The sequence below is a fragment of the Phascolarctos cinereus genome, unplaced genomic scaffold (assembly GCF_003287225.1).
Source record: "Phascolarctos cinereus isolate Bilbo 61053 unplaced genomic scaffold, phaCin_HiC Scaffold_5;HRSCAF=322, whole genome shotgun sequence".
In the NCBI taxonomy this organism is placed as follows: domain Eukaryota; kingdom Metazoa; phylum Chordata; class Mammalia; order Diprotodontia; family Phascolarctidae; genus Phascolarctos; species Phascolarctos cinereus.
The window spans coordinates 145,217,692-145,791,840 of NW_027555958.1; the positions used below are offsets into that span (position 1 = coordinate 145,217,692).

Below are 574,149 nucleotides of genomic sequence, written 5' to 3' on the forward strand. Positions count from 1 at the left end.
TCTCACCAATTTAATGATCCAAGACAATTCTGAAGGACTTATGATGAAAAATGCTCTCTGCCTACAGAAAAAGAACTGATGGAGTCTGGATGCAGATCGAAGCATACTTTAGTTTTTGTTTCATTTTTTTGTGTCAGCATTTCTTTCACAACACACCTAATAAGGAAAAAAGAATAAAATATGAGGCACAGTTCTCAGCTGAGAGAGAAGGAGAGAAAACCAAGGGAGATTTGCATGTAAGTCTCTTTAATTCTCTAAATCTAAATTTCCTTCCTCTGTAAAATGGAAATAAATGTAATAGCACCACCTTCTTTATAGGTTGGAAAGAAAAGATTTCTATGAGATATCAATATCCTCAAAAAAATGTTAAATATGGAAATTATCAGAGGGACCATATTTTTGAGGCAATTAGGGTTAAGTAACCTGTCCAGGTTCACACAGCTAGTAAATGTCTGAGGCCTGATTTGAACTCAGGTCCTCCTGACTCCAGGACTGGGGTCCTAACCACCATACCACCTAGCTGCTCCAGGATCATCTGTGTTTTTTTTTCAAACCTCTCATAAATATATAAGCAGAATATAAATCTGGGCTATTATTTTATTTTTAGATAGACCAATGGTTACATTTATATAGGAAATCTTTGATGAAGATATGCTCAATTTATAATCTAAGAAAATGGTCTAGGGACACCAAAAAGTTAAATGGCTTACCCAGGATCATATAGACAGTAGGTAACAGAGACATGACTAGAACACAGGTCTTTTTGACTCTAGGGTCAGCTCTCAAACCACTATTCCATGTTGGCTTTCATGTATTTGTACTTAGTAGTTTAGGGGGACAGAGATAAAAACCAAGCTACATTTCCATAATGAAACAAAAACCCATCAAACTTCACGTAGGCTTAGAAAAGTCAGGTTTATAAACAGTGGTCTGAGCATGACTGGTCACATAATGACACTGCTGAGTGAACACTCCAGTTCAATCTCCTTTTAGCTCTTTTATTATACAATATGAAAGCACGAATAAGTTATAGAACATACAACTTTGTATATACCTGGACCCCTTGATAAATACAGCTAAAGACTTAGTGAGACATTCCTGGCCAGGTCAATATAAATGACTTAATTAGGCAATGCTGGAAACTTCCAAGCAATATTTTATTCTCCAAAGTCTACAGGCATTTAAATGTGCATTCCCCAAAATGACGTATAATGAAAATAATTTGTATTAAAATATATAGTCACAGTCCTGCAAAATAATCATTCTGAAAAACCTGGAAAGACCTATATGAACTGATGCTGAGTGAAGTGAGCAGAACCAGGAGAACATTGTATACAGTAACAGCAACTGTATACAATGACCAACTTTGATAGACTTAATTCTTCTCAGTATTGCAATAATTTAAGACAATGGGAAATGCTATCCACATCCAGAGAAAGAACTATGGAGTCTGAATACAGATTGAAGCATACTATTTTCTTTTCCTTTTTCTGTTTCTTCTTTCTCATGGTTTTCCCCTTTGGTCCTGATTCTTCTTTACACCATGAGCAATGCGGAAATATGCTCAATGATTGTACATGTATAGTCTATTCAGATTCATGCCAGCTTAGGGAGGGGAGTGGAGGGATGGGGGGGAAATTTAGAACTCAAAATCTTATAAAAGTGAAAACTAAAAACAAACAAATAAATAAATAATGTGCAAAACAAAAATAATCATTCTGATTAAGTGAAAATTCCAGATACTTAGATTTGGAAATCTAAGACATATTATACATTCTCCTGTCTTAGTAAATGAAAAATATGGAATATAGCTTCACTTTTCATGATGACTTCAAATCATCTTTACAGAGTGTTGTGTTGAAAGTCAGAAAGACTTTGGGTTCGAATCTCACTGGTGATACTAGCTGTGTTATCACGAACATGTCAGTCCACCTTTTTGAGTATCAGTTACCCTCACCTGTAAAATGAGGATGATGATAACTATAATACCTACTTCACAGGATTGCTCTGAGTTTCAAAAATGTGATTAAAGTACTTTGCCAACTTTAAAGTGCTATAGAAATATTGGTTTTTATTACCACCATGACGGTAATCTTATGAATATCCCTTATTGTCCTATACTCTATACATGAATGGCTTCAGAGGTTGTTGAGATTCATTGAAGTTAGCTTACCTTTTCAGAAAACTCTACCAGACTGTTGGGCTTCTCTATCTATCCTTCTTAAGGTCTTCTTCCTAGTGACCACTTCTGGCTTCTTCAATTGGTTTTCAGATGTTTGTCAGTCTGATTTTATTTTCTCTCCCTCTCCCTGCTCCCACTTTTAATCTCCTGTCTGTAGCTTCTGCTGCTCATTTCAAGACTCTTGCATTTTACTCTAAGAACAAAAGTATGCCAGAGAAACCTGTATCTCTATAGATCTGTGCTATATGCATAACAGACATTCCAGAAATATTTGTCAAATCAAGGAAATCACATTTATATAGTGTTTAAAACAGCACAATATGCTTTCTTCATAGCCCCATGAGATTCATGATCACAGTATTTCCCTTTTATAGTTGAAGCTACTGAGGCTCACAGAATGACTTGTCCTGGATCACACAGCTAGTAAGTCTTGTTGCTGAGATTTGAACCTACATATCCAGAATCCAAGTCCAGTGCTTTTTCTAATACACTGTGCTGTGAAGATTACTAAAAGGACATCTGTGCAGTAGTAAGAGTCAACTGGAGAAAAGAAGGCAGATATTTGCTATGGATCTCATCAGCATGGTTTCATATTTTATTCTAGAGATATGCTGGTTGAGAACAATAGAGAAGAGAGACTGGACACCAAGCTTCAGGTTTTGTTCTGCTTCTTATATGGTAGTATTGTGTGGATAGGTTTCAGGGCAGAAGAGATGGTAGAAGCCATCAAGCATAGCCCCCTTTTTTTACAGATGAGGAAACTAAGGGAAGGTTTAGTGACTTGCCTAGTATCCAAAGTTAAACTTATACTCCAGTTTTCCTGGTTCTAAACCCAGCACTGGGCCAAGTAATACACACAGATGTCTATTTATTCATCTGTTTGCTAAATGGTTCCTTCCCTATTATCTATACTTCCACTAGACCAGATGTATACAAAATCAGTCTGACTTTAGAACAACTACAATAGACACTGTAGCTTCTCTATAGAGAGCTTAAAGAAAATGACTATGAGGGTGAACAGAGGACAGGTTACCAAGTAACAAGTAGGCAGTGTAAACAGTGCAACATAGAAAGAGGCTTTTGTGAAACACAAAACATAGGCAGATCAACCTTCCGTGAGGGGACTGGAGTAAGTGGGGCTAATTTTGTCCACATTGGTGTTTCTTAAAGCTAGAAGACAACTTATAAGTCATAGAGTGCAATCCTCTTATTTTATATATGGGGAAACCAAGGTCTGGACAGGTGAGGTGATGAGCCCAGGGTCATGCAGTAAGTAACAAAGTGGGGATTTGAACACAAATTGTACAAGCTTTGATTTTAGTCAGAGCCCTAATGATAGAACCTAGAGAAATACATGCATTCACTACTGAATATGATGTAGAAGGGGCTGGACAAGATGGCTTCTGGAGACTCTTCTATACTCAAAAAAGGCATAAAATGCAGTTTTGTGACAGTCATTTTCTTGTGATTCAAAGCACTTTATTTTATTTCCAGTCTTGTACTTATTCCAAAAGTCTGAGACTGGCACTACCTATCTATCTATCTATCTATCTATCTATCTATCTATCTATCTATCTATCTATCTATCTTGTCTATCTATCTATCCATCCATCTATCTATCTATCTTTCTATCTATGTCTCTATTTATGTCTATAGATAGATAAATATAGATATAGAAACAAAAATAAAATATGGCATATAGCATTCCTCATTAGGAACTCCTTATATCAATGACATCACAAGTCCAGACCAAATATATAAATTGTGTATATTTATACTGTATTAGATCTGAAGTTAAATTCTGATGTAACCCTACTTCTCTTGAAACTGATGATTCTACTTTCAAACCCCTATGATTTTGGAGTGACTACCTGTTATAAATCACAGAGAGACTCAGCAGGAAAAGGTAATAAACTTTAACATTTTATCCAGTACTCAAAACATTTGTATTATGTGTTGTGTCTCTCTTTGACCTATAGTGATTGGGCTAGTCTTTCCAAAACCACAGGGGTTTGCAGACAGACTCTGCAATCAGAAAGCACCAATGTTACCTCAGAATTAAATTCAGCTCTTACATTTTAGGCCCTCCTTCTTCACAGACAGAAACTAGAAAGGAATACTCCAGATTAGTTATACTCAAGTTTGAAGAATTGAGGGAAATTCATGAAAGGTAGTAAATCTACCCAGGCATACTTAGGAGGTAAACCAACCAAATTATCCATAGGAAGTACTCCTTCAATGATTTTTTAATGGGCAGGTGAAGAGTGTGATGCACTTGACCAGAAAAGTAGTTTTTATGATAGAATATAACAAAATGACATACTGTATTTCCCTCTATTTTTATAGATAGAAACTAAGGATAGATAGTTTTGTTGACTCAGAGGTATTTAACAGAAGTATCCCATGGAAGAAAACTCAGGCCTCCCTCACTCCTCAGTCTCAAATGAAAGATGAATCAGCACATACTATTCCTTTCCCAAGTTTGTGTAATCCAGTGTTGACTAACCTTGATCACACACATATATTGTTCATGCAGCACCCAAGATATGCATCCTAGTGAATCTTTTGTTTTCCTCTCTTTTTCCCCTTTAACATGGTGATAATCAGAACAAATTGATTTTGTTTCTCAGATTGCTAAAATCCTCCCAACACTTTCCTCAACACCGGTGTTGAATAAATCATTGTAATGTTCCCCTGAAGTGAATTGAAAATTAATTTACACAGCCAAGATGATCCTCCTAATAACAGGGTACATGGAATGGGGAAATTGGAAATCATTACCCAGCAAACATTATCTGCATTATTTTTGTGGCTGCTTTAGATTGCATTGTAATAGAAAATTAGGAGACCGGCTGTGAAGAAGTTTAAGAGGGTCCCCTGAAGAGCTTCTACTTCAAAATTGATTCTTTAAGAAAGCATTAAAAAGCTATTGGAATTGATTGCCTGCTAATATAAAGGAAAAACTCTTTGCCACCATTTGAGTTTAAAAAAGAGCATCTTCATTCATGCATGTTATTAAAACTACTGGCCTGAAAGCCCCTGTAGAAAGATAAAGGATATGGATGGGATATTAAAACAGCAATCTTTACCTTATCTGGGATTTAAAGTTAATATGTTGCTTTTATTAATTTAGCAGGAGCCATTAGTTAGGATGTCAAAGATGGGATTTACAATTAAAATGCTATAGAATGGAGGTATCTTTAATAAACAGTGGACCAGGAATTCTTCATTAATCTTCCAAGCATGAGGCACACCCCTGAAAAAAATAAATCCTGAATTTACAGTTTTTTTATTGCTAAGTTTGCTGTGCTGTGGCAATAAAAGTCATAACTGATAACATCCATGATTAGCTCTTGTAGCTTCCCTCGAAATGGGGTAATGGCCAATCAGATCTCAGCAGTTGGCCAAATAGGAAATAGCATTCACTGTATTTAGGGGGAGTCTATTGACCTTTGAAAGATTCCAGAGTACCTGATGCAATTGGCCATTGCTTGAAACATGATGTTATAAACACACGCACATGCACAAATACCACAAATGGAATATTGTTTCTTGAAATGAAAATATTTATTTTATAGCTTCTTGATTTTAACTCATTTGTTAGAAAATTGCCTATTCTCTTCTAATCCATGACAACTGACAACATTTAACTTCAAGGAATAATGATCATGAAAACTCTTTCTTAAACAATATGTGTGTATATTCATCACCCTTCTCACTGAACACATTAGATCAAAATTTAGTTGAACATCACTTATGCAGTGGAAATGCATCACTTACTTGCCTTCTGTCTCTTTCCTCATAGATTATGAGTCTTCAGAAGTGGACCCTGTAGAATGAACATTTCAAATGTCTTTGGTTAAAAATCAAGTTTTATAGGTATACTATGGTGCTTTGATGCATTCATCATTCCATTAGTATGGCATCCCCTCTGTACTCTTCATTCTGTATGATTGTTCCAATTTTCAAATTAATCTTCGATCATACTTTTCTCTTATTCTGTTTTATACAAGTGATAATAACTATCACTAGGCTGCCCATAAAATAACCTATCACTCAGGCAGCACAGCTGTCTCTCATTCTCCCTTCATTGCTCATTCACTTCCTTTCCTGCTCCTCAATGATGTCTCTTGTACCTCTTCTCACGGGCAAATCATCAGCCACTATTTATTTTTTGTCTTTGTATCTCTAGTGCCTAGTACAGTACCTTTCACACAGTAAATGATAAAATGTTATCATCTGCAAGACTGGGATAAAAATATGGATAGAACTTGCCACACAAGGTTGTGATTGATAATTAAGATAATGTATATAAAGGTCTTAGTAAAACACAAGGAGATATATAAATTTCAAAAGGTATTGTTCATGGTGGCAACATCACAATCACTGTGAAAATATATTCATTAAAGAAATGGGTTGTTGCAACAGTGATTACTTTGAAATCATTAAAAACACTACTGAGTTTACCAAATGTGATCCAGATTGATCTCTAACCACTCAATTCAGTCATATACAGTATAATGTTCAGTTCACTCATGATATGATATATGGTTGAAAAAATAATTATATAGACACATTTGCATTCTAGGACTACATTTGAGGTTTTCCATGACACTGCCATTAACTTTCTTGCCTTATAAATAAATGAAAGCATTTAGGCAAGTGAAGTATTTTACATATTTCTGGATCTTGAGGGCCATAGATGGACTTGTCATACTGGGTTGTGCATTACGGTATTCCAGAATCAATTTACATTTTCACATTATAGTACTACCATAAGTTTCCAATATATAAATATGCAAAATACATATAAGAAAAGCAAAAAAAGTGTTGAACTTGAAAATTGGACTAATTACTGTTTCAATGTATATTTCTTATACTCTACCACTTTCCCATATATATTTAAACATTTTTCTCATGCTTAGCCCCTTCAGAAAGCTAAAATTATCATCCACTTAGAAACCTTTTTTTTTTGCAAGTCTTTTTGATTTCTCATGAAACAAAAACTTTTGTCAAAAGGTTCAGCATAAATTTTAAACATCAGTTTCTGTGGTTTCCAAATGAGCTAAAAATCATTAAGTCTCATAAGTTGAGCCCAAGTTGAAGGCAGGGGCCTTTTTATACACCAATAACATGAATAATGAAACTTTCATTATATGGACAAGCAAACCATCTATGTGCAATAAATTTTCACTTTTGACGTTTATGAGAGACAGATAGACACAGAAACAGAGAGACAGAGAGAGAAGGAGAGAAGGAAAGGTCAGAAACTTTCACAAAGAGAATTCTGTTTTGATTAGAAAATTATAAATTTTTTAAAAAGCAGAGGAAAGAGGATTCTATTCTAAAGCTCATTTATTTTCATTTCTCTGAATTCCTTTTGTAAAGGGCAATGAACAAGACAGCATATATTGACAGAAAGTAAGGGAAACCTGTATAGCATATAGTAACCACAGCAATGCATGCCTCTTTAATTATCTCCCCTTTCATACCTCAGGCTTCTGGACTGTTGCAGAATTTTTATTCTATTTTCATCGGTATTGTTGCTAATATGCACCATCACCACAATATGACCCATAAGGAGCTCTGAGGAAAGACAGGCAGGCAGACAGAGACAGAGAGACAAAGAAAGAGAAGCAAACACATTTGTGTGACCCACACCCTACAAATCAACAGGCTGATGTACTGTCAGCCCACAGTTATGTCATTATGTAGATACTACTGTGCAGGAATACAAAGATGGTAACAGTCGTCCATATGGAACTGTAACTTGAGTGAGTTTTCTACTTTCTTTTAAGAAAATAAATAAATCTCTAGCTATTTAGAAAACAAGGGCTTTCTGTTCCAACCAGGATGCTGGCACCAGTAATGACCTTGGTTGTTATAAATAGCCAATGAATGAATGAATGAATGAATGAATGAATGAATGAATGAATGAATGAAGAATTTCTCATGTGCAAAACTATGCTAAGTAGTCTGGGGATATAAATAGAACAGTAAAAGTAAAACAATCTTTGCTTTCAAGGAACTGACATTCCGATGGGGAAGGCAACTCATACGGAAAGTTTTAGCTACAAGATAGAAAAGTCCATTAGACCTTAACGTACAACAGCAAAGAGGATGGCAATGCTTCTTCTTTAATGTCATTTCCATTGATAAAAGTCATATCAGTTTCTGATGCTGAACCATTTGACAATGCCAAAGATTTTCATGACCATCCCCTCCCTTCCCCAGGTCTTCCATAAATGTAGCTGTAGCACCTGCAGAAACAGTTGACAAGTTGCATCTCTACAGGGGTTGCTTCCTGAGATGATGTCTGTGCACAGTGGGCTAGAATTATTGCTGTTCCCAAGGTTCCTGATTCAGTGTCTTGGGTCTTCTACATGCCAGTCTGAGGGGTAATAATGGCCAAGGTGGTGGTGTTGGTTTGACATGTCTGGCACATGCTGTTTGCCGTTTGTCTTCCAGGGTGCCCTGTTGCCTAAGCTAGGTTGACTTGCCTGTGCTGTGACCAGCAGTCTGTTGGCAATTGGTATGGATGGCCAACTTATTCTCCAAAGGTAATACCCCCCTGGAGGATGGCAGTGAAGGCTGGGCTGACAGTAAAAGCAGTCATTTGGTTGGGGGAGGAGGGGAAGAGGAGTGCTACTAAGTCCAGGGCTTTGGCACTTATCTGCCTGTTGGTCAGTAGTTGTTGCTGGTAGCGATGGCAAAGGTTATCTCCACACACAAAGAATTCTCATCTTAATGATGGGTGGAGGGATGGCGCTGAGCTCTGGGCTGTTTCCATCAGGAACTGAGAGGGCGTAGTAGTCAAGGTGATGGTAGTGGTTTCACTTGGCTTAAATATGCTGCCTCTTATCTCTCCCTCAAGTTTCCATGCTGCTTTAACCAGGCTGATTTCCCTGATATGGAAAAGGCAGTCCAAAAGAAAGAGAAAATGGAGTAGGGAAAGAGGTTATGAGGACAAAAAAGAACATAAAAGCAATGGGCCCATAATACCATTCGCTGAGCATTAATAATAAAAAATGCACACTTGATATTAAGAAGCAGAGTGGCATAGTGGATAGAGCACTGGCTTGGAATCAGCCAACATGCATTTATTAAACACCCATTGTCTGCCAGATACTATAATAAGCCTTTGGGATGAGGCAAAATCAGAACCTGCCTTCAAGGGACATACATTCTAATAAGGGGGACAACATGTAAATAACCAACACGATATATACAGAATAGATGGAAAGTAATCTGACAGGGAAAGGCACGGGTAGCTGGAGAGACCTAGAAAACCCTCTTGCAGAAGGTTGGAAGGAAACCAGGGAAACTGAGAGGCGAAAGTGAGAGAACAAAGTCTTCCAGGCATGGGATAGGATTGGTATAAAAGCATAGGCAGAGATGGAGTATTATTTTTTTAAGGCAATTGGGGTTAAGTTACTTGCCCAGGGTCACACAGCTAGTAAGTGTCAAGTCTTTGGTCTAAGGTCAAATTTGAACTCAGGTCCTCGTGGTTTCAGGGCTGGTGCTCTATCCACTGCACCACCTAGCCACCCCTAAGGAATATTATTTTTGAGGAACTTCAAGTAGGCCAGTGCTAACAGTTTTGGAATGTATAAAGGGCAGTAAAATGTAAGAATATCAGAAAGGTAGAGAGGAAGGAGCCAGATTATGAAGTGTGTTAAATGCCAGCATACTTTGCTTTCAATCCAGGAAGAACCAGGTTTGAATTTTGCTTCAGAAACTCAGTGCTACCATCGTCACCACCAGCTAGCTATTTAGCTAACTAGTATTTATTTTAGTTCTTTAAGGACTGCAAAATTCTTTAGGAGCATTATCTCATTTTATCACCTCAGCAGTGCTGGGAAGTACATTATTTTCTTTTTACAGATGAGGAAATTGAGGCAGATACAGGTTAAGTGACTTACTGAGTCACCTAACTATGTAGGGTTTGAGGTTGGATTTGAATTCAGGTCTTTCTGACTCCACATCCAATGCTCTATCTGTTGCAACACCTAGTTGGCACTAATTATATGACCTTGGGAAAGACGTTTAACTTCTTATGACCTGAGTTTCTTTATATATGAAATTTGGGGGTTGGACTTGATACCTTAAACACATTCCAGTTTGAAATCTATCACCCTCTAATTTTTTTATGGGATTATAGAATAGCAATCCCTTGTTTTCATTTGTTCCTTCTATCATTTTTCTCCCTTTTAGTCATTATGGGTTATCACTGATGCTATTGTTGTTTTTCCTTAGAAAGAAAAAAAAACCTAAAAAGTACACATATGGCTCTGATGGTTGGAATGTCAACAAACAGGAGAATGGCATTTCCTTGATGAAATTAAGTAGTAAACAACCATGAAACTATGACCAGGGGGCTCCAAATGTCATGTACTGAAAGACCACAGGAAAAAAAGATGTGAGTGAGATCATGCGTGTATCAAGTATCCCCCTGAGGGAAATAATCCCCATTCTCAAAGGGAATAAGGGATTAGCTGAGAAAGAACACTATCTACAACCCTAAATTAGCAGAGCTTTCCTTCTATCTTAGCTCATTTTCTTTTTAATGAATCCAAATTGCACCCCTCTCCCAATTTTCCATGGTTATTAACAATCAAACCAATATTATGGAATGTATTCAAGATGCATCTCGTAGACACAAAGGTCATAAGAAGATGGGGATGGAGAAGGTAGAAAGAGTATTTCTAGCATTCATATTATTCCATCGATATCTGTAGCTTTTAAAGGCATCTGAACAGAGGTAAAAAATAACTTAGTTATTTGAATGATCTTCTGGCTATTGTTTCCTGTTTCAGTACTACTTAATCTTTGACTTCCATTGAATGCTTGTTGGCTGACTGATGGATTAAAATCCTACTCCATTGTCTCTTATTGGAACAGAAGAGACTCTGGGTTCTCGAAGGCAATGGCAATGTAGACCAAGCTCTGAAAAATATTAATAATTTTTGAATGCTCCAGATATGGCCCCAACAATGGGCTGTCAGCTACACCCTAAGTTTAGAAAAACAGCACTAGGCAGCTTACCACCAAGTAGTCTTTGTTTCCACAAGTGACTCATTCCAGCTAGGTTCGAGGATTCTTGATCTTTGTGGTTTGGATCCCTTTGGTGCTCCAACAAAGCCTACAGACCCTTTCTCAGAGTGATGCTTTGAAATGGGAAAAAAAACAACTTCTTGAATTATAAAGAAAACTAATTACATTGAAGTAGTTATAAAAATTGTTTGAAGTCCATAGACCGCAGGTTAAGAACCCCTGATATAAAGAAAGGTTAACATGTATATCAGTGAGGGGAATATTCATACAGATGAAATGTTGAATACAAAAAGGGGAGAAGCACTTAAAAATAAATTTCACCTACTTTTTTGCCTACTTGTTAACATAAGTATTGAGGCAATGTGGCATATTGGGAAGAGTAGTAGGTAAATATGGACACGTAGGCTAGGGACTTGACTCAATCTTTTAGTACTTTTGTGACAATTGGAAAGTCATTTATCTTCTCCAAGCCTCGGTTTCTTCATCTATAAAATGAAGATTGTAAGGCCCTTATTATCTCTCTCCCAAGATTACCACAAGGATCATGTATGGTAGGTAAAGAACTCTGTTATTGTAATATGATATATAAAGGCCGTTATTATTATTCCTTTGTTGTTTATTGCCATTGGTTTCAAATTCTGTTAAATATTTGGCCTAACAGCTGTGTTTCTTCCTTAGGGAAAACCCATCTAAATTCTGTACACAGAAAACCACATGAGAGAGAAGCAAATGCTGATGGGATGGAAAACTGTTCAGCCTTATCACACAAAAGGCAAAGTCTCATGTTCTTACATGCATTTATAATAGGGACTGAAGAGGTTCAACATGTTCACAAGTCCCTTTTTTAAAAGCACTTTGAGTATATTTCTTGAAGTTTAATCAGATATCTTCAAATAAAAATTACTACATTTACACTTCTCCCTCAATTAGATCTTTTTTGGAGAGGGAGGATGAGAGGAAATCACATAGAATAAGTAATCAATGAATGAAAATACGAATGAATGAGGTAGTGAGAGTGAATGAAAAAATGCTTAGAAACTTTGTCTTGTCGGAGAATATTTTTTTTAACAAATCAGTGTACCATTCCTAAAAATTAGTTGATGAGCCCTTAAAATTTATAAATGACTGCTCTCCACTGGCCCTGGAGAGGCCATTCTGACAGTCCAGTCGTACAGATTAGTCACTAATTATTGGGGGGGGGGAAGAGTATTTGACTTGCAACTTTTAAAATGATTGGAGGGGAGACAAATAGTAAATGGAGAAATTGATTGAGAAAGCAATTGTAATAGTTAAGATCAGAAATCAACAATGGAACAGTGACCACTCACAACCATATCCCCAAGTTTGAGGGTGTGGAGGGAAAACATGGTGATTGACACATGTTGTCCAGATTTCTTTTATCGCTTTTTCTACTTATTGGACTCTGAAAGTGTTCCTCAACCTTTTCTTGCTAAACCTATCGATTCATGGCATCAAGAATGTCAAGTTTCCCTTCTTAGTAATATGGCCTTAATGAAAGGTTGGCCCCAGAAAGCATTGTCATGTGGAAGTTTACATGAGAGTCACAAAGTCTTACTGCTTCTACCTCTACAGTGTCTCTCTCTTAATTCCCTTTCTTACTTACATGAACTTTACCCCACTTCAATACCTCACCGCCTGTAATCTTACCTCTCTTCATGCAGTCTGGTTTTCTACCTCTTAATTCAATTGAAACTGCTATCTCCAAAGTTACTAATGATCTCTTAATTGACAAATCTAATAGCCTTTTTTCAATCTTCATTTTTCTTGACTCTTCTGCAGCCTTTGACACTGTGGATCACCCTATTCTCATTGATATTCTCTTCTCTCTAGGTTTTCATGTTTCTGTCTTCTTGTTCTATCTGGCAGCTCCTTCTCAGTTTCCTTCATTGTATTTTCTTCTTTTTTTTTTTGGCGGGGGTGGGGGGGGGAGGCAATGGGAGTTAAGTGACCTGCTGAGAGTCACACAGCTACTGAGACCTTCATTGTATTTTCATCCACGCACTATGCCCACTAATGATTGCCTCCCAATGATCTGGCCTTGGTCCTCTTCTCTTCTCCCTCTACACCATTTCTTTTGGTGATGTCGTCAGCTCTTATATATGAATTATCTATGCAGATCATTTTCATATTGATTTATCTAGCCTTGACCTCTGTCCTGAGCTCCAGTTTCAGGATGATGATCTCCAGCTACCTATTGTATATCTCAAATTGGAGGTCCTCTAGACATCTTAAATTCAACATGTCAAAAACTGAACTCATTATCATTTCCCCCACACCTCTCCCCTCTTCCCAACTTCTTTATTACCCTTGAGTGAATCAAAAATTTCCCATTCTCCCAAGCTCACAACCTATATATCATCCTTAACTCCTCATTATCTCTAACCCACCAAATCTAATCTTTTCCCAAGGCCTATCAATTCTGCCTTTGCAACAACTCTTGTATATTCCCCATTCTCTCCTCTAACATTGCCAGTAACTGGTGCAGGACTTCACTGCTTCACACCCAGATTATCACAATATCTTCTTTGTTGGTTGGTCTCCCTGCCTCAAATTTCTACCTACTCCGGTCTTTCCATTCAGCTATCAAACTGATCTTCCTAAAGTTCAGGGCTGGCCCTATCTTCACCATCCTCTCCCCCATTCCTGCCCCCACCCCAGCTCACTTAATAAATTCTACCAATACCAGAATTGATTGTAAAATCCCCTATTTTGTTTTTAAAGCCCTTCAGAATTTGGCCTCTTCCTATTTTTTTTCCAGTCTTCTTATACCTTACCCTCCTCCACCTTTCCCTTTACATAAATATAAATTGCAAGCCAATGACATTGGTCTCCTTAATGTTCTTTGCTCATTAGACTGTGATTTCCTTTAGGACCTGGGCTGTGCCTTTCTTTGCATCCCCAGAGATTAGCACAGTGACTGGTAAATAGTAGGCTCTTAATAAATGGGTTTTTAAAAATCATTTAAAATCATTTGTACATCTTTATTGTCTGGTCCCTATGTCTGATGCTCTCCTTAACTCCAGCTCTTCACTCCCCTGGCTTTCTTTAAGTCTCAGCTAAAATTTTACCTTCTGTAAGAAGCTTTTCCCACTCTTCTTTAACACCAGTTCTTTCCCCTTGAAATTATCTCCTATTTATCTTGTTTTGCATAATTGCTTGCATGTTGTCTCTTCTGATTAAATTGTGAACTCCTTGAGGACAAGGGTTGTTTTTGCCATTCTTTGTATCCCCAATACTTAGCAGAGTGTCTGGTATACAGTAGATGCTTAATAAATGCTCACTAATTTGAAGACTCCCAATTAATATTGTAATATCTTCCTAATTGCTCTCCTTGGTTCAAATCTGTTCCTTCTCCAATGCATCTTCTTAAAAGCTATCAAAGTTATCATCCCAAAGCACAGGTCTGATCATTTCATTTCACTGTTCTATAAACAACCATGGCTCCCTATGTGCACATTTAAAGCAATGCTAAGAAATTTAAATCAACTTTATGCTGTGGCCTGAAGAATCATTTTTCCCTCCAATTTTATTCTTTTTTTTTTAATTGAGACATGTTCCCATCCCTATTGCATCTTTTCCATTCTCCTGATTTTTTTAATGATCATTATGAGCACATAAGTGATCTCAACTTCCAATTCTTCTATTATTCTTGGATTTAATTTATCCAGACTGCTTCCAATTAAAGCTGACTCTCTACACTTACAACTTTAAAAAAAAATCTTAAGCAGGATATATCAACAGAACATCCCTATTCCCCTACCCTGCCCTGTACAGAAGGAAAGAACTTGTTTGGACTTTGAAACAAACAATAAATATGCTTAGTTCCAGCTCCAATTTTTTTTCCCTAAATTTACCCAAGGCTTCATAATAAAAATAGCAATAGTAGTTAATTCACTGTTTTTGTGTTTTCTATTTGAATGACTTTAAAATGGGTAAGAGTTTACAAAATATACAGCTCATTGTAATGCTGTGTTGTGTGAGCTCTAAAAATAAAATAAAGTTCCCCATTAAATTCATGGTATTGATTAACACAGTATTGCCTTAAGTCATCCTGGTTCTTTCAACCATCTGTTCACTCACATTGTTATGAGAATATTGCATCTTATCCGCCTAGGTTAATATCACAGTATAAGAGTATTGAGACTTGAGAAAAGTAGAGTCCTAGGTATATTTCAGCAATGATCTACAGAAATAGTCAATATGCCACTAGAAACCTTTCTCTGATTTGGATTAACCTTTCCTAAGTCACGAAACATATTTAAAATAACTAATTATAAAATAATCTCCGCTCTCTTTTGCCATTGCACTGCTACTCCCTGCCTATGGTGCCTTCTCTCCTCATCCCAACATCTTGACTCTCTCACTTCCTCCTAAGGCTCAACCCAAGTGCTGCCTCTTACAATAGGCCTTTCCTGACTCCTCTGTTCTTAGCATTCCCCAGCTTTCCCTCCCAAAAAGATGTATTTGTTTTCATATATTTCATATTAACATATCTGTGCACATTTTGTTTTCCCCTGGTAAAATACAAACTCAGATAAAAATCAGAGTCTGCTTTGTTTTTTTTTCTTCTGTATCTCTAGTGCTTTACATCACGTCTGGCACATTTGTTATTGTTGTTCATTTGTTTTAGTCATGTTCAACTCTTCCTGACCCAGTTTGGGGTTTTCTTGGCAAAGATACTGGAGTGGTTTGACATTTCTTCTTCAGCTCATTTCACAGATGAGGAAACAGAGGCAAACAGAGTTAAGTGACTTGTCCAGGGTCACATAGCTAGCACATAGTAGGATCTTGATGTTTCTCCAATTAATTTTTCTTAACCTCTAGTACAACTTTATTTTGATAATCTGAAAATATATAGATTATACTTAACAGGAGATTAGTTTCTATAACATGCAAATCAGACTTTAAACTCTGGCATGAGGATGATTGACAGATTCTGGAAAGCATCAATCTAGTTCTTACACAGCAATTAATTTATAACAGATAACCACTTAAATGAGGCCTAAATCCACAATAAACTGTGAGCAATGTAAATATTATTCATCACTCTAGATTTGAGAAAAGAAGCTTGCCAATTTTAGAAAATACATCCAGATGAAAATTTTCTTATGACCAAAAGTGAAAAAGAAAAGAGTCAGTGGGATAGTGTGATCTCTCAAGAACTGCAGGATGGATTTTGCCTTCACATTCCATTCGAATATTCTCACAGCTTGACTAGCTTGATGGAAGTAGGGTAAAACTGACAGAAACTCTTGCTTCTCTCTTTCCTACCCACATTTTGAACACATAAACAACAAACTGCAATTTTCTTGTTGGCTACATAAAAAATCAACACATTTATCTCTGCATATCTTGGCATATATAGAACTACTTAGCTTTGTAATTTCAAAGCTAACCACTATACCCATATAATTAAAATAATAACAACATATTGCCTCTTGCTGGCTCTTAATGCCTATCTCATTCGGGCTCTTTATTCTCCCAGTTATCACAAGGAGCAGCTGTGGTCATACACAGGATACACCTGGCAGCTGGAAGGATCCAGATGCCAAGCTCTGGTTCAGAAAAAAAAAATCCCACCACTCTATTGGCATTTCTTCCCTAAGCCAGAGAGTGTTTGGAGTGGAGACTGAAGGGAAAGAATTAAGGGAGGTAAGCCAAACCTCCATTTGAATTTTCCCTGTAACAAATGTCACAGGTGAAATGTATTTAGAGCTTGAAGTGAATTCCTTGATTGATGGATTATTCCCTGGCATTAGTAAATAAATACTTTGGTAGCTAACACTTTTCTGCTCAAAGGGGAAGTCTTGGCTCAAGTTTCCATCTTCCTTCTTGAAATGGAGATTGGCAAATACCTATCTCCAATCCTTACTGCAAGGAAGAGATAGGGACATGACATTTAGACCAAGGGAAGAGAACAATGAGAAACACCATAAGACAGGAGGTAAGAGAGAATATACCAGGTTTTGTGTTTATTTTATTGAAAACCAAAATCTTAACTTTTAAAGCTGCGATAAGCAACTCAGGCTGAAATACTAAAGGGAGTTTGAAACTTTTATGCTGTAGATCTATGACAAGCTCTTCATTTATAGTTTGTATAAAATTATATGTAGTGTGTGATTAACTAAATGAAAACAGTATAAACTGCCTGGGTACAGCTCAAATTGTTTGTTTATGTAGACATTCTCCCACTGACTTAGCAAATTCCTATGACCTAATTGCCTAAGCAGGCAATTGCTTTTGTTTTTGTCCCTCTCTTTAGAGAGGAAGCCTGGCATAGTAATAAATAAATAAACAAATGAATAAATAAAACCCAGAGAATTCGATCAATAATGCTTCAAGATCTATAACACCATTTCCTAGACATCCTCAACCATACCATCCTCACTTGATTTCACTTTGTGCCATCATCTTCATTTCTTCCCCAATAGGAAAATTAGTCTCTACTGTAGCACAGGAAGTAGCTCTAATACCAGCACTCTCTTAGTTTGGGTCTAATGTTGGGACCAAATGAGGTACTCACAAGTGAAGGAACAATTAACAAAAGGAGGCTTATTTTTCCCTAACAGCAAGGAGATAGTGGAACTTAGCTTTTCTGGTACCCCTTTCCTCCATATGGAAATGTATTTGGTCATGAGGATAGAATATGGTGAAGGGTGTGGTGACTCATGTGGTCTTCAGAAATCCACCAAGATGGAGAGACCCCAACTTCTGATGACTAGCACATTTTTTATGTCCTTAGGTGACCAGGAAGCTGCTTCAAGTAAGGCAAGGCCAATCAGGTCCCAGAGACAGTATCATCTCCTTTTAGGGAAAGTAATAGAGGTGGGTCCTAGGCCTACTTTATGTTGTAGATGGAGGGAAAGAAACTATAAGGGAAACAAGAGTTAATCAGACCCTGGAACTACTTTGTTTAGGGAAATTTAGGTAGGGAATGGGGAGAATCAAGGTATAGATAAAAGAAATAAGGGAATTAACAGCAGGTAGAATTTTACACTGGAATCAGAGAGTAGGAGGAGAAAGCCAGAGAATTCAGGTAGTGTTCGATAATCCTGTAACCACTAGCAAGGGAAAAAACTGTGCCTGCTTTTCAGAACTAATAGTCTAAATATATTTGTCTAGCATTTTTCCTTTGACTGAAATCAAAATCATTTGGAAGATTTTCTACAGAGGGGAACCTAGGATAAGCGAGGGGTTTTTTGTTTGTTTTTAGGACCAACTGATTTAATTGATGCAGACATATCTACCTAATGCTTAGAGGGAAAAAATCATGTTACGGGGAGGAGGGGTAGGTTAACCCATGTTGTGGTTGAACCCTGGTAGATATTAATCCTATAACAGAAAGCTTTGGCCTTATCTTGCTGAACTCCAAGCCTCCACAGCACAACTTCAGCATTTCCATCTATTTGTCATCGTTGTTGTTGTTCAATCATTTCAGTCATGTCTGACTCTTCATCACCCCATTTGGGGTTTCTTGGCAAAGAGTGGTTTGCCAGTTCCTTCTCCAGCTCATTTTAAAATAAAATAAAAACCACTTGTAAATTATCTAAACCTGGGCCTAAGGAAAATAAAGTATTTATCTTGTCATAACTTGGTCTCAGAAGGAGCTGTTGGGTTATCATACAGCTTAAACCCTACCCTTACTACTTTGGATCATTATACTAACTTGTTGGTTAGTTAATTAACTTGTTGGTTGTTGGTCAACTCCTTTTTTTTCCTGTGCCTCAGATTCCAACTACCAGAATCATAGAATTATAGGGCTAGAAAGTACATTAAAGTTCTCTAATACAATTTTTCCACCCAGGGCAGGAATTCCCATAACATCACCCCTAACTGAAGGTCTTCCTCCTTCTGATTGAATATTTCTTACAGTTCCCAGAGGTAACCATTACATGTTTTGGACAGCTCTAAATGTTATAAAAAATTTTCTGGACACCAAAGGGAGCCCTCTCTCTATGAAATTTCAACCCAGTGGTCTTAGTTCTGACTTTGAAGCCAGTTAAAACAAGTCTAATCTCTCTTCCATAGGACAATTCTTTAAATTCTTCAGGAGAGCTATCCTAAGCCCCTTTAGTTGGTTCTTCTCCAGACTAAACATCCCTAGTTCCTTTAAGAAATCTTTGTATGACTTGGACTCTTCTCCATGAACCATCCATGGACCATGGTGGTCAACTTCTAGACATGTTGTGGCTTTTTCTTCTTTATATTACAACAAAGGTTTCCTGAAATTTCCATCCATTCGTTGAACCTAAGTTTAACCTTTAGAGCTATCAAGAAAAAAATCTACTTTGCCTTCAAAATGACAATGATTCAAATATTTGAAGGCAGCTGTCATGCCTGTCTCACAAGGTAGTCCATTCAATTTTTGGAACAACCCAAGTCATCTTTTCTCTAAGCTGAAACTTATATATATATATATATATATATATATATATATATATATTATATATATATATATATATATATATATATATATACACACACACACACATATATATACACATACATATATATACAAATATATGCATATATATACATATATAACACCTATATATACATACACACATACACATATACACGCGCACACACACACACACACACACACACATATATATATATATAATGTAGTTTCTATTCCCCACTTGAGGACATGGTCCAATCTGTTAGTTTTGTTGTGAAAATATACTACCAGGTATTAACTGAACATCATACTCAGCTATAGTTTGGTTAATGCAGAGTACAGTGAGGTTGTTACCTTTCTTAACCCAGGCACTATATGTCTTTTAATGCACCATCCTATTTCCTCCCCTTCCTCCCCCTATCCTCTTTCTTCTTCATACTGGGTTCATTGTCAGCTAACTGTCCTACTTCTTTTTGACACACGCAAAATACAGTAATTGATGACAGGCTTCCTTATTTTGTATTTGCATAACTGATAATTGTGAACCTAAGTTTGGGACTTTGCTTATGCCATTTAAATTTCACCCCATTTTGGCCCATTGCTTCAGCCTGTTGTGATAATTCTGAATCTCAATGCTGTCACCAAATATATTAGCTCCTCCTGTCAGTTTTGTGCAATCTGAAAATCTGATAAGCATGCCATGACATGTCTTCATCCAAAACTTTGATAAAAATATTGATCAGGACAAGACCAAGGATAAATCCCTGAGCTACTTTGCTTGTGATCTCCCTTCAGGTTGACATTGATCTGTTAATTAACATACTTTGAGTACCATCTAATCATTCTATCACCCAGTCCATATTTCTATAACTTGCCCCCAAGAAAACCATAAGAAACTATAAAAAAAACTTTGCTGAAATCAAAATGCACTGTGTCCCCTCTTCCAGCAGGAAAGCAACCCTATAAAAATAAATTAATTTGCTTTACCACAATATGTTGTTAGTGAACCCTGGTTCATGTGCTCAGCTTTCTCTTATGTAACTATTCATATAAGAGAATTAATTCTTTTTAATTGTTAAATAAGCTATTTTAGAATGTTGCTGTGAACTGACGTCCAGATTTCCAGACTGTAAATTCTAGAATTTACTTATCAACCCCCTTTTTTCTCAAAAAGTAAGATGACATTTGCTGTTTTTCAGACTTCTGGCAATTCTTCCATTTTCTGTACTTTTTCAAAGATTAATGATTGTGGCCTGGGATCAAATCTTCAATTAAGAAGACTTAAAGAAAAAAGGGTGATCTTTTACTATCTCCTCACCTGTGAATCTCACCACTGTAAATGTGACCTTAGCCACAATGTGGCTCAAAGGCATTAGCTGATCAATTGTAGGAGTGTTCATTCTGAGAACTGAATTACACCTGGAAATCTCTCCAAAGCACTATCCACAGTGTGTGAATTAAGATTGTTGTTTTTTGTCCTCCATTCTTGAAGAGGACTAATGACATCAGGAGGGCGATGTCTTGACTTGCAAGTGAATTGGATTTAAGTGAGGCAGGGTTGTGCAAAGTCATCAGCCTCACTCTTTCCTCCAGAGTCATCAGAGTCCAGTGGTAAGACATAGGTTAGGATAACTAGAGTGACCAGATGCAGTGGGAGACCTCGGCCTTTAGAAGCTAATGTCTTTCCCAGGCCTCAGTAAGGGTAGGTAAGAACAGAGGCAAAAGATGGCCTAGTTTGCCTACTCCAAGGAAAAATAAATCAAATTGGGAGGAAAAGACCCTCAGTATTCCTGGCCAGAACAGAAACAATTGCTATTTACACTTGCTCTGAGCCATCAAAATCCAAACAATGACCAAGTGAGGTTTGGGCTAGGACCTATTACTGACCAATTGGAGAGAGCCAGAGTGATTTTGGTTTAAGACACAGGCAAAAGTAGCTCCATTTGGATCCCAGTGAACTTTATCAAAACCTAGCTTTCCAGAACTCTATTTCAAGAAATCATAAATGAGACTACATGGGACAAAAAGTTAATTATTCCAGTTTTTTTTAAGTGATAGAATAAATAAGGAAGGAAGAGGGGGAAAAATCTAGCTCCCAAACCCCAAGATATCTTAAGAAGCTTCAGCAATCAAAATTTGTATTCCTTTGGGCAGAACACCCAGATGTAAAGGAATGATTCCCCATGTGAACAGAAAGAGGGAAAGAAGGAATGAACAAGTATTGCTCAACTGGAACTGGCAAGCTGGGTCCTCCGTGGGCAGCTACTACTACTCACAAATTGTTGTTTGTCCTTCGTTTCTTACAGAGAGCTCATTGATGGCTTTTTCAATTTATTTTTCTAAGATAGGTTTATTTAAGCATTCTATTTCACCGTCTGCTAATCTGGATAATACATATTTTAGTAAATATTCATCCATTCCACTTTGCCAGTTTTACTACAATATAATTGGGCAAAATCCTAATTGCTATTTGGTGGTGCATTAATGCTTTTCATTTTTAACACTGGTGATTTGGTTTTCTTTTTTTGAATCATATTTGCCAATGGTTTATCTATTCTTTTGTCTTTTCATAAAAACAGTTCATAGTTTTATTTCTTTGGTCAATGTTTAAAAAAAACCTTCAATTTTATTAACCTCTCCTTTGATTTTCAGAACATCCATTTTGTTATTTAATTGAGAATTTTTAATTTGTTCCTTTGTCAAGGGGTTTTTTAAAATTGTATTCACATTCATTGTTCTGCTTTTTCTTTTACTGTTGTATGCATTTAGAGATATAATTTTTTTTGTGAGGTAATTGGAGTTAAGTGACTTGTCCCAAGTCACACAACTAGTAAGTGTTATATGCCTGAGGCTGGATTTGAAGTCAGGTTCTCCTGACTCCAGGGTCGGTGCTCTATACACTGTACTATCTAGCTGCCCCTGTGATAAAAATTTTCACCTAAGTCCTGCTTTGTCTGCATCCCATAAAATTTTTTAACATTGTCTCATTTTATCATCCTCTTTAATGAAATTAATGATTATTTTCGTGATTTGTTCTTTGACCCTCTCATTCAAAATTTGATTATTCAGTTTCTAATTAATTTTTAATCTATGTTTCCATAATTTTTTAATGAATGTGATTTTATTACATTATGGTCTGAGAAGAGCGCATTTCATATTTCTGATTTTCTGCATTTGTTTGTGAGGTTTTTAATTAATGGTAAATTTTTGTGATGGTGCCATATACAGCTCTTAAAAAGGTATACTCTTCTATTCTCATTCAGTTTTCTCCAGATGTCTATCAAAGCTAACTTTTCTGAGATCCTATGCATTTCCTTAACATCTTTCTTATTTATTTTATGGTTTGATTTACCTTTCTTTGAGAGGAAAAACCTGAGGATTCCCACTGGTATAGTTTTACTATTCTGCCTGTAATTCATTTAATTATCTTTTTAAAATTTGGGTGCTATGCCATTTGGTGGATATATATGTTTAGTATTGATATTGGGTCATTGTCCATGGTTCCTTTTAGCAAGAAGTGGTTTTCTTGCTTATCCTTTTTAATTAGGTCTCTTTTTGCTTTTGTTTTGTCTGTGATCATGATTGTTACTCCTGCCTCAGCTGAAACAAAACAGATTCTGCTCCATCCCCTTATGTTAACTTTATGTCTTTCTCTATTTCAAGTGTGTTTCTTGTAAACAACATATTGTTGGATTTTGGTTTCCAACCTATTCTGCTCTCTGCTTCCATTTTATGGGTGAATTCATCCCATTCCCATTCACAACTATGATTACTAACTGTCCCTTTCCCTCCATTCTATTTTTTTTTCTATTTTGCTTTTGGTGAGGCAATTGGAGTTAAGTGACTTGCCCAGGGTCACATAGCCAGTAAGTGTCAAGTGTCTGAGGCCAGATTTGAACTTAGGTCCTCCTGACTCCAAGGCCAAAGCTCTATTCACTGTGCCACCTAGCTGCCCCCCTCCATCCTATTTTCTTCTGTTTCCTTTTCTCCCTTCTTTTTTATCCTGTCCCTCCTCTAAAATCAGTTTTGATTATGACCATACCTTCTTTTATCCACTTTCCCTTTTGTAATTGCCTCTTCCTCTTGTCCTCTTCCCTCCTCCCCTACATCCTTATTGGATAAGACAGATTTCTATTACCAACCAAATATGTGTGTGTTCCCACTTTGAAGCAATTTAGATGTGAGTGAGGTTCACCAATTGCCTGTACTCCTCCCTCCCTCCCCTCATTTTCCCCTCAACTATACAAATCTCTTTTTTGTGCATCTCTTTTATTTGAGATAGTTTTCCCCATTCTTCCTCTCCCTTCCCACTTCTTCCAGGGCATACATCTTTTTTTTCCATATCCATTTTTTTTTACATCATCCCAACATAATTAACTCACTCTCATGCCCTCTTTCTATGTATAATCCTTCTAACTGCTCTAATTATAGAGTTCTTAGAAGTTACATGTTTTATCTTCCCATATAGAGAAGTAAACAATTTAACCTTATTGAATCCCTTATGATTTCTTTTTCATGGTTACTTTTTATACTTCTATTGTGTCCTGTGTTTGAAAGTCAAATTTTCTATTTAGCTCTGGTCTTCTCATCAAGAATATTTGTATATCCTCTATTTTATTAAATACCTATTTTTTTCCCTTGGAGGTTTATTCTAAGTCTTCCAGGGTAGGTTATTCTTGTTTGTAATTTTAGATTTTTTGGTTTCAGGAATGTCATAGACCAAGCCCTTCTTTCCTCCAAGGTGGTGGCTCCTAAATCTTGTGTGAGTCTCACTGTGGCTCCATGATATTTTAATGGTTTCTTTCTGGCTGATGCAAGTATTTTCTCTTTGACCCAGGAGTTCTGGAATTTGTCTATAATATTCCTGGGAGTTTTCATTTTGGGATCTCTGTCAGGCAGTGACCAATGGATTCTTTCAATTTCTATTTTACCCTCTGGTTCTAGGATATTGAGGCAGTTTTCCTCGATAATTTATTGAGATACAATGGTTAGGCTCTTTAATCATTACTTTTGGGTAGTCCAATAATTAATAAAACATCTCTCCTCAATCTATTTTCCAGGTCAGTTATTTGTTCAATGAGAGATATCATATTTTCTTCTACTTTTTTCATTCTCTTTATATTGTTTTATTGTTTCTTAAAGTCTCATAGAATCATTAGCTTCTACTTGCCTAATTCTAATTGTTAAGGAATTATTTTCTTTGGTGAATTTTTGTACTTGTTTTTTGATTTGGCCAGTTCTGCTTTCTAAGATGTCATTTTCTTTAGTATTTTGGGCACCACTTTTACCAAGCTGTTAATTAGCTTTCATAATTTTCTTCCTTTGCTCTCATTTCTTTGCCTAATTTTCCTCTATTACTCTTATTTGGTTTTTAAAATATTTTTTAGCTCTTTTAGGGATTCTTGTAGGGCTTCTGTTCAGTTCACTTTTTTTTCCCTTTAAAGTTTTGCTTGTAGCTATTTTGACTTCATTGTCATCTTCTGAGTTTATATCTTGATCTTCCCTTTCACCATGTTAGATTTTTATGGTCAGGTTTTTTTTCCCTCATTTTTTCCACTCTAGTTTTTGATTTTGAACTTTACACTGCAATAAAATTCTGCTCCTGGTGTAGGGGTAGAGGGGCACTGTCTTAAGTTCCAGGTTTTTTTTTTATACTGCTATTTTCAGAGCTAGTTCTAGGGGTATAGCAGTTTTCAATGCTTCTAAGGTGGTGTGATTTGAGGAGAGGTGTGGTTCCTGCTCTCCTAGTCTGCATTTTGGTGCAGGAAAGGGCCCCGATCTCTTGGAATTGCAATTGATACTACTCCTCAGGGCCCATGCTCTTTTGGGGTAGCAAGCAATGCTGTTCCTCAGGGTCCCTGAACCCTTGCAACTAAATGTGATATTGCTCTTCAGGGCCCTCATTCCCACTTGACCAAAGGTGTTCTTCTTTGCCTTTGAACTATGACACAGAAGTGGGGATAGGCAAAGTATTTGCTAAATAGTGTTTGGTCCTATATCCAGTATTAGCACAAGGCTCCCCTGTAATCTCTTTCTGACCAGTTGCCAAGTCCCTTTACTGTTTCTGGCTTAAGAGCTCCTGAAGCTGCTATTGCTTCTGTTGCCACAACCTTGTGCCACCTCTGGTATTTTATCCATGTGGGCTCCAGGCCAGTCTCCAAGCCCTTGTCACAGATCTCTCTTTCCAACCTCCTAACTTGTCTTGGGCTGGAATAAGGACTCACTCAGCACTCCAGAATTTGAGTTGAGGCATTATTTCAAAGTTCTTTGGAGAGGAATGATGGGAGAGTTAGCTAAGTGCCTCCTCTATTCTGCTATTTTGCCTCTGTCCTATCCTCTCCTTTCTACTCATAGGGCCTAGACTTCCCGGGGGCAGAGCCAGAATGGCAGAGTAAAAGTAGTGACTTACTTGAGCTCTCCCCCAAACCCATCCAGATACTCATAAAAAATGGCTCTAAACAAATTCTAAAGTGGCATAATCCACAAAAAGACAGAGTGAAACAAATTTCCAGCCCTAGATATCCTGGATGGTTGATCGGAAATGTATATCATGCTGGGCTGGGAAAGGAGTGCAGTTGGGTATGAGTATGCAGGCCACAGCAAACCTGGAGCAGGCCTCAGAGGACTGAATCACAGGCAGCTGTGGCACTTTCCAGACCCCTCAACTCACAAACACCAAAGACAATGTAGGTCAGTGGTAAAAGTCTGTTTCTGCGGTGAGAGAGAAACTAGGTCTCAGACTCAGTTCCCTCGTGAAGCCCGGCCTTGGGGTGGTGGTTGTCTCCCGAGCTTCCAGCCCACAGACTGAGGGGGAATCAAGTGGCTGATCAGAGGGGAATTGCATGGTTCTCTGTGCCAGTGCTGAGGCAGGAATCTCTTGCTTTGCCCATGCTTGGATCTGGGTCACAGTTCTGAGGGGCTGTCCTGGGGCAAGGAAGAGGGCTGGTGTGGTGGAGCTTGTAGTGGTTGTGGAGAGGAAATCTTCCTCACAATTCCAAGACAAGTGGTCACTCATAGACCAGAGCACAGGCTAGGAAAGGAATAAACACCTCGCCCCTTAACATACCACCTTGGAAGAACTGAAAATTTACAGGTCCCTAGAAGTATCTCTGAAAACAGCTTTACAAACCCCTGAAGTTTGGGACAGTACATTCTCCACATTGGAAGCAGACCTCTACCTTAATAAAGAGTTTATAACTCAAGTAATTGGCTGGGATCATGAGCAAACCTCACAAGAAGTATCAGACCATAGAATCTTTTTTTGGTAACCAAGAAGATCAAAACATACAATCAGAAGAAGACAACAAAGTCAAAGCTCCTACATCCAAAACCTCCAAGAAAAATATGAATCAGTCCCAGGCCTTGGAAGAGCTCAAAAGGATTTTGAGAAGCAAGTAAGAGAAGTAGAGGAAAAACTGGGAAGAGAAATAAGAGTGATGCAAGAAAATCATGAAAAACAAGTCAACAACTAGCTAAAGGAGACCCAAAAAAATACCGAAGAAAATAACACCTTAAAAAATAGCCTAACCCAATTGGCAAAAGAGGTCCAAAAAGTCAATGAGGAGAAGAATGCCCTAAAAAGCAAAATTGGGCAAATGGAAAAGGAAGTCCAAAAGTTTACTGAAGAAAATATTTCCTTAAAAATTAGAATAGAGCAATTGGAAGCTAGTGACTTTATGAGAAATCAAGACACTGTAAAACAAATCCAAAAGAATGAAAAAATAGAAGACAATGTGAAATATCTCATTGGAAAAACAACTGACCTGGAAAAGAGATAATTTAAAAATTATTGGACTATCTGAAAGCCATGATCCAAAATAGAGCCTAAGACATCATCTTTCAAGAAATTATCAAGGAAAACTGCCCTGATATTTTTGAACCAGAGGGCAAAATAGAAATTGAAAAAATCTACTCATAGGGCCTAGCCCCTAGTTCAGGACCTCTTCATCCCTCACCCGTTCTATTAAAGAAACCTGCTAGCTGGTTATCCTGCCTTCTTTGTTCTGCTTCCTTCTCCAGTCCATGTACCATATATTGCTATATAAATCTGGCTATGTCATTACTTGGCTCAACCAGATTCATTAGTTTCTTCTGGGAATAGGGGAAGGGGAAATGGTAGTGGTTTCACTGGCACAAAACTATACGCACCTAAGACCCCACGCCACTTCATCCAAAAAGTCCTTCAAGACTCCATCAGTTGTTAGTACTTTTCCATATGCATTACATTACTTTACATTTATTTTGCATGTAGTTTGCATTCATTTATCTCAGATAAATCCCACAAACATTGACTGAACATATTCTATGTTTCTGGCACTAGACTAAGAGCTGGGGATACAAAGAAAGGTAAAAGATAGTCTACTCTCAAGGATCTCTCAGTCTAATAGGGTAGACAACATGCAAACTGTGTACAAACAAGAGATGTACAAGATAAATTGAAAATAATGAACAGAGAGAAGCAACTAGCATTAAAAGGAATCAGTAAAGGCTTCTTGTAGAAGGTGGGATCTTATTTGGGACTTGAAGGAAGGCAGAAGAGCCAGAGACAGACATCAAGAGGGAGAGAATTCCAGGTTTGGGCAACAGCTAATGAAAATGGCCAGAGTTGAAAGAGGGAGTATCTCGTTGAAGGAACAGCAAGAAGGCCAGTGTCACTGGATTACAGAGTATGTAGGGGAAGAAGGTATTCAGGTATAAGAAGACTGAAAAGTTAAGAGGGATCTATGGTATAAAAGGCTTTGAATGCCTAACAGAGGATGTTGTATTTGTTAATGGAGGTGATAGAGAGCCACTAGAATTTATGGAATAGGGGGGTCTTATCAGACATATATTTTAGGAAGTTTAAAAAATCATGGGGCATTCAGTTTGAGATGTCTAATATGCAGCTGGAAATAGGAGCCTGGAGATCAGGAGAAAAGTTACAATTGGCAGGGGCAGCTTGGTGGCTCAGTGATTAGAGCACTGGCCCTGGAGTCAGAAGTACCTGAGTTCAAATCTGGCCTCAGACACATAATACTCCCTAACTGTGTGACTCTGGGCAAGTCACTTGACCCCAATTGCCTCACAAAAAAAAAAAAGTTAGGGTTGGATAAGGAGATCTGAGAATTATCTGCATATAGATAATAATATAAAATACATTACAGTCTCAGATAATATTACAGTAATCCTTTCTGTCGACTTCTGATCTTCTTTCCTAAATTTGATTATGCTCATCACTCCTTTCTGTGTGCATAATTCTAATCCATAAGTTCAAGATCTGATTTAGAAGTGCAGAAAGTGACCACCGGAGAAACTTTAGGTTTATAAAGTGAAATGAAATACACAGCAGATGTACATAGGATCAGGTATCAACCAGAAGTCCTGTATTAACAATGGTTGTTTTTTCACTTCAGACCTTGAGCCAGCAGTCCAGTCATGGATCGTTCTAGACTCCATATCCCTTATTACTAGGGAACTGACAAGCCCTGTCAGGGAGCAACACGGAATGTTTCACAGGTATCAGGATCATCACTCAAGTGCAGAATGAATTGCTTTCCTTGTTGATTATTCTTCATACAGTGTTACTGTACAAAGATGTAGTAAATCTTTAAAGTACGCTCAAGCTTGATTCTCATGCTCTCAGATTAGCTCCTTCTTAGACACTGTGTCTAACAGGTATCATGATCCCTAGGCCATCAGAAAATATGGGTTTCTTTCACTCTCTGCTCTGTAGTCAGATGGATATCTACCTAAATCAATAGGTTATTTGAAATAACAGGATAGAGCTATAGATACAGCTATAGAAACTAATTGTAGAACAGGATCTAAGTTTGAAAAATGAACATACGTAGAACATATATGTAAGATGAATGAAAACTATCTATTGCTACAAAATAAGGTGCAAGAAAAAAGAATAAATCTTCCATCATTTCAGAGAAAGATTCTCTTATCAATTCCTGACCAGTTACGGGTATCAATAAGACTAACCCTGGCCTAAATGCATGACTTAACTAACTTTGCGATCATAAAGTCTTAATACATTAAAGTCTACTTTACAGACCACAGATTCCTTTATTTTTAATAACTCAGAAATGGCTTGGCCCTTTCTCCCAGGTGTCCCATAACCTTTATATCACCAACTAGTTCTTTCTTGAAAACAATAATGTCAAGCAGAGCAATTTCCTTCTTTCATTCCTCATCCTGCCAAAAATTCAAAATAGGATGTCAGGGTAAATGAAAATGCCCAAATTTGCCCCAGTGCCAATCTTGTGATCTATGTCACCCATAATGATTTCTGTCAATCCCATGGCTTCAATTATCACCTCTAAGTATGACTCCCAAACCCTTCTCCCCCACTTAGATGTAGGCCTTCTAAGGATACCAAGTTATTCCTTTTCTCTTATTTTATGTGTGTGTGTGTGTGTGTGTGTGTGTGTATATATAATTTTTTTTAAATGTCCTTCAAAGATTCCCATCATAACAAGTTTTATAACACCTATTAAAACATTTGCCTCTTTGGGTTAAAATTTTGAATTTACTTTGTTAATTATCCATTGGTATATGGACCTGAACAACTAACTCCACTACTGTTTATCTTCATTTTTCTCTGTATTGATGGGTTTTTGATTGTTGTTTGCACAAAATTTCAAGTTTTTCAAAGTTCCCTGTGTCACCATTTCATTTAACAGGATCATAGGATTTATAACTTGAAGGGATTTCATTTCCAAACTCTATGCAGTAGTACCTTTCTTTCTTCTTTTCTCCCTTTCCCTCCTCACTAGAGTTTTGCTTTTGAACACTGCCTCCCTCAATCTGCCCCCCATTCTACCTGCCCCCTCCCTTTTCTTTCCCTTTTCCCTTACTACTTCTTCCCTCCTTTCTATCCCCTCTTCCCTTTCTTTCCCCTTTCCCCTCCTACTGCCTATATGGCAAGTTAAATTTCTATACCTAACTGATTACATTATTCTTTCCTTGAGCCAAATCTGATGAGGGTAAAGTTCAAACAATGCTCATCTCCCTCCCTTCTTTCCCTCTACTGTAATATGTCTTTGTGCCTCTTCATGTGATACAATTTACCCTTTTCTGCCTCCTCCTTTCCTCTTCTTCCATCACAATTCATTTTTGCCACTTCATTAGGTTTTTTATTATCACATCAAAGTCAACTTAAACCCACCCCCTCTGTCTATGTATATCCCTTCTAAATGTCATAATGAAGACACAGTTTTCAAGAATCATAACCTATGTAGGGACATATACAGTTTACCCTTATTGAATGATGTGTTTTTCCCCTTTCCTGTTTACCTTTTTATGCCTCTCTTGAGTCTTGTATTTGAAGATCAAATTTTCTGTTGAGCTCTGCTCTTTTCATCAGGAAAGTCTGGAAGTCCCATATTTCATTGAATGTCCATCTCCTCCGCTAAAAGATTATGCTCAATTTCACTGGCTAGTTGATCGTTGGTCAGAATCCAAGCTCCTTTGCCTTACAGAATATCATATCCCAAGCTCTCTGATCTTTTAATGTAGAAGCTGCAAGGTCCTACATAATCCTGACTGTGGTTCCACGATATTTGAATTGTTTCTTTTGGCTGCTTGCAGGATTCTCTCCTTGACCTAATAATTCTGGAATTTGGCTACAATATTCCTTGGCAGATTCTTTAGATGACTATTTTACTCTCTGGTTCTAGGGCCTCAGGGTAGTTTTCCTTGATGTTCTCTTGAAAGATGCTCTTTTTTTTCCCGTCGTGGCTTTCAGGCAGACCAGTACTTCTTAAGTAATCTCTCCTGGATCTATTTTTCCAGGTCAGTTGTTTTTTCAATGAGATATTTTACATTTTCTTCCATTTTTTCATTCTTTTGATTTTGTTTTATTGATTCTTGATATTTCATGATGTCATTAGCTTCCAGTTGCTCAATTCTAATTTTTAATGAATTGGTTTCTTCAGTTAGCCTTTGCACCTCCTTTTCCATTTGGCCCAATTCACTTTTTAGGGAGTTCTTCTCTTCAGTGAGATTTTTGTGCTTTCTTTTCCATTCGGCCAATTCTACTTTTTAAGGAGATGTTTTCTTCAGTGTACTTTTTTTCCCATTCTGCCAACTATATTTTTAAAGGAATTGTTCAATTTTTCTTATTTGACTTTTAAAATCCTTCTTAAGCTCTTCCAAGAAGGCTTTTTGGGCTTGAGGCCAGTTCATATTCCCCTCTGAGGTTCCAGATGTGGGTATATTGACAATGCTGTCCTCTCCTGAATTTGTGTTTTGATCTTCTCTGTCACCAAGATACTTTTCTATGGTCATTGTTTTTCTGTGTTGCTTTTTGAACATGTTGTTTGCCTTTTTTCTGGCTTTTAAAGTTGATCTCTGCTTCTGGGGCACAGGGGGCACTGTCTCAGGCTTCTTGTGCTTGGGGCTAGGGGCCTGGTTACTGGCGTGCTGAGGTGAGGCTTGCCATTGGTTTGCTGGCACACCTCCCTTCCTATACTGGTCCCCTCAGCTTCAGCAAGAGGGACCTTTCCTGTTAATCCCCCTAGTCTCATGAGCTAAAAGACTGCTGTACCTCATCTTTCTGCTGACTCCACTATTTTAGGATTTTTCCTGGGGCAGTATTCTCTGGAGGCCGCTTACTCCGTCTTGGCTCCTGGAAGTCAAAATAGATGACTTCCAAACATTCAGTCTGTGGGTTAATAGCTCCAGGAGCAGCCACTGCTGCTACCACCACCACTGCTGCTGCCAATTCAGTCACTCCCAAGGCTTGCACCTGGTTTGCTGAGACTGGGGCTATTTTGGCAAGCCCTACAGCCTTGCGCTACACTGTGCTTCTTTCTCATCCAGTTTCGACAGACCCCTGCTGCTGACCTTCTAAGTTGTCTCTGGTGTCCATGGGCTGAGAAGGCTGGAAACAGTCACTGCTGCTAGTGATTCAGTCCTGTGAGGTCTCTCTGGCTTTGCTTGGGCCCAGGACTGTGCTACACCCTGTGCAGCTGGACGCTCTTCTCTCAGGCTGGTGCAACAGACCTTTCCTTTCAACCTTCCCGATTGTCTTGGGCTGGAAATCTGCCTCATTCTCTTTGTGGGTTCTGCCACTTTAGAATTTGTTCAGAGTCACTTTTTAGAGGTATTTTAAGGGGTTTGAGGGACAGCTTAGGCACATCCCTGCTTGCATCCCGCCATCTTGGCTCCACCACCAGCAATGCCTTTCTTTTTTAAAGAAGTGTCAACTACTCTTGTCATAAAACTGTATTTTTATGTAGTTTTTCAAATTAAGATTTACACATTACCATTTAAACACTCAATAAAAATACTAAACCTATTTAAATAATGTAAAGATATGACTGATTAAAATCCCTTATAATTTTATATTTATAACTTATAATAACATTATTACTATAATAGGTGAGCTTGCTTTTCAGGGCAAAATTAATAATATTGTTCATGGTTGTTTTATTTCCACTAATCACCATAGATATTTTTTTTCTTTAAAACATCTATAGCAAAAACCTGATTTAATATAAATAAGATGTTACAAATAGTGGTAAAATTTTCATTATTTTATTTGATAAACCAGAGAACTCTATATCCCTACCACACTCAAAACGTGAGAAGATGTTTTAGATTCAAATACTTGCTTCCATGTATTATCCCAAGATAAATCTTTTAATCCTGCTAAAATGGAGTAAAAGTAAATGTATTGTGCTTGTCCCTCACAACTGGGATCTTTATACAACCATTTTTGAAATATTTAGAAATATTTTAGAAATATCACTTATGTAGTATTGCCAAATGGTTAACTAGAGCTTTACTTTTCCATTTCAATTTTGGGTATTTTTAAAATTGAGAAGCATCAAATATTTTATAATGTCAGCATCTTTATCTCTTCTCTATGAAAGCAAAAATTTATTATTTCTATATTAGAATGGGAACTCGATGATCCTGCTTTGATTTAGAGAATTCAGGTTTTCAAAAATGTCCATCACATCTACAAGTTTCAGAAGGACATTTTATAATAAATTTGCTTCATCTTTATTTTTATCATGATGACAAAAGTTAATCCTTTCTTTTCAGCTCAAACACCCTTTGAAGTGTTCTGGGATGAGAAAGCTTTCGTGTTTCACAATAATTATAAAAGGACCCTATCTATGTTCTGGGCCAAGGAGACTTCATTTTAATGGAGGATTTATTTTTTGTGTGTGTGTTTTGTTGTTTTTGATAAAGTCTATTATAACATAAACAATCTTAAAACAAGTTGGAAACATTTTTCTTGATATAAGTGAGATACGTAAGGTGTCCATATTGCACCAGGGGCCACATTTTCAGTTATGCATGTAGAGCTGAATTGCCCCTGACATTGATTGAGTCTTATCATTACGAAGTCCAATAAATTATCTCACATTATTTAATTTTTATTAAAAACTGCCAATTATATTAAAAATTCCTTTGAATGTGTCAGATGGAAATCTCTACTATAATATAGGAGGGAATGGTATTTTAAAAAAATCAAAAATGAGAAGAAAAGGACTAACCTGCTGTCACAAAAAAGGCACGTACATACTTGAATGGAAACCATTGAATATAAGGATAGAGAAAAAAGTTTTGGGGTGAAGAGAGGATGTGGGAGCCTTCAGCATAAGGGTTATAGTTAAAGATATGAGGTAAAAGAAAATGCATATGCATGACACAGATCATGTAACTTCCAACGGGCAAGTTCAAACAATATTAGCTACCTAGACGTTCTGCTAAAAGCTAAGGATTGAATACATCACTGAGCAAAGATTGCTACTCTGTTTGGTAAACCTCAGTAGCTTCTAATTTTCTCTAGGATTAAATACAAACCCTTCTTCTCAACATTTAAAACCTGACTCAACGTAGTTTTCCAGTGTCATTATACATCGCTTCCTCCTCCATGCTCTATAATTCAGCCAAATGAGCCTTCTTTCTATTTCTCACACATGACATTACATTTCCCTTTGTGCCTTTGCACTGGCTATCCTTTATGCCTAGAATTCACTTCCTCCTTGACTCTGTGTCATAGAAACCTAGTCTTCATGACATAGCTCAACACTGTTTTCTGCAGGAAATATTTCCTTATCCCTCCCAACTGCTGATGTCCTTCCTCACCACCTGTACCTAACTTTGTTGTTGTTCAGTTGTTTCAGTTATATCCAACTCTTTGCAACCCCATTTGGGGTTTGCTTGGCAACGATACTGAAGTGGTTTGCCTTTTCCTTCCCCAGCTCATTTGATAGATGAGGAAACTGAGCTAAGCAGGGTTAAGTCACTTGTCCAGGGTCACACAGCTAGTTAAGTGTCGGAGCCTGGATTTGACCTCAGGTTTTCCTGATTCCATGCCTGGCACTCTATGTACTGCACCACCTAGCTGCCCCTTTGTATCTCTGTTTTAGTTATTCCTTTTATATTTATTCTTGTGAGAGATGATCTCTCAGAAGTGAAGCCTCCTCAAAGGGTCATTAGTTCTCGTTAATGGTTCTGGTATTGCTGCTTTTGAGTGGTACATGTGTACCAACACTAAGTGAAGACCTCTCAGAATGCAAGACCCCCTCCCCTAGCCTTCTCCCTCTCCTACTCTTGGATAGTGTTAGCAGAAATTCCTGAGACATGGGAGCATCCTGTCTATCTCGTCCTCTAGCTGGTTGTATGACCTTGGGTAAAAGACTGCTGAAACTGTGAGGCCCTGAAAAGGGGAATGTGCTAACATAATTTCTGTACCTCTTTGTTCTCTCTGTTACTGGGGTAGTTTTTACATGAATAGATTGTATACCTGAGGCTCAGTCAATGAGCCAATGGGAAGGGGGTTAGGGTGGGCTGCTATGTTGGGGTCTATGTAGTCTTGCCTTGAACAAAGAGCACTCAGAACTCAGAGCATGAGGGTGCACTTTCTTGAGAAAGTCAATGAAGAGATTTCTCCTTTTGCAAACTTTTGTCAAGACTCTGGTTTTTTAAACTGAGTGAAACAATGTAAACAATGTGAGATCTCTCAGATGCACTGAGTGTAGCAATTTCTTAGACTGTTACAAACTCAAGGTTGGTAAAGCTAGCCTCACTAGGCCTAAGTTTCAGGTTCCTAGAAAACCATGATTTGTACTGTATTAGGTACATCAGCATTAGGTAATGGGTAATTACTAAAAAGGATAAAATAACTAGGATTGATAATATTATAATGAGATTCCTTGTTTCTGGGGTAGATTTTTGCATTTTAGATTGTAAGGCTGAAATTCCTGTCCAATGGGAATTCAAAGCCAGTGGTGGGTGGGTATCTCTGTGTTAGGGCTATATAACCTTTGTCCTGGCCTTTATGCCCCGCCTCACTTTGCTCGGACTGCCGGATGAAGCAGACGCCCACTTCTCGCAAGAACGTAATAAATCTTTCACTTTATACCTCGAAAATCTGTGAGTGTTATTTTTGGGTAACTGTAGCACACATTCTCTATATGCCTATATGAGTACTTTTGTTGCCACCATTTTAATGTAGAATACTCAAAAGAAGAGACCATTTCTTTTTTTTTTATTTCCAACATCTACCTTGGTGCACTTAGTAAATGCTTGTTCATTTATTAATTTATAATGCACATTTATGAGTCTTTTGTGTTTTAAGCATCTTCTGTGGTGAGGACAATAAGCAATTGCCCTTTACCTGATACTTATTTTGTACATTAAGTACTTTTCTAAAAGAGACTCTGTTACATTTTGGGGAGACTCCTTGGACTTAAGTCATAACATTTCAGAGATTTTCTCCTAGAGTTCTGCTTCAGTGTGAAGAGGCAGGGTCTCAGAGGAAAACGAGAATCATAACTTCCTTCCTTGAGATTTCAGTGCATAAGGAGCAGGGCTATAAGGCAAGGAAGAAGCAGGTATGTCCTGACTCAGAACATGCTTGAGAGCCCTGGGTCCAAGTGATCATCATCCCTATAGCAATGACAATACTTTGAGAACTGTGCTAACAGAGCCCTGGCAGATGTGAGATTATCTGATGAGCTCTCCAATAACTTCTGCAGGAGAAAAGAGGGTGCTTCAGCATGAAGGTGAGTGAATGGGTCCATGTCAGCTGAAAATGTAGTACAGAAAGAGAGTAGATGTCAAGTTAATGGACTAGATAAAAACATTAATTCATCATTTTTGTTTTTAATTAGACAAAAAAGTTCCTTAGGACACATTAATGAGACCTCACTTTTAGGCTATTTATTTCTTTTTTAACTAGAAGCTGCTTTGATTCATATCATTTATTTCACTTAATTACTGAAAATGAGGAAATGAAGTTCAATTGTCTTTTTAGACCATCAGAATCCTACCTCTTTGCCTGCTCAGTTGTTTTGCTGCTGTGAGCTGGCACTCTAGCAAAAGATCAAAGTTCTCACTGACCTTGAGAACACTGTAGTTCCAATTGACTGATCTCATTTAGCAAAAGGAAACCATATGCATACCCATATTAACCATTCTTAGCCCACATCAGGGGTGATTGCTCCTTTGGCACCATTTTTCACGTTGCACTGAGGAAATTGGCCAGAACCTTCCCACACTGAGCCAGCGTGGATTGACAAGAAGGTGGCAGCATTAGCTTAATCAGTAATTCCATATTTCTGCATTTTTTAATATATCCTTGTAAGACTATATTCTGTTAAAATTCCAAACAGATACATTCACACACATTGAACTTAGAGACTAAAAGAAGGCCAAAGCAAAAATCATCTGAAATAATTCTTAAAGAAATTTCACATACCAGAATCTAGAAGAGCCAGGACATAGTAGGTAGTCTATAATTGCCTGCAGAATGAATGGTAAAGTATTAATGAAATGGCAGTGACCTGCCATTATGAATTTACATTTTTCTACCTGCTCCAAATAAAATTTAAGTGCTCTATCGAAAAGTATTATTAACTTTCATTGCCATATGGGTAAAATATATATATTTAAAAGACTGGTTAGTAAAATATATAATAACACTCCACAGCCTAAAGGAACTAGATTGAGTAGAATGAGGCACCATATGGATATGCAAAAACTCCAGTGAATAGCTAAATGAAAGGAGTGGTCAGACACAAGTAAACTATCTTGCTATATTAACTGACACCCTGTGATTCTTCTTAAAAGTCTTCCACAGTTCAGCCATCTATGGGCAATAATCATAGGCAACTTTTGAATGAATGGGGTAGAATAACCTCTTTCTCATTCACTTGTCTTTAGCCATTATAGGAATGGTTCCCTAATAGATTACAGATTAAGGGGATGGCTTCTGTTCATTGAGAATAGCTAACATCTGGGTAGCGATTTAAGGTTTTCAAAGCTATCTTCATATATTATTTCATTTGATCCTCATGACAACACTGTGAGGCAGATAGATAGCCAGTATGTCCATTTGATAGATGAGGAAATGTAGGCTGAGAAAGGGCAAGTGATTTATCCAGAATCACACAGCTGGTAAGTGTCCAAATTAAAAATTGAACTTGGGACTTGCTGACTCCAGGCCCAACAATCTATTTGCTATCCTTCCCAGCTGTCTGATTAATTGGCAAAAAGCTGATAACTTCCTCTCTAAAGCTATCTTCCATATGTTTTAAATTTGTCTTATATGTCACTTAGTAGCTGTGTGATACTGTCTGCCTCAATTTTCACATCTGCAAAGTGGGAATAATGATAGTACCTGCCTCACAAGCTTGTTGTGAGGATCAAATGAGATATTTGTAAAGTGCTTAACACAATACCTGCCACATGGTAAGTGCTATTTGCTGTTTATTCCCCATTCCTTTGCATGTACTTATTTATGTATGTTGCCCCATCTTTTATTAGAATGTAAGTTCCTCTAGGGTAGAGACAATATTTCTTATGTGTATGTCCAGCTGTGAGTACGATGCTTGGCACATAGCACACACTTGATGCATGCCTAGTGACTGATTAATGTAGCCTGACCAGCTTGATCAAAAATGCAATTGCCAGTTAGTTTTGTGGAATGGATTGAAGAAATGGTTTTCTGTTCATTAGTGGGACAGTACTCTTTCAATTCAAAACTGACTTCTTCCTTAGAAAGCAAATGTATCACATTCAGTGACTTTCAGAGCTAACAGAACTTGGGGAAAGGAGATTCAGAGCCATCTTTGATGTCAGCAAAGAATACAGCTAGGACAATGTAACCCAATTTGATGAATATTAGTAGAGAGGGCTTTAAAACCCGGATCATCTTTGTTCTCTTTTTTTCCCCTCTTGATTTTGTGCTCTTTTCCGTCAGGGTGGATGTGGGGATAGATCTCCTTTCTGTCCTGTCTCTCTCCTTACCTTAAGGATAAAGCAGTTGAAAGCATAGTTATTCCTCAAGTCAACAAATATCTATTAAGTTCATACTAAGTGCCAAGCACTGTGCTAAGTTCTGAGAATACAAACAAAAGCAGAAATGTCATGCCTGCCCGCAATGAAGTTACATTCTAATTAGGGGAGCCAATACATAAAAAGTTGAAAACTAGGGGGGAAGGAAAATGGTGAGGGGTGTCCGTGTAGATAGAAAAAGGCTGTGTAGTCAGGACTCCAGTCTAGGGGGGAATGAATGCAAATATGTTCTGGGCATCCTTTTTAAAATGGAAGTTTGGGGAGGAACTAGCTAATTAGAGGAAGAGATGGAAGGGGCAAAACATACTTCCAGTTTGAGAAGTCCACAGGTAAAGTTAACATCTAGGTGAAAAGGTTTCTGTGGCATGCATGGTAGAGAAAATCTGGAGAGCAGGAATACAGACTGGAGTGGAGGAAAGACATAAACCATTTGGTAGGCAAAGATGGCTTTAGCACTACTCTTTTGCCAAGAAGTGGAGGAAGTATTGAGGTCCAATGGAACTAATAAATTATTATATTGCTATTATCTTTCTAGGTGTGCTGTGTTTTATGTAACCAGCAGGTATAACTATAAAACGTGGTTTGGCTGGACATATTTTTCAATATTTTTCATATTTCATATTTCACATTTGCATATTTCTCCCTTCTAACAAGAAGTAGGAGCTGATTCTTTCCAGACCATTTTTTTCCCTCCTGCTGGGTGGCATTGGAATGTGATCTTTCCTTGGTCTATATCTCCTTTCATCTTGTCCCTCCTCAATGGTAGGAAGTTTATGGAGTCATACATGGTTCCAGTTACAATGAATAAATGGCCCAGTTTTAGCTTATGGGTATACATTTCTAGTTCTCTCTCTCTCTCTCTCTCTCTCTCTCTCTCTCTCTCTCTCTCTCTCTCTCTCTCTCTCTCTCTCTCTCTCTCTCTCTCTCTCTCTCTCTCTCTCTCTCTCTCTGGCGTTCTCTCTTTAGCGCTCTCTCTCTCTTTAGCACTCTCTCTCCATCTCTCTATTATTACAAGAATCTCTTCAAAATTATTAATAAAATTATAACCATAAGATCATCTCACAGAGCTTGTAAAAGTTCTAAATTGGGGGGGGGGGAACCTAACATTTGGACTCATGGAGATCCTAACTTATTTGAATTCTAGGTGTTTTGAGCTAGACACTCCATTTGCCTTCCCCCAGCAAATGCTCAAAATACAGATATGTGTCACAGAGCAGGTTTCACAGGTTTCATATCCAGGAGAAATACTTTTAAGGCTCTGAATTAGATAAGAAGTTACAGACATACTTAAAGAAATGGGAAAGTTGGAGAAAATGCCTGCCAGTTGTAAGTGGGTATTGAAGGAGAGAGGAAGAAGTTAGTTGAAACACTTCAATAGTTCCTTCAGTCAATCTGAGAAAAGCAATTCAGTTACCTCTCCTCCAGTGATTTATCTAGATGGAGGCACTTTGACTAGGTCTGTGCAACTGCTTCAACCCCATATCCTGTAACAGCCTTCAAAAAGTTAATACTTGCTTTGTCTGTCAAAAATCTCCTCTTTAGGCCTCTCTTCAACTCCAAAAGCAAAAGCCACAAACTCGAATTCTTCACACTGTTGCTACTTTAGGTTATCTGTCTCCTCAAAGCTTTAGTGTTCATTCTTGGGATTGCAATCTAAAAAATTTCATTTAACCCCCCAAAATATCAACTGCTATCATTCATTTCTCCATATATTAGAGGCCACTCAGGTTATACATTTTTGGATCGTTGTTAAGGATACTATGTGCATTACATAGGGATCATTTTTGGTGGAATTATATGTTTCACTGAGCTAGGAATTGGAATGTCTTTGGTATTTCATACAATTAATGTCTCATTTTATATTGGATATGTGTGTTCATTATTGGATAATTTCACTAATTGTTCATGTGCCTGGTAATTCCTAATAGATATCTTTTTTGTTGAGAAAATTTTATCTATATTGTATGGGGTTCAACTTCTAGATATTCTAATTACTATTCTTGAAGATCCTGAGAACAGTGGCTCCCAACAGATTTGGGGTACAAACTACAAGAAGGCAGGCAATCTCAGAATGATAAGAACTCTTTCCAAATATATAGAGTAGAGATAGAGCAACATATATATATATATATATACACATACATATATGTGTGTATCTGTATGTATGTGTATCTGTATATACATATGTATATGATACATATACATTTGTGTACATATATGTGTGTATATGTATAATATATATGTGTATATATACATATATATTATACATATACACACATATATTTGTGTATATGTATTATATATACATATGTATATGTTTTGTGTGTGTGTATATATATATATATATATGAGGCACCAGCTTGTATGTCTACAAGGTCCAATAAATAGTAAATCAGAGTTTAACAATTCAGGTGATAGCCAAATGAGGTATACTTGATTATCTTTGCTGTGGAAAGCTGAGAGGAGGCACCTCAACAATTATTTCCAAAAATGTATACAATGCATCTTTCCTGTTCTATAACATCACTGCTAGAATACCTGCCAATAGAGAAGATCTGATAGCAAAGGACTGCAAGGCAGGTAGTGCAAGATGGAGAATTTGATAGAAAGTGAAAGGATTATGATGCTTCTGATACCCAGGATTAGATGAGTCAGTAAAGTATGGAGCTGAGGGAGAAAGATGATTATCAACTTGCCTCATGGGAAAAGATCATGATATATTAGATTGAAAAGCGAGATCATAATATTCCTGCCCTGTGAGAACTACAATAAACTTCCCCCTGAGTGATAAGATTTGTTAGAAAATAATCATTTCATTTGAGGAAAGAAATAATTGTTTTATAGACAAGAGAGAAAAAGCCCATGATGCCTAGCCAAATATTATAACCAATAGTATGTACTGAATCTAGATAGACAAGTTGTAAAGGTTTTGAGTAGAGGACTGATCCTGTCTCTTGAGGATCTGTTGCATCTCCCTCCCTCTTTCTCCCCCCACCCCCGCTTCCAGTACTCTCCAGGGAGGCTGGACCCAGAGAATTGCTAGGTTGCTATCGCAGCAGCAAATCCCCGATGTAAAGGCTTGATTTTCTACATGTATAAATGTGGGCTCTGGAGAGATTTGCCTGGGAGTCTTATCTCCCACCTGCAGAGAGAAGAATTGGGCTTAGCATGTTTTAAGAAAAACAAATCAGGAATAGGACTTCTTCCTTAGAAATAGAATTTCATCCTTAAGTTTTGAATGTGTTTGCTTGATTGTTTTTACTAAATGAATAATGTGTATAGGTTTACTAATGAGCATATGGTTAAGTAATTTAAGGAAACGTTGTTCACTCGTGTCTGACTTTCTGTGACCCCACTTGGGGCTTTCTTGGCAAAGATACTGGAGTGGTTTGCCATTTCCTTCTCCAGCTTTACATATGAGGAGACTCAGGTAAATGGAGTTAAGTGACTTGCCCAGGGTCACACAGCCAGTTGTCTGAGGCCAGATTTGAACTTGGGAAGAGATGAGTCTTCCTGCCTCCAGGTCCAGCCCTCTGTCCATTGGGCCACCTAGCTGTCCCTTTAAAGAAGTTCCCAGTGGGTAGAGCCTTTTTAGCTGTATAAACAAATACATTGGAGAATACTACAAAATAAAGACATACTTTGAAATTAGGTGATAAGAGTTCTGGACCAAGTCAAAGGATCTGGGTTCAAATTGTAGCACAACTTTACTACTTATTCCTGGTATGACCTTAAGTAAGTCACTTCACTTCTTGTCTCACCTCAGTTTCCTCCTTCATAAAATGAAATAGTCCAAATGATTTCTAAGATCCCTTCCAGCTTGTCCTATTACAGTATATGATGTGATAAAATTTTACCTGTAATATTTATTAGGTGTGTGACCTCAGGTGAGTCACAATTTCTTGTACCTCAGTTTTCTCATTAGTAAAGTGGGATTAATAATACCTGTTGTTTAGAGGCTCAGTTGAAAGGATATCAGTTAAGTGCTTTGCAACCTTTAAAGGGCTATATAAATAACAGTGTTATAGTTGTTTCTATATCCTAAAGAGGCAGTGATAAACTAGGAAATCATACAACCATCATCATCATCATCACTAACATTTATATAGCACTTACTATTTGCCAGGCACTGTGCCAAGTGCTTTACAATCATTATCTCATTTGATCCTCATAAAAACTCTGGGAGGTAGGTGCTATTATTACCCCCTCCTTTATTATTACAGATGAGGAAACTGAGGAAAACATAGGTGAAATGACTTGCCAATGGTCACACAGCCAGAAAGTGTATGAGGTCACATTTGAACTCCGGTCTTCTTGAGTCTAAGCCCAGGGCTCTATCTGCTGCACCACTTAGTTACCTCAAGCATGAAAGCTTATGATCCCTTACAGCCAAAGGAATTCATTGATTTTTCATCCATGTTAACTAGCTCAACTTAAGACCAATTTCTAAACACGGGTGAGTTACGTTCTCATCATAGTATACAAAAATAAATAAATAAAAGGCTTCCATGCTTCTTAGAGTCTTCATAAGGAATGAAAGATGGGGATTAGATGATGCCATATTTCTGCATCCAAAGCTGGATGTTACAGGCTACACTCTTTTCTGTTGAAATAAAAATACTGTAACTTAGGTGGCATGCCACTGGTGAAAACAGCTCACCATATGCCTTTGATTTCACTGAGAGACATGCCATCTGCTGCCATGCTCAGCAATACTTTCTTTCAAAAATCAGAAAAAGAATGGCAAAAGATAGAGATAAGACCTAAGGAAATGTTCCAGTCATGTGTGGGCTCAGAAGTGATCTATGCTCCTAAACAGACTGCCTGAAGGCAGATTGTCAATGCTTGGAAAGATGAGCAAAATTCTCCCTTCCTCCAAGATAGATATCTTTCAACCAAGATAGGTGAGCTGAGGAGAGTGTGTCTTATGAATCTTGCCTATTTAGAAAGGTTTGAAATGAATCCATTGATGAGAGGAAAAGCTTAAAGTCCTGGGACAATGTATATTTTTAAATGGGGTTTAGTAAAAGTAAGCTACTCTGATTAAAAGTGGTAAAATTGCATAGCAAATTCATTCCTTTGTGCAATGAATTAACCTTGGGAAAATTCCATTTTGAGGGGCAGGGAGAAAAGGGTATGAAGGAAAGGAAAACAAGCAAGAGGTGTGTGCGGGAGGATATGTTACCTTAGGGAGAAATTTCTAAAATGACTCTCGGGGCTTGTGTAGCTAAAGCAGGTGGTAGAAAATGCCCCTCTGTGTATTAGCTACTCATAATGAAAAATAGTGTGATAAATCCAATCTGATGAATCCAAAGAATGGAGGTAATCTTTTATAGGAGTTTGAAAACGGAAATCTTAATCAAACACATGTAGCCAAGCTCCCAGTCATTCTTTGGAGAAATTGGGAATGAAGAATTATGAGGTGTCAATTTTAATGGCGGTAATTTTACAAGTGATTGTGATTTACAAGTAAATTTACAAGTGTTTGTTTAAAAGACAGAAAGAATCGATTCCTATGGGCTAATTTTTGGCTCAGAGAATGCCATATGATCAAGGCAATTGGATGTTTACCAAACTCCCACTGGGTCAAAATGTATGTTTCTAACCTAAAAACTTGGCTAAGGGAGGGAAGTGCAAATCTACATCACTGAGACCTACAGTCAAGGTTGACAAGGAGTCCTTTACCTAGCTGCTTTATTAAATAATGATATTGCTTAGAATTACAGCTCTATTCCTTTTTTTAAAACAGACTATAATGGTGCTGGATTTTGAAACAGATGACCTTGGTTCAAGTTCCAGCTATGCCACTTACTACCTGCATGACCTTAGATAAGTCCCCATCTGTAAAATAAAAGAATTGGACTAGATGAATTTTGAGGTTCTTTACAATGGTAACTCTATGATATTATATTATGAAACTAAATATTTAGAGCTCTCAAAACATGCATTGTTATAGCCAAAATGTTTATTTGAAAACTATGTTTCCTAGTTATCTAGTGAACAGAGGAAAAAATAGCAGATTATTATTTTTTATTTCAAAATAATTCATTATAAATTTCCATGGCAGGCAGAGAATAGTACCCTACCATACATCCATTTATGATTCATAACGATGAATTGTGAGACAGTATAGAAGTGGATAATATGGAAGCAGAAACTTTCTTCTCCAGCAAAAAGGAAAAAAAAAAGCAAAACAGGAAGAGTTGAGTTCAAGTATTGCCTCTAAGACTAGACAGATAAATATTTATATGTATGCGTGCATGTATGTGTATATATTAGCCCTCAGGGCCTGAGATAAAATTCTGAAAGATTTCAAGTTGTAGACAAGCCACTGATCTGTATTGTGGAAGAGAGTTTCCACACTAGTGGTATTCTGATTCAATACAATTCTGGATCTTAACCAAAAGAATGGGAGAGAGGAGTTAACTATATGATACTAAGTGACATGTAATGTTGAACTAAAGTTCAAATGCACAGCAAACAATAGATTGCAGTAACATTCTCACTGGACCAGTGATTTTGTTCCTCCTCACTTCTGAAAGCAATTGTCAATGTTATAGGATACAGGAAAGATATTTTAAACAAGGTCAAGGCAGGGAGAAAATGAAAGTGAACTTGTGAAGGCAATGCCACAAGTGAGGAAGGAAACAAATGAATCACAGAAGTAGAATTGGAGTAAGCATCCATTACAATGGAAGAATGGGTCAACATTTCTACCCACAGCAAGGGTAAACTTTAACCAGTAATACATAAGCAATGAAATCACAGGATCAGTTCCTATCGCAAATGAAAGAAATGAGAGGGAGAAGAGAGACAATAAACACAATAGATCAGGGGTCAGCAAAAATACAGCCTGCTGCCTGATTTTTGCACAGCCAATGAGCTAGCTTTGAATGGAATATAAAAAAACCATTCTTAGCTTGTGTGCCATACAAAAACAAGCACTGTTCTAGATTTGACTCATGGGCCATAGCTTGCTGACCCCTGCAATAGGCCACTGTTGATCTTAGACGGGCCTCAGTAACGCTGCTTATGCAGACTGGCAAAAAGCAAGAGGATTAAAGGACTGTCAGGTAGGATCTGTGTGTTAGGTAAGAATTACAACTATAGCTGATGTGTTTGGTGGTATTTTAGAATCATAGGATTTAAGGTTATTAGGGCCCAGTCCAAATTTCTTGTTTTGTCTATATGGAAGCAAAGGCATAAAGAGATTAAGGTACTTCACCAAAGTTACATAGGTGGTACATAATAGATTCAGAATTCAAACTCAGATCTTATGACTCTTTATGCAGAATTTTTACCACCTCACCACAATTTGTACATGTGTGTTTCTGTGTTATTCTAGAAATCCTTCTCTTGGAGAAAGGTGTTTCCCATCTGTTCCTCTCACTCATTAATAATAGTTGTGTCTCCTAAGTTGCCTCTACTTCTGGCATCATAGACAGTACCCTGTGATGTATATCTGTTCATTTGAGCTGAGCAGAGGATTCAGCCTTGATCAATGCCTTCTGAGTTTACTCTTTTCTTGGAAGGTAAAGATAGGGACTAATATATGGCAGAAGACTACATTTCTTGCTTCCTAATAATCCTAATTTTTTTTAGACTTAAGGTCAATCCAAGGTGCCCACAGATGTATATCCATTAACCAGATGCATGCTGGTTCTGAAAAAAAAAATTATAAGATTATAACAGATAGTCATAGTATGATAATTGGTGGCCTGTATTTCAAATAATATGCCAAAATAATCAACAAGTATTCACTCGTGTCTTTTTTAAGTGCTCTGGTATATAACACAAGTGCAACATACAGTCCCAGCCCACATACAAAAATCTAATGTACCCTTCGGATATGATTTTGGAGATGCTAGAAAGTTGCTACAGCACTCCTCCCCCCAAAAAAATTCCCCCATTGGATAGTTTATGGATAAATATTCACCACAAGTTTTTTTATTTGATGTTTTGACATCTGTTGCAATATAAATACCCCTAGGATATGTAAAACTTTTTGTTCAAATCAATATAATAGAGACACAGTAAATATGAGAGGCTGTGTGGCATGGTGGGATTATCACTGGACTTTGAATGAGTTAGAAGGCCTGAGTTTAAATTCAGGTTCTGACATTTAACCCGGTCAAGTAATTTTGCACCTGATGCTTCCATTTGCTCATCTGTAAGTTAGGGACAATAATAATTTTATTACCTACCCTGCATAGCCAAAGCCAAGCAGTATTTTGGTAGACTTAAAGTGCTAAAGCAAAATTTTTACTGCTACCACTAAAAACTCCTTTAACAAACTGTATCTATCTAATCAAGAAAAGTTTACTAAGTATCTACTGTGGGCCAGGTGTGAAATAGATGCTGGAAATGCAAAGTTAAAAAAAAGAAAAGAAAAAAAAAAGAAACAAATCCTGCCCCTAAGGTGCTTGTATTCTACCAGGAAAGACAACATGTGTGTGCATGTGTGAATGTGCATATGCACATACATGTATCAAATGTCTGTTATATGTATATATGTACATGTATAATAAATGCAAAGGTGTTAAATATTGAGCAGGAAGAGAGGGCACTAACAGCCTGGAAAGGATCAAAAAAGGCTTCCGGTAGGTAGATCTTGAAAGAATTGAGGATTCTATAAAGCAGAGGAGAATGGATGCTTAATGCAAGGGGAAGATGGACTGCCATGAGAGAGAATGAAAGAGAAAGCTAGTTTAGATGGACCATAGAGTCTTGGGAAAGTAGTATTGTATAATGACTGGGATGATAGATAGGGGTCAGGCTGTGAAGGACTTTGTAGACCAAAGACATAGATTTTATTTTTTTTGTTTTGTTTTTGTTAGTTTTTGGGTTTTGTTTGTTTGTTTGTTTCTTGGTTAGGCAATGGGGTTAAGTGGCTTGCCCAGGGTCACACAGCTAGTAAGTGTTATGTGTCTGAGGTTGGATTTGAACTTGGGTCCTCCTGAATCCAGAGCCAATGCTCTATCCACTGCACCACCTAACTGCCCCTCAAAGAGACAGATTTTAGATGATTCTAGTGGCAAACCAGACGTGAAGGATGTACTGGAGTGAGGTGAAAATTGAATCAGGGAAACTTGTCAGGAGGCTAGGCAAAAAGGCAAGGGACTGAATTAAGGTAGTCCTATATGAAAAGAGAGAAAGGGTCAGATGGAAGAGATTTTGAGGAAAAAGAAATGACAAGATTTGGCAACTGTATATAACAGCAGTTGGGATTTAAGGAAAGCACAAAATTTGCTAATAGGATGGTAGAAGAATGGTAACTTTGAAAAAATAGGGAAATGTGCAGAGAGGTGGGTTTGAAGGGAGAGATGTTAAGTTCTATTCGAGGCATGCTGAGTTTGAGATTATTCAAAGATACAGTGAGCAATGTTTAATAGGCATTTGATGCAGGACAGCAGCTCAGGCAAGAGATTGGAGCTGGATATATAGATCTTACAATCATCATTATAGAGTTACTCAATATATGAACTGATTATTTCATCAAGAGAGTATAGAGAAAAAAAGACAGAGAAATCACTTCTGACTGGAAGTATATGGAGAGATCATGAAAAGGGTAGCATTTCAAGTAGGCCTTCCAAGAAATTTCAACTAGCAAAGATACAGACAGAGAAATTCTAACATAGGAAATGATGTGAGCCAAGACATGGAGGCATTTGTAGAGCTGTCATAGAGTCAGGGAAGGGGTACAGGAGAGTTGTTTTAATTTGGCTAGAGCATAAATTATTATTACATGGAGGTGAATAAGTAAAGCTCAAGAAAGAAAGGCTGCTGTCATATTGTGGGGGCTTGAATGCTAAGCTAAGGCATCTGGACTTTATCTTACAAGTAGTGTTGAGTCATTTAAGGACTTTGAAAAGAAAAGCTGGAGAATCAAGCCTGGGCTTATCTAATCAGGTGCTTTAAGTATACTTTAGCATGAAGGAATAAAGTTTTGCTAGGGAGATGAAGCAATGAAGAGCATGCTGGGAACCTAAGGGAACTGCTGTCACTACTTCAAAACTTTGCCTATTCCAAGCACTGTTAAGAAAATCACAATTCTTTTTGAGGAGAGGAATACACACACATGTGTCTATGTACGCATATGCATGTGTGTATATATGCATATATACATTTATATATATTCACGTGTATACATAAAACAATGAAAATAGTGAACTAGATAGCATTGAATGAGGAGAGGTCAGTCATTAAAGAGCACAGATAAAACTTGAGTTTAAATCTTAGCCCTGACACATTTACCAGATGGGAAACTTTACAGACAAATTATTATACCTCTCTCAAACTCACTTCAGATAATGGAACTAATAATATGCAAACTGCCTATATTAGAGGAATGCTATGAAGAAAGTACTCAGTACAATATGAGTAAATTTCTATAAAATAGAGAGGACAGTTTTAAAGCAATAAGATCTAGGTTCAAGACTTGATATACACATACACACACACACACACACGCGCACACACACACACACACACACACACACACACACACACACACACACACTCTGCCAGTTTGGACTAGTGCCTAAACCTCATAGGCACCACAGCAGGTCTCTAAGATTACAATTTACAAATTCATTGTTTCAGTTTCATAGTGGCATACACATAGAAAGTGCTTAATAAATAATTGTTGATTGATTTGTGCTCTCTCTCTTCCTCTGTTGTATGCATGTACTGTGTGTGTATGTGTGTGTGTATGCATGTAATATGACATCCCAAAGTCTTACAACAGTTTTAAGCCTTAATATTTTATTAAGATAACATTGCTGTTCAGTCATTTTAGTCATGTTCAACTCTTGATGATCCCATTTGGAGTTTCCTTGGTAATCTTCCTCCAGTTCATTTTACTGAGATGAGATACTGAGGCAAACAGGGTTAAGTGACTTGCCTAGAGTCACACAGCTAAGAAGTGTCTGAGGCCAGATTTGAACTCATAGTCTTCCTAACTCTAGACCCAGCACTCTATCCAGTACATCACCTAACTGCCTTAAGGCAACATATATAGCATATCATTAGATACTGATATGTTAAAGTAATTGACTGTATGATAGACGTAGACTATAAGAATATGTCATATGGTGATAATAGATTAAATATCTTGAAAATTGCCTATTCAGGTCCTACTTGTGGATTACTAAAGTTTATTCTAAATAAGTTCATATAACAAGAAACAGACACAAACTTGATCATGTTCTCTCCAGTACTTTCCATTTATCTACCACCCTTGCACCAGGAGAACTAAGTTTTAATTAAAATCATCTGTGGGACAGCTCTACACCAATGTGTCAGAGCTTCTTCATTCTGCTCTCATCTTTTACCCTTCCATGTGGTAATGGTTTGTTTTTTCCTCTTCCTTTTGCTCTTTGGCATGTGAAAGAAAAGGAATAAGAGAAAGTAGAAAGTCATGAGAATTCAATTAGTAAATCCTTTCATATTAATGTAAATTTCAAATTTTGATCAATCAGCATTTCTAGGTGGGATTGAATTTCTTTTCTTTTTTTTTTGTTTCAGTTCCACTAACAGAATGTGCATTGTACTTTAGGTTGGGTCAGTGAACCACAAGGAATATTAAGAAAGAAGGAGGAAAAAAAAAGAAACACTGAGAGGGACTGATATCAGCCACGTAGCTTCCATACATTCATGAGCTTATCTCCTCTAATGTAACCACCAACCTAATTCAAGATTTTCACCCCTTGGCTGGGCTATTGCTCTAGCCTCCTAATTATTCTTCCTGCTTCTAGTTTCTCCCTCCTCCAATTCACCCCACAAAGCTGTCAGTTTGATAAAACACAGATCTGACAGATTCTCAATTCAAAAATCATCAGTGGTTCCTTATTCAGGTTTGAGAAAACCAACCTATGCCACCTCTCCCCATCCATTATCCTTTCCCCTTAACCCAGGCTATTTTACTGCTACCGGGGCTTAGATGGGATGGAAGTCAATTCCATTCCTTCTGATGAGATGGAGGACCTATAGGTTTTACTATCTGATTTGCTGCTGTTTCTAAGTTCTTCCAGTATTTACCATCTGCCCTGATTCTGTGACCTGCAATCCTCCAGTGCAATCAACTGTACTATTTATATAACCTAAGGAACTCTGGCCTTTGCTTTCAATCCCACCTCTAAAGTCTTAGGACCATAAGTCTTTCCAACAGTCCCAAAGTCAGACTTTCCTGTATGTGTTTTCTTCTACAATTAGAATATAACTACTTAGAGAATAAGGGCTTTCCTTTGCTATTTGTATTCACACAGGTTAGCATAGTAGTAAATGCTTGAAAATCTTTTTGCGTTCATTCATTCAGGATAAAATACAAAATCATTTACCTGGCACTGAAAGTTCTCTCTAAGCGTTATCTCACGGAGCTATATCTCACTAACCTTTCCAATCCATTTCAGATTACTTCTCCTCACACAGCTCTGTTCCAGCAAAATTGGCCTCCTACTTGTTCCCCATACATGGCATTCTACCACCTGTCTATATAGGAGCAGTGTTTTGGGGCTAGAATGCACTCTCTCTCCATCTCTGCCTCTTAGAATCTCCAGTTTCAATCAAAATGCAGTTCAGGTGACCCCTACTACACAAGGTCTTCTCTTTCCTGAAATTACCTTATACGTATTTTGTGTTTAAGTATATGTGCCCACGGAGGCTGTATGTATCCACAAGGGTCTATATAGATGTAGTTCAATGGGATGTATGAATAAATATCTCTAAAGTTTCTTTGCTCACCCTTCTATAAAATGCATTGATTCCTGCCAGGAGGAGAGCAGAAGGTTGGGGCCACAAGACTATCTGCTCTGCTCTTCAAGTTGGGGGGTGGGGTTTGCAGTAACTAGGTTAGGATTATATCAGTCTTTCTCTCTAGCATTATTAGTGTTGGGGAAATTATCCTCAAATTCAAACCACTATCCTGATTACTATCCCTTTACCTATTTACATAAAGGCTTGACTTCCCACCAAGTGCCAGTTACAAAAAGATACATAGTGAATGGGAAATAAACTCATTTATCCAAACTGATTGTAAACAGAAATCAGAGAAGTTACGCATGCAGATGAAAACATGCCAGACAATATACATAGTGAATTAGCTCCCTCACTAAAAGGGAGGTATGGTAGCTCAACCATAAGAGTCCCAGATCTCAACCTAGGGAAAATTGCCCCAAGTCTCCAACACAGTAAGCTGGAAATAAAGACATGATCAAAGCACCAGCTCCTCTACCTTTCACCTTCTTCCCAGAGCTTTTCTCTTCCTTTCTTGCAAAGAATCTGGAAGTGAATGCATCTTCTCTGGAAACTGGAAGACAACGATCTATCTTCTCCCAACCTCTTGTCAACTCTGCCCCGATCCAGGCATTTTTATGATTTTTTTTGAACACTTGTTTTGTACCAGAGATAAGATGCTTATGCAAATGAACTTGTACCCTGGCTTACAATTAAAATCACATATGTGTGTATATCTTATATACCACTAACATAACACAAGCTCGAAATAAGAATGTCTTGGTTTTATCTTTGTATTTCTAATGCGTAGCACAGTGTCAGATATGCAGTCGATGTTTCTTAAGTGTACACGGACTTGAATTGAAATACGGAAGAGCAAAAGAGTGGAGAGAATTTAGTAAAGTGGTGAGTGAAGAAGGCATCCTTAGAGTTGAGGGTATTTACTATTACAATTCTAAACAGTTAAGGAAGTATCCATAGAGAAGGTGATATAGAAAGAGATTAGGTATTTTGAGACGGATAATGGTTGCAAAAGAGGGTATTTTGGTTTGAGGAAAAGACTCCAAGGAGGGTGATATTGGAAGGATCCATGGAAAGAAATATAGTGGTGCTCCTAATCCATCAAATTCGTAGAGTGCCTAGGCACAGATCTGGATTAGATTCATGGATCAGAGGTTGACTGTGATGTGCAAGATGCCCACCCCAATATGATATAAACTTTAAGATGAAAAAGAGAAACAAAGTAGCAGCTGGGGCAAACTCACAGTTGCAGTTTCCCCCAAGCCCTATCCTCATCACCCCAGTACTCCACTGTCAAAGTTAGATTTGTGAGACTCAGGTGGCACTCTGTGTACCTCTGGGGCATTTGACTAGTGCCCTATTTTAGTCCTAGGGGTTTCAAAGATTGAGCAGGGTAAAGAATACACTGGAACAAAGCTCATTGTGGCCATGGTGCAGCAAGCCTTTGTTTCAGGCTAGCCATGCAGCTGCAACCATGACCATTGATGTTTTCAAATTACCCTTGAATCCTGTTGGGTGTTAACTCCCTATATCCAATTGATAAATTATAATAAAAATTCCAGGTTAATTTTCCCTATCTTGCTGTCATGCTAACTTTAGGAGATTGAAGAGAGGGGGAAATGCCTTGGGATAGGTTAGATGTGGGGAGTGGATAAAACATATAGCCATTGTTACATATAATTAATTTTGTCTCCCTTGACAATGTATTTACTAAGATAACTTAGCTGGGAATGTGTTTAAATTATGACCCAGGTAAATGAAGAAGGTAACAAGAAGGGGTGGAAAAAGAAATGATGTGGCCAAGTAAGTGAAAGCAGAGCTGGAAATTAAATGAAGGGTGCACCTAGATAAGGGACTGGCATATAAAAGTAACATAGCCATGGAAGCAGAATGATGAAAGATCTCTAAACTATACAAGGACCTATACGCTCCAGAGTCCTGACCATGATACGACCCATATTATTGCACTCATGATAGTAGCAACATAGTCTATCAACCAACTCCTGAAAGGAAAAAAAAAATGAAAATTTGAATTAGCAGGAGATTAGAGTTATAGAATTATGATTGATTAAGGTTATGATACTTTTTTATTTTGTTTTGTCTTGGTAGCAACAGGTGTCAGGTATTTTTTTTTTTTTAGAAATTAGGTTATTCAATGGGTAGACAGACCTGATTAGTTTCCAAAGAGTTGAAAGGAGAGATTCTGGACAGCATAATGACACTGGATCTGGAGTCAGGAAGATCTGTGTTCAAATCCAGTCTTAGACCCTCACTAAGTATGTGACCCCTAGGCAAGTCATTTTATCTCTGTTTGCCCCTGTTTCCTCAGCTACAATATAGGGATAACAACAGCACCAACCTCAAAGGGTTGTTGTGAGCATCAAATGAGATACTTACAAGCACTTAGCATAGTGCCTGGCATGTGGTAGGAGCTATATAAATGATTTCTCCCTTCCTTCACTATATGAAGGTAATATGAGGGACATGAGACATGGAAGAAGGGAAAATAAATGAAGGTAATTTAAAGGAGTCATTAAGACTAGAGAGTTACCTGAGATAATAAGGGGTTAAGTGGCTCAGTTGAAAGACCAACTATGTAGGGGCAGCTAGGTGGCAAAGTGGATTGAGCACCGGCCCTAGATTCAGGAGGACCTGAGTTTAAATCCGGCCTCAGACACATAACACTTACTAGCTGTGTGACCCTGGGCAAGTCACTTAACCCCATTGCCTAGGCCCCCCCAAAAAAAATAAAAATAAAAATGGAAGACCGGCTATGTGTCTCAAATGTCACTTGAATCTAGGGTTTTCTAACCAGACAATCTCTACTACCATAAGCTGAAGATCTGCATTTTTAAAGGCAGTTTCTTTACTGCATAATTCCCTACATTGATGAAATGATACATTCACATTATAAAACAAAAGCTAAAGACTAATGTTGCCTTCCTCACAATTTTGCCTTTGGGTGGTAATGTATGAACTTATTTTGTTTTGTTTTTACTAAATGTGTGTACATCTATAGCAGTGGATAAATTGGAGATTTCTGATGGGTTGAGTGAGTGAATGAATAAAAAGATATTGTGTTCACTATGTGCCAACCACTGAGCTAATCACTGGGGACATACATAGTAAAAATAGAGATCTTCCTTGAAGAGCTTCCATTCTAATGGAAAAGATAGAAAATAAGGGAAGTGATGACAAAGGAGGGGTATTTGGCAATGTGGAGGTAAAAACGGGCATATTCATGCCCTCATGGATGATTGCATGGACTGTGAAGCTGAAGAATAGCTTGGCATCTAGGTATGACTATGACCTGTTATCAGGGGTTTTAAGCATAATGTTCTAGAATATCACAGAAGACAAAATGAACTATTTAAATTACATGAAAGTACCTTTTCTTTGCACAAACAAAACCAATGCAGCTAAAATTAGAAGGAAAATGAAAGAAGAAAATATTTTTAGCAAGTTTCTCTGATAATAATCTCTTTTCTAATGGTGAATTCAGTACAAAACTTAATTGCAAAGCTTAATAATTATAAATGTGGACATACATTTATTCAATCAAGAATCAAATTTCAGTCTAAGTCATTGCACACACACATTGAAACAGAAAAGATAAGTCATGAAAAACTGCCAAGCAGCTTCTTTGCCATAAGAAACATTTTGCAAAGCCAGTCTTCTTTTTGCACCATTGCTTAAATCTTCTCAGCTGAGGCCCTGACAGCTAATAAACAACATTTTAACCTTGCTATTTGCTTTGCCTTCCCTTACTCCTCTAAAAACTATATCAAGAATGTTTATTGGAGAACCAGAGCCACCACCATAACCACTCTCTTTTCTGTGCATTAGAAAGCATTTCATAAGCTTAATAATTCTGTTTGAATATTTTGTCTTTGTATTCTAATCTGTGTGTTATTTCAGGATTAGCTTTGTACATGCTTTTTTAGTTCTTTCTGGGAGGCATTGGGTTTTATGCTCCCCCAATATCATAATAAATAATTTCCTTCACCATTGTATATATTTGGGAAGCAAAATTCACTGTATGTTAGTATTAAAATGCCCATGTCTGGGGGGTAAAATAGGATTGCCTAAAACTGATCAGGATAGTGGGAATCAAATGCAAGAAAGAGAACGTGAAGGGAGGGAGTACTTGTGCGCAGAGTTCAAGGTAATGGCACCTGCTGCCCTCTGCTTCTAGTCAATTTTTCTAGAAAGTTCCCTAATTAGCTCATTTCCAATACATAAATTTGTAAGAATAAGAACCATTTCTCAGTTGATAAATGGCCAAAGAATATGAACAAGCAGTTTTCTAAAGAAGAAATCAGAAGAAAGAAGAAATAGCTAAATGAAAAAAAAATGCCCCAAATCACTAAGAATTGGAGAAATAAAAGTTAAAATAATACTGTGATTCTATTCCATACCAATCAGATTGGCAAAATAGACCAGAAAAAGGAGGATGGCATATGTTGGTGTGGCTGCAGGAAAAGGGACATATTAATGTACTGTTGATGGACCTGTCATTTGACCTAGCCATTCTAGAAAGCAATTTGGAACTATGCTTAAAAAGCTACTGATACTATTCTGATCTAGTAATGCCATTACTCAGCTTATAACCCTCCACCATTAGAAGAAGAAGAAGAAGAAGAAGAAGAAGAAGAAGAAGAAGAAGAAGAAGAAGAAGAAGAAGAAGAAGAAGAAGAAGAAGAAGAAGAAGAAGAAGAAGAAGAAGAAGAAGAAGAAGAAGAAGAAGAAGAAGAAGAAGAAATACTTATTACAACTCTTTTTTCATGGTGGGAAATAATTGAAAACTTAGTGTGAGCCTATTAGTAGGGGAATGGCTGAACAAATTATCGTGTATGAGCATGATGGAATCCTTTTTCTCTAACGAAATAAAGAGCGCTATTTCAAATAGGAAATTTGTATGAACTGATGCAGAGTGAAGTCAGCAGAACCAGGAGAACAATTTATACAATTAGCAACTTTGAAACTATGCAAAGACAACCTGAAAGATGCAAAAATTCTGATTAATAAAATGACTGACCATTACTCCAGAGGAACCATGATGAACCATGCTACCCACCTCCTAACAGAGAAGTAGGGTACAGATTGAAACAAATTTTTTTTTTACAAAGCCGATGTGGAAATGTGTTTTACTCAACTATGCAAATCTGCTAGATGGGATCTGTCTTTCTTTTTGTTTCCCTATTGGAAGAGTGAGATTAAATAGATTTTTGTTCATTAAAATTTAAAATACAATGATAATCAAAAATTATCAAAATTCTAAATGACAATTTTGAGTAAATGTAATATTTGACCTCTTGATTCGAAAGCATCTAACCATAGAATGTGAGTACTAGCCTGAACGCTCAGGAGATCCATGATCAAACTCAAGCTCCATCTGTCACTAAAGACATGATAAAGGGGAAATCATTTATATGAGCCACCATTTCTTTACGCATAAAATGAGAGGGTTAGACTAGATGAGTGCTGATCTCTTGTGCCCAAGTCAGGAAAAAGGGCCAATAGCAAAATCCTTTTGGTTTTTAATGTACATTTTTTTCTTTCAGTTATAGGAAGTTTTTTTTTCTTTTTCTTTCTTTCTTTTTTTTGTTGCTGTTGTTGTTTTTAATTAGGTGCTTATTCAATCTTTCCATTTGCCAGCCCAGGAATTTCCAGGGCAATATTGTTCTTGTTTAATGATTATATTTAAAGATATATTTGGCGAAATGCCTAGAGACCCTTGGGTGCTGGGTGCCATATAAACACAATTAATTAGTAATTCTTGTGCCAAGATCTCATCAGTGGCACCAAGGGGTTAGGTGCCAAAAGAAAGCAGAAGGTGGAGAGAATTTCACCAATTACAAACTCATTCCAGTCTTTTAACATGCTATAACTCAAAAGTAAAAGAATAATATGTTTCTTAGTATTACCCAGTAGTAGTTCCTTGTAAATTTTATAGCACTGTATACTTTTGCAAAATAATTCCATGTATATTAAATATGTTACTTCTTATAATGATTTCTTTAGGTTATTAATATGGTGTGATAGCTCCCATTTTACATATGAGGAAACTGAGACCCATAAAAGCTGAATGAATTAGTTGTCTAAAGTCAGTCAATAGCGGAAACAAACTAGTTCTCTTGAATCCTAGCCATTTGTTTTCTCCTCTAGAGTACACTGCTTATGTAAGAATGAATGAGAACTCTGCCCACCTACCATTCATCTTCTATCATGAATAAATTGCATCTGCTTTGAACTCACAAACACTTGGATGAAATTCAAACTCACTTTACCCATTTTCAAATTGATACAAATGTCTAAAGACAATGATGATGCATTGTATTTTTATACCCAAGGACTCAAACACAGGTTTTTCCATTCTTAACCTTCCCAGAATTCTGTTACCATCTATATGACAAAGGTCTGATACCCAGCTTTATTATATCCTGTACTCCAACTACCTCTTTCCAAGTTATGCCAATTTTTGAAAAAATGCATTTTGTAGCTCATCTATGTTGGTCAATTTTTTCTTTTCTTAAGATTTCAGAATGTTGGCCTGAAGCAAATGCATTATGAATGCATGACACATGTAATTTTTTGAATGCCACGAACATCCAAGGATGGTCCAAAATCAACATAAGCCTTTTGAGTACAGAGGTCTACCTTGGGATCTGTACATTAGCAGATCTATTTGTACAAACACATGTTGTCAGCCAGCTCCTTATCAGCTGTACTGCAGGAAAGGTTGTGGAGAGGGAGTTATTCCATGATGTGCAATCACTTGCATTCAGAAAATGGACTTTAATTGAGCAATTTTTCAGATGGTTGAAATTGAATTGGTATTTCCCTGTGCTAAGAACACTCATTTTTGCCTAAATTATTTCCCCTCTTTTGGAGGGACCATGATCTAAGAAGAAATTCGTGTGCCCTGAGAATTACGGGTATTTAGGGTTTAGGGAAATCCCACAAAATATCCATCCAGGCTCCTAGGTCTTCATTTACCTCACTTGGTAGTAATGAATGCATTTGGATATAAAAGGAAAAATATGCCCTTCATACTAATTTAGGCTTTATGGAGACTTTTATCCCCAAAAAATACTGTAATAGAAGGTAAGTAGTAAAATTCATGTCTTCTTCAGAATGTTTCCCCAAAAGCATTTGTTGCCTGGAGAAGCAAATATTAGGGAAAACAAGAGAATAATAAGAGATGAATAATATCACATTTTGCTTTCCCTGACCCCCAAGCCCATTCCCCTGCCCATCCTAAAGTTTCCTCCACTGTGCACAGAGACTTAAAGGACTGATTCCAACAGTCCTGTCAAAAGTAGAGAGTATGGAGATTTAGTCATTGCATCTTAATTATGGCTGACTCTTTCTCTCTTGTTCAGCACCAACTTATTTCAAGAGAGGGAGGAGATAAATGTACGACCCATAAGTCTGACATCTCCTATCTGCTACTTTAGATTTGGGGTTTGATTTAGCATCTCTATCAGAGACTTTGAGAAAACTAAGTCCTTTATCTTCTTTAAATAAATTCATTCCTTGACGCACAATTTACCTTTTTGGCAGTTTTATGATTCAGAACAATGACTTTTTTAAAGTTATGCAATATTCAGGCTTTTGTCCACCCACCCACCTCCTCACATTTATGAGCAAAAGCATTTCAGTTAGTAATCTGGACAGGGAGAGAAGTTGCTCGTAGCATTTAGACAAGCAACACAAACTATCATTTCTTATTAGAAATGATGGGGAAGGGGAGAGCAAAATATCTGACATGCAATATAAGAAAAATAAGTGGTGTTTGAGTATCCTTTTACTATAATAGGATGACCTATGTGGCACTCATATTTGCTGTAGATTCATTATACTTTCCATCTAGTCATCCATTAATGTATAGAACACTTATCACCATAGTTCCCAATGTACAAATCTTGATGCACTTTTCAAAATAGTGTTGACCAGCATGCAACAGGAGACAGTAGACAGTCACTAATGGAAAAGAAGTCCCATAGCACTTTTGCTATCTGGCTGCTTCTGGCTATGATCCATTAAAATTCAGTTGATGGCAAGGAGAGGAGTCAGGAGAACACATGGGAGTCTAGCAGATGGTGTTCAGTAGGATCAGTCCCCTGGGTAAAGGTGCTCTGAACTGAAAAGGCTATATGAGAATTTGTTTATATATCCCACAATGTTGGCTCCCTAAGTTTATCCCAAGAGTATGACATTGTTGGGAGAGAAGGCGAGAGATGGGAAAAAGATCATGGAATAAGCATGTGGCTGAAGTGGCAGCATGGTAAATTGGATAGAGTCCTGGAGCTAGCATCAGGAAGCCCCGTGTTCAAATTTTGCCCCAGACATTTGTTAGCTAGGTCACCCTAAGCATGTCACTGAACCACTCTGAGCCTCAGTTCTCTTATCTAAAAATGGAGATAGAAAGAGCAGCAGCCAACCTACCCATTTTCTTTTGCTTTGTTTTGATGAAAATTAAATGAGCTAACATAAAAGGCTTTGCAAATCTTAAGACACTATACCTATGTGATCTATTAGGTGAAGCATTATTATAGAATAGAATGCATGGATATCACAACTGGAGTAAGAATTACAGAATGTATAAGTACAAGAGACAAAGTATATAAGGAAGCAAAGAATGTTCTAGAGTGAAAAGTGCTTTCCCGGGATAAAAGGATCAATCAAAATAGAATGACTCTCATAGTATGGAAACTTCTGCTAGATATAGGATTTATCCTTGAAAGGACTGGAAGAGTACATATTTATCTTCTCTTCCCTCCTCTTTGACACAATACTTTATTTCACACATCCTGAGTTATTTGAAATCCTGGGGGTAGTTTTGTTTCTTTGAGACTTTTCACAGTGTTCATATTCAGCTGATTTAAAGGTCCATGAGTTAACGAGATTCACATAGCTTGTATGTGGCAGAGATAGAATGTGGACGCCAAAGTTAGCTGTATCCATTCTGTCATATTGCCTCTCACCTAATAAGAATGCTGTAATGATTACAGAACTGTGAAGTCCACTTTGATGTCACATCGTGACATGGCATGGCTCTGGGTTTTCAATGAATGTGCTAGTATAGGCATACCTCAAAGATATTGTAGATTCAGTTCCAGACCACTGCAATAAAGCCAATTATCTCAGTAAGGTGTCACACATTTTTTTTTTGTTTCCCAGGGCATATAAAAGTTATATTTGCACTGTACTGTAGTCTAATAAGTGTGCAAATATGTTATGGCTAAAGAAATGTACATACCATATTTAAAAAATACTTTATTGCTAAAAAAAAACCATTAACCATCATCTAAGCTTTCAATAAGACATAAACCTTTTGTTGGTGGAGGGTCTTGCCTCTATGTTGATGGTTGCTGACTGATAAGTGTGGTGGTTGTTGAAGGTTGGGTGGCCATGACAATTTCTCAAAATAATACAGAAATTAAGTTGGCCACATCAATTGACTCTTCATTTCACTTGAACATTTAGAGGCCACCAGAAGGTTATTAATTGACCTAATTTTAATATTGTTTTGTCCCAGAAAATAGGGAGGCCCAGAGATAGGGAGAGAGATGGGGAATGGCTGGATGGTGGAGAGAGTCAGAACCCACACAACATTATTGGTTAAGTTTGCCATCTTATATGGGCAGAGTTTGTGGTGCCCCAAAATAATTACAATAGTAACATCAAAGATGATTGATTCCAGGTCACATAATAATTAAGAAGTTTGAAATATTGCAAGAATTACCAAAAAGTGACACAGAGACATAATGTTAGCACATGCTGTTGGAAAACGGCACCAAGAGACATGCTCGACCCAAGGTTGCTATAAACCTTGAATTTGGAGAAAGAAAGAAAAAGAAAAGAAGGAACAAGGGCAATATCCACAAAGTACAATAAAGTGAATAACAACAAAATGAGGTAGCCTGTAGAGTGAAAGTTCTGGCAGCTCTACCAAGCTGGAAAGACTTCTAGTCCAGCCCATGGGATATACTACTACATGCTGTTCAAAAATCATCTTCACTAAGTTGAGATTCATTGTCAATTTGGCTGTAAAATAGTGAAATTTCATTGACAACAGAACACTATCTATTAAGGTATAAAGCAGGTTGAAATCTGCTGTGATGGAAGGGGTAGTTATACTGCTGAAATTACAGAACCTTAAAGTGTTGAGGTAAGAATCCTAGAAATGGGAATGTAGGTGAGATGATGCAGATTTCCTTTACCATTAGAGATCTGCCGTTAAGTTGAAACAGGAATTCTATCTTTTCATGGACCTTTAATGGACCCCCTTTGCCAGTTCAGTGAAGCCTACGCACCCTTTCTCAGAATAAGGATTTTAGTTTTATTTATTAATTTGTTTGTTTGTTTGTTTGTTTTTTAGGCAATTGAGGTTAAGTGACTTGCCCAGGGTCACACAGCTAGTAAGTGTCAAGTGTTTGGTCAGAGTCTGGATTTGAACTCAGGTCCTCCTGACTTCAAGGGCGGTGCTCTATCTACTGTGCCACCTAGCTGCCCCTCCCCTCAGAATAAGGTTTTTAAATACATAAAATAAAAGACATAAGATTATAAAGTAAATCAATTATATTGGAATACAGTTAATATTTTTAAAATAACAAATTTATAGATCAGAAGTTAAGAACTCTTGCTTTATAGAAGGAAAAAGAAAACAGCAAAGAAATAGACAATATGTTGTAATAGGAACTTTGATATAACGTCATTCAGTATACATTTATTGTCTGCTTTGTGTCAGTCACTGTGCTAATTACACTAATAAAAAATTAAATAAGATTTATTGGAGAATTCCACATGGGACAAACTTTAAAATATGTTGACCCATCCTTAATCTACAAATCTGTAACTTTTCAATTGAGTTTATTTTCTCAAACTTTCTACTCTGATATCCTTTATTTACTTCTTTGGTCTCTTAGCTATGCTATGGGAAAACATCCTCCCAAACTAGCAGCAAGAAGTATTCTCTGTGTTTCATTCAGTGCTTAGGTCCTGGGAACTCTCATACAACAAGACATATATGCATTGGTCCCTTCAGAATCTGTTTACCCTTTCTTCTTTTTCAATCTATGATAGATCTTCTTTGCCATACCTTTTCATCCTATACTCCCAAGGTCTCTTCCAATTATGGTATATATGTCATACTCCTTTCATGGCTGCTTCCCCTTGGCTAATTTGCTTTCTAGTTCTGAATCTGTACCAACACAGCAATAATCCCCTACTTTTCCATAACTGGTCAAGCTAAATTAATAGATATGCCCGACTGCCAGAAGATATTGGTTATCTTTTTCTCATCCTCAACTGAGGTCCAAGTATTCTCCCTCCTGTAATCTTTGTTGCCATTCTTCAGCTGCCTTCTTCCATTCCTGGAGCCCACTTCTCCCATAGGTGAGTTCTTCTCATAACCTCTATAATTTGAGGAAGAGCTAAAACCAGCCAAACTTCACTCTCCAGATTTTGCTACCCTCCCCCAGCATGGGTATCACCACTCCAATATTCAGCTCCTTTTTTAGGTGCTTCTTTTAGCATAACAATGTAAGCTCCTTCAGGCAAAGACTATTGTTCTTTTTGTTTATAGTTGTATCTCCAGTATTTATCACAGTGCCTGGCACATAGTAAGTATTTGTTGATTTGATTTGACTTGATTTTTTTTTCCCATCCAAGTTTATGGATCCCCCTGAAATTTATCATGGACCTCTTGGTAGTCTGTAAACCACAAGTGAAGGAAGGGAGGGAGGGAGAAAGGAAAGAATGGAGGGAGAAAGGAAGGAACAAAGGAAGGAAGGAAAGACTTTTAAGTGCCTAATATGCACTAAGCACTAAGATATATATATATATATCTCATTTGATGTTCATAACCACTTGGAGGGAGGTGCTATTATTATCCCTATTTTACTATTGAGGAAACTGAGGCAAACAAAGGTTAAGTGAATTGCCCAGGGTCAAACAGCCAATAAGTGCATAAGGATAGATTTGAATTCATGCCTTCTCTGACTACAGGTCCTAGATTCTATCCACTATAACCCTACTTAGCTGCCTATCCCTCCTTGCCTTCTTTGACTCGTACGCTGGGCTGGATCCCAACCACTGTAGTCACAAATATCTTTGGTGAGGATATGTCTCTTTCTGTCACGTACTAATCTTGCCCATGTTTCAGATCACTTCAGCAGAGGATGAGGGGAACAAAGAGAGAATCAACTTCAGCTGCATGCTGGCCTCCTTTCCTTCAGACTTGGTGAAGTATCAGACACCCCCTAGTGCCTTGCCCCAGTTTCCTCAAATCTTGAATGCTCTGGCTGACTGGTGTTGCAGCATTCTGCCTCACCAAGGCAGAGTAGAATTCCATTTTCCTATACTTGTTCAACATGCTACTGAGTCTTTTCTCTCCTGTCAGTCTTTAGTTTTTTCACCACAAACACTTTAAATGGTTTAAATCTCTGAGCTGGATCTCTCAGTGGCTTAAATCACCAACTTCTCATACTTATGAAGCAAAAATTCACCAGATCTCCCCCAGTGAAATCACTGGTCCTTTTTTATCCATCCCTTGGTTTCCAGTTATATGATTTTTTCACTTTTTGTGTTTTACCTTGTCTAAAAACAGTTGCATACAAATGAGCTGAGGGAACACAATGCCCTACAGCTCTACCCATTAATCTGTTCTCAAAAGTCTTCCATCTCAATCTGTGTCTTTGAAAACTATGCTAATTCATACTCATATTTTATCAGTTTTTAGGATATAAAGGCTCTTTCTCCATACCTTTAAACTACCAAATCATTTGTATACAAATGAGAAATTGCCTACATCTTTTACATGTTTTTTTTAAAATGCCACAGTTCATATTCAGTCCCAGAGTATTCCAATCTCTTCTGCCAACTACTTTTCTTTACACATATTTTAACAGTTTTCATTAAATGAAAGAGTTCCTCTCCCACCACTCTCAATCATTTCAGGCATCAAACTGTTCACATGTGAAAGATGTGACACCTTGATGGCACACAGTAAGTGCTTAATTAATGCTTGTTTACTAACTTACATACTTTACCAAATTGTCTAACTCTTTTTCTTCAAGCAGAAATACTTTTTTTCTGACCTTTTTTATCACTAACCCCTAACATTTGAAAGTAAAGTACCTTAAAGAGGTAGGATTTTGTATATACTTTAGGTCAATTATGGAAGACACCTTGGTGAGGAGTCTTTCAGGTGTTTACTGAACCAAATACATACATATATATATATATGTGTGTGTGTGTGTGTGTGTGTGTGTGTGTGTGTGTGTATAATTGTCAGCAAATAAAAATAAAGTAATAATATTTCCCTATATCTTTTCAGGTAATTTTATAATTGTAATATCATGATCTTCTGTAGAATATCACTTGGGAAAGCCTGTCTGTTCCCTTCAAACAGTCTCATAAAAGATACTTCCAGTGCATGTAAAATCTTAGACAGATAAGAAAGTAGACCTGTCATGTTGGCAATTTAACTATTGTTCCCTTGCATAATTTTTGTAACAAGGTCTGGTTTGTTTGTTTATTATTTATTATGCCTTTAATATCTTCCTTTTCTTCCAATAACTTAAAATATTCCTCTTAGTACTCTCAAAATTGTGTTACCACCAGCACAGATATATATCCCATATATCTTATCTAGATTTGATGCTTTTTCTCATCCTTTTTTCTTCTTTGTTGTCATTTCCACTTCAAGAAGAGTATGTAGGTCTCTGAGATTAGAGTCGAAATATGGTGCTTCCACTGTCCTTAATGGCAAAAAAGTTTCTTACAAAACTCTTTACAGATATCTTTTGTCATTCATTTTTTTCCCATCCTCTTCCAGTTTCATCCCTGAATGACCTCAGGGTGACTTTATTTGAGTGGATCTTTTGTTAAGTTTTCTTTAAACTGGTTTTTCATTCTACTACTTCTTGTGGTTTTGTGTTGCTCATAATCTTCCACCATCTTTCTCTATAAGGTTTTACAAATTAAATTATATCCTAGACTGGTTATTACCTTTGCTATATCTCTCTGCTTCACAAATAAATCAAATGTTTGCTTACTGGGAGATTTTTTAGGCTTTTTGGTCTTCTTATTGTGGCAGTGGTTAAGCATACAATCATCAAACTTCTACATGAAATTATTTTAATTAATGCCATTTTAATTTCTTCCATTTATTTTCCACTTTTGGCATCAATGTCTTACTTCACTGGGTCAGACTAGAGCTGGTTAATTAAATTCTACATCTTTTTCTTATTGTGATTCTTTTTCTAGAAGCATAATTTTTATCTTTGCTCTAACAAGTTCATAAACTAACTACATAAAGATAGTTGTTTCAGCAATGATTCCCACACTATTACTGAGTAATTTCCTTCCTATTAAGATACAATTAAATTCCTTTTTTGTGATGTTGTTCAATCCTTACTGTATACAAGCCCTGGAAATTCTCTTCCATAAGAAAGTACTCACGATGTGTAGCATGAGAGTATTATATAATCTATGAGTTTATGGTTCTATCATTCCTTTCTCTTGAGTCATATTTTTGATATATTCACACTCACTTATTCAATTCAGTAAACATATCCTTGTATATTCATGTAATGTGCTAGGAAACTGGAAATATGAAGACAAAAAGTAAATATTACCTCCCCTCACAGAGCTTACATTCTACTGTAGATGGTCTATGCCCACTTTTTCCTTGAAATCATTAAGCATCAAGATGTGCTTATTTAATTTGGAGGGGCTTATCAAATTTTAATATCACTTATATATTTCTTCATTCTCTATAGCAGTTGCTAGCGTACGCTACAATCATCTTCAAGGTGGTCTTTTGGCAAATGTATACCATGCATAGTGTAATATGAGATGACTAAATATCATATGATATGATTTTTCCTTTGTGTGCACAATAAAATCAAGTCCACTATTTCTATATTTGTTTTTCTAAGGAGAACCTCTGATTCATCATTATATTCAGATGAATATCCATTTTCTCTTCTGGTTCTCTTTAGCACAATTCTCATAAATGGTATAATTCATTGTCTTTGGTACTATATCTACTTATGGCCACTGGACAAGACATATTTAGAGTACCACTGGTTAAGTTAATGTTTTTGGCAGGCTAAGAACTATTATTCTTAGCATATTATGCACCACTATATGCACTTTCTGCCATTTTTCCACTATCACTGAAGAAGTAAAATGGGCTGCACTGGACCAAGAAGCATTCATAGTTTTCTTTTTTTCATCAGTTATATGGCCAAGGAATTCATCACCTAGAAGCAATCTTACTGGCCATTATGCTAGTAAAATAATTCTAACTAAAGTGTCATGGACTGATAACAGTATAGTATGTCCCAAAGGATATTGGTAGTAACAGACAAAAACAGTAGTCATTGTCTTTTTTTTCCTAACAGGAGGGGAGAAGAATAAAGAGAAAGGTAATTTCAGTGCTCCCTATCTGAGCATATTTCCCTTCTAAATATGTCTACACCATGTAATCCAAATAAACTGCTTTCTAAGAGGCACTCTAAAGTTTAAAAACAAAGGATAACATTTTAACCAATAATATTTAAACTGAACGTTTAATCATGAACTATGATTTAACCATGATGAAAGCAATATTATCTCATGGTTATTCTTATTCTTGGCAGTGGATACCATTCAAATTTTAGGTATTTGCAAAAAATAAATAAATAAACTCCAGATTTAAACCTATGCAAATTTTATTGAGGCATCAATTAATTGGGAATATATAAATATGAAACCAGCAACCCTTACATATTAATGGATTTAAATCTGACTTCTAATACTACCCATATGATGTAACTTTAGACTAGTTTCTTCACCTCCCTTGACTTCTATTTCTTGAATTATAAAACAGGGCAGGGGGAGAACTGAAAGATCTGAGCTTCTGTCCAGCTCCAAATCTCCATCAAGTTATTTTAGGTGGACCTGAGAACATACTCCCCTGCTAGACACATTGATTTTTCAACTTGCAAAGGTCAAATACTTTTGGGGGGTGAAATAAATCTTCAAATCTCTCATAATAATGCTCCACTATATCTTTTCTTCCTGTCCATGTATTGTGGTTTTTGTAGATATCAAACAACATAGAGGAAAATGTATTCTCTGAATTTGTGCATAAATTATGACTAGTTTCTTTTTTTTTAAACTAAAGTAAATTATTACCTTTTCAATTGTAGAAAAATTAGAGTGGAATGAATCTAGAAAATGAAAGGATTGAGATGTTGCTTGATTCAATGTTTAGATCCCAGAAATGATTAAGAAAAATTAATACATTCAGAAGCAAAGTGTGACCATCTTCTGTTTCTTGTTATCATGGAAGAAGAGTCCTGATTTAGCAAATCATCTCCTATAAGACTCTCCAAGCTCCTTTCATTCATTTATATCTCCCATATCAACTGAGAAAAAGGCATTTAGATTTTGTCTCATTGGCATTTTTGTGGGGGCAAAATGATACAACTGCTTGAAACTAAGATCAAGGGTGTTGCCTTCAGAGATGTCAGAATGATTGTTGCCTCAGCAAAAGCACTTCTTAAATAGCTTTGAATTCTTCAAACTTGCTTTAAGCTAATATAATAGAAACATATTTGTAACTTGACTAAATAGAGTTAAAGGTCACAAGGTCATGAAATGATCATTATTGTTTTTTGGTTTTGTTTTGTGTATATATACAGGGAAGACCTTCCATTGATTACAATCATGAGGTCTTCAGGTTGAAAGGGACCTTAGAGGTCATCTAGATAACAGGTTTTGTAATTCAATCTTATGTTTACAATTGAATGTCCCTTGTAGTCCTGTTATTTCTTTACCAAAAATGAGTGTGTTGTGTGCTACTAGAAAATGAGATACTGGAAAGTATGTCAATAGAGTAGAAAGTATTAGTATCAATAGGTGGAAATTATTACAATAGGATGATTGTTTGGGGGAAAGGTGAGGTGGTAAGTAGGTTAAATGGTTGGGTTTTAGTTACTTAACACTCAAAAAAAATCATATGGTATTTGGGTGTCAAATTCATGTTTCCAGCAGCTGTTGAAAAGATGATTGCAGCATAGCACTCAAAATACAGAGGTTGGCAGCCTGAAATGCTTAATAAGGAGTAAGTGATAGAGGATTTTTCTTTGATTCTTTCCTCCTGTCCTAAGAATAGAATAAATATCTGAGAGAGAATGAAAGCTAACATTATGCATTTTCGGTCCTTCACTGAAAACTTTTGAATAATGAGATATTTGCATCTATAATCAGGGGTCTAAGTAAGTGGGGGTTTTTTGGGGGGAGGGGGATGGTGTGTGGGAAGAAAGGCTCGATTTGAAGTCAGAAAACCTTGTTGGATTCCAGACTCTGATGCCATCTGTGTGAACTTGCACAACTCATTCCATCCGTGTAGGTTTCAAATTCCTCATCAGTAAAATGAGAAGGGGTTATGGGAACATAGATTTAAAATAAGAAGGGCTATCAATCAATCAATTCACTCACAAATGAGTTTTTATTGATATTTTCTATTCCTTACATCACCATAGTTAGATTAAATATCCCTTTCTTTCCTCCTCCCAAAGATCCATCCCATATGACAAACAGTATTTTTTAGAGAGGAAAACAAAATCAACAAAGCTCATTGACACATTGTGAAAGTCCACAAACATGTGTAATGTGTAATACCTGTGGACCTCCCACCTCCATGAAGGGGTAGATTGGGGTTGTCTTCTCATATCTTTTCACTGAAGCCCTGCTTGATCTTTATAATTTTGTTGTATTTACTTTTATTTTTTGTTCTCTAGTTGTTCTTTCTGCTTAACTTGTAGTTACTTTGTACGTTGTTTTCTTAACTATGTTCATTTGTCTTTACATCAGTTCATATAAATCCTTCAATACTTCTCTGTATTCATCAGACAAATAATTTCCTACAGTAACATTCCATTACATTCCTGTACTGCAATTTGCTTAGCCACTCCCCAGTTGATGGGCATCAACTCTGCTTCCAATTCTTAGCTATCACAAAAATGCTACTATAAATATTTGGAGCACATGGGAGCTCTTTTCTTTCTGATGGCTTCTTTGGGGTATAAGCCTATTAATAGAGTCTCAGCCTCAAACAGTATGGACATTTTAGTCATGAAGTTTCTATAATTCCAAATTTCTTTCCAAAATGGTTTAACCATTTCACACCAATTAATACTAGTGTCACTATCTTTTCACAACTGCTCCAACATTAATTGTTGCCAATTTGCAGAGTGTGGGTAAAACTTCAGGGTTGTTTTATTTGCCTTTCTTTTTTTATAAGTGATTTGGAGCATTTTCTCATGTTGTTGTGAATACTTTGCAGTTCTTTGCAGAATTGTTTGTTTATATCCTTTGACTATCTATTGGGCAATGACTATTAATAACATGTGTATGTGTTGTCGTTGTTGTTTAGTTATCTTGGAAACTAAACCTTTAACAGTGAAACTTGATATAAAGATTTTCCCCCCTTGGCCACTTCCTTTCTAATCCAAGGTCCATTAATTTTGCATATATGGAAACATTTCTGTTTCAAAAACATAGTTAGCTATTTTATCTTTGGTAATTGTCTTTATCTTATTTGATCAAAGATACCTCTCCTAGCCATAGTTGTGAGAGAGATATGATCTATTTCTCTTCTGATATTTTATAGTATGATCTTTAATATTAAAGATATGTATCCATTTAGATTATATGGTGGAATATTATATAGTGTTGGCCTAATTTCTGACAGACTGCTTATACTTTTCCCAACAGCTTTTTTTTTTAATCAAATAATGAGTTTTTTTCTAGGTAATTTATGTTTTTTTATTTTGTCAAACATGGGGTCATTTAATTCTATTGTTTCTGAATATCCCTTGTCTAGTCTGTTCCATTGATCTCTCTATCTCTATTCTTTAACCAATAGTAGATGGTTTTGATGATGATACTTTATAAAATATTTTGAGGTCTAGAAGTGCTATCCTTTCTTTGTCCCTACTTCTTTTCATCATTTCATTTGATATTCTGAATCTTTTGTTTTTCCAAATGAATATTGTTATTATTTTATCATGTTTTATAAAATGTCCCCTTTCTGATTTTATTGGTATAACATTAAATGTATAAATTAATTTTGGTAATGTCCTTTTTATTATATTGGCACAGTCTAGCCATGAGCATTGAATATTCCTCCAGTTATTTAGGTTATTCTTTGTTTCTTTAAGGAGAACTTCGTAATCAACTCTATGCTAGCTAGTCTTTTGTGTGCTTTGGTAAATCAATTCTAATAATGGAATAGAATTTCACTTTGTAGTATTGCTTCTTATGTTTTGTTATATAGAAATTCCATTGAATTTTGAGGATATATTTTGTAGCTTACAACTTAAGTTATTAATAATCTTGGCATTGTTTACTAGGATTTTCCTAGTAAAACATCTTATTATCAAACAGGGATAGTTCTATCTTTGCTTTACCTATCTTTATTTCTTTAATTTCTTTGTTTTTTCTTATTGGTGTTGCCTGGTATTCCCAGAATTATATCAAGCAATAGTAAGGGGAATGGGCATGCTTGTTTCACTCTCATATTTATAAGAAAAGGTTCCAATATATCCCCATTGCATATGATGCTTGATTTTGGTTTTATATAGATGATTTTTATGATATTAAACAAAGGACCCTCTATACCTATATTTTGTAGGGTTCTTAGAATAAAAGACTGGTCTACTTTGTCAAAGGCTTTTTTGGCATCGAGATTATCAGGTGACTTTGGATATTTTACTTTTAAATATGATTACATTGATTTTTTTCTGATGTTGAATGATCCTTAAATCCTTGGAATAAATCCTACTTGGTTATAATAAATAATTTCTTGGATAAATCACTACAGTCCATTTCTGAGAAGGATTTTCTAATTTTTGAGTCACTGTTATTGATATTGGTATATAGCTTCTTTGCTGTGTTTTATATTTCTCTGGTTTAGGTATTAGGACTATCATTGTCTCATAGAAGAATTCTGGTAGGTGCTTTCTTTCTCAATTTTTGAGAAATATTTATGAAATGTAAGTACTAATTTTTCTTTAAAATTTTGATAAAAATTCTCCCATAAATCTATCAAGATGAGTTCACCCATACACACTTTTGGTACTTCATGTATAACTAAATCTATTTCCTTTTCTGAGGTTTGGTTATTTAAAATTTTTACTTAGGACATATATACATACACATACACACATACATATATAAATTCTATATTCTTGAAGGTATCCCTCTGTTTCTTTTATGTTCTCAGTTTTGTTGGCATATAACAATGTATAATATGTTCTGAATTTTCCGTTTATTTCTTCTGGTTTTGCTGTGATTTCTCCTTGCTCTTTTACTATTTTATTAATTTGATTTTCTGGTTTCTTTCTTTTAATTAGATTAGCTAAAAGTTTATAAATTTTATTAATCTTTTCAAAGAATCAGCTTTTACTTTGATCATTTCCATGAGATTTTTATTTCCAGTTTATCTATTTCCCCTATAATTTGTAATATCTACTCTTTTGTAATTATTTTATTTTTTTTAATTTTGAGGTTTTTATTTTTTTTAATTCACATTCAATTCACTAATTCTTTTTTTTCCCACATTGTTAATGTATGTTTGTATGGATATGATTTTCCCCAATTACTGCTTTAGCTACACCTAAGACATTTTGGTATGTTTTTTTCTATCATTATTATTTTCTCTTAATAGCTATTCATTGTTTCTATGACTTGTTCTTTGATCCACTTATTATTTAAGATTTCAATCTTACCTCCATTTGGGCTTATTTTTTGTGGTCCCCAAACCAATTACCATTTTTAGAGTGTTATGATCTATAATGGGTTATTAACTATCTCTGCCTTTTTTACATTTGTTTGCAAAATCTCCAGTTTGCAAAATGCCCCAGTACATAGTGAATTTTTGTACAAGTTCAAGATGTTGCTGAGAAATATGTATATTCTTTTGCTGTCCTATTTAGAAAATATTCTAAGTCTTTTAATTCTAGTTTCTCCAGTAACTTGTTTATCTTTCTATTAGCCATATCTGAAACTGTGAAAGTGATATTGGTCTCCTGTCACTATTGTGACAGGAAATAATGTTTCCTTTATGAATTTGAATGCTAAAGCATTTGGAAAGTATAACTGTATTACTGACAGTGTTTTTTTGGCTACAGTTATTTCTTAGGCACTTACTAAAAATTGAATCCTCTGTCCATAAGGAGCTTAACATTGTAATAGGAGAGATAGCATATATCAAACTGGTATATGCAAGATACATACACAGCCAGGGTGTCAGGGTAATATAGTCCATTCCCATGTGAAGAAACAGATTTCTTATTTAACCGTGATTTTAAGTTGCTAAGCTGTACCATTTATCCAGGTGCCCTTGCTCAGAGTCTCACAGTCTATGCCATGAGAAAAGCATTTCACTAAATGATCTCAAATGTCATCCTAAGATCCTCCATACTAAGAGCCTGAGTTCTAAGAGTTGGATATAGTATGAGCTTTATATCTTTGTTGGTTTTATAAGTGTGTCACCTTTCATGAATAAATTGAACATTAAGCCAGGCCACCACAACAAAACACAAAAGGAAATTGAAGCAATAATCTGAATAATTAAATGAAAGCAGAAGCTTTGCTGGAATCATTCAGATAATTGTTTCAATTCTCCACTTGGTTTGACTATGCTGACCTGGCTGAAATTGTCCCCTCATCTGCTGCATTTAACCTATAGAGGAGCCTAGATGGATATTGACAAACATTAATTTTGCATTAGAGAATGGTCTTAGTAAATGACATAATTTTCTAGATGAAGGTGATAACCTCCTGAGAACGGATTTTGGAGGGAGAGGGGTAGGGAATAGAAGAGTAGATGCTGTTAGGGGTTTTTTTAAGTCTTCCTAAAATATGTAGGTTACTATATTGTTAACAGCAGTTGTTTTAGAACTAAAGAGACTACAAATGAATACTGAATACTCTAGCCACCTATTACTTCCTTCTGCAATTAGGAGCAAATAGCCAGCCATTCCTAGGGGAGTAGTTTACATTGTGTGGTACAATGTTAGTCAGTAATCCAAAATCTCTGAGGTAACCCTTTGGAGTTGTGGTTTGAGATATGCAATGGTGGTGAGGGAGCAGCAACAGAAAGAAAAAGATTATGAGCATATTCAACTCATAGAGCAAGAGTCTGTCAGTTCCTAGGATTGACCTGCTTCCCCAATTTCTTCCTTTCAAACTATTCTAAAATCATGGCCACTGTTTAAGTGATCAACAATTAGCAGTACTCTATGGGGAATCCAAAGATTTTTCTTGGTCAGTTTCACATAGATTATGATTAAGTGAGGCACTTTGCATTTAAATATTTGACAGAATTTATCTGTCTCAGGCTAACTCCAGGGTACAGTCAAGTTCCCATTCTGGGAAACTCGCTGAGTAAAAGAGGATATATTATCAGCTCTCGGTATAACTAAGAATTAGGAGTCATGGTGTTCACCATACTGGAAACAGGGTACAAACATGGCTTTGGAACTGAGTATCAAAGGAAACAAGACAAGCTGAATAGAAAGATCTGTGGGACTTCTGCCTTCTCATCAAGATTATATAGTTTAGCTACCAGACTTAAGAGACACAATCAAGACAGAATACTATGCATTGGAATGTGTGCTAACAGCTTTTCCAAAGCAGCCCAGGGAAAACATATATGCACATATCCCAGGACAAAGAAATACTGGATGGAAGTCAGCAGACCCTGATGCTGTAAAACCTAATGATTTGGCTAATTCTACAAAAAACATTGCTTCCCCATGGACAAAAACAAACAAACAAAAAACATCAAGAATGTATAAACAGTCTAAATACTTTATTATACACTTTAGTCCCATTCAAAATGGACCGAATCCCTCTCCCTAAAAACAAAGTCATATGTAATGTGGGCACTCAAAAAACATTGCTCATTTATTGAGTGATTTGCATTATTAGACACCCTTCTGGACATACAGGTGTCACGAGCCTCTCTTTGGGAGGAGAGAGTCAAAGTAGTCACCAACAGCCAGCTTTAGGCTATAGTGAATGTCACCCTATCTTCAGAGTCCGTACAGTCCAAGGAATCAATCAATTGATGCAATACTATTACAGGATGTTGCTTCAGCCATACTAAGGAGGAATTATTTAACCACCCAAACCTCTTTCCAAACTTAAAATAAATATATCAGTACTCTGGCTGCTGTTAGACAAATCTATGTTATTTTATCATTATGTGAGGCACATACATTTACAATTTTCTTATACTTACTACAGTCCTTGGGTGATATCACTCAAATGACATAGCAAATTACTGCTTACTAGAGGCAATCAGTGGATAGTCAATAAATTTCTTGTGGAGTTGTTTCCAGTTGTGTCTGATTCTTTGTGACCCCATTTGAGGTTTTCTTGGCAAGGATACCGGAGTGGTTTGCCATTTCCTTCTCTAGTTCACTTTACAGATAAGCATATGGAGGCAAACAGGGATAAGTGACTTGCCCAGAATGACACAGCTAGTAAGTGTCTAAGGCTAGCTTTGAATTCACAAAGATGAGTCTTCTGATTCCAAGCACTTAATCCTATCCACTGTGTCACATAGCTGCCTAGTCAATAAATAATGACTAGCTAAATAAAAGCTATAACTCTTACTTTTGATTTTTTCCTCTCTCTTTAGTTGTTCTCAAAATGTTATGCAAGGACCACTATTAAGTAGACTCCTCCAGGGGATCCTTTCAACAGCAGTTTCTATTTTTTTCTACCATGAATAAATCATTGACTTATGATTCTTTCATAGAGCTATAATCATCTCACAGGTATTAAATCTTATTGTACTAAATAAAGAATAAACCCCATCACATTGCTCTCATCCAAAGATATACTATTGTTCTAGTTAATTTTACTGAGAGATGTATTTGTTTGCTTGTTTTCTTCCTCCACAGTCCTCCACTGTTTTATTTTAGTATGGAGAGGACGTTGGTTCTCAAAGATACTACCAGTAGGATACAGTTGGCGATGGGTCTTACTAACTTAGGAAAGTTTCAAGTATGGGACTACAAAATAACCGTATGTCACAAGAGAATATTCCTAGGTAAATCTGGAGAAGCTCACCAGCAGTGGGTTGTCCTTATCAGATGATTTTGTTTGTTTGTCTCTGTTTTTCCGCAAGGGAGGGATGGGGCATAAGGGTAACTCATTAATCCATCCACCAAGGCACGAAGGAGTTATTACCTACGTGGGCAGATGGGATGACCACAATAATGAAATTACAGTCCTTTGAAGTCTTCAAATGTTGAAATAGTAATCTGGGGCTGCAACAGTTTAAAACCAAGAATTATGGTGAAGGGATCTTTTGCCTCTTAAGCCTAGACTGAAAATACTTTGAGAATCACTGAACTCTCCCATTTCCTAAATCTCGTTTTCAAAAAGTGTTCTATTCTCTCAGAAAATTCTCATTTGTCCCACAGTAAGTGAGCATTGCTAATTAGGAATTTCTTCTTTGCAATCCTCTTGGCAGTCTTGATGATTCTTTAGGTGCTGTTTAAACCATGGAAGAAAAAGTTTGACAAGTTTAATTCAAACTGCAGGAGCCTTTGATGGTACTCCCTCTACTTCCTCTACAGAGAGAAGTTTGCCAATATCCCAAGTCTCAGCAGCCCAGTACTTAATAACTTGAATCACCATTTCCCTCTTCTTTCTGTGCTCTGAGTAGTGCTTGCTTAGTACGCTGTGAAAAACCACGCAAATGGATTTCTGAAGCTAGCTGTCCTCACAAAGAGACAGTATTATGGGATTAGAGATGTTGAGCAATGAGTTGCCATCTGCCCATTTCCTAAACAGTGTACTCTGATCCCAAGTGGGCCTTTCATTAAACTCAATCCAGAATTCTATTGCCTTAGATCTAACTATTTTCATCAGCCTGTGAGCAAAAGAAGAAGGCCCCTCCCCACCACCAACATCACAGCTCCCTCCCCTTTTATTTTTTAAATTTCTGAAGTGCATTTTGAAGCCTTGTATCAGACCTATCTTCTTGCAAAACCATTAAGCCAGTTACCCTGCAGCTCAGCTCAGAACGCTCTTTCTTAGTAAAACTGATTGCACAGTACCACCATGACAATAGCACTGCCTGGTTGCACAGTTCCAGTTAAAGGTCAATTAGTGCCTCAGCTATAAATTCTTTTTCTTTGGAAAAAAAAGATAACTTGACTATTTTAAATTTCACTATGATGAAATCTGGCCCAAAATGCCAGTTCAGATGCTTTTTTTCTTCTCAAGTAATAAAACAGCTATTTTCAGATGCAAAGCCTCTATAGTAAATTTACTTAGGACCGATACTGTTCTTCTTCCTTAATTTCTCCTCAGACATCTAAAACTACAAAAATATGGAATAGAAAAGTAGATGTGGAACATAATAGGCAATGCTCAGGAAGCCAATCCTCAAATATGAGGTGTCCTGCAATTTGTTGACCTAAGAGCCCTCCTTTTTATGCAGGAATAATTTCGTGTTTTGGTTTTCTTTGGTTTGTCTTTTTGCAATAAGACAATCCAGTCTGCAGTTGAATAGTAAACATGTTCTCTGCTAGGTGCCAATTGGGAATCACAATGGGAAATAACTGATCTATGTGACATTAACTTTAAAAAAAAACTGTCCTATAGCCAACCTTGAGACTCAAGTAAAACTATTTTGTGACTGATTTATACATGGCTGCCTATCATGACTTGCAGATTGTGTCCAAGCCAGTCCATTAACGAATTATCAATTTCATTTTTGTAAGTACCATAACTTCTCCCATCCTAACTACTGGAGGATCAAGGGTCCTTGAAATGGCTGCCTGTTATTTTCTGCAAATGATTCAGGTACAGAATGTCTACAGACAAGAGGTCCAAAAGCTGAGGGAAAAGGTCCGTCCACCACCAGGAGAAAAGCATGATCTGAAGGAGTTTTCATTAAAAGTTGACATTTATTGTCAAAAATTGATCATTCTGTGATAGCGCATTGATGAAATATGAAAGCAGCAGACTTTGATGTGATATAATTCTTCTTCATTCCAATAAAACATCTTTCTATGAATGGCTTTTCATTAGATTTCACTAGGGTTACTTAAAACCAGCATTTATATTCTGTCTGCATCAGAAACTGGTCCATCAAAGATGGGCCTGGAAAAGTGAAAGACTCTAGGAAGAATTTGGTGAGATGAGAAATTTGAATGCAAATAGTTTTTTGCTCACCCTCATCCTGCCTCAGATGTTCAAATAAGCATTCACTTGTATCTGGGTTACACATATAAAGACAAAACAATTTCCTACCCCTGCTCTAATTCAATTATATGTGATTTTACACCACATGAAATACAGTCACAGTTGAACTACCCCAGGAAGTGATCAGGTATTTATTCACCCAGTGGCCTATAAGATAGACAACCTATTCTTTTTATTCTTATTGATAGTTGAGGAGAGAAGAGAGGTGGGAAAGAAGCCTAGAAACCATGCTAAATGGTATGGTATGCCTTCTTTGGAAATAGTCTGACTCTGGTGTAAATATTGACAAATGGGGAAATTGAGGCATAGTGATTAAACAACCTGTCTTACCTACAACCCCTTTGGGTAAGTTCTGAGATCTGTTTACTATCCTGGACTGTACTCTGACTAATTCTGAGAAAGGAAAGGTAATTTTGGATAGATTCAGACTGGGATACCTTTAACGTTTGTTTTTACTGTATATTCCTCTTAATGTCTGTTTTAGTCATTGTAAATGTTCAAATACCTTATTCATTCATACCTTCAATGAGTAGTTTAAATGTATCAGGAGCCTACATTATACTAGCAATGGGACTGGGCTGTACAGGGGAACAGTTAATAATGGTATTTAAAATCTATTTTCAAAGACTATATGTGATTGGGGTGGGGTATATTTTGCATGTCTGTATAACAGAAAATAATATAAAGACATAGAAGTAAGTATCCAATTTGGTACAGGCTTATTAAAAGTATTTAGGGAATTTAATTTGTTCAGTTACAAAGCTTAAACTTCTATTTCAACTTCAAATGATCCTTCATTTCATACTTGTGGGGAACTCCTTCACTGGCACAGTTAATGTCCCCTTGGTTGTTTAATACATGTTTCCATGAGTTGGTGTGACCAAAAATAAATGACTGGGGGGAATGGAGAACTATGTTGAAAAACATACCTAAGCTGATGAATGAGTCCAAATTTAAAAAAATAAACAATTTTTCCAGCTTGGAAAGACCTAACAGATTTTCCTAGAGCACCCAAAGTCACCTCCAAGACTTGATGAATAATCAAAATAGAATGCCACTAGAGAAATGGGGTCTATAGGGACCTTCACTTAGGCAAGAGGGTTAGGATTACAGGAAATGGTTTATTTTTCTTTTTGAAAAAAAGGAAAGAAAGAAAATTATAAGCAAAGAATTGCATTGCTGCAGAATTATACAGAGTTTCTTAAAATCATAAGAATTTGATCATTTCTTACATAATAAATAACAAAATTTCTACAATATTCTTTACCCTCTCTCCAAAAATTGGGAGGAGAAAAAAAGAAAGAACAAAAGGGTGAGGGGAAGAAACATGAAGAAGAGAGAAAGAAAGAAGGTGAAAAGAAAAGGAAAGAGCAAATTAAGGTGTTCTGATACCTATTAACTTTTTTTCTAAATCAAATCATATAAACATCACTGTTAATAGGAGCATCTTTAAAGAAAAAGGTGTCAAAGCAAAGGAGAATATAGACTATGATAAAATAGGAACAAAGAGATGAGAGGACTGTTTATTAATCTATTGAGCTCTAAGCAAGCATTGAAAAAAAATGACCATGTACAAGTTGATGATTAAAACAGTATATATGGCACATGTTTTCAGCCTGATATGATTTTCCTTTTTACTTGGTTACAATCAGAGTTTCATGTTAAAGGTCAAATCTACCTTTCCTTTGAGTTCATCAGTAAATATTTGCCCATGGAGAGATTACAGAACTAGCAGCCTTGTAATAGTAAGGGCTTTTTTCTCTTTGTGTACAATTCTCATATTACAAAGTAGAGAAATCCAGAGTTCAAATGGCTATCTAAACATGCTTAAGTTTATTGCTATTATTCCTGACATGAAGAACAATGTTTTTTAAGGTTGAAGAAATGACTTGTTGAATTATAACCTATATTCTGGTAGCAAAAGAGTAAATTCTGAGTTTACCAATGTTAATTTGATTTATGTTATTATGTTAATTGATATACACAGATATTGTCAGTGTTGGAAAGCTCCACCCATTTTCCCACGAGTAATTCAGAAAAATCAAAATAGGTAGAGAGAGCCAAAGGTTGATAGTGAAGAAATAAATAGAAAAAAGTTTTTTTCCATTAAGATCATAAAAATCTTACAGTTGTTTTGAAAATTAAAAATTTCAGATATCAGAGAATCTTTGCTGTCTCATAGGTAAACTTAAATACAACATTTTTACATATTTTGATGAAAAATTATGCACATTTATACCTTAAGCCTCTTTTGATGCAGTCATTTCTGTAATGTTTACACAAATAAACAGCTATTGAAAAAATTTTAAGCAATTACTGATGTTTACATTATGAAAAAAATAGTTACCACAGACCATGCCAGCAAATGAAAAATTTCAAATGGTGAAGGTAAAAACAGTGAAATAAATTTTTATGTCCTTGGGGAAGGAAAGAAGGGAAAGAATGGGGAAATAAAGAGGTTGTAATATTTACTTTCTGTTTTGTTTTAAACAGATAGATTTTGTGTTTCCTTGCTGTAAAGGTCTTTGCTATGCCCATAAAAAAGAAACAAGAAAACTATTCAAATATATTGCAAGGCAGCACTCTGTAGTGGCTGCAGTTCAGGAGTTGGAAACCGGAAGGTGTCAAGGACAAATTCTGCCTCTCCTACTAACTGTGCAATCCTAGAAAAGCCCTTTCTTGTCATCCTCAGTTGCTTCACTTGTAAAATAGGGATGATAATAGCTATAGCACTCAATTTACTGGGCTGATTTAAGGATTAAGGGAGCATAATCACCTTGCAAAGCTTAAAAATGCCATATAAATACGCGTTTTTTCTTTTTTTCAACCTTGATCTCCCTAAACTCATTCAAGTCAGACATGCAGTACCCACTCATGAGCCTAATTCCACTACAAATCAACTCACCAATCAACTCTGACCTGTTTTGTTTCTGACCTGGGTGGTTTTGCTCCTCTTTAGGCAGACTAAGGCCACTAATTCCTGGAGTTTCACTATATTGGGGCCACACTAAGTGTGGACACCTAATTGACTTTAGCCCTGTTGTTCGGTCTTTTTTCAGTTATGCCCAACTCTTTGTGACCCCATTTGGGGTTTTCTTGGAAAAGATAGTGGAGTGCTTTGCCATTTCCTTCTCTAGTTCATATTACAGATGAGGAAACTGAGGCTAACAGGTTAAGTGATTTGTCCAGGGTCACATAGCTAGTAAGTGCCTGAAGCCAGATTTGAATTCAAGATGAGTCCACATGTCTCCAGGCCCAGAACTGTATCCACTGCACCACCCAGCTGCCTGACCTTAGTCCTACTGCAGCTCAGAACTCCCAAACTCACCAATCTCAGCCTCAGCATCCCAGGTAGCAGGCATTATAGATGTGTGTGCTATTCTTTGATTTTCAAGAGTTCCTACTGTAGATAGGTATCCTGGTGAAGTTGATGATGTCTGACTTAGAGTTAGGAACACATGAGATAAAGTCCTACTTCTGACACATCCTGGCTGTGGCACCTTGTGCCTCCAGGCAATTCTCTTAAGACTTTAAGTTGCAGAGGAATTGAAAATCTCCTTGGGTAGAGGGCATTTCCTCAAAAAAAAAAAGTTCCCCTAAATTGTAAAATCTCAGACCCAGGCCCAAATAAAAAGAATTGCTAATATAAAGTACCTAGGAAAGTTATAGAAAAATGCACCTTGAGTCTCCATTAAGGCTTTCTGTTCTTTCTCCTTGCAGTGATTTAATGAGCTCAGACTAAGTGTTGCTTTAAGGCAACTCAGCTGGGTTTATTTTCCCCACTCTCTGTTAACTCACATCATAAGCAAGGTCCTTGGAGCTCCTGGGCCTTGTTTTTCATTTGTTGTCTGCCTCCCAGGTGTGAGGTTAATATACCCAGGAAACCTCATATCTGTCAATCATAAGAGGCACTCATATTCTCAGCCTTCTGTGGTCTATATCATGGCCCCTGCAGGTGGGTGAGCAATAGAAATTAATCAGGCAGGTGTTCTAGAGACAAACAATTTGGGTGATGAGGGAATTACAAATGGGCCACAGTTCTTCTGGATCAGAAGCAAGTCTAGGCTTAATTTCTGGATTGGTATGAGAGAAAGAGAGTTGGGAGTTATAGGGCTAGTGGAGGCAAGATCAACACAGTAGGGAAGGAAGCAATTAAATTCGGGGGAGGGGAGACAATGCAATCTCCAGGTAGAGGACCTTGCTGAGCAAACTGTGCAGCAGGAGCAGCTGGGTGAGCTAATTAAGCAAAGTAGTCATTCATTGTTGAGTTGTTTGTCCAAGTCTAGTAAAGTCCTTACCCAGTGCAGGTAATGGCTAAAATTCCACAAAAGAGAAAAAAAAATTTCTACGATCTAAATGAAATGGAGCTTACAAGTAAATACTGGGGGTAATTCAGGATACCAAGTTTGCTCTTACTCCACTTGCTGGATAATTCAAATAAATGTGGGATTTTCATTTGAGTCATCAGAAAAATCAACTTAATTTTCTCTTTTGTTTCATCATGGGAAATCTAGGCTTTTTAAAAATTGACTTTCTTATATGACAACTACTTGCTTTGGTGCAAAAATCTTGCACCCTCAAACAATGTTTATAACTAAGAAATACATGCTATAATCACTCAGAATCAAAGTTGGAAAGGGCCTTGGGGGTCAAAGGTATTGCAGTTTCTCCCAGAAGATCATGCATGGATTTTTTTTAAATGTGATTTGAATAACTTCTGTTCACTATATAAATATCTTATATCAGGGTAAATGTTGAATTTACTTTAGAATTTGAATTCTGTGTATGTTCTTTTCTTTATCCCACTCAGAAGACTGACTCGTGCTTGTGTTAGAAATACACAATTTCAAATGGAACAGGGAAAAAATAGCATGGGGTAAAACAATTAGAAACCCAAGGCACATCAAATGGAGGATATATATCTGTGCTTCCCAGAATTCTTTAGTCCTTTCAAGGCATATTATTAAAATCTGGTTCCAAAATAAGACTACGTCCCTGTCTATGGTACAATAACATACATCTTTAAGCCAAACCATAGCAACAGGTGAAGCTCTCAAGCCAGCTGGCTTCAAAAGGGCTTAGCATCTCAGATGATCACTGAGCTGAAGCATTTAGCACATGTCTGCATTTCTTGAGCAGCAAATGTATCTTCCAACTCATTCTATTACAAGACATTGCAAAATACTATTTTAAGCATTAGTAATCTTTTTGTTACTCTTCACATTCAAATTTTGAAGAAATGATTTTCAGAGTCAATGTGTGTTTGAAGTGAGAGACCATGCCTTTAGTGAGAAGTGAGAAGTCTGTTACAGTAAACAACATTTTTGTGTGTTGGCAACATGATAATTGTCTAATGAATGCGTGCCTATTGACATTCCAAATACAAATAAATTTGCCAGAAATTAGTAGTGGTGGTGGTGGTGGTGGTGGTGGTGGTGGTGGTAGTAGTAGTAATAGTGATAGTAGTAGTGGTAGTAGAAGTAATTAATAGTAATAGTAAATAGTAACTAATAATAATAGTAATTACTAGTAGTAATATTGGTAGTATTTGTATCTTGTACCTGCAAACATACTTTGTATCAATACCAATTGTTTGGGGATGTTTCTTTCTATAAGAAATTGGAGTAGAGCATGGTAGCTCAAGAACCAAGCAGTATTGGGGCAGCTAAGTGGCACAGTAGATAGAGCTCTGTTCTTGGAGTCATGAGGACCCAAGTCCAAATCCAAGCTCAGATACTTGACACTTACTAGCTGTGTGACCTTGGGTAAGTCATTCAACCTCAACTGCCAAAGCAAAAAAAAAAAAAGGATCAAAGGGTCAGATCTCTGGAATTTTTATACAGGCTCTGATAAAAAGGAAAAGGCTCAGAGCAGAAAACTTTGCTTTAATTCTGTTTCTGACTCATACTGCCTATATGAACTCAGGCAAGTCACTTCCCTTCAAAGGTAAAATAAGGAGTTTGAACAAGATGGACTTCTAAAGTCCTTTCCATATCTAAATACATGATTATCTAATAATCTGTATCTTTTGTGTTTAATTCCTTATTACTCTGAGTCAGCAGAGTGACTCAGAAAATCATTATTTTTCCTACATCACTGATGAGGAAAATTACTAGATGCTAATTTACTATACCTGGAATTAATCTGAGTGATATAAAGTTTGTATAGAAATGAATGGAGATCACTAGAAATGGACTACATATCTAGTATAGATTGAAAATATTTATTTAAAGAAAGGATATAGCTATGACAAAAACCACTGGCTAAAATGAAACTCTGAAAAGCAGTGATTTTTGTAAAATTTTCAACAATTTTTACAAATTGTTCTGTTTAGTATTAGAATGTTACCTAGGACCTTAAAAAGTCAGATGACATTCATAAGTCATACTGTCAAATATGTGTTAGAGGCAGTGCTTCAACCCAGATTGTTCTGATTTCAAGATCAGCGCTATGCCTTTCAAAATAAGAACAAAATTTAGAGAAAATAATTCTGTTCTCTCTCTCATTATAAAGAACAAAATAGGTGATACTGCTACTATCCAACTTTGCCATCCGAAAAAGTCCCAAGGATGTATTGAATCACAAGAAACTAATTAGTTGCAACTTAGACTTATGAAAGGCATAGAGAAATTACTAACATATTTGTTACAGTTCTCTACTTGAAGTGTGTGTGTATGTGTGCTTGTGAACATGCGAGTGGGTGTATTTTGCTTTCCTATGTAAGTTCTAGAGGCAGATAAGTGGCACACTGGATGGCAGGAAGACCTGAGTTAAAATCTGGCCTCAGATACTGAGTAGCTATGTGACCCTGTAAGTCACTTAACCCTCTTTGCCTCAATTTCTTCATCTATAAAATGAGCCAGAGAAAGAAATGGAAAACTACTCCCATATCTTTGCCAAGAAAATCTCAAATGGGATCACAAAGAGTCAGACACTAATGAAAATGTTTAAACAACAATAATCTAGATCCTAAGCTTCTTGAGGGCAGGGGCTAAATCTAAAACACACACACACACACACACACACACACAATCTCACACACACATGCACACACACAGCACACTACTTTGTATTTCCCTGTGGCACCTCATTCAAAATAAAGCACATAGTAGGTGATTGATAAATACTACTTGAAGGAATTAGGGGATATTTTTTTTTAATTATGGTTGGAAAAGGCCAGAAACATACCAATTATATTGAGGTCAGAAAAATACAAATCATATTGAGGCCTTATATCTATAAAGTTAACAGATACAGCCACAATGAGCAATGAAATTTGCTATAGGCTATAACTATTGCCCTTTACCAATACAGAGAGTCATAAGATCACAGATTTAAAACCAGAAGGTAACTCAGAGATCATCTGCCCTCAAGGAATTTATATTCTGAAGGGAAAAGGCAACACACAAATACATATTGACAAAGAAATTTTAGGACTGGGGGTAAGAACTAGCATCTGATGAGGTCAAAAGAGGTCTCCCTTATATGGCATTGAGCTAAGCCTTAAAAGAGCTGGTCAAAGAATATGAGAAGGTAGTTTTTAGATAAGGAAATCACAACAATTTATAATCACATAAAAATGCTCTAAATTATTATTGATTAGAGAAATGCAAATTAAAACAACCTTGAGATGTCATTTTATATCTATCAAATTGGTTTAAGTGATTGAAAAGGAAAGCAACAAATGCTGGAGGGGATGTGGAAAAATTGGACCACTAATTCATGTGGAATTGTAAACTGATCCATTTTGGAGAGCAATCTGGAATTATGCCCAAAGAGTGGTTAAACTACCTATACCCTTTGACCCAGTAAATACCACTACCAAGTCTATTTCCAAAGATGATTAGGGAAAAAGGAAAAGAACCTCTGTGTTCTAAAGGGTTTGTAGCAGCTCTCTTTGTAGCAGCAAAGAACTGGACATTTCAGGGATGCCCATCAACTGGAGAATGGCCAAACAAGTTGTGAGATATGATTGTGATGGAATACTACTGTGCTATAAGAAATGATGAGCTCAATGATCTTAGAAAACATGAATAGACTTACATGAAATAATGAAGGCAAAATGGGAAGAACCAGAAGAATATTATATATGGTAACAGCAATATTGTTTTAAGAACAACTTTGAGCAACTAAACAGTTTTGACAATTATGAATACCCAAATTAACTACAAAGAACCTATGAAGGAATATGCTATCTGCATACAGAAAGACTGCTATATAGAAGTATGTATAGAATGATTGCACATACACATATATATATATATATATTTAATATGAGCATGTATATATATGCATACACACACACACACACACACACACACACACATTTGTGTTTAATGGTAGCCATCTCTAGGACAAAGGGAGAGGAAAGAAAAAAGGAGAAGGGGAAAAAAGCTTTATTAACATATTTAAATGGAATAGTAAGTTGTACATAATAGATTTTCAACTACGTGTGCAATCCTCTTTTTTTCTTATGCTATGTTACAGAAATGCTTGTTTTATTCCACAAATTAAGAATAAACAAATACAATTTATTTTTTTTAATTCTTTTTAAAAAGAAAGATGTTAGACATTCTGGAGGGAGGTTGAAAGAAGATTCTAAGAAGTGAGGAGGGAGTTCATTCCAGGCATGTTGTATTTCAGCCTTTGCAAAGTTATAGAGAAGGGATATTGAATGTCATATATGGGGAAGTAGGCCAGTTTGATTAGAATTTAAGATGAATGGATTGATGTACAGTAAATCTAGAAAATTAGGATGGAGGCAGATTATGAAGAGTTTTAAATTCCAAACAGAGCATCTTTTATTTTATCCTAGAAAGGACTTTACGTAAGGTCCCAGTGTTGGTGGGACCTTAAGTAAAGGAGCATGGATTCAAATGCAAGTCCTTTGATTCTGAAACCAATATGTTTTCTATTACACTGGTTCCTGTACCCATGTGCTCCCTCTTGGGAATACAGGAGGAACCATCATTCTGTGATGAAAGCCCAACCATAAGGATTTCAAGCCACAAAGAAGAGTGGGAAACCTGCAGCCTCAAGGCAACATTTGGCCTTCTAGGTCCTTGGGTGTGACCTTTTGACTGAGTCCAAGTTTTACAGAACAAATACTTTTATTAAGAGGATTTATTCTGTGAAGTTCAGTCATTTCTAATGTTCCCTTTAAGAGGCACATATTGATAATGACAGTTCAATATCACAGTGGAGGTATGCTCTCCACACAGAGAGACTCATGGATCCTGTACACACCAACACACGTGCGTGCGTGCGCACACACACACACACATTGTATTTCCCAACTTCAAAGTCTTGACCATGGTTCCAGATTCTTGGCCATTTTGTTTCCAGATTTCTAGTTAGTGGGTGAGGAAGGAGGATGGATGACTAGGAGACCCCAGTCAATATCAGGGTTGTTTTCTTCAAATAATTGTACTGCCATAGGGATTTGAGAGGTCTAGAAGATAACATGCATGTGCATTTTACATGCAAATCTAACACAGGATACATATAGATGTTTCTAGGGAGATATTGATTTGCCTTCAATTTTTTAAAAATTATCATCATCATCAACAATCATCATCATTACCTGACCCTATGTCTCCTTATCTCACTCAGTCTGGACATTCAGCAGCCACTCATGAATCTCATTCCACAAGTGATTGGCAAGGGTTCTTTGACCTGCTTCAATGCCAACCTGGGCCAGTTGGCCTTCCTAAGGAATCCTGGTGCCCCCACCCACTCCTAAGGGCTTACCATCATAGTGGAGGACTTGAAGTAGATACAATATTCACTCAATGAACCACAACTCAGAAGTTTTAAACTCTAGAGATCCACTGACCTCAGTCTCCCTGTTATCAAAGTGGCAGCTAGGTGCTGTGGTAGGATAGAATGTTGGGCCTAGAGTCAGGGAAACCTGAGTTCAAATCCAGCCTCAGACACTTACTAGTTATATGGCCCCAGGCAAGTCACTTAACCACTGTCTTCCTTAGTTTGGGGAATATGAAGTGTTCAAGAGGACTAGCACCTCTGGCATAAGGGCTTGCCAAGCACTTTTCAGGGCTGTTCATGTAGCTGCTTAGGTGTCCCAACTCTCCCTGTGACTCCAAGAAGCTGTAGCATGTGCAGCAGTCACATCTTGGTAAAACTGTCTTGGCAGATGAGCTAAACCAGTTTGAGGGTAACCAACAAGCCTCAAACCCATAGGTGAGTTGGGGGCAAGGGAGGTGTCTACCTCAAACATGTGAAGGCTTCCCCCACCAGAATGGGAAGATGAGAATAATGTGTTCAATGGCCATGAAGGCAGCTGAAGTAGGTGTTGTGGGTCACTTAGAGCTTGGTAAGACATCAGAGATGACATGGTCATCCACTGCATCCCAGGCCATCACCAGTCATTTTGGCTTTTGTCTTACCAGTGGACTTTAATGACTCAGGAAGAGAGAGTGAGGCTGAGGACTTTGTGTAATTTTGTCTCACTTGAATCCAATTCATGCACAAGTCAAGACTTCACCTGTAATGCCATTGATCCTCTGAAAACAAAGGAAAAAACAACAAGACACCTGTTAACAAGGATTTCAGGAATGTACCAGTATACCTGGACCAAAAAAATTGTAAAAATAGAGTTCTGGGTGTGGAGTCAGAAAGAGCTGGATATACTAGATGTGTGGCCATAAGTTATGTGTTCCAAGCAACTCCTTAATATTAGCTACTAAGTTATTGTTGTCCATCCTTCATTTCAAAGAGAACTAATGGCATCACAAGGTGATGTCTTCTTGACTTGCAAATGAATTAGATATGTGAGGCAAAGTTTCACAATGTTGTTGGCCTCACTGCCTCTTCCAGAGTCATCAAAGTCCAGTGGCAAGACAAAAGTCAGAATGACTGCCAGTGGCCTGGAATGTGGTGGGTGACTTTGGCATCTTTGATATCTGACCAAGTTCTAACCACTCTACAGTGCCTGCTTCAGCTGCCTTCATGGTGGAAGAAATTGTTCTCATCCACCCATTCTGGCAGAGTAAGTCATTACATACTTGGGGCAGATAACCCCCTAACTCGCCTAAAAGTCTGAGGCTTGTCAGTTATCCTCAACTAGATTTAACCTGTCTGCCAAGACAGTATTACTGGGGTGTGACTGCTGCATATGCTACAGCTTCTTGGAGCCACAGGTGAGAGTTAGGTAAAATGTGGGCACCAAAGGTACATGAGCAGCCCAGAAAAGGGCTTGGCAAGCCCTCACATCAGAGATGCTAGTCATCTCTGAATAACCCATGCACTCCACTAGGTTATAGACATATTGGTGAAGTGACCCCACATTGGTAAATACCAATTATGCCCACTTTGAACATTCCTCAACTATATAAAAAGATTAATGATTTTGTCTTATGGGGAAATTACCAATGTGGTAATTCACTAATATGTCTTCACTCTACGTCTATAACTTAGTGAAGAGTGACCCCACATTGGTAATTTTCCCATGCAGACAAAATCACTAATCTTTTATATATATGAGGAATGTTCAAAGTGGGCATAACTAGTACTGTCTCTCTATTAGTATAAATCCAACAGATTAATTTTTAAAAATTTAAATATCTGAATTATATGTTCAAAACATTAGAAAGCCCACAAACTATTTCATTTGCAAAATACAAGTAAAACCTGGTAACCTTTTGTGACAGGCAGTGTGGAGAAGCTAATAGGATTATAGTAAGGTAATCTTTCTATCAACTGGCCTTTCCTTATGGCTATGCCCAGTCTCCCAATTCAGTTCTGTTACCTCCCAATTGCCCCTGGCCACTTCCCACCCTTAATCTTCTCTAGACTCCATTCTCCCTTGGCCACCAGGGTCTCTTCTGGGGTTCTGTTCACCCCAGCTTACTGGCCACTCCCAACCAGATTCTCCTTAGACCCCTCCTCCAGTCACTCCAAACTATTTGGCCACTCCTCGATCCCTCCCACAGTGTTTCTGTATATAAGGTCCATCTTGTCTCTATCAAAGTGCTCAAATTCTTAAAATCTAGCCAAAGGCTCAGGTTCTTATAATCTAGCCAGTAGCTCACTAATGTTCAGATTCCTTAAAAGTCTGGCCAATATGGTGGATGTTCTACTAAACCTTGTCTTTGGCTGGAAAAAAAAAAAAGAAGAGCCTCAGAATCAAGAAGAACTGGGTTCAAGTTCTGCTTCTGACTAGCTGGGTGAACCTGAAGAAGTCACTTGACTTCTTGGCAGACTAGGCAACTCTTAAAATTATAATTTGCAGAGAAGGTGCTGATTGACATCGGTGGAGCTCTCTGTACCAGTAAATTCAGAGGTTTAATTTTAAAAAATTCAAACCTTGATACAGCAAAAATTTGATAGTTGGTCATTGAAAAGGCATGAACTAGTGGGTGCAAGCACATTTAATTTCCCCTAAAATGACTTTTTTTGCACAAAACAAAAATGACATTACCAACTGTTTTCAATGATATCAAAGGAAGATGCCCTTAAAATATAATGCACATCATAGGTACTCACCAAATATTTGTTGAAAGAAAAATCTTTTTGAATGTATGAATGATAGTTGGATTAACGTTAAATTGAAGTGTTTGGGTTGAGAGTTCCATGATCATGCTTGAGTTTGCTTAGGCAAGTCAATATAATATACTTTAATTTGAGCAGAAGCATCCAAATGCTTCAATCCTGCAAAATTAACTCCAATACCCATTTCAAGGAACACTGTTAAGGTTCACTGGAAAGGAAGACTAAGTAAATTCCATCCAATATTGAAACTGCATTCACTTTATGCATATTTGTTCTTTCAATGAATCATCTAGGATATATGGGAAAGTTTATAGGGTATGTGGTGAATAAGAGACAGCAAACTGACTGTGCTTATCCAGTTTGGATGTATCAGTGACCCCATTAGTAATGCATGTGACAAATGAGAGACATGTTGTAAAATTGAGGCAATTCAGGTCACAGTGGCAGAAACTAAATTTTAGATCCTCCCTCCTTTTTAATGCATATTCTTTAGGCTTCTCAGGAAGTCCTTAGGATCTGCAACTGCAGTAGCAGCAGCAGCAGTGGTGGTGGTGGTATGACTGCAATCATTAGGGTCTCAGACTTGCAATTAAAAGTTAAGTGAAAGTTTCTGTTTATTTTGCAGCAATGTTCTGAAATATTTATAAAGGACCCTAAGTCTGACTTGCTTTGAGGAAATATAGGTGGATTAATAATTGATGTGGCTGCTTTGCAGAAAATTAAAGGTTGGAAGCACGTGTTTAAAAATTAAATCATCCATGGCCAGGACAGCAGATGTCAGTTAGTTAAAATCTTTCAAAAAAAATTCAAAGTACATTTGGTGTTTTCCTAGCCTAGATTCAACTGAAATCCTAATAAATCATTTCATCTGTGCAGATTTTAAAACTCAAAGCTAGTCAAGGACTTAGGCAATAGAGGGAGATAAACTTCAGTCCTAAAACTTAATGCTTTAAGGGTTTGGTGATTGTTGCAATTGTAACAGAAAGTCAACACTCTCTATTCTCTGCACGCTAGGGACAGGGAGTAGGGAACTCAATCCTAAAGAACTCCTAATTGCATTTGGGCATTTTAATATTAATTTATATTGATAGAAAATCCCCATTGCTCATTAGCCTTTGGGCACATTTGCAAATCTGCTGATAAACAGACTATTGCTGCCATTACTGAATCAGTAAGGCATGGAAAAAGGCATTGTCTCTCACACCCTAATTCTTTTGAATATTTAAAATTAATAAAATTGAAGCCAAGAAATAGATTTTGAAAATTCTCATCCAAAGGTTTGTTACTGTTTGCCAAGGGTAATTCCAGCAGCTTGGGTCAGGAATAGCATATATCTCATGCTGGCAGTAGGCTTTTGCACAAGATTTACAGTACTTGAAGTCCTGCCTGGAAGTATTATCTAGGGGGCAACCTTCTGATAGAAGTTCAGCAAATTTATTTCTGTCTGGAGAACGGAAGTGAGTTTTACGTGAATATTACTAAACTATACTGGAGGCAGAGGAGTAGATCAAATAACCTCTAGAGGTCCTCATTAAAAAGTTTAATTTCTGGCCTCAAAATGGACAAAAGTTTAAAAAGTGAGCCCATTCAACAGTGGGCTAGGTATGTCCAGAGAATTTTCTAAGGCACTGTTTTGATGTATACTTCTTATGTGAATAGATAATGCAGGCCTAAGCAAGGGTATTGGCAGTAAAAGTTAAATGAGCCACCAAAAGGTCAGCAAAAGTAGATAGGCCGCTATACTAGTCAGGTCCAGGACTTCAAAAAACAGAGGCTAAGCCTCACACTCAACTGATCTAACTACAAGGTTCACTAATAATACACACACTAATTTGGTAAACATACTCATACAAGAAGGGTAAAATATGAACCCACCCAGGGATGTGCTGATAAATGTTTAACAATTGGCTTCCAAAGGGGAAAAAAGTAAAGTATACGGAGCACACTTTTAAGTTTAATCTTGATTATTCCAATTTCTCTATTAGTTTCTTAAGTCTAGACAACCAACAAAACAATAAGTCAAATTCAGATGTTAAGCATTTGATAATTCCTAAGTTTAAATGGTTACACAGAAAATTTAATAATGTGATATGAGCCAGGTCCAGCACACCACTGTATATACCATAGGTATCAAACACACAGCTGTAGGCTCCATTGTGGCTGGAGTATGTATGACCTGAACCAGATTAAAATATAATTGGAAAATATTTAACCAAATAAATAAAAATACAATAAAACATAAATATTAGTAAGTGGTTTATTAAGTCAATATGCTGCCATAGAGGCAGCCTCCGTTTCTATTTGAATTTGACACAACTACTGTACACCCTACTTTATTTTCATCTTAAGTCTCCGTTTGAACCTTGTTTCAGATATTGAAGCCACACACACAATGTCTCTATCAATGCTACAAACTAGTTCTGAATACCGACGGTGTTAGGTGCTAAATGGTTTTATATAAAGAAGAAGCTGGGGGAAAAAATGCACCAATGTAAAGTAAGAAGACCTCAGATAATTTGAATGCACTAAGATGTTGGCACAATTAATTACTTTGGAGTCAAGGGTGACAGTCTTATTTATTCATCTAGCACTTTAGCTGTCTCCTTCTGTATGTCCCTACTGCTTCTCTGGGTGAATATGCCTGATCTAATTTATCTTTACCAGAGACAGATGTGAGAAACTAGGAGGTAGAATTGGCAACATATTGGATGTGGAGAATTAAGAGAGTTACGAATCAAGGATAACTCTAAGATTATGAACCCAAATAACTGGAGAATGGTAGTCTCTGAAATAGTAATTTTTTTTTAATTGGAGAAAGAACAAATAGATATAAGAAGTAAAAATGAGTCTCATTTTGGACCCCATGAATTTGAGATACCACTAGGACCTTTAGGTGGGAAGGTATAGCAAGCAGTTGATGACCTCCAACACTACATAAAGAGGGCAATTAGGGCTGCATTTTTAGATTCAGGATATAGGGGTTAAGCCATTCGTGTAGATGTGTTATTAAAACCATGAGACAAATGAGATCACCAAGAGTAGAAAGGAGAGAAGAGAGAATAGGACAGAGGGATCTATGCTTAACAGCTAAGATAAGTATCATGATTATTCTATAATTCTCTAGTGAATATATTTTTATTCTATTCTATTATTCTATAATTCTCTAGCTAAAAACCTAAATTGAACATGCTTTCTTCCTAATGTCTCTAGAGCTAACATTTTGTTTTGTTTCTCAGAAAGCAAGAGTTAATTGACTCCTTATAATTCCTTTTGCCTTTATAAATTTAACTTTAGACAGAAAATTCTCTGTCCCCATGTCTGACAGAGCTGGCTAGGACTCCATAGGCCCCAGGTAGGTGTTGGAGTCTCCTGCTACCCACTGCAGGGGCATTTAACAGTCAAAGAAAAGATTCCTCAGCTGCCCTAATACTAGGATACTAGGATTTTGGAACCTTTAAATGCCCCCTTGATCATGGGACAGATATCACACAGATTTAACGGCCAATGGAGAATTTGGTACACCTGTGACAAAAATTCATATCTTGAATTTTTGTATAATATTTTTAGTTAAAATATCAAAACTCTGAGTAAGATAAGCACCTTCATTATTCTTTTCTCTCCTTCTCCTCCAAAAACTCAAAAATATGTAGTTCTGCTTCTGAAGCTAAACCCATTGCCTGCAAACAGTGCCTACTTAATCCCTTGTTTATATATACATATATATGTGTATGTGTGTACATATGTATATGTGTGTATGTCTGTATGTATATATATATGTGTGTGCACACACACTATATATTATATATGTATTTATATCTATACACACACACACACACACACATACACATACACATCTTATGAGTAACTTCAAAAGAAAAATAAAAAATGTTATTCCTGAATTAACTTGACCCTTCTAAATACTTTCCTCCAATGGAATATAAACTCCTTAAGGGAAGGAATTGTTTTGGTTTTGTCTTTCTATCCCCAGTACCTAGTACCTTGTCTGAAATATGTTAGGAACTTATTAAATGCTTTTTGAATTGAATTGAGAGGCAATGTAATATGGTTCCGATCTTTGAATCAGAAGGACCTAATTTAACATCTAGCTCTGACATGTACTAGTTGTTTGAATCTGAGCATTATTGCACTTCACTGTGCCTCAGTTTCTTCATCTGTAAAATTGGAATTAGGATAATCCTTTCATTACCTATAGGTAATAGGTAATGAATGAAAGGATTATCCTAATTCCAATTTTCAGCAAGTCATCTCTCAGCCCCAGTTCTTCATCTGTAAAATAAGATGGTTGGACTAAATGGTCTCTAAAGTACCATCCAGCTCTGAATCTATGATCTTATGAAAAATGCTTTGTAAATCTTTAAGTGTTATATAGAAATATGAATATTATTAAAATAATAAATCATGACAATAGTTATCTTTTGAACAAGGTCATGAATTTCTGTTCTCTTTGATCTAAGTCCTAAAATGATTTTATGCAACATCCTCGCATTTTGTTCCAGATTTGAGCAATATATCACAGGAAAAATAAGAGAGATTCTTCCAAAGCATGGAGAAAAGTGGAATGAGATTGTTCATCTAACTTGCAGGTAATTACATCAGCTAACTCCCTATATATCCCTATGGAATTTATGGTATGGAGAGCAGCTGGTCACCATTCCCAGTGAGGATAGGACAAGGGAAAATAGGTGTAAATTTCACTAGGACCAATTTAGAGTCGACATTAGGAAGAATAAGTAAATGTTTGAGAATTAAACTTGCTGAAGACCTTACTGACATCTACACAGTTGAAAGATCAAAATTCATTCCCAAGTAAGTACAAGAAATATCTTCTGAAGGGATGTGTTGCTGTTGTTATTGTCATCATCGTTGTTGTTGTTATTGTTAAGGACAGATTAGACGATCTTTCTGGAGTTATTTAGGCACATGACTGCCTAGAAATAATTGAAATTAGATGATCTTGATTACTCACTGGTGGGGTAAAACAAAGCTGAAAATTGCTCCCTTCACGTAAAGGAATAATGTAACAATAACCAGAATAGACTAGAAATTGATACATTGCATGTATTTTGAGTTTTTTGAAAAATATATTGATGTTTGTTGATTTCTTTCCTCTTTCTTTTTTTTTTGTATTTGAAAATACTCTTGTTAAATGGGGTGGTTTTTATACAAGTGGAGATTTTGGCAATATGTAAAATAAAATATATTAAAATTTTTAACAAGAAAGTAAATTATTTTCCTAAACATTTGGTAGAGGTAGAGATTGATTTCATTAGTGGCTGATGTCATTTGACATTCTTTAGATACATATTTCTGGCATTTGTACCTTTTTACCCACTAATGCTTTTCCTTTCATGTTAATTTTTCATATCTCAATGTGATAGTATTGCTCATTGTGGCCAAAATATGAATCTAATGTACCATACGTCTGCTTTTCTAAGATCCACGAGATATGAGCCATTTTCTCTCGCCTCTTTAGACACAAAGTGCACTTTGTTAATCTGCTTTAGTAATTTGGTGATGGTAATGGTCTATATAGTACTGTCATAAGTATTATAAAGAATATTTTTAAAAATTAACAGTTACTTCTTGTGTGACTTTGGGCAGGTCAGCAGCTGTCTGGGCCTCAGTTTCCTCATCTGCAAAATGAGAGGGTTGGAGGAGATGATCTCTAACCTCTTTCTTAGTCTGAATCCTGTGATCCTCTGTAGTAATATAAAATCCATAGAACATCAGGCCTACAGATGACCTTAATAATCGTCTGCTACATGCCCCTCATTTTGCAGTTAATAGCTCATATTTCCATAGTACTTTGTTTCGTAAAGCACTTTCCTCATAATAACCCAATAAAGATTATTGCTCTATCATCTGAGTTCATGGCACATAGTAGGTCCTCAATAAATACTTGTCAATTGATTAAAAGGAAATTTAAGTAGTATTATACCCATTTTATAGGTGACAAAACTAAAGCTGAAATAGGTGAAGAGACTTTTCCCAAGGTCACAAGGAGGTTAGTGATATAATGAAGACTAATAAAACTTACCTCTTAAGACACCTTGTCCATAGATCTTTCCAGTATACTGCAGACATTCCACAATAACAAAGGACTGTAGGTATTAGTGCCTGTGGTAAAGCATGGGTTTAAACTAAACATTACCTTGTCAATGCATGTCCATGGCTCTGTATCAAAACAAAAGCAAGGCTCAGGGACCTTTTGTTTCTTTGAGAAGCATTCAAGATTTCCAACTTTGACATTATTCAGAATTCATAAACAGCTGGTTTGCATTAAAGGGAAAAAAACTGTCTTTACATGCCATTTTTTCTAAGTGGTTACTGCTGTCTGAATTGATAGCTTGTATCTAATCTGAAAAAAAAATGGTCTCCTTTACATCTTAGTACATTTGTGTCTCATTACCCAGGTAACGTTCTATTTCATCATCTAATGTAACATGATATGACTATGAAAACCTGAGGAAAGAAATCATTTGTCATAAAAGGCACCTACTTTTAATGTAGGTATCTCCTATACCAAATGCATCCAATAGTGCCACAGCCAAAGTCAACATCTATTGGGGAGAGCTCTTTCCTAGAGTTGATAGCTTACTCTAACAAAATAATAATAATTCTGAACAGCTTGGCACATCACTTTCCACTCCAAAAGTATGACATATGATGTTTTATAGCTTCCAATTTGCTTGGAAAGTCTGTGGGGTTTTTTTTGCATATCATCTTTTTCTGCCTTGTTTATATACTTCACCACCTACATGGATTCACACAAAAACATCATAGGATTCCTTTTTCTTTTCTTTTTTTGTCCCTAATTAAGGCAAACTGTATACAGTCCTCAATAACAGTCATGGGGGGGAAAGACACTACTAAACTTAGTACTTTCTGAGTTGTCAAAGATTAAGAGAGGAGTTCTGGTGGGGAGGGGCAGCTTCACTCCCTTCAGTCTTTAGACCTGATAATTGAACATTCCTAGCCCCAAGTGACAGAATGCCCATGAATTGCCAAGAACAAAATAAACCTCTGACTTACATAGCCCTGCATGGTGCAATAGAAGTTGAGGGAGGATGTTGATCACTACATTTAGAAATATCTTTATACAGTTATGAAACATAAGATGGAAAGACTATAAATCTGTTTTCTGACGCTTTCAAAATCTCCCAAAAAAGTTCGGTGTTATTTTTATAATTTTTTACCTTATCATGAGATCAAGGAGAAGAGTTTCATTATTAATGTGTCTAATAATATGATGAACCATTTCCTTGCCTTCATCACTGTTTTCTTTGTTATTAGTATTGCTGTTTTCATTATTTAATTTGTCAAGATCAATTTAGAGTAGAAATGAGGGAGACTAAGTATCCTTTCCAATAAGAAACAATGAATATGAGGAATTCAGAGAAGCTTGTGAAAACTTCTAAGAACTGATATAGTGATGTAACAAGAACCAGAAAAATAACATAAGCAATGACTTTTGATCCATTAATGAATGTGTCATTAGTACAGGAAACTCCTTGTGAGGAAGCTCCCTCTACTAAGGCAAAATACAACTAGTTGACTAAGGACACAATACGTGCCAATATGTACAAGAGATGGGACTGGAACTCAGGTCTTCCTGACTTCAAGATCTCTCCTACTGGCATTATTGCAAACCATTTTTCATATGATAACAGAAAAAAATAATAATAAAATGAGGTCTAATGCCACCGGATCGCATAATTATATGGATTGTTTGGCAATAACGAATAGATGAGAAATACACCTCCCTTCATTGAAGAGGGCAGGGAATATGGATGTTGAATATTGACAATATGTTGGTTTTACTGAGCATTTTTTGTGTTACAAGGGAAGACTCACTGAGTAGGGGAGAAATAAGACATGGGAGGAGAGGGATGTGAAGTAAATGTTATCAAAAAATTTTAATAGCTTAGAAAAGATTAAGTAACCTTTCGCATTGGGAGCAGTAACTTTGTTGATTAGTAATAATAGTGTTTGGAAGAAAACAATATCAAAATATGTTGATGTAACCAATGTGTGATTAACAAAATAAGAGAAGTAACTTTGAATCTTAACTTGTTCAATGCCTAAGAGCAGCAGGTCATAGGGAACTATTTCTGCCTGGTGGTCCCTATAAATGATTAAAATGGTGTTCCACTTCCTAAATTAAATATCATCCTCTCCATTACTGGGTTATATGTAGTGGGAAAGTGATTTCCATATGGTAGATGGCAAAAAATAGATAGAGAGATAGATAAATGAATAAATAACAGCAGCATAAAGTCTAGTGGAGCTTTAATAGAAAAGTTGCTCCATCCTTTTAATTAAGTATAATTGATATGTTAAAGAGTGACCTAAAATAACATATAATGTCTAATCAATGAACTGGGAAATCATTAGTCTCAATAATTTGGAGCAGAGTAGGGAAAGGTAACCACAGGAAGAATAATAGATGTTTTGAGGCTTTCTTTTGCAGGTCTTACCTTAGATGATTTTTAAAAGAATCATTTTAATAAGTATTCCTCTTTGCCTGAATCCTCTGCTCCATTAATTTTTTCTTTGTGGCCAGGGCCAAAAAATCTAATGAGAAGTACTAGACCTCCTAAGGAACTACTTGTGGTTTAGGACCTACGGTGGAGATGTGGGAGGTGGGGGAAGGATGTTATGTGTATTTTTTCATCTACTTATGATCTTGTAGTATCTATGATAGCAAGGTGACCATTAGGATACCTGGGGGCCCATTAAGCTATAGGTAGTCTGATATGAGCAGTACCTAAATGACAGAATAATGGAAACACATATATAATAAATATACATTCAAAAAAGAAGGTTTTTTTAATTTTATTTTAAGTATGCTGTACAAGAAACCATGCAAAATCGTGCTGAATTTGAAAGATAGTGATAACTAATACTAAGGGAGAACTCAATCAAAAGTTTAATTCTATTCGCTTTTCAAAATTCATTTTTCATGACAGATTTTTTTCCATCCTACTGCTTCCTTTGAACACTTGGATATGAACTAATGCTTGTAGAATATTTAAAATAACTTCTTTATTGATATGCTTCTTCATTGATTTGTTAAAAAAGAAAACATAGTTTCAGTTGAAAAGTGTCAGCTTCTATAAAACAGCAATTTTTCTGCTTATAAAAATGACCTTTTCCATGTGGTAGCAGTTATGACAACATGCAGTAAATAGACAATATTTTAGTACCTAAGTAAGTAAAGACCTTTCTGGGCTGTCAGGTTCACTCTACACTACCTTACTAAATTATTACCAGAGAATAAGTTTATGGTGCTGTTGCAGGAGAGTTGAACAGTACTCCAAATCATTTCATTTTGAGACACTGAGTATGTAATATATCCCCGTGTCGTGCTGTTTCATGGTCTAGGTCTCTCTAAATGAAAGAACTCACTAAGTTTTGCCTCATTTTAAACACTAGCATTTCATTCAAGCCAATTTGCAGATTTAAGTTTGCAAAAATCCCAAAGAAAACCTACTCCAGCTCCCTCTTGTTACGGATAAATGAACTTTATAAAGCTCAGAAAGGTAAAACACCTTAGGCAGTATAATCCTTAATGTCTCTTTAATCTTAAATGTCTATGAAAAGTGATACACTGGAAAGAGTGCCAATGTTGGAGTCAGAAGACATGCATTCAAATCCTCATTGTGATATTTGCTAGTTTTGTATTTGGGGCAAGTATCTTAACCTTTCTGGGCCTCACTTTCTTTATCTGTAAAATTAACAAGTCCATCTGAATTATGTTAAAGTGTCTCCTAGTTCTAAATCTATGCGCCTATGATTGTAGATAAGGTCATAAAATATGATCATAAAATATTACACACAAACACACACATGCATGCATAACTACATGTACTTAAATTAGAAAATAGAATAAGCTCCATTATGATTGGAAGTAGCTTTGTTAAGTTACTCCATAAGCATTAGAACATTTTCTTTCTCTGGCATAGCTCACTCTCTAATTCAGCATTCCATTTGGGAGCAGAAGAACCCTTCATTATTTTACTTTGGGACTCGTCAAAGAGATGAAAGATTTATTTTTAGATGGTGTTAAATCTACAAGAGACTATAAAAAATCTTTCATACCCAAAATACCCTAGCCAAAGGAGGGAAGGGGGAAAAACATCTGTAAGTTAGAAAGAACAGTCTGCAATCAAAAACGTGGCAGACTTTCCATTAGTCCATGCTATGTGAAGAACAGTTGGCAAGGTTGCAGTTCTTTCTTACGATGGTAGAAATACAATTAACTGATGGAGAATGTTAAAACAAAGTCTCCTTTTTTGCTTCAAAAGGTCAGGGGTTGGGGGGGAGAGGGAGGGCATCTGATATCCTTTCAGTCATCTAAAACCTATAAGGAATGAAAATAGATCTCTTAGATTTAGAGTCTTCCCCCAAGAGATTAGTGGTCAAACGAGAGGAACAATTTTTAAGATAAATGCACAATTTCAACAACCATATTTTTTTAATTCCCCAAACTACTACTAATAAAAGGAAATACAAATTAAAACAGCTCTGAGATTTCAACCCACACCTGCATAATTGCAAAAGATGAGAATAGTCAATGTTAGGGGAACTGTGGCAATATCTAATATATTGTTGGAGCTGCGAATTCGTCCATCTTATATCATTTCACTTGCGCAATTTTTTTTTTTGGTAATTTGCAGCAACCCTGTTGGTGTCTATCAGGCATCTCTCCCTTGCTCATTTGGTATACTTCAAATTCACTTCTTTGGAGAGCTGTATTCATACAATATCACTAGAAGAATATTGACATCAAAAATATGAACATTGTTTTGGAGATGGGCTTGGGTTTATTAAAAGAGCTTTCTGGTTTCCCCAAGGAAACCCTATATGCCCTCTTCCTAGTACATTCTAGGCTAAGACCATCATACATTCACATTTAGCTATAGATATATAAATTGAGATTATAAATATAGATATAAATATAGATATAGTATATTATAAATATCATATCTAGGATATATAGTTTATATATGATGCTGTAAATGGATGATTATATAAATAGAAATATATCTGATATAATCAGTGAGTCACTGTAAATCAATTATATACATATAAATACAAATGATAAAGGTAGAAATTGATAGATTATGCATTCCAAATGCATATCATAATTTGTACAGTAGGCATTCTTCATCCATTTAGTTTTTCTGTGTAGTTAGTCCAAACCATTTTGGTGGATTATTGCCATCATTTAAAAGGCTCTCTAATATTTGGAGACTTAATGCAGTCAGCACCAAATTATCTGCATGTAGGAGAGTCTAGAGAACTTCACTATCTATAAGAAATCACTGTTCTATTTAGATGGTACTTTGGACAGTCTTCTTGACAGTGGCAAATCCTTTTGATGAGCATATGTCTCCCCATTTTATACTTTTGTTGTTGTTGTTCAGTTGTTTTTTAGTCCTGTCTGACTCTGTGTGTCCACATTTGGGGTTTTCTTGGTAAAGATACTAGGGTGGTTGGCCATTTCCTTCTCCAGCTCATTTTAGAGATGAGGAAATAAGGCAAACAGGGTTAAGTGGCTTGCCCAGGATCATACAGTTAGTAAGTGTCTGAAACCACATTTGAACTTAGGAAGATGACTCTTCCTGATTCCGGACCTGGCATTCTATCCACTATGACATCTAGCTACCTCTTTTTATATTTACTTTGACATCAATCCAAGGCTAATTGAGCAAAATTATCTCTCTTATGTCCTATCAAAGAATATCATATCATTCTAACATACCTAGGAAAGACACTTTATTGAAACAAAGCCTTTGAGGTGATATAGTAATAAACAAAGAATAAACACAGTAGGATCTAGTATTTTCTACATATTATAGTAAATTGTTTGTAAATATGTGGTCTACTAGGGAACATTTCTCATAAAAGCTTGCCTGTTCCTTTCTAATAACATCTTCAAGTTTTCTCTGGATATATGGGCATATGAAATTCAGCATGACATAATACACATACTTGTATATGTGTGTGTGTTATATGAAAGTTGAACTATAAGTTTATACTTATTGAGGTTCTCTTGGTCACATCTTTTTAGTAACAGAATGGTATGAGGGTTTTTTCCCCTATCCTTTTGGTGTTTTCCTTTCATTCAATTGAGAATTAATCTCAATGCCTGAAAAATTGTGTCACTTCCAGCATGGAGCTCTTCTGCAAGCACTTGGACTAGTAAGGCTTCTTTTCCTGTATTTCCTTTTTTTCAGTAACATTTTTACTTCCTCTGTAATCCCATTTTGTACTGCATCTAAATGTAGTTGTTCCGCTGCCTTTGATTGTGAAAGGAGTTTCTTATATTTTTTATAGATATTTCCTATAGTTTGTTGGTTGTCCTAGTTCTACTTTTGTATGCTAATGCCCTTGGAAATGACTTTGCTTAGTGGGTCTCCCACTAATCTCTGAATTTATGTTTCTTTCAATTATTTCTCACTATTTCATGAAGTGATAATTCTCAAAAGCTGAAGACTTTTGTACTCTAAACCAATGTTGCTTTTGAATGCCAGCTCTCTCCACTTGGCAAACACACCAGGTTTTTGCTGACTAAAGTGGTTTGTAGTCTCTTTTGATTTCTTTGTTGTGGCAATTGATTTATATTGGTTATACTTCTACACAAAATTGTTATAACGTGTAAAAGTTCTTTCTTCCATGTTTCCCATTTTTAGGCATAAACTATGTAATTAGGTCAGAATTGTTTTGATTCTATATATCTTTTTTTACTTCAACCAGAGACAAGGTTTATTAAAAATCCACCATATTGGCTAGACTCTTAAAGAATCTGAACAGTTGTGAGTTATTGGCTAGGTTCTTAAGGAATCTGAACTGATTCTATACATCTTTTAGAAAAATTATTTTCATATGGTTCCATATAAATTTTGATCTCAACCTGAAATATCAGTGTTATGAATAATAAAAATAGCTAATAAAAGCCAGTTTTTATATAGCACTTCAAAGTTTGCAAAGCACTTTATGTATATTAATTCATTTGAATGTATACAGATGGTTGATTTAGGAATAATTCCTGTATCTCTAATGAGCTGTTGCTTGCCTATTAACATTTAGCAAATTTCATTTCTTATTGGTTCATGGTGTTCCATATGTCCACTGCCTTTCAATTATTTTCTCAAAGAAAGTATTCATAATATACAGAAATTGGGATTCTGTGTATTCTACAAGTCTTTGGCCTCCTTCCTTATTCCTGAACATATTTTATAGCATTTTTTCCACTCTCACCTAGCATGCTGACCTTTTTATTGAAAACTTCCAATTACCAAAGTATTTTTTCATTTTAATTTTGATAGTTTCATTGAGTTCTACATAGAATTTCTCTGCCTCTTCATCCTCTGCAACAGATGTTTCCACATAAGCTCCAATTATTATCATGAATGTCATTTTCAAAATCCTTATCCTGAACACTGTAATGCAAGGTGATTAAATGCCACTTGAAATCATATTTGTTGTTGCTTTTGGGCACAAGACAAAAACCAATTATATCAATTACTTTATTTATTTCTCCAAAGAGAACCTATCCTGCTTACTACAACTTCTTTTTGTCTTTTGGTGTCATCCGTAGTAAAAATGTCAAGATTAAAATAATTTACTTCTTCATTAGTAGGTCTCTATTTGGTCATTGGTTAAGGATCTCACAGCTGAAATATCAGCAGCTAAGTTTGCATTTATCAAAGGTCCAGTCTAAAACCTACATCTTAGTAGCCATTGTCTTCTCTATCACTCTGTCACTCTCACTGTAGTGGAAGACAGCTACAAAGCACTGATGGACATTTCATATTTTTGGTTTCACAGGTTGCCCTTGGCCAGCCTATGAACTTAGTTAGGCTAGTCCATGGGAAAATACAGAATGTTTTAGGATACATACTAAATGCATTTCCCGGGGCAGCTAGGTGGCACAGTGGATAGAGTACCAGCCCTGGAGTCAGGAGGACCTGAGTTCAAATGCAGCCTCAGACACATAACACTTACAAGCCTAGCTATGTGACCCTGGGCAAGTCACTTAACCCCATTGCCTAGCCAAAAAATGTAAAAAAAAAAAGCAAACAAACAAAAAGCTAAATGCATTTCCATTATGGTAGAACTCAACAATAAATAATGGAGAAAAATTGGCAAGACAACTCTTCCATATCAAACATCTTTAAAGTGGTGTGTGTGGAAACCATAGGTCACAGATAGCCAGTCTTTTTAATGCCCCCTCAGCTTCAGGTCAGCAAAATTTTTTTAAAAATTGAAACACAATGTTCTACTCTAATGCCTCAATATGTCTTTGATATGATCCTGGGTTTTTGAAGTCCATGTCAACAGAACAAATTCTGGAAGGGTCTACTATTAAAATCTTCTCTCCCCTATTAGACTGTGATCTCATTGAGACCAGGGACTATCTTCTGCCTTTCTTTGTATTCCAAGCACTTATCACAATGCTTGTCAGATCTATGTTGGGCCAATATATTATGCAAAAACTCATCCTTTCTTCCTTTTGAGAACCAGGAGTTCTCCAAGTGCAAGGTTTAATTAGTTCTTAGCTTCAATGGGTAAAATAATCTGCTGAATGAGGTATTCACTATTGACCTTGCATGTTCCTTATTAGTGTTAAGAGGTACTTGCAATCCCTTCCTGAATAATGGCTGTCAGTTTAAACTGGTCATTTCATCATATAGACAACATTATGTAGTATATAAAGTGCCATACTTAGCATAATAAAGACCTGGGATCAAATTCCACATCTGACATTTATTATCTATATGACATTGGACAAGTCACTTGTTCTCTAGGTACCTCAGTCACCTACCTAGGACTTATATAATGTCCTAAAAGTCTGTCATAACCAAGGTGGCTACCTATACTCTGAAGTTACAGATATTTAAAAAAAAAATTTACTGAAGCTCACCTTTATTTAAATGATACTGAGGGGCAATTAGGTGGCAGAGAGCTCTAGCCCTGGAGTCCAAAGGGCCCAAGTTCAAATTTGGCCTCAGATGCTTGACACTCACGAGCTGTGTGATCCTGGGCAAAGCACTTAACCACAAATGTGAAAGAAAAGAAAAAAAGAAAAGAAAAGAAAGAAAGAAAAAAGAAAGAAAGAAAGAAAGAAAGAAAGAAAGAAAGAAAGAAAGAAAGAAAGAAAGAAAGAAAGAAAGAAAGAAAGAAAGAAAGAAAGAAAGACAAAAGATACTAACACTCATTTATAAAGAGCTTATAGTTTCATGGGAAAGATAAGGCTAACAACAGTAAACTACATAACCATACCAGAGAGATTATAATGATATGATAGATATCTGTTCCTGACCTTACTTACAGAAGCAATTCCATCCATCACTGATATCCCTAGAAGCAATTCCAGACAATATGGACATAGAGAACTTGATGAAGGTAAGAATTGAGAAGTAGGATAGATAGCATTTGTACAGTAAACCTTCCAGGTAAAGGAATAAGCATCATGTGTCCCTGAGGCAATGAGACCAGTATGACTGGAGGAAAAGCAAATTAGAAAGTAATAGGAAATATTTTGATGGAGCCAGATTATGAAATGCCTTGAAAGTAAAATCCAAGAGTTTAATTCTGATGAAGAGGCAATGTTGAATCATCAATGGTTTTTGAGCACATGATGAAAAAATGGTATTTAATTTACTATGACGTTGTTAGCAAGGCACAGTACAGAGGGCAGAGTTTGAAGAGGGTGAGGCCAGCTAGTAGATTGTTCAGTCAACATAAAAATATTTATTTAGCATCTACTATGCTCTAAGCATTGCTAGATATAGGGAATATAAAAGCAAAAGCAAAAGCACTCTCTGCTCTTAAGGACTTTACATTCTACTGGAATTGTTGCAGTAATCCAAGTGTGAGGTTATAATGACTTGCTCTAGAATGTCAATGATAGTGGAGCTGGGAATGAAAAGAATGGTGAGGAGATGCATTTGGGAAGGGGGTGGGAAATGACCTGATCAAGGAGAAAGTAGAAAGGCAAAGAACTTTAGGAAAGTATTACTGTCTTGTTTTTTGAGACTTCTTAACTATGATATTTCTTTACTGAAATAAAAACATGACAGAATAAGCTAGATTATTATGTGTACTGGTTTGGGAGTCATCAGACAAGGACTTGTAGCTCTGCCATTAAATATCCATGTGATCTCAGGTAGTCCTGGATCTCAGTTTCCTCATCTATAGAATAAATGATGAGGTCTAGAAGTTTTCTAACACCCCTTCCAGCTATAAACTTCTGGTCTATAGGCCCTAACTGGACATACATTAAATTTCTCATACAACATTTAGAATATAGAAATAAAATAAATTCAGCAGAATGTTCACTATTTTTAAAAAAATCATTTTGTTTTTGCTGTTTCTCCTCCTTAGAAACGTATTTCATTAATGAGCAAGTTACACCCACAAAAAGAAAAACAAATTTGTTGTAAGTGACCACAAAAAGTCTCCTCACCAAGAATATGACCTATTGCCTCACTAATGGAGCAACCTCTTTGGGACTTGCAAGGGTTGGCATTTATAATGAGACTAATTAGATTGTGAAAATGCTCTGCTGCCTGTTCAGCATACAGTCTAAAGTCCCAAAAAAGAATACAAGCCATCTCTTTTCTCAGCTTTCAAAGACATCCTGGTCTAAAAGGTGACAGTGCATCCTTCCATGCTAGAAAAGCAAAGTCAGAATAATAACTTACTTTTTAAAAGTGAGTTTAGGTAGCTTTTGCCTAAGGTCACATGCCTAGTGAGTATCTGAATGAAGATTTGACCTGAGTTTTCCCAACCCCAAATCCAATATCCATAACTACTACATCATGATAAGTTTGACCTTTTTTTTCTTTTTGGAGAGGGGGAAAGTATAATGAGCACTTGCAACATTTATTCTTTTGAATCATATGCAGCATTTGCTGCTCTAAAAAAGTCCAAATAGGATGCATGTGTGTTTTTTTGAAGATGTATTTCATTGCCCTTTCTGTGTGATACTGGGAGAAAGTGAACAAGGTAAAAACTTGCATTTATGAAGTATATTTTATTAAAGGGATTAAAAAGTACTTTACATGTATCATCGTGTTTGTTTTTATGACATTTTTGTTAACAATAGGTTTGGTTTGTTGTTTTGTTTTGTTTTTTTTTGCAGGAGTTAGGATAACAAAATTCTTGAGTACTGTTGTCCCTGTTTTGCATACTAACCCAGTTGGTGGGATCTCAACATTTTTTCACCTCAGTTCACTGAAAGACATTCTTTGACATGAGGAATTGTGGAACATTGAATATTGAAGTTGGCAATATAAGGGATGTGGTAGAAAAAAAACTATCCTGGGCGAGAGGGGTTAGAATACTATTTCTCTCCCTAACTGCACTAACCAGGAGGCAATGAACAGAAGTATGGGCCCCTGCAGCAAGACAGTAATGGGCAGTGGGAAGAGGTGGGGCTCAGCAGAAATAGATGTCAATGGACAGGGATGTGGACTCCAGTGCAAGTGCAAAGCAAATCAGCTCTCAGCAGCAATGGCAGTCCAATGACAGAAGAGTAGGCCCTGGTAGGTATAGTGGCAAAAATTAAGCCCACTGTGGCCCACTGCTTACTGTAATGTAAGTATTACATCAAATTATAGAGACTTACCTATCCATACTAGTGACAGTATAATACCCAGTGATCATTGTACAATCCTGAAGGGGAAGAGGGGATGGAAAGCCACGAGGTGACAATGTTGGAAGAGAACTTGCCATAAAATGTCCAAAAGAGGGAGCTAGCTGAAGGTATCTACCCAACAACCACTGAAGGGGGCAGTACCTCAAAGGATTCTCAAGGGGCAAAGATTTTCTTTTGGAAAATCAGAAGTCCCTTGGGGCTCTCAGAGAGAGAAGGTCCTGGGTGGTGGTCCAGGGAACACCGAGGGGGTGGTGGTACAGGGAAATTCTCCCTAACTTGTGATAAGGACCCATTTATGGTCACCTTTTTCACCTTGAGCGACCCACTATGAACTTCAAAGATTTGACATCACCCATTACATGAACCTGATCATTTGGACCCAAAGACTTGGTCATTTCTGGGATTCCCTAAGATTCAGTCATTCATTTGATAGACTGTTAAATTGTTTGATATTTATTTGGTTTGCACATATTACTATTGCAAGTGGGGTTTTTTTTGTTTGTTTGTTTTTTGTTTTTTCCTTTAGTGCTACCTTTGTCAGACTTCTTGAATACCAGGGGTCATGTTGACTAGTAGCAGCCTTAAAGTCAGTTAAATTGTGAAAAGTCTCCTAGAAGACCTAAAGGACCTTACGCCAAGGGGTGGAGTGTAGTAGGAGTAATATCGTAACCTCCTGCTAGTTAGGTTAGCTTTCCTTTAAAAGATATGAAACATTCCTTGAGAGTTGGTTGGTTCAAGGAAGCGAGGGCTCATTCTGTGCATATTACTTCCTCATTGGATAGGTACAAAGAATCCATGGCAAGCTGGAGGATCTCTCAAATGCTTGGTGGTAAATCACAACAGGAGCCTCACTCAACTGAGTCAACTCAAAGAGTTTTCAATAGATATCCCTCAATGACTAAGTAAATCTTTTTGTTTACTGTTGAATGACCTAAGAGTATTTCATTTTGTTCCAATATTGGAATAAATACGTACAAATTAGCAAACATTAGTTATGCATTTGAAAGGGCAGACTGTGGGGGTTGTAATAACATTTCACTTTTTTCTTCTCTTCTCATGTTATTCATTATCTTTAAATATATGAACATTCTAAGCTATTAACCTTCCCACTGACTCCTTTCCGTTTCTTTTTTTTTTTGGTTGTTTGTAAATGTGTTATGTTGATACTTTCTGTCTTTACATCACAGTTGTTTCAAATCACCAACCACAAAATGAACCTTGCTTTGTGTCAAAGAAAAACAATTAGAGCATGAACATCCAAAACACTATCAGTATTTTATGACGGTTGTCTGTTCTAGCAGTCCACTACCTCTTTGCCAGAACAGGGTAGATTTCATTTTCAGCAGTTTTTCCATTACTTAAAATTTGACTTCCTTTTAGTAAATGCTCCTTTCAATTATAACTGAACATTGCAAATGTTCACTCGAAAATGATCCTTTCTCTAACTGGGTCACAAGAAAACAGATGTCATAAATGTTTAGCCTATAAGTGGCAACACTTATACTCTTAGCTTTTTGGCTCAGTCCTTTAATTTCACTAGGGAGCAATTATCATTATTATTATTATTTATTTATGAATGCAACTATACTGTTACAGAGAAGAAATAATAATTCAGATTTATATAGCACTTTGAGGTTTACAAAATATTTTCATCACAATCACTCTGTGAGGTAGTCAGCACATCTATTTTTCTGTGTTTTCCAGATCAGGAAACTGCTAAATGATTCACTCCACAGTCACATAGCAACTAAGTGTTAGAGTCAGGATTTCAAACCTCTTTTTCTACCTTAAGACTAGTGTTCTTTGCATAATACTCTAAAGATTAATATCTAATGGGAAATTCCAAATATAAAGAAAAATCAATAAGCCTACACAAAGCGTCTTCATTGGGAGGCATGGTACTAGCTCCTAAGGATCCAGACAAAAATGGAATCCCTTTGATTCAATGTCTCACATTATATTGGGGGAGCCAAGAGTCTCGGTCTCTCTCTGTGTCTCTCTCTCTGTGTCTCTCTGTCTCTATTTCTGTCTCTCCATATATATAAATATATATATATATATATATATATAATACACATATATTGCACATATGTATGTATACACATACACACACTGTACACCACATTGTGTATCACATATTTTAAGAAGGAGGCACCAAAAACTGGGGGATCAGGAAAGGTGGCACTTGAGTGGAGGTTTGAAGGAAATTAAGCATTCTCAGAGGCAGAGACAATGAGAAAAGAGTGCATTCCATGCAAGGCAAACAGCTTATACAAAAGAGATGGAAAGTTACATGGGAGGAACCACAAGAAGTCAGTTTGGTTGCATTGGACAGAGTAATGAAAGGGAAGTAATGGGGCTCAAAAGGCAAGCTGGATGCAGTTTGTGAAAGGTTTCAGTGCTAAACTGAGTGGCTTGCATTTAATCCTAGAAGTGATAGGAGTTGATTAAGTAGGGAAAATGAGTGTGGTCATCTAGTAACTTTGGCAGCTGTGTGGAGTGGCGAGGGGAGAGTCAGAGAAAGCAATTAGGAGGGCATTACAGAAAACTAGGTAAAACTTCCTAAAGAGTAACTCCACTTATGAAAGACCTTCATGAGACCCTAGTATTCTACAGAAAAGAGTTTGGAAAGGCTCCTAGGTTACATTGATATGGCTCCTGATGAAGCAGGTTGGGCTTTTGTTTCCATTATCCTAAGTAGAACCAAAGAAAACATTGAGTGTTATATCTCAGCATTACATCTTAATTCATGTACTCAGTATCTCTGTGTAAGTTAATTCCTTTGTAACTACAAAGACAAATATTGATTCTGAGACAAAAACTGGGAATCATTTGTGAATTACTGCCAAGGAGCTAAGGTTTTAAACAGAGGTTAATTTGGAAGAATCCAGCTGAATTCATGAAGTTATTCCAAGGTAGAGCATTCTGCATATTTTCTTTTCCCTATGATTATGTTGTCTTTCCATAGACTCTATATATCCATAGCTGCAAAGAATGAAAACATACCTAGAAATTTTTATTTATGTACTGAGTTTTTTTGCACTTTGGAGATAATAACTATATAGGGAACCATAATAGAAAGAATTAAGGAAGATGAGCTTACTGAATATTTACCATGCTATTCCAATTGGGAAGCATTATCATAAGAAAGATTCACTCTAGCCTTTCAATGCCATTTTATATTTTCTCATCTGGGTTATCCATTCTTTTAAAACAAACTGAAAAATGTCTTACTGTAAGGAGAATAAGACAAGGTCAAAACTGTGGGCATCTCATTTTTTCAACATCTTTGAATTTTAAGTTTTCAAGAATTATCCATTCATTTCTGCCATTTTTATTTACTTGTGAATTTTATATTTCTTGTTCTCAGCTTTTCTAACTCCACAGATTTAGATATTTCAAGAACTTACTCAGTTTGGAAGGAACAATCCTTGACATCATGTCAATGTACCACCCGAATGGTATTTATACTTTGTAGCCAGAAATATTACAATGAAATTGTCTCCACTTGTGATCTGCTATTATAGAGAGTTCTGAAGCCCTGACAACTCATGACATTATGATATACTCCTGTTACATGGTTAAGGCAGACAGAGAGCGCAGAGTTCTCAGCAGAGCATAAGTAAAGATTTATAGACATGGAGAAAGAACACTTTGCCTGCTCCCTTCTTTAAATAATTATGACTTTCCATGAATCTCTTTCTAAATCAACTGCAGAATGACAAATATCTGGGCAAAGAAAAGGCCACAAAAATATCACTTACAGTAAGCAGCAGTGAGGATTTCAGAATCCTGCTATTGAAACCTCTGTTGAACATTCTGTATATGATTCATTGCAGAGAAGGCCCTGCACCTCTTCATATATTGTATATTTTTCCTATTATCATTCAGAAAAACACTCCCTCTTCTGTCAAGTTCTTTCCTCTTCCCAATAAATGGAGTGAAGGAAATGTTCTTCTGAGTTTAGCATTGAACAAGTTATTAGAATAATATCATCATGTGTTATAACATAGTTATACTATTAGGGTAAGATTTGCAAGTCGCAAACAAAAATGTCTAACACTAGTCCTCTGAAAGGAAATTCTAAAACATTGCAGGGAAGAAGGAGGAGGGAAGATTGCTTATTTCCTGTGGGAGGGTTGTTCCACTTAGCTGAGATTGTTTGAAGAAAGGGAGTACTTTAAAACAATAAATGAATAAATTACCTCTTTTAACTTTGTGCTGTATACTAAATAAAAAATGGACCTTATCCCTGACCTCCCCTCCCCTCCCCAGACCTGTGATTATATCAGCAAAGCAAATTCCTCTACCAGCACAAACTGACACCTTCTCTATAGCTAACAGTCTTAGAGAGTGGTCTAGTACCAAAGGCAGGCAGGACTCTGAAGGATGTCACTATCTGCTAAGTTAACACTGTGTCATCACTGACCTTATTATTGAAACAGATAATGTTGATGTATACATAGGCAGCAAGGCAGCAAAGTAGATACAGTGTTACATTTGAAGTCAGGAAGATCTGGGTTCAAATGCTACCTCAGATACTTACTAGCTTGATGACCTTGGGAAAAATTATTTGATTTTTCTGTGCCTCAGTTTCCTGAGGCATAGAGGTGCTATATATGTATGTGTGCATATATATATATATATACATATATATATATATGCATGCATGCATGCATATATACACACATACATACACATACATATATGTATGTATATGTATATATATGATATAATTCTATAAAATGAAGATAATAGTAACGTCTGCCTCACTGGGTTGTTGTGAACACCAGGTGAGATAACCCATGTAAAGCACTTTGTATACCTTAAAGGGCTATATAAATGATAATTATTCTTATGGACAAGTTCTTTCTAGTACTACTTTTTCCATTTACTCCCTCCCCCCAATTTTTTTTTAGGCAATTGGGATTAAGTGACTTGCCTAGGGTCACACAGGTAGTAAGTATCAAATGTTTGGTCTGAGGCTGGATTTGAACTCAGGTTCTCCTGACTTCAGGGCCAGTGCTGTATCCACTTCACCACCTAACTGCCCCATCCCCCGAATTTTTTAAGCATACTTTTCTTACCCAAAAGACTTTCTCAGCCACTGGGAAAAAAATATCAAAACAGTAGACAGGCTCTTTAAAAGGAGATGAAATCTAGTCACTATATTCTATAAAAAATAGGGCAGCTTTATAGGCTCTCTTTCTGTGTGTATGTTATTTTATCTTACTCTGAGGCATCAGTTGTGCTATCATGTGAGGCAAAATTCCAGATTTCATGGGCCAACAATAAATTGGATCTTGGATACCAGCAGCCATGTGCAGTTCACCTGTCTTTAACCCAAAGACTGTAGAGATCAGTGCTGGATCAGTAACAAAGATTGCTTGATTCCTGTACAGTAAAATCTCTCTATGATAGTTGCAGTCCCAAACACATAAAAATGTGTTATCCCAATTATGGGGTAACAGAAGGGGCCTCCCAGGGGGCAATTCTCTTCCTTACACTACCATTCTTAATGAGCACTAAAAGGGGGGTGGATAAGGGGGTCCAAGCAGGATATGTGTAACCATCTACTGTGTCTTCTGTTTAAACTGTTTCCCTTTTGTTATCCATTATAGGGACATATAAACATTGTACCATCTCTCTTATTTTAATTTTTAAAAAAAGAGGTGAGAAATTCATAGCATTGCTTTCTCCAAATTCCATCCTCTGGCTTCTATCAAGAATTCTAGAGCATTTACTAAATGCTAGCTGTGTGTAAGACATTATCCTTAGCACTAGTGATACAAAAAAATGAAAATTGGAATGTCCTCCATCCAAAAAAAACTTGTTGTCTAATACACAAATGTACACAAATATATGCAGAAAAAAGGAATGAAATAAGGCAGAAAAAGATGGAGCAAAAGAGTAATCCAGACATGTTTTAAAATGTAGATCGCTTACAGCTGGGACTGGGAGTATTATCAGTTCACTCTACAGATGAAATATGACACAGAATATGGATAGAGGAGATGATGCAAATTTTCAGATAGGTTGTAGGGAAAATTTTAAATGATGACTAAATTATGATATCATCAAGTTATATAATCTTAACAATAGAAAAGGCTTTCAAGGTCATCTTGCCCAATCTCTTGATTTTATATATGAGGAATGATAAGGACAAATAGAAGCTTATCCAAGGTCACATAGCTAGCAAGTGTAAAAATCAGGAATGGAATCTCCTTACCTTGACTCCTAGCCATGTGTTTCCTTAAATGTATGCTCTCAACTTGGGAAAACATTTAAAATTGGGAAAATGTTGTGATTTGGTGAGAAAATGGAATAGAATAGACTGTTCAGTTACTTCTCTGAACTTATTCATCCGGACCTATTTCCTAATTCACAAAGTGTACGTAATATTACTTATAGCAGTTGATGTAAGTTCCTAGAAAGGAGGTACTGATAAACTGATTGAGAGGTATGGGTAACAATACAGGAATTTAAAGAAATAGGAGAAGTAAAATTACAGAACTGAAAAGTACAAACTGAACCCCCCAAATCTCCTACATGTGAATTGATGTATTTTGTAGGACAAAAATCATAGAGTAGGAGGGCACATAAATGGGAAGAGTAGAGGTAGAAGATAGAAGGGAAAGTGTGATGTTATCTTGTCTAGTTCACAGATGAACAACAAAGAGTTAATAACTCCTACAGCCTTTCAGTAATAAGAAGGGCTGCAGGAAAATGAAAAGCCACAGAAAGGATGGACTGAAACCAGGAAAATCAAAATGTATCATCCCAACAGTGTGGGGTGCCATTTTGATGGAGGAAGCACTTTGATGGAAGAAGAAATCTATGCTGGCAATAAGAGATGGGGACTTTATAATGGGTTCAATGTGGGGCCATTTGGCACACTGGGAGATTACCTTCTTTGAGAAGGTAGATTGCTTCAACGGACAACCACCTGCATCAGGAGAAAAAAAAAAGACATCCAAGCTTGCAGAAAAAGCTGGTACCTGGATTGTGGGTAGGGAATAAGGGCAGACAGAGGGTGAAAGGCAATAACGTGGAATCAGAGATGAAATTTCATGGGCAGTAGGATGGAGACTGATCTTGGAAAAGGCACGAAGTTATTTAGTAGACAAGATAATTTGTACCATGACAAGGTGCTTTATACATATTACTTATTTCATGAATTAATGCTTTTAAAAATTAGGCACAAAAGAAAAGGACAATGAGAGGAAGATCTATACAGCAATTATGCAGAAATTGGGTAGGAAAATCTAATTGGTTAGAAAAAATTGTGAGCCATAATGCAGAACCACCAAAACCTGGGACACCAGAAGTTTTAGACCCATGAGGAATATACAGAGATTAAAGAAAGAATAAATAAAGATGTAGCCCAAAAATTAGAAAATAGGTTAGAAGAGAGAGGAAGGAAAAATTAAGAATACAAAGCAAAGAAATTCTTAGGAAAAAGGTACATTCAAAACTAATAAACAAAATAAGTTGAGAGGGAGAAAAAGAACGATGTTGAACAAATCACTTAACTGAAGGGGAAAAGAAGGAAAGAAAATGAAAGAAATAGATAATTAAATAAGAGAAAAGAAAAAAAATCAATAATATAAGTAAAATCCCAAAACCAGAGGGAAAAAATTTTGAAAATGGAGGGGGGGGGGTGGAGGGAAGAGAACCTGTGGAAATAATTACATCAAAATAGTTTAAGCAAAATTCATCATGAGGACAAAGCATTTACTTTATTTTGTGTAATTCAATTTTATTTTATTTTTAGTTTACATATTTCTGTCTCTTTCCCTGCCCTCTCTGCCACCCATTGAGAAGGCAAGAAATACATAGCTCATTACAAACATGAAGGCAGGTGAAACAAATTTACGCATGTGCCATGACCCCCGCACCCTCAAAAAAAGGGAAAATAAAATATGCTTCATTCTGCATTCTGAGTATATCAGTTCTCTCTTTGGAGGTGGATAGAATTTTTTCATCGTGATTTGAATTATGGTGGGTCATTTTTCTTTAGTTTTGTCTTTCATGGTTAATTATCTTTACAATATTGCAGATACTGTGTAAATTGTTCTAATTCTGCCTACTTCATTTTGCCTCAGTTGATATAAATCTTCCAGGTTTTCCTGAAGCCATCACTTTTACCATTTCTTCTTTTATTTTTCCTTTTTTTTCTTTCTTTCTTTTTTTTTTGGCAGTTGGGATTAAGTGACTTGCCCAGGGTCACACAGCTAGTCATTGTCAAGTGTTTAGTCTGAGGCTGGATTTGAACTCAGGTCCTCCTAACTCCACAGCTGGTACTCTATCTACTGTGCCACCTAGCTGCCTCCTCCCTTTTACCATTTCTTACTACTCAATAGTATTTCATCATATTTATACAACATTAATTATTCGTGTATTCCCCAATTGGTGGGTATACTCTCAGTTTTTAATTCTTTGCCACCACAGAAAGAGCTACCATAAATACTTTTTGTATGTATATGCCTTTTCCTCTTTCTTTGATCTCTTTCAGAGTATAAATCTAGTAGTGGTATTGCTGGGCTAAAGTGTACACAGAGTTTACTAAGAAAGCACTTACTTTAAAGAAAAGCAATCTTCTTTAAAAAAAACAATACTGGAGATATGAATAGGAGGAAAAAATAAAATGTATTTCCATAATGTTAAGTGTAAATGAATGAAACAATCCAATATAATAGAAAACAGTGGCTGGATGAACAAGAAAACAAAAATGTACAATTTTTTGTTTACAAGAAATACATGCAAAAGCAGACATACACATAATCAAAGTGAGAAACTAGAAAAAAATTTACTATGAATCAGCTACATCTAAAAAAGCAGGAGTTGCAATCATGTTACCAGACTAAGAAAAAAAATTCTGCTATACATATCCAGAGAAAGAACTATGGAGTCTGAATGCAGATCAAAGCATACTATTTTCTTTTTTGTTTTGTTTTGTTTGTTTTGCCTTTCTTACGGCCTTTCCTTTTTTATTCTGATTCTTCTTTCACAACATGATTAATGTGGAAATATGTTTAATATGATTGTACATGTATAGCCTATATCAGATTGCTTGTCATCTTGGGGAACAGGGAGGAAAAGGAGGGAGGGAGAAAAAAAATTTCGAACTCAAAAATCTTACAAAAGTGAATTTATCTTTAAATGCAATTGGAAAAAATAAAATACTATTAAGTGGGGGGAAATTTTCATAATATCAACGTGAGAAATAGATGATCACCCAAAATGAATAGAATGAGGACAGGAATAGTGACTGAACATATGATTTCTTTAGAATAGGGAAAGCTGAGGTGAGGAATCCACTATTCCAATCTCCCTTGCTTGTAAATATCAATATTTTATTTAATATCAACATTAATATTACATTCACCAGATAGTAAAGCAAGTAACCTATAAAGGAAAAAAATAACTGATCTTAAAAAAAGATAGCAAGATCATAATACAATCAGATGGATTTGGAATTAGTTAAATGGCTTGACTCAAAATTGTTAAAGATGGAATGCAAGGGGTAAGATACTTCAGAAGACAATCCCAGAGATTTCTGCTTGGTCCTGTTAACATTGACTTAAAGACATTTGTTTTGGCCTGGGCTTAACAGATCAGTCTTCTGATAGTTTATGTTTAATATTGGAATGAAATGAGAGACCTATAAGTCATTTAACATTTAAGAAAAGAGGATTTACTTAGTCTTAGAAGAAGACTATTCAACAAGGATATAGCTTGAGGACTCCCTAAACTGAATCAGCTGAAAGTAGCTCTCTTCCCAGAGTTGCCTATCCCAAAATATCAAAATGTGCCTGGAGATTTTCTTGACTGTTTTTTACTCAGGAGACCAGGGAGTGATGTCAACAGTCACAGAGCAAATCAAGCCTTAAGGATGTTTTAATACCTTTTAAGGGAAAATTAGCCTAATTTGCATGTGGGCATGGATTAGAATTTTGTCCTAACACACTCTACCCCACGGTGGCAAGGTCTTTAACGTCTTCTGAAGGACCTTGCACCATGTAAATGACATTAGAGCTGTTACTGGTCAGCTATGACCTCTGCTATTCAAGAAACCTGATATAGGCAATTCTTAAGGAGGTAAAGAAAAACAGACTCATAGAAAGAAAAAAAAAGCTCTTTGAAGAAATGACCAAATAAAGAACAAATAAAGAACTTTGCCCAGTGAGAGGCCTCTGAGATTTTGCCACCTTAATCTATGAGTGCTGGGTAGATACTTTCACCACTAGCCCCTTTTGCCAAAAATCAAGCCACCTCCAACAAATGCTGCCCTTTGGTCCTTTAAGCCCTCTCTGAGGAATTACACAGCAACTGCTAAATTTTGTTCTAGCTGCAAAGTAGAGGGGACTATTAGGTTAATATTATAGTAAGTAAAGAGCTGCAATAGGCCATCATTTTACCACTGTGCATACTAGTTCCCACTCTTCTGCCAATGGGCTGCTGCTGCTACTGTGCTGTCTTTTGCCTCTGAGGCCACATCTCTGTCCACTGTCTTCCAGCCACTGTCAGTGAGGCCCACAATATTGCCCACACTCTTAGAGTTAACTGCTACCCACTCTGTACCAGAGGCTGAATTGGCACCACCACCTGTGCCAATACAAAACAACCACTGCTACTGAGGTCTGAGCTGTGCCGCCTTTTGCTGAGACCAGCATTGTTGCCTATGCTAGGGACTGACTCTGCTCCCATTTTGGGATGGAATGTTGCTAGTAGACCTGTACTGCAAGTCCTGGTCCTGGCTCCATCCCCCTTTACTAGCCCTGACACTGCCCCTTTATGTAGACTATTTCTGAGGGCCTTCACTGTGTCTGTCCTCTTGATAGTCAAGAGCTCTTTGCATTTTATCTACTGACTCCTAATATGGAGCTGGGTGTTCATGAGGTCAGGAACTGCTACAAGAAATAGCTCAAACAACTCCAAAGCATTCTGATCCATTGTGTGAGGCCTCCCGGTGAGTTCCCCTACTTGTCAGTGGTCATCCTCCCCAGTGCAGGAATTCCTCCTGCTGCCAGTCAGTCTCCAGTGAGAGACCCACAAACTACTAAAATTTTGAGCCCACCAGCCTGCCACTAAGACTAGGAGTGCCCCACTCAAAATGACCCACCTACACTCAAGAAGAAAAAATAATCAGAGCAAACATACACACATGCAAGTAAATCTAGAGATTATTCTAGGCTGGTACATGAGCTCTGTTTGCCATATGTAAGCATGTACATAGTAGTCATTTCTGTTTGTGGGGAGGGAGATTGCCTGGGCCCTGAATTCTGCAAGGACCTCCTCAGAGGAAGTTCGGGGACAAGAATTCACAGTTCACAGTTTGGGAGCAAGAGTCCCCAGTGACTTGCACTCCCCAACAACTTGCACCAAAAAATCACAAGAAAATCTAGGTGGCACAATTTAAATTAGTCTCATAAATACAATTTTTTTTAAATCTACTATAATTCTTTTAGCACAGCTGTTAGACAATTGTAAAATGCCTTGGTCTTTCACTGCTGGGACCTCTTATTTCACTTCTTACCTGGCTGGCTATATGAATATATAGATATATCCATTAAATGGTAAACTCCTTGAGGGCAGAGATTATCTTGACCCTTTTAGTATCTCCAGTGCTCCGCATAGTTCCTGGGCACAGCACTTCATAGGTACTTAATTTATGTTTATTGATTGACTATGGAACTGAAGAAGGCTTTTTCAACTGTATTATCATTTCCAAAAACCCTTCAAATCCAAACTGTTCTTTCCCCTTTCACATGCAAATATGACTTCCTTAAAACTGAGAGAGGGCTTTTTTCTTTTCTTTTTTTTTTCAGTAAATCTCCTCTAAGAAAACCAGCCCATGTTGGCCATTAGCAATACAAAGGCAACCAGCCCAATCAAGGGCAAAACACATCTCATGGTTTTTTTGTATTTGTTCTTTTATAGTGAGGAGAAAATCAAATTCAATCCCCCCAAATTAAATCCCTTCAGCCTGCTTTGAAGGTAAACTGAATTCTGAGGAAATACCATTAGGCTTAATTTTCCAGTTTGGAAGGTCCAGGGACCGCAGCTAAAAGACAGCTTACTACAATTATCTCTTAAGGTACAGTTCTTAAGGACAGAGAACCAATTCACATCATTCTCTCCTTGATGAGTAGTCACAGGCTGTTTATCTTCTGATCTTCCCAGAGTCAGAAGTACTTCAATAAGTAACCGCCATCTTTTGAGGCATCAACAAAAGCATCACTAAAAGGATGAAAGTCAATCTGGGCTCACCTTCATTTACACTGCCCATTCCCCAAACCAACAAGATCTTTCTTTTCCAATTCTACATAATTGCATCAGTTTTTCTGTGCTAGGTCTAGCTAAGGTCAGTCTCCTGGTAATTTATATTCAATATTTAAAGGAAATAAGGCATTTGCAGGTCAATCAATCAACCTTGATTAAGACCTATTATGTGCCAGTCACTGGGCCATTCAACATTTAAGAAAGGAAGATTTACTTAGCCATAGAGGAAAATATTCAACAATATATATGTTGAAGACACCATGAATTAATTCAGCTAAGTGAAACCCCAATGTCTGAGTTGCCCATTGCTTGCCACCACCCAAACATTGAAGAATTCCTGGAGCTCCTCGTGGCTGTTCTGTATTCAGAAAATGATGTCAACAGCTTGAGCCTTTAATCTCCAGAGCCAATCAAGTAATGAGGATGTTTTCAATACATTTTAAGGAAGAACTAACTTAAATTTCATGGGATCATAGGTTAAGATATTGTTTCTACCACAGTATCAATGGCATGATCATAAAGTTTGCAAATGAAACAAAGCCAACCAAGTTAACATGCTATATGATTGAGTTAGGATCCAAAAGAATCCTGACAGACTAAATCATTGAGTTGAATCTAGTATTATGAATTTTAACATGGATAAATGTAAAGCCTTATGCTAGGGTATGAAAATCAACTTCATGAGTATAAAATGAGAAAGATATTATTAGACAGCAGTGGATCTTGAAAGATCTGGTGATCTTTCAATCTGAGCTCAATATGAGCCAGCAGTGTAATGTGGCAGACAAAAAAGTTAACACAAACTAAGACTGCATTATAAGGGGTGTGGCTTCCAGGGGAAAAAAAAAGTAGTGATCCCACTGTGTGCTGCCCTTGTTATACCTGATTTGGAGTATTCTGTTTAGCTCAGGACATCATGCTTTAAGAAGGACATCAGTAAGCTAGAGAATGTCCAGAGCAGGACAACCAGGATGGCGAAGAGCCTTAATTCTATGCTACATGAAGTTCATTTGAAGGAACTGCAAATGTTTTGCCAAAAGAAAAGACTGAGGTTGGGAGATGAAGGAGTAATACGTTAGTTGTCTTCAAATATTTGGATAACCATAATATGGGAGAGGGGAAGGTTGGGGGTTTTTTTTTGGTGTTTTTTGTTTTTATTTTGGTTTTGGGTTTTTTTCCTGTTTAGTTACAAAGGATAGAACCAGGAGAATGGGTAAAAGGTGCAAAGAAGCTAGTTCAGGCTTAATGTCAGGAAAAATTTCCCAACTCTAATTAATTGTCCAAAGGTAAAATGGGCTTCCTTGAGAGGTTGTGAGATCCCCTTCCTTGAAGGTCTTTACTCACAAACCAAGCAACCATTTTGGGCATACATTAGAATGTGGGTTCTTTTCAAATAATGGTTGAACTAAATGGCTGCCAGGGTAATTTCTACCTATCAGATTTTGTAATTCTACGACTGGCCACTTTTTTGTATTTGTATTGCCAGTCCTCAGCACAGTATTTGACACAGAAAACAAAACTTATTTTCTTTCATTCACGAGCTTATTGTAAAGCTCAAATTAGATAAATTATGAGGTACTATGTAAACCTTTAAATCTTATATAAAAATCAAGTATTCATCATAATTGTGAGTTGCTGTGGTTGAAAACATTGGACACTAATGTTGAACTTAGACAAAAATAGCTCTTAAAATCTAACAGATACTATCCCTTGGCCCATACTCAAAGACATTTTCACATAGTATGACCTGCCAGACCTAATTCTCTACTCTGCCACAAAAAGGTATTATGGAGAACTTCATTGGGATCCTTCTATAACTGTCATTTTTTTTTAATTTGAAGAGTTCTTTATGAGGGAGAAAGACATCAATGGGACTTTAGGAATATTGAGATATTATCATTAACTTCTATATGGCAGTCAGAATGTACAAAAGTGTCACAAGAATTACTGTCCATTACATAAGACCAAAATGTCCCCTTCCATTCCTCAGAGGAGAGGTGTGATGTAAATAATATGGTTCTCACTCATGTCTTTCCCTTGTGGTTTATTCTGCCTGTTGCACACACATGATGTTTTTGATAAATGCTTTCCTGTTTATGATGTGTTCTCATTCTCTCTCTCTCTCTCTCTCTCTCTCTCTCTCTCTCTCTCTCTCTCTCTCTCTCTCTCTCTCTTTCTCTCTCTCCCCCTCTCATCAACAAGTTCTAGGGTAATTTTATCCAATATTCAGAGCTTGAGAATGAGTTCATAAGCAAGTGTCACTGAAATGTGAATATTCCACAAGATGTTCCTCTGTCTTACCAGGGAGCCCTCTCTGCTAGAAACCAATTTATTTCAAATAATCATGGACTTGGATAGCTGCTTTGCTGACACAGTTCACAGCCCACTCACACTTCAGTACAAAATTTCATGAGTTCTATGGCCAAATAGAAAAGAAAAATCACCTGGTGTCCAAACCTATGGTGCAGAGTCTCTTCAAACTTAGCTAAGCTAGTCCTATAAAAAGATATACATGCCACTTATATTCCTAAAGCACAGGTCTGAGAAATGCTTAATAAATTCCAGTGGCTCCTTTTTGCCTCTAGGTCAGGACTTCTTAGCCTATGGTCTACACATCCCCAAGAAGTCCATGGATAGGTTTGTAAACAAATAGGAAAAAAAATACATCTGTTTCAATATAATTAGCTTCCTTTGTAATCCTAGTATTTTATTTTATGCATTTAAAAAGTTTATTTTTCTGAGAAGGAATCCAAGTTGCTTCACCAGTTTGTCATGGGTCCATTACAGAAAAATGATTAAAAAGCCCTACTCTGTGATCAAATCAAAACTTCTCCTTTGTCATTTAAAACCTGTCACAATCTGGCCTTATCCTATACTTCCAGCCTTACTGTACATTACTTACCTTCATACATTCTTTGGTCCAGACATACGTGCCCTCCTATTATTCCTCATGCATGCTATTTCATTCCAACTCCATATCTGTCCTCCTTGTTTCTGTTACTTTGCCCTCTGAAATAGCTGGACACCAGAGACCAGGCCTGAGAAGCCTGAGAGGACCTAAGCCATTGAGCTCATCTTCTGACCTTATTTCTTCTTTCTGCCCTGTTGCTCGATGTATCTCCCCATTCCTGCAATCTTTCATCTTTTGCTCTGAGAATTATCATCAAATCAACACTACCATTGCCTCTGGAAAGTTTATATCAATCAAATCCCCTATTGTTTCACTCACCATCCCTGTGACTTCCCAGTCCAAAATGCACTTCCCATCAACCCCTTACATGTATTGTCTCCCCATTAGAAAGTAAGCTCTTCAATAGCAAAGACTGTCTGGAATTTGTATTTGTATGCTTAATGCTTAATAGAGTGCTCAGTCCATAGTGATTACTTAATATATTCTTGTTGATTGATTAATTTTGAGCTTGTGCTCAATACCTTTCCAGTTTCATAGAACTTTCCAGGATTTGAATCTTATTGGCATATGTTTGATAACCCAAAATCATCTCTATACCATAATGTAGCATCATGTAGAACTATAGTGAAGATGGTTTAGATACTAGAATTTAACTATGACACTAGAAACAACCTTCTATTCACAAACTATTTTTCACTTGAAAAATTAACACGCATTTACACACATAATGTAATTTTGTTGATAGTATAAGTGCGTGCTTTCTGTATCTGCTGTGCTCAGCAATTTCGGTCCCTAAAAATTAACCATGTTATAGGATTATAAGATCAACGTTTTTGGCTGGAAGGGATGATAAAAATCATCAAGTCATTTTAAAGGGTTTTATTTTGTTCTTCATTTTTATTTTTTTTACAGATGAAATAATGTATAGAGAGGTTAAAAGGGTCACACAAGTAGAAAGCGTCTGTGGTAGGATTTGAACCCAAGTTTTCTTGATTCCCCATCCAGTGCCTTATCAAATGAAATGGGAATCAGCTGTGATTGTTATTAACATCATTATTAGGTGGTTGAATCATAGGTTTTAAGCTAGAAAGCACTTGAAAGTTCGTATATCTGATCATTCCAACCTTCACATTTTATAATAGAAGCTGAGAGAGATCCATTCACACAAGTAGTAAGTAACTGAGCCAAGTTTCACGTCAAGCCCGGCTTCCAAATTCATTGTTCTTCCCACTATACCTGAGTAGAATTTGAAAAAAAAAAATTGAAAAAAACCTACTAATCAAAACCAATATGGTTTTGCTCAAGCCCCCGAAATATCATTGCCATCAACATATAGAAGAAATAATTCATTTATGACGCCAAAATAGTGATATAAGCAGGAATGAGTTGTGTGTATGTGTAAAAACTCTAGGATCAGTAATGCTAGGAAAGGGTTAAAAGTGAGAACAGCGGTGGCCAGTATACCCTTAAAAAGAAATTGTTTAGTTGGTTGTTATCTTTTAATCTCCAAGAGGACCAAAATGACATTACTATGTTACATTCAAGTTACAGTGTGTCCAGCTGTGGCTGATCAGACCAATACTAGCTCAGAATGTGCTACCACAGATTGGACCCAAATAGTGCATGTGAACATTTGGGATGGATTCTCTAAATTTGCGCATCTCATGTTTCTTTTTAGCTACTTCAGTTTTCATTTGCTCTTAGAGCACAGCCCTTTCTTTGATGTGGGTAAACCATGCTGGGCCAATGTCTCTATAAAGGTGAAGGAAATAGAATGTCTTTTGACAATCACAGCGGGTTCTCTCTCTTAGTCATTCCTGGTAAGAGTCTTGCCAGAATCTTCTTTAATAAGCTGATCCTTCACTGGAGGATGCTCATCTACCAGGAGCCAGTGTGGCTTCAGAAAGAATTGAGGAACAGTCAACATGGTTTTCCTACCTGACAACTCCACAAGAAATGCCAGGAGCAAAACAGAGGTCTGTATACAACATTCATCGATCTGACCAAGGCCTTTGATACTGTCAGTCTTGGGAGTTTATGGAAAATTATGTCAAAATTTGATTGCCTGGAGAAACTCATCAGTATTGTACATCAATTTAAAAAGAAGTAGGATGGAGGTAGAGAATGCTGTTGTGAGTCATTTGGGTACTATTGAATTAGAAAATTATTTTATTATCTCTTAAGGGTTAAAGACTAACAGATTTTCCCTAATCCTACAGTAGAAGTAAACATGGATGATTTAGCTGAAGAGGACTAAGAACTAAGAAAGACAATAGTGTGCATAAACCTGGAATCAGAGAAGGCTGTGAAAGAATGGTATGCATTCACTTCCAGAGGTCCTCTGATTCAAAAAGCTGCCATAAGACAAGATATGACTAAGAGCTAGTGTATAGTAGTGGCTTGAGTCTGGAGAAGAGGAGCTGGCTAGTAAAGTCCCACACCTACAAGGGAAACAAGAGTGGACAGCATCTCATTCAACTGACACACCTCCATCTCCAGGCCTGGTTAAACTTTAATGAGGAGCCCCTGGTCCCCTTGGGAATCGAAGTCTAGTTTAGAAAACACTTGACATCCCTGTACTTCCATTTCTCCATCTTCAAGATGAGAGTCATGATACCTCATGGGAACGTGAATATTTGTAAAGTGGCTTGAGACTCTCTGATGAAAGCTACTATATAAAATAAAGCAGAAGTGATATGATCTAACTTCCTTGCAACTTCCTGTAACCTTCATTGTTTCTTAAAAATCAGCTATCTGGGGTTGACCTTGCTTAGCTTGCAATATGGCATTAGTTCAGCCCTTTTATTAATAATTTACTCCTTTCTCATTTACATTCTGTTATGTTTGTTTTCTTAAGGAAGCAAAAGTATTGATTTTAATTCCCACACTATGAAACAAATTATTTCTGACCTCTGTATTTACAGAAAATACACACTTAGGTTGAAACTGTTGTTGAACGATAAAATAAAGGATTTAACCCACCACTGAATCATGACTAATAAGAAGATGATTTCCCACCTTCATTCTAAATGCCTACATTTCCATTTCCTAAAATGGAAAATTGATCTAAAGGAAAACTAATTTATTTTAGTGGGATGATCTAGGTATTGGGATATGATTGTAGGGGAAAGTAGAGTCTGTTTTAAGAAGAATCCTGTATATTCTTGTCTTAATTGAATTTAAAAAGAATGAAAAATCAACGCTGTGTTTTTCAGGTTTTATAAAGGACCATGCAGATCTAATGTAATATGATGCTATGACAAACTAAAATGAACAAGCCTCTCTGAGAGCATTTTTTTTCTTGCCTAGGAGAGGTGAGTTTTCCTTGTAAGCCTCTATCTGTAAGTGTCTGTACAGTGACATGTATGTCCTGAAACATGCAAAATCTTTCTCCTCGGTTACTTCTCCTGGAAAATTAGCTAGTGGAAATAGATACAAAGGAATGATGTTAATGGAAATTATTATTTTGACATATTTATATAATGAGATTCTTTTTCAAAATTTACAATATCCTAACAGTTATCCAATTGCTATCCTGAGGAAACTTCCTAGAGCTGATTTTAACTTTTATCTCACCCAAGCACTATCCTTTATGTGTTTTTACATGATTTATTCCATTATTATTTTCTTCCAAGGACAAAGTTTTTAAATTTTAAGAATTTTGATACTCTTTAATGTGTTTTACTTACCTGTAGGAGGAGATATGAGCCTTGAAAAAGTAAGAGTACAGTATCAAATCCTTTTTTTTTCTGCCTGTATCTCCATCAAAACCATAGATAAATAATTCATTAGTCATAAAGAGGTCACTTGATAAACATTTATAACTCTCTATTAACTGTTAGGCATTATTGTTACAGATGAAATAACCACCATTGCCTGTTTACTGACACATTGATTATTCATATCTTTCTCTAATCTTTTATTAATTAATCAAAGTAGTATTTCTTAAACACCTACAGTGCCAGGCACTGCTAGTCCTTAGACATAAATACAAAGGTAAAACTATCCCTTGCCTTCAAGTAGCTTGTATTCTACTTGAGGAATACAACATTTTTTGGATAAGTAAATATAGGATATGTACAAAGTCATTTTTTGAAATTTACTTAGTTCTTAGAAATTGTACCAAAAAATTTTGCCTTTTTTATACTATTGCATACTCTAATTTCTTAATTTGCTAGACAACTATTAGCTCCCTGAGAGTATATAGTGTCATACCTCTTTTTGTTGGCCCACAGAACCCACTAAATAATAACTGTATCTGTATAATGCTATGTAATATAATATACAGTCCTAACATGGTCTAGTAGTCCAATAAAATTTTACTGAATGGCATTATTTATCAGAAAACTAAAAATTAGATTTTACCTTCAATGCATAGATTAACACAGATTATCCACGTTGTCCCGAGTTTGAGAGGCTTATTTCAGAAGTTAGAGCAGTGATTAGTCTTTTCTGTTCATTCTAAAAAAAAATAGCAGCATATGCTCTCTAAATGGATAGTTATGTGACAAGTGATCATATTGCCCCACTAAGAAGAAAAAGCAAAGACTAATTCATGACATAAATATTCAATATGGCTTTATTAAAGAACATCCTGGGCCATCTCCAGTTTTATCCTGATCTATATTTTGCCACTGAATACAGATGGCTCTGGAGGAGAAAGTCAGACTGGTGACTTTGCACAGTTCTCCCTCACTGTAATCCAATTCACTTGCTAGTCATGGCATCATCTCCCGGATGTCATAGGCCTCTTAGTATAGCTGGTCAGGTCCCAGTGTGGCATAGAAGCATGTTAGAATATGAATGCCTCCTAGGCCTGTGATGGGTCTTCTTATCTCAGCTCCCATGTCTATGGAGGGCAGGCAGCAACACATCTTTAGTAAGCAGTTTATCTTCAACAAAGTAAAACTTCAGTGGAATTCAACTTAAAACTTGCCCACTTACTTATATAGCAAAAAAGCTTCACTTAAGGTATATTATCAGAAAATCCTTGTCTTTGATGTGATTTTGAAGATTTAGGGAATAATGATCCAACACAATATCTGTGCCTGAACTCATGAATAGTCTGCAAATTCATGTTTGATCTTTTAGGTAAGCTGGGTTTCACAGCGGATAGACTCTACTCTTTGAGTCAAGATCTGAATTCAACTCTGTCTGCAGACATTTATTAGCTGTGTGACCCTGAGCAAGTCATTTAACTTTTGTCTTCCTCAGTTTCCTCAAGTGCAAAATGGGAATGATAATAGCACCTACTTTCCAGGGCTGTTGTAAGGTTCAAGTGAGATAATATTTGTAAAGCACTTAGCACAGTACTTGGAATATTATAGGTGCATAGTTAATACTTGTTATCTTCTTCACTTCTTTTAGGCAATTTAGCCATGGCATATAATCAACCCTCTCAGTAGCTTAGACATAACTAACTGCTGTATAGATAGTTCCATACTAAAGAATTCCTGAAAATTAAACTAAGAATGACAATTTACAAACCTTGGAGGAAAGCTCCTCTTTTGGGGTGGGTGACCTGATCTGTCAAGGTGCTAATTATTATCCTGACACTGACCTTGCAAAAGGCTACAGTTATGAGGAGGGGGAGGAGAAACTGCACAGTTTGAGCAGTAAGTTTTCTTGTAAACATTTCAGATAGGTTGATAACTGTGAAAGAAAATTGCTAATCCAACATGTAAACAAAAAGTTATAATACATAATATGAAGCAAGAATGTTTCATCTTGTTAGGAAGGAAATCTTCCCAAATAAAGGTCTCTTTGTTTTTTCATTATATAATAAACAATAAATGAATTCAATCCCATACAGTTGCTTAGGCCATCACTTAACTGTGAGCATAAATCAATAATCATCGGTACCTTGATGGTACCAATGGGCTATAACTGTGACACAAAACATTGATCAAGAGAAACTCCACCTGTCACACCATTTCTCACCTATTTTCTTAAAAGCCCACGACAATACCACAAGGAACCATAGTGAAAGGGAAACCTGCTTTTTACCCTTTCCACACTCTATACTTGGAAAGAGCTTTTAATTTCAGGAATATGGCTATAAACTTTAAATATGTGTTTCTTTCTTTCCTTTAGTTTCTTCATTTCAGATCCATGCAGGGAACTATTAGAAAGTGTACACAGGGGAGATCAACCTTCTAGGCCAATATCTGCTGTGCCTTGACACTGGCTCCCTGGTCCCAATTACTACCACTATAAAAAGCATAACTTGAACCATGGTCGGAGGACTGCAATGCCTCAACAACTGTAAAGCAGAAATCAGATTCCAGCAAACAAGATAGCACCAGGAGTTGTCAATTTCTTGGCATTGTTGTCTAATGTGTGATTTCACAGTTAAGAGTCTCTTCCAGTTGGTCATTAATACAGGCTTTGTGAGGTCTAATTAGTTTCCTTATTCAAGTCTGAGCAATTTGTACCATATGGCATACAAATACCCATAACCTTGACAAATTAAATTTTCAGAGACAGGGCATTGACCAAAATAGATTTAAATATTATGATAGTTATTCTTTTGAAAAATTTCATTTCATGGCTGTGAATGGGAAAAAAATCAATACATAGTTAAAATAAATAGTGTCATTAATACACAGGCCTAACAAATTGTGTTTTCTTCCTACTCAAGCTCTTGACAAGAAGATAGCCCTTTTTGCATTATCAATGTTAATTTTTTTTTACTTCCTAGAGGTGAAACTATACAAAGAATTATGTCATAATCAATCAAGTAAGATAAGAAAAATATATTGTCTGGGCTATGAAGGAAAATCGTTTATGTGCTTATGATCCACCTCCATTTAGACTTACTGATATATAATAGATATCAAGTACTTCTAAATGGTTGCCTGGTGTTAATAATTACATTTGGGGGCTACACTTTATCAAATTGATGCTCTACATAAGAATTTTACTACCCAAAAGACAGCATTATAACTGACACTTCTCTTCCATCCAAAGGCATTCTATTAAATATACCACATTCAAAGTTTCAGCTCTTCTTGAAATTATGTTGAGGACATTTGGGGGGAGGGGGTGGGAAAGTGTTTTACATATAATTAGGATTTTAATAGTCACCCTTTCATAGGGAGACAGGAAAAGAGTAGGTGTTTCTTAGGATATGAAGAGGTATATTTCTTTGGGATATCTTTAATCTCTTATTCCTCATTCCGTCTGTGTGTTTACAGCAGCATCCAGCCTGTGACGCAAGGTCAGGACAGGTGTACAATCCTTTTTCTCCTCTGCTGTACATTACATTCACACCACATGCCTCCTCCAGATTTTGTATAATTAAACTTGCTACTTTTGACACTCAAGCAGAACCATTCAAAAAGTAATGGTAACTGTTGTGTGGATGGAAGAGGCCTATTTGTCACCATTCATTATGTCGATTCAGCCATGATAAATTAACATAAAGGAAGCATTCGCCATATTTTTTACTCTGATTCCACTTTAGCTGTACGGTAAGCACGTTGAAAGGCTGTACTCTTTAGGGAAATGGTGTGCATAATGTGGGAATACTTAAAAGCACTTTGCAGTCTGGAGCCAGAATGGCAATGATCTGACTCATCTCGATGTCAAGTTTGTTTGGCATTTGGCTAATATGTAATTTTGTTTTGACATGAATCCGTGCAAAGTTACACCTGTTAAACTAAATATTTGAACTGTACATGAAAACATTTTTTTGATTCTGAAACATGATCTTAAAGCTTTTTTCGAAAGTGCTTTGATTAAACAGAAAATGAATTTTAGATGCTGGCATCAAATATTTCCAATTATTCTTCATTGATGAGATTGACTATGCTGACACGTCCATGTCTTGCTTACAGTATAATCAAAACTATTCCAATGTAGACAAGTTTATATAGAATAAAGTGAAGCAGAAAGTTAGCATTTATTTGCCAAAATTAATCAGTTTAGAGAATTTGAGAAAATTCTGACCCAAATATTCTAAAATGTATCAATGATCTATTTCCTAATCTGAATTATTCAAATAATTACCTCAAATTTCTGTGATACTCACATATATTATCTGCCATTGTCCTTTGACAAGTCTAGCTAACATTTATTGGGGAAATGCAAAGATTGTAATTCTAACTTGTGAGTTTTTCAGGAAAATCTTGATAATGCTGTAAGGAAGTAGTTACTTCTTTCCATAGTAATTTATTGGTAAGGGCTTTTTAAAAGTAGAAATGCTATACAAATGGGAGTTGTGATTATTGTTATTATTACTTATGAAAAATATTATGAATGAAGAGGTGCTCTGCTTAAAGAAAATGTTAAATTCAGTGGCTTTTCAGTCCAGTTAGCTCACAATTCCAAACTCCATACATCACACAGCTTATGAAACTAATAATTGGGCTCAACTTTATTCCACAGTTGGTAATGTTAAGGGAGGGTTCTTTATCACAAAAACATCATCATATTATTCTGTTTTACTTGAGCGTGGCTTATCTCCCTTTGAACTGGGAATAGGATCATAGATTAGAGCTAGACAGACTCTTAGAGGTCATCTAGTCCAACGATTTCCATTTCGCAGGTGAGCGCCTGACAGCGTGCAAGTAACTTACATGAATTCACACATACAGTGTTGGGGGATCAAACCCAGGTCTTCTGATTCCAAATCCAGTTCATTTTCCACACTGCCAATATTTCTTCCTTTGATAGTCTATTGCAATTCTATCATTGGAGGGACATCTCCATTTTAAATTCCCTTCATGTAAATAAAGCAAGAACTTATTTCATGATGAACAGATAAATGTTTTATATGCATGGAGACTGATTTAAAGCTAACAGAACAATTTGGATAATCCTTTAATCAGGACTAGGGTGAGATATTGGCTTGTGTAAGTAAGAAAGGGGAGGGGACCCGGTTCTAAGTCTGCATTATAAATGACAGTAACTTTAATTGTTTATAACTTTTATCTGTACAGCTCAGAGTAAGCAAATTTAAAAGTAGCTTGAATTATTTTTTTTCACATAGGAGAGGGGGAATAAAGAAGGAGTAAAGAGAGAGAGAGGGGAAGGGAGAGGCAGACGGGGTACTATATTCACAGTTGTTTGGCAAGTTCACAAATGGTGAAAGGAATGAGTTCAGAAAGGGTAATCATGGTGTACGAGATGACGAAAACCTTTTCCCCTGACAGCTGCTCAATTCCCTCCTGCAGAGATGATTTTTTAAAATGTGCCCTTTTGCACTAAATTGACCTTTTCCCTGAATAGGTCAGCCAGGTGCAGAGCCACCAGATGTGGCCTTCTACAGGCTTATAAGCCTCAGGAGATTGTTTATCTGGTTTATTAGATAGGGCTCAACATAAATAGAAAAAATATGGAACCATATTTTATTTATGGACTTATCCTATTTTACATTTTTACCCCAATATGAAAAGTATTCTTCAACACAAAAGTCATGTATCATGGCATGATACTGAAATTCAAACTTCTTTGCTATTACTTTTTTTGTCTAACTAAAATGTTCAATATTTGATATGTATTATGGACAAGAAGTCCAAATTCATTAAAATATACATATTTGTATTAGATACCTTATTCTTTTCTTTTTGCTATTTCCCCAGATTTTCAACTGCATTTTTTCCAATATCAAAAACAAAAAAGAAATTTTAATTATTCAAGTGGAAACTAGAAAAGGTAATCAACAAAGTTCAAAATATTTTTTTAAATCACTGAAATATTTGATGTACTGTAGGGTCATACCTGGAGAAAAAGTCCATTAGATACATCTGATTCCTATTCTTTCTTCAGGACTCCTTCCAGGCTTCAGTCTACTGATTAGAGGCTTTGTGCCCTTATGTCACCTTCTTTACTTCCCACTCAGTGCTGGGCAAACTGCCCCCCCCCGGCACACAATGAGTTTACCCATCTAAATACCTCATCCTCCTCTAGGGCCCCCATGTGTCCTGAAGTTAATCTGATAAACTGATCCCTGCTAATGTGCTTGAGGGTCTGCTCCTAGGTAACATATGGGCAATTGAACCTTCTGGGGATAGAGTCGTAGGCTTTATTGTCTGACCTATTAATGACTTTATTGGTGAGGATTTCAGTCTACTGTAGCCTTCTGAGTAGGATAGTGGAGGAATGGAAGGTTCAGCTCTACAAATTTCACCAGAATGATGCCTATGATTATGTCTACTTATGGCATCCGTCTTCCTAAGCAACACTGGAGAGTACATTAAAAGTGATGAGAATAACATATGTACCTATCAGCTACTCACTGTAAAGGACAAATTGTGTAAGAGTCCTTTTGTCCCTCAACACAAGAGTCCCCCACTGGATGAAGCTAATCCCAGAAATATGGTACATTTCAAGGAATGTAGACTCTGAAGGGCACTTTCATTTGGAGGAAACAAGAATTGTACATACTACATTAAAAAATTACTAAAGCAGAGCCACCTCTCAGGTGAAACATAATAGCTATTTAATAGCACAGCGAATCATTAAGTGACATAGTGGATGGCAGGTAGATCAGAAAAAAATAGCTCATTAAAAACACAACTAATGACCTAAGTTAGGACTTGGTTCATTTGCTACCATGTGGGGAAAATGGACATACTAGTTCTAATAAGCTCAGCAAAAGACCTGATATCAGAAGCTTCTATCCTTCCCACTAACCATTTTTTTTTTACCTTTTGCAATCTTTTCTACAAATTACCAGCTGTGTGACCTTGAGAAGGTTATTTAAACTCTCTATACCTCGCTTTCTTCATCTTAGACTATATGATCTTTAAGGTACTTTGCAGTTTTAAATCCTATTAGAACTTCATATACCATTTAGTCATGCCTTAATAGAAAGGTTTAACAATTCAGTATATCTTAGAATTCCCTTGGCAGAGTTGTGTCTAAATATAGGAAGAGGTCATTACAAATATACAACTTTCTTAAGAAAACCTAGGACAAATCATAAATTGACTAATTTCTCATTGCCTAGAAGAGTACATAGATCTGGGCTGGCAAAAATCAGTGAGTAGGGGAAAAATAAAACAGCCCTAAAGCAATTTTGTGTCCTTCTGCAAGTGGCAGCTCATATGGATCACCCATGTAACTCATTTGTACCATAGCAAAACTTTCTATTCTATACCACATGATATTTTTATAGTTGGAAATGAAGTTTTTTCTATTCCTTAGAATGTTCTTACTTCACTATAACCTCCACCCTTTTAAATCATTATAAGCCAAATGTCTCATTTATGCAGGGCAAATGTTTTCATTCCCTACCTCATTCTCATACTCTTATGTTCAATGTCCCAAAAAATGTTTCCAGAATGTTTATAGACCCTTTCCTCTGGTTTGAGGGTTTCTGCGCCACAGGGTATATATGCACATTATCTCCTGTAAGGCCAAAAGAGCTGATAATTGGCAGCACCCCTCTATTCTTCTAGTCCTGCTTTTAATCTAACTTCCTTAACCATCATGCCAGGAAGTAACTTCCACTGGAAATGATTCCTGGAAACTGCTTCTGTAGATGCTGCAGACACAGATACTGAAGACCCCAAAATAGAAAGTTCTCACGACCAAAGTCCTTGGCACCATCAAGTAGTTCAATATCAAAACTGATATGTTTTGTATCAATGGAAATGATGTAAAAGAGTCATGACTACCTTCTTTGCAGCTGCTTCCTATGGACTATCAGATCTTTCCATCTGACTTACAGATGAAAAACTTTATATGTGTTATGTCCCCCATCGGTAGATGAGCTGCTAGAGAGAAGAAACTCTCATTTTTCTATTTCTATGCCCAGTATTTAGTACAGGTTTTTTAACATAGTAAGCACTTCATAAAAGCTATTTCATTCATTCATTCATTCATTCATTCATTCATTCATTTAACTCATTCTTGAAATGATCTCATCTTCAGTGTCTTGTAGCCCAGAACCCCAGCTATGGGTTCACATGGATTGTATCCAGTCCTAGGGAGCTTCCCACAAATCACCTTTTTGGCTCATGTTCCAACCTTAGGTTTCCCTGGGGATCTATTAATATGGCTCATTTTCCCCCCTCCCAGGGTCTTTCCTAGAAATGGACATAAGAACATAACTTGTGTCTGAGCTACTGAAGACATCACTAAAAAGGACTCCTAGGTCTTAGGAAAGCACTAAAGTTAACAATACACATTGGCTATAGGGCAAGCTTTATTTTACACCTCAGAAAATACATAGTCCTCAGAAGAGTACAAAAATAGTCAAGAACCATTCTACTTCCCTCTCTAGTGGTGTCTCCCCAGCTCAGGGAGACATATATAGTCCATCAAAATTTGTAATGCCATAATGTTACTCTGTAGTTGATACTCCTCTGTCAGAGAAATGCACTTGTGGTTAATACAATAACCTCCCTCATCCTCTGGTGAACTCTTTCCACTAATGACCTATACCAGGGGTGGGGAACCTATGGCCTTAAGGCCACATGTGGCCTTGGCCCGTCCTTTTGACTGAGTCCAAGTTTTACAGAACAAATCTTTTTATTAAGGGGATTTGTTATGTGAAGTTTGGATTCAGTCAAAGGACTGCACTTGGGGACCTAGACAGCCACATGTGGTCTCAAGGCTGCAGGTTCCCCACCCCTGAGTGCTGTACCATCTTCAAAAGCTGTGGTGCTAAACTTGAAGTCTTGCACTTTAAGAAAGGAATTTTGCATTTGGGGTTGCTACATCATCAAACCCCTTTCCCATGGGACCTATATAGTCCACACAATTCACAGTAATAGTGTAAGGAAAGGTCTCTATATGCTCTTCAACCTGATGGCACTGCCTCTTTGCTGCTTCTTGAGCTCTGGGGCCACATGCTCAGTCCTGACCTTTCCAGGAGTCAGGATATGGGAATTTGCAATCGTCCCATAAAATCCCCACCTTTTACCCCTCACTTAGGACTATGTGTTCCTCCTCCTGGGCAGTACTTAAATTCCCTGACATTGTGTCTCCATAGATACAATCTCTAGGGCTGCTTCATCTACTGCACCTACATACCCGAGACTTCTGGGGCTCAGAAGTTCTATCACTATCTCTCTACAGGTGTTATCTCTAAGACAGGTGTGCAGGATTCATCACCACTACCACCTTACCAGGGACTCTATCCTCCTCTCTGGGAGTGTGTTCTCAGCACAGGTCCAAGCTGGTTCTTTAATCTTCCTGGCATAAGTGTTGCTGAAGTCCATGAGTACTACTCAATTCTGAATGACAATGATTCAATCAAATTGTTTTTAAAATCTAGGAGTCAAAAAATTATCTTCAACACAATATTTTTTAAAATGTCCACAGATTTCATAGTGAAATGTCTTTAAAGACAGAACAAAAGCCTAATCCTTCAACTTTATCAAAATGACCAAGATATTCATTTATACACCATCATCAAACATCTTAATGCAGATTTCTGTACTTTTAGCAGAACATGACTTCATTTCACTCCTGGGCAGATACTACAATCATATTTGATGAAATTAGATTCTAAAATATAGTAAATATATCCCAAAATTCTTAAATATTATCCACCTAATAATTTTTTTTCTGGTTCAGAAGAGAGGAGAGTCACTATCAACTTTACTTTTCTAATAAAACTATGTCTTAGTAGACTGTGGAGTTATTTGGTGCTATGCCAAATGTTGGGGCAGCTGGATAGTGCGCTAGACCTGGAGTCAGGAGGACCTGAATTAAAATCCAGCCTCAGACACTCACTAGCTGTGTGACCCTGGGCAAGTCACTTAACCCTGTTTGCCTCAATTTCCTCATCTGGAAAATGAGCTAGAGAAGGAAATGGCAAATCACTCTAGTATCTTTGCCAAGAAAACTCAAATGGGGTCACAAAGAGTTGGACATGACTGAAACAACTGAATAACAACAATTCTAAATGTTCACATATTGCTTTAGTTTTGAGCTTTTACAACTTCACTTATCCTTAGTTCATTGCTTTGCCTCCTGTGTATATCATCCCTTCTCCTAATTTTTAATTTGTTGCCTCTGGATAGTACATAATCAATCTTGTAGAACTATATGTAATCATCTTTTTTTAAATTTTACCATCTTATGAAAATTCTTATTTTATTCCATAACATTTTTTTTTTATTTTTAAAAAAGAACAATGTGCAAAATAAGGAAGAATAGTCTTAATAACAATGGCAAAGTAGCGGGAAGAAATACAACGAGTTCTCTATCTTAAACTCCTCCAAACAGGTCTAGAAAATGTACCAGACCACATTCTGATGAGGGAATCCAAGAAAAAAATCACAATGAGTCATTCGTCCAACTAGGTCAGCATAGAGAGACAGACAGAGAGGCATGTAAATGGGCATGGGATGGGGGTGGTAAAAGAAGTGGCAAGGATCTAACCAGAAATGCACCATGGGAAGCATTTCAGAGCCCAGGTACTATGTGCAAGTATAAGAAGAGGTCCCAGATCTATCCTGGGAACAACTTCATACAGCGTATAGGAAGAGGTGCCAATTTGCCACTTTGCCACAGTCTAATCAGGTCTGGGTAACAGATTCAGGATGGACTGAGGAAGGGACCTGCATCCAGGAGCAGCATTCCAAGGTAAAGAGTGGTTATAGGTCCTAGACTGTGTACCAAGCAAGTTCAGAAGCAAGGCAGCAACAGTATGATTCAGACTTCCAGTTTCTAGCCCAGTCTGAGACTCCCAGGCCGCAGGGAGGCCTATAGTTCTGTCAATGAACCAGCACAGCTTTCGAGCTGATTGAAAATGATCAAGTCCAGCAGCAGTGTGCTGTTGTTGTTTTTGTTGTTGTTGTTCAGTTGTGCAGTTATTTCAGTCATGTCTGACTCTTTGTGACACGATTTAGGGTTTTCTTGGCAAAGACACTAGAGTAGTTTGCCATTTTCTTCTCCAGACCATTTTACAGATGAGGAAATGAGGCCAACAGGGTTAAGTGACTTGCCCAGGATCCCACAGCTAGTAAGTATCTGAGGTCAGATTTGAATTCAGAAGATGAATCTTCCTGACCTTAGGCCCAGCACTCTATCCACTATTCCACCTAACTGCTGTTATTGTTACTCAGACCCAAACCCAGGTCAGGAACTTATAGAACTCAGACCAGAGAACTGTAGTGATCAGTCTTTGCCTTGGATCAGATCACTTTGGATCTACTGAAAGCATAAAGGTCCCTCCACGATGTAACTTGTCCCTTAAAGCCTGAGATCACACAACATTTAATGTCCCCAAGAAAGCAGTGGAAAGACCAGACCAAACATTACATTCTAGAAGCATATAGAGGTTTCTGGAAGAATAAGTAAACAAGCAAGCAAACAAAAAGAATCTCATTATCAAAATATATTAAGGTAACAGATATGCTTAAAACAAAAACCCTAAAGAAGAGAATGACTTCAGAATACCTAAAAGCAAAGCCTCAACGTAAAATATAGTTTGGACACAAGTTCAACTAGAGTTCCTGGAAAAGATAAAGAAAATGTTTAAATACAAGAAATTTTTTTTTAATAAATGAAATGAGAGCACTAGAGGAAAAATATTGAAAAGAAATGAGAGGTGTGGAAGAAAGAATTAGAAAAAGAATTTGTAGAATGGTGCAAAAGGTAGAGAAACCTTTCCCAAGCCACTTACTCCCTGCCGGATGGACAAAAGGGAAGTCATTGACTCCACAAAAAATGAGAAATACTGAAACAAAATGAAAAGACTGAAAAAAAGATAAAAGAAAATCTGAGTCATCTGATAGCAAAAACAAATAACTTGAAAATAGATCAAGGAAAAAAAGTTAAGAATCTTTGAAATACCGAAAGGCTATAACCAAAAACAAAAAAAGCCTAGGCATTATATTTCAAGAAATCTTAAAAAAAAAATAAAACTGCCCAAATCTCTTAGAACCAGAGAGCAAAATAGAAATAGAATTCCCTAGTTTCCTCTTAAAAAAAAACAACAAAAAAAACCCTAAAATGAAAACTCCCAGGATACCAAAATCTAAAACATTCAAATGGAAAGAAAAATACTTCAAGCAACCAGAATGAATCAAAGTACTAATGAACCATAGTCAGGATTACACGTTATTTAACAGCTATCTGTCAAAGAGAAGAGAGATTAGAATACGATATTTCATAAGGCAAAGGTCAAGAGTGACTTACCCGTCTCTTTGCAGCTTCCGCCGACCACGGGGATCTCCCGCTGCAACTAGCACAAGCACCGCAAGACCCGCGACAAGCGCAAGCCCTACCACCAGAAGAGCAAGTATGAACTGGGCTGCCCACCAGCCTGCTCGCCAACACCAAGATCGGCCCCCGCCACATCCACACCTTGCGAGTCCTAGGAGGCAACAAAAAGTACCGGGTGCTGAGGCTGGACGTGGGCAAGTTCTCCTGGGGCTCCGAGTGCTGTACGCGAAAAACAAGGATTATTTATGGGGTCTATAATGCATCCAACAACGAGCTGTTATGGATGCTGGTGAAGAATTGCATCGTGCTCATCGACAGCACCCAGTACCGCCAGTGGTATGAGTCTCACTATGCCCTGCCCTTGGGCCGGAAGAAGGGAGCAAAGCAGACCTGAGGAGGAAGAAATTTTAAATAGAAAGCAGTCAAAGAAGATCCAGAAGAAATATGAGGAACAGAAGAAGAATGCCAAGATCAGCTCACTTCTAGAGAACAGTTGAAAAGACCGAAGTTATGTAGTGACTTTGAAGTTCATAGGTAGGAGTTAAAGAGAAACATAAAAAGCCAAACATAAATGAATATTGAGAAAGGACTAAACAAGGGTAAACTGATAATATTCTAATTTGGAACCCTATCATCATCTGGGAAAATGGAGGGAGGCTAATTAGATAGAAGGCCTAGAAAAAGTTCTGTTATGTTTTCATGATCTTAAAATAAGTATGAAAATGGAGGAAATGAGTAATATGTTAGAGAGGTGTAGGGAAAGAAAGGTTAGGGGAAATTATCTCACATAATTGGAGAGCACAAGTAGATATCTATACAAACAAGGAGGAAGGGTTAAGGAGAGCAACTGACATTTGAACCTCATTTCCATCTGAACTGGTCAAAGGAGGGAAGAATATGTACATTCATTTGGGTACAAAAATACATTTCATTCAACAGGGAAATAGAAGGGAAAAGGATAAAATGGAAAAGGAGAAACTGGAGGATTTGGTGACTTCAAGTCACTTAGCCCAGATAAGTTAAATTTCAAGTGTTGGAAGAACAAATGAATAGGATATTTGTTGAAGCACAATCAGAGATATTTGAAAATTCATGGGGAACAAGAGGAATGCCACAGAAGTGAAGGAGACCAAAGGCTCTTATCTCCCTCCCTAAAGAAAAAAAAAAAGGAAGACAATGGAAGAAAATATTTACAAACTGTAGGCCACTGAGATTGACTTCAATTCCTAGTAAAATTTCAGAATGTCATTTTGGAAGCACATGTGAGGAGGGGCAATTTGTAATTAGGGCTTCAGGGCTACAAATATCCTCATGTAATTCCTAGGGAACTTGGTCTCAAAGTCTTTGTCACATGCTGTTCCATTTGGATGCTACCAGATGCTGCTCTAATTGATGCTACATCAATATTTGTTCTAGTCCCTACTGTCTCTAACTTGAGTTATCAGCTGATGATGGCCTAGGGTACAATTGTAGAAGTTTTTAAAGAACCAGAACTAGGCCTAGTGGTTGTCTTTGTTCATCTCATGAGCCTGATCTTTGCTCTGGAAAACTCTAGCCAACTCAACCCTATTGCTTCATGATCTTGATGATGATTACAAGATCATGACCAATGGTGTCATCTCCTTTTCCTTTAAGTACCCTATTCCCCATTTACCCACAATCACTGAGAAAGGCAGTTTCATAGTCTTTACCAATCCTCAGTGATTCCTAGCCTTTACATACGCAAATGACATAAGGAATCAATGTTCTAAGCCCTTTATAAAAATGAGAACAAGCCATTCAAGGTGATCAGCTAAGGTCTGAATTTTATTCAGGAGAATAATCATGATCCATTGTTATAAATTCCTTGACCTGTCATTGAAAGCCATCCAAAATCTGGCCACTCCTTTATATTTATAGCTTGATCTCTCAAATTACTTTCCAATATAATTAGACTAGTCTATGATCTCCAAATGTGCCCTGGGCTTTCCTGCTTCTATACTATACCTTTGTTTCTGCTGTTCTGGTAGCTTGCTTTTCACAGTTCTTATTGTTTTTCGTACTTCTGTAGCATTTGACAGTTTCGAACACCCTCTTATCCTATATACACCTCCAACCTCAGCTTTTTGATTCCATTTTCTTCTCAGTCGCCTCAGACCTATTTGACTTCTCCTTCCAAGTATTCTTTCTTATAGTATTATAGATGCTTTGCTAATTAGTATGCATGTCCAAAGCATCTCTATCATCGACCCACTTTATTTTTCTCTTTACAATCATTTCATTAGCTCTAATATTCAATGATTTCTATGTGGTGTTGTTGTTCTTCAGTTGTTTTAGTTGTGACCGACTCTTCATGAAACCTTTTGGGTGTTTTCTTGGCAGAGATATTGGAGTAGTTTGCCATTTCCTTCTCTGGCTCATTTTACAGATGAGGAAACTGAGGAAATCAGGGTTAAGTGACTTGCCCAGGGTTGCATAGCTAGTAAGTGTCTAAAATCAGATTTGAACTCAGGTCTTCCTGACTTCAGGCCCAGCACCCTATCCGCTGCATCACCTAACTGCCCTTATGATTTTCATGGAGATGAATCCAAAATTGATAATCAAGTACTTGTATGACCACCATCAGAGCTGTCAGGGTACTCCAGAGGGTTGGAGTGTCTTCTCAAATGCTTTTTGTTCAAGTGTTTATTCTGGTATATTTTCTCCAATATCAACTGCCAACAATTAGTATCCCAATTTATTTAATCAATTAACATCAAATAGCTTTTACAAAAGGGTATGTATTCAGAAGATATAGCAAGAAGAGAAGTACAAACATTAGCCCACAGCATTTGGAGACACACTCTCCCCTATGCCATTTCAGTCTTTGGGGAGCATGGGCTTCAAATGAAAGCTGCTGTTATATATGTTACAATCAACAAGTTCACTTTCAAATTTTGTATATCAGCGAGATAAGTTGATGTCCTCATGGCCTCAGGTACTGCTGGGCTTGGATCCTGCTCCTTAGGACTACACTGGTACCTTAACTTAAAACAAACTCTGATCTTAACTTCCATCATTGTAACTGTGTTGATTTGCTCTCCCACCTTTTAGAAGCTCACAAGGACAAAGCCATGTCCAATACTCCACCTAAAAGCAGGGGTAAAAATAACACACACATAAAGAGGCAAAAATCAGAGGCTCATATATGTGGCCATTAGTGGGCTTAGATGGGTAGGTTAAGACTTAAGGCTTCTCCTCCCCACCTAGAGGCATACAGAAGTATGCCTGCCCTCAATCACAGCCAAGCAAGAAAAATCTAAAAACAAAACAAACAAACAAAAAAGACTTTGTCAAGTAGTGCCTTTTGAATGTATTCTCAATTCCAGTTCAGTTGCTCCTCTTCTTAATACCATAAGCATACCAGAAGCAATGGGAATTGATTCAATCAAGCATGATGCAAATGCTCATAAAAGCTGAGACTGGCCAGACCCCACACATACCCCTTATGTGTAAACTCACATAAGTATATATTGTCTTTCTCATTAGAATATAAATTCCTTAAGAATGCAGACTATTTATCACTCTCTTCTTTTTATACCCATCCTCTCACAGAATTTCATAAGTAGTAAATATTAATAACTTGTTAATGATTGATTGGTTTGATAAAAGGACAGTCAGGAAAGGTGGTTATCTCTAAATCCATGGAAGGAGAATATATCCAGTGTAGTAGATTGATTGCTCAACAGTGTCAAATACTGTAAAGAAGTCAATTAGAATAAAAACTGGGGTGGGGGTGGGGGGAAAGGTCACTGAATTTTATGATTAGAAAGTCTTTGGAAAGATAGCAAATTATCAGGAAAAGGAAAGATTTACCTCACAACTCATCCATATGGATCTAGAAGATACACCAGACCAAGTTTTGATTAGAAAATTAAAGAAAATTAAAGAAAAAAATCACAGTGATCCATGTTTCCAGTCTAGGTAAGCCAAGGGAAGACAGTGAAATCAGTTGACACTGGGGGGTGGTGTGTAGCCAGGAATGGATTTGCTGAGCACTCCAGTGCAGGGAGAGGCTGCAGGGTAAGGGGGCAAGAAAAGGTGCCAAATCCAACATAGAGGGGCACAAACTTGTTCAGGGTTTATGAATAAGTACCAACTGGCATCTCTGTTGCACATTCTCCAGTTCTGGGTCACAGATTCAGGGTAAACTAAGGAGAAGAATTGTACCTAAGGGTAGCATTCCAGAGTAAGGAGTGATCATATGCCCTAAACTATGCACCAGGCAATGAACACATTCAGAACCAAGCAGCTCTGATCTCAGGAGACCTCAGGAAGGACTCATTTCTAGCCCACAATCCATCCTGAAGCCTGCAACAGAATAAACAGCATTAGAATACAAGACCAAAGGAGAGACTGCAGTTTTCTCACTCTGAACTGTCAGAAATTTCTCGGTGATTGGTAGTGGTTGATAGGAGCAGTGTTCTAATAGAACTCTAAATAAAGGAAAGGCAACAGATATTTTGCTCCAGATCAGGAGCTTTCAGATCTCAGACCAAGAGGGTAGTGATAAAATTTTGCTCTAAATCAAACTATTTTAGAAGCATTGAAAGTTGTCAAGTCCTCAACATGAACTGTCCTGGAGACCTTGGAATAACACAATACTCAATACACAGCAGCTCAAACTTAGTGGACATAAGTTCAGCCAAAACATTTCCTCTAGAGGTACTCAGAGCTGGATCTAACAAAGTCCAAAGTCAGAAAATATTCTGGAAGAATGAGCAAACAAAAGAAGAACTCCACCATAAAAACAGGGACAAAGATGCTGAAGACACAAATTCAAAGGAAGGAAATCACTTCAAAATCTCTACAAAGCCTCAATGAAAAACGCAACGACACTGATAACTAGAATGGACCAAACAGAAGATAATGTCTCCATGAGACAACAAGACATATTAAAAGCAAAGTGAGGAGACTGAAAACTAGAAGAATACTTAAACTATATCATAGTAAATACAAATGATCTGAAAACAGATAGAGGATAAAAATGTAAGAATCATTGGACTACCTGAAAGTCATGATGAAAAAAGAGATTGGACATCATATTTCAAAAAATCATTAAAGTACACTGTGAAGATCTCTTAAAACCAAAGAACTAGTTAAAAGAAAAAAATCTCCTGGTCATCTTCTGAAAGAAATCACAAAATTAAAGCTTCTAAGAATATTATATCCAAAATTCAGAGCTTAGGGATATATGTCAGAAAGAAGGAATTTAAGTGCCAAAGAACTGAAGTCATGATCACACACAATCACCAGTCATGTCAACAACATTTAGAAGTATCTCATATATACTAGATATTGTGGTTAAACACTGTGACTATAAAGAAAGGCAAAAGACAATCTCTTCTCCCAAAAAGCTCATGGTCTAGTGGGAGAGACAACATGCAAACAACTATGTACAGACAAGTTTTATACGATATAAATTTATTATATAAATAATCAACAAAGGGAGGGTAAAATAACCATCAGAGGGAGGGCATTAGAACTAAGGGAGATTGGAAAAGGCTTCTTGAAGAAGAAAGTATTTTAGTTGAGACTTGAAGGAAGCTGGTAAATCACTATAAAGGAGTAGAGAGCTTAGAATATGTCATTCCAAAAGATTAAGAATATAGGCTTACAACCAAGAATAACTTACCCAGCAAAACTGAATACAATCATTCACGAGGAAAAAAAATGGATCTTTTACAAAACAGTTATTCTATTCCAAACATTTCTGATAAAAAACAAAAACAAAACAGAACAGCATAGAAACTTTGAAATGCAAACACAACAGTCTAAAGAAACATAAAAAGATAACCATGAGTTTAGCTATTAAGCATAGGAGAATAAACAAAGATAAGGAGTTTACATGAAAAAACCAGAGAAAGGATACATGTGTTCTCTCTAAATCATATCATTATCAGGAGTCATAAAAGGACTCTTTACAGAGTAGCCTAGGAGTCATTCTATTATGTTCTCACCATCTTAAAAGGAGAATATAAAGAAAGGGAAAGAGGAATACACTGAGAGAAGGGGAGAAAGGAAAGGAAGCATGAGAAAATTATCTCACATAATCAAGGTACTCTAGTAGAAATCTATTCAAATAAAGATTAGGATATGGGGGGAGTAAGTGAAATTTGAATCTAGTCTCTTCTGAATTGGTCAAAGGAAGGAAGAATATAAATAACATGGAATCAGAAATACATCTTATTTGGGAGCAACGAGGTGGCGCAGTGGATAGAGCACTGGCCCTGGAGTCAAGAGGACCCGAGTTTAAATTTGACCTCAGACATGGGACACTAATTGTATGACCTTAGGCAAGTCGCTTAACCACAATTGTCTCACCCACAAAAAAAAAAGTTTTTATTCAACAGAGAAACAGGAGGGAAGGGGAAAAGGGGAAAAAAGGAATAAGAGGAAGAATAGATTAAGGAAGGAAGTATTGAAACAAATTGTAAGGATGCACAAAAATATTTATAGGAGCTCTTTTTGCAGTGGTGAAGAATTGGTAACTGAGGGTTATCCATCAATTGAGGAATGGCTGAATAAGTTATGGTATATAAATGTAATGTAATACTATTGTGACATAAGAAATTATGGAGGGGATGGTTTTGGAGAAAGTTGGGAAAACTGATATTAACTTATAAAGAATGAAGCAGGCAGTACCAAGAGAAAAAATTATATAGTGACAATATAATGAAGACTAAAAAACTTTGAGAGTTAGTCATTCTGATCAATACAAGGACCAACCATGATTCCAGAGGACTCATGACAAAACCTATTTCACATCCCCTGATAATAGAGATGATGGACTCAGAGTACAGATTGAGACATATTCTTTGAATATAATCAATGTGGAAATTCGTCTTGCTTTACTATATATGGTTGTTACAGGGAATTCTGTTTTTATTTCTTTCTCATTTGGGACAGAAAGAGGAGAGAAGGAAAGGAGGTGAATTTTTATTGATTAAAAAATTAATTTTAAAAATGTCATTGATCCTTTGAAAAATTAGTTTCATTATAGTGATGGAGACAAGAGTAAGATCTCAAGGATTTAAGAAAATGAATCATAAAGAAGTGGTGGCTTACTTGTATTATGAAGCTATTTCCTGAGATTTCACAGTGAAGGAGAGCAAAAAAAGGAGTGATAACTATGAGTTAGTGGGTCAATGAATGCTATTCTTTAGTTGTGTGTGGGACAAGTGAAAGTTTCTCATGTGAGATGTAAGCTATGCTCCAAAATGTAGTGAGGCTTCAGCATGAGCTGGGCCTAAGTTTCACTTCATTTTTGGGAAATGGGGGCTGTGAACCAGCTGCCCACCCTCTCCCTTGTTTTGTAACCACCCCCTCTGTTGTTTTGTGCCTTAACTTTACCATATAAGGCAATCCTCTATCTCCCAAGCTAGTTTTGAGTAAAATGTATCTCTTGGGTTCTAAATATAGACTGTGAGGTCTCTTGCCTCAGCCAATGAGGATAAAGAGATTGAGACAAATAGGTGGGGAGAGGGGCTGTTTGAAGTGGTTTGTCTAAGACTACATATGCTGCTTGCTGTTGTTTGTGCTTCACCTCTCTACACCGGTCTGACCTGGGTAGGAGACGCCCAACTCTCTCACCAGACTTGCTAGAATAAACCCTTCTGTTTTCTGCCTGGAGATGCCTCTGAGTTTTTATCTGAGTAAGTGGTCTTAAAATCCCACTCAATCATCTTCATGCTGTGTCTCCTCTGTAGCAACCCCCTCTCAAGCTCCCACACTAGATTGGTCCTAATTGGTTGAGTTCTCCATTAGCATGGCAGTTCCAGATTTACCATACTGACCAAAGTTCTCTGGCTATCTTCATTCAATGCCATAACTCATCATGCACTTTTCACCTCTAGCTCTTAAAATATTAAACAATTCCTGAAAAGTACATTCAGCCATTGTTCTATGGTAGTGTTTGCTATCCCACTGACTTCCCAGACTGAATCACCCCTTCCTGGCCATCCTGCTGCTATATATGTTGTCCTTCTTTATTAAAATCTATTTTCCTTGAGGTCAAGGACTGACTTGACTTTTATATTTGTATCCTTAGTGTTCAATACAGTAACTGGCAAATAATAATGTGCTTTTTATTCATTCATTCATTCATCCATGCCATTCTCTTTCTTTTTAAAATTTACTATTTATTTATTTATTTTTGACATTCATTTCTTTTTTAACTTTAATTCCAAACTCTTTGCCTCCCACCCCTCCCCTACCCACTGAGAAGGCAAGAAAAATTATATCCATTATATATGTAAAATTATGCAAAACATATTTCCATATTAGCCATATCACAGAAAGAGGAAGGAAGGAAGGAAGGAAAGAAGGAAAGAAGGAAGGAAGGAAGGAAGGAAGGAAGGAAGGAAGGAAGGAAGGAAGGAAGGAAGGAAGGAAGGAAGAGAAAGAAAATAATATTTCAATTTGCATTCAGTTTCAGAGTTCATCAGTTGTCTCTTTGGAGGTGGTTAGCATTTTTTCATCATGAGTCCTTTGGAATTGTCTTAGATCATTGTATTGATCAGAGTAGCCAAGTCTTTCACAGTTTCATCATTACAACACTGCTGTTACTGTGCACAGTAATTTGGTTCTTCTCAATTCACTTTTCATCAGTTCATATAGCTCTTGCCACAATTTTTCTGAAACCACCCCCTCTTCATTTCTTATAGCACAATAATATTCTATCACAATCATATGCCACAATTTGTTCATCCATTTCCCAATTGATGAGCATCCCCTTGATTTCTAATTCTTTGCCACCACAAAAACAGTTGTGATAAATTTTTTGTATATTTAGGTCCTTTTTCTTTTTGGTATTGCTGGGTCAAAGGGTAAACAAAGTTTAATAGCCTTTGTGCATAGTTCCAAATTGTTTTCCAAAATGGTTGGACCAATTCACCACTCAACCAATAATTTATTAGTGTACTTATTTTTCATCATCCTCTCCAGCATTTATCATTTCTGTTAGGTGTAAGTTGGTACCTCAGATTTTTAATTTGCATTTCTCTAATCAACAGTAATTTAGAGCGTTTTATATGACTATAGACAGTTTTGATTTCTTCTTCTGAAAACTACATGTTCATATGCTTTGACCATTTATCAATTGATTAATGACACCTTATTTTTTATAAATTTGACTCAGTTCTGTATATGTGTGTGTTTGTATAGATACACACATACACACACATTATGTGTATATACAAACACCTTCATGTATATAATATATATATATATATATATATATTATATATATATATATATGTCTGTGTGTGTGTATGTGTGTATATTCATATGTATGCGTGTGTATGAGGGAAATGAGGACTTTATCAGATAAACTTGCTATAATTTTTTTTATATTACTTCGTTGTCTATGGTACATTTTAGCAAAATGTAGTTTAATTAGGTCTGTTTTTATTTTTACTTTGTCTGAGATCATGATTGCTACCCCTACTTTTTTTTTTACTTCAGTTGAAGTATAATAGATTCGGCTCCAGCCCTTTATTTGAACTCTGTATGTATCTTTCTGTTTTCAAGTGTGTCTCTTGTAAACAACATGTTACTGAATTCTGATTTCTATTCTATTCTACCTGTTTCTGTTTTATGAGTGAACTCATTCCATTCACATTCATAATTATGATTATTATGTATTTCCCTTCATCTCATTTTCTTCTGTTTATCCTTCTGACTACCGCCTCTCTTTTATCATCCTTCCCCCCACCCTTATCTCTGATCCCATTCCCCTCCTATTTCCCTGCTGGGCAAGATAGATTTCTATACCCAGATGAATGTGTATGTATGTGTATTCTTCCCCTTTCAATCCAGTTCCTATGAGAGTGAAATTCAAGCATTGTCCACCACCCCACCATTTTCCCCTCCAGTATAAAAGCTTTTCCTTGCACATCTCTTTTGTGTGAGAAAATTTCCCCTATTCTACCTTTCTCTTCCCCTTTCTCCCAGTACATCCCTCTTTCCTACCCCTTTATTTTTTAGATCATCCCAATATAATGATTTACAATCATGCCCTTATCTATGTGGACTCCTTCTAAATTTGTAACAATGATAAAGTTTTTCAGAGTTACATGTAGTATCTTTCCATACAGGAATGTAAAGTTTAATTCTATTGAATCCCTTATAATTACCCATTCATGTTTATGTTTTTATGCTTCTCTTGAGTCTCATGTTTGTCAAATTTTGTATTCAGCTCTGGTCTTTTCAGCAGAAATGCTTGAAAGTTCTCTATTTCATTAAATATCCATTTTTCCCTGAAAGGATTATATTCAGTTTTGTTGGGTAAGTTATTCTTGGTTGTAGTCCTAGTTCCTTTGCCCTCTGAAATCTAATATTCTAAGCCCTCTACTCCTTTAATGTGAAAGTGGCTAAATCTTATGTGATCCTTACTGTGACACCATGATATTTTAATTGTTTCTTTCTGGATGTTTGCAATATTTTATCCTTGGCCTGGAAGCTCTGGAATTTGGCTATAATATTCTTTGGAGTTTTCATTTTGAATCTCTTTTAGGAGTTGATTGGTGAATTCTGTCAATTTCTATTTTACCTTCTGGATCTCAGATATTGGGGCAGTTTTACTTCGTAATTTCTTTTATATTTCCTTTATAATTTCTAGGGTCTTTTTCATTATGGCTTTCAATAATTCTTAAATTATTTCTCTTTGATCTATTTTCCATTTCAATTGTTTTTCCAATGAGATATTTCACATTTTATTCTATGTTTTCATTATTTTAACTTTGTTTTATTGTTCCTTGATGTCTCATGGAGTTATTAGCTTCCACTTGCCCAATTCTAATTTTTAAGGAATTCTTTTTTCAGTGAATTTTTGTACCTGCATTTCCATTTAGCCTACTCTGCTTTTAAGGAGTTATTTTCTTCTATGAGTTTTTGTGCCTCTTTTACCCTTAAAGCAATTCTTTAAGGTATTATGTTCTTCAGTATTTTCTATGCCTTTTTAACACAGCTGTTAATTCATTTTTAACAATTTTCTTGCATCATTCTTATTTCTTTACCCAGTTTTTTTTTTCTCTACCACTTTTATCCCTTTAACTCTTCCAGGAATTTTTATTGGGTTTTAGTCCAATGAGCATTTTGCTTTGGGACTTTGCTTGTGGCTTTTATCACATTATTGTCTTCTTCTGAGTTTGTGTTTTGGTCTTCCCTGGCACTGTAGTAACTTTCTATGGTCAAGTTCTATTTTGTTGTTGCTGCTGTTTGCTCATTTTTCTGGCTCATTTCTTGACTTTGAACTTCATGTCAAAGTTACGCTTTGCTCACCTTAGAGTGGGAAGGCTCTGTCTTAAGGTTTAGCACTGCTATTTTCAGAGCTAGTTCTGGGGTGTCTGCAAGTTTTCTGTACTTCCAAGCCCATATGATCTGGAGAAAGGTGTGGTTACTTTTCTTCCTGTGTGAGCTCTAGTCTTTACCTAGGAAGGGCCCCTCCTCCCCTGAAGCCACAAGTGCTGATATTCTTCTTGGCCCTGGAGCTTTGAACTGGTCCCCTGCTCTCCTGAAGTCACAAGTGCTAGCACTCTTCTCTGCCTTGGAACTGCAGTCCAGAAGTGTGTATGGACAATAATTACCAATTAGTGCCAGATGCACCCAGCATCTGGGTCCCCTGGAATCTCTTTCTGGACAGTTGTCAGAACCCCCCCCCCGACATCTCTGAGCTTTAGACCACCCAAAGCTGCTTCTGCCACTGTTGCAGCCGCTTCCAAAATCACCTCTGGTGCTGCTGTGGTGCTCCAGGTCAGCTTCCCAACCTGGTTTCAAAGACCTTTCCTGACAACCTCCTAAATTGCTTTAGGCTAGAGAAATGTGGCACTCTGACTTTGCATTGGCTCTGCCCCTCCAAAATTTGATTTTAAAGTTGTTTGGAGGGGAATATTGGAAGAATTCAGCTGGATTGCTACCTACACTCTCCTGTCTTAGAATGCCTTGGCATGGAATTACTCCATGCATTCTCAATAAAATAGTAGACTAAGTCATGTTCTGCAAATATATCAAAGGTAATATAGAGGGAGTGAGTTTGAGGGCTTAAGAAGAGAGAAAAGTTTTGGAACAAACACTGACAGAAATGAGCTAAAAAAATGGAAGAGGCAGCTACAGAGTTGTCACATGGCTATGAAGAGCCACATAAGGGCCATCAATTTAGTGATGCCATCAGTTTAGTGATTCAAGTTCATAATTTTAATGTTCCCCCTTGACTCCTCAATCTCTCTCACCCCACATATCCAGTCTGTGGCAAATCTTGCCATTTGTACTGCCACAATATCTCTTCCATTTAACTCCTCTCTATTCACACAGCCACCACTTTAGTTTACACCCTTATCACCTCTCATAAGTTGCTGACACTGCCTCCTAATTGGTCTCTCAGATTCATCTGTCCTCACTTCACTCTGTCTTCCACTCAGCTCCCAAAGTTATTTTTTCTTTAAGTGCAGATCTGGCCAAGCCACTCCCCTACTCAATAAACCTCAGTGTCTCTCTGTTGCTCCAGGTAAAATATAAATTCTGCTTAGCTATTAAAGCCTTTCACAACCTTGACCTCAACCTATCTTTCCATCCCCACTGTACATTACTTCCCCTCCCACATGCTGCAATCTAACCAAACTGACCTCTGCATTCCTCACACAAAGCACTCAGTCTCCTGTCTCTGTGTTTTTTCACTGGCCACCAACTTCCCATTCTTGGAATGTATCCTCTCCTTACCTCTACTGTTAGAATCCCTTTCTTTGGTCAAGTCAGAACTCAAATGTTTTTCCTCATTCACCTGCTAGTGCCCTCCTACTATGACTACTTTGCAGTTAACTATTTTATATTTATATGTACTCATTCTCTTTATATTTATTCAGCATATATGTACATATATGTATGTATGTATATACACACGTGTGTGTTTTTTTAATTTTCCCATTGGCTCTTGTGAATGAACTAAATCAATGAACCTGTACCTATTTTCTAAGTTACACTAAAAAAAAAAAATAAGGATTCTTTTGACAAATTGGGTTGGCTAGTGATTTTCTGTTGTATTTGTTTTTCTTTAGCATATGTACTGAATGTTCCCATAATGAGATTCAGAATTTGCTCTTTCTTATCTCTCTACCTTTGTATGGAGAATAAACGTGTTAAAAACGAAACCTGTAAGAACATCCAGCATGTTCTAAAATATCCCAATTCTGGGAGCTGACAGAAAATCCTACTCTCAGAATTATCCTATATCATTGATTGAAGGAATTGGGGACAAAAGACTGGATTGGGGGAAGGGAACATGGAAGCTGTTTTCAAGTATTTGACAATTGATCATGTGCAACAGGGTTTGTCTTATCCTGGTTGGTCCCATAGGCAGAAGTAGTAACAATGGATAGATGATGCAAAGAGGCATATTTAGGAATGAGGTAAGGAAAGATGTCTTACCAATTAGTGCATATCCAAAAGCAGAATAAATGGCTTTAGAAGGGAACCTCTCACTGGAATTCTTTGTACAGGGCTTAGATTTGTTATATATATTTGTTGGATATGTCGTAGGAGAAATTCTTATGTATGTGTGTATGTATATGTATGTACATATGCATATATGCACATATACATACATATATACATATAAATATGTATATATACATATATGTATATGTGTGTATAATATATACATACATATACACACATATGTGTGTGTGTGTATATATATATATATACATATATATATATACATATATATATATATATATATATATATACATATATGTATATATATATATATATATATACACATATGTAAAGTTTGAACAAGATAGCCACTTCTATTCCTTCCAATGAGGGCATTCTATGATTCTGATACTACTCCTAGGCAAGGAAAATGGAGCAATACCTTGCACATGGTAAGTACATCACTGGGTCAGTGAAGCCCACAGAAAGGTAATACAGGGGTGATTAATCCAAGAATTAACACAACCAAGACCATATTGCTTTCCACCAGCTACATTTCAGAGGATTCTTTTAACCTTCAGTTTATGGAGGAATCACAGGCTATTGTCAATTCCCCAGCAATTGATTCTCCAACCAAACATCAACTTGATAGTAGGGAGGATATACAAGAAACTGGGCTCACCTTTCCATTTCTAATCCCCAATAATTTTCTAGGCACAAGAGGGGGGGAAAGAACCCAATTAAAAAACAGTATAAATAAACATTTAAAATAAGATTTACTGGTTAAAAGGACTGATAATTGAAGTAATCCATCTTTTATAAATCACTGTTATGCCTTTGTGGATTATTTTTTTTCCATGAGAAAATGAACAGCAACATTTGTTCAGAAAAAGCAAAATGTGTTCTTTCCTTCCTTATTGCTTTTATTGTTCAAGGCTTCTTTTAGACTATAATGTGGCATTGTGTATTTGAGTTGGAGGGAAAAATCACTTGTCTTTCAAACATAAGAATGTGATTGTATACTATTGTTGCCAACAATGAGCTAAAGAGGTTAATGGATCACATATCTGGCAAACAGCCACTCTGCCTCCTGCTCAATATATTAAACAATACACATTCTGTTGTTGTGGCTGAGCTCACTATTCTGTTTGAATAGTTGGTAAATAACTTTGGTTATATTTTTAAGTTTTTCCAGAAACCCCAACAGCTTTATTTTGTCATTTACTATTGAATATTTAATCCTAAAAACTTGGGGACTGAGAAGTTAGGGATACGCTATAATTGAGTGGGGATAGGTGGGTTATGACAAGGGTTGAGTGACATTTGCATAGCACACTAAACAATTTATTCCTTTATAATATGTTGAAGATGTTTCATTTTCAAAGTGTGTCTGTTTTGGTTTATTACCTTGTTTTCTTGAAATTACCGCTAAGGAAAAAAGAGAGGGTGAGAGAGGCCAGACTAGTGAAAGAGAAGACCTGCAAGTCTTTCTAGTGCTGGCCCTAAAAAGGCTCTAATAAAACCCTAGTTTAACAATCCAACCCTTCCTGATGCCAAGGTCGATTCCCCTTTGCATTGTTTGACAACCCTTTAAAAAAAAAAAGATAAAGCAATAGAGCGATTCCCACCCTAAAGGATTCTGTCCATATTGCAATTGTACTATGGAAAGTTAGCTAAAGACCATTAATGCCTCATTCTGTAGCCTGCAGTAGATGTTGCGGGGGTTTTATTTTATTTTATTTTTAAGCAGAATCACCCAAAGAGGCAGCTTTACAAATGATACACTGCTAATTTTGTTTTCAGAGAAACTTTGGTTGGGGGTCAACAGTGGTGGCTGTGGGCTGCCCGCAGCGGTAGGAGGCTTAGAGATGGGGGAGGGAGACAAGCAATAGAAGAGTCTCCGTGGATCTGTTGCAATCATTTAAATCTGTCAACGAGTAATTAAATAACACACCACCACATCATTTCTCTGAGGAAACAAGGTGGAGTTAAAGGGGATGAAGAGAGACCAACTGAATTGGAAACGTGAACAAATCTCTCCGATTAGGCATTTTGGAAGGTTTAGGAGAAGACAGATCCTTCCTGGGGCGGGGGGGGACAGGTTGCTTCCCCACAGGGTCTGCAGTGATCGTCCGCTACCCAGACAGCGACTGCAGCAGCCGAGGAGCGCTCGGCGTTAGCCCGTTCTCTGCTACGACAGTCCGCTACTCCGATGATGCCCTGTACTTGCAGCTTTGCTTCTGGCTCCTTTCCCCCTAAAGAGAATGGAGTGACCTCAGCTCCTCCGTGATCAGGTCCCATCGGACCTCTAGCTTTCCAGGGCCGCTGCTGCTTCGATTTCCGCACCTCTTCATCCCAGCCCAGTAACCTCCATGCCCCTAAAGAGTCCTGCATTGCCCTCACTCAGGTCTCCCCACTCGTTGCTTGCCCTCGGCTCCCCGGAGCCTGGAAGGCAGCGCCCAGGGTGGAGGACGCGATGTAGCTCCGCAGCCTCAGGACCTCTGTCGCGGCTGCCACCTCCTCCTGGTAAATTCTCCTCCTCCTTCTCCTCCTCCTCCCAGAGCCCTGCCCTCCCCCTGCAGCAAGCTGCTTTTTCGGTGTCTTGGTGTGCCTGTGCCTCTCTACTGGAGACACCTGCGCTTCCCAGCCCCTCTCCTCCTCCTCCTGCTTCTCCTCCGCCCTTTTTTGCTATTGCTGAGCCACTGCCTTTGGAGGCTAGGAGTGGGAGCAGCCGGAGGAGGGAGAGGAGGAGGGCTGGGGGCGGGGTGGGTGGGGAAAGGCTTAGGGAGGGGTGTGGACAGCAGCCACTCTGCAGCTGGCCGCCTGGGATCCCGCTTCCCTCGTGTGTCCCTCCGAGTGATGGAGGGGAAGAGACTCGCTTAGACACGCACGCAGCTGGGCGCCTCTCCGGGAGGCGGTGGTGGTGGCGGCGGCCGCAGCTGCTCTGCTTGCGAGAGGGAGCGGGCGGCGCCTGATGCAGCTCAGCTCTGGCTGCGCCGCGGGGAGCGCCCCGTAAGATTTAAGCTCGCTGAGTGGCTCTTGGGCGCCGGCTACAAGCGGGAAGAGAACCACCCAGAAGCTGCTTTGACTGTTGCTCTTTTTCAGAGAGGGTTGGGGCGAGCTCTGGGAGGGCGCTTCTTCAACTGTCACTGCGGAACAGGGTCTCATCCCCTCCTAGTGCAGGCAGGGTCTGGGGACCGCGCAGGGTGCATATGCGGAGAGGAGGATGCGTACCTTCTCTCGCGCTCAGCCACAAGGCATTGGGAGAGCTGGGACTGGGGCTCCGGAGCCAGACTGTGCCGCTTCCTAGCTGCGGGAACGCGCCCTGCTGCACCTGGCCTCTGCCTCTCTGGGAAGTGCAGGAAACGCGTCCTAAACTCCACTACTTCTTTCCTCCTCCCCCTCCTCCCACCCTTCACTCCTCCCTCCTTCCCGCCTCCCTCCCTCCCTAATATTTCTCTGCCTGCGTGTCTCTCCCTGCTTATACATACACACATCACCACTCGGTCACTCACTCACTCTCTCAGTCTCGCGCTCTGATGAGCTGAATTCCCAACCTCAGAAACAAGCCATCCAACTTAGGAGCCTGGCTACAAAAGCCACATATTTGCCCTCCACCCAGACCGCCACGAGCATTAGTGATCCCTTCGCCCGCCCGTCCGCCTGCCCGCCTCCACCTCGGCTCTCCTCCAGCAGCAGTGGCTCAGGATGCCCGGTAAGTGAGTCAGGCTGAGACCACTAAGTCTCTGCCAAGCAGTAGCTAGATAGAGTAGGTCGACTAGTTACACCATTCATCATCCCTTTTAAATTGGGGGAAGGGACAGCAAGGAGGGAGTAGTGGGAGAAAAAAAAAATCCCGCCAGCTGAACCGGTCTTGCGACCCCGGGACCGCTTTCTGGGGTCTAGTTTCCCGGGGGCGCTGCCCAGGAGAGGACTTTTAGGCAGGTTTCTCTGGGGCTCGAGTAACACAAGTGTAAGGAAGAAGGGCGTTGCGCTGGGTACAGAGGGTACTGTTGGTTCGGTTTGGGGTTGTTTGGGGAGAGGTTTGCTGGGAGACTGATGGAAAGGCATGTTACCCCAAACACAGTTGGGGGGGGACTTAGTGGTTTGACACCTATCTGAGTTGTTTGCGCTGAATATGATTGAAGAGGAGTTTCGACTTCTGTTCTTTAGGGATGAAGTGAATTCCCAGCTTTGAGGTAGAGGACAGGCAGAGGGCAAGAAAAGGAGGCAAGTGTCTTCACCCCATACACACCCAATCGCTGCCCACAACCTCCACTCTCTCCTAGAGATTGGATTCATGGTTGAAGCAATACCATTGCATTTTATACTGCCTGTGATCATGAAGGCTTTGGGTTGAGTTGGTTGAAAAAAGCGCCAGGGTTCTGGCTCCTGTGACCTGGGGGAGCAGACTGGCTTAGGGTTTGCAGTAGGAGATGTAGGAAAGGGGACCCCGAGTCTTGGCTGTGTTTGTCTTTACCTGAGGATTCTCATTGAAACTTACCAGCTTGGCGGGCAAGTGCTTCTCCGTCAACTCTGGAGCCACCTGACCCTCGTTGTCCCTACACTCTGGCTGCTCCTTCTCTCTCCAGGTCAGCGAGACATCTGCTGTTCAATGCAGGGTGCTCCACTACCCTTGCGAGCCTTTACTCACTCCCACTTTTAAGCATAATGATAATAATAATAATAATAATAACAATGCCAATTTCTCCGTAGAAAATATTGATCCCTTAAGGGGAGCTTTAATATTTGTAAAGTGCTTTAAATCAAATTACATCAAGAATACATTTAATTGCGCTGTAACTCTTCTCTGATTTATGTGAACTCTGTTAAGTAAATATCAGAGGAAGGGACAAGGTGGGGGCAGGGACTATAAGGCAGGAGCCCGGTAGATTCCTTTTAGTGAAGGTTGTCCTTTCTAAACTACTCTACTTGATTTGTTGGCAGTAATCTAAAGCTAGTGCTTGCCGTTGATTCTGAAATGGTTTTGCTCAGCAGTTTCAGTTTTTTTCAGGGCTTTAGGGGCATCACTGAAAAATGTTACCCAAGTTACAAATTAGTCCACGTATGATTCCTTTTGAAAAGAAGAGAAGATGAGAAGACATTACTGATATTGGATAGCAAAAGGTTTTTTCCCCTATATTAAAAAGGTCTTTTAATAGATATCAACTACCTATTTGCCAAATTCCATTTTAATCATCTAAATACTTCTTCCATATGACTCTCATCAAAGTAGAAAATGTCCCAAACTTAGTCTCCCTTCCTTCAATTGTTCCAAGATGCCCCATGTTTCAACTAATTATGGATGACCAGAGGAATCATTTGATGCTTTTGCCTTATGAAGTTGTTATTTGGTTGACTGTTCAAGGTACCAGAAGATATTGTCAAGGAATCAAAGAGTAGAATGAGTAGGAGGTTGTTGGCAGAACTTTAAGGCAAGTTAGCCTTCAGAGCCTTAAAAGAGAAAGAAAACTCTCTACTGGTAACTTTCAAGTTACTTTTGGTCAATTTTACGAACTCTTTTTCAATGTGTACACGAATGAAACATAATGTTGCTTATTAATAATTTAAAGGAATATTGTCAAATAGGCTACTAAGCAGATTTTATGGAAAATTATGAGGGTTAGAGTAAATGGAGGTTCACAGCATGAGCTCAGATTACAGTTTTTTCTAGGTCAAGTATGACCTCAGTACTTACATTTCATATTTAAAGTCTACTACCTTTGATTTCTTCATCCAGAACGATCTGTTTATAGTGTATTAGTATGTGTGAATCAGAGTCATGGTTGCTTACAAGCCTACTTAGATACTTTTGAATGAACTACCTTATTGCTCCCTGAATTTTTGTTCATTACATGATTTTTTTTAAAAGCCTCTACTATATACAAAGCACTATTCAGGATGCTGTGAGGGATACATTAAAGGTTTGAAAAGGGGGAGTCTTTTTTTTTAATAAACCTTTAGCCCTTTCCTTACTAAAAGATGGCTGAAGATAGTTACTAAGGTTATAATACAAAAACTACTTTGAGTGGGGAAAAAAACCTCAAACATTTGCCTTACTATTAAACAGTATCTTGCACTTAGTAGGTGATTAAATGTTGATTAAATGAATCCAAATAATTCATGACATCTACTATTCAATTTTGCTTTCAGTATGAAATACACTTTATCATTCTAAACTTATTGTGCTATATGTGATCCAGTGTTAGAAAAGTAATATTTCTTGTTTGAAATTCATGCCTGTGCTCATTTTTATGATTCACATAAATTAAAATTAAATTATTTATTAAATTCTATTTAATATTAAAATATTTAACAATAAACATTTATGTACTAACAGCTTAAGTTGGTACCTGTAAGCCCCATTCTGAATTGTCACTGGGCCAAACGTGTCAATTGTTCTCATTTATGAATAAATTTCCATTCCAACTGTATTGAAAATGAAGCTCTAAAGTTGAAAAAATTACTCCTTAACTTTTCTCATCTCTCTGCAACTTCAGAATGTGCATGTTTATGTAAGATTTTAAAGGTTATGCAATTTTATGCTAAAGAGTAATCTGATTTAATAGGTATTGTTTAGTATTTGTTAGAGAAGGAAGTACTGCCTTATAAAGGAAATCTAACTGAAGTCTTTGGAGTCTTTCTCAATATCATGGCTGGCAGGATTGGCTCTATTCTAAGAACATCATTCATAAATAAGATTATTCCTCAGGGTAACATGAAAGTAAGTAGCACCTGCAGAATAGTTTCTTAGTTATTAGTATATATTGGGAACTGGGGGGAGCGGAAGGTTGGGGTGATGGTTTAAGACAATTATTCTTCAATTACTCCTTGGGCATAAATTATAAGTAACAACACTAATACTGAACCCACTGAAGTAATAATACAGTTATGAATATGCCACTGGCTTATTTTTCTAGTGCAGAATCTTTTATTATTTGGTTTCTTCACAATACTTTGTTCTGGAAACTTCTAAAATTAAAATGATCATAGTTTCATTAGGGGTAGTATGATTTAGTATGAATGGAATTTTCTTCAAACTGTTATTATTTTTGCTGTTGCTGGCTGCTGCTGTTAATTTTAAGGAAAGATAAGTAGTTTCAGAGGAGAGATCCTTTAAATTAAAAGTTGCAAGAAAAGCATTCATATAAATCAAGCTTATCCTAACTCATGGCCAGCCTTGTTAAGGGGGTGGGGGGAGGCTTAAAAGTTTATTTTAATGATTTGCTAATTTGTGACAAACTGTAATTTCCAGATTATAATGCCACTATAGATAGCAAAAGTGCAATCACTCTTAATCAGAAATCTAGTACACAAATCTTTGTGGACAAATTTTGCTGACTCTTATTCTCATCATTGCCTTGTTAAGATCAATCTTTGTTTCTATGGATTATGATGATATCTTAACCTTTAGGGCAGAAGCTCAATAAAAACAAGTTATTAAGAACCACATTTGGAAATCACTGATCTAAGGACAAAGAGATTTCAGAGTAGATAAAGCTCATCAAAAAGGTTGTATTGTAAATTGTAGGCTCCAGAGGATATAAAATTGCCTGGATTTCTATATAATGTACAAGCAGAAGTTCAACAGGACAAAGGAAGTCTGTAAGTCCAATTTGCAGTTTCAATTGAAGGGTTGTTTAGCAATATTACTGTTGTTTAACATTTGGTAACATGTGTCGATTTTTCCATTATCTATAAAAGGGCTCTAAACAAAGGAAAGTCAGAAGCACAGGATGGCAGTGCTAGAAGATACTTTAGAGATAACCTAGTTCAGAGGAGTCAAATGTGGACCTGTGTGCTGCTGCAACATTCCAGAAGGCAAAGAACCAGATTAAAATGTAATTGGGAAATATTAAGCAAAATAAATACAAATTATAATAAAATGTAGATAATGTTAATATATGGTTTTCTAAGTCAATATGCATCCTTCAAGGATCTTTATGTATAGCTGAATTTGGATTTGTGTGTGTGTGGTTTTTTTTTATATAGCTTAGTTTTAACCCACCCCTGTGTATGAGGAGTTCAGGGCGCACTAGCACCCCTGGTGTGAGGGCTTGCTGAGCCTTTTTCAGGCCTACTCATCCACCTTTGCTGTCCACCTCTTATTCAATTCTCACCTGTGGCTCCAAGAAACGGTAGCATGGGCAGCATCCATCACACCTGAGTAAAATCATCTCAGCATAAGGCCTAAAACAGGTTGAGGGTAGCCAACAGACCTTAAACTCATGAGTGAATTAGTGGGATTTCTACCCCAAGCATGTGAAGACTTTTGGCAGAATAAGCTGCCAAGAGCAATTTGTTTCAACAGCCACAAAGGTGGCTCAATCAGGTACTATGGAGATTGATCAGATGTGGAAGATGCCAAGGTCATCCACTGTACCTTGGCCTGTCACTAATTGTCTTGACTTTTGTCTTGCCTCTGTGATACTGAGAGAGATAGTGAGGATGCTGACTTTGTGCAACTCTACCTTAGTTAAATCTAACTCATCACTCAATTGGTGATGTCATTGGTCTTCTTTGAACAACAAATTGCCCCCCCCATTTCTATTAGAGTTGAACACCACTGAATTCTAGTCCAATTCATTTCACAAAGAAAGAAACTGAGACTGAAGTGAAGGGACTTTTGCCTGTGGCAAGATAGTAGAAAAGCTAAGGAGAATTGAATTAAACGTTTTTTTTTTTGAGTGCCTACTATATGGCAGATACTGTGCTGGGTGCTGAGGCAATAAAGAAAAAAAAATCATAGTCCGTGCCCCCATGGAGCTTACTTTATACTGGGGAAGGAGTGGTGATAAAGACAATCTGCAACAGATAAGATATGCAAAGTTTATATAAAGTACTTTTATTATTTATTTATTTATTTTGCAAGAAGAGTATGTTAACAACTAAGGGAAGACTGGAAAAGGTCTTCTCTGTGAGGTAGTATAAGAGTTGTGTTTTGCTTTGATAGACTTATCTCTTCTTAGCAATACAAGGGTCTAAGACATCTCCAAAAGGCTCATGATGGAAAGTGCTATCCACATCCAGAGAAAGAACTATGGAGTCTGAATGCAGATCAGAGCATACTATTTGCTTTTTTTTTCTGTTTTGTTTTGTTTCTTCTTTCTTGTGGGTCCTCTTATTGGTTGAAATTCTTCTTTACAATATAACTAATGTGAAAATATGTTTAATAGGAATGTATACATAAAGCCTGTATCATATTGCACGCTGTCTTGAGGAAGAAGGTGGGGAGGGAAGGGGAGAAAATTTAAAACTCAAAGACTTATGGAAGTGAATGTTGACAACTAAAACTAAATTAATTAATTTTTTTTAAAAGAGTTATGTTTTGAGGGAAGCTAGGGAATCCTGCTAGAATCTGTATTACCCAGCTCCCAGGCTAGTGTTTATTCCATTGTGTCAAAGGATAGTTTGCAATGACCAGAGTTTGAAAACAGGATGTTTTAAGAATTTGTACTAATGATCTAGTGTCCACAAGTTGATCTGATTTCAGTTTAAACTCTTTATAAATATAATTTCATCCAGTATTATAGTAATGGAAATCAAACCTCTTTTATGGTATGTCTCTGGTACTGGTTACATCTTAAAAAATGTATTTACTTTTTGTGAACATTTGGCTACTTTTAAAGGTGATTATTTGGATTGTTGTGTGTATTTTAAAAGTATTAATTGAGCTAATCTTTCAAAGGGCTTAAATATTGTGAGGGAGATGAGGAGGCGATGTGCTGACTTTTAATTGTGGGAGCTGAGGTGGCCAATCTTTAGCCTATAATGAGATTTTTACAGACAAGTGATAATGAAGGAGTGACACTATGTTACCGAGAGAATGAGTAGAAGGCAGTAGCCCTATAACTTAATGTAATCTTTAATGGACTACACTGTAGATAGTTTCCTAGGATTCAGCTTTAAGTTTTAACTTCAAGGATTGGTGCCACTTAGTAATTGTTTAATAGTCTAGAGGACCTTAAAGTAGCTCAAATGAATATGGAATATTTTACATTCCCAATAATATCCTCATAATACATACTTATTCTACTGGGTCATAACGTATCTTTCTATAATAAAAAGGTACTTGCTGAGAAAATTTGACTGCTGTGTCACAAATTAAAATGACACATTTACCCTCACCTGACTTTAAATGGTAGTATGTATTTTCCTAAACATTTCCACTGAAAGTGAGAAAAGCTCAAATTGCCATGGAATGGTATAGCTTTAAGGTTTAGCTTATTATCAAATGAACATATTCCTTTAATTCATGGTCATATCACTATATGGTTAAATACTGCAATACTTTATGAGTTAGAGGGCCTAGACATAGATTAGGGCTGGGGAGAGGAGAGAGATTGGATGAAATGATGAAAAAAAAATTAAATTTAGAAGTTGGTAGCAAGAAGACTGTCTCTAATTGTGGCTTTTATTTTTTAAAAAAAATCATATGAAGAAATAATTAACATTAAGTAACTGAATCTTTTAAATACTAATGAGAAAATACAACTGTGCCATCATAAATATTAACAATCCTGCTATATGAGCACAGTTTGGGTATCTATTTAGGTACATGTTAGAATGTCACTGTAGTGCTTTTTGCTGCAATTTTAAATGACTTCAACTAACTAATTCAAGCCAATTAGAAGTTCCCAATAATTCTGTATGTGCCTCATCATGAGGTAACTAGTTCTAGTTGCTCAAGAAATATTAAACAGAAAGGGAAAACTGTGCCATGAATGTTTAATCAGAACTGTTAGTTCTACAATTATAAAGTTGATTTATTGGAAACTTTTATAGCTATAAGGGGGGGAAATTCTTTTTTAAAATTTCTTCCAGATTTTAACTTGGTAAAACTAGAAACTGGTGTTATATTTAAATCTTTACCCTAAACATTAGAATGTATTAGATCTTCTATATGTGTAACTAAGAACAGATCCATAAAAGGTGTGAACTATATTCTTACCTGATATCTGATCATATCCTCAATTTAAATCTTATTGTAGTGACCTTGGGGTGCTCAAAGGAAACGTCAGCAGATTACAAGTGCTTGTAGCATCTAACAAACTATAAAGACTGAATATAGGCCCAGTGATGGAGCATACATCTGTTATGTGATAACTAGCATATATACATTTGGAGAGACTAGCTGCAGAGTGCTGAATGTTTTGGCCGTAGCAACTCTTGAAGACCATCTGCTAAGTTAGAAAGGAGTTCCAGTCCACATCAATAGAGGGAGTACCCGCACTGATGAAATGGCATCCATGTGAAGTAGCATATTATATTGAAGAGAGATCAAATATTTACTAGCTCTGTGACCCTGGAAAAGTCACTTAACCTTTCAAATTCCTTAACTGTTAAAGAAAAAAATGGGTTGGTAATAACAGCACAGTGTTGTTGTGAGGATCAAATAATATTTTGCAAACTTTACAGTGAGCTACTATGATTAATATGTTGATTGAAAGTTCTTTTCCCAGATGGAATTTGGAGAAAGATCTGAAAATAAGCAAAAAGTTTGTATTTTACCTTTAACTTTAGATGAGTTTATGACAATCATTTTGACTACTTTTTTCTAATATTTTAATCTTTTCATGTAAAATAGAAGAAAGTTGCCTAATTTGAATGTCTTCTAACTAGAAAATCAAATTCACTGGACTCAAAGGTAATTTCATTTATATGTTTGTGTTTGATTGATTTTTTTTTAAATTTCAAACCCCACATAGCAGGTTCTGGCTTTTAAGCCAGAAGTTCATGTTTCATGTGGAATTTCATGTTTCTAAGGCTCCCATCCCCAAATGAGTCAACGTATAAAATAATATGTAGCCAAATTATTTTCACCACTTTTGAAAGAACAGCTCTTGTGTTTTTATACATGGTTTTCTAAGCTTCAGGGAGTTGGTCATTGTACTTTCATGTTCCCTTTTTTGCTACCTGTGGTAATAACCTCTTGTCATGAGAAAAATACTTCTAATACAGAAGTGAAAGTACAATTTGTTTGGCAGTTTATTACAAAGTTAAATATTGATTGAATTGAATTTATAAGTTGAAGAAAGACCAGCAATAACTTTTAACTGAGTTGCTGATCCTTTTTTTAAAGTGGGGTATGATGAAGTTTAATCAGTCTCGAATATGAATTATTAGTGTACTCTATTCAGTCATTTTGATTTTAATAGAATTTTCTCATTTAATGGAATCTTATCCAGTGCTCTGAGTTTTCGCCTCTGAGATGCCCAAGTTGTCCTGTTTTCTTAGAGCTGAATGAAATATGTACAATATGACAATAGGCTCTCAAAGAAAATTGTTATTCCCAGGAATGCTTTAGATCATAAATCTTGGCTTTCATCTAGTTTAGGTAATTCATTTTCCAGATGTGGAAACTGAGGCTTAAATGACTCACACAAGAATACATAGGTAGTAATTATCAGAATCTATAATTTGGACATGCCCAGGGTCTCTGACTCTTCTGACACTAGAGCCTGTGCTTTTAGAACTACTGAGGCCAATTTCTACTTCAGAGAAACAGAAACATTGAATGCAAAAGAAATGCAATGTTCCCATTGACCCTTGAAACCACTTATGCCTCCCTTTTGATTTTTTCATAGACTTTTTCTAGCTAGGATTCCTCTGAAAGAATGTTCTTCTTCCCCTAAATCTTGATTAGATCAGGAGGCAGTCTGAGTACCTAGAACCAATATCTAGTTTCTTGATTTGTTCTCCCTCAAATGAGGAATGTAGTCAGGGACCTCAGTAACCATGAATCTATAATTGTGAGTCTGTACAGTTGAGTGTAGATAAGTCAATGGTTGGCCTAGACCTCTGGTTTCATGTCTTGGACCACTTCAGGTCTTGGATTAAAGGAGTGCTCCTTATTCTCTTCACCTCTTGGCAGCAGAGTAGAGGACATGAAAATTATAGTATTACAAACTTCCTTTAACTAAGCCCATCCAACAAGTATCTATTAAGGACCTACTCTTTGTATGTTCAGTGCCAAGGATTCAACAATAAAAATGAAAAAGTCATTGTCCTCAAGGAGTTTACATAAGCAAATAAGTACACATGTGATGACCTGAGAAAGAGTGAACAAGTAGCAATGAGTAAGCAGATCAGGAAGGAGATAAAATATGTTCTTCGTCTAGGAAGAACGTAGGGATTCTAAGAGGCAGAGGTGAAGATAGAGTTGATTCTACCTTTAGGGAACAGCCTGTGCAAATGCATAAAGGAGAATTGAATACCAGGTTTGGTATTCAATATAACAAACCAATAACAGATAGGTAGGTCAGTTTGGCTGGAATATAGTGTATGAAGGAGAGCAATGTCTACTAAACCTAGAAAAATTAGATTTCATATCAGATTATGAATGACTTTAAATACCAAGTGGGCAGCTAGGTGGCAAAGTGGATAGAGTGTTGGGCCTGAAGTCGGAAGATGTGTTCAAATCCAGCCTCAGATACTAACTATCTATGTTACCCTGGGCAAGTCAGTTAACCCTGTTTGCCCCAGTTCCTCATCTGTAAAATGAGCTGGAGAAGGAAATGGGAAACCATTTTTTTTTGCCAAGAAAGCTTCAAATGTGGTTGTGAAGCATTAGACTGAAATGACTGAACAACAACAACAAAATGCCAAGGGAAAAAGTTGATCTATTATCCTTAAAATTATAGTCATTGAGCTTCCTTGAGTAGGGAAGTATATGGGCAGACTTAAAAAAAAAAAAGATTGTTTCTGCAGCTCTGTAGAGGATGGGTTGGAGAATGGTGAAACTAGAGATTAGGAATCCAGTCTCTTGTATCCCATGAGAGAGGTGATAAAAGTCTGGACAAGGGTGTTCATTATTTGAATGGTTAGAGGGGCATGAGTGTAAGAAATATTATGGAGGAAAAAATGACAAGACTTGGTAACTGGTTGGATGTGTGGAATGTGTGAGAATGAGGAGTCAAGGTTACTCCAAGATTACAAAGCTTGAAAGGATGACCGATCCTTAAGAGGATTAGGAAAGGTTAGAGGAGGATTTGAGGTAGAGGGGAGAGGGAGAGGGCTTAAGTGGAGATAATAGTTTCTTCTTTGGACCCGTTGAGTTTGAGATGCATTTGGGACATCCAGATAGAAATGTCAAATAAGCAGTTTTTGAAGCAGAATTGGAGCTCTGGAGCTTGAGAGAGAGTAGGACTGAATATATAGACCTGTATTGGGATGATAATTAAACTCATGGGTGTTGATGACATCATGTAGAGAGGTAGAAAGCAAAAAGAAGAGGACTAAGGACAGAGCTCTGGGGAACACCCATGCTTAGAGATGAGACAAGGATGATGATCCAGCAAAGAAGACTAAGGAGACAGGTAGGAGAAGACTCAGGGAAGAAAGTCTCCAAGAGGAGAGTGTGGTCAACGGTATCAGATATCACAAAAAGGTCATTAAGTGCTTTCTCTGCTTTTCTTCCCACTCAACCATCCACTTTCCTGAATTATTTTTAATCACCTGCCCTTACCTCTTCTCCTTCCTTCATCTTCCTCCTTTTCCTCTCTCTCCGCTCCTTTTCTCCTTCTTTCTATAGGCCTATTGCTAGGGATAGATGGAATACATGATTAAGGCTAAGATATGCATGTAGGTTAAGTGGCTTGCTCAGGGTTACACAGATACTAAGTGTCTGAGGCCATATTTGAACTCAGGAAGATGGGTCTTCCTGACTACAAGCCTGGCACTATATCCACTGTGCGACCTCGCTGTCGCTGAAGAGCAACATGTGTGGAGGTTTCATTTACACATGTAGAATAACTACCCAGGAAAAATGAGGCAGAAAGCAATATGAATTTAGTCCACCATAAAACTGTTCAATTAATATGATTTAATCTAATTATTCCTATTAAAGACTGAAATGATTATAAAAATTACTACCTCCAACTTCAAAGAACATAAACAAATCTAAAAAGACAAGGATAGTATCTAATATATACAAAATATGCAGATTGGAAATGCCTCAATGTTTCTAGAAACTAAAATACTCATGGACCACTAGAATTAATACTTCAGCAATTGAAGACAAATTTTCTCTGTGTGGAGGCCAGATATGTTTTTAAGGAGGAATATTCACCTAATTTTCAAAAATTATTGATTCCGATTCATGACCTTGAAACAAAGATACATTTATTATAAGCAAGATAATTTTATTAAAGCATTCATGGAATTGACCCTTAAATAACAATATTTTTGCTGTTAATGCTATATTGAATCTGATTTTTTTAAAATTTCAAACACATTGTGTGATAGGTTTTACTAAATGTTATTGGCTGCTTATCCTTTTAATTGGGACACCTGTCTTTTTCAGTTGACTAAGGAGGGGTGGGAACTAATTAAACATCATAATGTATTATTCATTGTTTCTTCTTCAAAGTACTTTAGAGGAATTAACTAACATTCTCTGTTAAAGTATACATTTCTATTTCCATTTCATAAATAATAAACTAAAAATAAGCCAGAAATAATCAAAGCCAGAGTCAATTTTTGCTACCTCCAGTCCCACTCTTCATTGAATTTCTTATATTTCACAGGCATTTGACTATATAATTTGTTCTTTGGACTTCAGATAAGCCCTAAAAAGTTAGTTTACCATGTTTACATCTTATTCCACATGAGTCTCAATAGCTTCACCTTCCTTTCTCTAACATTAGTACCCCTGCAGTTTCCTGATTTCTCATTTTTAAATTAAGTTTCCACTGGTACTTACTGTGTTTCTATTCATCCCTAGTCCATCGCTATTCTAGGCTTATATATGACATCTTGATTTTTCACTTTATATAATCTGTTCAATGAGGAACCCCTTGTCTCTTGTAACTCATGTTTCTTGAGATGCTAAGCATTTGAAAATTCCGTGAATAAGCATATTTAATAGAAAGAGCATGGAATGTATTGTACATTGACTTGCTTTGCAAAGAGTCACTGTTCTTTTCACTATGATGATTTGAAAAGAGAGAGAATCTTGATGTAGTTAATCCCCCCCCACTATACCTTTTTTTACCTTCATAAAAAACAAGGAGGAAAAAGGATGCATTAACTAGTATTGTTCTTTTTCCTCAAACTTATTTACAAGGCAAGATTAAGAAACACGAGCTCTATTTTCAAAATTATTGTGCATTTGAAAAATGCTTTTCAGTCATGCACTAGTAAATCATTAATTCTATTTAACAGGCATAGTATTCAAAAGAGTAGCTGCCAAATTTGTTGGGTCTTCTAACAAGATAATTAATTATCAGGTAATAGGAGGACCGTTGGAGTGTTGGATGTAAAACAGATGGTGGAGGAAGAAGGATGAGGCAGTCAGAATGTTCTTAGGGGTGTGATAAGTCTTTTTTAGCCAGTGCAATGAAAAACCACTGGTATGCCCAATCTCCCATGCTTTCCATAGCTGGTCACTGCCTCTTAGCTTTTCAGTCGATCTTAAGTACGCTGGGTTCCACCTCACTAAGCCTATCCTCCTGCTCCTGTTCTTGCTCCTGCTCCTCCTCCTCTTCCTCTTCATTTTCTTACTGCTGCTACCTACTCTTTCATTTCAGTTGTTAAGTGAAGTAAGGAAAAGGAAGTCTCATCAGACACTAACAGTACCGTCAGCACCTGGGGCAGGAAAAGTTGTCTTTTCCTTGAAGAGGATTCAACTAGTTATACTCTTAATTCTTAACATTGCTTTTAGTCACACAGATGCATATAAAACTGTTAAAAGCATTGGCACTCATTTCAGAGACAGCTAAATGTAATGAACTGTTATAAGAAAAAATGAACAATTTCATTTTTAAATTTGAGAAACTGGATTGAGATCCAAAATCTCTGGGAAGGAAACCTTGATGGAGCATTAACAAAAGAGTCAAAAAAGCCCCCTGGCTTGTGCTCTCGTGCGCTCTCTCTCTCTCTCTCTCTCTCTCTCTCTCTCTCTCTCTCTCTCTCTCTCTCTCTCTCGCTCGCTCTCGCTCTCTCTCGCTCTCTCTCTCGCTCTCGCTCTCGCTCACTCACACACACACACACACACACACACACACACACACACACACACACACGATCTCCCAGCCCTCACCTCCCACATACACACATCAATACTCTGAATCGATATACAAAACGTTTTCAAGCAACTTGGAGGTTAAACTACGAACTCTACATTGGAGAGTATAGTGAACTCCACCATTGATGGTTTGAAGGAACTTTTTAAGGAAACATTAGATTTCTGGTTTCATAAAAAGAAAATTATCTTAATTTTTAAAATGCAAGATACTTTTTGCTTTGCACACTTAATGAGCTATAGCTTTCAGTGAGAAATGATATAAAAATTAAATTTACATCACTCCTATACTAGGAAAAAGCACACTGGCTCAGTCTGGATATGGTGACTGCTGAACAGTGAACTTACCTGTTTGTCATCAAATCTGATGAGTTCTTACTCTAGGACAGTAAGTAGTCACCTTGTCTATCCCACCCTCTCAGTATCAGACCCATCTTTTCTCATTTAAAGTAGTGTTCCCTAAAATAGATTATACTGACAAGTGGTAATTACTGACAGCTGCATCTAATTAGCGAAGAAGATTCCTGCTCATGACAATAAAGTATTATTACATGTTTAGCATTAACACTGGCAGTAACAGAGGTGACTTTGATAACAGAAAATCACAAGTGTAAAACCTGTGTTTCTACAAATACACTTTAATAGGAATTGGACTTGTTTTTCTGGAACATCTATGGTTTTCCACGAAGGAAAAAATGGTTACTGCCAGAATGTTTTTCAGGGAAGCCCTAACTCAGAAAAATTAAAGTGCTGTAGTTATTCAATTTAAACAATTGCTTTAATATTAGGTGTATGTGGGTGTGCACATGCACATGAGTGCATGTATCCAAAAGAGTACCACAAAAGATTTGCATGTGAGGAAGCAGGTTATCAGATTAGCATCTCATTGTTAAATAAAAATGCAATTTTAAGTTGCATTAAATATTCTAATACTACTTTCTCCCTCCTTACTTTCTTATTAACTTTTACAATGCTATCTTGTCTAATAGACATCAAAGTCTGTCTCAGTGGAATATCATTTCCTTTTCTGCCTTTTAAATTGTTTCATGGTAAAGCATGAGCCACAGCCTCTACCCTCTCCATTGGAGTTCTTCAAAAGCTCTATCTCCACTTTTGGCAAGACTTGGAGTGAAAGTTCTAGTTAACGGCCTCATTCCAAATATATTAATTTCATTTGGCTAACTACAGCACTGGCCTATCATTTTTCAAGTCAAAAAGATGCTATTGTGTTTTTTCTTACTCCCCCAAAAATATACATTCCTACTTGCTCTGAATACCTGCCACAATCCACTAGATATTAGCTGTGTTTCTTTTTACTTTCAGGTTATTGTAACATTTTATTTTACTATTTATATTATAAGTAACTGAATCCTTTTGTCTTCTATGTATTTGCCAAATTTGGTTCAACTAAGCAAACGTGTACAGAGCATATATTACATATAAGGCACTATTCGAATCAGATAGGTAAATGGTGGAAGCAGGCACCCCTCCCTTTTGTCTCCTCAGCCTTCCTCCCCCCTTCTCATGTTAGCTGCTGCCTTCTATGCCTGTGTTCTCTTAAGCTACTAGGCAATCCCAGCTAAGCAGGTAATCCTCTAAGGGTAAAATATGTCACTGTGTGACAAGCCACTGAATATCTTCCTCTCACCCCCTTCAAACCACAGTGTATAGGCTAACTGTGCCTATTCTTCTGGCAACTTTTAATGTGAAAATATAATAATGATGATGATAATAATAGCTAGCATTTATATAACATTTTAAGTTTTACAAAGCATTTTACAAATATTGTCTCATTTGAACCCCACAACAACCCTGGGAGGTAAGTGCTATTATTATCCCCATTTGACAAATGAGGAAACTGAGGCAGATGGGTTAAGTGACTTGCCCAGGGTCATGGATGTAGTATTTGGGACCAGATTTGAACTCGTCTTCTTGACTCCAGGACCAACACTTTATCCACTTGTCAACTTTGCTTGTTTCAGCCAGTGGAAGATATCACCTGAGGAATACAAATAAATAAAATGTATTGGGGGCAAAAAATGATTTTCCCATTAAGTTTTTTTCTTCCATTGCTAACTAAAAATCAAATAACAAAACATGTAGGCAAAAACTTGAGACTAACATAGATCAGTAAATCTGATACTAAAACATCAGAAGTCTTGTTTATGTTAAATTTTATGATTCCACACAATGATATTTGCTAATGGTCTAAAGTGACTGTATTATAGACAGGGGGAGGGGGTATTGTTCTCCAGAACTTCCTTATTAGACAAATTTTAGTTTGGCTGATCTTCATATTTGTTCTCTTAATGATCTAGAAGACATTTGTTTTGCAAATATGTGAAAATAAACTCAGTGTAATATAATGCCATCCTGTAGCTTGCTCTATCCCTAAATGTCAACTTCTCAGTAACCATGGTAACATGGGCACGAGGATAACATGTATAAGGAAATTCAAAGTCAGTCCTCTAACTTCCTCCCCTCCTCCCTCAAGTACCATTCAGCAAATCTCATTGATTCATACAATATAAAATCTTAGAGAATATCCAGTTCAACCCTTTCATTTTACAGATAAGGACATAGTACCTGCTAAACTTCTTTCCTTTTACTTTTTTTCTTCTGTGGTAGACTTTCCCCTCTTCTACTCCACTTCTAGTGGACACACTAAAGAATAGTGAAATACCCAAGAGTGGAGAGTCATAAAGATGGAGAAGCCACAAAGAGGAGGTCACAAAATGAAGAATTGTCACTGGCAAAATATTTATTGAGCACTCACTGTATAAATGACATCAAACTGTGTACTGAAGATTTACTAAATGTGGGACAGATGATCTCAGTCCTCGAGGTACATTCGTTTAAATAGGGAGCTTATAAGAACAAGTTAACTGTTACAAAAGAACCTTTAAAGTTATGCTAATAAAAATATTCATAGGAATAATTGTAGGAATTCTTAGCTTAGTATTTGGTCTCAACCATATAACAATTGTTTTGCTTTTAGTGATTTGCCAACTTTACAGCCTGGTTTTTAAAAGTCTACATTAACAACTATTCTGATGCCCTACTGATTATGTTAAGATTCAACATATGTATATATAGATTTATATTTTTATGTGTTTTGAGACCCAATCAGGAATAGAAGAATCTACTACCCTTCCTAGCAAAAAAAAAAATTTAGTCTCATCACTTAAAAGGCCAGCTATCAGGTGATAAATGTGTTCAGCCATAATAACTCATGAAAATCACTTAACTAAGGCATAGCAGATTTGCAGTCTCCATTGAAAATAACATAATGATCTTCCTCTCCTCTCCAGGTTTTGTGTGAGGCTCAATTACCATCATTTCCTTCCTCCATAAATGAAGGAACCATAATTGCATCTTTGTGGGGATCTCCTAACAAGAGAATTCTTTCTACCAATGACTTTTTCCCCAATGCAGATCACAGATCTTTTCTGATTTAGTATATAGGTCCTTAGGAGATGCCTGAATCAGATGGAGATTTGGTCATTTACCCGGGTCATACAGTTAGGAAGAGTCAGAAACAAGTTTTGAATCTAAGTCTACCTCATTCTAAGGCCAGGAGCCTATCTGCTATGTCACATTGGTTCTTCTTTGCTACTGTAAAAGATTTAAATTTAAGTTTTCTGGGGTCCAGATAACACTCTAATTTGATATCTATGCATTTTGGGATAACATGTTGGACCACAGGCACATGTTAAACACAGTGGAACAGCAATTCCCTTGTATTGCTCTACTAAAGGTACCAAGATATAGTTTAAGTTTTCTTGATGGATTTGAAACCATTTTAAAGTAAAAGCGCTACAGAATGTGGGCATATTTGCTGAGTGAAGTCTGTAGTTCAGAAACATTAGTCTTATATATATCAAATTAAAAATTTGTAATATGTTTGACAGATAAATATTAGTGAAAGAACATGAAGTGTACTGAATCTAGCATTATATGAGAGATGCATACATTGAATCAGGACACAAAGATAACACTCAGAATTGATGGGCCAAATATAAGATTAAAATGCATAGAAATAAAGGTAAAATCTTATACTCCAGAAGTCAGTTTTTGAACTTAAGTAAAGATTCAAGAGTCGTGGCTAGACAGAGGTTCATCTGAAAAAATGATCTGGGAGTTGTAGTGGACTTCAATTTCAATAGGAGTTTAAATATATATATATGGTACAGCATCCAAGAAGACTTAAACACTGAGCACAATCCTGAAGACTAAGGAAATAATATTCCTGCTAAATTCTGCCATGGTCAGACCCATCTAGACTGGTATGTTCAGTTCTGGTTGCCACATTTTATGAATGACATTGACCAACTAGGATTTTTCCAAGTGTGGACAACTATATAGCATGTTTTTAAGACTCTGGTGATGGCATATTCATACATTTAGTTCTGGAAAGGACCTTAGAGATCATTAGCTAAATACACTTATTTTACAGTTAAGGAAACTGAGGTAAAGAGAGTTTTAACCGTTTGCCCAAAGTCACACATTAAGTAATTATAGATGTTTTGATGTGTTGTTCAACAATGCTGGAATAGCCTTCAAAGTTGCTGATACACTACCTTTTCATATTCAAGCCAAAATGAAAGTACAAACCAATGTTTTTGGCACTAGACATTTTTATTGAGTTATTTCTATTGACCCAAAGGATATTCAAAGACATGTAATATGTGGAGCTATTGAACTGCTACCAAAAAAGATAAAAGAGTAAATGGAAATGTGACAGCTATCAATAGATATTTGAAAGAAATCTGGGTGGAAGAGGAATCAGACTTACTCTTCTTGATCCTGAAGAAAAGAACTGGGACCACTGGATGAAAGGAACATAGAGGGAACTCTCTCAGTTTACTATATGAGAATTTTTATAATAATTAGAAATAATTATTATTTAGAAAATAAGATGGACTGCTTGAGGAGCTAATGAGAGACAGAATGCTCCAGTGGATAGAATGGTGGATTTGCAGTCTGAACAAAATGTCTTCAAATCCTACCTCAGACACTTATTACTGTGTGAGTATGGACAAGTTACTTAAAACTCTTTGCCTCAGTTTTCTTATCTATAAATAAGGGTGTTCAACTGAGGTTTCTAAGGTCCTTTCCAGCTGTATATCTATGAATATACAATCACTATTGGTCTAGAACTACTTGGCAGCGCTGTTGTAAAGGAATTCCTTTTTTTCAGTTAGGAGTTAGATAAGGTGATCTCTGAAGTCCTTTTATAATACAAGGAACATACACACGATACATAGTTATGGACAAGTGGTATCATAGTGCAAAATGCTTGCTTTTCTTAGAACAATACTGCTGTAGATCTCTCACAGATTAAATGGTTTCACCATTTTGCAGCCATAAATGTCAAACTCTCTAGCCTTCGTCAAAAAGTATATGATGGAGATTGGGCCTTGGTTAGTGTCTTGGGGCTCCTGGGTCACAGCATGGTGGTGAGGGGAACAAGGAAATCAGTTTCACCAGCATGTACAATCTATGCAAATAGATCTTGAGTGACATGATCCTCACCTCTCAGGCTAGGAGGCCATGAAGAAATTCCTCTTTTCCACTAGCTGGAAATTAGTGATATGCAAAGGCCTTATGAGATTTTCCTAAGGAGTGGTATGAGTAATCAACAATGTTGAAAGAGCCTTGAAATTTGCTGATACAACTCCTTTTCTAATTCAAGCTAAGATGACAGTACAAACCAATACTTTTGGCACTGGAGATATTTCAACTGAGTTATTTCCTCTAGTAAAAACCTCAAGATATATGGCGAATATGTCTAGCACAGTGACTTTACATGCTCTTAAAAGTTGCACCCCAGAACAAAATCAGAAGTTTCTAAGTGACTTGATCAAAAGGTAGGAGCTGTTGTGGCTCATGAGAATGTAACTGCCAGAAAAATATACAAAATTCAGATCATTGAAATGGAGTAAATTTTCTTTCTTTAAGTTTGCAATGACTTGCTTCCTTTTTGTTGAACAGGTAGGGAACAATGATTGTGGAATATTGCCCTAATTTTCTGGGATCAGATATAGTTAATATTTTGGTTTTATCTAACTTTTTTTAAACATTATTTTATAGGAAAGCTGAGTTGGGCTGAGAAATCAAGATGGTGAGTGGGATATGATGGTGATGATGATGATGGTGATAATAAAAACAATAAGACTTTCTATTTTTTCCTTTCATTTTATTTTACGTTTCAATGTCAGGCTGTCCTTCACATACAAGCAAAATATTAATTGTCCCTATTGATTTGGTCATATTGTAGGCTTTTCAAATAGGATAATATCCCGGATGCAAAAGCCCTAACTTTACTAAAATATTCCTATTCTTATTTGGTGTGAAATATTATTGTTAACATCATTTGAAAGCCAGAGCAATTGATCTGTGGGTTGGAAAGCAGAAGTTGCTGCCAGTAAATCTAACATCAGAGTCAGCATCTTTCCCCCTTTCAGGTTGCCTTTAGGTAACTTATAAAAACAAGAGAGAGGCCTGACTTCTGGGCTAGTGTTAGGCTGGTCCAATATAGGAACTGAGTGTTTTGAAAGACCGTTGCTGCTCTCAGGAGGTTGGTTACTTGAGGCATTTTAACCTTACTAGTCTTTATTTGTGTTCTCCTGTTGTGTGTTTCTGGGGAAGGTCTCATTCAATGAGTTGTAAGCTACTTGAGGTCCTGGCCACGTCAGACACCAAAGAGCTGTACGTTAATGATTATGTGATGTCACAAGGTCAGAGACCTGGTGCTGTGTTCCTGATAACACCTTCTGAGTTCTCTATGCCCTCACAGTACCTGTGTCAGAGGTCATGGAGCCCTGACACTCAGAATGTTTCAGCCTCTTAGCAAGATTAATTTCTTCTGTAACAAGTGAAAAAAGCCTCAAGAGAGAGAGAAAGAATTGTTGATGGAAAGATGAAGCCACGCATAAAGACTTTTCTCCAGTGTTCTTCCAGCCACTGACATAGAAGTGGCTTCTAGTTATACCTATCTTTTCAAAAGCAAAATATTTTCAGAAGTGATTGTATTTTTTAAAGTGAATTACCATCAATATCATCAACTGGGACTTTATAAAAAAATACATTATGATTGCAACATTGCTTTTGAAACAATAAGAGCTAATTTAGAACTTGGAATCATCTTCTTTAAATAATGTCAATTCCACAGTTGAATAGATGCATATAATAACTTGAAGCACAGAACAAGAAGGAAAACAGAAAGACCATCTGTCTCTTTCAAACTTGATTAGGAAAGGTCATACAGGAGATATTTTTAGTATGATCTTAAAATTAAGGTTAAACTGCTCAAATTCCAGTTTACTACAAACAGATATATTCATTTTCTAAGTTAGGAAAAAGCAAAGTGGGAACATACATTTTCTAAAAGGAATATGCCACTCCTTGAGAACCACATTTATTCTTCTGGAATAAATGAAGTCTACTTTCAAAAGTATAAGTCTTTTCATTTTGCTGACACTGATGATCATGCTTCGCAACCTGGTTAAAAAAAACCCTGCCATTGATAGCATTAAATACTGCTAACAAGAATCAAACATGTTATTGGGGAAATGTCTACAAACTTGATTAGGCACTATGAAAATGCATAAAATTATGTTACATCAATCTAGAATAACAAGGAAATAGAGTGTGAAGGTTGGAACAAAGGAAAACTTAACTATGTGAAGAAAGTTATATTTCATGAATTACTCTGAATGATTTGCTTACCAATCCATGAATTATGAAATTAATTTAGCAGTACTACTAGGACAGCAATTTTCATCATTAGAAGGAATATTTATACTGGTTAATATTAATAAAAATACTAAGAATGATAACTGACATGTATCTAGCATGTTAAAATTCTCACAGTATTTCATGTACATTATCCCATTTATTTAGTTCACACAAATACACTACAACAAATTCCACAATATGGTTATTCATTCAACAAACATTAATTATGTAGTGTGGGCAGAGAGGGACAGCTAGTTATGTAGTGAATAGAATGCCAAGCCTGGAGTCAGGAAGACTCATCTTCCTGAGTTCAAATGTGGCCTTACACACTTACTAGCAGTTTGAAACTGGTCAAGTCACTTAACCCTGTTTGCCTCATTTTTCTCAGCTGTAAAATGTGCTGGAGAAGGAGATGGCAAACCACTCCAGTGTCTTTGTCAAGAAAACCCCAAGAAGAGTCAGACATGACTAAAATGACTGAACAATAGCAAGTGGGCAGAGAATTGTTTCTAGGTGCTTGAGGAGATACAACTATTAGAAAGATAAGTTCCTTGCCCTCATGGGCCAAAAATCTAGTAAGGATACAAGTTATGTAAATATATAACCTTTATACGAAATACTAAACAAGTGTACTGGATTGTTGAGTAAATAGCTACTATCAATTTTGGATCCTTGATCTTGAGCTGTAAGAGACCTTAGAGATTATCTAGTCTAACTCTTGCATTTTAGAGATGAAGAAAGTGATGCTTGAAAGGACAAATGACTTTTCCAAGATCACACAGTAAGTAGGAGAGCTGGGATTTGAACTTCAGTTCTTTGGCTACAAATTCAGCATTCTTTCCAATTCATCATGCTGCCTTCCAGTAGAATATGATATTGTTGTTCACTATGTCCCTGTGAACTTGGTAATGCAAAGATTAATCTTAGATATGAGATAATCCTAATCCGAGACAATTCTAAATAAAAAAAAAAAACTAAAACTATAAATATAAGTGACTGCTCCAAGGTTATTTAGTAAATGATAAAAATAGGATTTAAAATTCATGTCTTCACATTTCCAAAACCAGTTGCGCTTTTCACTATGCCATATCACTGTACAGTGGGAAAAGGGGGGGGGGTGGAACCACTAACCTTTCCAATGTCTCATTGTAGGAAAAGGGTGTGTACCAAATAAACACAAGCCCAATTATTCCACAGATTAGTTTAACTCCAGTAACATGTTCATAATATAATAGGATATTTCTATTATATCTAATTGAAATATAGGGTATATATTTAATATTATACTACAGTTTTGAAATGGCTGAATAATCATTAATTCAAAATATATGAATTGAATTCCTTTTATGTGCAGAGAATCATTGAGGGAACAGTGATGAGTTATCCATGGTCTCAAATCTAATGAGCCTAATAGGGGATTTAAACATTAAAGAGTCAAGTAAATATACTACAAAAAAGCAATCAATGAGGGTAATAACAATGAATGTATATAGGGTGTTAGAGTACTTCAGAGTATAGAGGGATAAAACATTTTTGGGTGATGTGATCCAGGGAAGCTTCATAAAAGAAGACATATATCACTGGTTGCTGAAAGATCAGTAGCATTCCCCAAGGCAGAGGAGTGGTAAGAATGTTTCAGGTCAAGGCAATGGAATGAACAAAACATCAGAGGAAAATGTAACCTGTGTGCAGAGAATAGCTAGGATTCTAGTTTGTTAAGATTATATGCTCACATGTTAAAAAGTTGCAGAAAAGAGGTTTCCCATGGTCGGTGTCCTTCATTCTTGAAAAGGACCAAAATGACATCACTATGCTGGAGTCAAGGTGCAGTGTATCCAATTATGGCTGATCAGACCAATATTGAGCTCAGAATGTTCTACCACTGGTTGGGCACAAACAATCCATATGACCATTTGGAATGGAGATGTCTCTAAATTTACATATCTCAGTGTTTCTTCTGAGCTGCTACAATTCAGCTTCACTCATAGAGTGCAGCACCTTCTTTGATGCAGGGACACCATGCTGGGTAGTCCTTTGCCAGTATCTCCCATGTCACACAATATATCCCAAACTTCTTCAGAGAGACCTTGAGAATGTTCTCATATCACTTCTTCTGACCATCATGTGAGTGCCTTCCTTGTGTGAGTTCTCCATAAAATAGTCTTTTGGGTAAACATACATTTGGCATTAGAACAGATTAACCATATTATGTTAACATGTAAGAAGATTGAAAAAGAGCCTGAGAACAGGCTAAAGACAAGAATTTTAATCAGTAATATTAGTAATGAATGAATGAAAAAGATTTATTTAGCACTTACATGATAACCATTCTGTTGTGTGCTAGGGATACCAATACAAAAGCAAGTAATCCCTACCTTCCAATAGAGAAAGAAAACATATATAAGGAATGGGTAGTAAAGGAGGAATATTGGGGTTTGGACAGAGTGTTGGAGTCAGTTCAAACACTGTAAAATCTTCAGCATGAATATGTAAGCCTGAGAAATTGGCAAATTCCATAAATCAAGGGCTTGTCTTATTGATTTGTTGATTATTGACTGTAGACTTGGGACAGTACTGGATAAAATGTTTATAATGCAGATTAAACTTTTATTTAAGAAAAGTCAGTTTACCAGCATACTCTTGGTTACAGGAATGGTTAATGGAGCTGTAAGATAGTAGATTGACATACCCTTTCAAGAAATGTCATTTCGAATTTGATTATGGTTCTGAAATTGGGAAGTTCTAGAAGAGGATGGGAGGAGAGCTGGTGAGAAGATGGCTTGGGAGATAAGTTAAGCATAACTGAGGCTAATCAGATACAGTGGGCCAAATGAGGCACTCACCACTCAGACCAGTGGGTTCCTGGGCAGGAGTTCTGGACTTAAAAGTCTTATGTCCTCTGGGCACACACTGATCTGACAATCAAAATGGTTGATGAGAAGCTAATGCTAAGGGCATTTATGTAAAACTTTGAAGTCTGTAGAGTACCATTTGTGTGTGTGTGTGTTTATGTACTGGGTACATATATATATATACACATACACACACACACACACACGTGTACGTATATATATATGTGTGTATATATACACATACATACATATATAGTGTATATATGTGTGTGTGTGTATATATATGTATGTATATGTGTATATATATATATATATATATATATATATATAAATAGGCACTATTGTTATTATCACTGTTTTACAGCTAACAAAACTGAGATTCAGAGAAGTATAGTGTCAACTCATTGGCAACTCAACTAGTAAGTATAATAAAGGATAAAATGAAACCATGTCTCTCCTGACTCCAAGTATAGTTCTGTGGTCACTACACCATGCTGCCTCTCTTGATAATGAAGAATCATCAAAGGTTTGGGTTTTCTTTTTTTTTTTTTGGTGTTTTTCCTATTCATTATTTAAAAAATGTGAAAGTAAAAAGTAAAATGCAAGGGTCTTACCTTGTCAGAAGGTAATTGTCTAATTGGGATATTAGACTGTGAGCTTCTTGAGGGCAAGAACCATTTTTTCCCTTTGTATCCCCAGTGTTTAAACACAGTATCTGAAAAATAGCAAGTACTTAATAAATGATTACTGACTGACTAATATTGTCTTCATGTGTATAGGTCTTACCTTCATCAGACACATATTACTTGATGAAGGTAGATAATAAGTGCATGTGAATCCAAAGGAGAGAGAGATCAATATGGCCTAGGAGGATCAGTTTGATCTAATCTTTACAAAATTGATAGATAAGAGAAAAAAAAGTGGATTGTAGATAAGTTGAAATGTTATGAGCAAAAGAGAGGATGCAGAAAAGCACAATTTCTGTGGAGGAAGGGAGTGGAGGGTGAAGCTAGACTATGGCTGACATGGAAGATTTCTATAGGTAATAGTGAAAGTTAAAGACTAGAAAAAAAGAATCAATTTGTAGGATGCTTTGAATGCCAGACTAATGGATTTTATCTCATATACAAGAGAAAACAGTCAAAATATTTTAATCAATTCAATAAACATTTATTAAACACCTCTTACACTTAAACACTATGTTAGGTTCTGGGGATAGAAAGACAAAAATATTACACCTGCTGCCCTCAAGAGTTGACATTCTACTGCAGGAATATTTATATATAAATTAAGTTTATATATACATATATATATATATATACACACACACATATATATAACATATATAATATATACATATTATATATAAATTAATTAAGTACAGAGTATATACAAAACAATACCAGTATTTGATGAAGGAGAGAGCTCTGACCACTGGGGAAATCACAGTGGTTTCCTATGCTGTGCTTTGAAGGAAGCTAGGAACTCCCTGGCTCAGAAAGGTGGAAAGGATATGTTCTCAGACATGGGAAAAAGAATGGCACCAGGAGATAAAATATGATGTACTGGAAACAGCTATCAAGCCTGTTTATAACAAAGAGTATATGGAGAGGAGTAATATGTATAACAGTTTAAAAGTATGTGAAAGCCACATTTTTCTAGTCTTTAAATGTGAGGCTGAAGAGTATGTTTTATCCCAGATGCAAGAGGACCTCACTGAGATTTTTTAGTAAAGGAGTAATAACAGAGAGGGTAAGACTGAAAGCAAGGAGACCAATTAGGAGAATATTGAAATAATCCAAGTCATAGGTAGTGAGGATCTAATGTAGGATAGAGGCTATGATCAGGGGATAGGTGCAACTGATGTTGTAATAGTAGAAATGGCAAGATTTGGCCATTGGTTGGATAATTGGGAGTAGGGAGAGAGATGAGTTAGAGATGGTTCCAAGGTTGTGAAAATAGGTGACCTTAACAGAGATGGGGAAGTTAGAGAGAGGAATGAGCTTTGGGAGAAATATAATGAGTTCTGGACATGCTGTTTTGGACAGACTGACTTTGAGATGCCTATATGACCTTCAGTTAAGCTTGTTTATGAGAAACATTTAATGAAGAAGAAATAATGTTTGATAAGATTTAGTGACTGGTTATGGTAGCCAAAGAAGAAGAAAGAGTTCATTCCTTTATATTCTTAATGCAACTACCTTAGTTTAGATCATTATTAGCTTTCCCTTGATGCGTTACAATAACACTAACTGGTGACCCTGGCCCCATTCCCTCTCTCATCCGATTTATCATGCACACTGCAGCCAGATTGCTCTTTCTCAAGAAGGCTTTGAGATCTTTCTCAAGAGCAATAACTCCACTAAAAATAAATAAAAATAAGTTAATGGCATTCCAATGTTAACTGAACCAAGTCCAGATACTCCAGTCTTGTGTAAAACCTTCATGAAGGGACCTCAACTTCTCCTTCTAGCCTAATCTTTAAATATTTTCATACTATTTCACCGACTCAACTAAATTGAACTACTCACAGTTCTCCCATACACCCTACATTTTTTCATCTTTGATCATCCCATTGATTACATTTATGCATGGAATGTCCTACTGTTGCATCTGTACCTGTTGAAACTCTTAGAATACTGAAAGGTCCACTAAAATGTCATTTCTTTCACAAATTTTTCCCTGATCCTTCCTCTCCTAATAAATATGATCTCTTCCTCATCTGATTTTTTTTAAATGTATGTTAGCATTATTATCAGAAAAAATAATCAACATCTTGGCCAGAGGTAATAAGTGGCAAATTCAGCACTAATGCTGGGGAAACTGAAGAGTGTGTTTCCATTAAAACAGTTGTTGCAACATGTGTCAGGAATATTTAAGGATGAGGAAGAGTTATTGCCAATTGCTGGAAGATTTAATTTTACTGGAAAATTTTTCTTTCTTTAGATTGTTTAGAAGAATGAGAATCCAACCCAGCTGAGCCCCTGGAATTTGGGGAAAAGGTATATGGTGTAGGGCTCCTGAAAGGATTCCTGTCAATGGTACATTTCTATTTTTCTACTTAATACTGAGTGAATGAGAATCTATTTGAGAATAAGTGAAGCGTCAAGGAGGAGAATGTGTTATTTTTGTGTGTCCCTTCCTCTGGGATCCTGTGTCTTGTGACATTTGTTGGGGGTCAATTTTCTGATAAGAATAGACTATGATGATTTGGTCATTAAGCAACAGCCCCAGCTGTTTTCTGATATGACAACTATCTGAAGCATATGCCATCACCTTCAGGGTGTACTCAAAAGCCAGAATGAAACAATATTTAGTTTGTACATTTCTTATGTACTCACATGATCATACATTATGATCATTTGTGTTAATCTTGTCTATTAGACAAAATCCCTTAAGAACATAGATTCTTCTAATCTTTCCAATATTTTTATGCTGACTTTGTATCAGTACCATACTTTCCACATAGCAGATAGTCAAGAAATATTTGGTTAATGAATGAATGATGTGAATGTAAAGAAAGAAGAATTCATGTAGAACAGCAGAAAGACAACTTTTGAATCAGAGGACTTGAGTTCAAATCCTACCTCTATCACTTTCTCCCTTTGTGTCTTTAAATGTCATTTAACCTTGAGTGTAACTTCAGTTTCCTCATCTTCAAAATTAGAGAGATGGCAAGTACTTAGATAACTGTGTAAAATTTATAAAAATACAAGTCATTCCCCAATTGATAAGTGATCGGCAGATATGAACAGACAGTCTTTAAATGAAGAAATCAAAATTATGTATAGTCATATAAAAAAGGCCCTAAATCACCACTGATTAGAGAAACACAAGTTAAAACAACCCTGAGAGACCACCTCATGCCTATCAGATCATGTAATAGGAAAGAAAAGGAAAATTATGTATGTTGCAGGGTATGTAGGAAAATTGGGACACTAATGCACTATTGTTGGAGTTGTAAATTGATCCAGCCATTCTGGAGAATAATTTGAAACTATGTCAAAAAGGCTATAAAAGTGTGCATACCTTTTGATCCAGCAATATCACTACTGGATCTGTATCCCAAAGAGATTTTTTTAAAAGAGGGAGAGGAAGGACCTATTTGTACAAAAATATTTATAGCAGCTCTTTTTGTGGTGGCAAAAAGATTCTAAATTGAGGGGATCCGTTGAGGATAGCTGAACAAGTTATGGTATATACTGTAATGGAGTATTATTATGCTATAAGAAATGAAGCAGGAAGATTTCAGAAAAGTGTGGTAAGACTTACATGAATTGATACAAAGTGATGTAAGCAGAACCAGTAGAACAGTGTACACAGTAATAGCAACACTGTATGATGATCAACTGTGAATGACTTAGCTGTTCTCAGTAATAAAATGATCCAAAGCAATTCCAAAGGTCTGATGATGAAAAATGTTATCCACATCCAGAAAAAGAATAGGAGTTTGAATGCAGATCAAAAGCATACTATTTTTCACTTTATTTTTCTCAGGGATTTTTTGCTTTTTTTTTTTTTTAAGTCTGTCTTCTTTCACAAGACAAAGTAAAAATATGTTTTGCATGGTTACACATGTTTAGCCTATATGACATTTATTGCCATCTCTGGGGGAGTAAGGGAAGAGAGGGAGAGAGAAATTTGGAACTCAAAATTTAAAAAAAAAGTGAATGTTAAAATTGTTTTCATATGTAATTGGGAAAAATAAAATATTATTGAAAAAGGAAAAAATGAGAAAGATGGGCTAGATGGTCTTAAAAATCTTTTTCAAATCTAAATCTATGATCCTATTATAGTAAATGAAGGAAGATATTCTCTATTCAATACAATCAATATATTTGATTAATTTTGAAAAAGAAAATTAGAAAATTAGAAAATTAATACTTATATTTTCTGTGTAGATATATTAACAGTTATGTTGGTTCTCCACTGTAAATTAGTTATTATTTACATTGGTGATTATGGTCAATTAAATTAATTATCCTATAACTGAGTAATGGTTTAAAGTTTCTAGTTTACAACATAATATCACTGTGTTGTACTTCTGAAATTTGTCATTTATTCTCTTTTATAAGCTGTTTAGTAATCAATGTCATCTATATTTCATGTCTGACATACTTATCGTGTGCATTGTTAGATTACATTATATATCAATACATTCACAATCATGCGTATGTGCATGTGCGCATGTGTAACCCTATGCATTTGTTATTGTTGTTGTTATTGTACCAGACTTGTGATTTCATTGGTATAGGAAAGTCCTAGTGTGGAAATTTCTTTCACTGATGCAGACCAATAAGTTGTCATTGCTATTAACTTTCTATTTTTTGAAAGCACTGCTTTTATATCAGTCTTGATGAAGTTCACTCTTGAACTTGAAACAAGTGCCTGCAGGGATGTTGCATACAGATTATTAGTAAATTTTAGCATCTCATGTACCACAAGGGGAAATTTGTTTTCAATGTATAAATATATTAATTTATAGATTTAATGTATAATATATAAATATATAATTTATGTATTTCAATATAATTCATATAAATTTATAATATATAATTGTAACAAGTTGCTATTATTTCATCTTACTTTTTCCTTTATGGTGGGAAACCTTTTCATACACTGGGCCTAAATATGAATCTTTGGTTTTCAAGAAAGTTTTAGATGAGTATGTACAACCTTGGTTAATAATAGTCATCTCTGAGTTTTGGCCAGACACGTATATGTATTGTATAGCTATAATAATATACGTATAATTATAAATAGTATCATCATAATACTATTGGGATATTTTATGTGTTCATAAGAGTTAGAAGGTGTCAGAATACCTGGTATAACATGGTCATTTAGGATAATTAGATGCATCATTAGCCATATCTGGATATATTCTGCATACTTTTTCTGATCTGGGTATTTTATACATAGCACATTAAAAGAATGAATATACCTACAAAATTACCCAACTCTCACTAATAATAGTAATAGGATTATAGGATTTAGAGCCAGAAGGGCCCTTGGAGATCATCTAATCAGTCTTTCCCTCTTTTTTTTTTAAATGAGTAAAGGACAGACTCTATTTTGCCTCACAGAAAATGCAGAAGACCCAAGGGATTCAGGAGAGCTATGAATAGACACTAAAAACACATAAAGCATTCACAGTGGTTCCTAAGCTTCCCTTGGAAGGCAAATGCATTTGGGGCTTCTAAACGCAACACAAGTGTGCCCTGCTGCCCTCTGGTCTCTCATCTGAACAAGGAAAGTCAAAGAGGAGTCCAGAAAGTGAACACTCTCATTTCACAGATGAAGGAACTGAGACTCAGAGTGTTTACATGACTTGCTCAAGGTCACACAAGTGTTAAGTGGCAGAGCAGAGATTTAAACCCATGTCTTCTGCCTCTAAATCTAATACTCTTTCAACGGCACTACTTAGCCTTTCTCCACAGCAGCAGCAATGATATAATGTAGGTAAAGCTTTTCAGTTTACAAAATGCTTTCCAAAAGACTGTCTCGGTTGATCTTCAGTAATATTCCCATGAGTCAGATAGAACAGAGGATTTGTATATTAACCAAGGTCATGCAGCTAGTAAATAATGGTCAGGATTTAAACTCTTACTCCTGACTCAGTTCTTTTCACTATACCCTATTCATTTGGAAACATAAAGCCTTCTGTTTTCTGAATATGCATACAGAATTTTTCTTGGGGAGTGGATACTTTGTAAACATTTTGCAGATGTTAACATTAGTTTCGAAGTCTAGTAACACTTCATATATTATAGATGTGTATATGTTATTTGGACAGCGCAAGTCAAATGGGAAGTAGATTGCTTATTTAGCAGCCCTCCATTTTCTTTCAAAGGGAAGCTTATGAACCACTGTTGTGTGTGTGTGTGTATGTGTGTGCATGCATACACATATTTAAACAATAAAGTGCTCCACAAGAAGGAATTCTTTGAATATAGCAGGGCATGGACAGACACATACCCAGAGGATTTGGAAAAGCCTTCTCTGGGTCTACTGTCTCCAGGACAAAGTGTGAAATTTTCTGTACAAGGTAAACTCTGATCAGAATTTGTGTGAATTTGTCTTGTCATGAGTAGTTATTACCTTTTGTGGTCTGATGAAATTACTCCTCATGGTTGAAAGAGTTCACTACTTGAGTTCGCCCTAGGGCTGGACTTTTAAAAGGACAGCACTCACTGGGAAGGAAGTGAGACTAAGGGGAATATCTGCTACCACTACCTTAGAGAGAAGAAATATTCATAAGGGCAGGGAAATAAAGACCCTGAGGCACCACTCTTAAAGAAAGCAACAGAACCAAAGACCCAGACTGGACCCACAGACCAGAAATAAAGATACTCAGCTAAAAGGAGGAAATATAAAGCATAAAACCAAAATGAACTGGATTCCCTAGAGAGAGGTGTGTATTGTCTTGTAACAATTGGAAGAGAAGAGGAACTGAATTTTCCAGGAGGAGTAACATTAATCTATCTCTTTGTTGAATCTTGAGTTATATGGACTGTATAGGTCCCTGGAGAAAGACGAACCATAGAAGACAAGATTAATCTTGGTTTTGTTATGAGCTTCAGTTTAGCTCCTTTGAGTTTTCTGCATTATCTTGTCCTGAGTGTTGTTGTTTCCTAAGTCCCTAAGTCATTAGAGCTCAAGGCATTTTTCCATTTCTCTGCTCTCTCCTCTCTCTCATGTCTCTCTCTCTCTCTCTCTCTCTCTCTCTCTCTCTCCTTCTCTCTCTTCTTCTCACCCCCTCTGTTTCTCCACCCCCTCTCTCTCTTTCCCTCTCTCTCCCTCTTTCTTTCTTTCTTTCTGGTGGATAGCTAAAAATCAGTCAATAATCTTAAGTTCCCATGAGGCAACCCTGGATAAACCCATGAGCCAGAATTAGTCATAGTTACTCATAGAGAAACCTCCAGGAACTTATTCCAAGTGATGTCAGGCAGAGTTACCCTTCTGAACCACAGGTACTGAAAAATTGCCAAGTAGTAAAACTGTTTATTTTAATTATATTTCATAAAAGTCTTTCTAAAATTGTGTGTACTTTGCTGTCATATCAAACAGATTATGCTAAACATAATTTAATTTTTCCTTGCTGTCCTGCTTAAGATTCTTCTCCACTTCTTGATCATGGTATGAAAGCAATTCTGACTTCTCAAAGGTTTCTGGACTTCTCTGACTTCTCTGGAGGTTTCACAAAATGAGACAATTTAGTAAAACTAACAATCCAGTGACCTCATCTGAAAGTGTAGGCAACATTTAACGTCTGTAGCTCCTTCTCTACCTCTCTGTTAAAAAATAAATTAAGAGAAACCTAGTTCCTCTCTCTCCCACTCTTCCACCCCATTAAGGAAAAAAAGAAAAAAAAATCTTGTACTAAAGATGAATAATCAAGCAAAACAAGTTCCATCAGTGACTAAATTATGTGCCCTAAATCTGTCACTTTTCTGTCATGAATAGAATATTTTATCATCTATCCTTTGGAATCATGAATGGTCAATCTATTAGTGATAGTCCTGTAGCTTTCAGAATTCTCTGTTTTTAGCATTATTGCTAATGTAGAAATTGTTCTTGCATTTCTATTCATTTAATTCTTCATTTACATATACAAATCCTCAAAATTGTTCATATTTATAATATTAATGTTACAACATAAATCATTCTTTGGGTTCTGCTTGCTTCACTCTATATCAGTTCATATGTTTCCCTTTAGTATTTTATTAATTTAATGGAGATTGAACCAAATTTCACATTAAGTGAGGGACTAATGAAGTCATTCTTTTTTTTTTTCAAGAGGCAGATGTAATTTAAATATCCAAATATATTATGTACTGCAAAGTTGTTGCAAAAAGGCACTATATTTTGTGGCTATACCTGTTGATCAAAATGGTTGTTAAGAATCCCTTCTGGAATAACTTTCACAGCCAGCTTGAACCATGCAAAAAAAAATTTTTTTTATAATTGTTTCTGACAAGTCACACTTGATCTCATACCACATTCACTTAAGTTGTGTCTGAGAGACTTTTGACTCTTTCTAAAAGTCTATTCCATCTTTGAAAGATGAAGATTTGTTGTAATAAAAGTACCATTGTCAATGGGAAACTGATGGGGATCTTATGGAGTGGAGTAGAAAGATAGGCAATGGTATGTTGAAATGCAGTCCAAATAAAAGTGATACATCCTGGAAGCATGACAACTGGAAGCAGGGAGAGATCTGGGTAGGTGTGTGGTCAATATCCAGGAAATCAAATGGTAAGTAGAAGAAATGTGTGAAAACAGAATTAAAGTAATTTGCTAGAGACATGCAGATAGGCCACACTAGAAGAATCTGATATGGGGAGCTATTATTCAAGGCAAATAGCATAAATCTCTATTTCATAGTAAAAAACAATAAAAGAAAGGCAGGCATAGACTCTGGAAGAACCTAAGGATGAGTTTACTTATTAGGGCAGGCACTAAAAGAAAGACAAAAACCCAGGTGCTAGGATCAGTTTTAAATGACTCAAATCTCAATGAACAAAATTGCTAGGACCTAGATGAAGTTCTAGCAAAAACAAAGGAGGATACTCATAGCAAAGATGACTTGAAACTAAATCATCTGAACTATAGACTTTAAGAGCTCCATATATCATGCCTGCCTAGAAGCCAAGCTGTTCCTGGAGCCTGTGATAGGACACGGTTTTCAACCTGTAGGTGTTAATTAAGGGACTGCAGATTGAGAAGTGTCAGTTCAGGGATCCAAGTTCATTATATAATAAAATGCCTTTGAAAGCAGTTCCAAAAGAATAGTTCCAAAAGTGTGAATAATGGCAACATAACTTGGAACGAGATGAATATGTTCATGGGATTAACATTTATTTGCATATATTGATTCTAGAACTTTATTTTTAAAGAAATCTGTCACATTACTTAATAGTTATATTTCAGTCACTTAAGCTAAAGATTCATTCATTTCAACAAGTGATTATGGAATGTCTCTGTGTTTAACACTTAAGTTTTATAATTAACCTATAACCACATCAACCATTACTGTTAGTGATTGTCTCCCCTTCAGAAGCCTTTTATTTTAAAATATATAATATTTTCTGACTCTTTTCTATATGTAAAAATTTAAGAGTGGGTTTGATATTCTTTCTCTTTCTTCTTTATTCTTCTGAAAAAGATGTTAGACTTGAATAAGTTGGAGGCAAAATGACTTTACTAACATCCTATACTGATCAGAAGTCTTAAAGAACTTTTCCAACTTAAGGAAACATTAAAAGTTTTGAGATAATTATTTAGACTATGTTTTAGAAGGAACAAACAATAGGGAAATTATAGAGCATTTTGTAATTAAACATAAATGTCAGCACTCATTCAGAATGGAAACCATAATAAATCTTAATTAACATGTAGTCAAACGATACAGTGATGGAGTAAAAAGATAAGAAGTAGGTCAAGAAAGATAAGCGTATAGACATCAATGCAAAAATAAATCATAGAGAAAACCATGGATCTCCCAAATGATGGGGGTGCCCAACTCTTTAGCTATAGTCAGTTAGCATTTATTAAGTACCTCCTATGTGCCAGGCATTATGCTAAGCAGTGGAGAGACAAAAAAAGGCAAAAAACAGTTCTTGCCCTCAAGGCGTCTGCAATCTAATGGGGGGGGGAAACACGCAAACAACTATTTACAAATAAGATACATACAGGATAAATTGAAGGTAATGTCTGAGAAAATGTACTAAAATTAAGGGTGATGGGGAAAACTTTCTTGAATAATGTAGGACTTGAGCTGAGACGTAAAGTAAACAAGGCAAGTTGAGAGGCAAATGATGAAGGAGAACATTCCAGAGTTAAGAGATAACTTAAGACTTCTCCAATATCAGATCTAATATTTTTGGTAATTTCACTAAAATCATTTACAGCATACTCAGGATATGAAGGAATTTGGGAATGTGATTATTAAGCCGCTGTCATTAATTTTTAAAGCTGATGGAGAATTTGAAAAATATCCATTGGACAAGAGCAAATATCTTGATTAAAAAAAAAAGGAAGAACAAAGGAGTTTGCAAACTATAGACTATTTCACTTTAAAATGATTTAACTCCCCCCAAAAAACAGAGTAATCTTAATGAATTAGTATGGCCTTGTCAAGAGCAAACCATGCCAAAGTAATCTGATTTCCATTTTCTACAGGTTTGCAAGATTGGTTAATCAAGAACTGCTGTAGTCAGTTAATAAACATTTAATAAGGGCCTACTATATACCAAGTACTGTGCTAAGTACTGGGGATACAAAGAAAGGCAAAAGACATTGCCTCTTCTCAAGTGGTTCACAGTCTAATGGGAGAGAGCATTACAAACAAATATATAATATATATATATATATATATATATGTACATATATACACATATGTATGTGATGAATTGAAAATAATTAGTAAAGATAAGGCATTAGAACTAAACAAGATCACAAAGTGCTTCCTGTAGTAGATGGAATTTTAGCTGGGACTTGAAGGAAGTCAGTAAGTAGAGGAAGAAGAAAATTCCACTCATGGAGGGTAGCCAGTGGAAATGCCTGGAGTTGGGAGATGGAGTGAATTGTTTAAAGAATATCCAGGGAGTTAGTGCCACTGACTAACAGAATTTGCATGTGAGAGGTAGATGGGGGAGAAGTACAAAGGAAACTAGACAGGTAAGGGGACAAGTTATTAAGGACTTTAAAAGCCAAATAGGATTTTATGTTCAATCCTATAGGTGATATAGAGTTTGTTGAGTAGGGAGTAACATAATTAGACCTGTGTTTTAGAAAGATGACTGCTAAGAGGAGGATAGACTGGAGTACAAAGACTCTTATGACTGGGAGACCAATTAGCAGGCTATTACAATAGCCCAGGTATACCAGGGTGGTGGCACTATCAGAGAAGAGAAAGAGGCATATTCAAGAGATATTGCAAATGTAAAATTTACAGGCCTTGACAATAGATTGCATATGGGGGTGAGAGAGTCAGGAGTTGAGGATGACACCAAGGTTTCAAGCCTAGGAGAGTGGGAGGTTGGTGGGTAATACTTTAGCAAGAAGGAAGTTAGGAAGGGGGTGGGGTTGGAGGAAAAGAAAATACGTTCAGCTTTTTACATGAGTTGAAGATATCTGTAGGACGTCCAGTTCAAGATGTAGATAAGAGAGTGGAGGCTAACAGATGGATAAGGAGATACAGATTACCTACATTTAAGTAAAACATTTAGTAACAGCTCTCATTTTTCTTATACAAAAGATACAAAGATGTGAGTTAAATGACAGCACAATTAGGCAGAGTTGTAACTAGCTGAATGTTGTGATTTCCACTTGAATCAAGGTTTCCAGTGGTGTGTTCCAGAGATCTGTCATTGGCCTTGTAGTTTTAACATTTTTATCAATGAATTACAGAACAAATAGTACATATCAAATTTGCAGATAAAGCAAAACTGAGAGAGAGAGAGAGAGAGAGAGAGAGAGAGAGAGAGAGAGAGAGAGAGAGAGAGAAACTAGTATGCTGGGTGACAGTCACAATTCAAAAATAGCTTGACAGACTAGGACACTGGTTCTAGTCAAATTAGATGAAATTTAATAGAGATAAATGTAAAATCTTATACTTGCAAAGTCAATTTTGATTTTTATTCCAAGTGCAAGAGGGGAAAAACATGACCAGACAGCAGTTTATCTGAAAAGAATCTGAGTATTTTATGGACTACAAGGTCAGGATATATCAATAATGCAATATGGCAACCAAAAAAGCTAATGCAGTCCTATGCTGTTGAGAAGCATGGTGCTTCAGAGTGGGAGGTGATAATCTGCTAAACTCTGCCATGGTCAGACCACTTCTAGAGTATTATTTTCAGTCTTGGGCACATCATTTTAGAGACGATATTAATAAAATGGAGAGCCTACAAGGAAGAGCAACCAGGATGGTGAAGGACCTCAAGAACAGAATATATAATTAAGAGAACTAGAACTTTTTTCAAGCAGTTAAAGTACTTTTACATTGAAGAAAAATTAAGACTCATATTACATGTCCCAAAGACCAAAATTAGGAGCACTGCTTTGAAATAAGAATGGAAAAATTCAACTTAATGTAAAGAAAAAATATTTCCTAACAATTAGTGCTATTCAAAATAGTAGTCAACTCCTCTCCTTACTGAAGGTCTTCAACAGGAATCTGGGTGACCTCCAGAGGGTATTTTAAAGAGTATTCTTGATCAGGAACTGGTTGGACTAGAAGCCCTTTGAGATCCCTTCAATCTCTAAAAATCTATGATTCTAAATGACTTTTCAATGGATTTTTCAAAGAGATTGGATTAAGTATTTGAGACATAGAAAGCTAAATGTGAGAGGTAACAGACTATTTTTTTTAAACCTGGAATGGTGATATGGCTAGTTATAGCTAGAAGAAAGAGGTCCTCATCTCTAATAGCAAAGGATAAGAGGTATGAAACAGAAAACAGTTATGTATAGTGTCTCAGGGGAGGCTCAGGTCGTTGGCCTATATACAATCAAAGAATTGGCTAGTTTTTTTTCAAGTTTCATAATCAAGACAAAACAGTTGTTTTTAGTCACAGAGAGAACTGTGTTGTTATTGAACCTCAGATGAATGAGAGAGAGAGAGAGAGAGAGAGAGAGAGAGAGAGAAAGTCCAAGAGAGTCCTTCCAAGATGAGGATTCAGGATTGAGTTTAAACAATTGCCAAGTTTCTTGAAAATAACTTATTTTTGGCCCGTGTATGCTCAGGCTTCTCTCTTAATTGATGTTTCTTTATGTTACAAACCATGACCAAATTTAAGAAAGCATTAGCATACTTCTCATTTTTGGCTCAGAGACGATCCAAAACTAGAAAGTTATTTAAAAATCAGAATTAATGTACCCTGGCAGACCAATGTGGGGAAATCTAGTGGCAGTCTGCAACACTGTAGTCATATACACATATATTATGTATATGTGTTATATATAATATATGTAGTATGTATATGCATGTGTAAATATACCTATGTATATACACATACATGCAAACATGTACAGATATACACATTGTATTCACATGTATATGTACATGTAGATGCACATACATGAACCAATATGTATACATACACTTGTATATGTACTAATAGTGCAAAATTCTATCTAATTTGCGTGGAAAGAAGCACTTAATCGTGTATTCAGATCAAATGGTTTCATTTGTATATGCATGGTGGCTAAACATACATGTTTAGTTGTTTGAACAACTCTCAACAATCTCAACATTTTAATTGGAATTAACAGTAAGGAATCCATATAGTTTATAGCTGAATCAGTTTTTCTCTTTGTATCTAGATTTTGGTATCATATATATTTCTCAGACTTTAAAATTTCAGAATCCCTGTTGTAGGGTTAATAAATATGAGTTCCTTGTCATATTGAATGCAGCATATTTCAAATGTAATGTCATCTGCTTACAAAATTCAAACTAACCTGTCTATAAATGAGGGAAAATATCACCACAAAAGTTGAAAGAAGAATTGGTCTTTTTCATGTTGAGTATGAATATACACACGCATACTCACATATGCACACATGCATATATGTTAGTATTTACATATGAATATAAACATTAATATACATGAATATATTATCATTCACTTAGGTTTTAATGCTTGAGTTTAAACTCTATGGGGAAATGTGTTTTGTACTGAAACTATGTATTTAACATTAATCTAGGTGCTGAAGGATTAGTTATTTTGAAGCATAGGCTAAATGTGTTAAGTTTAATATTGTAAATAAAACCATTTGTAAACATGAGCACCAAGTTAAAATTTTAACACGACAAATTCTAAAAGTTTTATCTCTCTAAAAAATTCCTTATCAGTTTTTACTCTAAAATAATAGAGTTGATTATAAGCCTTTAAAAAAAAAGCATGTTTGCAAGGAATTTGCTATTTTTATTGAGTTAGCATTGTTCCATTAAAATCAACTAATGATTCATTTATATGCCCTCTCTCTCTGTGTAATATGGACATATCCTTTTGGGTTTTCACTTGTGTCATTCATCGTACAGCTTTTTTTTAAAAAAAAGTTAATAACGTAGAGAATAAGAGAGGCTAGAGGTGAGGAGGTGATTTATTTTCTTATGTAATCAAAACTCACAAATACATTGAGTTGTCATGACACAGCAGTGGCTGTGGACATGTTAATCTAGCACAATTTGACCCTTTCCTAACAGTATTTAACCCACCTACAACCCACAGCAGCAGTGTCATTTAGAATTTTCAGGTCAGCTAATAATGTCATAATCTAGCACCTGTAAGGTAAATTACTGCTACTTTGAGAACCTTTGTTTAGCTCCTTCATTTACCATTTTACCACAAATACCTTGGAAGATATGATTGTGCTCCTTATCTCTTTCCAAACCGCCACAGCTCCTCCCCTCCTCCCCCAAAAAGAAAAAAAAATCATCAGTTTGATTTCAATGGTCATCTAATATGTGACAAAATAAACAATGCTGGATGAGTTCCGGGCTCACCGAATAGTTAATGCCATTCCTCCTCCAACAGATGGCCAGTGTAGTGTGTGCTTTTTATGAGTCTGTAGTTCTGTTCGGATTACTGCATCGTTGGCTCATTGCAACTAGTAGTGTGATACTTTGAACAGTCATTTCCAATAGCAGATGACAAAATGGTATGTTTTATTACAAATAATTATCTGTGTACAAGTAAACTAGTGAATTTCTTTAATTACTTGAGAAAAAGAAGTAATTTATTGAGTATAGGTTGCTTGTTCACTGATGGATGAATTTATTTTCTATTACAATAAGTTTAATAATTGTTGATAGAAGAAGTCACATGTCTGCTTCTATTTATCTTAATGGCACTGCAACATTATATTGCAGCATGAATGAAAAGATGGTATGTTTTCTAAGCCTTGGCAGCCTGCAGTGACCTTCAGGAGAAATGAAATGCTCTGTTGGCTAGGGAAACAATCGAGCTGAAACCAGTGAGGCGCGGGAAACTCTGAGATAGACTTTCCAAATTAAAAGCTGTTAGCAACAGATCAAACCAGTAAGGGAAGAAAAGAACATTTCTTTGCAAGGTGATTTTATGTAAAGATTAAAATAGGGAAAAGAGAAGAATGTTCAGATAAGAGAAAATCTGTATTGTGTGTCTTAAAGGAGGAAAGATACCTAGTATATCCTGTGCAGAAATACACTGTGCTAAGTATACAACCTGTTGAAAAACCCAGCAATAAATATAGGCCATAGACCTTTTAATGCACTAAGGCATCAAGTGAATTAGCAGTGGCTATAATTTTTATAATCAAAATGTTTTCCATGCAACTTTAAGTTGCATAATATATCAGTCAAGAGCACTTACATATTTGATATTTGAACTGGCCTTTTGACATTTTTATTATAATATTTGAACACTAAATCTGCTCCCTAAATCAGCACATTGTGAAGTATTATGATCACTTGCAAATGCTTTTTATATGAATGCCAAAAATGACCTTGTCAAAAGATCTAATGGAAATAAGAGTTCTAGACAAAACTAGTACTCTTAAGTACCTAGGGAATGACTGGATAATGAGGATGGTGGGAAAGGCAATTGATATCTTTGTTGTTGTTCGGTTGTTTTCAGTCGTGTCTGACTCTTTGTGACCCCATTTGGCATTTTCTTGGCAAAGATAATGGAGTAGTTTGCCATTTCCTTCTCTGGCTCATTTTACAGATGAGGAAACTGAGGCAAGCAGGGTTAAGTGAGTTGCTCAGAATCATATAGCTAGTAAGTATCTGAGGTCAGATTTGAACTCAAGGAAGATGAGTCTTCCTGATTCCAAGCCCTATTCTAAGTTCTATTCACTGTACCACTTAGCTGCTCCTATTGTTATCATTAGGATAAAGCAATCACAAAAGGAAAAGTGACAGATGTTGAGGGAAAGAAGGCCATTTTCTGATACTTAAGTGTGTAGTTGCATATAAATATGACCACCTGTCAAGATTGTGGTAGAGAAGATCTTTTTTTTTTCATTTATGAGTTTAACAGTTTGGCTCTCAGGTCCTTTCTAAATTTAAGATTCTATGATTCTGTGCTCATAAATGTCAGCTATAGTATTTTTAAAAGGATGGTCTGACTCAATCTGGTATACCCTGTTAGTTCAGCTTCAATGGTGGAAAGAAATGAGGCACTTGTAGGTCATTCAGTAATTAACAAGAGGAGATTTTCTTAGCCGTAGCATAAAAAAAAGACATTCACAGCATTTGGGTTAGGTAGATGTGACACCTCTACCATACTTCACCTTTATATAGAAATATGTCAAGTCATCAGGGTAGGGTATGGTGACTTGTATCCACTTGTGGGAACATCCACCAAGTTTGAAGGGCCCTGACATCACCTGGTTGGACCTTTAGGTGATCAGGAAGCCAAATCAATACATTGAGAGGTGAAGCTTAAGTCTTAGTCTTCTGGGCCCGTCAAATCTCAGGGACAGTTTTGTTACTTTTCAAAGAAAAAGTATCCTTAAGTGCATAGGGGAACAGATTAGGATATTGCTCCCACCACAAAATGTATTGACTAATATCATAATTTGAATAGCTATGGGATATAATATATACTTTTTTCATCCATGAAAAATTAAAGGGAGCAAATATTAACCTGAACTACATTAAAATGGCTATCTTAGGACCACACTCTAATAATACATATGTGGTCAATCCAATATTGAAGTCAGAAAATATAATATTGTTTTAAGATTAGTTTTGCTTGCTTTCATAAAAATGGTCCCATTCACAATGTTTTTCGTAATTTAGAGTAACATAAAATGAAGACCCTACCTCTTTAAGTGTTCATATTTTTAAAAAATTAGACTTCCAGTCCATTAACCTGCAGCTTTCAGAAAGACTACATTGAAACATTTTCCCAAGAAACTCCTTTATTCCTTCTTCATTATTGTTAGGGACTTCCATGATGTGCCTTCCTAATCTTAAATCTAAATATTTAATGTGCTCAACATGAACAAATAATAAAACTTTAAGATTATAAGGTACTAATTTACCTTATACATAAGAAAAAGAAATGTTACTGGAGAGATAAGAACTTAAAAGACTAGCCTAAGGATTTTCATATTGTTCTTTTGAAATACAGAATGCAAAGAAATAATGGAACATGTATAAAAATAAAATTGCATCAAACATTTCATATCATGCCTAGGAAACTGAATGATTAGGGTGCACATGTATTGATATACTTTAGTCTTAAACATTTATTTCTATACCAAGCCATAATACTTCCATCTATAGAATAATTAAAACAGTTATGTCTAACCTGTTATTTTCTATTTACTTAATTTTTCTATTTACTTTAAGAAATTCATGTATTTCTCTTCCTTGAAATTTTGATGACCATAAAGCCTAAAGGGAACTATTGATATTTTTGATAAGATGATTATAGATTTGACATTATTCATTATTTTTCCAATGTTTATTGGTATCCTCAAAGAGTTCAGCTAGGTACTTCAGTGAAAAATCTATCTGGGAAGAGGTAGCTAGCATTGGTGGCTTCTTATAACAATTGCATAATGAGGATTTCCCTTTCGGGGATAAAAAGTTATGATTTTTCACAGGTATTTCATTTGTAGTAATTTTAACACTATGGTTTTAATCCATTTATGTTTAATTTAATAAGCTGTTATTATGTTGTAGCTTTGTTTTAAAAATAATTATTTGTCATGAGTAACTTTTACTAGGGAGTAGCATTTGTCATGAGTAGCTTTTATTGAGACTTAATGAAAGTCTCAGTTACCTTTGAGGTTATGATAAGGAATATTTCTTGAAACAAAGATATTTTTGAAGTCTGTCCTTTTAAAAAGTAACTGTATTTGAAATCTATTATTGTATGAGCACATACATAGAGGTATAACTAGTAAAAGAGCTAATACCGGAGAAGCAGTCATCTTTCCTGTGATGATTTACAGTCTCCATGCCTCAGTTATTTCATGGCCTCCATGTACCACTGTGTGATGTAGCTCCACTCTCCAGAGGCTTATTGCCTCTGAAAGTGACCCCCTTTCTTAAATAACTGTAATCACAACCCTCTTCTCCCCCAGCTCAACTAATTTTGACCCAGGTGTGTGTGGGGGGGAGGGGAGGAAGGGAGGATGGAATATATAGATATAGATTGAAATATGGATATAGACACATACACACATGAACATATGTATGTGTAGGGGATATTTAGTTTGGGTATGCATGCATGTCTGTATGCATATATGGTTACACATACATGTATGTGTATTACATATACGCACGCATGTGTGCATATATGTATAAATATATGTATGTGAATGTGTATGTAAATATAAAGTAATGTTTATTTAGTAAAATATAACATTTATAGATAGATATAAAGTAAAAGGGATCCAAACTAAATTTATAGACCTTTTATCTCTTATCCATTTTTGCCTTCTGAAACAGACTTGTGATTTCATCAGTTTAGGGAAGTCTTTATGTGACAACTCTCCATCAGTGAAGATCTGCAAGTCTGTAATTTACTTAGATTTTAAGGAATTACTTGGGATACTTCAAGATTAAATGATGTGATCAAAGTCAAATAGAAGCTATGTGTCAGAGGCAGGTGTTAAAATAATGTCACTCCAACTCCAAGGCTAGCCCTGTAGCCACTAGGCCATGCTGTCTCTCTCTCCCTACAGAATTGTATTAGCCTGCCAATATTCTGTCACATATCAGCATTTCCTGACTTTTAATCTATTAGCTAGCTCTTTACACTCAACAAATATTTATTAAGCACTTATAAAAACATAAAACATGATCCCTGCCCTCATGGAGCTTAAAGTCTAGTTTAAGTTAAAGAGAAAATAAAGGTATACAAATGAAAAGCTAAATAGTAATATTCAGATTCTTAGTTTGATGACTTCATAAATAGTGCTGAATACTAATTGTTACTATTTTGTAACAATTGTTATTAACAATTTGTAAAAATTGCTATTGTTATCTCCAAATTATACTAGCTATAACTGTTACTAACTCCAAAATAATTATAATTGAGTTTGGAAACAGATTTATAACATCCTAACCTAAGACAGGTAAGTGGCTCAGTGAAGTAAGCACTGGGCCTGGAGTCAGGACAACGTGAGTTCAAATATGCTTGTGACCCTGGGCAAGTCACTTAACCTCTGTTAGTCTTAATTCACTGGAGAAGGAAATGGTAAGCAAAACCAGTATCTGGACCAAGAAAAACCCATGTGCAGCACAGTCTATAGGGTCATGAAGAGTCAGACGCAACTGAATAACAATCTAAGGTAGCCAAAATTTTGAAATATATCTCTATCTGTCTAGCTATCTATTTCTCTCTCTCTCTCTGTCTCTCTGTCTCTCTCTCTCTCTCTCTCTCTCTCTCTCTCTCTCTCTCTCGCTATCTGTCTCTATCTTTCACATTCTATTAAATAAATTTTTAATAATTCAAGCTAATTCTTATGTGTGAATCTATGAACATCAACCCAGAGACCTTGGTGAAAGGCATAATCAAATATATAAATAAACATGGAAAGTTGCTGTTTTTTAAGTATCTAAGAGGCAGCATGGAGTAATTATTAGAGAGAGAGAGAGAGAGAGAGAGAGAGAGAGAGAGAGAGAGAGAGAGAGAGAGAGAGAGAGAGAGAGGTATCCTTGGAGCCAAGAACACTTATGTTCAAGTACCACCTCTGATACATACTGAATATATGATCTAGTCAAGTGGGTTTACCTTTCAGTATTCTGAGCAACACTATAAGTTGCAGGGAAGATGCCGTCATGCATTAATAAATGAAATTTCCTTACCTGGGAGTGTCCTTATATCAGTGAAGTCTCAAGTCTGATTCCTATCTCCTGCCTAATATTTATGAAATAGAAATTAGAAAATAGCAATGAGGGAAGTTGCCTTGTGCAAACGAAATATTCTTTTCAACATATGAGAGAATTTTGTCCCAAAGACAAATATTGTGTATTTATTTTTCAGGATTGTGGGCTATTTTTGTTATTGTTGTTGTTTTACTCATTTTATATACTTTTAAATATCTTCCATGAAATCCTGCTTGGAAGCCTTATAGTATTGAGGGGACTATGACTTCTCAAAAGCTATATCAGTAAAGAGTCAATTCTGTTCAAGGCTGCTGGGAATCAAGAAGAATCTTAGTTGACCATGGGCAGCATGTTTGATGTTCTAAAAAAGGCTCATCTTGGTATCCAAGTTTAGGGAGGCTCATCCCCACATCTTTGTCCACTGTATCTACCGCAAAGCAGTTATGAGGATATACTTTAATAGAGGGAATGCTCATACCAACAGAATCACCTATTTTTAAATTATTAAGCTATTTAAAAATGTAAAATATTTAAAGATTTTTAACATGAAGTTCAATCTAAAGGCTATGTAATATTTTAAAATAGGCAGGTTGCTGTGTTACATTATTAAGTAATATTTTTGACAGATTATTGCCAAACATTCAATCTGGGTTCTGAATTTTAATAGCATAGAAAACTAACAATTTCTGCATTATCAAATATATTGCAATCTTGAATTATTTTAAGCACACTGTGCTCAATAATAGCTAAAAGTACTTTGTGCTTTTTCTATATATTTATCATGAAATCAAATCTATTTTCTGTTTCCTAGAAAATGCAATGGTTTTAATTCTTGGGTGAAGGAAAGGGCAGAAGTATGTGTGCAGGAAGCCTCTGTTCAAACTTACTTGGAGAAAGTTTTACCCTGATTATTATATAAAACTTTATTCCAGATGTCTGGCAATCAAGAATATCAATGTTTATTTCAAGTGTACCTCCATGACTGTTCGCAGAGTATGGTGGAAGACTTACCCTTATGGCCTTTCCCTCTAAACTACTTCTCAACTCTAGATCTTTGATCCTATGGGAAAGGGTACATGACCTTGGATTGGGTAGTCCATTCCTCCCCTACTTGACCCAAGATCATGTATCTTTTATCGTAGGGTCATAAATCTAAATCTGGAAGGGGATCTCTTGGTCATCTAGGCCAAACTTCTAACTTTACAGAAAAGAAACTGAGACCTAAGTGAGTTTAAAATAATTTGTTAAGGACATTCAGATAGTAAGTGACAGAGCTTTTCCTTGGTTGTCCCAATCATAGTGTCTCCCCTCTAAAATTATCTCCAACCTATCTCCCATATAGCTTGTTTGCACATAGTTTTTAAACGGTTTCTTTCTTTTTATCCCCAGCAATGCCTGGCACATAGTAAGAACTTAATAAGTATTTGCTGGCTTGTCTTGAATGCCTAGAAATATTAAAAAGAATGGCAATACAAACAAAAAAATATGTAATGCACAATGAGGGGACTCTTCTCCCTCAAGATGCTTAAGTACATATATAGTAGAATTTGATCTAGCTGGTGTCGGATTTGGCCTCCTCCCTGTTAACCTTAATTTGGTATCTTGAATGATTGATACTTTCATTAGTTTAGGGGACTCCCTTCACTGCTACAGACCTAATCATAAGATCATAGGACTTAGATGGGAATTTAGAGTCATCTATTCCAACCTCCTAATTGTACAGATTAAGAAATTGAGGCCCAATGATTATCCTAGGTCATCTGAACTGTTATAAGTTATCATGGCCAGAAAATACTTATTAAGTTCTTACTATGTGCCAGGCATTGCTGGGGATAAAAACACCCTTTACTTTTTGGATAACCTCATAGTGATGGGTCATCCTGTACTTCAGTGGGTTGGCCCACAATCAGTAGAATTCCTTGAGTTTGTGCTGAGCTGGCATAATTTTCAAGAATTCAGGGTCACCTCCATGACATGATGAGGCATCAGAGTAGGTATGCTTTTACTTGATTCTAGGAAATTAATGAAGAAGTACTTATTAAGTTCCTACTATGTGTTCAACATAATGGTGAGGATACAAATACTAAAATGAGACAGCTCAAGCCTGTGAGGAGTTTGCCTTACAATAGGGAAAAGGCAATCCCTACAATAGAATGCTATCCAGTGTTCTAAAGCTGAGTGGATTAACTTGGAGGGAGTGGCCTTGGACAACTTGAGGTTCCTCTCTAGAGGGTCATTGTTGCTGGTGGAGCAAAAAGGAACAGTGTGAAGTTATCCACAACTGCATTACAGAGAGCATATGTTCTGGCTGTATAGAGGAACAATGGGTGATTTACCAAACAAGGTTATACATTATTCTGTGATTTTTTATGGTGAAACTTGGTTATCTTAATACATGAGTCTACTTCTTATCTTATTAATATGGGTATTCCTTCTAGTGGTACGTATTGCAATCTATAAACTGTTCTTCCACAAAACCTCTGCAGAAATTTCACCCAATCAGTCAAGAATGTGCCAGAAATTGTGGTAGGCACCCATTTGTATACACATGTGCCTACATGTGCATACACACATGCATGTGTGTGCATACTCACATATGTACATATGTGTTTATGTGCGTGTGTATACCTGCATAAACATATTAGATAATTTGTTAAGTACTTACCATGTGACAGTCACTGTGCTAAGTGCTGGTAATAACAAATGCAAGCAAGACAGCCCCTTCCCTCAAGGAAGTTATGTTCCAGTGGTATAAGATAACATATAAAGAAGTGTTGGAAAGGGGGAGAGGGACAATAAGGTGTGTAGTGTATGATCATGGTGATAAGGAATTGGGAAGTAATATGAAAACCTGGGAAAGACAAGGCAAATCTCATCTTTCAAAATAAAGCATACAAAGAATCAAACAATCCTTACTCTTGAGAAATTTGCATTATAACATAAAAGACATGTATGTATATAAATATGTATAGTATAAATATAAGGTAAATAAAACACACACATATATATATACTTGTATAGTCATTAAATATAATGTAAGTTGACAGGGAAGGCACCAATAGTTTGGAAGAACATTAAAGGCTTCAGACATAAGATGGTACTTGAGCCATGTCTTAATGGATGATGGGGTGTCTGAAGGAAAGATGAGGAGAGAGATTATTCTTAATGCACTGGCAATCTTTCTGTAGGTGTTCAGGGACCTTTTTACATTGAGCACCTGAGTTATCCATATGTTATCCCTTGCTCCCTCTGAATCAGGAAGAAGCTTGGGCTTGTTAAAAAGTATTGAACAATTTCCATTCCTTCTTCTTGTTCAATTTTTATCCATTCACAGTGCTTGTCCAGACATAGATAATTCGCACATAAATACACACATGCATATACATATACATGTACATATACATATATACACACAATGTACATAATGAACTTGTCATCCAACTAGGTGTTGTAATCTGGGAAAAAAAAAAAGAAAAGGAGGAATTTTTTCATCCACCTAGTTTTTTCTATAGGTATTGTTGGGCCAATCTTTTAAATGCCTAGCAGTGAAGAGGTTTAATGATATTATTATCCAAAAATTTATCTGTTCTATTTAGACCTTGTGTATTATTTCTTGACAGTATCAACCACCTTTGGTGAACATACAACTCTTTGTTTTATGTGTTACTTGATAGTAATGATCAGAGGTTCTTTAAATAGAATTGTCTCTATTCTTGAATCTGTCAAGGAATCTGTTCCATTCTAAGCATTTTCGTGAGAGACTGATGCCTCATTAGTAGAGAACCTTTAAAGTCATATCTTATCTACTATGCTATACACCTTTTTAATCAACAAATAATTAACATAGTGTGATCTTATATAAATATGTGGACCCTTGTAGAAGACTGAAAAAACCTAGTTGTTCCTTTATCATTTTTTTAATCAAATATAACTGCAAAATGGATGCAGAGCAGTCTCATAAAGATTTTATAAAGATCAGAAAGTAGGTATATCAGTCCGTAGTTATTAATAACCCCAAAGCCACTGAGAGAATATCAATATCATCCATAATATTTTCTATTCCTTGGGCATCTTCCTATCACTAAGGGATTTTGTAAATAAATACATTAATCCATCAAGATCATGTCACCTCCATCACATTTATGATAAATGTCATTGCAAAATTATATTTGTGAGTACAACCATATATTGGGTATACCCCCACAATAAACATATACAATAAAATTAACTGAACAGTGATCCATGTTCCAAAGAACATGAAAAGCATGTAACAACATGGGCTTATAATACTCTTTTATTCATTTATTCATGTTTTATTTAAACACACTTTACAAACCTATCACAATTCTTTCTGAATACTAATTGAAACTGTTCTACTTCATGTTAAGTCTATGAATACTGTAGTTGTATTTCAAATAAATTGTTTTAAAATTCACTCCTAATATTGTTTCTTCACATCCATCACATGCATATTCCTTTTCTTACTGGAATTTTAGCTGTAGTTAGCTTGATGGTAGGAGTTAGCTAATTAATTTAGAGTTTGATTTTGTCACGTTGACAGTACATAATCGAATGTACTTAAAACACAGATTGTTCTATTTGAGAATAATATAGGGACTAGTAAATTAGGGTGCCTATCGTTAAGAGTGAATTCAAATTCATCTCACATTGTTATTAATTAAAATGGTAGTTTCTGCAATTTTCTCCATTATGTTGGTATCAATATTTTATTATCTGTTTAAAGGAAAGCAAGTCACCTCTCACAAGTAAATGCCAATTTCATCTCCTTTTTAAATTTAAATGTAAATTCTTTGTACCTTTTACCTTTACATAGAGATAGCAAGTCAAAGTAGAATTCGGTTATGTTATGCATTGCTTAACAAAAGTCTTCAAAGCTTAAAATATTTTTATCACTATTGTAAAAATATTTGATACTTAATATCAGAAAATTCATATTTCAGCTCTATTTTGGCATTATATTTCATTACTCCTATAAAATTCTTCATTTTATGTAGCTTTTTAGAAGTCTTTTTTTCTTTTACTGAATAGGAGTTATTCTGGTTGTTGTGAAATCCTATGTATTCTTTATAAAGTAGGTTCCAATTAAGAAAGAATGCGAGCACTTGTTAAATACAGCATTACACATTGAAGAATCTGGGTTGCGTAGTGACTAGAGCAATGCAACTGCAGTCAATTCTTGCCTTAGATACTTTAGCTGTGTGACCCTGAGTCCCTAGGACATAGTAGGTTTTAATAAATGTTTATCAATTAACAAGCTCTGTCTGCCTTAGTTTCCTCATCTGTAAAATGGGGATGATTATGATAGCATCTACCATCCAGGGTTTTTGTGCAGATAAAATGAGATCATGTTATTAGTAAAGCATTTTGCACACCTGAAAGCACTATATTTAAAATATAGACTTCTCTCATATTTGTTATAAAAGAAATATCTGTAATAACTACTTATATTTACATAGCACTTTAGAAAAGTGATTTTTCTCATGTCAATATTGATACTTTGTCATATGAAACTATTATTATTCCTATAACATAGATGAGAAAATTGATGCTGAGAAAACAAGGGACTTGCCCGAAGGCACATTACTACTAAGTGACAGCAGAACTGAGACTTAAACCCAGATCTGCTGACCATCCTTTCCTCTGTATCTCTTTTCTTCTCTATGTAGTATTAAGCCATTAAAATATAATTTTGTGATAAACAGAAAGTTCTTAATTGGATCTGTGAACCATGAGTTTATCATTTAAAATTTAGTGATAATCTTCATGACTATAAACTCAAGAAATTGCTGTTCTCTCAGGAGCTTCTCCAATAGCAAATTTATTTCTAATCCCTGTCAATATAGTAAAATGGAAAGAGCACTAGTTGGGGAGTTGGGATCCCTGGGTTCTGACCTTGGACAAATTACTTCACTGTTCTAGGATTCATTTTCTTTGTGAGTAAAATTGGAAGATTGAACCAGATGGTCACTGTGGTCTCTATATTTAACATTGTTTGCCTGTTAATCCAAAATCACATGTTCCCTAAAATGCAACTCTTGGATCATGGGGTCACCTGTGAATGTTCTAGAGCCCAGTGTCTCCTGCTTGCTTGTATAAGCAAGTTCTTTTCACTGCAAGGCATCTTGTTTTTCCCTGCTGGGTCTCCTTATGTTGCTGTCACTTCCTCTCCTGAGATCCCTAACATACTAGGGTGGGGATGTGAAAGAAATGTCATGATGGGTCTAGGGAAACATTATTATAATGAGAAGCAGTTCAATCATGTGGGAAGAAGGAGTTCATTGATGTTCAGTGCTTCTCTTAGTGATTTAGCAAAGTGCAGATAGGGTTAACCTTTTTTCCCTTCTCGAAATGTATTAGACACATGGGGTTCCTGGATTGCCAAGTGCTTAATACTCTTTCATTTAACTTAAGTGCAGAAATAGCATCTCTCTAATAAAGCTATTTTTATAGCATCCACACCTGCAGCTGGTAGAGCCATTCCTTTTCACATTTAGGTCTTTTTTCCCAACTTGGATTTTAAAATGAATTGAGATTTTTTTAGTTTATAATCACATTGATGAGCAAAAACTTGTAGCTATAATATAAAATATATTTCAAAATAGTCCATTGAAGAATTATAGATGTAAAATTGGGCACTAAAATAATCTAATGAGTTTCAGAAATGTGGTGACATAAAAATGAACTTGAGTTGTAGTTTAGCATGCTATTAATGTCTAGGCAGAAATTGTATATTCCCTCCATAATTTTTGTGACCAAATATGTCTGTGCTTTTGGATCATTCATATGTCATGTGATACACAAACACACACACACATACACATACAGATAAATGTATACATATACATATATATTCATCATTGTGTTGTCTTTCAACTAAAAAACAGGAAAATGTCAAAGTAAACTTTTATTAAAAATTTATAAAAGGATTACTCAAAATATTGAGTGATATCTTTTTATTATTTATAAATCATAATCTTTCAAAGATCACTAAATTTCCTGGTTAAAAAAATGTAATAGAATTGAGGTGCATTCTTTGGAGTATTCCGTAACCATTAGGCTAAAAAGACTTAAGCAAACTCCTAATAAAGATGTAATGGTTCCTCTTTAGCCACTAGAGGGAGCTTTTATTTTGTAGAAAGGTACAGTGGAGAGCTATTATTAAGAATTTACACGGCAAAAAAAATGAGCTGTGAACATTGGTTCTGTTATTAACCACATGCTAAATTTCCAAAAAAAAAAAGAATCACAAATTTATGGATAACTTACTTTTCTTCCAACCCTTTAAAATGGTTTAATTCTACTATAGCTTTTTATATTATATTTATATTATTATATAACTTTTTATATTCCTAGAATATTTATGAAAAATGTTTATGTTAAGATAGATTTCTTGAATGATGACCATACATTGGGTATTGTAAAGAAAATATATTCTTCTGCTACTGCTGTATGTTTTCTTGTAGATGATTATTGTTGGAATAGTCTTCTTTTTAATTTGCTTTCGAACAATTGTTACTCTTAGTAAATAAAGTGCCTGTTTGTCAGTTATATCTATGACTTTTTATACTTCTCCCAAATATACCTGTATTACTTTCAGGCAAATGGCTGTACATATGGAAGCAGAGACTAAAGCTTAACTAATTTATTCTTCCTCTTCTCTTTTGTGAGGTTCACAGAGAATGACACTGCAAGAATGACCAGGCATTTCTGTGTTTTCATGCTATTTTCTGCAAAGAAATCAATATTTTATAATAAATGTTATTCTTCTGTCTTGTCTTCTTGCAACTTTGATGTAGAGGACAATATACCCTAACTATTGAGGGAGAAAGATGCATGTGTTCAATAGCTACAGCTGCTGAACTCTTTTTGCAATGGTCACATAAACAACTGGATATGCAGTTCTTACACACGAACATGAATCACAGGCAAGCATTGTCATGGAAAAACTAAAGTTTGGTGCCCCTGAATTCAGCATATCTTTGTAGTCCATTTTTTCCAGTGTGCCACATAGGTCAATTGTCTATCTGTCTTTGCAGTAGTCATTTTGTGAGATTTATGGGTGTGATGAACTCTGATTAGGATAGGGGGAAATAAGACTCACACATGAAAAGATTCATCTTCATCTGAGTGTATCCTTTTCCAGGATGCTATTCCCAATTTGTTCTTCTCTTAAACCAACAGGAAGCCCTGTGGGAATTGACCTGTTCAGGGTTCTCATGTTGTGGATAAGAATCTAGGAATAATACTCATCAATCATCCTATTTATATTGTATCAACAAAAACATCCTTAAATATCCTTAAAGACCTCTGGTGACAGGTACAAAATCTATGTGTCTTTCAGTGAAATGTGATAGGGATCAAATCTGTTAGAAATCCGTGTGTATGTAGAAACTGGAGTCAACAGCTAAGGGTCAAGATTGGGGCTTAGCCATTTGTATATTTGTGGCTACACTTCCTACAGTACACTGAGGTCACTATTTACGGCACCACTGATCTCATTAACTATGCAAAGGCCAACTAACCTTCCTGTTTCTGAATGTAATTGAGAAGTGGGATACATTTGAAAAGCAAAATTGAGTCAAAATCAAATTAAATTAGTTAAATGATTTTTTTTCAATGCTGATTTAGGGCATCAAAACCTAGCTCAAGAGCTCATTGATAAAAAGAACACACAAACAAGATAGGAAGAGAGTATATATCTTGGCCAAGTTCAAGTTCTCTTATCTCTTCACTCATGCCTAGGGTACAGTTTCATACATACTTTTGAACTATGACCTATGGGACAGAAAATGAATGCTAGATCATTCCCCCCCACACTCTCCTCTAAATTCATCATAGGTATTTCCATGGATATTCCATATGTATTCAAGAAAAAAAAGAAATTATTTGTGCTCACAGAGAAACTACCTAACTATAATTTATTGATATTAAAACTAAGTACATTGTGACACAGAGTTATGTCTATACCATGGCCAGCTGGATTCTTTCTCTCCTAATTTAGAGGTATGTGGCACATCGTATAGAGTCTTGGATGACCTGTGGTCAAATCTTATCTCTGATATTTGTTAGTTGTGTGACTTAGTTTCCTCATCCATAAAAATGAGGATAATATATGTATTACTTTCCTTAACACATTTTTGTATGGCTGAAATGGGATAATACATATTAAGTGCTTTGAAAATTTTGAAGGACAATGGATATGTCAGTAGTAATTGCTATTATCCAAAATGGATCACAGTAATCATGAGACCTTTCAAAAACTTCAATTCAAGAAGAAGTTTTAAAGTTCCTGTCATGTAATAGCAACTGTGCTAAATAATGGAGCTAGAAAGAACGTTCATTAATCCCTGCTCTCAAAGAACTTGCATTCCATTGGAGGGGAAACAAAATGTACACATATAATAAGCAAATACAAAATATATATGAAGTAAATGCAAGGTAATTGTAGACAGGAGAGGAGGGATCAGGACAGACCTTGTAGAAGATGGCAAATAAGCTAAGGTGTAAAGAGATTGCAAGAAGTGGTAGTGAGGAAGAAGAGCATCCCAGACATGGGAGCCACCTCTGCAAAGTTTCAGTGGTGGGAAATGAAATGTCAGGTACAGAAAATAGCAGGTTGACCAGTTTGGCTGAATCGTGTTTCAGAAGGAGGAGTGGTTTTGTGTCAGTCTGGAAAGGTAGGTTGGAAACAGTGAAATAGAAGAGTTTTCATCTTATTCTACTTGAGTTATTAAAGCTTTGTGTACAGTGAAGTGTCATAAAATCTCCCAGCATGGTAGATATGAATATATCTAGATAGATGGAAAGAAATTAGATATATGTATGTGTATGTGGGTATAATCACATATAATCATGAGGATTATAGAAAAACATCTACATGATGGTTGGTGAAATTCTTGGCACTCAGTGGTCATGACTGAATTCATCAGTCACTTTAGCCTAGTCTTACCATGCTGCCTCAGCTAGGAAACAAAGAGTGTTACCACAAGAGTTCTAAGGGAAAATAGGGGACATTATCATTCAGTTATAAGCTATTAGTTGATCTTGGTACTTGAGACAGCCCCAAGAAGACAGAATATTTCTTTCTCACAGTGATACTCAGAAATACTCGAGTTTCCTGAGATATTTATTAAGATAGAAAAATATTCCCCAGTCATTTTCTAGATGTGGCAGGTTCTGGATACCAAGTCACACATATCTTAATAATAGAATCATAGATTTAGAGTTAAAAAAGGCCTCAGAGGTGTTCTTCTCCAACCCCTTTGTTTTACTGGTGAGGAACTGAAGCCAAGGGAGTTTATGTGACTTACCTAAATTCACACAGTGGATAGCAAAGTTAGGATATGAATCCAGCTTGTGTGATTCTATTTGAGGATTGTTTTATAATAGTTGGTAAATGATTTAGAGCCAATTAAGTGCTTGGAACTTGTTTTGACAAAAAATAGAAATTAATTAGAAAATTCACTCCGTGATCAACAATATCAAGCAGTGTTTCATTTGTCCTGCCTTCATCCAGTCATCTTAAAAACCTAATTTTCCATGACTTGCAGCACCATGATGTTGTTCATGTGTACTGACATGTGACCCTGAATCTATTTTATCTTGTATTATAGTAGATGAAATATTTCTATTTTGGTCAGCTAGAGTTGAATAGTGCTTTTGGAGTATGTCAGTTGATTAGCCTCTGGAGGGTTCTTGCATGCTCTAGGGCTCTTTGTCGTCTGTCTCAACATAAAGAATAGATCATCTTGCAGAGCTCCAAACACTTTGCAGATCTTGTATCCATAGCTCTTCTTTGAGAGATTACAGTGGAAGTCACCATGACTTTCATTTATTTTAGATGCAGAAATTGTAGCATGGAGAGAATAAAGGTCTTATGGAGTGAGTCATTGGTAGTCCTGGGAATGAAACCAAGGTCTTTTGACATTGTAGCATAGTTATTGCATGGTACTACTCTCAGTTAACCAGGGGCTGGTTTATCTATTTCACGAATTTTCTAGGCCCCTTATTTTCTTTTCATTATTTTTTCTATTGTATAATAGTTTTCTTTTTTTAAATATTGCTCATTAGTGCCTCTAAAAGAAAATGATCAGGGCTAAAAAAAAAAGAGGTAACAAGTTAAGTCAGTCAATTTTGCTTCTTTTTAAAAGATTTTTAAAAAGGAATTATAGAAAATGTGATAACTAGGTAGCTACAGTGTAATCTTTTGCATGATTATTTATTGTATATTATCCCTGCTCTACTACATACATCCTTGTTACCCCAGGCAAATCACTTAAATTTTCTGAGTCTGTTTCATCATCTAGTGATACCCTTGGTAAAACACAGTTTTGAAATAGGGTTGATCATCTTTATGCCCTTATGTCACTTGGCATTTTAATCTTCATGTTGACTTGGGGGTAGTTTGGTATAGAGAGTAGAGAGTTGGCCTCTGGGCTGGGAAGAATGAGGTTCCTATCTCACTTTAGTCATTACAAGCTGTGTGACTCTGGGCAAGACACTTAATCTCTCTGTTCTCAATAACTTCCAAAGTCCCTGTGAGTTCTAAATCTATGATCCTTTCATGCTATGACATGGATTTTTTTAAAAAAATCCAGTGTAGTCTATGTAAAGAGAGACTGTATTGAAAATTTTAATAATTCATACAACTGTGGAAGGTGCTGGGATTGCAAGGAACAAAACAAAATAGTTCCTGCCCTCTCAAGGTGCCTACATTCTACAAGAATTTTGCTCTGCAGAAATATTGCCTTAGTGCTTACCAATCATGAAAATTTAGTCTGTTTATATATCCCAGGGAGAAGGGAATAGAGTCAGATTTTATGGCAGTGTTATTTTCAGAAATTAGTATTTCTATTCCAGGTCATGTGACTAGGGACTAATGTGGATAGGGAGCAGAGGCAAACCCTAGAAACTGACTTTTCCAATCTGTGTATGTATATATATATATATATATATATATATATATATATATATACACACACACACACACACACACACACACACACACACATATATATGTATATATATATATATATACACAAAACATCCAGTAGACCATCCATTGTTCTATTGGACAGATTTCCAAACACCCATTGATTTAAGATTTTTTTAAAGTTACTTTTGATTGTTTTGAATAGTAGACTGAAGGCAGTAATATTTTCCTTGTAAATGTTGGTTTTAGATGTCTGCTGGGTATGTATAATAGGAAAAGAAAATGGGCTACTTATATGATAAAGGCAAGGAATGACAAACTGACAATCAGAGTACTCCACTAGTGTCCTCATAATGTCAGGGAAAAGCAAGGAAGTCTTCCAGCATATTGGGTAGAAGCCCAGAGGCAAAGTTATGGGAAGACAAGGACAATAAGGCAGGGGTTGTAGGGGATGAGCAGACATCTGTAACACTGGAGGGAACTTCCAAATGTGTGAGATCTCAGATCCATTTGAATTTGGGGTATTGATTCCGGTATTCAAAGGGACTGTATGTATATTCATTGCAGTTTCTTTTGAGTTACTATATGTTAAGTAAATAAATAGAATTTATATGTGGTAAATTAGGAAAAAACTTGAGCTTTCAATGTTTTATTCTCTGTTTCTGAGTGCCTCTGTTCCTGATTATTACTTCAGCATTTTGATGAAAATGTAACCTAGGTTATGAAAATTCTACATATACATGTCTGCATATGTATACGTACATGTATGTATATGAACTGTGGAACATCATCATTTATACACTTTCAATTTTTTATTAAGAATTTTTATACTATAGTAATAAACAACCTACTGTTGGTATGGCAATTGCTTCCACTCAATCAGTGTCATTCAATTTGTTTGATCCAAGTGTTTAAAATAACCCATTAATTAATCAAGGATTTCTCAATCACTTTCAAATGCTCTAAACATTAATATTTTATATAAAGTCATCAGAGTAAGAAAACACCAGCAGCATCCAAAGTAAAGATTTGCTGTATTCCATGAAATTCCTTGCAGAAGGAGGATAATAAATCAGACAATTTAATATCGAGGTTCATAAAAAAAGATGCTCTAGCTACTACTCCCATAGTAATGTGCTAGAAGTCTATAGCATTTATTTTCTGTATCACTAATTTTGTCACTTAATTTTGTCATTGATACTTAACTATTTCTTGTTCTAATGTAGATGAAAGAATTTTAAAGTCAGGGGAGATGAAATTTATAGCCCTGGATCTCTACTTCCTGGATGTCTGATCTTTAGGAAGATATTTAACCTCTGTGAACCACCATTTTCTCATATATATGTATGAGAAAATATGTACGTAGATGTATGTGTGTATATGCATATATATGCAACTATATGTGTATATATATGTATGTATGTGTGTATATATATATGTATGTGTGTGTGTGTGTGTGTATATATATATATATATATATATATATTCATATTCCCCAAAGGACTATAAATGATAGGAATTTCCAAAAATATTAAAATGTTCATTACTTATATTTTTAAAATATTTATTTTTTTAAATTAAAATCCAATGTAACAACTGTCTTGTGTTATAGATTGCTCTAGTTAGTTTTCATACTCTGGAAGAATTTCATCATCTTCTGCTCAGTGACTTAAAGAATTGCATTTGTAATCCTAGCCTTAAGATAATCCAAAAAAAAAAGCCCACCAGATTCTGATACATGTGACCCCAGAAGAAAAAAGTCTAATGGAAATAGATCAGGTGACATGGGTGGCCAAGCAAGAGGACTTCCTCTACCAATCTATCAGTATGAGAAAGTGTCATCCAGAAATAGTTGTTCACCCAATGTATAATGACAGGGTACCCTATCTTGTTAAAATTAAAAATTTATCATTCAAAATCCACAAAACTAAATAAGTGAAAAATATAAATAATTAAATTTTAAAATAATATTTTATACCACTTATAGGTCTGGTGTTATGAAAGCTAAAAACTGCACCAAGATTTTTGGGGACAATCTATCTATCTAGATACATATAGAGATAGAGAAAGATACGTACATACATACATACATATACATATATACACATGCATGTGCATGCACAAGACAGAGGCAGAGACATATAGAGAGAGTGAGAGTATAAGTTTGGGTTAGCCCTTAGGGTGGGGAGCATGCTTTTCATGAAGCCAAGATTCTACCACTCTGTTGCATATACCTTCTCCCCCTGACTCTGCTTCCTCCTTCTCTCATTGATGAGTTTCTCCTAGAATCTCTATTTTGAAGAACAGACCTAAACTTTACTTTCTAAACTTTGCCACCATGGTTCAACTGCCTTTTTTCCTCCCATCCTATTGCCTCCTTCTCTCACTTTAGAGATTCTTTTTATATGTTGTCTTCCCCCATTAGAATGTAAGTTCCTTGAAGCAGGGACCGTCTTTCTTTTTGCTTATCCCTATCACTAAGTACAGTGTCTTGCACATAGTAAGCAATTTAAAATAAATGCTTCTTGACATGACTTAACTTTGATCATTTATTAACTGGGGAGCAGACTCATAGAATGCTAGAGATGAGAGGGACTACAGAGAACTAGATAATTTAGAATGAACAAATTAACATGCTATAGTATTTCTCTCCTTTAGTAGAAGCAGCAAGCTTTTATTAAATATTATAGTAGCTGCTGAGGATACAAAGAATTAAACAATTCCTAATAACAAGAAGTACTATAGCATCTAGTCAGTACAGTACTATGAAATTTGTTTACCAGGCTAACCATGAGTAGAAGAGTAGGATGTATACCTCAGTGAGTACAAGTTATAATAAATAATTAGGTCTGTGACATGTGCATCCTGGACACACTACTGGTAAGTTAGTTGATATAAGTATAGTTGACACTGAGTCGTATTTACTGTGAGTTCAGTGGAGTGTGAAAGCCTTCCATGAAGTAGGGGGAGGGGAGAAATGTTAAAGTAGTTTATGAACAGTAAAATGATCTACTGTTATCCATGCATGTGTGTGTAAATAATCAAGTCATAAGCCTCCATTAAGTCATCATGTGATTATTAGAAGCCTTAATGACTAGACAGATCAGCTGTATGTTCTACTAAAGGTGATAGAAACAAGACCAAGTTTTCCACTGATATATCTCACTGGAATAAGTTATCCTGCTTTCAAGCATCACCAATAGGTGATGGTGTGGGCTGCACTACTCAGTTCTGTTCAGACAATGTCTGAAGGATCATGTTGAGTTCTGGGAACCCGCATTTGAGGAAAGATATGGATTAGTGAGACAGCATCTAGAAGAGTGCTTTAAATTTATACCATTTGGGTCTTGGTTGAAGAGAGTGGTGATATTTATCCTGGAGAACAGATGGCTTATGGGAGATATAATAGCTTCATTTCAACAAGCTTTTATGAAGTCTCAACTATTTGCCAAGCCCTGTGTTGGGATTACAAAATACAGACTCTTTCACCCTCCTACCTGAACACTACCCCCCCCAAAAAAGAGAGAAAGAAACAATCCCTACTCCCTAGAAACCTACATTCTACTGGAGAAAAATAATTTACACACAGATAAGTAAATGTAAAATATTTACAAAGTAAATGTGAATGTAATTCCCTAGAAGGAAGGGGGAACAAACAATTATAGGAAACTGAAGGAAATCAGAAGAGATCTCCTGTGCTTTCTCAAAAAGTAGAGGATTCACATCATTAGTTTTCAGGCAAAGGCTAAATGGCCACTTGTCATGTAAGAGATAGGACTTGAGTTGAGCCTTGAAGGAAGCTAGGAATTCATACAGGCAAGATGGCATGATGCTAGCTTATGCAAAGGAGTGGAGGTTCAGAGAGACAGGAGATGAAATGTAATAAATATGGAATAACAAGAATGCCAACTTGTCTGGATGGTAAAATGTGTGAAGGAGATTTTAATGTGAAAGGTGGGCTGAAGTCAGACTGTAAAGAGTTTTAAATGCCTGAGGAGTTTGTATTTTGTCCTGCAGGTGTAGGGAACCAATGAAACCTCTTGAATCAAGTGATCAATGGAACAATATAGTCAGACCCGTGCCTTAGTAATATGGACAGGGCAGCTGAGTGGAGACTACATTGCAGAAAAAGAGGCAGGAAGACCATTTAGGAGGCTTCTATAATAGTCCATACAAAAGCCTGAACTAGGGTAGAAGCAATGTGAATGGAGAGAAAGGCACAGGAAAGATGTCGTAGAAATAGATTTGATAGGATTTGGCAAATTATTAAGTTTGAGAGGGATAAAAAGTATATCTGAGTAACTGGAAGGATGATGATATCCACAATAAGAAAATGGAAATTAGGTAAAGTGATGGGTTTTGTTTGGGGCATGTTGAGTGTGATATGCCAATGAGGCATGCAGGATGCACAGGAGGGAGATGAAGAAAGGATGTGTAGGTTTGAGAAACATCTTCAAATGATCATTGAACCCATGAGGGCCCATCAGGTGCCTGGGGATAGTTGTGAGAAAAGAAATGTGAGGACAAAGTCCTGAGTTCCACCCACACATAGGGAAGACAACATAGATAGTTACCTGGCAAATGAGACTGAGTAGTGAGACAAAAATGCAGAGCCAGGAGAGAAATGTGTTATAAAACCTAAGGAGGAAATCATATCTAGGAAGTGGAGGAGGTAGCCAATGCACAACATTGCATAGATTAAAAAGACTCAGAAAATTAGATAGGAATAAAAAAATAGATTCATTTATAAACTTGGAGAGAGCCATTTCAGTCATATAGTGGAGTCGGAAGTTATACTTCAAGGAGTTAAGAAGTAATTGATTGGAAGAAGAGAAGGCTCTAAGTGCCTATCCTATGGAAGACCAATTAGACTTGTTCCACACTCCGGGTCCAAAAGAACTAGAAACAGTAGGTTAAAAAAGAAGCATATTTAGGTTTGATGTAAGGCAATTCATTGAAAATTAGAGTTGTCCAAAAGTAAAATAGGCTGCCACAGAAGATAGTGGCTTATTCCTCACTGGATGTCTACAAGTAAAGGTTGGATGGATGACCACTTGTTAGGTATGATATGAAAAGGATTCCTGTTCATTTATGGGTTAAACTAAATGCCTTCATGCATTTCCTTCTTACTCTGAAATTCTATGTTAGCAAATTACATAATAGTAGAATAAACTTGATCAAATTAGTAGAGTGAATACAGTACTCATTCTTACAAATATATACAGCATCTACTTTTAGCCTATTTCCCTTCCTCCTAAAACACACATTTAACCTTATGTAGATGAATATTTTCTACTTATTAGCCAATAAGATGATGACCCTTAGTTGAACAGAATTATCTCTATTGAATAGTGTGTCAGCAGAAGAAAAACCTTTCCTTTTGGTTTAATAATATCATTTAATTTATCTTGAAAGTTTTTCCCCCCAAGAGTAAATACTGTTCTCATTTATCATGTAGATTTGAAGGAGAAAATTTTAGGAAGAAGGTTCTTAATGTTTTCTTTTCTCACTGCTTTATTAATTATGTGACCATGGCTCTTAGCATATAAATATTTATTCATGGGATTAAGCTTCTCTAACCAACAAGAGAACTATAATCCCTTAGCATACAGACACATTAACCCTAAGGTACCAGGTTGGTACTAAAGGAAAAAAAACCACAAGAATAAACTGAGAGCCTTAAAGAGACATTTGCTTTTAGTGAAAAGCTTCAGAAAAGTAGTATTATCAAATATCTTACACAATATCATGAAAGTTCAATAACAGAGTAATGTGATGTATTGCATCAAAATCATCTTGCAGTTATTATTCTTTCAACAAATGGAAATAACGCTTCAGTAGCTTAATCAGTTAAAAAATATGTATCTTCAAAATCTTCAGAGACTCATCAAATCTTGAAACTGAAAAGGTTACTGGAGGTCATTTACTCCAATCTCCCCCCAAAGGCAGCAATCATCTCTCCAACCTCCCTGTTAGAATGTCATCTAGCCTCTACTTAAACAATTGCAAAGATAGGGAGCTCAGTACTTTATGACACACTGTATTTCATTGTTAAGTAGTTCTAATTAGCCAAAGGTTCTCTATATTGAACTGAAATCTGTATTCCTGTAACTTTCATGCCCTCATTTTGCTTTCTGGGGCCAGAAGAAATAATTTTCAATGCTTTTCCAAATATTAAAAGTTATTTCTATCCTTTGACCTTGTAAATGCCCATTTCTTCAACCATTCCTCAAGTGCTGAGATTTTTAGACATTTTGATATCCTACTTGTCTTCCATAGGACACTTCATTTTGTCAGGGTGCTTCTTAAAAAAACAAAACAAGACAAAACGAAATGGAATGTTCAGAACTGGACCCAAGACTCCAAATGTAATCTGTTTAGTATTGTATGGTGTTTGCTACCTTCCTTGATCTGAGCACTGGATTTCTATTAATGTAACCTAAGACTGCCTTAGGGTTAATGCTGTCGTTGTTTTAAGCATCCATACCGTAGATTAATTCATATTTAAGTATTAGTCAACTCAAATCCTCACTTTTGTTTATAGCATAACCTACTGTTAAGTCAGATCTTAACAATCCCACTATGTATAATAATTTTTGAGTCTAAATGAGAGTCTTTACTTTTATCCCTACTAAGGATCATCTTACATGTTCTTTCTATCATTCCAACTTCTTGAGAGCTTTTTGAGGCTTTGTTTTTATTATTCCATGTATTAGCTATCCCTTGCAGCTGTGTGTCATGTGGAAATGTTGTAAGCATAGTTTCTACATCTTCCTCCAAGTTAGGAATAAAAACCATTGAATGTCACAGAACCCTGGTCTGTGCTTCCAGTTGAATGTCATGAAGCCCCAGTATAAACCACATACAAATCTTCCTCCTGGTTGAAATCTATCAATTACCACTTTTTTGGGCGTGAATGGTCAATCAATTATAAACTTCCATTTCGTTTTGTCTTGTTTTGTTTTTTTAAGAAGCACCCTGACAAAATGAAGTGTCCTATGGAAGACAAGTAGGATATCAAAATGTCTAAAAATCTCAGCACTTGAGGAATGGTTGAAGAAATGGGCATTTACAAGGTCAAAGGATAGAAATAACTTTTAATATTTGGAAAAGCATTGAAAATTATTTCTTCTGGCCCCAGAAAGCAAAATGAGGGCATGAAAGTTACAGGAATACAGATTTCAGTTCAATATAGAGAACCTTTGGCTAAGTTTTTCAAATGGATATAATGAAAATTTATCCAATTTCATGTTAACATCAGGATATACTATGAATCCAACATTCCCCTAATCTATGAGTCTAGTAGAATAGGAATAGATTTTGAACCTCTGAATTCATTGAATAAGGAACTCCCAGGAAAGGAAATCCCTCTTATAATGCAGATCAGGAATTTCTTTACAACTTACTTAGTCTTAGAGAGTTGTGCTAGAGTACTCATGAAATTAAATGACTTGCACCTTGTTACCTTGTCAATATGTGCCAGAGGTTAACTTAAGTCTTCCTAGCTTCAAAGTCATTTTCCTATCCATCACACCATGCTACCACTCTTGTAACTCTAGCCAGAGAAAATAAAATTAGCTTTATTTGGCATGACATGGCTTGTTTTTAATTCTCTTAATTATATTTATTGTTAATATCAAACAGAATAAATGCTTAGTATGATTACACAACATATTCCTAAATTTAGCCTTTTCCATGATAGTATACATCTCCTAAGATACTCAATAAGGGGTATTTCTTAGGTAAAAATAATGATAGTAATTAATAATAATAATCATTGACATTTGTATAGTGCTTTAAGATTTGCAAAGCACTCTTACATATATCATCCCATTTAATCCCTTCAGCAATGCTGGCTATTAAGTATAGAGATAAGTTTTCCAATTTTCCAGGACAGAAAACTGAGTCTTAAATGAGGTTAAATGACTTACTTAGAATCAAAGAGGGCAGCTAGGCAGTGCAGTAGATAGAACACTGGGCTAGGAATCAGGGAGACTCATCTTCATTAGTTCAAATCCAGCCTCACACACTTACTAGCTCTGTGACCCTGGGCAAGTCACTTAACCCTGTTTGACTCTATTTGTTATCTGTAAAATCAGCTAGAGAAGGAAATGGCAAACTACTCCAATATCTTTGCCAAGAAAACCCCAAATGGTGTCTCAGAGAGTTAGACCCAGCTGAAAAATAACAACAAAAAGGATCAAAGAGCTAATGAGCTAACAAGTATGAAAAGTGGCATTTAAACTCTCAAACTCTGGTCTTGCCGACTGTAGTTTTATTACTATAATCACTACAATGACCTGTGAATGAATTTAAATAGCAATAAAACAACTGTTCTTCATTTGTCACAATGAAACAAACCAGCTTCCGGTATTGGTAGTTAGCTAGTAGTTCCTATGGCAGTTAACCCATTTGGTAGCTGGTTAGTGAATGTGCCACATAACTGTAAGAGATTAGACTAGACCCACCTATTTTGGAATATTTTTTTCTATGTTGTTGAAAAATCCCTAGGCACTAGAAGGAAATGATCTCTGTTCTAACTCCCCTAGAGGGTGAGCTGAGAGTGAGGTTCCCAAACACAAGGAAAAAGAAGTAGGTGTATGGCTGCAGCCTCCATATAATCAGGAGGGAAAAGTAGGAAAATATTAAGAGTAATGACAAGAATCCTTTATGAAATTCTCTCTCTTTCTCTCTTCTCTCCCTCCCTCCCTCCCTCCCTCTCTCTCTCTCTCTCTCTCTCTCTCTCTCTCTCTCTCTCTCTCTCTCACACTCACACACACACACACACACACACACACACACACACACACACACACACACACTTCACAGCAGCTTCATCTGTGACATTTTATCCAGAGGCAAATGACTTTTCATTTTAAAAAGAACAAACATATGCCTCCTGTTTTAAAAATCTTCTCCTTCATATTCTCTTTTGCTCAAAGGCTTTGACAGTACCAGAAGGAAGAAAGAGCACTTAGTAATTACAAATAGTTACTTTGGAAATAAAAATGCATTCCCAATGAGCTTACATGACAAAAGGAAGATTTAGCAGCAACAGATATATACCATCTGGTATTCCAGTCTCCTTGAGGAAAATATAATGTGTGTAGTAGTATGAATTCTCCTAGGAATGCACTGGGTGAGAAACAGAGCCATAGAAGCCCACAACCTTGAAGAAAATACGATCTCTTTCATCATTACATCTTCTTGTGTGATGTCTTCCATTTAGAATAGTCTCCAATGTTAAAGTGATCTTGGATAGAAATGCATCATTTGTTAAAGGAGCTTCAGAATAGAACTTCATTCAGTCAATGTTTTCACAATGGTATCTTTAAAAAGCTTCCCATCCACCCTTTAAACCTAATCAACTGCTAATTATTCCAGAGCTCCCAAAAAAGAACAATGGTTTGAACTATTTGTCTTCTTAAGCTTGCCGTACTGAATGCAATAGTCATTCTCTTTGGTACAGTGCACATTTTAAAAGCTGATTCATGCTGAGTTTAATGTGGCTTTCAAAAGACTGCTTTTGGCATGTTAATTAGATTCTAAAAATGTAACTCCAATAGAGTTTAAAAAAAACTTCATATTCAGTTTATATGTTTAACTTAATCATTTCAAAACTGTACATAAATAGGAAACTTCCGCAAAACCCCATGTAAAATGAAGTGGGGCATTCCATCAACTCTTGAGAATAGCAGTTGCTAATATAACCCAAAGCTTCTATAGCCTTCTTCTGCTCCAAAGAACTTACATGATTGTGACTAGTTAAAGAGATTGGTTGTTTGTTATTGTCACTTAAAAAGACATCCATGCTACCCTGAAGTGTTATCTAGTTTTGCACCAGTTTCAAGTTTAGCAAGTGTAATTTTAAAGTTTTTGTAAAATAGGCCTTTCAAAGGGCTTTGTGTGGCAAAACTGATCCTATTGATTTTTCTCTAGCACTAAAGCAATGATGTGGACTTGGTGACCAGAACCATGAGAATGGTTGACACAATAACAACAGCATTGTAAAGACAAATAGCTTTAAAATCTTAAGAACCCTGAACAATGACCACTGACCAGGATTCAAGAGGATTGATGATGAAACATGCTCTCCACACCTCCTGACAGAGACGTGATAGACTCTGGGTTCATAATGAGACATCTATAGTTTTGGACATGACCAATGTGGGAATTTGTTTTCCTTGACTATGCACATTTGTTACAAGAGTTTTGTTCTTCTTTCTTCTTTTTTTTCTTTTTCCAATGGGAGTAGAAAGAGGATGGGAGGTAGAGAAAATAGATCTTTGAATAGATCTTGAAAAATAAAATAAGATCTTAAAAAAGAGAAAAATAATGGACTTGGATTCATAGAGCATATTTTTATAAGAAGTTTAGAGGACTTTGTTCATATGGAAAAGATTCGTAACAAGTAATAGTATCCTGGGTTGGTATATGATAAAACTAAGACACGAGTTGTGATTTACAATTTGGTGAAGTGGAAAGAGGGGCAGATAAGTGGCACAATGGATAGAGCACTGGGCTCAGAATCAGGAAGACTCATTTTCCCGAGTTCAAACCTGGCCTCAGACACTTACTAGCTGAGTGACCCTGAGCAAGTGGCTTAACCCTGTTTGCCTCAGTTTCCTCATCTGTCAAATGAGCTGGAGAAGGAAATGGCAAACCACTCCAGTATCTTTGTCAAGAAAACCCCAAAAATGGGGTCATGAAGAGTCAGACACAACTGAAAGGAATGAGCCACAACAAAAACTGGAAAGATCACTGGCTTTGGAGTCAGAGGGTCAGGGTACAAATCCTACTTCTGATACTTAATGAAATCTTGACAGGCATTTGACCTCTATGGACCTCAGTTTTCTGGTCTAGAAAATGAAAGCGTTGAATTAGATGGCCTCTAAGTTCTATTCCATCTACTCGGTGATTTTATAGATTCTGCACAAGGTCTCAGCATTTCCAGGTGTAAATCAGCTGTCAGAAATAGTTTCTATCTTGTTTGGAAGGGGAGGGGTAGACAGAAGGAATCGGGTGAGAGAAAAGAAATCAGTGAAATAAATAGGCATTTGCCCACTATCTGTGATTTCTCAAAATAGCATGAGGCAATTAGGTGAAAGACTAAGTTTAGAAATCTTACTTCGGTTCTTCTAGTACATAGAGAAATGTGTTCAAGTTTCTTGGTTTTACTGACTTTTACTCTATTTTCTCTTGCATTTGAAGCTGTTTTAACACTTTTTTCTGCCCAAGGAACAGTTTATAAATAGCCCTGATTAGTATCCAGTTTTTCTAAACTCATGAATGAATCATCTCTAAGGAGGATATTTCATTAGTGAAAAATTTGTGATTTTCACATTGGATCGTAAATTCTGATTTGTTGTTTCAAATATATTTAAAGGCTGGACTGTGATATATGAAATATCATTGTGCTAACAGAAATAATGAATTTGAGAAAGGAAATAACTGAGTGAATAAAAAGTATTTATTAAGGGCTTATTATGTGCCAAGCACTATGCTAGGTGCTAGTAATACAAATATAAAAACAGGACTGCTTCTGCTTTTGACGAGCTAACCTTCTAAAGGAGGAGATGATATATAGGGCACTGGTGGCCAAGGAAGGGAGATCTGGACTAAGTGACCAAGATGGTGAGTAGAGCTATAAGACAGTCCATTGATGCACCCTTTCCAGAGAGAATGGCAGTGCTGATTTGATTTTAGCTCTCAAAGCAAGAGATGGAAAAGGGATGGGAGGGAGAGGATGCTTTTAGAGCAGAGTGAATGAAGATGAGGACTCATGGTTCTAAGGTGTACAGAGCCCAGTGACTTAGTTCCTTTTAAGCATGTCTCTGGTGGTAGAATTTAGAAGTTTAAACCGTGTTTATTATAAATATCTCATTTAACCCTCGCAACAACCCTCAGAGGTATCCCTATTTTACATTTGAGGAAACTGAGGCAGAGATTGTAACTTGCTGGGGGTCACACAGCTACTAAATGTCTGAAGCTTGATTTGAACTCAACTTCCTGACTTCCTGACTCCTGCATCACCTACTTACCCAAGAGATCAATCCTTAAAGTAAATAAAAGAAGAAAATATAGCATAATATTTTGGGGAAGATCTTAGACATTATTACTAAAGGAAAAAGAGAATAATTGAGAAAACAAAAATAACTGACAACCCATATACTCAATTTCCAAACTATACAAAAATTTTATGAGAATAATCTACAAACCCACTGAAGGCATCCTTGATATAGACATTAGAAGGAAAAAGACAAGCTCTCAAAATCACTAACCCACAATAGATGACCACATAGTTTCCTAGAATATAAAGAAACTACAAAATCCCACTGAAGTTATTGTTTATAGACTATAAAAAATTAAGTTCAGTAAGGCAAAATGCCTTAAACATATCAGGCAATTAATAATTGTTGAGTTCCTGAATTATAAGCTAATGAAACCTAGTAAATTATTTCAACCCAATATCAAAAAGCTTGTGATCAAGGTGAATTAAGTTCTATCCTTCTTAATTTTCTTACATCTCTCTTTTCCTTTCCATTCCTGTTATACCTCATAGTTCAGATCTTCATCATGTCATTCTTGGATTATTGCTGTATACTTCTCATGGAGCTCCTTCCCTCAAGTCTCTTCTTCTAATCTGTCATGTCAAATTAATCTTCCTAAATCAGTGTTAATTATGTCATGGCTCTACAATAACCTATAGATTAAAGTTAAAATTCTTTAGCCTAACATTCAAGGCCCTTTACAGACTGACCCCCGACCTGTCCTTTCAAACTAATCTATCCAGAAGCTCAAGTCCTCAAGATAGGCTGGCTTCACCACCCTCTTACCCCAGTCATGACTTCTTGCTCCTGCCTGAGTTACTCCCACAACTCAACATCCTTTCCCTATCCCCCTACCCCAACTTTATTGCATAATCCAGTTTCTGCTAAGATTGCACTAAGCAATATAGTTGGGATGAATTTAAACCAGAGCTAAGTCTTTTCAAAATTGTCCCTCAAAGCTTGAAGATACTGAAAGGAACATGTAGATGCCAAGAAAATTCCAATTTATTAAATTAATTACGGTAATTTCTTCTGATTTCTTTCCCATTTGAACCAAAAGCTCCTTTTCTGATCTCCAGAATTATATGATTTCCTTCCCCCCTCAAAACAGAACTGTTTTTAAGCCCAACATAGCAATAGCCCAGAACTACCCTTTCATTTCCTTTCCTCTTCTTCCTTCAGTTCTTTTTTGGATAACTTTAACTGCTTCAGAAAGCGTGAGGCCAAAGCTAGACCACAACACTTAGGTTTCAACTACCTGTCTTCAACTACCCTAACCTCTTATTTCATGGATTTCTATTCATGGAAGAGACCCTGCTCAAACAATACTCTTCCATGAAATTTTCCCTGGCCATTGTATCCTACAGTGATTTTTCGTTTCTCTAAATCTCCCTGTGCCTCTCATTTGATAATTATCACACACTAGTATTTTTTTTTCATTTTTAATATTTGTGCACCTTACTTAACCATCCAGATTGTAAACTCTGAGAGCAGAAACTGTTATACCTCTTTTTTTCCCTAATGAAGTCTGGCAGATTGCCTCTTAACAAGTAAGCTCAACTAATAATTTTGAGTAAGTGAATTAAGTCAGTAATACTTATTTCAATACTACTAGAGGGGGGGGAAGAATCAGCATCTATTAAGCACCTACTGTGTTCTAGGCACCATGTTAAGCACTTTATAAACATCTCATTTGATATCAGTGAAACAGATATTCACTGAAACGGATTATAATCCCCTCCACAACTAATAAATACTGTCTTTATGAAATACCTTGACAGAAATAATTTAACATGAAGAAGCAAACCCATAATCCATTGATGGGTCTGTACTTGTAGCTTTTCCAGTGTGGTACGACATGCCAGAGGTTACATTCCTCTGCCATGAATTTAAGAACCCAGGGATATATCCATGACCTGATGAGATATCAGAACAGGATTTCAGTAAAGATATATCCTGTTATCATTAAATAAAATCACCCGGGTGGATAGTGGCTTGAATTTGGAATATTAGAGGCCTACACTGAAGAATTTCTTTTGAAAAGCTTTCATTCTACCTGTTTATTCCAACAGAAAGGAGAAGTTCATATAATATTCCTTTCAAGATTAAATGTAATCTGTTAATAATATTACCATCATTAACAAGCAAAGATCTCTATATCCTAGTTAGATCTTCTTTGAGAATGAAGTGGGCTTTAAGTTCTGTGTAGACATGCTAACTTCTCAAGTTTCTTATATTGTTATTCTTTTTTATTTCTATTACTAATAATTATCTGGATGCATTGAAACATATTTGAATGACTGCCTCACCCCCATCCCTTGATTCTCCTTCTCCCTTATTTTGCTTCCCATTTTTTGGATTTTATAATTTTTTCTTTTCTTCAGTAAACCATTTTCAGCCATTATGAGATTCCCCAACACTTATAATGAAAATAGCAATTTCTATTTTAGTATTCATATTCAGAAGTGCATTTTTAGAATGCTGGAATGATGCAAGGAAAGGGGAAATTGCTCATTTAATAAACACATCCATGTGAATACAACAGAATTCTAAGAAATTCTAGGGTATCCATGGTCTGGAGCTGGAGTACCCACTCTTTTTTGTGTGAATGAGTTCCTTTCTCTGAAGCCTTGGTGTTGCTAGGTATGGAGAAGATACGTGTCATGATTACAGATGAATCAGACAGCAGTTGGAGGCATCACTGTTCTTTTCCAGGAATCCAAGAAGGGAATGTGAAGACACCAAAAAACATAGAAATCTAGGCAATTACTAACCTGGTTAGAGAATCACTGATTTAGCTCATATTGTTAACTTTAGATCCAAATTATTCAGATAATCTATAAAAAATAAAAGAAATGGTATCCTGGTATATGAGGAATAGTAAATATCTCTTCCTTTTATTGTTAAAAAGTCTAGAAATTCATTTTTTAAAAGTCTTTTTCAAAATCATCTCATTTCCAAAATTTGCATCATCTTTTGAAATAAGTTGAATTCCCATATCTAGCACAAGTGACAATTCATTTGGGATCTCCATGAGTTCCAGATGTCATCAATGTCTATATTTGACATCACCTCCCATTCCTGTTTATTGTGACAAAGTAAATATGAAAAGTGGTGACATTGGGTTGATCTGATTTGCATCATGGGTATCAATATTTTATTGGACACGTAGTTTTTATGCGACAAAATAAATATGCAAACTGATGACATTGAATTGATTCTCTGATTTACATTTTAGGCAGAATGTGCAGTGAGAAGACAAGTCCCTGAAAAGCAGTTTAGTGATCTGATAATTGCACTTGGTTACATTTATAGTGATCATAGAATGTAAGAATAGGAAGGCCCCTTGGAGAATGTACTATTGAAGTTCCTCATTGTAGAAAGAGGGAAACTCTAGAGAGAGTATACCATTTACCATATGTTGTTAATGGAAAAAAGAACTATTTCAACTTAATTTGCCACTGGAACTCCCCATTGCATGATATTATTAGGCAAACCATTTAAGTGATTGAAATGAATTAATATAGACATTTATAATTTGCAGTAGGTATGGCTGTAAAATTAAGCATGTCTCAATGAGCTACATATGAAACTGTCTCAATGCTTTATAGTCATTGTATATATATGTTTAAAAATAATACCTTCACATATTGCTAGTCTCAATAGGAAATAATTTCAAGGACTATTCCCTCTAATATTTCAAGTAGGAGAAGATGAGGAACTGGGTAGAGGAGAATATTTCATGTTACTGTACTGTATCACACAATTAGGTACTTTATGGGGGGTTTTATGTTTCCTGCTAAGAGAGCCAGGATTGGACCTTCTCAGAAATAGGCTATTGGACTGTTCAGATCATTGGTCTGTTCTGTTATGGTAATTTCAATGTGTCTAACATGTATGGCGTGAGTTTGAGTTGAAAGACTGTCAGAAAATGGATTGCATTTTTAGCTTTACTTTCTTGAATCCTACCATCTCACATACAGCTATGAAAGATCCTTTTGACTCTTAAGAGAAGACGCACTTTTAAAAACTTAATAATAATAGAGGAGCCATCAGGGTTTTTGAAGCCCCTTGGAACCTAACAGAGACAGTGCAACTCTTAATTACACTTAACATCTCTTAAACATCTTTTGATTTTTTTAAGCTTTTTATTCTGAACTCTATAGGTGAGCAAGGATTGAGGTTTTGGTTATACGTTCAGGGATAAATTTTGACTGGACCCATGATTTTATTGGCATAGGGAACACCAGGTGAGCAAATTGCCCAACTAATGCACATTGGCACCTGCTTAGAGAGCTGACCTTTGACTCTGAAAAGTGTACATTCAAATTCTGCATCTGACTTTGGACAAGACACTAAACCCTGAAGTGCTCCAGGTGACTACGTGTTACAGAGCAGTTACTCATCTACATTAGCGTATATTTTGGTACTCCTATATATATATATAATATATATATATATATATATATATTATATATATATATACATATATATATATATGCATATATATATATATACATATATATATATACATATATATATGTATATATATATATATTTGAAAAATATGTGATTCAAATTTACAAGAAAAAGAGTCTTTTACTCTTTATTAATAACAGCTAGTATTTATTTTGTCATTCAGTCATTTTTCAATTGTGTTTGACTCTTTGTGACCCCATTTGGGGTTATCTTGGCAAAGATACTGGAGTGGTTTATCATTTCCTTCTCCAACTCATTTGAGAGATGAGGAAACTGAGGCCAACAAGGTTAAGTGAGTTGCCCAGGTTCCCACATCTAGTAAGTGCCTGAGGCCAGATTTGAACTCAGGAAGATGAGTCTTCCTGACCCCAAGGCTGGCACTCCATTCACTGTGCCACTGTGCCACCTAGCATTTATATAGCACTTACTATATTCCAGGCACCATGATAAGCACTTTATAATTATTATCTTACTTGTTTCTCACAACAACCCCAACCTCTTTTCTGGATGCAACTTGATTATTGTATCCAAATATATATATATATATATTTATCTCATATTTAAGCAACCACAATTTACCAATAGGACAAATCAATACTTAATTATGAACAGTAACATTACCTTTTTCTTTTTTCTTTAAGAGGCAGTCTAGGTTAAGTGACTTGCCCAGGGTCATACAGCTAGTGTCTGAGGTCAAATTTGAACTCGATTTCTCCTGACTCTAGGGCTAGTGTTCCATCCACTGCACCACCTAGCTGCCCCAGTAACATTACCTTTTGATACATTATCTTGGAAGAAAGCCATTCTATTCAAATATATACATTTTTGAGTGGAAATCTATGATGTCTTCTACAAATTTTATTGAAGGACAAAATTCTCCTTTTTTGAATACTAATGAATAATGAGATATGCTGGTTTTCTTTCTTTTACTCTTTTTAAAAAAAGTTTTATTGATGTGTTTTGGTTTTATGTTACAAAACCATACAGATAATTCCCATTTCATGAGAGTATTCTTGTAATAAAATTAACCTGTTAAGTAAAAATAATAATAGTGACCTTATTTTTAAAGAGCATGCAACATTTCACTTCTATAGTACTTCTTCCACCTCTATTTAAAGGAAAAAAAAATTAACAGAAATCTGTTTTCTCTTCCTCCCATCCCCCACACTATTTAAAAAAAAACAATTTCTTGTAACACATATATGTATATGCAAAATAAATTCCCTCAATTCAAAGGAATATACAAAAATATATGTCTCATTCTGTATCCTAAATATGTCTTTGTTGTAATGACATTTATTGATTGACTGATCAAATAATGTTTCATCATCTATCCTTTGGAAACATGAAAAGTCATTATATTGATCATTGTTCTTACAGCTTTTAGAGTTTTCTTAATAGTATTATATAAATTGTTCTCTGAGTTTTGCTTATTTCATTCTTCATTAGTTTATAAACATTCCAAAAATTGTTAAATTTATAATGTTGATGTTAAAGTAAAAGTTGTTCTACTGGTTCTATTTACTTCACTCTGCATCAGTTTATGTCATACCATGTCTTTTTGGAATCATCTATTTCCTCACATCTTACAGCAAATAGTACTTCATCATCTTCGTATATTACAACTTATTCAGCCATTCTTCAACTGATGGGCATTCCCTTAGTGTTCACTGTTTTTTTGCCACCACAGAAAGAACTGATAAATATATTTATATAGTTTTGTACAGAAAAGACCTTTCCCTCTTTCTTTGATCTCTTTTGAGCCTACTCCTGGAAGTGGTATAGTGGGGCCAAAGAGCACACACTGGTTAGTAACTTTTTGCATATAATTCCAAATTGCCTTCCATAATGTTTGTGTTTAGTCTAGTTCGCAGTAAATCAGTGTGCCTGTTACCCTATAGGCTTTTTAACTTTTCTCATTTTTGTTTTTATAATTGTTGTCACTTTGATAGGTATGAGGTAAAATCTAAGAAATGCTTTAATTTACATATATCAGTAGTTATTTGCAACATTTTTCATATGGCAATAGAAGGCCTAGTTTTCTTCCCTTGAGAACTATCTGTTCATATTCTTAGACCATTTGTTAAATACCAATAAAATCCAACAAGAAGAAATAGAAATTCCATTTAAAATTACTACGGAATAAATAAAATACTTGGGAGTCTACCTTCCAAGATACATTCAAGAACTAAAAAGAATTAAACTCCAAACAACTGTTTACAGAAATAAAGACACATATAAATAATTGCAAAAATATTAATCACTTGTGGGTAGGATGAACCAATATGATAAAATGACAGTACTACCTAAATTAACTCACTCAGTGTCATACCAATCAGATTACCAAAGGATTACCTCATAAACTAGAAAAACAACAAAATTCATTTGGAGGGGGAAAAAAGTCAAGAATCTCAAGAGAAATAAGGAAAACAAGTGTGAATGAAAAGAGTCTAAGTGCTAGATCTCAAAGTGTATTATATGTGATTATTGAAACAATTTGGTGCTGCTTCAAAAATAAGTGTCAATAAATGGAACAGATTAGGTATACAACATACAGAAGCAAGTGTCTTGAATATTCTATTATTGGTAAGCATAAAGTCCCAAACTTCTGGGATAGATTCATTATTTGACAAAAACAACTGGAAATATTGGACAGCAGTATGGAAAAAAATTAAATTTAGACCCTTACCTCATACCTTAGGCAAAGATAAGCTCCAAATGGGTATATGACCTAGATATAAAAGTTCATATCATAAACAAATTAGAGAAATATAGGAAAAAAATCCTATTAGTCTAGAGATAGGAGAAAAGTTTATGACTAAACAAGATATAAAGGTCACTGAAGATAAACTGTTCATTTTGATTATATAAATTTCTTTTAAAAATAAATTATTTCCACATAAACATAATAAAGCTAAGATTAACGGGGCAAAAATAAACTGGGAAAAAAATTTGCAGCCAGTTTTCTCTAATAAAGGTCCCAATTCCAAGATATATAAGGAAACAATTCAAATATTTAAGAAAAAGAGCTTTTACTCTTTATGAATAATAAATAGTATTTATATGTGCCAGGCACTGAGGTTAGCACTTTTATACTTCTTGTCTCATTTGAGATAATCCTTGCAGCAACCCTGGGAGATCAGTGCTCTTGTTATCTCCATTTTACAGATAAGGAAACTGAGACGAAGGGAGGTGAAGTAAATTGTTCAGGGTCACACAGCTGATCAGATTTGAACTCAGGCCTGCCTGGCTCCAGGGCCAGGTGCTCTAAGCTGCCCCAATCATGAGTAATTATAAGGAAGTGATAGAGCCACTTGGCTCAGCACTCCTTGGGACTATGTAGTTTCTTCTTCCTCCCTACCCCTTCCACCCTCAGATTTCTGCCTTCTTTCTATTTCTTACCCTGAGAATTGTGTTCAGATCGGTACAATCATACACATATGCATTGACCCAGACATTCTGGTGTCATTTTGGTCCTCTTTGAATGTGAAGGACAACAATTACCATTGCTTTTCAAAAGAATTGTCAATTGGTTCCCCAACTGATAAATGGTCAAAGGATATGAACAAGCAGTTTTCAGAGGAAGAAATTAAAGCTATATGTAGTTCTATGAAAAAATACTCTAAATCACTGTTGATTAGAGAAATGCAAATCAAAACAACTCTTAGGTATCATATCATACCTATCAGATTGGCTAACATGACAAAACAGGAAAATGATAAATGTTGGAGAAGATGTGGGAAATTTTGAACACTAATGCATTGTTGGTGGAGTTGTGAACTGATCCAACCATTCTGGAGCGCAATATGGAACTATGCCAAAAGGGCTATAAAATTGTACATACCCTTTGGTCCAGAAATACCACTTTAGGTTCTGTATCCCAAAGAGATCATAAAAATGGGAAAAAGACCAACATGTACAAAAATATTTATAGCAGCTCTTTCTGTGGTGGCAAAGAATTGGAACTTGAGGCAATATCTGTCAATTGGGGAATGGCTGAACAAGTTGTGGTATATAAACGTAATAGAATATTATTGTGCTATAAGAAATGATGAGCATGAGTACAGAAAAATCTGGCAAGACTTATGTGAACTGATGCTGAGTGAAATGAGCAGAACCAAGAGAACATTGTACACAGTAACAGCCACATTGTGGGATGACTAACTTTGACAGACTTAGCTCTTCTCAGCAGTGCAAGGATCTAAGACAATTCCAAAAGACTCACAATGGGAAAATGCTATCCACATCCAGAGAAAGAACTTAGGAGTCTAAATACAGGTGAAAATGTACCTGTTTGCTCTCCTTTTCTTTTGTTGTTTTATTTCTTCTTTCTTATGGTTCCTCCCATTAGTTCTAATTCTTCTTTACATCATCACTAATGTGAAAATATGTTTAGTGTGAACATATAAGTAGAGCCTATATCAGATCACATGCTGTCTTGGGTAGGGGGAGAAAATTTAAAACTCAAAATCTTATGGAAGTGATTGTTGAAAACTAAAAATAAATTAATTAATTATAGAAAAAGAATTGTCAATTCACTATCCTCTCTCACCCTCTTTATAACTTGCTAGACCATAACTCTCTTCTCTAGACTCCATTCGCCTATGTGTATCATCTCCATATAAAAGACATGTTTAGCCCCATCAAAATGTAGGTTACTTGGAAGCAAGAAGTGTCTTGCTTTTGTATTTTTATCCCCAGCATTGGCATGTAGTGATTAAAAAATACTTTTCATTCTTTCATTCACTAATTCTTTTCCAATTCTCTCATTTTACAAATGAAGAAACTCGGGCTCAGGGCAGTTTAATAATTTCACCAATGTCACAAAGCCCCTTAGAAGCCCAATCAAGCCTAGAAACCAAATCTCCAGACCCAATTCTTTAACCTATAGAAAACTTGTTGGGGGAAGAATTATTTTACAATTGTATCCTGAAAAGGAGAAAGAAAATTTATTTTTATGAAAAGAGAACTATAAAAAAATTTCTAGCTAGGACTCCCAAACCTCCTACTTTTAACAGTAACAATTCAATAAGTGTTTCCATTTTTAGACCTCAAAAATACTCAAAAATGAAATGGATTCTCAGAGAATATTTTAGTAGGATAGAGAAAGGGAGATTTAAAATGTTAGAGTTGAAAATTCCTTCTAGTTTTTTAGTTTTATATATATATATATATATATATATATATATATATATATATATATATACATATAAAACCAGAATAATTAATCCCTTCAAAGAAAAATCTAGATTTCCACAGAGATTCAGTTTATAAGAATAGGTCATTGGAGCTATACAAGTATTTGTGTCTCCACAATACAAATTTGACTTCCTATAATTAGATGTGTTCACCCAGCCTGAGAAGTACCCTTTATTCAAATTGATTAGTTAAGAACTCTCCATCAGTCAACTCACCAACCCCATTCCCATGTTATGTGTAAAAATATTTCCTATTTCTTTCATTTTTATTTTCTGAGCATCCCAACTCAATTTCCAATTAAATGTCAGGGAACAGGGCATATACTTCTCAGACGTCCCAACACATTATTTAGAAGATTTGTATAGTCGGTCTTTTTAGGACATTTCAGTGAATTTAGCTTCCTTTCTCCTATTATCCCCCTTCTGAAGCAGATAATTAACTTATAGGAAAGGTTTTTAGAAGGCAAGAGAACTTAACTGTGGGTATTATAAATCTTGTTTTTGAGTTAAAATGGAGAAAATTATGAGAGAGCTGTTAGTAAACAGGTCCATAACACAAAGGTGGCATTCTATGGTGTGTGATCTTGATGGTAAGACATTATGAATATCTGAAGGAGACACACTAATAAAAAGACAATTTGACAATAAGGGGAAATGAGAAAATTTCCATTTCAGATACATGCTTAAAAATTCAAGGCCTGAAATTTTGGGTGTAAACATAATAGGTCATTAAGCTGCATTCATATAGATTGCAATTCTTAGTAAAGAGAATGCAGAAAGAATTTTCCTGATTTCTCCTCATTTATACTTTGGATTTGAGAAATATTCTTTTAAAAAAAAAACCCTCACTCTACTGAGATTCTAGTGACCAGAATACCCAGAACAGTCTTTGCAGAAAGAGGCCTTTAAAAAATGAGTTTGAGTAGAGGAACCCATAGAGATTGCATTGCATTTGCGTGACTTCACCTGAAGAGACTGTAACAAGTCAGCTGTGCCATGTTTCATCAGTGGCAAAAAGTCTAGAGAAAAATAGTTTGCTCCAGGAATGAGCTCCTTGCTTGTCACACAGAAGGATGGGAGTGGGAGGGTAGGAATAGGGAGGGAGAGAAGAAAAGAGACAAGACAAGGGTGGTGAGACACCAGGTCCAGGTGCGCTCCAGCCAGCCAAGCAAAACAGATACAGACAGTTTATTAACATGGGCTTGAATAATTCAAACTTCCAAACCACAGGAAGAGGCTTTCCGGTGGGAGAAAAAGTCCCCGTAATTAAAGCTGCTATGCTACACAGAAGCAGCTGTATCCTCTGACAGACTGAGAAAATTGGACATGGCCTAACAGCCCTCCAGAACAATGATGCTAGAGCGGATGGAGCCTTGTTTGAGAAGTGGTGGGTTTACATTGGTGTTCTCCAATTATAAAGTCAATTCTCCAGATACCAGCTCCTTTTACATATTAATGGTCTAACCTTTGGCATATGGCAGAAAGATGGGATTCAACTAAGAGACTGGTTATATGAAGAAGAGAAAACTTGGAGATTCTAGTGACTGGATAATTACATTTTGAAAGATTATCTTTTATAATAAAAGTATTGTTTTCCTGGTAATTTCTACGTTTATATACAAGCCTGCTTAGCAAGTTAGTCTTTTTTTTTTTTGGCCATATCACAGCTTCAGGTACTTGAGGCAGCTAGGCAGCACAATGAATAGAGTGGTGAAGCTGGAATCAGGAAGACCTGAGTTCAAATTCAGTTTCTGACACTTCAAAGGTATAAACCTAGGTAAATCACTTAACTTCCATCTGCCTCAATTTCCTGATCTGCAAATGGGATTATAAAAGCATCCAGGGTAGTTGTTAGGATCAAATGAGATAGTACTTGTAAAGTGCTTTGCAAACCTTAAAGCTAATATTTTAAGAAATGAGATTGTTCTTCTTATTATTCTTCTTCTTATTATTTTAAAACTTAACCCTGAAAGAAAGAAGAGCATTTCTATGTTTGCAGCTGACACTGTTAATGTTAAAATTTCTCCAAATATGCCTTTCTCTGCTCACCACTTAAAGTGTTCAGAAAGCTCATTTCATTTTAATGTATTCTAATGCCACAACTCTTCGGCACCTTCTCTTGTGAATGATGGGGGTTTTTTTCCTCTCTGCTGCATTTCCTTCATATTATTTCCTGCCATCCCCCAGTTTCATTGGAGGGAGGCTAATTGGAAAGCTTGTTTTCTAGGCTTTTATTCCAGCAAAGTGGCATATCTGTAACCAACAATTCAGTGTATCACTAGAGGCTTTGCTAGACAGAGAGGAACTGAAACGTATTGTTGAGGTCCCCCTTGGGCATTTCACATCACGCCTAGTCTGAGGAAGGTGGAAGGAACACAATGGAATCAGCAGTAACTCTTACTTCTCTTGCTTCTTGCCTTCTGCAGTGTTAAAAGTTTACCTGTCTCCAGTGGTTTCTATTACTTTCTAACCCCACCCCTCAACATCAGAGCAAATTTGAGCTGTTTTTCAAATCATGACAAGGGATGGAAAAATCAGGATGGGAAAAAAAAAATCTGTCTTTCAGAAAGGAAAAAAAGAAGTTTATTGTGTTCACCATTTTGAAAGCTGGCTAGGCAACCGTCATGTCCTTTCAAAGAAACTATTTGCCACTTTGATGACATATTTTAAAAAAATCATCAGGGCCAAGGGTATGATATAAAGCTGTCTAGAACCTATCAGGCTGAGCAGTGAGATCCAAAGTTGCAGTGCAATACTTCTTTAAAGCACAAATTTAGGATTTGTTTCCAAGTGGGTCAGGCCACTGGACTTCAAGTCAGGAAAATCTAAGCTCAAACCCAGATTCTTCCTGGCCATGTGCCCCTGGACAAGTTGCTTAAACTCTGTTTGCCCCAGTTCCTTATCTATAAACTAGAAATAATAATAGCACCTACCTGCCAGGGTGGCTGTGAGGACAAAATGAGATAATGTTTGTAAAGAACTTTGTAAACCTTAAGGTGCTGTATATATGTTCGCTATTATTATTGTTATTATTATTCACATTTAATAACTGTATAAATAGGAATACATTGTTTAATCCCTTTAAGCATTAGTTTCTCCCAGGGGGAAAAAATGGGGATCTCACTTCTACCACCTATCTAGCTGCATTGGTATTAGGAAAATGCATTATGAATCTTAAAGCAATGTTAAATGTGACCTATTACAATGCTATGGTATTTCCGTTGAACAAATAATAGAGTGCTTGCTCCTTGTCTGGCATAAATGATAAAAGATTCCTTAAGAATTGAAGTGAGAAATTAATGTATGTTCGAAAGCAGCACTGGGGTGAAGGCATAACAGCATGATGTAGTGGAAAGAGTGCCAAGGGCTGGCAGAGTAGATAGAGGGCCAGGCCTGAATTTAGGAATTCTTCCTGAGTTCAAAACCAGCCTCACACACTTACTAGTTATGTGGTCCTGGGCAAGTCACTTAACCCTGTGGCAAAACACTATAGTATCTTTGCCAGGAAAACCCCCTATTAGGATCAAGAGTCAGACATGACTGAAACAACCTAACTGAACAGTGAAAGTGGAAAGAATACCAAGAAGCTGAGACTGTGAATAAAAATTCTGGCGCTTTCTCTTAGTACCTGTGTGACCCTGAACAACACATTTCATTTCTCTAACCCTCAGTTTCTTCATCTACAAAAAGGAAAGATTTGAATTAGGATAATCTCTGATGTTCTTTCTGTCTCTAAGATCCTATCAGATCTTGTATTGAATGTTCAAATGTGTATTAATACTACTATTCTGAGCATGATTAGAAGCTTATTGATTTTATATTATATTAGAACCTTGTTTTATGATTCCTAAAGCCTTGGTCAACCCTGTGACATGCCATCAATTGGTTTTAATCCTTTATTGAGGAATAAGACAAATAATTTGATTTTGCATAGTGTTGTTCCCCCCCCCCAACTGGAATGTAGGCATTTAGCTTCCTTCTAGGATGAACTCAGGTTCTACCTCTTCTAATTTGAAGCAGTTACTTGGCAGAGTAAGTGGGTGCTAGACCTCTTGTCAGGAAGTCCTGTGTACAAAGTGGATTTCAGACACTCATTGAAGTAATCTTTTCCATGCTTTCTAATCCAGAACTCTTACGGTTTCAAATAAATGCTTGTCTAAGCACATGAACATATCCCAAGCCCCTTTTTGAGAAAAAAATTTGTGTCCCTATGTATAGGCATCCCCAAAGCCCACCTCCATTGGGACATGAATCCACAATTCCAGCTCCTTTGTCTAATTCATGTCCAAAAACAGTTTCAAGTGTTCCTACTAATCCATAGTTGAAGCATATAGATCCTTCCTTAGTCAGATCTGAAGAATATTGGCATTTTCTGAGAGATTTCAGCCACAAAATGACTGTAATCCAGTACCTACAAAAGACTTGCTTGATACATCTGATTTTTAATATGTAAAAATAAAAGAAACAAAAAGTAATGCTGCAGTGTGTTAGAGGGGTGACAGTGTAATAGACATGTTGCCTGGATATTCTCCAAAATTCTAGAAGTGTTATTCCCCCACCCATTGTATTTCTTCATCAGATAAATCATACCTAGCCCATATTAGTTTATCTCTCCACAGGAACTACGTCCCTGAATTGAGCATTAATGCTAAGGCCATAGCTTTTGTAGAGCTGATAGTAAAGAGCTCTATTTAAGCAAATTTATATAAAATCATAGGAAAAATATTACCCATTATATTGCACAATGGCTCTTAGTTAAGTCAGTCAATCAACAGATATTTATTATATGTCCAACTCCATGTCAGACACTGTGCTAAACACTGGGAATAGTCCCTTTTCACAAGGAACTCGCAGTCTAACGGGGAACACTAGATACAAACAACTATGCATAAACGAGCTATATACAGGATAAATTGGAAACAATCTCTGGAGGGAAGACACTAGAATTAAGAGTGTCAACATCTCACAGAGTTTGTTCTAAGAAAGACAAACTATTAGGTGGTGTGTCCATATTTTTATTTCTCTCAATCTGTCTTGACATGTATTTCATGAGAGTTACAGTCCAGGACTGGTTCAGTTTGGGATTTGGGAGGGGGCTGGGGGGGAGCTCTGAGTCTATAAATCATTTTTCAAAAGAAGGACCAAGAAAGGCTTCCTTCAGAAGGCCGGAGAAGTCAGGAGCTGGAGATGAGGAAAGAGAGCATTCCAGGCATGAGAGACAGCCATTGAAAATCCTCAGAGTCTGGAGATGGAGTATGTAACATTTATATAGTTCTTATTATGTAACAAGAACCGTGCTAAGCACTTTACAATTATTATCTCATTTGAGTTTCACAACAACCTTGGAAGATAGGGGCTGGCTATTATTATCTCCATTTTACAGATGAGGAAACTGAGGCAAACAGGTTAAGAGACTTGCTCAGGGTCACATACTAGTAAGTGACTGAGGCTAAATTTGAACTCAGGTCTCCCTGACTCCAGGCATAGTTTTCTATCCACTGTGCCAGTTAGGAAGAAGGGATTATCTTTGGGGGAAGACTTAGGAATGTTTGTTGCCAATAAAGAAGCACCTAGTAGAAAAGATAGATTGAAGCTAAGGGAAAGAGATACTGTATAAAATGTGCTATTTTGTTTGTTCCAAACCAACAGCACCTAAGAAGATATCACATTTCTGTATCTGTATTTCAACTTATTTGTATTTGATGTAAACATTAAAAAATTGACATAAAAAAAGATAAGTGAGAGAATAGAGATGATATAAGGGGCAAACTACTGGAGGAGATGGGATAGAATTGGATCATTTGAATAGATGAGTAGATCTGAGAATCTTCAGCATAGAAATGATAATTAAGTCCATGGAAGTTCATGAATCACCAAGTAAAATAGTGTAGAAAAGAGAAGACGGAATCCTGTGGGACACCTACTTTTAGCCAGCATAACCTAGATAAAGATCCAGCAAACGAGACTGGGAAGTGGTCAGACAGGTACGAAAAGAACGAAGAACAGTAGTGTCATGAAAACTTAGAAAAGAGGAGAGAAGAAGAGGGTGATCAACATGATAAAAAGCTGCAAAGAGTCCAAGAAGAATGAGGATTGAGAAAATGTTGTTCAATTTGGCAATTTAAGAGACCATTAGTAACTTTAGAGATAGAGCAGTTTCAGTTGAATGATGAGGTCGAAAGCCAAATTGTAGAGTGAAGAGGAGTGAGAGGAAAGGAAGTAGTGCTACATATGAAAGATGTCCTATCAAAAAGTGTAAGCCTGAAGGAGGAGAGGCCCGGGATGATAGCTAGCTGGAATGGATGGATCACTTGTGCACACAGAGGTTTCCTCTAGGATTCAGTATTAAGGTGAAAAAGAGTTTTTTCTTTCCAAATGAACATAAGCACTTTCTCTTATTGGACCATGAGGATTATGTAATCCTGTTATGTTTTCCTTTTTATTTTCACAACCAGAAAGTTCAGAGCTAAATTCAGTGCAAAATTCCAGTAAATACATTACAGGTGCCTATTAACATCTTTCTTTTTATACTTTTTAGTGAGTTTTTGTTTTGTTTTTATTTTTAATTGTCCTATTTTATGTGAGAAATAACTTTGTAAGTGGCCTTAAAACTTTTTTTATGTGGTAGATAGGTAAAATTGCCAGATGGCTACAAAGTCAAGAATATGGCTGAGACAGAAAAGAGAGTAAAAGAATCTTGTTAGCAGTCAAAATAGGCACCAAAAGTCATTGCGCCATAAGCACTTTCTACTCTCAGGAGCTTTCAGGCCTTCCTTCAAAATCTGTGTGTTGTTATGTTACACATAGGGATAGGGGCAAGGACTGGACTTGTGATTTCATTAAAGGAAGTGAGGAAACTCCATCTACCAATGCAGATTAGCATCTATAGCACTGGGATAGTTGATGACTTACCCAGGGTCACCTCGCCAGTGTAAATCAGAGGTGGTAACTTCCTGACCTCAAGGCCAATTCTTTTATCCACTTTGCTAGGATGTCTCTTGACTCATTCAAGATTTTAGTACGTATCTAAGGCGGAATGCAAATTCAAGTTTTCTTGACTCCAAATTTGTTAAAATGAAAAAAAAAGTGTGATTAAAGGATAGACTTTATCTTTAAAAAAAAATCCACCTATCCACAGTCCCTGAGGATTTTGGTTAAATGAAATACTGTTTCAGCTTTAGGTTGTTGGGAATTAGATGTCTGTAGGCTGATTTGCCTATCTAACCATAATTCTTTACATTATTTCTATGAGAAATATATTCCACTGTGCTCAATGAGAAGAGAGTGAGTGGGAATTGCCGTATTTTTTCTTCTTTTGCTGGAGCTTTAGAGTTAGTGAGAGAAGAGAATGCCGTGGCTCAATAAATCCTTCTAATTCTATCTGTAGGGGTAGCCTTCTTTTTTTTTAATATGTATGGTACATCTTGTAAGTAAAGTGATACTTGCTGATGACTCAATAGGTCTGTTTTTTCCTCCAGTAGGTTTAGATAAAATATGTTGCAAATACAATGGAATGCCTACATGTCTTTATTGAGTATTTTCAACAACTTTCAATTGTAGGTATTATTTAATCATTTGTATTTTTATCCCGAGTGCCTAGTATAGTGCCTGGAACATAATAGGTGCCAGATAAATGTGTGTTGATTGATTAATTGACAATGATAGCAATGGATATTTTAAGGAATATAGATGCTGTTGATTGCTTAGGGCTCAGAGGCAGCATGGCATGGTTGTTAATTTAATGGAGCTGAAGGCAGGAAAACTTGAATTTGCATACCATCTTAGAAACATGCTAAAATCTTAAGGAGTCATTACCTCTCTGATCCTCAATTTCCTCAAATATAAAAGCGGGAGAGAATAAACATTGATTAAGTGCTTACTATGTACCAGGCATTGTGCTAAGTACTTCACAAATATCTCATTTGATCAGGGATAAAATGGAGTTCATGATAGCACCTACTGCCTAGGGTCACATGAAGATCAAGTGAAATAATGTATATAAAGTGTCTTGCAAACCATAAACTATTATATAAAGGTGAGCCATTATCATTATTGATCCCCTTGAGGAATATCCCACTTCCTAGAGCATAAAGGAGCTGAACCACAGCATGACTCTGACGCTTTGTAACTTGTCTTCCATTCACTTCTGCACTTTTAGACCCAAGTTGCTCTCAGTTCAAACGATGCAGCACACCGGCTAGTTTGTAAAACATCATTTCAGCTACAGTTTAATGAACAATTTATGTCAGGTGAACAGTTGGTTGTCCTTCATTGTAGTCCATACAAAACAATCCTGAGGGCAACCTTTGAACCTAGAGTCAATGCCAAATATTATCATGTGCAAAGATAGGGTTCAAGCGCCCACATTGAATGAGAGAATGACTTATTAGGATGTGGAGTGAGGAGCCTGCTGATACAGCATCTAGCTAAAGCCCTGATTCTTGAGTTTCAAGCCTGGCCTCCTTATCGAAAAGGGAAAAACATGAAGCAGGTCAGAATAGGAAAAGCTCTGAAAATAGAATAAAACAGGAGAACTTTTTAGGCTCCAATCAGAACATAGCAGATTCTCAGAGTAGAGGGCATCACTGCCTAATGTTTAGAACATCTTTTAAATCTCACTTCAGTTTGAATCTGGGGCAGCTCCTTTCCACATTGTCATTGCGCACTCTACATTTAGAAACTTGGATAATTTCCAACGGAAGCACAGATTTCACCTATTTTTCCCTAAACAGAATGAACAGGTTAGAGTTAGAGCTGCAATTATGCTTTCGTTGCAGGACCCCATAGAGCAATTTTCTGTGGCTTCTTGGATTTTTCTGTTCCACATTATTGGGTTAAGAACAAGCATGGCTTATGTTGTACTTCCTGAAGCAGCACTTTCATATTTTCACTTTATCACATGTAGATTCTTGCTTCCAATTGTGCTGACAGGAAAGGAATGTTAACAGCTTCATAAACTACAACATTTTTACGCGCAAACTAATACCACTAAAGAGTAACAAAGATGTTGGCTTGTTTTCTTTTCCCCAAAGAAAAGAGTGCTGGTCCAAAATATGCCTGTGGTCTTAACACTTCTAATTAGTTTTGAATACTTTTAATTGTTAAAAGAGAATGTCTGTTGCTTCTTAAGATTGTATTCTGCTAATTAGAACTCCTATTCTGTGGGGCTGTTTTGTTTTTTATACTTCCTCTAAAATGAATCAACGTGCTGAAGCAGCCACTGAGTAACCAGACTTATTTTGGAACCTTTAAGCTCAATATCAGGGGTAGGGAATATGAGGCCTTGCAGCCACATGTGGCCTTCTAAGTCCTGGAGTGTGACCTTTTGAGTGAGTCCAGGTTTTACAGAACAAATCCTTTTAGAAAGGGAATTTGTTCTGTGAAATTTGGATTCAGTCAAAGGGCCACATTTTAGGACCCAGAGGGCCACATGTGACCTTGAGGCCACAGGTTCCCACCCTGCATCTGTATAAACATGAGTTATTGGAATAATACTTCATTCCTTCCCAAGCTCTAGCAATTTGAATTGTTTTTTTTCCCCTGAGTTGCTGACTCTTTCCCTTTCTCTTCCTCATCCCTGCAGTCTGTCATTCAATCATTTCATTCAAACATTTCAATCTAGATTTCAAAGGGAATCCTTTTAAGGTGTGTATTTTTGTGTGTATGTGTATGTGTGTGTGTATAATTTCACGCAAGACAAAGTTTAAAATTTTCCCAGTCTTTGTCTCTTATATGCAATATCTCTTAGAAGTCCATATTTAATTTCATATCTGCCTACTCACCCTCCCTAAAAGTGTCATTTTGGGCAAGACTCACTGCACTCATTGCTCAGAATTGCACTGAACACAGCATTAGTATGTCAGATATTGACCACAGAGTTTCAACAACTAAAACTTCAGGGATTTAACTTAAGCATCTCTATTCTCACCTGCATTAAGAAGGGTTCACAGGTGTGAAATGGGCAAAACATCTGCAAATTACCTGCCTCATGCCATGGTTATGAGAAAAGCCTTTTGCAGACCGTAGAACACTATATGAATGTAATTATTATTCTTGGCTTGAAGGATACGAAAGTGTTGAATTTTCAAATTAATGTGTAAAAAGCTTGGCATTTTTTCTAAATAACTGAAATCATCACAACTTCCACACCTGAAAATTTTTCTTCTTCATTTTTGGGAGGATTGGTTTTTTGTTTTTTTCTTTTTTTAGACCAGTGACTTTGTGGAATTGTTGAACTTGAAAGTAGAATTCCATATAAAATGTAATCTAAACCAGAAAAATTATCAATAATGACAAGGAAAAGAATAATGCTTTAAATTGCCTGCATTCAAATTCACAAAGTATGAGAATTGAACAGCAAGAGTTCCTATTGATTTTGACATTTATTTTTTATTGCAGCATGGTGTTCATTTATGGAGCTATATAAATCTCATAAGAATAATTGCATAGCACGGTGTAATCCTGCTACCTTGCCCCTTTTAGGTTTCTTCTCTCATGACTTAGCATGAGTGTCAGAAAGCAGATGGCAGTCATTGGTGGCTGTCAGGCCATTGTTTCTCCCAGTAACCTGCCACCCTCCCAACTCACCGCTACTTGGCATTCACCGAAGGTAGGTAAAGGGACCCATGCAAGTCTATCATTACTGAGGAACAAAAGGGTCAATTTTCATGTTCCAGGAATTTTTTAGGTATTTAAAATACCAGATATGAAACAAAATGCTATTGGACCATTTCAGTTCTGATATACACCTTTTAATCTTGGCAAAATCGCTTGGGAATGTACTATGGGATTCAGCCTCTGAAACAAAAACTTTATTTTTTTTAAATTAAATCCACACATATCATCATAATTTTTATTGAAGTCAATTAAATTTCCACATGTGTGTTCAAGCATAGAACAGTTCATAATGTATTTCCTTATCAGCAACTATTTCCTGCTTTCCTCTTCCTTAGAAGCCTAGGAATCATTTTTGGAACAACAAGCATCTCATCCCAGAAACATATCTGTTTATTGAACACTTAGGAGTGATTAAATTACAACAACAAACAAGAGGAGGACTGTATTTTACACAGCTTTCTTATTTGAATAGTCATTTTAGCTGCTCTTAGCAGTTGTAAGAAGGAAAGGATGGTTAATTCATGGTGTTTTTTTCTGTTTGTAGAGTTTTTTAGTAGTAGTTTTTGTATCAACCAAACCCAGTCATCTTCACTTTGCTTATCATGGCCAAGAAATCTTCAGTAAAGGAAAATCTGTAAAAAGAATCCCTCTAGCAGGTGGAGAAAAACTCCTAATCAGGGACCATATGATGGAGTGTCAGGTGAGCAAGATTATAGATAGATCCTACATCACTGACCACAAAGTTCAGAGAAGTACCCAGTAAATTTTCAATTTTTTTTTCATTTGGGCATCTTTGTTACAGAAAGTTTGCTATATATTGTTAGGCATTTCCCTGATATGATGGTCCTTGGAGGAGGGGCCTGTTTCATTTTGTTTTGTTTGTTTTGTGTTTTGTGTCCTCAGCCAGTTTGTGGCACATAATAGGTATTTAATAAATGAATTGTTGATTCCTCAACTGCTATTATCTTAGTGCCTCCTAAGTCTATAAGCCTTGCACAGACTATCCCCTATGCCTGGAACCTGTGGCCTCCTTACCTGTCCTGCTGAGATTTCTCTTGCTCCCTTCAGAACTCAGCTTCAGTGGCATTTTCTATATGAGGCCTTTGCTAGTACCCTTAATTTCTAATGTCTTCCCCCTCCAAATTTCTTTGTATATGTCTTAAATCTATGCCTATTCTGTAAATATCTTATTATAAGACATACACATATTACATTGTATGGGTGTTTTCTCCCAACAAAATGTATGCTTCTTGAGGGCAACATTGTTTTATTTGTGTCTTTGCATCAGCTGTGCTTGACACTAAATAAGATTGTTTGCTCAATGAATGAGAGTCTAAGCTTAGTACATTGCCTGTGACCTGGAAGAAAGTCAAATTGGGGGAGTGAAGACTGAGAGTTGCAGTAGTTTCCTTCATATCAAGTATAGCATTCGTGTTGTCTTTTAGCCCAGGAGTGGGAAACCTGCAGCCTCAAGGCCACTGTGGCCCTGTAGGGTCCTCAAGTGGGGCCCTTTGACTGAATCAAAACTTCAAGAACAAACCCCCTTAATAAAACAATTTGTTCAGTAATACTTGGACTCAGTCACAAGGCCACACCCAAGGACCTAGAAGGCCACATGTGACCTCGAGGCCACAGGTTGCCCACCCCTGTTTTAGCCTCAAAAATTCATGATTTGTCCAAATGTAGTCAAAGAATCACATTTTACAACAAGATGCAAGAGGGAATGAGAGTGAATGGCTTTCACTTGACTTATTTCTCTCTCAAGTAGTAAGAAATAGAGAGAAGCCAAGAGTCTATTGGAGGTAAACTAAAAGGGAGAAGATCAAGGAGAGGGAAGTGAACAACTGTATATACTTGGGAAGCAGGGCCTTTTGTGTCCATTAGAACCTGATCTTCATTCTAGAAACGGCATTGCACTTTATGAAATTTGGGCTGTCAAAGGGAAGGAAACAAGAGAAAATGCATTGTTGATGTCAGCTGGCAACTTTTCCAGCAACTTGGGAGAGTGTTTCTTCTTTCCTTTTGGAGGTCTAGTTGTGTAATAGCAAGCAAGCCATGAGGACAGTTCTATCCCCACATAAAAATAGAAGTTACCTATTGGCTTTGATGATTACTCAGCTTTTTTTGAAGTTGACATTTTAACATTCATGGATAATAACCTCCACATTTTAGGACAAAGTGCTAATGACATTAGTATTTTTAGCCTAGTTTTCATTTTCTTTAATTGAAAGATAGTATGTTTTATTGGAAAAACAACTGGATTTGAAGTCAGATGACTTGATTTCAAATTCTGCCCCTGCCAGTAACTAGCTGTATGATATGGGGTAAATCAATTTTCTTCTTGGAACCTTAGTTTACATGTCTATAAATGAAAGGTTCAACTTGATGATCTCTGAGGTCCCTCTTAGCACATTCTGTTATTCTTATATGATTCCATGATTCTTTAACTAAGTGTGAATAAAGATGTCTGAAGTACTCCATTAGGAACTCAAGAAGACTTTTTAAAATATGGAATAAGTGTTGAGCAATGAGAAGCAGCAATTGTTGCTGACCCTCAGTTGTCTAGCTTTAATAGCATTCCATTCTCATCTGTATGACTAAAAGTAACTATATCAGGAATCAATAAATAGTCTAGTAATAAGCAGAGCTTCTATATGACTATGCTTTATGACCACAGAGACTTCTTCAGATATCCTTGCATCTAGGCACCATGATTGTTGTAGTCCTTGCTACTGGTGAGGGGAGGTGGGAGGCACAGTGCTAAAGCTGGTAGATTGCATGAATTCAGGAGTTCAGCTCTTCAGGAGGCCTTAAGCCATTGGGATCACCTCACTGAGTCCAGCACCAACATGGTGAGTCCTTGGGATCTGAGGTCCTCCAGACTGCCTAAAGAGGGGCAAAACAGCCCAAGCTAGAAACAGAACAGGTCAAAGCTTCTGTGTTGAACATCAATGGGGTCAGTCTATGAATAGCCACTGCACATCTGTCCTAGGAAAAAGAGGGAGAAGCAGTCTCAAACATAAAAAAATGAAAATATCTGCATAATAAAACTGACAACTCAGAAGGTACCAAAAGCTTATGAACTCAAGGAAAATGAAATTACCACATTATCTCATAGTAGCCCCTAGAATACATATAATTCCCCTGGAATTATAGCTAAGTCTTGATTCTAGTAACGATCTGAAAAGAGAGACAGAGCCCTTGAATTTTTTTAACTTATGTATTTTATGTGGTCAGCATTCTTGTTGCAGTAACACTGGACTATTAATCAACCAACATTTATTATAGATGCATATTATGTGTTAGACATTATGCTAGGAGAGATAAGAGAAAACAAGCATTTATTAAGCACCTAGAATGTTCCATGTGCTTTACAAATATTATCCCATTTGATCCTCACAACAACCCTGTGAAGTAGGTACTATTATTCCCATTTTACAGTTGAGGAAACTGAGACCGGCAGAGGTTAATTTATTTGCCCAGGGTCACATAGTGTCTGAGACCAGATTTGAACCCAAGTCTTCCGGACTCCCCTCTATCTACTACTATCTAATTACCAAGTGCTGGGAATACAAAGACGTGTGTATGTATTTATATATGTATGTATATATGTATATACACACATATACATGTATGTATATGTATGTATATATGTATATACACACATATACATGTATGTATGCATTCTGTTGAAGACCACATCAAAGCCATCCCTACTGCATTAAGGAAGGAGATTGAAAAAGACTCTTCCTCTTTTTCATTTTTTTAAATGCAATTGGGGTTAAGTGACTTGCCCAGGGTCACACAGCTAGTAAGTGTCAAGTGTTTGGTCTGAGGCTGGATTTGAACTCAGTTCTCTAGGGCTGGTGCTCTATCCACCACGCCACCTGGCTGCCCGAGGATTCTTTCTCTTGCCCAATCTAGAAGTCAAATACCTGGTCCTTTAAAGATCTGTCAGGTTCTGTCTCACAGGTTGAATTATCCAAGTGAAATTGAGCTGGCTCTAATTTAAAAGAACTCATTTACCCAAGCTTGTCATCAGAGAAATACAGTTATCCCTCTTTGTCATCCACGGTTCTATGCTATGATCAGAGCTTTATTCTGCTATGCTTGTGAAAACCTGCCTAACATCCCGGGCCTACCAAGTATTCTGAACTGTCTAGTATCTTGTCTCTACCATGTATCATGAATAGTCCTGTGGTCTTTCTTGCCTATAATGGGTGGGGGCTGGGAGACTGTCTCTATCGCTCATTTTTACATCTTGTCTCTTGTTTAATCTTCCCTCTCCCAAACTGGCCCTACCCTATATCTGAGCTCTTCAATAAACATGAATCAGAACAAGCCCTCAGTGGCTATTTTCATATCAAACTATATCCCAGTAACATTTGAGTCCTGCTGAAATGTCCTGCCTACCCACTAATTCAGCATAAGCATAGACAGAGCAATGCCTTGATTAGAGTAACCAATGCATCAAATGAGTTAACATTTGTAAAGTGCTTCGTAAATCTTACAGCACTATACAAATGTTATTATTATTATTATTCACATGAATTAGACATATCTCTGAAGTAAAATTCAAGCCTAGTAAGGAAAATCCAAACACATTTTCATTTACTAATGCTTCTAATTAAGGCAGACCTTATTAAATAATTTTCTTGGCAATTTGTAAATATAATTAAAATACTTGGGTTTTATTTTGTCTTCACCTGTTTTGGAAGTTAGGGTCTTTAGCTATGACGCAAAACAATTATCTAGTATTAAAATAAAAATTATAGTAATGTCGATTCTTTATCCTTAATGCTCCCCAATATTTAGCTCTATATCAACAAGCTTTTAAAATAGAGGGGGTTTTCCCAGGAAGTGAATATTTGTTATAAGTTAAACCATGTTCAACCTGGACCAGAAGATCTACAGGGTACCTAGAAGGAGTCAATTTTTTTGTTAATGTCACTTCAGAGGGAAGGACTAAAGTTACAGGAAAGCAGGTTCTGACTCAGCTCATTCTGTCCAAAAATGGAGTGGGCTGCCTTGTGAGATATTGAGGCCCTCATCACTAGATGTGTTTAAGAAGGAACCATTATAAAAAGGATTCTTGTACTGAGTAAAAAATTTGATTAAATGACCTCTAAGCTTCTCTGATAAGCAGCCACAATATAACCTCACATAATATGGTACTTCGTTATTTGTCTAGGTTCATAGATTCTTAGAATCCTACAATGTTAGTGTTCAATGGAACCTTAAGTTAGCTATATCATTTTGTAGAAAAGGATGTCCTGCTGCCTCCCCTATAACTGAGTTACTTTAAATAAAAGTCAAACCCATTTTCTGAGTTAGCCTCCAAGTAAGGAAACCCCATGCTATTATTTTGAATGTCATTGATTTTCTGATAAGAATTCTTTTTGTTGTTGTTGTCTGATATCAGCACATTGATTTAAATTGTTCTAAAATTGATTTTTTATAATATAGTCTTAAATTTTATTTTCTTTTTAAAATCTAACAAAGTAGTAGCTCAAAGGGCTCAACATGGGAATATTTTTAAATGTTTTTACTTTTATCAATGAAATTAAAATCAACAGAATCATTAGACTTTCAAATAATGGTGTGGGTAGAACTGTTTCCATCTATAACAGACTCTAATTAAATTACTGATGTTATCATTGTAACAGGATTCACATTAACAAAACTGGCAAACTCAGATTCATTTAGTTGCGTTAGTGAAGCCTGTCTTACATCTTCTGACTTACTAAGGCAGAGCATCAGAAACAAAATCATTATTTGAAATCTTCCTGATGTCATCCACAGAGCTTCCTGGTGCCAGGTAACTGGTGCTACCTTCCAATTCATGATTTGATTACAGTTGAAAACAGATCGAGATCTGGCTGGACAGGAGCCAGTATTTCAACTTGAAGCCTTTGTTTGGGTGTGACCACCAAGGTTCTCAAGCAGTTTTCTCATCTACAAAATTATGGTTTTGGACTGGATGATCTCCATTCCAATTCAGTATTCTGCATTTGCAGTAGTCCGTAGTCACTGGCCGGTAGTCAGCTAGCTAAACACAGCTGATGAATAGCATAGTTCAAGAACAAAAGCAAAACTTCTCTGCATGGCTAAGTTTTTATCTTAAAAGATCATTGGAATGGAGCTGCAGTAAAGGACTGCCCACAGCTTGCTTCTCTAAAAAGTGTTCTATTAGGTATTATGGTTATTTACTCCTACTAAGATATCCACCTTTGTTCCTCTATCACGTGAATATGATGTTGGAGATCTTGTCTGTTGTGGGAATGAACATGTTTTGTTCCTTTTCAGCTCCATCAGTGGGCACTCTATACCTAATGGGTGTTTTACAAATTCAGTTGTTCTTGTTCAGTCATTTGGTTTCAGTTATGTCCAATTCTTTGTGACCCCATTTGGAGTTTTCTTGGCAAAGATACTGGAGTGGTTTGCCATTTCTTCTCCAATTCATTTAACAGATGAGGAGATTGATCACATAGCTAGTGTATGGCCAGATTTGAACCCGGGGAAATGAGGGTTCCTGACTCCAGGCCTGGCATTCTATCCACCATCTAGCTGCCCCCTTTTATAAGTTAAACTTATCCAAATTGGGATCAATAAATGACAAATATTCTGGACCAAGGAAGACTGAGACCCACAGAATAGACAGACCACATGGGTGGAACTGGTAAACCAAAAATATATCAGCAATAGACTAGAAGGAAATCCATATCATAGGTTGGAGAACTAGGAAAATGAATAGCCAGCAATATAAGCTGATCTAAGCAGATATAGTTGACATGGGCGGGGGTGTTCAATGATGATTAGTAAAAGGATGGCTTAGAATACACAGATAAATCACCGTGAATGGTACTGAGCAGAGATTCAAGCAGGTCAGTAGTAGTCCAGTAGAGTTTAGGGACTCAACCACAAAGGCTAGGGTTTGTGGCAAGATTTCAAGTGGCAAAAATACAAAACGAAGGCCTAGTCCTAGAGTGTTTGAAATACCAAACAGGGACAAATAGGGGATTGGTGGATAAAGATCACTTATTTCAGGTGTTACCATTGTACCTTAGTTCTGATTTTCCTACTTGATTCTGAGATGCCTGACAGATTTAACCTTCATATTTATCTTATTTAGGCATAGAGTTGGTTCTAGGGCCTGAGGCCAAACCAAGGTTGTAGATAGAATTAAGGACCACTCCCCTATCTAAATGATTTTGTGAGTAATCAGCAAAACCAGTTCTCCTAGGACCAATTATTCTGGAGGAAATGGTGATGTAGGAAATTGTCCAATAGGATTTTCCTGAGCCCACAACTTTAGGATTTATCTACTCTCTTTCTCCCTCCCATACAATTTTGCTTCATATTGTGCTCTCATCAACTTGTGATCTGCTCGCTGGATCAGCAGAACATTTATCACAGATGTAGGAAAGAGGAAGTGGACAGGCTTACACTCAAGGGTGGGCTCAAGACAGTTTCAATAGTTTATGAATGCCAACTGCTAAATTTTCAGTGTATCTGTACCTTGGAAATGTGCAAATGCCAAATCAAAGCTTGATTTGTTGATTTTTTTGGTTGTCTATATTTAAGAGATTGATAGAGAAAATGTTAATACTGTAGATTAAACTTAAAAGAGTGTCATGCATACATTTTTTCCCAGAAAACCAGTTGTTAAACATTTACCAGCACACGCCTGCCTATATCAAAATTGTGAAATGCAGTTTGCTCACTACCTTTCCATTTCTAATCTGTTCAATCTACTATTCCTCCACTCCTTAGAACTCCTTATCATAGAATCCATCAGAGTCAGGCAATGCTACATGAGTCTCACTTTTTCCTTTCCTTCCAACCATCAAAGCTTATCCTTTCTGTGTCCCATTGATGTAGAACATTGTCTACTACTAGGAGCTCAGAATGTACTAGATTGAGCTAATATTCAATCCCTTCCATATAACATTAGAGTTCTATCAAATGTCGTCAGTAACTATAATCCCCAAAAGTAGACAATCATGGAAAATTCAAGAGCCAAGAACAATTGGGGAGATATATTTGGTTAAGGCTTATTTTCTGATATATGTATTTCTTATAGGAAATCCAATTTAAGATGTGCAAGAGGCAATTAGTAATACAAGGCGGAAGCTTAGTAGAGAGACTTGGACTGGAAATATAGTACTTGGAATCCTCTGCACCCCACATGCCTGGAATGTACTCCTTCCTTACTTCTGTATTTTAAAATTTTTACTTCTTTCAAGACTCAGCTCAAGCATTAACTTTTATATGAAGTCCTTACTTATCCCCCAAACTGCTAGTTCCATACCACTCAAATTTATGTTTTGTTCATTTTGTAAAAATTCTGTATCTAGTAATATATGTACATATTGTCTCCTCTGATAGAATATAGACTCCTTCAAGATAGTATTTCTTGTTTTTGTATTCCTGGTGCCTAGCACAGTGCTTGGCACATAATAAACTTTTAATAAATATTTGTTGGTTGATAATAAATGGCAGAACCTTCACAATACTGTTAGCTGACCAGTTCATTAATTTATAATGTCTATTATTTCTACCTCAACAATTAGTTTCATTGCAACCATTCCTCTCAGATCCTCAGGAATTTAAACTACTTTGAATAGATTAGGTTTTATAAAAGTTTTATTGTTGATGATTTTTATACCACAGATATTTCTTTGATATGCAATGTCCCAGAACCCTCCCTTGTGAAAAAGAAAAGCAGTCAAGCCAAATTAGCTGACACAGTTATTAGATTCATATATGGCAATTTGTCTATCTATTCCCAACTTGTTGTCTTTACCTTGTTTCAAGTTTTTGCTATTATTTCATAAGAGTTCTACTAGGAATATTTTGGTGAGAATTGGACCTTGTTAGGTTATGTGCAAAATAAAAGGATTATTGAATTTTATAATATAATTCCAGATGTTTTATAGGACTATTGGATTAATTTACAGCTCTATCAAAAAGTAAATTGGTCTGTCTATATTATTACAACCCATTACTATTTGACTATTTCCATCTTTTACCATTTTTGCCAAATAGATTGGTATGAACTGAAAGCTCAGAACTGTTTAATTTGTGTTTAGGCTCTTAAGACCATAGATCTAGAACTAGAAGAGCCTCAGAAGCCATTTCATACAAACCCCTCATTTTATGGATGAAATAATATTTGTAAAGAACTTTGCAAATATTAAAGTGCTATGTAAATGCTAGCTATTATTATATGAGAAAATAAGGTTTTAAAAATTAGGTGACTTGTGCAAGATCACTCTTGTAAGCAGTGGAGTTAGAATTTGAACCCAGATCCTCACCTTACAACCAGTACTCTTTCCACTGCCTTATTGTTATTAAATCTGAAGCTTATTTTCATATGATTCTTGATACCTTTCTACTTTTGATAACTATTTCATATATGCATATGCATATGGGTATATATTTATCTATCTAGTTAGCTATCTATAGAATGACTCTTAGGGTTATGTATTTGTTTCAATTCTGTATACATATTGAGTATCAGACTTTTCATAGATATCTGGTACAAAGGTTTTCCTCCATTCGAAAATGTCTCATACTAGCTCCAATGATTGTGTCCAAGCAAAATTACTTTTCAATTTTAGATCATCAAAATTGCTTTTATCTGCTATGATCTTTTCTATTCTTTGTCAGGTTAAGAATTTTCTTGCTAGCCATAATTGTGGAGGGCACATCTTTCTATATTACTATAATACTTGATGAATTGCCACCTAATATTTCAGTTGCTCATCTAATTGGATATTACAATGGTATATGAGTCTGTTCTGAACTTATTTTCTGAAAAATTTCTTTTCATTTCTTCTAACAGTTCTTCTTGAGTAGAAAATCCTTCTGAAAATAGTTTGTTTTCTTTGGTTTTCAAACACTGGACTGTTTGCTTCTGGGTCTTATTTGTCTCCACTGATTTTCTATTTTATAAATTCCCAGGAGTTTTGATGATTACTGCCATATAGTATAGTTGGAGATTAAGTGATGCTGAGTCCCATTCATTCCTACTTTTGTCACCATTATTTCCATTAAGATCACAGCATTACACGTTTAGAGTTGCAAAGGATTATAGAGACTATCTGACCCCACCCCACAATTTTCCAGATGAACTAATATCCCCAGAAGTGGAGTGACATAGCCAAATTTACTTAGAAAGTATCCAGTATTCAAACGTAGGTCCTCCAATATCAAAATCCAGCACTTTTCCCAGTATTCCATGGTTCTTCCCCTGCTGCATTTCCTACATAAAGTCTTTTGCCTCTGATTCTTTGTCAGTTCTGAGATAGGGTTAACAGGATATGCATATGAGATAGGGCTGCACTATGGGACCACAATAAGCTAAGGGACAATGTGCCAAATTGTGAATCCCCACATTTGGGGTGAGAGAGGGTAGAGATGGAAAGAGGATTAAAATCAAAATTATATGTCAGGGTCTTTGGAGTCTGATAGTTCCCTTTCAGAGCCATCTCCCTGCATCACTGGCCATGACCAACTCTTTTTAAAGTTTTAAAAAACCTTTAATCCAGTAACTTTGTAAGAAAGACCTTATACCAGGTTGGTTTATTTTTGCTTCTTGATCTCCACTTGTATGTAAAAATACTAACACAATTATAAGATCATACGATTTCAAGCTAGATTGGATCTTGGAGAATGAATCCCAACCTTTAGTTTTACTGAGGCAGAAATTAAGGAAGCCCACAGAAGTTAAATGACCTGACTTGCTTGAAATCACCCTGATAATGTGTGGCAGAGCCATAATTTGAACCTTCTGACTACAAATTCCAGTGATCCTAATACTTTACTGAACTCCCTGTAATTGTTGCCTAGCCAAGTGATAAAAGTATGGCTCTAGCTAGTACATATCCTTTCAGGCCAAATTGTTTTGGTATGCAGTTACCAATAATTGAGATCCTGTGACAAGACCCACATGTATGTGGGTAGTGATGATGATAGCATTTATATAGTGCCTGCTATGGTTCAAGTACTGTGTTAAGTGTTTTACACAAATATTATCTCCATTGATTCTCACAATAACCCTAGGATGTAAGTGCAATTATTTTTTTTTACCATTTTGTAGTTAAGGAAACTGAGGCAAACAGAGGTTAAATGACTTTCCTAAGGTCACACAGCTTCTCTGAGGCAGCATTTGAACTCAGGTCTTCCTGGCTCCAAGTCCATGCAATACACTGTTGCACTATCTGCCACATATGTAACACATGCTAGCATTTTCTGAGCACTTGAGGAAATCAAGTGATTTTGGGTCTTAAAAGACCAAGAATAAAAAAGAGCAAGCAGAGATATTGATCTCATTTAGAGCTTGGAGCTGTGATACTTCCCCTACATTTATAAGCTACTACATTAACTACAAGAAAAGTGAGTGAACACACTAGTCCTAATTTGCATAAGTTTTGTTGTCTTCTCCCAGGTCCAGCCATTTGTACTCTCTGTTAGCATACGGAGAATCCTTTTGCTCATTTAAACTGTTTCTTGTCATTTGTCTAATTTGGAATCTTGCTTACTTTCCCTTAGTAAATACATACCACACGGATACCGTATGCCATGCTTTGCCAGTCATCTACTTTATTTCTACTTCATATGTTTCATATTTTTTGTTCCTTTTGATCAATAGAAATTGTAGCAGAGGTTTTCTGAGGAAACAGCTTTTATTTGTCACCCTGCTGTAAATATCTCCTTTCTGGTTATTCTCGGCTAGCAGTGAATGCATTGACTTTTATAAAGTATTCCACATGACTGTATAACACAGGTATTGATAAATTGCTCTTCTAGAAACTGTATAATTTCAAGCATTGGATAGGTTCAAATAAATTAGTGTGCTTCTGGAAAAGAAAGCCAATCACTGCAGTTGAAAATGAAAAACCATGCTAATAGGCATTCACTGTTTCACACATCCCCTCATGGACCATCTCAACTTTTAACTAATTCATGCAGGATGTGTGAAGCACTGTGAATGCCTATTAGCATTCATTTTCATTTTCAGATGACACTTCAAAATGAAGTGTCATGATGCCAGTGTCCCTAGATCACCTAGTGGTCCCCTACCACCCCCACCCCTTGTATTCTTTTTCTGAAACAAAAGCCAGGAGCAGCTCAGATGCCTATGATTCAGATACTCTACACTGGATAGAATCTGATCTTCCAGCCTTTCTTTACTGCTCGCTCCATAGTGGCATATGGTACATAAGGAGGATCCGCCACTAAATCACAAGCCCCTTTTTTCTGCAAAGAGCTGTAAGTAGCCATTTCTGCACCTTGGGGATGTTTGTGGGGGGGAAGGGAGAAGGGAAAATATGAGGAATCAGGGGGTGATTGTATCAGCTCACCTGAAGTGCTACTGAAGAAGGAAGTTGCCTGGGAAGAGACTGACTTTGCTGGAGACAAAGCAAGCAAGGAAGGAAGCCAAAGTAATCTACTACTTAAATTGAGCAAGTCATCACCCACCTCTATGTTTTTGCATAGGTTATCTCTTCTGCCTAGAATGTATTTTTTTTCTCACTTCAGCTTCTTATAACCCCTGGCAGCTGTGAAGGATCGTCTCAGGTACTAACTCCTCCTATAGAAAACCTCTCTTCATCATCAAAGTTTTTCTTCTCTTTCTTCCCTTAAATTTCTTGAATTTTATCTATGTTACATTTTGGATCCTTCTTATACAATTTGATTTTTTTTAAATTATAAACACATATTATGTGCTAAGTGCAGAGATGCAATGACTAAAACAAAATGGTCCCTGTCTTCAAGGATCTTATATTCCACTGAGAAAATATAGTACACAAGTAAGTAAATATGAAGTTTATACAAAATAGCCTTGGAGTCAGGAAGAAAGACCTGAGTTCAAATTTTGCCAAGCCATATGTTTTAGAACACTGATTTTCAGCTTGTGTTCCATATCATTTGTGTTCTGTGAGGGTCACTAAATCCATATTATTTCCCTCTTTAGTGGGTTTTTTTTTATTTCTTTTTGTGGCATAACCTCTTACCTGGTCATCCATGTTTAAAGCTGGGATGTTATCTTTGACTCTTCCCTCTCTTTTATCTATTGAATGTAGCCAGTAGATAAGCCCTGTTGATTCACCCTCTGTAACATCTCTTCTCTCTTTTCCCTCTCCTCCTTCCTCCCACTCTCCCTCTACCTTTTCCTCTCTCTCTTCCTCCCTTTCTCCCTCTCCCCCCACACCCAACTGTGACTATACATACCCTCATTGATGTTAGGCTTGTTATTATAATAGCCCTGTTAACTAGAGGTTTTTAACTTACACCTGGATATTGTGGAGCAAATTTCTGTTCAGGTCAGGGTTGGATTAAACCTCTGGAGATCATTCTGACTTTGTGATTCAATCATTTCTATAACATTTTTACTCTCTCCCACATCTAATAAATACCTCACAGTATTACCAAGGTAGCAAGTATTTTCTGGCCTCATTCTCCCAAAACAAGACCAGCTATATCTCCCCCTGAGATGTCTGTTCTCTAATGTCATCTGCTTGAGCCTCCAGAGTATGCATAGAGTGTTCTGCTGAGGCGGTTTCCCATATGGAAGAAGCTGGAGAGCTTACTTCAGGGAGAGACATGAGGGTATGCTGTGAAAGTACATTGCTGAGATTTGGAGTAAATGCAACTGTCTGGAACGTGCGTAATTGTGTCCCTACTGCTAAATACATGGTGAACAGAAACCTCTTTGATTGGCTGCAGCTGAGAAGGTTGGACTATGGGGATTTTAAAAATACTAATGGGCCTCCCACCCTTCTTTTGAATGATTTCTTTCTGCTTATGGCACCCAGAGAGAGGAGGGGGAAAAAAAGCTATGAGGGGAGAGACCTCAGGCCCTCCCTATCCAAGGCTGACATTTCTCCCCACGAATATGGACCTTTGTCCTTTGCCTTGTTATTTCATTTTAGGTGGACAGTAGAAACAGAGGAGACTGGAGATTATGAGCTTCAAGAAGTCAGAATGAGCCACTGAGGAGGTCTGAAAGTCAAATCCATGGTGGGTCTTGCCACCATCCAGTACAACTTTGAGACTTTAAGGAATAGCCCTCAAGACCCAGCTAGCATTAGCAGAAACAAGGACTCATATAGTAGCAATGCCACATTTAGACATGAACTTGGTGGAACCAGTACTATATAAAAACTGTGTTTAATCTATGCCCACTCTTCCCAGGGACTGAGGTAGTAAAGAGCCGAGTGTGCCCACAGTGTTAGGAAGAATGTTTGTACTTCTTTCTATATCTTCATAAAATCTAATTGATGATAACTAGTTAAATGGAACTGGGATATTAGTCACTGCTGTGCATCTAAAGAATATAGAATCCTTATCTAATCGTCTAGCCCAGGAGCTGATAATCTTTTTGTGTGATGGACCTCCTTGGCAGTCTGGTGAAATCTATGGACCCTTTTTCAAAATAATATCTAAAATTCATAAAGTAAAACATGTAGGATTATAAAAGAAACCAATTATATTGAAATAAAGGTGTCAAAATGTTTTAAACTTTAGTTCAAAAAAATTCCTGGTTTAGAAGCAGCAAGAAATAATTGGAATGAAAGTTGGGTTGGTCCTATATATGTTGGTTCTAGTAATACCCTTTCCACAAATATGCTGCTGGGCAAGTCATTTTACTTTTCTGGGCCTCAGTTTTTTCAGCTCTAAAATGGAGATAATAATATTTATCATTCTTAATTTACATGTATTCATTGGGAGAATAAAATGAAATAATGGTTATTTAGTGCTTTGTAATCTTTAAAGCAATAAATATGAGCCATCATGATAAAGGTTATCTCTAAAGACTCTTCTGGTTATGTAATTATATTGTCCCATCAATCAATCAACAAGTATTTATTAAATGATTGTGTTTCAGGAACTATGTAAGGTACTGGAGATAGAAATATTTCCATACAGCTATACATAGGCACTTGATGACTACTGGTATCTACAGTCATGTGATATCTTTAGGTTAGTTTCCAGAGAAAAATGGGTCATATTTATTATGTGCTACTTTTTTTCCTATTGCATGAGCTACAAATATATTTTTGTATCCATTCACAAGTGTTCAGTTTTTAAAATGTTGGCTTAACGTATAAATGATCCAACTAAGCAGATTTATTTTATTAGGGAAGAAACTCTGACTCAGAACTAGAAACAGCATTAATTTTTAAGAAATTCTTGAGGAATATAAACAAATATAGATCCTAATAAATATTAACGCTTTTTGCTCCATGACCTGTCATATTGCTCACATGAGACACTGAAATTATTCATTAGACCACATACTTTAATAGGTATTATAAACAATTTTCAACTTGATAGGTTTGCAGTTATTTCTTGCAGTCCTTTTATGACATCATGTTATAATCATAAATGGAAACTAGAACAATCATATTTTCAAAATATTAAAACTGTTCTTTTTTCTAGTAGTAGTAATAATATAAACAATAACATCTCCGTTCAAGGCCCTCTCTGATCATCTGATTTGGGGTATGGAGATTTTATCAGGCCCTGGGAAGTAGTGATAATAGAACCCAACCTCTGAAAGGTCCTTCCAACCTGGACAATCTTTGAGTGTATGATGAAGGACTATATGTTAGCTAACAGAGCCTACCTACGGGACTGACCAACGCCGGGTGATGATTTCTTTTAATCACTGCTCCTTACCAAGAATGTCTGATAAGGTACAGAGAGGCTGACATCTGTACTGATTTTGCCACACTAATTTTCTCCTGTCTCTTTGAAATAAGCATACTAATTCAACTTAATAATTGTGCTTATGTACATATACCCGTAGAACTTAGGAAGGTAGAGACCCAAGAAATTATCTAGTAATATTAGTTTCCTTTGCATTGAGGAAAATGGGCCCAAAGAGGAGAGAAGAAGCAACCTGGCATCATCACATTTAATCCTCAGAACAACCTTATGTGTGATATAGAAAAAAAAAAACATGCATTTTTGTCCCCATTTTACAGATGAGGACACAGAGTTCAGAATTATTAACTGATTTTCCCCAAATTACAACTAGTTAGTGCTAGATTTATTCCCAGATTCATAAGACCATAAATTTCAAGATTCAAGAGACATTAACTGCCATGTGGTTGAAAACTCTCATTTCATATAATAGGAAGTTTGAGGTCTAAAAAGATTTAATGAATTGCCTAAGATCACACAGGCAGTAAATGCCAAATCCTGTAATTGAACACAGGTCCTCAGACTCTGAATCCAAAGCGCTTTTTATACCATTCTAAAACTCTAAATGTGGTGGCCTTTCTACTACATGGCAGTGTTTTCTAAATAAACACATCATTCTCCTTGTCACCAGCAGATTCGAGTTAAAGTTGTTTTGAATTTCAATTTCATTTTGAGATGCTATGAGGAGAAGTACATATGAATTGATGCACTAAATTGTATTTCTGGCCTTTGCATGCATTTTTATGCTTTCTGTCAACAATGTCTAAAAGTCTTGGTGATGCATACAAAAATGAACATCTTTTTCCATTTTTAACAGCTTAAGTATATAAAGAGTTGATAACCATAAAACTGTCTCTACATAAAGTCAACAAAATGAGGTGCTATTTAGAACAGAGAATTCTTTTTCCCTTATATAAATGATTACATATATTTTCTGTGTCTACCTTGCGTAAGGTTTTGTTCTACGAAAAATCAGAAAAAAATAATACCACATCTCTATTCACAAGAAGTTTATAGTCCATAAAGAGAGAGAAAACATATACTTGCAAAATTCTAATAATAGCAGGTAGTAAATGGGACATTTTTAGACATGTGAGATAACTGATTTTGTGGGTCATTAACATATCTATTAATCAATATATATTTATTCAGCATCTGCTATGTGCCAGAAAGACAAAACACTAGGACAGATAACTAATCTATTGAGTTCGACAAAATCCAAAAAGATACTGATAATGGTCTGTATCTAGATCTAATTTAGAGATAAATGTAAAATTTCATAACTGGGTTCAAAAATTCAACACTACAAGTGTAAGATGGGGGAGATATGACCATACAAAAATTAGTCTGAAAAACATCTGGAGTTGGGAAGGTGGGTTTCATGGGCTACAGATTCAGTATAGATCAACAGTTTGTGGTATGGAAACTCATTAAAGCTGATCAGTCATAGGCTGTAATAAAAAGAGAGCCACAGTATCTAGAGTAAGGGAGGTGATAATGCTATTTTTTCTCCTACTCTAGTCAGATCACATCTAGAGTATTTCACTTATTTCCAAGCATCACATTTTATGAAGAGTATTGATAAACTGGAGAGGATATAGAGGTAGATGAAAAGAATAATGAAGGTCCTCGAGATCAGTTTAAATAAATATTAGTTAAGGAAATTAGGATATTTTGTTTGGAAAAGAGAAAACCCATGAGAAGTGGCATGATGATTTTTTAAGGGTTAAAAGGACTGCCATGTGGAAGAGGGATTAAAGAACTAGGAGCAATTACCAGGAGTTACAAATTTGTCTTGATTTAAGGGAAAGTGTCCTAATGACTAGAACAATCTAAAAATAATAGAAAGGGATGATTTGGAAGTCATGGGGTGTCACAATCTAAGCAAAGACTGGATGACCACTTGTTGGGAACATAGTAAAGGGGAGTCTTCTTAAGTTGGAAAAATGGCAATTATAAGGTCCCTTCCAATGATGTGATTCTGCATATGCTATTGAAATTAAGAAGAGGAGCATAAGATTATAGCTAGAGCTGGAAAAGACCTTAAAAGGCATCTAGACTATCCCCAACTTCTGTAGATAAGGAAACTGAGGCATAGAGTGGTTGTGACATACCCAAGGGCAGTCACAGGGTGTCCCAAAAGTCTTCATACAATTTTAAGCTGTTAATTACACGGAAACTCTGGGGATATCCAGTAGATATCCTGACCGTAGGTCCTCTGACTCCAAGTCTGATGCCCTTTATGTTACATCTTACATATATTGGAGAGGCAGGAGAATGAATGACAGGTAGAAAGACCAATACACCAATTAAAAATATACAGAAGTATAATATATGGACCTCATTTTCTGCAACTGATATTTCTATGGCATGGACCTTCACCATCCTTTTCCTTTGCCTCTATGTGGTCTCCAGTTTACCATTGCCTTTCCTAAAATGTGATGCCTGTGGTGGAGTAGAATACTCTGGATGTGTTCTGACTAGAATAGAATAAAGTAGCACTATCATCTCCCTTTTCTGGATATCATATGAGCAATATCTAAAATATCATCTGGGATTTTAAGACTAAGTACCCTAAGAAAAATTGAGGAGAGAAAGAATTCTTTCAGCTAGTAAGGAGGAATCAGGGTAGGCTTCAGGAAGTTCACCTGAGGTGAACCTTTGAAGACAAGGCTGCTGAAAGCTTAAGATGAAAAAATACATTCCAGGAGTGAGAGACAGCTAGGTCAAATGCACAGAGGTGAGAGATATTATATTAAGTTCAGATTAGTAGATGTTTCCCAATTTGGTTAGGATATAAGGAATATTTTTAAAAAGAATATAGGGAATAGAACAGAACATAATGTAAAGCAACACTGAGAAGCTAAGCTATACCTAGATTGTAGAAGACCTTAAATACTAGACTGAGAAATTTATATTTTCATCTTAGAGACAACAGGGAATCACTGAAATTGTTTAAGCAAGTGAATGTGACAGCTGGCTGGTATAGTGACTGGAGTGCTGGGCCTGGAATCAGGAAGAATCAAGTGCAAATCTGATTTCAGGCACTAGCTAGCTGTGTGACCATGGGCAAGTCACTTAACAGCTCTCCATCTCAGTTTCCTCATCTGTAAAATGTCATTAATAATACCAACTCCCCAAAGTTGTTGTGAGAGAATAAAATGAGACAGTATTTATAAAAGGTAAGAAAAAGGAGAGATCAATGTCTGCATCCCAATTTGCATCCCAACTTTCTAACTGAGCCACTTTTATTTATGTGTCAGAATAGAATTTCCCCAATTGAAAAGGATGAATGCACACACACAAAAGTAACAAATCTATGCATGAAAATTTTCAGATTAGTATTGATCTATTTTCAGCATTACTTATAGTTGTGTTTGATTCTCTGTACATAGTTAATGGAGTTTAGCTTAATCAGGATGCAAGCTTCATGAAAGCTCCCACCCCCCAGAGAGAAAAGCTCTTTGTAGAAAGGAGTAATGACCGGCATACCTGAGGAAAAGCAAAGATTTAACTTAGGTACTCCCTCACACGCTGTTTGCCACTTGAACTAATTATTTCTAATAACATTGAATGCATGATTGAGTAAAGTAATAGACATTTGTTGATACAGTAAAAGTACAAGTAATAGATTGTTGATAGACTAGTAGAAACATGCAAGAGGCTTCCCACAGCGTCTAAAAGTTTAATTATTGATTAGCGGTATGCTTAGAGAATAGCAAGAAAGTCATAGAAATGTAGCAGGGGATTTCTAAAATTTGATGTTCAGGCAAAGATATCCCTCTTGAAGTAGGAGGAACAAAATAACAAGGAAAATTACAAGGAAATGACTTCACATGTTTCACTGTTTAAATGGGAAAGTCTTGGCAGGACTCTGTTGAAAAGCAGGATAAAACTCCCGCTGCTATCAGCAGGGATCACTCTAAGCATCACAGATGTCCTCATATATTATGTCTAAGAGAAACAGCAAAAAGGAGGCAAACATTGAATAAACACTGACACCCAAGTCAAGCTTCAAAGCCAGCAAACTTGACTGTCTGCTAATAGAGTACAAGTTCTATTTACATTATTGTAATTTACATTGTCTTACAATTATACCTTTTATCCCCCAGATCCATTAAATTCCTTATGCTGCCAATGTCCTGTGATCTTGCAATAACTCATATCTCCATTAGTTGGTGAGAAACAGGCTTGGAAAAGCAGTTTTCTCTGTGCACTGTATAATTTAATTCATTTCAGCAAAAATGTATTAGATACTGTGTGTAAGACATTATGTTAGGAGCTGGGGCTACAAAGGCAAAAAAGCAACTGCTTCTTCCTTCAAGGAGTTTATAATTAAATTGTTGTTGTTCAGTTGTTTCAGTAGTGTCTGACTCTTCATGACCCCATTTGGGGTTTTTGTGGAAAAGATATTGGAGTGGTTTGCCATTGCCTTCTCCAATAGATTAAGGTAAACAGAGGTTAAGTGACTTGCTCAGGGTTACACAGGCTGGATTTAAACTCAGGTCTTCCTGACTCCAGGCCCAGTGCTCTATGAACTGAGTCATCTAGCTGCCTCTATTTGCCTGGCACATAGTAGGTGCTTAATAAATGTTTGTTTTCTTATTTCCTTTTCCACATCTCCAAATCATGCATTCTCAGTTTAATTCAGTTTACTATTTAAGTGCTTAGAAGTGCCAGGTGCTATGTTAGGCACCATGGATACAAAGATAATAATCATAATAATCCTTGCCCTCAAGTAACTTAAATTCTATCAGCAGGGGTGGGGGAAGGTGGGGAGAATGCAAGAATCATAAACGCGGATAGATGAATCCACAGTGTATACAAAGTAATTTCCAGTGCAGTAATGGGACACCTGAACATGAAGGGGAGGAGGAAAAGACTCATGTAGAAGGTGGTCCTTGAACTGAGCTCCAAAGGAAGGGAGAAATTCTAGGCGATGGAAGCAAAGGAACATGGCGGACAACCTGTGCAAAGCGATGAGAGATGGGTTGTTACAGCAGCAGTGAGCCAGTTTGACTGGAACACAGTGAAGGAGAGTAAAGTTCAATAAATCTGAAAAGGTAGGTTGGGGCCAGATCTGAAGGGCTTTAAATGCCAAACAGAAGAATTTGCATTTTATCCTAGAGGCAACTGGAGCTTCTTAGGTAAGAAGTGACATAATCAGACTTGTACTTTAGGAATATCAATTTTGTAACCATATGGAACATGAATTGAGGAGGGAGGGAGAGACAGAGAGATAAGGTAGAAGAAAAGAAAAAGGAATGATGAGGGGAGTGGAGAAGGAAATCTTATAGGAGGCTATTGCAATACTACATATATTGGGAAATGGGAAAAAACAAATTGTGGTTATGTCAATGTGATGAACTATGATTATGTCATAAGAAATAATACATGTGAAGATTTTAGAGAAGCATAAAAAGACATATATACAGAAAGAGAATGAAATGGAGTCAAGAAAACAGTATATAAAATGACCACAAATGGAAAAAAAAACAACAAAAAAGAGTAACTGAATACGGCATAATTACAGTCACCAAAACTTTACCCAGGAGAAGAATTGAAAATGATTTCTATCTTTGCAGTGGTGGGACACTATGGGACACAATATTGTTCGTACTGTGAGACTTAATTGTCATGTTGGTTGGTTTTGAGGAATTACTTCTTTTTTCTTCTCTTTTTAAAAGTCCTTGGTTATATTTAATGATTTGCTGGGTCAAGGAATATGGATGGATATATATGGAAATGAAGGTGATATAAAAACATTGTAAGGAAGATATTAATTGCATTAGTCCAATGATGTCCTTACTAAGGTGTGATGGCTGTGTGAACAGAGAGAAACAGATATGAAAGCTATTTGGAGGCAAAATGTAGAAGAATTGGCAACTAATTGGATACAAAGAGTGAGAGAAAGTGAAAAGTCAAGGACAGCCCTTGACATTGAAAATCTGAGGTGGCAAACTTAGGTGACTGGAAGGATGTTTTTAACAAAAAATAAGAAAGTGAGGAAGAAAGGAAAGAAGGTAGTGGAATCTGTTTTCTACAATCTAAACATCCTCAATTTTTCAAATAATTGTTGCATCCCATATTTCCCATCTTTTTCCCATCCTAGTCATCTTTTGAAAAGATTAACATATCCATTCATTTCCTAAAATATGATCCCCCAGAAATGAGCAAATTATTTCAATTGTGCCTTTCAGTGTAACCTAGGATAGTATTAGCATTTTGGATTACCACGTCACACTGTTGAATATTAGGCATTAAAACCCTCAAATATGTTTCCATAGGACTTTTCTCCTCACATCGCATCCATCTTTATTTGTAAATTTTTGATGGAAAATTTTACATTTATCTCTGTTGAATTTTATCTTATCCTATTTGGCCTGTTGTTCTAGGTTATCAGTGTCTTTTTTTGGATCTGGGCTTTGTTGTCCACATGTTTGTTTCATGTCATTTGCAACTCTAACAAGTGATATGTCCCTGCATTCAAGTCAGTGATTAAACCATTGAACAGTTACCCTCTTAGCATATTCTTAGGAAATATATGACTCCAACCTAGCAATCCTAGACAAGGGATTTGACCATAAATTAGGTGACTCTCATTTTAAAATTATTTACCATAGGTCACATTTCAAAGGCTAACTCTGTGTACATTCGATTTATGTAATTGTTGGAAGATTCAATAAATATTGAATTTTTTATTACTGTTAAAATGCTCAGGCTAAAAAAAGTCTTTTAAATTGACAAATTTCTGTTGTTAAAAATGTCTGTTGAATTGACAGTTTTCTCTGGGTTGATAAGACATAGTCATATAATTTTAAAATATATCATGCCTGACAAGTTTCAAAGTGTGATCAAATATTGAGGCAGCTACATAGCTCAGTGGATAGACGGCTGGGTTGAGCATTAGGAAGATCTGAGTTCAGATGTGGCCACAGACAACTACTAGAGCTAGTATAACCCTGGGCAAATCACTAAACCTCTCTTTGCCTCAGTTTTCCCAACTGTAAAATGGGAATGATAACAGCATGAACCTCTCCAGGTTGTGATAAGGATCAAATGACATAATATTTGTAATATATAGCACATAGTAGGTGCTATATAAATGCTTATTCCCTACTCTCCCCTTCATGTTCCATCAGACCCAACTAACAAGTGTATAAAATGGAAGTGAGGCAAGTATGACATAAATGATAGGAGTAATGCAATGAAAAACAGCATGGATTGAGGAAGTAATATGAACACTATATAGACATCCTTACACATCAAGAAACTTAACTGTTAGTTTTGAGTTTGGGTTCATTTGGTTTTTTTTTTTAAGCTATTGGGCTTTGCGTATAACAGAGTGAGAATTTGAAGAGTAAGAAGTATTACGTAGGAAAATCCATGTGCGTTTGAAATAGTTTATATCAACTATCATTTCCATTGATCATAATAAAGAAAATGCAACCAAGGAAGAAGCATAGTAAAAATTATGAGTCTATGATTTCTGGTAGTTTGTCTAACAAAAAGGCTTTTTGAATGGGGAAACTCTGGAGCTTATTCAGAACTTGTTTCTGGGGCAATAAAGATTTTTAAAAGGCGAGCTGGCAGAGATGTTTCTCATGTTCCCTCTTGTTTTACAACTTAATCATGGCCCATATTTTGTTATACATGTCTATACCTGTAATAATCTTCCTTAGCACCTAGCAGAGGACTCTGCACATAGTGGGTACTAAACAAATGTTTATTTAATTACAGAATTAAATTACATTTAAATGCCAGGGACCATACTAAGCACTGCACATACAAAGAAAGGAGAGGAGCTAAGTGGGAAATGATGATATAGTTTCAAAACTTCCTTTCCTGTGGATTCTAGATGGACATGGTTCTCATGACATCTAGCTTTCTGCCCTTGGGTCTACACCTTGACTCAAGACTTGGTATCCCTAAATCCAGGATCCCACACCCCCACCTGTCTCCAGGGACCCTTAGTTCACCCCTGACAGAAATATGGTGAGAGGTGGAAATGAGGATGTTAGACCTCACTCAAACCCTGTTTGACTCCTCTCTCCTATTTTCCTCTCCCTACTATAAGAGAAGAGGTTATCTCTATGCAATCTTCAGCTTCTGATGTCCAAACCTATCCTCAGGGACCTCACCTTTCCGCCTTATGTTTCTTTTCCTGCCCTACAGTTAGACTGGAACTGGAAGGACTGGCTGGTCCTGATTGAAATATCATCCCTAACTCCCTGTGGTCCTTCCTCCAGCTCCTCTGCCAGTGTCCCCCGTGGTTCTTCCCTGACAACTTCTTTCTCGGCACAGAAGTTATAAGCAGGTGTTGGGAGGATGGGTCAGGGACATCTCCATTTCCAAGGTAGTGACTTCATGTCCTGTCCCAGACCATGGAGGAAGCTGGCCAATAAACTCAACCACATTCAAAGAACTTGGGTTCAGATCTTGGCTCTCCTATTTGCTGATTACTTGAGTGACCTTTTTCAATCAATCAATCATATAGCATTTACTAAGTACCTACTATGGGCCACCACTGTGTTAAGATGCTGGAGATACAACTCCAGAAAATGGGAAAATCTCTCTCTTTTCAATAAACTTCCTTTCTTGGGGCCTTAGTTTCTTTGTCTGTAAAATGAGACAGCCTAGTCAGGGGTGGGGAACCTGCAGCCTCAAGGCCACATGTGGCCCCCTAGGTCCTCAAGTGCAGTCCTTTGACTGAATCCAAACTTCACAGAACAAATTGTTCTGTTTCCCACCCCTGATGGGTCTCTCGAGATGATCCTTCCTAGCTTTAAGCCCTCCAGTCTTAAGAATTGCTGTTCCTGCAGAATTCAGTCTGTCTTTTCAATTACTGCAAACGATGCAAATATCTCCTCATCCTTCCACTCCCCCTAAATAATTAAAGGCTGTTCAGTGCCTAAATGAGTCTAAATTTGCTTAGGAGGGAAAAGTTGTCTTTCAGTTCTAAGAGGGCAGGAAGGAAAGCAAGACCGTGAGGTTTCCTTTTTTGTTTCTTTTCCACTAAAGTGCAGAATACATTTATTACTTAGATGCCCTAGAAAGCACCTTGACTTAGGTATCTGAATTTAGGATTTTGTCCATTATATCATGAGCTTAGTAAAGTTGCTGCTGAAACCTTACTGATAAACTTTCACCTTAAGGACTATATGTAGCCTTTTGGCAAATAAACTTCTAGGTCTTTTATCAGAAGGCCTTCTCTGCATTTTCTCAAATCTAGTCTGGACACCACACATGACCAGCAGTTCTTTCTGTCCTACCTACTTAAAGGTTACATCTGTGGTTGATGCATTTGCTGCTGCTACATACACAGACCTCCTTGTGACCCTGCCTCTTAAATTCCCTTTGCCTCATGCTTTGGCTCAAATAAGAGCCATCCCAACTCTGACGGTGACATATCAGGCTGATATGTCTGTCCTTTATGTTACCCAGCAATCTATAGCTGCCTGTGCTGTCATGCTTCAGAGTGACCCTGTAGACTCTTTCATTTTGTCCTTCCCACTTGGTATTGTCCCATTTCAGCTCTCCAAATTATGTTAGCATAACTAGCCTGGTTTACCATACTTCACATATGCACAGTCCTACAGAGATTTATTGGACATGGACTTGCCTAATACTACAACATATTGGTGAGAATCATGACAAAGCTTGTTTCATAGCTATCAGTTCAACAAATCTGTATTTTGTTATATGCTAGAAATGTATATGCCAGGAGGAAAAGAGGAAAGAAGGAAGGAAAGAAGAAAGGAAGGAAGGAAGGAGGGGGGAAAGAGTGAGAAAAAAGAGAAGGAAAGTCTTTGGCTCTCAAAGAACTTATTCTTCTGGAATTAGGGAGTGGGGGGAAATACAACTTCTAAACAAATGCAAGGGAATTTGTAGAGGGTAAGGTCACTAACAACCAGAGGGATCACCTAGGGTTTCAAAAAGGGAGGTGAAGAAAGGCAAAGATTCCGAGAGGTGGCAATAAAGAAGAAGTGCATTCCGGGCATAGGGGACAGTTTTTGCAAATAAAAAGAAATGAGAAACAAATGTCAAGTTTAGCTAAAGTTAAAAGTAGTCCATTTTAATCAAAATAGAGTGCACAAAAAGGAGTAGTATGAGATAAGACCAGGAGCTAATTTGTAGAGGGCTTTAAATGGCAAACTAAGGAGTCTGTATTGAATGAAGTTCCTGCTTACACTGGGAAATGAGATGTGCAAACCTGTGTTTTAGGAAAATTATTTTGGCAGCTCTGTGAAGGAGACAAAATGAGAGCAAGGAGATAAATTATTTTACAGAAATAGGAAATTAGAAGACAGGTTTGGGGGAAAAATGTGAGTCCTTATTTAAATATGCTGACTTTGAGATGCTGATGTGATTTACAAGTAGAAAGGACTCACCAGTTAGTAAGGAAAGACCATAATAGAAAAGACACATTAGGCCTGAATAGGTAGATCTGGGAGTCGTCTGCGTCCAAATTATAATTTAGCTTTTGTGAGCTAAACCACCAAGAGAGCATGTTGAGTGATGCGATAAGTCCAGGACTGAGTGTCAAGGTACTCTAGGGGTCTGAGATAGCTGATAAACTAGGAAAAGAAACTGAAAATAAGCAGTCAGGTAGGGGGGGAGTCAAGGGAGACAGTGGTGTTAGATAAGTCAAGGTGAGTGAGGTTTTTCATGAGAAGAAAGGGTTAAGATCAATGGTGTCAAAATCTGCAGAGAGGTCAAGAAAACAGTGCCATCAGATTTATCAATTAAGAGATAATTTGAGAAGATACTTCAAATAAAATGACCCGGTAAATGAGAAGCCTCATTGCAAAAGCTGAAAAGCAAGAGGTTAGTGAAGAATTGGATGAAGCAAGAGTATCCACTCTTTAGGAACTTGGACTTGAAAGAGATGAGAGATGTTTAACAACAATTTGAAGGGATGGCAGGATTAAATGAAAGATTTTTTTTAAGTTGAAGATATGTTTGTATATTGGGATAGGACCAAGCAGAAATGGTTGGGGGAAGCAGTGAATCAAAGATTGGATAGACAGAGAGAAGGAGGGAATAAATATTTGGGCAAGTTCCAGAGGAGACAAAATTGTATGGAATCATTGACACAAGAAATGTTTTTAGCCTTGTCAAGGACAAGAGCATGTCTCCTTTGGAGATGGGAGCAAAGGAAAGAGGATGGTCATGGAAGATATAGGAGCTTTGAAGTATGGAGGGCAGCAATGAGGGAGCTCACAACAGATGACTTTGATTTTCTCAGCTCATTAAAGAAACAGGATAGGTTATCTGCAGAAAGAGAGAAGATTGGAGGAGAGAATTCTGGTAGTTTAACTAGGGAGCCAATCAGAAGAAAACAAGATTTTTCTATGCAATAGTAGTAAAAAGCCCCATTGAGATTAAATAACTTGAATTTATGATAGATCCATTGATTGTATGACTTCCTCCAGTAGCATTCAAGAGTAAAGAAGCAGGTAGGAAGCAATAAATAAGGAATTAGAATAATCTGGGCAAGAGAGGAAGACATCTTGAGGAAAATTTGTAAACTAGAAACAACCAACTCTTCCCTTTGTCTATCTCCTCCTTCTCCTAGCTCCCTTCCCACCTCTGAATTCCTAAGAGTCACTAGAGCTTCATACAATAGTGCAGTCTTTTCTAGGTAAGTTGAAGTTTTTACTGGCCCACCATATAGTTAAGGTTGAGGAACTTTGCTCCTGTGTAACATTTAAGTTTCTATCTTGATGTCACCATAATCTAGTAATCTTCTACCTAAAGGACTTGTTGGCCTCAGTCTACTTTTCTACTCTATGTTCAATCTCTGCATCCACAAGCAGCATGTTCCCTGAAAAGGAAGAGCTACCAATGGAAATCTTAGTGCTGGAGTTTCTTACTGATACCATGCTTCTCTGGGATGTCTATGTTAAGCCATCAATGAGATCTGGATGCCACCTGGTGATTGATTGGTTGTATTACTAGTATAAAAAAAATAGTATCATATGAAATGATAATCTGTCCTTTAGTAATTTGAATGTTTTTCACATTTCATTGATTAATAATACTGTTTTGATCCTAAGTGTGCTTATCCTATCTATCTATCTATCTATCTATCTATCTATCTATCTATCTATCTATCTATCTACTGCATCTATTATAGATAGATACTAGACTAGACTAGTTGACTTGAATTTTGTTGCTGCTGTTCTGTTTTTAAGTCTTGCTTTTCCCTCCAACTTCAACATAATATCTATAGTATGTCTCAGAAATTGAGCCTTCACCACTCCGACTCTTAACAGATGCATCTAAAAGTTAGCAAAAATGTACCCAGCCTGTAATAAAATCAGCTGTTTGTGGGCCTAGAATCATCTCTGTGGATTGGTAACTGACTCAGTGTCAGGTTGGAGGAAACTCTTTTGTCCATTAACTGCAGTTGCTAAGGTGATTTAGTTTAATCTTTATATGTGAAAAATTCTATGTTCTATATCAAAGTTTCTGCATTTGAATTCAGATTCATTTATAATTACCTGTGATTTATATCTTATGTAACACTCATTATACTTGGTTAGAAAAGGTGGGAAATATTTTCAGGTTTTTCAACTCCTTGGAAATATTTCTCTAGATTTGAGCATTTCTGCTTTCACCATGCACTGAAATCCCCCATGGTCAGTTTCTAGGACAAATTTGTCAAGTTCATCATAAGAATCTCATTTTCTCCTTTGGGTAATTGCTGTCATGATTACATGGAAATTTATTTTGGAAGAAGGGTGTGGAGGGTGATCCATCAGAAGGCTTCTGGACATTTTTTGGAAGCTTAAAAGCAAATAGCTGTTTGACTGCAAAACTTATAGATGAAATTGAACTTCAAAAGAACGAAAGACTTTAGCAGAGGATAGTCAACCTCATTTCCATGATCCATCCATCAAAAAGTTTGATTTTTGAGTTAGTATCAACTTCAGATCTGGACAGCAGACATATGAGAGCCATTTTCCTTTCTGCTGACCTCATCATCTCATGGGTTGCTAATGTTACCTCTAGAATAGTTTCTTCCCTTGTATTGATTTTCTATTGATTTTATATCCCAATACAAAACCCCAAAGACATGCTAATCCTGGGAGAGTTCTAAAAGGTACTTTTTTTTTAGCCTCTTTCTTTTTTAGTGGGATCACTGCACCCCTAAATAAAGTTAACAGATCTAGATCAATGCAATGTTAACATACCAGGGAAGCATTTCCTAAATAAATTTCTAGATTGTGGCCTTGGTTTCTTCATGTGCAAAATGAGAATAATAATACTTTTTAGTATGTATTTTGCAGGATTGTTGTGAGGAACAATAGAAATAATAGGTGTAGGGCATTTTGTAAACCTTAAAGTGCTATGTAAGTATTTGCCACCAGGGCAGGGCAAGATAAGAGTGTAGCCAATTCCAGACATTTATTATAGCCAAAACAATTAAGTGAGACTGTGTATTGATTCATCTCATTGTATAGCCAAGGAAATACTGTCCTTGAAGATGGGTAGAGCTTCATGCCTAGAGTCTAGAATTTTTATTCTCTTTCTCTCCACTTACAAGACCATAGAGGACTCCCACACATCATCCAAGTTGTTCCACTTGGCTCTGCTATCCTTAATCATTGTCCCTATTTTATATTTCTTACCCAGACCTTTTTTTCTTGACTTGTTACTGTCATCATTCCTTCTTTCCCCTAACTCTTTTCCTTTTGCTCCATACTTTCATCCACTCAAAGTCAGACTTACATCTTGTCTCATCATAATTAACTAATCTGATGGATTCATTTATACTGATAAGGAACAGTGGATGTACTTGAAGTGAGAAAAAACATTGGTTCAAATCCTGCCTCAAACAATTATTAGCTATGTGACCCCAGATAAGTTAGCTAACTTTTCAGCCTGTTTCCTCATCTGTAAAAAAAAAAAAAAAGTTAGACTCCCTGAACTCTGAGGTCCTTTCAGCTCTAAATGTAAGATTCTATTTGCTAATGGAAGAGGGTAATAAGGACTCCTCAGGACCCACCATATAATTTCTAAGTCACAAATGAATTGTAACAAGGAACTTTTGGAGACAATATGGCAATACAGTGGCTAGAGCAATGGATGTGGACTCTGAAAGACTTGGGCAAGTCCCTTTGCTTCTTTGTGACTCAATTTCCTCAAATATAAAATGGGTACAGTGATAATAGCACTTACCTTCTAGGGTTATTGAGAGAATAATATGAGATAATATTAGTAAAGGGCTTTCCAAACTTTAAAGCACTGGATAAATTCTAGCTATTATGAATAAGTGATAATTATTTGGCCTTCCTGAACTGGAATAAATTGAATGGAATAATGAAATTGCCTAAAACAGTATAGATGAGTCTATTGTTCAGTCCCACTGGCATCAGTTAAAAAAATATGTTAAAACACAACCTCATCCTGGTGTGAAGGCAATAATGTCACCATGGAATCATCATGCCTGAAGATCTCAAACTCTTGAAGGTTTTACCAAGCAGGAAAACTTCAAGTCAGGCTAGGGGATAGCAACTCTGTGACTCTCATCTGCTAACCAGCCTAGATAAATTGTGACAAGCTCATTAAAAAATGCTTGATTACCAAGGAATGACTGACTTTATTTTAGCCACCAAAATTCATGGAATTGTCCTCTAACAATAAGGAAACTATATTGGTGGAGCAAGGGCTCATGCTGACAAAAATCACACTTCTTTTCAAGTATTAAAGTGAATAAAATGTGGTGCAACTCTTCAGAAAGGTAAATTCTAACAATGTTATCCCCAAATGACTCTTCTCTCAAGAAGATTACTATCCCCTGGCCTAAGAGAAGGTTTTGGTTTTTCTGTTCTCATCTGTCCCAATAATACTCACCAGAGAAGATCTTAAAAAAAAAAAAGACAGCAATTATTGTCCTATTGAAGTTAGGTATAAAAGATACTGGCAAGAATGGGAAGATAAGGTATTTTCTTTGTGGTATAAAATAATTCTGATGTTTTAAAAGAAATCTTTTAAAGAACTGAAAACAATTTTCTTTAAAAAGCCATGAATCACCTCAAAACTTATTTTTAAACCCCATGTTGCTCATTGTATATGCTTTCTGGGGTGATTCATTGCTCTGACTTTGCTGCCCATTGATATCAAAACCACTTTGTGTAAATGTTTCTCTGTCCCATTGTTCCTCTGGCAACATGGAAAGTCCTCATGATGGCACCTGTAATAATGTACCCATGAACTGGAATATCCTTAACTTCTCTCCCTGGTGCACTCAATATATACCATCAAGCTGCAAATGTTTTAGGATTGTTTATGAACCTTCTAGGTCCCTTCATACAGGGATAAGACAAAGGGATTCTTAAGCTTTAAAATGCTGTTTTCACTAGAGGATACTGCAAACTGCAATTGTGTTTGTGTTTCCCTTCTAGTTCCTTTGGAAAATGACTATAATTACATCAAGCAGAGAGTCCAGATTATATGCACAATGAGCTTTTTACATTTCAAATTACAAAAACACATTTTTGTCTCTACTCTAGTTTTCCTTCATGTGTTTAAGTTAGAGTGGCAGCTCCAGCCTTCATTCTGTGGTATGAAGGAACATTTAAAATCTATCATTCCCTATAAAGCTCTATACAGTTCATTTGTGCCTAATTATTTTGGTATAAACAGTTGTTGTGAGGTTTGTGGTCATTTGAAAATTTTTGTGCAGGAGGTTAAAAATAAGCCCACCTTAACAGCAATAATAAATGAAATTAATAACTAATATTTACATAGCATTTTATGATTTACAAAAAGCACTTTCCTCCTCACAGCCCTGTGAGACAGGAAGACTAGTCATATGAACCCTCCCCCCAAAAAAGGTTAGTTCAATATGAATTAGTTAATGTAAAGATACCTTTGAGAAAGATGGCCCTGCTCAAGATATCAGAAGCCTGTTTTTGGTTAAGTCTAGTCAGAGGTTTTAGAGTAATAATTGCTAGTAGCTAAAATGCATATAGTGATTTAAGGTTTGATATTTACAACAATCTTGTGAGTAGGTGCTATTATTGCCTGTATTTTTACATATGAGGAAACTTAGGCTGAGAAAGTTTAAGTGACTTAGTCAGGGATATACCTCTCTGTCTAGTAACTAATTAAGGCAGCATTTAAACTTGGGTCTTCTGGACCTCAAGTTCAGTGCCACATCCTTTGTGCATGCCTTGTAACACCTAGAGAAACTAGACACAAAAAAAATTTTCTTCCTCAGTGACAAAGGAAACTTAAGAGAGAAAAGGCTATGCTCAGGTTAAAGAGGCAGAGAAGAAACTAGGAAGTGATAAAAAGACAAATCTGTTAATAGCAAAAGGACTTAAATATTTTAGGAAACCCCACAAAGCTGAGTTTGGTGAATAAAATATAAATGTCAAACCATCTCATATTTGGGGATGAATGGTAGGCCTTCTAGTCCAGCCTTTTCACTTTCCAGATAAAGACTGAGTCCTAAGGTATAATTAGCTTGCCCAAGCTTATGTAGACACGTAAGTGGCACAGCTAGATTTTCAACCTGGATCCTCTAGGGGTTCTCTTTCCTGTGCACTATACTTCTTATCTATATATAATACAGACCTCGAGATTTATTCCACCTGCAGCTTTGTGCCATAATGATAATGTTTACATGACCCAGTACAGAATGAAGTTTCTAGAGAAAATAAAGGCCCTTATCCCAAGATCTCAGACTTTAAATGAATAACCCCCTTGGGTAATAATGATGGTAAGTTTCCAAGAAGTTTGGTTGGAAAAAGTTGGGTTAATTTTATCACTCGGCTATTTTTATACATTCTACATAAACTTTATTTCAAAATGTACATTAACATTTTCAATTAGTTTTAAATGGTCATAAACTATTCTCTTCCATTGGGAAGATCTGTCTAACCATTCAGAGATAGGTATGACTATGTGTAAAGGAACAGATTTATATACATAATACAAAAAGTATGTGTGTTTATATATACATTAAAGGGAAGGGTAAATCTTGACTTATTATTTCATTAGTAAAGAAATAGCAAAGTGGAATCTCCCTCCATTAATGCAGGGCATATTCTTCAAGTTAACTTCTCTGTACTGTTAGGTGCTATATGCTAAAGGAATGCAAATCAACTATTATTCTAAGTGAAACGTAACTAAAATGGAAAAATCAGATACATAAAGTCCTAATCATAAATTCTAAAAGTAAATGTGTATAATTTTTTGATTTTCCACTCTTTTGGTTTCATCATAGTTCCCTCTGAGCCCCTTAGCATGAATAAGTAAGAGCTGACTATATAGGCTGTATATTATTAACTGATTGTATTAACTGATTAACTTATTAACTGATTGTATTAAAGTTGGTTTGTAAGTGGAACATGAGATGCATTTCCCAGAGAAGTAATGCTATAAATGCTGGTTGCATTTTGAGGCCAACCCACAGAATTCTATTTAGCCTACAATGTGGCTGACAATATTATAAAATACATCAAACAAGGTTGTGAATGGAAAAAGCACTTTGCAAAATGTAATGCAAAGTATTTTGGAAAACTTAAAGTCCTATATTAAATTCAGTCAGCAGTAGCATTAACAGTAGCAGTAGCAGTAGCACTAGTAGTTGTAGCAGTAGCACTAGTAGTAGTAGTAGCAGCAGCAGTACTAGTAGCAGCAGTAGCAGCAGTAGTAGTAGCAGTAGCAGCAGTAGTAGTAGCAATAGTAGCAGTAACAGCAGCAGGAGCAGCTGCAGCAGTAGTAGCAGTAGTAGTGGTAAAGTAAATAATAATGAAAGCCTTGATTTCCAAGTCCAATGCAACAAGTATTTATTATACATCTACTATGTATCAAAGAAAGTGCTAGCTACTAGGGATACAAAAACAAAATAAACAAAAAACAGTTTCTGCCTTCAAGGACCTTATACTCTACCAAAGTCCTCAGAACCTGAGCCCTAAACCTTAGAACTCTACCCCTAACCCTGAAGAGGTCAGCAAGTGGAATGGGAAGAGGATATCAGTCAGAAACAGAGGAAGGCCTAGACAGTCTTTCTGGTTCAGGAGGTCAGACCGTCAATAATGTCAGGAAAAGTTCTAATCACAAAGAATACTAAATAATATTGAGCATTTCAAGCTCAAGGTTTGAAGCATAAACACAAGATACTGTTAGTGAGTAACCTGCATATAATAAAACCACTGATTTGCACTTATTCTAGGGATATCCCTTTCTTTCTTAAGTGATTTAAAATCTGCACTTCAGTGATTTAAAATGTACACTTATATGCACATCATTTGGATAAGGGAGAAGAAGGAGGTCACTAAAACTGTTGTCCCAAGAGCCCTCTCTACTTTCTCCTTTGTTCTCCAAAGGACAAGATTACATGTCCTGGGTGGTCTGGACAGTACTTAGAGGTGGCAGCTGAGGTTCTAACAAACAGCAGTGGATGGAGTGTTGGTTTTTTTTTTTTTTGTATAGGGCTACCATCTGTCTGTCACTCCTCAATACTTGTTCTGCTATTGACTGCCTAGCCCTTCTTCCTGCTGCAGTATGCCAAGTTTCTTGCTAGTATGGGATGGGAACAATGCTTTGAGGAATAGTTGCAAGGAGAGACTATATGCATGCCTTCAAGAGACAGTAGAAGATAAAGGGACCTGGTGTGTCATGGTCCACAGGGTCAAGAAAAGTCAGACATGACTGAACAACAACAAAAGTTCAACTGCAAGAGACATCTTTTTAATATGCTAGAATAACTGAAATAAGCTTTCTAGTCTATTGCCTCATAGATTCCCATGAGAATTTCTGATCTTTGCTGCGGTTGAGATCCTTAATGTATGGACCTTTGGCTTCGTCTGTATTTTTTTCCTTCAGGTCTTTCAGCATTCCAAAGAAAAACTAATGAAAAGAATGAAAAAAATCAGCATGTATAGGCTAAATTTTTTTTTTGATCTAGAAAAGTCTCTCAGAAGCTTGTTTTTCCCTGGACTTTACCTTCATGCAAAATCCAAATCCAAAATCCAAAATCAGCCAAGATGTTCCATGATTGGATTAGAGGTCACAAAATGGATCCCTGATAATTATGATGGGCAAAGTAAAACTTTGAGAGCCTGTGTTCTGTACACTGGCAGTATGCTATTTAGTTCATCTGCAGAAAAGATGAAATTCATTATATATAGCAACCTACAGACTCTTTTCCATTTCAATAAAACAACTAGGATTGGTGACCTATCACTCCATGAGAAGTCTTGTCTGTTTTACCTTCAATATGTTTTCCAGTGTCTTCCATAAGATTTTCTGAGGCATTTTCTTCTTTTGGTTAAATGCATATGAGGTCTATACTTTTTATCTTCAGAAAATAAGATAGAGTCATTCATTCAGTTAACAAATATTTGAGCATCAACTCTGCCAGGAGTTAGATTGTTGCTTTAATTCTTATTTTGTAGCAGTGATCAAATTCTAAATCCCTTGGCCGCTCCTATAATTACAATCTGTTGGCATTTATTGTGGCACAGGGGGTAGAACACACAAAAAGCAAATCTAGTTCCTTCTCTGTGGGAGTTTACATTATGAGGAAAATTGGACAACTTAAATGATCATTCTGTCTCTTTTTCAGTCTTCCCTCTTCTGACTTTGTTAATACTTCATCTGGTGTTAAAATGATTTTGTGGTTGTGCATATATCAAATAAGAAATTATGGGATCAGAGGCTTAGAGCTGAAAAGTACCTCAGAGGTCATCTAGACAAACTCAGTTATCTTACAGATGAGGAAACTGAGGCAAACAGGGTTAATTGACTTGCCCACAGTCACTCAGCTAATAAGTGTTTGAGGCGGGATTTGAACTTGGGAAGATCAGTCTTCCTGACTCCAGGCCTGGAGTCTCTATCCACTTTGCTCCTAGATGACCTATTCAGGAAACATATCTTTCACTGGAAGTTAGTGGGTATCTCTCTGGGGGACAGGGGTCATGCTTTTTAACCTTCCTGTTAAGCAAACTTAAAGGAAAATTTAATGAGTTAAGGTAACAAGGTAATTTATTGATTTCTTACATTTTCCAGAATAATTTACCTTCTTGCCTTCCTCCTTTCCTCAAAAGTAATATAGAGCCTTTGATTATTGTGAGTAGTTTTTGAAGTACTTTCAGATAGCTCATTTTTGCACAAATCAAAAAGTTATCATCTTAAATCATGGTGCAAGTGCCTTTGTGATAGGCGTTTTAAATGTAGGTACAGAGAGTATGTTGAACTCAGCTGGAAAAAACTAGTCAAACATTCTGAGATAAACATGCTGATAACATTGGCCTGCAATTGTCAGTGTTTAAGATGTAGGCGCTTAAACATTTTCCTCATCTTTCATGTTGATCTTCTGTGTATGTATGTGTGCATGAGAGTGTATATCTGTTGAGCCCATCACCATCTAAAATATTTCAATCCAGCCAAAAATTGCTTTAACAATTGTTATATGGCATATGTTTTTACATGTGAGAAGTTTTTTTTTATTTTAATCTAAATGTGCTGTGCCTATATCTGGAGATATTTCTTATCTATTTTGCTTGTGTCAGAAATAAATGAAAATGGTATCGATAAAGACCAGTGAGAGAACTCTATTTTGAGGTCACACAAACATCGTCATGTAGTAAGCTTTCACTCTGTGCAGAGCATTGTGGGGAGATTGGGCATGGAAAAAGGGAGAAGGTAAAAGATGCAGCTTTTGCTTTTCAAAAAGTTCAAAACTCTAAAGGGAGAAAAACAAAAACAAGTCTAACTTTTAGCCACCTTCCTCCACTTTCTCAGCTGAGAATGCTGAATCAGACTATACTGCCAAAAAAAAAATAAGGCCAATCCCTAAGAGCTCTTTTTTTCCCTCTCCTCCTTGTCTGCCAGCTTTCTGATGACTTCTACCACACTCCTGTCCCATACAAAAGGAGTAGGCCTTTTCTTTGCCAAGGTGAATCCCATTCTGTCCTTTCTTCTCCAGCAGATGATCCCTTCTATTAATTTCACTCTGTCATTAATCTTCACTATCTCCTTACCTTTTGGCTGCTTCCCTACTGCCTAGAACTACACCTGGGTCTCCTCTATCCAAAAAATAACCCCAAAAGTTTTGAATAATCTTATCACCCTCACTAGCTGTCATAGCCTTTCTCTCCTCCCCTTCATGGCTAAATTCCTTGAAAAAGCCTGAATTTCCTCTCCTCTTACTGTCTTCTAACCCTCATCATCATTCAATGAAACAATAGTCTCTTAATTGCCAAATCTAATGGCCTTTCTCAGTCTTCATCCTTCTTGAAATGTCTTCAGCCTTTGACATTTGCTTACCATCTCCTCTATATTCTCTTCTGTGTAGGTTTTCTTTACACATTTATCTCCTGGTTCTCCTCCTACCTATATCACTACTTTTTCAGTGTCCTTTGCTTGACTTACTCTAGCTCATGCACACTAACTCAAGGATCTATCCTGGATCCTCTTCTCTATTTATAGTATCTCGCTTGGTGATCTCATCAGATGCTACAGGCTCAATTACAATCTTTCTGCAGCTGATTCTTAGGTCTATTTATCTAGCTCTAACTTCTCTCCTAAACATAACCAACAACCTCTTGAATATTTTGAATTGGATACCCTATAGACATCTCAAACTCAACATTTCCAAAACAGAGTTCATTGTATTTCTGTCCAAACTCTTAGCCTCTTTCTAACTATGTCTGTCAAGAATGTCACCATCCATCCAGTCACCTCGGTTCTCCCCCTCGGTGTCATTCTCTACTCCTTACTCATACTAACTGTACACATCCAATCTCTTGACAAATCTTTTTTGCCTCTGACTTTAAAAACATCTCTTAAAAACATCCTTCCTTTTCTCTACTCACACAGCTGCCACCTTGGTACAGGTACTCATCACCTCATGCCTGGTGGTGGTATTCTGGTTAATCTCTCTGGCTCAAGTCTCTCCTCTTTAATCCATCCTACCCTCAGCTGCCAAAGTGATTTTCTTAAATCACACATCTATGTCAATCCCTTTATTCATTAAACTTTGGTGATTCTATAATTATCTCCACAATCAAATATAAAATCTTATATTTGGCCTTTAAAGCCATTTGCAACTTGATGCCTTCCTATCTTTCCTGTCTTCTCATACCTTGTTTTTCTCCTTGTATTGCATGATTAGCAACAGTGTCCTTGCTCTTCCTCACACACAATTCTCCCTCTCTGACTCTGTGCCTTTTCACTGGATGTCTGTCCCCCTAGAGAGCTTTTCCTCCTCATCTCTGCCTCCGACCATCCTCGTCTTCCTCCAGGATTCAGTTCAAATCTCACCTTCTATCCCATTGCTAGTCCCTTATCTCTTTAATAGACTTTTTTTTTGCCTTTTTTCTCCCTGTTATTATAATGTAAACTGAGGTTATGGGCCATGTTTTCTTTCCTTTCACTTATTATGAAAATTTCCTCTTTATTTTTAGTGTTATATATTATGAGGAAAATAATGAATATGTTATATGTTACAAGGAAAGGGCAACTGGGTAGCATGGTGAATAAAGCACCAGGCCTAGAGTCAGGAAGACCTGAGTTTAAATACAGCTTCAGATACCTAATAGCTGTGTAACCCTGGGCAAGTCACTTAAGCTTTGTATGCATCATATTCTTCATCTTTAAGGATTGAATGAGATAATATTTGTAAAGTGCTTAACATAGTGCCTGCCCTTTAGTTTGTAGTATATAAATATTAGCTATTATTATTATTATTAATTATTTCTGCAAAGAAAGGAGATTCACATTAGACAAATTTCTTGTTTTACATGAAAAGTGATTGATTACAAAATATGAATCATTACTTTCTTAAAATATCTTCAGTTATCATGGAGAATAAAAGTAATATAGTCTACTCTCTGATTTTTTAAGACAACTGTGCTCATTTTCAAAGTGCATACCATATAGGAGATTTTTTCACAAGCCTCGCCCCCAACACATTCATTACTCTGATAGAGTCAAACTATGTATATAGTCAACCAAGAATTCTGTAAAAGCCCAGAGGAAATTACCTCCTACAAATGCCTAAGGCACTTTGCAGCCAGTTTTCAAAAAACAGTACGATGGGCTGCTCAAAAAAAGCTACTGTTATAAAATATGTATTGGCTTCACCCACAGTGGCCAGTTTCCCTTGCTTCCCATTCTAGCTACTTTTGCTTCTTTCTACAGATTGCTAGACTGAGGGAGCCATAAGCATGTTGCCTACAGAAAATATGTTCGGATAATACAATGATCCATTTCTTTTTTACAAAAACAGGCTAATAACAGTATTTTGAATTATGAATTTCAAATGTTACTAGAAAGAACAGTATACTGACTGAGAGTCATCAGGTCTCAGTGGAAGTCATTAGATCTAGGTACCACTTATTAACTATGTGATGTTGTTAAAATCTCCTAAAAAAAGAAACTTTCACAAAAGCCTAGGAAGACTTGTAGGAATTGATGCAGATGGGGTGTAAGCAGAACCACCTTATGCTATTACATCAACATTGTAAATAATAATAATAATGATAAGCCAATTTGAGAGACTTAAAAACTCTGATTAGTGCAATGATCAATCATGAGGACCAGTGATGAAGCATGCAACATACCTTCTGACAGAGAGGTAGGTGATGGACTATGCAGAATGAGACACAATTTTAGAAATGGTAAATATCAGAGTTTGTTTTGCTTGAGTGTTTGTTATAAGGCTTTTCCTTTTCTTTCTTTTTCCTTTAATGAGGCATACAAAGAAGAAAAAATGTTCTTGGTAACATGTTAAATAAATGAAATGTACATTTTTAAAAGAGAAATGAGTTCCTTATACTTTCTGGACATTAGTTTCTTCATTTGTAAAATGGGAGTAATAATACTCCTCTAATGTCACCTATAGGGTGGTTGTAAGAATCAAATAAGAAAAGACGTATAAAAAAATCTTCATACAGAGTGAAGTGCTAAAACTCTCCATAACAGTAAAATATTAGTATTTATTTATAGCCTTTCATTTGCATATTAATAGCCTCATTATTTAATTTATTTTCGTTTCTAGCACATACTTAATGGCAGTGTAGTATAGTAGTGAAAGCACTAATCTTGTAATCATAACAACTGCACTTAAGTCCAATACTTAGTGTATTGGTTGTGTAACCCAGGAAAAGTTCCTTAATTTCTCCATTTTCTGATCTGAAAAGTTGATGTGATTATATTTATAAAAACTGCCTCCTGGCGTTATAAAAACAACACTTTTTAAATCTTACAATGCTTTACCATCATCATCATCATCATTAATTAGTCACAGGCTATCCTAAGGGAACCATTTTTCTGAGTAATGTTATACAATATTGGGCTTCACTACCATGTCTTACTTTGCATCTTGAGAGTAGCCTTTGTTATATTTATGAAAATCCCCAGCAGCTAAAAATGGATTCATGCTAACTTTTATTATTTCCAATTTCAAAGACTATCTATTTTAAGTGGCTTTAATTGTTCAGCTTAATATTTCTTGAACCAATATTTGTATTTTTCTAAGGACATTTAGAAACAATGAACACTTATGTGGTAGTAATGAAAAAGACATGTACAACACACCAAATGTCAAGTATGGAGTTCATGGATCCTTATATATAAATTTAATCATATGATACCATCACTCAAAGTATTCCAGTGACTTTCTGTTGTCTTCCCAGTAAAGTTCAACTTTCTTTTCCTGGCATTCAAGACCCTCTACAACCTGGCACCACCCTACCTACCTTCCCAGTCTTATTTATTTTAGACCACATCTACATATTCTATCTCTCCTACATAGCCCCTACTCTTTGGATTGTGTACCTTTGCTCACACCATACTCAGGACATAGAATATCTTCATCCCTCAAATTTATACTTTTTAAATTGCCTCTCCAACTTTAATATCAAATTCAAATGTCACATGCTCCAAGAGGCCTTCCCTGGTCCCCCAATCAACAACAGTCTAATACCCTCACTCCTTATGCCTCCCTAGAACTTGACCCAGTTCCAAAGTATATATGTCTTGAGGACCAGAGGACAGGACTTTGCTTAAATTATTTGTAGAGGACCTGTTTCTGGGTCAGGATTACATACCTTGGAGTACACTTACTACAGCCCTGTAATCTGTCAAATCAGGCCTTGACATAAATTTTAAATAACATTACTAGAGATAAGAAACAGTCTAGCATAATAATTCACAGTATGCCAAAAGACAGAAGTGATTAATTGCTAAATTAATGGTACAAATGCTTAAAAGACACAAGAGATTGTAGGCTGGAATTGGGCTGCAAACACTTTAAAGAAGAGGGCTGTCAGCTGTATGTTAGAAGATGGATAGGCATTAGGAAGAGAGGAGAGTAAGCCACTGCCATGAACAAAAACAGAGACAGAAAAATAGAAGATATATTCAGGTAACAGTGAGTAAACACACTGTTCTAAAGTAGGTGGTTTGTGAGTATGGAGAGATCAGGTTGGAAAACTAACCTGAACCCAGACTTGGTGAGAGCTTTGAATACTCAGCCAAAGGGCTTGGACTTCATCCTATAGACAATGAAAAGCCATCAAATGATAAGCAGAGGAACTGATGTAATGAAAGTGATATTTGGGGCAGGTAGGTGGCATAGTGGATAGAGCATTGGCCCTGGATTCAGGAGGACCTGAATTCAAATCTGGCCTCAAACACTAGCTGTGTGACCCCTGACAAGTCACTTAATCCCGACTGCCTCTTTAAACAAAAAAAAAAAAAACACTTTTTTAAAAAAAAGAAAGTGACATTTTGGGAAGAAGAATTATGTAGGATGTATTAGAAGGGGCAAAACTAAAGTCAGGTTGATCATAGGATCTAGAATATAAGATCTCAAAGCAAGCAGTTTAGTATAGGAGGTATAAATTTGGAAGATATCATCTAGTCTATTCCTCTCATTTTATAAAAGAGATAATGGAGGTCCAGATCAATGACTTTAACTTGCCTAAGGTCATACAACTTTTAAAGTGGTAGAACAAGAATTCAAGAAATTCCAAACCCAAACCCAGTGCTTTCTCCACTATGCTATCATGCTTCAATAAGTTAGGGAAGCTTTCGCAGTGATCCAGGCATGAGTTGACAAAGTGCCTAGACTAGAATGGTGGCAGTGTAAAAAGGGAGAGGCAGATATAAAAGAGATTTAGAAGCAAGAATCAAAGGGACTTAATGGGGGGAAATTATGCTAAGTATTGGAATCTTATAAATTTCCAATCAGACTATTCTTCTGTGATTTTTGGTACCATAATGGTTTAGAGGCAGTAATGAATAGAGTCCTGGGTTTGCAACCAGGAAGATCTCGGTCCAAATGCCTCCTGTGACACTAATTTTTTGGGCAAGTCACAAACCTTCCATGTTCTTCAGGCAAATAACTAACATATGTCATATGTATGTCATAAGTTATGGTCTGGCTTGGTGGAAAGACATGCTAAACTTAAACTCACCACTGATGGAGGGAGTTCCTTTTCCTTACACTGATAAAACATTTTATCCTTCATCTATAGTATCTTAGCAGTGGCAAAAAGTGAATACACCACCCTTTTCCTGCTATAACATAGGAATGCTAATTAACAACCTTGCTCCAAGTAGTCATTATCATTGCTATTACCTAAGGTCCGTTTAGCCACTTTTATTTCACATACCATTCTCTTTCAATATTGATATGCATATCCACTTGGGAACAATTCTTAGCATCATACATGAAGAGCTGGATGGAAATTTAGAGGTCATCTAGTCCAACTCCCTTGTTTTACTAATGGGGAAATTGAGACCCAGAAGGGCTAAATGACTTGCCCATGGTTATTCAGTAAGTAAAAGAATCCAATTTCAATCTTAAGTCTTATTAGTACAAGTTTAGTGCTGCTTTCACTGCTTCGGATAGCAGCCCCCACTCAGGGTAAAGAGGAGCCTATAAACCACCTACTTCAATTACCAACTCTTCGACTTTGATTGGCCTTGACTTTACTAGCCAAGGGTACATTAGAGTTAGAGTACTTGTCCTGATTAATATAGACCTAAATTTCATTTTACATAAATTCAAATTATACAAATTTGACTTTAGTAAAAGAATAATGAAAGAAATCCACATTCCAAAAAAAAAAACAGACAAACCAACCAACCTATGTTAACTTTGCTATGCAGTATTGTGCAGCCTCCAGTCCTGCTCCTCAGTTTGGTACTTTGCAGCCTTCTACCACCCCACTAGCACCACAAAAAAAAAACCCTAAAAATATCTTCCAAGTGAAAGCAGAAAGATTGCCACTGTGGACTGATTGGGTACTGGGCTTGAGACCTCCATAATGGAAAGAGCAGACCTTTGCCCCGCTCAGCCCGCCCACCCTCATGTCTGGACCCTGTGTGTCTGTCTGTGTTCAGGTACCATGTGTCTGCACTCCCCCCCAGCTCCCATCTTCTTCCTCTCTGTTCCAGCCAGGTCCCCACATGACTGGCCCCAGCCTCCCACATAATCCTCCTTCTGCTACAAATCTTGTATTCATTGTAATCTATGTGTTTCCCCAAATATGATGAGTAGCCAGATACTTGACTATTAGAAAAAAAATTATTTTCCTCATCAGGCACTGTACTATCTCCTACATAGCTCATTCAGCAAAGACGCTAACATCGTTCTGTCTCAGTGTAAGAAAAGAAGATGGATTTCAAAGGAAGTTACTCCTGTTTGTGTATAATTATTGTAATAAATACTTCTGAAGTGGAAGAAAATACAGTTGCTATATAAATACAGAAGAACTGAAGAAAATATTACAGTTCATATGCTTTAGTTTTTCTTAATTGGTATGGTATAGCACTATCTCCTGTGACTGAAAAGTAAATTTTAAAATTCTAAATATTAGCTGTCTTGATAAGAAGCACTACACCAAAATATAGCAGTGGGATGTCATAAATGACATTTGTGATCACACAACTGATGACATACTTAGAGATAAATAGGAAAAAAAAGTGTACTAAAGCATTGTGACTTCAGTCCAGACCCTCTTTAAGTCAGCTTGTCAATGCAATTTTGACTTAACTGTTAACTAATGAAACGTTAGAGGTGAAATGTTAAACGGCAACTGTGATAAACCAAAAAAAAATGGACAAACCAACTTTAAATTCAGTCAATGAACTTCTCCAAAGTAGGTTCCATCCAGATTTCAGGTGACTAATGACTTAGGTTTTTGTTCCTGTTTTTGTTTCAGACTCAACGAGTTGCTGGTTGCCCCAGCAGTGATGCCTCTGTTACTCAGCTGCATTCCTGGAGTCACTTCAGTAGTCTCCTAGGCAAATCTTGAAGCCTTTGGAATTAAAGACAGGATATAAGAAATCCATTCTTCTTTGCATGTTCCCACGATATAGATGTGCAGGATTTTCCGAATGATCATACGGACACAAAGGTTAGTGAATTATGTAAATAACTCATTCTCTAAAGCGCTAAACTTCATTACAGTGAATACTTAGTGTATATTAATGAAGTAGTCCCAAAGAGGAGAGGGTTATTGAATAGTGATCTTTAGCATCATAGAAGAAAATGGCCCCATTTGTGCATTTCCATAGAATGGTGAAAGAAAGATTAGCCTCCTAATAAAGTGATTTCTATCTGTCCACTAAGTTGAGGATACAACTGAATAAGGTAAAAAGTGCTTTGATTGGTGTTAAGGCTAGTCCCTGTATCTATTTTACTGAACTAGACCCCTCTGGGTGGGGCCAACCTATAGGCTTCCCTTTTAGACTATTAATGTGGCCATCTAATTCCCAAATAATTTTATCTCCTATTCGGTTAGATTATTGAGTCTTATCCAAAGAACCCCCAGCTGATTATCCTGACTGTATCATCCCCTCACTAGTCTACCCTACAGGGTGATTTTGTTTATTTAGACATTTAACGTAATTAGATCTACTTCTGAAAGCAACTGTGGTCTACATTGCTCTGGTTGGCTAGGAGTGAACAAATGCATTTTAGACAATCTAACTTTTGCCCCTTTGTTTGAAAACTCAGTGCTGAGAGGATGGATTGTTAGTATGTGTAGTCTTCTCTTCACAGAAAAGGACTTATAAAGTGTGTGATATGCTTAGAAACATGCTATGATTCCATTCATTGAGGACAGTAAAGGCCATTTCTGCATACACCGTATTTGACTACCAATTGATTTTGTGTAAAGTGTCATGAGTAGAAGTGTTCTTTTTTTCACTGTAGTCTAAATATGAACGGACTCATAAGTAATAATTAAGTTGGACCTGAGACTTGCAGTAATATCCTCCTTGTTGAATGTGATATTTGTTGTTATGGCAAATGGTCTCATCAAGACCCTTTGATTGAGTCATAGCCTTGTAGACATTATCTTCCTCTCAATTTACGTATGCATCTCTATACATTTTATAATATATCTTGATTATACAGAATTAGAGGTCAGAAACTAATCTTCTCCAAAAGGGAATTGATATCCCTAAAGCACAAATTTGTAGTAGTAAATAACATTTATAAAGTGCTTTAAGGTCTGCAAAGCACTTCACAAATATTCTCTCATTTTATCATCACAACAACCCTGAGATGTAGGTGATATTATTATCCCTGTTTTACAAATGAGGAAACTAAGGCAGTGAGAAGTTAAATGACTTGCCTAGAGTCTAACATTTGCTGATAAGTATCTGAGGCTGGATTTGAACTTGGGTCTTGATGATTCCAAGTCTGATAATCCATCTACTGAGCAACTTAGGTGCACTTTTACAAATAGTTACACCATTATGAATGGAGGGGGGAAATTGAATGCATCCCTGTTAGCAAAATGATAAAATATATTTTACATATGTCTTTTTAGCAGTTAAAATGAATGATGATGTAGCAGTCAATTAACAATGAAGATCATTTCTTCTCTGCATTTGTTGTCAGAAATATATACCAGCTCTGATTACAAAGTGTTTTCAGGCAAAACAGTATGGTATGGTAAACTCTGAGCAGTTTTTCACTTACAGGTTTATTTTGACTTTTAAAATCCCGAACAAGTCTGGGTTGCAATACTAAATGCGATTCTGCTGTATTTTTCAATGTCAGGGCTGTTTTTTGTCTTTTACTTTTCCTTCTCCAGAAAAGCAGATAGAATAGAGGTTGGGACAACATCCTCCCATAAACAATGTTCATTATCATCAGTGTCTTTTTTTTTTCAGACTGTCTTCTTAATATATAGTTACCTAGAGAAAACTTACTAAGTAATTTGAGTGAATTTGATATGCTATAGACTCCTTGACTACCTAGTAAGTAAAATCTGTGGAAATGTAAAAATGAGTCCTTTTTTAAAAAACAAAATTGATCACAATTTTTAAAAAGACATATATATATGGGCGTTTGGGCACTAATCTTGAAACATATTTCAACCTTTGAAATTTCCATATGTAGATAGAGAAAACTCTTCTTGAACATGGATCTATAAGTATGAGGTGCTAAACATGAATCAGTTTAAATTTAACTTAATATTTATTTAATTTAGAATATACAGAATTTCAGAAGCTGTTTGGAAGAAGGGTTATGGAAGATGTAAGATTGCTTCTTTCTAGGAATTTATAATCTAGATTAAATACAGTTGACATATAGAGAATATATATATATATATATATATATATATATATATATATATATATATATATATATATATATATATATATATGTCAAAGTCCAGTTCAAATATACAGAAGAAAGGGCATAGATCATATGTGCATATCCACAGTGTGAAGGAAAGACATGCATTGCTGTCAGGTAAACTCAACCTATCTCGGAAAGAATTTGAAAACTAAGAAAGTAAGGTCAGCTCTTGGGCAAGGCTATTTTTGCTGTGGTTGTACACTGAAGAATATATTCCATTGGAGGCCATAACTATATTTTTTGGCATATTTGTATTCTTAGGATTTCTCTATGGATAAAAATACTTAAAGGAGGATAATAATCTCTGTCTGGCTACTCTTTATAAAAGTTATAGTCAGTGAAGTGGAAAGTTCATTTTCTTGTATCTTGAGAATGTTGGAAAATTGGATAAAGAATTGAGTTTGTCATCTTTTCTTGAATGCTAAGTTGAAGCCTGAGGAAAGAAATTATCATTTCTAAGTAAACGTTACCTGAGAGGAATTTTCTAATTCTTTCATCCAAAAGCTAATGAAAAGATTCATATTGCATCTACTTCTCTGAATATTTTTGGAAGTTGCATATTCTCTCTCTCTCTCTCTCTCTCTCTCTCTCTCTCTCTCTCTCTCTCTCTCTCTCACTCTCTCTCTCTCTCTCTCCCTCTCTCTCTCTCTCTCTCTCTCTCTCTCTCCCTCTCTCCCCCTTCCCTCCTCCTCCCTCAATATTACACACACACACACACACACACACACACACACACATACACATTATATATGTGTATATATATATATATTTTATCAGATATATGGTTGGTATCTTTGTGAATAGAAGCTGTCATTGAAAATGTACTATAACTTTCATTGAGAGAACAAATGAAACACTGTGTGAACTGAACTGTTAGTCAAAAAGAGTAAATATTGCCTCCCCATTTGTTTAGAAGTACCTTGGAATCTTTCTAATGACACTGAGCTGGAGGGAAGTCTGGCATAGTGGAAGGGGCATTGAATTTAGAATCCAAAGACTTCAGTTCAAATATCAGCTCTGGCACTTACTATTCATTGGATCATAAGCAAGAACCTTACCTCTCTGGGACTTAGTTTCCTCATCTGTAAAATGATGAGATTTAACTACGTGACTTCTACACTATCTTCCTGCCCTAAAACTGTGATCATATAACTTAATCTCTTTCCACATCTGTAAAATAAGGAGGATTAGAGTAGTTCATCTATAAGGTCCCTTTCCAACTTTAAATCCTTTAATCCTAGAATTATTAAAAGAAGGTAAATTATGCTCAGTGCATTATGCTTAAGAATTATATCACACATTTTTAGATTTTAATTTTTTTTAATAAAGCTAAATAGGAATCACAAAGATTCTATAGATATAGATTGGTCCCTGAGTTCAGATCTGTCCTTACTGGCTATGTGCTCCTGGGCAAGTCATTTAACCCTGTTTGCCTCAGTTTCCTCATCTGTAAAATAAGCTAGAGAAGGAAATAGTAAACCACTCCAGCATTTAGTGGACAAATACCTCACAAGACAGGACCAAATGAGGCAATACTTGTAAAGCACTTAGCACGGTGTCTACATGTGGTGGATTGTTGTTGTTCAGTTGTTTAAGTCATATACAACTCTTTGTGACCCCATTTGGGGTTTTCTTGGCAAAGATACTGGAGTGGTTTGCCATAATTATATTATACTGACATATTATGTTTATTTTGAGATATATTTCTTAAAAGTCATTTGTTATGCATTATAATAAAGGACTGAAATCACAAAGTCTTCCTTTTCATTAATCAAAGATAATTTTAAATTATTATGGTCAGTTACTTGGAAAGAATCTTGTGCTAGCTGATTCCAATGCAGTATCAAGAATTCTCCAACTCTAATTGTTTATTTCATTTAAAGGATAATTTCACATGTTTGGTTACATTAGTGTTAATTTGCTTTTGTTCTTTCAAATCTCTAGTGGAACATACGGTTAGTCTCACCATTATTACTACCAGCTGTGGTTGGCCTGTGATTTTGTTCATTCTGTCTAAATTCCAAAGCAATTAGCTCTTTAGTTTAATGACAATATTTGTTAATGGGTTTTGGGGGCCAAATTCTGCTGTTGGATAGTGGGTGGTGAGTCTAAAGATAGACTATGGCCCTTATGTGCCAAAGTATAATCTGTGAAATTTGAACTTTAAAAAAATATATTTTTTTTCTAATTTCTTGTTGGAAAATGTGAAATTATTCTGCCTTTTGTGGAAGTTTCTTCACTGTTTTAAAACCCAATGAAGAAGATTATCAATTTTTAAGATAACTAGGTTCCTTAAAGGTTCTTTGATATAAATATTCTGAATTATATTCATTAGGATAAAAAAATTCATAGATGAAATATATGGAATTAAATAGTCCCTACCTGACCAGTGTTGTGTGTTTGTTGCTGTCTAATTTTGTTATGAATCTTAACTAGAAATCTACTTAATACAATGAATCATTTACAACCCCTTGATTTTTAATTGTTTCATTCTACTAAAAGAACATTGGACCTTATATAGTAGAAATAGTCATGGATTTGCAATTAAAAGACTTGGTTTATAATTTTAATTGTGACACCAAACACCTGTGTGGCTGTCAGCAAGTTACCTAAAGTAATTTCTCATAACTTGAGTTTCTTTATCTCTGGCGTGACAGGTTTGAGCTTGAACTGGGCGATGGCTAACATTTACTAGATCTAAAATTTCTGTGACCATGACAGACTTTGAAAGAATCAGGGCTTTTAATAATCAAGATGCTAAACACCATAAAGATAATGACAAGTTAAGGAGAATAAACCAAAAATAGGTCCATTGAAAGGTGTTTAAAGTTTTAAGAACTTTACTTTGATGATTGGGCATTGTAGCCTAGAGAAGAGAAAATGAAGAGTGGCCTTGATAATTGTCTTCAAGGGGTGATGTTTGAAGGTTTGAAGAGAGAATAGACTTGTTCTTTGTTACTTTGGAGATAAAATAGGGACTAGTGGAGATGTGTAATAGATGTTGGTACAATATCATCATAGTAATAGCTTACACTTCTATAACATCACAATTTACAAAAACATTCCTTATGACAACCATGTGATTTAACTCATATAAATATTTTCCCTATGCTTACTCAGCTAAAAAGGAGCAGAGACAGGCCTCAAACCCAGTTCTAATTCCAAGTATACAGATTTATCCACTATACCACACTGTCTCCCTTAAAGGAACTTTCAATTACAATTGTCCAATGGGAAATAGGGTACCTTGGAGAGGCATTGTGTTCTCCAGGAGGTACTTCATATCTAAAAGGGTATGATGGTACCAGTGTTAGACAGTGTTACAGAGCAGAAGTATAAGGTATATAGTGAGAAGACCTGGGCTTAAATCCTGGGTCAACCATTTAACCACCTAATCTTTCTGAACCGCAATTTCCCCATATATAAAATATATTTAATGGTACTTGAATTACCTTTCTTACAAGATTGTTTCAATGAAAGCACTTTGTAAACTACAAAGCACTATAGGACAGATGACATGCTTTATTATAAGTATTATTATGATACATGATAATAATGAGATAGTAGATATCAATAAATATGTGTGTATGCTGTCTTGTTTAGTAACTTGATTTGAACATGTTTTGGTTCCTCAGACTGAAGCATGATGCTTCTGCAGAGCAGGGACAGACTTTAGGTACTGAGCTTTTCAATTCCAAAAGATCTGACCATTTCATTGTATGTGTGAAACTTTTGCCTTGTGCATTGAAACACCTCCTCTCAGCTAATTATGTGTTGTTATTGCTTTCATTCATTTCTACAGATCATTAAAAAAGCTACTTTGCTTCATCAATATTTCTCATGGTGGGTCCATGGGCACTGATGAGAAGTTACTTCCTCTACCTTGTGGCTAGATGAATCACTAATCCCTCTAAAATTTGGGAGCTTTGAGACAAATGACTGAACTTCAGGTCCCTTATCTACTTGGAATACTTTGAGATAATGAGATCTTTTTATTGATGGCTTGAAGATGAACTCACTGCTTTATCAGACTCTGTTATCAACCTAGCCAAAAATATGGGACCACATCTGCAGATAAGATAATATGCCCATTGAGGTCAATTATGCTGGGGATGATTTAGGCACATGGAAAAAGTATTGGGCTAGTCCACTGGCAGATAGTATTCTCATTTTTTTTTCTGAATCTACCAAGTTATCATTCCAAGTTCTTTTATTGAGTAAAATACATGTGAGCTATTGTGGGGATACAAAGCCTTTGTAAAATACTTTCTTGTCCCTCCACAATCTTACAGTCTAGATGGGATTCGGTTTTCTTTGTGATTGAATTGGTGAACTAACGCTTACCTTTCCATCAGACTCAGTGATTGACTATCACACAGGTGGACTGTAATTACTTCAAATTGCTTTAAGAAAATAAACTTGGGAATTTTTTTACTCTGTTTCTACAGTGTTGGGGTTTTTTTTAATCCTCATCTTCCAGTTTTTACAAAGTAAGACACTCAACAAGTTTAATTCATTTTAAAGATAAAGTAGTTTTCTAGTAGGTAAATGGGGAACCACCTACTATGAAATAATTGGTTTCCGAATTGGTTGGGGACTGGACTTGGTGTAGGGAGCATCCAGTGAAGAATTTCTAGCAGTACAAATGAGCACATTTTCTGCAACTCATAGTCTGAGAGAGTTGCCTAGGGCACTAAGAAGTCATATAGTGAGTATGTGCAAGAAACTAGACTTGAACCCATGTCTTTCTGGCTCTGAGCCTTGCTTTATCATTAAATAATTAAGTACATAAAAATTATAACCAAATCAATTTTTTCCTTCATTGTCATTAAGAGGTGAATAAAAAGCTGCTTCTATTTGAAAGAGGGGTAGATGAAGTATGTAGAAGTAGCATTCACTGAACCAGACATTTTATTCAGGAAAGTGATTTAAAGGAAGGTAGATCTTTCTCCTCCCCCAAAACAGGTATTTTAAACAGCAGGATGTAATTTCAGACTATTTGCAGTCAAGAGGTTTCTGCCGAGCAAAAATGCTCATTCAATTTAGGAATGCAGATTATAATAATTTTCCTATCTTCCTCACAGCAGGTTTTCTGCCATCATTTTGCAGACTCATAACTTCTGATATGATATAACTAGGTGATTTTGGTTCCAGGTGACAAGTACTTCAAGCACATTCATATTAGTTCAAATTAGTTATGATGCAAAATTGCTTAGTTTTACCCAGTGAAATGAAAGACAGTTGAGTTGCTTTACTAATGTAGGGCATGTTTGTAATATATGCAAAGCAGTTAGTGATGACAAACTTCACAGAATGAAAAATGAGGGAAAGAAAGCTTGATTTCTGGCTGAAAATTGTCAAGAGACTCATATATGTATGCATATGACTCCTACTGAAAATAAAAAAAGAAAAGCATCCAAAAAAGTTGACCTTTAGACTGTTAACTATACGCGTTTTGGCTGATAATGATACATGTTTAAAAACACATATGCATATGTACTCATGCATATTATATATATATATATATATATATATATATATATATATACATATATATATATACATATATATATGAAGGGTGTGTGAATATATACATGTATATGCATGTATGTGTATAGATCAATAGACAGACAGACAGCAAAGAGACAGAATTCCATACTGGCTAAAGAACTAGCCTAGGAGCCAGGAAGAACTGAGTTCAAGGCCCACCTCTGATTCATAGGATTGGGTCACATAAACTGGATAAATCACCTCTAAAACAGAAGCATCAAATCAGTGCTGCCAACAAAATTCCAATGTGGGCTGAACCATATAAAAATGTAATTAGGAAATGTTTAACAAAATAAATAAAAATATAATACAGCATAGATGATGTTAGTTTGTGGTTTTCTGGGTCCATATATCTCCTGTAGGATCCATTTTTTTTTGCATTTGACACCACTGCTCTAAGACCATGAATTTGCTGAACCACTGTAGATCTGCATTCATAGAGATAGTTTCTTCAGCTAGACAGGGGATTTTCTATAATATAATTTCTATGAATAATTTCTATAATATAAATCTGCACAGATTCAGACAAAAAGAAAAAAAAAGAAAGTGCTAACTTTTATAGCGGCAGCAATATAAATGTTTTAAATGATGTTAAGTTCTTGTTTCCCTGTCACTCCTACTCTCTTTCTATTAGACCCTGACTGACAAAATGCGGGGTGTGATGCTTTTATGTTGTTTAGAGAATCAAGATCTTCAAGATCTTTCATTCCATTGTAAGAGATTGTCTATCTTCTGTGACTGGATTAATACCATCTTTGGGGGGCTGTATCTATAAAGTTCAACCCATAAAGCACTGCTTTGAGGTCAGTCTGTAAGTTATTGACCTCATTTTATAGATAAAGGAAACCAGAGCTGGAAGACTTAACTGAATTGCCCCAAACCACAGAGGGGAAGACATTGTCTGAACTACCCTCAGATTACCAACTGTTCTGATACCCATTTCCAGGTTCAGAGCCACTAATCCAATTCACTTTTGCTAGAAGTCTACTTCTTATAAGATTAGGGTTATATATGTGCAGTGAGAACAAGTGCATTTTTATCTTGTCTAATAAGCACTGTCAAACCTGATGGATGGAATTTTGTAAGAGGGAGCCTAAGTATCCAACTGAGCCCAATGTCCAAAAGAAATACTTGTACCAATTTATTTTTTCCACTAGGTGCAATAATTGTAACCCAAGCATCAAAACCCAAACCTCGCCTAATTGTGTCATGCATTCTGGAGCAATTTGTTCAGACACCTTAGGCAGAATTGTTTCTAGATCCAATGACATTGTCAAATAATATGAATGAGGGTTGGGATCCAAATGGAGATATTATTACAGGGATACTCTAGTGACAGGAATGATAGCTCCCTCAGTGAGAGCCCAGTACAATGTGAATTTGAAAAGTGATTTCCAGCTATGAGTCTAATTATTTGATATCTTTCCCATGTGCTCCTCTAAAAATATACATCTATGTTTATATTATATAGCATTAGAATTCTTTAGAGTATTTTATTGGAGATTTTCAAAGGACATAGTGTAGAATTTTCAAAGGCAGCAAATGTTTTTCTCCTATTTTTTCACCTTTGTCCTCTTCATATTTTTTTTTTCACGTATGTCCTCTAGGCTTCATGGACAATTACGCTTATGCTAGTATCTTATATTTTTTTTTTGTAAGGCAATTGGTGTTAAGTGACTTTCCCAGGGTCACACAGCAAGTGAGTGTTATATGTCTGTGGCCGAATTTGAACTCGGGTCTTCTTGAATCTAGGGCCAGTGTTCTATTCACTGTGTCACCCAGCTGCCCCTGCAATCCCATAGCAATGTATCTTATAGTCTCTTTTTGTAATTCATGTAATAAGAGGTGCTCTGGCATCATAGAGATCAAGCTTCAGAGTCCAGAAGACAAGAGTTCAAGTCCCGTTTCTGACACATACTGCCTATGTGACTCTGGTCAAATCACTTAATCCCCTAGTTCCCAGATAACTACCTAAGACTATAAATTGCAGCTCCTCATTGACAAGTGCTTCATAAGGAATTCCCACACTGATGAAATAAAAAATATAACAAAAATTAGTTAACAGATAGGTATTATATAGAAAAGCTCTAAATGATTATATGAAGAAAGATGCAATAATTTTTAAAATTTTAATTGTCAATGTAGCAATGTTTGCAAATAAACTAGGGTTGAAAAAAACTTTCTTGCCCTAGAAACTTTGGGTATAGTTTTTGTTTAGTTCTAAGTATGAGAAATGAACTAATAAATTAGACTCTTACTAATTGGCATTAAATTTGTGTATTTTTAATACCACTGCAAAAATTATTCACATGTAGAAAGTATATTCAGTGACAATTCTAGGAACTTTTAACTGTCAGTATCCAAGAAACGCTTCCATTTAAAATTAATGAGTTTTGCGACTCTAGCAGGATAAGCAAATTAGTGATAAATGTAAGTAGCTAAATTTTTTTTTCTTTTGACTCAATGTACAGTTACATAACACCACTATTAAGGGTGCTGTTGTTTTTGCTCAGTTATTTAAGTTGTGTCTGACCCCATTTGAGGTCTTCTTGGTAAAGATACTGGAGTGGTTTGCCATTTCCTTCTCTAGCTCGTTTTACAGATAAGGAAGCTGAGGCAGTAAATGTCTGAGGTCAGATTTGAACTCAGGCCTGACTCCAGACTTAGTGCTCTATCCATTGTGCTACCTAGCTGCCCTACTATGAAGGGTACTCATGATATTTATCTCCTTAAAATACATGAAAATTTTAGGGGCTGCTAAGTGGCCAGTGGATAGAGCACCGGCCCTGGATTCAGGACCTGAGTTCAAATCTGACCTCAGACACATAACACTTACTAGCTGTGTGAGCTTGGGCAAGTCACTTAACCCCATTGCCTAAACGGAAAAAAAAAAAACCATGAAAATTTAATTTACATAGTGATGTTGTAAAAATAATTAAAGTGGCATTATCTTCCTGAATCCTCAAATTTACTAAGAAATTACAGAGAATAAAATGAGAACTCAAAAACTTTGGTGGGAAAGATGGTAAAACTAAATGAAAAATAGTTTTTCCAGCAAATTATATTGGAGTGGAACAATGTTATGCAAAAAAAAAAAAAAAAGGAAAATGAAGTTTGAGTGGGCCTAGAGAATTTGAAATGATGCCCTATGTATAGAAATTTGTTCCCCATATACAGGTCATAGATGTTTGTAAAATAAGTGGACTAATGAAATAAGTGTTTCATTAAAGTTCATGCATTTTCTAGAACTGTTTTTATTTTCATATACTGATACTATGCCTTAAAACATTTTCTTCTCATTTTTTTCTTTTCAAATGTAATTCTTAAATTTTCTAGTTCTTTGACATATCTCTATATCATGGCATTAGAGTTAGGGTTTCCCATTTCATAAAGGCAAGTTATTATATGTAATTTAGGCTGTATTTTGATACTTGAATGGATCCATGATCTGACATTTGAAATCCTTTGACTGATACAGATTTCAACCTTACATCTTCTTGGACTTTTCTCTATATTATCTTATTAATTCTGCACAGAGGATTAACTAAATTAACTGGACTCCTTTCTTTGTCTTTCTCCCTCATCTTCTGTCTCCCTCTGACTTTGTCATATGAATAGTATATTATATAACATAACATCTAACATATACATATATACATATATATTAATCAGGGGAACAAACATGTCATGAAGACTGTCGTTTTGCATTATTACCTAACCATTCTACTTCCTTTTCTCATGATGCATTAAAAAATGCAATCATACATGAGGATTTCAGCAAGATATTGGATAAAATATTTTATGTTCTCCATATGGACAATATAGAAAGATGTAGATAGAATGATGATGCAATTGAATGGATTTACAATGAGTTGAATGACTGGCCTCTAACAATAATAATTAATGGATTGATGTCAGCCTCAAAAGGTATCTCCAGTAGAGTGCTATAGAGTTCTATTTTGGTTGGTGCTGTTTTGTTCATTATTTTTCATGAATGACTTGAATGAAGTAAAAGATGTTATACTTATCAAATTGGAAAATGAAATTAAGTTGGAATGGATAGCTAATACACTGGAGCACCCAATCAAAATATTTTTTTTATAAAAAGTTCTTAACAGGCTAGAATAAGGAAATAAAACCAATAGGATGAAATTTAATAGGCTTATGTGTAAATCTTACACTTGGAATAGAAATTTTAATTTCGCAAGTACAAGATGAGGATGTGATATCTTGACAACAGTCTATATGAAAAATATTGGATTATTTTAGAAGATTGCAGACTGCAAAAAAACAAAGATGAGTCAATAAGTGTGAAATGGCCGCACAAAAAAAAAAAGACTAATGCAATCTCAAGCTCCTCTAATAAAAATAGAATGACAAGACCAAGTAAGGTTATATTTTCAATATTAACCTGCTTCTTCCACATCTTGACTACAGTATTCAGTTCTAGGTACCACATTTTGGGAGGTACCTTGATAACCTCAAGCATATCTAAAGAAATGCCACCAGGATGATGAAAGTATTAAAGATTTCACATATAAAGATGAGTTTAAGGAAGCAAAGGTGTTTAACCTAAGGAAAAGACTCAAGAGGGACATGACAGTTGTTTTAACATATTTGAAGAAATCCAACTTAGTTTACTTGGTCCCAGTGGCAGAACTGAGATTATAGGCAAATAGTTAAGAGAAGTTTTCATTTTACGATGGAAATTATTCTGACAATTGGAGCTCCCTAAATGTGGAAAGAAGAAACTAGGTGATGCAAAGGATGGAGTGCTGGACTTGGAGTCAGGAAGACTTATCCTCCTGAATTCAAATCTGCCACTTAGTAGATGGGTGATCCTGGGCAAGTCACTTAACCCTGTTTGTCTCAGTTTCCTTATCTATAAAATAAGCTGGAGAAGGAAATGGTGAATCACCGGTGTCTTTGCCAAGAAATTCCCAAATGGGATCATAAAGAATTGGACATGACTAAAGAATGACTAAATAGCAACAATAATGTCTACTGTATCTTCTCTATCTCTAAAGCCCTTCAAGACGAGGCTGGTGAACATTTTTCATTGATTTTGCAAAAGGAAATCCTGCTTAAATTGAAATAAAAGACCACCTGTATTATTCTAACTGTGAGATTTTATTATTTTATACTTTTTCATAAAGTCTTTTATAACACTTCAATAATTTTTAAAAATTCTAAATATCAACCATATTTATATGACACTGTTCATGCCTTCATGGAGTCAAATGGGAAAATAAGACATAATATATAACAATAACTGATTAGTTATTAATAGTAAAGAGGTAAAAAATTAAAGTGTTTTTTGAGGTCCCTGGATGAAAATTGCTGACTATGGGAACATAGAAGGCTTACATTTGAGCTGGGATTTAAGAGGTAGAAATAAAGCAGGCAAAGAGAGGAGGAAGGAAAACCACAGACACATAGAAAGCAAGAACAAAGGCATAAATATGGGAAAGTGAAAGACAGTGGGGGAGAGAAAGAGTGCAATTTAGCTGGAATTCATAAAAAGAAGAAAAAGATAACAGTGTCAATAAATACATGGCAGCTTTGTTAAAGAAAAAAAAATACCCTGTAAACTACACTTTTATGCAATGTTTGAGAAATGGCTGGATAACATAGGACATATCTATATAATTGTTATTGTGTCATTAGAAGTGTCACGTATGAATAATTTTAAAATTAAAAAAACACAAAATGATTCAGAAGGAAGAAAATAGAATTGCTACAATATACATGCTACCTGTTGTTATAAAAGAAGAACAAAAATAAAACCTAAAAAAATAATGCACAGGAAAAAGAAGATCTCAAGGAGTCACAGAAGAAAATAAAATGTTGGGGGTGGTTTTGTTGTTCTTAAAGTTAAGTAGTGCTTTTAAAAACAAATAGTAAGCTTTTAGTTTTATGAACTGCTTATAGGATACACAGAGTTTAATGACTGTATAAGAAAGGTGAGAAATAAAAGAGAGTCAAAGTTAACACCAAGTAGTCAACTATGGGAGATTGAATAAATGGTCTTTCTGTTAACAAAAAATAGTAAAATCCAAAAGAGTAGCAGGTTTGTAGAGAAAGATAATATGCTTGCCTTGTGATATATTGACATGAGATAGGGATGTGGAGATGTCCTGAAGGCAGAAGGAGAGCCTTGTAGATATAGATTCAGGAATCATATGCATAGAGTTAATATTTGAGCTGAAAAGGCAATGTAATAGAGTAAAAAGAGTATCCGATTTGCAATCAGAGTGAAAGCTCTGCTCTGATACTTATTACCTGTGTAACTTTATGTAAATCACTATATTTCCTTAATTTCAAGGTATATAGAATGTTGAGTTGAACTAGATGACCCTCTCCTATGAAGGAAATTCAATGTGATTTCCAAAGCAGCTGGAGAGGGAAAAGAGTAGGGAGATGGAGAGGCCATCTAGTCCAATCCCCTCATTTTACAGAAAAGAAAATTGAATTATCCCTCCTTTCCCTCTCCCATCCATGAGATGGTATGCCCAGGATGATTAAATGACTTAACCAAAATCACCCAGCAAGTAAACATCAGAGGAAAGATTTGAACCCAAACCCTCTTAATCCAGAACCCTTAATTCTTTCTGCTGTACATGTTATTTTTTGACTTGCATTTTATCTTAATTAGCTCATAAATGAGTTGTTTTTGGGGGAATCAAAGGAGATATTGGGCCAGATTCTGACTGTAGCTGTGACTCTGAGTTGCAAAGAGTAATTTAGTCTCAATCATTTATCCCTGGAAAAAGTTAAAAGTACTTGTTCCTTTCATTATCTACATATTATATCAATGTAAAAAAATGAGAGCAATATGATAGGAAGAATGTCTTGATAGTGTCACAAAATATAATTTCCAAGATTATATAAATATAGAGTTGGAAGGGACCTCAAAGGTAATACATTATATCTCCCTCTTTCTTCAAATGAGAAAATGGAGAACAAAGAAAGGTAAAGGAATTTAACCAAGGTTACACAAATCTGAGATTCAAACCCAGGCTTTCTGATTCCTAAGCTAACACTCTTTCCATCATACCACATTGCTTCTTACAAGTTAGAGTAGATGGCTATGTGTCTCTACATTTATTGTGAAAGAGGATTTGGACTTCAGCATTTTTGCTCAGTTTCATTTATGCAGTCACTCTTTCAAGTAGTCATTAAACAGCATTCATTGTATGGCCTGAAGAATTTTTTTTAAAAAGTAAATATTTAATGAACACCTACTATGCATTAGGCAGTATAAGGGGTACAAAGGATCATAAGACTACTTTACCTTCGAAGAACTTTCGATTTAAGAGATAAGGAACAAAAAAGGGAAAGTATAAGGATAATATGAGATTAAATATGATTTCTATATGGACAATATAAATTTTCCTTCAGATAATTCATATGTAAATTTCAGTGTGCATTCAGGCTTAGGAAACCATTGTTTTCAAATATATGTGTGTATATGTGTATCTATATATAGATAGATAAATTATAGACACACACATGTGTATATGTATATATATGCACATATACATACATACATGTATCTAATTTGATTCATGTTTGGACCACAGGTTGTTCTTCCTAACAATTGTAACCCTGAACAGCAAGGTAGCTTCATTAGTCCCTAACAGGAATCATACCCAAGCCTTCCACTGTGTCTAATCATAGGAGAGACTCTCCTGTCACCGTAACATCAATCTTCTAAATCCCAAATCATTTGAAAGTGCTCATAAGTTGATGCTCACTAGGAAGCTGCCATCTTATCCTTCAAGCTTCAGACCCCCCTGAAAGCCTCATTAGCCTTTAAAGCCAAGTTTTCTTCCATTCATAAGAAAAGCATATTTTTCATGACTGAAATGTTGTGTTTTGTTTTAGTTTGGGGAGAAAAAAAATATTTTCATGTGGTTTTTGTTTTGTAGTACTGACTTAAAACCTCAGAGAATTTAGAGAAGTTCTAGGAGTATTTCAATAACTTGGGGAAGCAGAAGGACAAGAATCAGTTTCACCTGATTTTTAAAAAATAACTACTCTTGGTTCACGGCAATTAATCACCTAATAACAACTTCAAGATCATATTTTGCAGCACTTTTTTAAAATATTTTTTTAAATCAGCAACATTGCTTTATTTTCAAAAGGAAAATCTTATATTAAACTATTAGTGGTAGATTTTTCATAGCCAATGCTAACAGTGTCCTACATCTTCACTTCTGTTAATAGTAAGACTTACATTTGTGTACTGTTTTAATTGCAAAGTACTTTATAAATATACATTTCTTTTTAAAATTTTTTTTTAAAATTAACAAATCTATTTTCTCTCCCATCCTAGCTACTGTGATGGAAAAAAATAACAAAGAAGCAAATTCCTTGCTACATATAAATAATTAAGCAAAACAAATTTTCTCATTAGCAGTGTCCAAATATATATATATATATATATATATATATATATATATATATATATATATATATACATATATGTATATATATATATACATATATGTATATATATATGTATATAATGTATATTACATGTATATATATGTACGTATGTATATGATTCTTCTCCCCTGAATCCATCACTTCTTTATCAGGAGATGTATAGTATGCTTCATTATTGATCTGCTGGAATCATGCATGATCATTGATTGTTCATTTGTATAATATTGCTGTTTCTGAATATATTTTATTTCCCCCTAATTATATACAAAAACTATTTTAACATTTATTGTTTTTTTTAAGTTTTGAGTTCCGAATTCTATCCCTCCTTCTCCTCTCCCATCCATGAGATGGTAAACAATCTGATAAAGGTTATACATGTATAATCATGTAAAATATATGATATTGGTGTTATTGTATAAATTGTTCTGCTGCTTCTCATTTCATTCCGGATTAGTTCACACAAATCTTCCCAGATGTCTTTGAAATTATCCATTTCCTCATTTCTGACAGCAGCTAGGCAGCACAATGGATAGGGTGCCAGGACTAGAGAATCTGGCCTCAGACACTTACTAGCTGTGTGACCCTGGGCAAGTCACTTTACCCTGTTTGCCTCAGTTTCTTCAGCTGTAAAATGACCTGGAGAAGGAAATAGCAAACCACTCTAGCATCTCTGCCAAGAAAACCCCAAATGGGGTCATGAAGAGTCAGACACAACTGAAAACAACTCATTTCTTATAGCACAAGAGTATTCCATTGCATTCAGATACCACAATTTGTTTAATCATTCCCCTTAGTTTCCAGTTTTTTGCTATCCCAAAATGAGCTACTATAGCTTATGCTATTCCCCTCCCCCAAGTAGAATGTAACTTCCTAGAAGGCAGAGATTTTTTTTTGTCTTTTTATCTCAACCACCTTATACATAGTAAATAGACATCAAATTGGATAGAATTGAACCATGTATAGTAGATACTTACATTCCTATGTGAGTGCTACTTATTCTCTGAGCCAAGTCTATAATACATATGTCAATATCTCAATTTTACAGATGAGGTTCAGAGAATATGTAACACTCACAATTATATAGGTCTATAAAGTTTTTGAAAGTGCTGAACCTACTGTCCCACAGAAATATGTAGCAGAGCTAGGTCTTCTGACTCTAGCTCCAGTGATCTTTCCACTATCTCACACTGCCTCTCTGGTACTCTTCCCCCAAAGTAAAATCAGTTCTATTGTAGACATGATGAATGCTGCAAACCTGAAGTCTGGTTACAAGGAATAATAAAAAGTGAACTAACTTGATGGCTGGTCTATCCAACTCTATCAGGGTAGTTTTGCACGGACAGGGTTGGTAACATCTTATTTTGTGTTGAATTTGGACTCACCCATAATATAGTTCCAATGAAATAACTGTTTGAAAGCCATTATGTTTCATAGTAGGGTGAGAGTTTTCAAGATAAACTGTTCAGTTAATGAGGAAAATAGTCTATTCATAGGGGTGCATATGTGACTCCAAATTGGTGAGAAGTTGGAGAAAGTGAGTCATACTGTTTTGAGATATGTCAGCTGCCTATGGACTGTCCATAATCATGAGAAGTCAGGTTTCTAAGTATTAGCTGCACCCATTTAAAAAATATCTCTCTTGCCTTAAACCTTCCCTCTTGCAAAACACTTTTCTGCTTTCTGTAATTCTGAAATTCCTTACTCATTCTTTTTCAACTCAGAAGCCTAGAGGAAAATTTTAAGGAACACAGAATTTCCACCTTTTTTAAGAGATAAAGTAGTAATAGCTTTTGCAGTTTGAGGGACAGCAGAGGATTTTAGGATGACTCTTATACACCTGTGTGGGTAATTGCATTAAGTCCACCATTTGGGCAGTGTCGATAAAGCCATCCATGAAAACTGATTGACTCTCATTTGAAATCCTTTTCTGACAAGTATTTGCAGACAAGTGAAACAGGGGATATAGGATGCTTGTATTAGTCTGTTTTTGTTTTTTAACTTGGGTAAAAATGCCTTTCTAACCAGGCTTAGCAGCATTGTTTGAATGCCTCCCTGTTGCATCACTGGATGCTTGCTCACAAACATTTTGAGCTCACAAAGTGCAAATAAAAATTGACAGGCTACCATCATAATGGAAGGTGCATGCCTGGTTTTATTTCTGCATTGTTGTGTTGGGCTTTGCCAGACATTGTGAGGAGATGAGACCATTGCAATTTAACAAGTCACTTGGCTGCATGCATGATTTGATTTACTCCAGGGTCTTGCCAGTGCATTCAGCTTTATTTGTTAACCTAGCAGAACATTATTTATTAATGAGTTCTTCATGCTTTATTAAGCCTAATGTCAAAACACCTCTGTGGGACTCTAGGCATGTTTTCTCTTTGTGCTAAGACCTTCCAAAGAAAATGAAAAATTATGCAGCAAGGCTCCAGCAAAAACCCAATAGATATCAATTCCATTACTCTTGATCTTGGCAGATGATATTTCTGAATTTGGGGGAAAGAGCTGAATCTGATCCTGTGCTAAGCTGAAATTAAAGAATCTGCACTCACAAATGCAGGTAATTAGGACACCTTTGAAACTCAGCAACACTTTTGTGGCTACAAAAGCTGAGTGGAATACTCAGTAGGGAGAAGCTAACAAGTTCAGCAGGAGAGGAAAAAAATATAGATTTTTGCATTCACAGCACTACAGAGGGATAGGAAACTTCTGTGAATGTTAAAATTAGCATAAAAATAGAAACAGAGAGAGAAATAAATGAATTAGAAAATGAGGATGTCAGCATCCCCCAAAACTACCTACTTTATGGTAAAACTGCCCTGGAATTTGCTCCTCCTGAAAGAAAGTGCAAAGAACACTGGATTTGATATCAAAGAACCAAGGCTTAAATCTCTACTCTGTCACCTATTATCCGTGTGACCTTCAGTTAGTCATTTTAACCACTTTTAACCACTTTTGGTCTTAATTTCTTCATTTGTAAGATGTTGGGGGAGTGGGTGTTGGGCAGTGTGACTCTATGACATCTAATATCCCTTCTGGCTCCAAATCTTTGATTCCATCAACTTCTTTACCTTCAAAAATTATGTTCAGCCTTTGAAGCCCAGTTTAAGGTTCTCTGCTTCATAAATATCTCTCCCTCCTCTTGATTCTTGTAACAAGTGAGAATTCACAAAGTTCATTTCTCCAATAGTCCAGAGAGGGTCAGTCTTGTCTCCCCAACTAGATTTTAAGTTTCTCGGCGCATGTTTCTTTTGTATTTCCTTGTACAGGTGTATTGTGGATAGTACCAAGCAGAATGGCCCACACAAAAATAAAGATACAATAAATGTTTACAGACTGACTGATTCACTTTGTTACTTATTAGCAGTCTTTGATGAATTTAACTTCCCTGAGCCTCAGTTTGCTTATCTGTAATGAGGATAATGAAATTTGCTATCTTTCTTCCAGGATTGTTGTGAGAATCAAAGGAAATAATGCACTACAATGTTTCATAACTATGCAGGGCCATATGTAAATCGTATATCATTGTTATTATTTTGATATATCCAAAAGTAGCAAATATTAATGGCCTACTAACAAATACTCTTCTAGAGTTTTGGGTTTGTAGGGTTTTTTTTTTTAGTATTTTGCTTCATAGTTTTAATAGCCACAATAGTCTCATTAAAGTATGCAATGGTGAATGAAGTCAGGTTCATATCCAAACTGTCTGTAATAAGCAACTTATTGAAATTGCACATAATTTGTCCTCAGATCTTGACTGAATGAATGAAACAGCACTCAGACTCAACGTGTTCAAAATGTAACTCATTAAAATAACCCAGGAACCTATTGTTATCCCTACCATCCCATGTCTAATCTCTTGCTGTTTCTGCTTCTGTGATATTTATATCTATCCCTTTCTCTCCATTCACATAACCTCTACTCTTATTCATGACCTCGTTACCTCTCATCTACACTATTACAATAGAATCCTAACTGCTCTCCTTGCTTCCAATCTCTGCCTTCTCTAATCCATCCCTGCCTCCATACTTGCAAATTGATCATCCTAAAATACAATTCTGATCATGTCACTATCCCACTTAAAAACTTTCTGTGGCTATCTATTGCCGCTAGAGGAAAAGAGAAACTCCTAAGCCTGGCATTTAAAACCTCTATAATCTGGCTGTCACCTACCTTCTTTCCCAGTTTTATTTTATTTCTCTTTGTAAATTTTATATTCCAGTCAAACTGCTCCATTTATTGTCCTCCATGCATGACATTCCATTCCCTACCTCCATATCTTTATATAGGTGTTCCCTCAAATCTTAAAAAGACTCTTTCCTTACCTCCACCTCTAAGGGTCATTAGCTTCCTTCAAAGTGCAACTCAGAGGCTAGTGCCAACATAAGGCCAGTCCTGGCCGACAGTTATTCATGACCTCTCATTGTTTAAATTACTATGTGTCATTTTTATACTTCATATTTGCTTATGTATGCATTATCTCTTCATAGAATGTCAATTCCTTGAAGACATGGGCTGTTTCATTTTTAGTTTTGTATACCCTGTATTATCATGATAATTTACATACAGTAGACACTTATTGAACGTTAGGATTTAATGAACAGCCTAGAGTATGAAGCTGGTTATTGTAGCAGTCCTCTCACTCTTTGATCCTTAAGAATGAAATATTGTGAAAATTCCATATTGTTACTTCTCCCAAGGGATGATCAAAGTCCCTGCCACTGTCACCATTTAGACCCTTCCCTTTAGCTACATGTTGGGAATTTCTTGTTGAGGAAAATAGCAATTCTGTTGTGGAATTCACAAAATGCCTGTTTTTGGCATAAGCATCAAGTTGCTCTGCAGGGCCTATGGAGATATATAAACATGTGAGAGAGGACTTTGTGGGGAGGAGTGTTTCCCTTCTATGACAGCACTCCCTAAACAAAAATAGGCTGATACTCTCAAGTACAGTTCATAAGCAGTGCCAGGATCAGACAGCAATGTGAATCAATCTTTTATAATACCTGACAAGTTTGGGTCAAATTCTGAATTAGCCCAACAACACAGAGACATATTCTTGCCCAAAAGTTTAGCTAGCTAGCACACACACACACACACAGACACACACACACACACACACCCCTTTCTAAGATCCTAAATTCATGGAAAGAAACCTTGGGCATCTGTATAAACACACATGAAGAGTGGAGAAGGGAGGAAAGTAATAAGTATAAGTATACAGCACCTACTATATATAGTTAGGTGACATAGTGGCCAGAGTGCTAGGCCTGAAGTCAGGAAGACCAGAGTCCAAATCTGGCCTCAGACACTTACTAGCTATGTGACCCTGAGGAAGTCATTTAACCCTGTTTGTCTCAGTTTCCTCATCTGTAAAATGAGCTGGAGAAGGAAATGGCAAACTACTGCAGTATTTTTGCCAAGAAAACCCCAACTGGTGTCACAAAGAGTCAGATACCACTGAGCAACTAACCCACAAATCTCTTCATTTAAGGGGTAGCTAGGTGGCACAGTGGAAAGAGTGCCAGGCCTGAAGTCAGGAAGACCAGAGTTCAAATCTGGCCTCAGGCACTTACTAGCTATGTGACTTAACACTATTTGCCTCAATTTCTTTATCTGTAAAATAAGCTGGAGAAGGAAATGGTAAACCACTCTGCTATTGCGGCCAAGGAAACCCCAAATGGGGTCACAAAGAGTGGGACATAACTGAAATGACTTAATACAAACTTCTTGACTGCAGGCCCAGTGTTCTATCCCCACACCACCTAATCGCCACAAAGTCTGGAAACAGAAATTCAGAACTGTGATCTGTACTGCAGGATGCAGAGGGGGTATGTGATTAGAAGCATTTGGTCCCAAGTCTTCTTCATCATGCATGCCTGCTTACTGACTTCCCATGTCTTTTGGCCACCATGGGATTATGTTTCTGTAGGGAGGCAGTATAATATGGTATCACTGACAGCCACAGTACATTGGATTTGAAATAAGAGGACAAGGATCTGAATCTTACTTTCTACCTACGTGATCTTGGGCAAATCAATTTACTTCTCTGTATGTCACTTTCTTTGTATTTCAAATTAAGGGGTTGGATTAAAGATCACTATGGACCCTTCAAGCTCTAAATCCTATGCATTAACCTAAAAGTATGAATACCCCATCACCAGCATAATTGTCCTGTTGTAAATATGGCAGGCATGGCTTTTGTCTTGTACTCTTGTTCTGCCCCAGTGTGGATCCTGTGGTGCAATACAGAAGTCAAAGTAAAGTCAAGTCCTCTCTTCTAAAGCCCATGAAGAAGAAAAAGAAAGAAGCTACTTTCTCATTTATTCCTAAAGGACACTGCAAATAAGTAGTGTCTTCTAGAGCTCAAAGGAGAAAACACATCTTGAACTTTTTTTGCTTGTATTCATTATATGTAATTTTTTCTCTTATGTGCTGCCATGTTATAAATAATTCCTATGTGATCCAGGAACTGGTTAATTAAAGCTGACTTTTAAAATATTGACTCCTAAAGGAATAAGATCAAACAGTTGTCTAACTTGACAGATGATTGAATTCTTTATTTTATGGAATTTGAATTTGTTTTATACCTTGCATTCGTGAAACCCAATTAGTTCATAAAAAAAACTTATGGTTTTTAATGTCAGAAATTACGAAAGAGGAAAATATATTTCAGTGGAGGAGGGAGAATGTGGTGTATGTTTTGCTAGGTTTGCATTTCTTTCATGAAATGACTTTTTATTTCTGATTTTATTATTTTCAAATCTCTTCTGCCTCCTAGAAATCAGGGTCTCACAACAGGTACTTTCTAAACCTAGATCTGGGTTGATCAGAAATGATTTGAGCTTAATTGGGTGCAAGTCGTGTTCTTTATGAATCCGTCAAACAATCCATTTACCATCTGGAAAATAATTGCAGCATCAGTTTAACTTTTACAATAAAACCATTTAATGAGTGTTCTAATAGCCATTATTTGTGCATATCAGTTAATGTCAATATTAGCTGGCGTTCAAGTAGCTTCTACTTCTAGCGACTAGGCACTGAATGTTGTCTTGTCCATCTTTTTCTCAGAAAACCAGACTGGAGAGCAGATGCTGTAATGGCCTAAAGTATGCAAAAAATCCCATAAGACATTGATTGTGATCACAGATTTTTAATGTAATTTTTTGCTCATGTAATTGAGGTCCAAGACAGTAGAATGTTTTTGCGTTCAAATTATGCAGTGAGAATGCGGAATATACCTAGAGGGGTATGCAGATGAATGGAGCTACAAAATCACTTCTGCTCATATGGAATTTTTATTTCCTAATTTCAGTTTGTAATTACTATCAGTAATGAATATTTTATCTTAGGCTTTTATCAACCTCTCCATTGTCTTCCATCTGGTTCATTCATACCCTAATATGCACCCCGACTTTGGATGAAGTATAAGTTTTATTATCTTGACTTTTGAAAGAAAAATTAAAGAATATGAACAGATTAAAGCTAAGGACCACTTAGGTGTGATGTAAAAAAAAGTAAATACATGGAGTAAATGCTTTATGATACAGTTTAAGACTTTTCTTTCTGTACTTTCTATAGATCATGATTAATTTCAAAATAGACGAATGCAAATGCTATTTCTCTTCTTACCACATCCAAGATATTTTAAATTACACTTTCTCCACTTGGAGTAATAATTGTTGTTTGCAACAAAATAACAATAAATATTAATATGCCAATATATAGCAAAAGGAATTCACAGAAAATTGTGCAGTGATAGGGAAGCAGCTTGGTGCCACTAATTATTCAGTGACTCAACAGACCTAGATTTGAGTCCCAGTTCCAACACTGACTACTTATATGACCTTGGTAGAGATATTTAACTTCTCTGGAACCCTCTTTGTCCTCATCTGTAAAATAAGGAAGTTGGAATAGATGACTTCTAAGGTCTCCTTCCAATGACAGATCAAAGATATGTAACATTTTTCATCTTTTCCCCTCTCAGATTTTTCCTGTGAGTTGGTTGCAAAGAATAGCCTGAAAGTGAAAGCTGAACATTTAGTCAAGTGTCATTTAATCTGGAACTAATCCAGTTGGAGAGAAGAAAGATTTAATTTTCAAACTGAAAGAATATTGGTAGGAAGAGAAGAGAGGAAAAATATCTCAAAACTATATTGAAAGAAAATGATATATCAAAGATTGCCAAGGTAAAGGTTTATCAAATTATAAAGCAGCAAGCAAAATATATGTATAGAAAGGATAAAGTCAAAATGTTACTTGGAGAATTACATAATCATATCTTCTTGGTGTCCACATACCTTCATCTTAGTGATTACAGACTTGTGAGATTTTTCACATGTATGTTCTGCCTCTACATCTCTCGTGACTTTGGCTACCTGTTGTAATTTGATTTTAGCATCAGTGGTGAAAAATTTGATTTTTTAAAAGTTACTACAATTATTGCCTCTTCATAGATTTTTAATGCCTGCCCTTTCCATTTCAATTTTCTTATGTCATAGCCTTCATCACTTAGAAATATTTCCAAATATCTATTATAATGGGTTTAATAATAACAGCTAACATTTGTGTAATTTTAAGGTTCACAAAGTTCTTTATATATATATCACTTCATTTGATGGATATTCTGAGAACCTTAAAAGAAAGTAAGGGATGATATTTCTACTCTCCAAAGGTTTACATATATATATATATATATATATATATATATGTCAGTTATGTTTGGGAAATTAAGATGCATAATTTTTGAGTCACATTACAGCATGGTCTGGACAATCCCATGAAGTCCCAGGAGTTTTGTGTTTTCTAGCCACTTGTTTTTGGTTTAAAGCTTTGTGAGCACCATTGTTACAATCCTCAATGGACCCTATTTGGCTGAACTAATGCAACTCTTTGTGCTTTTCTATTTCTAATGAAGTGCTTTGAGACCCTGTGGCAGAGGAAGCATCACTTGTGTTTTAATACCAACTGGTACCTTTGGCCAAGATGGAAAAGTACTTTGTTCATATTTATTACCTGTCCTCCCAGTCCTGTTATTTTGGTGTTAGGAAGCCTCTTGCCTCACTCAAGTTTCTTTATTCACTTGTCTTTATTAAGAAAATATTAGGAGAGCAATAATATTCTGGATTGGGGAAATGTGTGTGTGAGGTTTGAGCCACTAAATTTTAAGGGCACTCTGTGGTACAAAGGTTTGAGGCCATAGAAAGAAAATAACAAAAAAACTGATACAGATAGGTTCAGGTGGAAGTTTTAAATATGATTTATATGGCTTAGAGAAGTTTTAAATGTGATTTAGTAGGTATCAGAATAAATTGTAGCATCTTGCCAAACCGTGAGGAAAATGAAAAGTGAATAGCAATAAATAAATTCATTGGAAACAATTGGATGCCGTGTTATTTATCCTTCAACTGCTATACAGGAAAATTTCCTATCAATTGCAGCATCTAACCCAAAGTAATTCAATGACTGGATAGTATCTAATATATCTTAAAATGCCTCTTTTGTAAAGGTACAGCAATTTTCTAAAATCTAATTAGTTGGGAGGTCAAGCTGGACTTCAGTTCCTCATTGTTGGCTGCTTCAGAATTGATGATATCTTTGGTTAAGTATTTTTCTATGTATCACTATTGTTGGATAGAGTGCCTGCATTGGAGTCAGGAAGACTCATCTTCCTGATTTCAAATCTGGCCTCAGATACTTACTAGCTGTGTGATTCTGGGCAAGTGACTTAACCTTGTTTGCCTCAGTTTCCTCATCTGTAAAATGATAGGGAGAAGGAAATGGCAAGCCACTCCAGTATCTTTTACCAAGCAAACACCAAATTGGGTCACAAAGAGTAGGACACAGCTAACTGACAAAACAAATCACTGTTACTCTGTGCTTTTTTAGAAGTGCCCTATGGATGTTTAATATAAGCTTAATATTTGACAAAATACTAAAATGTTAGTAATTTGCAGAGATATATGAATAGTGACTGGTAGGCCTTGGATTAAGGAAGGTCTCATTCAAGTGTTATCTCTAACACATGCTAGCTGTTTCAAACTTGGCAGAGTTATTTACCCTCTCAGTGCCTCCAAGATCTCTTTAAGATTGTAAATTATTAACAAGTTGTTGGTCTATAAGAGTAATAACCTTATATTGATGAAATCCCAGATCAGGATCAAAACCAAATGTGTGTGTTTTTTAATAGAGCTTTAAAGTTTTCAAATGACTTTCACATACATTATTTCATTTGAACTTCACGGAGTCCAGTTGGGTCAAGGCAGGTATTATTATTCCTGTTTTATAGAAAAGTGAGATGGTGGTCCATTTTGGCAGGAGGTGATCACCATTTTTCAATAGAGCAATGGTTTCATTTCTGCCAGAGGCCTAAATTATATTAAATGTTTATGACTGACCAATGTTTTGACCAAAATAATATTGTTCCTCCAATAGCCAGCTTCTCTAATTAATTAGTGAGATGAATGATAGTTTGCAAAATTTCTATGCTTTTTTGTTGAGAAATGTTCTTGGAAAAAAATTTTAGATCTTCCCTAGGTCATGCAATTTACCTGAATTGTTCCTCATACTACAATCTAAAAAATTGAATGTCACCAGACAGATAGAAAAGTTTACCCATAAATTACCTGCTTAAAGACCAAATCCTTTTAGCTATTTTTAATTCCAGTCCTTGACCCAGTTGTTGTCATTATATACCTAATAATCGTGCTCCTGTGTGGTAGATTGTTCGCAGCTTTGCTTGTAAAGTAAACATCTACCATTGGAGTTATTTTCATTCTCCTTTATCAAAATAATTTGTGAGAATTAGAAGGCTAGAAAAGCCCTCCTGAAGTCTGGTTCACCCTGCTGCCTCCAGGCAGATTTCATTCTAAACTTTCCCAAATAAATGCCAATTCTAGTTCTAGAACTCTCCAGGGAAGAGATTTCATGACCTCCTTCAGTCACCTATATCTAATTTTAACAATCTGATCCACTGATTGTTTTCTATATCTCGAATTTAAACCTCAGCTACTGTTCACTAGCTATTTCTTCTTGTCCTGTTCTCTCAGAGGTAAGGAAGAATAATTAGTCTTCAATTCTGTGTAATAATGCCTTTAAACATGTGAGGACCACTAAAAATCATTTCCAAGTCTTTTTTTTTCCCCTTTCAGAATGGTAAATAATCTTAATTTCATTAAAACTACTGATGTCTTGTTTTCTAACTTTTTGTATTCTTCATATTCTCATTTCATCCTCTTCTTTAACCTCTCTGCAACATTCAAAACTAGACCACCCCCTCTTTCTTAATGCTTTTTTCATTCCTTGGCTTGCTAGATTCTTGATATTATCATTACCTTTCCACTCATCTCCCCAACTCCATGCTCTTCCACTTGCTATCCCCCTTGCATGTAATGATCTCTCTTCTCACATCTGCCTCTTAACTTCCTTCAAGATTTAGTTCAAATCCCACATTCTGAAAGATGTTTCCTGCCCTTTATCCCATCCTATCTTCCCCTAACTAGTGCCTTCCTTCTGAGATTTACCTCCAATTTATCCTCTATATATCTTGTGCATACATAGTTATTTATACTCTATCTCCCCCATTAGCATGTGAGCTCCTTGAGAATAAAGACTATTTTTGCATTTTTTGTATGCCCAGTGCTTAGCATAATGCCTTGAACATAATAAGTACTTAATGAGTCATTCTTAAATTGACTATCCTTTGGATCACTCCTCTTTATCTTTTCATGGTCCCACACTTTCCTTCTATTCCTTAAATGTAAGTATACCTGCAAGTCTCTTTTCTAAGATCTCTTATTTCTATGTGTTGTTTTTCAGTCTTGTCCCACTTTTTTTAACCTCTTTCAGGTTTAATTGGCATAGATACCAGAATTGGTTTGCCATTTGCCTTTCCCCTTCGTTTTACAGATGAGGAAGCTGAGGCAAACAAGATTAAGTGATTTTCTAAGGATCTCACAGCTAATACGCATTTGAGACCAGATTTGAATTCAGGAAGAAGAGTTTTCTAGACTCCAGGCCTGCTACTCTATCTGCTGCCCCATCTACCTGCCCAGTCCACTATCTCTTGATGGCCTGATCCATTTAATCTATAATCCCAAATGGCAACTGGCTCCTAAATTCATATCTGTATCCCTCTACCACTCTTTATAGTTCCAGTCTTATATTTCCAATTTTCCAATGTATGTTTCCACTTAAATGGCTCATCAGTGCCACTAAGTCAAGATGTCTAAAACTTAATTAATCATTTACCATAGTGGAGACAGCTGAATTAGGGTCAGGAAGATCCGAATTCAAATTCTGCCTCAATTACTAGTTGTGACTTTGGTTGAGTCATTTAATTTATCTCTGCCTCACATTCCTTATCTATGAGATAAGAGGGATGGACTATAGGGCCTCTAAATCTGTGATCCTATTATCTTAAACCTGTCCCTTTTCCTAACTTCTCTAATTCTTTTATTAGTACAACAATCTTCCCAGTCACCTAGTCAATAACCGGAGTCATCATTGATTCCTCTCACTATAAACTTCCTTCAACATACACTGTATATCAATAATTAAGTCTTGTTATTTCAACCTCCAGAATATATTTTTGTCTGGCCTCTTCTCTCCAATAAAACTACAACTACCCCTCCATCTTTTCTATACTATTGTAATAACATTTTAAACAGTCTTTTCCCCTCTGTTTCTTCTCTCTAATCAATTCTCGACACCCCTGCATGAATAATATTGCTAAAACACCAGTGCATCACTTCTCTATTGAAAATCTTTGAATATATTCCCTATTGTATATTGAATAAAGTATAAACTCCTGGTTCTGGCATTCAAAGATTTCCACAGTAGATGGCCTCTCACAATCCCAGGCCCTGAATGGAATCCCACCCAACACATCTCCATCTGCTAAAGTCCTTCTTTTCTTTTATGACCTAACTCATATCTCTTCTTCCATTGCTGAATTCTTAGCTGAAACTAGCCCTCAATAAGTAAAAATTATCTCTCCCTGCCTCCTATAATTTCGTGAAGCATTTTGCCTGGACATCTCCCTAGCACTCATCTCTAACTAGTACCTCAGTTGTTCATGTATTTCTTTCTCCCCCATCAAAGTGATAGTTCTTTATGAGCAGGGTCTATGTCATACCTGTCTTCACAGTCATAGAATTTATCATGGTGTCTTATGTGTAGCAGGTGATTAGTAAGAGTTCATTGAATTAAAATGAAAACATGAACCTTCAAATGATATTAGGTAGGAGATCAATTTTAGGACTCTGGTAAATCGGGACCCTTCCTCTGTACCCTTGGCTGCTATACTCCTGATTAATTAGTCATTTGCCTTCCTAGGTTGAGTAGTTACTGTTACTTTTTTGTTGTTTAGTTTTATAGTGAGAGATAGAAATAGACTCATAATTGCCTTGATATAGAGAACTTCCAGATAAGGAAACTCTCTCTACAAGGTCAGGGCACCTTCTCTGCTACTTATTGTCTTAGACCTCATAGAGTAGCCCTAGTACCCTTGAGAGGGTAAGTGACTTGCACAGTGTCACACAACCAACTAATGTCAGTGGTAAAACTAAGTCCTCCTTTGTCTTTGAGGCCAGTTTTTTATTCACTATTCTACATAGTTTCTCAACTTAGTAATTAATGATATTTAATTATACCAGGACATTTATGATATTCCAATTTAAGGCTTTTTGCTATGGATGGGTTATTTTATATTCCTAGTATTATATAATTTTGCAATGATGGCATCATTGTTTTGTGGCAAGAATCTCTATTTCCCATAATTCTTCAAATCTGATGCTCCTGGTTTTTCCCTAGGTCTAGGTACTTGATAGAGATAAATCTGGAATACACCTGTGAAATTTGCCACTGTGTAAAAGGTCAGCAGGTGGAAGCTCCCTGATTTGGGTTGATGTATTCCTTCCAGGTTCTCTGCCAGCTTGTCATGTACCTGATAGCAGATCAACAGTGGCACTCATTTATAGGTGTGTTAAGTTTTTCACAGATACATATAACTGAAAGAAGCAAACATGGATTTCTGTCTACTCCTTAATGTCTAATGTACATGAAATATAACCATCAAATTAATAGACCATACTTTGGTTGATCTCTAATTTCTACATATTACAATATGATATTCAAAATAGAGCAATGTTTAAAATAATATGCACTATCATACCTTCATATTTCAATATTGATTTTCTCTAACCCAAGTGGCTGCCCACGACTTTTTCACAGCTGGATTGTTTTTCTAGCTTATTCCTGCCTACTCATCAGAGGGAAGGTGCTTATTTCCTCCTAATTTCTAGTCTTCTAGTTTCCTCAGCTGAAATTGACTATAAATTTTTAAAAATTTCTCTTTTAGAGAAGACTGTACTTTCCCTGCTGTTCTGAATTCTCACTCCCTTCATATTACCTTTGCCTCTGAGCTAGAAGTGTATAACTCTTTGAAAAACAGTGACTTTGCATTTCAATTTTACTTGCCACCCCCCAAAAAATCTATAAATGGCTACTTTCAAGACTATTATAAATACTTTTCTTTAGAACTGACATCTATAGTTTTCTGTCCTTATATCTGTACCCTTCCCCCAACCTGACACTGTGCCATGAGTAACTCCAACGAGTTCCATGGCCACCAGTTGACTGTCCACTAAAGCAAGGGGCTCTGTTTTGTATGTTCTTCTGGTATACAGAGTAAATGGTCTTATTTCACCATACTGTATTTTAATAATGACTTAAAGATTTAGGTACGAGTTCAGTCGTCTCTTTTTAATAATTTGTTACATTTATAATCATTACTATGTGGTTCAAAAGAAGCTAGTCAGTAATAAAATGAACCCCATTGTGTTTGAGCACAAAATGTTATGGTTGTTTCTTTGCGGGGAAAAAAATCTCTCAACATAGGCAATGCAATCCCTTCAATCCCTTTGTGCTTCTATGTTTTCCCATGTCTCACATTTACTATATTTAATGTTGTTAGACCACCATTAAGTCTGGACCAAGAGCATTTGTCAACAATAGATGTCATTTTCTGTTTGGCCTCATCTGCAGTTTGAGGTTATTCATGATGACCCTCTACTTAAAGGGCAGCAATAAAGTGACCTTCTCCATCCCAGAACCTATTCAAACAACTAATATACATGGTGAATGGAAATAAGGACAGATGGTAGTATCAGCAACAAAGAAGCTGCTTGTCAGGATGGAAGACTGGTATTCAGTCCTTGTGGAGTATATCAGACCAGAGAAGCTATCTAAATGATTAGAAAGGTATAATTGGAAAAATTCATAGACAGTAGCTGATTAAAATGAACAGAGATTTTTTATTAATGTTACATATTTCCTTATGAGGTGGTAAAGTTTCATCAGTTCATACTACAGAGTTTTTGTGGCTTTTTGGAGGTAGGTAGGTGCATATGATAGTGTTTACAGAAAGGACTTAGGCATAAAGCAAGGAGATTCAAGAAAATGATGTTGGCCAGAAGCAACTGCAAGAGTTATCCTGTTGCTAAATTTTTATTTGTGGCAGGTTTGGCCATTATGATCATAGAAAGTTATAAGGGACCTTAGAGATCATGGTCAAAGTCCTTCATTTTATGGACGAGGAGACTGAGGCCCAGGGAGCTCTGCGCAGTGCTTTGCTGAAGCTCATGTATCTAATAAGAGGCAAAATCAAGATTCAAACCCATGTCCTCTCACTCCAAATCCAATATTTTTTCCAATGAACTAAACTAATCCCTTTAAAGTATAATATGGTTTGTCATTACTCTCTCCCCAATATACTTGATTAACAGCCAAAGGTAACTAATTAGTAGTAAAAAGGAGAAGCAACCTATTTAACTTCTAAAGGAATTTATGCAAAAGTGTATTAATTAGACTCTAGCTTACTCTTTAATCAGGGAGGGAAAACAACATTGCAGAAGGCAATTTTTTATATTTTTAGAACTTGTATTTTGTATTGTATTTAACAGCATCTAAATATAATCCTTTACATTCAGAAATATTGTCTCTATAAAATAAGTGAGGAAGAATTATCATAGAAATATAACCAAATGTAGCATGGAAAGGGCTTTAAATCCTAACTTGATACAAGTTTTTCATATTTTTTTTTCAAAATTAAATGAAACTTCCAAAAACAGTAGCTTATATGCTTCATATTCATATATACATTCATGGTTTTAAAGTGCATATAACATGTATACTTATATTTGTACATATTTAATTTGCATAATAGTTTACTTGTTTATATACAGTGTGCTGCCTTGAAACATAAATGACATTGCCCATAAACATTCTTATACAATAGGAACAAATCTTTATTGAATTGACAAATTTCATAAGGCAATAATTATAGCTATAGTAAAGATTACAACTGAGTCTAAAGGCAGGGAAAATCACAGCGATTCAAAGAAGGGTCAGGTTGCACAATATTTTTCAAAGGAGGAAAGTCTTTCAATAATTTCACTTCATTCCAGCTAGAATACTTGTAATTGCTCTAGCCTGGTATGTGTAGTGGCTAAGTCGATCACGGTCTTTCCAAATCCAAGTCAAGGTTGTGATGACATTCACCTACCCTTCCAGAAGATTCCCTCTTTTGTTCTCCATTGAGCTTCCATCTCAATGTTCTGAGGCATGTGACAGCTTAAAACAAGTGAGGTAGATATAACGATTGTGGTATTAAAGAATGAGTACATGCAGAGCTGAGGGCTTCCTTTTTTGTGAGACACCTCCTGATGTTGGAATCCATTTAAGAAGTCCCAGAAACATGGTGGGAGGCCAGGAAGACATTTTTAGACTCTCTTTGAAGTTCCTGTAAAATATATTATGTTCTTTAATATTCTTTTTGAAACAGGAAAATATGAATGAATATTTAACATTATTCTTGCATGAAATCATTGCTAACATTTCTGTAGCAATTTGTAGTTTGCAAAATATTTTCATTATAACAGATAAGCAAGGCAGGTGATGACAATATTAATAATATTTCATTACCAGACTTAGAAAGCAAGACGAGAGTTTAGAGGTCATCTATTCCAACCCACCCCCCCACTTTACAGACAAGGAAACTAAGGCTCTGACAGAGCAAGAGATTTACTCAAAGTCCCACTCAGAACTTTAAAAAAAAAAAAAAGACCTGTTATTTCATGACTGTAGGTATTTTCTCCCCTGACACAGCTCATGCTTTAACAGATGGTCTTTGAGACTTGCTGGTCATCAGACAACAAGCATGCACAATCTGTTCATTTCATTGTTGGCTTGGGAGCCTGTGTTATGCTGGCATAGCCTTCAATAATAGTAAAAGCTGACCTTGTGTAGCACTTTAATATTTAAAAAATGTTTTATATGCATTATTGCATTTGATTATAATAATATTTCTTTAAGATATGTACTATCTTTTCTATTTCCCAATCAGGAAAATAGGAATGAACCAGTGGTATATTGTAAAAATAAATTTTAAAGCTAGGTGTGAACGCACTATACAAACATAACACATTATTAGTATTATTTTTATCATAGCATTCCCAGATCTGCTATTGGATAATACTATATTTGTCTTACCAACAGACTAAGTAGTTATAATGATTCATTTTAAAAACCATTCTTTTACAAAAGTAAAAATTGTTTATTTCTTGTTGGAATGGTTTTCCATCAGGCACCAGCATTTTGAAATTTTTAGATTTCATTCAGTTGCCCTCCCGAGGTGCCATAAATCTGTTGGAGCCCACTTGACAAAATTAAGAGAAAGCAGGATACAGTTTTTTTTCTACTTCTAAAAAACTGTAAAACAGAAAGGAACATTAGGAACTTCTTTATATGCTGGTATTTCCTCCAACAAAGGGCAGACAAGAAAGGGACAGTGGAAGAGGAGTGATTAAGAATCTCAGAGGACTCTGCAAAGCCTGGGGCATCAGTGACTTTGGAAAATTGACTTAGCAGGCCAAGTGCAAGGAACAGATGGAAAAAACTGGAGAAAGCCTGGCTTATTCTCATTTTACAGAGTGGTAAAGAGGTTTTGCTACCACCCCATCATTCAGTAATTCTGTGCTTCAGCAGTCAAAGCTTGAATATCCTATTCTGGAGATGGTGTAAACATTTATATTTTGAGGCAAGCACTGGTCTACAGGATAAATATCTAACTCTCATTTTGGAATCATATAAATATACATGTCCACCTCTTAATTGTCCCTGGTCATAGAAGGCATAGTATTGAGAATATTGGCTTTGGTGTTAGAGGACCTGGGTTAAAATTATGGATCTTCTACTTACCACCTTTCTGACCTATAGCAAGTCTCTGAAACAATCTGTGTCTCCATTTCCTCTTCAGTAATTTGAGAGTATTGAACTAGGTTACTTTTAAGGTTCCTTCTGGCATTAAATCTCATGATTTTACATATAATAAAACTGAGACTCAATAAACTCAGTGACTTGTCTGCAGTTAGTTTTTAAGTGTTAAAGGAGTGATTTGGTTGCCTGCATTGATGGCCCATCTGAGACATCCAAGAAGTTCTTGAGGGACAGCTGTGTCCTTATAACACTTTTCATTGTATCTGCTGATTCTTTATCTTTCAGTCCCAACCCTTACTACATGGCCATCAGTCATTGCAACAGGGCAGGTGTCTAGTTAGTTAGTCTCTGCTTTTGGAAGAGCACTGAGTTTACTATAGCAAACTAGGGTGCTTATTTGGGAATAAAAGTATCTGCCCATATGCTTGGGTGAAGGAATATCAGCTCTGTGTCACAGTGGATGGAATGCTAGGCCTGAGTCAGAAAGACTTGAATACAAATCTTGCCTCAAATACTTACTAATTGTGTGACCTGGATAAGTCACTTAACCTTTCTTTGCTTCAGTTTCCTCAACTGCAAAATAGAGATAATAATTATACCTACCTACCAAATTGTTGTAAGGATCAGATGAGATAACATTGGTGAAGTACTTAGCACAGAGCCCTGCATATAGTAAGTGTTTAACAAATCCTTCCTTCCTTCCCTTCCTTCCTTCCTTCTTCCTTTGCTTCCTCCCTTCCTATCTTCCTTCCTTCCTCCCTTCCTTCCTTCCTTCCTTTCTTCCTTCCTTCCTTCCTTCCTTCCTTCCTTCCATCCTTCCTTCCTTCCTTCCTTCCTTCCTTCCTTCCTTCCTTCCTTCCTTCCTTCCTTCCTTCCTTCCTTCCTTCCTTCTTCAGCATGGCTCAGATATGGAATAATGAACACAGTATTCGACTTAGGGACTAAAAAACCTGGGTTCAAATCTTAACTCTGATACTTAACCAATTGAATGATCTCTTAACTTCTCGGTACTCATTTCTGTAAAATGTTAGTCTGTAAATCTGTAAAATGGTGAGAATAATACCTGGAGTGCCTATCTCATTTGGGATGTAATGAGGTTTGAATGAGATACTTGTAAAGCACTCTGAAAGCTTTAAATTTCAAAGTATATAATTACAATCTTTATTAGAAAATATGAACAGTTCCTTCAATATTATATTTTTTATTTGAACATGTTTATTTTACCTCCAAGGTACTAAAGCAAAAGTCATCATGGAAATGCATTGATAGGGGAAATAAAGCAGTTACAGAGGTTAAATTCATTAGGTAGATCAAGTATCTTTTAAATCTCTACTAGGTGCAAGACTATGAGGATACAGAGACAACCATGTTATTATTTCTGCCCTCAAGAAACAACTACAATGGACCCAGAGTGATGCTGGGTGCACTAGTTATATGAGAGAATAGTTCTGTTTCCTTCCAGATCAGGTAAAGAGCTAAAACATTCCAATGGTCAGTCTTCCTGATGGACAACTGGTACATTTTAACAAAAACACGTTCTGATTGGGCACATTCTGTAGCATGCAGCAAATACTGTAGCCAACATGTATTCCAAACATTTCTAAGGTCAAACCATCAGAAGCTGATGACATCAACTACAGTAAAATGTGAGCTTTAAGCCTTGAGTAACCATCAACATCCCTGGTTCTATTAAGAATGTAGTAAAAGAATCACTCTATTTATTTGTACTAAATAGAAGTGAAAACTATTGTTCAAAATTAGTGATAAAGATGAACATAAGCTATTATCACACAGATTTATTTATACCCTGAATTTAATTTTAGCTACTGAAAATAGAATAGTAGGCACATGCGTAACTGGGGAGGAGTGCCTGGGACTTTACCCTAGACTATAAAAAATTAGAAGTCTCCCCCCAGTAAATTCTCATTTCTGCTCTATCAGCAATGTAGAAACAATTGAAATTAGGATATGGTTAGCAAAAATAATTAGTTAACATAAGAAATGATGAGAGTACTTCATCTCAGAGATTGAGTTTGGAGGTGGGGGGGAGAAGGTGAATCCCAGCTGAGCCTCTCCCTAACTCTCATTCCTAGTGGTAGCTTCTTTTGCCTTGATTTTACAATATTCTAGGGCCTCTGTAGCACCCCCCCCCAAACTTGATATGTCTTTAAAAATGAATTTGAATCCTGTCCCAATGTGCTTTTCAAAGGTTGTCCCAGGTATCAAAATTTCTAGTTATAGCTCTGACAATGACATTCAAACAAAATTTGTCACTTCATAGGTAGGGTATAAAGTGTTAAACCTATTCCTTTACATCAGCATTGCAAAGGGGTTCTAGTTGATTGAATAAAGCATTCTTGTTTAACAAAAAGCTTTATGACATTAAAGGCTATTTATAACCCTTGCCCTACAAAGGCCAGAAGGCATATGAAAGATGTAAGACGTGTAAGACACAAGCCTAACATAAGACATAGCCTAACACAAGTATTCAGGACAGCCCATATATAACTGTCATGGTTTATCTTTTGATTTGGTCCAGGAGTACTTTGATTCAGAAGGCTTTGATATGGCTAAAGAAAAAGCAGACAGGACAACTCATCCTGTATAGCTCAAAACTAACATCCTTCAATAACAAATTTCCTTTTTCATAGTCTCCCTCTCTTTTGTAATTTTTTTAAAATTTAATTTATTTTTAGTTTTCAATAATCACTTCCATACTCTTTTGAGTTTTTAAATTTTTCTCCCCCTCCCCCTCCCTCTCTCCTTCCTATCCCAAGAAGGCATGCAATCTGATATAGTCTCTACATATACATTCCTATTAAACATATTTTCACATTAATCATGTTTTAAGGAAGAATTAGAATCAATAGGAGGAACCACAAGAAAGAGGAAAGAATTTTAAAAAGAGCAAATAGTATGCTTCAATCTGCATTTGAATGCCATAGTTTTTTCTCTGGATGTAGATAGCATTTTCCATCATGAGACCTTTGGAGAAGTCTTTGATCCTTGTGTTGCTGAGAAGGGCAAAGTCGATCAAAGTTAGTCATTGCACAATGTGGCTGTACTGTGTACAACATTCTACTGGTTCTGCTCACTTTATTCAGCTTCAGTCCATACAAGTCTTTCCAGATTTTTCTGAAGTCTATCTGCTCATCACTTTTTATAGCACAATAGTATTCCATTACATTCATATACCACAACTTGTTCAGCCATTCCCCAGTTGATGGGCATCCCCTCAACTTCCAATTCTTTGCCACCGCAGAAAGAGCTGCTATAAATATTTTTGTACGTGTGTATCCTTTTCCCATTTTTATGATCTCTTTGGGATACAGCCCTAGAAGTGCTATTGCAGTCTCCCTCTCTTAAAAGTAACTAAATGAGTCCAGAGCAATTCACTCTACTGCCTATCCACCCACTATATGTGTCTCATTTCCTACCTCCTATGATTTGTCTTTGCTTGATGTTTCACAATGCATGTTAAAGTATGTGGATTTCTATTGAATGAATAATGTGACTGAGTTTTTTTTCTGTCTGTATACCATGTTCTTGATGGTATTTATCATTACCAGACTCAACTTTGATTAGTAAATGGATATGTACTCACTAATATGCCATTTTTCAAATTAAAAAAAAAAACTTTTCCCCAATTGATAGGCATCCCAGTAATTTCCATTTCTTTGCCACCCAATGAGATACTTGCTTCTCAGGCAGCATGTAGTAATGTGAGTTATCCCTTTGTTGTTTTGAAAATATGCTTTTTGTTTCTTTCAATAATTCAATTATATACAATACCGAATTTGAAGAGCAAAGGAAAAAGCTGTCATCTTCTTGTCCACCATTGTGTGCTTGAAACAAACCCCACCACTCCCCAAACGACTAAATCTGTGTGTTTGGGTGAAAGTGACAATGAAGATGAAGTGGTTAAACACCCTCCATAAGCAATGCCAATAGGAAGCTGGAGTGGCTCCAGAGCTTTAGTATATTTAAAAGAAATGTGAATGCTTTTGAGGCTCTGCTTATGTATCTTTGAATACACAGAGTGTGCCTTTTTGCAGAAAGCACTTTTCTTTTCTCATTTCACTCTGTGTTCATAGAATATTGTACACAGGTGTCATGGAGAGAAATTGTTTTACAGAGCCTATTCCTTTGAAGGTACATTTTGAAGTTTCAAAATACTGGTCAATAAGCATTACCTGCCAAATAGTATTCCTACTTAAAGGAATTTTCCCTTTAAAACTAGATCCTTTCTTGTAGGACTAAGTACTGTGTTATTAAGACAAATTTTGAGCTGAATGTTTGCTCTTCTTAGGCATTGTATGACTTAAGTCTGAAAGGAACATCCAAGATTCTCTAAACCAATCCCTTCTGTTTTTAGAGGAGAAAACTAAGACCGCAAAGGTAAAGCTACTTGCCCAGGGTCACTTAAGTATTAAAGAGCAAAGTTCAGATTCAAATCCAGGTTCTCTGATGCCAGTTACAATGTTTGTTCAATACTTGTTCTACAGCATACTAGCTTTCATCCTTCCCAAATTAAATTAAGACTGTGAATTATGAGGAAAAGCACCACAATGAATCACTATCACCTGGAAAGGGAGGGAGACTTAAGTTAGAAGGCTGTTCTTCCACGTGGGAGAACTAGGATTGAGTTCTACTCCTGACATCCTAGCTGTATGATCACGGGCTTAACCTTCTGAAAATAGAGTTGCAGAGGAGTTGTTCATCTTCATAAGTAGGTAAAGTTTACATAACAGGAATTCCCCATGCTGATGAACTCATAAGCTCAGGCTGAAAACAGAAGAGTACATAATCTTCTTTGCAAAAGTTACTTACAAATGTGTACTTCCATAGTGGTTATGGATATTGTCATTAAAATGCATCAAAATTAAAATCTTAGGGTCCCTAAGAATCAGAGAGAGAGAGAGGTAGATAGATAAGTAGATATAGATATATGCACATGCATATATGCATATATATACACACACATATGCATATGTATATATATATGATTCCTCACTAGAATGAATTTTTCCATTTTATTTTCATTCACTAGATTTTTTCATGCACTAGAATTTAAGAATGACTTTGAGCAAATAAGGTATTTTGTCTATTATAAGTACCTAAATTAACTATAAAGGATGAAGAAAGATACTATCTACATTCAGAGAAAGAACTGATAAGTAGATGTATAGAATAATTTTACATATACATATACATATGTATAATTTTACATATACATATATAATTTTACATATACATACATATATATATATACATACATATATATCTATACCTATTTGTGTCTAATGGTAGCCATGGTGGGGGAAGGAGGGAAGGAAAAAAAAGAAAAAATTTACATGATAATGTGTACTTGAAAGGAATAGCAAATTGTTCATGGTTTTGCAGTTTCACGTGTAATTATTTTTATTATTGTACTGTGTTATGGAAATACTTGTTTTATTCCTCAAATTAAAAGTAAAATTCTTCACCAAAATGTCCAGATTATCTTCTTTATGACAGTTACTGAGTTGACAAGCATTTATTAAGTACTGATTATGTGCAAGGCATTGTGCCAAGTGCTAGGGATACAAAGAAAGGTAAAAAGGATACCTGCCCTCAAGCAGCATACATTCTAATGGGGGAAACAACATGTAAATAACTAGATACATACAAGACACATAGGGAATAGATTGAAATTCATATCAAAGACTTTAGCAACTGGGTCAAGGTGGACTTTGAACTGAGTCTTGAAAGAAGTCACAGAAAGTAAGAGACAGAGATGAGGGGACAGAACTCAAAGACATGTTGGATAGCCAGTTCAAAGGCATAGATTTGGGAGGTGGAATATCCTGTTCGAGGAACTAGAAGTAGGCCTGTGTTTCTTGGATTGTAGACTTCATGGAGGAGAATAAGGAGACTGAAAAGGTAGAAAGGGACCAAGTTATAAAAAGCTTTAAATATCAAATAGAAGACTTTATATTTGATCCTGAAGGTCTTAGGAAGCTACTGGAGTTTACTGAAAAACTTGATTGAAGGTTATATAATCAGACTTATACTTCAGAAAAATCACTTTGACAGCTGAATGAAGAATGAATTGAAGCTGCAGAAGACAAGGTAGGAAGACCAAAAAGAAGACTATTGCGAAAACTCAGCTAGGAGATGATAAGAGCCTGAACTAATTTCCTGGCTATAGAAGTAGAGAAAAGCTGTTGTATACATGAGTTGTGATGAGAAAAGAAATTATAAGATTTGGCAAGAGGGTGGGTATTTGGGATATATGGAATGAGGTTGTAAGCCTGTGTGAATGGTAGTACCCTTGACAGTAACAGGGAAATTGGACAGAGTGGGGATGATTGGAAAGGGGAAAGATAACGTGTTCTGCTTGAGACATACTGGATTTGAAATGCCCATCCAATCCAAGATGTCCAAGAGGCAGTTACAAGCTGTAGGTCAGAAGAGAAGCTAGGACTAGATTATAGAAATCTGGATATCATATACAGAGATGATAATTGGATCCATGAGAATCGATGAGATCATCAAATGAGATAATTTGCAGTGAGAAGAGAATGGTGCCCAGGACAATGTTTTAGGGGACACTTATGGTTAATAGGTATGACTTGCATGAAGATCCAGCAAAGGAGACTAAGAAGTGGTCAGCCAACTAGAAGAACCAGGAGAGAGCAGTGACACAAAGCCCTAAGGAGAGGAAGTATCTAGGAGAAGAGAGTGAAGAGCAGTGTCAGACATTGCAAAGAGGTCAAAGAGAAAAGGAATGAAAAACAATGTAATTCAAGTTCCAAGGGTAACTCAATGTTTCATGTAAAGAGGAGAGAAGATAAAATATTATAAGAAAAGCCTGGCCAGCTCAGAGAAAACAGACATGATCATTTACTAGTGTTGTTCAATACACTAGCTAGTAAGCATGGTTTAGATTATTAAATGTATGTATTGGGTTTTGCATGAAACATGCAAATGTCTTCTTCCTCTGGACTTGCTCATTCACCCCAGCCTTCCCCCAAACTGGTATATGAGTGGATGGTCACCCAACACAACTCACAGTCAGGGTCCAATGGGAAACCCTAGCATGGGGGAGCTATATATCTACCACTAGTGACTATAGCTCCTGAGTTCTCACTGCTATTCTCTGCTAAACCAATCAGAAAAGATGATATCATTAACTCTTAATCATGAAACTTTCATTAGACAAAATGAAAAGCAGAAATAATCATGATATAACCATATAAATCATAAAGCTGGGTCATACTCTCTCACCAATGCATACAGCATCTATGGAGAAAAGTGGGCATAAACTTATGGAAGCCTATTAGGGAGGCACATGAATAGGGAAATTCATGTGCCTAGGACAAAAGCTCATGACTCTGAATAACTTTGGCCTTCTTAGGAAATAGCCTGCACCAAAAGTCACCTACTAGGTGAAATCATTTCTCTACTTGCTATTCTACCCAAATCTTCTTGGGCTGTAAAGCAGTATTATGTTCTTTTAGTAAAACCTGGGATCTGCTTTCTTTGGTGGGTCTCTCACCCTATCTATTTTTCTTTAAAGGACTTCTGTCTCAGAGGTTCTCAGTGAGAACTGTCATTCTTTCAATAAAGAAAATGCCCAAATAAGAAAAGAAAACTAGCTTACAAAATACATTTACATGTATATATGTATATATATATATATATATATATATATAATATATATAAAATGTAATACGTATATATATATATATATTTATGCCTGCAGTATATTAGACTAGATATTGACTTATGTGAATTTACAGTCTTTTATGTTGTAAAATGGTAAATTTTTTTCTTTGAATATTTTTAAACTTCTTGATTTGATTTTATCTGTTTCTCTGATTAGTCTGACTCTGGAAGGCAAAAAAAACATATTGTCTTTTTTTTTAATTATTCTTGCCACCCTCCTCCCCAACACGCGTGTATCAAATATCTATCATAATTTTTAGTGCACAATCAATGTTCAATCTATGTTGTTAAATGACATTTCCTTCCAAGTCTCTGACTGGGTCCCCTAATCTAATGAGTTCTTCTAATTTCCAAAGGGACTGATCAATAAATATTTATTAAGCATTGTGTACCTAGTAGTATAGATGCTTTATGACCTTTCTTTGACAAAAGAAATAGAACCCTCTTTTGTACACATTCTAGCTTACCAATATGGGGGAAGTGAAGAGACAGAAGGAGAAATAAGAAAAAGGAGGAAAAGGAGAAGGAAAAGAGGAGGAAGAAAGGGAGGAAGAAGAGCAGAAGGATGATGATGATGATGATGATGATGATGATGATGATGATGGAGATTGAAATCTGGGACCAAGACTAGTACTTGGTTTAAAATAACAAAAGCTGTGAAGAATGCTGCTGAGCTTTATGCCAAATTCAGTTGCTGCATGTGATTCCCCATACATTCTATCAGGTATAATGATAAAAGTATAAAACACAACCACATGAGGGAAAAGAAAAGTCTCCTTTTCCTTTTTGTTCTACTTTTACTGAGGCAGCCGAATGGACTGCAAATGTTGGACTTGAAAGTCACAAAATCGAGGTTCAAACCCTGATTCTGCTTTTCATTTAACCTAAGTCTATTTCCTCTTCTGCAAAATGAGAATAATAATATTTGACCAACTTAACTGGTTGTGAGGTCAATAAATAATAAATTTTGAAGTGATGCTTGTGAGCTGTTAGCATTTATTTCTAGTTACTAAATATATTGGGGAAAATCTATCACAAAGCCTGAGAATAGCAAGAATTCGTGGATCATAGATTTCAAACTGGCATGGACCTTAGAGGTCATTAGTTCAGCCTCATCATTTTACAGCTGACAGAATTGAGTCCCATTGAGGCTTCAAGTGACTTGTCCAGTGTCAGACTTGGACTTCAAACCTCTAACACTAAATATGGTGCTCTTTCCCTTATACTGTATTGCCCTTTGAGTAGTAGTTTTCTTTTTTCCTTTAAGCCTCCAATTCCAACAGATATTGTTTGTAGAACTCTAAGGTATGGAGATGAAGGAAAAACATTTGGAGAATTAATTTAAACTAGTATCTTTTTCTTTCCATCCTCAACATTGTCTTCTTCCAATAATTCACCAATTTCTAAAGCCGTTCAGAGGAGATATATTCTGTGGTTGATTAGAAAGCACAAGTATAATAGCAAAGTAATATGATGATACTTTTAAATGTTCTGTATATAAACAAATGAACCATTATGCTCAGTATACAGGTAAAATTCCTGCAAACTCTACAGGGCATCCAAATTATTCAAAAATGATTGAATTTTATTAAAATAAACATCATTCTAGAGACTAACTTTTCAGAGATGAAATAGCTTTTCTTCAGTGAATAAGCAAATAAAAAGACAGGTTCTAAACCCAACTGGAGAAAGAGGGAGGTGCCATGCATATACATTTGCAGAGTTTTTTTCTGTATTGAATAGATTTGGTGGTTGATTTCAGAGTTTTGTTTACAATATTAATTATATTGAGAGATTTTAGTGTAACAGAATGTCTCAAAGCCCTCAGCATTTTAGGTTAGTTGCATCTGCATACAGAAAAGCCTACAGTGATTAACTGCATAGCAGGAGTAATGATCTTGCTCCCTGGGTTTTGTGGGTGTTTGTGCCCTTCTTTTGCCCATTCATGTAGATGAACAAAAAGGAGATACTCAGAATTTGAAAAATTATGGAACTCCAGATCCCTAGGACTATTTGGCAATTATTGGGCAAATAAACATTCCCTGGCTTATCGACTAGACTTTAGAAATAAGAATTTGGGAAGCATATGGAGGGCTCATCAGAAGTGAGAACAGACCAAAAATAGGGAACTGAAATAATGATTGATCCTAATGGCATCAGCTAGCTGGAGCTACTTCTGTTTGTTATTTGATCTAGAGCAGTGCTTTTCAAGCTTTTTAGTCTCCAGGCCTCTTTAAAACTCTTGAAAATTATTGACAGCCCAGCAAAAAAAGCTTTTTTTTAAAAAACATGGGTTATGAGATAACCTCACCTTGAGAACTAATAATAGCCTGGAGAGTTTGGACCCTGGGGGAAATAATCATCTCTTGCTGGGTGAATGAAGGGCCTCAGTAGCCTGGATTGAGGATATGACAGGAAAAGGCTTTCTGTCAGTCCCAGGGCAAAAGTTTTTCTGCCTGTTCTAAAAAAGCTAAGAGGAAAAGTCTACATATAGGCTAGAACTAAGACAACATGGAAGTACTCACTATTCCAGGTGACTACACATCTGACCAAGTATTGTCTAATAAAGCTGAAGTCCAGGGGGCAGCTAGGTGGTGCAGTGAATAAAGCACCGGCCCTGGCTTCAGAAGGAACTGAGTTCAAATCTGGCCTCAGACACATAACACTTACTAGCTGTATGACCCTGTGCAAGTCCTTTAACCCCATTGCCTAGCTAAAAAAAAAAATTAAGTCCAGCAGCAGCAAGAGCAATTTGATGACATCAGCAGCATTGCAGTATTGGAGGCATGAGTTGTACCTCCACACATATGCCTCACTCACAAATGATCCCTATATCCATGAACTTTCTTTTCTCCGTATGTGTTCCTAGTGCATGTCCACTTTTCCCAATGATGTATGTATGTGTGAGAGCTTTCACCCCTAGGCATAGGGGAAAAACAATTTGTTGCTTCTTTTCTTATTCATTAAAAGCCTTTGATTTGAAGTAATTGTGTTCTGTGGCTTACTATTGAGTGTAAACACATTAGTGGAAATTCAGGAGATATCATTTTAGGGGATTTGGATCCTTGGACCTGGGGCACCTATTCCCTGGGGAAACATACCCTTGTCACTTGCGGAATGCCCCAAGAGTTGCAATAATTTTTAGGACTAAGTGCTTTGGACATATTATCTCATTTGATCTTCATAACAATCCATTGAGGCAAGTAGTACAACTATTGTTAACCCCATTTTGCAGGTGAAAAAACTGAGGCTTAAATTAACTTGCTTGAGGTCATACAGGTAATAAGTGGAAGAGCTAAATGTAAAACTCAGGTCTTCTCATTCCAAATCCAGTGGTGGGAAAATTAATGAGAAAAACTAGTGGGTAATTGCTACTTGGTGAAAGTACAAAAGAAGTGTAAAAACCTTGGTTATAATTTAAATCTACATGAGAATGACATATTTCCAACTAGGACTAGAGAAAGCATTTCTTTTCTCAAAAATAGTGATGGTTACCTGAAGCTAGATAAAAAGTTTTTTCCTGGGTATCAGAGAAATAAAATTGGTCATATAGAACCCTCGATGCAATGTTATTCATTTTAATTTTATTTTCTGTATAACTAAAAAGTTTATTTACACTCTTATGACTTCCTTTTTTATTCCTACTTGTCATTAAATGTCATACAGACATTTAATAAATGTTATTGATTGTACCTTACCCATGGGATATGGCCCTGTAGGAGTTATACCCATAAGTAGGTAAAATATATGATGCCTCGTGTGGACAAAGTGAAAGCCATTTCGTTACTTTGAGGAGGCTAATTTTAGGGAATTATCTATTTACTCCTAATTAAAGGAGGGCAAAACCCATGATCTTTTGGTGACTTATAAAGGACACAAATAGATTTTTAATTATTGTGCATTAATTATTATTTTCAGAAGTATTCTCCTAGATCATACACATCACATAAAATTATAAGGAAGCTTAGAGGTCATCTAGTTTATCTCCCTTGTTTTATATATGTGCAAACTAAAGTCCAGCTACTCTTAAGTTCTGTGACCAAAGCTATGTAGGATGTAAGGGGCTAAATTAGGATTTGAACTCTGATCCTCTGTGTGATATAGTGGAAAGAATATTGGGTATGGTGTCAGAGTTTATGAGTTCAAGTCCCAGCTCTATCACTTACTAGTTATGTGACATTGGCTAAACATTTAATCTCTCTGAGCCTCAGCTTCCTCATTGTTAAAAAAAAAAGGGGGGGTGGGAGAAGGGAGAGAGAAAGAGAAAGAAAGATTCAATCAGATGACCTCTAAAGCCCCTTCCAGTTCTAAACCTATGATGCAATGATCCAACTTTAACTTTCATGTGAAAGTCCTTTTGTCAAGGCCCACAGTAAAACCACATGTCATTCCTGCATTATTTGCTAGATGATAGATACTTGAAGTTAGTATTTCAGGTCATTCAAGATTGTTTCAGCTGATCTTATAAAAAACATTATCTTGAAAGTTTCAGAGAATTCAGATTTCCTGCAATCAAAGTAAAAAACCCTTTAAGAAAAACAATGAGCTATTGCTGAGGAAGTGTATTCTAAAATCTACTTGGATTTAAAATGTGTTTGCATAGAACACAAATCTCTTCTAGGAACAAACAAGTATTATTCTTAAAGTTGCATTCACTTGTTGGCTTGTGAAATAGACACAGGACAGCAACAGAAATGAGCTCGTTCAACTCATTGTGTCCTACTAAAATATCTCCAGGCAGCTAGGGAGTGCAGTGGATAGAGTGTCAGGCCTGGCATCAGGAAGACCTGTGGTCAAGTTTGACCTCAGCCGCTAGCTGTGCAGTCCTGGGCAAGTCACTTAATCCTGTTTGCTTCAGTTTCCTCATCTGTAAAATGAGTTAGAGACAGCAAAGGCTCCAGTATCACTGCCAAGGAAACCCTGAAAAAGGTCTGAAGAGTCAGACAGTAGTTAACAACAACAACAAATATTTCATCATGAAGATGTAAAGTAGGAAACATCTTGACAAAAAGATTAAGGAATAGTGAACGCTGAATGAAGGTAAACAAATAAAGGCCAGGTTCCTCATCTGTTAAATAAATGGAGAGGGAAATGGCAAACGACTCCAATATCTTTGGCAAAACAAAACAAAAATGGGGTCACAAAGAATCAGATACAATGGAAATAACTCGACAACAACAAAGTTGCCCAGAGACATGGCATGCCATATTTGCCCAAAGTCACATAAGTAACAAGTGGTCGATGGCATTAGGATTCAAACCCTAGTCCTCTGACTGTGCTCTTGACCTCATATCATGCTGCCTCTTAAATGGATTAAGAAAATTCTAAGAAAGGTATTCTTTGGGGTTCTGAGTTTGAATATGGAAAAGAAATAATCCTAGATAGTTAGTTCCCTGGCTTCTGGTGGTGATAATTCAGCTCTCCATAGCTGCCCTCCAGATGTGTGGTTAAACTTAAGTTCTCTTCAAAATGATATCGATTACTTCTGCCCCTGATTAGCTTTTACTGATACTCATAAGAATCCACATCCTCAGTCCCTATTTACCAAGCTCATGAACAACTCAAATGAGAGACTGATGTCTGTTTTATAACCTCTGATAGCCTCAAATGTATTCATAAAGTTATCATTGAATTTGATATGAGCCCCCCGAAAAAATGCTTGCCTGTATAGCACTGAATAGTATGTGAATATTGTTGTAAAGGAAGAACAGAATGGGGGCAGGGCAAATCTCATTCAAAATTCACTTCATTGAACATTCATTGTCACCATTTCAAAATGTCAGTATGCATTGATTTCCTTTAAGGTAATTTTTGAAACCAGATATTGAAATTGCTTACCTTTACTGACCTACTCCATAGCATTGGTTCTTCCTACATGGACAAGATTATGAACCCCAGATTTATACATTGGCCTTATCTGAATTACTTTCTCAAAGTGATATCCTGTAAAGCGAGTTTGATCTTGAGGTTAATGTTTCAGTAGTTAATTTACAAGTGCAACAAACAGGTTTTAGTGGCTTCCTGAAAACATGAGATTCCTTGAGAGCTGATTAGAAAAAGATTTGATTTCTCTACTGGCACTGATTTGTAAGTCAAGCAATGCTAAACCTGAAAATACCATCTTTCTCCACAGATCTGGTAATGTGTTAGAAAAATATTTTATTGATGAGCTCTGGTTTTCTTATCTTACTGGTTCATCTTCATCTTCTCTGCATTTTCCAAGCAGGAGCTGATATAATTCAGAAATGTGGGGAACTCAACAAGAAAGAGAAAAAAGAAAATAAAATTTGAACTAGGTAATGTTGCTTTGGAAGGGACACTTCCTGAAAGTTTGATTCATTGCATTGTAGTAAGTTGCTAAAACATTGTCTCCTTTTTTGTGTGTGTCTATGAAAAGAATACAAGCTGTACGAAGGTATTAGAAAATGACACTGTTAAAAAGGTCTTTCATGGGAGAATACTCTGGATAAAAATGTTCTTGAAAAATATAACTAAAAGAACTATTCTACATTCCAAAGCAAATGCATCAAAATACAACATGCTTGGATCTATAGCCTATCAATCATAAGAGCCAGTTCCTTCCATTTCCTGTTATTACTCTTTGCTTATAAAAAGCCTTTCTCTAATTATTATTCTATTTTAAACCGTGATTTGATATAAAAATAATTGAAATAATTCTAATCCTCTTCGAGATGAATGTTACTTTTTCTTCTTGTTTCTACACAGTAGGTACTTAATAAATATCTGTTTAATTATAAATCTACATTTAATTGACTTGAATTATAATTCAGCTTGCTTTGCTTGACCCTACAGGGAAAAACTGGGATGAATGGATGAAAGCAATAAAGGACGATTTAGGCTCAATAGATGGAAAAATCTTCCATAGTGAATTGTACAAAAATAGACTGGTCTTACTGGGGAACTAATGAGTTTCTCATCTTTGAGGCTAAGAGACCACTTTGGGATTCATGTATCAGGGATTCATGTTTTAGGTATGAATTGGATCAGATGATCTCAGAAGTTTCTTCACTATTAGGCCCAGCCGCAGAAACAGTGTAAACATGTGAAGTAACAATCCCCTTATCTGTTATGAGCACTTGTTGCTGTTGGCCACATTGCTGGGCACATTTCAATGGTGAGTCCTGAAATTAAATTATTTAAATTAAATTAAAATATCAAACACCTTTTTTCAGGAATTGCCATTCTCCTTGCTGTTATTGTTTTCCAGTCATTTAAAAAATTTTGCTTAAGGGAAGGAAATAGAGGAATAGACAATAGTTTAAATGTCCTTAGATTAATTCATAAAATCATGTTTTATTCCTTTTGCTCATTGCATACCTGCTCTTGTTGCCTGAATAGTAATTTTTAGTCCTGATTATTTGGGTTCAAATCCAAATGGTTGAAACTTCTAATACCACAGTTAAAAAAATTGGGCATCATTTAAATGCTTAATGGGAAATCAGTCAGTAATTTGTTATGGGTCACCTTTTCAATATGCTTTAGTTTTCTCCTCTCTAAGCAGAGGGAATTCCTCTATCTGTTAACTCTATTCCTTGCAGGGAGTATGCCTAGGTCAGCCTTGATGGTGACATTATCATAATTTTTTTAGGACATCAAATAACACTGCTAGGAAAGGCAGGAAAAGATGAGAACAGGGACTGTCTTTAGCCTTTCTCTTATCCTTAGCCCTTGGGATATTGCCTAGCACACAGTAAGTGCTTAATAAATGTTTGAGTGACAGACAAATATAATACTCTATAATGATACACAGTACTGCTTCATTACTTCATAGAGCTTAATTTCATCCATGTAATCACCTACTTTATCAATGACGATAACATTATCATTAGATAACTCCTCTCATTATTATGTTATAGTCTTTCTGAACTGTGATGGCTAGTAGGGGGATGGGGACAAGGAAGTATCACCTAGTGGCCAGCCTTTTGGAGATGATAAAGAGAGAGGTTCTGAAAATTTCGACTCTATGTGAATTCTGGACCCAAGGTGAAAATCATATTACTCTGATTTTTCTCTTTTGGAATCATCTTGAGGGAAGGAGGGCATGAGCAAAATGTAAGATGCCAGTAGGTAAAATGAGGAAGCAATACGAACCTATGCCACAAGCAACAAGGATCTGAAAATTGGACCATGTTGCTAAAAATCTAGACTCTATAATGTTTCAGAAACTATATGCTTCAATTTTTTGACAGCTCCATGATCTCACTGTTGTGGTTCTACTTCAGGTAGAACAGGTCACAACCTACCCATACCTCAGTGTGTGTTATTCTAATTTGTGCCCTCCCAATAAATGCTCCAAAGAGAATCTAGCCAACACATCAGCTTCCCTCTATGTATTTTATTATATTGTAGATATCAGGGCAGCACTCATACCCTTACCCTTCACTACATTGTCATATCACCTTCTTTACCAAACAGACATTTTCTGAGTGATTTATCTCATGCTACATTTTGCATACAACTTATCAGTGGTTATATGCTATAGTCTACTTAATGTCCACTATGTGCTTCTCCATTGCCATTTGTGTCACTCACAAATTGATTATTTGAAGATTATCTTGTACCATGGTATATAGCAATATAGCAATACTGGGTAGTTATTGATATTAAAAATAATGGATATTTATATCAGGGGATTCTTGGGATCATTAAAAGTGCTACTTTATTTCCCAAATACAATCCAGCCTGCTCTCTTTCTTTTATCAATTTTGTGCCTAACTCATTGTCAATCTGCAATTCTTGCCCAAGACATGTATTCTAACAGAATAACTCCATGGGCTGTCTTTCCAGCTCCATGTTACAATCTAGACCAGGGGTAAGGACATGTGGTCCTCTAGGTCCTCAAGTGTGGCCCTTTGACTAAATCTAAATTTGTTATTTGGATTCAAAGGGCCACATTTGAGGACCTAGAGGGCCACATGTGGCCCCCAGGCCACAAGTTCCTCACCCCTGGACTAGACAATAGACATTTCTTGTCCACTTGATTTCTTGTAAACAAATTATTAGTCCTGCTCTTACTGAGGAAACCCTATGTTATTGTAGGACTTGAACTAGCACAGTGGCATGTGCAAAACAGGAAATTTGGAAGACCTTACCACATATAGCAAGAATTCTTAGCCTAGGGTTAAATTTGTTGCTTTTTTTTTAAAAAGTGTATTTTGATAACAATTTGAATATGATTGTTTTCCTTCATAATCTTATGAATTTTATTTTGTGTATTTAAAAACATTATTCTGAGAAACAGTCCATAGGTCCACCAGGCTGTCAAAGAAGTCAATAACATAAAAAAGGTTAAGAATCTCTTATCTATTAGGAATCCATCTCTGATTTGGATTCTGCACTGGAAAACTGCCATTATAGTGGCAAACACCTTGGTGAGTTTATATCTCTCCACTTCATGACTCACTTGATAATGAGAGTCACTAAAAATAAGTATCTATCTCTTGCTGCATCTAACAAGAAGTCTTATATGATCTTAACATGTGCATAGGAAACTCTTTCTTAGAGCAAAACCTTTAAACTTAGTTTAGAGGTACTAATTTAAATGTTTTTCATGATTAAGATGTAAGAGGGTTTTATATTCTCTGCAACTTTCTGCCACTTATTTGACTGTGAAGTTGCAATCTTCTATAGGGAATCATTTACGAAAGTATACCTATTCCTTCCTCATATTTTTATTGAAGACATTCTCCATCACTAAGTATGTGGGTCATTCTCGTGATTTTGTATTTATAAAAGAATAGCAATATTGGTCAGTCATTGCTGATGCCATCTTTTCCTTTTGGAGTAATAATTCTGCCAATGATTTTTCCCCAATGATTTCATAGCTTTTCCTTCTTTGCAGTATCTTAAAAATTGATACCACGTGCTTTTGTAATCATGGTGCCACAAGCATGAATCTCTTGAGTGGATAATAGGCCTATTCTAGATAACACCTTCATCGCCTTATATTCCATTTCCTTATGTAATACAATGGGTACTAAGATGATTGTCAAAAATCCAGTGTTTCTACTGCATATGAGAACAGAATACAAACTGATTTGACTTTCCATCTGTTATTCTGTCTGTATCACAAATTATCACCTCTGAGTGCAGTAGGAGAGGCTAGGAGGGAATGACAGTTATGAAGCGATCTAACCAATGTTCATAATCATGCTACCAACATAGGCTCATAGCATCATACGTAATGTATATGGTACTAGCATAGACCCTCACACATTCTCTGAGATGGCTCATTCATCTCAATCTGCCCTTAATTTGGCAGGCCTAGATTTCTCAGGAAAGGATCATCCTGATGTAGCTTCTTTCAAACTCTCTCAAGGCCAAGGGAACAACAATTTTTGAAGAAATGCATTCTCTCTACTCACTACTACATATCTTGAACCCCTACCAGTTTGTTTCTATTTACACAAACCTGGCCACTTTCAGTGATATCACATTATGTCTTAAACATAACCATTTGCTTAATGTAACAACAATGATATCACAGTTACTCATATAAGGTAAAAAGAGGGAAATGAATGTGTCATACTCAATACATAAAGCTGGATTATACTTTTCAACCAATGTTCTCATTTTCTGTGGGGAAGATTTGACACACAATTAAAGAAATCTGGCAGAGATACACAATTAAAAAAAAAACCATGTGGAATTGTAAACTTCATCATCCTCTTTTTCTCTAAGGAATTGTCCATAAATTTTCTTGATAAATGTAGCTTCTTTGTTATGGAACAAGTGTTCCTTCTACTAAGCTGTAGTGGTCCATTCTGTGCTTAACTAACAGCTCAGTAGACATAGCATTTCCAATTAGTCAATGTATTGGGTGACTTCTTTCAAACTTTTTTCTCCACTCAGATGTATATACTTCTCAACACGAACTACCATATTCATCATTTTCAGGTTTAAGTTTAGCTCATGCCTTTAGCTAAAGTAGCATTATACCCTTTTAGGAAAAGGTAATAAAGTTTATTCGTAAAATTGGCAAAAGACTTTCCACCTCTACTCTTTTGCAGGATTCTTCTTCTCTTTTTCCACCTCTCAGGAACAACATGTGACAATGCAGAAAAATATCCCCTATGTTTTCTTGTCAAGAAATCACTATAGAGAGCAGAATATGTTCTTTGTATGCCATTTTCTTCTCAACAGAAAATCATGATGTAGAGAGCATATTGTTTCTACTCCTTCGTTTCAGCAGCAAGTGGCGATAGAGAACACTCCAGGCTTTCATTGGCCAACCAGTCAGTCTGGCAGCAAATGACAGTGTGCAGAAGGAGTTAAAGTCTGTCTTTTTACAAAATTCTGAAATTGGTTCTATCATCTCTCATATTTCTTGGTTCAGATTCTGGGTCTTCTCTGTGAATGCCTCACCTCCCTTAAGCTTATGGTCAGTAACCAAATTCTCGTCTAACATCAAGTAAATTACATTTGTCCCATAACATAATCAAAGAACAATTTGGTATACATGTTTCCCAATTTATCAACCTAAAATTTATCCAGTTTTTCATATGTAAATCACTGAAGTATATTGTGTTCTCCATTCACTCCAGTATTTAACATATTATCTCATTCAAATAAGCAATTACTATCTCACAACTCTAAGTCAGCAGAGTTTTTGTAATTGCTTCTCCTAGAACTCTGAGCAGACCTGTGCCCCAGAAAATTAAGCCCTCAAGACAGACATAACTAAGAAACTGCAGATTTATACCTTGAGGAAAGTGAAATGTAAATGGTCATTTCCTTACAATTAGATCATAGGTTTAGAGCTGGAATGAAGCATGGAGGCCATTGAGTCCAAACACCTCATTTTACAGATAAGGAAACTGAGGAAATAAGTTTAACTGATTTGCAATTGGTCACATAGCAAGTAATTTTTTGAGATGGGATTTGAACCCAGATCTTCCAGATTCCAAGTCTAGAACCCTCTCCAAAACACCACGTTACTAGGGAATATGGACCATTATTGCCAAAGGTAGAGTTTTTCTTTTTTGTTATTATTGTTGTTATTGTTGGTGCTATTAGAGCTACCACATAATTAATCAGCACATCTTCAGTCATTATAGTGATATAGAAAGAATGTGTATAGTTCATCATCTTTCCATATTTTGGAAATAACTAGGATGGCAACTATGCAAATACAATACCATACATGTTTTTGATTGTCAGAATAATAATTGCGTACATTCATGTAGCACTTTATAATATAAAGTGATTTCCTCAGAACAACTCTTAAATGTAGATAGCAGTATTCCCTTTTCATTGTTGAGGAAATTAAGGTTAAGAAAGATTAAATGATTTGCCCAAAGTGTTAGAACTAGTAAAAGTCAAAGCTAGGACTGTAACCCAAGTGTTCTAATTCTAAACTCTACTGTCCTGATGTAGAACATTCATTGATGCAGCCTGTCTCTGATAAATGTACTCCTAGATACAGTGTAGAAGCCACCATTATTCTTCATGCTTTTTAAAGTCCTCTCAGGATTTGACCAGCCACACACAGAGATAAAATGGTTCTGAGATATTTCCGTGTCTCTGTTGGGTCTCTTTGTCATGATCACTGACTACACTTATTGGTTGGAGCAAAAGTTATAGTCAGAACATATTGGAGTGCCATTGTGCTTTGGGCCTGTTGGCATAGTGATAATAATCCAAATTCTATAATTTGCTAAACTGACCTGTAAGAGAAGGTTCATCATACCAACTGATGAATGCTTGTGGTTTAAGCTTTGAGAACAACAGAAGTTCTATGAAGTATATTGATGTCTAATTCGATCTGCAAAACTTAGAAGCCAGCTTTAAGCATGTATGTCCTTTATTGAATAGAAAATGAAAAAACGTAACAGAAATGCAGGGAAATGACTGTGTCCCATCAGTATAATCTTCAATGCTGTTGCATTCAAAACATGCAGTAGCCAACAGAAACAGCTCATCTATATAAAGTCTCTAGTTAACAACAAAAAAAGGAATGTATCCATTTATTTTTAAGATTGCTAACTTCATACAATATTTGTGTGCTGTTTTATAAATTAGTAGATTAGAAAATGTTTGTGACAGTAAGGTTGAACAAAAGCTAATTATTGTCTTGCAATTAAACCTAAACAAACAGTCAACATAACCATTTTAATTAAATACCAAGCTCAGGCAGCTAATCAGTAAGAGTGAATTAGCTAGAATGAGATTTATCATGCTGAGCCCACTGGCACCCCATTTGTAATGAGCCCTTTCCTTCTCTAAAATGAAAGGTTAAGAGTAGCTCGCCACGGTGGCAGCTAGTAAAAGATAACCCTTTCTCAGGTCACGATTGCCAATTTGTTATGGAGGCAGAGCAGGAAAGCTGTTCTTGCCTGTCTTTGGTTCTACGGATTTACTTATTGCTAATCCATTTCAAACTTATGCTTTAGATCTGTGAGCACTAAAAAGGAAATCTCACTGACTGTGGGATTATTTGCTGCCCCAACCAAAACAGATTTTCTGAAAGTTGTGATGATTTTATACAACATTGCATGTTTCTTATCTTCCAGCTGGTATCCCTAGTGACATGACTTTCTCAATGCTGACATTTATTTTAAAATTATCTACCCAGAAGTATTGCAGTTTTGAGTTCTGTGTCCTTCAGTGTGCCTCCTTTTTTCTCTCTCAGACTATTTAAAAAAAAAGAGAGAGAGAATGAGCAAAGAAACTCTAAGAGATTTTTTTTTGGTTAACTGTAAGAAATAGCCCTTGAGTTATTTATACTTTATAGACTCTGCAGATGCATAATGCAAGCTTTACAATTATAAGGATCACTAGACTTCTTAAAAAATGATATCATAGACCTAATTCTTCTAGTGCAGTGAAATTCATCATATCTTGACATTTGACAGAATAACAAGGCGGAATGTTACAATAACAATAATTGTGAGTTTGTTTGTTTTACTCTGAAGTGTTGGCTATTTTTTACTGTCCTTTAAAAAGGTATCAGGCATTGCTATGAGGAAAAAAATGCATTTGAATTTAAATTTAATCTACTCAACTATCTGTTTCTTCTCAAATTATACTAGCTCTATTAAATTTACTGTTTCCATCATAGATAATTCCAACATAGCATTTAGAATTGGAAAGGAAATTAAATATATCATAATAATGCAACAGACCCCTTTGTATGAGTAGGGTTGAATTTGAGTGCCCATTTCTGTTTTGTTTTGTTTTTTGCTTAATATCAGTGAAAATTTAAGTAGAATGATATTTTTCTTGCTAATCCCATGATATATTCAGTCTATATAATCTTCAGATATCAGAGACCAGAGAAGATGAATTCTTCAGCTCCAAATAAGCAAATTGGTCATTCTCTCTGTTCTCTAAACCTTAGTTTATCCACCTGTAATATAAAATGTCTACCTCACAGGAGCGTGTAAATAAATGAATTAGTCCTGAGAGATGGGATTCAAATAAACTCTAAGTATTGTAAAGGTCACAAAGACAAAGAACATATCTTTCAGTTCTGTTTATTCCCCCTTAATAGTGCAGCTCACTGAAGAAACATTCAAATATTTTTTTTGTTGTGAATCACTGATTCAACAACTTTTTTTTTTTTGAGGATCTGCTATATACAAACAACTCTATAAAGAGCTATGAGGATGAATAAAATTCTGGTCTTTGCCTTCAGGGACTATTAGGAGAGATGACATGTTCACAGATTACCATAATAAAAGTTGGAATGTGAAAATATAATAAGAGAAGTCCATAGTTCTAGGGGAATTCAAAGGAGAAAGAATTCTCTTCTGTTGAGGAGATTCAGAGTTTCATTGAATAGATTACATTTGATCTGGGAACTGAGGGATGGATTGGAGTTAGACAGGTAGACCTGAGGAGGAAAGATAGTATTCCAAGTACAGGAAATAGTATGAACAAAGCACAAAGACATGAAAAGCATAGGCAACAGTGGTGAGTCGTTCAGCTTAAAAGGAACTTATGATTCATGAAAGATAGCAGTGAGAGATGAGGCTGGAAATACAGTATAGAAATCTTTGAATGCCAATAGGAGTTTGGATTTTATCAAAGAAGCAATGGAGAACCATATGACAACAACAATAACAACGTGATTGAGCTTTCCCTGTATTATTATCTCATTTGACCTCTATAACCCTGGGAGGTACAGCTATAATTATCATCATTTTGCAGTTGAGGAAATAGAAGATTGAAAATGCAATGTGCCTCTCTTCACACAGCCAATAAATGTTAGATGCAGGGCAAATCTAGTGTTCTTTCACTATATTCTTTTTTTTTTTTGGTGAGATAATAGGGGTTAAGTGACTTACCCCTGGTAAGTGTCAAATGTCTGAGGCTGGATTTGAACTCAGGTCCTCCTGACTCCAAAGCCAGAGCTCTATCCATTGCGCCACCTAGCTGCCCCCTTTCGCTATATTCTTCACTATGCTGTTTTGTTTTTGTTTTTTGTTTTTTGTTTTTGTTTTTTGAGCAAGTGGGTTGTGTGGTTAAGAATGCTCTTAAGAATATTATGTCCACAAGCAGTGGTATATAGAATAGATAGGAAGAAGGCAGGTGGAGACTAGAAATAAGGAGAAAGTTGTTGCTATTGTCTAAATAAGAGGTAATGAGGCCCTAACCAAGGTGGTGGCCCTAGGAATAATAAAGAAAGAGAGAAACAGGAGAGAGACTCAACAAATAGAAATGAGAGGATTTAGTGACTAACCAAATGGGAAACATGAAGAAAAGGAGAGGTTTAAGCACTCTGGTTTTGAGCCTGTGTGATCAGTAGTAGTGGTGATATGCATAGAAACAGAAAAAATTAGATCCAATCCCAACCCCAAATTCAGAACCAAGTTAGTACCCTGGAATATGATTAAGAGGAAGCATGAAAGAGCCTTGACTTAATAATTTGGAAGTTGAGATTTAATTGTGAATGTGATAAGAATTTAGGAAAGTTATTTCACCTCTCTGTGCCTTGGTTTCCCTGCCTGTCAAAAGAAGGTAACATTACTTGCCCTACCTAAATCACAACATTGATATAAGGATCAGATAAGGTAACATTACTTGCCCTATCTAAATCACAACATTGATATAAGGATCAGATAAGATTACATGTATATATGAAAGCATTTTACAATTATAAGGTATAGGTATAATGTATGGTCCAGGTATGAACTAAATGGGACCTTCCCCCCAAGACTACAGAATGCTATGATCCATTCATTCAGTAAATGCTTATTAAGCTCTTACTCTGTGTCAGGTACTGTGCTTAGTGCTATAAAGGGGGGAAAGTATCTGTCCTTTAGGAGCTCATATTCTAACTGGGGAGATTATATATAAGTAAATAGGTAAATACAGGATATAAGAAGAATACGGAATGTAATCTCAAGGGGAATAAACTGGGGGCTGGGGAGCTAGACTGGGAAAGACTTCCTGTAGATAGTGGGACCTGTGATTATGGTTGTGGTTTGTCTGTCCTTTGTTCTCCAAGAAGACCAGTGGGATCTGAGTTGTGTCTTGAAGGAAGACTGGGAAACTAGAGGCAAAGGTGGAAAGGAAGAACGATCCGGAGGAGGGAGATAAGAGATGAGAAATAGCGTTTTGTTCAGGAAACAGCAAATAGACCAATATAACTGTATCACTGAGCGTATGGAGGGGAATAAAGTGTAAGAAGAGTGGAAAGGTTAAAAGGGTCCAGGTTGTGAAAAGCTTTAAGTGCCAAACAGAGGAGTTTTTTATTTGCTTCTGGAAGTAAAAGAAGCCATTGGAATTTGACTTGGTGAGAGGGGAGGAGGAGGAAGAGTCAGAACATAGTCATACCTACACTTAAGGAAAATCACTTTGACGACTTGAAGGAAGATTAATTGGAATGAGAAAGAAACATAAAAGCAGGGAAACTAATGAGAAAGTTATTATAATAGTCCATGCAAGGGCTGACAAGGGCCTATATAAGGGTAGTGGTTTTATGAATGGAGAGAAGTAAGCATACAAACAATATTGTAAAGGTAGAAATGACAAGATTTGGCAGTGGGTTGGATATATGGCATGAGTGCAAGTGAGGAGTAGAGAATGACATCAAGCTTGTGAACTTCAGTAACTGCAAAAATGGTGGTCCCGGGACAATGATGGGAAGTTAAGAATAGGGAATGATTTGGGGGGAATTTTTGTTTTGGAGATGTTGTGTCTGTGAGTCATACAGTTCTTGAACCATTCTTATAGTTCAAGATATTAAAAATAAAAGCAGTTGGTGATGCATTACTCTAGCCCAGGGAAAAGACTAGGTCTAGATATATAGATCAGGGAGTGTTCTGACAGGGTTGATAATTGAATCCATAAGAGCTGATGAAATCATTAGTAGTATAGAGGGAAAAGAGGTGAACCTAGGACAGAACCTTAGAGGGTATACATATTGGATTGTGACACAGATAAAGAACAAGCAAAGGAAATGCCATGGAACCCCAAAGAGGACAGAGTACCCAAGAGAAATGGGTGATCAACAATGCCAAATGCTACGGAAAGGGCCAGAAGTATAAGGATTGAGAAAAAGTTCACTTGATTTGGTAATTAAGAGATCATTGCTAACTTTGAAGAGTACAGGTTCAATTGAAAGATGAGTATGGAAACCATATTGTAGAAGGATTAGAAGACAGAAAAATAAGAAATGGGAATTGGAGAAATGATTAATAGGGTTTAGACTAGAAGGCCCATGTGGGCCACCATTAGATTTCTTTTTTTTTTCATTGTGGCTAGGCAATGGGGTTATGTGACTTGCCCAGGGTCACACAGCTAGTAAGTGTCTGGTGCCAGATTTGAACTCAGGTCCCTCTGACTCTAGGGCCAGTGCTCTATCTATTGTGCCACCTAGCTGCCCCTACTGATTGTAGAAATAAAAAAAGGAAAAGACCAAAAATGCCCTGCCCAAGAATCTAAGATGCCCAGGGCCTACAAAGGATACCTCCCTCCCATGGTAACTATGGGTTTTCTAATCTGATGTCCAGATGTTCAAACTCTACCCCAAACCCTAGTTAACTATGCAAACCAGGGAGCCCTTATAGTGCAATACTGCCAAGTAATATTATCAGATTGTCAGTCTTTCCTGTAGCATTTGAAATGTACATTCAGAAGTTAGATTTCCCTTAGAGTGTGGTTATTTTTCAAATTACTTATCTGGTGTGCTGAAACAGGGCTATATTTTACTAAAAAGTTATCTAGTTCCAAGTAACATAGTCTAAAAATTTAGGTGGGATCTATTCTTCTTTACAAAAAGAAAAATACAGATAAATAATAAACAAACAAACAAACAAAATATTTTCTTTAACATTCCAGCACCTAGCCTAGTGCCATATACCTCTCAGCAGTTAACATTAATGTTAATAATGGCTGCTGAGTGAAGAAATTTGCAATACAGTCTTTAAAGGAAGAAGCACCATCGTAAGTTCACTGAATGTCATGGATGACATCAAATTGTTATCTTATAGATTTTAAGGAAAATAAATGTATTTGATTAGTTATTAAGTATGTGTTTTACTTATTATGGAAATAGAAACCGCCTTGTCCTATAGAACTGAGGTGCCTCCAGTTTCTCAGCAAGTTTAATTGCATTCCTTCTAGGTGTGGAAAATAAGTCATTAATCTGAACAGCACAGGGCATAATGGATTCATTTAGAGGTAAGTGAATGTGCTCCTGTGATAAATCACGGAAAAACATATGGCCAGATTTCAGAGAAAATTGTTAACCTAGAACAGTATGGCACAGGGGCAGCTTGATGGCTCAGTGGATACAGCACCAGCCGTGGATTTAGGAAGACCTGAGTTCAAATGTGTCCATAGACACTTAATACTTACTAGCTGTGTGACCCTGGACAAGTCACTTCACTCTCTTGCCTCTCAAAGAAAAAAAAAGTATGGGCAGCCTAGAAAGCAACACAGTGTGGCACAATAGAAAGCATGGTAGACTTCAAGTCTTCAAGTTAAAGACCTGCATTCAAATCCTTCCCCCTATTTAGCTGTGTGACTATGGATAAATTCTTATAATTCTTCTGAGCCCTCATCATCTCATCTGTAAAGTGAAAAAAATCTTATTTGAATAATGCCTCGTAGGGTTTTTGAGAAGAACTCCATATAAATGAGAATTGCTATTTTTCTTAACTAAAATTAGGATCTAGAAACCCATTGAAGGAAAATACAAGGCACATCTTTCATTAAGCCTTTAAATCAAGGTGAAAAAGAGCACTCTACTTCCACTCTACTTCTCTTGCTTAATTTCACCTGGCCTAAGGAAAATATATCTAAACATGGAGACCAAAGAGCGTGATATTTTTAATTCTTCTTAATTGCATCTTAGTCATGTAGACCATCATCATCATTATACAAATGTGTTGATGATGGAGTGGGTGGTGGAATAATGCTTACATTAACATAGTAGCAATTGATTCATTTTTGAATCTCAGACCTGGTCTTTAGTTCTTGTCTTTTATTTGTCTGTGACCCTTGACCAACTATTCCCTTTCTTCCATACTCTACCTCCTGGGGTCATTGGATCAATGCTGTAGGAGAAGGGAGATTTTCTACCCGATAGTGGTAATGCATTCATGAGCCTCAGTAAACTACAAGATAGTGTCTCTGAAAAAGGGTTAGGAATAATTACTGAATCTGTGACTTTTTACTGAGAGAGGGAACTACTTTGCCAATGCAGGTGAGTACCTTCTCTGCAATTTACAGATTTAGAGAGCTACCTATAGCAATAGTATGGAGCTCAATTATAAATCGATCTGAGCCACTTGTTGACCTAGAAAACCACTAATTAATATTATATTTTTATTTACTTTCTTAAACATGTACCAATTACATTTTAAACTGGTTAGGGCTATACTCAAGAGGGTTTGGGTTTGTTTGTTTGGTTGGTTTTTTATTTTGGCTAGGCAATGGGGTTAAGTGACTTGCCCAGGGTCACACAGCTAATAAGTGTTATGTGTCTGAGATCGGATTTGAACTCAAGTCCTCCTGACTTCAGGGCCAGTGCTCTGTCCACTGTGCCACCTAGCTGCCCCTATACTCAAGAGTTTTCCAGGGTGAGTTTAAGCTGGTCCAAAGCATTAAAAGGTTAAGTCAGTTGCTCACACAAGCCAAAATGCATCAGAGTTGTGCCCTGAACCAAGTCTTCTTAGATTTAAAGCCAGCTCTCTCTCCACTCTTTCATGATGAGCAGGCCTTGTTCATAATGAAAGTGAGAGAATAAGAGAAAAAGAAAAGTATCTGGGACAAACTCATAGAAAACATCAACATCACTGCATTCATTTGCATGATAAGAGAAATTCAGAAACCCTTTAATTTTGTTGACCGTGTATTCTTTTTTCTGCCCACAATTTGTTGTTAGAATAATTTCTGGTTTACTTGAAAAATATAGAATTTTGGTTAGGAAAAGGCTTTTAGGAAAATTTCTCTTCATTTGTCTCTAAGTACTGTGTGTTCTATTTGTGTCTATATTCACAATTAGATAAAATTTCTCTATAACATATCTCATTAATTCATCTCATGTTTATGGGTCTAAAATTTCACCAAGAAATTCAAAATTAAAGATTCTTTTTAATATAAAAATCCTGATGTGAATATTGAAATTGACATTGAATCAGCACTAAAAGTTAAATAACTAAATAAGTGTTAGGTCAACAGATTTCATCTATTAAAAGATGACTGTCTCATCAGAAAAAAAGTTAGACAAACCAGTTTCAGCTTAACCTTTCCATTTTCGATAAGGACATTGTGGATTGGGTTGTTTATTCAGCAACAACAAAAATATTTTTATTCATCAAATGAAGGTTTTGTTGTTAGCTTTAATAATGATATCTTAAAGACACCATAACTTCAAAATTACTATGGGGTGCTTCTGGGAAGCTGGAGGTTCAAGTATTGAGATCCCATAAACCAGTGAAGGCAGTTGCTGGCACTGTAACAACCAGAGGAGGTATCTCTTCTGATAAGGAGCAGGCTACTGGCTTGGAAAGAAAAGCAGTGATGGCTGCAGAGAATGAATTGGATTTATACAATGTACTATCCCCAAATGCAGCTGCAGGGACTAAGGAAGAACTCAACCTGCCTTCCATTACTAAGAGGAGAATAGCGGGTTGTATCTAGCACAACAATGAAGCATTTGTTTCTGACTTCACAACAGCTAGATAGAGCATTGTCCTAACTGTGGAACCCATTATAAGCTGGTACCCCACCAGTTGAATCATGGAGCCGCTGAGTTGCCTTATTTGGGATATGCTGTAATGTTTTCTTCCCTTCCCAATGGGAATTAGCTATTGCCCTGGCTCTCCCATTTAAAACATAATAATAATGAGAGCTTATATTCATATGGCACTTCACAGTTTTCCACAATATTCAGTTAGTGTTACTACACATAAAAGAATGAATCTAGGCACTGAGGGAGATACAAAAATGAATAAAAATAGGCCTGACCTCAAAGAATTTACAATCTAACAGGAAAGATATAGTACATGTACATAAATAACAATAATACAAAATAGTACAGACAATTGTCTTTTATGTAAATTTCAATCTGTAAATTTTACTTCATATGAAAAATTCTGAAAGAAATCCACATTCAAAAAAAAAAATCTGTTAGTACTGTGGTCCCTCTGTCTCTTTCCACTCCTGCTCCTGGGCTCCATCCTCTGAGGCCTTCTACCCCCACCACCCACCAAAAAATCAAAACTAAAGTAAACTTAAAAACTAAAAGACCCTCCAAGTGAAAGCAGAACAGACACTTGACTTGAGACCTGCTACACCTGCATGGGAAAGGAAACCTTTGCCCCACTCTGCCCAACCACCCTGTGTCTAGCTCAGTCTCTGCTGCTGTGTTCTGTCCATACTCAGGTACCACATGTCTGTAGCTGGCTCCCCGAATGTCATCCATGTCTGTGTCTGTATCCAGCCCCCAAGTAGCTGACCCTAATCCATGTATTCTTCATCCTGCTCTCTCTTCTCTTTCCCTGACCCCCTTATCTTTGGCTCCCTCTCTGCCTCCCTTTCTCCCTTCCCCACTCCCCCGAAGCAAATTCACATTGTGTAAAAAGTCACTTTACTAGAGGTCTACCAAAGGGTCTACTTTCATAAAGCAAGAATTGTCTTGTATATGGGAAGTCCAGAAAAGAGGTAGAAACAGAAAGCTATGAGCATTCAGGCAAGGCAAGGAAAATCAGTTCTACCTGGGGCAATCAAGGAAACTGGAATGGGTGACATTTGAGACAGACCCTATGAGGTACATTATCCCTGTTGGATAGGTGACAAAATTGAAATTCGTAAAGGTTAAGTACTTGCCTAAGATCACCCAGGTAATTGCAGTATTAATGTTTGAAACTAGATCTTTTTACTTAATCTTGTGCTATTAGCCCAATACCACGCTGTCTAAGTGTACGGCATTATACAAGGCAGCATTCTGAAGAACAGCAGGAAATTGAACACAGTCCCTTACCTCAAAAAGTTTTCAGTCTAGTTAGGAAAAAGTTCTGGCTGATCTCAGCAACCTGGAAAGTCTTTGAGAACAGTTCCAATGATGAATGGGCTACATATCTGTACTATAAGAACCAAACTGGTTAAATTTCTTCAACAGTAATAATAATAATAACAACTAGCATTTGTATAAGCAGCTACCATGTGCCAGACACTGTACTAAGTGTTTTACAAATATTATCTCATTTGATTCTCACAACAACTCTGCAAGATATACTGAAAAATACTAACATATTGGATAATATTTGATGATCATGACTTATACACTGAAGTATTGAAACATACATTCATGAAGGACATGTCCATACCAGCATAATCACAGAATTTTTTAAGTATTTTGGTAAATGAGATATCAAAGCAATATATAAAGGCCAAATGAGTGGTACAGATAATTAATTCATGAAAGGGAGAGATCATTGTGGATTAGAGTAGTCAAGGAAGACTTCATGGGGGAGAGAATTAATCTAAGCTTTGAAGAGCGAATAAATGTTAAATGAGCAGAAAAGATGAGAAAGGGTGTTCTAAATAGGAGGAAATAGTGTGAGGTAACATAAAAAGCAGGAATGTCTGATGCCTTTCTTGGGGCATGAGTTTGTGTAGGAGAAATAATGGGATAAAAGTTGAAAACAGGACCAAACCATAAATGTGTCAGACTAGATTTTAGATTAAAGAGAGTCATTGAAAGGTTTTCCATTGGGCCAAGGGTGGGGAACCTGCTGTCTTGAGGCCAATGTGGCCTTCTATGTCCTTGGGTGCAACCTTTTCACTGAATCCAAGTTTTCAGAACAAATCCTTTACAGAACAAATTCCCAACAAAGGGAAGACTTGAATGCAAAAGGTACTGTAAACAAGAAAGGACAGTACCATCATTGAATCATGTGTTAAAAATAGGATATATTAAAGTTTCTTCATAACTACTTAATTCAGATTTTAATTGGTTTTTTTTTTAATTTTTAGGCAATTGGGGTTAAGTGACTTGCTCAGGGTCACACAGCTAGTAAGTGTCAAGTGTTTGGTCTGAAGCTGGATTTGAACTCAGGTCCTCCTGACTTCAGGGCCAGTACTCTATCCACTGCACCACCTAATTGCCCCCGATATTAATTTTTAAACTATTGTATTTTCTAAATCACACTGGATTTCTCCTTTCTTACATATATGATGTTTTTTTGGTGTATTATACTGTTATATTCAAGGAAGCTTTTGTTTTCACACCCTTCATATTTCTCTTAGCAAAAATGCATAAGGAAACTTTGCATTCAAGAGATCGTAAATTCTAATTATGAAAATGGCTAACAGAATAGACAGTGTTAGTACTCTGTCACCACAGTAATAAGTTTAATAGTGATAATAATAGTTTATAGCTACATGATGTCCATATAGTCAGGCGAAAAATTAAATTCAAACTACTAAGGATTTTTTTCTCTTCAAGATTCAAGTTGCCGGTTTAATTGTTTTGTTGGCATTTTTTCTCAACTAATTGTTTAGGGTTTTTTTTTTCTTGTTTTGTTGGCATTTTTTCTCAAGCTAATTGTTTGGGTTTTTTTTCTTGTTTTTACTGTATCAATCAAATACGTCCAATAGTCATTTTGACACCAGGTAAACACTGCTGACCAATTATAATATCTATAGTTTATTAGAATCCTATCTCCCAGAATTAATGCATTTGTTTTCATGCTTCTGTGAGGTAGATCTTTTACTTTACAAATGGATAAACTAGGGCATAGAGAAAGTGACCAACTTACTCATTTGGAGCTGAAGACTCTATCTCATTGATCTTTGAGGTTTGCAAATCATATAGACCAAATATACAACTGGATTAACAAAAAGGTATTATCCTACTAAAATTTTTGCTGATCTTCAGCAAAAACACAAATGATTACTCAAATACAACCCCATGTATGCAAAAAGTTCATTGCATTAGTATGATATATTACAATATTTTCAGAATGCAAGTGTCATTTTAGTATTACTTAGATGCTGTTCTTAATGTAGTAAGTAAAACATACTTCAGCATCTAGTATTTATTCATTCTCTATTTAGCGTTGTTAAAAAATATTTATGATATGGTACAGAGTACAACTTATTGTTATCCATTTTCCCTGTGTTTGATATAAAAGCTTTCTTCAGCTCTGTGGTATATAGGAATACTGTCAAAGTTTGATGGTAATTTATATTGTCAGTCCATTAAGTTGATTTTATGGCAGCCAACACAACTATTGTCCATTTATGGGCAGCCTGAGGACTGCTCCAGGGCCTTGTGAAGGCCATTCGATACCTGCCCTCTTATATAGCTGACCTTGAGGGGACTTGAAGTTTGGAAATTTATGGCAAAGACCATCTAGGAAGACCTATTTGCAAGATTCACTGTCATTTAGTGCTAAATGATCATTCCTGACTCCAGAGACAATCTGAAGTACTGACAGGACAATCCCATAAAAAATATTGCCTACCCACCCAGGTGTCCTTTCCAATTATCTGGAGTAGAAATTAATACTTTTAAAAGCTGCTAGTTTTTGAAAGGTTATTGCAATTTATTCCAGTGGTTTCTTTTGCACGTTATGATGAATCGGTTTATTACGCCATTATTTTCCATGTCAGCTCTTTAGAAGATTGAACCATAATGTTGAAACATTAGCATGAATGGCAAACATACTATTTTACAGCCGAGTAATATATTTCTTCTAGAAAAGTGTGCTCAGTTTTTAATAACAGGTAATTTTATGTTTATGCTCCCTAATGCTGTTGTCAGAGATTATTTATTTCTGTTTAGTAGGGACTGGAGAACCTTCTTTCAAAATGTTAATGATGTTTGGACAGATTTTTAGAGCCATAGTAAGAATTTATTGCTTAAAAGTACAATATATAAATTGTAAGTGTTTTCTTCTGAAAGCAGGTATTTCCTAAGGTTTTCTCAATACCAACTTGAAATATAGAATAATTCCTGAGAGAGAAAAAAAAACTACAGTCACTCTATTTTCCCTTAGCAACAGGGGAAAAGTATTTTATATTTTTTCCTCTAATCTCAAGATTGTACAAGTTTTCCTTTAAAAAAAGTGTTATATGAATAAGTGCTATTGATTTGAGTTCCTAAAATCATCTTTCCATTGTATCACATCATGATTATGGTGCTACTGAAGACCATACTTTGGGCCAAATCTCACTTGTAAAAAACCTGAATGTGGCATACAATTGCCTTCATTTTTTAGTGTATACCTATTATACACACATGCATACACATGTATGTATACATATAAACATACATAAACATATGTATACATACATGTGTGTTCTTGTCCAAGATATCTTATTTTGTGCAGAGAGTTAATATACATAGACGGAGTAGAATTTTTCTTTTCAATGACAATATGTTCTTGCTGGCTATATCTAGTTTAATAATGGCAAATAGGAAGTTCAACAGAGTACCAAATCCATGCATAAATATTTGTTCCATTTCGTGACAAAGAAATTATTCAGCAAATAAAATTGGGGTATATTCATCCTTTTATTCTACCAATCAGCCTTCTCATTGCCCTATTGTAATCATTTTTATCTCTACTTTTTTAGAAGACACACCTCTACAAAGTTCTAAATCTTAATTAGCAAATGTCTTATTTGTTAGGTTAGCAAATTAAGTATATTTTAGTAGCCCAAGATATTAAATGTTTTTGGTTTTTCCCATTTAAAGAATTATCTCACTAAGCAAACGTTTTTAGAATGGAGATATTTATTCCAGTCAAGGTGGTTGAGGCAAATTTTATTCAAATCATTAAGCACTTACTGTATTCTCAGAACTACACTAAATGCTAGGGATTCAAAATAAAGTAAAAACACAGTCATGATGTCCAGAAGCTAACATTCTAATGGGGGAAAAACATTCAAATAGCAATGCATATAGGATATATACAGTGTAAATAGAGGTAATCTTGGAAGAAAGAGACTAGCAGCCCAGGGGAGATCAGGACAGGTCTGCTATGGAAGGGAGAACTTGAATTGAGTCTTGAAAGAAGCCAGGGAAGCAACAAGTTGGAGATGGGAGAGAAAGGAGGGGGAACAGGGGACAACCAGTGAAAAGGCACAGAGTTGAAAGATAAATTCATGTGCTAGGAATAAAATGTAAGAAGACAGAAAATATAAGAAAGAATAAGGTGGTAAAAAGGCTTTAAAAGCCAAATAGATATTTTATCTTGGAGGTAATAGGTAGTCACTGGAGTTCATTGAGTAGGAAGGTCAGACCTGCATTTTAGGAAGATCACTTTGGCAAAGAAGTGGAAAATGACTGGAGTAGGGAGAAATATGAGAAAGGTAGACCAATTAGAATGCTATTATAATAGTCCACAAGAAATGATGAAGGGCTATATAAGGTGGGGTGGCTGTGTAAATGGAGAGATGGGGATATTTATATGAGAGATGTTGTGAAGGTTAAAATGATAAGATTTGTCAAGAAACTGGATGTGTGGGGTGAGTGAAAGTAAAGAGTCAAAGATGACACCAAGTTTGTGGTCCTGGTTACTGGGTAAACAGTGATGACCTTGAAAGTAATAGGGAAGTTGGGAAAGGGGGAAGATTTGGAGGGAAAGCTGATGAGTTCTGTTTTGGACGTGTTAAATTTGAAAGGTAGAGGGGGATCCTAATTGAGATATCCAAAAGGCAGTTGGAGATACAGGCCTGGAGCTTACAAGAGAGATTAGGGCAAAATAGATCCATCTGGGAAATCTGTATAGTCATAATAATTGAACCCACATAGGTTGACAAGATCACAAAGTAAGATAGTTTAGAGAGATAGGAAAAGAGAGACCATGACACATAGAGCATTTAAGGACACCTGTCATCACTAGTGGTGTGACCTAAATGAAGATCTGGCAAAGGAGAGCAGGGAGCAGCCAGACAGGTAAAAGAAGAGCCAGAGAAACCAGTTTCCTGGAACTGATTGGTCAACAATGTCAAATGCTGCCAAAAGATGGAAGATCAGAATCAAGATAAGGTCATTAGTTTTGGCAATTCAAAGATCATTGGTAATTTTGGTGAAAACAGTTGAATGGTGAGTTTGAAGAACAGACTGTATAAAGGGTACAGAAATGAATGAGAAGGAAGTAGAAGCACCAAGTTTATCCAGGAAGAGAAAGGAGGGAGAGAAATATAGGAAGATATAGATCAAGGATGGTTTGAGTGAGTGAGCATTTTTTAAGGATAGGGGAGACACAGGCATGTTTGTAGACAGCACAGAAGAATCCAGTAGATAGGTAGAGATTGATGGGATCAATAGGGATGATAGTGAGGCAAACTGATAGAGATGATGGAAGGAGATGGGATCAAGTGTTTACATAGAAAGATTGGCTTTGACAAGGAGAAGGGCCAACTGATCATGTGAGACAGGGATGAAAGAGGACATGGAGAGAGAAGAGATTTAGGTTGTAGGTTTTGTTGTCTGCTTTTCAAGAGGTAGAAGAGATTGGTAAATGCAAGGCTTTGAGGCTTCAAATGAGCTTACAGGGGCTGACTAATGGGCTTATACCTAAATAGAAAGTAGATTTAGGCAAATCAGCCTGAAGGAATTTATAAAAAGGGATAAGGTTGGACCTGAAAAGCGTTCAACAGAAACAGGTAAGCAGGATCCAACTTGTAAAGCTTGGGCAAGTCTTTAATCTCCATAGGATTTACTTTAAGTGATGGTGAAGAGCAAAAGGAAGAGGAGTATTGTCATGAATAATTCTAAATGGTGGATAATCCAAAAGTCACTTACATTTTGCTTTTGCGTACTGTTCCATATTTGCATTTGAATTTAGAAATTGAATTTGGGAATTCTCAGAATTTCAAACACAATCATGAACCATATTATGAAGATCAGACTCGGTGCTCTAGAATGCTCCCTGGTTTCCCCTATACTGTCCCCCTGATTATTTCTCTCCATTCCATGTTAATCAATCACAGCATCACTTTTTAAATTTAGGTTATTTCATTTTTAATTTATGAAATAAAGCAAGCATTTACATAACACAGTAGAATAAAAAAAGGTGATTGCTCATGAAACTGTAAATCTATTGTGTACAACTTGCTATTCCTTTTAAATGTATAATAAAATTATCATGTAAATTTCTTTTTTCTTCCCTTTACCTCCACCCCACCCTAGAGATAGCTACCATTGGATACAAATATGTATATATGTGTAAATTCATTCTATACATACTTCTATTTGTCAGTTCTTTCTCTGGAAGCAGATAGCATTTTTTTTTCATGTGTCCTTTGTAGTTAATTTGAGTATTTGACTGAGTCTCTCAAAGTTGTTCTTAAAATAATATTACTATCACTACTCAGCCCACTGAAAAGAAACCATCACATATAAAGTTGACCTCTCTATTAACAGTTTGAGGTTTACTTTTTCTGGGACATAGCAGAGACCTAGAATTATTCATCTCTGAATCCCTCACAAGTACTACAAAAAAGTTTGTTGGAAGAATGAATAATTGTTTACGGTTTAACAGGGTTTTCCTTCCTGCTCCGGCTGAATCAAAACAAGCAAAGAGATCCTATTCCCACCAACAGGTCAACAAAGTTAAATTGTGCATAAAAGTTGATTGTCTACAAAAGTGAAGTTTCCTGTGGATAAACAGCACTAAGCCACTGGCAGATCATTGAAAGTGTTTTAGATGACTATTATCATATTGCTGAATAGTACATTAAATAAATTATTGCATTGTAGAGTGTTACAGTAAGTTCTGTTATGCATTTGGTTACAATTATTGTTCAATCATTTTTCAGTTTTGTCTGACTTTTCGTGACCCCATTTGGGGTTTTCTCGGCAAAGATACTGTAGTGGTTTGTCATTTCCTTCTCCAGCTCATTTTACAGATGAGAAAACTGAGGCGAACGAGGTTAAGTGACTTGCCCCAAATCACACAGCTAGTGCCTGAGGTCAGATTTGAACTCAGAAAGATGAGTCTTCTTCCTCTTTTTTTTTTTTTGGCTAGGCATTGGGGTTGAGTAATTTGCCCAGGGTCACACAGCTAGTGAGTATTAAGTGTTTGAGGCTGGATTTGCACTCAGGTTCTCCTGATTCCAAGGCCAGAGCTCTATTCACTGCACCAACTAGCTGCCCCTAGATGAGTCTTCTTACTCCAGGCCTGACACTCTATCCACTGCACCACCTAGCTGCCCCTGGGCAGCAGTTACAAATAGATAATTTAGATAGTACCTCTAACATTGTTTCCTGTCTTCTTAATTGACTACATTTGCCCTGGAATCTTAATTTTTAAGAGCAAAAATATGCAGACTGTGCACTAATCCAAGTGTTCATCAGCCTTAGAGAGACAGCCTTGTATAGTGTTCAAAGCATTGGACTTGGAGTCAGTAACAATAATTGTAACGATGATGATGATGATAGCTAGCTTTTATACAATGCTTTAAAGTTTGCAAAGCATTTTATACATTATCTCATTTTATCCTTACAGGTATGGAGGTAGGAACTGCTGTTATCCCCATTTTACAGATGAGGAAACTGAGGTTCAAAGAAGTTAAGTGACTTCTACAATGTCATATAGTTTAGTAAGTGTCTGAGGCAGGATTTGAACTCAGGTCTTCTTGACTCCAAGTCTAGCATTCTATCTATACCACTTAGCCACCATTAAAGGGTAATAAGTGGTTATTGAGTAAAAGTAGCAAAGAGATAGTCTCAGTGAGGTAGTGGGAGCAAGATACGTGCCAAGTTCTCCTCCTGGTCTTCTATATATCAGGGCATGTGAGCAAAGGACACTTTGGAAAGGGTGCACAGTGGCCACAGTATGATAGAGGAGACATGGTTATTATCATCATGAAGTTAGCATCTGCCTCAGAAACCTAGGATTTGAGTGAGTCATGGACAAATCATTTCACTTCTCTAGGCCTCAGTTTCCTCATCTGTAAAATAAGAGAGTTGGATTAGGTGATCCTTTCTAGCTCTAAATCAATAATCCTTTATCTCAGCCTAGCCAGTAGAGGCAGTTCCAATTGCAAACAAGGGCAGGGAAATACAGATATTCCCTAGAGAAAGTCCTAATAGGTTACTCTCTCTTTAGAGAGTGTTAATAATATTTCCACTCCTTATTAGCATACCTTTAAGAAAGCCCAAACAGAAGAACATGCATCCTTCTATCAGTGTGTGTATGTATGTGGGAATTAAGATATGTAAAGAGGATGGGCTCTACTGGAGATCTCAGTGAAGTTGTGAGTTAGGAGATGTTAAAAATCACAAGACTTAATGACAGTTCTATCTTTTCCTTTTCTGTTATTGGAAATTAATTTTCTGCCAGTCTTTTTTTCCAGAGGGTGCCTAGCTGTTTTTAACAGTATCACACACCTAGCACAAAAGCAGTGCTTGTTAATATCCAGTGCTGGAATGCATATTCTAGCTGGTTGTCTTAGTTTCTTGTGAAAGCCTTATTTCTACTTGAATTTACAAATGTAGGCTGTCTATAATCCCTTTTTGTAATTCAGTTCAGTTCATTTTGACAAACATTTATCTTAAATGCCTGCACTATGCTACATGCTAAGGAATATACAGAGTAAAATGAAAGTCCCTGCCTTCAAAAAGCATACATTCTATAGGGTGGGGTAGGGGGAGTGACATATAAATAGATGTAAATACAAAACATAAGAATAAGGATTAGACCTGTGATTCATTGATATATACTCCCTTATGAGCAAATTCCCTCTACCGATAAAATTTACAAACTTCTCTGCAACTTATGGTCTTTGATGCTTAATAAATGGTTGTTTTCCTGGAGAGTTGCCTAGAGGAGTGAGAATTCAAGGGATTTACCTTGGTTCACATGTCAGGCAGAACTTGAAGATAGGTCTTCCTGGCTCCAAGGCTAGCTCAGTCATGCAGGCTGCCTCATGTATAGGAGGTGGAAGCATTAATGATTAAGGGAATCAGGGAGGGTCTTGTGTCTGAGTTTCCAATAGGTTGAAGTGAGGAAAGAGAGCCTCCCATGCAAGATATGGAATTGGTAGATGGACTGCCATGTCTAGGGAACATCACCTTGGCTGGGTTAGTTGGAATATAGAGTGCGTGAGAGGATGTACTAGGTTGAACAGGTACAAGGCATGAGGTGCCAAGCAGAGAAGCTTAAATTTTATCCTGGGAGTGATAAGGAGCCACTGAAGCTTCTTAGCTAAAGGTGTTTAAGTCCTGGGCTTTTTAGCAGTAGCAGTCACGTGGAGGGTAGGTAGATTCAAGGGGAAGAAAAATTACAAGACTTTTGCAATATTCTATATAAGAAGTGATGGGAAGGGCATGAACGAGGCTGGTCACTGTGTAAATGTAGAGAAGGGGGACAGATGTGAGAAATATGGAGAACTGGCAAAACTTGGCAATTGAGTGGTACAGTAAGTTCTGTGGTTAGCAGGTTAGGAGAGATTTTGACATCTCAGAGGAGGTTTGAGTAACATTTTAATGGCTTTAGAATTTTTATTTTTTAAAAGGTATTTTCATAGAACATCTTATATGACACTTTAGAGCATGGAACTACTCAGACCAGGATATTGTTTTGGTCCTTCTATTGTCCATTGAGCCTCGGCTTACTTTGTGTCACAACCAAACACAATCTACCCTAACGGGGCCATCCTTTGCATAAATGAAAGCCATTGGCTACATGAGGGATTAATAAGGAAACATAGATGGATCAGTGAAAATTAATCACTAGTTTTCTGACTACCCTTTTAAGTTGTAAGCAAATATGTAGCTGTGTACACTATATCTATACATCTATCTATAGATAAACAGATGCAAATACAAAATGAAAACTCCCCGTCCCCTCCTTAATACATATAGATTTATGTATGCATGTATATTCTTTAAAGGGAACTTATGAGGACCCTCACTACCACTAAGGTCTTGATGGAGACACTGAATAAAATAGACCAGTGGGAGGTGGGAAAATTTGTTTTTTCCTCTTCTCTTTCTTCATCTGTAGTCCTAGCTATCCTTTGAAGCCTAATGTCACATCATTCTCAAAGCCTTCTGTCATTGCCTCCAGTCAGTAAAAACTTCCTCTGTATGCTCTTACAGGAATTGGTTTTTTTATCTTTTTAATGTACTTAACATATAATATTATGGTTTACAGCTGTCTTTGTTGACATCTCATCCTCCTATTTAACTGCATATTCCAGGAGGGCAAGAACAGTGTCTTATCTGGACTTTCTATCTGCTCATGTCTGATTCTTTGCTGTGAGCTCTGCAGGCTCTTGATGAATATTTTCTTCATTCTTTCTTCCACTCCTAGCCTTCTTGAACACACAAACATCTGTCTACAGCACTAAAGTTGTTGCTATTATGGAGCGTTGTACTTAGAGCTTTATCATGATCTCTCTCACTCCCTCTCTCTCCTCTCTCTCTCTCTCTCTCTCTCTCTCTCTCTCTCTCTCTCCTCTCTCTCTCTCTCTCTCTCTCTCTCTCTCTCTCCCCCTCTCATCCTCCCTCCCTCCCTCTCTGTCTCTGTCTCTGTCTCTGAATTTCTTCCACTTCCAACTCAACTTACCCCATGGCAAAGGCAGAGGGCTGCTACTGTTATTCTATTCAGGCCCATAAAGGATCATTTTTCCCTTTTACAGCGAACAAAGATGGCAAAAAAGCAGAAAAGGGAAAGAAAGAAAAAGCCAAGGAGAGCTAAAAAAATTGACTTGCTTGCCAGTTTGCTTTGGACCTCTTCATTTATATTTAGTTCTGAATAGACAAATGAAAGCTATACATGGGCAAATTGCTTTTGTTAACTGATGCACATACTTATGCCCATCTTAGCAAGACCCTTAGAGAATGGATGGTATATCGTAGAAAGAACAATGATCTTGGGTTGATGGGACCAGGATTCAGATACGACTTTGAGTAACTGAGTCCCATCTCTGACATTCCGTAGAATGTATGACCTTGGGCAAGTCATTTAACTGCTCTAAGTCTGTTTGCTCAGCTGTAAATTAAATAATACTTTGACTATCAGCCTACAAGGCTGTTGTGAAGACCGTAATTTGTAAGCCACAAATTTCTATGCAGATGTGAATTATTAGCATTATTACCCATCACCATGACTGGAAAGACTATTCATAAAACATATCCTATAGATGTCATCATATGTCAGTTTTGTCACTCTCAAAAAGCAAGCACTAGTTGACTATTGTCTGGATGTGAGAAATATTGTGGGAGCAGTTGGTCTCCTCCTTCTCTCCTGTCCTCACTTTGGTCACAAGGCAGAATTACAATAAAAACAAAGTTTTGTTTTTTTAATGCTCTCCTAGATCTTCTTATGTGCCTCACTTTTCTCTTGTGACTCCCTCTCACCTGATGCTAAGATCTACATGCCCTGTCATAGACCACACCTGCAGATAAATACCATGACCCTCACAAACAGTCCTGTCCCAGATCACACTTCTCTGCCCTTACATGCTAAAGAACAAATCTCAGAAATTTGGTATCCCATAGCTAAAAAGCTGTCAACCCATATCATACAAAAAAGCAAAACAAATTCTATTCATGTGTTTACATTGCTTAACAAAAAGTAGCATATTGTACAAAAGAGGACACGTTGGCTATAAAAAGAAGCCAAAAGGAAAGTGAATGAGAAACTGTGGGTAGGTGAGAAAATAAAGATTAAAAATAGAAAAGAATGAGTAAGTTGGCAGAAGAAAAAAATACTTTAGAACAGTAATCTCAAACTCAAATTACATGTTTGTTTTAAGTTGATTTCAACGATCTATTTGCATATTATTGTTCTAGTTTTTACTTCTTTCCATAAACACTTGCTTATGCAATTATATATTTGTCTGAATAAAGGATGATAGCTAGCACTTCTATAATGCTTTAAGATTTGCAAAATGCTTTTACGTATATTGTCATTGATCCTTGCCACAACGTTATGAAAAAGGTTCTAAAGATCATCTCCCCGTTTTACGGATGAGGAAAGTAAAGCTCACAGAAAACCTAATGAAAGTTAGTCATTGTTAGAAGTGGGATCCAAAACCCAGGTCTTTTCTGAGTCTAAGCAAAGGGACTCTCAATAGGACTTGGGAGGACTGCAAGCTGCCCAAAACTATGAATTCCAAGTTTGAAATAAGGAGAAAAAGAAGAGAATAGGTAGAGAAATAGGGGAAATGGAGACGCAATGTGCAAAGTGAAATAGGATTCCATTTTAATAGAATTTTAAATTTGGCAAGGGATCATCTATTCCAACTTTTTCTCATTTTAAAAAGAATGAAACTGGGGCTTAAAAACATTTCTTGACAAAGAGCACTCAGCTAGTGAAACTGGAACTAAAATGTTAGGCTTCTAACTTCCATATGAAAAATCCCAACCTATGACCTTCAAAATCCTCAGGAAAAAAATCAATTTTCGTTTCTAATTTTTGTGCCATGGTCCATAATATAGGATGAAGATATGCGGAAACATGAAATAAATTTGTTCAATTGAAAATTTGAAAATCTTCACTGCTTTAAAAAATGTTGTTCTTCCCTTTTAACCCAGGTAACTAAGTGATTGGACTTATCTGCCTGCAAATTCACATATAAATGGATTTCAGTGAAGGAGGTCCAGAAAGTTTCAAAAAATACTTGAGTTTAGATTAAGGAAGTAAGAAATGTAGATGTGCCTGTGGAAGGGAAAGAAAGTGATAGTAAATGTATTCTCATAGAAATATGTACTGTGTGGATGTTTAATGAGAAAAAAAACATGATTGTATTTTGAAAATTGTTTCTTTTTTGTGTGTTCAACAGAAAATTAAAATTGATTTTTTTTAAGTTAAGGAACTCAAAGGTTAAAAATTACTATCCTACTATTAACTCACAGTAGCCAGACTATAGAAGGACATAGCTTAATATATTGAATTGCAAAGAAATGAGCTTATTGATACTAGAATAAAATCTTATCCTGTGCTATTTTAATTTACAGCTTGAAAGGTAAGCGAACAGTCTTTGTCATTTTATATAATTTGATTGCAATCCTTTGTCCAAGTTGGCTTGGAATGCATTGGAATACATTGAGCAAATGGCTACCCATCTATTTATTGGCCTGAAGTGAATGATATTGCTGGTTCATTTCGGCAACTGAAATCCTGTCTACGAGAAAACTAATCAGCAAGATGGCTAGTTACATTTATGAGTGTTTCTTTTAGAGGCACTTGGTTACAATTCCACAGATGGTCGCTTCCCTCCATTAGTTTCCCAGCCAAGCTTCTCTGTTTCCTATTGTACTTAGCAGAATTACTATTGCAGCAACACAATTATTGCCAATACAGGGCAACACACAGTGGGACTAAAATAAAGCTGTGTCCTTATAATTTAATCCCAGCCCATCTTCCCTTTTCCTGGACCAGTGAGCAAACAGCTGCTGAGTTCTGCTCCATAATGAGAACATCTGAAAAATGGGCATCAAAGATTCCCGTTTATCACACACTAAAGCGGGAACTACAACAACAGTGCAGCAAACTCTCAGAAGCAGGCTCTAAATGCTGTGGGGTACTTAACCTGGAGTCTGTAACCTGTTTGTTTGTTTAAATAATTTAACAATTATATTTCAATATAATTGATTTCCTTGGTAATTCTATCCATTTAATTTTATGCATTTTAAAATATTATTCTGAAAAGGGTTTGATAGCCTTACCAGACACAAAGAGGTCCAGAATACAAATAAAATTAAGGCTCCTTGGTCCAATCCCATTCCTCTAAGCACGACAACATGCCCTCCAAAACCTTGGTATAACATGGCTAATTTGTAAGGCACAATTACTATCCCAATGTCAGAATTAAAGCACTATTATACTGTAGGAATTAGCCTAGGAAGGAGTACCCGCTTAAAATCTGAGTGAAATCACCACTGACCACAAGACCTCTCCTTTGCAGATACCCCCCCCAGGCTGAAAAATGACAAAACATCAAGGACAAAAATATACTTCCAGGTCACTTTGGTGAATCGCTATCTGTAAGAGCTCACACACTATAACACAATTTTGATGATACCCAAAAAAGAAGATGAATGACAAAAATTCTGTATCTGTAGCTCTGAAAATCACACATGTATTTTTATGTTTATGTGATGAATGAACAAATACAATCAAGAATGGTGGCTTATCAAGGGGCAGCTAGGTGGCACAGTGGATAGAGCACTGGCCCTGAAGTCAGAAGGACCCGAGTTCAAATCTGGCCTCAGACCAAACACTTGATGCTTACTAGCTATGTGACCCTGGGCAAGTCACTTAACCCCAATTGTCTAAAAAGAAAAAAAAGAATAATGGCCTATCTCTTTCAGAAGAGTGTTAGTTGCATTTATAGAAGGTTTTAGAGGGAGCATAGAATGGTGAAAAGAGTGCTGGATTTGGAATCAGAAGAATTACATTGTAATAGAAAAAACAATCCTAAATCTTATTCCCTGTGTGAACTGGAACTAATCATTTAACCTCTCTGGGTCTCAGTTCCCTCATATGTACCATTATAATATCCAAGGCAGCTAGGTGGTGTAGAAGAGCACTGAGCCTGGAGTCAGGAAGACCTGAGTGCAAATCCAGCCTCAGACATACTAGTTATCTGACCCTGGGCAAGTCATTGAACTTCTGTCTGCCTCAGTTTCCTCAACTATAAAATGGGACTAATAATAGCACCTAACTCACAGGGTTGTTGTGATGACCAAATATTTGTAAAGCACTTAGCAAGCACAATGTTTGGTATGTAGTTAATTAACACTTTAATAAATGCTTGTTTCCCTTCTCCTTCACAGTTCTAGAGATCAAAGTAACCTTAGAAATCATCTAGTCAAATCGCCTCATTTTAGAGATAAGAAAATGAAACCAGGGAAGTGAAGTGACTTGTCTAAGGTCACACAGATGGGTGTGGATCAGAAGCAGTATTTGAATGCAGGTCCTCTGATTTCAGACTCATTGCTTTTTTGGTCTGTACCACTCTGCACCCTTGTGATGCTGTGATGATGATAACCCTTTTGAATCACCTCTTCAATCCCATCTCTCTCACAAAGCATTTCCTGAATAACAGAAATGTAGGTAGTGATTTCTCTCCAGCTTCTCATGTCTGGGAAGTTCCCATGTCAGTTACGGTTTACCCTACATTCTCACGTGCACAATTGTCTGTACATTTTTGCTTTTATATATTTGTTGAATAAATACTATTACATTTTCATAGCCTTTTCTGTATTTACATCAAATGTTGCTTGCTTTGGTTATTAATGTTCACAGTACAGAGCTCTCTATCTGAGTTACCTTGTTCTGTGTTCAGGAAGTACTTTCAAGAATGGTGTTTGATAGCGATATGAGTATATCAATGCTTAATCAATTTCCTTTATCAGTTTTATTCACTCTCACCTTAATTAATTCTCCATTATTGGTAGTACTGTCTACCTACTCAGATAATCATGCTGCTCTTACCTGTTTAAATAATATACTCCATACCAATATAAGTCAACTTCCTTGAGGACAGAGATTATTTTTAATTTTGTCTTTATGACCCTAATTCACAGTGCTTGCTCCGCTTGTTAAAGTTGTTGTTCAGTCACATCCAAATCTTCATGACCTCATTTAGCAAGGATACTGGTTTGCCATTTCCTTCTCCAGTTCATTTTACAGATGAGGAAACTAAGATAGAGTTAAGTGACTTGCCCAGGGTCACACAGCTAATAAGTGTCTGAGGTCAGATTTGAACTTAGGTCTTACTAATTCCAGGCCTGGCACTCTATCCACTGCACCACCTAAATTGCTTGTTGTGTAATACTTTCTGTTAGGAGAAGAATGGCTTGTTCTGGACACTATAATCCATGGTTTGGTAGTATTAAATACAATAGGATTTTAATGATTAAAAATACCTTTACAACAAATTCCCCAAGATCATCCAAATTCTTTAGTCTAAGGGGAATTTTGGCTAAATGAATAAATAGGTTGCTGAAAATTTTATCCCCTCAATGAAGGACCTGAAGATGAAATAGATTCAATCAATGAGAAATACCTTGGATCCATTGGAGAAAGGAGGGAAATATTGATAAAGCACATTTGAGCATCAGTTCTGTGTAAAACACTGTTTAATGTCATTTGCACACTATCCTGAGCTCTTCCTTCCCCATATACCCAAATATTTTTTTTTTCTGAGTACATTTGTTCTCAATGGAAGTTTAGGTGGTTAAGATGTTTCATACAGAATATCACCATATAAGTGAAAGGAATGGAGGGATCCTTGCAGCCTGATGGCATGACAAAAGGCTAAACAACTCAGCTTTCTTCTTGACCAAAATGCAAAAATAAAATGTCAACAGTTCATTTCCTTGAGGTGTTAAATGAACAGAGGCCAGAGGAAGCACATGACAAATCTATTCCTCCTAAAGAATTCAATTTAACCAAATCAAATAAATGTTGTTGTTAGGGAGCTATCTTCTGGGATGTGAAATTCGTATATGAAATGTGAAATGTTATAGTATAATTTTACTTGGGGGAAAAAAATTGCCCCGGGTGCTGGTGTGAAATGCTTTATATGAGACATAATCTTGTTGTCCCCTCATGAGGTCTTTCTCTGGCATCAATAATGTCTCTATAACGTTTCGATTCAACAAGGACTACTTTTTTTATTTTAAAAATATCTATCTTTTGTTTTTACATCATATTAATTTCTAAATATATCTCTCTCCCCTTTTATCCAGGGAGCCTTTATTTTGTAACAAAGAGAAAAAAACAGGACAGGGGTTTAGAGGAAAGTAGTTTAGCAAAACAACACAATCCACTGAGGCTAATAATATATGCAATATTCATATCCATAGTTCCTCCACTTTTTCAGTGAAAGGAGAAAGATATATTTTCTAATCTGTCCTCTAGAACAATACATGTATAAGTTTAAAGTATTATATTTATATGCCATTAGAAAGTATTCAGCTCTATTATACTTTCATTTTAACAAACATTTACTTATAACCATTATACTTAATAACTATTATACTTAGTGGCACAATACTAGGAGAGAAGGAAGGAAGGAAGGAAGGCAGGAAAAGAGAAAGAACGAAATCCCTTCTCTCAAAAAGTTTACATTCTGCTTCATTGTTGGTGAAGTGAAGATCTACACAAAGATTCTGGAAGTAAACAAAAAAAAACCAGCAGAAAAACTCTATATACAATGATTGTAACAATTTAAATGGAAAAATCAACAACCACAAGAAAGTATAAACACTGAGCTTGGCCCCAGAGATTAGATATGATGAAATATTCCCCCACCATTTTGGCAAAGTAGAACAACTTAGGTGTGGAGCATCATATATAATCCAGATTTTTTTTCAATGTGTTGCATAAGTTGGCTATTTTTTTCTTTCTCTTTTTAAAAAAACTCTTTGTTTCAAAGAGTGCCCCTCTGGAAAGGGGAAAGGCTAGAGGAGTTGGAAAATGCATGCAATGTAAAAACATGAGACAAAAATCTGTTAAAAAATAAAAGGTCTGGAGGACAGACAATGGAGTTGCTAGAGAGAAATGCAAATGAGAGAGGAGCCAAACACACAGTAAATATTGGTTGGGGGACCCTGAAACACACACATAAATATATACACAACACACAGTCCTCTTAACTCCTAACCCCAACCTCTTGGGAACCTCTCAGCACCAGAGATGGCAGCTGCAGTTATCAGCATGCCAAATGCATTCCTGAACCAAATTGAGGAGTTCTTGGACCATGTCAGTTCTTGAAGCAAATTCAAGCTGAAAACAATACACAGCAAGGAATGGAACCCCAATATGGATGGTCAAACTTGACCCTTCACTTTCAACAGAACATGTTTTTGAGTGCCTACTGTGTGCCAGGCACTCTACTAGGCTCTGGGGATTCAAATACAAAAACAAAACTGTCCCTGTCCACAAAAGATTTATACTCTGTTGGTAGGATACAACATATTCACAGATGCATAAATATAAGTTACATCACGTATATTTATGGTTCAGTACTGGAGCAAGCTCAAACCAGCTTATGAGCACCAATTGTTAAATGTTTAGTATGAGTATTTACACCGCAGAAATCAGCAAGTGCTACAAATTAGAGCTCAATTTATCACTTTGTTTTGTTTATATTAGGAAAGCATTGGAGAAAAGGTCAAAAGGCAGCTAGGTGGCACAGTGGATAGAGCCCTGGAGTCAGGAGGACCTGAGTTCAAATCTGGCATCATTAGCTGTGTGACCCTGGGCAAGTCACTTAACCTCATTGCCTAGCCCAAAAAAAGGAATGTTATAGTGGAAATTAAACTTTAAAATGTTTCACGTATAATTTTTTTTGGAGAGCCAGTTGTTAACCATTTGCTAGAACACCCCTAAGTATATATATAAAATGATTTGGAGATGAAAATAACACCTGGAAGAATTGGAAAGCCATCTTATAGGACATTGCACTGACACTGAGACTTCAAGGGGAAAAAAATTCAAAGAAATGGAATAGAGAAAGCATTTCACTCATGGGGGACAGACTATACAAATGCATAAAAGTGAGAGATGGATTGTCACATATTGTTGTTGTTTAGTTGTGCCCGACTCTTTGTGACTCCATTTGGGTTTTCTTTGCAAAGATACTGTAGTGGTTTGCCATTTCCTTCTCCAGTAGATTAAGGCAAACAGAGGTTAAGTGACTTGCCCAGAGTCACACAGCTAGTAAGTGTCTGAGGCTAGATTTGAACTCAGATCTTCTTGACTCCAGGGCCAGTACTCTAGCTGCCTCTCTTGTCACATATGGGGACCAGCAAATCATCTGGTATGGCTGGAAAACAAATTCCATGAGGAGAGTTGATCAGGGGAGCAACATAGTCAGACTTGGACTTTAGGAATATCAGTTTGGCAGCTTTGTGCATGATGGATTGGAGAGAGGCGAGGCTTATGTGGGAAGATAAATTACTGTAGTCATCCAGATAAGAAGCAGTGGCTTGACCTAGAGTATTGGGAGAGAAGGGGGTAGATGAGAGAGATGCTGTATATGGAGAATCAACAAGACTTAACACCTGATTGGATATCGGGGTGAGGGTAGAGAGCCGTGAATGACTTCTAGGTTGGAAATTTGGGTGACTGAAAAGATTGTGGTAGTCTCAACAGATTGTGCAAGTCTGGGGAATGGAGTGGATACTCTTTTGATCCTAAATTATTTTCTTTTTCAGGGGGTGCCTAACAAGTGTAGTACTATGAGTCCATAGGACTTTATAGGGATCTCGAAAAGAGATCACCAAAAAGATGGATTATTTAACTCAGGCAACCTGAATGTTTGTCTTTTTTATTCTACTGAGGGAGCCTTAAGCAAGCTAGTACTCTGAGCGTGGACGTAACTGTATGGGCACTGAGAAGATGGGGCTCATGGAAGGGAATAGCACCCTGAGAATTTTCCCATTGCCGTTAACCCTAAAGTAGCACTATAAATCTGGAAAAATTTTAGGTCCCTTATGAAACTCTCTTATTGGCTTATGGGCCCAGGTATGAATCTATGTCTTCTACCAAATGTAATAAAGCTTGTCTTGTAGTCTACTTCTTGGTATTTTGAATGTTTGTTTGGATTTTATTTTAGGCAATTGGGGTTAAGTGACTTACCCAGGGTCACACAGCTAGTAAGTGTCAAGTGTTTGGTCTGAGGCCAGATTTGAACTCAGGTCCTCCTGACTTCAGGGCTGGTGCTGTATCCACTGCACCACCTAGCTACCCCTCATATTGAATGTTTGTATGGGAATTCCAGGCCCCCTTTCCTTTTTGTTGAAAAGACAAATTAAATTTCCATGTTTTTAGGCAAAGGCCTCCCGGAGTAGAGGTTGATCCAGAGACCCCAAAGACTGAACTTAATCCATGTAAACCCTTTATTTCTGGGCCATGGGTTTTCTTTTTCACTATTATCACATTATTATTATTGAAAAATTATTCATTCCTCTGAACATTTTTTTGAAAAAACATTCCTCAAAATTCTATTTGACTAAGAAATTTTAAATTATCTTCATCCATACTTACAAATGTTATGTACCCTCTCCTCACCTACTACCCATTCTCAATTCCCCAGAACATAAAGTAAATTAAATGCAAATGTCAGGCTATATCAAACACATTCAGAGTTTCCTATTTATAACACTGGTTTCCAAGAAAACAGAATGAAAAAGGCTGAGAAAGCATTTGACCCAGTGGAACCAAATCCTGCTTCATCCCATCCAACCATCTACCAGAATTCCTGGGCCTAGCCATTGTAGGCATCTTGCCATCTGCCCTGCTTATGTGCATAGACTGCCCTGCCTTCTTTGCTCTTGGAGGTGAATCATTATACTGTTCAAATGAAGACATAGGCATCAAAGTGATTTCTTTAGTACTTTGACAGCTCCAGCATACTCAGAGTTTAGCATCTTCCTTTGCAGTTAAAATATATAGTTCAGGACTTATAATTTAGCTCTCAGACATTAAACTCCCAGCAAAGCATAAAACAAGTTTGAGTCTCAAAGTATAGGTCTACTGTACCCATTTAACATATTTATTTCTTCTTGTATGGAGCTCTCTTTTATCCCTTGAAATGCTGAGCCTTAAATACATGCAGCCATTGTAAATATTGCATGAAATTTTGAGAGCTGAAAAATAACTTCCTCGGTGCTAAGGATATGATAAGTAGAGCCACTTTATTGACATGATAAAATCTTAGTAGTTATATATGTTGGATTTTTCTCATCCATCCATGTCAGTATTGCCAGCATTTGGTTCTGTATATAAATGTGAAGCCCAGGTCTGACTGTCTGTGCTTTACTTGCTGGGAATCTGTAAGCTTTGTCCACTGCTTAGATACTTTTTGTTGGTAACCGTAATCTCTAAGAGACTAAGAGAACATTGATTTATGAAAGGACCTGTGGTCGCTTGACAGAACTGTGCTAGAGCCAGCTCAAACCAGCTAATTGTTAAATTTTCAGTGTGAGCATTTACACTGCAGAATTCAGCAAACACTATAAATCAGGCCTTAGTTTATTATTTTGTTGATTGTTTAGACTTAAGAAAGTAATGAAAAAAATGTTAATGATACAGATTAAATTTAAAAGTGTGTTGTGCATACATCTTTCTCCAGAAAGCCAGTTGTTCAACATTCACCAGCATACCCTTACCTTCCTCTCTGAAACATGAGCTGTACTTCTGAAGTTCAAAATAAGCAATCTCTGACTACTATTCATCATTGTGTTTGCATAAGTCTTTACTTCCTCTCTGCTGAGCTAGATGATTTTAAGCTACTTAAAACTGCTCAAAGACTTTTGGGACAGCCTGCATAATCTACCTACCTCCACTTTCCCCATTTCTGTTCACTATAGAGGTACTATGAAAGGCAGCATTACTTGGAGGATCAAGAGCTGACCTTAAAGTAAGGAAGACATGGGGCAACTAGATAACACAGTGGATAGAGCACTGGCCCTGAATCAGGAGGACCTGTTTCAGATAGTTACTAGCTTGTGACCCTGAGCAAATCACTTAACCCCAATTGCCTCCAAAGAAATTAAATTTAAAAGTATATTTTTTAAAAAGTAAGGAAGACTTCAGTTCAGGTCTTGTCTCTGACATATACTTCCCATGTGACCCTGGGAAAATCAACCTCTCAGTATTCTGGGCAACTTTGTAAGTATCAGAGAAGGTACTGACCTGCATGGAGTTCCCTTAAACAATGATATTATAGATCTAGTCCTTGTCTCTTTCTCCTACTGCAGAAACCTCTAATATCATTTCCTTTAAGAAATTATTACGGCACTTTGAATAGAATGGAAATGTGAACTTCTTTTTTTAAAAGCCATAATAGCCACAAGAATTCATAAAAAAAAAACCTAAGGAATTGTGATAATACTGAATTCTGATCATACTAGGTTAAAAATAGAATTCCTAATAAGAAAAACAATTTCAAGATGAGCTAGTTATATCATGTACACAATTAAGTGTCTTTTTTTAAAAAAAAAAACCTATAGTTTCTTTATTAATTAGTGATTACTTATTATTCCTACCTCTTTCAATAGCCTGCTATCGTTTGTAACCTATTAGAGCTTGGATACACTATGCAAAGGTCTGCCGCTGATAAATAAATGTGCCAAGAATTGGGGTGAGGTTCCTGTTTTTGCCTTACCATAAAATCATACAATCATAGAATTTCAGAATTGGAAGGGAACTTAGAGATCAATTTTATAGATTAAGAAAACTGAAGCCCAGAGAGGTTAAGGGATTTGCCCAAAATCACAGAAATGGTAACTGACAAAGCCAGGAGCAGAACCAAGAATAGCTGAGTTCTTTCCAGTATACCATGGTGACTTTCATGTTATTTTTGAAGAGCAGGTAGTTATTAAAGAAATACCTAAGAATCTGAGTGTGTCATTTGTGATAGCTAGTCCCATTTTCACAGCGGCCACAATCTTTATTGCCTGTGGGACCTTGAGCAAGTCATTTCTGCTTTATGGGTATCAGTTTCCTCTTACGTCAAATGAGAATTGGATTGAACTAAATGATCTTTAAGATTCCTTCTAGCACAGTATCTTATGATTGATAATTGCTCTCTATGGAATGGATTTTGATTAACTCAGAAACTTTATCTCTTTAATACTACATAATATTGGGTGGTTTGTTTGTTTTTTCAACCACGTGGGGCAGGTGAGTGATGGACATGTAACGAAAAGGTTTGGTAACTGAGTCAAGAATAACAGTGCACTCTGTGGACCATGAATTCAGATCCTGACCTTTCCACTTACTTGGTCACATGACCTTAGATAAATTCACTTTGTTTCTCTGGCCTTTAAATAAGGAGTCTAGACTAAATGACCTCAGAGGTCTCTTCTATAGCTAAATCCATGATTCAGGGAATAAACTGCCTCTCTAATATTTTGTAGCCCTTCTTTCTAGATACTAAATGTCTTTATGTATCCCTTTGATTTTCCTGATGTGGTAAGCCTCTGGATTCATTCTCCCAGAATGAGGCTAGTTACGTCTCCCCCTCAAAGTTCTAGGAGTACCTCCTGAGAGGTACCCCTTCTCTAATGTTATCAGTTCAAACCCCCATTCCAGCACATTCCCTACATAAACTATTAGTCACCAATGGTCAATGCCCATGCTACAATTACTTTTAACCAGTTAACTTCCATTAACTTTTACAAAGCAATATTTACTCCAGAAACAAAATAATGATAAAAATACAAATATTTCTTCCTTCCAAAATGTGATGCCCATTTTCCCTATACCATCTTGGTCTCTGAGGAAGGAGTATAGACTCCAACTTCAAAAAATTTCTACATAACATTCACCGCATCAAGTTCAATTAAAAATGCAGCACAGCAGACCAATTAATGAGCCACATCTTGGCTTTTGCTACAATGGTTTAAGGAGGTCTCTTGCAATTTTACTTCTTGCTACTTGAATTTCAGCAAATCCTAGAATAGACTCCAACTCCCAGACTTCTGGAGGTTCACTTTCTTAACCTTTCAAAGTTCATAAGGTTGTAATCATCTGCACCTAGAAGAAGGAAAGAATAGACATAACAGAGAAAAAAGCAACAACAGAGCCCTGTGCTTACAGGCTGCATACCCTAATAGGAGAGATAAAGGCCTAAGGTCTCTCTCCCCACCAAAGGCTCAGTCTTGCCTCCATCCCTAAATACTAGACATGAGGACCAAATTTCCCTTTGGCTAATTAGAGCCTTTTGAGTGAGCCTTAGCTCCAGCTCCACAACCAATAAAAAAGACATCTCTTCACCACATGGACCAGACCCAGTTACCACAGAATGTCTGCCTATGCATGGTAAAAAGTGGTCTCAAAGGCCACTCTCCCATTTCCCTGGAATGAGCTACCTTTCTTGGTATCCACCATTACAATACTCTTTATCTTATCTTTGTCTTACTCCAAGTGGTTCTAAACTGTCTTTTAAATGGGATATGCATAATGTATAATCAAAGGGAGAGGCAACATGGTATAGTGGAAAGCCACTGTCCTATGAATCAGAAAGGCCTCAGTTCAAGTGCTACATCTCATACATAGTGGCTTCACTGATGGTTCAGTGACCTCCAGGATCCCTTCAAGCTCCAACATTCTATGCTTCTCTATTAGCACATATATTACTTTATCAGCTTACATAACTGACACTGTGAAAGTCCCTGGGCCTGATCCAGAGGGAATGAGATGGGAACAAGGGAGAAGAGAGATAATTACAGCAGCTGAAAAACTTAAATGGGCAGGGGGTTGCAATGTGCACAGACAGGAAGACTTCTAAATGAAGTAGGAGTCCTGTGTCTACAGCAGAATATGCTTTTCAGTCTGTGGGTGGGCAAGGGGAGGTCAGGCAGGGTTCTCAGAACATCACAGGACACAAGGGAAGGTAATAGAGGTGAAAAGACGGTGTGGGGGATGTTAAGGAAGAGAAACTTCATATGTTTCACAGTTTCATCTGTAGTGTTTGTTTCTTTGTCAAACCACCAAACCCAGATACATAACTTGATATCTTATCCATATTGGATCCCTGCATCCAGTTCCCTGCATGACTTTAGTTGCTATTTTCAGAATCTGTAGCTATTTAGAAGTCAGGCTTTTTACCGTATGGGCTAGCCAAGACTTCCCACTTGCACTGGGGGCCCGCAAAGCTGAAGACTGTCTGCTATTGCTGCTCTTGAGTCCTAGCATTCCACATAGAGGCCAAACTGTGAAAGAAATGTGTAATATTTATGTGACCACTAGTAAACCTTTGAATACTATTGCAATTTGGACATTTAGCCTCCTACTGGCATGAGCCTAGACTTTGGATGGCTCTTTTAGTTCATTAACTTTTCTCCCTAGCTATTCTCTCTCTCTCTCAGTAAAAAGAACAGGAACTGAAGTTTGTCAGACTGTAATCTGATTGCATTTTGCTGTCACTTTTCAGGGCTCAATAAGAATCTCTAACTGACACGCTTCCAGGCTTTAATTGTAAGCGAATATGTTATGATGCCTGACACTGCTCTAAATGCTTTTGGAGCATTAGCGTTCAACATTTAGGGGTAGGACTAAATATTCCTACTTAAATGATGAAGATGATCCTGCAGTTCGTATCTCTGAACCTACAGAACTGACAAGCTCTGAGACTGCAAACAAGACCTTCTATCATGCTAAAAGTAAGGGATTTGTTAGTTATTCACATGTGTTCATTGTGTTTCCATTAAAACATACATTTTAAAAAATTTTAATTACAAAAATTGGACATTAAAAAGTGTACTTTGTAAGTGAAATATCATTATCATCTTTTATAAATCACAATGAAAATAATCATTTAGCACAAAAAAGAAAATATATATAAAAATCATGAGTTCACAGCAAACTGTCTTCAGATGTCTTTGATTTTATAAGTTTTAGATTATGTAAAATGCAAAAAAATAATAAATAGAAATAGCTTTTCAAATCATTAATCTTAAGCAATACAGAGAGAAATTAAGGCACAAGTAGAAAAGAGATATTGATAAGCATTTCCTTGCTGCATTGTTTTGATAAATATTTCCTCATCAGCTATTTTCCATGATTCCTATAGCGATGCATAGATGAATGGCCCACATTTTAGAACAGAAAAAAAAGAGAGGCTATTTTCTTTTCTTCAGGAACCTCCTGAATCAGCAAAAGAGACCAAAACCAGAGCCTGAGTCTCCTATGTCCTTGGTATAGATCCTATGAGAATTTGGGGGGAAAAAACATATATGTTAAATATAGTAGAAAGATCTCAGCGTTCTGAACAGTGGTTTTGGTCCTAGCTCTGACATATTTGTGACCTTGGGCAAATCACTTCATATATCTAAGCTATAATTTCTTCTTCTGTGAAATGAGGAAATTGGATCAAATGATCTTTAAAGCAACTTATAGTCTTGACATTCTGTGACTCTGTATTGCAAATTATGCTCTGGACTAAGCCAGTTGAGGTGAAAGACCATAAGAGAACACACAAAAAGTGAATAATATGGGAAGGATTAAAAAGATTGGAGATGCAGGTAAAGTAAAAGATCATTACAAATTGATGTTTTTTAAGAGAGAAGTAGAACCTTGGACATAACCCTTGGAGAAGGGCTTATTCTTAATGATAGGCTAAGGATGGTATATTAAAACAGAAATAAAATTATCATTCTTCTTGGGTTCCACAAATAACATTCAAAATAATTAATAGCAACATTTTGAAACATATGGTTATGACTGAGAATATAAGTTGAGCATGTATTATATATTGCAAGGATTTTTTAAGTTCAAAGACCTGTACAGAAGTTAAATTCACAGAGTTGCATGCATGGGAAGCAATTTACATGTGGAAAAAAAATTTCCCACTGTTTAAACTCCTCAGACTTACAGTAAAGATAAGAAAACTAAAATTCTGACCTATCATAATTCATAAGACTGAAAGTAACAATTTAATGTCTCTTATTGTTTCTCATAGGTTGTATTACTATATGTAAGAAAGAACCACGTCTTACTAGTAAAAGGAAGAATTTCCTAAGAATCAGATCTTCCCAAAAATGGAATTGGCTTGATAGATCTTGGTCATAGTAGCAACTATTTCAAACAAGAACTTTGAAGGATGGTGTAGAGAAATGTCCTATAAGAAAAGCTGTTAAATATGAGTCAGTTTTCAGAGATGGGAGAGGGTAGAACTGCCTGCTCTCCATCACTAGAATTTTTTAAGGAGTGAATGCATGATCAGTATCCTCTCAGGAATCCTGTATTGAGGATTTTTGTCTTATATGGAAAATGGGACTAAAGCATATATATAAAGTCCCTTTCAATTTGAAGGTCTATGATTTGGTAGTTTTAATTCTGATAAGGTTGATATGTGTCCCCTTGTGACTTATTTCCCAAGGTTACAGCAATAAAAAAATCTAATCTCATGTCTTGTCATTGCGTGGAGGTGACCCTGGGATCAAAGGCTTTAGCAGAGGACTGTAATCTTTAGTAGTTCCTTACAAGCTGGAAAAATTTCAAGTATGGTCCTAACAGCAGACTTTATGTCTACATTCCAAAGACCATTGTTGCTAAACTAAGATAGGCTAATCATCGCAAGGTTACCCACTAGGTGACCAGAGGGATTCATGAAGTTTGTTTGTGATATCTGTGGGGAGAGTACTAACAATGATAAAATTATCAGTCCTCTAAAGTGTTTAAGCATTGTTTAAGTTTGCTAACTTTTTCATTAAAAAAGTAAATTAATAAATTTTGCAAACATTTATATTTAAATATTATAAGAACAGGTCTTACCACATCCTGTTGGCTTACTTGCAAATTGGATACTTCTTAGTATTCCCTGATCATCTCCAAGAGAATAGCCAGAAATCTCTGGGTCATTAAAAGCTCTTTGTAATTCTCCACATGTGATATGGCCTTCTGTCTTTTTGTTTGTTTGTTTGTTTGTTCTTAGGCAATTAGGGTTAAGTGACTTGCCCAGATTCACTCAGCTAGTTCGTGTCAAGCGTTTGGTCCAAGGCCGGATTTGAACTCAGGTCCTCCTGACTTCAGAGGCAGTGCTCTATCCACTGTGCCACCTAACTGCCCCAAAGCATATACTTGCCCTTCTTTTTTCCTCCTCTAATTCTAGATCCAGTTCATTGTCCATTGGCAGTACCTATATATACATTTATGTGATGATAGATCCAGCGAGCATCCAACTGCATTTCTTAATCTCATTGATATATATTTTTCATCTATGTTGTTTTTCTAGAGTGATTGGTGAAGCTGAACAGTTTTAAATGACTATGGATTTCATTGAGAAGACTTTGAAGTATTTTGAGGCTTGACAGAAGTACAGTAGTATAATGTAATCTATGAATATGAAAAGAGATATTTCAGGAGAGCCCTTAAGTTTCTACCAAGCCAATTTTTTTTAAATAAACAAACAATAGGCACAGTAGGATCTTCCATGTACTTTTAAGTAAGTTGTGTGACCATTAAGATGGAATCTGCTATAAAAAAAATAATGAAAGCTTAATTATTCCCTTTTTGCATTATCATCACAGGTATCTTTGATGTATACAGACACCATTTTACTAAAAGTCTTAGAAATTAAAAAATATATATTTAAGTTGATAGTTGCTAATGAACTTTCAGTCACTTGTTTTAAAAGTACCATCATGATCTTTCTATTCTTTTAGAATCTTCATTTCTTTGAAATTTCTTGATATTTCCACCAGCGTACCTTTAAAATCTTGTTACCTCTTATACCAGTCCTTTTTTTGTATGTATTTGATCAGGTCCAGATGCCCTACTCATTTATCTTCTTAACTTCAATTGCCACTTCCTCACAAACATAACATCCCTTCTTTAGGGACCTCCCCCAGAAGTGAGGAAGTGAAATAGTCCAATTAAAGTGGTTCAGCTCTAGGACCTAATTAGAATGGATCACTTTCACATCTCTTTGTTGTCCTTCCAGTGTCATCTATCAATACTTTCAAGGTGACTCTGACTTAGCTGAGTTTCATGACAAGTTTTCTATAGGCTCACTTTCTCCTCAATTCATTTTTTCAGGTCTTATGAAAATATCACTTCTGGCTTATACTCTCAGTTGATGGTCCCTGTAACTGTCATTTGTTTCTGCTTGGCAAAGAGATACAGTACTTCCTTGGTTAAGACAATTTCTGTTCTCCTGTATCTTCTTTGCAGTGTCAACTCTTTTATATCATTTAAAAATCTGTAAAACTTTTGATAGTCAATTATTTTTTTGTATTTCACATTTTTGGAGTTGACAATTTATGTAGATAGATTAGATTACAGCTGCTGTAACGATGCATGTATTTTCTTCTCAACTTTATAATTTCTTCTCAATTTGATATTGATTATGACCCTTGCTTTTAATTAGTTGATCTGACTGCACTGATGGTGATTCTGAAATGTCTGTTATATCAGTAACTAGTCATTCCTATATTATCATGGTATATTTAATATGTATTTTATGAAGATTTCAGTGGTTGCCATGTCTATTGCTTTAACTCATTCTCTATAATATATGACATGTGGTTGAATAAACTATCATTGTCTTTATATTAGTTTGTTTGCTTAAACTCCTTATAAGCACTATGAAGTATCCACCACAATGATATTTCTTCTTGCCTATAAAGGCATAGTGAACCTAACTCCTTAAAGTCTTAAAGGCTTTTCATTCTTCAAGAGCTTAGTATGAAAATCTAAACCTACTTTAGAACAGGTGAAGTGATTATCAATCAATAATTCACCTGCAGAGAACTGTTGTTGTTGTTGATGATGATGATGATGATGATGATGATGATGATGATCAGATCACTTTCCAAAATAGCTAAGGCAATTTGATCCAAGATAGATAGTAAAGGAAGAAGAAAGTAGAGATGGTACACTGACAAGAACAGAGTTTTGAAAGAATAGGAGGCAGGGCACCAAAGAAAAACTTGGCCAATGATCAAAACTTTTCCAGGTCTGACCCCGCATGGGACCTCAGCTAATGCAATTCCATTGTATGTGATTTGATCCTATAAACTAGAGCAGGATCAAATCTTATAGGTCACTGAGTCCAATGACGTTATTTTGCAGATGAAGAGATTGAGAGCCCAGAAGGCTGATTTGTACAAATTTCCTTAAATAGTAAATAACAGAGCAAAGAATCAAATCTTAAATCCTGTGGCTCTAAACTCAGCACTCCAAATTCAGCACTCCTGTCATTATTTTGTCATTTAGCTGTTTTGGTCTGGTGTCCAACTCTTCATCACTCCATCTGGGGTTTTCTTGGCAAAGATACTGGAGTGGTTTGCCATTTCCTTCTCCAGCTCATTTTACAGAAGAGGAACTGAAGCAAACAGGATTAAGTGACTTGCCCAGGATCACACTTCTAGTGCCTGAGGCCAGATTTGAACTCAGAAAGATAAGTTTTCCTGACTGCAGGCCCAGCCCTCTATGCACTGTGCCACCTAGCTGTTCCACTTTTTCACTGTACTACACTGCTACTAGTAAAATATGGAATGGAAAACTTGGCATGGCCTTTGGGTCCATAAAAATCCGTTCCTCCCTCAATCCTAGAGTTCTTTGATTGTACAACAAGTATACCTGGCCTTCTTTTCCTCTCGGTATACCCAGGGAGTGTTTTTAAAATGTTGTTTCTTATTGGAATGCCCAGAGGTACTGATGATATTAATCTTGGTGAGGATAGAACAAGAATATGAGATTCCTGCTGCTCTTTGATTAAACCCACTTAGATAGAATTTTACCTCAAGAGCTTTGTTGTTTTAATGGCCTCCTATAGGTATGTTCCTGAGAGGTCTCTGTGGGCTTTGTTTCATGGCCTGATGTAATATTCTCTGTCAGCTTCTTTTCTGTATATATTTACTCTGTCAGCTTCCTTTATATATGTTTTGTACTTCAAAAGGCTGACTACATAATTTCCCTATTTCTTCATCTATAGAGTCAAACAATGTCAAATACTCCTCCTGCGTGCTAATGAGGTGTGAGCAACTATGACCTGTCAACCTTGTGCACCAATCTGCTATATTTTAGAAGCTGTATAATCATTTCTTTCTTTCCTTCACCCATACTCTGGGAATTGATTAATCAGAACGAGTTCAATTTGTGGCCCAATTTTTTTTCTGGCTTGCTGTATTAGTGATTTAAATTGGAGAATGATGTATGAGGAACCTTTATTGGAATAAGTTGGTCCTGAATTCCCAATGGCTTTCCTCTTGCCTTTGATGTGGGTGATATTGGAAATAAAGGGCTGTTTGATCTCCCTGAGTGTTTAATAACTTTCAAAAAAAAAAGTAAGGGTTTAAAACTGGTTTGCCTAAATGCAGTCATTCTTTTGTTGAACCAAATTCATACTGTTTCCTATCTTTAGACCTGTTTTTCAATACAATAATACCACTGGGTTTGGGGGCAGTTTTCCTCCAAAGCCCACAAACATTTTGGATGACTTTTAGAATGCACTTGAATTTTACTTGTCGGCAAGGGAATTGCTCCTGGGGAAAAAAAAATATAAAAATTGCCAAACTGTATGCATTTTTCTCAGTTCAAAGAGGGCACAATAGATTTGCTCTTAACAAGGGATGCCAGAAAAATTAAGAAATAGCTTGTATTTGGTAACCTTGCAACTCTAGCAGTGTGTGTGTATGTGTGTGTGTGTGTGTGTGTGTTCCAGATGAGAATACGATCATTTGATTTATTCAGTGGGTTCCATTTTCCATGTTTTAGCTGGACTTCACATCTGCCAAAGAAAAATCAATTTAGTTTTCCACAGAATGGGCTTAATGTTCGTCTGAGCTATATAAGCTTATCCTAACCGCCTAGCTTGAGAAACCTCCTGCAAGATTTAGTGGCCACAGCAACAAATTGTTCTACCCACATGGCTCTGATCAGCCCTGGAGTCTCAATTGGAATTCCACACAATGAAATATACCATCTGACTTGCTCATTTTGTGGAATCTTTCTTTTTGTTAACACTCTTGAGTCTTTTGCCTAAGATAAATATCCCACATGACTCAAACAATATAAATGTGAAAATCAATAGGTGGCTGTTAACAATGTACCCCTTTCCTCTGGAAGAGCAGAGACGTTTCAATTACATTGTCTCAGATGTATCAAGAAATATGGATAATAAGGTAGTTAAACCTCAGGATTTTTTGGATTTTTCTTTTTCATCATCACAGTTCATCACCTGAGACCAGATGGTTAAATAAAGGACTATGTTTACTTACTGTTCTGACATAGATTTGCTCACTAGCCCATCATGACATAATATATAGATACTGATATAGATACACATGTATGTATATGCGTATATATATTTGTGTATACATATGTGTGTATATATATATTGTGTGTGTGTGTGTGTGTGTAATCTGTGTCTGTGTATGGAGGAGGATGACAGGAGGAGAGCCTCTGGAGAGCCTGCTATTTTACCAAATAATGTTTGGTGTTACTATTTAGCACAACAAGTTCTGCAGATCATAGTCTGAGCCTGCAATCAATACAACATTCTCTCATCAGATTGTGTAAAAGTTGCCAGTTCAATAGCAAAAGAATTATATTGTGAAGAAAAAATAATAATAATCAAACTCAGATTCTTTGACTCAAAGTTCAGCATTCTTTCTTGTTGCCTTATTGCCTCCATGTTGCCTCAGTGGTTCAACACAGTTTGACATAGCTGACAGAACTCTATGATCAGACACTGTTGAGATAACCACACACCAAATTCATAAACTTTTGAAAGACTTCAGGACATTGAACAAAACAAAGTGTATAACCACACATTTATACAGACTCTGTCAGATTTGGAAAATTGTCTTCCATTTATCACTCATTCTTAATTTATAATATCAGGGGTTGGCAAACTATAGCCTGCAGACAAAATCCAGTTGGATTTAACCCGCAGGCCAATAATAGAACAAGAGGGAATTGACTGATGGAAACAGTCTTTGCCACCATACATATATGGATGAAGATTCCTTTGACTGCTGAGATGGTGGCAGGGGAAGAAATCTAGGGGAAAAAATTATGGGAGAATAAAGGAATTGTTGCTCAGTATGTAAGCAGAAAGGGTAAGAAAATTGTCAATGGTTCCCATCTCTTTTCAGAATCTTATCAGTGTTCAGCATCTATATTGAGACAGGTTGGAAATTGTTGAAGTATCTTAGTTTGACTCTGCATTCATCAGAATTTTGCTGTGACTCCTGAGTTTAGGAATACCTTCACAGTATGTCTCCACATGGTCTTATATTTTATCTTGCTACTTTGCTAGCCTGGAACTAGCCTTTCTTGTTTTCACCCTAAGCAGTTACAGAAGACCTTACGAATTTTCTCGACTTTCTGGCTCACCAGCTGCCTCTTTGCAACTGGCTTTTCCTTTGTTTTCTTCTTTTTTCAAATCCATGCTACTTAATGGAATCCCTCGCACCTACACAGGGCCCCAGTGGTGTTTGAGGTCCTAGAACTTTTCCTAATCAGTGGCTCCCTTTTGTCCTCCTTGTGGAGACTTGATGATGCCCCACAACAGAGACCGATCAAGGGCAAAGTAATTTCAGGACATTAATATCATAAATTTAGGTCCAAAATGAACTTTGTAGCCACATTATCCAACCTCCTAGTTGTACAGTTTCTCATTTTACAGATGAAGAAACTGAGACACAAAGAGATACGCTTACAACTACTCTCAGCGTAACTACTGGTATTTGAACCCAGGTCTTCTGACTCTAAATCCAGTGCTGTTTTCCCTATAGCACCTTGCTAGAAAGAAATAGAGACTTTTCACTTCCACTAATGCCTGACTGTCTCTGAAATCAACACATAAATCTTTCTTTAGGTATTTAAAGGGTTCCACTACATGATAACAGGCTGGGGTTTAAAATAACAGAGTGAACACTTACAGAAGTCTTGAAAATTAATGCATCACTGTGGAAAGAGCACTGGATTGAGAAAGTCAGACATCCTAAGTTTGATCTCCAAGCTTGCTACTTTTTTTTTATTAGCTACATAAACTTCGACAAGTCATTTAGCCTTTCTAAGCCTCACTTCCTTTCATTGTAAAGTGATTATACTAATACTCCTACATACCTTAGGGTTGTTCTGAGGTTCAAATGAAATATTTTTTTAATTGTAAGGTAATGTAAACGTAAGTTGTTGTTGTCATTGTTAGTTAATGAAATGTAAGGTCTGTGGCGGTATCAGGATTTTTACTCTTTCTTAGTTCCTCTTTCATTATTGACTTGAAGCCCTTCTTGTCTATCTTGATCCAAGAGGAACCCTTCCTACAGCTTGCAGTCCTTTTTCTCTGTTAGGTCTGAGTTCTCTTAAAATTGCCTACTGCCCTTACAGTTTAATTGAATGAACATTTATAAGCGAATCCTTAACTTTCTTCAAAGTCCTTAGCTCAAGCAGGGCTTCCTACAGAAGGCCTAACATGATCCCCCAAGTTGCTAGAACCTTTCCATCCCCCTGTCGAGAAATTATTTTGTCTTTTCTTTGTGTGTGTGTGTGTGTGTGTGTGTGTGTGTGTGTGTGTGTGTGTGTTTCCTCCAATAGAATGGAAGCTCCTCAAAGCCAGAGACTGTTGTGGTTTTTGTCTCTGTGTTTCCAACTCCTGGCTTCCTGTAACATAGTGGGTGCTTTATAAATTCTTGCTGAATTGAATTCAGTTGAATCAAACTAAAGTGAAGATGCTGGGCTTGGGTAGGGAGACAAGACAGAAAAGAAAGCTATCCCTCCACACAAGGAGTTCACATTTGCCCTTCCATGCAGGGGAGGGGGAGAGAAGTGGAATCAAAATCTCCTCCAAGTCCATACTTCATATTCTTCAGTCAGGAAGGATTCATTTATCTCTCCTAAGGACTTCTAAGTATCAGCCTCCTTGGTAATCATCCCCATGCCTCAAGTAAAACAGTCATTTTTTCCACAGAGTACGATTGAGATAGGCCCAGTGAATAACTTTGTGGAAATGCACGGTAGTTAGATGCTGCCTTTTCCATGGTCAGAAGCAAAGTATTTACTTTTATAATTATAATAATTATAGTTAGCATTTATATAGTGCCTACCATGTTCCAGGTACTATTCTAAGTTCTTTACAGATATCTCATTTGATCCTCAAGTAACTCTAAAAGGTAAATGCTATTATTACCTTCACTTCACAGTTGAGGATACTGAGGCAGACAGAGGTTAAGTGACTTGCCCAAGGTCACACCACTAGCAAGTATCAGAAGTCAGATTTGAAATCAAGCTATTCTGACTCCAGGTCTGGAACTCTCTTCATTGCACCACCTTGCTGCCTATAAATCAGTTTTTTGCTTGGTCAGGCATGTTAAATGCCACTAAAATTCCTGTAAGTAGCAATGCTACATTTCACAGGTTCATCCCTCTTCTTTGTAGCCTTTCATTTTAGCTGTCTTTACATATTTGAAATGGTTTATGTATTTCTGTTGTTCATGTTAATTTTATCATGTTTTCAATTTGTGTAAATTAGTACCTAGGAGAAATAGGTATTATAGTTTGAAATATCCAAACAGTGTGTATTTCCGCATGCTCCTCATAAGTGCTTTCACAGCCATGATATGATAGAAAGGTTACACTGAATTTAGAGTCAAAATCAATCAATAATCATTTGTTAAGTGTTAAGTATGCCAGATACTATTCTAGGTGTTGGGGATACATATACAAATGTGAGGTAGTCCTTCATCTCAATAACCTTACATTCTACTGAAGTAGTTTACATTCTATAGCACCTTAGCTTTGAATATTGGATCTCTTAGGAACTAGCTGGATGGTCTTGGATAAGTCACCTTATAAACATCTCTGAACATTAGTTTTCTCATCTGGGAAATGAGGATGATCACACTTATATCACCTACCTCTTGTGGTTCTTTCCAGGAAGCTGCTTTATATATTATAAAGTATTACAAATGGAAATGGAGTATAGGTATTTCATCCAAAGACAAGCCTACCTAAATTCAGAAGAGGTCATCACCAGAAAGCTCATCACCATGTGATAATTTGGGGGAAGGGAAGATCACAGCAGTACAGTGTAATAATAGAACACTGGTTTTGGAATCACATGACGTAGGTCCAAATTCAATCTCTGCTGCTGAATTATTTGTGTGACTTTGTGCGAGTCACTTAGGATTACAGATTTAGAGCTATAAAGAACTTTTTAGAAGTCATCTAACACAAATTTTAATTTTACCAATGAGAAAACTGAGGTCCCAAGAGGTTAAAGGATTTACCCATGATCACAGAGCTACTGAACATCCAAGGTAAGATTTGACCTCGGGTTGTTTGACTCAAAGTACAACATTCTTTCCACTATAACATGTTGTCTCAATGGCTCAACCCAGTTTGGTGTGGCTGACAGGACTCTAGGATCAGACACTTTTGAGGTACCCACACACCAAATTCATAAACTTTTGAAAGATTTCAGGACACTGAATAAAACAAAGTGTATAACCACACATTTATACAGTCTCTATCAGATTTGGAAAATCATCTTCCATTTATCATTCATTCATAGTTTATAATATTAGAGGTTGGCAAACTACAGCCTGCAGACAAAATCTAGTCCACTGTTTTTGTATGGTCCACAAGCTAGGTCCATTCTTAGCTTGCAGACTCTTCTAAAAGTGGTGGTGGATTACATTTGATTCACAGGTCATAGTTTGCTGACCCCTGATTTATTCCTGTCCACTACTCCATGACTCCAAAGATCCAGTTTTGTTTCGATCAGGTGTTCCTGTCAACTTAGCCTTTAAATCGAGTATCAGAGGTAGCTGTTTCTTCTTGGAGGTGATGGTATTTAGGGATCATTAGTTGTAGTAGACTTATAATTCCCTGCTTTTTAAAAATCATACTAGAGCCTACAGAATATGGAAAAGAACTGATGAAACTCTTTTGTTCTTTCCTAAGAACTTCCTCAAAGCCACAGTCTCTGACCTGGGCAACAATTAGATCCAGGAATCTGGGACTGGAAATCCTGGAACAACAAGCATGCTCTTTTTATTGGTGTAAGACTCACACTGAGGATGAAATCACAGGTCCTTGAAGTATAATTTTTGTCAATAATTGTAATTATTTAATTGTTCTTTAAAAAGAGGAAACCACGAGCAGCTAGGTAGCACAGTGGATACAGCACCAGCCCTGGATTCAGGAGGACATGAGTTCAAATCCGGCCTCAGACACATAACACTTACTAGCTGTGTGACCCTGGGCAAGTCACTTAACCCCACTGCCTAGCTAAAAAAAAAAGAGGAAAATATGATGTCAGTGACTCATAGAACAAAAAGATTTCAGAATTAATCACTCACCTGTTACCATTATTCTTTCAGATTGAGCTAAATCTATTAAATTTTTAAAGTCCTCCAAGGAAGATGATGCTTTTATATATTTAAGTAACTGGTTTTTTTAAAAACCTATTTTATGAAATATAGCATTTGAAAATAGTTCATTCATTGGAAATAGCAAGAAAATATGAATTTAATAGAAAATGGAACACTCACATTTAAGATTGGTTTCCATCCACCAATTATTTCACATCTTTCTTTTTCTTCTGATTGCTTACTGGCTTAGATCAGACTTGTTTTGCCAAAAAAAAAAAAGTACAAAACACAATTATTCTGTTTCTCAGCTCCAAGGTCAACCTATTTGTCAAACTTGATTTAAGAATGAATGTAATCTATTGGCATTCTTGTAATGTATCTTTCTCCTAAAAGAGAGAAAAGCTTCAAGTATGTTGAATGGATACACTGTGGCAAATTTATGGAAGGACTTGGATAAGAGTTAGCAACAGCTAGGGATGGATGGGGTGCAATCTGAGCCACTGGAAAGAGTCCTCATATCAGTGAAATCACAGATCCATGTGATTGTAGCACCTCCTCTTGGCTGACTTTCCTAGTTTTTTACACTAACAGGTTGAATCCCCAGAGGGTAGCTGCCTAAGGATTCTAAGGGTAACCCTGAGGGGCCAGATGTCTAGAACTGTAGCTTCTGAGGCTCTTTTTATTATGTTCCCCATTATTAATCAAGCAGTAGAACTTTACTAGCTTTTTAGAAAATGGATTTACTGAAAAGGTACAAGAAGAAAATTAGTTATGGAAATAGTTCCCTCCCCCATAGCAGGGCACATGCTTCTTTTGCACATACTTGAGAGCCCTAACTGGGCCATTGACAGTTTCATTGACTCTTATCTTGCCAAGATGACTTCTCTGATGACTCTGGAGGAGAGAGTGAGGCTGATGACTTTGCACAGCTCTGCCTCACTTAAACCCAAGTCACTTGAAAGTCAAAATATCCCCCTCATGATGTCATTGGTCCTCTTTGAGAATGAAGGACAAATTACAACAACAACAACAACAACAACAACAACAACAACAAAGAACCCTTTCACAGATAAGGAGAGAGTGGACTCAAACTAAAAATAAAAGGTTTGTCAGGTATACATGTTGAGAATGCATAGGGCAGAGGGCTACCTTGAACTCATGAGTGCCCTCGTGGAGTCATCCAGAACATCCCAATGACTGGATCTCTCTTCTGGGCTCTTGATGATTAGTCCCCATAGCTAGCACTTTTCTCCATCACCAAGGTGACAATCCCTGAAGCTGCTGCTGTCTGTGACTGATAGTCTTTCCATATGCATCTGCATATTAGTATTATTGACATGCAGATGCTTCCTCTGTCATTTGCCACTGCTGCTGCCTTTTGTGGACTCTGCTGTCAACTGCTCTGATGACTTTTCAAAACTCTGGAAGTTCACAGGAACATAATCTGGTCAATTTTATTAATGAATACACAATATTCAATAAGATCAGGGAAAAGCAAACAAAAAAAAGAAACAAGGATTGACTACAGCTATCATGGTGGCCAGCTGGGAGATGGGGCAGCCATCCTTTCTCCCACCTGGCATCTGAAACCAGTTCTTGCTTCACTTATTGCCAGAAAACAAAAGAGTAAGAGATGGGCCAATTGTCCTTTTTGTATGCAAATTTAGTTCAGGTTCAGCACCTCCTGAGTCTTTGGTTCTCCTGGCTTCACAGTCAATTAAGAGACTTTTCATCATAATACTGTATCAATCACTGGTTAGAAACTAGTTCCCCAAAGGACCACAGGTTGGATTAGAACCATGAAGGGAACAGTGGCATGTGCTTTGTATAATCTGCTAGCAATGGCAAATCAGAACATGCTTTAAGGCCTGGGAACTCATCATCCAGTCTGCCCCACTCCTCCAATTATACAAGTATTTGAGATCTAATAATAGCTATATTACCAACCACCAAATGTTTCCTTATATCATTTACTAAAAATGACTTCTGAATTAAGTATCTTTCATATGTTTCTATAGAAGTTATTTCTGTCAACAAGATTTCATCAGCATTCATGTACAATAAATTTTTCTTGGATGTAGGAGGTAGTCTGAAAGGAGCGGAGCATACATTTGGTAGGATTCTTGGGAGCTATGTTGACATTTCATTGTATAATCTGTGTGAGTCATGAAGAATACTATTGAATAGATTCGGGTGAGGAATGTCATGTTCTGTGCTGGATATCAGGAACTTAGGACACTGTTACGTGCTGTACTAATTACTGGGCAGAACAGCCATACAGAAAGAATAATAGAATTGGAATAAGAAACCCCAGGTAATTTAAAACAACTAGCTTCAGATTAATAAGCCTAAAGTACATTAGTAGCTGAACACTTTTTGTTTCTTTTCAAATCTACATTAATATTTGGCTGTAAGTTCCCAGGTAATCAATTCGACACCGAAGGGTGCAGTTTTTCTTTTGGAAAACTAAAATTAATTTGATTATTTGGCTTGCAAATGGCAAGGCATGATTCCTATGCCAAATTTGTCCTTAATTACTGGTGTGTGTTAGTGACTTCTGAAGCAAGAAGATGCTTGACTCTTGCAAGTCAAATAAGGAAGTAAGAAGAATTAAACTTGTATGGAGAAGAAAAATACTGTCCTTGACTATGAGATTGCAAAAATCCTAGTCAGAGGATGCATGTAACTGTAGGGAGGATCTGGCCTTTTGTACTAGTAGCAACCCCTCTCAATATGTCAAATTTGTTTTTAATTTTAAAATTTTCTACATTTTCTAGCTAACAAGGCACTTCTACACTTTTTGTGTGGTTTGGTTCTTAAATTTTTAGTTCTCAAAATCTACAAACTGTTCATGGCCTCTAAGTTTCCACAGTAGTCCTCTACATAGTTTGATTATATGGTGATCTAAAATGCAAGTCATGGGGCAGCCAGGTGGTGAAGTGGATAGAGCACTGGCCCTGGAGTCAGGGGGACCTGAGTTCATAGCCAGCCTTAGACACACAATATTCACTAGCTGTGTGACTCTGGGCAAGTCACATAACCCCAATTGCCTCACCAAAAACAAAATAAAATAAAATGCAAGTCAGGCATTGATGTTATTTTTAAAGTAAATTGTATTTTTTATGTTATTTTAAAAATAATTTTCAGTGTCTATATGCATTAAGAAGCACATACATGAAAAATGTTGTGGTAGTCGTTTTAACATGCAGCCATCTCTTCTTGAGCTACCCCTACCAACTCTCACTTGCAGATTGAGACACCTAGCACCTGCCCTATGCGACCAGCTCCTAGAATGACAGCTTATGAACTCTGCCTTCCACTCTCATGAGTTTACCTCCAACTGACACAATTCATTCAAAATAAGAACTTTTACTGAAATGTCATAGCACAAACAATAAAGACATTGCCCCATGAACTTTGGGTGCACTATCCCACAAAAACACTGTGCCTACAGTGAAAAGTGGGCATATGCATAAAATATACTAGTAAAGAAACACTCAGAGAACACAGGGCCAAAGTGACTTATACATTTTATGTTCTTTCTTTTCTTATGGTGTTTCATCCTGTTCCCTCAATCTTGAGTGATCAGTCAATCAATCAATATTTATTAAGGAGCTACTATGTTCTAATCTAGGCACTATGCTAAGTGTTGAGGGTACAAATAAAGGTAAAAGAAGGTCCCTACCCTCAAGGGGCCCACAATTTAATAGAGCACATCATCTATATTAGCATTTAGCTGAGTTCCCTAGGTCTGTTCCTCTCTGCAGCTCAACTCACAACAGCCAGTGCTAACAATTTCTCCCCAGCTTAGATTTTTCTAAACCTGGCCTTCACTAAATGCTGCATCTCCTACTCAGAAAATTGCTCCATTGTATTGAGAATGAGAGGAAAGAGAAAATCCCTCTCGCCCATCCCCCTCTTTTCTTCTGTCAGAGTTCACTTAGAGCTGCCTAAGGCTTTGTCTGACTCTTTACAGAATATCCTGCTTTTTGTAAGATTATCAAGGACATAGAAGTCTGATTACCACTAGATTATGGAAATATCACTAATTATCACTCAGAGGACCTAGGTTCACATCCCTCCTCTGCCTCATACTACCTTGCATAAAGTACAATCTTGCCTAAGCCAATTAATGTCTCTAGCCCTCAGTTTATTCATCTGCAAAATGTGGAAATTAGAGGAGATGGCCTCAAAGATTTTCTTCCAGCTCTAAAATTTATCATCCTAAAATACTTCATCTATGATCCTTCAGTTAGCCCTACACTATAATTGCACTAAGAAGTTAATTTAAGTACTACTTCACTCGTCTTCAAAGAGTAATAATAAAGGCGTAATAAAGTGTGAGACTTCTTTACACTTCTTTTAACACCTTTATCATTTGTTGTTTCTGTTACCTTCTTTATATTCTATAATTTCATCAAGCGTAAACTTGATTTGTTTTGTATTTAGTGAAGGAGAGTGAACAAGGGACCCCTCTCACTCTTCCCCACTACAGATACATAAAATGATTAGCATAGTCAGAGTTGTAAGAAATTTTGGAGATCATGTAGTCCAATCTCCCAACAAATATAGGAATCCCCTCGACATCTCTCGAAGATGGTCACTTAGTCTGTTCTTCCACACTCTCAGTGACCTCCTGGTCACTACTTCAGATCACTTTCTGATACTTAGACTCTAATTTGTTAATGTTTGTCTTAAAGATATCACTGTGGTCTGCCCACTGTTAAGTACACTAGGTATATTACCTCTTTTGTTTTGAACACTGTACTTTTATTAATGCAGCCTTAAAGAGAGTATGTTAACCTTTTTAAGGAAGACACATCATCATATTATTCTATATTGAGCTTGTTGTCAACTAAATTACACGTCTTTTTCACATGAACTACGTATTGTCAATATAAGTTTCTCCTCTCCTAAACTTGGACAATTGATTTTTTAATCCAAATGCAAAACCTTTCATTTGTCTCTGATAAATGAAATGGAATGCTACTACTTTGCAATTAAAGAAATGTGAGGTCATAGCAACAAATTATTACTATTAATAATAATATTACTATTATTGATACTAATAATAACAAATCCTTCTAATTTGAGCCCATCATTCCTACTAGTGTGGAAATCTTCAAGAATTGTAATTCTATCATCAAGTGTATGATAAATTCCTTCTGTATTTTTGGTCTACAAACATAATAAGCTTATCTTTTCTGTTGTTCATTGATGGAGATGTTGACCAAGATAACATCAAGTACTTGAGTCTTGTTGATAAACCACCAGCAATCGTTCTTTTCAGGTTAACATCAGTCTGTCAATGAATATTCTTTTGGATATGATTTTTCAACCAGCTCTGAATCTATGTAACTCTGCTATGTCCACAGCTTCTATGCATTTTCTCCAAATAAATAATGAGAACCTTAGAAAACTCTAGATACATTGCATCTATGATACTCTCTGAGCTATCTTTAGTCATCCTGATGAACACCTGACCACTAGACCCAGATGGCTCTGGTGGAGAAAGTGAGGCTGGTGACCTTGCAAAGCCTTCCCTCACTCAAAACAAAATCAATTGCAAGTTAAGCCATCATCTTCCTAATGCCATGGCCTTTTTTGAGAACGAAGGACAAACATAACAACAACTCTCAGGTTTAATAGTGATTATTAGTAATCTAGTAATCCTATTTAAAAAGGAATTAAGATAAGCCTGGCATGTTTTCCTTTTAAAGAACCTTTACTGGCTCATAATGATCTCTTTCTTTTCTAAGAGTTTGTAAGCACCCATTTAATATTCTATTTTTAGAATTTTGCTGGGCATTCTACTGCTAGTTTTCTATTCTACAATCTCTAGAATCTGTCTTCTTTAGCTTTTAAAAAAAATAAGCTATCACCAATTTTCTGTTATCTCTTCTCCTCAAATATTATTGATAGTAGTTCTCCAAGTATATTTTTTTCCAAATAAATTCTTTCAGTACCCTAGCATGTAATTCATCTGCACACAAAGACTTGAACTCATTTAAAACACCGTATTGTCTGTTATCTAGGGGCAACTAGGTATCACAGTGTATAGAGTGCCAGGCCTGGAGGCAGGAAGACTCATCTTCATGAAATCAAATCTGGCCTCACACACTTACCAGATGTGACCCCGGTCAAGTCACTTAACCCCATTTTGCCTCAATTTCCTCATCGGAGCTGGAAAAGAAAATAGCAAACAACTCCATTATCTTTGTCAAGAAAACCCCAAATGAGATCATGAAGAGTCAGACACAACTGGAAATAACTGAACAACAATAATTTGCTATCTTGAGTTTCAATTCCCTTCAACAATGTTTGTCTTGCCCTTTCTTTCTTCCTTCTTCATGGAGAAAATCAGAACAAAATCAAAAGCAAATAGAATTCCTCTCTCGGAATTTTTTGCATAAATTAGAAAGAAAACATGGAGGCCCCATCTCAGCTGCTTGACCTTGGAAAGTCCACTTACTCAGTAGAAGCCTCATGATCTTCCTTTGTAAAATAGGGATAATCCTTTGTAAAATGGAAGTACTGCTATGACTACCACTATTCTTTAACCATAAAGCAAATGGCGGCTGTCCTAAAAGTCTTAATGAAGCTTTAAACTTTAATAGCTTCCTGCCACTCATTTCTATTTTCCTTGTGTATGTGTTTGTCCTTTTATCTTTTGTATTTTTTGCCATTTTTCAAATGTTTTTCAAACCCAGTGATTTTTTAGATGCTCCCCAACCTTTTTTTCCAACAAACTCTGTTGTGATTATATAGTGAGAATTTTGTTATTGCCTCCTCCCCTTACACACATGCACAAACATACACACACACACACACATACCTTTTCCCTTTTTTATAAGTGGTGTCCACAGATTTGTACTTTTTTCTCTAAACTTCTTGAAAACAGCTTTTCAAGTATATGATATGTGTTTGATTCTGTCCAGGATTATTTTTTCCCAAGGTTCTTGTCATTTCCATTTCACTGAACAGCTCTTCTTTGCTGATCAAAATTAAGTCCAAAGTAACAGTTCCCTGCATTGCTTCCTCTACCTCCTGAGACATGGCCTCAGCAAAGCAAGTCAAAAATGTTTCAGTTGCTCAGCTTTTAGCAGAATATGAATCCAAACTAAAGTCCATGTTGGTGAAATTCCCCCATTGTAGCTCTATCTCTCTTCCTGTTGGTAATTCATTTTAGAAAAACTTTTATCACAATCTTCTGCTTAGTCAAGAGGTCTGTGATGTACTCCTATACTCCAACAGTACTTTCTATTCCAATCAGTCTTTCATGCTTAAAGTCATGGATTTACAAGTAAGTGTATCTCACCAGCCTTTTGTCAGATCTTCTTCTTTTAGATAGGCGAAGTTTTTTGTAAGAGACTAAGTCTCCCCAGGATAGCAGTACAGTGGCCACTCATGAGGCCAGAAATGCACCCTACTTTTGACTCACATGATGCTTATACCTCAGGTATTTTTCATAAGAACTTTTGGGAAGACATTCTTCCTCTATGCTATACTAGTGCAGTTGGTATCCAGAGTAAATCCAAGTGTCCAAAGTAAGTCCAAAATTAAATTATCTCTATCAAATTTTGTCATTTAACTACCAGCATTTTACATAGGAAGATCTAAACCAGCAAGAATTTTACTCGTTTCTTTTGTTGATTGCTACACGAGTTTGACCTCATGGAAGCACCTCTAGCTTTTGCTACATTGCAGAGTGGTAAATCTGATCATGACAAAGATGACCCATGACAAAATGAGAAACAGATTACTACAAGCAGGCCTTCCAAATGTTAATAGTGGCCTTAACTCATTTTACAAACTGGGGCAAATCACTTAGTTTCTGACTGTCCTGATTTTCAGATCCAATGAGAGCACTAACATACTGTTTAGGTTTCTTGGGAGGCAAAATTTATAAAAGGTGTTGTAAAGGTATTTGTATTTGGGCTCCAAAAATCATGTGGAAATATTTGATAGATTACAAATTCTGTGTGTTGCCTGTTACATCCTATCAAGATAAATTTTTTGAGCAACTGAGGTAATTTCAAATGAAAGAAGAAAATAATGCATGAAAATATATTTCTATAACCCTCAGTTGTCTAGTATCAGTGATGTAACTTGTGGATTATCTAGGTCTTTTCCTCTTTCCTTCTTCCTTTTAAGTATTTTACTATTTGTTATGGTATTTTATGAAAGGAAGTGACATCCAAATGTATCCTTTTTTGGTACTTGCAGTTCTGGCGAAAGTTTGATGGTTCAAGGACCAAAAATAAACTTAGGATTTGGTATGATCAATACATTGCTGTCACTGACATCACATTTTAGCAAAGATATTTCACAACTAGCTAAATAACATCCATCAGACTGAATGACATTCTTAGAGGAGAAAAACTAAGTAAAGAGGTAAGACCATCTCAAAGGTACTCCTCATTCAGAGCTAAAATTAAAAAGTCCCTTTGTATAGGAAAAGAGTGAAATGTTCCTATAAGATTTGTGTCTACTACAATAATGAAATATCTCCTATTAATTATAGGAAAACTGATTCCACAGGGGCACTTAGATATGTTTTCCCAGTTAGAAAAAATAGTGGCTTGGTGTTGTTTTTAAGTGGCTTTCATTAAAGGATGACCACAGAGCCCCCAAGGAACTAAGAATTTGGTAGGTTGATTTTTAGCGACTATTCCATTTACATTCACATAATATTTTAACTTTGAGAAAAAAGCTGTCATATCTACTGTGTCATTTCCTCTTCATGACTTCCCCGTAAGACAGATAAGGCATGTATTATTAGGAAAGGGAAGGGAATAAGCATCATATGACACCCACTATGGGCCAGGTACTGGACTATAAGTGCTTTATCTTATTTACTCCTCACAACAACCCTGGGAGGTAAATGCTGTTATTATTCCCATTTTAAAATTAGGTAACCGAGGCAAACCACCGAGGCAAACAAAGGCTAAGTGACTTGCCTAGGGTCATACAGCTAGGTGTCTGATACCAGATATGAACTTAGGTTTTTCTGACTCCATGCCCAGCACTCCATACCCTGCAATATTATTATCCTCCAGTTGACAGAGGAAGAAAGTGGGGCACGTAGAGTCCAGATGATTTGCCAAAGGTAACAAAACTCATAACTGGGAGAGCAGGAACCTATAGCCCAAGATGGAAAGCCTGGTATTCCATCATACTTACTCTTGCTTGGGCTCTTATTTTCCTAAAAAAAAAAAAATTCATTTCTTCTGAAAAACAATACTAGGAAAGAGGTATATTTTTTAAAACCCAATTCTTTTTTACAATAGGAACAGACATTTTCCATGTCTGTTAGCTGTGAAATACTTCACATTTGCATTCCCTTCGTACAATCTTGTTCAGCTTTCTTCTGAGAGTTCGAAAGCTATTTTTTCCCCTTTGGGTAAAAATAAAGTTGCCTAAAATTACCCTAACTGAACAATCTAAACTTCAAGCTTATTGAACCCTTAAGCTATTCATCATATTACAGTTCAAAAGATGCCAGGCAATTATTTTACTCTTTAGTTTTCAGAAGAGAATTACTTATTGTTAATGAGAGCTGTAGGGCCAGCTCAAGTGTGGTGATAAGTTCAGAGCATGAAAGATCATATATCACCATAACCTTCCTAACCTTCTCTGTACCAAATGACAAACTGCTAGAAATAGCCTTTGGATCAGGTCACGGAGACACTAAAATACTTGTCCTTCAACAGAGAACTCTATTGAACCCAATATATCATTTACCAACTTCAGTCACTGCGACTTGCCTAAATGTTAAAAAGTATTTCAAATGTAAAGTAGGATTTAAAAAAAAAACCTCTCTTCAAATAGCTCAACTCATAAACTCATGCCATAAGTACATTTAGCATTTTTAATGCTTCATGAAATGGAGAAAAACGGTAGGGCATGTTATACCTCTGTATTCTATATTTACAGGCAATAGTTATAGCACCAACTGCCTTTGTGCAAATCATTATAATAGGAGCTTTACATAATGTAGCTCATACAGACTGTTTCTGGAAACCCCATCAATGCTAAACCCATAAAGGGGAATGCATAACACATCATGCAAATTAAATGAAACCATATTAAAATTGGAGATGACTTGAATTATTTGGCATAACATCGAGCTCAGATAGTGTCTATACAATTCAAGAGAGGTCAAAAATTCAGACAGCCTGCTTATTTTGTCTTCTTATTGCCAACTATCTGGATTTATTGGTATTTCTGTTTGTAGATAGATAGATAGATCCATCCATCCATCCATAGAGAGATTAGTGTATGTTAGTGTATATGTATAGATATGCGTGTGATTGAGTTGTCTGTATGGACTGAGTTGATCGGTGTTTCTGCTGTGATTGAAAACAACAACAAATTACGATGATGGACAAAGTTAAAAAGACCAAATCTGATGTCTTATATAGATCCTCCCCACCAACCATTCAGTAGACTGTTATATACCAAGCAAGAGGTCAATAGTTACCTTTGATAGACTGAAGTTTAACAGGTTTTAAGAAGATTCACAGAATTCAATTTTCTACATCTCCTCAAATGTTTCTTTTTCTCTCTTAGGTAGAAATATTTGAAGAGAAATAAAAGGGAGAACCACACTGACTCTTACAGATGATAGGGGTTGGAGAGAAGAGACCTATTGTTACATTTCCCAGGAGGTAGTTCATTTATAGTTTCTGGTTTTCTTAGCAGACAAGGAAAATGCTTCATGACATATTCTGAACAAAAGCCTACAGGATTGTTTGAAGATTGACAATGAAGACAAACTGAAGAAAAAAGGGGGCAAATGTGTTGGTGCTTGTTCAAGTATTTATGTAACCGAAGTCTCCAGCATTAACTTTCCAACCCTGTAATGTGGGCATTCCCCAGTGGTCTATCCTTGGTCCCTTTGTCTTCCTACCTCTATGCCTTGGCAATCTTATTCAGAATCACAGAATTTCAGGAGAAGGGACCTCAGCACATCGAGTCCAATTTATACTTGAAAGAAATACCCACCATAACATACCCAGCAAATAATCTCTGAGATTATCTCCAATTTAAACTGTTTTTACATCTCCCCCATTAGATGGAGCTCTTTAAGAGTAGGGAATGTTTTTGCCTTCCTTTGTATCCCTAGTGTTTAACACAGTGTCTAATATATAGTAGATGATCAGTAAATGCTTGATGACTTGGTCGCTCAACCTCTGAAGATCTCCTTCTAAAGAAGCCTAGTCCACTTTTAATTCTTAGAAAGTTCCTCCTGACATTTTCATTTCTCTAACTTCAGCCACCACATTTCCTCTTTTACTCTCCAAATCTATCCCTTCTCCCTCTGCCAGAATAATCTATTTTATGCCTAGATCTGTTCATGTTCCTTTGTTCTTCAGTGGCTCACTAATGCCTACTGAGTAATGTTCAAACTCTTGTTTCTGACCTGACATTCAAGGCCTTTCAAAGTCCCATGTTAATCTTCCTTTCCAGACTTACTCTGTATGACTTCCTTCTACCTCCTGTATGCTCCAATGAAATTGAACAACTGTCTTCTGCTCCCCCAAAATATGCATTGTCATTTCAATCCTTTGTGCTTTTTCTCAGGCTGATCCTTCTAATCACCTCTTTCTCTTTGCCTTTTGAATTCCTACTTATCCTTTAAATTTCCACTCAAATGTTGTCTCCTCTGCAGAGATTCCCCTGACCAGATAGATAGATTAATTATCTTCTCCCTCAGACCTCTCATATACTCTCCAATGTACTTTTATAATATTTTTATTATTTACATTTGTTTTTATGCCATATTACTTGGCCGTGAGCCCTTTGAAGACAGGGACTTTGTCCCCTATTTCCTAGAACAGTACTCTGTTCACATTTGACATTTAGTAAATGTTTGCTTTAGATAACGATATGAGCTGAGTCAAGCCATTTGCTTGCATCTAATTGTTCCTTTTTCTTAAGTAATCTAATCAGATCTTTCTTAACTATGCCTAACCCTGTTATTAAGGTACTATTCTTGTTGGGGTCTTTGGGACTGGGCTTATGATTGATTTAAGGAATGCCCAGTGAGGAAACTCCCTTTACCAATTATTCAATTAAGCAGTGTATCAATAAGAATGTAAACAGTTATGACCAATGTTCATAGACAGTTGTTCCAATGAGAATTGCATGGAGCATTGAGAGATTAAGTAACATACAGTCAGTATGTGTTAAAGGTAGAACTTGAACCCACATATTCCCGACTGCAAAGTCAGCTCTCTACCCACTACACCATGGCTAATTCAACTCCTGTTGTTATTACATGGAGACTATTCTATGACTCTTTCTCGTAGTTATTATTGAACATTAACCAAATAATGCACGAAAATTTGTCACAGGTCCTTCTGAGACTACAAAGTATGCCAATGTAGTCAGACTTTCCAAATGCAAAAAAAAAAGATATGAGTACCCCACTTCAGCAAAAGACTAGCAAACCTCCCAGCCTGTCTTCCAGCACATACCAAAGTAAGAGAGCCAGGTGAGGGTGCCCTCACCTCTCTCGAGCACATGCTGATCCTGCTATCTTTCTGAATATCAGAAAAGCTGAACTACACAAGAAAAGCCCTGGACAAAACACTACTATAGGTTTGGAACCGGAAGAACCAGGAGTCCTTATTGAAGTCATAGACATCCTAGGTAACTTCACTAGACTCCATGTGTTCCTGAGAATGACTAGGTTCCAAAGGACACCAGTGTTTCTGTTTGTTCTAAGGGCTTCCCTGAAATGTCGTATAAAGCTGTATTCTGGGGACTCAAGCAAAACTTTACCAAGAGTGTTTCCCCTAGGTTCATATCTCCTGTAAATACTCACCAAGCCCTGTTGGGAAGTTACTACCCCACCTTAGGGAGTTCCCAAGTATTACAGGGGCTGCTTGAATGAAAGCTAGACATGTGACTTGCCTTTTATAATTTTGGCTTCAACCATTTGGGGCAGATCCTGAATAAGGTCTATGGTTTTACATGATATCCTAGTCAGGTTTTATGTGATGTCCTAGTTTTTACAGAACAAATCCTTTTATTAAGGGAATTTGTTCTGTGGAGTTTGGATTCAGTCAAAGGACTACACTTGAGAACCTAGGGGACCATATGCGGCCTTGGAGCCACAGGGTTCCCACCCCTGTCCTAGACCATAAAAGTTCTTTAATCCAGGTAAGAAAAGCCATTAATATGAGTTTATTGATTTTTTTACAGCAATTCTCTAAAAGATGTTGAATAAGAAAAGTAAGCCTAATGTCTTCGCATAACTCAATTGCAAAGCATAAGAACATCCAATCTTATATTACAGCAGGTAATGTGCTGGTACCTCACTATATATCCTCAGGATACATGTTGTAGAGAAACTTCCTTATAGTAAGATCCTTTTTCAGTACTTCAAGAACCAAATTCCATAGGATAAGATCTAATATAAGCCTACACTGCATGGAATTCTCCTTTACAGAGAACAGTTACAAGATCCCAGGAAAGGACTTATGTTATTGAAATAGAACATTAAAGCTATACAGAATCTTTTCTAAAAAATCAATTCTCCACTAATCCCCTCATTTCGCAAATGAGCTAAAGCAATTTGCCCCACTCCTTGTAGTTAGTCAGTGGCAGAGTCAAGATTAAAATCTGGATCTCTTGACTGCCAGTAGTGTTATTTATACTACACAGAACCATAGAGCCACAAAATTTCAGCACTTGGACAGAATGTCAGAAGCCATCTAATTCTGAAAAGGGATCCTTTTTACAGTGTATCTGAAGAGTAGTCATCCAGTGACCCTGTAAAAAAAAATCAAAAGCTATACTATATACTTACTAATCATTTTCTTACCATTATGCTAGAAGAAGGAAGGAAGGAAGGAAGGAAAAAGGGAAGGAAGTCAGGGAGGAAGAAAGGGAGGGAGGAAGGGAGGGAGGGAGGGAGGGAGGGAGGGAGGAAGGAAGGAAGGAAGGAAGGAAGGAAGGAAGGAAGGAAGGAAGGAAGGAAGGAAGGAAGACAAGCATTTATTAAGCATTTACTATGTGTCAAGCACTGTCCTAAGAACTTTACAAATATGATCTCATTTGATCTTCACAACAACCTTGGGATAATATTGATTCCCATTTTACAGTTGAGGAAACTGAGGCAGGCAGAGGTTAAGTGACTTGCCCAAAGTCACATAGCTAGTAAGTATCTGAAGTTGTACTTGAACTCAGGTCTTCTTGACTCCAGGCTCAGAGTTCTATCCACAGTGCCACCCAATTACCTTGGAGCAGGCAGAAATGTCTGGAAAAATACAAAAAGAGGCAGTGTGATCCAGGGGGAAAAGCCCTGCACTTGGAGTCTTTCACCACCACTTACTAGCCCAGGGATCTTCAACATATCATTTAAACATTTGAAGTCTCAGCTTCCTCATCTGTAAATGGAAAGCCTAACATTTTATGGCCAAAGAGTACACAAGTCTATTTTGGGCTGGTGTACTAGTTTAGGAAATTGTATTTTAGTGATGCAAAATTATGGGATTACTTCTTTAATCCATAGAAAACACTGTAGCTTTTTGCTAGGGAATCTTCTAATTCCAAACTAAAATTTTTGTAGTACAAATAGTCATTGAAGATTCCTTTTTTATCAGTCAACCAATAAACCTTTATTAAATGCCTGCTGTTGTGCCCTTCCAAGAAAGCCTTGGATTCATTCTAGTTTATCAAAATCAGGACAAAATTGTCAGAGTGGTATGTGGTTTCCTTGCTACCTTATTCAAGTGCATTTTCTTTCCCTCTTGGTCTATGCTCATATTTTTTTCCAGCACAATATAATATATCAAAGTTTTGGAGAGGAACTAGACAGTTACCAGACCTACATTTCCCTCTGTATTGCTCAGGGTAATAGAAAATATATAGTGGAAGATGCCTGAAAAAAATGAGAAAGATAAAGAGAAACATGCCTCGGACATTATGGTGGAGTTAACGAAATGACACCTCACCAAAAGCAACTTCCAACAAAAACCCAGGGCTCCTCAGAAAGGAAAGAATTATTTTTTTCAGTTGATAGAGACTAAACTTATCTTATAGAATATCCATACAGTGTGTGAGAAGCAAAGAAACAGAAATGAAAATTTTTTCTAATTCTTCATTTTTGCAAAGCAGGAGAGATAAATACTAAGTACAAACTATTGACTGTGCTGGAACATGAATTCTTTTTCCCACATCATAGACAGTACAGAAAGTTACCATTTCATGACTGACTAACCCAGTAAATGACAAGCGAGTAAGTATTGTATTTTGCTCCTTGGCTCCTTTGTTCCTGGGTATTTTTTCTTTAGACTAAAAGTACCATAAATCTCAAATTCTACCCTCATCCCTGCCAACGATGAACTATGCAAATGCCCAAGCCTCAAAAGAGAATGAGTGCTCTGTACCAGAACATTTAATGAGAACAAAAAGCCCTGATTTTTCACTCCTTTGCTCATGACCCTAAAATAGCCTTCAATTGTCTACTGTAGATAGATTCAACCTCCCAATCTGGCTTTTGAGAAGGCTTTCCATAATCTAGCCTCACCCTATCTTCCCAACCTAACTCCCAGTATTCTAAGATGTATTATCCCTTCTTGCTGAGATAGTTTCTTCTCCTTTCTCCATACACACTGTCCTCATTCCTATCTCTGAATATGTGTTTGAACTTCTCCATAGTCCTGAAATATCTTCTTCCTTTCCTTTTATTTCTCCAATTATTAATAAAAATAATAGCTCAGGTTTATATAGCACTCCACAGCTTATTTCATTTGTTCCTCATAATGCTGTTAAGGTGGTAATGAAAGTATTATACCTATTATACAAATGAGGAAACTAAGGCTCAGAGAGAGATTAAATTGAACTTTGCCCAATGTCCAATAACTATTAAATGGCATCACCCAAGATCAAAACTCCAAGTCCAATGTGTTTTCACTATAACATAGTTGCCTCCCTTATCACCCAACCTCAAGTCCTCCTTATTCCATCAATCTATCAGGCTCAGTTCTTCATCTATAAATTGAAGATAACAGAATAGCCCTTACGTCCCAGGGTTGTTGTGAGGATCATATGTAAAGCACTATGTAAATACTATTTTATCATTAATTGTTCTAATATTGTTTTATAGAGTTTAGTTTTTGTGAGCTTTTTTATGCCAGTTCTAAATATCCTTTATAGGACCTTGAACAATCCATGGCATATCATTCTCAACTTCAAAGATCTGTGATTTTCTTGGTTTGAATGCTTCTTCTGCCAGCACAAGCCAGAGATATTCCCTGAGCCTGAGTTAACAGGCTTCTGTCTCTGGATGAAAAATCCTTCCCTTTGGAATCAGCCTGGTAAGAAGCTTTTCCAAATATAGCTAAGCTGCTCCTTAAATAATCCACAGGCAGGTAGGTGGTGCAGTGGATAGAGCACTGGGCTTGGAATCAGAAAAACTCATCTTTGTGAGTTCAAATCCTTCCTCAGACATATACTAGCTATATAACCCTGGGTAAGTCACTTAACACCATTTGCCTCAGTTTCCTCATCTATAAAATGAGCTAGAGAAGGAAATGGAAAACCACTCCAGTATCTTTGCCACAAAACCCTGAAACAAGGTCATGGAGAGTTGAACATGACTGAAACTACAACCAAAAAAAAATGATAGAGTCTTCAGCCAGTCCTTTGCAGTTTGATTAGATCTACCAGAGCTTGGGTTCTTCTTACCTAGACTGTGTGGAAGAGCCCTCTCCAGGGTCATCTCCATTCAGTGGTGAGACAGGGAGACTGACTTGGCTTATAATCAGTAAAAACTTTTTGGGTAGATGAGTGATTGATTTGATTCACAATTACTCGCTTCTCGCATACCTTATTACCCCTTAATGAAGTTAGATCTTGACAATCATTAGTGATGGTTTGACAAAGAAATGGTGGAGGTAGCAACAAAGTAAAGAATCTCTCAACGTCTCCCTGTATGAGTGATGTGAAACTTTATCAATTAAATTTAATGATTTTTAGATGGGCCACTTTAAAGTAGGTTAAGGAAATAACCCAACTTGTTCTCAACTTAACATTATTCTAGGAAATCTAGGAGGGAAATAGCTGATTAACTGAGGACATATTTTCTTTTAAATACATAACTAGATGGCTCAGTGGATAGAGTGCTGAGCCTGAAGTCAGGAAGACTCATCTTCCTGAGTTTAAATCCCACCTCAGACACTTACCAGCCGTGTGACCCTGGGCAAGTCACTAAACCCTGCTTGCCTCAGTTCCTCATCTGTAAAATGTACTGGAGAAGAAAATGGCAAACCACTCCAATATCTTTGCTAAGAAAACCCCAAATGGGGTCACAAAGAGTTGGGCATGACTGAAACAACTGAATAACAACATTCAATTTTTTTTTTACTTATTGTGTATTTTTGCATGGCTACTATTCATCAGAGAACTGTGCCAAAATACACACTAAATAAATAAAATGCTATTTTAAATCCCTCAATATAGATATTTTTCCTAGATTAATCTTCAGTTGAGAATACGTTGGGATATTTCCTTAGCCTACTTTAAAGTATTAACTATGTAAAGACATAGAAACTCATGGTGATTAAGTGACTTGCCCAAGGTCCCAGAGGTAATAAGCATCATGGACAGGTTTGAACTACAGTCCTCTGTCTACAGAACCAATGCTCTTCCCCTGTACCCTTGATATTGGAATTGCTGTCATTTTGGTGTAGTGACAACAAACACACAGAGGCAGGTCAGCAGCACCCCCACGACTCAACACTTCATTCTTGAACCACTTCACAGCTGTAGCCTGCTAGGACTACAGTCAAATATGGGGTGAGAGGGAATGTCTCTGTCTGCAACTGTGATTTCAAATCATGTGAGGAACTCCCAATATGGAAATTCCCTCCTCCGTCACAACTTCTCTGCAACTTATAGTCTTAGAGAATTTTGTAGGGGCATAGAAAATTTAAGTAACTAGTCCAGGTCATATTAATAAGTAGTATGCCAATAGCTAGTATATACATGAGACAAGATTTAAACCCAAGGTCTTGTACCTCAAGCCTAGCCCTCTTTCAAGTAGGTTGCATTGATAGTCTTGAGATAAGTACTACCAGCAACTATCCCCACTTTATCCATGAGGAAATGAAGTATGTAGAGATTAAATAATTTGCCCATGGTTGTACACTTAATCAGTGACACAGTCAGGATTCAAATGCAGCTCTTCCTGACTCAAGTCTAACTAGCATCTATCCATTATATGCAGAAATTAAAATATTATTACCTCCATCTCCTCTCCCCCAAATGTCTTTAGGTTGTCTCTCCTAGGAAGAAGAACATATATTGTACTTAAAGAACCCATGGTGGCAACAGTGTTTGCTTTTTCATTTGCCAGAAAAGGAGAAAGGGAGAGAAAATATGTGGGAATGTTTTTTCTGTGTTCTCAAAAAGGTGGAGTGCGAGGTAGAAACCTCAAGGCAGGAAAAATATCTTAGTAAATACAGTAATGCCTACTTAAGTCTCTTGCTGGATTCTAATACATAACTTGCATGCTGAAAATTATATCTGATATTCCCAGATGGTCTCTTAAGGTCCTTTCCAGCACAACATGTCTATGTTTCATGCTCTTTTTGAAGTACACTTGGTGAAATGCCCTTTTATTGATGTGCCATCTGCTGACCTCCACATTTAACTACCATAAACATGGGGTAAGCTTAGCAGCATAAATAGTACACATATGCAGTTTGTGTCTTCTTTGGTCATTTTTCTCCAAAGAAATAATTTACAAGCCATTTTCTTTTCCTTCATGGTTTATTTTAAGTATATATATGATGTTGCAGCTTGCTTTCAGAGTACCAAATGTTGGCATTCAACTTTTCCATAAAAAATAAAATGTCAAGATTTATAATTACTATTAGGAAATGGGGCTTAGTCTAATTCTGGGTGAGCAAGGAAAACTTTGCAAAGAAGGCCCTGCAGCAGACTCAGGAAAATTCTTCCCACAAATCCCTTCCCCTTTCTTTAGCCTCCAAGCACTGCTGACTACTCAAGCAATAAACTGTGTCTATGAATGCCATTAAAAAATGAATATGTAATTTGGACCTACTACATGAAGTATGTGGATGGAGGCAATATATATAAAGAATGTCACGGCCAAGTAGAAAGACTTCAAGTGCAGGTCCAGAGATGGATTGTTTGTCTGCCATCTGATGAGCTAGCTAAGTTTAAAGAGGTTAATTACAAGAAACCATCCAGTGATTAATTTTTTTAGGCACAGGAATCTTCACTGATCAAGGGAGTATCTACACCAAAGAATTCATAGCTCCTTGAAATTTTCAAGCAGAAATATTTTCTAAAATGCATTTTGAACTTTGAAAAATTCATAATTTCCTTGGTAGGAGCATTTCATTCGCTGATTGAAATCAAAACCTTTTCCCCATCTTCTCATCTTATGTGATTCTTGTCTATGATTTTCTCTGAATCATCCATAGATTATCTTCATAATTTGCTAGTTCCTCTTGTTCTCTTAATATTTCAGGTATACCAAGGTACCACTCAGGCTGTTTCTGTCTCTTATATCTCCTCACTACATAACTGATCCACCTTCTCTTCTATACCTACATATAGTCAGAAACGTTTTATACCCTTCTTCTGACATGCAAACATTACAGGTAATATTTTGCCATCCAAGTTTACCCACCAAGTAATCTCATTCTTTGGAGATCACAATTTTCCATAACTTACATCTATATAGGCTCCCTTAGAATACATTGGTTCTAAAGAGATATTCTTTTGCACTAGTGAACAGGTTCAAATTCCTGAAAATACAGCACAGTTTTCCCAATTCAATCCAGTCTGATCTTCTCCTGATACCTTGTGAACCCAGCTCACTATCCATTTGTGCCACTGTCCAAGACATACATATTAGTGGACTACTGCAAGAGGTAGCTTAGTCAGTAATATGTGTTTTAATACCTCCTTTGTTTTTCCTGGGTAATAATCATAATCATAACTAGCATTTCTATAGTGCTTTAAGATTTACAAAGCACTTTGCAAATATACCTCATTTTATCCTTACAACAACAACCTTGGAAGGTAGATGCTGTTATTATCTTCATTCTGCAGTTGGGGAAACTGAAGCAGAGGTTAAGTGACTTGCCCAGGGTCACACAGACAGTGTGTAAGACCATATTTTAACTCAGGTCTTCCCGACTCCAGGTCCAACACTTTATCCACTGTTCCACTTAGCCAAGAAAGCCTTTCTATTGTTTACACTTCACACAGAACATTTTCCATGATACTGGTGAATGTATATTTTCCTGTTTGTCACCTGGTTTGGAATCAGTGCCCAGCAAATCACTGAACAATGCTTTTACTGGTGTTACTTCTGTCACATAATTTTATCTAATGTTGATGCAAATACAAGAAGCACCTTCAAGACTGCATTTTGTTTTCTTAAAGTCAATAAGCAACAAGCACCACAAGATTCTATTTTCTGTATACCTTTAAGTTAATTATGGGATTATGAAGATGAGTTTGCTTTAGAAAATTGCTTTTGAAAGCCTACCTTTTCCTTTCTTACCTTCTTATGTTTTCATAGAAATAACCTAGAGTAAGCATCCTATTAGAGATTTTATACAGTTGAGAAAGTCAACCCCTGGGTCAGATAAAAGTATCATCACCTTCTGCATTCTCTTAAAGTCATCTTAGCTTTTAACATATTTTGAGACTATTAAGATTAATCAGAATACTCTGACTCCCCTGTGTACCTCTGATTTTTTTTCTTCTACCAGAGATTATTATTTCCTGGATGTTCTGGACTAAGTTCACTCATTTTTCCTGATTTCTTTTGCATAAGTGTCATTATCAGTTCTTCACATAATACATGGTATTGGAGAGAGAAAAATCCAAATGTAGTTTTTCCACTATTTCTGCTCATAAGAATAGATTGTTATAAAAACCCCAGCAGACTTGTTTAATTTTTAAATTAATTTATTTATTTTTAGTTTTCAACAATCACTTCCATAAGCTTTTGAGTTTTAAGTTTTCTCCTCCTCCCTCCCTGCCTCTCTCCCCAAGATAGTAAGTAGTCTAGTATAAGTTCTACATATACATTCCTATTAAATATATTTTCACATTAGTCATGTTGTAAGGAAGAATTAGAACCAATAGGAGGAACCACAAGAAAGAAGAAACAAAACAAAACAGAAGAAATAAAAAGAGGAAATAATGTGCTTTGATCTGCATTCTGTTTCATTTTTTTAACTGATTTTTGGTCTTTATCTACAACTGTTCTCTACAACATACCAAGTTGTCTCTAGACTCCTTTCTCAACAGGTCTTTTGTTGGTTGGGTTGTTAGGGTATTGGGGATCATCTTCTGTTATTGCTGCTTCATTGTGCATTGCATGTAACCTAGCTCCCACCCCTAAATGTGGCTACTTTGAAAATTGCCCTACATTTAATGATTGCTTTGGGTCAATAGCTATTCAAAGACACATTTTGCAAACCCCTACCAATGTTTCTTTACTGGACCAACCAGAGGATATATTAGCTAAAAGCAAAAGAAAAATAGAGAAATAAATAACAAGAAAAATATTCCCATAAATGTAGGCGTATATTTACCTACAAATTACCTGGTCAATGATGGAAGAGGGAGAATGCATAGGGCTAACACTTGGCCGGGAATCATGCAAAGGAAAGGGCAGGTGTAGGGAACATGTGAACACGGTGCAATTTGTGCTCCCTCCCTTAGACCTCAGCATCTGTGATGCTGACACTTGCTGCTTCCTCTGATGCTGTCCACTGCTGCCAACCATTGGTCATTTACTGAATTGCAGCTGGAACTTTTCAATTCTTTTGTGATGCAGTGCCAGAGTACTACCCAGCCATCTAGCAGTAGTCTTCAGACTTAAATTTGTCTTTTGAACTCCTTTGCTTCTTCCTGAGCTTCCATTCCCTGAGCAGAGTCTATTATAAGATTTAGGGTAAACGTATCCCTTTCCATTCTCATCATGCCCTTCTCACTGGCCTGCATCCCTCCATATCAATTCTGAGCTTTGCTTAGTTAGACTACAAGGACAGGTGGAAAGAACAACCTTTTGTCTTACCTACCTACAGGCACCAAAATGACTGCTCTCCCTTCTTGCAAATAAGTGTATAGTCTTTGACCTATAACTGACTTTGGGTAAAACATCTTTCAGCTTGGCAAGAAAATAAGGAACTTGCAGGCAGAGGCAATATCTGGGTTCTTTTGATCATTTAAATATCTGTGGGAAATGCTGATGGAGTCACAGTCTAGTTTCATCAATTTCTCAATTCTTGAAGTCGTCAGATTTTTTAAGCAGTTCATTTAGGGGCTGCTTTTCTTGTAAATAATGACTTCTCCTTCTGATTCTTTACTTTGACATGGTACTTTGACTTTTGGCCTTACTATGTCAGCGATCTAACTGCCCTTTGGCAACTATACCCATCACAAGACGCTTCCTATTTGTTAAGCAATAGTAAATGTCATTTTTCATGGTGTTGTTACATCTTTACTGTATACACTAGCTCCTGGATTGCTTATCAAGAAAGTCTGCTGTGTTGGTTATGTGTGTGTGTGTGTGTGTGTGTGTGTGTGTGTGTGTGTGTGTGTGAGTATGTGTGTATTATAAGGGAGTCCAGACCTGTGATTTGTTCAATATGGGGGCCTCTCCTAGTGCATCCATTAATGCATATCTTTGAATGGTCTATAGATTCTGGTCTTAAAGAATTGCCTGGGGCACCGAGCAGTTAAGTGACTTGACCACGGTGACATTATGATTATCTTCTTTGCATTTTTGGTAGGTGATCTAAGGGAAGCAATTTTGCTGGATTGTTGTTTGTTTGCTTCTGCCTTTGGAGTAAAGTATCTCATCCAGCAATGGAATGATAATCATTCCACTAACATTAGACAAGGTGCCGTAGCTACAGTATTTGACACTTTGTTGACAGAAATCTGAGCAGTTTTATACTCATTTGAAAAGCCATAAAAACAACGACCATATCATTAACACTTAGCACTCTCACAGAATTGTTAAGCCAGATATGACAGTATCTTTAATGCTTATGCTTTGCCTGTCTTATAGACCTAGCTGGAAACTACTTGAATGAAGGTAATAAAAGGCTCAAAACTTGAGCCATGGTGTTAATAAGACCATTTGGAATTAGGGAACAACCGTGTACAAAGAGGAAAAGATCAGGATTGGCATTTTTAATAGAATGTTAAAGTTCGGTATACATTTTTTCCTTATAAAGGAATACATGAGCATAGGCATATAGATTTAGCATTGGAAAGGATCTTAAAAGTCACATACTTCATCCCACCCCACCCCCATTTTACATTTTAGAACTGAGGCCAAGAGAAGATTGTGTCTTGTGCAAGGTCATGCAACTGGTAAATGTCTGACGTGGGATTTGAATGCAGGTGTCCTGGCTTCTCTATCCACTGTTCCATTAGCCATTGAACCAGATGCTGTAAGACTCTCAAAAGTGACTTAGGAATCTTTGATAGCTTTATTAACTCATTCAAACCACCTGCTCTCTAATATATATTCAGAATGGAGCTGAACATATCAAAGACAGTCAGTATTTTCTTTGTGAATTTCAATTGATTGGCTAGGTCTCATGGTTATAATTACAGATTAAGTCAATCCTGGACTTCACAGCAGGCTTGCAGGAAGCTCTAAATTGAGCCTGTGAAAACCAGACACTAGGTTGGTTTAAGTGTCAGCATAATCCTTTGGAACCACTGGAAAGTTGTCCTGGGAGGGCTGAGCCTAACATGATCCAAAGACTCATAATAGAGCCCTGACTTAAATGTTCAGTAATTCTCAGATTAGACAATTACCTAGAATAATAGGAAGGAACCTACCTAATCATAAGCAAATAAGTATTTATTAAGGGCTTACTATGTGCTGAGCACTGTGCTAGACACTTAACAGAGATTATCTCATTTGCTTCTCATGGCAACCATGAGAAGTAGATGTTATTGTTAGTATCATTTTACAGTTGAGGAAACTGAGGCAGACAGAGGTTAAATGAATTACCAGGGTCACACAGCTAGTGCCTGAGGCCAAATTTAAATTCAGGTCTTTCTGATTCCAGGTCCAGCACTCTATTCACTATGCCACCTAGCTGTCTCTAGGGATAAGAGCCTGCCACCTTCTCAAGTTACAGAGACAATTCTGCAATTCATTAACCCAGGTCCTTCTCCAATACCTTCTCCAACTCCCAAGCTCAGGCAGACTATATTAAGACAAGACTTTACTCCCCAACTACTACTAGCTTCCAACAGTCACCTTGCCCTCTCTTGGATCTTTTCTTGACAAAGCCCAACCCTGGATTACTACTACCACTGGCCTCCTTCACTCCTATTCACAGTGGTACTGAATCGAGCTAAAGGAAATCATAAAACCAGTCCACTAGGAATTTATGTTATCTAATTTCAGGTAGTCCTAGACTGATAATGCAGTCCTTCTTACTCCATATTGGTCAATTCACTATCTTTTTCTCAACAGTAACTGTTCTGAACCTTCTCATCTCTCTTCAAGCCTTCTATGACACCACATTCTCTCATTCTCTTTGCTGAGAACTTCAGTTCGTACTTAAATGACCATTCCCTGAGAGTTCCTCCCTCTCTCCCCTCTGACTTATTTCAGTTTACTAAGACATCCTCCCTCATTATCTCTTCCTTCACTCCAGTCTCCGAGAGGTACCCCTTCTCCTTGTCAAGGCCAACACCTCTATATGTATCCTTGATCCTATCTATTTCTATTTTTTCCAACAGATTGCCCACTGTCATCCACACTCTCTCTCTTATCTTCAATCTCTCCTTTTCTAAGAGCTGATTCTCTGCTGCCTCCAAACACATCTCTGTCTCCCCTATCCTTAAAAATCCTCACTTAATCCCACCATCCCAGCATATCATCCTATATCTCTCCTAAACTAAACTAAACTCAGCGAGAAAGCCTTCCATACTTAGTGTCTTAACTTCCTTTCTTCTCACTCACTTCTAAACCTTTTTCAGTCTGCTTCTGACCTCATCATTCAACTAAAACTTCTCTCCTGAAAGTTACCAACAATTTCTGAACTGCCGAATCAAATAATGTTTTCTCAGTCATCACCCTTCTTGACTTTTCTGCGTGATATGACATTAGTGATCACCTCTCTCCTTGGATACTCTCTCTTCTCTGGGTTCTCCATGGCATTGCTGTCTCCTGCATCACCTCCTACATGTCTGACCACTCCTCAGTCTCTCTTGCTAGTTCTTCGTCCATGTCATGCCCACTAACTGTGAGGTTCCCCCAAGATTTTATCCTCTTCTCCTTTACCTGTACACTATGTGTCTTGGTCATTTTATCAGCTCCCATATGTTTAATTATATTTTCTATGGAGATGATTCCCAGTGACAGATATAGATAGATAGATAGATAGATAGATAGATAGATAGATAGATAGATAGATATAGAGATATATCCATTCCCAGTCTTTTTCCTGAGCTACTGTTGCACATCACCACCCGCATTATGGGTATTTGAACTGGATTTCCTGTATATAGCTCAAACTCAGCATGTTAAAAACAGAAGTCATTATCTCCTCCCCCAACACCCTTGTTCTTAACTTCCCTATCCAGGCTTGAAACCTTGGTACATTCCTCAATCCCTTCCTTTCACTCACCTGATATATAGACTCCATTTCTAAAATTTTGTCATTTTTACCTTCAAAACACACACACACACACACACACACACACACACACACACGCACACATTTACATTAGGGTGTGTGTGTGTGTGTGTGTGTATGCATATCCCCATGCCTAGAATATTCTTACCCCCATCATTCAACTTTTAATTTCCCCCAATTTCTTCAAATTTCAGATCAAACCCCACCTTTTTCTTAGGAAGCCATTCCTCTCCCTCCATTTCCCCACTCTCCTCTCTCAGTGCCTTCTCTCTGAGATTACCTTTCGTTTATGTTATCTGTATAGTTTACCTTTAGTTTTTACATGTTGTCTCTACTGCTAAAACGTGAGCTCCTCAAGGGCAGGGACAATTTTTTACTTTTATTTCACATCCACAGTACTTAGTACAGTGTCTGGCACATAGTAAATGCTTAATAAAAGCTTTTTGCTTTTTTAAAGTTTATTTTTATTAATGTTTTTTGCTTTGGTGTTTTCTTTCTACATCACCATAGTTTCCTCTAGTACCCACCCCAACCTTTCCCAGAGAGCTATCCCATATAACAAATAATTGTTTTAAAAAAGAAAAATAAGAGGAAAAAAATCAGCATAACTGATCAATATTTCAAAAATATCTGAAAATACATGCAATATAATAAATGCTTTTTGATGAACAATGATTGAATTCTAATTTGGCTGCCTCCTAGCTCTGTAACCTTAAGCCAGTCATTTAAACTCTCTGAAACTCAGTTTTCTCTTCTGGAAAATAAGGAACTGGTTTAGGTGAATTCCAAATTCTCTTTCACTTCAGAATCTTGTGACACTAAAAACAGGTCTTCTTACTCCCTTGCTATTTCCACTATACCAGACACAACCTCTCAGTATGCTGGAGTCATGAAATCGGGTGGGATTTCTGCAAAATCTTCAAAGATAGAATTTGGAAAGAGGTTCTACATCCTGTGACCTTTCTATCACAAACAAGTATTGTATATTCTGGAAAACCCCATGGTGAAATACCAGAATACTAAAACTTTTGGTTTGTAGAATACAATAGTGTTAGTCTGTATCTAGCCTCTGTTATATCCTGCTCCCTACATTTCATCACCTATATTCCAATTCTCTCTAAGTGTATCTGAGACATCAAAGCAGTGTTAGGCTAATTCTGGAGACACTCCAGATAGCAGTAGCTTCCCTTAGGTCTTCCACTTTCCCAGTCCAAAGTTCAGAAGTCTTAGAACCAACAAGCATTCTAGGACCTATCAAGTCCTTGGGTAAAATGGTCATATGATTCATATGACCTCAAAGTCTGAAACTCAGTAGCATTCATCAGAATAGTCAGATGACCTCAAAGGATTCAATAATTCAATTCAACGAACATATTAAGCGCCTACTATTTACCAAGTATTGTGTTAGGTTCTGGAAATATACACACAAAACCAAAATCCGCTCCTCAACATGCGAACGTTTTGGAGGGAACCAGAGAGGAACAAATACACAGATAAATACAAAATATATGTAGTATACATCCAGTCAAAGTCATTTCAGAAGAGGAAGATATATCATCAACAACTGAGGGGAATTCTCCACTGAAGAAAAGTCTTAAGTAAAATGTGGTACTTGGGGAGGTCAGTCTTCAAGCTAAACCTTAAAAGAATTCCTCTTGTACAGTCTTTTGATTTACAAAAACAGAGGAGAATGAAAGTATTCCAAATATGGTGGACACCATGTGAAGGTACAGGGGAAGAAGATAGAACATTGTGTGTAGGTAATGGCAAGTTGTCTCATTTTGCTTCAACTTAGGGAATGTAAGGGAAAGTAAGTGACATCAATACAGAAAAGCAGTTGGAGCCAGATTGTGAGGGGTTTTAGATATCAAATAGAGAATTTTTATATTTTCTCATAGAGGCAACAGAGAGTCACTGAACTTCGTGATCCAGGGGGAATATGGTCAGACACAGTCTTACCTATGCTTTAGGAACCTCCATTCAGCAGCTGAGTGGAGGGTGGACTGTTGTGTAGAAAAAAAGGAGTCAGGGAGGTCAACTAGGAGGCTGATGAGAGGGCAGCTTAAAAAGTCTGGCAATGGAGTTTGACTATTATGTATTATGTCAGTCACTTTGCCTTGTGTTATAATAGTGTTGTACTTTAAAATATCTTTCTGCCTGCCTCCAAAGAAAATTAAACTTTTGAAGACAGGGACTATTTTTCATTTTGCTTTGTATCCCCAGAATCCAGCACAGTACCTTGCACATAGTAAGTAGTTTAAAGACATTTGTTATTGTCGTTAGTTCAAATAAATCTAATGTTTTAGATGTAAGCTACATCTATAAAGATATTGTTTGTTCTGCTTTCTAATGTGGCACCTAACCTAGGGTCCTGTTTATATGTTCTCTTAAATTATTTGAAAATGAGGTCTGGCTTTTGACTAGGTTGACTGTACTTGGGAAACTCATCGGTAGAGGGTAAGAGAGGAAGTGTTCATGTGAATGCATACGTCTGTGGTCCATGTGCTAGGTGGACACACTTGAGTATATGGTCTCCTGAGTCATTTTGTAAATTATTATCTCAAATCAAAGGATGATTGGTGACAGTGGTTTGCAATGTCAGAACCCTTCACTTTAAATAAAACAGCAGCTGAACCCTTCCAATAAAAATCTTTTTTTAAAATGGCTTTTAAATGTCTACTACTAATAGCACCAGACCACAAAGAGATGATTTTAAAATGCAGCCTATCTTCAGATCAGTTTATTCTAGATCTAACAATATTAAAGAAGAGCCTACTTAGTGAGATGAATGTGACTGTTTGCTATCAGTGAGTGTTTTATAATTGGAAACAAAATTGGATCCAATAATTCAACATATAAGATACTTGACAACAATTTTTGTTGGGTTTTTTTTTCTTTTGCTTACATATGCCAGTGTTTTTGGAGGTTGTTTCAGTTCATCACGATTTTCACTAAGGAAAAAAAAAGTTAGAAATCTGTTTCTAAATTGGCCATGGTCTGTTCGCTATAGCTGTTGGCTGTGTGTCTGTTATTTTATCAGAACCACAGAATTAAACTTTTTAAATTTGGTAACATGTAATATGCCACATATTAGCATGACTAAAAATAAAAGTGGAGACCACTATCATTTGTACTTGTTTCTTTTATATATAGGATTTTTCTATCCAAACTAGGTTCATATCTGTTTCATTGAATTGATCTTAGTTGTTATCACCAAATTAATGTCTCTTCAGACTTCCCAGTTTTGCCCATTTATCCATAATAGGCACTGATAACCAAAAGGTACAATTTTTAAATAAATGGCAACCCACTGAACATACAAATAGACATTGATTATTTTATGCATGCCCTGTTCATACAGATTGTTAACCTTATATAACCAAGCAACCTTTATCATTTAGGCTCTCTCAACAATTGATTACCAAATAATAAGAAACTAACTTTTTCAGACATGTTGTTGAGTTTGACAATCCTTGATGGCTGTCTGATCAAATGAGATAATATATCTAAAGTACTTTGCAAACCTTAAAGTGCAAGAGAAATAAATGTTAGCCACCATCATCATCTGCAGTGGATAAATGTACATGATGCACACAAATGGCACACATAGCAAAGAAAACAGTCTGCTCTGTGTGTGTGTGTGTGTGTGTGTGTGTGTATGTGTGTTAATGTTCCATCACAACCTTGGTTTTTCCTCTAAGGAACCTCTTAAAGTCTTTCATGGAACCAGAGTGCCAAAGAACACAGTCTGAAAAACATTGTTGCTATCTGCCTTGGAGTAGATATTGATAAACATTTCACCTTCTTGCAGTAGAAAGAATATTTCAGAAAGAACTTTAATAGGAAACTAAAACAAAATACAAAAGCAGAAAATCTTGAGTTTTATAGAGTAGAAATGTCTTATTCTAATATAACCTATACCCTTAGATTGATTTCTTTGGCACAGTTTATGAAGAAACCTGATCTGATCCTTTTTCCTCACATAAACTTTGGCGTGGAAAGTGTGCCCCAGCACTCCTTTTTTCAGTCCTTCAGTGTTTCCTACTCCTGCTTCGACCCCTGGATTCCATCCACCACAGAAGAAAGACAAGATGGAGTTCCCATTATTTTCTGCTATGTGCAAGAAGAGGTAGTCAGATGATTAGAGGATCATCCTGGGATAAAAAGAATTTTTTTTCATATTCCTGCAAAGATAAATCCTAGGTCCTCCATAATTTAGTTCCAACGTACTTTTCCAACTTCATCACATGTTATTCCTCTTTTATAAATTCTAAGTTACAACAAGTCTTAGCTACTCTCCATCCCCCCTTCTTAACTTTCCCTCTCCTTTATCCAAGCTTGTGAGCATGCTGTTCTCCATATCTGACATGCATTTCCCTTCTTCCTGCCATCCTCCACCCCCATCACATACTCTTGAACTTTCTTTCTTCCTTCCAAACCTAATTCAGCCTTCTCTATGAAGCCTTCCCTGATCTCCTTCAAGTGAAAATGAGGTTTCCCTCCTCAAATTTCTCATAGCACTTTGCCTGGACATCCTTATATCATATTCCTCCCATATATCATATTCATTTATGTACTTGTAGCCCTCCTCCATATAGCCCCATTAGATTGTACACACCTTGAGAATTGGGTCTATGCCAGTTCAATTCAGCAAGCATTTATTAAACCCCTACTAAATGAAACAGTCCCTGACTTTAAGGAGCTTATATCCTATGTAGCTGTATATTGTTTCCAGTGCCTAAAATAGTGCCTAGCTGGGGCTTAATAAATATTTGTTGAATTGAATTGGAGTGAATTTAATTGAATACATTTATGTTACAATATGCACAGCTTATACTGAGGTGACTGTTTCCCACCAGCGAAGAGTAAAGTCAGTTATTTCCATACACACAGTCTTAATTCTCTAGGGAATATAGTAGGAATCACAGTCACAGTTGTCCATCTCAGACAAGGCTGCCCTGCTCCACCAGCTTGTCTAAAGCACATGAGGGTTTCTTTTACATTACAGTAACTGGATATAGAAGCCACATTCTTTGAGATTTAGTTATGGATGAATTTCCATAAAATTTCAAATTTTGCACAGAATTATGAGACAGTCATCATAACTATGAGCTTTTAGTACGTTTTTAGTACTTGACATAAATTTTAGACAAAGGTAGAATTAAACCTTAACTAGAAGTAAGCATCTACTGTCAATAAATGTACCAGAAGCAGATTCTGTTGATCTGCAGATTCTACCAGTCTCCCAACACCAGCATCTCTTTTTCCCTTTTTTTCCTTTCTCCTTTCTTCCTCCTTATTTTTATAATCTACTCTTTTTCTCTATTCTCCCCCAGCTCCTCTCTTTCATTTTTTTTTTATTTCTCCCTTTCTTCCCTTGTCATTTTTCCTTTTCTCCTACCTTAGGCCTGTCAAGAATGCCTGAAGGCATTGCTCACATTCAGAATTAGCACTGAGGCTAAAATGATGCTGACTTTTAGTTAACTTTCACCTCTTCAGGCATTTTGTTTTCTTAGTCAGGGTTGACTAAACTCTGTAGAGAATATATTTGGTAATTGTTCAGAGGTGATACATAAACTTAATTATATTGCATGCAATAATAATAGGTGATATTAAAATTTGCTTTCATCTCCACCATCTTGTCTTTCTTCTGTGGGAAAGGGAAGCCAGTGGTGAAAACAAGAGTAGGAAACATTGAAGAAATGAAAAATGGAGCTCCAGGCCATTTTTTAGATATCATATAATCTGTCCACATGGTTGTCAAATCCATATTCTTGCAATATAGGTCTAACTATGTTAATTCCCTAGTGTAAAATCTTCGGTGCCCCACTTCCTCCTATAGGATACTTCCTCACTTCCTGTAAGATGCCCTCTGTTTCCTGCAGGATAAGATACAAATTCCTCTATTTCACTGGTTATTAACCTGGGATGCATGAACTTTTTTTAATAGTTTGATAACTAAGTTTCTTTTGAAAGCCTATGTATATTATCACAAGCATTTAATACCATTATTCTGAGAATAGGTGTGCGGGCTTATCAGACTTCCAAAGAGGTCCATGACACAACAAAAACTAAGAACCCCTGCTTTATTTAGTACCTAAAGTCTTTCCTAATCTGACTGCAAACTCTTCTAAGACTCATTTCGCGTTATTCTCCCTCCTTTATCCTACACTCCACGTTGTCCGCCTTTCTCTTCTATGTGCATGATGCTCCATGCCACTTTCTCACCCATATGTAGAATGCTTTCCCTCCTTACTTGTGCTTTTATGAATCCCTGGTTTTGTTCCATCCCAGCTCAAATCCTACAGCCGAATGAGCCCTTCCTGACCCCTCAGGTTATTAGTATTTCCCCACCCTCCTCCATGAGACCGATTTGTGTTTGCAATGCATGTTGTATATGGAGATGTAAATAGATATAGATACATATAGGTATATTTCTATGTATATTTGTATGTAGAGGCAGCAATGTATTTTGTATGTGGATATGTAAATAGATGTTGATACAAATATGTATATTTATATGTATATTTGTATATAGGGGCAGTTCAGTGGATAGAGTGCCAGGCCTGGAGTCGGGACGATGTGAGTTCAATCTGGCCTCAGACACATCCTAGCTGTGTGACCCTGGGCAAGTCACTTAACCCCATTTGCCTCAGTTTCTTTGTCTGTAAAATGAGCTGGAGAAGGAAATTACACACCTCTCCAGTATCTTTGCAAAGAAAATCCCAAATGGGGTCAGGAAAAGTTGGACATGACTAAACAATAACAAATATTTATATCTAAATATATATCAATCTAGTAACTTCATATTGCCTCTAGAATAAATAAACTCCTCTGTTTAGCTTTAAAAGCCCTATGAAGTTGATTCCAACCTGTACTGTCAACTTCAAAAAAAGTTGCTTTCCCTCTCAAACTGTGTTCCAGCCAAATTGGCTTTCTCTCTTTTCCTCACATGGCAACTAGGTGGCACAGTGGATAGAACTCTGGGCCTAGAGTGAGGCGTACCGGAGTTCAAATCCAGCCTCAGACACTTAGAAGCTGTGTGATTCCCTAGGCAAGTTGCTTAACCCTGTTTGCCTTTGTTTCCGCATCTGTGAAATGAGCTAGAGAAGGACATGGCAAACCACTACATTATCTTTGCCAAGAAAACCCCAAATGGGAACACGAAGAGTTGGACACGTCTAAAACATAACTGAACAGCAACTTTTCCTCACAAGTTACACTCCCGCTTCTATTTCTGTGCCTTTGTACCAGCTGCACCAAGTACCTGGAACGCATCTTTCTCCTCACCTCACTGCCTTATAAAGTCCCTTGCTTTAAGAAGCAGCTCAAATACCATCTGCTGTGTGAAGCCTTCCCTGATCCCTTCCACTGCTAAAATTGCCTCCCATTGTATTTATCAATTGATATTTCTAGTAAGTACTGTCATGTATTTGTGTTGTCTTCCTCCTTAGAATATAAGAACTTTACAAGTAGGGATTGTTTCACTCTTTGCACTAATATTACCAGCTTTACCAATCACAAATTAAGCATTCAGTAAAATATATGTCAACTGATATGTTTTGCGTTTAATTATGTGTGCACTTGCTTCTCCCCAGTTGAATTGAAGTTCTTCAAGGGCAGGGAATGTTTTCATTTTTGCCTCTCTATCCCCAGCACGAAGCAAATGACATGAATTAGAACACTTCATTTTGCAGCTAAGGCAACTGAGTTCAGTGCTTGCTAAAATACAAGGCATTAAGTGACAGAGCTGAGATTTGAAGCCAGATTTTTTTTACTCCAAATCCAGTCCATTTTGTATTCTACCTTACCCACAGATTAAAAAATGGGTATTATTTAAAGTATAGAGCCTTAAGAGTCAAGAAATAAGTGAGAGGGGAAGGAAATGCCAGGAAATTATACAATTTTTCCTCCAAAAAAGATCACTACTGTATACTCTGAGATATCATTTGTTGGCATAGGGTTCACTGTACACGTACTTACAAAAAAATTGGGTCCTATTTTTCCATGCTTTGGCAGTTATACCAGTCCTGAGGTTTTCAAAACTACATAGGGCAAAGATGCTGAATATGTGTGCAAATTATTAGTTGGTAAAAGCTTGTAACACCTTATACCTTAATGTTGTACCTTCTGAATAATGAAAGAATGGGGCTCATTATTTCAACATTTGAGTAGCAGTAATTTTTAATATATATAGTCAGGCATGTTTGTCATCCAAGAACTAGTTCAGCTAGCTTCGGAGAGACTCACTGCCAGAGTGAGGAATTAATTTTTCAATCACAGCAAATCATAAAGCTTGTGTACTAAGACATAAATGGGTTTGTAATATGTCTAAATGGAGAATGTACCTAAATACACTGATGAAATCATGGATCCTTAAAGGACTGATGAATTAAATAACTGCAATGTTATAATTTGATATTGAACTTTAACGTAAATAGCCAATGCAGAGAAAGCTACTGTAAAAAGAAGGAGCCACAAAAAGGTCATCTGGTCCATTTTCCAAGGATTATTATCCCAACTTTATTCATTAGGTAACTGAGGCGGGGGGGAGGGGTTAATGTGACTTAACTGAGATTATATAATTTGTCAGTAACAGAAGGGAAGTAGAACTTGGGTCTCCTACCCTTTTCATATACTATAGGGATTTCAGTTTAAGCCATAGATAGAAGGATGGATAGATACATGCATACACACTTACATGTATAGATGCATGATGTTGTTCTCTTGTTTTCAGTTGTGCAACTCTTTGTGACCCCATTTGGAGTTTTCTTGGCAAAGATACTGGAGTGGACCAGGCCCAGCACTGTAGCCGCCTTGCCACCTAACTGCCAATAGATAGACGATATATGTTTGTATAGAAATACACGTATATATACATGCACACACATACCTGTTAAGCTTTTCAGAGCTAAATACTACTGTGTGTCTGGGCCCTTAGATATGACTATTTTTTAGCAAAAGACAGATTTACTGACATAATCAACAAAAACACCTTTCAGAGTAATAAGATTTAGAGAGGCAGCAGCATTTTAATGAATTAAAGGTTGTTATAAGTCAGGAGACCTGTATTTGGATCCTCCCTCCAACAACTTACAAGATGCATGGCCATAAGTCACTTGACTTGAGTATCAGTTTCTACACCTGGAAAATGAGTACTGTCATGCCTGCACTGCTTGCTTCTCAAGGTAGCTTTAAGAAGAGTCCTTCATAAATTGTAAAATGCAACATCAATGTGTGATTGTATTTGTGAGCACCATACGTTTACTTGTATCACAACAATGACTAGCCAGTTCCCGGTGAATATCAGTCAGGTAGCTGGGCAGTACAGTAAACTGAGTGCTGGGCCTGAAGTGAAGAAGAATCATCTTTGTGAGTTCAATCCTGGCCACAGACACTTACTAGCTATATGACCCTGGGCAAGTCACTTAACCCTGTTTGCCTCAGTTTCCTCATCTGTAAAATGAGCTGGAGAAGGAAATGACAAACCGCTCCAGTATTCTTTGCCAAAAAAACCCCAAATGGAATCATGGAGAGTCAGACACGACTGAAATAACTGAACAATAACAATGAATATATGTGGCATGGTGCCAATTTTAGAGACATTAAGCCAGATATGTTTTATAACTAGATATTTCTTCTTCCCAGGGACTTCTGCCTCCTTCCCTCTTCAAATGCATCCACTAAGTACAAAGTCAATTGGCTGTAAATGGTAATGAGAAAAATGTCATGTGATTAACTACAGTTCAGGTTATTCTGATTGGTCACTTGGAAAACAGTGAAACTTCCTCCTTAAGAAAGCATATTAAAGGCCAATGGTCTGTCTGAAGCCCAGTAGGAAAAACTACTTGAGCAGTGTTAAAAACCGGCTATTGATTTGTGCCCCCCAGACTGAAAGCCATGCACTGATGTAAATGAAAATGTGTCAAGAGTCAATATTGATTTTTTTTTAAATCAGACCATCTCTGGGGAAATACTGCTAGCCCTACTGCTACACTTGTCTATGGATGAAATAAGACTCCTTTCCACAAGACTACACATGTCCAGACATCACATTCTCTTCTTTTACTGGTATGGTAGATGCCAGTTGGTTGTCAGCAATCACTTCTTGGAGAAAATTATCCAGAGACCACAGTGAGAATAAAATATGGAAAAGTATGTGTTATGGGGGAGGGAGGGTTTGAAAGTATATTATAGTTCTATCTGTAAGTTTTAGTATATATTATGTAGATTGTAATATACATATATAAAGATTTTTATATATCCTAATAAATAATCTTAAGTAAAATACAAATATATTTGGAATAATAGCAACATTGCAAGCAACAGGGAGAAATAAATTTCAGTTCTGAGGTTAGTGTGGTATAGTGGATACCATGCTTGTTTGCGGCCAGATTTAGACCTGAGTTCAGATCTTTGCTTTTATATTAGCTTTGTGATACTAGGTAAATCACTTTACCTTCTAGGACTTATGGAAAGATTGCAATCTGCATCAGTAGAGAGTTACCATACGAGGAATTCCCCACTATGTTGAAATCATAAATCTTTGAGGTGTTAACTCATGGGCAATAGGAGAAATGGACCTTCATTTCTTTCCTAGCCCCCAGTGAAAACTGGCCTTGTTTCTGTCTTCAGAGAAACTCTCTGACTGTAACTATACTAGCATATTGAGGTCTTTGACAACTGCTCAGGGACAATATAAGGGATTGCCAATAGTCATGAATATATGGCTGTGGTTGAAACCTATTGGGGGCTTTGAATGGACAGGTAAAGTTAGACTTGGTGATTCAGCTGGAATACAGCATGTCCTCTCATGTTATCCTTGGCCAATTAGAACAGAGAATTAGCATGGAAGATGAGAAGAGGTCATCACTTGCCAACGCATATAAATGATCAGAAGTAAACTATTGGGATTAGAGGAAATCCTAATAAAGTGATGATGGAAGAGCTCATTCCCTCCATGAGAGCTTAAAGGGCTAAATAAATCTACTTAGTTTTATTCAGTGGCCTCTAGGCACAGACAACTGATTAAAACTGCCCATTACAAATTGATTAACTTTTTGTTAATTATTTAATGACCTTTGAGAAACTCGATTATGTAGTTGGACTCTGTTCTCAAGAATTTTTTTAAAGAGCAGAATTAGATTTCAAGAGAAAAGAAATAAATATGCCAAACTAATTTTAGGTTGAATCACCTGGATTAGAAAGAATTTGTGTCCAAAAACTTTGTTAAAGCTGCAAAATTATGTGCATATCCAAGAAGAAAGATTATAGTAGTAGCAAATATATTTAACAATGACCTTAAGGTCAATATCTACAGTGATCTAGAGATATGAGACACCAGTATAGCACCTTTGATGTGATGAAAACTAATTTATCAATGGGCTCTTTTCACAAACTAGTTGGTATTTACTCAACTTCACATTTTGCCCCTTAACAAGTAGTAGAATTCTTCAATACTAAAACCCTCTCTTTTGCTCCATGTGTTGCAGCCTCCCGGGTAGTCCAAAGTCCAAAAGAATAGCCACTCATAACTACTGGAAATGGAAATACTTCTTGCCTGCTACTGATTTGGGTTTCTATTTAACTTGCTCACTGTTATTTACCTCTTTACATAGTTTAAATTTTAACACATAACAGTCCTAAAAATAAAAATTCAGAAATTCAGAGGGGAGGGGGTGAAGCAGATGGAGAGAATAAGGTATGTCAAGAAAAAAATCTGTGCCTACTTCCGTTTTTTAAAGTTTATTGCCCTACAAAAAAAAAAATTCCTAGTCAACCCTGTCCACAGATGGCAAATTAAGAACAAAAAAATGCCAAACTACATTTTTTTGTTATAACTGAGAGGGAGAGTAGTAAGTGCAAAGAGGGTAACATTTAGAGTCAGGAGGACTGACTTGGATTCATATCTCAACTCTGTCACTTACTTCCTATGTGACTGTAAACAAATCAGTTCACACCCCCAGGCCTCAGTTTTCTCATCTGTAAAATGAGGGGTTTGAATTAGATATCTCCTCAGGTCACTTCCAGCTGGAAATCCATCATCCTGATTCTTTAAATTTATTATTTGACATTAGTCGGCAAGTGACTTAAAAGGCTAAGATGAATATGTATAGATTTTCCAAAAGAAAAAAAAAGGAAGAAAAAAATTCCTCTTAAAGTTCTGATCACTTAGATCCAAAAAAGTATAATTTTTCCAAGATGTTTATTTAGCTTCACAGCAAAGTTCTAAGTATAATGCTGAATACTCACATCAGAAAATTTGACAAGAAAATAAAATGACAAAAATATATATGCAATATACCATTATAATTTGGATATGTTTTTGAAAGTGTGGAGGCGAGGTTGGGGGGTGAGAGAATATATAGATTCCAATGTACTATACCAAGGATACTAAATACCAAACATTTTCCTAGCCTAGTAATCTTTAGGCATAAACATGATTTAATGTAAATGAACAACAATTTCTCAACTAGTTTCAAATTTGCCATGTGTTAGGACAATAAGTGAAATATATCTCAAGACTTTCATTGACTTCGGTTTAGAAAAAACACAAGTATGCAAGGCTAAATTGGGGTGGGGGGGGGAAGGATGAGGTACGGAAAAATCCTAGCAATGGCAAAGCAATGGTATATGCAAAGTTTGGGATTTTTCTTCCTTGAGCTCATTTGAACAATATTAATCACTTTGACATCAGAGCACAATTCCTAAGTGAAGAAATGTAACGCTAGGAAATATTCATGTTCTCAGTTTTTAGAATATATTATTAAGTGTGAAAAATAGCCATAAAACAGACCAGAATTCTTGCCTTTTTGTAAACAAAAGAAATTGGGTTCAGCGAAGCATATTCTGCCTTATTCTTCATGAGGCAGATATTTACATTTGCATCCTAAAATTATTTACCATAAATTCTCCTGTGTTTAATGATCAAGTTTAAATACATTTTGGCACAAGCAAATTTTAAAACACTAAACTTTAGTTTTCAGGAAGTTATCTAAACATGCCAATGTTGATATAAGGAAAGCATATTCTTTAAATTATGGAACATTTTGATTCATGATTCTGTTAGTCTGGGAACAAGTCTAATGCAGGCCACGGTTTTTGTGGAAGATGAGGGAGCCCTCTAGTGGCAGATGAGTAGACTAGTAAAAATTTCAGATAATACTTATGAGAAGGTAGTAGTAGTAATAGTAGTGGTGATAATTACTAGTATGTAGATATAGTAGTTAAGTTTTGCATAGTATTTTACACACGTTTTCTCATTCTGTCCTCACAATAGCCCAATGAAATAGCACCATGAAGCTATTATATTTAGAAACAACTTTGGTATCTTAGATATAACAATTAGAATGTAAGCTTCTTGCAACTAGGGATTATTTCATTCTTTGTATTTTCCCCCACTGATGGTGCCATGAACAGTGAGGCATTTGATGAATACTTGTTGATTGGCTAATTGATCTAATTTTCATAAACCGCTTTAATGTTTTTATGTTCCCTTCTTCAAATATCCTTGTAGACTTTTTCTTTTGTGAAACTTCTCCATTCCCTTCCCACTTTCTCCCTTTGCATAATAATCATTTCTTCTCTGAATTCAAACTTTGGTTATTCCCATTTCAATATTTATTCATTTAATATTTGTTGTTTAGTCATTTTTCAGTTGTCTACAACTCTTCATGAACCCATTTGGGGTTTTCTTGACAAAGATACTAGAGTGGCTTGCCATTTTGGAGGCAAACAGGGTTAAGTGACTTGCCCAGGGTCATACAACTAGTAAGTGACTGAGGCCAGATTGGACTTTAGGTCTTGCTGACTCCAGGCCCAGCGCTGTACTCACTGCACCACCTAGCAACCCATTCATTCAATATACATCTGTTTAATGCCTCTCATGTGCCAATAATGTGCTAGGCTATCGGGATGACACCACCGCACCCCAACAAAAACGCCCTTCCCCTCAATGAATTTTCATTCTATTGGAGTAAAACAACACATGCACAGACAAGTAAACACAAAATCTGTATAAGGCAATTTGGGGTGAAGTGGGGAGCGGCAGTAGCAACTAGAGGTTTCAGAATAGGCTTAAAATGGTAGTGCTCGCCTGAATCTTGGAGAAAGATAATGATTCTAAGGAGAGAGAAGTGAAGAGGAAATCATTCCAGGCATGAGGTACAGGACAGAGATGGGAGACGGAATGTCTCAAGGATTGTCTTCTGACCTTCTCTAGCTTTTCAGAAACCATAGAGAGGTGAACAATGGAACACATTCCCTAGTGATTAGTATATCCTCATTAAATGAGGGAAAAAGCTCAACCACTATAAAGCTATAGTTTTACTAATATTGTGGCTTCTATAGAAATATATTTCCTAATTCTTTTCTCAAACCAAAAGAAATTTGTATATGAATTGATACATGATCAAGGAAAGAGGGCTTCAGTGAAAGCAAATCATACTTTCTGAATGAACATTGAAAGTGGCTTAAAAAACAAGCATTGGAATATTTAGCATTTTCTAAAATAGATAAATGTTATGTCTTAAAATGTATCATTTTTCCAATTTTGAAAAAATCTGGCCATTTTGTGTGCAGTATTGTTATATTGCCATGGAACAATATTTAATTGTGTTATTTACATGGCATTCCTTTAAAAATGACTCTAGAGAAAATATCTCTTTCATTCCTGTAGCCTTTCATTAAAATAAGCAAGAAATATGCTTATTTTTTTTACCTTTTTTTGCAAATGAAGAGACTGAAGTGATGAATTAGCCTAAAATTCTTCAAAGATAAAAATAAAATCCTGACATAATTAATAGTCTAGTTCTGATCTCTTGAATCAACACCAGCCTCATAAAGGAGTTGCACTCTCATGTTATTGTAAAGAGGAACTTACACTGGAGGTCTGAGTAAGTTATGTATTACTCTAAGTAAGTTAGAAGAGAAGATGAACTCGATGTGCAGCAGAAGATGTGTCTGTGTCTGTATCTGTTCTATGTGTGTCTGTGTCCATGTCTGAGTATGCACATTTAATTGTGTGTTTATATCTGGGCATGAACAACAAGGCAATTTGTTGCGCATGATTATGTATATTTGTTACAAGGGTTTGTTTTTCTTTTCAATGAAAGGTGAGGGGAGTTGGGAGGGAGAGCAAATAGATTTTTATTAATTGAAATAAATTAAATTAAAAATAAATAAAAGATAGAAAAAGGAATAGCTTGGAACAAGACAAGGCCTGGAAGTCCATGTTCACATTACAGCTGGGGGTCTAGAAGCTGGTGAGCAAACCAGAGTATGTGGTAGAATTTGAACACAGGTCTTCTGACTCCAGAACCAGGGATCCTTCCATTTTTCCGTGTTCCTAAAACCCAAAGCCAGGTGAGTGGTCCAAAGTCTAAAACAACATTAAAAACAGACAAAACACCTGCCCTTCCTGACCTGCCCTACCACCACTCCCCCCCAAAAAAAAAAATGAGCAAGAGAGGAGAGTTTTAGGAGCTAGAAGGGCAAAGGGGAAAAAATGGCAGGAAACTAAATGCAAGTTGCCAGCTGCAGCAGCAAGAAAAACCTAGATAACTGAAGCACCTCTCTGCCTCAGGCCCAGAGAGTTTCTTTTATTCTGTTTGTGGTAGGAGCTATTTCCTACATAGTAAACCAGAGCCCAGCAAGTAGGGGCAAGAAAGTAGAGCACCTGATTGGGGGGGAGGAGGATGTGAGGAATAGCTTCGAGCTGGTATTTCCCATAGCTTCCTACCCTATCTGAACCCTCTCCAGTTTTCGTGGTACAGCTTAAATCCCAACCCTTGCATGAAGTCTTTCTGAGCTTCAGACTTCCTGAACATCTCTAGCAGTTATAGTTTATACCCAAGATTTCAAAACCACACCCCTGGACCACTTTGGCTCTGTTTGCAATTTGCCAAGTCATATAATACAACTATTTTTCCTTTTGTTCATATGCATATATGATTTCATTAGCAAATCTCTGTGATTGGAAACAGAGATTTAGAAATGAATGCAAATAGATTAGTGATAGAACAGGAGATAGAGAGTAGATTTGTGATTTCATGGTTTCTGCAAACTCCCAAGTAAGAAACTCCCTCTACTAATGCAAGTCCTTCTCTACAATTTGTAGAGAACTACAGAGATCATAGAGAGTTTAAGTGACTAGCCAGGCACTGCATAGCCAGTATAAGTCCAAGGTGACACTTGAACCCAGGTCTGTCTGGCTCTGAGCAGAGCTCCTCCCCATAATTATGACACATTGCCTCTATATAAAATTAAATATATGTGTATATATATATATATATATATATATATATGTATATATATATGCATATATATACATATTTTATATATACATTTAATTTAAAATAAGCATGCACATTCAATCTGAACCATTAAAAATTAACATCCTTTTGGGGCAGCTAGGTGGGGCAGTACATAGAGCTCTGGCCTTGGAGTCAGGAGGACCTGAGTTCAAATGTGACCTCAGACACTTGACACTAGCTGTGTGACCCTGGGCAAGTCACTTAACTCCAATTGCCTCACCAAAAAGCAAAAAAAAAAAAAGTTAACATTCTCCAATCAGTTCATTAGAGGCAGCTAAGTGGTACAATGAATAAAGTGTTGGACTTAGAATCATGAAGACTTGAGTTCAAATTCAGCCTTAGACACTTACTAGCAGTGTGATCCTGGAAAAGTCACAACCTCGGCCTGTTTCTTCGTTTGTAAAATGGAAGAATAGTACCTAATTCACTCAGAGTTTATGAGGTTCAAATGAGATATTATATAAAGCACTTTGCAAACCTTAAAGCATGATACAAATGCTATTATATGGACTATTTGTGCCCAACCTGTGGTAGAGCCTTCCAAGCTCATATTGGTCAGACTGGCTACAATCAGACACACTGTGCCTTGAGCCCATGTCATTTCGGTCCTCTTCAACAATGAAGAACAATCACCACAAAAATGCTATCATCAGCAGCATCATTATTATTACTACACTATTATCATTATTCATGCACGTGCCTTGTTTCTCCAGTGAAATTTGTAATGGCTTTGTGTGCAGGAATAATGTTTTATTCTTTTATAGCTATGTATTTATTACCTTGATGAACCATTAGATTCAAATAACAAAATGCTGAAGTTAATAATATTTACTGACGGGTACACAGACAAGATCAGATAGAAAACAGCAGCCTTAGGCCCATTCCCACCAGTCCCCAAGGGGTAGCCCCTTTCATCGCAGTGGGCCTGAACCTCAATTTCCTGAGCTCTGCGGTCTCTTTTCTGTGGACCCCACAAATCAGGCATGTGTGACAGCATGCAAGACATTGACACAATACCAAGCTAGCCTATCCTCCTTTGTAGCTGAAAGGGTTTTTTTTACACTCTGTGGTTAGCTGGATAGAAAAATTCTGGCAGTACTATCATAACTTATCTACTAGAACAGATTTATGACAGGGACAGGCAGGATTTGAGAGAAATAAGGAGACTAGATCACCATAGGAATTTAGGGCTAGAAAAAAGAATCATAAAAGTCCCTCATTTTGCAGGCAAGGAATTTAAGGCTGAGAGAAAAGTTAAGTAATGTGCACAGAGTCATACAGCTAATAAGTATCTGAGATAGAATTTGAATTCAGGCCTTCTTGACTTCAAGTCCAGGACTCTTTAAATTGTGACCCCTACCTGCCTACTATCTTATCTCTGGGCAAAGAATACAAGAGTCAAATATGTTAATTCCTGGGAAAGAGAAACTTAACTAAGCAAACAAAAGTGACTGTATGACTATGGTAGAGCAGTCTAGGTGGTACAATGGATAGAATGCCAGACCTGGAGGCAGGAAGACATCTTCCTGAGTTCAAATCCTGCCTCAGATTCTTCCTAGTCATATGACCCTGAGCAAGTCACTTAACACTGTTTGCCTCGGTTTCCTCATCTGTAAAATGAGCTGAAGAAGGAAATGGCAAATCCTTCCAGTATCTTTACCAAGAGAACTCCAAATAGGGCCAGGAAGAGTTGGACATGACTAGTCAACTAAACAACAATGAACATTGCTGAAGCATCTTTTTGTGTATCTGTGATCCACAGAACCCCATTCTTTCCACTATCCTAAAGATAACCCTGGACATATAATAGAAGCTCAATAAACATTTGTTTGTGCTGTTGATGACAAGGCCCCAGCCTCTCTATTCTTGAGGTTTGACCAATACATAGAGCTGAATTTTGAGTACAAGATTATAGCATTAACAGAGACTTTGAAAGCTAGAAGGGACTTTAGAGATCATTTAGACCAATGCCCTCATTCACCTGTAAGGAAACTAGGGTTTGGAGAGAGATCACAGCAAATTCTAAAGAAGGTGGAGAAACTTTTTCATTACTGCTTCTTAGGAGAATTTTTTTTCAATATATGGGAACATCATTATTTTGAAGTTGGGGGGGGAGAAAAGGAAGATAAAAGGAAGGAAGTGACACAAAAACTGACCAAGAATTCATTGATAGGAACTGCTGCCAATCATACTTATCAACATTCAGTGACATTCTAATAATTGGCTTATTATATGTTCAGTGTATACACCCATGGTACACAGAATCTGATGGACCAAGAACAGCCATTTTAAGCAAGCTTATATAGGTTTTAGTTAAAAGGCAGGATGAATGTGACGGAATCTTATAGAAGATATAAGGGGAAGGTAAAGATTTACACATCAAAGATAGCAGAAGGGGAATATATACATCAGGTAAAATTATAAACTAGTCAGTAAACACTAAGGATAAAGCTGGAATTTGTGGACTATGCATTAATACCAGCGCTGTACGTAGTTACTTGACACGATCATCCTAAGTAAACAGAAGTAATAAACTTGAGCCAGAAATACTTTTAGTTAATCATCTGAGCTTAAGGTTGGTTTTTTTAGCTAAATTCTACAAGCTCTAGTTAGTGAAGTGACTTGCTGTCTTAAGGAAATGGTCATAAAATCAAAATGAAAAATATTCTTATCATAGAAGGAAGGAAGGAAGGAAGGAAGGAAGGAAGGAAGGAAGGAAGGAAGGAAGGAAGGAAGGAAGGAAGGAAGGAAGGAAGGAAGGAAGGAAGGGAGGGAGGGAAAGAAGGGAGCAAAGGAGGAAGAAGAGGACAGGAGAAGGAAGAAAAGAGGAAGAAAGAAAAGAAAGATTGTAGTTCACAGAACTAGACTCATTGATTGAGCAGGGGAGAGTTTTTAGAAACTGCAATTAATGTCTTTCTTCCTGTACCAATCTGGTATAGCCTCACAGAAGCACATGCCACCAAATCGTCCAATAATTTGGTGCTGCCGATGCATCATTAGGAAACTACTGTTTGTAAAACATTGCCTTGTAGCTGCATTTAACTTATCCCAGTTCTGCTCTTAGAAGGATATACACCAGGGTAGAAAGCAACAGTGGTGATTTTGGGGGAAATGCAAAAATATGGCTTTGCTTCCTTCTTTGTAGAAAGTGAGAATGGTGGCTTATAAATATCTCAGTACACCCTCCTTCTTGTGTCTGTGTAGAATTGTGTCTAAATGATTCTATATAGAATGCTCAGGAGTCAATACTGAATCACTTGAATCAAACAATTAACTCAGCACACTCTGAGGCTTGATCCATAGAATTTTGCTTCAAGATTAGAGTGCCAAGGTGAAGATTAACACCTCTGGGTCACTGGGGTTGATGAGACATGACTTATTAATCCTTCAAGAAAATCTTAATTAGACACGAGAGTACTTCTTGCTTCATCGTTAAATACTACCAAATCCCAGGATAATTGGAAAATAAATAGTGACTATGATAGAAAGTGGTGTTATAATTAGGCTCGCTGAAATGAAAGGAATGAATTTTTTTTTCCACAAGGAAAGTATATGTCAACCTTTCCTCCTTTTAAATAACTCAATATTAACATTTGCAACAAAACTCCAATAAAATCATCTTATTATAGACAGAAATCTGGACACTAGGGAAACAGGGGATAATGACTTACCAGAACATTTTTGACTTTATGAATAATGTTTTATTGATGACCTTAAACCAATAAATTTAATATTTTAGGTAAATTTTTTAAAAGTTTTATTGATACCTTTTGTTTTTATACCATAGTCACTCCCCAGTAACACCTCTCTTCCAAGAATCTTCTCTTATAATAAAATAAAATAATCAAATAAAAACATTGTACCTCTGCTTCATAGCACATGCACATACACAAGGGTAGTCTTCCTCTTCAACATTAAGTGAATGCAAGTGTGTTTTCCAAGTTAATTAACACACTATGATGATTATTATTATTGTTGTTTGCTTTTTATTGCTTTTTTAAACAAATATCTTTCCATGGACAGACATCTGTTTTCAGCTGTAAAGTTTTTCTTATCCAATCCCAATACATTTGAATTTATATATCCAAAAGATTTTACTTTAAGAAATGTTTCATTTCTTTGGCATTTTGTACATAAGTCCACAAGACACCTGAAAGAGGTTGCAGCCAAAGGGAAGGGTGGAGCTGAAATTTATTCAAGGTTACTAAGGCTCAAAAGGAAAAATGCTTTACTTGAAAGCGTAGTAAAAAAAAAATTTCCCTACATCCGATGGTCATATTTTTTAGAGGATAAAAACAACCCTTTAAAAAAAGTTGAGAAAATCTCTTTGAGTCATTGGCTTACACTCTCTAAGTAAGTCTCCTTTCAGTTAACTGGGATAATTATTATAGGCATTTTACATAGAGTTAGTTACAAAGTATACTAATAAGCTAGATTGTCAAATTATGTCAATCAGGTCTAACATCAACTAGCAAATTGCCTTTTGTGGAGGAAAAAAATGGGTAAGATGTGAATCTCCAGAGTAATAAAAACCTCTCAAACTCACTTATCAATTAGTTTATTCCTACTTTCATATTTTGGTTTTTTATGGATAAAATTGTACGTTTTCATAGTCATAGCTTCATAGCCTCATTTCTTACATCATCTTAATCACTGAATGGTGTTGCCCCAGGCAAACTGAGACCTGGGAAAGACCTTAGCTTAAAAAGACCAAGGTCTCCCACTACACCCAGAGCCATCTCCAGTCATCCTGATCTATGTCTTGGATCCAGATGGCTCTCTGTAGGAGAGAAGGAGGCTGATGATTTTGCACAGCCCTGCCTCACTTAAATCCAATTCACTTGTAAGTCAAGACATCGCCCTCCTGATGTCATTGGTCCTCTTACAGAATGAAGGGCAAACAGCAATAAACGAGTAGTTCACCAGAAGAAGGAAGCTTGGTATAGCAGAATAAGCATAGAATTTTGCTTCAGAAGACTTGAGTTAAGGTTAATCCTCACAACAAAACTGTGAGGTAGATGCTATTAATATTGCAGTTTTACAGGTGAGGAAACTGACAGGTAGTAAGTGTCTGAGGTGGGATTTGAATTCAAGTCTTCCTGAGTTCAAGTCCGTTATTCTATCTAGATGCCATGGAAAATAGGGAACTCCATTGCCTTCCAAGAAAAGTACCACATGAGCATAAGATCATAGAGCTAGAGCTAGGAAGGACCATGGAGGGAATTGAGTCCAACCCCTTTATTTTTTAGACGAGAGAACTTGGGCAAGGAGAATTCAAGTGACTTGCCAAAGTTCACATAAATATCTGAGGGAGGACTTGAAACTTCAGCATCCTCGGATACAAGCCTGATAACTCTATTCGATATGCTAACTACTTGCTAGTGTAAGCCAGGAATTGGACAACCTTCCAAGAAAAATAACCCCATGGCCATTTCTCAGTAGATGTTGGGCAACATCATCAAGATCCCACCTGGTGACCTTCACATTGGGAGTGCCCCAACGATCATGTTTTTCAAATACCACATCATCAGAGCTTTGTTCTCTATTGTGGTTCTTTTGTCTTTGAAGCTTAGAGCTCTGAAGTCTTAGAGCTCTAAAGGGAAAGGAGCAGAGGTGTACTGAGAAGTGTTTAACAACCATGATTCTAAATCGCATGACATACTTTTATGTTTAGTCTACATTGTTCACATTTTCTCTGTCACTTTCTTAAGCTTAGGTAAACAACAAAATAACAAAGCAAGACCTGATTTGTAGTTTGCGGATATCCAAGGCATAAATGCTCACACTGAAAATTTTAAAATTGGCATGAGATAGCTCCTGCATACCCCTGGAGTATGTGCTTATTTGGTTTGTCCAGTTGGTTCAATGCTAATGAAACCAAGGTTCTATAGTTGACTTTACTTGTTTCTGGGGACAGTAAGGCCATGCTTTTCCCTACCTATAATCAAAACGTGTGCCTTTAGGCAGAAAGAGGACCAGGGAAAGTTTATATAGGCGTCCCAGCTCAAATTCAAATCCTGTCCCATATACTTACTAACAGTGTGACCTTGGGTAAGTAGCTTAACCTCTGACTCTGTTTTTCCATTTGTAAAACAGGGGTAATAATAGCACCTGCCTCCCAGGGTTATTGTGAGGATCAAATGAGATAATATGTTTAAATTCCTTTGCAAAACAAACAACTATGTAAATGCTGCTGTTGCTGCTGCTGCTGATGTCCATCATTATAATTGATTAGAAAAATGACTCAACGCATGTAGCCTACTGTGAATCTATGAAGGACACAGTATTACATAATTAACAAGCTTTGGGAATTGCCAAGAAATAGAAAGGGAAGGATAATTCAACTCAGCAAATTTGCATAAACCTATGGGTTCCTGTTCCAAAACTGGGGAGGTGATATGTTCTGATCAGAATATATCTAGAGTGTTATGTTCAGTTCTTAAGGCAACATTTTAGGGACAGTATTAAAAAGCTGGAATCCATCCAGAAGAAGTGACCAGGATGTTGAGGGGACTAGAGCACATGCTATATAAAGAGAAATAAAAAGAAGTGGGGGTGTTCAGGATAGGCCATCTGGTCCAACACCCTCCCTCCTTTTACAGATGAAGAAATTGGAACTCAGGGAAGGGAAGTGACTTGCCCAAGGGAAGACTTAGAATATGATAGCTATATTCAAGTATTTGATGGGCTGTAATATAGAAAAAAAAAAGTGAAAACTTGTTTTACTTGGCTCCAGAGAGCACAGCTAGAAGCAAGAAGTGATAGCTGCAGAAGCAGATTTTGGTTCTAAATTAAGGAGAAGCCTTTTAACAACTAAAGTTGTTCAACAGTGGAATAAGTTGTCTCATTTGGTAGTAAGTTCCCCATCTATGGAAGTCTTCAAGAAGGGGCCTGAAGACCACTTATCAAGGGAATTCTCAAATCTGAGTCATACTAGATCAGTAGCGTCAAACAAACAAGACACTATCTTTCAGCTCTGAGCATTTTCTCTGGCTGTTCCGCCGTGCCTGGGAATGCTCTCTCTTCACTTCCAATTACTGACCTCCCTGGCTTCCTTTATGTCCCAAATAAAATCCTACCTTCTACAACCCCTCTTAATTCCAATGCCTTCCTTCTTTTAATTATTTCCTGTTGATCTTATATATAGCTCACTTTGTATGTATTTGTTTGCATGTTAGATCGTAAACTCCTTGAAGGCAGAGACTACCTTTTATCACTCTTTGTATCCCCAACACTTAGCACACACAGTGCCTGGCACATAATTGGCATTAAATAAATGTTGATTGACTGATTGGTTGAAATTCAAATAGAAATGGGAGGCACTAATCTATACATAAAGATTCTTGAAGGCCACTTATTGACTTAGTTTGAAAATGTAGTATTATCTATGTTTTATTGTGTTTTTATTATTTTGTTAAATGTTTCCTAGTAACATTTTAATCTAATTCAGGCTGTACTCTGGAGTGTTGTGGGCAGCATGCAGCCTGTTGGCCATGTGCTTGACTCCTCTGTACTAGATTATGTCTCCATAGTTCCTCCCAATTTTGAGATTCTATGATTAGCTAATAATAATTTCATGAAATATGCCTTCTAATTCTATTCTTATACTCTGTGCTTTCCATTCTCCTGACATACAGTAGCAGAAAGGATAAGAGACTAGGGGTTAAGACACCATGTTCTAGTCACAACTTTTTCATTCACTGTGTGTTTGCTAAACCTTTTTATCATGTTTAACAGAGTTGAACTTAGATGTGTCCTGGTCCCCTTCGGCAGTCTAGTGAAACTTGTGAACCCCTTCCTAAAATAATATTTTATGTTAATGCGAAAAATAGGATTACAATAGGAAAACAAATTTAGGATCACAAAGGAAACCATTTATATTGAAAAACAGTTGTCAAAATATTTTTAGGGGCCCTGGAGTCAAGAGGACCTGAGTTCAAATGTGGACATCAGACACATAACACTCACTAGCTGTGTGACTCTGGGCAAGTCACTTAACTCCAATTGCCTCACCCAAATATATATATGTATGTATGTATGTATATGTATATGTGTATATGTGTGTGTACCTATATATATATATACACATACATACACATACATATATATACACACATAATTTTTAAATATGTTCACAGACCCTGGGTTAAGAATCCTTGGTCAAAAGCAGACATTTGAGGGAATTTGGGTATGTATTATTTATATAGCTCTCTTGCCAGAATTAGATTTACCAAGTAACTTCAACATCTCCTTTGACTGAATAGACTTGACGAAATTTGTGGCATCAGTAGAAGCATAGTACGTACACACACACACACCTGGGCACATAGTTAAGTAACAGGCCACCCAGCTTTGGGATGAAAAGAGATGGGCAAAGGGGGTCAGCCTTACAGAGGTAAATAATAAAACCCTCTCACACATTAGAACTGAGGATATTGATTTGATGTCAGCTATAATGATCTGCCTTTTTCACTAGAAATATTCACCTTTCTCCTAAAATGACCTTTTCCTATTATCTCCTTTGCTCAAATTTTATACAATTGCTGCTGCAATATATCTCTTGAATGCAGGAACATTGACTCTTCTTATCGGGGTACTCAGAAGTGACTTAGAGCTTAAAATACTTGGAAAAATCATTCCATGTATATGTGTATACATGTGTACATGTATGTGTGTGTATCTTTGAACCTACAAACAATGGCCAAAATGCCACTCAGCAGAAACATATCCTTTGAATATTCATATCTGAGTACGTTTCAAAGGGACCTAGTTCATGATTCTTGCAGATGGAAAGAAGCTGTTACAATTTCCCAAGATGAAAGAGGCAATCCCTTTGTACCAGGAGTATGGGCTGGGGTGGGCGGGTGGGAGGGCAAATGTTCCTCATGGCAGGGTGGCTGATTTGATAGGTGAGATAGAAATCTTCTGTTTTGATAAGCCATTTTCTGTTTGAAAAAACAAACCCAAGAACTAGAAATTCAAGGAGGCTGAGGAGTCACATTTTCCTTTTAAGATCGTTAAGGAAGGTAATATCTTGGGGAATTTAAGTTTTAAGAAATGAGGTTTGAAATACCTTTCAAAGGCAATGCAGTGCTGTATTTATTCAGGCCGTGGTTGTGTTTTTCATGTGTGTTTGGTCAGAACAAAATGAAAAGTGTGATTCGATATAAATACTAAGTCCAGATGGAGGTACTAATACAGTGTTGTAAGAGCATGGATTTAGATGTGGGAAGTCACAGAGTCCAACACCCTCATTTTACAGGTGAGGAAAATGAGGCACAGAGAAGATAGGTGGCTTGCCCGAAACCTTACAGCTGGGAAGTGTCTGAGGCAGGATTTGAACACAAATTTTCTTGACTACATATTCAGGATCCTGTTCGCTATGCTTTGGATAACACAAATTCTTTATTTACTAGCCCCAGTAAGAACAGTGTCTATGCTTTTGGGTCATGGAGAGAGGAGCATATAGGTAGCAATCTGCAGCCAGATAGAAAAGAGGACTTCAGGTTTTACAGGACACTATACTTTTCTACAATATCCTTAACAGATAATGTGCATAATATTTTCTGAAAATATATATAAATGCTAATAGCTGAACGAGAGAAAGAAATAGAGAAGCTATGTGCAAAATCTAGTCTCTACTTTAATGCTTCTACTAAGGAGAGCCCACCAGCTCCTAAGGCAGCCTATTCTACTGTTGGATGGTTGTATTCATTAGAATATTTTCCCTTAAGTTTAGCCAACATCTGCCTCTTTGCAATTTCCACTTACTGCTTCGAGTCCAGTTCCACGCCAGGCTAGGACCAGCAGAGATATTATGCAGGAAGAAACCCCAAAGGGGACCATCCCATGAGCAAATAGCATGTGCTCTCCAACTTCCCCCTTCTTTCCTCACGCACAACATAACAGGGAGCTAGCTGTGAATAAGGAAGGCCGCATATGTAAAGCAAAACTCAGGAGGCGAAAAACATCCTGCTTTACCCTGCCATATTTCTGTCAGAACTGAGGATTATGCTGGCATATTAATGCCTGTAACAGCATGACAGTCAAGCCAGAGTGCTGTTCAGGAATCTCCCATTAATGAATGGTCGTCACAGCAGTTACACAGAGACTCCCAGTCCCACTGCCAACCTCTGAACCTTCCCATCCCTCAGGAATAGAATTATTCCTAATGGGAAGAACAGCTGGAATTAAAGTAAAATAAGAGGTTGTTATTTTTTTTCCTTCGGGGGTTGGAAGAAATTGAAGGAGCATATTACAGCATTTTGACCTGATTTGCTTTACTTTTTTTTTTCTAACCTAATATGAAAAGTCTACAGACTATAGTCTAGGGGACAATAGTGCCTTCTGGTCAGCAGTATGGTACCTTGTTCATAAAAAGGTTTGGTTTGGTTTTATTTTTCTCCCTGGTATCGAGGTCAAAAATGGAGCAGTGGTAATTATTCAGTTTCATAGCATGTTCTTTTTACTTTAAATGAGAATATTGTCATCTTTTTGTGATATTGTTTTGATGGGGAAAAATATGCCCTCTCCTTTCTTCCCAATAATTCCCTACTTCCAAGTGACTTTAATGGAAAATACCTGGACTGGACATTCAGAAACTAAGGCTCTAGTTCTGGCTGGGTTCCTGATGAGCTATGTGTCACTAATTGTGTCCCTTAACCTGTGCAAACTTCAATTTCTTACCTGTAAAATGATGGTGTTTACATCATGTAATGTTCAAAGCACTTTACATGATATTCTAAGATTTTGTGATTCTATGATTCACTATCTAGATCAGGGGTAGGGAACCTGTGACCTCAAGGCCACATGTAGCCTTCCAGGTCCTTGGGTGCCACTTTTTGACTGAGTCCAAGTTTTACAGAACAAATCCTTTTATTAAGGGGATTTGTTCTGTGAAGTTGGGATTCAGTCAAAGAGACACACTTGAAGACCTAGAGGGCCACAGGTGGCCTTGAGGCCTCAGGTTCCCCATCTCTGGTCTAGATCCAGTGACAGACCAGACCCTCAAGTATATGAGAAGAAATTAGAATGAGACTCTGGAGGGGAAACTCGTGGAACACATACAGCTGAAATATTTTCATGGAAGGGATCACCACATTTTGAAATTCTTATGATGCTCAGAAAGTTAAATATATAATGATAATTGTGTCCAGTCATTGTAGTCATGTTCAACTCTTCGTAACCCCATTTGGGGCTTTCTTGGCATAGATACTAGAATGGTTTGCCATTTCCTTCTACAGCTCATTTTACAGAGGAGGAAACTGAAATAAATAGAGTTGAGCGACATGCCCAGGGTCACACAGCTAGTAAGATGAGGCCAAATTTGAATTCAGGTTTTCCTGACTCCAGCCCTGGTGTTCTATCTACTACTGCCTAGGTAGCCAATAATAACAATACTGTTTCTAAAATTCACCAGGAGGAATTAGGTCTGAGATCATGATCCAGATTTCCTTGAAATATGTATAAAAACTGGACCCATTGGGAGAGTAAGACTACCTTGAATATTTTGTTATAAAATTCTCTTAGAAGTAGATCTGCCAGTAATGTCATTAGTCGCCTTTACATTTTTAATATTAAAATCCGTTGTCATCTCCAGTATTTATATTAGGAATATGTTCTAATAAGAGGGACCAATGATAAAAAATCATTGCCCAAAGATGATAAAGAAAAGCAAGGTCAAATAGAAAGTAAGGCATGAAACCTGAAACAATATTCAGCCTGGTAATGAAAAACAACATAGGTATCTAACTTTTAAATGAAGGTCATTTTAAAACAAATGCTTTCAAATATATCTGGATGTGGCAAATGGAACTAAAATTACTAAAAAAAAATTGCTTTGGCTATGCACAGTGGAGAACAAAGAAATGTGACAATTATCCCATCAATATGACCACTATGCATGGCCCTCAGAAAGTAGAGGCCCCATACCTCTGAACCATTTAGCTTGACCATTTAAACTGCTTCAATTTGTTTTGTAATTTTCAGATGGCTACTTCATGCTTTTACCGTATAAACATGAAACTAAAGTATGTAAGGAAAGAGCCCTTTTCTCAATTCCCCAGCATGAGAGACAATTCACTAAAACTGTAATGACTATTTTATTGAATGCTAAGAAACCTTAAAGGAATAACCCCTACTTCTTATATAAACAGTAGTTACATATTCCAATGAGATAGTGAGATTAAAGAAGTAATTGGGATTCAGGATCCCACCAAGATTCAATTCACATCTCTCTCCTTAAGACATCATTCTGCTAAATGAAGGCAGAAACGGAGGCAGAATTAACCGGCTTCTTTTAAGTTGGGTAATTGCAAATGCAAAATGAATATCATTCTGCAGCCAGAGAGCCAGAGGACAACTTGAGCCAATGAAATAATGGTAGCTATGATAAATAATGTATGCACAATATCAAAAGCTGAATGAGAGAAAGAAATGGAGAACCCATTTGAAAATTTGGAATTTGCTCAAAGCTGCTCCTAGAGTGACTCCCAGGAGGAAAGGAACAGAGCAGTAATAAACTCTGTAGCTCTGTATAATTTATAAACTTTCTTCCTTTTCATTTCTAACATTGGCCCTTTATGATTAACCAGAGAAACAAAAAGCTAGATAGCTTCCATAGCCATTTGATAGAGCAATTATAAACATACTAATATAGTCTCTACTAACAAATGGTGTCTATTTTCCTTTTAATCTACACACCTACCCCCTCCCCCACCCATAATAAATTTGACACACAAACTGACTTCCATGCTCTTGTTCACATGCCCTTCTTCATTTGTTTCATTTTCATTACAGCTCTCTTAACCAACCATTATAACCAAAGAAAAGTTAATTCCTTATGACAATATTAGATTGCAGCCCTCAGTTAATTTTTAAAATGGGATTGCTGCATGTCCTCTGACAGCAGGGCAAATTGAAAGCTAATCAAGGAAATCTTTTCTCAAGTGCCGGTATCTTTCCAAAGAGATTTCATGTCTTACAATGAGAGGATTATTTTTCACTTTAATAGATACCGTATATCATGCAGCCATATTGAAAGAGGTCAGGTCTGTTTGTAAAAGTAGATATTAAAAGATATTAACAATAAAATTCACTTAGGAGACTAAACTATTTCACACACACAGAGTTTTCCTTTGGCACTGTCTCACTCTTTCTGAATCAATTCTTCGTTCTCATCAGGACCATCAGTCTCTCAAGTCCTCCCTATTCTTCTAGGGCCCTATAGGTCTGGTTTCACTTCCCCCCCTTTATTATCAATCTGGCAGTGAAATATTGCTTTCTTTCCTTTTGTTGATCTTACCCTGCTAATTTTCAGTTTCTATCTCTACCCTCTGCATTCTCTGCTCTTACTTATGAGACATCAAGAATTGATGGGGGAAGTAAAAAAAAAATGCAAAATAAAAATTATACTAACCGGATCTCTTATAAATTCACACAATCTAACCTAATCTAAACCCTCACCACTACAGTGTTTTTTCACATATTTTATGTTTGCTATTGCAATCTGAACTATACAATTACTGTAGTGTGTTGGGGAGAATATCCAACTAGAAGTCAGAAGACCAAGGTTTTAGCCCTGGTTCTGTCATTTATTGGCCATGTGACCTTGGGCAAGTCACTTAAACTCTCTGAGCCTCAGCTTCCTCTTCAATGGAATAAAAAAAAAATGCCTGCTTCTTTCAAAGGATAATTTGCATATCAAATAAATTGTAACAATAATTCACTATTCAAAGTTTCCTTATTTTGTGTTGGGTGTTTCCTCTGGTTGCAGATTTCAACTTCTCTATGGCTTGATAGTTTTGGAGAGTTAGTATGGCCCAAAAAATTCATCAGCCTGTAACCAGCCTGACACTTGGACCCTTTCTGAACTTGGATAACTGGTTCTTGGAAAACAAGCATGCAGTCAATTATTGTGCTCATATTTAAGGCTTCCATTTTAGGGGACTTCCAAGAGCCTGTACTCTATTGGAATAACCTTTAATAAACAAGCATCACCTCCACACCCTGATGAAACACTAGAGTAAGAATTTGAAGATGTTCTGTGCATGTGTGAAAGCTCTTGAAAGCTCTGGAATCCTGTATAAACGTAAGGTAGCATGTTGGGTAAATAAATGTTTTACATCAATATTCATTGCCTTAGATGCCGTACATGTTAGAATCAATGACTGGTGAATGTTTGGTTAGAGTTTATTGGGTTAGAAGGTTAATGTTACAGCTAAAACATAATGTCATTTGGCTTTGCTGCTTGCCAGTCTTTAAAATGGGTCTGATTGTGACTAAGTGGTGGGAAGAGTTAAAAAAAGTCTTCTCATATTTCCTCTCTTGGCTTTCGTTAGGCTCCCCTTCCTCTGATCAAGTATGTACCTACCCCAGAGCATCTACCACCTCCCACTTGTTTTCATTCTTTCTTCTTATTAGCATCCAAGTAATAGATGAAATGATGAGAAATGTAAAATTATGGAATATCTGGCTATTTTTATAAGGCATCTCTGAACTTTGAAAAGAATAATTCCCAGATGTTGAAGTGAAACTAGCATTTTCACCGAGCTCTCCCAATACCTCCCCTCTACAACAACATAAAAATGCACCAAACAAAATTCTGATCAGGGAAAGCCTAGAAAAATTCATAGTGTCATCTTTCCAGCCCAGGGCAGCTTAGGAAACTAGAAAGGACTGCACACATGGGGTGAGGGCTGATGGAAGCTGCACTGGTTGTGTGGTCTGTGGTAGCAGCAGTGATGTTCTTTTTCCTTAACATTTAAAAAAAATTTTCCTTAAGATTTAAAAAAATTCTTTAGTAGTTTGAAGAAACAGTAATTATTCTGATTTTTACCTACAAAAAGACATTTAAAGACTGACAAAAAAGGAGACTGTTCTAATTATCCTTTTTCAGTCTTTGTTTTTCCTTTTTTATTCTAGGAAAACATGTTAGTATCCCTTCTCCCTTCCCCCAAGAAGAGTTTTCACTTTGAATATTTAACTATTGTGAATATTACTGATGTAAAAAAGATTAGGAAATTATTCTTGGAATTTTTCTACATAGCCTTACTCAAAAGAATTTGAAATAGTCAAGGCAATTGGCCTACATTGGCCATGTGGAATGTTACCAATTCCCTGGACATGGGGCTTCAAACTTTTGCTTGTGTGCTTCAGGATAGCAATAGTGGATCTGCAGTCCCATCAATGTGAAGTTCCCAGCAACCAATATAAACACATTTTCAAGCTATACAGCTTTTGTCACTCAGTATCTCTCCTGTAGGCCAACCAAACAACATACTGGGAAAATTCCTTTACATCCCTTGATATTCCAAAGAAACAGTCTGTTAATCAATTATCTCTCACTCTAGATATATGATTAATCTATGTCTTCTTCCCTTCATATATTTCTATGATAATATCTTTCATGTCCTTTCACCTGTGTAATTTTTCATTGGTAATACACTAGTTTTCTTGTGCCCACCATGAATGTCTCCATTGATTCTTGGATGGCCTCTAATTTTAATTGTTTGGAAGGTGGTATCTCATGTTTTTTTCACAGTTTTTAGAATCCCTGAAGAACAGGGATAGGGGATAGAAATGAACCTGTGAGTCCAGTATCATTATTGTAAGGAACTCTCAAGGGAGGAAACTCTCTGCCAATGTAAGTCAGTCCCTTCTTTAACATTTAACCTTAGAGAGCTGCCTAGAGTTAAGTGATTTCCCCAAGGTCACATAGCCAGTGTGTGTCAGAAGTGGGACTTAAACTTAGGTCTTCTTGGCTTAGAGGCTGGCTTTCTAGCCAATATAGCATGCTGCTGCTGGAAGAATATTGGTATTAAAAAGATGTCCCTCTTATACAATGAGACACTTGAGTTCATTAGGTACAGCATTGTTTCCCAGAAGCAATAGAGCCCACTCTTCATCTTGTTCCGCAATTTGGGGCACAGTTCATTGTTTATTTGCAGTGGCCTTACAAAATATGTAGATGATGGAACTGGTCAATGGATTGTCCCTCCACCAGAAATCACTATGTGGAAAATAGACATCATTCTTCCTCCCAGCTTTTGAGACCATTTAAATGGCCTCTTCCAGCATTCTCTGATATTTAGAAAAAGTGAGGTGACCCCTTATGGGCTGAATTGATTGAGAAGCTTCCATTTGCCAAGACATGTTAAAGGGACTATAAACATGGCTGCTTCTAGTACAATAGCAAAATCTCTTTAATGTGTACTCCCTGAGAGAGAGAAAACTCTTGGTAATGTCTATAATGAGAAAGAACTGTGAAACCAACAGTCCAACTTCTAAAAAGGCCAATAATATAGAAACCAAAATCAGTGTTGTTTTGTAAATCATACCACCCTATTACATCCAAGTAAATATGGACTTAACAATCCTCTCAACAAACACACCTTCCAATGTATTTTATTTGTTCTTGAAAATAGAGGTGGTCTTCCCTCTTCCAAGTGCAGTGCTCCTGAGCCAGAGATGCTTTGCTTTGCCTGTTGCCAGTCAAATTTGCTGTCCCAGGAGGCCTAGTACTCTGCCTGCTACAAATGCCCTCTGCTAAGCAGGTGAAAAAGGAGAATGGTGATCAGCTGAGCCAAGTGAATAAATTCAAAGGTCCAGTAATAAGAGCTCATGGGTCTACAGCTGCAAAATTCCTGAAGGCCAGCATTCTGAATGGCCTATTAATACTATGAACTGCTAAATAAAATCACCAAATGCTTAAGAATGACCTCACTTTTTTTTTCAACTCAATTATCTTATCAATGGGAGCTTTAGCATTTATTTTATTCTTTTCTTCTTCAAAGTGTATTGCAAAGAATGACTAATTCTCCTAGCACCCTGAAGGTAGGTATTATTATCCCAATAAACAAATGACTCACTCCGTGTCTGTTCAGGTCTCTGCCCCCACTGGCCCCTCACTCCAGTTCATCCTGTACTCTGCTGTCAGGATAATCTTTCTCAAACACTGTGAACAAGTCAAGTCAATAGGTATTTATTAAGCACCTGTGGTGCTAGGCACTGTGGGAAATACAAAAGAAACAGAAGATCTGGTGCCAGCCCTGGAAGAATTTGCCATCAGTGGAGGTGAGGAGATGTGCCTATGTGAAATACTGGGGGAAAAAAAAATCCAAGGCAGTGTATGATCAAGTGGAACGTGATATGGCAGCCCACTTTAATAAGAGCTTGTGTATGGAGGAGGCGGGTCTTAAGCAGGGCCTTCAAGGAAGTGTAGAATTTGGATTGGCCAAGTGAAATGAAGGAGGCATTCCAGACAGAGGGAACTCCTTGAGAAAGAGCACCAAAGCAAGATTGAACATGTAGAGAACCATAAAGAAAGCAACCTGACTGGAGTGGAGGGTTCATGTTGGTGAGTACCTAGAGATAACATCATTCTGTGATTGTTTTAACTTCCCAGCTAAAATATACATTCCTCTGGGGCTGAGTAAAATGCTGAGTACAGAGTAGGCATACTACCAACTGCCCACTTTGTACCTGATAAGTGAAGGGGACTGGTTAATGAAGAAATTTGAATTGAGAGGATGTGATCAGTAGGCAGCAGGAAACTATTATACTTACTCTTTAGCAGAAGATTGCTAGAATAAAAATATCATTTTTGTAAGATTAATTGAGGAAAAGTAATTAGGAAGGTGTGATAGTAGAAATTGGACTCATGAGTTGAGAGGGTCATAAGACTTAGTGCTGGAAGAGACTGTATAGGTCACCTGTTTCAATATCTTTAGTTTATAAAAAAAAAAAAGGAAACTGAGACATTGAGAAGTTGAATCACCTGCCTGAGGTTAGAAAGCTGTTAAGTAGCAGAGCTAGGATTAGAACCCAGGTCCTCTGATTGTAAATCCAGTGTTCTTTCTGCTACAGCATGCCTCTGAGCTTGTATTTTAAAGAGAAATCATAGCATTTTAGAGCTGGAGGGGAGCAGAAAGATCTTTGAGTCAAAGCTGATCATTTTCACAGATGAGAAAAGGTAGCATAGTCTGAGAAGAAGTATAAGATTGTAATGAAATCAGGATTTTAAAGTTTATAAAGTGCTTTCCTCAAACTCTGTGAGACAGGAACTGAAAATAATCCCCTCCCCCCATTTTCCAAATGGGGAAACTAAGCCCAAGAGATTAAATGATTTAGCCTGAGTCATGCAGATTGGAATTCAAACCCAATTCTTCTTCAGATATGGGGAACTACATAAGCAAAAACAAAGGACTGAGGGATGAACTAAATATACATGGAAAGTAATGATGACTGAAATGGAGGTGTGTAATAGAGAGTTGCAGAAAACGAAGCTGGGTAAGGAAGTGGGGGGGGGACTGGATTAAAGAATTTATTGTAGGTAATATTAAACATTAGGTGAAGTTTATATTTTGTATCACAAGGCTCTCCATTTTGTACCTGTAATAAGATTAGACTTGGTGGTCTTGAGATCAACATGTCTTCCTTTAAGGGATACTGGAAACCATTGTTATAAGATTAGGCCTGATGGTCTTGAGGCCATCATGACAGTTCTCCTCCCACCCTTCCAAACCTCCCCTTCCCCATTCCCCACCTTAAGGGAGGCTGTAAAGTTACAGACTGGCTAGAAAGAAAAGTACTGGCTAGAAATATCTCTATCTATACATACACACACACAACACATACATATACCTACACATATATGTATGTATGCATGTGTATGTGTATATATGTATGTATACATATATTGTATATAGTATATTAATAATAAATAATGTGATGTAGATATGTTTATATAATACAATAAATATAACTTATAAATAATATCTTAAAATAATAAACTTTTATTTGTGATTTATTATATTTATACTTACATATTTAATTGTATAGTATATTATTTATATTATATATTTATAATTGTATGTTTAATTTAATTATGTATTATATATTTTATATAAACAGATATCCATATTTATATTTATATGTCTATATATATTAGCTTAGTATTAGTATAGCTATATGCCAAAATATCTTTCTAACAGCTGCTCGTGTACCTGTGTATCCCCCAGAATTCCCTGTGTGCCCTGAATCTTGACATACAAATAAGCCAACTCCAGACAACCACTAAAATCAAGGTTTAAGTATCCCACTCTCAGAAGAGCCCTTTGGAGCACATCTCCTCTCCCTGGGAGCACACAACTCTTGTAGGACCAAGCCCTTGCATATGTATGGAACCATGTTTCTGTGCTCCCCAATTCAACACTACCCTTATGTGATTTTTAGTCCATGTTAGTGTGTATGTCTGAATTGTGTTTCAGATCCCCTTCACCTTCTCCTTTTCTCCCCTTTCTCCAATCTTCTTTATTGGTGGCCAATAAAATTAACTATTGAACTTGATCCCCAGTATTTTATGTATTATTCTCAGCATCTGAACTCATTAAGGTGTTTGTTTTCTCCAGAGTGTCTGGTTGGGCCATGGGCCTCCCCCTAGACATAAATTAGCTGTTCAGACAAGGATTTTACCTATATAAGAGATAGGCACAAGATAGGGACCTGGTGTTGAAGCCAATACATCCTGGATTCAACTCCTAATTCTGCAACATACTGGTTTTGTATCCTTGAGTCACATAACCTCACTGTACTCTAGGTAGCTCCCTAAGATAATTATTTGCAGAAAAAGTTCTGATCTGCTTTGGTAGAAGGAGTTTCCTTACCTGGGAGTTCCCAATTACAAGTCTGCATCAATATCCCACAACCATATGAAAGAATTCTCCAAATTACTAAAGGTAAAACAATTGCAAATCAAACATCTCTGAGGTCCCACCTCATACATAGTCAACTGGCAAAAATGATAAAAGAATGAAATAGCCAATGCCAGACATAGGAAATTCAGAAAGACTGGTACATAAATTTTCTTTGGATAAAGTAGTAAATTGTTCCAATCACTCTAGAAAATAATTTGGAATTATGCTTTTTTAAAAAGTAACCAAAATATCCATGCTCTTTGATTCAGAGATCCCACTGCCAAGAATATATTCTACAGAGATAAATTAAAGAATTGGAATTGGAAAGAATTGAAAACAAAGTACAGTAGATAACCATTGATTGGATAATAGCCAAACAAATTGTGTTACAAAAATATGAATGTAATATTACTGTGCCATAGCAACGAATATGAAAAATACAGTGAAGCATGGAAAGACAAATTTATGCAGAATAAAAGAAAATAGTATACATCATGACTACAACAATATGATAGAAAGGACAAAAACTCCTATATTTTATGGTTCATATGGAACTTCTTTAAATTTATAAGAATAAGAGCAATTGCCCATTTTATAAATGCTCAGTTCTCAAAAGAACAAGTATGAGCTATCAATAGCCATATGAAAAAAAATGCTCCAAATCACTGATAATTATACAAATGCAAATTAAAGAAACTCTGAGATTCTATCTAATGGTCATTAGATTGATAAAATTTATAAAAGAGAAAATGTCCATTGTTTTAGGAGCTGCAGGAAAATAGGCACATTAATACTTTATTTTTGAAGTGAATTGGTCAATTCTAGAATTGGTCATTCTAGAAAGGAATTTGGAACTATGCCCAAAAAAATCATTAAACTGTGTTTATCCTTTGACTTAACATTAGCAAAACCACTAGAAAAATTAAAGAAATAGGAAAAAGACTTATGTACAAAAAATATTTATAGCAGTACTTTTTATAAAGAGGTATTCATTTGGAGGAATTGATGACCAAATTGTGGTATTCAAATTAATGATGTTGTAAGAAATGATAAATTTGATGTTTGAGAGAAATCTAAGAAGATTTCTATGAAATTATGAACAGGTCAACAGAACCAGGAGAACAATTTATATGATAATAACATTGTAAAATATTTTGGAACACTTAACAATGCAGTGACCAACCAGGATTCCAAAGGACCTATGATGAAGAATGCTACCTATCTTCTGACAAAATGGTAATTGACTCAAAATGCAGATTCAGACATGTATACTTTTAGATGTGGTCAATATCAGAAATTCATTTTACTTGACTACGCATATTTGTTACAAGGATTTTGTTTTTCTCTTTCTTTGTCAATGTATTGGGAGTGGGAGGCAGAAAAAATAGGGTTTTACAAATTGAAAAAAAAATTTAAATGTTATTTTGTTCCAGAAGAAGAGATGAAAAATCCATCTCTGTCCTTTCATTGAAGAAGTTCATGGATATGCCTGTAGGAAATTGCAGATACTTTCAAACTCAGTTTATACATTGCTTCGTTTTTCTGAGTTGCTTTTTTTATTTTTTTGTTAGAAGAGATAACTTGTGAGGTAGTGGAAGAGGAGGAACGTATTTGGAAATGAAAAATGATACAAAACCAAAAATATTTTAGAAATTATAGAAAAAAGAAAAAAAGTTACCCTTCTTAACTAGCTGCCGTAACAACCTTAAGGAAAGTGTGCTGAGAATGAATGAGATGTAATAGAAAGAAAATCAGACCTTGCGTTGGCCTTGCTGAGTGACCTTGAACAAGTCACTTACCTTTTTGAGTGGGTTTCTGTTTCCTCACCTATGAAATTAGAGATTTGGTTTGTATGACCTCTAAAGTCCCCTCTGAGTTATGACTTTCTTATTCCATGAGATTGAGGTATTTCTTGAGGCTGATACTGTCTTTGTTATGTGATTCTTCCCTTCCATTTGCTTTTTTTTTCATTAAAAATATAATTAAAATAATATTGGTAGGCTAAAGATATAATATGGCTAGACAGAAATTTATCTTTTCATGTTCATTCTGTTCTTTGGGATAAAGCTATCAAATTACAGACAGCAGAGCCATTCAGATCTCAAGTTGCATATCTTCTCCTCCCTGGCAATATTCTTTTACTTGAATTGATTTAGAAAAAATTATGTGATTGCTCCATATTGTCATTTACTGTGGACATTGTTGAACAGTTTCCAACTAGTTCATTTTATTCTCTATGTGGGGTTCCTAATCTTAAAACACCAAGTCTTATTTTTTTTAATCTTTTCACAGGTGTAAAAGTTTGGGGTCATTTTCTTTTTAATTCAAGAATAGAGAACATTCCTTCATCACGTGTGAGAACCAGCTGACTTTCTATTAACCAGTATGAATCTATATATCACCACTTGCTCATGGGTGGTTTCTATGTTTTGGTCTGTACAGATTGAAGAAGTCCTGAAGATTGATGGAGGGCCATGCTATTCAAACAGCAGGCGTTGCTGAGACAGAAGCTCTTTGTGCTGGGAAGTCTTGCTATTGGAAGTCTTCTATATCTAGTTGCCAGAGTTGGGAGCTTGGATAGGTAGGTTGAATACACTATACCTACACACACACACACACACACACACACACTTCCATATACATATACATTTAATTGATATATGAATATATTTCACATGTGTATGTTCACATATATGTATTCTACCTATACATATACATGTATGGACATTCATGTGAATATGCGTGTATGCTATGAAGTCAATATTGATTTATGCTTCTATAGGATATCTTTTTAAGTGTATCCATTTGTTTTCTTTGTCCCAAATTCCCATGAAATATGCCTTCTGCAGTTCTGAATTTGATTGAACCTTCCTTTGAGGAAGCAAAGAAAAGAAAAAAGTTTCAAGTAGCCCCAAGCCCTGATATTTGTCCATATGCATTTGTATTCTGCAGGCACTGGCACTTGTTTGTAAAAGGAACATAAAACAGCATATGGTAAAAATGTAATTCCGTGAGCTCATTCTGGTCTGCGTGCATCTGTGTATTGACCTCTAGCCTTAGCAAAACAGTGATGATGTATTTATGTATCATCTTCTCCAAATTTATGAGTGGGCAATTAATGTGTTACCATAATAGTTAAAATTATGTATAAGCCTGCAAAGGAACTCGTCAAGTTTGAAAATCCTATTGTGCTTGAAAGACGGCTGCTGGCTTGGAGAATTTTAACTATGTTAATTAGCTCCAGCTTTCAATCAGGCTCTGAATGCACCAGGCGAGGTGCCTATCTCTCTGAGAGATTACCCTGAGAATCCTGGAAAATCCAAAGCGAAGAAATTAGTAGAGAGCAGGCAAACACTTGAAATGCTATCAGGGATGTGAGAGTCCCAGCACTACCAAATGGCTTCACACTGAACAAGTTTGGAAAGTCCTGGATTCTCAGTGATAGGGGAAGAACAGAGAAGCTAATTTCTGAAATGAGAATAAACCTAGAGAGACTGGGGTCCCCAAAGGTTAAGGAAATATTGGTTGGAATAGACAAGCTGTGCCTATCTCACTTCTTGCCTGTAAAATCCATTTCTTCCACTGGAAAGATTGAAGCTCTGAATTCCTGCTGCTTCCTCCACTAACCCAGCAGCCATTGTTACTGAAAATGCAGCCGGGCTTAAAATTGGTATGATAGCCAACTTTCAGCTTTCCTCCTCTAACCGGGGCCTGGAACCAGACCTATATGTCTGAGTCCTCAAATTCTAAGCAACAAATACTTTAAGATTATCCAGCCAGAGCAGAGGCTGAGATTCTTTTGAATTGTATACTGAGCCCTTTTGACAACTTAATTCCAAATTCCTAACGAGGCTCATCACTAATTAGAAACAAGTCATGGCTAGTGATCTTATGGGTTGCTAAGGGACAGTAGTTTCGCAAGCTGATGCTTGGCTACCAATAAAATAGCATAAACTGAAGGCTGCCTCTCTGGCTGCATCTTTTTTTTTCTTAGTATTAGCTGCTCCTAATAATTTGCCTTTTTTCCCCAGTCATTACTTCCTTCTTCTCTTTTTTTTTCTCCTTGATGCAAATAAATCTGATCTTTTTGTAAGGGTTTGCATTGCCCAGCAGGCTTCTCCAGAAATTCTCTGCTTGGAGACTTGGCCAGATTATGTCTAAACACTGAGAGTGGTGAAGTTTCTTGGAAAGCATCTATTACTTTCATGTCTGTCAGTAATCTAGATGACTACATCCCACATACATATACTATGAATATAAATATATAATGTTAAAGTACCTACATCTTGAAATATTTTCTTTTAATGAAATATAATACTGTGTAAGTGTCTTTCCCATGCCTTCTCAGTGAAAAGAATATCCATGCTGTTAAGCACTAACTGTTTTCTGTTTACAGATTGACCATAGTATTTACAGTCTGAAAAGGCTTTTGGGATCATCTGATCCAAACTTCTCATTTTTCAGATGATGAAACTGAGACAGAGAGATATGAAGTCATTTTTTCAAATTCATACAGATAGTTAGATATTAGCAAACTCAGGACTTAAATCTAGGCCTCTAACTTCAAATTTAGTGCTTTCCTTCCTATACCACACTCCCTGCTTACAGATAAAGGAAAGGCAAGCAAACCTGTAATGTTTATCTGTTAAGAGTAGCAATTAAAGGAAGGACAGTTCCACAGAGACTTTGCATTACCAGAGTGACTGGAAACTTCATTCAGTAGGATTTAATTAAATGGTCTCGTATGGATAACATTATCTCCTCTTGAAAAAGTGGCTTAACCTGATTTGTTAGATCAACTTGGGAAAATTAAGACTGAATTTCAGAAATGTACCATACCCTCAGGATGAGGCAATTATTAGATTATATAGGATCATTGGTTTAGAGCCGGAAGAAACTTTAGAGTCAGTCAGTCAATAATCACGTGTTTACTAGCCCAGATATTGTATTAATACTAGGAATACAAAGAAAGGCAAAAAACATGGTTCCTTCCTTCAAGGAGCTCACAGTCTAAAGTATGATACAAAATATAAACAACTATGTAAAAACAAAATGTATACAATGTAAATGGAAGATAAACTTAGAGGTAAGTAACTAGCAGGGGAAAGTTGGTGTGCGTGAATACTGGAAAACGCCTCTTGCAAAAGATAGGATTTGAAATGAGTCTTCAGGGAAGCCAGGGAAGTTAGGAGGCAAAGGTAAGAAGGAAGAGAGAATTCCAGGCATGGGGGATAGCCAGTGAAAAGGCACCAATTGAGCAATCACATGTCTTGTCCAAGGAATATAGAGTGGAGTAAAGTATAAAAAGACTGGAAAGATAGGAAGAGGCCAGGCTGTGACAGGCTTCAAAAGTCCTTTAGTAATTATCTAGTGATTTTAGTCCAACTGCCTCATTTTATAATTGTAGAAACCAAGGCCTACAAGACAAATTAACTAGCCCAAGATCACACAGGTGCAAAGAAGCAGGGTCAGGGTTTGGATCCATCTTTTGGCTTCAGATTCATTCCTTTTTCCACGTTATCACCAACATTTGCTGTACCTAGTGAAATTGTTGATCTGATCAATTTGTTTCACCAATCATTTGTAAAATATTTGTTATGTTCACTGCCTGGTGCTTCTCTGAGGAACATACTCAGTCTCTGTTCTGGAGAAGCTTAATCTAGTAGAGAGAGAGAGAAGAAACATGAACACAAATACCTATGCCGAAAAACAGGCTATGCTCAATGCATGGGAGCAGTATATGATAAAGTGTCAGGAAATCAGGTCATATCATCTCTTAACAGTGATCATCACCTCCTCCTTCAGCCAAGGTTCCTATTCAGTTTACAGAATTGCCTAAGCAGAAACTCTCCTTTTATACTCCATCCTTGTTATTAGTTTTGATTGGAAATATCAGCTAATAATAATAATAATAATACCCCACCATGTGACTGAAAAAACTCACATGTGGACTGAACCAGGTTAAGATGTAATTGGAAATGTTTAACAAAATAAGTAAAAATATAATAAAACATATAATATTATCTATATTCTATTAAATTTTTACTTATCAATTTACTTATCAATTATCTACAGCAGATTGCACCCTATTAATTTTAAAAATTACTAAGTTCTCCAGTACATGTAAATGTGACAGAGTTTTTATACTTAAAGCTAGGGACATGCAGAGATGTATATGACATTCTCTGCTTCTCTTTGTCTACTTACGTAAAGAGATCAAGAATTTTCTGCCCCCTCAATCCTGTGATTCAGTAAAGGGGACAGGGACAATTAGACTATAAGCTCTAAATCAATATGATTTCTTGATTGCAGGAGAGGTGAGGAGAGAAGGAAAAAAGGAAAAAAAGAAATTTACATGATAACTTCATTAGAATAGAAAGTTATGCATAATAGATTTGTAGTTTCATGTGCAATCATCTCTTTTATTATACTATTTTATGGAAATGTTTATTTTATTCCATAAATTAAAAATAAAGTAAATTTTTAAATTTTTTAAAGAAAGTGAGCTTAATTTCTCCTCTATGTTAGCTCTAAGTTTTTATTCACAAGCAGAAGAGACATGGAGCGATCTAGCTCTATCCTTGAACTAATTGACTCTGAATTTGCACAAGTGCTCAGTGAAACATGCTGCACTTGCTGTTGAAAGTTGAATGTGTTCTAATGTTCATAGTTTGGGGTTCAAGAGGCTTCATGGCAGTGAATAGAGATACAGCCTTGAAATCAAGAAGACTTCGGTACAAGTCCTGCCTCTGACACATACTCTATGTATCAACCTGGATGAGTCACTGAATCTAAGATGGCACATTGATTTAGTAAAACACATACTAACATTACCTATGTTGTATTATGTTTTTATTTATTTTGTTAAGTGTTTCCCAATTGCATCTTAACCTGGTTCAGTCCATACTCGTGAGTTTTGCAGTCGCTTGGGGGACCCAGGTTTGACACTTCTACTCTAGACTTCACTCTCTAAGATCGTGAGTTGGACAGAAAGAGAAAGAGCCAACCTGCATTGGTAAAGAGAGGTTTCTCACCCAAAATACCAATGAAATCACAGGTCCAATCAGTCAGCTAGAATCTATTAAGCTCCTACTGTGCTCCAGGCACTGTGCTAAATGCTGGGGATACAAAAAATGGCAAAAGACAGTCCTACCCTGAAGCAGCTTACAGTTCAATGGAGAAGCTTATAGTCTAATCGTCCCTGTCCCCTATACTGAATCACAGGATTGAGGGGACAGAAAATCCTTGATCTCTTTACGTAAGTAGACAAAGAGAAGCAGAGAATGTCATATACATCTCTGCATGTCCCTAGCTTTAAGTACAAAAACTCTGTCACATTTACATGTACTGGAGAACTTAGTAATTTTTAAAATTAATAGGGTGCAGTCTGCTGTAGATAATTGAAAGTGAGGTCCGGGACTGTTGTTTTGTTTTATTATTATTACTTTTTAATCAGATGTCCAAGCTTTTTAGAGTGTTCAAATGCCAAAGAAGTACAAGGAAATTGGGCATCCCAAAAACACTCATCAAAAGATTTTAAATCTGCCACCTTTGCACATTTTCCAAATGATGCTAACCAGCAAGCTGCTTAAAAAGCCATTAATATGACTAATGTTGTTTGCCCATCTTTCCCTGCAAGCGCAAGTATACTCTGTAGTCAATTAAGTGCTTGGTGAATAAACAAAAAAAATTTTAAGGAGCAATAATAAAAAAAGAAGGCTATCAATTATATGTGCTTTATTGAATGTTAGGTTCCCTAAAATAAAATTCCTCAAGCATATGCTCATTGTGGATTTCAGTGAGTTTTTGTTTTGTTTTTTGTGCTTTTAAAAGTCTTTGCTCACTCTATCTGTCTTGAAAACCAGAAAAATGAAGAGTTGATTGCAATGAGCGTCTTAAAGTCTCCATTTGTTGCTTGCAGACTACAACCCATTTGCCCAATTGAAGGTCGATTTGGAGCCCGCAGTCAGGCTGAGATCCCACTCCGGGCACTGCAATTCAAACGTGGCCTTCTCCACGAGTTCCGGAAGGGCAACGCTACCAAGGAGCAGATTCGACTCCACAATCTGGTCCAGGAACTCCCCAAAGCCATCATCATCGGGGTGAGGAAAGGAGGCACCAGAGCCCTGCTTGAGATGCTAAATCTCCATCCTGCTGTGGTCAAAGCCTCACAGGAAATCCACTTTTTTGATAATGATGAGAATTATGCCAAGGGCATTGAGTGGTACAGGAAGAAAATGCCATTTTCATATCCTCAACAAATCACCATTGAGAAGAGTCCTGCCTATTTTATCACAGAGGAGGTACCAGAAAGGATTTACAAAATGAACTCATCCATCAAGTTGCTGATCATTGTCAGGGAGCCCACAACAAGAGCTATTTCTGATTATACTCAGGTGCTAGAGGGGAAGGAGAGGAAGAATAAAACCTACTACAAATTTGAAAAGCTGGCAATAGACTCTAATACCTGTGAGGTGAACACTAAGTATAAGGCTGTGAGGACCAGCATCTATACAAAACATCTGGAAAGGTGGCTGAAATACTTTCCAATTGAGCAGTTTCACATAGTAGATGGAGATCGGCTCATTACAGAACCATGCCAGAACTCCAGTTAGTGGAGAAGTTCCTCAATCTTCCTCCCAGGATCAGTCAATACAATTTGTACTTCAATGCTACGAGGGGGTTTTACTGCCTGCGGTTTAACATTGTCTTTAACAAGTGCCTGGCAGGCAGCAAAGGACGCATTCATCCAGAGGTAGATCCCTCTGTAATTACCAAATTGCGCAAATTCTTTCACCCTTTCAATCAAAAATTCTACCAGATCACTGGGAGAACATTGAACTGGCCCTAAATGAGTATATCCTACAACACTGTGTGTTGCACCAAGAGGGACACAGTGTCTTCTTTAGATTCAAATATGCACTTTTCCAAAACACAGCTATCCAAGTCTTTTTTTTCACCCCATGAATACTTGTATATATGCAGTGTGTGACCAAATATACAGTGGGATCCATTTCTTTTTTCTACTGAGAAGTAAACTGAAAACAATTTAATCTCTACATAGTTGTATCATTTTTTAGGCTTTTTAGAGGAAAAAGAGGTGGCATTTGGGGGGTAGTAAATGAATTCAGCTCTTCTTCAAAGAGTTAGTCTTCCTTTGACGCAAAGTTTGTCACTTGCCATTTTCATAAATCTAAGCCAAATGATTAATACATGAGACTGTACAGCTGGTTGTGAAGCTTCTGGATAGGTCAGAAAGTATAGGATGAAGTATACATATGGTATGCATATTTCTAAGAGAATACTGGCTCTTTAATTCAGATGCTGAATTAGTGCCGTGAAACTGGGTCATACTGTTTTCATCTTATTTCCAAGAATGTCTTATCTCATAACAATTTGACATTGTTCCAAAGTTCCTGTGGTGAGTTTGCACTATTATTTTCTTGTATGGACTATTGTGTCACCTGTAGCATGTCAATCACTTGTCCAACAGTCCAATCTTTTGCCCTCTATGTTGTATGTCAGCAAAGAGAAATGTTGTGTACATAGTGTATATTGCCTGTAAATACTGGTTTCACAATAAGTAATTCTATTTTGTAAACTGAATATGGCTATTTAATTTATTGTGGAAATTAAATTTATTGTGGTATTTAAAATGCGAATGGATTAAAACGACTATATGTGAACTTTCTTTTCAATTTCTTTTCCCATACCTCCTGCTGGCTCCCTAGGCCATCAATGTGTGTCTGCAGATGAGAGGGTATAAGAAGTGTATATACTCTTTTTAATTTTTGTACCCTTGAGGAAACATATTTATGAAGTGAAGCAAAGTATATTTAAAAATCTCAGCCATCTGGATATCGGGTCTAATAACCATCTCAGAGAGCACTAGTGCTCATTAGCTACAACTTTGCAACAATTAATTCATTCCCTTGCATTTGCTTCCCCTGTGCTAGAAGAGCAACAAGGAACATGTGAATAGAACCCAGGCACAGTGTTAACAACAAAGCACTTTCCTGGATGCCCTAATCAAAGTCAGCCCAGCAGAGAGATTAGATCAAATAAGATGGGACCATTTCTGCACTCTGTTTAGACCAAAAGCTGCTGATGTTTCAGAAAGGAAGGCAGGATTTCAGTCCTCACTCTTTGAAATGAAAATATATTAGGCTGCTCAAAAATGATCAAGTTGTAGGCAGTGTAGTTATTACCAGCATCAACATATGGCTCATTTTTTCCATCCAGAGAAATGAATGCTAAATTGTGCATCTTACAAACATTAGACATACTGTATTATGCTTAAATATGTATCAGAAAAACAAGGAAAGAGGCATAAACAAAAACAAACTACATTTCCATAGTTTCAAAGTATCTTAGATTTAGAGTCAGAATGGATGATAGAGGCTCTAACTTCTTTCTTTTACAGATAAGGACACTGAGTCCCACAGAGTTCAAGTGACTCACCTGAGATTGTACAGGTAATAAGTGGCAGAGGAAGAATTTGAACCCAGGTCCTCAGACTCTAGCACTGGGACTCTTTTCCTTGCACAGTTATGCCTCTCTCAAAAGTTATGCAAGAATTGATGTTTTAGAAAATCATGGACCAATAGGACATTGGTAGGTGCTATAGAACTAAGTAAATTATAATGATGTCCTTCTAGGCTATAATAAGTTTGGAATTCCCCAAGGGATGTTGTTTGTCCTGTTCCATGATTTAACAATGTGCTTTTGTAAGTAAGCGGCTTTTCCATCTCTAGTGGTAATCCACATTGCTAGTCTAGTTGTGACATTTTAAATCATTTATGCAAGTTTAATTAACGGATGCTGTTCCTCTCAGGGTGAGAATAGACATGCCACTCAGAACACATATGTAAGGCTAAGGGCTCACACTATGTAGTCTGCTAGTAGGACTCAGAGGTCAGATTGCAAGATCTAAACTATAAGGATTTTTTTCTCTTGAGCCATAAACAAAGTCAAATTGAAGGAACAGAGAGCCAGATTCTTCCCATACATAAACACAGGAGAGTGGTTTTTGAGCATGGGAGCTTTCTCGGTGTTCTTTGTTTAATCAGGGAATCCATCTTTCATACTTCTAAACTCCACGAGTCATCCCCTTCCACGCCAAAAATAAAAAACAAAACCCAGCAGTTAGCTACCTGTTGCCACAACTATAAACGTTTTCAAAAGTTTGCTGGTAAATGCTTAAGAACCAGCTCTCTGGGTAAAAAAAAAAAAAGAAAAAAGAAAAAATGCAAGCATGACAAATTTTTAAGTTTAACCTGCGCTATTAACATGGTCTCCATCTCTTTCTTAAGTCTAAACAATCAACGAAACAAAAAAGATCGAGCTCTGGTTTGTAGTGTTTGTCAATTTCCAAGGTATAAATCCTCACACCGAAAATTTAATGATCAACCCTCAGGAGCCAGCAAGAGCTGACTCCAGCACACCCCTGATTTTTGATCCCCATATCATTTAATAGAGAAGCAATGTGGCATCATAGCTAGCAAATCAATCTTTTTTTTTTTTAGTGGACTATTTTATTTTATTTTTTTTTTTTTACAGGAATCACATTTTTTTTAAATTTTTTTTTCCATATGCTTTTGAGTTGGAAATTTTTTCTCCCTTTTTCTCCCCTCCCCACCCTCCCCAAGACGGCGCACAATCTGACATAGGCTTTACATTTACATACCCATTAAACATATTTTCACATTAGTGAAGTTGTAAGTAAAAATTAAAACCAATAGGAGGAACCATCAGAAACATGAAACAAAACTCAACTGAAGGTAAAAATAAGTGAGAGCGATTTGACTTCCACAATTCTTTCTTTGGATGTGGACAGCATTTTCCATCCCGAGGCCTCTGGAGATGTCTTAGATCCTCGTAATGCTGAGAAGGGTTCAGTTTAACATTCTTAGTCATTGCATAACATGGCTGCTATTGTATACAAAGTCCTCTTGGTTTTGCTCACTTCACTCAGCATCAGACCATATAAGTCTTCCCAGGTTTTTCTGAAGTCAGCCTGTTCATCATTTCTTATAGAACAATAGTATTCCATTACATTCATATACCACAACTTGCTCAGCCATTCCCCAATTGATGGGCATCCTCTCAATTTCCAATTCTTTGCCACCACAAAAAGAGCTGCTATGAATATTTTTGTATATGTGGGTCCTTTCTAGCAAATCAATCTTGAAGCCAGAACAGACTTTAGTTCAAGTCTTATCTCTGACACATACTTGCTGTGTGACCCTAGGCACTTCCTTCAATTTTTTGGTGCTCTCAGAAATCCCCTAAGACTATAAGTTGCAGAGAAGGTGCCAGCTTGGTTCATTAGAGGGAGTTTCTTCACTTGCACATTTCTTATAGCAATGAATCATAACATGAAATTTCATACTAGTAAAGTGAAGGTAAGAATATCATCTCAGTGAATTCCTTGTCATGGGAGGTCTTCAACAAGTGGGTCGGATGATCACTTGTGAGGAATTTTCTGAAAGGGATTCCTGTTCAGGTGTACGTTAGCCTAAATTGGTGGTGTCAAACTCAGAGAAATAGTGGCTCCAACTCCTCCATAAGACGATCCCTGCAGATTGCATATTGACTTAATTTTAAAATGTAATATTATCTATGTTTTATTGTATTTTTATTTATTTTGTTAAAAATTTCACAATTACATTTTAATCTGGTTTGGGCCACACTCATGAGATTTGCAGGCAAATGTGGCCCTCGTATTTGGCATTTCTCAACCAAATGCTGTCTAAGGTCTCCTCCAACTCTAAGATTCTTAAGTCTGTGAAACAACTACTTGAGTATAAATTAAACTTTTTGAAAATAGCATTCCCTCTTTGGGGCCACCAAGATGCTAGCTGAATCAGTTCTGTTTTTGATCTTGTTATTTCACAGAATCCTGCCATATAGTTGGAACATAGTTGGAACACTGGCCTCATTTGTGTGATCTGGGTGAATATCCAGTTTCACTTAAGACACAATCATATCCTTTTGCTCAGAAATTAAAACAAAGAGGAAAGATTAAACATATTCTGACTCATGTGGCATAAAGGCTCTAGAACCATAAAGGACCTTAAATGTCATCCAGTCCAACCCCCTTATTTTATAGGCTAGGAAACTGAGGCCCAGAGAAGGAAAGTGATTTGCTTCAAGTCACACAGGGAGTAAGTGGCACAGCTGGTCTTTTGACTCTAATTCTTATTACACTGTACCAAACTGCCTCCCCTCTTATTATCCACTAGAGATTTTCAGGATGCTCTAAATAAAGCAAAGCATTTCTCGCTAAGGATGAATTGGAATATAGATTCACAAAATTTATAGACAAACCTCAGTGAAACTTTCAAGTTATTATAACAGCATCCATAGGGAGATATGTAATAAGTTGCTGTTAAGGTCTGCTAAACAAGTCTCTCACATCTGTGTGACGCTAAGCATGTTATTTCACCTCATTGTGCCTCAGTTCCCTCGTCTGTAAAATAAAGAGGCTGAATTAGATGGTCTCTGTAGTCCCTTTAGCACTAAATCTATGAACAGAATCCTACAACCTACTTCGTAACCTTAAAAGACCTTGGAAACCATGTGACTGTGTACAAAATACCAAAAACATTAGATGAAAAGAAAAATTCAGAATCACACAATGTTAGAACCGGAGGAGACCTTAAACATGATCCAGGGGTTCTTAACCATGAATCTGTGAACTTGCTTCTTTAACATTTTAATAACTATTTCAATATAATTCAGTTTCCTTTGTAATCCTATTTGTTTGATTTATTTTAAAACGTTATAGGTGCTCACAGGATTTGCCAGAATGCCAAAGGGGTCCATGACCCTAAAAAAGATTAAGAATTTTGTGTCTAGTCCAAAGTTCTTTTATTGATAAGGAAACTAAGTCCCAGAGGGAAAAAAAAATGATATGCCCATACTGGGTGGTATAACCAGGGCTCAAATCCTACCTATGAATGAGTGTCTCCAAATCCAGTACTCTTTTTAATACACCAAACCAAGTCATCTATATGTTTTCAAATATCTATCTGACTCCTTTCCTTCACTATTTAAAAGATTGATTAGGCATTTTAGAGTTATAATCTATTAGACTTCCTCTAATCTGAAATAGGTTTGCCAGATAATAAAGGAAAGACAGGTAAATGGAACTGGTTTGATTATAGTGACAGCTTAAGGGAGAAAAATGACAAAATTATTTCTAAAAACTAAAAACAGCAGTTCTATCGGTTCTAGACTAAAATGCCAAGTTGAGTAACTCTCAAAATGAGTATCTCCTCATGAGAAACATATAAAGCAGCTTCTTAAATTGAGATGAAATTTTTAGTGTCATATTTTAACAGTGAAAAGGGTTTTTTTCCTTTTTTGCTGTTTTTTTTTATCTGCTCTTGCATTGTGATGGATGCTCAAGTGGTGTTACTTCCATTTGAAGGTGTCCATGATACGAGTTATAGTTTAAGCATTGTCAAAGGCTGGAGAATTAGAGATTATTCTAGATTGTGTTATTGTTCTATTGATTTTTATCTTTTCACATATTGAGCATTCATTATCTAAACAGGATAGGAACCATGTGTGTAGTTGTGGTTTGTCCATTCTTGAAGAGGACCATGACATCAGGAAGATGATGATATGACTTGCAATTGAATTGGATTTGAGTGAGAGAGAGCTGTGCAAAGTCACCAGCCTCACTTTCTCCTCCAGACCCATCTGGGTAACCTACATACAAGCCAAGCAAAGAAAACTTTACTTCAAAATTTTCCTCCTTATCATTTCAATATAGTAAAATCTCAGTAATTTGGCCTAACCAGGGGAAATCCATCTAAATTAAGGAATGTTTTTAAAGAAATTCATTTTAATTGCTTTCAAGTACATGTGGAAACACAAAGGTGCTGACAAAGTGTTGAAAAGACTCTTGCAGACTTGCTTTAATACATAAATTAAAATATCTGCAATAAACCATTATATTTATGCAAATTGTATAAAATGCTTCAAAATAGTTTTTTTCCCTCTAAATCAGGTTCAATGGACCCCTTAAATTATGTTTCTTTAGAAATATAGTGTGGTTTTATGAGAACAGTAAATGTGGGATCAGAAAGCTTGGATTCAAGGTCTCTCTCTAGCACTTGTGACTTTACACAAATTGCTTAATATTGCTGTCTGTTTACTCACCTATTAGTGATGATGATAGTTCTACTTACTTGACTTTGGTTCATATGGGATCACACGGGACCTCAGAGTCTATCCAGGCCAAATTATACCTGAAAAATAATTCCTTCTAAAACATACTCCAAAGTGGTTATCAAGTCTTTGCTTGAAGACTTCCCCTGATGGGGGACTCATTGCCTTCCGAGGAATCCTGTTCCATTTTTAGACAGCTCTAATTGTTGTTTGTTTATTCTTTCCCTGGTACCAAACATAAGCTGCCTCTTTCCAACTTCTACTCTTTGCTTCTAGATTTTCCCTCTGAAACCAAACCAAACAAACCTGGTTTTTCCACATGATAACATTTCCCACTAACTTTTGTTTCCCATAAGATCATAGATTTAGGAATGGAAAGAATCTCCAAGAGCATCTATTCTAATATACTTATCTTACAGGACAAGAAAGTAAGGCTCAAAGATATTAAATGACTTGCCCATGGTCACATAGCTAATAAATGTTAGATGTGATATTTGAACCCAGGTTTTCCTGTCTCCAGATCCTCATATTACATGAACTTGAGTCCTTTTCCCAGATTGGTTGCGTTCCGCTTTCTGATTTATCAATAGCCCTCCTAAAATATAGTACCCAGGCCTGAACACAGTGCTCATTAGAATTTAGAGCTGAAAGAGATCAAGAAATTATCTAGGCTAATCCTCTCCTTTCATTTGTAACCATAAAGCAACACGGAGAAATGGAATCCACACTTGTTTTCCCTTTCTTCAGTAAATCCCTTTCCAGGTTAAAACAAATGTAAAATTTAGGTTGAATAATCACAAATTGGGGGCCAAGGGAATGAAGGAATATTTTACAAAGTGAAAACCTTTTATATCTTTGACCACTTTTAGATGTTTTTTATATGTTTCCACGAATCTTTTGGAAATGATAGTGCTATTTCATAGAGATTAGAAATGACTTGGTAGTAACATGCATTCCCATAGAAAACAGTGGCTTGCTATTCCCAAGAAAAGAAACTCATATTTAAAATCAGGTCACTGGGAAAGAGTTGCCTTTAAACAAAATCAAGAAGGTCATAGCAAGCTTTTGTTATTTAACCTTGTTGTGACACTTTGTGATTAATACAGAAGAGGTCAGCTGCAAACATGAGTATAACCAACCTTCGTGAGCAGTCTATAAACAGCTCTCATTATTTCTGAACATGTGTTAACTGTACATGCAACAATATGCTATCTCCCAAAGTGTACTTACTGATGATAGAACAACAAGGTAGCTTACCATGGACATCTCCATCCATTTGGCTCCCTCTGCTTAGTGTTAGTCATGAAAAAAAAAAGCGTAAGCAGCACAATTTCTGGTTCTAATAACAAAATACTGCTGGCATATTTAATAAGAATCTGAGTTTTCAAGGCCCTCCTACACTGAGCCTTAACCAACAATTTGGAACTACAAGATTAAAGAACAGTAGTAGCTAAGGATCATAGAATCTAGCACCAGGCCCTGTAAGTTAATTTAATAGAAAATATTTGATGACGAATTCAAGACGGGTGGCAAAATTAGGCCTAATAGAGATAATAATGGTACCAGGAGCTGCCAAAACATAGAAGCTTCTGGTTAGGAAAGGTGTCCTTTGCCACTGATTTGAGCTATCTCTTGCTTTTAAAAGAGAAAACATTTACATGCCTAGTTTTCATTTCTGCATGAGAGAAGGTATGAGAGAAGGGCAGTAAAGATGGGAAAAGACCTTAAGATCATGCCATGTAAGGATTGGTTGAAGAAGCCAGGGATTTAGAACCTGGAGAATGTTCAGTGGCACCACATGGTCACTGTCTTCAAGCATCTGAAGGGCTGTCACATCGAAGAGAGATGAGACAGATGGTAGAAGTTGCAAAGAGGCAAATTTAGATTTGATGATGTCAGGAAAAAACTCCCTCGCAACTGAAGCTTTCAAAAAATAGGACAGACTGCCTCAGGAGGTGGTGGGCTCCCACTCTGAGGTCTTTCAGCAAAGACTAGATGACCATTTGAAGAGTGTTTTGGAAAAGGGAATCTTTTTAGAATACAGGTTGTATTAGATGACCACTGAGATCCTTTGCATCTCTGAAATTCTATGGTGCTGTGATCATTCTTTACCTTGGCTTTTCAGCTTGTGGGTGGAAACCATCCATGTCCCCACATGGCTCTATGAAAAGTTTTGCCCTCTTTTACCTTGCAGCTAAAATTTGTAGACTGTCTTTTACAAGCAACTACAAGTTTAGGCCTAAAAGCAGCTACAACCCTTGGCTAGTCCCCAATGCTCTGGGCCCAGAGAAAATAGGTTCAATCTTGAATACAGTGTCCCCAGCAATTATCTCTAATTTTGTCCCCATTGGATATGCGTCTGAGAAATCTCAGAATCTGGCTTGTATATATCTCCTGTCAAGGTCTTCACAGATGTGGGAGAAAGAATCTCCTGTTCCTATGTATTTAAGATAACAAGTCAAATCAGTTATAGGACAATCTTTAGTGCACTCAACAGTAAATGCAGAAAAGTCATAAAGGGTGTATGGTCATCCATAACCAGCTGATATAATTCTTCCTTCCTCCTCCAGTAAGACTGACATTTTTCCTTAGAAACCTGTTAAATCCTTCATATTCACAGCATCTCATGTTTATATTCTCCTCAGAAGGGAAATGAACCTAAGGTTACTAAAAAAAAAAAAAGTCATCCCCCCAACATTCTGATGAATCTCATTTTCTTTTTCTTTTTTTTTTTTTGGAGGCAATAGGGATTAAGTGGCTTGTCCAGGGTCACACAGCTAGTAAGTGTCTGAAGCCAAATTTGAACTCAAGTCCTGACTCCAAGGCCAGTGCTGTATCCACTGCACCACCTAGCTACCCCCGGCTGAGTCTCATTTTTACTGGGATGCATACAGGACACTTCCCTTATGGGACTATCTTAATCCTTGTACTCTCTCCAAAAAATAAAACAAAGAGAGGCAACCTTTCACCTGCACTGTCCAAAAAGACTCATAATAGCATCAGAGGGCACAGTTTAGGTGTTTTGCCCCTCTGTATCATAGCTCAGTCCCTTGTGGTCCCTCCAGATTCATGACCATATGTGTGACCATTTTCTTCCCATCCCCCCCCAAGAGGCTTGAGTTGCCTAGGAATTGCTTCTTTCCCTAGAAAGTTTGGGTTCACGAACTCCCATATCAGCCATGAGATTTTGCTTTCCACTCCTCCTATCTCTCAGACTAAGAAGGTCTATCAATCACTGTCTCTTCACAGCTAGGACTAAAACTTTGGGGTCAATTGTTCTAGGACCATGTGATTGAAAGACCTTCACAACTCTCTGTCTGCCTGCCACCTTTCAGTTTATGTGAGTGAGAATATGTATAATGGCAGTGAATCTCTGTCCCAGTATGTCATTAGTGGCTCCCTGGAGAGAGGCCATGTGCATGCACAGGCTTCCCCACCCCTAACTCCTCCCAGAAGCCAGGAAAGCTCTTAGCTCGGCTACTCTTTGATCTGTGCTGCACTATCTCAGTATCTCTCCAAAAACGGAAAAGACCAACTCTGCAAGGGACTCTTTTCATTAGCTTAACACAAAAAAATCCTCTCCCACAACAACCTGAACCAGTCAATTCATCCCTAATCAATCTGCAATAGCCCAAGATAACTGATTGCTTCATCTCCATCAGTGAGACTTAAGGAGGTATCCTTACCCTCAATAAGATGTTTCTGGACATTGCCCAATAGAAACCCCCCCCCCAATGCTCTTAACGAGGTTATCAATGGGCATGTCCATACCCTCCACAGGAAGATACAATCAAAGCCTCAAACAGAGGCTCACCATCTTGTTAGCTCATCAAGTTGATCAGAGCATTTTCCTGATCAACCTCCTGCATAGCTATATACCATACTTCTGGAATCAATTTCAAATGGTCATTCTCTCTGGCTCCTTGCAATTTTTTTTAGAAGATCTATCCCTACACATAAGTGTAAAGGAGCAAAATTGGCAGTGCACAGCCCACATGCTTCTTTGCCTTGAACTTTCTAAATGTGCTCATGTTACAGTCCCATGATACCTAAAGACCTCAAACTTCAACTTGTGTAGCCCACAATTGTCCCATGCCAAGCCCCAATCCATCTAATATTGTCGTCATGATGGGTTTCCATGCTTATTCAAAATTATCTGGGGTGTGTGTGTGTGTGTGTGTGTGTGTGTGTGTGTGTGTGTGTGTGTGTGTGTGTAACCACACTGGGACCAAGATCATTGTATTTCAGTTCAATTTAATAAGTATTGATTAGATATCTCCTTGACATGTAGCACAGTGCTAAGCACTGATGATACAAAAAAAAAAGTCCCTCCCTTTAAGGAGCTTACATTCTACTGTATGAATAGAACATATACACAGATAATAATTTTCCTAAAACACAATTCACTTTTCTACCCCTTGCTCCTGATGGCTCCTTCTTTTTCTCTAGGACAACATACAAACACCCAGCATGTCATTTAAAGCCTTTCACAATCTGATTCCAGCCTACCTTTTCACATTTATTACATATTTCCTCACTTTACATGCTTTATCTTAGGCAAACTGGACTTCCTGCTTTCTTCTAAACTTTTCATTCCTATTTGTGCTCTATGCCTATAATGTACTTCCGCCTACCCTCCACCTCATAGAATTTACAGCTTCCTTCAAGGTTTTGCTTTTGTGCCACCTCACATGGGAAGACTTTCCTGATCCTCCTAGATTTTAGTGCTCTTTTTCACCTCAAATCATCACATAAAGAGAATATATATAATATACATATATATGTACACACATATACATATGAGTCATGGGTGCACATATATGCTCACATGTATTATATACATATATAGATAGACCATATGTACACAAATATATGAGTATTTGTAGCCTACATCCTACTGTGAGGTTATAAGATGCACACAGAATACACACACAAACTTACACATACATATATATACATACATATACATATACATTTATTGCATATTATACATTATACATATACATATATTCAGTTTGCATGTTGTATCCTCACAGTAGAATGTCAGCTACTTGAGGATAGGAGGTAGTTTTCATTTCATCTCTAGATCCCAGCAGTGGTTTAATAAGTTCTTGTTGGACAGGCCATACTACCATATTATATTATTGATTCATATTGAACTTGTCCACTAAAATCCCATTATCTTTTTTCATATGAACTTCCAGCCATGTCTCCATATCTCTATCCTTACCTAAGTCAAAAAACATTTATTAAATGCCTAATATTTATAAGTCACTGTGAAATGGTCTGGATCGCCTAAGAAGGAAACCTAAGTCCCCCTTTCCCTATCTTCCTTAAACTGAGTAATCCCTAAATTACTATAATACATCCCTACTTCACCCTACCATCAAAAGTTATAGGACCCATAGAAACTATTTTCCCAGTTATATGCCCCAAAATGTGATAAATGAAAGTAAATAGATGAGTATTTACTCAAATATAATATGCCCAAATTATCATAATAAGAAATATGGAATCCAAATAAACAAATCTCAGAAAAATAATTTTAACAAGCCATAAAGAATTTCCCAGAAGGAAAAAATACCAAGACCTGATGAATTTAGAAAGAATTCTATAAAACATTCGAAGAAAAATTAATCTGGATATTATATAAATTTTTCATAAGAATAGGAAAAAAAGGATTCTACCAAATTCTTTTTATGGAATTAATGTAGTCTTGATACCAAAACTAGGAAAAGAGACAAAATCAATGCATATTGATGCAAAAATATTGAATAAAATATTAGCAAAGAAGCTAGAGCAACATGTTAAAATTATTATACATTATGAACAAGTTCAATTTATACCAGGAATATGTTTATAGTTCAATATTAGGAAAACTATAAATATAATAAAGCAAATTAGTAACACAAGCAATAAAAGAACACATAATTATCAATAGATATAAAAAATTTTTATTTACAAAAGATAATTTTATATAATATTTATTTCTATTTTTATAAAAACATTAAAACCATAGGAATAAGTGGACTTTCAAATATTTAATAAATAATGTTGATTAAAAACTAAAAGCCACTTTATTATATATGTAATAGAAAAACACTAGAAGCCTTTCCATATGATCAGGAGGAAAACAACATGAACATTATTACCAGTCTTATTTAAGATAATGCTAGAAATGCTAGCTCACATGAAAAGACAAAAAACAATAAGTAATACACATATGCAAAGAGGAAACAAAATAATCAATTTTGGAAAATAATATGATGATCTACTTAGACAACCTGAGAGAGTCAGCTAAAAATTAATGGAAACAACTGGCAACTTTAGCAAAGAAGCAAGATACAAAATAAATCTGCCTAAATTATCTCTCTTTCTATACATTACCAATAAAATCCAGCAGGAATATATAGAAAGAGAAATTCCATTCAAAATAATTTTAAAATATATTAAGTATCAGAGCATTAATCTACCAAGACCTACTCAGGAATTATATGGATACAATTATTAAAAATAACAAATATAGATTAAAAATATGAGACATTGATTATTCTTGATGCCAACATGATAAAAATCCTAATAATACATAATTTGACTTATTTATTCAGTGTCATACCAATCAAATTACAAAAAAAAACTAGAAAAAGATGAACATGATTCAGTAGGAGAACAAAATGTCAAATTCTCAAGAGAAATATTTTTTTAAAGTGTGATGAAGGCAGAGCAGAACCAAATCTTAATTATTAACACTATTGGTACTGATTAAATAATAAAACAAAGTTGATCAGGTTGGTAAGATCCAGAAACCAACAAGCATGGTACCATTATATTTGATAAACCCAAGGACACCAACTACTAAGGTAAGAACTCAGTATTTGATTAAAAAAAAGAAATATTGAAAAAACTGGAAAGCAGTCTGACAAAAATTAGGCTTATGCCAGTATCTAACACCATATTCCACAATAAGGTCTAAGGTAGACAGATGACCTACCTATAAAAAAATTGCATCATAAACAAATTGGCACTTAGGTGGATTAGGATTTAAGAATATTTTGAAGGATCAAGGGCATCAGTTGGTGCAGTATATTTTTATATCTATGCCTCAAAGGATCAAGCTGTGTCAATTGATGGAGTGTGTTTTTTTTTTAATCTGCAAGGCAAAGAAAATAACAATGCAATGAAATTTTTTATTTCACTGCAAAATTATTTTAAAAATTGCATCAACTAGCATTCCTAGTGCTTCTAATGTTTAAAACAATCATGAAAGGAGATACCTTTTACAACTATGGATACAAGATGAGTTTTTGACCAAAGAAGGGCCAGAAAAGATCGGAAGAGATAAAATAAACAATTTTGGTTACCACAAATAGAATGGTTTTTAGTACAAAAATCAATATAGTTATTAGACAGAAAACCCTTTACTAAGAAAAAAAATCTTTGCACTGTTTCTCTTATAAAGGGCTGATATATAAGACATAAAGAACTGATTCAGATATAAAAGAATAAGTCATTCCACAATAAATAAATGGTCAAAGGATATGAATGGGCAGTTCTCAAAAGAAAAAGTAAGCTATCAACGACCATAAAGAAATGATCCAAATCACTAATAACAAAAGAAATGCAAATTAAAGTAAATCTGAGATTCTAAAATACACCCATAAGATTGGCAAAGATGACAAAAATGGAAAATCTCAATTGTTGGAAAAGCTTCAGTAAAACAGGTGCAAGTTTTTTACTTTCTCCTTCACCTTTAACTTCTCCTCAAGTCCTCCCATAACCATTCCATTCTAGTTTCACATAAACTTGGGTTTGAATGAAGGTGCTTTAAATGATTATAATTATCTCATCTAACCTGAACTTTCACCTAGTCTGAATCTCAAAACTTCTAGAAAGAGGATCAGTTCTAGCTATCCAGGGACAACCAAATAATAGACCAGATAATAACCACATGTTGAAACAATAAAATATATAATCAGGGAAGAATGAAAAACATAGCAATATAGACATATTGCAAACATATCACATCACCCTGTGCTGTTAACATAATTTTTGCCTTTCCCTCCCCAAGAATAATTGTGAAGTAATCTCCAAAAGTCATGCTAAAAAAAAGAAAAAGGGAAATTGTTTTATTTTTGGCATGACCAGACCAAGTTTGGCTAATGTTATCCACACAAGTCAAGGTTCTCCACTCAGCATATCACCTGGTCTCACCACCCTTTCTATAGCATGAATATCTTTTCTTTATCTACTAGGTCTCAAGAACATTCCAGAACACTCAAGTTCTCGTACTATGGCTACAGACTAGGACAATTATCACTGAAAAAACTCACACCTTCATCTCCTCTCTTCAGTATTCTCTATTTTCCTCCTGATCCAATCACATTATGTCCAAGGATACATTCTCACAGAAATTATAGTCCTAGAAATTTCTGTCAGACATGTCCTTGAGGGCCAGTGCCTCATGGGAAATGTAGTCCTGCCCTACCTTATGATCATGATCTATACTCCTGACCCCACTGTCCTGCATAGAAAATAAGAAATTAAACAATATATAGTTCCTTGATCTGTATTTTATGCTTCAATACTTCAAAAGTTCTCTGATTTCAGTAATATCAGTATTACCTCCACAAATGTAAATCTTCACCCTCCAGATATCTTGGTTTCATGAGTTGCTGTAGCCTGCATTTTGTGGATGAACCTCTCCAAATACAAGTAGAGTGATCTACAGAAGGTAGAACACAGTTACTTCTTCCTTGGGCCTGTACTCTCAGTTTTTCTTGCACCCTCCAATGTTTTCACTGCCTTTCAAAACTTGGGGTCATTTCCAAACAATAATGAGGCATCAGACAGAGCTTTACTGAAGAAGTGACTCTATGGGAAATTGTGAATTAGCCAAATAACAGCATATATAGACTTAACATTCAAGCAAAAATGTACAGACATGCCTGCTAGCATTTATAACACTCATGAAAGTAAACACTCAACAGTTAATATAATGGTCTTTGTGAGGATAATCAAGTCCATTCTTTTGTCAGTGGTTACCTGTCAAATTTCCACTGCTGCCTTTTTTAAAAGTTACATTTGAAAGGCGTTGTAGGCCAACCAGATGTGCCAAATATGTGAAATAAAAGGCATAAGAAATACAAATCATTAACATTTCAAAGGCATTAACAACCAATTTGCAACAAATAGTTTGGTAAAGAAATATAGTCTGTGTAATTAAAGTTTCAGTGTTCCTAAATATAGCACAATAAGTCTCAATAGAAAAGTACATCTGTCTTCCTAATTCAATCCATTTTTGTAAAAGAAAATAATGGAGAATTTTTGTTGTTGTTGTTTTTACTCACTGAGCCACTATGCATGTGTCTTATTACTTCCATCACAGTGCACCCATCCCTGAGTTTGTGGCCTTGGCACTGCCCTCGAGGTTCTCTTGCATTTCTCTGAAAGCACAATTAAATTTGGAGATGTTTACAAATGAAGCATTTTCCAGTTATCGTTATCTGTATATACTGTGCAAGGAGGTCTACTTTATTAAAGCAGGATGTAATGAGTACACAACATCTAATGTTCAATCCAGTGGTACTCAGAGGACATAGAATTAATAACTCCCTGGGGATTTTGTAATGGCCTTGAATAATGCTCACTGAGCAGAGATCAGAACATTATTAAAAAACCAAATGGGTGTTGCAGGTGAAGGGTCTACCAAGGTCAGGATCAAATGACAATGGCAAAACCCTGGCTTCACCCAGAAAACCTCCATTGACAAGTAAACCTGGAAGGGAAATATATAACTGCTTATCACATTGGCTATATACATACACATACACATACATACAACTTTGAAAAATCATCACTTAGATTCAATTAATATCCCTTTCATTTGAAAACAGCTTATCAAATTTGCTCATGTAATTGGTTACCAATCACTGGTTTCCAAAATAACTTGTTGCTTAAGCTCAGCTAATTTTCTTTCCCAGCTAGTCTGTATATGTAAACACAACTGATGCTTGTCTTATTTAGGGCAAGGATCTTGACTATACTAAATTCACATTTTCTCAAATTTCATCATACTTTGAATTGTCGATAAGATCCAATTAGTAAAATGCAATATTGGAAGGGGAAATCCTATTCAAAAGAAGTAAAAAATGTAGAAAATATTTAGGAGTCAATTTACTCAAGCATACTCAATCCTTAAATAGATTCAAATACAGTGTTCCTTATAAAAAATTTTTAAAAAGCAACTTAAATAGTTGAAAACATATGTAGTACTCATGGATGGACCATGCTATTCTAATGAAAATTATAATACTACCAAGTTAATTTACATATTTAATGATATCCAAATCAAGCTACCAAAGGGATACATTACAAACATTGATAAGATAATAACAAAATTAATTTGGAGAAACAAAAGATTTAGATTATCAAGAAAAGTAATAAGAGAGGAAAAGATAGGAATTAAGAGGGAATAACACTTCCAAAGCTTAAAATTTAATACAAATCAGCATTCACCAAAATCATTTGGTATGTTCGACAATGAGATAGCACAGTGGATAGAAGGCTGGGCCTGGAGTCAGGAAGACCTGAGTTCAAATATGGCCCCATACCTACCAGCTGTGTGATCCTGGGCAAGTTGCCTGATGCTGTTTCCCTTAGTTTTTTGTAAAATGAGTGATAATAGCACCTAACTCGCAGGATTGTTGTAAGGATCAAATGAGATAATATTTGTTAAAAAAAAAAAAGCACTTCATGCAGTGTCTGGCACAGAGAGATGCTATATAAATGTTAGCTAATATTATTGTTAGTCAAATATAGAAATCAATGGAAGAGAATAGACAAATAAGACTCAGAAATAATGGAATTCAATAACCCAGTATTTGATAAACTAAAACATAAATTACTTAGAACTGCTGACAAAACTAGAAAGTAGTTTGGCAGAAATCAGACTTAGACAAACATCTTATACTACATTTCACAATATGTTGAAAATGAATATATGACCTGCATATTAAATATGAGAGACAGGAAGATCTTATACCTTTAACAGTTAGGGGTAGGAAATTAATTCTTAAGCAAATAAGGGATGGGGCAATTATAAAAGATAAAATAGATCATTTTGATTACATGGATTTAAAATGACTTTGCACCAAAAAATTAATGCATCTTGAATAAGAAAGGAAGTTATTAACTGGGGGAAAATTCTTTGTATCAGATTTCTCTAGTAAGGATTTCATATCCAAGATGTATAGACAACTAACAGAAATATATTTAAGATCAAAAATCACTCCCAATTAAAAAAAAATAGTCAAAGGATATGATCAAACAGTTCTCAAAAAAATAACATACTATTAACATCTATATGAAATTAATAGAAATACAATCAAAACAACCCTGTGTTTTGACTTTATGACAGATGACAAAAGATGAATCTAGTCAGTGTGGGAGGGCCTGTGGAAAAATATATACAATAATGCATTGTATAACAATGCAATGCTCTAAACTATGTTAGAGCAATTTGAAATTTGCAAATAAAGTAATGACCTAGAGATTCTACTGCTAGGCATATACCCCAAGGAAGTCATTTACAAAAACAAGCTTTGCCTAAAGAAGAGATATGAGAAAACATCTCCTTCTGATGTTTTGCAGAGTTGTGAGTTTTGCAGGTATGAAACAATCCATGTAATGTCATGATTTTTCTCAATGTATTGATCAATTTTGCTGAATTATTTTTTTCTTCCTCATTTTCTTTTTTTCTTTTTCTTAATCCTTTGTCATAAGAGATGGCTTATTGCCAGTGGGAAGGAAGAACACTGGCTATAATATAGGTTGCTATAAAAAATAACACATAGCAATGAAAACCTATTTTTAAAATAAAAGATCTACCATGCTTTGTGATGCATGCCTATAATCCCAGCTATTTACTAGTCTGAGTGGCAGTGTACTATGAACTGAAGATTAAGTGTCAAACCTAAGTGTGGCATCAATATTCTGAGGCCCCAGAGCCAGGTTGCCTAATGATGAAATGGCCCAGGTGAGATATAGAGCATGTCAGAGCTCCTGCCTTGATCAGCAGTGAGATGAGGTTCATGAGTAGGCCCTGCTTTCCCAGAGCATGGGCAAGACGTGGCTACCAATAAAAAGGAAAAAAATCTAACTGGTAAGAGTCATGGGTTAAGCAGCAAACTTTTGAACACCTCAAGTCATAGGATCATTGATTTCAATCGAGAGGGATAGCATTACTCTCTGTACAAAAATATCATGTTTCAAAATGGTACATTAGAATGAATAGAACTGGAAATTTCGGAAAGGCAATCAGGCTAGACCAGCCCCCTCATTTAATCAGTGAGGAAACTGAGGCCCAGAAAGTTGAAGCAGCTTACCTCCTTGATTCCCAGAATTGGTTCAGTCTATCAAGCTCAGATTTTAATTGTCATTTGGCTCTCTAATTAAAATTGTCCCTCATGCGAACAGATGAAAAAGAAGCCCAAACACCCAACTAATTGCTATATTCATAAGGGCAATTACAGTGCCATGATTCATCTCTGTTTAAATGCATGCAGGAGTAAAACTGGACTGCTCAGTCATTGATGAGACTTACAGAAGCCTACTTTATAAGAAATGCAGTCTGAATTCTGCCTGTTTCATCAGTTATTTGCATTTTAATGGACTCAGTCCGTAAAAGTGCAGGCCAACATATTGAGCTATTCAAAGCAGAAGTGGGAAATTCAGATGCTCAGGGACTTCAGATAAAAATAAGGAACTTCAGATGTATACGTAATACCTCTTCAAGCTTGGATTAGGAGAAATACTCAATTTTATTTGCTATGAGAACAGACACTGGTGATTTGCTACAGCCTGCTCAAAAAATGCCAGGCATCACTTTGTTGCTCTTTTGGGTGAGGCACCATTTTGACTCTTTGGAGATTGTGCTGTTCCAGAATTCACAGCAATTTAGAATCACCTGGAGAATATCCATGAAAAAATAATGTGCTGTTGTTGTTGTTGTTGTTGCTGTTCGCTTTCACTCTCTTTAGATTATACTGTATTAAGTTAACTGTGTAAATGTTGTATCCCCCAGTAGAATGTAAGCTCCATGAGTGGGAGAAATTTTTTCATTTTGTCTTTGTGTTCCCAGTGTCTTGGAATACAGCCTTATATATAGTAAATACTTGTTGTGTGTATGTATGTGTGTGAGCATATATATATAATATTTGCATGTATGAATGTAAGTATGTATGTACATGTATGTAATACACAAATGTTTCATATTAAACTAAGAGAAATTAGCAAAATATCATTGAGTAACAGTTAGAAAATGATGGATCAATGGTATGACTAAGGCTGTATTTATACAGATGATGTCAGGGGGCTAGTCAGAGGAATTCCTTGATCAATCTAATGAGTTTACAAGGTAATGAACCTGTGTTTGGCACTTTGTTTCTTCCTGTGGAAGATGAGTGAATGAGAGGAAAGTAAGTGGAGGGTGAAATACGGGTTGCTTTTTCAAGAAGTTTTGCTGAGAAAGAGAGGAGAGACATAGGACTAACTATCGGGGATGGTCAGATCAGATCTGATGAGAGGTTTTTTTTAAAGATGTACAAAGTAAATATAAAGTAATTTGGGGAAAAGAGGCACAAGCATCTGGAGAAAACAGGAAGAATCTCATAGGCAGTGCCACTTGAGCTGATCTTTAAAGGAAGCTGGGGAGTCTAATGTAACATGGGGACTAGCCTAGCACATGCATGAAGCCCAGCCTACTACCAGCTCAGTAGAGATCCTACTTCCAGAAATCCAGAAACATTTAAGTTTGAAACCATCTCCTTAGGAATCCAAATATTAAAAGGAAAGTATGCTGGAGTACCAGGGAACATTGTTGTACTTTCGTTTTTGCTAAATTTTTTTTTCAACAAATATCCCCTGGCAAAGGCTAATTGATGTTAGTTGGTCAATAAATATTGAAGAGAAACCAACTGAGTAAATGAATAGTGGAGTGTTAATAACTGACATCAATGATACTGAGGAGATATTAACTGCCACTATGTGATCAATATTAAGGAGGATACACTCAAATCGGAGATCCAGCCAATAGCATTAGATAAAACCTCCCCTTTAGAGAGAAATGTAGCAAGCCATGTTCTGGGGAAGTGACCTGATACTGAGTACGCCTTTGGATAAGGATTCCCAGAGTTTATATCACTACACTAAGATGCAGAGGTAAGGAGATAATGTATTCCAATAAAGGGGAAGACATGTTCCAAAGATATAGAAATGGAAGGTGGAATGTCAAAAATGAGAGACAGCAAATGGGCCAATGTGGCTGGACCATAGTAAGTGAGCTTCCTGCCTTCTAACAGGGAGGTGGTAGACTAGAGGTGTGGATGAGGGGTACATTTTCAAATATAGTCAATATGTTGATTTGTTTTGACTATATTCATATGTTACAAAAGAAGTTTGGGAGTTGGGCTGGAATCAGTAGAAAGTAACAATTGATGTAAAGAAAAGATTATCAATAAAACAGGCAATAGAGAAGGGAAGGAGAAAATGAGAGGACTAGAATCAGATTGTGAAAAGCTTTAAACATTAAAAAAAAAGTTGGTATTCTATTCTAGAGCTGATAGGGAGCCTTTTGTGCAGAGGGAATGTTGTCAGGCCTGTGCTACAGCTTTAGAAAAAAGACCAGATCACTCAAGAGCAATCCTTAAGTAACTGAGTGAGCTTGAAAAATTCACTTAAATGAAAAAGCAGCAACTATGGCTAGATTAAAAATGCTGACATGAATATCCATAGTACAGCATTCATCAATCACAATGGATGGTACCATTCACTCCTTTGTCATTAATCTATGTATATCAGCAAACAGACAATTTTATACAAACCAAATGAAAAGGAAATGTTTATTAAAATAAGAGCACAAATCTCCAATGTCTAGCATAAACTAAAATATGCAATAACTTTGTAAACAATAGTTTAAATAGATTTCTAGATCTCCAAATTGCAGTAATTTTAGCTGTCCATATACCTAGTCCATCAGACCAGTTCAAATATGGATGCCATCTTTATCTCACTCCCTTTTGCCTGTCCTTGTAGATTCAGCCATAGAAACAACAGAATGAGACCCCATGGATCTGAAAGAAAGCATAATGCTCTTAACTAGAGCTAATACTGAATGGTGGAAAGTACAGGAACACTAACGCATGTTCCCATAGAAAAGCTCTGGTTTCAATTTTCCTTTTGAAAAAATGTAGCACCCCTAGCAGGTTGGTCATACTCCAGGAGGAATTAGGCTTGAAAGTTAAATGAACATCAAAAGCCAAAATGAAAAGACTGGCCCTTAGTCTGTGAAGGGCATTCAGTAGAGAAAATGGATTTAACTCCACTTTCTTAGCATGTTCTAACTCCTCTTTGAAAGTTTCTAACACTTCCTTAGTTACTGAAAGTTTTGCCATCTATGACATCTTTGATCAGAAAATCGTGAAATAACAAAAGATTCTCTCTAGGTAGGATGGGGCAGAGGGAGCTTGAAAGTGAGTTAAAATAATTTGCTTTTTGTTCCTATACTTAGAGCTGCCGTAATTAATGCCTCTCAAATCATCTCCAAGAAACTTACTCCAACCCTATATTAGCATTGCTCATAAAACCGAGATCCAGCCAATATATGAGTCATTCTGAGGTCAAAGTCCCAAAAGGGAATGAGAGAGTGGTCAGTTTCCCACATTATGCTGCTTCTTCAACCATTTGCCAGCTAATTGCCCACACTCCCATTCACTTGCTACCTATCTAGGGAGTAGAAAACTAGAGTTTTATTAAATTGACACTGCAATTAGAGATTTTAGTATTTCCACAACTTGTCTACAAAATCACTAAAGTCTCCCTCCAAAAAAAAATGACTATTAAGCATCTAGCTAGAACCTGAATCTGATAGTTTTTCCCAAAGTAAATCACATTTTAAGAAGTTGCATCCTATTGGCCATAGCACAGGTAGGAGCCCTAAGGCTTTTCACCCTGTGAAGTCTCCCAAACTTCTCTGATGTTGGCATCAGCATCTGCTACTCTGGGTCTACTACTCCCTCTGAAATAAAATTAATTTGGTGCCAATGTTGCTAATAACATTTTAAAGTTACTATTGAAGCTAAAGGAGAAAATCAGCTTTTGTAGAACACAGGATACTTGAAATATTGAAAGAGCCCTAGGAGTTAGGAGACAGGTTCTATCTAGTTCCAGCTCCAGCTGTTATTATCGTTGTTGCTGTAACCAGTGTATACCTTGGATGTGTCAGTAATCTCTCTAAATTTCAGTTTCCTCACATAAAATGAAAGGGTTGGGCCAGATGCCATCATCAAAAATTAAACAACAATATGGCTTGACCTGTATCTTCCTCTAAGAGAACAACCTAGGTTTCTGAAATCACCTCAGCAGTCTTCCTCTCTGGGCACACAAATACTATTTTGGAATCATTCAGCACTCTCATTTCATTCTCTGAATTGCTTTTGATTCATTTCAATTCAGCAGATGTCATTTTCTCATTAAGTAACTTTGTATAGACAACTTAAAAGCTTAGGGCAGCTATCAGTGCTCTCCATTCATGAAGGCAATTTTTTGTTTTTGTTTTTGTTTTTTAATGTAACCCTTTATTAGAAACTCGACATTAAGCATTGATTTTTGTGGTTGTAATCGTTGGTCATTCAGTTGTATCTGACTCTTCATGATGCCATATGTCAAAGATACTGGAGTGGTTTGCCATTTCCTGCTCCAGTGAATTAAGGCAAAAAGAGATTAAGTGACTTGCCCAGAGTCACACAGCTAGTGAGTGCCTGAGGCCGGATTTGAACTCAGGTCTTCTTGACTCCAGACCCAATGCTCTTTCTCCTGAGACACCTAGGTACCTCTAAAGTATCAAATCAAACAACTTTTTTATTGGACCTGTGATTATATTGATTTGTGGAACCTCCACTGAGGAAACCCCTTCTAACAAAACAGATCATCACCTGCTTCAAGGGTTGGCACAGTCCCTGGAACATAGTAGGCACTTAACAAATGTTTATTGACTGATGGACTATTCTGAAATATATTCTTGGAGAGTTGAAAAGCAACTGTACTTGATTAATAAATTAATTTAATTTTAATACATAATATATGTATTTTTTCAGTCCTCCACCCATCAAGACTCTTTATCCATTCATGCTCATTCTTTTGGCTTCTTATGATGTTAGTGTATAGTCCATTTTTCTACTTCCGCTTTTTTTTACTTTGCCTCCCCTGTGCCCTCTAGAATTCCAGATTAGTAATTAGCAAGCTTCCTTTTATCTTATACCACTTTCTCTCCTGCTCCTTCCATTTTCTGATATTCAGCCCCAGGAATATGTCTGACATTTATAGATAAATGTTGACATTTATAGATAAAAAGTTATCGTTGTCTTCAGATCAGAGGTATGCTGGAGCCAGCTCACACCTGCTCTGAGGACCAATTATTAAATTTTCATTGTGAGCATTGGTACCTTAGAAAGCAGCAAATGCTACAAATCAAGGCTTGATTCACTGTTCTGTTCATTGTCTAGCCTAAAAAATGCAAGAGAAAATGTTCATAATGCATATTAAACTTAAAAAGTGTGTCATGGATACATTATTTGGGGAGCAATCTGATTATGAAACATTTACCAGCGTGCCCTTGCTCACCTTCCTCTGGAAAACACTAAATGTGTTCAAGCTGGGCCTGATTCTGGGTGATCTGATGCTTTAGGTTCAAAACTAAGACACTTGTAGACCAGCAACACTCAACAAAAACAGGCTTATTTAGCCACATCATGGAAAGAATACTTATCAAGGACACAGCACGGATTTAATTGAGCCTTGCTGTTTGGCCTTGGGTTGGCCATGTAGGCACCACTGGGCAAGCATGAGGGAGAGTAATTCCTGTCTTCTCATTGGCTGGCTTTTTTACTTCAGTCAGCAGGAAACTATGTCAACAGCCCAAGTCTTGGTCTCAACAACCAATTAAGTCTCAGGCTTGGTATTAATAATAAAGAAGAACTAAGTCATCTTTCATATTTTATACTGTGTTTATCCATGACTGAAAGTTAAACAGAGGACCACAATGACCCTCCAGCAGCCCTGGTTTTGTTTTTCTATTGAAAAAAAAAAAGACAGCCCAAGAGGGATAGGTGGTTTTCCTTGTGTCCTGCTCACCTACCTGCTTCCATTTCTACCCATCCCCACTCCCTAGCACATAATTACCTACCTTTGCTTATCCAGAAGCCATCAGGCAAGCTTACTGACACTTAGCCAATCTAGTTTTCCACTGACAGAATTTATTTTTCAAATGTTTTTCTTAAACATTTTAGAATATGTTAAAAATATCATTTTTTAAAGTGTTCTCACTCAAGTGAGTTTCAACTCAAGGATGAGGTTTTTTTCTCACTCTGCTTTCACTATCTAAGTTAGAGGGGTGACCGTTTTGATGGTGCAGTGGATAGAGCACTAGAGCTGGAGTCAGGAAAACCTGAGTTCAAATCCTAACTCAGACACTTAATGGCTGTGTGACCCTGGGCAAGTCACATAATCTCTGTGTGCCTTAGTTTCTCTTAGCTATAAAACTGGGATAAGAATAACATCTATTTCCCAACCTTGTTGTAAGGATTAAATAAGATAGCATTTGTAAAGTGCTTTGCAAACCTTAATGTGCTATACAAATGCTGGCTATTATTTGTTATTGTTTCAGAGTTTGAAATCTTGCTTTAATGACTTTCAAATAACTCCATACAGGCAAGTCTCTATGTACAGGGCTGATCCTTAATATTCCATTGGCTTTACCACATGCCATGCCACATAAGGTCAGGGATCTTTATTTTTTTTAAAATTATGGAATAAAACAAGTATTTCCATAACATAGTACAGTAAAAAAGATGATTGCACATGAAACTGCAAGTATGCACAACTGGCTATTCCCTTCAAATATACACCTCCATAGTCCCAGCTAATCTCTCCACAGCTAATTCCCTGTTACCATACTATACATTTCATTTACCACCAAGACCAGCTCTGAATGATTTTCTTTGTGACATAGGCTGGTGTTCCATTTTTCTGTCCTCATTTCTTACCCTTTTGGGGTCAGATTGGCCAATAACAAGACCCAGCCCAACCCTCACTTGCTCATTTTTGGGGGTTTTGATGGCTCAGGATGACTGTAAATAGCAGTTGTTTCTGTTCTTGGCATAAACTCTGAGGGTCTTCCCCTCACAGAATGATTCACAGGCCATCTTTTGCCTCAGTTTTTACCTACCCTTTAATTACTAAATGGGCTTTGCCTCAAACAAACTGAGACCTGAGAAAGACCTCAGCTTAAAAAGGTCAAGGTCTCTCACTGCATTAGGGACCATCGTCAGTCATTCTTACCTGTCTTGCCACTGGACTCCAGTGACTCGAGTAGAGAATGGGGCCAATGACTTTGCACAATTCTGCTTCACTTAAATCCAATTCACTTGCAAATCAAAACACCACCCTCCTGATGACATTAGTCCTCTTCAAGAACAAAAAGGACAAATAACAACAAGAGACAGATGAAAGTTGCACAGTCAAAGGAGGAGGGGTCTGCCAGTGACTGGGGGAGTCTAATTTCAGTAGTGTTAAGTGGGTTTATTTTACATGATTCACTTAATTCAAAACCCAGGTGGGGAAACCTGACAATATCAGAAAGCCACTTGGGTTAGGGCTACCCATAAGGGTTCAATGTACTTTGTCCTTGAGGTTATAGAACTTGCAGCATAGGACATCATCCTCTTTGTGCTAGAGTAGAAAGTCCTTTCCTTGGATAGGGGAGAGGTTGCCAGGACACTTACCTTCCCTTTGCCTATAATGACAGTCTCAAAAGGGGCTGAAATCTTTTTACAATACCATGCTCCAAGGCTGAAGACTTGGACACTTAACTATATTGGTAGTCAGCAACACCTAGTAACATCTCTTCTTGGCAGGGTTCCAAAGCTACCTCTCTTTAATGGATGGACCTTCATATGAACCTAATCACTAAACTGTAGTAAGTGGCATGGTTATCAGAGTCAAGAATTTTCTTTTTGTTAATGCAATACCCGCAGAAACTTGCCAGGCTACATCTCCAGAAGGGTTGCTTTCCAGAAATATGGCTTCAGGAACTAGGCTAAAAACATTGCTCTTCCAAAGACTCTTAGGTTCAGGATCTTGGACTGTCTCCAAGAGGGTCTACAGGATGGTTGGGGTGATGGCAGTGGTTTGACTTGCCCAGTGCATGCTGCCTCTTATCTCTTCTTCAGGATGCCTTGCTGCTTCAGCTAAGCTGGCTTGTTCACTCTGGGAACATTTTTTGAGCATCACCCTTCTTGGGATGCTAGTTTTAGACCTCACTGATCAATGAGAACCTGGCATAAGCCTCAACCTGAATAATTCCTGTTGCTTTGTGGCTACCCTAACAGTTCCATTATGGCTCAGCCTGTTTCTACTGTAGAACCTTGCCAGCTTCCATTTTGACAATCTGAAATACATTGGCCTATAGCTAAACATAGACTGAGTCCACATACACCAAACAAGCTCCCAACAACCATGGAATTTCCAAAGGAATTAGAATCAACTAAGTTACTGCTCACTTACCAGGGTCACCCTGTCTTGGGCTACTATACTAAGGAGAAAAGCATGTAAAATACCCCTTGTCTATAGGTCATGGAGCTGGGCCATTTGCAATCTTTTTAGGGAGTTTATTCAGGCACCTCCTTAACAAGATTGCAGATGGTCCAGTGAGGCTGAAATTAGCTAAGTCTCAGAATGGTTTGGAGATATATAGCATTATAGAAAAGGATTGTATTGCTATGATTTGGGGTTTGTAACAGGTAAAACATAAGACACTTATAGACAAGGGCGTGAACAGAAAGATATGCACAGATACTTCTTAACATGTTTGACAGACTTGACCTTTTTAAAAAACAGTTAGATTCCATGAACCTAAATGAGGAGCCAGCAAGACAGGGCAGATCAACTCTAAAAAAACCTCCTTAGGGATTTAAAAAGGTCCACTTACTTCTATTCACTTGGTGCCAAAGTATTTTGAAAAGGAGTGGTCCAGGGCCATGCTGGCTTCAATCAGGCTTTGGAATCTGAGTCACAGAACCATTTAACCAGAAAGAAAGTTCTGTATTCTGCATTTTAGCCAAATCATTCCTACTAGTGGGAGGAAATCCTGCCTGTTCAGACCTCTCGATTAACAAATTGTTTCTAACAGAAGGTGGCTAAAATAAAGTACAGAGTTTTTCTTCTACACCATCTAGTGGTGACAGCTTTGAATTATCAGCACCATGGTCACAGGGAAGCAGAAAGCAGGTTTTAAGGAAAATGCATAGCTTATACAAACCATATGAATGTGTGTGAATGTGTTTACAATGTGTATTGTTTACATGATATGTGTCTGCATTATGTATGCGTATTTAAGTATGACTAGCGCATATATAGAATTAAGACCTTTGAAGGCAAAAGCGGTTTTACTCCTGTCCTTATGTCACCATCATCTAGCAAAGGGTCTACATAATAGTCCCTTAATAATTACTTGTCCATTGATTGACAGATTTATTGATGCATTATTGATATTATCAGATATATATTTACATAGGATTCTCCAAAGGTCTTAGTTCAGTTTAAGCTTTAATATCTTAAAATTTAAATAATAATAGCTATTAAAGCTTAAAACTGCAATAAGATTTTTTTGAATGCCCTCTCTATGTATGTGTGCATGTGTGCATGTGTGTGCATGTATGTGTTTGTACATACACCCTTTGCCCCAGGGCACCAAAATTGAGAAGGCTCTGGACAGCACCATCCCTAGGGCATTTCCCTAAGGTGGCCACACTTGAAGGGGGCTCCCCATTCCCTCCATATTTCCCTCCACCCTCTTCCCACTGATTCCAGGCACAAACTTGTAGCTGCAACTTGTGTGTGTGTGTGTGTGTGTGTGTGTGCATGTATGTATTATATAGATAGAATGCATAGTGTTAAATGTAAATTTATCTCCTTGAAATCCAGGTTTGTCAAAGGCCCGTTGTTAATGCAGCACAGATTAGTTAATTGGCATATTAGCTAATTGTCACTTAGAAAACACAAAGAATGAAAGACTTGAGAGGCTGAGACATAGGAGGGAGTAGATTTGGTTGTTTGTTTTGTTTTGTTTTGTTTTGGAGAGCTAGAAGTGGAGTTCAGGTAGGGGAGAGGGAGAGTAGCTACATAGTAATGGTCTGAGATATGACTGGGTCCCAGGGAACGTGATCATTCCTTACCAACTGAGGGCCAAGTCACAGCTTTTCAGTCCTTACCATAGTAGTGAATGAAGTAATAGACCTGGAGTCAGTAAAACATAGGCTCAAATTCCATCTCTGACACTTACATGTAGACTCTGTGACTGGACCTCTCTAAACCTCAGTTTCCTCATCTATAAAATGGGGATCATAGACTTACAGTACCTGCAATGTTGTAACACTTAGTAAATTCTTATTGATTGATTATGAATGTAATTATTCCCAGACTACCATTTCTACTTCTTCTCCTTTTTAAAATCACCTTCTTTCCTCTACAATTTGCAAAATAGAAAAAAGGGCTGCTTTATAATCTCTTTGAACAGCAGCCCAAAAAATGTTTTTCAAAAAGCTAACACCAAACAAAAAGAATGGCTAGTCTTCTTAGCTCTAAAATTTCATTAATTACTGCAATGTTTTAAATAGAAACACAAAATCCTGGGCTTATTATGTAACAGATACGTAACAAAGCTCCTCGAGGCTATTATACCATAGATTCTCCTCTATCCTCTTAACATATAATGTCACTTTTTCTCTCTTACTCTCACTTTTTATCCCTTTTACCTCTCATCTCAACAGGAAAAAAAAAAAGAGGAAGACAGAAGAAAACTGAGTATCAAAGAGAAAAAGGAGTAGGGATGGAGATAAAAGCAGAAGAGGAATATGATTGCCCTTTAAAGCAAAGGTGAAGGGAAGAACTATATTGTGAGTTATACTGATACCGATACTGATTATAAGTAATAGCACGTTACAAGTGACCTTGGGCAAGTAGCCACCTCTCTAAGCCTGTTTTCTCACCTAAAAAGTGGGAAGGTTGGATGAGATGATCATTAGAGACCCTTTAGTTCTAAATCCTGTGATCTAGTGATTGCACACTAGAAACAGATGAAGACACGCCAACCAAAAAAAAAAGAAAAAGCTTCCTCAGCAGTAATAGCTCTAAGATTTTTTTTGCTTCATTCACTTACGTGTTTTAACTTATTGGATTCTTTAACCAATGACGTTGGTATGTTACTACTCCTCATAATCATATTGGACATCCTTTCTAGATGTAAGATTTGTTTCTTAAAATATACATAAGAAGGTTCTCTTAAAATAGAAGTAGGATAGAAAAGAAGGAAAGAAAAAGGAGGACTAGTAAGGAATGTAGCAAAGATGACTCAGAGAGGAGCCCTAAAAACAAACTCTGCCTCTCTGTTCTCTGTTGTCATTTTTCAGTCATGTTTGACTCTTTGTGACCCCAGTTGGGATTTCACTGGCAAAGATACTGGAGTGGTTTTTGCAATTTCCTTCTCCAGCTCATTTTACAAATGAGGAAACTGAGGCAAACAAGGTTAAATGATTTGTCCCAAGTCACAGAGCTAGTGATTGTCTAAAGTTAGATTTGTACTCAAAAAGATGAAGCATTCTATCCAGTGTGCTACCTAGCTGCCCAAACTCTTCCTACTTCACCATTTGCCTAAGACTCACACTATGAATATTGGTTAACAATTTTTTGTCATAGGATGTAAACCAAATGGATAGAACTTCACATTCACTATTTACAACTCTATGCCATAAGTAAGACTGTACCATATTAGCACTGTTGACCCTCTTTGGGAGGTCCCAGAGGAACCAAGGGCTGGACATGGGTCGTAACATTGCTCCACCACTCTACAGTAGCCATCAGTTGAGGAACACATACTGACGCGTAGCTTGAGTATACATATTGACAGTCTTCAAATGTAGCCAATGGTATGCTGATAAATATTTAACAATCAGGCTACCCAGAAAAAAAATTTAAATATATTTTAAATTTGCATTAGTAACACCTTCTTAAGTCTAGACAATCAACAAAACAATAAATCTAGCCATCATTTGTGAATGTTGAGGATTTCTAAAATGTAAATACACTGAAAATTTTAAATTGGGCTTGGGCTTGCAAGTTGGTTAGAGCTGGCCCTAGCACACTTCAGATAGCATCACAATAATGAGGGAAATTAAATATTCAATCACTAATTCAACAAAATATTTCTTATGTGTGTACTAAGACACCTGCATTGTTATTTAATATCAATATTAGAACATTAAGTTCTTTTATAGAAGAAGGTCATTTACCTGGCCTCCTGACAGGCCACCTGAATGTGGCCCTCAGTCTTATGTCTTAGGCACTCCCTGTGCCTCCATAGGCCAGTCTCCTGCCCAAACACATGAAATGTAGCCCTAGCCCTGGTTCCTGCTACAGAGCAGTTCGATGGATTGTAATTCTCTGCTTGAAAGTTCTGTGGACTAGGACATCCTCCAAATTTTCAGTTCTAAACTTTATAGCTCTGTTATCGCCTCCCCCCATCCCACCCCACCCCTCCCCAGTTCCTAGCAAAGAATTCTGCTCTCAGCACACACTTAATGAATGTTTGTTGAATTCAGTTGAATATGTAACCCCTCCTCCTATTGAGAAGATATTCTTTGTGTTTAAATTACAAGCTTCCTGATGCTATTTAAGCTCATTTCTGCTTACTCTGTCTTCTATATAAGAGAAGAGCAGTTTACCCTCCTACGGAAAAGAAATTTGTATACTTGAAGGCTGTTATTAAATAGCCATACAGAATTCTTTCCAGAGGCTAAACAACACCAATTCCTTTATTTTTTCACAATTTCTTTGATTATCCTGCACCTCTTTTGGAACCCTTTCTGTTTTCCACATGCTTCATAAATTTTGACCCACAAAACTATTCTCATGGTTCTCTCTCTCTCCCTCTTTTTTTTTGGGGGGGGGCAAGCAACTGGGGTCAAGTGACTTGCCCAGAGTCACACAACTAGTAAGTGTCAAGGGTCTAAGGCTAGATTTAAACTCAGGTTCTCCTGATTCCATGGCCCGTGCTCTATCCACTCATATTTCTCTAATCCCAGTAAGCATGATCAATCAGAGGGTCTTCAGATCATTGATTTCAAGCAGGAAAAGACCTTAATATTCTCCCAGTGCAACCTCCCTTATCTTATAGATGAGGAAACTAAGGTGCACAGAGGTTAAATGAATACTCAAGATCCCACAGCTAATAAGTACCAGAGGAAGGATTCTAACCCAGGTCTTCTGACCCTGCCATCTTTTCCCTGTACTGCACTGGATCATAGCATGCTTCACACATACAGTATTCAGTTCATCTGCCCCAGATGTCCTTTGCTGCCTTCAGAAGATTAACAAAGCATCTATGGAGTGAGAACAGATTCAAGATCCATAGTCACATCAATACTCATCTTACCATGATACTGTAACTTTCCTATGTAACTGTGAGGTGTTTCCTTCACCTTAACAAGAAAAGACCAATTTCCTAGGTGCTACCTGCTTATAATAGGTTGATACTATGATTTCAATGGAGAATTCCCCTCTATCTATGCAGATCAATCAATCCATCAACCATGACTTAGCTGTAAGTTATAATCTTAGAACTTGAAGCTCAGAAAAGTAAGTGACCTGTTAAAAGTCACAACAGTAAATTTCAGTGGCACTAAAATGGCTAAATGAGATACTTCAAGAAGGTAGCAACATCATAGGAGTGAAGTTCATTGAAATAATAATGCCACAGTATACTTATATACTTTGCAGTTTACAAAATGCCTATGAAAATATTCTTACTTTAATTTTCACAACTCTGAATTATTTACAGATGAGGAAACTGAGTCTCAGAAAACTATGATGTCTATATTATTTTTGCTGGGTTGTATATGTTATACAAGCAGAATAAAATGATAATTCTTGTCAGTCCATCAACAAGCATTAATTAAACATTTATTTTATGCCAGGAACTATACCAAGCACTGTGAATACAAAGAAAGTCAAAAACAACATCCCTGCCCTCAGGGAACTTACATTCTCAGGAGGGAGACAATATGCAAATAACCATACATGCAAGATATATACAGTGTAAATAGAAGATAAGTTCAGTGGGAAGGCACGAAACAGTGGGGGAAACTGGGGAAAAGAATCTCTTGGGGCAGGTGGAATTTGAGCTCAGACTAGAAGAAAGCCAGAAAAATCATTCTCATTTTTCTTGATGTAGTTCAGATAAAATTGGGACAAGTCACTATCCTGCTATTTTCCTTTTATATTTAATGTTCTGTGGACTATTGTATGGGTAAATAAAATCTGTAGTTGGACAAAAGTACTACGATGAAAGCTCAGCTCCTGCCCAGAAAGGCAGCACAGAGGGCTCTCACAGAAGGTCCAGGATCACAGACTCAGCCCTGGAAGAGGGTCCACCTAGGCCAGCAATGTCACATTGCTTAGAGCAGATCACTGGAAGAATGACTTTTTTTAAAAAAGAGAGAGAGAAAGAGCTATTTATGGGGCCAGGGATGTCTAAGACACAAACTAAAAGAGAAAAATAACTCTAAACTAAAGAAGACAGCAACCAGTATTAAAAATTATTATCAGAAAGAAGGAAATAAGCCTTTAAGTGTCTACTATGTGCCAGGCACTGTGCTAAGTATTTTGCAAATATCTACTTTGATCCTCAGAACAACCCTAGGAGGTAGGTGCTATTATTATTCCCATTTTATAGTTCAGGAAACTGAGGCATGAAGAGGTTAAGTGACTTGCCTAATAAAGTTGAGTAAAGTGAGTAAAGATCTGAGGCTGGATTTGAACTCAGATCTTCCTGATTCCTGGCCCAATACTACATGACTCTTTCATCACCTAACTGCCAGGGAAAGCTAGTAAGTGGGAAACCAAGAATTTGAACCCAGGAGTACATTATTACATTAACTTGCCTCCCATGATAGAATGTAATTACTAATGTATATATAATAATAGTTTGTCTAAATATAGGATATCCCTCCTTACCCAAGGAACTGAAATGCAGCTGAGATGGACGCCTGTAGTAGGACAGAGAAATTGTCAGTGTATTTTGATCCAAGATCTATTGGAAGCTATGATTATGCCTGAAAAGGCAGTCTCCCTCTCTCTTCATTATAAAGGAGAAGAGAAATGCTCAGAAGTGAGAAATGAGCAAACAGGTTAGCATTAATGGTTGTAGCAGACTGTTTCCTGAGAATGAAATGGTACCACCCTTACCTCAATGACCCTGTCAGCTCTCTATCTCTAATAGCTTGTATTGCTAATCCTTATCTCATGAGTTTTTTTCATTTTTGATATCTACATATTCTCAAAAGAAATGGGTTTCACCAAGATATCATTATGTTTGTGTCTTTCTGGAAGGATTTAAATGAAGATGAGGAAAACTATGGTCATCCAGGTACAAACACAGAGAGACAGAAACAGATAGAGACACACAGCAAGAAATATATTTTATTTCTAATCACAAAGGTTACCAGGTAGGGGATTGAGATGAACTAAAGATATACTACTAGTCCATAATTACTTTTCTCTGAAAAGCAGAGAAAAGACCAAATGAATCCAGGACAGGCTGAGCTTTCTGGTGGGAGGAGGGTTGATAAATGGGCAGGAGTCAGTCTAGTCTGAGTGAAGGGCCTCAGGCAATTTTTCTTCCAACCTCTCACCCAAAACAGGTTTAAAGAAACTCTCTCTCACACACACACACCCCTCAAATTCCAGGCTCTTGACCACAAGGAAAATCACATCTAAGAAGGAAGGAGCTGTGAAAGTAATGACTATACCCCTAAAAGGCAGAGGCCATTAGTGTTTTACAGTTTGTAAAGCATTTTCCCCACAACAACCTTGTAAGATATTTATCAGCATTTGACAGATGTCAAACTTGTGTTTCAGATTGCTATGTTTTCCATTCCCCCCAAAAGAAGTTCACTGCCTATGGTAAAAAGTACAAATTTGTTAGCCTGGTATTAAAGACCCTGCTCCCACCTAACTTTCCTACCTTGGCACTCATTATCTACTGATCATCAAAAACATGGGGCAGCTAGGTGGTACAGTGGATAGAGTGTGGAGCCTGGAGTCAGGAAGACTCATCTTCCTGAGTCCAAATCTGGTCTCAGACTCTTACTAGATATATGGCCCACTTTATTCTGTTTGCCTCAATTTTCTCATCTATAAAATGAGTCATAAAAGGAAATAGCAAACCACTCCAATATCTTTGCCAAGAAAACACCAGAATGGAGGAGGCAGAGCCAAGATGTCAGAGAGAATCCAGGAAGTTGCCCGAGTTCTCCGTAGTTTCCCTCAGAAACAACATTAAATCAGGCCTCTAAAGAGATTCTGGAATGACCAAACCCACAAAAAAGACAGAATGAAACAATTTTTCGGCTTAAGATAACTTAGAAGGACTTCAGGAAAGGTCTGCCTCGCTTAGGTAAAGGAGGAGCATAGTCCAGCACAGATAGTGTCTGGACAAGCCAGCAGGAGTCTCTTAGCCACAGCACAGATCAGCAGTCTAGGTCCCTCTGTCCTGGCTCAGCAGGCTAGTGGCACAGGAGGCCAGCTGTGATGCCTCCAGCCCTGGTGCAAAAAGCAAATTGCCAACCCCAAAACCTCAGTGCAACAGGTGTAACTAGGCCAGGCCACCCCAGCACAGTGGGCCAGCCAGCAGCATCTGAGGCCTCTGTGTGGACAGCCAGTGACCAGCACCCCTGACCCCCACCACAAGAAGCTTGGGACAGTACCTCTTATGCCCCAGGAACAGAGCTTAACTTTGAAAAATGAATTAAAAAAAAAAAAAAAAGCCCTGACCTGCTATGGTGACAGGGAAGATCAAAACACAAACTCAGAAGAGAGCAACAATGTCAGAATGCCTACATGTGAAGCCTCAAAGGGGAATATGAATTGATCTCAAGCCCAAAAAGTCCTCGTGGAGGAGCTCAAAAAGGACTTTAAAAATCAAATTAAGAGAGGTAAAAAAAAAAATTGAGAAAAGAAATGAGAGTTATGCAGAAGAATTATGAAAAAAGAGTCAACAGCTTCGAAAATGAAACACAAAAATTGGCCAAATTGGGGGGGGGGGGAATCCACTGAAGAAAACATCTGTTTTAAAAGTAGAATTGGCCGAATGGAAAAGGAGGTACAAAAGCTAACTGAAGAAAATAATTCCTTAAAAAATAGAATTGGACAAGTGGAAGCTAATGATTCCATGAGACATTAAGAATCAATCAAATGAAATCAAAAGAATGAAAAAATAGAAGAAAATGTAAAAATAACTCATTGGAAAAATAACTGACCTGGAAAATAGATCCAGGAAAGAGAATTTGAGAATTATTGGACTACCTGAAAACCATGATCAAAAAAGAGTCTGGACAGCATCTTTCAAGAAATTATCAAGGAAAACTGGCCTGATATCCTAGAACCATAGGGTAAAATAGTCATTGAAAGAATCTACCAATCACTTCCTGAAAGAAATCCCAAAATAAAAACTCCAAAGAATATTGTAGCCAAATTCCAGAATTATCAGGTCAAGGAGAAAATACTGCAAGCAGCCAAAAAGAAATAATTCAAATGTCAAGGAGCCACAGTCAATATCACACAAGACTTAACAGCTTCTACATTAAAGGATTGGAGGGCTTGGAATGTGATATTCTGGAAGGCAAAGTAGCTTAGATTACAACCAAGAATCAACTACCCAGCAAAACTGAGCATAATCTTTCAGGAGAAAAGATGTATATTCAATGAAATAGGGCATTTTCAATCTTTCCTGATGAAAAAAACAGAGCTGAACAGAAAATTTGATCTTCAAATATAAGTCTCAAGAGAGGCATAAAAAAGGTAAACAAGAAAGGAAAAAAAATATATTATTCAATAATATTCAACTGTTTACATCCATCCCTACATAGAGAGATATACCTGGTAACTCTTGAGAACTCTGATAATGGAGAACTCTTGAGAAGTCCAATAGTTAGATGAAGTATACTTAGGCAGAGGGTGTGAGTATAAGTTGACTTTGATGTGATGATATTAAAAAATTAAGGAGTAAAAAAAAAGGACAGAACTGGAAGAAGAAGAAAGGGGGAGGCAGAATAGAGTAAATTAAATCACATGAAGAGGTACAAAAAACCTATTATGGTAGAGGGAAAGAAAGGAAGGGGTAAGCATTGTTTAAATCTTACTCTCATCTAATTTGGTTCAAGAGGGAATAACATACACATTCAATTGGTTATATAAATTGATCTCACTCTACAGGAAAGTAGGGGGGGAAAGGGGAAATGAAAAAGGGGGGCTGATAGAAAAGAGAACAGAAGTAGGAGGGGAAAGGGGAAAGAAAAGGGGGACTGATAGAAAGGAGGGCATATTAAGGGAGGTGGTGGTCAGAAGCAAAACACTGGTGAGGAGAGACACAGTAAAAGTAGAGAGAAAAGTATAAACAGGGTGGGAGGGAATAGAATGGTGGGAAATACAGAGTTAGTAGTAATCATAACTGTGAATGTGAATGGGATGAACTCTCCCATAAAACAGAAGCAGATAGCTTTTACAAGAAAAATATTTGAATCATAAAGATACACACAGTGTAAAGGTAAAAGGCTAGGGCAGAATATATTATGCTTCAGCTGAAGTAAAAAAAAAGCAGGGGTAGCAATCCTGATCTCAGACAAAGCAAAAGTGAAAATAGCTCTAATTAAAAGAAATAAGGAAGGAAACTACATCCTCCTAAAAAGCACCATAGACAATGAAGTAATATCCTTACTAAACATCTATGCACCAAGTGGCATAGCATCCAAATCTTTAGAGAAGTTAAGTGAGTTACAGGAAGAAATAGACAGCAAAACTATACTAATGGAAAACCTCAACCTCTCCCTGTCAGAACTAGATAAATCTAACCACAAAATAAAAAAGAAAGAATTTAAAGAGGTGAATCGACTTTTAGAAAAGTTAGATATGATAGACCTCTGGAGAAAATTGAATGGGATAGAAAGGAATATACCATTTTTTCAGCAGTAACACCTAACACAAAAATTGATCATGTATTAGGGCATAAAAATCCTCACAATCAAATACAAATAAAATGGGAGAAATATCAAATGCATCCTTTTCAGATCATGATGCAAAAAAAATTGCATGTAATAAAGGGCCATGGAAAGATAGACTAAAAATAAACTGGAAACTAAACAATCTAATCCTAGAGAATGAGTGGGTTAAACAACAAATCATAGAAACAATCAACAAGCTTATCCAAGAAAATGACAATAATGAGAAAACATACCAAAATTTATGGGATGCAGCCAAAGCAGTTCCTAGGGGAAATTTTATATCTCTCAATGCTTACATGAATGAAAATAGGAAAAGAAAGAAAATTATAGAACAGTTTCCCTAAACAATATTGATGCAAAAATTTTAAATAAAATATTAGCAAAAAGATTACAGCAACTTAAGAGGTTTACACAGGATTTCCGGGTGGTTCAGTATTAGGAAAATGATTATATAATTGACCATATCAATAACAAAACTAACAGAAGTCATATGATTATCTCAATAGATGCTGAAAAAGCTTTTGACAAAATACAGCACCCATTCCTATTAAAAAACACTAGAGAGCACAGGAATAAATTGAGTTTTCCTTAAAATGACAAGCAGTATCTACCTGAAACCATCAGAAAGCATTATATACAATGGGGATAAGCTAGAAGCATTTCCAAAAAGATCAGAGATAAAACAAGGATGCCCATTATTGTCATTATTATTTAATATTGTACTAGAAATGTTAGCATTAGCAATAAGAGAAGAAAAAGAAATTGAAGGAATTAGAATAGGCAATGAGGAAACAAAACTATTACTCTTTATAGATAAAATAAGAATATACTTAGAGACTCCTAGAGTCAACTAAAAGACTACTTGAAGCAATTAACAACTTTAGCAAAGCTGCAGGATGTAAAATAAACCCACATAAATCATCAGCATTTCTATATATTATCAACAAAGCCCAGCAACAAAAGGTAGAGAAATTCCATTCAAAATAAACTGTAGGCAATATAAAATATTTGGAAGTCTACCTGCTAAGACAAACTCAGGAACTATATAAGCACAATTACCAAGTATTTTTCACACAAATAAAGTCAGATCTAAACAACTGGAAAAGATCTCAATTGCTAATGGTGTAGGTGGAGATAATATAATAAAAATGACAATTCTACCTAAATTAATTTACTTATTCAATGCCATGCCAATCAAATTACCAAAAAATTATTTTATAGAGCTAGAAAAAATAATAACAAAATTCATCTGGAAGAACAGAAGGTCAATAATATCAAGGGAATTAATGAAAAAAATGCAAAAGTAGGTGGCCTAGCCATACCAGATATAAAACTATATTATGAAGCAGCAATCATCAAAACTATTCAGTACTGGCTAAGAAATAGCATGGTGGATGAGTGGAATAGGTTAGGTACACAAGACAGTAGTCAATGACTATAGTAATCTACTTTTTGATAAAAGACTCCAGTTTCTGGGATAAGAACTCACTATCTGACTGAAAAAAACTGCTGGGAAAACTGGAAAATACTATGGCAGAAAGTAGGCATAGACCAACATTTCATACCCTATATGAAGATAAGATCAAAATGGATAAATGATTTAGACATAAAGGATGATACCATAAGCAAATTAGGAGAGCAAAGAATCATTTACCTGTCAGATCTATGGAGAAGGGAAGAATTTATGAAGAAACAAGAGACAGATAACATTATGAAATGCAAAATGGACAATTATGATTACATTAAATTTAAAAAGTTTTGCCTGAACAAAACCAATGCAACCAAGATAAGAAGGAAAGCAGAAAGCTTGGAAACAATTTTTATAGGCAGTGTTTTTGACAAAGGCCTCATTTCTCAAATATATAGAAAATGGAGTCAAATTTATAAGAATACAAGATATTTCCTACTTGATAAATGTCAAAGGATATGAATAGGCTGTTTTCAGATGAAAAAATTAAAATTATCTATAGTCATGAAAAAATGCTCTAACTCACTATTGATTACAGAAATGCACATTAAAATATCTCTGAGGAGTCACCTTATACCTATCAGATTGGCTAATATGACAGAAAAGGAAAATGATAAATGTTGGAGAAGATGTGGGAAAACTGCAATTATTGGTGGAGTTGTGAACTGATCCAACCATTCTGGACAGCAATTTGGAACTATGCCCAAAGGGCTATAAAACTGTGCATACCTTTTGATCCATCAATGGCACCACTAGGTCTGTATCCCAAAGAGATCATAAAAAAGGAAAAGGATCCACATGCACAAAAATATTTATAGCAGCTCTTTTTGTGGTGGCAAAGAATTGGAAATTGTGGGGATGCCCATCAATTGAAGAATAGCTGAACAGGTTGTGGTATATGAATGTAATGGATACTATCATTTTATAAAAAATAATGAGCAAGTAGCTTTCAGAAAAACCTGGACTTACCTGAACTGATGCTGAGTAAAGTAAGCAAGGAAAACATCATATAAAGTAACAGCAACATTATGTGATGATCATCTAAGATAGACTTAGCTCTTTTCATCAGTACAATGATCCAAGACAATTCCAAAAGACTCATGATGGCAAATTCTATCCACATCCAGAAAAAGAACTATGGAATATGTAGATCAAAGTATACTATTTCCATTTTTTTTGGTGTTTTCTTTCTCTTGGTTTTTCCCTTTTGTTCTGATTCTTCTATCACATGACTAATGTGGAAATGTGTTTAATATGATTGTATATGTATAGCCTATATCAGATTGCTTGCTGCCTTGGCGAGAGAGGAAAGAAAGGAGGGAGGAAGAAAAATGTGGAACTCAAAATCTCACCAAAATGGATGTCGAAAACTATCTTTACATGTAATTGGGGGGAAAATACTACTAAGTGAAAAAGAGGAAAAAGAAAAAAAAACTAGAAAGAGGTCATGAAGAATCAGACACAACTGAAGAATAACTGAACAACAAACAAAAACACTCTACTCAAAATGGTCCATACCATCCTCTGAACACACATTGTGATTTCCCCTCCTTTGTCTGACAGTCGTCTTTTCCCCTTTCTCTGCCAGTCTTACTTATCCCTCAAAGCTCTGTTCTCACCCACAAGAACCCTTCTGAGATGAATCAAACTCACAATGATTTCAATTTCCTCCAAACTCATAGTATCTAGTGATTTTCTGATACAGTAATTAACCCATACCATTCTGTGACACAGAAGTCAATTTAATGCCATAAGCATTCATTTAGCAACAAATATATGCAAAATTGTATTCTGAGATGAGAACTGGGGGAAATCACAGATCACAACGAATCTCAGAATGTTAGAGCTAAAAAGCACTTTAGTCATAATCTAGTCCAATGTGTCTTCAATAAATATTTGTTAACCATTTGATTGTGTACCACTATGGTGCCTTAGGTTTTTTAGGACATCAGAAGCAAAGTCTATTCTTGCCCATGTACACACACTGCAAAGTAGCTTATGGCCTAGAAACTCTGGCGTGAACTAAATTAGCTTCATTTCATCATAAGAAGCTGAGTAAGTGAACCTAATAAATATGAGATAGGCTGTCCCAATCTCTTTTTGTGAATTTGTTTCCACAGTATACTCCCAAATGTCACAACTCACCATTTGAAATTAACCATTTTAAGGCACCCACTTCGATGATGTTCAGAAAATTCTGATTTCTAAGGAAAGAATAAAATGTCCAATGATAGAAAGAGATATATAGAGGCTTAGGATAAAAATAAGCTTTTCAGGGCCACAATGTGACTAGAGCTCCCAATCCCTAAAGGGAAAAAGCAATCCAACTACTTTCAATATGCATTGTTCACTAATATTTTCAGCAAATCTTTAAGGCACATCAAGGCTTTGGGGCTGACAATGGGAACAGGTAGGAATGGCTTTTTCACTGTCATAAATCATATTTATTGATTAAACAGAGAAAGAACTCAGGTGAAGCATCAAAATTACCTGATAACAATGTCCAAGTGTGTTTCAAGCCACAGTGTACAAGGGGCAAATGATTCTGTGCAAAGCCAAATTCAACTCATTAGGGAATTTAGAGCCCTGTCATCAGTGAGGATGGTAGATCATATTTTAATGCATTTTCAGTAAATTCAGAAGAAAATTGTTAGGCAGCATAGAAGAATAGAAGTTAAACAGCAAAATCAAGACTTGGGGATGCCCCTGAAAATTATAGAGTAGTTCACTTAACTTCAATGTTAGAGAACGAAAGGCCCTATTTTTAGAAGTCAGTCAGGAACGTGAAAGGACAAAGCTTCCTTTGATTAAGGGGAACTAGCCTGGTTGCAGAAAAATATGGTCATGTTTCACTATCAGGTAATAAGGGTTGTCATTTGAAGATATTAAAGCTGAGGTTGACAAAAAGAAGATAGCCAACATTATAATTAGATTTTCACAAAAAAAATAAATATATATATATATATATATATATATATATATATATATATATACACACACACACACACACACACACACACACACGAGAGAATTTTCACACCTGGAGCTAAAGGTTGAAAGGGAGAAGACAGGGAAATGTTAGGATGGAGACACAGCACGCATGTAATACTCAACTGTAAGATAAAAATAAGTAGGAGTCATCGAATTATTCGAGAGCTTATATATTACTATCTTGAATATGATGATTTCACCTTTATGTGGCATTTACTTTTCAGTGTCAATAAGGAAATTACAATTTGGCTAGAAACATCTGGGAAGCAAAGTAGTTCAGTGGCAAGAGTACTAGCCCTGGAGTCAAGAAACACCTAAGTTTGAATTCTACCTCTAGTTACTTTTATTAGCTATGGGGCCAATGGTAAGTCACAATCAGAGCTTTAGCTTGTTAATCTATGAAAATAAAAATTATAATAACCATAGTAGCTACCTCAGAGTTGTGCTGACAACATCAAACAAAATAATATGTGTATTTTATGACCCTTAAAATCTTATGCCAATGAAAGCTACTATTATTTATTATTTCCCAAGTTGGCAGCAGTTAGTAAATTAAGAACCTCAACGAATAGGATATGGAAGCGTACCCTTTGACCCAACAATAGCACTTCTAAGGCTGTATCCCAAAGAGATCATAAAAATGGGAAAAGGACCCACATGTGCAAAAATGTTTATAGCAGCTCTTTCTGTGGTGGTAAAGAATTGTAAATTGAAGGGATGCCCATCAATTGGGGACTGGCTAAACAAGTTGTGGTATATGAATTTAATGGAATACTATTGTGCTGTAAGAAATGATGAGCAAGCAGACTTCAGAAAAACCTGGAAAGGCTTGTGTGGACTAATGCTGAGTGAAGTGAGCAGAACCAGGAGAACATTGCACACAGTAACAGCCACCTTGTGTGATGACTAACTTTGATAGGCTTAGCTCTTCTCAGCAATGCAAGAATCTACGACATCTCCAAAAGTTTCATGATCCACATCCAGAGGAAAAGCTATGGAGTTTAAATGCAGATTGAAGCATACTATTTGATATTTTTTTTTCTGTTTTGATTTGTTTCTTCTTTCTTGTGGTTCCTCCTATTGGTTCTACTTCTTCTTAACATGACTAATGTGAAAATGTGTTTAATAGGAATGTATAGGTAGAACCTATATCAGATTACACACCATCTTGGGGAGAGGGATGGGGAGAAGGAGAAAAATTTAAAACTCAAAAGCTTGTGGAAGTGTTTATTGAAAATTAAAAAATAAATTAATAAAAAAGAGTATAAAAAAGAAGGATAAGGAAGACCAAGTACAGTCAGGAGCAATGCTTTTTGACTCAATACTTCTGTCATCTTAGAGATATAGTGATATTCTTGCAAAGAGCACTGAACTTAAATTCTGGAGAAAGGATATACGGCTAAAAGTGCCTATGTATGCATTCTCAGATGTGGCCGATGTGTTGATTTATTTTGCTTAACTCTACACAATTTGCTTAACTCTAGCTTCTCTAAGTTAGAAGCGAAAGCTTTCTAACTCAGGTAGGGACATGGTAGAAAGGAGTTAATAGGTAGCAATAGAAATTTTAAAAATATAATCAATATACGTCTTTAAATGCACAGAAAAAGAGAAGGTCAGAAGAAGCCAAAAATACAGCTATTTTGTTACTATCTTATTAAACTTAATATAAGTCGACAGAATAGAAGGAAACAACTGCCCCTACATCTACACAATAGAAGGAAACAACTGCCCCTACATCTACTCCAATAATATTGTAGGATGAACTCTGGACCAAGTAGAGATCAGGAAATTGAAGGAGAAACTACAGTGAGTCATCTTACCAGCTGAACATAACAAATAAGACATAAAGAAATGATCAGTGCAGGAACTGTGGAAAAGAAATGAACCAGTATCAGGGACTAGGTGCCCAAAGATCTTCACTTGGCCAGTAGTGCAAGGGTGTCCGGGGCTGATCATAAACTCAGCCCTGAAAGAGCTCCCAGCTAAGCAAACAATGCCACATTGCCTAGAGCAGATCACTGGAAGAATGTCTATAAAGAAAAGATAAAGAGCTATTTTTGCGGCCAAGGATGGCCAAGACACAAACCAGCAGAGGAAAATAACTTGGAAAAGATATCAGAATTGTGGAGGAGAAGCCTGAAGAGTGAAGTAACAACTTGGTATAATAAATAAACCACAAAATGAGAAAACTCCTAGGAATATTTCAACTGAAATCAATCCTCAAATTCCAGGTCAAAAAAAAAAATACTGCAAGCTATAAAGAGGAAGGAGTTCAAGTTCCAATTGATCACAGTCAGGATCACACAAGATTTAACAGCCACCACCACAAAGAAGTATAGAATATGGAATAAGATAGTCCAAAAAGCAAAGCTGTAGGCTTGCAACCTAGGACAATTTACCCAGAAATATTGAGTTTAAACCTACAGAAGAAAAAAAAATGAACCTTTAAGAAAATAGTGGACTTCCAAACATTACTGATACAAAGACCAGGACTTAGCAGAATCTTTGAAATACAAAATGGGATTAAAGAGAAGCATAAAAAAGTAAATACAAGCAAGCGATTGGCAAAGATGAAATGTTTGCATCTTAATTGAAAGGAGGAAAATCATACACATATCCCCTAAGAACTGTGATGAATCACAGGAGCTATCAAAGGAGTCAAATAAAACTGAGAACTCAGTAATGGGTTGGGTATTTTTATGATTTGATCATCAAAGAAGAAAGGAAAGGAGATGAGAACAGAATACACTAAAGAAGCATAGAGCAGGACTAGGGAGGTGGTATTTATCTCACATGGTGGCAGATGACAGTAGAAGTCTATACAAACCAGAAAATGGTAAAGGGAATGGATGTCACTTGAACCATATATTGAACTGATGCAGAGTGAAGTGAGTAGAACCAGGAGAACTTATTATACTATAACAACATTATAAAAATGAACAGTTTTGAAAAACTTTAAGAACTCTGATCAATGCAATGATCAACCACAGTTCCAAGACTAATGATTTAGAATGCTATCTGCCTTCTGAGAGAGAGGTGATGGACTCTATAAACAGGGTGAGAAGTATATTTTTGGACATGGCCAATGTGGAAATGTTTTGCTTGACTACATATACTTGTACCATTTTTTCCAGTTGGGGAGGGAAGGGATGGAAAGAGAGAAGATCAATGTTTGTTCATTGAAAAAATAAATAACTATAGTAATTTACTGTTTGATAAACCCAAAGACCCTAGCTTATGGGATAAGAACTCACTATTTAACCAAAACTGCTGGGAAAACTGGAAAAGAGTATGGCAGAAACTAGGCATAGACCAAAATCTTACACCCTATACCAAAATAAAGTCAAAAATGGGTTCATGATTTAGATATAAAGGCTGGTATTATAAGCAAAATGAGAGAGCAAAGAATCATTTACCTGTCAGATTTATGGAGAACAGAAGAATTTATGACCAAACAAGAGTTAGAGAACATTATGAAATGCAAAATGGATAATTTTGATTACATTGAATTGAAAGTTTTTGTACAAACAAAGCCAATGCAAACAAGATTAGAAGGGAAGCAGAAAATTGGGAAAGAATTTTTACAACAGTCTCTCTGATAAGGGCCTCATTTCTTTTTTTTCTTTCCTTTTTTTTTAGGTAATTGGGGTTAAGTGACTTGCCCAGGGTCACACAGCTAGTAAATGTCAAGTGTTTGGTCTGAGGCTGGATTTGAACTCAGGTCCTCCTGAATTCAGGGCTGGTGCCCTATCTGTTGTGCCACCTGGCTGCCCCCTTCATTTCCAAAATATATAGAGAACTAAGTCATATTTGTAAGAATAAAAGCCATTCACCGAATGATAAATTGTCAAAGGTATGAATAGGCAGATAAAGAAATTTCAGATAAAGAAATTAAAGCTATCTATAGTCATATAAAAAATGTTCTAAATCACTATCGATTAGAGAAATGCAAATCAAAAAACTTTGAGATACCATATCACATTTATCAAGTTGGCTAACATGACAAAACTGGAAAAACACAAATGTTAGAGACGTGAGAAAAATGGAACATTAATACATTGTTGGTGGAGTTGATAACTAATCCAACCATTCTGGAGAGCAATTTGAAATTATGGCCAAAGGGCTATAAAAATGTGCATACTCTTTGACCCAGTAATAGCACTTCTAGGGCTATATCCCAAAAAGATTATAAAAATGGGAAAAGGACCCACACGTACAAAACTAGTTGTAGCAGCTCTTTCTGTGATGGCAAAGAATTGGAAATTGAGGGGATGCCCATCAATTGGGGAATGGCTAAACAAGTTGTGGTCTATGAATGTAATGGAATACTATTGTGCTATAAGAAATGATGAACAGGCTGACTTCAGAAAAACCTAGAAAGACTTGCATGGACTGATTCTGAGTGAAATGAGCAGAATCAGGAGAACATTGTACACATTAACAGCCACCTTGTGCAATGACTAACTTTGATAGACTTAGCTCTTCTCAGCTATTCAAGGATCTAAGATATTTCCAGAAGTCTCATGATGAAAAACACTATCCACATCCAGGGAAGGAACAATGGAGTTGTAATGCAGATTGAAGCATACTATTTGCTCTTTTTTTTTCTTCTGTTTTGCTTCGTTTTTTCTTTCTTGTGGTTCCTCCTATTGGTTTGAATTCTTCTTTACAACATGACCAATGTGAAAATATGTTTAATAGGAATGTATATAGAGAGCCTATATCAGTTTGCACACCATCTTCTGAAGGAGGGAGGACAGGGAGGGAGAGAAAATTTAAAACTCGAAAGCTTATGGAAGTGAATGTTAAAAACTAAAAATAAATTAATAACAAAAGAAAAAAGAAAATATAACTTTAAAAATAAATTATATATGTGTGTGTTATGTATTTCTGTAAAATAACCACATGTAATTGAAATTGTTTCTTAGATAATCCTCTTTCCTATTTGAATACATTTGGAAATTTTTGTACCTTATATCTTGTCTGTGTTTGTTGATGACTAAGTTCACAATGAAAGAATGTTTTAAAAAATATTTTTAAAGAGCTTAAACCAAGGGCAAGAGAAAGAAAATATTCTTCATAAATAATGGGAATTTAGGCCAGATTTGAACTCAGGTTCTCCTGACTCCAGGGCCGGTGCTCTATCCACTGCACCACCTAATTGCCCCTGCTTTGTATTTTTAAAGACACTAGACTGGTCATAGTTTTCACAGCTTTCAAAGATTTTTAATAGTGTTGTTTTTATTGTATAAATTGATCTGGTTCTGTTCATTTCATTCTTTTTCAGTTTGTAAAGGTCTTCAAAATTATAAAAAAAAATGGGAATTTAGTAAATTTGTAGAATTGAATGTAAATGACTTGAACAGGGTGCCTAGAATCATTGACTTTAGGTACCAACTGCGTTGGTGAAGGAAGAGGCTGAGAAAACAGCAGAGTTTGATTCAAGGATATACCTATGTCCAAAACGAAAGGTCTTGCTTCCTGATACTGGAGTTTAACTTCAGACTGGAGAAAGTAAAAGCAAAAAGACCTAGTCAAAATAATCCTAATTTCAAAAAGCTAGAGCAATGATTCTCAAAGCGTTGTCTGGAGATCCCTAGGAGTTCCTGGGACTCCTTCATGAGGTCCTCCAGGTCAAAACTATTTCCATAATGATACTAAGATGTTTTAATTTTGAATACAGTAAATATCAACAGATATGTAACCCACATATGAAACTAAAACTCTTCAAGAAAATCCTGAATAATTTTTCATAGAGTAAGAGGATCCTGAGACCAAAAAGACTGAGAGCTATTGGCTTAGAAGAAGGCCTAAGGACTAAAAGCTATACCTATAAAAGAAAACATCAGGAATGAATTGTTTATTTTTTAAAACCTATAAACAACCAACTAGGCAATGTGGGGCTATATCTATAATTTACTTCAACTCCACATATGTATAATTTCTATCCTAAAATTATCTCCAAAAGTTATAAATGTAAGTAGGATATACTCAATGCAACTGGGTTGTACTGGACTTCAATAGACAGGTTAGGTCAGAACAAGGGCTAGCATAATTAGAAAGGTAATTAGAAAGGCCGAGATCTGGGGAAATAGTATTTAATAGAACAATTTTTTCCTTTATTTACTATTGGGTGGGAGAAGCAAAGAGTAAACTTGAGATCTATCAGTCACAGGCAGGGCTAGACATTTTCACGGTCTTGGTCCTAAAATGTCAGCAATGGTTATGCAATTTGGTTCCCAACTGATGCCTTCACTCTAGTTTCTAAATCTTGTCTCATGTTGCCAATGGAGTGATATTTCCCAAATTAAACTGTGGTGCGAATTGGGCAACATATCCTGTTTTGCTCATTGGTTATGCCAGGATAGAACTGTCAGGGAAGTAAATATGAGTCTAAGACCAAACAGGGTTCCATCACTTCCGAGTACTGGTTATCACCACCGAACACAGATTTGGCTGTTTCTTTCAGCTTGATATTTTTTTAAGCTGCAGGTCAGAAGTCAAGCTATTAGAACCCCATTGAGAAAATCTATGCTTGCCTCTCCAAGAGTAGGAGAATTATTTTTGCTCTGTAAGCAATGCATGAGGGACTTTTATCCTCCCAGTAGGAACAGTTTTCGACTCCTATAGAAATGGGGAAAGGAGCTTGACTTATTTCATGACTCAGATGGTGAGAGCCAAAACATTTCCCTTCAGATTCATTAACACTGATGGGGTGCCCTGAACATTGGAAGAATAACAAAGGTCTCATTTATTTTTTCCTAAGGGGAGAGGAATAGAGTCTGGACCAGTGACTTCATTGATATAGGAAACTGCCGATTGACAAAAGTCCCACTATAGATAAAGGTCAGTACCTTCCCTGCGATTTATAGTAATAGGAACCTAGACCACTGAGAAGTTAAAATGACTTGCCATGATCACAGAGCAGGTATATGTCAGAGGCAAGACTTGAAACCATGTGTCCTTGGTTGCAAGTCGAGCTCTTAATTCATTTTGCCACACTGCCTCTAATATTATTTTCTATAGTACTAAAAATGTTATTCCAAGGGGCAGCTAGATGGCACAGTGGATAGAGCTCTGGCCTTGGATTCAGGAGGATTTGGGTTCAAATCTGGCCTCAGACACTTGACATGTGACCCTGGGCAAGTCACTTAACCATGATTGCCTCACCAAAAAAAAAAAAAGTTATTCCAAAAAGACATTTCTTCTTAATTGCATGGCAACATCTATACTGCTGTATATACATACGTAGCGAAGTACACTTCCAATCAGAAGATCTAATAAAAAGAAGCCTAAAATCAAGCACTGTAATCACTTTTATTGGTACTTTCACTTGAGAGGTAGCTTGGCTTAGTGAATACTGGCCTGATCTTGGAGTCATAAAGGCATGAGTATAAATCCTCCCTTTATCAAATGTATTTTTTTCACAAATGTAAGAATTACTAAAAGTTTTATATTGTCAGGGACACATGGGAAAGAGCAATGTAACTAATCATAAATAATATTCTAAAATGTTCTGTCTTCAGGGCAGCTAGGTAGAACAGTGGATAGAATACTAGCCCTAGAGTCAGGAGGACTTGAGTTCAAATCCATCCTCTGACACTCGACACTTACTAGCTGTGTGACCCTGGGCAAATCATTTAATCCGAATTGCCTCTCAAAAAAAATAAGAAATTCCTGTTTTCATTGAAATTTCTAGAATATTTTCTATATTCATAATAGAGGAAAGCTATAAAGCACATGAATCATGTATGCTATGACCAAAAGACCACAGCCTCAGTAATGTGCTTTGCATGTATGTGTATGCTTTGTAATAATTAGAAGGGGGGTAGATGGTTTTATAACTTCGACCCTTCTCACCCTTCAATTGATGTAGTCATAGAATATAGTTACACATGATGAAATTTATAGATATATAGATATATCAATGCCCTGATCCCTTTATGTGATGTGAACCCCTCCCTTACTGAGTCAAGAAAGAGGCAAGACTGAGAAAATACATCAGCCATTTCTTTAGGGGCTCTAAATACCTAAGTCTTCTAAGGAGCTTGAGACATTCAAATCCCAGAGCAGTTGTGGAGACATGGTGCTGCATAATGGGAGATTTCTCTCTCTTATTTCCCTCCATCAGTCATCGTGTCTAGCAACAGAGTGGGAAATACCCATCCAACAATTGAAGAGTTGGAGACATTGCGAGCTGGAAGCTGCCTGTGCTAGAGGCTCATATAATGAGGAATTATTTTTCTAGTCTTTCCTCCTTATACCAAACACACACACACACACACACACACACACACACACACACACACACAATCTCACTCACACACATACATATACGTGTGACATATATATATATATATGTATGTATATCTTTGAAGGGAAATTACTGGACCAACAGGAAGCAGAAACATACACTCCAGATACACAGATACAAAGAGACAGGCACCTAAGAAAAGAAGCAATTCTGGCAATCAAAAGTCAAGCTGAGGAGAGAAACTGCTCCTGGGAGCATAGAAAATTGACTAGCCAATAGACATGGAAACCAGGGGAGTTGTATTAGTACCCTCTAAGGAGAAAAAGCACTTCCAAACTCTTAAATATTAGAAGTTGTGAGTTGCCTTTGCTACACATGTATCTTTCATGTGTGCCTACCTACTGTTATATTCCAAATTTGAATCTATACTCCCTATGGGCGCTGTATATATTTTTGAGAGAGTGTATCCTAGGTTTATGGAGGGAATGTTTTGTTACTACTGTCTTGCTATGTCATTTCAGTAAATGCCTTTGCAAATAGCTAATTGAGTCTATTGGCTTACTGTTAATGGGAAGTACATTGGTGGGGGCTCAAGAACTATCATTAGTAGGAACAGTTGCCTACAGGGTTATCTCTAGAACCTGAGATGACAGCCACCCTTTGAGGAGCTAACCTGTGAGAGTTAATGCTAGTTTAGGGGAGTCTCTTAAGACAATACTTTGCCATTTCTTGGCATTGTTTATCTAAAAAGGGTAAATCTCCTTAAAAATATTAAGTTCCTTCACCTAGCACAACTATACCCAGAACACACCATCCTTGACTCTGCATCCCATTCACTAATCTAATTTGCCTCAGATTCAAGAAGTTTTAGTAACAATAATTTGGCTCTTGATACTTACCATCAGCCAAAAACTTCCCATGAAGGGTGGGTTGGTCTCTGATGACTACATTTTTCAAACCATAAATTGGGACACGCGGTCTAACAAAGGATATTTCTTTTGAAAAGCCTTTTTAGAAATGGACTTTCTTTTTCTTTCTTTTCTTTTTTTATAGCAAGGCTGTCCCAGAAAATCTAGTACATGTGATCACTGTAGCTCCAGTCCAAGCATTTTGCCAACCAGAACACTCAGACTTTCTAACTAAACCAAAAAGGTACCAACATTTGCACTCTGAAATCCTAAGCAGGGGTTCTCTTTTTAGGTCATTTACTTATTAGGCTATTGTCCTAAAGAATGAAATTCTGTCACCCAGGGATGAGGCAGGAAAAAAGCCTCAGAGGCCTGCTATATTTAGCCTTTGGATGAATGATTCTCAGGGCCTAGATGGGATTTTTTAAATACAATTAGTTTTAGTGACACTGATACATACTGTAAATTCTTCAGAAGGCCATTACACAATCATAGTCTGTGACCTGTGCTTACTGATTTCTAGTTTTTGAAATTCAAACTATTTCCCTCTGACTCCCTGTCTTTTGATCTGATATTTTTAATTACAAGAATATTTTACAGACACAAGCATGTCTTCTACTGGGCACTAAATGATCCTGTGCTACAATTTTCCTCTCTATCCTTTTTTTTTCCTCTCCTCTTACCATCTTCTGCTTATTAAAATGACATGTTATCATCTTAGGATCAGGGCTGTTCTAGAACCAGCTCATATATGTTCTGGGAGCTGATTGTTAAATTTTCAGTGAAGGCATTTGTACTTTGGAAATTGCAAATGCTACAAAGCAGGGCTTGATTTATTGTTTTGTTACTTGTTTAAACAAGAAAGTAAGAAAAAGTTAATACAGATTAAATTAAAAAGTATATTTTTTATTTATAAATTTTTATCAGAGAGCTAGTTGTTAAACATTTACTAGCACACCACTACTTAGGATCCCATTTACTGCTTTCTTAATGCAAAGATCACTCCATATTTATTCTGAGGGAGGAGTAAAGGGGAGATTTTGGCTGCTTTTTAGATGTAATGAACTTGAAAAGGGAACCTCTATAGGATTTAATTGGAAGGGACCTAAGAAATCATCTAATCCAACCTTCTTATCTTCTGGTGAGAAAATTGAAGACAAGAGGATGAGACAGGTGAAATTATTCGTCCAGGATTTGTCAGGATTATATAAATAATTAGTGGCAAAGCCAGGGTTTTAACACAATTCCACTGAATTCCAGCATCCTTTCCACCATCTTAAGGAATCATGCCTAAGATTCCATATCTTGGGGTATTGTGATACTACAAAAATATAGTTCCTTGAAGACATGAATTTTTTTTTATCCATCCCTTTCCCATGTCTAGTACCATTCCTTAAACCAAAGAAATCTTTCTAACTTCTTTCCTTCTGTTTAAGAAACCATAATTTTTCTCATCATCCAGGTTCACAGTCTCAGAATCCTCCTCAAGGCTTCATTCTCTCTCACCTCACATATCTAATCAGTTGCCAAGTTTTATTGGTTCTATCTCCACATATCTCCCATTCCCTCTAATATAAAATAAAAATTCCTGTCTTTGGCATTTAAACATTCTGACTTCATCCTAACTTTCCTCATAAAAAGGTGCAGTAGGTGGCTCAGTGGATAGAGCACTAGACCTGGAGTCAGGAAGACTTGAGTTCAAATCCATTCTCAGACATTTGCTAGCTATGTGATCCCAGGTAAGTTACTTTACCTCTGTCTGCCTCAGCTTCCTCAACTGTAAAATGGGAATAATATTATCACCTAACTCATAGGGTTGTTGTGAGCATTAAATTGTAAGCACTTAGCACAGTACCTGACACATAATAGGTACTTAATTTTTTTTCCTTTCCTTTCCCAATTCTATCATGTTATTTCTTACAGCACAGTAATATTCTAGTACATTCATTTATCATGTTTAGTTATTCCACAGTTGATGTTCATCTACTTTATTTCCAATTCTTTGCTACCAAAGAAGGTGCCACTGTGAAAATTTAGGCATATATGAAGCCTATCTTTTATCAGTCATCTCCTTAGGCTATATGTGAAGTAATAGAATTTTTCAGTCTAAGGGTTAGACAATTTAATTACATAATTCCAAGTTGCTTTCCACAATAGTTGAATTAATTCACAGTTTAACCAATAATGCATTAGTGTGCCTGTCTTTCTACAGCCCCTCCAAAATCTACCATTCTCATTTTTGTCATCTTTGCTAATTTGCTGGGAGTAAGGCAAAACCTCACAATTGTTTTGATTTGCATTTCTCTTAGTATTGGTGTTTTAGAATATCTTTTCATATGGTTGTCAATGGTTTGCAATTTTTGAGGACTATTTATTCATATCCTTTGATGATTTACTTCTTGGGAAATGGCTTTTGGTCCTATATAGTTTTTTTTTTCTTTTTGGTGAGGCAATCAGGGTTAAGTGACTTGTCCAGGGTCACACAACTAGTAAATGTCGAGTGTTTGAGACCAGATTTGAACTCAGGTCTAGTCTCTAGTCTATCAATATACTTTTTGGATCCTCTGCCATCCGGTATGTTAGCTATCCTTCCTAACTTTATGTCATCTGCAACCTTGACAAGCATGCTATTGATATCTTTATCCAAGACATGATAAAAAATCTTAAACAGTACAAGGCTGAGCACAGACCCTTGGGGCACTCTACTGGACGCTTCCTTTTAAGATACCGTGCAGCCCTTAGTAACTACTCTTTAGGTCAAGACCAATTCAAAATATAAGGAGTCTATCATCTAGCCTGCATATTTCCACAAGAAATTTCCACAAGAATAACTTGAGGAATTTTTATCAAAAGCTCTATTAAATCCAAGCCAAATACTATCCACAGGCACCCCTGACCTACCAGTTTAGTAACCCTATCAAAAGGGGAAATGAAGTTAGTCTAGCATGGCTTTTTTCTTGATGAAGCCATGCTTGTTGAATGAATTGAACAAAAGTGGCTTGATATGGTTGGTAAGTTTGGGAAGAAGGAAGACTACTACATGTTCAGCCTCTGTACCCCACCATGTAATGAGTGAGTGAATATCCTTTCATGAAAGGGCCTAATGAAAGAGAACTGTAATCATCTGCAAGAGAAGCAGATTTTGCCTAGTGACCTGCCATAAAATGCCATCAGAGCTTTCCATTAATGGACTGAAAACCCAAACCAATTAGAAAACTGTCTGACCCAATGCTCCGTTTAGCTCAGACCGTGGCAGAGGCTTTTGTCCTTAATATACTTCACCTCTTGATATGAATCAGGGGCCTGCTGCTTTTGAAAAGGTTAACATTATGTCCACACAGCAAAAAATATATATATATATGCCTTCAAAGGAATAGGCATTGAAATGTCTTGAATGTTCCTTTTAGTGACGAAAGACACAAGACAGCGAGAAAACATGCCTTTTTTATTGTAGACAAAAGTGACCAAAATAGTGGAGTAAGAAATGCTTTTTATGAGCAGGAGCAGAAAAGCATTGTACACAGTATCAGCAACATTGTGTGATAATCAATCCTCTCCTCGTGGATGCTCGCTCTGAGATTTTGTGAGACTATTCTCTTCTGGCTCTCTTCCTAACCGTGTAACCTCTCCCTCTTAGTGTCCTTCACTACTTCATCATCTAATTCACTCACCCTTTATAGGCCCCCCATTCGTCTCTATGTATATTTTTCTCTCTCTCAGTGACCCCATCAGTGCCCGTGGCTGGTTGGCTTAATTATCACCTCTAGGCTGATGACTCCAGATATGTATGTATCTATATATAAGACATTTATATATCTTTATAGATACATACGAACATATACTTTTTTTTTCTGAATTTCACTCCCACATCACCAATTGCCTATCGGCATTATTAAACTAGATGTCCCAGAGACATCTCAAACTCCACACATCCGACTGACCCCACACCTACCCCTCTTCCCAATTTCACTACTGTCAAAGTCAGAAATAACCATTAACCAGTCTCCCAGTCTTGTAGTTCATAAATTTGACATTATCCTAAATTCCTTACTCTCACTCACCCCAGTTGCCAAAACATGTGATTTCTGCTATCACACACCTCTCATATTCTACCCCTTTCTTCCACTCATACTATCACCACTTTAATTCAGGTCCCCCCTAACTACAACCCAAATTATTACAATGCCTTCCTAAATGGTCTCCCTGTGAAAAATCTCTACCCACCCCAGCCCATTATAATACACTGCTGCCAAAGTAATTTTCCTTAAATAGAGTCCTACGTCACTACCTTGCTCAATGAACTGTAATGGCTCCCTATCACCACTAGGATCAAATATAAATTCCTCTGTTTGGCTTCTAAGAATGTTCACAAAATGGGCCCAACCTATCTTTCCAGTCTCATTGGCTATTATTTCCCATTCCTCACTCGACAATCCAGACAAACCATCATTCTTTCTCTTCTTCATGCATGGCATTCCCTCTCATATCCGTGCCTTTGCATTGGCTGCTCTCCATGCCTAGAATATATTTCTTCTCACCTCTGCTTTGTAGAATACCTCTCTTCTTTTGTGATTGAGCTGAAGCACCACCTTTCTCGATTCCTTTAACTGCTAATGCCCTCCCTCTCAAACTACATACGTATGTGTATTTGTATTGCCGTCACCTAGAATAGTGACTGGCTTATGGTACGTGCTTACTGTATACTTGTTAATTGATTGATTAAAGAGGGCACCAAGGCTAATGAGTCAATCTAGAGGCTTCAAGAAGGATCTTTCAGTGGTCCCTGGCAACAGTGTTAGCTTTAGAAATGCTCAAGCTTAAAACTAGAAAGAATATATCACAGCACCACGAGTCATAGCAACACTACCAAAAAATGGAGTTTAAGACCTTGAACACTAAAAGTGAAGCTATAAGATGTTTCATTTGGCCTCTGGAGATAGTGTCTTTCCTGATGTTGCTCCCTTTCCTTGGAATGATTTTTTTTCCCATCAATCTGAAATTGATTGCCCTTCATGACCATCTCAGATACCACTTTCTCCATAAAGATTTCTCTGATTATACTAGCTTTCGTTCCTCTAGTCTTTCCTTTATTAATTCATTCATTCGTTTTATTCATTCAACGATTAAGTATACCCTGCTATACCACAAAGCCTCCACCACAGCCATATTTAAAAGTCTCACCAAAGCATAAAGGTAACATTGGGTTTCCAAAGTCAATACCAGTAAAGTTCCAGTTTTTGCTGGTTCTAATAAGCTGGAAAGGCTTTAACTACAGGCCTAAGAGCAACTTGTATGTAGGCCTGTCATCCGAGAACCATCCTGGCTAAGCTTCAAGAGATTTGTCACCAGGATGTGGGTCATGAGGTGATTATTTTTTTCCATCACAGCAACTCATGAAACTGTCTACTACTGTAAGTCATGTAGGGGGTGGCAATCTGCCATGATGGTGAAATCACAGATGTTTGAAATATTATATACAAGGCACTATGATAGCCACTAATGAAATATAAAGGTCATAATGATATAGTAGAACCCTCATGAGGTTTGCAGTGTAGGAGATAGGATAGCACATAAATACAATATTATTGTAGTATACAACTATATAATTATTAGTTATCACATTCACATATGTACAACAATTTATTTTTGTTGTTGTTCAGTCATTTCAGTCATGTCTGACTCTTTGTAACCCCATTTGGTGCTTTCTTTGCAAAGATATTTGAGTGGTTTTCCTTTTCCTTCTCTAGCTCATTTTACAGATGAGGAAACTGAGACAAATGGGGTTCAGTGACTTGTCCAGGGTCACAGAGGTTGTAAGTGTCTGAGACCACATTTGAACTCAGGAAGATGACTCTTCCTGACTTCACGTCTGGCCCTCTTTCCACTGTGCTTCCTAATTTAATCACCCCTTAGTTTCCAGGTTCTTGCCACCATAGAGAAAAGTTACTATAAATATTTTTGTACATGAAGGACCTTTTCTTCTTTCTTTGATCTCCATTGGGTATAGGACCAGTAGTGATGCAGTTGGGTCAAAAGGAATGTGCTGTTTAGAAACTTTTTGTTTATAATTCCAAATGCTTTCCAGAATGGTTGTACCTATTCACATGTCCACTAACAGTGCATCAATGTGCCTGTTTTCCCACAAATCCTCCAAATTTTATCATTTTCCTTTTTCATCATCTTTGCTGCTCTGATCAGTATAAGGTAGGATCTCAGAATTTCTTTAATTTGCATTTCTTTCATTAGTCAAGATTTGAAACTTTTGGTTTTTTTCATATAGTTATAACTAGCTTGAATTTCTTCCCTTGAGAACTTTCTGTTCATATTCATAGATCATTTATCAATGAGGGAAGTAGTTCTTTTTTTATAAATTTGAATAAGTTCCTCATATACCTTGGAAATAAAATTTTTATCAGAGAAATTAGCTACAAAGATTTTTCCCCATTTGTTTCCCTTTTAATTTTAGCCTTATTAGATTAATTTGTGCAAAATCTCTTTAATTTTATGTAATCAAAATTATCCATTTTATCTTCTGTGATCCTTTCTATTCCTTGTTTGGTAATAAACTTTTCTTTTATCCATAGATCCGATAGCTAATTTTTTCCATGTTTTTCTAATTTGTTTATAATGCAACCTTTTATATCTAGGGCGTATACCCATTTGGAGCTTGTCTTTGTATAAAGTCTGAATGTTGATCTAAATATAATTTCTTCCATACTGCCAATGCATTTTCCCAGAAACTTTTGTCAAACCCTGTGCCTTATCTGAGTACCTGGAATCTTTGTATTTATCAAATCCTAGAGTACTCGATATATTTGCTTCTCTATACTGTATAGATTTGATCTGTTCTACTGATTTAATTTTTTAATTTTTTTACCAGTACCAAAACAGTTAAATAATTACTGCTCTGTAGTATAATTCGAAATCTGGCACTATTAGGTCCCCTTCATTTCTATTTCTTTCCATTATTTCTGCTAAGATTCTTGACCTTTTTTTCCCTCCATACGGCTTGTTTAATTTCTTCCTCTGAAACAAGGTTGTTTAAATTTTCTATTTCTTGTTCCATTTACTTGGGAAATAGGTGATTTCCAAAAAGCAAGGAAAGATGGCATGTGAACTGATACATAGCAAAATAAGCAGAACCAGGAAAAATAATCTGTATTCTATTGCCAATATTACAAAAAGGAACAATTTTGAGGACTTGTATAAACTAATGAAGAATAAAATGAACAAAACCAAGATAACAATGTCTACAACGGCAACACTTAACAACAAACAACTTTGAAAGCTGTAAGACCTATGATCAATAGAATGGCCATTCATGATCCCCAAGTACCAATGGATAACCTACTATCCATAACAGAGAGGTGGTGGATTCAGGGAACCGAATTAATTAGATAGATAGATAGATAGATAGATAGATAGATAGATAGATAGATAGATGATATAGATAGGTAAAGATATAGATATCTCATTTCAAAATAAATTCCCTCAATAGCTGTATACAAATTACATATGTGTGTGTACTTACGTTGTGCACATATGTGTATATGTATGTGTATATGAACTAGATCTTCTATTTCTTTTTTTAATATTTTATTTTTCCACAATTATATGTAAAGACAATTTTAACATTCTTTTTTTTTAATTTTGAGTTCCAAATTTTCTCTCTTCCACCCTTACTTATTCCCTCCCTAAGTGGTAAGCAATTTGATATAGGTTATATATGTTCACAGATCTTTTATTTCATTAATATAGGGAGTTCCTGATAAGGAAACTGCCCCCTACCAATAGATAGATAGATAGATAGATAGATAGATAGATAGATAGATAGATAGATAGATATAGATATAGATATAGATATAGATATAGATATAGATATAGATATAGGAATCTGCGCTGGAATTTATAGTCAGGCAGTTGCCTGGAGCGCGGGGAGTAAAAGTGACTTGTCAAGGTCACATAGAAAGTATGTTTCAAAGGCAGAACTTGAACTCAGGTCATCCTAACCTCAAGGATCTATCTACTACACTATGTTTTCTATATTTACATAGAGGCATATGTGTACAAGAAAAGCAGTATTTCACATTTACATTAAATGTGATCTGGTAACCCTGGCATTGTGCTTGGGGATTCTGGCAGGATGCTGATGGAAAATGGCAGTATTACAAAATGTAATACTACAAATGTACTGAAAAGTACAATTCTTTGTCTAAATTTTCCCAACAATTGTCTCCAATCCCTGATGTACTTGGCTTGTAGAAGGCCAATTCAGCTTAAACTATTCCCTGCCTCAGAATACTTTAGCCTTTTTCAGCTAGTCATGATTAGAGAATGTTACCTTCCCTAAAAAGACAAGCAATAACCGTTCATAGACAATAAAATGTTCAATCTTAACATTTGCTCTGACTTGGCAATTGCCTTTCACACCAACCATATGCTCAAAAATCACCTACCTTTTCATACTGTTAACACACTGGCACCACCAGGATGTCTTGAATAAATGCATTAATTAATCTAAATCAGATGCAATATGCATCTCTTTGAATGGGAAAAGGACCAATCGTCAATGAGCACTTAAATTAAATTCTGTCAGGAAAATATGCTTCTTTGATAGTGTAGACATTTGCATTTTATATTCTTCAATTACCATCTGCTAATGGCAATTTAATTATTCAATAAATAACACTGAAGAGAGTAAACATTAATGAAGAATGGAGAAATTTTTCATACAATGAATCATTCCTTTTTCATTTTCAGACGACTACCACCATATTCAGCAATAAAAGAAAGATCATCAATCAAAGACAGAGAACAATCAGGAAAGACTGTAACTGTGGCTCTAGAATATTAGATGACCAAAGGAGATAGCTAATTCTTCTTAATAGCTAATTTTTAAAGTGGTTTGGGCCAAATGAGAAAAGGGGGATAAATTGATCTGTATTTTAGTTTGTAATCTAATGCTAATGAAACTGAGTCAGACAAAGGGGAGTTGGATTCTAGTTCTAGCTTGGCCACTATATAATCATGATCAAATCCATAACCTTCCTGGGTCTCAGATTTTCGTCTTAAAGAGTTAGACTAAGTAATGATAGTTGACATTTATATAATGCTTTCAAGTCTGCAAAGTTTATTACCTAAATTATCTCACTGGAGTCTCCTAACATTATGATAATGTAGCAACAATAACAACAACAATAATAGTAACAACACTTTAAAGTTTCCAAAACTCTTTGCATATATTATCTCCTTTGATCCTTACAACAACCATGTGAGATAGGGACTATTATTATTCCCATTTTACACGTAGGAAACCAGGTTTATAGATGAGGCAACTGAGGCAGAGCGTGAGATGACTTCCCATCATCATAATGCCAAAAAATGGCAGAAGTAAGATGTAAAGCCAGGGATTCCTGACCCCCAAACCAGCACTTCATCCACTCTGCCATGTCTAATATTCCCAGTGAATATATACCAGAATATGTATCTAGAGATAGACTAGACTGAGTTCATCTGAGATCCCCTGATACCCATTCATAAATGTAGAATGGAACAAGAATCGCTACCTCCCATCTAGGTTGGGAGCTAGAAGATATGGTGAAACAGGGAAGATGACAACAGTAATATTGAAGGTTTCTAAGGAAGAGAATAAAGGAGGCATAGTAGAGAAATCTCTAGCTTTGGAGTATGGAAGATCAGGGGTCAAGCTGGCCCTTGGCTTTGTGACCCTGGGTTATTTAATTACTCAGTGTCTGAAGGCACTCTCCAAACTTATAAGTGCTGGAGCAGTACTCCCTACACGCCAATGAAATCATAGGGAGAGACCTAGATAGAAAGAAATAGAAAGAGAGTGAGATGGACAGAGATGCAGAAACAGAGACAAAGAGACAAGCAGAGAGATAGCAAGAGTCACAAAGACAGAGAGAAATACTGAGAGAATTTTTTTTTCTCCTTTCTAAATGTGCCTCTATCTGACAAAGTTAAAGCAGATTTGTAGAATCACCCAAGTGAATGATTCAGGTCAAAATAAGTGCTCTTTGGAGCCTGAATTATCTGGTTTGTGTGTCTATGTTGCTCAAAATAAATTGGATAACTGGCTAATCTTCATGTCATGCTATGTGGTCACAGCTCAAGTCTGTACTGTTTTCTTTGAAAAATGGTTTCTAGTGCTTGTGAGAGTCATTTGACTAGAGAAGCATGTCCATGCTTTGCCTCAGCCAAGTTGTTATATAGGGAAAAGTCCAATCCATTAGAATCTATCTCCTCAACCATGCCCAGGAGAAACCCTTTTTCCCCTTTGGAATCCATGCACTGTGTCGCAATCTGGCCTGTTCATGGTGCTTTTGTCTGTGAGTTGGTGTTTGGTGCTGAAAGAAGGGACAGCTATTATTTATTGTTTGTAATGAATCCTACCTAAGTCACAGGGGTATTGGGAGAATTACTGTCAGGTTTTGTAGAGTTCCTTGAGCTCTTCATAGGAAAGGTACTATATATGATAATAAGAGTAATAGCAATAATATCCTTGCACAACCCTGACACTGTGTTCATCTTTGTCTTAAAGAGCAAGATGGCTCATCCCTGGGCCTTGTGGGGATTACTGAACTCACTCTGCTCTAGGCATGCTGAGACAGTTGAAAAAGATGCTCATTACACTCACTGCCTGTGATTTGTGAACTGTATGTGAATGTGCCAAGCTGAGTTGTTTTTGAATTCTTTTAAAAACATTTTTGCAGAAGAGAGAAAAGAAAGGTGTGATTTGAGTGTGCATGGCATACCTAACGTGAGTTTGAAACATGACAATTTTTACTTAGTAAAAAGTTCGGGAAAGACTAGGTAAAAAATATCCTCACCCAAACTATCACAAGTTTACCAAAAGTTACAAATATCAATTTGTAAGAAACTGTCAGCACACACACAAGAAAAGCCAAAGGCAAAGGAGTGCTATAGAGAAATGTAAAAATGTTTGCAAATATGAATACTCATAAAGTTAACAAGAACTGAGGCTCTCCTTTACTGCCCCATGCCAGCAGATCATGGGATCATTGATCTGGAACTGACAAGGACCTCAGAAACCACTCCCTCTTTTTTGCAAATGAGGAAAAGTAAAGTTTGGTCAGGTTAAGTGACTGGTCCAAAGTCATACAGGCAGCAAAAAATTAAAAGGAGTACTTGAACCCTGGTCCTCTGGATCCAGAACGAGGGCTTATCCCCCTATACTATCTGATAGCATTTCCTCCCTATGCCTCTGCCACTAACCCAGTCTTAAACCTTTCTTCAGTCAGGCAATTAACAATATTTAGATTTGGAGTTAGAAGACCAGGGTTTGAATCCTTGCCCCAGTACATCACTAATAACCATAGACAGCAGAATGTCTATGGCCCTCTTTCCATATATGTGAAATAAGGAAGTTTGACCAGATGATCTCTAAAGGGTTCTTCCAGCTTTAAATCCTGTGATCTTCTCATTCAGGTCCCAATGCCCACAGATCTTGCCATAGATGTAAATGAGGCAGGAAAAACCAAGCACTTTTGTTGCCATAGAGTACTTATGGCCAGTAGCGTCAGTGTCCTCTTTTAGGCTGGGAGAAACTCTTGTGTCTGGGGATGTAGAATCTATTGCACAACCAATGCCTAAAGTTTGATTAAGGGTGAGCCTTTTGTCCAAGCTAATGGTCCTACAGAAAAAAAAAAACCTATAAAAGGAGGTTCATAGTCATGTTATCTGTGAAGCCAAAGAAAGCTAGAAACAAAACATGTGCCAAATAATTAGGGAATGGCTGAACCAATTATGGAGATAGTATTGGTGGCAGTGGTAGAAGTAGCAGCAGCATTTATATAATGTTTTAAGGTTTGCAAAGCACTTCACAAATATTACCTCATTTCACCCTCACAACAACCCTGGGAAAATAAATGCTGTAATTATTTCCATTTTATAGATGAGGCACACAAAGGTTTCATGACTTGCCCAGGATCATACAGCTAATAAATGTCTGAGGCCAGATTTGGGCTCAAGTCTTCCTGGTGAGGTGGTGGGAGAGCCACTGTTCTGTCTGCTTTGATATAAGAACGTAATAGAATATTTACAATAATCAGTACGAAGAATTCAGAGAAACAATGGGAGACTTGTGGAAGTGATGCTGAGTATAAAAGGCATAGCTTTAAGAACAACATACACAATGACTACAACAATATAAATAACAGAAAGGTAACAAAACTCTGATCAGACACCCATGTGACTGCCATACTGTCAAAGATAAAGGATACATTTCTTCTTTCTGCTTACAATAAATCCATTGTTTGTTTTTTCAGAGCATGAACCTTTGGGGAGGAGGTGAGAAGAGGATGATCTGATTGTTTGCAGGGAAGTGTCAAAATAAAATGTATCAGTAATTTTTTGGTTAAGTTAATGGTCCAGGACAGCCAATTGGCAGGTTATCCCTGCAAGTGTGTATTTCTGATGACTTTCCCCTAAACCATGATACCATCTATCATTAGGTTGGACAGGAGCCAGTCTAGCTAAGACAAAGGCATCTGAATCATTTCTAAGCAGTTTTCAGGACCCAGCCAAAATTGAATTAATGACAAAAGCCACAGAAACATAGGTAAGGCAATTTGTGGAAGCCAGACTATATAGGCCTCCAGGACTATTTGGTCCCTCTGTTCATTTCAATGGTATATGATAAGCTTTCTGTCCTTTGAGATCTGGTTCTGACCTTCACTTCCACAATCTATTAAATTGCAAACAAGCAAACTGGTTGTGCCCAAATCACACTCCGAACTTTAGTAAATTTCCCCAGAGAAGCTGTCCTAATTCTGCCTCAGCAGAACTCCTTATCAATTCCACAAACACTTCCTGTCTCTAGTGTCTCAATCTCTCTCTTCTCCCCCTCCTGAATTCTCACTTTCTTCACTCCAGGCTGGGTCCAATGAGGCAGCCTAGGCCTATTCTCCCTTTAAGAAGCTTCCCCTTGGCACTCTGCCATTTCTAAAATCTGATTTTCGAATTGCCTTCTTGGATTTTACAACTCTTCATCAGTTTGCTCCTCCCTCTCTTTCCAAATGCATTTCCCCCTAACTTCATCAATCTGTCACCCTCCAATCCCACCCCCTCACTCTATTTCTTGGCTTGTCAAGCAGTTACAGTTTGAATGAGGAGGCTGAAAATCTCATTTATCACTTTGGAAAAGTCTTGCAGAAGCATATTGCGAAATCCTCCCTAACAGGAGGGAGAAGCACCTAAAAATGAATTTCTGAAAGAGGGAGTAGCCCTCCAGTAGAGCAAGACCGTAAACTGCTTTTACAATGCTTTCTGGAAATCTCACACAAGCACCTTCCTCTACCACATTGTTTGTGCAGCCTCTCAATGCAACAACCTTTCTTATATCCTGAATTCTGGGTTTGTTTGTTTTTTAATGGTTTGTTGATGCCTTTAGTTTTGATATCACGGTCATATTCTGCTACTGTCACTCACTTCAAATGAGTCCCCTCCCAACAAAGAAAAATAGTTCAATAAAACCAACCAATATCATGACCCCTATTAATAGCCTATGAAACACTGAATTATCTTTTTTTTTAAATGAAAACCCTGTTCAAACTGAGGCAACAAATCCCATTGAAAGGGCTACAAATATTAAATGGCTGCCCCCCCATGTCTGTTAAATTCTTCCTAGACCCAAACGTACCCCTGAAGAGATGCTAATTTAGGTAGCTTTTCTGAGGCCATGCTTGTCCTCAGACTTGTGATTTTACTCTCCACATTGGAGCCTTCTTCTACAAGCCTAACAGATGGCTGAATTCCTAACAGCCTCAGGTGACATTTAAATGGTTGAGACAGACACTGCCTCACAGAGCAAACGCCTCTTTCTTCTGCCCCCCCCCCTGCACCGGGCAATTCTATAGTACAACAATGGGAGGGAGATGTGTGAGGAGATGGAAGGGGGTAACAGACTCTAAAGAAAAGTAGACATAAACACCAAAATTTTCCAGATGCTATAAACAACAGAGTGTGGGTGCCTTGGTCCTGTCAAGCTCGCATGCCTTGAGTGACAACAGGCAAAAGAGAAGAAAAACCTGAGCCTCTGAAATGTTAGACCCAGTGAGTTTTTTATCTGTCTTGCTAGTATGGTTCAAATTGCAACTACAGTAAAACCAATGTTATGTGAGGTTCATAGAATCCCTTCCTTCCTTTGGCAGACAAACCAGGTTCAAGCTCGGTGGAAATCTCTCTGATAACAATCAATATTACTCATATTGACCCAGTTTAGAGGTCTAAGCTTAGTAAAACTGCTTGCACAGGTGAAGGCTGTTGGAAGCTGGGCCATGATCTGGAGGCACTCCTCCCAGAGGGACAAAGTTGCCTGCTTTAGTAACAGCACAAAAAAAGAGTATATCTAAGAGACTAAGTGCTATTTTGCTACCAGTATGGACAAGATGGGTACATGAATGCTACATGTTCTCAAGAGAGGTGCTTGACATTGGTTCAATAGCAGGTTCAGTCTACAAGACTGGAATTGAGAAAGGGAAATGAGCCCAGGGGTAGGGTCAACCTTAACCATCTAATAAACTTTCCCGTGTCCCATTAACATTTCCTGGCCACTTCCCTTCCTGGACCCATAGTATCTCATTAAGGAATTACAGTCAGGACTGAAGATATGAAATCTTACTAAGCTGGACAATGATCTTACGTGACAATAATTTTTTTAAAAGCATTTATGAGGTGCTTACTATGTGCTGGGCACTTTGCTATATGCTGTGAATACAAATACAAAGAATGAGGCAATTCCTACTATCAAGGAGCTTAAATTTTAACAGAGGAGACAAGAAATACATGTATATGTATATACAGAAGAAATATAAATGAATGAATAGAAAAGATTTGAATACAGGATGATAAGAGAAGAAGAGCACCAGAATTTGAGTGAATCAGAAAAAGTTTCATGTAGAAGGTAATGCTTGAACTTGAAGGAAGGCAGAGACTCCATGAGACAAAAGTGAGAAAGAAGTACATTTCAGGCATGGAGGACAGCCACTGCAAAGGCATAGAGAGGGGAGATGGGGTGTCATGTGTGAAGCACAGATAGACTAATTTGGCTGTATTATAGAGTTCAGGAAGGGGAATGATGTACAATTAGTCTGAAAAGATGGGTTAGGGTCAGTTTGTAAAAGTCTTTTAATACTAACAAAAGAGTTTTTAATTTGTAGTTTCTCTTCCAAGGGGATTACAAGCCACACAATGCTATTATGATTCTAAAGGACTATATGGGTCCCTGAAGGAAAGGTGGTTCTCAGTGGAGAGGTAGACTTATGTCAATTCTTTATGGCTTACTCTGAGTCCTTAATGTGTTTTCTGCATGTGGTGAAATAAAGGCTTTCCTATACCTGATATGCATTGTTACCTTAAGTGTTTATGGGATCTGGCTATCTTTTGTCAAGATGTGATAGACATTAGATATATTCAATCTATATTGATATTTCAGAGAGGCAACTCTGGGTGGGGTCAAAATAAAGCAAGAGAGATGGTTTTTGAAGCCACCTTAAGATAACCAAAGCCTGGGGTGTTGAGCTATAGTTAATTAAAATAGTTTCCCCAGTAGATAACTGATTGTTAACCACATGGAGTCTAAATTCAGGGATTGTGGGAAATATTGTGACAATGAGAGCCATAATGTAGTAGCAAAAATAAATTTAATTAAAGCAACAGAAAAGATAAGTGAGAGTGATGAAGCTTATACTTCTAACACTAGTGGGAGGCCCAAATAGCTTCCCTGTAGACCAGCTGACTATATGAGAATCTCCCAGATTCATCAGTGTGACCTGAATAGAAGCTTCAATGCATCATGCTAATGCAGATTTTTTTATATAAACTACTTGTCTGAGGTGCAACTCAACAATTGGATCTTTTACAACAGGTGGTATTATAGAACACAGAGGCACCTAGGTGGCACATTGGACAGCTTATCGGGCCTGGAGTCAGGAAGACCTGAGTTCAAATCTGGCCTCAAACATTTACTAGCTGTGTGACCCTGGGCAAGCCACTTAATCTCTGTTTGCCTTATACCATTTGAGAAGGAAATGGCAAAGCTACTCTAGTATCTTTGCCAACAAAACCCTATGGACAGCACCACCATGCTTCTTCTTGTTCATTCTTCAAAGAGGACCGATGACATCACAATGTTGGAATAATGGGTGATATCTTAACTTGTATGTGAATTGGATTTAAATGAGGCAGAGTTGCACAAAGTTATTAGCTTCACTCTCTCTTCCAGAGTCATTGAAATACAGTGGTAAGACAAAGGTCAAGACAACTGGCAATGACCTTGGTATCTTTGATGTCTGACTGAGCTCCAAGAGCTCCACAGTGCTTGGTTCAGCTGCCTTCGTGGCCACGAAAAAAAAATTGTTCTCATCCACTCTAGTGGGGGAAGTCTTCACATGCTTGGGGTAGACATCCCCCTAATTCACTGACTGATTTGAGGCCTGTTGGTTACCTTCAACCTAGTTTAGCCTGTCTGCTGAGATAGTTTTACCGAGGTGCGGCCACTGCACATGCAATAGCTTCTTGGAGCCACAGGTGAGGGCTGGGTGACAGGTGGACACCAAAGGTAGATGAGCAGCCATAAAAAGGGCTTAGCAACCCCTCACATCAGAGGTGTTAGCCTTTCCTACATACCCCATATGCCCTATACCTTGGTGTACAATGGTCCACAAGGTCATAAAGAATCAGATACAACTGAAGGACCAAAGAAATGATAGAACACATAGACACATAAATGGATTCTGGTAGTTCAGTTCAGATGGAAGTAACTACAGTCTGAAATCAAGATACCTTTTGTTCAACCTAAGTTTAAGTAAATAAACTCCTCAGCAAAATTTCCTGTCTACTATATTTGGCAAAGGATATGAACAAACAGTGCTCCAAAGAATTATGACCTGTGAATGAATGGATGAATGCAGAATGAGGCATTTATTAAGCAATCACTATAGGCCAAGCAATGTGCTTAGTGTTATGGATACAAATACAAAAGCAGACAATTTCTACCCTCAAGGAACTTACATTCTGGTTAAAGAGACTATATGCAAAGGAAAGTGGTGCCCAGGGAAGGGAAAAACTTTAGTCTCTAAAGTTATAGGGATAATGAATAGAGCCATAAAGGAGTAGACTGGTTTACCCCATACAGAAACAATGGCAAAGTTTATTTGGTCATGGATTATGGTTTCAAAAGTGAAGGATGGGGAGGGAACAAATGTTGAGGGAGATAAGAGAAGTCAATTCACCAACATGGTGGCATCTATGGAGAAGTTAACCAAAAAGGAGGGGTTATTAAATAACTACATGAAAGACTGTTCTACATCACTAATAATAAGAGAAATTCAATTTCAAACAACTCTGAATTTTTATCACACACCCAGAAAATTGGCAAAGGTGATAAGAGAGTAGTAATCAATGTTACTTTTTCTGTGGTAGATTTTATATGATTCCCTCCTCCCCCTCATCCCCTGGCCAAGATTCAGGAAGCCCAGCACACTAATACGTTGTTAGTGGTGCTGTGAATTGGAGATGTAATTTCCAACCATTCTGGAAGCAATTTATAGTTATGTGAAAAAAATAAATTAAACTGTTCATCCCCTTCAATCCAGACATCCCTTTGCTGGACTTAAATACCAAAAAGGTCAAAGACAGAAAGAAAAGTCCAATTTATACCAAAATATTCATAGCAGCACTTTTTGTAATAATTAAGAATTGGGAACAAAGTGGATACCCGTTGACTGAGGAATGACTAAGCAAATGTGAAATGTGAATGGAATGAAATATTATTGCACCTTTAAAAACAATGTATATGAGAAATTCAGAGGAACCCAGGTAGACTTGAATGAAAAGAAGCAGTGTTGTAAGCAGACACAGGAAAACAGTATACACAATGACTGCAACAATGTAAATGGAAAGAACAACAAAATGAAGCTAAATGCTGTATAATTATAAAAATCAATTTTGGCCCTGGAAAAGAAATCAGTAAATATGCCTCCCTCCTTTCATTGGAGAGATAAGGGACTGTGGGTGTGGAATGTTTTATCTGCCATCAAATGTATTAGATACATAGGATGATTTCATTTAATTGATTTAATTTTTTTTGTTTAACAAGGAAAGGTTCATGAAATGGAGTGAGGGAAAAAGCATTCTAGAAGTGGTTATAACTTCTTTGGTTCTTCTACATTTGTTTTATATTATTTTTATCATCAAATAGCCACTGTCTTCTAAACATAAAAAAAAAAAACTTCTGGGAAGAATGTTTGGTGTCACAGTATATAAATAGAAAGTATGATAAAGAAGCAAATTACTGGGCTAGGACTCCAAAGACCTCAACTCTAATCCTTGTTCTATAAAGACTTTGCTGAATGGACCTAAGCAAGTCAGTTAACTGCTCTGTGCCTTAGTTTCTTGCCCTGTATATTGAAGAGGTTGAATTAGATGGCCTTTAAGGACTCATATAAGGGGCATGTAGATCAACATGCTGTACCAGAATGCCAGGACATTCCACCACAAGAAACCCTATATATGGTTCATACTGTAAAGGAGAATATGGATGGGGCTGAAATTTATAGCACAAATAAGTGGAAGTTGTAGTCAGTGAAATTTGCTACTGTCACTAAACCTCAGACATTGATATCTCTAGTACCAGGGCAGAAAGATGTGGGCCAAAGACTGTCAGCATGAATGATCATGACACCTGCAACTCCTACCCTCCTTTTGATAGATATCTTCTACATTCACAATTCTATGTATCATATATGATATATTAGCTGAAGATTTCCACTTTGCTCTGTGCTATTTAAGAGACATATTGAGACCCTTCTTTTGGTGCCATTTAGTGGAGCCAGAAATATTAATTCATTAAAACTCTGCTTCCTCATTATCTGAAATGCAGTGTAGAATAATGTCTCTGAGTTAATTAATACTGTTGAAAAGAACAACAGGAAGAGTCTGTGCCTTTTGTGGTTTTGTAGCATCTGGTGTGATGATGGAAGTTATTCCATTTCATTTTCATTAAGAAATCAGTTCCTAGCTTTGGTAGGTACCCCTGCATTTGCTTTTGGAGGACACTAAAATATTTAGTTTGGATCTAGCATAAGAATATATGGAGGTATTAACTTCCTAAAATTAGTTATTCAGTACTTGGGTGTTAAGAGTTTTTAAATGGTTTTAATTGGTTGAGCTCAACTCCACCTTACTCCCCCACCCCAAGTTTCTGTTTTGATTTTCCATTCCATTTCCCTGAACCTCTTACAAATAGCCCTTAACCTGTCCTATTTACTTGCTCCCCTTCTCATTTTCCTTGTCATTCTCTTCTTTTATTTGCATTCCTTTCAGAATTTTCTATTTGCTTATATCACTTGGAAAAACAGTAATTCTGTAAATAACAAGTTTGTAGTATATGAATCCCAGCCCAGAAACTGTGATGTCTGAAATCTATTCTATTTTCAGTGGCCCACACAAGATCTGGGTGGAATTCTCTTTTAAAAACCAAATGTCTTTAATTTTATTTTGGAATCAAAATCAATTGTTTTCTGTTTGGGAAACCTATTTTGTAATAACTCTGCCCATGCTGTTACCTCCCAGCTCTGGGAATCATTTGCTAACTCACTTTACAGAGTCCAGAATTTTTTAAGCAAATTCTATAAATGCTACAAAAATAGGACCTCAATGTCAAAAATAATTTTTTAAAAATAGAATATATCCTTTAGGTTTTTTTTTTAAATATGAAGTACAGTTGAGATTTTTACTATTTAAATATGAAAGGAGAAAAGTAGTCCAACAGTCTTTTGCGGGCTCTATGAAATATCCAAAGAAGATATTCTTCTCTATAAATGTTTCTCAAAAAATATATATATGTATGTGTGTGTGTGTTTACTGTAATAAATTGCTTAATAGCTGTTTTTCTTAAGTAGAGTTGAGAGACTTCCTCATATGTGGGCACCCTCAAAGCTACCTCCAGTTCTGAGATATACATAGTTGTGCACGTACTCCAAACTCTAGATCATGAGCCCCAACTGATGTGTTTCTTTTATTTCTTTTTTCATTTTCATGAATTTTAGCTTTAAAGCAATGCTTCTTAATGTTAGATTTCATAGGATTCATGAACTTGGTTGAGAAAAAAATATCTTTATTTTCAATATAATTATAATTCAGCATAATATATTTATTTTATTGTATGCATTTAAAAACATTCTGACAATTCCAAAAGAATCATGATGGAAAATACTGCCCACATCCAGAGAAATAACTATGGAGTCTGAATGTAGGTCAAAACTTACTATTCTCTCTTTTTTTGTTGTTTTTTTTTCCTCTTTCACGTTTTTTCCCTTTTGTTCTGATTCTTCCTTCACAAGATGACCAATGCGGAAATGTGCTTAATATGACTGTACATGCATAGCCTATATCAGATTGCATGCCATCTTGGGGAAGGGGGTGAGAATGGAGGAAGAAAAAATAATTTGGAACTCAAAATCTTTTAGAAATCAATGTTGAAAACCGTCTTTACATATAATTGAAAAAAATAGAATACTGTTAAGTAGAAAAAAAATTCTGATATGGGGTCCATAGGTTTTATCAGGCAACTGCCAATGGGGTCCATGGCACACACAAAAAAATGTCATCAACCCTTAATCTAAAGCAGTAAGAAATTCAGAGGTTATCTAGTTCAAACTCCTTATTTTTTAGAAGGAAGGAAGGAAATAAACATTTATTAAGTGCCTAGAATATAGTGTCCCAGCACTACTAGATGTTTTACAAATGTTATCTCTTTTGTTCCTTGCAACAACCCTGGGAGGTATGTACTATTATGATGCCCGTTTTACAGTTGAGGAACCTGAGGCAGAGGTAAAATGATTTGCCCAGGGTCACACAGCTAGCAAGTGTCTGAGGCTAGATTGGAACTCAGGACTTCTGACTCCAGGACCAGCCCTCAATCCACTGCACCACATATGTGCCTTTTTTTTTTTAACAGGAACCTGAAGCCCATAGAGATTGTGCATTGCTCGAGGTGATACAGGTGGGTAAGGGTCGAGTATTGATCCTGAATCCTCTTGAATTTCTCCACTGTGGCATACATTTAACTCAAGAGATTTAATTAAATGATATAGTAAAATAAGTGACAGGAAAGACTGCTTCTATTACTCTCCCACAAGTTACCATACCATCAAAGGGAGAGAGAACACATGCAACCAGATCAACTCGAGCTTTTATGGTGATGCCCCAGCTAGACCCCTTCTCTTCTTTCTTGGACTTCCTTTATCTGCTTATTTGGTGTCTCTACAACTCTATAGTGGGGAATCTCCACTGAGCTATTCTCTGCTGCCATCTGCTGGTCTTCAGCTAATGTGTGATCTCCCTCTCAATCAGCAGGGGTCTAGCAGCTATTTTTGCTCATGGTCCCAAGGACAATTTTAGCCTTTTTTAAATCCTGATGGATGCACACAACCAGCGATCAGAAATGCTCTTATGGGGGCAGCTAGGTGACTCAGTGGATAGAGTACCGGCCCTGGAGTCAGGAGGACCTGAGTTCAAATCCGGCTTTAGACCAAACACTTGACACTTACTAGCTATATTACCCTGGGCAAGTCACTTAACTCCAATTTCCTAAAAAGAAAGAAAGAAAATAAATTAAAAAAAGAAATGCTCTTAAGCATTTAAGTCTGCCTTTTGGACTCAGCTCCTCTGCTGCTACTCAGACTCCCACTAATCTCTTATTTGAATAATGGTCAGAAAATTCCTTTTGATTTCTTCCATATTTCCCTAGGCAGCTAGGTGGCACGGCAGCAGATAGAGTGCCAGGCCTGTAGTCAAGAGGACTCATCTTTCTGGGTTCAAATCCTGCCTCAGATACTTACTAGCTTTGTAACCCTAGGCGAGTCACTTAACCCCGTTTGCCTCAGTTTCCTCATCTGTAAAATGAGGTGAAAAAAATGGCAAACTATTCCAGCATCTCTGATAAGAAAACCCCAAATGGTGTCATGAAGAATCAGACATGACTGAAAATGACTGAACAGCAGAAAACAACAAAATATTCCCCTAGTTGCCAAAAAATTTAGGAGTTCCAGTTAGAAAACAATTACAAAGGATCCAGATAGACCAGTGATGAGGCAATTATTTCAGTCCCCAGAATGCCTTTGGTCTATGTAAATCACTTCATGAAGTAAGATTGAAAGGGACTGGATACAGTTGGTGACGCCAATCATTTTTGCCTCACTTCTGCCTAGCAACCAAATCCTTTTGCTTCCTACATTTAGGTGTTTTTTTTTTCATGTCAAGACCAAAATAGGACCTGGTGTTTTTAGAAGTAGGATGCCTGCCTTCGAAGAGCAGCGAGGACCAACAGCAGGAGGAAAGGCCAGCCCGAAAGCACATATTTATCCATTTTATGAAACAGGGAGATCAAAGCCGTGAGGCAGACAAAGCAGGCTTGCAGAGCTCAACCTAGCAGGAGAAAGTAAAAGTAATCTCTCTAAATCAGGACAGAGCGACAGATCTAAGAAAGTATTCAAAGAGCAAGAGGGCAGTGCTAAAGGGGTAATTGGGACCTTAACCCAAAAAACTAGGAGCCAGATCTGTGAAAAGAACCTGTGATGAAAAAGCAACTTAATATTAGCAACAGTAAGATAAGAAAGTAGCAATAACAGTGCTTAACTTTTACTTCCCCGTTGTATTTTCCTTTAATTCTTATTTTATCAGAGGCATTAAATTACAAAGTGGAGGCTAATTAGTTCATATGTTGGTAAGTTGATATTTTTTTAAATTCTAAAGAAGTGTAATTATGTAGAGAGACACTATGGAGAGGAAACAAAGTTGGACTTGGAAAGACCTGGGTTTGAGTACTACATCAGACACGCTGGCTGTGTGACGTTATGGAAGTCACTTGATCTTTCATTGTCCCAAGCCGCTAAGACTGAGTTGTAGAAGAGTTGTTGGTCTATCCTAGTAGAGGAAACTTCCTCACTAGGAATTTCCAACACCGTAAAATAATGATGAAGATAATGTCTAGCATTTATAAATCACTTTAAGGTTTACAAAGCATTTTACATACATTAATTCATTTTGTTCTCACAACTGCTATAAGATAGATGTTATTACAATCTCCATTTTAGAGATGAAGAAACTGAAATAAATAGGGTTAAGTGACTTGTTCAGGGTATACAGCTAGTAAAGTGTCTGAGGCAGGAGTTGAACTCAGTTCTTCCTGATCCAAGTCCCATACGAAATCCACTAGGGCACTTAGGTGCCTGAACAAAAGGAAAAAAAAAAATCTCAAAAACTGAAATAGATCTAAAACTTCATTGATTTGGGAGTTCCCTGCAACAATGCCCATTACAACCCACTCATGTTTTGCCATCCTCTATAACTCTTGTACATGTTCTCCCAAAAATTTGTCACGAGGGGTCCACCAAACATTCTGAAGGCCTTCCTTGATTTCTCATGATATCAAGAGGATAGCATTGGAACATTCCAGCCATTTACCTGTCATCCCTCACTCTTGCCACCTAACCAGCCCATCTTCTCTTCCTATGAGTAGAGTGTGAGCTTCTCAAGAAAAGGGACTTTTTTTTTTTTACTTCTTTGAATCCCTAGCACTGAACACCATGCCTGGGGCTTAGTTGGACACTTAATAAATGTTTATTGACTGACTCTCATACAATTTTTTAGTGCCATCCTTTCCTCCTTTAGAGTTCCTCATTGGTTATATGTTAGAACACTCAAAACACTAAAACGCTCAAAGTTCACCTTTGCTGTTCTTTTTGTGTGATGCTTATCTTTAGTTCTACAGAGGCTGTGAAATTCTAGGTTGTGTTGTCATATAGTAGTACCAGCAAAATGTTTATTTCGGAAGGTTGGGTCTTTGCTTTCATGAGAAGTTTTGCACAAGTAAGAAAGCTTTGCAATGTCCAGAAAGTAATCCAAACTATTTTTTGCCTGCTTTTCAACTCTAAGCCTAGATGATTGTCAATCTGTATTATCTGTCCTACAAGCTCTATATAGGGTTCATCTAAAGTCGTGTGGAAAGCTAGGATTTAGGAAATCTGAGAAATAGACATTCTTCATCCATTTTGTCTGTGTGGATCGAGTAGCCAAACTCCTTTGAGTGAGTACAGATCTCTTCGAGGAGATTGTTATGTCTTGGGATTTAATGCTTTCAACATAATATAATTCAAAAAATAGGAGCATCTAGAAGACCTCAGGAGCAGCTAGGTTGCACAATGGATAGAGCACTAAGCTTAGAATCAGGAAGATTTATCTTCATGAATTCCAATCCAGCCTTACTTACTAGCTGTGTGACCCTGAGCAAGTCACTTTATCCTGTTTTGCCTCAGTTTCTTCATCTATAAAGTGAGCTGGAGAAGGAAATGGGAAACCACTCCAGTGTCTTTGCCAAGAAAAGCCTGAATGGGATTACAAAGAGTTGGACGTGATTGAAACGACTGAACAACAACAACAGAAGACCTCACCATCCACCAGAAATCCCTCCTTGATCTGGGGTCTCTTCTATAGCTCCTCCATCTCATGTCCACTCCACAGAGTGAACACTTTTTTTTTTTAGGCGGTTGGGGTTAAGTAGCTTGCCCAGGATCACACAGGTAGTAAGTGGCAGCTTCTACATTAAGGGAACAGAAGGCTTGGAATATAATATTTCAGAGGGCAAAAGAGATGGGATTACAACCATGAATCACCTACCCAGCAAAACTGAGTATAATCCTTCAGAGGATTGGTCTGAGGTCAGATTTGAACTCAGGTCTTCCTGACTTCAGGGCTGGTGCTCCATCCACCGCACCACCTAGCTGCCCCAACTGAACACTTTTGAGATGCATCCATCTAGTCTTATGCCTTACCCAATCAGGTGTGCTATCAGAGAGTCATTGAACACTAATATCTTGGCTATTTCCAATTATTTGTATGTGAAGAAATCTGAGCTAATGTGGCTTGTGACCTTAAACGAGTCACTTAATTCATCTGAGTCTCAGTTTCCTCATCTGTAAATTGAGGGCATTGGACTCAATGGACTCTAAGGTCCGTTTTATCTCTAGATCTGTGATCATATTATTTTTGTTCAATCATTTCAGCTGTGTCCAACTCTTCATGACCTCATTTGAATTTTTTGGGGCAAAGATACTGGAGTGGTCTGCTATTTCCATCTCCAGCTCATTTTACAGATGAAAAAATCGAGACAAACAGGGTTAAGTGACTTGCCCAGGGTCACATAGCTAGTAAAGTGGCTGAGGCCATATTTGAACTCAAGTCTTCCTGACTCCAGGCCCAGCACTCTATCCATTGTGCCACCTAAATGATCCTATCATCTTACTCTTTTCAACTGTCAGTAACCTTCTAAAGTTCTGGGTTTATTCCAAGACAGAATTAATTCACCTCTCAAAACCTAGCCCTCCACCTCTTGATATCTTGTTTCCTATTGGCTACAGAATCCAGGAGTCTCTGAGTTGGATGTCTCTTGGGGAGGCTCCCCTCCTAGCTCCTCTTCATTGTTGTCCACAACTTACCTTTTTTGGAAGACAGTGTGTCACAGCAGCACAAGAGAAGCACAATTTTTTCTCTCATCAGACATGACAGATTGATTGAAAGGTTCCAAATCGAGCAACTGCTAGTGGCAATTGCATTGACATAGGGAAAGGAACTGAAAATGGATTTTACTTTAACTCTATCAGTTTGGCAAATTTCTTGAAGTTCTGCTTTGAATAAGTTACTTTTCTAAAAATGAAAAAAGACAGCTCTTCCTCCTTTCAGAAAATTACAATTTTGTTACTGGAATCAGAGCTACAGATACCAAGCCACACAGAAATTTGAAAAGGTGATGTGAGGAAAAGTAAATTCTTTTCTACATGGCTTGCAAAATACATTCTTAATTTACACAATACTATACCAATACTTGAGATGCACAAGTAGACTATCAAATTTCAAGCTTATTTCTGGTAAAATAAAAGGATATCTTTTAATAGATACACAAGAAAACACACACAAAATCTCCTCCCCTAGCAAGAGATTGTTTCTATTGCAACTTTCTTTCCCAGCTTTAGTGATTATACATTAATGTAAGTGGTCCCTGTAAGAGACACAACACTCTTCTTTCTACCCTCTCTCATTTTACTTCTCTCCATAACCCCCACTTTTTCTATCCCACATGCCCCTTTATAATATTCAGTAAATTAGTCAATATAATACTAGGGAGTCTCTTACATATAGCTAATTGCTGGTTAATCTCTGTTGAAAATATATATTATTCTAAATATTTATTCAGTTCAGTTAGGCTTTCTGCTCACTTTCAAAGGGTATTTTGAAAAAATATGCTTCTGATGAGTTCTTGAGCATCCTTTTGATTTTTAAATTGCTCATCTTTTGCCTTCAAACAACATTCTGAGAGTAGCTGAAAAACTGATTCTGGGCTTGTGACCTTATGGTTTTCCATTTTACATATGTCATATTGTAAGCTTTCTGGTAAATTCTAGTTTCCATAGGAAATTTAGGAACAGCTTGATTGCTATGCTTTTTTTTTTTGCTTCTGATGTGGGAGTGTATCAAAAACCCTTCTTCTTTTCTCTAGAAATATTGAGAAATAATATTTCCCTGCTCTAAACCCTTTCCAGATTTGTCTATCCTGCTCCCCAAAAGGTGAATTAGGAAATTCTAATTTTCTTAAGGAAATTAATTCAGAGTAGAAAGTATATTCTGAACAAAGAATACCTTAGATCATTGCCTCGCTCACCCTCTGAAGTGATTGGTCTATTGACCCAATTCAGGGCAGCCTTTTCTTTCACTGTCCACTAAGGGAATTATACTATGACCTACCCTTCTCTTTTTAAAAAGGATACTAATATTGATCACAGAAAGGAGGCTTTTTTTCAATCCTTGAGGGGAGTGGTCAGGGAAGGTATGGGATAGTGACTAATTATTGAGACTATTCTGAAAAGTTAGCCTAAATTGTATCTGTTATGATGTTTTCATAGTTTAAGATTCCTATAAATATTATATCATGCTGTGGGAAGAAATGTCTGAGGGCATAGGCAGATTATGACAGTTTGTACATTTCTCTCACTAGGCTGGAAGTGCTTGGCTATTTTTTTTTTAGGCAATTGGGATTAAGTAACTTGGTCAGGGTCACATAGCTAGTAAGTGTCAAGTGTTTGGTCTGAGGCCGGATTTGAACTCAGGTCCTCCTGACTTCAGGGCCAGGGCTCTATCCACTGTGCCACCTAACTTGGCTAGTTAAAGCAACAGCTAATTCAGTAAAAAAAATTTCTAGCAGATGTGCCTAAGACACAGAATACAATATTAATATCATTTTTCATTAATAGTAATTATTTCTTCCTCTTATAAAGTTAAATAACTCTTTTACTTTGTCATTGCAATTTTGAAATTTGACCCTAATGTATTTATGAGGGTTGAATTTTTTTTAGCTTCTTCCTATTGGAATTCTGTGTATTCTTTTGACCTGTATAGCACTGTTTATTATAGATAATTCTGGAAAGTTTTTTTTCTCTCCAGTTTGGCAAAGTATACTGATCAGAGTCTATTCTTCAATGTTTCTTAAGATCCCCATAATTCCAAGGTTGCCTCTCTTTGATATATTATCCAAAGCTGTCATTTTTTTGCTGCTTTGTTCCCAAATCTTTTTTTGGAATTTTGCAATTAAGTTGTTTTCTGAGAGTGGTATTCAACTTCATTGGAAAAGACCCTGATGTTGGGAAAGACTGAAGGCAAAAAGAAAGGGGGATGGCAGAGAAAAGATCATGGTGGTCTAGAGGAAGGGAGAATCTGTAAGCAGCTTTTTAGCTCTTTCCTTGGCTGGACATTGGCTGGTGGCCCCTTAAAGGGACTTCTTGGCTATGTTTTCACCTTAGTTCTTTCATTTTGACTTGGCCTCCTACTATTCTCATGAATCTGTATGTTCAAGCATGAAATGTTTTGGATGACTTGTTTGTATATGAATGCCATGCGGAAGTGGAGTTGGTAAGAAACAGTGACTATCTTACATCTATAGTGTAAGATAGAATAGGAAAATGTCTCCTCAGGATAGGAAAATGTCTCCTCTAGTTTGAGTCCCAGAATTTCATTCATCAGAATTAATAAGCTCCTTGAAACAGCAAGGAGAAAGGACAAAGTAGATCCATAGAAGCACTACCCTTGGACTCTAGGGAGGGCAAAAAATGAGCCTATTCTGAAGTCTCTAATGTCCACAAGAGCCTATATCTATTGATCAATCTATCGATTGATGGATGAATAGATAAGCATAGGATTTGGCACTTAGTATGTTCTTAATAAATATTGTTGATTGGTTAATATTGAACAGTATTGCACAGGATTCATATCAAGCTGAATACAGGATATGAAGATCTAAAAGTGGCTTAATGATAGATGTGGCAGACCTGAATTTCAGTATTAGGACAGATACCAACCAATATAACTTCCTGGAGATAATTTTGGCCTTGGAACTGCTCCCATTTCTACTTCTTTTCATTACCAAGGCCAAGCAGGACCCATCTGCCTGATTTACATTTTGTTGCTACCACTTATTTCTTCTAAACAAGGCCCAGTTCTCTGTTGCAGGAACCCATATTCAGCCTTTTATCCCTAAAGGAAGCACGAATCTCTTGTGTCGTGATTCTCAACCTTTTTTTGTGTCATGGACTCCTTTGGCAGTCTGATAAAGCTTATGGACTTTTCAGAATAATGTTGTTAAATGCATGAAATAAATTACATAGGATTAAAAAGGAAATAGATTATATTAAAATATAGCTATCTCTATACACCTTTGTTTATAGATATAGAGATGTATCTATAGCTCTCTATATATTTTTAAATCATGGACTACAAGTTAAGAACCTCTAATTAGTCTAAGGAGTTTTATTTTTAGCAATAAGGCAGCTAAGTGACACAGTCAGGAAGACAAGTTCAAATCAGGCCTCTGACACCAGTTGTGTGGTGACTAGGCAGGTAACTTAGGCAACTGAGCTTCAGTTTCCTCTTCCATAAAATTGGGATAATAATAGCATCTACCTCACTGGGTTGCTCAGAGGATAAAGTAGATATTTGTAAAAATGCCTTGCAAACCTTAAAGTGCTATTTAAACGTTCACTATTATTAGTAGTAATAATTAATGACAATAAAAATTAGACATGGGAAAGATACTTCTAAAAGATTCTCAAAGAAAATGTTCCTGATAATCACTGGATTGATTGCAAGTGGGAGTAAATAAACTCTGCTATTATTGGTTATCTGCTTCTTTCTACCCATGTGACCCACCCAAATCTATCAACTTATTTCCATTCAGTGGGAACTGGGGCAGAATGCCAGTATTTGTGCAGGATTGCACCAGACCAGAAGGAAAGGGGACTGGCATCCAGATAATGCCAATTCTATCCCCCTGAAATTACTTGGGGCAGGGACCAAGGCTGTTGAAAAGCAGGTTTCCCAAGATGAAAGGAGGTTCAAATAGTTTGAGGTCCAACCGTCAGGAAATTTTTTATTAAAGCAGGAGTAATAAAGTGAGTGATACAGGAATAAAAGTGAAAAGACTGAATTTCCAAAGATATCAGGAGGAAGAAAATTCAGTTGAAAAACATGGGTACAAACAGATAAATCAATAGAAGACATATTAAAATGTAAGAAACTCTAAAACATACGACGTCTGCAGCTCAGGCCACTTGGGCCCCTTCTTTCCTCTGATTAGAGAGAATGGAGGGTGAAAGTTAGAAATCTCCTTTTAGATCTTCCACCATATAAGGGGGGCTCTCTGGAAATTCCCCTGATTATTTCCAAACTGGCTGCTCTCCTGGATTTCACGATCTCCAGAAACTCATTATTCTGCAAGATGAAATCAACTTTGAAACTCTCACCTCCTCAGATCATCTCTTACACCTGCTGTAGGCTTTCATCATGCCCCTTTTGTTGGGTAACTTCTACCTTTGCCTATCCAACCCTACACACTTTTCAGCTTTTTTTTTATGTCTTGCCTTCACCCATAAGATTATGAGCTCCTTGAAGGCAGAAACCATCATGCTCTAGTTTGTATTACCAGCATTTAAAACAGTACCTAGCTCACAGTAGGTGATTAATAAATGTTTACTAACTTTATTGAGAAGAAAAGATACCAAGATTTTTAGGCACCAAGATATTTAAACAAGACAAAACATGTATGAATGAATATTGTAAGACAAAAGAAAATGAATCAGGATCTGATGAAGCAAAAGATCTCGTAAATTCTCAAGGCAGCATAGAAGGAAAACAGTATGTTCCTGAATTGTTTAAGAAAGAAGTAAAAATTGTAAAAGGTTTGCATAGCAAAAATAATTGGCATAATAGAAAATTTGAATCCATGATGGAGAGTCTCTCCAAAGAAACAAAAGAGAACAATTGACTAGGAATGCAAATACACAGAAGTGAAACACAATCTTGAAAAAGAGAAGGGAAAAGCAACAATGTTAAAAGAAAACATGTTCTCCATACAAGCAAAACATACTGATCTTGAAGACAGGATGCTTAGCTGAACACCATAATGCAAGAAATAATACAAGAAAACTGCCCAAAACTTCTGAACACAAAAGACAAAGTTCTAATTGGAAGAAATTCATAGACCACTTCCAGAAAAAAAATTCTGTGCTACAAACTTCGAGACACACACCAGTTAAATTTTAAAATTCCAATAACACGCAACAAATTCTGCAAGCAACCAGGAAAAATATGAAAAATGTAAAGGAAATTAAAATAATGCAGGATTATCCTACACCCACTAGAAACTGTAGAAAGGAATGGAATGTGTTCAGAAGAGCAAAGGAGCTCAAAATGTGATACAAAATAGCATACCTAGCAAACCTGCACCTAATCATTGATTTAAAAAGGGGGGGGCATTTGAAGCATCCCTACAAAGACAGACCTGAACAAACTATCTGTTTTGCAAACATTCTCCTTTGGTATCCAAGATCTATATCAATATCAATCTCTAATCTACATCTATATCTTGGACACCAAACCCTCATCAGAGAAATTTGATCCATTATTTTTTCCCATTTGACTGTTTCCCATCTTATCTCAGGCCCATTAATCTTGTTTGTACAGAGATTTTTCAATTTCAAGTAACCAAATTATCTATTTTATCTTTTGTAACTGGATTATTTAATATCTCTATTTGGCCTTCTGTTGGTTTGGGTATTTTACATTTTTAAAGGTATTCTATTTCTTTTCTGTTCTTATTTTTATAAAATATAACTGTGCATAGTAAGTTCTACAAATTATTTTTTATTTCTTCTGGTTTTCATGTTTGTTTGCTTTTTGTTGATTTTATTTTTTAGCTGATTGGTTAAATATTTATTAACTTTATTAGCTTTTTTTCAGAGAACCGGCTTTTTGTTTTATTTATTGATTCTACATTTTTTTTGTTTCTAGTTTATCTATTCCTCCTCTCATTTTTAATGTCTCCTCTTGTGTACTTATTTTAGGTTTATTGATTTGTTGGTTTCCTAATTCTTTAGAATGTATATTCAGTTCACTAATCCTCTCTTTTTTAATTTTTTTAACATATGTTTTAAAAGATATAATTTCTCTTCAGAGAACTTGCCTTAGCTGTGTCCCAGAAATTTTAAGTTGTTTCATCACTGCCCTCTTTTTCAAATAATTACTATTGTTTTATATGATTTGTTCTTTGACATGCTTATTATTTACAATTTCATTTTTAGGCCTCTAGTTGAGTCTGTGCCTTGTTTGTGCTCTCTGAATTTATAACCATTTTTATTGTGTTATGTTAGAACATTTTTACTGTTTTAAACATTTGACATTTTTTGTAATATCACTCTGCCCTAATACAAGTCAATTACTGTACAAGTTTCACACCATGCTAAGAAATATGTGTATTTCTTAGTCATCCCATTAAGAAGATGCCATGGTTTTTACTTCTAGTTTTTTCCAGGAATTTGTTCAATTCTATGTTTTTTCCTTATTTATCTTTTTATCAGATTTGTCTAAAACTGAGAGGACATTACAATCCTCCATGATTATATTAGTCTGTGTCTTCTTGTAATCCATTTAATTTTCATTTATAAATTTAGATAATAAGGCATTTGAATCATATAAGTTAAATATTGATATTAGTTTGTTCTCTACAGTTATTTCAGTATGATTAAATTTATTTATCTTTTTTTTAAGTTGTGGATGTTTGTTTTTACTTTGTCAGATAAGCATGATTATAATTCCTGCTTTTGGGGATTCATCTGATACACAGCAATTTTTGTTCCAGTCCTGCATTTTTATTCTATGTATATCTTTGTTTTATTCCATGTGTTTTTGAAGTGGCGGGTCTGAGGCTTTGTTTTCTTGCCCAATATGTCACTTTTGTTTTATTGCATTGTTTAATACAATCACTTTTAAAGTTATGAGAGTTAGAATTTATATTTTCCTTGATTTGCATCTAATTATTTTTCCTGAATTAGAATTTTTTCTCTCCTTCTATAAAGAAGCTTTATTTCTTTAGTTGTTTTCGCTTAATCTACTTTAAGGCAATGTTATTGCCACTGGTTGTCTTCATCTCGCCCTCTTTTTTTTCTCTCAATTAAGTCGTCAAGTAAAATCCACCTTCCTTCCCTCCCCCTAAACTTATTCTGGTCATTAGTTTTTAATTTAATTTTCTCTCTCTTTTTACAAAAAAAGGATTTCTTTTCATTCGCTTCATTATCTTCTCTATACCTTGTTTACTCATGAATCAGAAAAAAAATCATAAGTGAACAATGTACAGCAAATATTACAGGATACAAAATGGATAGTTTTGAGTACATACAAATAAATATTGATGTAAAGTTATACAGACAGATATAGATACATATAGACACACACACATATGTGTGTCCAAAAGCCATTCTCCAACAGATAAGTAGTCAAAGAATATGAAGTCTGCAAAAGAATTGCAAACTATTAACAAATCAAACATAGCATATCCTGAAAATTGGCAAAAATGATAGAAAGTAGGAAGAGTCAATGGTGGACAGGTTCTGGGAAGATAGACACACTCGTGAATCTGTGGAGCAGTAAACCACTTTGGAAACAAATTAGAGTTATATACATGAAGTAAATAAATTTTCCATATCCTTAAACACAGAGATTCTACTCATAAACACGTCCCAGGGAAGCCATCGATATGAAGAAAATCACCAGACACACTAAAATATCCATAGCACCACTTTTTCTGATAGCAAAGAATTGAAACCAAATTAAATTGCTCGTCAATTGAAAAATCACACCCACACACACATATAGTGCACTAATGCAATGTGTGTGTATAGTAACCATCTAAGAAATGATGAATATAGAGAAGCATGGAAGGCTCTATATGAAGTGAAGCAAAGTGAAATAAAAAGAATGGAGAAAATACATACAATAATTACAAAAATGTAAAGGGAAAAAACAGCCATAGAAAATTCAAAAGTGAATGTTGCAACATTACAAAGAATAAGCAAGGCTCCAAAGGAGAGATTTGAGAATATCCATCCTTTACAAAGGTGGGGAAGTACACCAGTGAGGTGCACTGCACTTATCTTCAGACTTTTGTGATATATTGATCCATTTTGCTGATTTTTTTCCTTTAAAATATTATTTATTTTATGGAGTGGCTTTCTAGGAGTAGAAAAGAGTGATACTGGGGGAAAGTTTGGCAATATAAAATAAAGACACTTAAAAAATGTTTTTTAAAAGATCAGAGAAGGAAATATCTTTGACAATTATAGACAGGAGAAAAAATCATAAGTAAGCAAGGTATAGAGATGATTAGAGGAGATAAAATTGATAATTTTGATGGCATAAAAACATAAAGCATTTATACATAAAAAATTAATCCAATTATAATCAAAATGGATTATAACTGGGGAAAATCATTGCAGCACTTCTCCAAGACAAAGGCATAATATTCAGGATATATAGGGGATTGATACAAATATATAAAAACAAGAACCATTTCCCCAATGGTCAGAGGATATGAACATGCAGTGCCCAAAAGAATAAAGACAAGCTACTAAAATTACATGAAAAATTCTCCAAATAACTAATAATAAAAACTAAAACCACTATGAAGTTCTAGCTCACATCCCTCAGACTGGCAAAGATAACACAAAAGGAAAAAGACAATTATTGGAGGGGGTATAGGAGAATAGGCACACAAATGCACTATTGGTAAACCTATGAAGTTTTCCATATATTCCGAAAAGCAATTGGAATTATACACATAAAGTCACTAAACTGTGTATACCCTTTGACCCAGCAATTCCTCAGTCTTATACTGCAAAATTTTCCAAAAAAGACAGAGAGAATCCATATGTATAAAAATATTTATAGCAATATTTTTTGTTGTAGCAAAGAACTGGGAACGAAGTGTCGTACTTTTTCAGAGAATATCTGAGCAAATTACAATATGTAAATGCAATGCACCACAACTAATGGTGAAAGGGATGAATCCTGGATGACATATAAATTGATGTGTAATGAGGTTCCATGTGTAGCCTGCACTATCCCCACACCTGTGGCATAGGGGCATTATTATATGGCTTGATGGGAGGCAGAATAGACATCTCCAGCCTCTTCCCCAGCACCCTTCTCCAAGGGAGACTTTAATTCCTGCCAAGAGGGGAAGCAGGAGATAGGGGCCAGAGGTCACACTGCTCTCCTCAAAATAAGAGGTAGAGGGAGGATAACAGGCAAGAATTATATCTCTCTACTCCCTTAGATATTGTTAGTCTAGGGAATATAATCAGGTTCAATATAACTTCTGATCACTGCATCATTATTGGGAGGGAAGGAGGACCCTAAGCTTTACATCCAAAAGGATTGACTTTTTTCCCACCAGATACCAGTTCCATAATGAACATACAGTGAATAGCAAAGAAAATCATTTTTCCTAATCGTAGCAAAAGAGAAATGAGTCTTTTTCCTTCAGCAAACTGAAGGTGGAAACCAGAAGCACCAGAAGCATCTGAAATAACTGAAGCTTGAAGAGAGTCCTGAAGAAGACTAATGAGTGTGAAGCTCTCTGGTTTTTGCCATTTCTGCCCCACCCCTCAAGCAGGGCAGGGCTTTTATCTCCACCAATGAGGAGAGTCCCATACCAATGAGCTTTGTGACTGGAGTTACAAATGCACAGTGACTTGAGCCAAACTAGAGCAATGTATAGAGTGGCTACATTATTGTAAAGAGAAACAATTGAAAGACTTAGGAACTCTGATTAAATCAATGACCAATCATAATTCTAGAAGACTGACAATAAAGCATGCTTCATGCTTTACACACCTCTTGATGCATAAGTGTTAGGCTCTAGGTGCAGACTAAAACACACATTTTCAGATATGACCAGCACAATGCATTTTTTTTCTTTTTGCATAACTATCTTTATCTATTACAAAGGAGGAAGTTTATTTGGGGAAGGGGAATCATAGATAGTGATGCAAAAAAAAGTGATGCAAAAAATTGATAGTGATGCAAAAAAGAAAAGCAAGAAAAACACTAATTAATAATTTTGAATTACATAAAATAGAACAGAGAGAAGTTCACAAGGGAAAATAGCCAAGCAGGATTATATTGGTACTGCCATTTTAAGTTTAGAATATACTTTTAAATGAGCTGTGATGTAGCAAATTTGCTGTTTTGTATGCAACCATTTTGTTTTGTTACTTAGCATTTGTAAATATCCAATTTCTTTAATGATTGTCCTGTATTAAATGAAAGTATTTGAAAGTGTAGAATATCTACACAACAGCATTGCAGTTTCAAGAGAATCATGATTATACAGTTCCAAATGCTTTTATTGCTCAATTACACAGAAAATATGAACCATTATTATTCAGACATAGAAGGAATCAAAGAAGTTTAGCGTTCAGAATGAGTTTCAGATATCTAATATATAATAGGGATGTCACAATGTCACGAATTGGGATGCTAATTATTTTAATTTAAATGCCATTAAATAAAAGGTCTACTGACCAGTATAAATACTTTGGGCTCTGACCAATTCCCAGTGACTATGGCTAGAATGCAATGCTATTTTTAAGTCTGTGCACAGTCAAGCCCCTGAGGCAGCTGAAGAAAGTGAACTTGGCTAGCCTCAACTCTTTTCCCCAGCTTGGCTGACTAGGAAAAAAAAATACACTGGGCAGAAAAAGTCAACTAAAGGACATTTTTAGCCACTCAGAAGCAGAATCATTGTATTTTAAAAAGCTGCTATAAAACTTTGACCCTAAAGAATGGAGCATTGAAAGGCTGATTGGAAACTCACTCAAAAAAGAAAATTCATTTTTTTCAGCCCTATATTTACAGCTAAGGCAGCTGTTTCCTAATAGTAACTAAGGCAAATGTTGTCTATGACTACAGCAGAATTTATTTGTGATGATAGATAGCTTCTTACAGTTCTTGTGACTTTCCTTGAAACTGGTCCAGAACTGTTGAGCTTTTATTGATTGCCACAAGCTGGCAAGATAATTCAGTTGTGCTCCAGTGCCACATTAGGCACTAGAAAGACATAGACAAACTGGCCAATGCCATTCATCTCAGGGGAAGCTATGTTCTATGTTGATTCCTCGGTTTGGGGAAGAGTCAGAATGGGGAATGAGAACCTCTCAGAATCAGAAGTATCACATATTCTCTATTAATAATAATCACTTGCATTTATGTAATCATTTATAATTTATAAAATGTTTCACATAAACATGCCATTTGCACTTGATCCTCAATAATACTGTGAGATAAAGTAGGGCAATGCCACCCATATTATTCAAATTTTACAGATCAGGAAACTGAGATTCAGAGAAGTTAGGAGTCTGGCTCAACTCCATACAGCTACTAAGGGGCAGAGAGAAGACATGAAAATCAACTCATTTGCCTTTCTCCAATCTTTTGTTACTTTTCTTTTCCATTATCATTCAACTATTACAGACATTGGCTCAGGAATATCTGCCAGCTCTTTCAGAATCCAAGGATCTTGTTCTTCTGGTCCAGATGACTTCAATCCATTAAGGGCAGGCTATTTGCACTCTTACTATCTCCTAACTTACAGTATCTTAGGTATCAACACCTATTAGTCCTGTTCACTTTGTCAATTCCAGGGCAAATATGATTCTCCATGGCAGAGGAAACAGAAGCAAAATGAGAACTGAGCAGCTCTGCTTTCTTTCTGTTGTCATTTATTATCGTCCCATCCACTCCAAGCAGCAATTTTAGTTGTTCTTTGATCCTCCTTTCTTCCCACTATAGCTTCTTAAAATCCTTGTTATTGTCCTTAGCTTCTCTCAACAGCCTCATCTAATTTTGCATTTTATCACTCCTGACACTATTTTACAAGACCATGCTGCACTTTTTATATTCATCCTCTGTTGTCTGTTGTGGCTTCCATTTTCTGTACATTTCTTTTTGAATCTAATTTGGTTGGTGAATTCCCTGTACAATCACATCTTCAGACAACTCCCACTTACCTCCTCACTGGAATTGCTTCCTTTCAGATCTTCAGAATTTCCATTATCAGTTATTTCTATCCTTCTTGGACTGATTCCCCCTTTGGAATTTTATGAAGTAGGATCTTACCTATCCTTTCTCAAAACTACTTGAAAATTACTTTCTCTAAATCGAGGTTATGTGTTAGACTATGTCCACATTTCCTCACAAACTCTAGGAAGGAGTAATGATTTTCATTTCCACCCCAGAAACTAGTTGTTGTTTATTTTTTTTTCCTATTAGTGAGAATCTTATCCAGAAGAGAATTTTCCCTTGATTATTTCTCTGCCTTTTGAGGGATAAATTATCCTTAAAGCTAGTAAAGAATTTAACTTATGCATTGATTTTGGTAAAGAGAGCATTCCAACAGATATCTGGATAACTGAAGTCCCCCATCACAACTATATCATGCCTCTGTGCCAGGCTTATAATCTATACCCAAGAGCTCTTTATCTATTGCCTCTTTTTGTCAAGGTGGTCTGTAATATACATGAATGACAAAATCACTTGTTTTTCCCTCTCTGTTGCTTTTTATTCAAATGTTCTACAGGGGCTGGCAAACTAAGGCCTGAGGCAGGAGTGGAGAACCTGCAGCCTTGAGACCACATGTGGCTTTCTAGATCCTTGAGTGTGGCCTTTTGACTGAGTCTAAGTTTTACAGAACAAATCCTTTTAGGAGACTTTTTTTCTGTGAAGTTTGGATTCACTCAAAGGGCCGCACTTGATGACCTACAGAGAGGACCACATGTGGCCTCAAGGCTGCAGGTTCCCCACCCCTGGTGAGGGCTAAATCTAGTCCATAGCCTGAAAGCTATAAATGGCTTTTGCAGTTTAAAATAAAGTTTCACTGTATTTTAAAAATGTAAAAATCACCCTTAGCTCCAAAAACAAGTAGTCTGAATTTGGCCCTCAAGCCTTAGTTTGCCAACCTTTGTACTAGACCATATTTCCTGTCTCTTCTTCCCAAACATCTTCATGGAACAGCACATGGAACTGGGCACTTGCATTCACAGGTTGGGGTCCCCAGAAAGTGGCTGACTATTTCTCCCTTCAGGTTCTAGTGGTAACCTTGAGTTACTGGGATCTCTACTACTGTCATTCATAAGCGATAATGTGCTTCCCATTATCAATCAATCAGTAGACAAAAATTAGCTTTTAGAAATAGATAAATAGAACCTTTATGTTAAGGGGCACACTCTCTGCTTGCATAGACAAGGATCCAAGAGACAGTGGCTTCAAACTTAAAATGGTAGTGAGACACATATGTGGAATACATGTGACAAAAGGGTAGTTCCCAAATCCTGGCCCTGGAAGCTCTTTTCTACCTTTCATCATGTCCTCATGATGTTTGCTGTGTTATTGATGTTCTTTATGAGTCACTCATATTCTGGTTCTTCAAAAAATATGACATCCCCATTTTATGGGTGGTTTGGATGGTCTTGCTTCCAATAGGGCATGGTGTCTCACACTCAAGTAAGTATCTCAGGTGTCAAACTGGCTCCTCATTAGGTTCAATTGATGCTAACATGGTCCACTCATCTGTTGCCCTGCAATCTCATGAGACCCTGCAAAGCTCACAAGGTCTGGACATGTCCATTTCAAGCAGGTAGAGCCTGCTCCTCTTTATAGCTTACCTTGACTCTACAGCCAGAAGAGACATATTAGAAAAGGCAAGAAGTGATTCCCTCTCAAGAGCTGGCTTCTTCCATAGCTGGCTTTTTCTTCAACCAAAACTCGAGATCTTTCTCTCTTCATTGGCAGATCTCTTCCTGTCTTGACTAACTCCAGAGCAGGTAAGCTTGCTTTGTGAAGGCCATCAGATGTGCTCATCCTACATCCTTCTGTAGCTAGTTGACCCATCATTTTATCATTTGATTGAAAAACTTCCTCACATCCCCTAAAGAATAAAAATGTAAACACTACCCTTACACACCTTTACATTCTCCTCCCAGATAATATTCACTATCCCCAGAAAGTCAACCAAGAAGATTCTGGGCACGTTTGTCCACATTCCCGACTCTGGACAGCTCTCCAGAAATTTGAAACATTGTACCTTCAGGTGCCTTCCCAAAGGTACTTGAAAGAGACCAGAGAGTCTCAGGAAAGTCTTTCAGGTACAGTTCTTCAAGAATGTAGAAATTAATGGCCCTTTGAGAGAGTTCAGGCTACCATGTTGGTAAGTCTGGAGATTACACTTACCCCCAAAAAGATGGGGCAGCTAGGTGGCACCGTGGATAGAGTGCCAGTCAAGAAGACTCATCTTTGTGAATTCAAATCAGCTTCAGACAATGACTAGCTGTGTAACTCTAAGCAAATTGCTTAACTATTTGCCTTAGTTCCTTATCTGTAAAATTAGCTCAAGAAGGAAATGGCAGACCACTCCAATATCTTTGCCAAGAAAACCTCAAATGAGGTCACAATGAGTTGGACATGACTGAATAATGACCAAAAAAACAAAAAACAAAAAAAACAAAAACATGGTTATGTAATTCAACTTCACAAAATTCTTATCAGTTACTACTCTGGATGTAAATACTTGTCCCAACCCAAAGTCAATAAAGGGGAAAAGAAAAATAAGCCTCCCCCTTCAGAGGGAAAGTGTTCCCCAAAGAACTCCTAACTAGAGTAAGAGACCTGGAATTGATGGGAAATCAGCTTTCAACTTCAGATAAGAAAACAAAATGTCCTAAGCCAAAATTCCTATGGGTCCCACAGGGAACCTACTATTTTTCCAATGGATCTCAGCAACACTTAGATGTTTCAAATACATGTTCAAGCTCATCCCTCTTTAGGACAAGCAGATTAACTCAAGAAAGAAATAAAATGCACTCAGAAACTACTCAGAGAGGTATGAGGCTCTGAAAAAAGAATTAAGAACTGAGGATTGATTGCTTTGATAGCCATCTAGATAATCTGATAAACCTGGAATCAATAAAGACCTCTGACAATAAGGGCCTCAAGCCACAATTTGACAAATAGTCTAGATCAGCTCAAAGATGAAAAAAAAATTAATATTCATTAGCCTCTAAAGTATGCTTTAGGCACACTGGTAGGTACCAGTGTTCTAAGGATACAACATACCTTCTGCTCATTAATGCAACAGATAGCTGTATTTAATTGAACCATACAAAATTTATCTCAAAAAAACTAATCCAACTTGTAAAAGAAACATCAGAAAACTGACTATCCAATCACAATCTGAAAACATAACAAAATAAATAAAATTTTTTTCTCCAATGGATCCCTGTAATACTAGAATATTCAAGAAGGAAAATCCTAGAAAAGCCAAAACAGTACTCCCTCTGCACTCCCTCCCCCTCATTTGAACTCATTCAGTTGTTCCTCTGAGGGGATAACTACTCAAAGTACAAGGCACTCTAGCTCACAAGACCCTGCTGATATATTCATTTTTAATAGTCAGCCAGTCGACACAATTAGCTCAGAGCAAAGGCATTTACTGCAATAGTGCAGTAAGAACAGTAATGACAAAATATTCCTGCTTGTGGCATACTCTCCCACAAATGTATACAGCCTCAGTGGGAAGAGTTCACTAGTAGAGTGGCACAAATGTCAAGAACACATGTGGCCAAGGCAATACCTATCTCTGGCACTGCAGGGCTCAAATATCTTCCTGTAATGTCTTTCTACTTGCTCCCCCTTAATACAGGGTCTCCACTGCACAGGTCACTCCATTAGACTCTCTAAGACTATTTCTTTCTGCAGCTCAACTTGACTCACAACTGGACCCTGGGTCTGTTCTCTGCTTGGTGAGTTGCTTTGTTCTAAGTTGTCATTGCTGATTGAGGGCTTAGTTAAAAAAAAAAGGAATTGGGTCAATAGGATGGAAATGAATTAGGTTAAATTCAGGTAAAAATATGCTACTGAAATGTGGAATAATTTCCATCAAATGTGAAGAACTTCGTTGCTCATTAGAGGTACTTTAACAGTCGATGGACATACCGCATAAGAAAAATTTCAGCGAAGCACAGAAATTAAATGACCTAATAGGTCCTTTCCATCTTCAGTTTCTTTCATTTCAAATTAGCTCAAAGAAATGCCTTCGAACAGGAGAGGGTGTAGAGCACTGGACTTGAGTTAGGCAGCGAATGGCAAATATTGAAGGGACATTGAATTCATTCTATTAATATCACCTATTTTAGATCAAATTTCTACGCAAGAAAGTGAGGGCTTTTTCCCTCCATTTTAAGAGGAAATTGCTCTTTTTCAAGTTTAATCTTCCTAGTCGGAATTAGAATTCTCAAAAATATTTTATGAATATACACTAAAGATCATAGCTTTATAGAATATTAAGATAGATGAGGACCCTCAAGGATGGAAGAAATTACAGGTTATCCCTATAATCTGAGTACCAGCCTAGCCAAATTTGATAATCAATCAATAAGCATTGAAGTAAAGGGCAATCCAGTCAGCCTCTAATTCATTGACACATTAATCAGAATCCCACTCATCTCTGGAAGGAACCTCAGGAGACATTTAGTAACAGGATCATAGATTTAGAGGTCTAAGGAATATTAAATGCCTTCTAGTTCAATACCTCATTTTACAGGTGAGGAAACTGTGACTAAGAAAGGTTAGATGACTTGCCTAAGGACATTTAGGTAACAAGCTGCAGAGTTAAGATTTGAACCCAGGCCTTCCTACCTAAAAATCGAGTGCTTTTTCCATTGCACTGTAATACTTCCCTTAAAAATTCCTTTCATCAATCTAGTTTGCTTTTCTCTGAGCAGCCTCTAGATTAGACCTTTCATTAAGGAGATTTGTTCGGTGAAGTTTGGATTCAGTCAAAGAGCCACATTTTAGGACCTAGAGGGCCACATGTGACCTAAAAGCTGCAGGTTCCCCACCCTGGCTCTAGCTTATCAATTACCTTCCCAAACTGTGGCACCCAGAACTGAAGAGAAATCTCAAGATGTGATCTGAGCGGAACATAGTGAATGGAAATGACTAGAAAAATCTCCTGGAGCTAGATTGTGATGAGCTTTTAATGTCGAGCTGAGGATCTTGTATTTTATCCTAAAGGCAATAGGGAGCTAGTGAAGGTTTCTGAGCAGAAAAGTGAAATGGCTGGACTTGTGCTAAAAGAAAATTATTTGGGCTACAGACGGATAGGAGAAGGGAGATACTGGAAGCTAGGAGAACAATTAAGAGGATATTCCAGTAGTCTGAGAGGGAGATTATTAGTTTCTCAACTTGGTGGTGCCTGTGTGAGAAGAGAGAATGGAATGATTTGAAACATGTCAGTGAAGTAAAATGAACAAGACTCAGCAATTGTACATGCACAGTGATGAAGAGGGAAGAAATGAGGTTGGGAAACTGTGTAACTGGAAACATGATGGTTTCCTCGAAAGGAAAAGGGAAGTTTGGAGGAGGCATGAGTTTAGGGTGATAAGATACCTAATAAACATCTAGGAAATTTGCAAGTGATTATCTAGACTATGTTTGAAAATCTCTAGTGTGGGGTCATCATTGCCCATTCCACTTCTGGAGAGTCTAATTGTTGGAAAGATTTTATTCATATTCAGCCTAAATTTGCCTCTTGCTCATTGCTTCTATGCCATCTGGGGCTAAAGTACAAATCTAATCCCTCTTCCAAATGGCAGCCCTTCAAATACTTAATGAGACCTATTGCATCCTCCCTAGCTTCTCTTCTCCAAGGTAATCATTGCCAGTTCCTTTTATGGCATGTTCCCAAGGCTCTTTATCATCTTGATTCCTCTCTTCTTAACAATTTGTAGTTCTTCCTAAAATGTGGCACCTAGAATGAAATTCAGTATTCAAGATACGGTCTCACTAGAACATAATTCATCTGGAATATAACCTCTCTGGTCATGGATACCATAACCTTCTTAATGCAGTCAAAAGCATCAAGAATGCCTCATATATTTACTGTTAAGTAATTTTATTGTAAGTCAGCAAAGCGTTTATTAAGCACATACTATATGTGACAGGCATTATACTGGGTGCTAGGGAAACAAATAAAAAAGTGAGACAGTCCCTACCAATGTTCAAAGAAAATAAATATAGGATTTTAACATTGAAGAAACACTGCTGGGCCCATAGGGACTGAGACACCACACCTATTCCATGAGTTCAATACAAACATGATTTAGTACTAGTCAGTCCTAGGGAAATTCACCTCTAATGAGAGGAGTTAAGTTCCCTTTTCTCATACTCTGATTCATTAACACCTATGCTGCCATCCCTGAGATTACTTATAACTTTAGTTTTGGTTATGGCTAACATCTAGGGTTCCCCCCAAAGATACTCAATGTACAATATAAATCAAGAACAGTACAAGCAATTTATTCCTACACACAAAAGCAATCTAAACATAAAAGAAGCATAATTCACATTAACACAACTACTTAAACCAAGATTCAGTAATTTAACTTATAACTTCTGGGAGGATGATACTTTTTAAAAAATTTTATTCTTTTTGAACTTCAATACAAAAAGACAAAAAAATTCCAAGTGCAACATAAAGAGAGTGTTCAACATAAAACCATGAATCTTCATTTCACACTGCTTCCTTTTTTTGAAAAAAAACTATATAATAAATACTACACACTATTTTCAAAGCTACCCTGCTTTTCTGTGCTTTCTTCTAAGTTTTCTTTTGTTCTCTGCTGTACATTTTAATTTTTTTTCTCCCTCCCTCCCCACCTCACTCTAGAGAAGGCTACAACCAGACACAAATGTGTGTGTGTGTGTGTGTGTGTGTGTGTGGTGTGTGTGTGTGTGAAACCATACTATCCCTACATCTATTTATCAATTCTTTCTTTGGAGGTAGATGGGATCTTCCTTCATTTAAGTATAAATGACAGTCTTTCAAAGTTGTTCTTAAACAATATTGCTGTAATTGTGTATAATGTTCTCTTGGTTCTGATTATTTCCCTTTTCATTATTTCATCCAAGTCTTTATATATTTTTTTCTAAAATTAACCAGATCATTATTTCTTATAGCACAGTAGTATTTCATCACAATCATGTACCACAACTTATTTAGCCAGTCTCCAATTGACAGGCATCCCTTCAATTTCCCGTTCTTTGCCACCACAGAGAGAGCTGCTATAAATATTTTAGAACATCTAAGTTCTTTTCCTTCTTCCCTAAACACCTTAGGAAAGCAGATGTAATAGTGGTATTTCAGGGTCAAAAGATATACACAATTTTGTAACTCTTTGGGCATAATTCCAGATTGTTCTCCAAAATGATTAGATCAGTTTACAATTCCTCCAACAGAGAATTAGTGTCCCAATTTTTCCACACCCCCTCCAGCATTTGTCACTTTCCCCTTTTATCGTTTTAACCAATATGATATGTATAAATTGTTTTAATTTGCTTTTCTCTAATCAATAGTGATTTAGAGCATTTTCTCATCTGACTATATGTAGTTTTGATTTCTTCTTTGAAAAACTGCTTGTTCATATCTTTTGACCACTTATTAATTGGGGAATGACACACATTCTTACAAATTTGACAAAATTTTTCATATATTTGAGATATGAGACCTTTATCTAAGAAACTGTCTATAAAATTTTTCTTCCAATTTTTTTACTTACCTTCTAATCTTGGCTACATTGGTTTTATTTACACAAAAACTTTTTAATTTAATATAATTGAAATTATCCATTTTACATCTCACAATGCTCTCTATTTCTTGTTTATTCATAAATCTGATGTCCATGAGTCTGATAGGTAATATGTTCAAGGTTCTTCTCATTTTTCTCACTTTACATCTGTGTATCCATTTTGGCCTTATCTTGATAAATGGTGTAAGACATTGTTCTATACCCAATTTCTGCCAGACTGCTTTCCAGCTTTCCCAATTTTTACCAAATAATGAATTCTTATCCCAAAAGCTTAAATCTTTACATTTAACACAAGGTTACTATAATTATTTGCTAATGTGCATTGTATGTCTACTCTGCTCCACCGATTTAACTTTCCATTTCTTAGCCAGTACCAGACAGTTTTGATAATTACTGCCTTATAGTATAGTTTAAGATCTGGTACTGCTAAACCTACTTCTTTTACCTTTTTTTTTTTATTAATTCCTTTGATATTCTTGACCTTTTATTCTTCTAAATGAACTTTGTTATTATTTTTCCTAGCTCAGTAAAATATTTTTGGTAATCTAATTGGGATGGCATTGAATAGTTTGTGTAAAATTGTTATTTTTATTATACTGACCCTGCCTATCCATGAACAATTAACATTTCTCCAATTATTTAAACCTGTCTTTATTTGTATAAAAAGTGTTTTATAATTATGTTCATGTAGTTCCCGGGCTTGTTTTGGTAAGTATATTCTTAGATATGTTATACTGTCTACAATTATTTAAAATGGGGTATCTCTTACTACCTCTTCTTGCAGGATTTTGTTCATGATATATAGAAATGCTAATGATTTGTATGTATTTACTTTATATCCTGTTACTTTATTTAAAATTATTGTTTTCACTAACTTTTTAGTTGAATCTTTAGGATTTTCCAAGTATGTCATCATATGATCTCCAAAAAGAGATACTTTTATTAACTCATCACCCATTCTGATTCCTTCAGTTTCTTTTTCTTCTCTTATTGCTTATTGCTAGCATTTTTAATACAATATTGAATAATATTGTAACAATGGGCAGCGTTATTTTACTCCTGGTCTCATTGAGAAGGCTTGTAGTTTATCCCTATTGCAAATAATGCTTGTTAGAGGAAGCTAGGTGGCACAGTGAATATAGCTCTGGCCTTGGCATCAGAAGAACCTGAGTTCAAATCTGGCCCCTATCACTTGATACTTAATTATCTGTGGGACCCTGGAGAAGTCACTTAACCCCAATTGCCTAAGCAAAAAAAAAAAATGCTTGCTAATGATTTTAGGTAGATACTTCTCATCATTTTAAGGAAAAATCCATTTATGCCCATGCTTTCAAGTGTTTTTAATAGAAATGAGTGCTATATTTTATAAAATGCTTTTTCTACATCTATAGATATAATCACGATTTTTGTAACTTTTGTTATTAATATAATCAATTATGATAACAGTTTTCCTTGTGTTAAACCATTCCTACATTCCTAGTATAAATCCCACTTGGTCACAATGTACAATCTTTGTAATAAATTATCATAGCTAGAATTTTATTTAGAATTTTTGCATACATATTCATTAATAAAATTGGTCTATGATTTTCTTTCTCTGTTTTTGTGCTAAGAATGATACTTAAATCTCATTGGAACATAAACAATTTACAAATCTGCTAATTAGTCGATGAACAAGCCAACAACTCCCAGTGTATGTTGTTGTTCAGTCATTTTCAGTTGTATCTAATGCTTCATGATCCTATCCATTTTGAGGTTTTTCTTGGTAGAGATACTGGAGTAGTTTACCATTTAGTCATCCAGCTCATTTAACGGATTAGGAAACTGGGACAAAAAAGGTTAAGTGACTTGTCCAGAGTCACACAGCAAGTAAGTGTCTGAGGTTGGATTTGAACTCATAAAGATGAATCTTCCTGACTCCAGGCCTGACACTCTATCCACAGCACCACCTAACCACCCAGTGCATTTCTGTTGCTAAAAGAACCAGGCTAGAGGCAGCTAGGGGGCACAGTGGATAGAGCACCAGCCCTGAAGTCAGGAGGACCTGAGTTCAAATCTGGCCTCAGACCAAACACTTGACACTTACTAGCTGTGTGACCCTGGTGGGCAAGTCACTTAACCCAAATTGCCCAAAAATAATTTAAGAAAAAAATAAAAGAACCAGGCTTAGGTATTGGTACCTTTCCTCTCCAAAGAACAGTGGAATAATCTCTGGAGACTCCTCCCCTACAATAATTCAGCTTCAACCAATGAGATAGAGAAACTCTGGACCTCTCAAACTCAGAAGGTCATCTCCAACCCTTGATATATCCATCTCAAGATGGACCCTCATTCACCTATAATAAGGTAATAACAGACCTAAAAGAGGCAGCTCAAACTCAGACTCAGGCTTGCCTAGAAGAATGTGTGCATTAGATATCCAATGCTTTCGGTCAAATGAAGGCCAAGGGCAGAGAAAGGAGTTGCTAAGGAAAGCTGCCTTTTTTTCAGTCTCCCATCCCCTGACAAAGCATCTTGAAAGTCTTGACACAATTTGCAACTCAAAAGGAAGAAAGAGATACATTCACCTAGTCATGAACTCTTCTGGCACTGTAACAAATAAGGAGATTCTTTCCTATCTCAAAGTGTAAGTCCTTTAGCTTTCAGTCACATATGGCCTGTGGCAGACTCCAAAGCTCCCACACAATCAGCTGCAATCAGAAATACTAAGTCTAAGCATGCTGCATGGGCTAACCCCTATAAGCCAATTCACACTTTATATCTTGGCCTCTACAGACCAATATGGGAAAGAATAAAATAAACATTTACTAAACACCTACTACATGCCAAGTTATATCTCCGTTTTATAGTTGAGGAGACTGAGGCAAACGGGTTAAGAGATTTGCCCAGGATCGCACAGATAGTGTTTGAGGTCAAATTTGAATTTAAATCTTACTGACCCCAGAACCAGCACTCTATCCACTGTGCCACTTAACTGCCTCAAAATAGGAGCAAAAAAAATAGACAGTAATGTAGCAGGGGAACACCAACCACTGTTGAAACTAGGAAAGTCCTTTTGAAGGAGTTGGCACTTGAGCTGAACCTTGAAAGGAACAAAGGCAAAAAGATTTCGAGGTGAGGAAGGCAAAGATTAAGCTAGGTGGAGTAGTGCATAAAGCTTCTAGACGTGGAGTTGGGAAGACCTACCATACTTTACTAGCTGTTTGATTCTGAGCACGTCTTTCAGCCTCCTTCAGCCTCAGTTTCCTCATCTGTAAAATGGGGATAATAATAGTACTTACTTCACAAGATTATTGTGAATGAAGATAATGAAGATAGTATATGTAAAGCACTTTGCAAACCAAAAAAATTCTATAGAAATTCTAGCTGTAAAAAAAAAAAAAAACATTCCAAGCAAGGGGAACAGTCTATTCAAAGTCATAAAGATGGAATGTTATGTGCATGAAACAGAAAGTAGGCTAGTTGACTACAGTGCAGGATGAGCTAGCAAGAGCAACAGTGATCATCTTGGAAAGATTGGCTAGAGTCATATTGTGAAGGACTTTAAATACAAAACAGAGCAATTAGTATTTTAACTTAAAGTCAACAGGGAACCATCAAAGCTTCTTGAACAGAGAAGGGACAAAGTCATACCGAAGCTTTATGAATGTCATTTTGGCAGATATGAGAATGATGGATCAAGGACAAGAGAGATTTGAGGCAAGGAAACCAATTTGGAGACTATTACAATAGTTCAGACAAGAACTAAAGAGGACCTGGACTAGGGTAGTTATGCTGTGAGGAGAGAAAAGAGAATAGAAGGGAGAGATGTTAAGGTGGGAGTGGAGAAGACTTGGCTAAGGATTAGATACTAGATAATTATATAACCTTTTTATGTTTAGCTTTCTGCTTTAAGCTTTTAATTAAAATGTAAAGAGAGATAGCTATATGTATGCATGCAAATATAATAAAGATATGAAATATGATTAAGTTGCATTTCCTTAAAAAGGAAAATTTCAAAGTAGTACTGGATAGTGGAAAGAGCTCTTCAAAAGCCATTTTCACCTTCAGGGTATTAAGGTATCAACAGGAAGGTCCCCAGTATATTGAGTGAATTGTCATGGCATGAACAAGAACCATAGAGGATGAAAAAATAGGTTGTATTAGGTGCAGCTGCATTGTGACAGACACAGTACATTCTACAATGTAGCTTTTATAACTTATACAAGGATATGTTTGTTATTTAGGATGCTAAGGCTACAAATGTGCTTGCTATAAATGTATCAAGGGAAAGCTGTAATGTCCTTGAGCAAAAAACCTTATTATCTTTGCACCACAGAACATGCCTCAAGGCCATTTCCCTTGGCATTGGTCAAGCAGTTTAGAGATAAATAGAACTGCTTTAGGATACTTGTATTCTTACCAAATATTTATTTTCCTTCTTACCATTGTTAATTTTTTGCTTTTGACTAATTTGCTTTTATCTCCCGAAATAGCTTAGACCTTTCCCTATTTCCAAAAGTTATGATTTCATAAATAATGATTACCTTGGCCCAAATGGAAGAATCTTTTGTAGCATCCTAGTTCCTGGAAATATAGATAATAGATTTTCACATCCTCTTGCTAAGAGGCTTTTAACAAAGATAAGAAATATGACTTTTCTAATTCTATATTCAGCATCTCATTTAGCTGATCATTGCTCCAGAATCCCTGGGTGCCAGAAACTGAAATATTAATAATACTAATCAGAAATAGTATCTCTCCAGAAGGAAAAGTTGGTGAGCTACCTTTGGTAGTACATCATTGGCACACTGAGGGAACTTCTACATCCCTCTTTACCTCACCCCCACAAACTGATCTGTGACTGCAAGTCTGTGTGCTTCCCAGATAGCTGATGGAGACCTAATTTGGGCTAGAGACCCAAGGAACTACAACACCCCTTCTCTCCAGCTTTCTTAAGCTTTCTACTCAAATGTATAGAATATTCCTAAATAAACACCATTTAAAAATATAAGTTCTATGCATGAGCTATTTTTTCCTTCTCTGGCAAGGCAGTTAACATCATACAATTACTTATATAGAGAGAAATTGCTATGAAATGATAGGGAAGAATGAGAAGCAGACTTTGATCAAATGTTGCTTTTCCTTTAGCCCATGTTGACTCCAAAATAATATTTCTTCTCATGGAGAGTTTTAATCTTGCCTCTATCACTTACTAGTTGCCCTATGACTTAGTGCAAATTGTTTACCCTTTATCAGTTTCCTCATTTTAGAAATGATTTTTTAATAATTAAGAGTATTTTTAATTAAATAAGAGCATTTGCCCTTATGTTTTATAGGCTAACAAGGAGAATCTTTGGGAAAATTCTAGTAGCAGAGAAGATGAAAGGGATAACACTCGTGTGTGTGCGCATACGTGCGTGCATGTGTGTATCTCACCCTGGTCCCACATTGTTTTGATTTCTTCTATTAAATCTCCATATTTTGAAAGTTCTTCATTCTGTGTAGTTTGGAGATGTGGGAGTTTTTAGTATTGTGATACCTATTTAAAGTGTTCTTCTGAACTTTTTATAGCTCCATGTTATGTCCAGACAATTGTAGACAATAATTTTATCTGTAAGAATACTCTGGTCCTGGGGGCAGCTAGGTGGCCAGTGGATAGAGCATTGGCCCTGGGGTCAGGAGGACCTGAGTTCAAATCTGACCTCAGACACATAATACTTCCTAGCTGTGTGACTCTGGGCAAGTCACTTAACCCCAGTTGCCTCACTAAAAATAAATTTAAAAAAATACTCTGGTCCCAATATAGGTTATTTGTCAAATTCTCAAGGACAGTTTAGGGGGTATATAGTTATAGAATAGGGATATGTCATCTGTTACTTTATGAAGGACAGTGAGCTTCTGGTATACCCTCCGGCCATCAGATAATGTCTTTCTAATTATTCAATAGGTACTAAATTGTTACAACTGCAGTGTAATGTTTCACAGTTTACAATTTCTTGTCATAGTCCTCATTGATCTATAAGTTTGGAGTACTAAAAGATAACCTTTCAGTCATTTCTGGGATGAAGACCTGACCCTGAGTTGCTATCATAAGCTCCTCTCTTTCTATAAACAAATCTGAATGACTCAACCATTTCTTGCTGCTTGTTAGTTGATATATTCTTCCCTGAATTCATGTAGCTGTTATAATAGGTCTTTTAATTCTCCTCATTTATCTTAGCTGTGTCATAGGCTCTGTCCATTTTCAATAGGACTTGACAAATTCAGTGGTATATAGCTATTGTCAAGTTTTACTATTACTCAATTAAGTGATATAGCTGCCTTAGGATAACAGTCTCAGTGCTTCATTAACATTGTAAAGGTTTTTGTTAGGATCCTTTCCAAATCTGTTGTCATCCATTTTATTATTCCAAAAGCATATGTTAAAATTATTGTTGTATAGTTGTTAAGCTTTTCAAACATCCCTCCTTTGAGATTTGACTTTAGAATGCTATTAAGTCTCTTGACGTATACAGCCAAAGCATTCTCCTTAAGAACTTTATGCTTGGGGCAGCTAGGTGGTGCAGCGGATAGAGCACTGGCCCTGAAGTCAGGAGGACCTGAGTGCAAGTCCGGCCTCAGATCAAACATTTGACATGCACTAGCTGTGTGACCCTGGGCAAGTCACTTAACCCCAATTGCCTTTTAAAAAAAAGAACTTTATGCTTGATTTTTTTCTTGCCTAGACAAGACTAAAATGGTTGTATTACTTACTCAGTCCATTGGTTTAATTTGACCTCTAAATCCAAGCTCAAAGCTTTTGGTGTCTATTTTTTCTTTAGCATACATTAAGAATTTTATACTCATGGTGCCCAAATGATATTATTATCATCATGATCACCACATAGACCCAAGTTAAAAAGTTTTCAGGTTCAGCCTAGCAAGAGACCAACAGAGGATTAGCCCAAGTTCAGAAAAGTTCATCACCAGAAGTTTGGCCACAAAGTGAGAATTTTTTTTATCGTAATACCTCATGAAAACTATCTTCTAAGGTATAGAGTTTTACTGTGCATGTATAATGCCCATCCTGATTAAATTACAGATTAAATTTGTCCTACCATCAATATATCCTGCAGCTAGGTGGTGTAGTACATAGAGTGCTAGGCCTGGAGTTAGGAAGACTCATCTTCTTGAGTTCAAATGTGACCTCAGACACTAGCTGTATGGCCCTAAGCAAGTCACTTAACCCTTTTTGTCTCAGGTCCTCTTCAGTAAAATGAGCTAGAGAAGGAAATGGCAAACCACTCCAGTACCTTTGCCAAGAAAACCCCAAATGAGGTCACAAAGAGTCAGATAAGACTAAAACAACTAAACAACAACAACTGATGGGTATGGGATCTGAACCCTTAAAAGGAAAAGACCAAGTCTTTGGCATTTGGACCCCAAAAAGGAAAAGCCCTGGACTTTCCCACATAGCCAAATCTCTGGGGCTTAAGGCTATAATCCTATCAAATGTCCTTTCATTATTACCTAAATCCAGTCTCCCAATTCTTTGTTACCCTTAATTTAGTCCAGCTCTCTCCCTTGACCCAATCTAGACCCCATTCACTCCTATCAAGATCCTGCGTAGATCCCTACAGTCTTTCTGTATATAAGGTCCATCTTGTCTCCATTAAAGTGTTCAGATTCTTATAATCTAGTCAAGGACTGAGATTCTCAAGATCTGGCCCACTTGCATTAGCGATACAAATGCTTAGATTCCTTAAGAGTCTGGCCAATATGGCAGATTCTTTAAATCTCACCCACCTCTGATCGATGTTCTAAAAAAGCTTGTCTTTGGCTGAAAGAAGGCTTGGATAGAATTTATTTGGGCAGGATCGTGTGTCATGATTTTGGGGTCCTAGCACCCCTAAACCTCTAAACATCAACACAACCACATATATATTTGTGTGTATGTGTTTTTGTGTACATACACACACATATACATATATATATATATATATATATACAAACGTACATATATACATACATGTTCAGAAATAGCTGTCAAAAACATTCAATTCAATCCAACACAGAGTTTATTATGTACCTTCTTTATGCAGGACCCTGAGAATAAAAAAGATGAAAAAGAAACAATGTTGTTGTTCAACACATTCGACTGGGAAGTTAAAAGCCCTATTGGTGTTCAAGGAGTACCAATTCTGTTGGGCGGACAAGATAATGTATACTGACAAGCACAATATGTCAGAAGTAAGAGGATCAATGATAGATTATATGATGTGCTAGAAGAATTTTTGGAGATGGAGAGAATACTAACATATGCTGGAAGAATCAGGGAAATCTCTAGAGAGGAGCTAGTACCTGAATTCAGCTAGGAAAGAAGACAAAGAATCTGAAAGGTAGAAATAAGAAAGAAGTACATTTTAGGCGTAAAAAATGGGCTGAGATGTTGTAGCAAGTTAAGAGAATATCTAATAGTTTAGTTTGAAGTCAGTATAGTATGTTTAAAGGGCAATATTACCTGTGGCTCAGTACTTTGATGGTCCAGGACTGACTGGGTCCAATGGACTTATGTGGACTGTGTCCAATCTTGGGAACATCTCCCCAAATCATAATTTTAGCACATTTTGCCCCACCACACTACAATAGGTAGAATAAAATTTTATATTATGTAATCGTAATAGTATAATACAAATGTTAGTTGGGAGACAAGGTGGGGGTAAGAGTTATTATTGTAGTTTTTCTTAGAGTTTAATGAAGAAATATAAAAAGAATATCATAAAGAGCTATGAAGATATTATTAAACTACTACATAAATTAAATTATTGTGAAGAAATTATTCAATTACCTTGGTGTTCACAATGTATTTTTTTGCTGTTATTGGTAGGGGTTCATAGAACAAAAGCATTGGGAAGTACTGATCCAGAGAGTTCATAGAACACCCCTGTGATTTGAACTCTTCTTGGAAGAGAAATGAACTACAAGTTGTTGACATTTTCACACTAGAGATACATACAGGTATCCAGACTCATGCTACTTACCCCTTAGGGATTGTAACTCCCCAGACAAAAAATGTACTTAGGATTTCTCCATGGCTGTCATCTCTTGATCTAAGATTTTATGCCCCTTTGTCTCTAAGGCCAGGAATTTTGGAGTCCAAGAACTCTCAGGCTCTGTGAATGGGAAGAACTTACATATGCCTCTGCCCCAAATCAGCCATTAGCACTCTGGGGCCTGGAGAAGAACAATTTCTCCAGGGCTCAATTTCACCAATAGCTCAATGCTCTCTGGCCTGTGCTCTGAAAGGTAACAGGTTCCCAGTATCAAAACAGCCTTTTATAGGACTAACACAAAGGGGTGGCTCTGTCCTGTAACCAACCAACCATCTTAATAGCAGCTTGCATATGTGTGTGTATCGTGTTAAAGTTTAAAAAGTGCTTTACGAGCATTTTTTTCATTTGATAATCACAACAGCTCTGTGAAATAGAAGATCAGAAAGGTTAAATGACTTTCCCAATCACAAAACTAATAGGTGTCTGAGATGGGATTTGAACCCAAATCTTCTATGCTCTATCCCGGGGGTGATTTGGATTCAGCCAAAGAGCTGCAGTTGGGAATTTAGGGGGCCCACATGTGGCCTCAAAACCCAGGTTCCCCACCCGAGCATCCACTAAGCCAGGAAACCTCATTTTAAATTAATGAGATTCAAACAAAGTCTCAAACAAAAGCTTCCTTCCACTACCATAAACTCAACAAATTAATAAGGGAACTCCCTAGGACCTAGATCAACCTGCTACGCTAGTATTATTGAAATAAAGCTCTAAAGGTAGGTTGGAACAAAACTGTGGAAGATCATAAATGTCAGGCTAAGAAATCTGTATTTTATCCTAGAGTCGAGGGGAAACATGACAGATTTTTGAACAGTAAAGTGACATTAATTTAGAGCTGGAAGGGACCTCTGAGGCTATTTAGGCCTATAGAAAATTATTCATTTATAAATTCATACATGTATATAGTCCATTGTTATCAGACTCATCCCTGGGGGTTTGAGAAATCAAGGACTTTGCCAAGGGATCAGCAATTACTAGAGAGTGTAGGATGAATCCTTAAATGAACCTCATTTTATTGAATTCTTTTTAAAAATTCTGTCATGCTGACATCTCCCCCCATTAACTCCAGAACAATCAAGCCTCTATTTTCAGATGTTCCTGAGTGGGATCTTCCTTACTTTTGTCTTGAATATTCTGTAAAAGCAAGTCCCAACAAAACTATTGGCTGTGCAAATCTTATTAAGTCTCTTAGTTGTTTCAAGTTTCATTTTCCTCATCTATAAAATCAGGATAATATTTGCAGTACCTTCTGTACCTGATCACACCTGATACTCATGTGATTTATTGCTAGGATTGATTTTCTTTGAGTCATCTAGGTAGGTACTCTTCAGACACAATTGAACTGAGCAATGCTTTGTGTAGCCTTTAGCCCTTAGTTTATACTTTCCATATTAACACATCCACACAGTTCTAGATTCAATACGATCAAGTTAGACATAGTCTCACTATTGCTATTCAGTATAACAACTGATTCACTCACATGGACTATTTGTGCCTGACCTGTGGTAGTGATGGAGTACAGACCCCTTCCTTGAACTCCTTGAATTTTCCCACTTGATCAAGTAGGTCTCTAGCATTAGCCTGAGGCTATAACCCTATCAATCAGCCTTTCAATCTCCCAATTCTCTGTTACTCTTAACCTAACCCAGCCCTCCAAGGTCTGTTGGATGGCATAAGCTACTTCCCACCCTTGATCCTATCTAGATACTTCCCAGACCCCTCTTCCAGTCACCCCAGCCTATGGCCACTCCCATCAAGATCCTCCCTATGCCCCTCCTCCTAAACTGCTTGACCACTCCTAGATCCCTCCTACAGTCCTTCTGTATATAAGATCCAGCTTGTCCCCATTAAGGGGCTCAGATTTGATCTGCCAATGGCCCAGATTGAATCTAGCCTGCTTGTCAATAAGCTTGTCAATATAAGCTCACAAACTTTCAGATTCGTTGAGTCTGGCCAATATGGCAGATCTTTACTAAACCTTTTCTCAGGCTGAAAGAAGGCTTGGGTTGAATTCATTCAGGCAGGAACCATGTGTCACTATTTCAGGGTCCCAACACCCCTTAAGTCCCTAAACCACAACAGTAGAACATTCTGAGCTTGTATTGGTCTGGTCAGCCACAGTTGGACACACTGCAACTTGACTCTAGTATAGTGATGTCATTTTGGTCCTCTTTGAGAATGAAGGACAACAACCTACCTATTTTAATTTACTCTAGTAATTACTAAAGTATCTTTCCCCATATTAAACATTCCTCTACAAATACTTCATGCTTTGGCTAACATGAATTCCTTACTGTTCTATAATTCTTCAATTTTCTCCCTTTATAACTTTGCTAATGCTCTTTTTGCTAAATGCCCTCCTATTCCTCTCAATCAATTGAGGCAGCTAGGTGGCACAGCGGATATAGCTCTGGGCCTAGAATAAAGAAAACTTGATTTCAAATCCAGCCTTAGACATTTATTATGCTGTGCAAGCCTGGACAAGTCTTTTAACCTCTGTTTGCATCAGTTTCTTTAACTGGAAAATAGGGATATAATAATACCTACCTCCCAGGGTTGTTGTGAGCATCAAATGAGACAGGGCCTGTAGTCAAAAAGACTCATCTTCCTGAGTTCAAATCAAATCCAATCTCAGATGATTACTAGTTGTGTGACCCCAGGCAAGTCACTTAACCCATTTGCTCAGTTTCCTCATCTATAAAATGAGCTAGCAAAGGAAATGGTGAACCATTCCAGTATCTCCACCAAGAAAACCCCCAAAATGGGATCACAAAGAGTCCGACATGACTGAACAACAAAGCACACAGTAAGTGCTGCATACGTACTTATTCCCCTCACCTCTCCTTGAAATCCTACACATGCTTAAAGTTCAACTTAAATATTTCTTCCTTTGGGACACAATTGGAAGAAGTAATCTCTCTTCCTCCTCTGAATTTTTAAACTATACTCTTAAGTATATATCAGTTTCCTATGACCTAAAGCTGGAAGCAACCTTAAAGATTACCTAATTCGATGATATGATGATATATTTAGAGAATCAAGTAAAAAAAATTACTTGAAATAATAAACAACTTTAGCAAAGTTGCAGGATATAAAATAAACCCACACGAAGCATTAGCATTTCTATATATTACTAACAAAGCCCAGCGGCAAGAGATAAAAAGAGAAATTCCATTTAAAATTATAGTAGACACTAGTAAATATTTGGGAGTCTACCTGACAAAACAAAACCAGGAACTATATGAACACAATTACAAAACACTTTTCACACAAATAAAGTTATATCTAAATAACTGTAAAAATATCAGTTGCTTATGGGTAGGCTTTTTTTTAATGTAATAAAAATTATAATTCTTCCTAAATTAATGTACTTATTCAGTGCCATACAAATCAAACTACCAAAAAGTTATTCTATAGAGCTAGAAAAAAAGAACAAAATGTCCAGAATATCAAGGGAACTAATGAAAAGAAATGCAAAGGAAGATGGCCTAGCTCTACCAGATATTAAGGTACATTGTAAAGCAGCAACCATCAAAACTACTTGGTAGAGTGGTGGATCAGTAGCATCGGTTAGGTATGCAAGACACAACAGTCAATGACTATACTAATCTACTATTTGATAAACCCAAAGACTCTAGCTTCTGGGATAAGAAATCACTAGTTATCAAAAACTGTTGGGAAAACTGGAAAAATATATGGCAGAAACTGGACCTAGATCAACGTCTTACACCCTATACCAAGATAAAGTTGAAATGGGTACATGATTTAGATATAAAGTCTGATACTATAAGCAAATTAGAAGAGCAAGGAATAGTTTACCTTTCAGATCTATGGAGAAAGGAAGAATTTATGACCAAACAAGAGATAGAGAACATTATGAAATGCAAAATGGATAATTTTGATTACATTAAATTGAAAAGATTTTGCACAGACAAAGCCAATGCATGCAAGATTAGGAGAGAAGCAGAATACTTGGAAAGAATTTTTACAACCAGTGTCTCTGATAAAGGCCTCATTTCTAAAATATATAGAGAACTGAGCCAAATTGGTAAGAACACAAGTCATTCCCTAATTGATAAATGGTCAAAAGACATGAACAGGCAGTTTTCAGAGGAAGAAACTTAAGATATCTATTGTCATATGAAAAATGTTCTAAATCAATATTGATTAGAGAAATGCAAATCAAAAAACTTTGAGGTACCACTTGGTACCTCAGATTGGCTAATATGACAAAACAGGACAATGATAAATGTTGGAGATGTGGGGAAATTGGAACACTAATACATTCTTGGTGGAGTTGTGAAATGATCCAATCATTTTGGAGAGCAATTTGGAACTATGCTCAAAGGACTATAAAATTGTACATACCCTTTGACCCAGCAATACCATTTCTACGTCTGTATCCCAAAGTGATCATAAAAATGGGAAAAGGACCTATATGTACAAAAATATTTATAGCAGCTCTTTTTGCGGTGGCAAAGAACTGGAAATTGAGAGGATGCCCATCAATTGAGGAATGGCTGAACAAGTTGTGGTATATGAATGTAATGGAATGCTATTGTGCTGTAAGAAATGATGAGCAGGCAGACTACAAAAAAACTTGGAAAGACTTGCATGAATTGATGCAGAGTAAAATGAACAGGGCCAGGAAAACATTGTACACAGTAACAGCCACATTATGGGATGACTGACTTTGATAGACTTAGCTCTTCACAGCAATGCAAGAATCTAAGACAACTCCAAAAGACTCACAATGGAAATTGCTATACACACCCAGAGAAAGAAATATGGAATCTGAATGCGGATGGAAGCATACTGTTTGTTTTCCTTTTCCTTTGTTGTTTTGTTTTATTGCTTCATTCTCATGTTTCCTCCCATTAGTTCTAATTCTTCTTTACATCATGACTAATGGGAAAATACACTTAACATGAATGTACATGTAGAGCCTATATCAGATTGTGCTTGGTCTTGGTGGGGGGCAGAGAAGAGGGAAGAAGTAAGAGGGGGAGAAAATTTAAAATTCAAAATCTCATGGAAGTGAATGTTGAAAACTAAAAATAAATTAATTATCCCCCTCCCCCCCAAAATTACTTAATTCAATTCCTTCAATTTATAGTTGAAGAGAATCAATTGCAAAGAGGTTAAATGACTTTGAAAATCAGTTTGGCAGCAAGTAATAGAGTTGAGATTTAAATTTAGAGCCTGTGGCTACAAATTCAGTGTTTCCCTTTCTACATCAAGCTACCTTTCCTTATCACATTTCCACTTAGAATCCTGGTTATTTGTGTATATATCTCATGTCCCTACAAGATTTTAAGTGCTTTGAGGGCAGCAACTATACCTTACTTGTCTTTGAATCTCCTTTAACCCCTATCAGGGACAGCTAGGTGATGCAGTGCATAGAATGCTAGGCCTGGAGTCAGGAAGACCTGAGTTCAAATCCAGGATCAAACACTTACTACTTGTGTGACCTTTGGCAAGTCACTTAACCCTGTTTGCCTCAGTTTCCTCACCTGTAAAATGAGCTGCAGAAGGAAATAACAAATCACTCCAGTATCTTTGCCAAGAAAACCCAAATTGGGTCACAATGTGTCAGATACAACTGAACAACAACAACCCCTATCACAATGTCTTATACTCAGCAGTCCCTCAAAAATGCATATTCAATTTATTTCATGCAGTATAGATGAAAAAATACTTTGAAAACTGTGTTTTACAAATTTATTATTAGTAGTTATCATTTTATGAAATAGCCTTTTTGCAAATTCCCTTTTAATAAAGTGTTAAGCTTAAGGAGATATTGCTATTATGTGATTAGATACCCAGATACCACAGCAGAAATGTGCATCTGTGTGGAAAGCAGAGTATATTAACCTATGATAAAGCTGAAAACAAACCACAAGAACAAAAAAAGCACAAGGCACTACATTCTGTTTGAAATATCCTTTGAAAAACACAACTAATGTTACTAAAAAATGTGAGTAGGTATCATGTGCCTAGATATAATTCCACACCATAATCAGAAAACCTTCATAAGGCAGGCTGGCCAAATTACCACTATTCTAAGCTTTGGACAGAGTCTCCAATGGTTTCAGACCAGTGCTTTCACTCATGGAAAAGTGAAAAAAGACATTTTCCCACACCAACATGCAAATGCTAGCTTATTACCCATAAGAGTTATAAAACCCTAGCTCACACCTATTCCTTTACTTCATATGGTATTTATATAAAGAAGCAGTTTTCAAACTTTTTTGGCCCCAAGAGTCTTTAACAGTCTTAATAATTATTGAGAATTCCCTCAAAGAGCTTTTGTTTATATGGGTTATATCTATCAACATTCACCACATTAGAAATTAAAACATTAGTATTATTGTGAAAATAGTTTTGACCTCCTAAAAGTGACTCAGAGACCCCTTCAGGGGTGGGGAACCTGTGGGCCTCCAGGCCAAATGTGGCCCTCTAGATCCTCAAGTGCTGCACTTTGACTGAATCCAAACTTCACTGAATAAATCCCCTTAATAAAAGGATTTGTTCCGTAAAACTTGGACTCAGTCAAAAGGCTATACCCAAGGACCTAGAAGGCCACACGTGGCCTCAAGGCCTTAGGTTCATCACCCCTGCTGGCGTAGATGTACCCAAACCACAGTTTGAGAACTGCTGATCTAGATGGAACTTTAAAACAGTAAATGGTAAAAAAAAAAAAATATGCTGAGACTAAAAGCATCATATGTAGTGGGGATATACCATATAGTAGAACCTTTTCCAACAACTATGGGAGAGTATTAGTAAGGGAAAAAGGATGCTGACTTTCCCCACTATTATTTGACATAGTTCTAGAAAATGCTAGCAACAGCAATAAGACGATAAAAAAAAATTAAAAGCATAAAGATAGTTAAAGAGGAGATAAAATAATCTCTACTTGCTGATGATATGATGATATACTTGAAAAATCCTAGGGAATCAGCAAAGATACTGAGATAACTAATAACTTCAGC

At 36.6% G+C, this 574,149-nt stretch overlaps 1 protein-coding gene and 1 pseudogene across 1 annotated transcript; both read left to right on the forward strand.

Moving 5' to 3' along the window:
* Positions 1-133,573: 133,573 nt before the first annotated feature.
* Positions 133,574-140,037, forward strand: LOC110222922 (small ribosomal subunit protein eS8 pseudogene; annotated as a pseudogene).
* Positions 140,038-155,829: 15,792 nt separating this feature from the next.
* Positions 155,830-462,670, forward strand: HS3ST5 (heparan sulfate-glucosamine 3-sulfotransferase 5). Its single transcript, XM_078156763.1, is given in 5 exon segments — positions 155,830-156,704; positions 289,660-289,854; positions 455,443-455,581; positions 460,922-461,595; positions 461,598-462,670. Coding segments are annotated over 3 exon segments (1,035 nt in total). The 5' UTR covers positions 155,830-156,704; positions 289,660-289,854; positions 455,443-455,474; the 3' UTR covers positions 461,852-462,670.
* The last annotated feature ends 111,479 nt before the right edge of the window (positions 462,671-574,149 follow it).